We start from the raw sequence: 571,099 nt of genomic DNA, 5'->3' as shown, positions 1-571,099 counted from the left end.
CGCATAACTCAAAAACGATTAGCCGTAGGATGTTGAAAGTTTGGATTTAGGACTGCTGTAACTTCTAGTTGTGCACCTCCCCTTTTGATTGCAATAGACTGGACCAAAGGTGTCCAAAAAAGCTCAAAATCAAGGAAAAATTGGATTTTGGACTTTTTCTTAATTGCAGGAATTAGCTCTAATTGAGAACGTTGTAACAATATATCATAAGTGGTACTTATTTTCATTGGTTTCTGAGTTATAGCATTAATGAAATATTTGATCTTATAAGGTAAAGGCACATCGGTTCAAATCCGACATCATCTCCTTTTCTTAACTTTTTTTTTTTAATATAAATATATTGATTATTTTAATAATTATTAACCTCTGATTGTAAAAAAAAATTACGATAAATAATAATTCAATAATAAAAAAAAAATATCAGAAGTTATTAATGAAATAAAATTTTATGTAGTCATTTTTAAAAAAAAAGTGTATGTGTAATTTAATAGGCGTACAAGGAAGTTATGTATTGTCCACATCAGATTTTAAAAAAAATTAAAAAATTATTTAATGGATTGAAAATCTCACTGCAGAACATGAATTTTTTTCTGTCTTCTCAGCTGTGTTTGCAGAAAATTACCCTCATTTTATATTAAACGATATATATTAATATTTATATAAACGATTATATTAAAAGGTAGACGTCTTAATTGCAGTAAAAAAAATCCACATTCTGTGAAATAGGAAGGGCAGCTAATGTCAGTGTATCCAGTAGAGATTTACTTAAGCTTACAATGGATATATGTAAATCAGTTACTATGTGAACTGATTATTTGCTTCAACGTCGTTCCTTAACACTCTTAGTACTAATATTGGCTAGGCACTTTACTAAAAATTTATCTTTTATTTAAAAAAAAAAATACGTTATTTTCTTAAATTAACAAGAGTTAACTTTCCTTAATTGTAAATTTTAACTTTGTTAATTTTTATTTCTTTTTTTTTTAGGTAAGTGCAGCAGCTAATCATTTGTCTTGATCGTTTTATTTGTTACATTGTAAGTAATGAAGGTAGTTTATGTTTAATTATTAATATTATTCTCAATTTAAGGACTTATTTTTTTTTTTTTATTAATAATATGTAAGTTTCTGTGTATTTTTACAAGTGATAAAAAACGGATACACGGTGTGTAGGCAATTTGTATTCAACCGAATCTGTTAAATATTAATATGTAAAGACTCCTCGATACCGTTTCCCAACGCTATTCTGTTTTGTTAGTTTCTAGTAATCAGATATCGGCTTACTGATTGAGAGTTGTAGCAAGCGATACAGATACAACGCAGTACGGAACTCATACGAGTCTCGAAAGCTGTAACTTGTAGAATGTAAAATATACGGTCCAATAATTCAAAATTCTTATTCTAAGATTGTTCATGAAAATTGTATTCTTTTTTTATATTTGAATTATTTTTTATCTTTTGCAGTAATTGGTAATGGGGCTTTTAGTCGTCTTTTTTTCGGAGAGACGGAAGTCTCGTCGTAATGTGGAACCGTTATTAAATTTTTCATCGATGAATTTTTACACTTCCACATATTTTTGCTTGATTGCACTTTTTGGAAAGCTCCTTACGATCACATATCATTACTCTAGTAGACTTCTGAAGCGTTCTTTCTTTTTTCATCTTCATTATCAATAAAATTTTCATTATTTGTTGTAAGAGATATGTTAAACATGTTTTAATTAACTGATTCCTGATTTTCTTTTACTGAACTTGACTTTCAAGTCATAGTAAGCAGTTCTATTTATTAGTAGGTTTCTTGTGCATAGATTAAATTTCAAAAACCCATATCCTAAATAACAAATTAAGAATCTAATATAGCCCTTAAAAATAAAGTTTCTATTGGTAACTATAACATTTATACATATTTACATTATTGTATCAGTTTGTTCCGTGGGAGTTTTAGAATTTTTTTATAAAATTGTAGAAAAGTAAGTACTTTTTTCGTTTGGTAAATACTTTTTTTTGTGATATCCGGTGTTCGAAAATACTTTTAACAATAATGTAAGGTTTTGTAAACTTTCATTCGATGGTGAATTAGAGATTTATCTCATTCTAACGTTATATTTACTTCATTGACACATATTTATTCGTCCTCTTCAAATTCTATCCGATGTTCATACAAAGCACCTTCCACCGTTTGAAATTTGTGCTATTTCATTTTCGGTTTTGTAAAATGCAGGTTTTTTGAGATCATTTAGAATAAATTTTATGTACATATTGAAATGTTTATTATTAAATTTATCCCACAATGTAAAGTACTCGTGTTTATGCTCTTCAAAAATAAAACTTGGCACTACATTTATAATGAAAAAAATTAATAAAGGATTGTAGCAAATCGTATTTTTTACTTTGTATAACAAGTAGTTATTTCTTTCACCTAATATTTTGTATTTCGAAATTCCTGTAATCTTGGATCCGAGATGAGTTTTATATCTCCTCTCCTAGGTTTTAATATTTTTACTAGTTATGTCCATGTATACTGCCTGATAATTAATATATGCGCAATTTAAAGTAACCAACCCTACTTATTACTTTCTTGTATGAAGTAAAGGAAGTATTGTGATCGCGAAAAATTTCGGTTTTCAGATTTCAACGGAAATATCCATTTTGACCATTCCTGAATCCATTTTGACTATTTCGGCATGACGTCTATACGTACGTACGTATCTCGCATAACTCAAAAACGATTAGCCGTAGGATTTTGAAATTTTGGATTTAGGAGTTTTGTAATATTTAGTTGTCCATCTCCCTTTGGTTGCAATCGACTCAACCAAAAGTGCCCAAAATCCCCGAAAAATTGGATATTTGACTTATTTGTAACTGTAGTAAGTCCTCATTGAGAGCTTTTCAACGATATATCATTAGTGGTACTTATTTTCATTGGTTCCGGAGTTATAACCAAATTAAATTTTAACTAATGAAATATTTGGATTTTATAAGGGAAAGGCACATCGGTTCAAATCAGACTCATCTCCTTTTTTTTTTAATTTAAATATATTGTTTTATTAATAATTATTATTAACCTCATATTATAAAAAAAGTACGATACATAATAATTCAATAATAACAATAAAAAAAATCAGAAGTTATTAATGAAATAAAATTTTATGTACTTTTCATTTAAAAAAAAAAAAGTGTATATGTAATTTAATAGGCGTACAAGGAAGTCATGTGGTATCCATATATACATATCAGATTTTTTTTTTTTTGTAAGCAACTGGACTATCGTTTGCAAACTGAAAAAGAAACAAAATGAAAACTATTACTTAGTATTATGTTCGTTCAATAATTAAAGAGACAAATGATCGTAGAAAAATGATTGTTTATTCAATGATAATGAAAGTAACCCTGCTTTTCAACATAAACAATGAGTACATTTAGGCACTCGTCCCATTCTTCAGTGGCCTTTTCTTTTTCCAGTAGCAAAGAATTATTCTCTTTAATGTCTGCGCCTTTCTTGTACCGAATTCTTGAAATGATAATTGGTGTCACGTAAAAACTCTGAGGGATGAAATAAAAAAAAATTGATTATGCGAAATCGCGACTCACGGTGGATGTGGCAACACCTTTCGATCCGACTTTTGAATAGCTTGCCGTACTTTTGAGCGACATGAGGATGGACGTTATGCAGGAGAATTACGCCGTTGAGAGAGAATCAGCATATTTCTTCTTTTCCGGGCTGCACTATATTTTCTAGCATGTCCTATTAGTACTCGCTGCTGATGAACGTGTTCTTCCAAATAATTACAATAAATTGGGCCGTAGTCTCAAAACACGTCGTCAACACTTCCGACTGTTGCGTAGATTCTGAATTTTTTTCTGAAGGTCGAAATTTGACATTTGCGTTCCATACGCTGACGTTCGTATTCCGGTCCAAAATGATGAATCAAAATTTCATAAAAAAATTACGCGATTTAAAAAAGCAGTAACTTTCGCTAAAAACAGTTGTTTTAGTTCCGTACAAATATAAATTCGAGTGCCTTTGATTTTGATTCAAATGTCTCGGAACTCACTTTGTAAACGTTTTGCGGTAATTGCTGCAATACTCGCACTACAAATTTCAGCAATTTTCCAAATTTTTATGCTTCTGTCCTGGAGAATAAAATAGTAAATGCAATTTTTCAGGGCGTCAGTCGAAAAATTCCGTTATGTTGAAATCTGTTAACACTTGCTCTGTACGATTTAAAGGTTCAATCCACTTTTAAAGGCCAACAACGTATTAAATATGTTCAGTTTCAAAAGTACCTCGGGGTGTTTCGTGATGAGAAATTGCACTTTAAGAAGCATCTTCAATACGTCGCGGGGAAGGCCTGTAATGCCTTCTTCGGAATTAATTATCCTTCATATTAATTAATCCTTCGTTAGTCTTAATTATAAGACTATGATTATCTTGTATTAGGGCCTCTGCGTGGCAATTATGCTATTTCCGACGCCTGTTTGGGCGGATAGGCTAGAATTTAAAAGCTATCGGGATATTTTTTTACGGTCTCAACGCCTTATATTGCTAATGGTAACAGATGGTTACCGTACAATTTCACGGGAGGCGATCTTGCTGATCGCAGCCGTGGAACCGAGAGATTTGATTGCATCTGAGAGGCAACAGCGTTATGTTGCTAAGAAGTCAGGTGAATTGACTTCTTCCCAAATCAGCTGATTTGGAAGTCGAGAGTTACAGCGTTCAAGTCCTAGTAAAGCCAGTTATTTTTACATGGATTTGAATACTATATCGTGGATACCGGTGTTCTTTGGTGGTGGTTGGGTTTCAATTAACCACACATCTCAGGAATGGTCGAACTGAGAATGTACACGACTACACTGCATTTACACTCATACATATCATCCTCATTCATCCTTTGAAGAATTATCTAAACGGTAGTTACCGGAGGCTAAACAGGAAAAAGAAAGAAAGAAAGAAAAGGTGAATTGACTAGGCAGAAAATAAAGAAAACAGAGCAGCATAGTGTCACCCTGTGGCAGGCCAGATGAGATGACACAGACTGTCGGCGATATACGCATGATCTTTTCCCTAATGTTGTTGATTTGCAGGACGACTGTTGGATACATCCGAACTAGTATGTGACGCAATTTCTTTATAGGGCATGGCGCTTTTCGAGACAGACTTTAGAAATTCGGCCTGGCGGATTCTAGTATGTGTCCTCAATGCTGATTGTTTGGACGATGCTTATCATGTGATATATGAATGTGCTAGGTATGACTTAATAACCCACCGGGTTGGTCTATTGGTGAACGCGTCTTCGCAAATTAGCTGATTTGGAAGTCGGGAGTTCTAGCGTTCAAGTCCTAGTAAAGACAGTTACTTTTATACGAATTTGAGTATAAGATCGCGTGATACCGTTGTTTGGTGGTTGGGTTTCAATTAACCACACATCTCAGAAATGGTTGATCTGAGGCTGTACAAGACTACACTTCACTTACACTCATATATATCACCCTCATTCATCCTCTGAAGTCATTCCTGACGGTGATTTCCGGAGTCTAAACAGGAAAAAAGGTATGACTTAATGCGCACGTAGACCATTTGTTGGCTTGATATTATCGGGTCGACACTTGATGTCCGTGTTAATTGGAGAAGCCGGGCTGAATGGTCGATCGTAGCAGGGTTTATTTACATATTTGGCAAAAAACGGATCGCTGAAGGGGTGTGATGTTCCGCTTGGACTTTCCTTCTTTGTGTTTTTGTTTGGTTTTATTGTTATCTTGTTTTATGGTTTGCTGCTATGCTGTTTTTGTTTTTGTTTGATTGTAGATTTGTTTGTTTTTCGTTAGTTATGTTTTATGTTACCGTTATGTTACATTATTAATTTTTATTGTTATGTTTTGTTAGTGGTTTTTTGTTGCGTTTCATAATTCATTGTGTGTCGAAAACATTTTTATCTTTTGGGTAGGTATATTTCAGTTCATTTTTGTTGTTAGAAAGTCATTCAGTCTTGTTTGAGACTTGGCAGATGTGTTTTGTTTGGTGTTCATGTTAGTAGTACATCGCGATTGGAATGTCGCTTGTGGCATTCGCATCGGTGGCATCCTGGCCGAGGCCTGACTGAAAGATGTCATTACCGAGGTACTTAGGATGACCTCCGGTAAAGCCCATAAGGCTACGAGAGGGTGGTGTGGCGACACCACCCTCTCCGTACGTACTCTCTACGTACTCCGTACGTACTCTCTACGTACGGAGAGGGTGGTGTCGCCACACCACCCTCTCGTAGCCTTATGGGCTTTACCGGAGGTCATCCTAAGTACCTCGGTAATGACATCTTTCAGTCAGGCCTCAGCCAGGATGTGGCCGTCGCCTCATGTGGCGACACATAGAGGTTGTCTTCCCCTGTGGGGTCAGGCATACATTTCAAGCGGAGCCGACATTTATAAATAAAATGCGTTATAATGGAATTTTTTTGAAAACAGGTGATTTGAAAATTCCATTAATTATTTGCCAGGTTTGTGAAACTATTATTTGTCAGATAGTTTCAGTTTATTAAACAGTTTATTCGCCGTTGCCAAATGTCTTTAAAATTATTGAACTACTCTCATATTAGTGTTAAGTTATATATATAAATAAATAATTATTTATAAAAATAAATCTCGTTTATTTTTAATAACTACTTTTTTTTTTAACTGCTGTTTATATTTAATAACGTTTTACTTTTTAATTTCCTCTATGTAAGCGCATTTGCAGAGATTTATGCGACAGAATATATTTCTGACGAAATAAATAAATATATTTGTGACACTAAAAGAATTTAAGATTCAGAAAAGTATATTTGCTTATCCCACTGATATAATATTTTATATCAGGTTAAAATTGTTGTTTTCACACTACTGATTAAGTAAAGAACTTTGTGAAAGCGCTGAACATGGAAAAAGTATTATTTTAAGTACTAGGTTTTTCCAATAGTTTTATTTTAGTGACAATAAATTATCGAATTATTAATTCGGTGATACACAAAACAAATTGTTATTATGGCTCACTTATTTTTTGTTTGTATCTCCACTATGGTATTCCCAGGTATCCAAATCCAAATCCAATTATTAATTGATTTATTACTTTTGTATATATATATATATATGGTATTTTGCGAGAAATTATTGTTACAAAGTATGAAAAATTGATATTTTTAAAATGAAATTTTCTCCTTTATTCAACAAATCTGCGGGATGAAGTATATTGTAGGCGTAGATGTAGTACGGGTCATGAAAGAAAAAAAGTTTTATTTTAATACTTTTTTAACTTATGAACCATGTGATGAAAAGAATAATATATTTTTCAACTTTTTCAATTGGGCCACGCCTGGAACTTTATTATCATATTAAAATAAATTTGCAGGAATATCTTGTCAAAACTAAACCTTTTTGTCATAGAGTGAGGTACGTGGTTTCATGAGTTCTATGTTTTATGATTTATCACCAATGAATACGTAGCTTTATTGTTTTTTTATGAATTATAAATTAATCATAGTTTCTAATTGCTATTTATTATTTTCACTGCCACATTTTTTTATCCATGTTTAATACATGTATTAATATTTATAGATGTGAATTATTAATATTGTAAATGCTTTTAAAGCTCTTATTAGTTTTTCTCTTGTAAACATTTTCTAAAAGTTAGTGAAGTTAAATTATTCTAAATATTTTTTAGATTTAATTTAGGTAACCCGCCGGGTTGGTCTTACGGTTAAACTCGTCATCGCAAATCAGCTGATTTTGAAGTCGAGAGTTCTAAGGTTCAAATCCTGGTAAAGACAGTTACTTTTTTACGGATTTGAATACTAGATCGCCGTACCGGTTTTCTTTGGTGGTTGGGTTTCAAATAACACATCTCAGTAATGATCAACCTGAAACTACAAGACTACACTTCATTTACATTCATACATATCATTCTATGAAGTAATACTTTACGGTTGTTCCGAAGGCGAAACAGAAAAAAAGAAAGGTAAAATAATAACAGAAAGTAGTTTTACTTTTAAAACGCCTAATCAATTTTTTTTTCAAATCTATCGGAATGTTATGGTCCTTTATTTATTAATTAACAATAACAGGCTTACGCCTTCTTACAGTTACTAGATTAATTTTGTTGCGTGAAAAATGCTGTACCTGAGCCGGATTCGAACCCGGGATTTTCGGATGAAAGGCCGAGACGCTACCACTCCGCCTCGGAGATCGGCTCGATACTTGCTTGAGATTTCACGAGGTTATTTATTTAGGTTAGTTATATATTTGTGTTTATAAATTTCTTAGATCTTTACTTTTGAATTGTGTTTTTATCCGTTTAAGTTGCAAAGCAAAACAAAACCGTACATTGATATTAAAAGTAAGTGTATCTTCGCTTTATGGAATCTCTAATATTTTAAATATATATATATAAATATATATATATATATATATATATATATATATATATATATATATGAATGTGTTGAAATATATGCTTAGTTCTAGTTGAACTAATAACAAAATAACATGAAAGATGAGATAAATGCGTTGTTTTTTTATAAAACTTGCTATTTCGCTAACGCCTGTTGCACTACTTGCTTTCCGAGCAATAATAAACCGATAACCGGACAAGTAATTACACATAATCTGTGAACAGTTCCGTTTTAGTAAAACTTTAGTCATAACAAATGAATTAATGAATTATGTTTTAATGACCTGTAAACAGTAGGCATATTATTTCAATTGAAAAGTGTGAAGAAGGAACAGCAGCTGCGTGCAAAGCATTTGAATCGCTTGTCCACTGATTAAGGAAACATAAAAATAAAAAAGATCTCTTAAAGAAAGCACATCAAAACCCGTCGGATGCGTTCTCTTGTTTCAGTACACCCAGAATGCATACGAATCGTTAAAAAAAAAAACAAAAAAAAAAACAGGGCTATATGATATCGATATGGGCGATGCGAGAACGACCGAAAATCAATTTCATATCAGTTTAATAAGAATATTAAAACAGTGATGTTTAAAAAGGAAATAACTTTTTAATTTTGGAGTTGTACAAAATGGTTTTTATATTAAACTGTGACAATGGATCAGAGCCGGAGGCCATTAATTAATGAAAAAAAGGAACAAAAGCGTCTATAAATGAATGAAAACATTGCGTGAGAAGGTAACACTCGATTAGGAAAGTGTTCCTGATATAGCTATCTCGCCACAAGGGTGTTGCTACGATAGTTAGTAACCGGTTATTTATCACCTTGCTGTAGTTCTTATATGCAGAATTTAGTAAATTAATCTCTCCCTGTTGGATAAATTACAACGTTCTCCCTTTTCAAAAAATTATATAATCTTTCATAGCCTCCATTCTTCTGGGATCTTACACTTTGTCCAGCACTAACAAGATATAAAAATCAAAACCTCAATAACACACCTGCATACTTAATCATTCCGAATGCAAGTCATCCACACCCGTTTTTTTTTTGTTTTTTTTTTTAAATGGTCCGTACAGATATTAGTACCCATTTAGTATTATGCATATAATAGCAGCCTGAAATTGGAAAGAGGATACTTTATTCTTTTTTTGAAAATGTCTATTTTGACACGCTTTAATTAACGGATTTTTTTCAATTTTTATCTGTATATTGTTAATCTGGAATAAACGTTTAACTGATAGTGTTAGTAAAATAGTACCTTTTACGATTTTCACTCGTGCAGTTCTCGGCCGGATAGGCTATACTTTAGTCAATCGCTTTAAGCATACACTACTATAGAAATATGTAACACTGCGATTGTGAATTTCATTGATATTTCCATATACGTTTTTGTACCTATCATTACATGTAACGTGCTGGCCTATCGTTATGTATGCTAACTGTGATTGTGTGTACATGTATAAAATATTTTTTTATTATATTTAATTATTTATATAATTTTTATATTTATATATATATATATATTACTAATGTAGTTAACCCGGTTACTTGCGACGTTATATACGGTTTATATTGTGTGATAAGTGCGTTGAATGACCTGGATACGAACTCAGAACCGTGTGCAAGAATGATAGACACGCGACCACTATTTTCTAATTGATTTCATGTAATCTGATTTAGCCTACATACATCCGGACAGAAATCGAGAGGTGTTACCGCTGCTGGGGTACCGGGCATAGTAGAAGAGAATGTCGAGGTCCAGACCGCTCGGACCTATGCTTTAACTGTGGGAATCCTGGCCATGAAATTAGAGACTGTAAGGAGGCAACACGATGCCTCGAATATAATAGTACGTTGCATAGGACTGGCAGTACGAGTTGTGATAAAAGTCATGAATAGAGTGATCCTAATTAATAATAATAGAAGTCGCTTGTCTTGTGACCTGTCTGAAGAAATTGCAACAAAGTACGATGCCGACTTCTTGGTGGCCACGGAACCAAATGTGTACTTAGCGTCCAGGGGACAATGGGTGACTGACAGGAATGGGGATGTGGCCATCAGGAGGATTGCTGGCAATGTGGACTACAACCTGTATCATAGGGGCGATGGTATGGTAGCCGTAGAGTTAAGCAATATAATAATAATAGGAATTTACATTAGTCCTAATTGTACTACGGAAGCCTTTAAAAATAGACTTTTTGACTTACAGCAAGTCATGACGCGCTCCTGTAAGAGAACGCTTGTCCTTGGCGATTTCAATTGTAAGACAGCGCTAGCTGGTGCGGCCTACACGAATATTAGAGGAAGAATACTAGAGGATCTGCTTGAGGCTAATGGCGCGAATTGTGTTAACGACGGGACCGCCACTTATAGCGCAAGAGGACATAATTCGATAATTGATTTGGTTATAATCGACAGTAGGATCCGTACTGACTCAATTGACTTTGAGGTCCTTAACGAAGAAACTGCTAGTGACCATAGGGCCATTTTAGTCATCCTTAGAGAGTACCCACCAGGAAGAAGACAGTTAAACATCTTCAGTAGAATGACAGAAAAACAGATTCACCGCGTTACCAACAACGCAGCAAACGGAATCAAAAATTGTCCACAAATAACTCCTGAGACGTTCCAGGATATAATTAAAGAGGAGATAACTAAAATACCGCCAAGTAACAATAAATATCACCCGGTTTATTGGTGGTCTGCAGAGATAGAAGAGCAGAGAAGAATCATGCAACGATACAAAAGAGTAGCTCAGAGATTACGCGCTAGAAATAGAACGGAAGAAGAAGGTCGTCTTGCGATAAAGCAATACAGACAAGCTAGGAAAATACTCAACTTCCTTATCAAACAAGCTAAAAAAAAGAAATAGCTGGAGTTGTGTGAAGAGCTTAACGTAGATCCCTGGGGAAAGGCATTTAGGATAGTGACCAAACGCCTGGGAAGATACGTGCCGACATTGAGTGCTGAAATGTCGGCACGACAGGTTAAATTGCTATTTCCCAGAATAGAAGATCTCAATAGAGAGGTAATTGAGTGTCAAGCTGGCAGGTTCACTCAAAAGGAGGTTTTGGAAGCCATCATGAAATTAAAAAATAAAAAAAGTCCAGGACCGGATGGCATACCTGCCGCCATCATTAAAGACCTTGCCAGGATCATACCCTGGGAATTAGTGGATGTTGCAAGTTAAGGCTTACAAAACCGTAACTTCCCCAATAGTTGGAAAGAAGCCAGAACTGTTTTCATTCCTAAAATAGGACCAAATCAAGAACAAGTAGGATACAGACCAATCACACTAATAAATAACATGGTTAAGGTAGTCGGAAGACTACTAGAAACCCGACTCAGAGAAGAAATCGAGGAAAAAGATTGTTTACATGAGGAGATATATGGTTTTAGAAAAGGCCGGTCTACGATAAACGCGATCGACAAAGTTAAGACCTGGGCATTAAATAGTAGAAACGGCACGTGGAGAACTAGGCAAATCCCACTTATTATAATGTTGGATATAAAAAATGCTTTTGGATCTGTTCCTTGGAAAACCATTATCGCAGCATTACAAGCCATGAATATAAGTGATTATCTAGTCAACCAGATTAATCAATACCTTTACCATAGATTCATTGAGGTTAAAACGTTAGAAGGAAAATCCACATTTGAGATATTTGGAGAAGTTCCACAAGGATCAGTCCTTGGGCCTATACTGTGGAATATTTTTTATGACAAAATTTTTAGATTGGATTATCCCGAGGGGGTTTTTGTTGTTGGATATGCTGATGACATTGCTATCCTAGTGGAAGACAGAGAAGTTAATAACCTAGAGGATAAAGCAAATCAGGCGTTACGAATAATTGATGAATGGCAGGTAGGAAGCATGCTACAGATATCCCCTAACAAATCCTGTTGTTTGGTGTTTTCAGGTAGAAGACCTATTAGAAACCTCAATATAAACATTAGAGGAGAGAGAATTAAGGAGGTCAAAGAAGCAAAGTATTTAGGGGTTCTTTTGGATAAAAGCCTAAGATTTACCAAACACGTAGAGATGATTTGTAAGAAGGTCACTCCTTTGATTAAGGCATTGAGGACTCTTTTCCAGAACCATGGTACACAGAAAATGGTAATAAGGAGACTGATAACTGCGGCTACCACGTCAGCAATTTTATATGCGGCCCCGATATGGGGAGATACAATGAATATTCAGAGAAACAAAACAAAATTAAAAAGAGTACACAGGCTTGCTTTATTGCGTGTAGCCGCGGGATACAGAACAGTGTCATACGACGCGTTGTGTATATTAACGAAGGTTAATATTGATTTACGGATTAAAGGAAGAACACTTAGATATAGGGGTATGTTCAAAGATGAGGTTGAACGGCTAATTGATCAAGAGTGGCAGGATACATGGACACACTCTAGAGTTGGGGATTGGACCAGGGGACTAATCCCCAACATAAATACGTGGACTAGTAATAGACTAGGTAATGTAGATTTTTATACGACACAACTGTTGACGGGGCATGGCTCGTTCGGCCAATATCTGTTTAGAATTGGAAAAAGACCTACCCCACAATGTGTGTACTGCCCAGAGAGTGATGATGAGGAACACACTGTGTTTGTATGCCCAAGATGGGCTCCAAATAGAAGAGAAATTTCGGACAACGGACTTACACCTGAAAACCTCTTAAATTGGATGGTCTATAGTGACGAAAACTGGGATTGGTTCCGTAGGTTTGCCGGGGAAATCTTACGCACCAAGGAAGAAGAGGTCAGAAGAAGGGGTTTGTGAAATTAGGGTAGGGAGGACAGTCCCTCCGTGGAGGGCCCGTACGCCGTGGTGTGCGGGTTCCTGAGAAGGGGGGGAACTCCTGGGGAGTGTGGGACAAATAAAAGACCGAGTGCCGGTTGGCGGTGCCGCTCCTGCGGGTGCCTCGGCGCTTAGTGGGGTCGGTGCCGCTGATTAGAGGCAAAGGCGCAATGACCGAGACCCGGTTCCCTGCTGAGGGGATGGGAGGTGGCGTAGCCATACCCCGTCTCCGAGGCCGGGGATTAGAGGCAGGCGAATAAAATAAAATTAAAGATCCGAGACCGGGGGTGCTAACCTGCCGTGTCGGGTCGGATATCCGGTCGGAGAGAGTAGGGGGGGGGGGGGAAAAAAGCCCTCAGCTGTAAAACTTTTCCAAGTTTTTTTTTATTTTCGGAGTGAGCAAAATGAAATAATAAAACCGATTTGAAAGACGGTAATCTGTTAGTCGGTAACCGGAAGTAGATTTTTTGGATCCATTCGATTAGGTAATCGTATGGGTGCAAAAATGTGAGCGACTGTACCACTATATGCTTTCCTCCCAAACACTACGACAACAGAATGAGTTATTTTAGTCACGAAATGTGTTACTGTTATTTATTTATGATAACAAAGTATATATTAAAGCAGTGGTTCCCAAACTTTTCCGTGTCGCAGCGTCCTTTTTCAATTAAAATTTTTCCATGGCGCCCTACCCTTAGTAAAACTATGACTACTCGTAAGTAAGAGATAAAAACAAATAAAACCCTCATTTCCTTTTCCACTTTGATTTTTCCTCTATAATTGCTTTTTATTACAGCGACCGCCTAAAGCCCAGCTTCGCACAATACGACGTCGAAAATGGAATTAAAATCCGCAGAGCCTTTTCATTTAGAAAGGAATATTCATCTTTTATTGAAATCCGAAATTCCAACAAATGAATCTTGAATCCACGCAAACCTATCGAAATTTTCACTTTGAAAGTATTTCTAAAACCAGATAATTAGCTGTGGTAAGTTCCCTTCAAACATGGTTTTTTATACCTTGAGAAAGACTAAGTTCATTTGACGTCAAATATTGCTACAATATTTAAAAACAATCTTTGCCTGCATCTTCATTCAATTTTCTTCGATAGTTTGAGTTTTTTGTATAAAAGCTGAAGTTTTTTCCGTTGACTTCAAAAGGTGCACGTTTTTCCCCTACATAATGAGATTAAGGGAATTCAGCTTTTCAAAAATGTCGCATAAATATGCCAGTTTTATATAAAAAATCTGCATCAGCAAAATCTTCTGCACCTTTGTATCCTTTTTTGTAAGGAAAATAAAAATTTGTTGCCGCAATTCAAAGGTACGTGATAAAACATTACCACGAGAGAGCCATCGTGCACTGCTATAGTACAACAAAGACTAGTGTTCGGCTGACCATATCCTCGCACAGTTTTTTAAAAAACCTTGCTTTCAGTGGACGAGATTTTATAAAATTTACCACGTTCTAATACCTGATTCAGTGCTGGACTCAGATGGTTTGATGCAAGCGCTTTTCTGTGAAACGCGCTGGGTCCACAGTGCATTTGGTGATTTACTTCGAATAACAGCCTGTAATCCTCCATAGCAGCCAGACATGGAACGAACTCCATCAGTACAGACACCAACGCACTTGGGGCAATTCAAATTATTTTCAGATATGAATGTATAAAGATTCTGGAACAGATCCTTAGCCTTCGCTCCTGCAATGATATTTTTACAAAACAGAAGGTCTTCTTTAATATCATTACCATCTATAAACCGTACATAGCATATCAAATGAGCATTCTTATTATTATCCGTAGCCTCATCTAGCTGCAGTCCAAATTCCACTCCATTAATTTTTTCAATTAATTGATCGTTCATATCCTCTGCCATATGTTGTTTTCTCCGACTACTTGTGTTATTGGACCAAGGCACTTTAAAAGCAGCTTTCCAGCAGACTCATCAATCATGATGTTCACCATATCTACAGAAGCCGGTAGAATAAGTTCTTCTACGATGGTATGAGGAATTCTTGCATTTCGCGAATCTGTAAGCCACCATGTAAGATGCTAGTAAAACGTTCTTTGGTATTGATGCGGTCTTAAAAAATGTATTTTTTTATTTTTTCAGTTCTTTTAACTTTCTGGAAAAAATCACGAGGTTTGCCAACCACGCTGTGGTGATTAATTTCTAAATGGCGCTTCAATTTACTTGGAAGCATACACTCGGCTGCCAAAACTTTCATACACAATCCACATTGTGTTCTCTTTTCACTATTAATTTCTGTTGACGTAAAACCAAGCTCTAAATAACCGTCATCACATTTTCGTTTCTTCACATTCGTGCTACTGGTTGAAGACATACTTTCTTTATCTGCACTATTACGTTTATTACTATTAAATAATCGGTCCATCATTAAAAGTACAAGAGCAAAAAATCACAAAACTATTTATCAAAGGCAACAAAGAAGAAGTAATATAACACTAACTATAATACATGAACTAATTTATATCTCAGTTTGTTTATATGAAGCGCTGAGTTTAATTTCACTTGACTTAAATTATAAATCGAACCCACCGGGTTGGTCTAGTGGTGAACGCGTCTTCCCAAATCAGCCGATTTGGAAATCGAGAGTTGTAGCGTTCAAGTCCTAGTAAAGTCAGTTATTTTTACACGGATTTAAATACTAGATCGTGGATACCGGTGTTCTTTGGTGGTTGGGATTTTCAATTAACCACACATCTCAGGAATGGTCGAACCGAGACTGTAAAAGACTACACTTCATTTACACTCGTATATATTATCCTCTTAAGTATTATCTAAAAGGTAATTACCGGAGGCTAAACATGAAAAAGTAAGAAAGATTATAAAGTATTATATTTGTGTATTATATGCTTATGTGAATTTTCAGCAGTCGATCTTCGATGTTTGTATTGTGTTTAAGAGTGGATTAAAATTTTAATCCTTACTAATAATGCTTTCATGTCGTTAATATGTAATCTGATTTATTTAAATCTGCATTAGATGTATCCATTGCAAATTTTAGGGGAACAGCAATACAAACAAACACACGATTATTTCATTTACGTAAATGTAAAAAAAATTAAATATCTCAATCCAGAAAGAGGAAATCAGAATAATTTTTTTTTTCTGTATCTGCTGTAAATAATCACACTGTATTTACGGCATTAAGTACGTACGTACGTATCTCGCATAACTTAAAAAATATTAGCCGTAGGATGTTGAAATTTTGGATTTAGCACTGTTGTAACAACGTGCACAACTAGTTGTGCACGTCCCATTTTGATTGCAATCGACTGAACCAAAAAAGTCCGAAATCCAAAGAAAATTGAATTTTTTACTTTTTCTTAACTGCAATAATAAGCCCTCATTGAGAGCTTTTCAACGATATATCATAAGTGATACTTATTTTCATTGATTCCATAGTTATAGCCAAATGAAATTTTAAATAATGAAATATTTGGATCTTAGAAGTCACATCGGTTTGATTCAGTTGTCTCCTTTCTTTTTTAATCTTTTTTTAATTTAAATATATTGACTTATTAATAATTATTAACCTCTAATTATAAAAAAATTGTTCGATAAATAATTGAATAATAACATTAAAAAAAATAATAATATGAAAAAAAATATCAGAAATTATTAATGAATAAAATTTTATGTACTTTATATTTTTTTTAAATGTGTATTTGTAATTTAATAGGCGTACAAGAAAGTCATATGGTATAAAAATCAGATTTTTTCTTTAGTTTCTGTTATACAGAAATGTAATTTTCTGATATTTTATGATTTTATGTTACGTTTCTTTTATCATAAGTGCTTCTTAGTAATCCTACACTAAGCCTAATGAATGTTGTTTCCTTCTTGTTTGTAATATAAGTTGAGCGATTAACTATTAATTTTTCTCAAGTGTTTTATTTATTATGTCTGATAGCAGTGAAAACTGTAACTGTGCACGTAATTCATTTGAATTATATATTCTTCCTTGGCTTAGTTTTTTTAATATTTTTTCAGATTGTTTTTTGTTTTGAGTGTTGAAAATTTATTAATTATTTATGAGCATATTTTTCTTTCCATTAATACTAGTAACTTTTTCAATTTTTATTATTTTCGGAAGTAATAAGTATTATTAGCTATTGTAGATGTGCTTTAGTTCATAATTCTATATCTGGATTTGTTTATATATGTAATTAATTTTATGTTACTAGATTATTTTCATTCCATTTTAATGACTCTAACGGTAGGTTTTTACACCTTTTTTTCATTACATGAAAAGTAATTATACTACTATTTTAATTATTTTTGTAACGTTTTTAATTTAAATTATGAAAATAATAATGAATGATTTGTAACACTCTTCAAGCAGCTTCAACCTGTAGTCTCGAATTTGAAATGCTATTCAACAAATGTAAAAAAGAAACTATTCAGAAAGAGAGGGTTACTTTAATTTATTTGAAAATTAGAATCTAAATTTAAAACTAAGAGTATTAACTTAACAAGCAACCCGTAAACATTAAAAAAAACCGTTTTGCTGTGTAATTTTTTTCGTCCAATAAATATATATTTAATTATGTATTTGACATTTAGAAATTTAAATAATTTTGATCTAACCATAAACTTTTCGAACAAAATTTTATTTCCCATTCTCAGATCTTTTTTTTTGTACGTCATTTACGTACTTTTTACACGACTGCACAAAAAAGGAGTGTAATTTATTTATTAAGGTGTATGAATGTATTGTAATGTATTTACTAGTGTGTATGTATGTATTTTTGATCGGCTGTAGCATATCAACGGCTGATCCGATTTAGATGTATGAACCCGGGTTGGAAACCTTACTTTACCGGGATTGTCATATGCTATATATATATATATATATATATATATATATATATATATATACACACATGCAATTTCATACTGCATATCTGAAAGGCATTTGGAGGCAGAAAGAAATGGAGTTCTACATAGTTAAAAAAAATCTACGTATGGTGGGTTTTTAATTTTTGTCCGCCATCTTCGATCCCCAGTGTTGAATGAAACTTCATATTTTTAATAGGAAGGTGGACATATGACACATGATTTCCATTTCAACGGATCTTTTTTGGTAAAATTAACATTTTACCAAAAAAGATCCGTTCTGTTAATGTTTTCTTATCGAGTTATAAGCATTCAAAGTTGCAATGACGGAAAAATCAAGTTAAAAATAATAAGAGATAAATCACGCTGCATGAACAGTTTTATTGCATTTTACATTCATAATGCAAAAAAGAACGAATTTTAAACAGTGCTATAATAAACAATACTTAATAATTAACAACACAAGAAACTAAACGGGTATATCAACTAATATAATTGCATTTGAAATATCACAATATTTATTTAACAATTTTAAATAAAAGTTTTTTAATATTTATCTCTTTTTATTTCTCTTTATTATATCTCTTCTGTTTAGAAGTGGCTAACTCTACTTTAAAATTTTCCCATTTTTTATTATTTATTTTTATTTAATTTATGTAACTATAATTTTGTTTGTGACTGGGTTTTTTAAAGTTGATAGGATGTAATTTTATTTGTAATTACTTAACTAATAGTAGTGCATGTTATATTAATTGAGGTTTGAATAATATTAATCGTTTCTGCAAACAGTGGTAAATATTTTCTTTTTATTATTGTAAATTTAAGTTGCAGTCAACAGTAGAAATGATTAATGAAGTTGTTTTTGCTTATGCGTAATATTATGTATTAGAAAATTTCCTCTAGTTCACGTGCGTTCAAGTTATGTTTTATTGTTTCTTCGGTCCAGTAATTTTTTCTTAGCGATATCTGTATATACAGATGGGTAGGGCGGGCTTGAGCACTCTAAGACTTCTGAGATTATGCCAACAAGTTCTTTGTTACGAACAAGTGGACTTCCGTTTTCATATTGAAAAAGAAAAAAAAAACTTTTGTTATTATTTAGCATCGTTATTTAGTGCTAATAATTTTTTTTTTTTTTTCATTTAAGTCATATAATGTTTCCTATTATATATTATTATACTTAAGTTAATGTCATATTTTATTTCGTATAGCAAATATTTAAAGTAATATTTATCAATAAATTATGATTTGATGTGTCGTATTTCAGGACTAGCGACGTGCATAGTGTTATGTCTCTTTATTAGGTTTCTGCTCGAAAAAATTATTTTAGGATTTATTAATAATGATAATTATATTACTTATTAGTTCAGTTTTTAAAATAAAAAAAAAAAAAAATCACGTTGGATATTATTGATACCATGAGAAAACGAAGATTAGAGTATTATGGATATATAGTATGGATGCCAGAGACCAGAATCATGAAACAAATCTTCAGTAAAATCAAGAATTACAAAGTAAAGAACAGTCACAATTGGTTTAAAGAGATCGAAGAAGATCTAGAAGAACTTAAGATCACAGAAGAAATGATTTTGGGAAGAAAAGACAAGAGAATCTTAAAGGAAAATTCCATCAGACTCCTCCTAAAAGATAAATACACAAACTAAGAGAAATGTACAACATAAATACACAAGCAATAAGGGCATCCAGGTCTCTACAGATGAAAAACTGTACAGAAAATATTGGGAGCAAAAGAAGCAGCAGATTGCTCATTCTCGAAGTCCTTCAAGGATTTTGAAATAATTATTGTGTTCCACAGTGGGCGTAACAATACTAATAATAATAATAGCAATTATATTTCATGATAAATAATATATGCCCTATTTGTATCTATTCTTCCTTTGTGCTTTCAAAGATTGAACATCTGTTTGTAAAATTTATCTAGTCTATAAGCGTATAGATTGACTGCAGCTTAAACTGTAGATTATAGAGTAAAACTCAAAACTTCATTTTGTTACAACGCTACCTCAGTTATCTGAAATTTTCAAAACCTATTTGTGTTCCCGATTACTTAATTTATTTCCTGTTTAAATACCCTATTTTGGAACATACTCCGAAGACAAGTATTTATTTCATTAGTTGAGTAAGTATAAACGAAATAGATTACATGCAAACGAAGTATAATGTAACTAATGTCGAGTAAATCTGTAAATAGATACGTGGAAGTATTATAATAGAGAAGATTATTTTAGTCGTGGTAATTTTTCTGGAACAGTTTGTTTTATCAGTTGTAGTAGGGGGAATATAGCCAGAAAGTTGCCTAAAACCATGATTGTAGAGAAGAATGAGCGGGATTGTTTCGGATTTCCTTTGAAGTAGAATTTAAGTAAGTCTTATTTTAAAAACTTATTATGAACTTAATTTCTCTGTTTTTGAACTAATGATTTTTTTTCATTAGTTTAATTTGAATTTTCTGTGCATTACAATGAACGTAATTTTCTACGGTGGTGAAACGATTAAAGTCTTAATCAAAAAGAAAGTTTGTAAAATTTAGAAAGATAGCTAGATAAAATAATAATAGCAGGTAATTCTATTTTTTTAAATCTGTAGATATAATGGAATAGTTGGAGTCTTTCTATACTTAGGTAAAATATCATGAGATAATTATGTTTTTATTTCAGTTACGTTTATAATAAGAAATCACTTCCATTTTTGTAAGAATTCGCTCTTGCGTTTTCATAGTAGACAGATTTATTTTTCTTTTTAATTATTTTAAATAATCAGTAATTCAAGTACCGAGGACTTAAATCGTTATCTTTGTATTTTTTTCTTCCCCCTTGAAGTTGAATGATTAAATAAATTCATATTGATATTGCATTTAAGTGTACCTTCGTTATATTTATATTAATTTACTGAAATATATATGCCTAGCTCTGGTTGAATAAAATAATTTTAAAGATGAGAGAAATGGGTTTTTTTCTCTTAGCAATCAGTGGTGGTTGTGGTCTTGAAGTTGGACTAGTTTTTTCTATTTGAATCGCTTCATACTAAAACCATCATACAGTGGTTAAATTAGCAAACTTTCTTTGTTGTATGGTAAATGAAGGCGTAACATGAGAAATACCATCATTAATGCCCTTCGGAACAATGTATATTTTATTATCTCCTTTACTCGAGACCGTAAAATTAATAATTACTAAGAATTTTAACGATTTTTAACGACGAAGAGATTTTTATAAGAAGAGATTTTTAACGACGTATTACAGTAAACCGTTCGAATAATTCAAGTATGGCATTACGTACTAAACATGCATTTAACTTTGCACTTTACAATGATTCAAAGTAAGTGATATTAAAACAAACAAAAAACACATTTGTAATTTATTTAATCTTTGTATTTGTTGAACTGATCTCTAGTTAATACATCACCATACCGATAGCATGAAAGTTAAAGATTCGCTACAGATATTCCTTTGTATATCATTCTAAGACATGCACAGTTCACTGCTGAAGAAGGATTCTTTTCTAAATGTGCTCTTACCTTTGACTTTGATCAGCAACGAAAAGTAATGAAATATTTCGCTCGCTTACAGATGAACCAGACCTTGGTTAATCCGAGAAAAGGCGCGTGGTTTTTTGTCCTTTTTTAACGTAAGCATGAAGTAATTACTTTCTTACGTCGTCGTTCATATCCCACATACCTATTACAACGAATGAAATTCGCCGCTTTCTTTTTTGATATCAGTTCTTTTTATCAGACACATTTTGATATGTTTTTTTGGTAGACTATAAAATTTTTTGGAAGCGGGGTTTTTTATAGCAGGGGAATACCGGAGGGATTCACAAGCACTTTCACAGTGGAAGTGGTTTTTTTTTGAGGTTGATGTATTGTTATAAAAAGTTTCATTTTTATGTAAATAACATAAATTACGTAATTGTAATTAGAGATTGAGATTTCAAAATAATAGCCTTTTATGAAACGGAATTAGAATATTCAATGAAATGTTTTTCTATTTAGCAGTAAATCGGCCGAAATAGAAAACAGAAATTCTGTCGTAGAAGGGCAAAAAGAAGGTGAAAAGTTAATTCTGTGGATATTATAATGTAGATTATAATTTTAACACAAGAAACCGACTTCTGTTCATAAAATACTGGTGATGTATCCCATAATTAACTCGCATAATGACGCATTGAACAAATACTATATTATGTTACAGTCATTTATACAGATTAGATGTAATCTGTTTTCTTTTCCGTTCATGTTAGTGTAATTAATAAAAAAAGAGATTTTTATTATAATTGTGGTTTATGCACAGGTAAAATTACTAGTAAAGCGGTGCCGGAAGCAACATTTTAGTAAAGTAAGACAGTTACGTAATCAGTGATACCATTTAATATTTACCGAAACTTAATTTTACTAGATGGCTTTTAACAATGGCTTTTAATTATTTACGAAACAAGGTCCCTCGGATTTAGCGATAGGTGTACATTAGTTCAAGTCTGTAAATGTTGAAAATGTGTGATAATACTGTTTACAATCTAGGTTATCTCTTAACTTTACGAATAACCAAACGTCGTGTATTACGCCGTTCTAATTGTCCTGAAATAAAATTGGAATAAAGAGTTTATTAACTGAGGTTTAAATAATTTAATCCGTGTTGATATAAAAATATTTTATAAACCCATCAAGTGATTTAGTATAATTAGTTAAATTTACTTAGTGAAATAATTCATACTTCTCCGTACAGTTAGCTGTAATTTCAGTAAATTATAGGATTATTAATTTCGGTTTTTCACTAATGGTGTTATTTTTAGTTTATATATTGTAAATTGGTGGACTGATTTTATTGTATAAACCTGATACTTCGATTATCCAAACGCAGATATTGAACGGTGATATCGATATTCTTTTTCTAGTAACGAATCATTTTCTAGTATTTTCATTTGAAAAAACGACGTAATATTGTACTGGAAGCACTTTTCTTGAAACCTTACTAAGAGTGTTGAATTTGAATTGATAATTTGACGCTATATTACATTTCATTACACTCGTCATCAGTGTGTGATTTGTTTTGTTAGTATTTTGGAGTTCCGATTTGTTACAATCTGTCTACTCTTACACAAAATTCTCATGCTTTATGTTTATATACAAAAAGTACAAAAACAGTCATCATTATCAGTTATTCTGTGCGCGTGTGTGTATGTATGTATGTATATTTATAATTAACATTTCCGTCGCTATCAGGGAACAGCGACGGAAATTTTGTTTTTCGAAGAGCTGTTTATCGCTCATGGGACTCTCTGTGGTCATTAAGTTTCATTCATTCCGGAAAAAAATTTATTTTTCCCGGTTCTTACCGTTACCCGACAAACATCGCCAGGAGATTTTTATTTTTTTCAATTTTATGAATTTTTAGTGAAGTAACGGGAGGTGTGTGCAGCCAATTTTGACCCACATACTGTAACAACGGCAGTGACTGTACTAGTTCAGCCGCCTCGCTGTACACCGTCGCACTTCCTAAAATAACCAAAAAAAAAAACAAAAAAAACAAAAAAAAACGCCAAGTTGGTTTATAGATATGTATTTGTAAAGTATTTCCAAGCACCAATCAAGTTAATACCTTCTTTAGTATAGTCGGAAATATTGCAAAAATGCAATCGTTATTCACAATTTTTTTACATTTCTTCAACTACATTCAAGATAGAATTTCGAGAAATGTAGAATTTTTTATATATTCACATGAGCATTACACATACAAAAATCAGACTGATATCTTCATTTTTACTCCATTTTACTTTCTCAACTCCCAATTTCAGTAAAACCCTTTTTTACTTTACACATACACCGTAAGAAGAAGATTTATACAAATTTTCATCAATTTATCTTCACTAGTTTTTCTGGGCTTTGATTATGACTCACTCATATGTTACACACACACATGTATGTACAATACGCGGAAAAAAATAATATATCTGCGTGTATATATATATATATATATATATATACACACACAGAGAGAGAGAGAGAGAGAGTCATATTTTATTATCTTTACAGCTATTTAGTACCATTTACACATTTTTACTACATCCGACTTTATTAAGTATGTCAAACACGCACTTCGCGCGAGGTGGCAAGACGACTGGATTGCCACAGTCGATAAAAAACTCCGCTATATCAAAAATACTGTGTTACAATTGGATTCCTCTCGCAGGAAAATTCGTCGAAAGGAAGTGGTCCTCTGCCTTTGTGGATAGGACATACGGGAACTACACACGGGTACTTAATATCAGCAGAAAATGCACCGGTATGCGTACGATGCAAGTACCGCTTGACTGTGCGCCGCATCGTTATGGATTGCATATGTTATGCGGCCTTGCGTCGTAATTTAAATTGCTCAGGAGTTTTCGTCATATCCTGGGCAATAATAGAGACGATTTTTACCGGGTATTTTTATTTCTCCAATGTGTTAAGTTTTTTATATTTTTTAATAGTGTTCTTGACATTTTCTGTTATGCACGGTAGTTGTTTATTTTTGTATTTAACTTTTTAGTTTAAGTTTTTTATTTTGTTTTTGTTTTTAGTGTTTTCGTTTGAGTTTAACTTTGTTTTTAAATTTGTAATTTACGTTTTTATTTTTTGTTTTAATTTTAATGTCTTATTAGAGTTTGTAGTTTCTTTTTACATTTCACTTTTTTTCCGGGCGATAGTAACCCAAAAAATGTTTTTCGCCCACAAAAAAATACACATTTTTATTTTTTATTATTATTTACACATTTAACCTTACCTTCTTTTATTCCCTGCCATTTGTATTATATTATCCAAATCCACTTACTATGACGCTCTCTCTCCTTTTACTGGAGTTTTATTTGCAATTGTAGTTGGTTTCACTTTTTTATGAAATTTTAATGGGGGGGTCTTCAGTTTTCTTTTAGCAAAGCAATATCATAATGAGGAAATTTGTAATTGGGATGTTACAAATTTTTAATCCCAACTAGTTTATCCCTTATCAATCGCTGAATTGCTGCCGTCTCTTATTAGTATCATAATAGCATTTACACGAAAATAAAATAACGCTGTTAAATTTTGTCAATAATTATTAATCGACAGGTAATCGTTAAATAAACTAAGATTTTTGAGCGGTTTCATTTTTGAATGAAAACGTTGGACGAAGAGGCACAAAAAAATCGTTTTACATGGCAAGTTGGTGGCAAAATATAAAGGATATATGTGTCCTTATAAAATAAATCTTAACAGAGTGTATTAAACTTTATATTGTATGATTAATTAGGATTTTAATTAATTCTTCTACCAATTTTTTCGTTATAGTATAAGTCGGAGACGGCTCACGCATAGGCAATGTGGAACTGCAGAATCCCATATTTCCACTTGATATTATCGATAACGTTTAATATAATGAATCCTTTTCTCTTTAATTTTTTCTTTATACTTGTCCAATATATAATCCTTAAGCGAAATGTTAGTAGCCATCCCCCGGTTTATGAAAAAGATACAAAAATCATTGCACGGAAATGTGCACTTCACAGTTCCAACATTTTTTTCAAATAAAGAGGCAAGTTTTAATATCACTCCACGTACCAGTTTTGGTAATAAATTTGAAATGTTACACAAACCTTTGTAGATATAATTATTTCCGATCTGATTTTGTGTTTGTAAACGCAGGAATTAAGAAAAATGAACAAAAATGCATATGGTAAACAACACGGTAATAGCGGTGTTTCGTATATTCCTTTAACATGCGTAAAATGGAAGAAAAAAAATTTTTTAATCACGTTACGCGTTAATATAATCAGCGCTTGAATCAACATTATTAACGAGTTTTAAAGATATTTTATTTAACGCATATTATACTTTTGTAATATTTTGTTTGAAATATAAAAAATTATCTGATTTCTTAATCATCAGGTTTACTCCATGAGATGTTGTATTTAAAAATAAGTTTTTCCCTTTTTTCCTTCATTTTAATAAATTATTTTTTATGACTGGAGTTTATTTTATATTTATTTATTCATTCATAATCCGAGGTTTAGGGGATCGATGATATATGAATTTTTCAGCTCGTGAAAACCGATTTGCCTGATTAGGATTCCATGTCAACCATGTGATTGAGTAAAAGACAATAAATTTTTAATATGTTTATAATTTAGTTGGATGACTAGCGATTAACTGATTAATAACAGGGTTAACGTAGGATTTATAGTCATAACTAACTCTGCTTTAAAATCTATTCCGTGAATAGTTTTAAAAAAGTTATTCAAAAACACCTTAAAAACTATTACAGGTTCAGCTAAATGAAATTATGAATGATATTTTTGAATATATATTTTGAATACAAAACAACCTAGTCGTATGCATGCGGGAAACAACTTTTAGCGTTGTAGAATATTCTGTCCTCTACGATAACAGATTGATATAAACGGTATATTTAGTCGGGGAATATATTATTGTTATTTATGATAATAAAGTTTAACTTACCGTGAAGGGTGATCTTTTAATTGATGCTCATATGCCTCGTGTTATTTCAGTTTTCATGCGATCTGTAGCTTCATTTTCATTCATTAATTAAATGTCTTGCTCGTTAAATTCCTTTTTATCTTTGTCGTTTGCTGTTGCTTGTTTGTTAGGAGCTGCATTAATTGTAATACATTAAAAAGAAAATTTTATAATTGCTGTGTGAAAGTTTCGACGAGGCCCGTGTTTCATCCAGTTATTTGATTTGTATAATAATAAGGTTTGGGTACATGTTCATTGTGTTTGTAAGGGGATTAAAAATTTAATCCGTACAAATGGTTTAATACTGAATAATTTGTAATCTAGATAATACAATTCTGTGTTAATTATATTATTGGGAACTTTCTTTTTCACAGTATGTAATTCATTTTTGTTTGTTCGTAATGTTTTACACGCAAATATCACTTATAGAACTAGTAATCTGTCAGTAATTTTAGTTTAATTTTTTAGTCTCTAGTTTTCTGAATATTAATTTTTTTATCACATGGTATTGTATATCTCCTATTCTTTTCCTTTTATACGAGTATGTAAATGATATGCTTAAATTGCAGATTGAAAAATATATATTATTGTTTTTTAATATTATGTATATATATATATATAACATTTCCGAATAACCGTGATCTGTTAGATCGAGAAAGTATACATGCAAAATTTAGCCTTCAGCCTACACAAATATCCCGTTTGACTTTTGAAAATCGGGCGATTGTTTGCAGATATGTTATAAGAGCGCCCCATTGAACCTCCCTGAACAGCCCCTTACGGGCACGCCGTTAGTTAACTGTTGATGGTGATGATCGGTGTAGCCTCCCACGAGTTGCGCGCATACCGCAACTTTCTAGCCTTATATGTTGTCCTCACGGGAAGTCCGTTATTGTTAAACAGAATATTTTTTTAAAAATCATAATATCATTTTATTTAACGTAAATTTAATTCTATTATGTTTTTAATATTATTCATTGGAATCATTCAGTTTATACCCAGTTCACAGGTCATTAATTCAATTCAACCGGGAAATCTCAATTTCTGCACATATACATATATATATATTTTAGAGATTTTTCGTGGTGAAATACATCTAAAATCCTTTCTCAGTTATGTTTATAAATATTGGTAAAAATTTGGTTGTGATTGATAGAGTAGTTTTTTGTTTATCCCGAGCAAACAAAAACCCTCTTCCTTTTCATATAATAATATATATTTTAATACATTAACATGTAATATTATCTCTCTCGAAGACTACGCATTTTAATCTTTGAGAATGATAGCTGGGAATCGGCTTAAGATTCTGCCGAAAAGGGATTACTGACGATTCAGGTACGGGTCAACTTAAATATTCGTACTCTAAATATAAAAAAAAAATAAACTGATAGCTTTTTCTCCTTCCTTAAGAAAACAACCACAAAACGAATTAGATATATGTGAAATTTCACATGGATTCTAGGTGACGTAGCTGAAGTAATTTTATACTTATAAAAAAACCAGTGTCGTAAATAATAAAACTGATAAGTGTAATTATCTACATTGGGTTTTAATTAAATTACGATCCTATTCGCTGGGATATCTGTTCTCAATTGTTTAGTTATTTAATAATCGCTATTAAAGTTAGTTTTAAAGATTTTTAGTAATTGTTAATAATAGTTATTAGATGGTCTGTTTGTGACGACTTACACGGCAGCGACCATTTAACCAATTATCATTGCTTTTGGTGCCGACCGCATGATGAATACAATACCACGGAGATGGATTGTCGGAAGAGAAAATTGGTACAGTTATCAAAACGTCTTTCCAATACAATATTACGATAGTGCTGACGCCGTACATCAGCTGCTTTCTTCTTTTACCTCCTTGGTACTCGAGAATGTTGCTAATAGATCATTTCAGAAACATGAGTATGTAATGACTTCCCACCATTTTCTGGGAGAATGATGATTGCCAAAACGCGATTAAGAAACGACTGCAGGTACTGTGTAAATTTAACCGTAGACCTACAAATGAACATCTAAATTTATATCGCATAGCGAGAGCGCATATCGTCGCGTGTTCATAGAAGCTAGGAGAAAGTCATTGAGAAATTACTCAGATACCATCTCACACACCACTCCCACGTGTGCTATGTGGAGGAAACTGCCTATCCTCGGCATTATTCATGAAGATGAACTCCTTACGTCATCTTCTGAAGTTGCAACTAATCAAGCTGATTATTTTCGTTCGGCGGTTCTAACTTCATCATATTCTAGTGATTATGAATGGAAAAAATACCGTTAAAAATTTTTGATTTGGTCAGCGAAAATATTGCACTCGATCAAATACGTCATCAATTACCAACTTATGGGGCTACGTATTAAAGTTTACCTGATTGACATTTGTGAAAGAGAACATAAAAGAATGATATTACCATATCGTATTAATGAAAGTTAAAAAATTTACATAAATTGTTCAAAACATTATAGTAATATTGAAATCTTTATACTTAACGAAAAAAACAACGTCGTACATAATAGAACGATAACCGTTATTCTCTTCATTGTATTTTCATTTGATTGCAGTTCTCATTCCCACTATTTCCTGTCTTCTGAGATTTTATATTAATATATTATCTGAAGTGTTAAAAAATTTTAATTTTGAATAACATGGTATCACAGTTGTTGAATAAATGTGTTGTTGAGATAACAGAATTTGATGAGCTATACACTTTCTTCATAAAATACTTGCTACGTTGTATATGAAGATTGGAAATAAATTAATAAACGTAGTATGACTGAATAATGATTAATAAACTGAATTTTTGAAGAAAAACATCGTTAGTATTTATACGCACTATCTAAATAAATCACATATCCTCATTTGACCACCTTCATTACTTCCTGCACGTACAAACGAGATGTGTACAAACTACTGTTATGCGAATTCGTACCGATGTTCTCTTCTCCTGAAAATAATTCACTGGCATGTCCCTCCTTCATAAACAAATTCAGTAAGGAGTCAAGATATTGTAATCTTGTAGATGCGTAGTTTGTGATTGTAGGGGTTCATAGATTAGAAATGTTAATGTGGTAATAACTTTTCTACAGGATTGGTTACATTTTATTATCAACTTTGTTATTAACGGCTAATAATTTTTTTTTTTTAATGAATAATTTTATTTATAAAATTTTTATTTTATAAACAATTATATTACTATTAATCATTCGTTATTTTTAGATAGATTTTTCCGTTACATTTATTGACGCCTTTTTTCATTTATGTATTGATTGATTAAACCATATGATGTTCTGGAAGTCTCCACTTGTTTAAGTAATGTAGATTTCGTGATACCTGTCCTTCCTGCAAGTATCTACTTCCCTTTCACCGTAATGACCGTACCGCTACCATGTTGGAAGATGTTTATTTTCAGAAACAATAAAAATCCGTTCAAATTTCCATCGTGGACGTTCAAAAAAGTACGGGAAAAGTACTAAAATAAAATCAAACTATTTCAGTCAGGCAGAACAAGTGTTACCGATTTTTATCTTAGTAGACGGTCAGTAGTGACTTCGCTGTTAGTTTACGCATCTTTTATTTTTATTAAGTTGACGTAAATATTGTTTAATATGTATCTAGAGATTTTATTCCCATTTTCTAATGCCATAATGATGTCTATTACAGTATTTTCTATGCTGTAATGATATGGTAAATTTATTACCATATCACCATATCAAATTTAAGACCATTTCTACCTAAAGATAAGTATTTACTAGTTAAACTTAATTTCTTGAAGTTAAATCGATTTATCTTTCTACACATAAGATTTTTTATAAAGAATATATCTTACTATCTGTTTGTTTTTACATAAGTTGAACTATCAGTCTTTTGTTTATAATTTAATGTCATGATCTCTTTATATATAGATATATATCTTTTTAGGTTAAAATTAATGGAAAAGGTTTTTATCCTATTTTATTGTTCCATTTCTTAACTGAATGTTTTCTTACTATGTTTTCTTATTAAATAAAACTTCCATAAAACAATTAGTACTCTTATTTTTGTTTTGTTTTCTAATTCATGAAAAAACAACTCCTTTTTTAATTAAAACATTTTCCGAAACACATTTTCTAATAACTTTTGAAACTCTCTTTAATTTAGTTTCATTAAGGAAATTAATTTTTCTACTTTCCGAATTTTATTTATTTTTTTAATTAAAAAAAAATTATAATTATCAGTGGATAGCAGTAAGATACATTCTTCTTCTTCGAAATAAAATCCCTTTAAACGTCTATTTATTCATTTTTATTTTCTGAATTTTCCAGTTTATGTTGAAATTACATCTTAAGTCCCTTCTGCATTTGGTTTCGAATTTGTAAATTTGATTGATCAACGCCCATAATATTTATTGGAATTGAGTGGTTTTAGTTTAGATTGTTATACTTTTTGGTAATACAATACTTAGTTTACACTAAATTTTTATTACGATATTTTTAATTTTTAATAAATATTCCCGCAATATTCCCAGATAAAGGGAAAAATCGAAAAAGATAAAAGTGAAGAAGGGAAAAATGGAGGAGAAAAACGGGAAAAATGGAAAGCTGAAAGGAGAAAAAAGCAAAGGTGAAAGGATGGAAAGAGGAATGAGGAAAGGAAAATAACGGAAAGAGATGTGGGGGAGGAAAGGGATGGAAAATGGGAAAAGGAATCTGGCAAAAAAGAAAATGGTGGAAATTAAAGGGGGAAAGTACAAAAGGGAAAAAGGTGATGTTCCGGTTATTGTGATGTTCATTTTGTTAATGTTTTATCTAACTTCCAATTATGTTCATTTAGTATACATACACTCAAATCTAGCATTATTGAAGCATTGCTGGGTCTGCTAGTGTATATAAATATATATATATATATATATATATATATATATATATATATATAGTTACATTTCATAACGGAGGGGCATTCTCCCAGGTAAGAACTTTCCCCTAAGTTGTTATTTATTTAAACAGTGCATCGAAGTAATCGGGGTTGAACTTCTAACTACCTTTCCACCTTGCACTTTTTTCAATTATGAGCACCGCATTGGGTGGTAAATAATTCAGGGATAAAACAATATTTGCCAAAAAAATTATGAATCTGGCGTTCAAAAACGTCTGAAAGGATATGTTAATGAACTTCCTTAGGCACATCGGTGAAGATGGGTAAAGTAAAGCGTTGTTCTAAAAAAAAAAATCGTCTATTGTAATTTATTTTCATAGAATTGTAAAACTTGAGATAAACTGTTGAGTGTTTATTGCGTTTATATCACTTGGATAACGTGCTGATTACAAATCAAGAAGTAAAAATTTCAAGTAAATAAGTAAAGATAAATTTAAAGCACGGATTTTTTGTATGTTTCATTATACTCCTATTTACATTACCCTTATCTTAATTACATTACTGTGTTGGAAATTTAAAATGAAGAAGGATTTTCCGTAAATTCAGTTTGCAAAAAATTCACTATTTAAGTCAACCACTCAACCGGTATAAGTTCTATTGTATTGAATTACTATCTTTAACTCTATTTACTTTTTTTTTAATCTTGAATGAATTTATAATTTTTTTTTCATGTTATATAATGTTTATTGGCTGAAGACCTTTTCGTTTAAGGATATCTTTACCTATGATTTTAAAGGTTAATTATTATCGCACATCATTATAAGGAAAAAATCTAGTTTGATCAACTTTTAATTCCTCTTTCAGCTTGGTCCTACCCAAGCTGTCCTACCCAATTTTCTTTCATTCCTAATTTCGAAACAGAAAAATGAAAAAATACTTTTAAGAAAAACGACTTCTCTTTTTGGCTAATGTTTAAATTAAGATGATTTAGGAAAATAATTTATTTATTTTTTCAATGTCCTCGTCAAGTTTTGGCGTTTTTGGACTAACTCTCTTCCTTTAAAACATTGCCAACAGGAAGCATTTCCAAAACTGATAAATTCGATTTGATAATGAACAAAAAGAATTTACATATATTAAAAGAAACTGCAGGGTCCAGCAGAAATAACTCCCCGATCTCCATCTCTGCTGGTGGAGCGCTAATAGTACAGGGTGTGGTGTCGGCACGCCGTTTCGTAGCGGACGTTGCCATATCAGTTACTACCTTGGTGAGGATTGCGCTTTCGTTATTGAAACGTATTTTAAAAATGATGATTCTGTTATCAACACGCAGCGGTTATTTCGTTAAAACCTTTTGCTACTCGATACTCTGCGAAACCCGATAAAAACATTGAGTTATGAGTGTCCAATTTTAGAGCTACCTATTCAGCTTTGAAGAAGAAACCAGCAGGTAGGAGATGTTCGAACACCCGAAATCTCAAAGTCGATTAGCTCTTAAACATCCTGTTGTGTTACAAATTTCTGTTCTATAACAAATACAAATTTCTGATTGTAACGAGAATTTTACACGCCGACTTACAGTTTCTTTCTTACAAGATGATGATTATGCAGCAGCTAAATGAACGTGATTGGATTAGCCGTATTGCTTCTTGCTTGGTTATTCTGGAAAATATTCCAGTGAACTCGATTGTGCTGTCAAGTGTCGAAGCCCATTTTTATTTATCGAGTTGTGTTAACAAACAAAACTTTCGATACTGGGCAGAAAATAATCCCATGCAATTTCATGAGCGCCTTCTAAACTCTGAGCGTGTTGCAGTTTTCGAATTTGGAATAATACAGCCGTACATTTTTGAGGAAGAAAGTCAAAAGTTACCTTAACTTCCGAAGGTTATGAATATTGTTTCGCGACTTCTCTCTAACAAGACTTAATAATAAAGTCTAAAACGAAACCGAAAATGTATGATTTGAACAAGATGAACCACTCCTCCCGCAGCAAGAAATGTTTTCCGGACATTTAAACCAGAGAAGACGTCTAAACAACGGGGAGACATCCCATGGCGTGCACAGTCACCCGATCTGGCAGCATGTGATTTTTTTCTGGAGACATCAAAACGCTGAAATCTTTAAAGACTGCTGCCAGTCAATAAACCGCTGCAGTGCCATTGGATATGACAAGAAAACTAATGCGGAATTTCAGGGAGCATTTAAAGACCTTGTAGATAATGGAAGGTCGGAATATGACCGACATAATTTTAAAAATTAATTTTGGTATGAGAACGTATTCAATTTTTTTGTAATGTCTATTTTGTTTACGTTTTAAACCGGAAAGTTATTTCTGCCTGACCTTTATTATTCCGACGTAGATAAAATTTAGTTGGAAGTACAAATTCTTTTAATATAACTTCTGCGTAATATAACCTCTGTAATATAACTTTATATTGTAGAGGTTTATAACAATTTAAAGGATTTTTAGTTTCTTGCGAGAATTACTTTAAAAATGCTCCGTACTGGCGTGAAATATTTAATCGTTTTTTTTTTGTATCAATTTATTTGTAATTTAATAGCTGGTTTTACATTTTTGATGTTATATATGTATTATTTCTGAAAACCAAGTCGAACATAACAGTAACCAATTATTCAAAATAACTTTTTCTGATTCAAATACGTATTTTTTTGAACAGGAGAAGTATATGAAAAAATAAAATATTTATTAATATGACAACTTTTGTGGAGGTATGTAATTCTTTCAAATCAAGAGGAAATTATTTTAAATAAATTACATTCGTATAAAAATATCTATATATACATATTGATATTTTTATATAACAATTACCTGCGATTTGTTTTTCAAACTAGTCCAGACATGTAAGTACTTGAATATTATATTACGTGATTACAATGTACATGTAAAATAGAAATACTATACTATATAAATTTACTAAGTAAGATACTATTACGGAATAAAAGGATTGCGTTAATACAATTGTACATCTTACGAAGTTAATTCAACAAGTTTTTTTTTTGTATGCGTAGGAGTAAAACATAGATTTTTACGTTTACTTGTAAACAAATTGTCTTCATTGAAACTGTGTTAAATTAAAGTTCACGCGTGTCAGAGTCACTCTAGAAAAGTTACAGCAAGATAATATATAGGATAAAATCAATTCTTATAGGTTCTGTTGTTATAGTCTGAAGTATCATTTATCGATTTCATTAAATCCTTGGTAATTAATTTACACAGATCATTTAATGGTTTTTATCTTTTCGCTGCTAAACCGAAAACCAACCTATTAAAAATAGTTTTATTAAATTGAAGAAACAGCAAATTTGAGTTTATTTTTTATGTAAATTGTAAAAATTTACTTAAGGAAGTTGGCTTATGACAATTTTAAACAAAAATTTAATTATTTTCATTTTAAACAATTAAATACCGTTCCTGAATGCTGTTAAAAGAGAAGTGGTGGTAGAAGTGCAACGTGACGTTATTTCAGATTGAATTATTCCTCGCAAAGGAAGTCACTTTTGGTTTCTAAATTCTTTTTTTGCACTAATTACCGGTAAGTGACTTCATCATAAATATGCGGAAACATGAAATTGGCGAACTTGCACATATAGTAAAATTTCATTTACTTCGAAATTTTTATTACAAAAATAAATTCAAACGGAGTTAATAGGCCAGACATGAAAAGTGATCAATAGTTCCCCTATTGGAAAACATTTTTTCCGTATGTAATACAGCGTTATATTTCTGAATCTTGTTATTTTATCAGTCAGCTATATATTTATTCTAATGTATGTTTTTTTATTTGGGTTTACATGTAAGTCGAGAAATTATCTATTCTTTGAAATTCTATTGTTTCTTTGAAGTTGTAAGTAATAAAGTTCTACTTTTTTTTGTTATTTTATCAATATCAGCGACCACAATCGCTGATATTGCTCGTGGTTTTGATGTTATTATTTAAGAATATCGTTCACACTGTCTATACTAAACTTATATTTGTTTTTCTCTCTGGTTTACAAAATATTTTACAATAATGAAGTATAAAATTTTATTTCATCCTCCAGCTTGTCAAATTTTTATGATTACATGTAATATAAATATTATATGTGTTTGTATACACACATATATATATATTTTTTTTCCTTGTTGTGTTTACCTTGTGATTTTTTACTTGAGTTCTGTTATAGCTCCAAATCCAGTCATTATGACATTTTCTTTTTGTACATACGAAAAGAAATTATTTCTGATTTTACTTGCGATCAAGTTTGAACTTTAATGCTTTTTTCAGTTTATTCGGTGATATACGAATTTTAGTAATAATTCGTTCAGCAATGGAAAGATGTTTGCGTTTCAAACTGCTAAAACAGAAATGCTCATTGGTTATATCCGAAGAAAATATTCTGCTTAATGGAAGGATTAAAACGATTCAGTAAATGGGAAAAAAATGTTTTAAAATAAAAAACAATTAATGATATCGTCGGAGAGCGAACGTAATAATAAACACGAGGAATCAAGGAACAGAACAGAATTGTTTTTAATTAATCAAATTATAAAAATAATAACAATAATACTTGTTAGTAACACTATTAAAGTAGCTTCAAGCAACAGTCTCGAATTTGAAGTTTTATAAAACAATTGTAAATAAAAACTATTCAGAATGTGAGGGTAACTTTGAATGTATGATTATTAGAATGTATGTATGTTTGTTCCACCGTAGTAGCTCAACGGCTGAACTGATTTAGATGTGTGACCTCGCTTTTGAATTATTACGTTACCGAAAGTAACATAAGTTTTATAAATATAAACATGTATATGTATTCAAATAAAGCTCAAAAAAATAAAAAAATTATACTAGATACAAAAATTGTCACTAATTATCTATTCTGCATTTGTAATTATCCTCTATTAAAGAGAGATGTTTGTCAGCAGTGATTTTTTTGAAAGTTGTGTTTTTTAATTTATAATATTTATCTCTTTATTCCTCCTTATTATACCTGTTCTACTTTTTTCCTGTTTAGAATGCAGGAATCGGCTTCAGGTATTACTTCAGAGGATGAACGAAGATGATAATATGTATTAGTGTAAGTGAAGTGTAGACTTATGCATTCTCAGGTCGACCATTTCAGAGATGTTTGGTTAATTGAAATCCAACCACCAAAGAACGCCGGTTTTTACGATCTAGTACTCAAATCCGTATATAAGTAACTGCCTTTATTGGGAAGTGAACATTGGAACTCTCCACTTCGAAATCAGCTGATTAGCGAAGACGCGTTCACCACTAAACCAACTCGGTGGGTTATATCTGTTCTACTTTGAAGGGGCTAACTCATTTTTGAAATATTCTGCTTTTTTTCCTCTATGATTTTCATTTAATCGGTGTGTAATAATATTTTTATTATGACTGGCTTTTTTAAAGTTTATAAATGTATTTTTATCTTATTTTACTTATAGTAATGCATTTTCTGTTCACTGGGGTTTAAATAATATTACTCATTTGTGGAAACACAGATAAATATTTCATTTTATTTGGAAATTTATGATGCAGTAAACAATAGAAATTGTTAGTGAAGTAGTCTTTGCTTATGCATAATATTCTGTATTAGAAAATTCCTCGAGTTCACTTGCGTCCGAGTTATTTTTTATTGTTTCTTCGATCCAGTCTTGTAATTTTTTCTGAGTGATATCTGTATATACGGATGGGTAGGACGGGTTTGAGCAGTACGCGACTACTGAGAGTACCCCAACAAGTTCTTTGTTATGAACAAGTGGACTTCCGTTTTCGCACTGAAAAAGAAAAATAAATTTTTAGTATTATTTAGCATCATTATTTACTGTACCTATTTTATTTTAAAATGTAAGTTATATAATATTTTCTATATTATTTTATTTAAATCAATGTCATATTTTTTTTCCTATAGCGAATATTTGTCCTTTCATTAGAATATGTTAGGGTTTTGCTCAAAAAAATTATTTTAGGCTTTTATTAATTCAGATAAGAAAATAAAGAAACACCACGTTTCGTATTATCGATGTCATGAGGAAAGGAAGACTATAATATTATGGACACATATTACATATTATGGACTCCTTCCGTAAAAAGCAAATGTAGAACATATTTACACTGAAAAAATAAGAGAAGCTAGGTCTCTACTAATGAAAAACTGTGTGTAACAATATTGAGAGCAAAAGAAGCTCATTCCCAAACTCCTGTAAAAATTTTGAAATAATGGATTGATTGGCAATAATAATGCCAATTATATTTCATGATAAATAATCTATATCCTATTTGTATCTGGTCTTCCTTTGTGCTTTCAAAGTATGAACATTGTTTGTAAAATTCCTCTTGTATAAGCGTGTAGATTACCTGCAGTTTAAACTGTAGACTACAGCGTAAAACTCAGGACTCTTTTGTTTCAAGTCGTCGTTCTCCGTTATCTGAAATCTTCAAAACCATTTTGTGTCCCCGATTACATAATTTATTTTCTGGCTAAATACTGTAATTTTGGAACATACTCCGAAGCCTTTAGAATATTCAGACGAAATATAGTGTAACTTATATCGTGTAAATTTGTAAATAAATAAGTGGAACAGCGTATTATAATTGAGAAAATTGTTTTAGTCGGAGGAATTTTTCAGGATTAATTTGTTTTATCAGTTATAGTAGGTAGTATAGTCAGCAACTTCCTTAAACCATTTTTGATTTTAGAGAAGAAAAAGCGATGTTAGCGGATTTCCTTTGAAGTAGAATTTAAAAGTCGCATGATTAAGAATATTTATCTATATAATTTCTCTGTTTGTGAATTATTGGTTTTTTCGACTCGTGATAAAATTTGAATTTTCTGTGCATTGCAATGAACGTAATTTTCTACGGTGGTGAAATGTTTAAATACGTAATAAAAAAGAAAGTTAGTAGAGCTTAGAACGAATACTAGACAAAATAATAATAGAAAGTAGTTTTATTTTAAAAACGATTTGTCTGTTTTTAAAAAAATATCCGAATAGTTTGATCCTTTCGATCTTTAGGTAAAATATCAGGAGGTAATTTTTTTTTCTGCATTTATATTTCAGTTACGTTTATAATAAAAGAACATTACCATTTTGCAAGAATTCGGTATTACGTTTTCGTAATAGACAGTTTTTTTTTAAATTATTTTTAAATCAGTTCTAATACTGGGGACTTAAACCTTTACTTTTGAATTTTTTTTGTTATCCCTTGAAGTTGAATCATAAAATAAATTCTTATTGATATTACATTTAAGTGTACTTTAATTAAATGGTATTTATAATGTTTTATATATATATATATATATATATATATATATATATATATATATATATATATATATATATATATATACACACACACACAATATTTTATGTACAGTGTATAACTTAATGAACTCAAATATATGGCTAGTTCTGGTTGTATAGATTGATATGAAAGATGAAAAAACTGTACTTTTTGTATTTCTCTTAACAATCAGTTTGTTGTTGTAGTCTTGTAAATTGGACCAATTTTTTTTATTTAACCGCCACGTCGTAAAATCATTGCACCAACATCATCCTTTAACCATCGTGGTTAAATTAGCCAACAGTTTTTATTGTGTGAAAAATGAAGGCGAAACATGAGAAATACCACCATAGATGCTTTCCCGAACAATGTACAGAGTGATTCAAAGAAGCGGGAAATTTTGAAAGTTGTGTTGGTAGCCATGGGCGATTCGTACCACTTGATAAGTGGCGCCAGCCTTTCTAACCTAACCTGCCATTTAGTTGTCATGGATCCTTGGAGTGGTGCGCAACGTGCATTTGCTATCAAAGCGTTTTGCAAAAACAATGACAGTGTGGAGGGAGCGCGTAGAGAATTTCGCCGTCATTTTAATCTGGGACGGCACGACCGTGTTCCATCAGCACATGCAATTTAAACATGGATATCTAATTTTGAAGAAACTGGTTCGGCAATGAAAAAGAAACCTCCAGGCCGTGAGTGAACCGTCCGTACACCACAGAATGTTCAAGCATTACAAGATGCTGTCACACGAAGTCCACATAGGTCAATCCGTCGTCTCTCAGCATCTTTACAACTGCATAGTTCAAGTGTTCGAAGAATGTTAGTGAAGAAATTGGAACGAAGAATGTTAGTGAAGAACTTGCAATACCATCCATACAAGTTGCAGATCGTCCAGGAACTGAAACCGAACGATGCAGTTGTGCGAGCACAATTCTGTAATGTAATGCTTCAGAAGATAAATGATAACGAAGAGTTTGTTCACGAACTGTGGATGTCAGACGAAGCGTATTTGCACCTCAGTGGATTTGTTAACAAGCAAAATTTCAGATACTGGGCACAAGAAAATCCTACGCAGCTACACCAGCGGCCCTTATTTTTTTGAGGATGACAACGGTCTTGCGATTACAGTGACGTCGGCTCGTTACGCAGCCATGCTTGAAACCTTTGTTGTGGAACAACAAAAGAGATTTCCACCAATTCTTAACACAGCCTGGTTTCACCAAGACGGAGCAACGTTACATACTGCATGAATATCGATGGCAGCTGAACCCCGATTGTTTGGACAACGTGTCATTTCACGAAATGGTGACATTAGATGGCCTCCCAGATCGCCTGATCTCTCAGTTTGCGATTACTTTTTGTGGGGTCAACTTAAAAGCAAAGTGTTCCACAGTAGACCTGCTACAACGGAAGAACTGAAGGCAAAGATCCGAGAAGCAATTGCGGAAATTCCAGTTGAGATGTTACGTCAAACCATGAACAATTTAACGAAGAAACTTCGTGAATGTTTACGTAGAAGAGGAGGTCACCTGGAAGATGTCATCTTTAAAAAATCAACTAAAATGTATGTATCCTAAAATGGCAACATTTGTACAATTACATGAAATAAAATTCATTTTCTAAAAAAGTTTTTTCATTAATGTTATTTAATTTTTTATATTTCCCGTTTCTTTGAATCACCCTGTATTTATAAATGTAACCATCTCTTACACCCGAGCCCCTTAAAATTAATAATTACTAAGGAGTTGTCAAGGTAATACAATAAACCGTTCAGTAACTCAAGTATTCTATTACATACTTAACTTGCAGTTTATTATAATTACTTAAAATAAGAAGTATTATTTATGTAAATAACATAAGTTACATAATCGTAATTCGAAGGTGATTGGACATTTTAAATAACAACTATTTTATGAAACAGAATTGGGAAAATTCAGAGAAATGTGTTTCTATTTAAGAATCAAACTGTGGAAATTGTAGTAGAAATTTTTTTGGTAGAAAGGCTAAAAGAAGGTGAGAAGTTTCTCTAGATACAGAGAAGAATTTATACCTCTGAATGTAGATTAGATCTGATATATTTTCTTTCTTGTTCATAGTAGTGTAATTAATATAAAAAAGGAAAATGTTTGTTATAATTTTTGTTCATTCATAGATAAAAATATGGGTAGAGGTACACAGAAAGCAAAATTTTAGTTAGTTAAGAGGCAGTTATGTAATCAACGACAACATTTATTGTTTACCGAAACCTAATTCCATTAAATGGTTCTTAACAATATGTAAGTTTTACTTACGTAACACGGTCCTTCAGTTGCAGTTACAGGTGTACAATAGTTCAAGTCTGTAAATGTTGAATACAGTTGATAATCATCTTTACAGTCTTTGTATTCAATTACTTGACGAGTTAAAGATCGTAACCAACCGTCATGTACGAATGTGCTCGGATTTTCCTGAAAGACAAATTGGAACAAGAAGATTAACTGACATTTATGAAACTTATTCCGGATAGATAATGAAATAAATCTATCAAGTACTTTTTAGTATAATTAGTAAAAATTGTTTCTTAAGACCATTCATTCATACTTCACTGTACTGGTAACTTTAGTTTGAAGAAATTACAGGATTATGAATTTCAGTTTTTCACTGATTCAGTATACATATTTTAAGTTGACTGACGATTTCATTATGTTTACCTGCTATGTAGATTATCAAAATAGTGACGAATCGTTGTGCAGTATTTTCACTTGAAAATTACTTTAGTACCGTATTTAAAGATGTTCACTTTTCTTGAAACCAAACAAAATGTGGCGAATTTGGATTGATAATTTGACGTTATATTACTCGAATTAATTCCAACTTTTCGTTGGGTATCCAGATCATATACATGAGGATAATATTCTTGGTTTTTACGGAAGGAGGTAATTAAACCGTGTGAAATTTCTCAATGAGATTTACCCTTTCTTCAAAATGTTCCTGGCTAAGGAGTTATGAAGAGCTACAACAAGAAAATATCTGCGTTGGGACGTGACAGATATTTAGCGATTGTATAGTAATAGGTAGAATGAAAAGATGCTAAACTGTAATATGGTGTTGTAAGGTTTTATCCATCACTCGGTTGCAAAATAGTAATGTAAGAGAAATAAATTCGGGGGACGGATTTTGAATAGACGTATAATATTAAACAAGATATTTTTCTCCTAATTTACTGATTTTTATTTGATTGATTTTATAAACCTCCCGGAGGACTCTCACTTGTGGCCTCACGAAAGATCGTTTAAAATATATTACGGCTACACAGTTATGTTATATACCAAGCCATAAAGGTCAGCAATGTCTGATTTGTTTTCTTAGTGTTTTTGAGTTCCGATTCATTACAATCTTTCTTCTCTTACACCAAATTTTCCTATTTTATGTTTATGCACAAACAGTACAAAAACAGTTCTGTATTTGAATGTTGTTTAATATATCTTGTATGTTTTTATTATTATACATATTATAATTTCTTTTAGATACACTACTTACTTTTACATTAATATTTAATCTACTTATGTATGGGTGTATATATATATATATATATAAATATATTTATATGTTAATCATGTCCGTCGTCAAGGAATTTTTATGGGGTCAGTGGACTTCTCTGATTTCATGAAACTCAAGCTTCTCGGAATATTTTTGATAAATAGAAATTTAAAAGTTTTTAATTTAGACAGATTACTTGTATCGTATTTCCTCTTCACGTCAACATTTTGGTATTTACCCGAAACTTTGAGTAATCTGAATTGTAAGGGTTTCAAAATAGTCGGCGTGTATCTTAAAAATAGTAGTTGGTTTAATAGCTGGTTTATTAGTTCTTCGAAAGGTTAAAAAATTATTTTTCCCGGTTTTTAGCGTTACCCGACAAACCGCAACAACATATTCTTTTTTTTTAATGATTTTTTATTCAAGTAACTGTAGGTGGGTACAGCCAGTTGCTTTACACATATACTAACAGCAGTGACTGTATTGGTTGGCTGTATACCGTCGCAGTTCTTAAAATAATCGAAATTTAAAAAATCATCTCAAAATCGTTTGTAGATATTTATGTGTATGGTATTTACAAGCACCAATCAAGTGAATATCTCGTTTAGTATGGTCAGAAACGTGGAGATTTTACATCATTATTTAAATATGTTTTTACGTTCCTTCACCTCTTTCAAGATGGAATTTCAAAAAATCTAGAAAATGGATTTTTGATATTCACATAAAGATTGCACACACGATAAATCAAACTGATGTCTTCATTTTACCCTTTCCCTTTAAAATTTCAAAAAATCTATTTTTACTGCGCACATACTCTGTAAGAAAAACGCGTATACAAATTTTCATCAATTTGTGTTTAGTAGTTTTTGCGTGGCGTTGATTATATGAATCACTCATGACACAATATCTATATGTTTATTATTATAAGTCAAGAATTTCCCAGTGGAAGATGTTAAGCATTCATGATCATATTTCTTTTGCTTGGCATTTTTCTTTTCCCTCCAAAATTTCAAAGAATTTTTATTAAATTCTTGAATTAAAATTTTGGAATTTTACGACATTTTTCGTAGCGTGGTACCAACTATCCAATACCCTCGTCATAGAAAGGAGCCGCCTGTGTTTTCAGCCATGTTTCTACGCTGGTCTGCAGCTCGATGTTTGTGCCAAAATGTTGTCCTCCTAGCCAGCGTTTCATTTGAGCAAAGAGGTGAACAGGTGAAAATCGGATGGAGCCAAGTCCGGGGTGTATGGTGGGTGATCAAACACTTCCCAACGAAAACGCTGCAGGAGCTTCTTTGTTACAGCTGCAGTGTCCACCCGAGCACTGTCATAGAGAAAGACAATGCCTGATGACAACATTCCTCTCCGCTTATTCTGAATTGCCATTCGTAGACGTTGAAGAGTCACGCAGTATGAGGCTGCAGTGATGTTCGTGCCACGTTCCATGAATTCCACCAAGAGAACTCCATTCCAGTCCCAGAACACAGTAGCTATACACTTTCTGTTGGAGAAGTTGGAGAATTTCAGCTGCATTACACCGTTCAGCCTGAAGAAATCGAATTACCGCACGCACTTCACACTTAGCGGGAGATGCTATTGTTATAAACATATTTACGTGCTAGCTGCGCGTTCTGAACTAAACGAAGTGACGCGGCGTGATTAAAGCCCTTACTAGAGAGGCTGCGCAACACATATGCGCAAAGGTTCATCCGATTTTTGTGCGGCTTATTATTTCGCGACTGATCGGACCTTGAAAAAAAATAACCCTCGTATAATAATACCAAGAAAAACATACCAAGATATATTGAACAACATTTGAATACAGAACTATTTTCGTACTGTTTATACATAAATATAAAATAAGAAAATTTTGTGTAAGGGAAAAAAGATTGTAATAAATCAATCGAAACTCAAAAACAAATCACACACTGCTGACCTATGTGGCTTGGCATATAACATAACTGAGTAGCGGTAAAATATTTTAAACGATCTTCAGTGAGGCCACAAGTGAAAGTACTCTGGCAGAATTTTTTACGTACAAGGATGTTTTTTTTTATTTCAACATGAATGTGTGCCTAACGAAATATTACACAAGAAATGAAAATTAGGCGATTGAAATATAAACATTACTGACGATGTTGTTTAGGGTTCGGCGCTTCTAGTTTAACTTCCCATTTATCTATTTTATTTCTGTATGTGTTTCTGTCTATGATCCCTTCCAGCGTAATTCCGGCGTGTTCTAAATCTTTTCGTGTTTCTGCGTGCCAGGGGATTGCAACTTTTAATGATGATATGTACGTGATTTTTCTTTTGTTCAATCGGTTTTCCGGCAGCCTGCACAGGTGTCCGATGAATTTCATTCGTCTTTTTCTTATGTCAGTTTCAATATTAGAGTATGTTTCAACAATTTCGTTCGGTTTTAATCTGTATCCTTCTTTTGTTTGTCTCGGTCCCAATATTTTCCTTATAATCTTCCTTTCCTGTTTCTTTATTTCTTCTGAAGTGATCGAGTTTATTTATTACTCAATATTTTGTGTTTAAATATGGGATTTCTATTCTGGAGCAGATGAATACTGTTTTTTCAAACGAAATTTGTAGTCCCACGTTTTCTGCACATTTCTTGAGTGTTTCTATTTGCTTTATCAGTCCGTTCGTCTTCCGCAAGGATTGCCAAATCGTTTGCAAATGCTAGCTAAAGGATACTTAAATTTAATTTCGCGAATCCCAATGAAATCGGTTTCCAGTATTTTTGTTGCTTGAGTGTATCTTCCCAGTCTTCCATCACTTTGTCCAATGTGACGTTAAATAGCAGGGTGGAATGTCCATCTCCCTTGTTACACTCCCGTCTTAATTTTAAAGGGTTGTGAGATTTCGCCCATAAATTTTATTTTAGATTTAGTTCCAGTTAATGTTTGTTTTATTAATCTTTGAGTTTTCTGATCTAGTCCTCTCTCTTTTAGAATTTGGAAAAGAGATTGTTTGTCTAAGGAGTCGTAGACTTTTTTGAAATTTAAAATGTGCTGATCATGGGTTTGCTTCTGTTGTTTAAATATATATATTTATATATATATTCAAACCGATTTTTTTTATATTTACAGCTGTTTACACATTTTTTATTATAACTATACTTATAATTATTGTATATATACTTAAAACAATACCTTCTTTTCTTTCCTTCCACTTGCACCATAGTATCCAAATCCAGTTATTACCACGCTCTCTCCTTTTTCTGGAGTTTTATTTGCAATTTTAATTGGTTTAACATTTCTATCAAACTTAAATGGGGTTTTCAGTTTAATCAAGGCTATATCATAATAATAAGGATTTTTGTAATCGGGATGTGTTACAAATTTTTCAGCCCAACTGGTTTGTCCCTTATCAACCGCTGAATCGCTGCCACCTCTTATTAATGTTATATTAGCATCTTCACTACACAAAAAAAAATAATTAGAATTAATAATTATTTAAAACGTATTTATTGATATTAGTCTACACATATTCATTGAATAAACTTAGATCTGTGATCGGTTTGCTTTATGAATGAAAAATATAGATGAAGTCGCAAAAAAAAATCGTTTTATATGGCGGATGTGATAGCAAAATATAATAACGGCTATACCTGGATAGACTTGACTTGCGCGGTATTATTCTATTACAGTATTGTATGATTAATTAGAATGTTTATTAATTCCTCTACTAATTTTTTTAATCATAAGTTATTTAAAGTTATTTGATTATTAAGAGGGAAAATATATAAATTTAAAAAAAAACGTAATGTGAAAAATTTTTTTGAGCACATCAATTGTTTTAACCTTCATCCAAATAAATTTTATATCCTCAATTTGGGATTATTATTTATTTTATTTCTTCACCTTCCCTTACCTCTACAAGCACGATGTACATAAAATATAGGAATAAACTACTAAATATAAATTGATATAAATATAGGAAATAATTAATATAATAATAATTGATATAAATATAGGAAATGATATAAATATAGGAATAAAATACTAGGAATTCAAAGATTAGAAATTTTAATTTTATTATTTTTTTTCTTATAAATTAGAGTTACGATTTGTTCCTAATTCACTTTATTTATATATTTGATTTTCTTTCTGGCGATGTGCTTATATTTCTTAATATGACTTCGTGACAAAAGTATAATTTTTTTCTTATTTATCGTAATTATTTGTTCGATAGTAGGGGTAAAATATTGATGAGGTTTAGTACGTACGGAATCGTTTGAATCTACTTTTTTCACTTTTTACCCCTTTTGATCGCTTCATATCTATAAATTATCACGTACATGAATTGTCATTTATGTTGTTTGACTACAATATGTCTGTCAGTTATAATTTATTGTATGGTTTATTTTCTCTTCGGATTACAGATGAATCTTTTTATATTCATCGCGAAGATCCTTGTTTTTTCTTCTATTTTCTCACGTAGCCTTTGACAAAAGTTAGCAATAAAGAATGAATTACATGAAAAATATATTTTCTACCGGAAATTTTTATTAATTAAATTTAATTATACCATATATTATTCATTTCATTGATTTACTAAAAATTTAAGCCTTATCTGTAGTTTTACACTTTTGAATTACGATTATTAAGTACGGTTTCTTTTATCGATATATTTTTTCGAAAGTATTACATACTTTCATGATACATTTTTATCATTCGTATGAATGGTAAAAAACGATCGTTCGTACGAATGATCGTTTGTACGATCTAAACAAGCGTACAAAGTATACGGAAAGATTTTATGTAATAGCAGTTTTACAGTTTAGCGTTCCTTGCGTGGTTTTAATGTAAAAACTTTTGTTGAATGTTAGCCGAATATTCAAGATTATCACAGCGCATAAAACGAGTAATATCAACAGTTTACAATATTTCAAAGTGAATTTTTTTATTTTTCTGCTCGTAAACTATTTTTACGATTAATTCTTTTTTGTACTAAAAATTATAAAAATCGGACCTATTTTTACTTCCTTAAGTATTGCAATCGCGAGAAATTTCGATTTTCAGATTTGAACGGAAATACCCGTTTTGACAGTTCCTGAATCCATTTTGACTAGTTTCGGCGTGACATCTTTACGTACATATGTATCTTGCATAACTCAAAAACAATAAGCCGTAGAATGTTGAAATTTTGGATATGGGACTGTTGTAATATTTTGGATTTATTTTGTAATATTTAGTTGTGCACCTTTCTTGGACTTTTTCTTAGCTATAATAGTAAGCCGTTTAATAGTGTTTAAACGATAAGTGGTCCTTATTTTCATTGGTTCCAGAGTTTTAGGCAAATAAATGTTTAATTTACGAAATATTTGGATATTACAAGGGAAATGCACATCGGTTCGAATCTGACTTCATATCCTTTTTTTTAATTTTTTTAAAATTAAATATACTGATTTATTAATAATTTATTAAACCCTGATTGTAAAAAGAGAAGTTTTAGGGTAAATGATAATTCAATAATATCAATAAAAAAAATTTACGAATAAAAATTATTAGCTATATAACATTTTATGTACTTTTAAAAATATGCATATGTAATTTAATAGGCGTACAAAGAAGTCATGTGGTGTCCACATCAGATTATTCTACTAACCCTAGAGGTACCCATGCAGATGTCAGTACCCATTTCTTATTCAATATTACTGCAGATCCTAGGTGTGTTGTCCTTGTTATAACAGCAGCCTGGAAATTCAAAGAAAAGTTTTTTTAAACATCTTAATTTCTATTATTAATTTTAAGGAAAGCAAATCCAACAGTTATTAACTTTTCTATATTTCCTTTTTCTCTTGCTGCCACGTTTTAACAGCTTTCGATGTATGATTAACGAAATAATTTTTTTTTTGTAATGTGTAAAATGAAATGCATAGATTGATCAGGATTTGAACCCGTAATCTTCGGAGGAAAGGCAGAGACGCTACTGGTGGTATATATGGGATGATATTTTTCTTTCTTATAACATATCTGCACACCCGCATGAATCACCATTACATCATTAATTTTGTTATATGATTTATATCAAACTAACCGTATTATTATAAAGATGAATTACGCCCATTTATTTTAATTACTGTTTGTATGTAACAGAATAATATTAATGTACGTATTATGTACTGGATTTTACGTATATAACGTCTTGTTCGATAATTATTTACAATCGTGTAGTTCTCAGAGATGATTAGAAGGTATCCTTAACTTCAGAACCGATCTCTTTAATGATGTAACTGTTTCGTTGGTTTTTTCTAAACTAGTACGTTATTTGACAAAAATAATCAACTTTACTGTACTCGTGGTCAACCCAGCACTGCATTCCTAGCGTTTCGTAGATTCCTATAAAATTTCGTTAATTCGAAAGGTAGAAATTTTCTTCATCACGTTACGCGTTAATAGAATCAACGCATTGAATAAACATTATTAACGGGTTTTAGAAATATTTTATTTAAAGCATAACATACTTTTTAACGTTTTGTTTGAAATTAAAAAAATTACTAGATTTCTTAGTCACCAGGTTCAGTTCGTGTCGTTGTTGTATTTAAAAGTAAGTTGTTTGTTTTGATCTTTTATTAATAAATAATTCTTTATGATTGTAATTTTATTTATCTTTCTTTATTCATTCAATGTGATTACCGGTACGTAATTCGAAGTTTATGGGGTTAATAGTAGATGAATTTTTCACCTTGTGAAAACCGATTTACCTGGCATAGACTCCAACTCAGAAACATGTGACTGAGAAAAAGATAATAAATTTTTAATATCTTTATTGTAATTTAACGGTACTGCTATTAAAAAAAAATATAAAATTACAGTAAGTTATAATCTAGCTGGGTGACGGGATCTAGTGGTGAACGCGTTTTCCCAAATCAGCTGATTTGGAAGTCGAGAGTTCCATCGTTCAACTCCTACTAAAGGTAGCTAGCTACTTTTATACGGATTTGAATAATAGATTGTGAATACCGGTGTATTTTTGGTGGTTGGGATTCAGTTAACCACACATCTCGGGAATGATCGACCTGAGACTGCACAAGACTACACTCATATATATCATCTTCATTCATCCTTAAATAATACTTGAACGGTATTTTCGGGCGGTTAAAAAGGAAAACGAAAAAAGGATTACTAGGAATTAACAGATTGAAGTAATAACCTAGGTTTTATAGCCATAACAAGATCGGGTTTAACACCTTTTCCGAGATTACGTTTAAAAAATTCATTCAAAAATAGCTTAAATCTATTACAGATTTCGCTAAACTAGATATTGAAATATTTTGGAATTATATGTTTTCATTACAAAAAAGCTAGTCTTATACATGAAGAAAAGTAATGTTGTCCTCCGACGGTAACAGATTGATATAAACAGTTGATTTATTCGCGGAATGTATTACCGTTATTTATGATAATAAAGTTTAACTTACCGTATAAGGGTAGTCTTTAATTGATGCTCTTTTCCCTCCTATTATTCCAGCTATCATGTGATTTGTAGCTTCATTTTTATTTATTAATTTATTTTCTTGCCCGTTGAATTCCTTTTTATCTTTGTCGTTAGCTGTTGCTTGTTCATTAGGAGCTGCTTTAACTGTAATAGATTAAAAAGAAAGTTATAGAAACGCTGTGTTAAATCTATAGAATATCGTGTTTTATCAAATTGTTGAATCCGTAGCACATTGAGCTTTGCGGTTGTGTTGTGTGCTTGTATTCTGATTAAAAGTCCAGTTCGTACAAATTCTATCATATTACCTAATATGTTGTCGGGATTTTACAATTCAGTATTGGTTATATTATTTGGAACTGCGTATAATACAGTCTATAATTGAGTTTTGTTCATATGTGCTCCATATCAATAGCATTTTCAGAACTAATAATCAGTAATTAACTTTAGTTTTAATTTTTTATTTTCTCGTTTTTTTGTATATTCTTTTTTCCCAGCATATGGTACAGTGCCATCGTTTTTTTTTTCTATCACATGTCTATCTATTATCACTAATTCTTTTCATTTCATATGTAAATGATTTGCTGACACTGCAGATTGAAAAATATAATTATCTCTGAATATTATACTTACATATATATATTAGATTAGGATATAATAATATCTTTTTCGCAGACGATACAATTTTAATCTTTAAAAATAATAACTGGGAATCGGCTTACGTCTGCCAAAAAAGGATTACTGACGATTGGGTTTATCTTAAAACTTCGTACTCTAAAATAAATAAAACTGATAACTTTTTTCCCTTCCTTAAGAAGACAACTACAGAACCAATTAGATAGATGTAAAATTTCACATGGATTGTAGCTGTGCTTGCACATGTTAATGCTTGGTAAGTGAAAAAGTTAATAACCAAATATATCTTCGTTGGGATAGTTAGGATAACGTTTGATGGAAACTTTTACTTGGTTTTTTTTTAAAAAAATGAAATTTATTTCTTACTTCTTGTAAAAACTAACTACAATACGTAAAATAAGTGCAATTGAATTCATATATTGTGAATTTATACAATGTTGTTAGTGTGGTTTATAGTTTCTGGCGGAAACTTTGATTTTCATTTATTTATTTATAATCGAAATAAATATAATCAGAATGTGTTAAATAAACATAAAATTATATAAGCGAAATAGCGAAGTTTTTTTTTGGTATTGAATGTTATGACTTTTAGATCATACATGAAAAGCCTAATGAGACATCTTCAATGTAACATAGGACATTAAGATTACGTGCGAATTACGGTAATTGCTAACAAATGACAGTTGAGAAATGTCATTATTACCCTTCTGATTTGACCATTATACGAAGACAGTTATGCATATCAAGACTCTTGCTATAAGTAATTTTTTTAAATATCCAGTTATCAAAAAAAAGCCAACAATGAATTAACGAAATGGATTAAAAATAGTTTTGTTTTTTTATAATTTATTTTTGTAAAATATTTTTAACTAATTTACTTTTAGTATTATTTTTCTTTATAAAATATCTAATCTTCAATTATTAATAAAATTGGAAATCACTGCTATAATTTTGCTACGCCATGCACTACGGATATCTTTTTATAAATTTTCTCTTTTACAGTAATTGAATGAATGCTCTCATTGTCGGACAAGTTCTTCACAGTTTTCCAGTGAAAGCAAAATAACTTATTATGTGTTAAATAAAAACTACTGTAATTTTAATTGTTAACTTAAGCAATTTTACAATATTTTATTTCTTGTTTCACGTGTAGAATTTCTTTATTGTATTGTATTTTATGGTTGGGAATAAATAAATAAATAAATATATACACGGAAGAAGATAAAATTTTTTAGTGATAAAATTTTAACGTGGTTTTAAACTTATCTTGTGTTTTGGAATTATATGATTTTAGCAATATTTACGATTAAACTAAATGCTAAAAATTGATAAATAAAACAGAAAACTTGTTTGTTCTTTAATTATTTGCGTTTTTAAATATTTAAATATTTCGTGAGTTAAATGATCATGGGATAGAAGCAAAAAAGTTGATTTTGTTTACGTAGATGGTTTAAATAAAGGTCTTGCAAAGGTTCTTATTTTCATTTTTAGAGTTTAACATAAAAACTCGTTTCTGCGTGTTCAAACGTAATGCGGTATTTTAATCTTGAAAAATTTGTGGAAAAATCTAATAAATTATATAGATTATCAACATAATTTTTAGCCGAGCAAATAGTCAAGCTATCTATTGTGAACTTGATTTGTTCAGCGGCTCAAATAGTCAGTACTCGAAAAATATTGGACTCGATCAAATACGTCATCAATTACCAACTTATGGGGCTACGTATTAAAGTTTACCTGATTGACATTTGTGAAAGAGAACATAAAAGAATTATATTACCATGTCGTATTAATGAAAGTTAAAAAATTTACATAAATTGTTCAAAACATTATAGTAATATTGAAATCTTTATACTTACCGAAAAAAAACAACGTCGTACATAATAGAACGATAACCGTTATTTTCTTCATTGTATTTTCATTCGATTGCAGTTCTCATTCCCACTATCTCCTGTATTCTGAGATTTTATATTAATATATTATCTGAAGTGTTAAAAAATTTTAATTTTCAATAACATGGTATCACAGTTGTTGAATAAATGTGTTGTTGAGATAACAGAATTTGATGAGCTATACACTTTCTTCATAAAATACTTGCTACGTTGTATATGAAGATTGGAAATAAATTAATAAATATAATATGACTTTTTTGAAGGAAAACATCATTTGTATTTATAAATCATCTAAATAAATCACAAATCGTAATTTTACCACCTTCATTACTTTTTGCCCGTACAAACGTGATGTGTACAAACTACCGTTATACGGAATGAGTTTCGTACCGAATTCCTCTTCTCCTGAAAATAATTCACTAGCATCTCCCTCCTTCATAAACAAAGCCACTAATTAGACAAGATATACATTGATACCTTGTAGATGCGTAGTTAGTGATTTAGAGGCTCATAAATTAGAAATTGTAATGTTCTAAAACCTGTTCTACTGGATTGGTTACATTTTATTATTACCTTTGTTATTAACGGCTAATAATAATTTTTATTGCAAATAATTTTTTAGAGAAATCTACTATTACTCTTTTTATATTTTTAGTATTTCTATTACAATTATATTGCTATTTATCACTCGTTATTTTTAGATAGATTTTTCCGTTATGTTTATTGACGCCTTTTGTCATTTTTGTATTGATTGAATAAACCCTGTGATGTTCTGGAAGTCTCCAGTTGTTTAAGTAACGTAGATTTCGTGATACCTGACCATCCTGCAAGTATCTACTTCCCTTTCACCGTAATGAACGTACCGCTACCATGTTGGAAGATGTTTATTTTCAGAAACAATAAACATCCGTTCAAATTTCCATCGTGGACGTTCAAAAAAGTACGGGAAAAGTATACTAAAATAAAATCAAACTATTTCAGTCAGGCAGAACAAGTGTTACCGATTTTTATCTTAGTAGACGGTCAGTAGTGACTTCGCTGTTAGTTTACGTATCTTTTATTTTTATTAAGTTGACGTAAATATTGTTTAATATGTATCTAGAGATTTTATTCCCATTTTCTAATGCCATAATGATGTCTATTACAGTATTTTCTATGCTGTAATGATATGGTAAATTTATTACCATATCACCATATCAAATTTAAGACCATTTCTACCTAAAGATAAGTATTTACTAGTTAAACTTAATTTCTTGAAGTTAAATCGATTTATCTTTCTATACATAAGATTTTTTATAAAGAATGTATCTTACTATCTGTTTGTTTGTACATAAGTTGAACTATCAGTCTTTTGTTTATTATTTAATGCCATATCTCTTTATGTATAAATATATATCTATTTAGGTTAAAATTAATGGTAAAGGTTTTTATCCTATTTTATTGTTCCATTTCTTAACTGAATGTTTTCTTACTATATTTTCTTATTAATAAAACTTCCATAAAACAAACATAAATTAGTACTCTTATTTTTATTTTGTTTTCTAATTCATGAAAAAACAACTCCTTTTTTAATTAAAACATTTTCTGAAACACTTTTTGCAATAACTTTTGAAACTCTCTTGAATTTAGTTTCATTAAAGAAATTAATTTTTCTACTTTTCGAATTTTATTTTTTTTTAATTTAAAAAAAATTATAATTTTAAGTGGATAGCAGTAAGATACAATCTTCTTCTCCGAAATAAAATCCCTTTAAACGTCTATTTATTCATTTTTATTTTCTGAATTTTCCAGATTATGTTGAATTACATGTTAAGGGTCCCTTCTGAGACTAACTCTTTATTTTTAAACATTGCCAACTGGAAGCATTTCCAAAACTGATAAATTCGATTTGATAATGTGAACAAAAAGAATTTACATATATTAAAAGAAATTGCAGAGTCTGGCAGAAATAACTTTCCGTTCTCCATCTCTGCTGGTGGAGCGCTAATAGTACAGGGCGTGGTGTCCTGTGGCATGTGTGGAGTGGCACGTGATTGGATTAGCTGTATTGCTTCTTGCCTGGCTATTCTGGAAAATATTCCAGTGAACTCGATTGTGCTGTCAAGTGTCAAAGCCCATTTTTATTTATCGAGTTGTGTTAACAAACAAAACTTTCGCTACTGGGCAGAAAATTATCCCATGCAATTTCATTAGCGCCTTATAAACTCTGAGCGTGTTGCAGTTTTCGAATTTGGAATAATACAGCCGTACATTTTTGAGGAAGAAAGTCAAAAGTTACCTTAACTTCCGAGGGTTATGAATATTGTTTCGCGACTTCTCTCTTACATGACTTAATAATGTCTAAAATGAAACCGAAAATGTATGATTTGAACAAGATGGGGCCACTCCTTCCGCAGCAAGAAATGTTTTCCGGACATTTAAACCAGGGAAGACGTCTAAACAACGGGGGGAGACATCCCATGGCATGCACAGTCACCCGATCTGGCAACATGTGATTTTTTTCTGGAGACATCTAAAGGCTGAAATCTTTAAAACTGCTACCCATCAATAAATCGTTGCGGTGCAATTGGAAATGACAAGAAAACTAATGCGGAATTTCAGGGAGAGTTTGAAGACCTTATAGATAATGAAGGTCGGAATATGAACGACATAATTTAAAAAAATTAATTTTGGTATTAGAAAATAAATGGCTAAAAAACTTTTCTATCAGAACGTATTCAATGTTTTTGTAATGTCTATTTTATTTACATTTCAAACCGGGAAGTTATTTCTGCCGGACCTTTATTCTTCCGACGTAGATAAAATGTAGTTTGGAAGCACAAATTCTTTTAATATAACCTGTGCGTTAATTGTAGGAAAGAGAAAGAAAATACTCTAACCATCATGTAATATAACTTTATATTGTAGAGGTTTATAACAATTTAAAGGATTTTTAGTTTCTTGCGAGAATTACTTTAAAAATGCTCCGTACTTTGTGAAATATTTAATCGTTTTTTGTTTGTTTTTTTTTTGTATCAATATTTCTGTAATTTAATAGCTGGTTTTTCGTTTTCGATGTTTTGTATGTATTATTTCTGAAAGCCAAGTCGAACATAACAGTTGACTAATTATTAAAAATAACTTTTCCTGATTCAAATACGAATTTTTTTGAACAGGAAAAGTATATGAAAAAATAAAATATTTATTAATATGACAACTTTTGTGGAGGTAAGTGGGAGGCGGAAATATATATATATGTATATTTTTTTTTCTTCTCCCATTCTGTCCATTTAATTTATAAGTTTGTATAGTTGACTGGTTAACCCAGGAAATTAATAAAGGTAATATTTTTTAAGTAAAATATGTCTCTTTATTATATGTAATTCTATCAAATCAAGAAGAAAATTAATTTAAATAAATTACATTTATATAAAAATACATATTGATATTTTTATATAACAATTACCTGCGATTTTTTTTTACTAGTCCAGTCATCTAAGTACTTGAGTTATTAAGTTACGTGATTACTATGTACATGTAAAATAGAAATACTATACTATATAAATTTACTAAGTAAGATACTATTACGGAATAACAGGATTGCGTTAATACAATTGTACATCTTACGAAGTTAATTCAACAAGTTTTTTTTTTGTATACGTAGGAGTAAAACATAGATTTTTTACGTTTACTTGTAAATAAATTTTCTTCATTTAAACTGTGTTAAATTACAGTTTACGCGTGTCAGAGTCGCTCTAGAAAAGAGTAACGGCAAGATAATATATAGGATAAAATCATATCTTATAGGTCCTGTTGCTATAGTCTGAAGTATCATCATAGATTTAATAAAATCCTTGGTAATTAATTTACAGAGATTATTTAATGGTTTTTATCTTTTTGCTGCTAAACCGAAAACCAACCTATTAAAAATAGTTTCATTAAATTGAAGAAACAGCAAATTTGAGTTTATTTTTTATGTAAATTGTAAAAATTAACTTAAAGAAGTTGGCTAATGACAATTTTAAACAAAATTTTCAGTTTATTCAATTAAATAACGCCCCTGAACGCTGTTAAAAGAGAGAAGTGGTGGTAGAAGTCCAACGTGACATTATTTCAGATTGAACTATTCCTCGCAAAGTAAGTCACTTTTGGTTTCTAAGTTCTTTTTTGCACTAATTACGGGTTAGTGACTAATGATAGATATGCGGAAACATGAAATTGGCGAACTTGCACATATAGTAAAATTTAATTTACTTCGAAATTTTTATTACAAAAATAAATTCAAACGGAGTTAATAGGCCAGACATGAAAAGTGTCCAATAGTTCCCCTATTGGAAATCATTTTTTCCTTATGTAATACAGCGTTATATTTCTGAATCTTGTTATTTTATCAGTCAGCTATATATTTATTCTAATGTATGTTTTTTTATTTGGGTTTTCAGGTAAGTCGAGAAATTATCTATTCGATCATATTGTTTCTTTGAAGTTGTAAGTAATAAAGTTTTTTTTGTTATTTAGTTCTTAATGTGGAATAAATAATAAGTACGTTATCTGATTACGTAAAATCTGTTTTTACGCACTAATTTTGTTTTTTGTTTGGTTTTGGTACCTTAAGTAATATTACATGTAGATTTTAGTAATTTTCTGTTGCTTTTTCATCTTTTCGCTTACGGGAAACAATTTTTAACTTTGTCGCCATTTGCAAAAGAAAAAACGTTCTTACATCGTATTATAAGAATAAATTTTCCCATCGAAACTTCGCCCGCGCTATATGCGTGTAGGTTTAAAAAATCGGAAGTAGTTTTTTAGTTATTATATCAAGTCTGTTGCTTTCACAATTATCGCTGTTCACAATTTACCGGATAAATTTTATTAATTTGGATGAATAACTACTTTTCACTTGTTTAATATGTAAAATCGTCATCATTCGCTTTAATTTTATTATCAAACTAGTTTATTTATACTTATATTACGATAATATTGATCTTTTATTGACAGTGCCATTTAATTTATTAAATAACTATTTTAGAAGTCGATATTGACGTAGTCAGTGATCGATTTAGACCAGTGATCTTCATCTTTATGAAATAAAGGACCACGCGGCAGGGATTGCGGGCCGCACACCTATTGATTTATTGTATGTAATATGTTTTTTGTTAGGTTTTGACTGAATTTTTTAAGGAACTGCTTGAATAGCAGTTAATTTTTGTTAATTTTAATATTTGAATCATCAAATATTAAAATTTTAATTTATTCAATATCCATACAAATTGCGAGTAAGTAAAATTTATAAACTAAAAAAAGATGGTTTAATTAACGTTTTAAAGTTGAATTAAGTTCAAATTGCTACTGTTTTCTCTTTTAAATGTGTATCAGATAAAGTATTCCCCATTTTTGATTTTGTATATTTCATTTTAGAAAAAACAGCTCACTGGTGTATGTGGTGCCATGTAGTGAAGCTACAAACAAAGCACTGCTTCAAATTACTAGGAATTGTGACTCATCGACATACTGTGATTAAAAATCCCACAGTCCAGTATTTCTACGGCTAGGATTTTGTAACCTCATTCTATAAGTTGTGATTATTTATGATTATCTATTTTCATGCAAAAAAAGATATAAATGAATACGTGAACGATATTATTCGATATATTTTGAATAAGTGAACATTAAATATTTGATCTAATAAATTTTTTTCTTTTTGGTTTGTCATATATTACATTTTACTCGGATAACTAAGAAAAATATTGGATTACAAACTACAACTTTGGGATTAACCTATGGTGGAAATTGTCGTTCAGGTGGGTCGATGGCTCTACGTAGTGAGTCGTGAAAATGATGTTCTATGGGCACCTGGGCGAACCCAGTTGTATTTTGCTTTAGCTTCTGAACGCGTGGACTCTCCGTAGTTGGTCCTTTACTTTCCCGTTACTCGTGGGACGAAAATTTGTACACCACAGATAAACCCTATGATTATTGGTGACACTTCTGAAAAAAAAAACACCAATATTAGTCTTGTAAAAAGACCTCGTCAGATTTGTCTGATGACAATAGTTTTCACGAAGTAAATAATAATTTAAATGGTGAAAAATCACACCTGCATAATGCAAATGTCAGATTTGAAGCTATATGGAATAATCAAGAAGGTTGCTTTCTCCTCAGGAGGATCGCATTCAGCTCGCGCGAGAGGTTGACCAACTTTTAAAGAAGAAAAGGCAATTCTGAAAATTTATTTCGAGCAGAAACTATCGTTTCCGGCCGCATGAAAAGAATACAAAAAAAACACTGCACTCCCGGAACCTAGTTAAATCAGTCGTCTCACTTGCTGCCGCTACATCAAGCCAAGTATTTGCAAATGTATGTAATAAACAGTGTGGAACCTGCCGTGAATTAAAACAGCTCGTTCAGATAATTCTTTGATCAAGTTGCCTCGCTCACAGCAACAAAATCAGAGCTCGATCAAAATCGAGCAGAAACGATAGTTTCTGCTCGAAATAAATCTTCAGAATTGCTTTTTTCCTTTATACTTGGTTAATCTCTCGCGCGAGCAGAATGCGATCCTCCTCCGAGATCTCTTTAAGAGATTTATCAAAAAATCGATCCTTACGGTATCACCGGCTTCCCAGGCCTCCAAATCCCCACCCCTTACGGAGGTTTGTTCGAGTATTTGACAAGGGATGACGTACCCAAAGAAGCAAAGCACTTTGTAAAAGTTATAAATACAAGAAAGAAAACTGGATAATATTCGACAGATAATCTGCACACTGTTATTTACCATTGAAAATCAGAATCAACTATGTATAATTTTTATATATGTAATTCTTTATCTATATAAACCTACGTTTACCTCCATCTATGAACATTATCCAATGAAACGTTCGAGGTCTTCGTCCCGGATTGAAGACGTTAGGGTATTGATACGTGCACAAAAACGTTTATTAATGTGCTTCCAGAAAACGCACCTTCTACAACAAGATATAGAAAGAAAGTCATTGAGGAATTACTTAGACACCATCTCACGTGTGGAGGAACTTCGTGCAGTTTGTGGATTCCACTAAAAGTCTATAATCGGCATATTATTCATGTAGATCAACTCCTTACGTCATCTTCTGCAGTCGCAACTAACCTAGCTGATTGTTTTCGTTCGGCGTCCCTAACCTCATCATATTCTAATGATTTTCAGACTTGTATGATACGAATGGAAAAAATACCGTTAAAAATTGGTGATTCGGTCGGCGAATTAAATGCTCCCTTTACATTCAACGAGTTGTTGCATGCATCAAAAATCTCACTGACACCTCCCGTTGACCTGATAACACATCCGTCTCAGAAATCTTTCAAATCTTCCCAATTCGGCCCTAAGTCACCTACTGCGTATATATATATATATATGTGAGTGATTTGTTCTCCGCGCTAATCTTCCCACCCATCTAATCGGAAATAAGGGACACTTAATGATGTGTCACCTTTTACTATAAGCATCAACAGTATACTAAATGTGTGCAACCACCTGTTTCATGTTCTCTATTTGTTGATGATATATATATATATATCTGTATATATCACGACTCGTTCAGCTGCTACAGCTGAGACACTACTACAGAATTAAAATTTCCGAGGGACACATGGGGCGTCCTAGGAAATGACCAGGATGTGCTAATCCGAGTATTGTTTGTTCGTAAAAGAATTAATGTACTAAATAAGATTTAACTCTGCATAAATTATTTATGCAGAGTTAAATCTAACAAAAAATATATTTTGTTAGTTACGTTGCAGGTATTATCCTAATTATTGTTTTTCTTTTACTATTTCAACTTTATTTCTATTTTTATCTTAGTTTTCATCATAGTTAACTTTATTTTTTTAATATTTTAAAATTCGAGAACGAGCCTCTTGTTTATATTTTGATCCGGATGATGATATCGCAAAAACATACTAACTAACTCGAAAAACTATCTGTTTCGATCCGACTCCAATGTAACAAAGTCTCTGATCCCGTGAAGTGAACCACCAAGAGAAAATTCAATTTTAGCAATTGCATAAGGTATATTATCCAGGTAACAACTACGAATAGCGTAGTCGGATTATTTTTCACTATTTTTAATTCTAATGCCATAGTTACTTTGTAATTGTAATTTCGATTTTTTTTCTTTTAACAGTAGAGCTTCAGAACACTTTTTTTTTTTGACTCTGCTCCCCGGGGCCGGTCGACTGGTTGGTATTACGCCACCCAGGGGAGTGCCTGTTATACTCTAATGGGCCTCCCCACCTACCGGTAAGGCAGGTCGGCCCACCGGTCAGGTCTATTGAGTCTCATTTGCCCTTCTATATCGCTACGCCATACCTTGGAAAGTCGTGACGCATCGATGGGTCTTTTACACTTGTATAGACCTATTCTCCCTCGGAGTCCCCAGTGGATCCTTGGAACTGACACACCTAAGCATGCCAGCCCTCACCACTGGGGCTATCCACCCTACCCTAATCTATTCACTCAGAAGCCCAGTTTCCTCTCGTCTTCGTTTTTTACTGTTAAGATATTCCTGATAGTTCCTTCAATTCTTTTCCAATTGTCCTCACTATGTAGCATGTTACTCGTAATCTCCTCAGGTCTCATCGTTGATAAATTTGTGTCCCGTCTATTTTGTATCCATCTGATCCATTCTTTGAAGGTATGGTCTGGATCGTCCTCAATGCCGCAGTACGTACAGGCCGGCGTTTGTCTTCTCCCAACTGTGAAGGTAATAATTAAAATTACCGTGGCCCGTAAAGTACTGCGACAAAAAAAGTCCACCTCCCCGTGTTTCCTATTGATCCAACTCTCAAGGTCAGGGATTAGCTGTTTTGTCCTGCTAGCAGGTCCTACCTCTCTCCACCTTTCTTTCCACCAAGTTATCAGCCTATGCCTCCTGAGTTTCCAGTCCTTGCGATATCTCTACCCTGTAATGGGCCATTAAGTCGATTGGAGGTACTGCTGCCAAAACGCAAAGTACCTCATAGGAGACTTTTCTGTAAGCGGAAACCAGTCCCAGCAACAGCCTCCTATGCGTTCTCACAAGTCTATTTTTGTTTTTCTTGATTCGTAATGAAGTCCACCATACAGGCACTGCATACATTAAAGATGATACAACTGCCGATGATGTCACCTTTCTTTTGGACGCTCTTGTAGCCTTCTTTGTTGACATGATCATATTTAACCCTTTTATCATGTTGTCCGCTTTATTGCATATACTATTAATATGTTCAGAAAAGGCACAATTTCTCTGAAAGAGAATTCCCGGATATTTCAGGCAGCTTGTCTCCATTATTTCCTGTCCATTCAAAACAATGTTCAGACGTTCTATAACTCTTCTACCAGTAAACGTGATGAACTTACATTTATTAATTGATAACATAAGTCGCTTTTCTTGCAACCATTCATGTATCTTTGCAAGCGCCATATTGGCCTTCTCCTGCACCTCCAATCCCGTCTTGCCCTGTACAAGGACTGCCAAATCATCCGCATAGGCTTTTGTTTCCACACCAGGCGGATAGTCCAATTGTAGAACATCATCAAAGGTGAGGACCCACAAAAGAGGACCCAAAACCAAACCTTGGGGAACTCCACCGTATATATTGAATATCAATTCTCCTTCTTGTGAATTCACTGTACAAGTCCTTTCTGAAAGGTATTTCGCCACCTGTCTCCTCAAGTACGGGCAGATGTTTTTTGCCTGTAATGCCCTATGAATCTGACTCCACTTTACTGTGCCGAAAGCATTTCTAACATCTAAGGAGACAAGAAGCGGAATTCTTCTAGTTCTCCATGTACCACTTTTTACCTCAAGGGCCCAATTTATTACCTTGTCTGCAGCTAATACCGTGGAGCGTCCCCTCCAAAAACCAAATTGATTTGGGCCAATCCCTTCACCTTCTTCAACTTCTCTAGTAATTCTGGCGGCCAACATTTTTTCAACCGCCTTTCCCAGATTGTTCAATAGATTAAGTGGTCTATACTTCACTTGACCTTGTTCATCATTACTTTTTGGGAGGAAGACCACTCTGGCCTCCCTCCAACATCTGGGAAAAGAATCCCTTTCAAGCCCATAACTGGCCAAGTCCCTCATTTCCCAAGGCAACTTCTTTATTAAGCCTTTCAGTATGGCTGCTGGTATGCCATCGATGCCAGGGCTCTTCTTATTACCTAGCTGTCCAATTGCACAAGCCAACTCGGTAGGCGTAAATCGTCTAGGTTCAAACTCTGGTAAAATAACTCCAATTTCTTCTTCACATGGAAAAAGTTCTTTAAACTGAACCTCTGCTTGACGTTTACTGAGTGTTGGTAGACGCCTGCCGAATTTCTTCATTACTATTTTGTAGGCTTGGCCCCAGGGATCCTTGTCCAAGTCCTCACACAATCTCATCCAATGATCCCTCTTCGACTTTTTGATGGACCTGTTTAGCAATCTTCTCCTAACATTTGAACATATGAGTGGACTGCCATGTCATATTCCCGACCACCTCTAATTCTAAGCCTTTGTTTTTTTCTTCTAGCTTTTTGTAATGCTCTCCTCCTCCGCCCGCTATTTCATCAGACCAGCAGTATACTTGTCCCCCAGCGATTGGTGGCTCTAATTTCCTTGTCCATTTCCTGCTGTATGATCGTCGTTAGAGTATCAGGTGTTGCCTGTAATATATTACGGAGCCTATATGCGACCCTTTCTACTATTCTTTCAATCTGTTGTGCCGAAGGTCTTATTGGAAGCTGTCTATCCATGGTTATAAATACTCCATCCTTCATTATTAACTTAACAGCAAAGTGATCGCTGGCAATGTCCTGATCTATTACCACTCATATTGATCACTTCCCCATCTGCCATCAATGATGAACAAGTCCAATACTGAGCAATGGCCTCAATCTTCAAACGTCGGAATATTATCATTTATACAATAGTATCCAAGGGACTCCATTAAATCTGCAAGTAACTCTCCTCTCCGGTTATTACAGGAGCTACCAACTAACCTCGATTTACAGCTGAAATCACCCATCATTATGACCTTCTTACTCTCACAAGATAGTATTCTGTGAATACTATCCAGATACTTCTTGTAATCTCCAATACTTAATGTTGGGTGATACATATGCTCCTGCTATAATTGTGGAGTCCGTCTCTGCCACTACAAATCCTTCTGTTCTTGTTTTGAAGCTCAATGCCAATCTCCCACTCATATTTTTTATTACTACATCTCCAACAGTGTCAGCCATCCAACCGGTTTTGGCTGCTTCGTAGATATTAGGCTCCGTAATTATTATTATATCTATATTTTGTTCTATAGCCAGTTCATTTATCAAGTCAAGGGACAACGAGCTCCTGTTTGTGTTTGCTAGAAGTACTTTAAGCATTACTGTAACTAGTGCATGCCTAGGCTCCCATTCTGTGGTCTTGACTGCCACAGTTCAGGCAATTTTTTGGTTCCCGACAGTCCACTATTTTGTGACCCCTCCCTCCACAGTTAAAACAGAGGTCCATCCTATCAGGGCCCTGACAGTCTTGCCTACGATGGCCTGAACCCCAGCATCGAAAACATTTATCTTCTTCTTCCCTAATAAAGGCTCTGCAGTTGATCCAGCCAATACGTATTCTTTGTTGAACTAGTTTGCAGGCAGACCTGTGCGTTGTCACAACTGTCACATTTTGCGTTTCCGCATAAACAGATTTCGCATAAACATTGGCCTAACAGATGAGATCCTCGTCTGATCTTTATCTTAGCTCTGGCCATAACCGCTGCCAATATCTCATCTTCAGACGTGTCATGTTCTATGTTTCTAATGAACCACAGTGCGTCTGCCTGCACGTCTCCTGAGATCAACCTGCAGATCCGCCGCCTTGTCACGAAGAATATTAGTGAAGTCTGCTGCCTTTTGTGCGCCCTGAATCCTCACATATAGTTCTTCGTTTCTACCTTTTCTTAATGATATGACGTCCTTCGCCTCATCACTGTCTACAGCAGACTTCATAGTTCTTAATAATTCTGCATAAGACTTTCCAGCAGCCTTAACTACAACTGTACGGCTGTATTCCGCCGGAGGAGTAGCCCTTTTAATTTGACTTTGGCCGGGCCTAGTTTGTGCCGCCCTGCCAACCATGTGCATAGTCAGTACTTTAACCGGTTCTTGTCTGTCCCTTGCTAAGTAAGAAATTATCTTTTTAGCATAATTGCCTATATTATTATTAGGCAATATAAATGATACATTGCTTGATTGTGCAGTAATCTTTTTTATGGCTCTTAAAACAACACCCATTGTGACTTTATCAGAGTCTGATGAATCGTAACAAATTTTATATTTACATTTCCTTACATAGAACAAATTGTCACCTATAATTGTTAATTCATCACGAAGGATTTCGCCAGCTTTATATCTTGGCCTCCGTGTTTCAGTATCTTCTCCTGTATTCATTATATTTATATCGCTAATACTACATGTGTCACCCACCTCTGAGGGCAACTCTGTAACAGATTTCAGTTTTTCTCTCAAGAAGTTAGGCCATTTTCTTGGTAACAAGTCTAATAATTCATCCTCTTCTAACTCTTTGGCCAGTATTTGCTCTAAATCACTCTCCGCGACCACTATGTCTGTCTGTGTGGCCTGTGTGATTTTTTTAAGAGGGGATGACAGCTCAGTAAGAGCATTTAGTCCCTCATAGATCTTTTTCAACTCTTGTTCATGAGTTCCTATATACTTGGCCAAACCTGGCCCCATATGTTGTTTTAAGGAGAGCATAGCTATACCAAGCTGGTAAATAAGACTCCCCAGAGTGTCTGGTGAGAAGTCTTCTTCTTCAGAGGACCCCTGCCGGGCTCTTCTTACCTTTTGCCTCAGTCTTTTTGGTACCTGCCATCTTCTGAGATTTGGTACATTGTGATGATGTACCCTCTGGTGGAAGAGACCCTCTTCTACGCATCATGTATTCCCGGAGACTCAGGGCCCGACCCTAAGTCCAACGGGGTATGGGCCAAAAAAAAAAAAAAAAAAAAAAAAAATATATATATATATATAAATGATACCTTGATAAACTAGGTTACAGCAGTCTATCTTATCAAGAGATAACAACAACTGAAATTAACTCCAGTATCAAAAGTTTATCAATTTGAAGAATAATAAACAATATTATCGACAGTTACAATTGTCTATGCCATCCACTAAAGATAAGCTACAACCGAATTGAAAACAACTCAAGATAACCACCACTAACTCCCACTAACCACTGCGACCAGCAGTCAACTATGAACCTTATTGCCTTCAGAACACTTAAGCTGTTTTTAAACAACTTAAAAATTTGAGAACATATTTATCCCAGCGAATTGGATGGTAATTTAATTAACGTTTGATGTAGACGATTACACTTAAGAGTTTTCTGTACGAGACTGTTTTTTTATAAGTATAAAATTACTTTTAATCGCAATTTTGAACCTTTTTTCTTCCCACTTATTCGTTTAATCGTTTTTGTTACATTACCAACACTAAAGTAGATATATTTTGTTATTTACCTAGTCTGACAGTAGAGTGTGTGAATAGATTTATGTACCTTGGAGTGATTATCAGTAACTCAAATACGGAAGATGAATTGTTTCAGGCAAGGTTAGCAAACGCCAGTAAATGCCTGAATAAATAAAAAAAATAACGCCAGTAAATAACTGAAAAAAATATATATTAAGATAAATATAAGGTCGTATTAAAGAAGGAGTATGAACAACTAAGGTTGTTGTGCCAAGATCGTAACATTATACTCGTACCTACAGTAAATACGAGAAGATAAGTTGGTTAGCTTTACTGTTAAGAAGAAAAGCAAGATCAAATCTAACAGAAGTTTAAAGGGTTCACCTGAGGAAAGAAAACTGCAGGACCGGCCAAAATTGAATTGGTATATATACCCGACCTCAGTTGTCCCAGAATTAACGGATGATTGTAAGTGTTAATACAGTACTAGTATTGATTATATATTATTTCATTATGTAACTGGAAACTATAAGAACGAAAAAATAAATCCTTATTTCAATCAGTTAATTATATTTCTTTCTTTACCAGATGGTAATGTAAAGTGCAAAGTTGCGGTACTTACTTCCTTCTAGACTGTTCACCATATTTAGCAACCACTATCACCCGCTTTCGATAATCATCTCGCTATCTCTTCTATACCATTCGATTACATGCCCAACATAAACGAGAATTATTTATCGGAGTTTGATAGAACTTGACGAATGAATAGGGGACGAGTTTAACCTGCAGTCACTCCATACTCTAATGCACTAGAGCACTGATTACAAAGTTTATATCTTCGTTGTGTATCATGTTCCTACAGCTACGTAAGATATATTAATATCCTTAAGCAATGAGTATATTCCTGGTTTTTAGGGGATAAAACAAGCAAAAACGTAAACGAAATATTTTCCCTTTAGCTATCAGTTTTCACGTTTAACTGAATTATCAGTTTTTTTCTGTACGGTTGTCTTTGGCAATTTTATAAAAAAAAAGAACCGTGCGAAACTATTCGTTCCGTCTGTACATCTTCGAATTATTAAGATACCGTGAAAAATGTTTTTGATGTTTACAGAAGATTAAATTTTTTCCTGTCATTCCCTGCAAATCTTTTAGCAGTAGTCGATGGAAATGTTTATTATTTCTATCAAGCTACTTCGTTGTTGATTATTTACTATCATGTAAAGGAAATTAAATTTATTTATTGAATTATTACCAGAATTTTAATCCGAATTCCTCTCGGCTTCTTACAAAAGGTGAGCAGCAGGGGAGAAGTTTCCCGCAAATTTTTTTATGAACTATGGTTTAAATAAAGATTATACTTAGAAACCTGTAATTTACATAAAAAGTTAGCGTATACTAAGGCGTCTCTGTGTATAAAAAACCTCCTTGCGTTTCCCGTATTTGACGATTGTTTAGACATGGAAAAGGATAGTAACATATATATTGGATACGATAATACATCTTAAACTATATGTATGTTAAGTTTTTACATATCGATTATTTCTAAAAGAGATTTCTTCAATTTGAGAAAGAGATTGAAAAAATCGGAAGAGACATATCAGCGAACCATTAAAGCAAAAATTTGGTTTTTCTATTTTCATTGTTGGATTTTTGATCGGCTGAAGTTTATAACTATTTATAAACCTTGTTTGTTTTGTTCTGTTTACACATCTGGCATACTAAGGCATCCTGGAATAGTCGCTTTAATATTGGAAGGACAGGTAGAAGGGAAAAATTGTGTAGGTAGGCCACGTTTGGAATATGTAAAACAAATTGTTAGGGATGTAGGATGTAGAGGGTATACTGAAATGAAACGACTAGCACTAGATAGGGAATCTTGGAGAGCTGCATCAAACCAGTCAAATGACTGAAGACAAGAAAAAAAAACATATTTTTTCGAAAGTATTACGTACTTTCATGCTACATTTTTATCATTCGTACTAACATTCGTTTCTACGATCTAAACAACAGCACAAAGGATAGGGGAAGATTTTTTGTATAGCAGTTTTACAGTTAGTGTTTTGCGTTTTTTTATTGTAAAAATCTTTTGTTGAATGTTAGTCGAACTTTTAAGTTTACCACAGTTCATAAAACGAGTAATATCGACGGTTTATCATGTTTAAAACTGAATTTTTTATTTTTATGCTCGTAATTTGGAACTATTTTTACGATTAATTCGTTTTTGTACTTTTAAAAATGTTTAATAGAATCGTATTTTTTCTTCCTTAAGTATTATAATCGCGAAAAATTTCGGTTTTAACATTTGAACGGAAATATTCATTTTGACTAGTTTCGGCGTGACAACTGTACGTACGTATGTACATAACTTAAAAACAATAAACCGAAGAATGCTGAATCTTGTATTTAGGACTGTTGAACATCTAGTTGTTCACCTCTGCTTTTCATTGCAATCGACTTTACGAAAAATTTCCAAAAACTTTCAAAATCTAAAAGATTTGGATATTGGACTTTTCTTTCTTAACTGTAGTAGTAATAAGCGCTCATTGAGAACTTTTAAACGATATATCATAAGTGGTACTTATTTTCATTGGTTCCAGAGTTATGGCCAAATAACATTTTAATTTATGTAACATTTAGATTTTGCAAGGCAAAAGCGCATCAGTTCGAATCCGACTTCATTTCCTTTTTTTAACTTTTTTTTTAATTTAAATATGTTGCTTTATTAATAATTATTATTCTCGAATTGTAGAAAAAGTTTTACAATAAACAATAATTTAATTATATCAATAAAAAAATAAAATATGAAAATAAAATAGAAATTATTAGTGAAATAAAATTTTATGTATTTTTAAATGTGTGTATGTAATTTAATAGGTGTACAAAGAAGTCATCTGATGCCCACATCAGATTATTCTACTTACTATAGAGGTACCCATGCAAGATGTCAGTACCCATTTCGTATTCAATATTACCGCAGATCCTAGGTGGTTTGCTTTCGTTATCACGGCACCCTGAAAATGCAAAAGAAGTTTTATTTTTTACACCATCGATCACGTACAATGTTTTCCCTCTGAACAATTACTTTCTATTATTAATTTAAAGGAAATTAAGCCCAACAATTTTTATACTTTCTATACTTGCTTTTTCTCTTGCTTGCACGTTGTAACAGCTTTCGATGTAGAAAGAAAAGCAGATGGCTACCGTTGGTATATCTGCGCTGTTATTTTTTTTCTTATAACATATATGCACACCCGTTTGAATCATCATTACGTCATCAATTTTGTTATATAATTTATTGATGTCAAACTAATCATATTATTACAAAGATGTATTACGCCTATTTATTTTATTAACTGTTTGTACGTAAAAGAATAATGTTACTGTACGTATTATGTACTTCTTTTTTTTCTGTTTGGCCTCGGGGAATTACCGTTGACGTATTATTTCAGAGGATGATATGCATGAGTGTAAATGAAGTGCAGTCTTGTATAATCTCAGTTCGACCATTCCTGACATGTGTGGTTAATTGAAACCCAACCACCAAAGAACACCGGTATCCACCACGATCTAGTATTCAAATCCGTGTAAAAATAACTGGCTTTACTAGGACTTGAACGCTGGAACACTCGACGTCTCAATCAGCTGATTTGGGAAGATGAGTTCACCACTAGACCGACCTGGAGGTTACGTATTACGTACTGGATTTATGTATATAACGTCTTGCCCGATAATTATTTACAATCGTTTATTTCTCCGAGGTGATTAGAAAGCATCCTCAATTTTAGAACCTAACTTCAGAACCGATCTCTTTAAGGATGTAACTGTTTCGTTGGTTTATTCTAAAATAGTACGTTAGTTGACAAAAATAATCAACTGTACTCCGGCTCAACCCAGCCGCTTAAGCTCAGCTTAACTAAATAATTCTATAAAACAAAAGATAACTAAACTTGTTTACTAATCTGTTCTTTTTCTTCTTTTGACGAATAAACTGAATATACTGAAATAGATTGTGTAACGTACACCGATACCAAGAATGTCTTAATTTCTTAGCCTTTTCTTTTGTTTTTTATGTCCACTTTCTTGTTACCTAAAATATGGATATAATCGGAGAGGCCTGTTATTACGTATTCTTGTCTCTCAATTTTCTTTTTAGCCTCCGGAACCACCGTAAGGTAATACATCAAAGGATGAATAATGATGATATGTATGAATATAAATGAAGTATAGTCTTGTACAGTCTCAGGTACTCCACTCCCGAGATGTGTGGTTAATTTAAACCCAACTACCATAGATCACTAGTATTACAATGTAGCATTTGAATCCGTATAAATGTTACTGCCCTTATTAGGATTTGAGCATTAGAACTCGATTTCGAAATCAGCTGATTTGCGATGACGAGTTAATAACTAGCCTAGCCTGTTTGACTATATTACGTATTCCTAATTATGATTATATGTGTATATTTACTAGTAACAGTTTAAAAGTTTAATATCGTGGTCAACGTTTAGATCCTTTAAAGCACCACTTTCAGTAGAAAAACAAACTATAAAATTTAATTGGTCAAATTAAATGTTTAATTTTGGAAATTTTAATTAATAAAACTCCATGAACCAGCTTCGTTAGTAAATTTTAAATGTTAGAAATATTTTTAGATATAACTATTCTTGATGTAGTTTTGTAACTGTATTCGCCGGAATTAAGAAAAATGAACAAATATGAACCTCTGTAGTGCCGACGATTCGTAAGATTCCTATAAAATTGTGTAAAAGCGAAGAGAAAAAATTTTCATCACGTTACGCGTTAATGGAATCAGCGCAATGAATAAATATTATTAATGAGTTTTAAAGATATTTTATTTAAAGCATACTTTTTAACGTTTTCTTTGAAATTGAAAAATAACTTGATTTCTTAGTCACCAGGTCCGTGTCATTGTTGTTATATTTATACATACTTGAGTATTTTGTTTTGATCTTTTTTTAATAAATAATTTTTTATGAGTATAATTTTATTTTTATTTATTTATTTATTCATTCAGTATGATAACTGGTATATAATCCAACGTTTAGCGGATTGATAGTACATGGATTTTTCAGCTTGTGAAAACCGATTTTCCTAACTAAAATTCCATGTCAGAAACATGTGACTAAGTAAAAGACAGTAAATTTTTGCGTTTATAATTTAGTTGGGTGACTAGGGATTAACTGATCCATAACAGGGTTTATAGTCATAACAAACTCTGCTTTAAAATCTATTCCGAGAATATTTTTACAAAAGTCATTCAAAACAGCTTAAAAACTATTGCTGATTCAGCTAATGATATTATGAAAGATTTTTTTATAATATATGTTTTGAAAACAAAATAATCTAGTCGTATTCATGCGGGAAAAACTATTATACAGTAGTAGAATATTCTGTTCTCTGTACGGTAACAAATTGATATAAATGGTTGATTTAGTCGCGTAATATGTTAGTTATTTATGATAATAAAGTTTAACTTACCGTGCAAGGGTAATCTTTAATTGATGCTCTTTTCCCTCCTATTATTCCAGCTATCATGTGATTTGTAGCTTCATTTTTATTTATTAATTTAATTTCTTGCCCGTTGAATTCCTTTTTATCTTTGTCGTTAGCTGTTGCGTGTTCATTAGGAGCTGCATTAACTGTAATACATTAAAAAGAAAATTATATAAATGCTGTGTGTAAATCAACAGGATAACGTGTTTCAGCCATTACTTGAATTTGTAGCTTAGTCAGCTTTAAGTGTGTGTTATGTCCTTATAGTCTTATTAAAATTCTAGTTCGTATAAATTGTACCTTATTAATTACTGTGTTATCTGGATTATACAATTCTGTGTTCGTTGTTTTATTTGGAACTGCGAATTTCACAGCCTATAACTGATTTTTGTTCGTTATGCGTTCTATTAAATAGCACTTTCGGATTTGCTAATCAGTAAGTAACTTCAGTTTAATTTTTTAGTTTCTAGTTTTTTTATGTATGCTTTTTTGTTTAGCATATGGTACAGCGCCATTTCCTTTTTTTCTGCTGCATATCTATATGTTTAGCTCCTATTTTCATTTCATATATAAATGATATGCTTAAACTGCAGATTGAAAATATAATATTGTCTCCTAATATTATACATATTTATATATAACATTAAGATGGAATAATATCTTTTTCCCAGACGACACAGTTTTAAACTTTAAAGATGGTATCTGTGAATTGGCTTGAGTGTCTGCTGAAAAGGGATTACTGATGATTCGGGTATTGTTCACCTTAATAATTCGTACTCTAAATATAGAAAAAAATTAAACTGATAGCTTATTTGTCTTCCTTAAGAAGACAATCACAGAACGAATTAAATAGATGTGAAATTTCACATAATTGCTAACAAATGACAATTGAGAATTATAAAAAGTATCGTTCAGATTTGACCATTATACGAAGACAGTTTACGTATATTAGTCCAAGATTGATTAATTTTGCACAAAGTAAATTTTTAAAATATCCAGATATAAAATATAAAGCCAACAATGAATAACGAAATAAATTAAAAATAGTTTTTTTCTTAGTATAATTTTTCTTTTTAAATACTGTTAATTAATTCACCTTTTGGTATGTTTTTATTTTTCAAAAAAATATCTAATCTTCAATTATTAATAAAACTGCACTTCACTGCTGTAATTTTTCTAGTACTAAGGATACCTTTTTGTACTTTTTCTCTTTTACATTACTTGAATGAATACTCTCACTGGCGAACAAGTTGTTCACATTTTACTGGTGAAAGCAAAATAACCTTTCATCTGTTGAATAAAAATTGTACAGTAAATTTACTTAACCGATTTAACTATACCTTCTTTCTGTCTTGTTAAAAATGTAGAATGTTTGTATCTTATTTTATTTTGTGGTTCGGAATAAATAAATAAATAAAGGGAGGAAGAAAAAACTTTTCTCCAGAAGATGTGGTTTTTAACTTTTTATTTTAATCTTTTCTAATTATATGCTTTTAGCGATATTAACTGTTAACCTTAATGCTTAAAAGTAACATTATCAGTGGTTTGTTGTGATTGTAATCTAGGTAATTGACATCATGCCTACCCATTAATGATAAAAGGTTTTTTTGCTTTCACCAGCAAAGTGTGAAGAACTTGTCCGCCAGTGAGAGCATTCATCCAAGTAATGTAAAAGAGAAAAAGTACAAAAATTTATCCTTAGTACTAGAAAAATGATAACAGTGAAGTGCAATTTTATTAATAATTGAAGATAATATATTTTAAAAAAATAAAAAACATACTAAAAGGTGAATTAGTTTAGTATTTAAAAAAACTATTTTTAATCCCTTTCGATATTCATTGTTGGCTTTATATTTTGTATCTGGATATTTAAAAAATTTACTTTGCAAGATTAATCAATCTTGGACTAATATACGTAAACTGTCTTCGTATAATGGTCAAATCTGAGTTTTCTGATAATATTACTTAAATCCTCCACTTAATCCTTAAGCATTTAATGAATAGTTTATTTAAATATTTCCTGATACTTGAATTTAATGATCGTGGGATATGTGCAAAGAAGTTGATTTTTTTTACGTAAATATATCTAAAGGTCTCCAGCTCTTATCCATTGTTAGAGTTTAATATAAAAACTTTTTTTAACATGTTCAAACGTACAACGGTATTCTAATCTTGATATATTTTCTGGAAACATTTAATAAATTGTTAAGAATATCAACGTAAGTTTTAGGCGATAGAATATTAAAGCTATCTACTGTGAACATAATTTCTTTAGCGGCTCAAATAGTCTCTACTCGAAAAATGTTGGACTGGATGAAATACGCCATCACCAAATTATGGGGCTACGTATTAAAGTTTACCTGATTTACATTTGTGAAAGAGAACAGAAAAGATTGCTATTGTCATGTATTTACGGAATTTTCATTAAATACAAAAATTGGCAGAATCTCCAGTTAAAACAATTTACATAAATTGTTCAAAACATTTTTTTTTGTCTTCAGTCATTTGACTGGTTTGATGCAGCTCTCCAAGATTCCCTATCTAGTGCTAGTCGTTTCATTTCAGTATAACCCCTACATCCTACATCCTGATCCCTACATCAAAACATTATAATAATATTAAAATCTAAACTTTTACCGAAAAAAACCAACGTCGTACATAATGAAACGATAACCGCTATTGTCTTCATTGTATTTTCATTCAACTGTAGTTCTCAATCCTTCTAAATCTGGACGTCTAAGGTTTTATATTAATCTATTATCTGAATTGTTTTAAAAGCATAGATTTTGAAATGCATTTTATCATAATTGTTAAAAAAATATGTTGATGAGATAAAAATATTTGTTGAGCAATACAATTCCTTAATAAAATACTTGCTACGTATGAGTGGCACGTTGAATATGAAGATTGGAAAATAAATTAATTAATAAACGTAATATGACAGAAAATTTGTGAATGAAAATATCATTTATGTTTATAACCACCGTCCAAATAAATCACAAATACCCATTTGACCACCTTCATTTCTTCATGACCGTACAAACGTGGTGTTTACCAATTACTGTATGCAAAATGATTTTCGTACCGATGTTCTTTTTTCTTCACAGTAATTCACTAGCTCCATTCTCCATAAGCGAAGCCAGTAATGAGACAAAATATTGTATTCTTGTAGATGCGTAGTTGTTAGTTGTAGGGGTTCGTAAATTAGAGATTTTAATCTTCTAAAACCTTTTCTACTGAATTAGTTACATTTTATTATTACCTTTGTTATTAACGGCTGGTAATTTTTTTTTGTTACAAATAGTTTGTTAGAGAAACAATTACTTCTTTATGTTTACTTATTTCCATTGCAATTATATTGCTATTAATTACTCGTTTTTTTAGATAAATTTTTCGGTTATATTTATTTATTGATGCCTTTATTCATTTACGTATTGATCGATAAAACCATTTGGTGTTCTGGAAGTCTCCAGTTATTTAAGTAACGTAGATTTCTTGATACCTGTCCCACAGGTATCACCATCCCTTTCACCGTAATGAACGTATCGTTACTATGATAGAACATTTTTGTTTTCAGAAACAATAAAAGCCGTCAAAGTTTAATCGTGGATGTTCAATGAAGTACGGGAAAAGTATACTAAAACAAAATCAAACTATTTCACTCAGGCAGAACAAGTGTTACCGATTTTTATCTTAGTAGAAAATCAGTAGTGACTTCGCTGTTAGTCTACATTTTAATATTATCTTTTATTTCAATTAAGAAGACGTAAATATGGGTTTTTATGTATCCAGAAATTTTATTCCAATTTCTTAATGCCGTAATGATATTTATTACAGTATTTTCTATGCTTTAATGGTGTGGTGAATTGATTACCTTTAATACGCGTGTGTAATTACTGTCTTCAAATTTTTATTTCGAGCCTGGCCTGTACAGGAATGGAACAGTGATCGCAATGCACCGGTTCTAAATTTCGGTCATTTGCTCATCTCCCTGCGGAAGAGGCTTTCCAATATTTGTTTCGGTTTTGCCTTGTAACTGATGAGCTGTGCGTCTGCGGAGAGGTCCAGTCGAATGAACACATGATGTTCGACTGCTTAGCTCTGTGGGAGGGGGGTCAGAACTGAGGAACTCACGCTGGAACTTAGTGGTCAACGGGAAAATTGGCCACTCTTAAGGGTGAATTAATGTGCCGTGAGCCGCATTTTCGGATCGTGTAGTAGTTCCTTGATGCCGTTGCTTTGTTCAATCGGGATCAGTAGTTTAAAGAATATAAGACTCCTACTACTTACTGTAGAAAGCTGCCCTCGGGAAATGGCTGGCCGTCGGTCAAATATAGCTTCAAGTGGTATAATATAGTGGCAAGTACGTGCTGGCATTCAGCGACCTAGGTATGGCAGCAAATTGCTGTCCTTGACGAAATAAATGTTAATTTATTGACTAGTCATATATTTTGTATGTAGTCGGGGTACGCCTACCCATTTTAGTAATATGTGATAAGTGAGCGGTGGGACACGCAAGCGAGGGGATGTTCGCACCACATTTATTCCACTCACGCAGTTAGGTAAGCTCTAGGAGCTAATAAGAATATTGGTAGCTAAACCGTTTTGAGGCACAGTAGCCGTTTGTGGCATGGACACAAATATGGTCTTATGCTTTAGGACAACCGAATGGGGTGGTGGTGGTGGGAGAAATGCCAGTCAAACCAATAACAACTGGAATTATAGTTATATACAATCCATTAATTACTTTTATTACTTAACATATATAATTATTTTATCTATTTTTATTTATATTATATTGTATTTCTTATATTATATGATTACGTAATATAATTACATTATCTCAAGCCTATAAAGCAACTTGTCGTAAGTGACAGTCGCGACACGCCTGGCTGTACCTTCTTCCGGTTACTAGAAAAAAACACAAGATAAAAGCAATTAAAAAAAAAAAAAAATTAGAAACTAAGTAACCTCAGTCACCTCTTAGTGATGTTAAAGTTAAGAACAGAGCAAAATACTTTTTTACCATATTTTAAACGTAATTTACGGATGAGTTTAATGAACACAGCGGGAGGAATTTTCAAATTCAAAGAGTTAAATCGAGAAAATCGTGTATTTTATCCTTTCGCACATTTTTCGGCAACGAATTGAATTATCGAATTTTTATATTTTAATAGGTCAATGTATACGTTGTTTACCTATATTCCTTCTATATTTTTAATAAACATTTTTATTTACCGTTTTATCAAGATATAATGAAAATGTAAAACAATATTCCTGATTAAATAGTTTTTATTTACAAATAATTAAATTTGCTTTTAACAAGATATCCTGGGTGAAGCCGTGACGGGGAAACGCTAGTTTTCTTATATTTTTATGTTTTTTATATTATATTAATAATTTTATAGTAAGTTTATATTTTATAGCATTTATAATATATTTTTTTTTTGTTTTCACGCTCCCACTAGTCTCTTATCATCAATCATAGTCTTATATCAATATAACTATAGACTACAGTCTCTTATTATCAATTAATTGTAGCATATAAATATATGTATCATTATATCTGTGCATGTATTGTTACCATACATATGCCTAATTTAATATAGGCGGACGAACACATGGGCTGCGGTAGCAGCTCAGATGTTAGGTGAGCACAGTATACGTATGCGCTGATAGAAGCGTCACTCCGGCAGCGCAGATGACCGCACAGTTTTCCCACCATAGCGGCGTTGCCACCCTGTCACTCTCAGGCTCCAATAAAAGAGCGTGGACGAGAATGACTTTTTAATTCATCGTCGACCACCACCTGGAGAAGACCAAGAAGAAGATTGAAGAAGACAGAAGAACTTCCCTGGCCGCCTCAACCTGAGACCTCCCAGCGGATGCCAATATCTAAGCCGCAGGCTTGGCCGGCCCGCCGAGGGAGCCGCTGGACGCGGACGCTACCTTCCCGCTCCTGCTTCATCGCTCTGACCGGCGGACTCAACATCAGGAGCTGGCCCAGCGTGAGATCGTTCGGGGAGAACCTCGGCCGCGCCGACAAAGAACGACCGACGCCGACCCGACACTGCGGGGCTCTGGGGGCCACTATTGCCACCCTGTGGCGACCCAACTACCACCGAGGGGAAGCCCGATCTGATTTCAATGGACGAGCCGCAACTCCCCGACTTCGCCGGAGACAAGCTTCCAAACCCAACAGCTCTTCTCATAGATAACGCAAAAAACGGCCCCGTTAGGGCTACCAACAGGTTATAAATTATAAGTCGTCGAAGTCATTCGACGAAAAGAGCCCCTTCTCAGGTCTACCATTAGGATATTAATTACAACGAGTCTTCGAAGCCAACCGACGACAACAGCCTCAGGGCTACTACAGGGGTATTAAGTGCCACGTGCCGACGAAGCCATTCGGCTATGTATATTATATTACATAACTGGGGGCATTCTCGCAACTAACAACTTTCCTCTAAGTTGTTATTTTAAAAGGTGCGTCGAAATAATCGGGATCGAACTTTTAACATTCGCTCTTTTCACTTTTTTTCAATGATGAGCACCACATTGGGTGGTAAATGATTCAGGAATAAATAAATATTTGCCTCTAAAATGATGAATTTTGCGTTCAAAACGCCTGAAAATGTATGATAATGAAATTCCTTAGGCAGATCAGTGAAGATGGGTAAAGTGAATTTTTGTTGAAAAACGTCATAGGTGTTAATTATATCGTCTATTGTAATTTATTTTTCATGAAAATAAGGTTCGGATTGTAAGAGCGAGATAAGTGTTTACTGCATTTATATATCGGTTTAATAACGTACTGATTACAAATCATGAAGAAAACTATCTCAGGTTAATAAGCAACGTTATATTAAAAGCACGGACTTTTTTTGTATGTTTTGTTGTATTCTCATTTACAATAACTTTATTTTAACTACTTTACTGCGTTAGAAATTTAAAATGATAAAGAATTTTCCATTAATTCATTTGGCAAAAGTATTTATGTCAAGCACTCAACTGATATAAGTACGTTTCTATTAAACTACTATCTTTAATTACCTGTTTACTTTTTATTTATATGAATCTATAAAATGTTATTACAGTTTTTTTAATTTTATTGTATAATTTTTATTAACTGAAAACTTTTTCCTTTAAGATTATCTTTACTTATGACTTTTAAAGGTTAATTATTATCGCACATCATTATAAGGAAAAAATCTTGTAAGATCTACTTTTAATTGCCCTTTCAGCTTGGTCTTAAACCCTATACCATTTTATTTCATTCCTAATTTCGAAACAGAAGAATGGAAAAAATCTTTTAAGAAAAACAACCTTTTTTGGACTAATTATCAAATTAAGATGATTTGGGAAAATAATATTTTTTTTCTTTGTCCTCCCCAAGTTTTGGCATTTTTGGGCTGAACTCTATTCCCTTAAAACATTGCCAACACTAAACGTTTCCAAAACTGATAAATTCACTTTGATAATCGGAAAAAAATTTTTACGTATGTTAAAAGTAACTGCATGGTACGGAAGAAATAACTCCCCAATCTCCATTGCTGCTCGTGGACCGCTAATAGTACAGGGCGTGGTGTCGGAACGCCATTTTGTAGCGGATGTTTTGCCATTTCATTTACTATTTTACCATGGATTTGTCACCATTACTCATTTGTTATTGAAACGTATTTTAAAAATGGTGATTCTGTTATCCACATGCAGCCATTATTTCGTTCACACCTTCGGCTAGTTGACACGTTGCGGTACCCGATAAGAAGACAATTCAGTTACGGGTGTCAAATTTATAGCCACCTGTTCAGCTTTGATGAAGAAAGCACCAGGTAGGCTACATTCGAACACCCGAAAATATTGAAGTAGTGATGAGACAAACAGTTACTCAATCTGTACGTCGCTCAGCTCTTAAACACGCTGCTGTGTTACAAATTTCTGATCGGACTGTAAGGAGAATTTTACACGCCGACTTACACTTTCATCCTTACAAGATGATGGTTGATGAGGCAGCTAAATGAACGTGATTGGAGTACACTTATTGCTTCTTGCCTGGCTATTCTGGAAAATGCTCCTGTGAACTCGATTGTGCTGTCAAGTGTCGAAGCCGATGTTTATTTATCAGGTTTTGTTAATTAACGAACAAAACTTTCAATACTGGGCAGAAAAAATCCCCTACAACGTCATGAGCGTCCCCTAAACGTTCAGCGTTATACAGTTTCCGAATTTGGAATAATATAGCCATACATTTTTGAGGAAGAAAGGCACTCAGTTTCTAACGTCATGAAAAATGTTTCGCGACTTCTCTCTATTAAAACTTAACTAACTCGGAAATGAAATCGATAATGTATGGTTTGAACCATATGGGGGCCACTGCTCACATAGCAAGACAATCAATGAATTTCTTCAAAGAAATGTTTTCCGGACGTCTTATTTCACAACGAGGAGACATCCCATGGTCCCCACGGTCACCCAATCTGTGATTTTCTTCTCATCTAAAGGCTGAAATCTTTAAACAAGCCAAGAACCCTCGGAATTTAAAAGCTGCCGTCCATCAACAAATCGCTGTAATATCATTGGAAATGACAAGAAAAATAATGCGGAATTTCAGGGAGAGATTAAAGATCTGTATAGATAGTGAAGGTCAGCATATGAATGACAATTTTTGGAAATTAATAAAGGCGTGAGAAAATAAATGGCGAACACTGTCTTTCAGAATGTATTTAATTTTTTTATAATGTTTTATTGTCTATTTTATTTTCATTTAAAATCAGGGAATTACTTCTGCCGGAACTGTACTATTACGACGTCGATGAAATGTAGTTTGGAAGTACAAATTCTTTTAATATAAACTCTACGTTCATTGATGGAAATAGGAAGAATTACTACTGTAATTTATATGATGAATTACTGTAATTATATGATGAGTGGATGTTACAACAATTTAAAGGATATTTACTTTCTTGCAAGATTTACTTAAAAATCTTCCGTACTGACTTGAAGTATTTTATCGTATTTTTTTTTTTTTTGTATCAATTTATCTGTAATTTAATAGTTGATGTTCATTTTCGTTCTTCTCTGAAAGCAAAGTCGAACATAACAGTTGACTAATTTTTTTAAAAAATAAACCATTCTGATTGAAATACCTATTTTTTTGAAGTGGAAAAGTGCATGAAAAATGGAATATTCATTAAAAACGTTTGTGCAGGTAAATGAGAAGAGGATATATATATATAGACATATTTTTCTTAAAAATATTACCTTTATTAATTTCTTGGGTTAAACAATCAACTATACAAACTTATAAATTAAATACACAACGTTTCAATTATAATTCTGTAAGCTTCCTCTAGCTTTCCTGAGGAAGCTTAGATAATTCTAACCGAGACGTTGTGTATTTAACTTATAAGTTTGTATAGTTGATTGTTTAACCCAAGAAATTAATAAAGGAAATATTTTTAAAAAAATATTTCTTTATTATATGTAATTCTATCCAGTCAAGAGGAATATAAACTTAAATAAATTACTTATAAGTTAATATTCATATATATATATATATATATATATATATATATATATATTTATTTATTTATTTATTTATTTATTGATATTATTTTTATGTAGCAATTACCTTCGTTGTTTTTGAAACTAGTACAGACTTCTAAGTATGTGATTACTATTTACAGGTAAATTAGAAATACTATACTACTAAGTATGATACGGTTAGAGAAAAATAGGTATGCGTTATTACAATTGTACGTCTTATGAAGTTAAGTCAACAGATTTTTTTTGTATGTATAGGAGTAAAACATAGATTTATTACATTTGCTTGGAAATAAATTTTCTTCACAGAAATTGTGTTAAATTACAGTTTATACGCGTGTCAGAGTCATTCTAGAAAAGAGTTACGGCAACATAATATATAGGATAAAATCAAATCTCATAGGTCCTCTTGTTATAATCCGAAGTACCTTCATCGATTTAAGTAAATCCGTGATAATTAATTTACATAGATCATTTAATGGTTTTTATCTTCTCACTGCTAAACTGAAAACTATCCTATTAATAATAGTTTCATTAGATTCAAGGAACAACAAATTTGAGTTTCTTTGCAGTTTTTATTTTGTGTGAATAGTAAAGATTGCAATTTGGCTAATGACAATTTTAAACTGAAATATAAGGATTTTGATTTTAAACAATTATTAACGCCCCTGAACGTTGTTAAAAGAGAGAAGTGGTGGTAGAAATGCAAAGAGACAATTTCAGATTCAACCATTCTTCGCAAACTAATTCTGTTTTGGTTTCTAACTTCTTTTTTGTAGTAATTACCGTTAAGTGACTTCGTCATAAATAGGAGAAATCATAAAATTGGCGAACTTGCAAATATAGTAAAATTGCATTAACTTCCTAATATTTATTACAAAAGAAATACAAACGTAATTAATACGCCAGATATGAAAAGTGGATCTTTTCTCCTATTGGAAAACATCATTCCCGTATGTAATACAGCGATAGTTTTCAGTCAGCCATATTTTTATTCTAATGTTTGTTTTTTATGTGTGTTTTTAGGTAAGTCGAGAAATTATCTATTTGTGTCGATCATTTTATTTTTTTGAAGTTGTAAGTAATGAAAGTTCTACTTTTTTTATTATCTAGTTCTTATTGTGAATAAATAATAAGTTACTTTATCTGTTTACGTAAAACCTTTTTATGCATTAATTTTCTATTTTATTCGGTTTTGATACCTTAAGTAATAAACTCACGTAAGTAAACTCACGTGACACCTCCCATGGACCTTACAATATCCGTCTCAGAATGCTTTCAAACCTTCCCAATTCTGTACTTAGTCACCTACTACGTATATATAATCGTTTGTTCTTCGCGCATGTTTCCCACCCATCTGGTCAGAAATAATTGTCTTACCAGTCCTTATACTTGGTAAGCACTTATACAAAACACTTTTTTCATACTACCGACCTATATTTTTGAGGAGCGTTTTATGCCAAGTGATGGAGAGCATGGTGAACCGAAGGCTTTTACCTGGTATACAGAGAAACACTCTTTTATATCTCCAGAACAGTGGGGTTTCCGCCAACGACTCTTTTCCAATGATCATTTGGAATCACTAGAAATAGCTATCTAAAATTCTTTTCTGTTCTGCCAGCAACTCATCGCTATTTTCATTGACATCAGAAGGGCGTACGAAGGGGTCTTAAAGATTGGGGGTTCGTGGGCAACATGCTTGCCTTTATTAGGGGTTTCCTAAATGACCGTTAATTCCGTTTTCGTGTTAGAGAAACGTCACCTTGAGCAATGTAATGTCTCAAAGAAGTGCATTAAGTCCCCATATTTACTGTAATAAGGATATTATTTATCCTTATCAACAGTATTACTACATTTGTGTAACCACCTGTTTCATGTTCCCTACTTGTTGATGATTTTTCTATATATATCACGACGCGTTCAGCGTTCACAGCTGAGAGACTACCACAGAATGGTACATCTTACCTTTAAACTTTGTCACCGGCTTCAAGTTTCCACCGGAGAAAAAAAAAATGTGTAGTCTTCTCTCGTCTACGAGAGCATTTCACTCCACGTCCTGCTCAATGGTAAACCAATTGCTACTCTCCTGACGTTAAATTTCTAGGTTTACTTTACGACCAAATCACCCGGTTCTTAAAGCACTCCTTGCAAACCCTTATTTCCATGTTATGAAAACCATCCACGTAATACAACAAAAACGGGTATCCGTACCCGGCGTTTAATATACTTTTTACATTTTGACCCATCTTCTATTTTCCCAACTTATTCCTGTAAATATTTTCTGTGGGGACTCGTTACCATTAATTTTAATTACGACTTCACCGTTTATAATAAAAAATTAACGACTCCTCTCATCTTTCAGCAAACATCTTATTATTTTCTATCAGAGACAAACTCAGACGCAGAGTATACACAGATCGGTCGAAGCAGAATGATACAGTTGGATGCGCTTGCGTAGTAAATGACAAAACTTACGTGTTGGTCTACCTGCTGTAACAGGTTTCTACAGTGTTGAACTGTACCCCATCAAAATGGCCTTGAATATCATAAAATCAATATATCGTCACATCCTATTACGTAGCGATTCATATAGTGTTCTCCAGCCTTTACAGAATTTGTATTCCAGACATCCTATTGTCATCGAAATACATAATACAATCGTTGAATTAAGTCGCACAACCCACAGGTTAATTTCTGCTGTATTCCTAGCCGTGTGGGAATCCCAGCTAATGAATGTGCGGATTCCGCTGCTAAAGATGTATGTGGTCAACCGTCTTTCTCCGTTTGACTTGCAACTACCGATTTTATTAAGTCCATTAATCGTACACTTCAAAGAAGGAGGCAAGGTGATTGGACCGCTACTGCGTATGATAAACTCCGATACATCTAGTACGGTGTTACCATGGGACTCTTCATGCAGATAGATTTGCCGAGAGGAAGTGGTCCTGTTCCGATGGTGATTGGGACATACCGGAGCTACTCACCGATACCTGATGTCAGCGAAGAGAGCACCGCTGCTGTTCATCCGATGCGACTACCGCTTGACTACACCAAATTCTTGTGGACTGCGTATATTATACAGCCTTACTCGCAAATTAAAATTACCAAAGGACATAGGGTACGTCGTAGGAAATGACAAGAATGTACGAGACCCTGTTCTAGTAAAATTGGTTACTTCGAAAAAGAATTAATATACTTAATGTGATTTAACCATGCATAAATTTTACATTAATACCTTTTGTCACCTGTTACTTCTGTGAAAAGGGTTTTTCGTTTTATGGTTGCGATAAAAAGTAAATACAGGAATTATCTTTTATCGCTTGAAAAAAATTTGCTTTTGTGTGTTTCTAACGTAGAAGATTCACATATGGAGAAGCTTTATAAATGAAAAACAAACACAACCACATTAATTAATTTTCTTTACATGTGCTCTTATAAATGTAAGTAACATTTTTATAATAAATAATTTTTTTCCCATAAAATTATTTCATTGTTTTTTACGTGTAAAGTTTTTGGCTAATCTTGCGACCCCGAGGATGAGAAACGCTACACTAAAGGAATTACACGAATTATTCGTATCCATTCTTTAGAATACAACACGGCTTGGGAAAAATCATAGAATATAATATTCTTCTAGCATTAAATATAATTGACAGTAATGATAAATAATTTACAAAACAATTTTCCGATCGAGGAAAATTCCTTTCAAGACACATAATGCTATTTACGCTTTTGGATCTGACCAATAATTCAAACAACGTAGCAGATAATACTTTTTTTAAGTACATATTATAAAAACAATTAAATATTACTCGACTGAAATAAAAATAAAAAGTAACAATAAATAATTGTGCTAAATAATAATTAAACATTAACATGTTTTCTTTGACAGATAGATTTTACAGATAACAGATAACGGATTACAGATAACAGATAACAGATTTTACGTGATATAACAGATAACTACTTGACGTACAATACTTGAGGCGAAAGTTTGCTCCTCGCTAATTGTTGCTCTGAATGTACTAGTCATGCATAAAAATTATCATGATCACCTGATTTTGATAATTTTTTTTATTTCCAATGTTATTATATAAATATAATTATTATATATTGTTATATATATATATATAATATATTATATGTTACAATATATATATTTTGTTATAAATATAATTATTATATATACGTTAATATAAAACGTATATTGGCAATATTCTAATTACAAGGAGAGAAAATATGTTATTCTAGTTTTGGAAATTTATTATTGAATAATGTAAGTAACTTTTGCAGGATTAGATAATTCCTCGAGTTCCCTGGATTCCAGGATATGTTTCTTCGATCCTGACTTTTAATAGTTGTTGAGTGACATGTGTACATATCCCTGGATAGTGTGGATTTACGGAAATATTTATTGCGTATATTACGCAAACAGTTTTTTTTTTTTTTTATAAACAAGTGAATTTTCTTATCGTCCTGTAAAAGAATAGAAAGAAAATTGTTTATTATTATTTATCCGACATTTGATGTTTTTGACTTTTTTAAGTTACGACTTTAAAGAATTATTTTTTTCTTTCTTAATTTTTCTCAATATGTAATTTATTACAGTGTATAACCAAAACGATTTTAACTTGTACTCCTAATTGTACGGCCACAATCTGTGGGTGATTATAAGTGAAGTTACTGATAACGTAAGTAATGGTACTCAAAATGAACGATAAATGAAGAAGAAAATATTATTCACAAGATTATTTTTCTCATTATTATTTTTATTATTATTATTTTATTGTAATAAAATGTTACTATAATATAAATGTTTTTTTTTTATGTTCGATGAAAGTAAAAATGGATATCTAGGGAATTATTGATGAAATGCGTTTTTTTTTTTTAATTTTGAACACGAAGGAACCCCTTGTTACCAGCTACTTCCATGCAATTTAAAACCAATGTGAAGAAAAACGAATTTAAAGATTTTCCTGAATCCTCCGTCTCTATTTTCGAGTTAATGATGGATGTGCTTTCAGTTGGTGAAAAAATTGTTTTTTCAATCCATAGCATCGAACGTAATTTTTTGAGTTAATGAAAAGATTATTATTTTCAACAAAAAAATATATATTTAATTAATAAATGTATTTTACGCTTATTTTAGATTTTCCTTTTTTTAAACAAAAAAATATCGAAATTTATTTTTTCCGTAAATTAAACGTTGTCATATATACATATTTTTACTTCAATTTTGGTTTACTGTTAGGACGTATCTTTAAGATTATAAAATAAACCCTTATCTTAATAATGCTAAAAAGTTTGTATCTTCGCTGTATATCATCTTCCTACAGCTGAATGACTTTCGTAATATATATGTATATATTAATATCCTTAAACACTGAAATATATACCTGGTTTTGAGGGGATAAAGCAAGTTAAAACATAAAAGAAATATTTTCCCTTTAGCAATTAGTGCGCAAGTTTAACTGAATCATCCGGTTTTCTTTCTGTTCCGTTGTCTTATTTGGACACTTAAAAAAAAGAAAAACAGTACGAAACTATTCGTTTTGTCTGTGCATCTCAGAATTATTAAAATACCGTGGAAAATGGTTTTGATCGTTACAAAAGATTAAATTTTTTCCAGTAATTCCCTGCAAATGTAGTAGTCGCAGTAGTAATGCAGTAGTCGCTAGAAATGTTGAGTGTTTCTATCAACGTACCTCGTTGTTGGTTATTTGCTATTATGAAATGTTAATTTAATCTTTCTATCGGATTATTGCCGTAATTTCAACCTAATTCATCTCGGCTTCTTACAAAAGCCGAGCAGCAACTGAGAAGTTTCCCGCTAATATTTTTATGAACAGAAATTGGTAGTTTATATAAAAAATTAGCGTTCACTAAAATAAGCGTCTCTGTGTATAAAAAACATTTTTGCGTTTCCCTTATTTAACGATTGTTTAGACACCGAAAGGATTGTAACGTATATATTGGATACAATTATAAATTTTTAACATTATGCATTTTAAGTTTTTACATATCGGTAATTTCTAAAAGAGATTTATTCAGTTTGAGAAAGAGATTGAAAAAAATTGGAAGAGACATATCACCCTACCATTTAAGGAAAGATTTACATTGTTGATTTACATTTTTGATTTACATTGTTGGTTTTTTGATCTTTTGAAGGTTATAACTATCTATAGGGACTTACTTGTTTTGTTGTGTTTTGTGTAGAATTCACATGTCGGCTTCGATCCCCCATGCGTACCAATAACAGATTTGAGTTAATTGCCTTTTTTAGCTTCTATCTCTTTTTTTTGGGTAAAATAGTTTTTTTTTTATTAACGGCGCATAATCTTCTTTGAAATTTGCATTTAAGGTATTGTTTGCATAAATGGCAAATTATTATTATTTATCTGTTGAAGAATTTTACATTTATTCAAGATTCCAGGCATGAAAGTTTTTAATGATACTGAATATTAGTGTTGTTTGTATATCTTCGCCCACCATCGCCGATACTGCTCGTGGTTTTGATGTTATTATTTAAGAATATCGTTCACATTGTTTGTAATTAACTTATATTTGGTTTTCTCTTTGGTTTACATAATATTTTTAAATAATGAAGTAGTCGTTCCATTTTGAAAATTTGATTTAATCCTCCTGCTTGTCAAATTTTTATAATTACTTTTATTATAAATATTATATGGGTTTTATATGGCTTTATATTGTATGGTACTGTAGTTTTATTGGCGATTATAATTGCTTTCAAGTTTGAACTCGAATGCTGTTTTTTCAGTTTAATATACGAATCTTTGAAATAAATCTTTCAGCGAATAAGGATGTCTACGTTTTTCACTGGTAAAACAGAAATTGTCATCGGTTAAAGTATGTCGAAAGAAAATATTCTGTTTAATGAAGGATTAAAATAAAAATAAAAAATTAATGATATCGTAGGATAGCGAACATAATAAGAAACACGAGGAAATCAAGGAACAGAACAGAATTTTAATACAATCAGTAGTGTGCAAGAGATTTTTTCTTAATATTGCCTCACTTTGGATTCTAATTTACAAGAAATGTAAAGAAAAAATAATATCAGGTATAATTGCTTTACTATTCTTCTTGAAGGCACTGGATACCAATTACAGTCAGTAACGAAAGCTAACCACATGTTTTGTTCCCGATTTTTAACACTGAATAAACAATTAAAATTGGCAAATGAATTAATTCTTACATAATATTGTTATTCTGGATATTTTTTTTATAGTACCTTTGTTATACAGAAATGTAATTTTCTGGCATTTTGTGTTGGTTTACCTCTCTGTATCATAAATGTTTCTTAGTAATCCTACACTCATTCTAATGTTTGTTATTTCCTTTTTGTTTGCAATATAAGTTGAGCAACGAATCGGTAATCTCAAATATTTTATTTATGATTTCAGATAGCAGTAAAAACTTTTTAAGTGCGTGTAATTTATTTGCATTATTGTCTTCTTTATTTTAGATTTTTATATTTGTTTCTGATTGTTTTTATTTTGAGTATTGAAAATTTATTATTTATCTTATGAGCTTATTTTTCTTATCATTATTACTCGTATCTTTACAAGTATCCACAGATATTGTAAATATCTTCTAGTTCATAATTCTATTTCTGGGTTTATTTGTATATGTAATTAATTTTTCAATTCTTTTAGCGTTAAAAGTAACAAAGGTGCTTTATTTGTATTTTTTTTTTACATTTTCTATGTCGTAACTAAATTATTTTCACACCACTTTAATGTCTCATGATAGATTTTTACACCCGTTTTTTGTCCATTACATAAGTAGTAACTGTAACACGATTTTGTTTATTTGTGAAACGCTTTTAATTTAATTAAATTAAGTAAAATTATTAATAATAATAATAATTGCTGCGTGGTAGTATTAAAGTAACTTCAACCAGCAGTCTCGGATTTTGAAGTGTTATTCTACAAATGTAAATAAAAAACTATTCTGAAAGAGAGGGTTGATGTTTTAAACTAATTTGTTTTGAAAATTAGAATCTAAATGTAGAATTAAGAGTATTAACGTAATTGCTATCCCCTAAATATTAAAAAAAAATTTGCTGTGTAATTGTTTCGTACAATAAATATATTTAATTTGTATTTGACATTTAGTAATTTCATTTTGTTTGATGTAATCGTAAACTATACGAACATAATTTTTTGTCTCATTCTCACACCTTATTTTTTTTCTTTTACGTAATTTTTTACGCGACTACCCAATACGGAGTATTATTAGAATGTATGTTTTTTCCACCGTAGCAGCTCAACGGTTGAACCGACTTATTTGTGTGACCCCCCCCCCTCCCTGCCATCGTTGAATCATTACATTAACTGGAGTGACTTAGTCTATGTATATATATATATGTATTCTTATAAATTAAAAAAAAAAAATTCAATTTAATCAAGGCTATATCATTATAAAAAGGATAAGTATAATTAGGATGCGAAACAAACTTTTCAGCCCAACTGGTTTGTCCCTTATCAATCGCTGAATCGCTGCCATTTCTTATTAGTGTCAAACTAGCATTTCCTCTAAACAGAAAATTAAACTGTTTAATTATTGCATAATTATAATTTAAAACATATTTGTTAATGTTAATCTACAGATGATCGTTGAATAATCCTAGATTCTTGAGCGGCTTGCTTTCCGAATGAAAACGTTGGACAAATGAGTTTTGAGACGCAAAAAAAAACCTCTTCTAGGGCTGGTGTAGTAGCAAAATATATCGGATATATACCTGGATAGGCATTACTTATAAAATAAATACACCCATAGCTGACTGCTTATTGGCTGATTAAAAGTTTAGTTCGTAAAAATTGTATCATTAATTACTATGTTGTCTCGATTATGCAATTCTGTGTTAGCTATTTTATTTGGAACTGCGTATTTCACAACCTGTAATTGATTTTTGTTCATTATATGTTCCATGTAAATAGCTCTATCAGAACTACTAATCAATAAGTAATTTTAGTTTTATTTATTTTTTTCCCCTTCTGATAGCTTTTTTCCCTTCCTTAAGAGGATAACCACAGAACGAATTAGATAAATGGAAATTTCACGTAATTGCTGACAAATGACAGTTGAGAATTATAAAAAGTATCGTTCAGATTTGACCTTTTTACGAAGACAATTTTAGTTCAAGACTAATTCATCTTCCACAAAGTAAATTTTTTAAATATCCAGTTATAAAATATAAAACCAACAATGAATTAACGAAGTGGATTAAAAATAGCTTTTTACCTTAGTATAATTTATTTTTTTTTTAATACTGTTAACTAACCTTTTAGTATTTTTTTTTTCTTTATAAAATATCTAATCTTCAATTATTAATAAAATTGTACTTCACTGCTATAATTTTGCTATGTTATTTATTAAGGATAGCGTTTTATGCCTTTTCTCTTTTTTTGCAATAGTTGAATGAATGCTCTCATTGTCGGACAAGTTCTTCATATTTTGCTGGTGCAAGCAAAATAACCTGTTAAATAAAAATTTTACAGTAAATTTAATTGTTAACTTAGGCGATTTTACAATATTTTTTTCTCGTTTTTAATGTAGAACGTTTTATTGTATTGTATTTTTTGTTGGGAATAAATAAATAAGTAAATGGAAGAAGATAAAACTTTTCTCCAGAAGATTTGGTTTTAAAATTTTTATCTTAATATTTTCGAATTATATGTTTTTACCTAAATTAACTATTAAACTTAGTGCATAAAATTAATAAATAAAACAGAAAACCTGTTTGGTCAGTTATTATTTGCAATTTTAAATATTTCTATATTTCGTGATACTTGAGTAAATGATCATGGAATAGATGCAAAGAAGTTGATTTTGTTTACGTAGATGATTTAAAGGTCTTATAAAGGCTCTTATCCATCGCCAAATTTTAATTTAAAAACTCTTTTGTACATGTTCGAACGTAAAACGGTATTTTAAACTTGAAATAATTTTTTGGGAAATTTAATAAATTGTAAAGATTATCAACGTAATTTGTAGTCTCAGTCCTACTAAGTAATATTATCTGAAGTGTTTGTTCTAAAAGCATTGATTTTGAAATGCATTTTATCATAATTGTTAAAAAAATATGTTGGTGAGATAAAAATATTTGTTGAGCAATACAATTCTTTCATAAAATAACTTGCTACGTCAAATGTGAAGATTGGAAATAAATTAATTAATAAACGCAATTTAACAAAATTTATGAAGGGAAACATCATTTATATTTTAACCACCAACCAAATAAATCATAAATCCTCGTTTAACCACCTTCATTTCTTCCCCCCCCCCCGCCACACGTACTAGTGTGAACTGTACAAACTACTGTTATGCGGAATGAATTTCGTACCGATGTTCTCTTCTGAAAACAATTCACTAACACTACCCACCTTAATAAACAAAGCCAGTAATGAGACAAGATATTGTAATCTTGTAGTTGTTAATTTTAGGGGTTCATAAATTAGAGATATTAATCTTCTAACACCTTTCTACTGGATTAGTTACATTTTATTATTAACATGGTTATTAACGGCTGGTAATTTTTATCCTGCAAATAATATGTTTGGGAATTAATTATTGTTTTTATCTTTTTAGTATTTGCATTACAGTAATATTAATATTAATCACTTGATATTTTTAGATAAATTTTTCTGTTACATTTATTTATTCATTTATCTATTGATTGATTAAACCACATGATGTTCTGGAAGTCTCCAGTTATTTAAGTAACGTGTATACCTACTGTAATTAAAATGGGCAAATCTAAGACTAGTGTCTTATTCTATAAGATAAAAAATGTTGAAAACGCCAACATCAAAAATTTCAAAATGGAGGCCATATTAATTTTTTTAATCTTCAATATCTTTATAATTTTTTTTGTTTGATCATATTTTTTAATTATTACAAAATTTACTATGCATTTTATTTTCAACAAAATGACACCATCATTTGTAAAAATCCGTTTGCAAATCGAGTTATTGCAGACAATTAATCCGGTAGTACGGTTGCGCACCGTAGGATACGGGAAGTGAGGTACACAAAAAAGGTGGTGGAATACCTACCATTTCCGAGAAACCTGCGGATCCAGTGAGAAAAGTTTTTCGGAGAAGGTAAATCGACTCGTCGTGCTGGGAATATCGCAATCGACGATTTTGAAGGTTATACACCAGCGCCTAGATTTACATGCATACAAAATTCGGTTGGCGCATGCAAAGTTGATAATTTTTATTAATTTACTATTATTATTTATTAACAACTTTTATTATGTTTAGTAGAGGAAATAAAAACAGGCAAAAAATTATCAGTTTATATATGACCCAACCGACGTATCCATCTTGTTTTTACCATAGGTGTAATATCAAGATCTTGATTCAACCATCTTAGTTCTTTGTTTTTAATTATCCTCTACATTAATTCTTCTTCAACGAGACCCCGTATTTTTCTCAATATTTTATTTTCAACAAGTTTTTGATTATTATTCGTAATGACCCATATTTCATAACATTTTTCTTGCACCCAGGTATTTACTATGCGTGCTATCCTTGACCGAGAATCTCTTTATCGTCAGGAAATTTGATTATTGATAATTAGTCGTAGGCTTTTTTACTTATTCCCACACACTATTGTCAGAAGAGCTACGTAATATATCTACTATCAGTGTTTCAATGACGGGGTACATAATATTTTTTTTATTAAACACCCGAGTCACAGTATATCATGATCAGATTGTTATAAGTGAAAAATAAATAGACTTATGTACGTTATTTTAATGGCTTAGCTTATTGGGCTACCTTTTGTGAAGACTACATTTTTAGCGGCCCATACAATTAGTACACAAAAAATGGTGGTCACACACGATACCACTCGCCCAATCACGGAGTTACATAGGTAACGTGTACATAAAATGCTTCCGCAAGTTTAAGAAATGCAGTTTTAAAAGAAAAATTAATGTTTGATTATTGGTGTTGTAACTAAACAATTATACGTATAAAAAGGGACGGCCAAAAGACTTCAAAATTCCAATTAAAAAGTAATATACACATATACAAAAAAAACTAGTGTTGTACATATTAAAACAAGTGTAATTAAAATACAATGTAGACAATTAAATTATAATCTTATTCTCTGGGGATGAATCAGTTCTCAAGTTATTTAATAACTTAAGTGTTCTGAATCAGTACTTTTAAAAAATATCGATATTACAATTACTAAATAACTATGTCATTAAAGTTATTAATGCCGGAAATAATCTACTCTATTAATATATCTTACGCAATAGCTAAAATTATGGAGGGTGTAAAAACTAGTTTTCTCTTGGTGGTTCACTTTACGTGATCGGAAATTTTGATAAGACTAGTCGGTTCGAATCAACTACGAAGCGAGCCGTTTCAATTTATTAAGAGAGAGTGTCTTTCTGTTTTTTATGGGGGCATGCAGTACTTGTTTTGTTATATTTTTCATTAATAATTAATTTGTTTCAATCATTTTCATTCGTTGAAAAAGTTAGTTACGGGAATTGGAATGTTAACTTACGTTTGTGGTTTTATTTTTGACAAATAACTAAATGTATTCATGTAACTTTTCTTTCGTATTGATGTTGGCAAATCGCAGTTTTATTTATTTTGAGAATGTTTTGCTTTCTCTATTGGAAAAATTTAATAATAAAAAATATCTTGTCTACGAAATGGAATTAAATTATGTTAAAAAATTACTTATTATTTGAGTCAAATTTTGAGATAGATATTCGTAAGATCTGTATCTTTTTGTTCGGTTGACTAATTGTGTCCAAAATTAAATGGCACGAATGCTGCTTATACAGAAATCTTGGTGACAACTTTCATCTGAATTTCTTAGTTCGGAGATATCATGGAAATATCAAAGTACGTATTCGTACTTGTTTCTACCCAATTAGATATGCCTTTCCGAATTTTTTAGTAGTAAAACTGTGTTTTGGTTAGAGGTTTTATGAAACGTTAAGATGGCCAGAAAAATAACCCGATAGACAAAAATGTAATCGGGATAATGTACTTTCTCGTAAGTAGTATATCGTACTGTTATGCGGTTTAAGTATATTACAGGAAAAATGATTTGGTATAACACACAGAAATACGTATATCTTCGGAAATAAAACGGTTTTTCCGGTTCCGAAAAAACCGTTTATCACAAATTAATCAAACAATGGATTTAGATTTTACAGAACCGTAAGTGTACCTTTACCGGAGTTACAAACTTTCAAACTTCTATATTCCCACGGATTGCCAGATTTAATCCTGTAAAAAATTGAAATACTTGGTTATTCAAATTTTCCTACTTCAAAGTTCGTTTTACACCAGCCAAAAGTAAAAATACCATACATTTGAAGGAAAGATTCAGGCTCCTTTGCTCCTTGAATTCTATTCAAATTATTTAATAAATAATCTATTATGAAATCTTGGATAATGTATAAATATATATATTTTTTTTTACCGTAAAAAGATAATTGTTAATCATAAGGGGGATAAGAGATTCGTGCATTTCTTCCGAGTTGAGTTCACAAAATTTAATTATGGTTTGCCAAACCCACCGGGTTGGTCTAGTGGTGAACGCGTCTTCCCAAATCAGCTGATTTGGAAGTCGAGAGTTCCAGCGTTCAAATTCTAGTAAAGCCAGTTATTTTTACATGGATTTGAATACTAGATCTTGGATACCGGTGTTCTTTGGTGGTTTGGTTTCAGTTAACCACACTCTCAGGAATGGTCGAACTGAGAATGTACAAGACTACACTTCATTTACACTCATACATATCATCCTCACTCATCCTCTGACGTATTATCCGAAAGGTAATTACCGGAGGCTAAACAGGAAAAAGAAAGAATTATGGTTTGCCAACAGTTGTGCTATTAAAGCGTTCTTCGAAAATAATATACGTATACTCCAGTGGTGATCATAAATTATTCAGCGCATTTTAGGTGTTAATAAAACAATAACAAAGCAGTGCACTAACATGTATGTTTTATTGTTGAACAGGGCATTTCAAACAGTTTTGTTTACAACACTTTCTAACACAAATTCCGTATGATCAATTTTCCTTTTGTGCGCATAAAATGTCTTTGCTATATTTAATTTCACATCACACATTACGAAGAATATCTGCAGTTGTTCTTTTAGTTACACCTTCGACTTTTTTCGTCTAGTTCATTGATGTTGGCAACCTTCGTTACTTGTTTTTGACAACCTCTCGAAGAGAAAATCGAGTGACGTAATATCAGAGATTACGGAAAAATAGAGTATTGTTTTATCAACGCCAAACCAACGTCTAGTTAATTGTTGATGTAGGTGGTCCCTAACCTGTGGTGGTGCGCGCAGTCTTGTTGGAAGTAAACGTTGGGTTGCCGATGTTCTGTTTTGTGTAGTTCTGATATTCTGCAATGAATACTCCTGTAACATGTCTAGATAACTAGCGCTACTTATCTAGACATTTATTTATGTGAGACATGTTTTTTTATTTTTTAGATTAGTTTAGTTATTTGTTTTGTTTGGTTATATATTAGCTCGTCGAAAGAGAATGGTCCGATCACTTCATAGCAGTCAACGCAATCGAAAGGTAATTTTCGGACTATATTATTGTGTTTTTTGAACGACATGAGGGTTCTCGCTACCCCAAATCCAACAATTTCAAGGTTAACGTGAAAAGAAACATGGAAGGTCGCATCGTCAGAAAAAATTATTTTTTCTAAAAACGCATTATTTTTGTGCAGTTTGGCAAGAAATTCCACGGCAGAATTGTAAGGACGCGGTTTAACATCAACTCCAATTGCATGCGCCAACCGAAATTTGTATGCATGTAAATTTAGGCGCTTGTGTATAACCTTCAAAATCGTCGATTGCGATATTCCCAGCACGACGAGTCGATTTACCTTCTCCGAAAAACTTCTCTCACTGGATCCGCAGGTTTCTGATCATTTTAATCACTTCCAAAATGCGGTGATTGATTTGTGTTCGCCGTGTAGTTTAGTGAGTTTTAGGCTCACTTGTCCCCACGCACCACTAGTAAGCAATCCCGTAAATTATAAAAACTGGAAATATGGTGATATACAATTGGTTAATTACTTTTATTATTTATGTTATTTTCTTTTATATTATGTTATATTTTTTATATTATATGATTATATAATATAAGTATATTATCTCTACCTATAAAGAAACTTCTGACTGACAGTCGCGACGCGACTGGCTCCACCTTCTTCCGGTTACTTGATAAAAAACACAAACTATAAGTAATTAAAAAAAAAAAAAATGACATTAAGTACGGTCACCTCCTAGTAGTGTTTGTCGACTAAAGTTAAGAACCGGGCAAAATACAGTTTTACCATGATTTAAACATAATTCAAGCGTGAGTTTAATGAACACAGCGGGAAAGAATTTTCCGAATTCGAAGAATTAAAATGAGAAAATAGTGTATTTTATACTTTCGCTCATTTCTCGGCAACGAATTGATCTATCGATTTTTTATATTTTTATAGATCAGTATATTCCTTTTTTATCATATATTCCTTCTATAGTTTTATTAAACATTTTTATTTACCGTTTTATCAGGATTTAATGAAAATCTAAAACAAAATTCTTCATGAATTTTTATTTACAAATAAATGAATTTGCTATTAAAAGAATATCGCGGACTAAGCCGCGACGGGGAAACGCTTGTTTCCTACATTTTTATTATTATTTTATAGTACTATGTTTATATTTTTTAGCATTTATAATATTTTTTATTTTTTTTTTTTATTTAACTTTTATTATTTAATATATTCTATCAAAAGAAAAATATATAACGATATGGAAGTCTTTTTGTTTCCACGCTTCCACTAGTCTCTTATCATCAGTCACTATAAATTAAAGCATATATATATACTTATATTAAATAACGGAGGGGCATTCTTCCATAAGTGGTTATTTCTTTAAAAAGTGCGTCGAAATAATCGGGATTGAACTGTTAACATCCTCTCCACCTGGAACTTTTTTCAATGATAAGCACCACATTGGGTGGTAAATGATTCAGGAATAGATTAATATTTGCCTCAAAAATGATAAATATGTCGTTTAAAACGCTTCAAAGATTATATTAATGTACTCTGTTAGGCAGATCGGTGACGATGGGTAAAGTGAATCGTTGTTAAAAAACATCATAGACGTTAACTATATCGTCTATAGTGAGATAAGCGACTGTGTGTTTACTGCATTTATATATCACTTTAATAACCTACTGATTACAAATCATGAAGAAAACTATCTCTTCATGGCTAATAAGCAATTTAATATTAAAAGCACGGACTTTTTTGTATGTTTTGTTATATTCTCATTTACAATAACTTTATTTTAACTACTTTCCTGTGTTAGAAGTTTAAAATGATAAAGAATTTTCCATTAATTCATTTGGCAAAAGATTAAGTATTTATGTCAAGCACTCAACTGATATAAGTACGTTTCTATTAAACTACTATCTTTAACTTCCTGTTTACTTTTTATTTTTATAAATCTATAAAATATTATTATATAATTTTTATTGACTGGAGACCTTTTCCTTTAAGATTATCTTTACTTATGACTTTTAAAGGTTAATTATTTACTTTTAATTGCCGTTTCGGCTTGGTCTGTTACCCTATACCATTTTCTTTCATTCCTAATTTCGAAACAGAAAAATGAAAAAATACTTTTAAGAAAAACGTCTTTTTAGAAAAATATATTTTTTTGGCTACTTTTTAAATTAAGATCATTTGGGAAAATTATTTATTTATTTGTTTTCCAATGTCCTCGCCAAGTTTAGGCGTATTTGGAGCAGCTGTTTTCCTTTAAAATATTCCCAACGGTAAACATTACCAAAATTAATAAATTCGCTTTGATAATCGGAACAAAAAAAATTATTAAGTAATATTTAAATATTGACACTTACCGAAAAAAAAAAAAAATAGAGTCGTATATAATAAAACGATAACCGTAATTGTCTTCTGTAAAATTACAGAGGGTGTAAAATTGAGTTTTATCTTGGTGATTCACTTCACGCGATCAGAAATTTTGAAACTTAAGCGAGTCGGATCGAATCAGCTAGTAAGTGAACAGTTTCAATTTATTAGGCAGCGCAGTGTTTTCTAATCAATATATAGTTATTGTATTTTATGGGAACATGCAGAACTTGTATTTTATATATTACTTTATTCTTTGAACTTATGAGGTTAATCATTTATAATTTGTTTTCCTGATTTCCAATCTGTGAAAAAAGTATTAGTTACGCTTATCTGAATGTTAAAGTACGTATGTGATTTCATTTTAGACAAATATAAATGTTTTCGTGTAACTTGTCTCCTCGTATTTATATTAAGAAGTCGTATTTTTGTTGAGAAATGTTTTTTCTATTGATAAAGTGTAAACCATTTTTATGTTGGTCTTAGGGAGATAATTTTTAATTACTCATATTTTCATAACTTCTTCAGTCTGAGGAAGAATAATAAATAAAATTAAAATCTGATAACTTGCTAAACCATTACTAATTTAATTCGCTTAAAATATCGATTGTCTTGACCTAGTGATTCGGTAACGAAACCTAATACCGTAATGCAGTCATCTAATGATGAACACAATTATTTAGCGATAAAAAACGAATTGTACGGATGTGATTTAGAAGGAAGTACCTTCTTTTCGCTTACAAGTAATTTTAAATTACCAACCACTTCCTTGCATGAGAGCAAAAAATGTGAAAAATTTCGGTTTTTCACATTTTCGGATTTCAACGGAAATATTCATTTTGACCATCTCTGAATCCATTTTGACTAGTTTCGGCGTGACATCTGTACGTACGTATGTATGTATGTACGTACCTACCTAAACTTTAGCGTCCAAAACCTTTGGATTATGGACTTTTTCTTAACTGTGGTGATAAGACCTCATTGAGATCTTTTCAACGATATATAAAATAATTATAATTATTTTCATCGGTTTCAGTGTAATAGCCAAATAAAATTTTAATTAAGAACTATTTGGATCTAACGAGCGGAAGGTGATGTACCTTCCCCTCGATAAGTCTTTTTTTTAAATTTTAAATATATTGATTTATTAACAATTATTAACCTACGATTGTAAAAAGATTTTTACAATAAATAATAATTCAAAATGTAATAAAAATTTTAAGTATATCAAAAATATACATATTTTAATAGACGTACAAGGAATTCTTGTGTTGTCCATATAAGATTTTTGATTTTTCGTTCTTTGTGATGTAAACACAGTAATATGAAAAGGAACCTTTTCCTAATTGGCTCGTGAAACTGTAACGAGCGAATAAGAAATGTGAAATATGTACAGCACACTCATGGTCTGGGATTCTGTTGATATTTTTTATAATTCTTTTTACAATAAATAATAATTCAAAATGTAATAAAAATTTTAAGTATATCAAAAATATACATATTTTAATAGACGTACAAGGAATTCTTGTGTTGTCCATATAAGATTTTTGATTTTTCGTTCTTTGTGATGTAAACACAGTAATATGAAAAGGAACCTTTTCCTAATTGGCTCGTGAAACTGTAACGAGCGAATAAGAAATGCGAAATATGTACAGCACACTCATGGTCTGGGATTCTGTTGATATTTTTTATAATTCTTTGTAGCGTTAACAGCGAACCAGTGTAATAGGAAGTAAACTATTTTCTATATATGTCTAAGCGTATTCCACCAATTCATCTTACCTACACAAGACTAGAATAAAAAAAAATAGTAAAATATATTACATGAGATTATCGGTTTAACCATATTAATTCCAGACTAGGAAAAAATTTAATAAAATAAAATTGTCGAAGCTTTTGAATGATCTTGTGCAAACTAAAGCAGCGTTATTGTTGGAAGCGTTTAGTATTTTTATAAGTTACCTTTAATATCTTCACTATTGCTTGAAACATGAGGTTATTGTTTTTTAATTCACAGGAAGGTGTATAGTTATTTGTGTGTTAAAGTCTGTAAGTTTCACCTTTATTCACGCCGAAATAATGAATTGAAATATTACCGTAGTATTAGTAGACGCACCTTGTCCATGTTTCAATTATCTGCTGCTTCCTTTTGATTATCAAATATTTTAAATTTGAGTTCTGTCGTTTATTTTCATTTCTTTATGTGGTATTAACGCAATTTAACGTTGTAATGTTTTTGATTTAATATAATTCGCTTATATTAGGGGTATAGTTATCACTTCCCTTGCCTCTGCATGCCTTTTTTAATATATGAAATACTCTTTTGAGATGTTGTAGCATTTAAAAGTTCTATTATAATTATATAATGAGGTGATTTTATTTATTTAGTATATTTGGTTTGCCAGGATAATGACACTTTTAGTTGTAATCCAGTAGTGTGGTTGTTTTGCATATATTTTCATAAAACCTAATTATTTTCTCAGTTATCCGGGTAAAATGTAGTATATAGAGATTTAACAAAGTAAAATCAGGAAGATTTTTATTAAGAAAAAAAACAAAGAAGTATTTAAATACACAGTAAAATCTTAAAGTGCTTGAAAAGCCCAATATTTTAAATATAGATTGCTTTACCACGTTTTTCTTTTAAAGTTAAGAAAATTAATTCTTTAAAATAAATTTGAAGTATTTTTCATAAACATGATACCATTAATAGTTTCTTTAAATTAGTACTTTAAAACATCTATTAAAAAAATATATATATATTCTCATATTCTATTGCTATGGAAATATATATTGTCGCCGATTATATTATAAATAATATCGTGAATTAAATCGTCACAACAAACAGGGGAATTTCTGTTGTATTCCTAGGCATGTGGAAATCCCGGGTAATGAAGTGCGGATTCTACTGCTAACCGTCTAAGCGTGTAGCCAACCGTCTTTCTTTACTCTAGTTGCAACTATCGATTTTATTAATTCCATTAATCATATACTTCAAAAGTAGGTGGCAAGGTGATTTGACCGCTGCTGCGGATAATAAACTCCGACACATCAATGATACGGTGTTACCATGGGACTCTTTATGCAGATAGATTGGCCGAGAGGAAGTGGTCCATTGCAGATTACGATTAGGACGTATCGTAGCTACTCACGGATACCTGATGTCAGTGGAGAGCGCACCATTGTGTATCCGATGCGACGGCCGCTTGACTGCAGCACCACATACTTGCGTGCTGCGTATGTTATGCGGCCCTTACATTGCAAATTCAATTTTCCGTGGGACATACGGCGCGTCCTAGAAATCCTAAAAAATAACATGAATGTGCTAGTCCGGGTATTGTTATTTCGGAAAAGAATTAATATACTTACCAAGATTTAACCCTGCAAAAATTTAGATATTTTTTTATTCACGTTACATCTAATATCCTAAATGTTATATTTCTTTTACTATTGCAATTTTCTTTCTATTATTGTCTTAGTTTTCATCATGGTTTTAACCCGTTTTTCTAATTTAAAACCTGAGAAGGAGCCTCTTGTTTATATTTTGACCTGGTCAATGATTACCGAAAACGTAATCACCCAAAAAAAAAAAAAAAATGTTGATTCGATCCGACTCGTCTTAAGGTTCAAAATTTCTGATCACGTAATGTTAACCACCAAGGGAAAACTCAGTTGTACACCCTCGATAATTTTAGCAATTGCATAATTTACATTATTCGAGGAACAAGTATGAATAGAGTAGAAGGATTCTTTTTGGCTATTACTAATTCTAATGACATAGTTACTTTGTAATTGTAATTTCGATTTTTTATTAATTGCACAGCTTCAGAACATGTAAGGTATTACAACTTAGAAATCTGGGAACTGATTTACCCCAGCGAATTGAATGGTAATTTAATTAACATATGATGTAAACGATTAGATTTAGCAGTGTTATGTACGGGAATGTTTATATGTATAAAATTACTTTTAATCGGAATGTTAAACCTTTTCTTCGTCTCCTTTTATACGTTTAACCGTTTTGTTACATTATCCACAATCCAACAATATTAATTTCACTTTTACAATTTTATTTTTGAAAGTTTTGGAAACATTTTATGTCTTTACTCCGTATTTGAGCGCTTTGTATCGTTTTTTTCACTCCGTCATTTTTCGTGTACTGATTATTTGATCCGCTAAGAACATCGTATTCATAAGAGATAGCTGAACAAGTCTAGCCACTAAAATAACGTACATAAGTATCTTCAATCTATCTTTCATTTATGATAAACTAATATCTGATCAGGATACATCAGAGGTTTAATAAAAAAATTATTATGTACCTCATCGTTGGAACACTGAAAGTAGATATGTTATATTTACCTATCTGATAGTAGAGTATGTTAATAGGTTTATGTACGTTTGAGTAATTATCAATAATACAAATTCGGAAGATAAATTGATTCAGTCAAGGTTAGCAAATGTCAGTAAATGCCGGGGTACACGCTAATGGCTGACGTGTACAACGTAGTTTTCTTGTACGTCAAAAGTGAAGGTTTATAAAACTTTTCAACCTGTTCTGTCATAGGGAATGAATCATGTGTCATATTCATTAATCTTGAAAACGTCTCGGAGTATTTGAAAATAAAATATTAAGAAAAATACAAGGTTTTATTAAAGAAGGAGTATGGAGAACTAAGATGGTTGTTCCAAAATTATACCTACAATAAATACGAGAAGATAAGTTAGGATGGCTATTTAAAAAAAAAAAAAAACAAATCTAACAGAAGTACTGAGGACTGAGGAATGATGGCAGGACCGTCCAAAATTAAGATGGTAAGAACCAGGTTGTAAATGACTTGGAACAAGTGGGAAGTAGAGTTCACACGGCGGATGTCAGAAGGATGTGGAGTAGGCTTATCTAAGAGGCGAAGAATCGACTAAGATTCGTGATTCCCCAGCATTATGTAAGTATCGTCGTAACATGCAATCAAGCGTTAAGATAGATTAACATTGATTAAATTTTATCGGTTTGCCCATAAATATTGTTATGCATAATATTGTTGTTTTTGATTTTTTTTTAAGTTTCTATGTTATACAGAAATGTAATTTTCTGGCATTTTATGTTGGTTTACCTCTCTATATTATAAATATTTCATAGTAATCCTACACTCATTCTAATGTATGTTATTTCATTTTTGTTTGTAATGTAAGTTGAGCAACCAATCTGTATTTTATTTATGATGTCAGGTAGCAATGAAAGCTTTTAAATGCGCTTAATTCATTTTTATTATTGTATTCTTTAGTTAAGTTTTTTATATCTTTTCAGATTGTTTTTGTTTTGAGTATTGAAAATTTATTATTATTTTGGCAAGTAATAATTATCATCAGCTATTGTAAATGTTCTTGTTCATAATTCTATATCTGGGTTTATTTGTAATGTATTTTTTTTTTTTTATCGTTAAAGGTAACAAAGGTCATTTCGTTTGTATTTTTTGTTTTAAATTTTCTACCTTGTAACTAAATTATTTTGACACCATTTTTCACATCCCTTTAATGGCTCATGATAAATATTTACACCCAAAAAGTAACTGTAATACTTACTATTTTGATTAGTTATGAAACGGTTTTAACTCAATTAAATTATAAAAATAATAATTATACTTCTTTCGTAATATTATTAAATTAGCTTCAACCAGCAGTCTCTCACATTTATAGTGTTATTCTACTGTTTTTTTAGTTTATTGCTCTTTTTTTTATATCTGATCGATATAATATCTTATAATAAAGAATAAAGTTCTTTATTATATCTCACTCATTTCAATTAATCGGTGTAATTATATTTTTGTTATCACTGGCTTTTTTAAAGTTTGTAAAATGTATTTTTATCTTATTTAACTTATAGTAATGCATTTTATGTTCACTGGGGTTTAAATAATATTACTAGTTTTTGTAAACACACAAGTTTTTTTTTTATATAGGAAATTTATGAAGCAGTAGACAAGAGAAATTATTAATGAAATAGTATTTCCTTATGCAAAATATTCAGTATTAGAAAATTCCTCGAGTTCACTTGCGTCCGAGTTATGTTTTATGGTTTCTTCGATCCAGTCTTGAAATTTTTTCTGAGTGATATCTGTATATACGGATGGGTAGTACGGGTTTGAGCAGTACTGGACTGCTGAGAGTACCCCAACAAGTTCTTTGTTATGAACAAGTGGACTTCCGTTTTCATACTGCAAAAGAAAAACAAAACTTTATTATTATTTAGCATCGTTATTTAGTGCTACTAATTTTATTTTTCATGAATGTCGTATAACATTTCCTTATTACATATTATTAAACTTATGTCAATGTAATTTTTTATTTCCTATAGCGAATATTTGTATCTTCATCACAACGTGTTAGGGTTTTGCTCAAAAAATAAAATTTAGGCTTAATTTCAAAAAAAATATAATGACAGTTATATTATTTTATTAATTTAGTTAATAAAATTTAAAAAAAAACACCACGTTAGGTATTATCGATTCCATATGAAAATGAAGACTAGAATATTATGGACACATATTACCAGCGATGCTTCAGACCAGACTGATTATACAAATTTTGAATAAAATCAAGAATTACAAAGTGAAGAACAGTTTGAAATGGTTTAAGGAGATCGGAAAATATCTGCAAAACCTTAAGAGCACGGAAGAAATGGTTCTGGGAAAAGAAGATTTTAGGAAAATTCTATCGAACTTCTTCCGTAAAAGTGAAATGTACAACATATTTACACAGAAGAAATAAGGGCAGCCAGGTCTCAACGGATGAAAAACTGTATGAAAAAATAATGGGAGCAAAAGGAGCAGTGGATTGATCATTCTCCAACTCATGTAAAACTTTTGAAATAATGGATTGATTATTGTGCTCTTCAGTGGGCCAACAATAATAATGACAATTATATTTCATGTTAAACAATCCTTACTTAAGGCCGACATACAAATACTTAAGACGGATACAAATAGGACTTAAAGTCCTGTTTGTATCTCGTCTTCCTTTGTACTTTCAAAGAATGACCATATGTTTGTCAAATTCCTCTAATATAAGCGTATAGATTAACTGCAGTCTAACCTGTAGAGTATAGCTTAAAACTCAGGACTCCATTTAGCTTCAACGCCGTCGTTCGCGGTTATCTGAAATCTTCAATCGCCGATTACATAATTTATATGCTGGCTAAACACCCTAAATTTGGAACATTCTCCGAAGCCAGGTATTTTTTTCAAGACTTGAGTTTAAACAAAATATATTACAATATATAATGTATTTCATGCAAACGAAATATAACGTAACTAATGTCGTGTAAATCTGTAAATAGATAAGTGGAAATAGTATTTTATTAGAAAACATTATTTTACTCGTGGTAATCTTTCAGGATTAATTTGTGTTATTTGTTATAGCAGGGAATATAGTCAGCAACTTACTTAAACTATTTTTGATATAGAGAAGAATGCAAGGTTGCGGGCTTGCTTCCGATTTTCTGTGAAGTGGAATTTAGAAGTCGTATCAATAAAAATGATTATATAATTTCTCTGATTTTTACTTAATGATTTTTTCGTTAACTGATAAAATTTGAATTTTCTATGAATTGCAATAAAGTAATTTTCTACGGTAGTGAAGTGATTAAATACTTAATGAAATAGAAAGTTTGTAGAGTTTATAACGAAGGTTACGCAAAATAATAATAGAAGGTAGTTTTTATTTTCTAAACGCTTTGCAGGTTCTTTAAAAATATCGGAAAGTTCGATGCTTTCGATACTTTGGTAAAAATATCACGAGGTAATTTGTTTTGTGTATTTTTATTCCAGTTACGTTTATATTAAAAAAAGCATTATCATTTTGCAAGAATTCGCTGTTACGTTTTAGTAATAGACAGATTCTTTTTTTTTGTTCAAGAATTATTTTTAGATAATCAGTAATTCGAATACCGGGGACTGATATCTTTATCATTGAATATTTCTGTTATCCCTTAAAATTGAATTATAAAAAAAATTCGTACTGATTTTACATCTAAGTGTACCTTCATTATGTGGTATTTATAATTCTAATATATATATATATATATACATAAAATATAAATTAATGTACTCTATGTATAACTATTTTTTCTTAGCAATCAGTTGGTGATTGTAGTCTTGTAAATTAGACCAGTTTTTCTTATTGAACCGCCACATTGTAAAACCGTCGTACCAACATCTTTCTTTAACTATCGTGGTTAAATTAACCAACAGCATTTATTGTGCGGAAAATGAAGGAAAAGCATGAGAAATACCACCATAGATTTCCCGAACGATGTATTTATGAATTTATCTCCTATACCCGAGACCGTAAAATTAATAATTACTAAGAAGGAATTGTTATCAACATAATACAATAAACGCTTCAATAATTCAAGTATTGTATTACATTAAACTTACAATTTATTATAATGGCTTAAATTAACAGGTATATTTATGTAAATAACATAAATTACATAATCGTCATTCGAAGGTGATAGGACATTTTAAAAATTACCTATTATGAAACGGAATTAGAAAATTCAAAGAAATGTATTTCTATTTAAGAATCAATCGGTGGAAATAGAAAACCGAAATTTTATGGTAGAAAGGCGAAAAGAAGGTGATAAGTTAATTATTTTCTAAATACAGAGAAGAATCTGTATCTTTGCATATAGCTTAGATCTTCTGTTGACTCTTTCTGATTCATATTAGCGTAACTAATATTAAAAAAAAAATGTCTTTTATAATTGTTCATGCTCAGATAAAAATATGGGTAAAGGGATACACAGGAAGCAAAATTTTGGTTGACATGTAATCAGCGTTTAATGTTTAATCTAATTCTATTAAATGACATTTAACAATATATATGCTTTACTTACGAAACACGGTCCCTCAGTTTCAGTTACAGGTGTACAGTAGTTCAAGTCTGTAAACGTTGAATAATGCTGATAATCCTCTTTACATTCTTGGTAGTCTATTACTTTACGTGTTAAAGATCGTAACCAACCGTCATGTACTAATCCATTCGGATTGTCCTGAAAGAAAAATCAAACAACCAGTTAGTTTATTAACTAACGTTTAAGAAAATTATTCGGTGTTGATACTAAAATAGGTTGTAAAACTCCCAAGTACTTTTTAGTATAATTAATAAAAATTGTTATTAAAATCATTCATACTTCACCGTACTGTTTACTTTAGTTTGGAGAAGTTGCAGGATCATGAATTTCAGTTTTTCATTGATGCTGTTAATTTTAGTATACATATTTTATGTTGATTGACGATTTCATTGAGTTTACCTGTTATTTAGCTTATCCAAATAGTGACGAATCATTGTGCAGTATTTTTATTTGAAAATGTTTTTAGTACCGTATTTAAAGATATTCACTTTTCTTGAAACCGTACAAAATGTGTCGAATTTGAATTGATAATTTGACGTTATATTATATGCATTAATTCCAACTTTTCGATGGGTATCCCAATTCTATATGAGGTTAATATACTCGATTTCTACGGAAGGAGGTAATTAAAGCGACTGAAATCTCTCAATGAGATTTCCATGTTCTGCAAAATGTTGCTGGCCAAGAAATATACTATGAAGAACTACAACAAGAAAATATCTGCGTCGGGAAGTGACAGATATTTACTGACTGTTTAGTACCAGGAAGGATGAATAGATGCCGAACTCTTGTATTGTGTTGTAATTTTTTACCCATCGCTCGGTTGAAAAATAGTATTGTAACACAAATAAATTCCGGGAACGAATTTTGAATAGACATATAACTATTAAACAAGGTAATTTTCTCTTAATTTACTGATTATTATTTTATTGATTTTTGAATTGTGATGAATAAAATGCTAAGCATCAATTAAGAATTTACATTGTTTTTCGTTTGGTTCGAACTGAATCACTCCCTTGTGTACCATCGAGTAAGATAATTGGTAGCTCGATTTACTCGCACTCTCTTATCTCTTCGGCGAGTAAATCTATTTTCCGTTAACGAATTATTTTACTCTAAAGTTAATATTTCATTCGCGTAATTTCCATGTCTGGTATGTATAATTTCTTTTGGCACACATTCACGATAAAAAAACGTCGTTGTACGTTTAAGAGTTCGCCTATCACTATAAACTCTCCCAGAGGAATTCCAGTTGTGGCCTCTTGGAAGATCGTTTAAAATATTTTACCGCTACTCAATTATGTTATATGCCAAGCCACACAGATCAGCTGTGTGTGATTTGTTTTTCAGTTCCGATTAATTACAATTTTTGTTCTCTTCCATAAAATTCTCCTATTTTATGTTTATGTGCAAACAGTACAAAAACAATTCTGCATTCGATTGTTGTTTAATATCATTACTTTGTAAGTGTTTATTAATATGTATATTATAATTAGTTTTACTATAATATATATATATATATATATATATATATATATATATATATGTATGTATACATACATACAAATGTACCATGCCCGTAACTGTCAAGGAAATTTTTTGGGGTGAGTGGACTCCTCTATTTTCATTAAACTCATGCTTCTGAAAATAATAATGATAAATAGAAATTTAAACCTGTTTAATTTAGAAAAATTACTAGTTTACTGTAATTTCTGCAGAGCAGCAGTTTGATGGGTACAGGACCCGAAACTGAGTAATCTGAATTGTGAGGGTTTCATAATAGTCGGCCTACATCTTAAAAATACTAGTTACAGCTGGTTTATTAATCCTTCGGAAGGTAAAAATAAATTTTTACCGGTTGTTAGCGTTACCCAACAAACTACAGTAAGAGATTCATTTTTTTTTTTAAATGATTTTTTAGTGAAGTAACTGTACATTGTCGCACCTCTTAAAATAATTTAAATTAAAAAAACTCTTTATTGTTTGTAGTTATTTATCGTTTGGTAGAATATTTGCGAGCAGAAATCAAGTGAATATCTCCTTTAGTATAGTCGGAAATGGGGAAATTTGCCATCATTATTCAAAATCGTTTTACGTTTTTACACATTTTTCAAGATGGATGAATTTGGAAAATCTAGAAAATTGTATTTAGATATTCACTTAAAGATTTCTTCATACACGAAAAATCAAACTGATGTTTCCACTTTTACTTCATTTTACCCTTTCCGCTCGCACTTTCGAAAAATCCATTTTTATGTGCACTTACTCCGTAAGAAGAACATGTATACAAATTTTTATTAATTTACCTATTTTCTTATATTTACAGCTATTTAGAACTATTTACGTTTTTTTTTATTAATTTAGCTAGATTTATTTTAACTTAGTTATTGTATATATCAACTTATTATCTTACCTTCTTTTCTTCCCTGCCAGTTGCATTATAGTATCCATATCCAGTTATTACGACGCTGTCTCCTTTTAGTGGCTGTTTCTTTGCAATTTTAATTGGTTTCACTTTTTTATCAAACTTAAGTGGGGTTTTCAATTTAATCAAGGCTATATCATTATAAAAAGGATAAGTATAATTAGGATGTGAAACTAACTTTTCAGCCCAACTGGTTTGTCCCTTATCAATCGCTGAATCGCTGCCACTTCTTATTAGTGTCAAACTAGCATTTTCACTAAACAGAAAAATAAAAATGTTTAATTATTGAATAATTATAATTTAAAATATATTTATTGATATAATCTACAGATAATCGTTGTTAAAATTACATTTTTGAGCAGTTTGCTTTCTGAATGAAAACGTTGGACGAAGAGACGCAAAAAAAAAGCATTTTGTAGGTTTGGTGTAGTAGCAAAATATAACGGATATACCTGGATAGACATTACTTATAAAACAAAGCGTTAAAGAACCTTATTGTATTATAATATCGTATAATAATTAATTAATTCATCTACTAATTTTTTTCTTCATAATATAAGTATATTGAAAGAGGAAAGTTATTTATATGTTAAATGTTGCGTTTTCCGTTCGTAAACAAGCCATATTATGATGGGGGGAATTAGATAAATAAACGTAATATTTTGTGAAGCACATCACATTTATTTTTAACCTTCATCCAAATAAATGTTTAATCCCCATTTGAGGATTATTATTTATTTTATTATTTCACTTTCCCTTGCCGATACAAGCATGATGTACATAAACTATTAGAATTGGAATGATTTTCGTACAGTTGTACTCTTTATGAGAACATAATTCACAAGCACCAACCCGTTCATAAAATGAGACAGAATATTAGTAATCCAATAGGTGCGTATTAATTATAGGAATTCAAAAATTAGAAATTTCTTTTTTATAATCCCTTTTCTCGTAAATTACAGTTATATTTTGTTCCTAGTTCACTTTAGGTATGTATGTAATTTTCTCTCTGGGGCTGTGTTTGTATTTCTAAATATGACTTCATGATAAAAGTGTAATTTTTACAAACTTCATTGTAATTATTTGTGAAGAAAAATGAGGTTTAATATGTAAGTATTGAATCGTTCGAATCTACCTTTTTCACTTTTTACCCCTCTTGATCGTCTCATCTCTGTAAATTAACACGTACATAAATTATATCATTTGTTATTTGACGTCAATATGCCTAGTCAGTTATCTTTTATTCTATGATTTATTTTCTCTTTGGATTGCAGATGAATCATTTTATATGCGAAGGAAACTGATCCTTGGTTTTTTCTTTTTTCTCGTGTAACCTTGGATAAAAATTAGTAATTAAAGAATGAATAACACGAAAAATATGTTATCTACCGGAATTTTTTAATCATAAAATTTGCGTATTATTCGATATATTATTCATCCAATAGTTTTAGCTTTATATGTATTTTTAATTGCGATTATTAACTACGATTTCATTTTTACATGTATTTTTTCGAAAGTGTTACATATTTTCATGCAACATTTTTATCATTCAAACTAACATTCGTTTCTACGATCTACGTAAACGTAGAAAGTATACGGAAAGATTTTTTGTAATAGTAGTTTTACAGTTTAGTGTTACCTTGAGTGTTTTTATTGTAAAAATCTTAATGTTGATTGTTTAATATTATCACAGTTTATAAATCGAGTAATATCAAGAGTTTACCATGTTTCAAACTGATTTTGTTTTATGGTTGTAATTTGAAGTTATTTTTACGATTAATTTTTTATTATAGTTAAAAAATTAAAATATTTAATAAAATCGGACATATTTTTACTTCCTCGCTAATATCAGCTTACTCTCGCTTTTTACTTCCTCTAATATTTTTACATATTTTTCGTATTGTAATCGCGAAAAAATTCGGTTTTCGGATTACAACGAGAATATCTACTATTTTGACCATTCCTGAATCCATATTGACTAGTTTCGGCGTGATTTATTTACATACGTATGTATGTATGTATGATGCATCTTGCATAGCTCAAAAACAATAGAACGTTGAAATCTTGGGTTTAGGACTGCTGTAACATCTACTTGTGCAGCTATCCTTTTGATTCCAATCGACGTGACCAAAAATGTCCAAAATGCTCAAAATCCCAAACATTGGGATTTTGAACGTTTTCTTAACTGTTATAGGAAGCACTATTTGCAAGCTTTTCAACGATATAAGTGGTACTTACTTTCACTGGTTCCAGAATTATGGCCAAATAAAATTTTAATTTATGAAATATTTGGATCTTACAAGGAGAAGGCACATCGATTCGAATACGACTTCATTTCCTTTTTTTTACTTTTTTTTTTAATTTAAATATATTCTTTTATTAATAATTATTAACCTATGATTAATTCAATAATAATAATAATAATAATAACATGAAAAAATCAGAAGTTATTTCTAAAATAAAATTTTATGACTTTTAAAAATGTGTGTATGTAATTTAATAGGCGTACAAAGAAGTCATGTGGTGTCCACATCAGATAATTGTACTTACAATAGAGGTACCCATGCAGATGTCAGTACCCACTTCTTATTCAGTATTATCGCAGATCCCAGATGGTATGCCCTTGTCATCACGGCAGCCTGAAAATGCAAAAGAAGATTTTATTTTTTACACCATCGAACATGTACAATCTTTTCCCACTGAACAATGACTTTTTATTATTAATTTGAAAGAATGCAACTCCAACAGTTTTTAGTTCTTTTATATTTCTTTTTTCTCTTACTTTCACGTTTTAACAGCTTTCGATGTATGATTAATGAAATAATTATTTTTTGTAGTGTGTAAGAAGATATGCCTAGATTAGGATTCGAACCTTTGGAAGAAAGGTATAGACGCTACCGGTCCGCCAAGAAGATGATGTTATTTCTTGAAAATGAATGTAAAACTTAGACAATCTCACAAATTATCGAAAACGAAAAATATAATGTTCGTTCGTTTGGTATGTAGGTTAGCGAGAGCAAATTGTGTTACAGCCGACCGATCCCTAAATACAATGTAATACATTCTGCTGTTATTATCAGTTTTCAAAAAGACTGAAAATGCATTTATCCGGCAATTATGTATGTTTATTTTAAATTTATTGGGAAGGAACATATCTGCGCTAATATTTTTCTTACGCCTATTTATTTTATGAACTGTTTGTAAAAATTATAATTTTACTGTATGTATTACCTAATGGATTTTACGTATATAACGTCTTATATGATAAATATTTACAACCGTTTACTTCACAGAGGTGATTAGAAAAAATTCCTTAACTTTAGAAGCGATCTCTTTAAAGACATAACTGTTTCGTTAGTTTATTCAAAACTAGTACGTTTGTTAACAAAACAAATCAACTTAACTGAACTCAGGTTCAACCCAGCCGATTAAGCTCAGCATAACTAAATAATACTATAAAATAAAAGATAACTAAACTTGTTTATTAATCTGATGTCCCACGTTCTATTTCTTCTGCAGACGAAAAGTCAGAATATTCTGAAATAGATTGTGTAACGTACACTTATACCAAACGTGCTTAATTTCTTTGCTATTTCCTTTACTTTTTATGTCAAGTTTCTTGTTGCCTAAAATATGTATATAAACCGGATAGACCAGTATATTATGTATTCCTCCCTCTCTCTCTCACTCCCTCTCACTCTCTCTATCTCTATCTCTTTTCTGTTTAGCCTCCGGAACTACCGTCAGGTATTACTTCAGAGGATGAGTGAGGATGTTATGTATGAATGCAAATGAAGTGTTTTCTTGTACAGTCTAAGGTCGACCATTCCTCAGATGTGTGGGTAATTGAAACCCAACTACCAAAGAACACTAGTATCACGATCTAGTATTCGAATCCGTATACACGTAACTGTCTTTACTTGGATTTGAAACTTAGAACTGTCGATTTCGAAATCAGCTGATTTGCCATGTTGAGTTAACCACTGGACCAGCCCGGTAGGCTATATTATGTATAATTATGTTTATACGTACACCTGTAGTAATTCGAAACGTTTATATAAGTTGCTCGACATTTAGCACCTTTTAAATAGTACTTTTATCAGAAATATATTAAACTAAAAACTTTTAATTTGATCAAATTATTATTTTTTAAACTTATTCCGGAAAAGTTTAAAAAACTCAATCAAAAACAACTTAAAAAGTATTACAGATTCAGCTAAACAAAATAATGAATGATGTTTTTGAAGTTATATATTTTGAATACAAAACAACCTAATCGTATGCATGCGAGAAACAACTTTTAGCGTTGTAGAATATTGTGTCCTCTGACGGTAACAGATTGATATGAACGGTTGCTTTAGTCGTGGAATATATTACTGTTATTTATGATAATAAAGTTTAACTTACCGTATAAGGGTAATCTTTAATTGATGCTCTTTTCCCTCCTATTATTCCAGCTATCATGTGATCTGTAGCTTCATTTTTATTTATTAATTTAATTTCTTGCCCGTTGAATTCCTTTTTATCTTTGTCGTTAGCTGTTGCGAGTTCATTAGGAGCTGCATTAACTGTAATACATTAAAAAGAAAATTATATAAATGCTGCGTGTTAAGTCAGAAGGATACCGTCTTTCATGGATTTATTTGAGTTTGTAGCAGTCATCTTTGGATGTGTTACACAACACACCCAAAGCTGAATCTGCGTATTGGCTGATTAAAAGTTTATTTCGTACAAATTGTATCATATTAATTATTGTGTTGTTTGGATTATACAATTCTGTGTTAGTTATTTTATTTGGAACTGCGCATTTCACAACCTGTAATTGATTTATGTTCATTATATGTTGCATGTAAATAGCACTTTTTGAACTACTAATCAGTAAGTATGTTTAGTTTAATTTTTTAGTTTCTAGTTTTTTATGTATTACTTTTTTTGCCTAGCATATGATGCAATGCCATGGTTTTTTTTTGCGACCACATGTCTACGTATTAACCTGTATTCTGTTCCCGTATAATATTTACTTAAGATTATATATATTGCATTAAGATGTAATAGTATCATTTTCGCAGATGAAACAATTTTAATATTTGGAAATGATAACTGGGAATCATTTTTAGTCTGTATTGAAAAGGGATTTCTGACAAAACAGGTTTGGTTCATCTTAAAATTTCGTACCTTAAATATAGAAAAAATTAAATTGATAGCTTTTTATCCTTCCTTAAGAGGACAACCACAGAACGAAATAGATGGATGTGAAATTTCACATGGATTCTAGCAGTGCTATGTAAGTGTCCGGTGATTGGAAAAGTTAAATACCAGATATATCTTGCCATATTTATAGATGTAATTTATGATGGGCTCTTACTAGATATATTTGTAAAAAATACAAATTTGTTTCTTACATATTGTAAAAACTAACTAAGATACGTTAATTACATGAAATTTAATTGATATATTTTGCATTTATACAATGTTACAGTATGGTTTATAGTTTGTGGTGGAACTTTTGATTCTCATTTATTTATAATGGAAAAAAGACAATCAGAACATATTACATAAATATAAAATATATTTAAACAAATTTTTTTTTGGAATTGGACGTTATGACTATCAGTTGATCCATGAAAAGCCTAATGAGACATACTCACTGTTACATAGGTCAATTTAACTTACGAGCAAATTACGGTAATTGCTAATAAATGACAGTTCAGAAATATGACAAGTATCGTTTTGACCATTATACGACGATCATGTATGTAGATTAGTACAAAACTAATTAAGCGTGCACGATGTAAATTTTTTAAATATCAAATTATAAAATATACAGCCAATAATGAATAACGAAATGGATTAAAAATAGTCTTTTCCTTAGTATAATTTATTTTTGTTGAATTCTGTTAACTAATTTACCTTTAGTATTTTTTTTTTCTTTATAAAATATCTAATCTTCAATTATTAATAAAATTGTACTTCACTACTATAATTTTGCTATGTTATGTATTAAGGAGAGCTTTTTACACATTTTCTCTTTTACAGTAGTTGAATGAATGATCTCATTGTCAGACAAGTTCTTCACAGTTTGCTGGTTAAAGCATAATAACCTATTATCTTTTAAATAGAAATTGTAGTCAATTTAATTGCTAACTTATATTAATATTGTCTTTCTTGTTAAAAATGTAGAATGTTTGTATTGTATTTTGTGTTGGGAATAAATAAATAATCGGAGAAACAAAAAACTTTTCTCCAGAAGATGTAGTTTTAAACTTTTTTAAAAGTTTTTCTTAAAGATCTTAATATTTTCGAATTATATGCTTTTATGGATATTACCTATTAAACTTAATGCTAAAAATTAAAATTTCCAGTGGTTTGACGTGATTTTGATCCAGGTAAACGACACCATACCTATCCATAACGCCCATAGTGTTTTCTGAAAATATTACTTAAATCATCCACTTCTTCCTTAAACATTCAATGAATATTTTATTTAAATCTTTATTGCAGAAAACCTGTTTATTTTTAATTATTTACATTTTTAAATATTGTAATATTTCGTGGTACTTGAGTTTAATGAACGCGGGATAGATTTAAAGAAGTTGATTTTGTTTACGTAAATGATTATAGAACACCGGCTCTTATCCATTATCAGAGTTTAACATAAAACTCTTTTGTACGTATACCTAAAACGGTATTTTAATCTTGAAATATTTTTAAAAAATTTAATAAATTGTAAAGATTACCAACGTAATTTTTAATCGAGAGAATAGTTGAGCTGTGTATTGTGAACACGATTTGTTCAGCGGCTCAAATAGTCACTACTCCAAAAATATTGAACTCGATCAAATACACCATCAATCACCAACTTATGGGGTTTAACTTTAATACGTATATTAAAGTTAAACTGATTTACTTTTGTGAAAGAGAACCGAAAATATTGCTATTGCCATGTCACATTTACGGAAATTTCATTAAACACAAAAATTGGCAGAATTCCCAGTTAAAACAATTTACATAAATTGTTCAAAACATTATAGTAATATTGAAATCTTGGACACTTACCGAAAAAAAACGTCGTACATAATGAAACGATAACCGCTATTGTCTTCATTATATTTTCTTTCAACTGTACTTCTCAATCCTACTAAAGCTGTTCGTGTAACGATTTATATTTATATATTATCTGAAGTGTTAAAAATTTTAAATTTTGATTAACATGTTATCACAGTTGTTGGAACAAATATGTTGTTGAGATAACATAATTTGATGAGCTATACACTTTCTTCATAAAATACTTGCTACGTTGAATATAAATATTGGAAATAAATTAATAAACGTAATATAACAAAATTTATGAAGGGAAATCATTTGTATTTATACCCACCATCAAAATAAATCACAAATCCTAATTTGACCACTTCATTACTTTTTGCCCGTACAAACGTGATGTGTACAAACTACTGTTATGCGGAAGGAGGTTCGTACCGATGTTCTCTTCTCCTGAAAATAATTCACTAGCATCTCCCTCCTTCATAAACAAAGCCAGTAATGAGACAAGATATTGTAATCTTGTAGATGCGTAGTTGGTGATTGTAGGGATTCATAGGTAAGAGATGTTCCTCTTCTAAATCCTTTTCTACTGGATTAGTTACATTTTATTACCTTTGTTATTAATGACTTTTAATTTTTTATCGTACTAATAATTTGTTAGGGAATCAGTTATTCGTTTTATCTTTTTAGTATTTTTATTACAATTATATCAGAATTAATCACTGTTATTTTTAGATACATTTTTCCGTTAATTTTATTTATTAACCGTCTTTATTAATTTATCTATTGATTGATTGAATCATGTGATCTGGAAGTCTCCAATTCTTTATGTAACGTACATTTTTTGATACGTGTTCCGGAGATATCTTCATCCGTTTCACCGTAATAAACGTACCGCTAACACAATGGAAGATGTTTATTTTCAGAAATAATAAAAAACCGTTCAAAATTCAATCGTGGATGTTAAAAAAAGTACGGAGAAGGTGTATAAAAATTTTGTCATACAATTTCAGTCAGGCAGAACAGGTATCACAGATTTTCATAATAGTAAGTAGAAAACCATCAGAATCTTCGTTGTTAGTCTACCTTTTATTATTTTTTTTTTTGTTGAGGTTTTTAGGGACATCGACTACTTTGGTCATTAGCCCATCCCACTTCAAAAAAAAAGAAGAAAAAAAAGGTTCAATTATTCACATTTCTATGAATCAAAAATGTTCAAAAATCTACGTTCTTCTAACTTCGAATCCAGAATATTACTTTCTAGGCTTTCCTTTCGGCCATCCTTTCTTGCAACGTTTCTCCATTCTTCTGACGGCCTCAACTTCTCATGACAGGTATCTGAGGCCTCAGACATGGCATCGTCTTTCTCTCTTTCGAATGCCAGTGACGTTCTGCGGCTGACGTCAGTTGATGAAAGTTTCGTCGGTGCTGTTAGCATCTTTGCTAGGGAATCTAAACTAACAAGCGATCCACTCTCCGTGGCGGATGAGCTGGACTCTATCTCTACTGCAGTACTGGGTCCAGCTGAAATAGATGCTCTCACCGAAGCTGATCTTTGCGCTTTTGGAGGCTCTATTGGTACAGGTTTTATATTCTCTACGTCTGGTGGTTTCTCAATAATAACTTGCACCTCCATTTCCGTAGATTCAGATTTTCTTGCCACAATTTCTTTAAGCTTGTGACTAGACGACGGAGTGATCCGTTTCTCTTTGCTAGATAAGTCAAGATTTTTTATTCTTACTTCAGTTGGTGGCTTAATAATCGCCTTTTATTATTATCTGTTATGTTTCAATTATGAAGACGTATATATTGTTTTATATGTATCCAGAAATTTTATTCCCATTTTTTAATGCTATAATGACGTTCATTACAGCATTCTGTAATGAACATTTTTTGTAATGATGTGGTGAATTGATTACTTTTAACGTATAATTACCGTTTCCAAATTTTTATTATAAAGGTACATTTGAAACGAGTTAAATTGGTAAGCGTAAAGATAAGGATTTACTATTTTTTACAGAAATACGTAATGGCCTGAAGATTATATCCATTTGTCTTTCTAAACAAAGATTTTTTGTTATAGAGATCATGCTGTATAATCTATCTTATCTATTTGTTTTTACATATAAATAACATATTTGTTTACATATATAAATCCCTTTTTAGGTTAAAAGTAATGAAGTTGGTTTAGTCCTATTTTAGTCTTACAGTACAAACGTAAATTTGTACACTAATTTTTGTTTTCCATTTCATGAAAAAACAACTCCTTTTTTAATCCAAAAATTTTCTAAACATTTTTTTGATAAATTTTGAAACTGTTCTGAATTTAGTTAAATAAATTCATTTTTCTCACTTTTCGAATTTTATTTATTTAAAAAAAGTATTATAATTATTAGTGGATCAATAAGGTACATTCTTTTTCTTCGAAATAGAACCGCTTTAAATGTCCAATTATTAAATTATTATTATTTTCTGGAGTTTTTAGTTTATGTTGAAATTACATGTTAAGTCCCTTTTACATTTGTTTTTGAATTTGATGGCTTTTGATCAATTAAATTACAAATTCAAGTTTGTTGGAATTGGGTGATTTTAGTTAAAATTCTAATAGTTATTTTTTTATATTAAAGTATCATCAAGTATCTGTTAAATATTAGCGAAAGAACTTTTTTGTTAAAAAAATGATTTTTTTTTCTCCTGTAGAAAGATGCAATTTAATACAATACGTGTCACTGTCATTTTTTGTAGTACTATAAAGTTTTTTTATAAATAAAATAGCATTGAAAAATCTATTAAAATTGTAATAAGTAATTTCTCAAGTATAAATTAAATTATAAACAATGGAAGTCATACTTTAATTAGATATACATAAGTAGAATATTTATAGAAGTGTTTTTTTTTAAAGAATTTTTCATTCGAAGTCGAAATCAAGTGGTTGGGCGATAATTTAATCTATCAGTTCAGCCGGGCCTATTTGTTTTTTTGCTACCTTTGTTTCCCCTCCCTTTTCCAAGGTGCGTCAATTGACAGAATTCTAGATCCTTTACAAACTTATGTGGGATTATACTATTATTTTTTACGTAATTTTATTTTTTAATATGCTATTTTTACACTTCGATCCCCTCTGGAGAGCACCCCGATTGTTTAATCGAATTTTGCGAAAGACGTCCACTAAAAGAAGCGATGTCGTAAAAAACGAAAAAGATATGAGAAGTGAATCATTTTACTGTAATCCGTACTGTACATTATTACATAAAAACCATATTTCTCTTTGGCACAAGCCATCAGTGTTTCTCATAATTATCGCATAAAAAAGAATTGTAAACAGTACCATTTTATGAAGCAGTATTTTATACATACCAGAATTTATTTATTTTATTTTCTGTACATATTAGTGATATTAAAAAAAAATTAGACGAATTAAAATTCTTTTCTTATTCTACTGTCTTACAGCATATCTGTTTTATTAGGATGATTACGTAATTAATTTTATTATTTAACTTTTCATCCTAGATAAACCTTATTATCATCGTCAAAACAACACATTGTGTTTAATATAATATTATTATGTATAACAAAAAATTTTATTAAATGCTGATGTATTTATTATGCGTTTTACGTACGAAAGATGTCTAAGGAAAACTACTTACAATTATTTAGTTATTGGACGTGATTCGAAGAAATCCTTTATTTTAGGATAAATCGCTTTAAAGATATAATTATTTCATTGCGATCGGCCGTTTGAACTGTATATGTAAGTGAATCAAATCTTCCGAGATCTCTTTCTTCTCGTCACAGGTAGACGAATACTACTAATTTGCATACGTTTTAGTGTAATAATGTAATAATGAATTAGAATGTACGAGGGTAGTTCAATAATTAAATAGATAAATGCCAACAACCGAAAAACTATAATTTGAATAATCTGAAAATGTCTGACGTTTTCATTTCTACCCCAGCGTAGAGAATATAAGGTGTTAAAAAGAATTTCTTTAATTATAACTTTTTTTATTTTTGTTGACGAACAGCGTGCTGAGGTATATTTTTAACTTCTGAAAATATATAACCGGTCAAAATTCACTCACGGATGTTACAAAATATGGTAAAAAGGGTTTAGTTGGAAATTTCCGCTTTCCAAATTTTGATAATTGTCACCGATTTTCATCGTTGGGAAAGGTGTAGGAAGTTTCGATTGCCGCTTTCCAGCGTTACATTTCTTATCTTAATCGCAAGGACATCTATAAAAATTACGAGAATAGATGAAATTTGTAGAACGAGTATCGCGCTGTTCTCTCCATTATCCGCTTTGCAAGCTAAATTACGGCAACTCATATTCAAATTAGGTTCCGTTGCAAGCGTTGGAACGAAAAAGATTTCATCCATCTTGAACAATGAATAATGACCTTCAACATTTATCGAGCAGTGTGGGTGAACTGTGTAGAAAGATGAGCATAAAAATTTACTTTATAAAAATTAAATTAAGATTACTTCCCATAAGCCAGGTGTAGCTGAGAACGTTGTCTTTACGTACGGATTTGTACCAACATAAAGAGTTGATGGGAAATCTTCGCGAGTGATTTTAACAAAAGATTAATTAATATTCTCTCTTATATCTATACAAGATGTTCCTTAACGTATTCGCCGAACTTCAGGAATTGATTCAGGAAACCAAAATGAACACGAAAGTTCACATCGACGTAAGTCCTATTTTTCTTCTTTTTTTTTCTGGACGCAATTTTTTTATTTTCAACAAAAAAGTTATTTCTCCGGTACGTATTATAATTAAATTGGGCAAATCCATTACTATTGTCTTATTGTACAAAATAAAAAATTTTGAAAACGCCAACATCAACAATTTAAAAATGGCGGCCATCTTAATTTGTTAATCTTCAATATCTTTGTAATTGTTTCTTTGATCACATTTTTACTTATTACAAAATTTATTAAGCATTTTATTTTGAACAAAATGACACCATCGTTGGTGAAAATCCGTTTACAAGCAATCCAGTTATTGCAGATATTTAATCCGGAAATAGGATTGCGAACCTTAATGCAAGGTGATAATTTTTAATAATTTACTGTTACTTTTTTATTATTAATAACTTTTATCACATTTAGTAGAGGAAGTAAAAATAGGTAAAGACTGTATTAATTCATATATGACCGAACCGACTTATCCTTCTTTTTTTTATCATAGCTTTAATATTAGAATGTTGATACAACCTTCGTTTTTTCTTATCCTCCTTATCCTCTGTATTACTTCTTCAAAGAGACCCCATGTTTTAATTTCAAATACTACTACAAGTTTTTGATTATTGTTCTTAATGACCCATATTTCACAGCATTTTACATGCACCCAGGTATATTGCGCTTGCTAATCTTCATCGTCAGGAAATTTTGTTATTGATAATTACTCCTAGGTACTTCAACTTATTCCACACTCTATTGTCAGATGAGGTGTGCTTAATATATCTACTGTCAGTGTTTCAATTACGAGGTACATAATATTTTTTTTAATAAACTCATATAATCTCGTATATTATTATTTATTTTTTAATAATCTGATCATGATATACTGTGTATTAAGTACACAGTATATCATGATGAGATTTTCATAACTAAAAAATAAATGTAGACTTATATCAGGTTAGTGACTCAGCTTGTTGAGCTATCTCTTATGAACTCTACATTCTTGGCGGCCTACACAATCAGTACACAAAGAATGGTAGAGTCACACACGATACAACTCGCTCAGTTATGGAGTTACATAGTTAAAGTACACAAAATTTTTCCACAAGTTAAGAAATACAGTTTCAAAAGAAACATTAATGATGTTGACAAATAAAAAAAGTTTTCTTGTGTATTCTACTTACAAAAAAGTTACAACCTCTCAAAAATCATAAAAAAACCGTTAAAAGCGGTACCATTTTGATTCACTAAATAGGTGTTCCAAGGGGGTTTCTTGTCTTCTTGGCACTTTAATATTTTTATACTTATTACTATAGTTGAAATAAACTTTTTCCAACCATTCAGCTGCAGTATAAACGTTACAACAGGCGCATGACGATATTTCCAGTCGTCAGAAAAATTCATCATGCAACATGATCATTTATGTTTGTTGTATGATGTAACTTTACGGTTAGATACCGGTCAGTCTTACATCAATCAGTGACCTGTTCATATCTTTGCCGAGTTTCAAATTCCATCCTGTGTTTCGAAGTGTTTATTAAATAAATAAGTTAAAAAACGAACGTTTTATTGTTGAAGTGTATATTTCAAACAGTTTTTTTTTACAGCACTTTCAAACAAACAGTCGACGAAGAATGGTCCGATCGCTTGATAGCAGTGAACGCTCACCAAAGGTAATTTTCGGGCTATCATATTGTGTTTTTGGAACGACATGAGGGTTCTCGCTACCCCAAATCCGACAATTACGACGGTTTACAAGAAAAGAAACATGGATGTTAGCTTCATCAGAAAATATTACTTTTTCTAAAAACGCATTATTCTTGTTTACTTATATTAAGATTGTCCAAGGCAGAATGTAATTGTCAAGGCTGTCCAAGGCAGATTTATTAGGAAGATCACAGTCGTTCTCTAAACGAAAACGTCTACCAACAGTAACAGATCCGCCTTCGTGTAAATATAGTACACACGTTTCTTTCTCCTGCACATTAGATATTACTTAACTGACGATCCTTCCTGACGTTACTTCGCGCCATCGAGTCCGTTTTAGTTCATCAGTAACACTAGCCCCTACGCTAATGTTTGACAAAATCTACGCTACGGTGCTCTGATAATTTTAATGACCCCTAAAATGCGCTGATTGATTTGTGTTCCCACTGTAGTTTAATGAGTTTCAGGCTCATTTGTTCCCATGCACCACTTGTAAGCAATCCGGTAAATTATAACAACTGGAAATATTATTTAATTGCTTTTATAATTAACTTAATTACTTTTATTGTTTAACATATATAATTATTTTATTTATGTTATTTTCTTTTATATTATATGATTACGTAATATAATTATATTATCTGTACCTAGAAAACTACTGACTGAATGATTCATCAACGTCCCGCAAAATCTAATTGATAAGTTGATTACTACTAAGATAAATTACCGTACGTGTTTTTTGTACGGTATAACTGCACACTAAGAAACGGGTTTTTAGAAATTTAGTGTTACAACGGTTAAAATGAAGTAACAATGAAATTTACTATGTTTTTTGTTTTTTTTTTTTTTTTTTAATTTCACGGTAATAAATGAAGAATCAACTTGTTTTTTTGGTGTGTGTAATCTTCATGTTAATTTGTAAAAAACTAAGCGCTTTTTTTTAAATTCGGAGGGTTAAATGAGATTAAAGAAATGGAAAATCAATCTGATTTTTGGTGTGTGTATTTTTCATGTTAATATGTAAAATCCAGTTCCTAGATTTTCGAAATTCGTCCTTGAAAGGGGTGAAGAAAGGTAAAATAATTCAACAGTGATTGCAAATGTTTCCAATTTACGACTATATTAAACAAAGGTATTCACTAGATTGAGACTCTTCAGATAACTAACTAAAGATCATTTTCGGGTCTTTTAATTTAGATTATTTAAGAAGACCGACGGTTTACTGCGCGACGGCTCAATGACCGCTTTTTAACATGGCCACTTTTACCGTATGTGCGACGCGACTGGCTGCACCTTTTTCCGGTTACTTGACAAATATACAAAATAAAAGTAATTAAAAAAAAAAGAAGTAAAACTAAGTACGCTCCTACTTGCTATTCAAAGAATATAGTGGGCTAAACCGTAGCGGTGAAACGCTAGTTTTTGTATATTTTTTGATATATATTTTTATTATAATTTTGTATTATTATATTATGTTTATATTTTATAGCACTTATAATATTTTTTTTTCTTTTTTTCTTATTTTCCTTTTATTATTTATTTAATATGTTCCGTTAAATATGTTTTTTTTTTTTCAGAAAAAATATAACGGCATCATTATATATACATATATATATATATATATATATATATATATATATATATATTACATAACGGAGTGCCATTCTTCCACCTAAGAACTTTCCTCTAAGTTGTTATTTGTTTAAAGAGTGCGTCGAAACAATATGGGTTTATCTATTAACCTCAATACCTTGCACTTTTTTCAACGATGAGCACCACATTGGGTGTAAAAGTTTCAGGGATAAAACAATATTTACCTAAAAATTATGAACTTTGTGTTCAAAACCCATAGAAGGGTATGTTAATGAACTTGCTTAGGCACATCGGTGAAGATGGGCAAAGTGAAACGTTGTTCTTAAAAAAAAGACGTAGAGTTAACTATATCGTCTATTATAATTTATTTTTCATGGAATTAAGGTGAGGATTTCAAAACTGAGATAACTTACTGAGTGTTTACTGCGTTTATATTTGATAACGTACTAATTACAAATCAAAAAGAAAACGATTTCAAGTAAATACGCAAGATTAAGTTTAAAGGACGGACTTCCCTTGTATGTTTTGTTATATTATTATTTACAATAACTTAATTTTAACTACTTTACTGTGTTAGAAATTTAAAATGACGAATTTTCCATAAATTCAGTTGACAAAAAACTAACTACTGACGTCAAGCACTCAACCGGTATAAGTACTTTTTTACTAATCTACTATAGTTAACTGTCTATTTATATTTTATTTTTAATCTTTATGAATTTATAAAATGTTATAGTTTTTTAAGGTTATTATATCATTTTTATTGGCTGAAGATCTTTTCGTTTAAGAATATTTTACCTGTGATTTTAAAGGTTAATTTTATCGCACATCACTATAAAGATCTAGCATAATCTACTTTTAATTGCTCTTTCAGCTTCGTCTCTTATCCATTCATTCCTAATTTCGAAACAGAAAAAAAAATTATTTAAAAAAAAAAAAAAAACACTTTTTTTGACTAATTTTTAAATTAAGATGTTCTTAATCTTAATTAAGAAGAGTTCTTAATGAACTCTGAAATTAAGCCGAAAATTTGTGGTTTGAACCAGATGGGGCCACTGCTCACACAGCAAGACAATCGATGAATTTTTAAAGAAATATTTCCCAGACGTCTTATTTCAGAAGAAATGGTGAGACATTCCATGTCCTGCACGGTTTTCCGATCTTGCAGGCTGTGATTTTTTTCTTAAGGACATCTAAAGGCTGAAATCTTTAAAAGAGCCAAGAACCCTTGATAGTTTAAAAGCTGCTATTCATCAACAAATCGCTGCAGTATCGTTGGAATTGTCCAGAAAAGTAATGCGGAATTTCAGGGAAACGTTAAAGACCTGTATAGATAGTGAAGGTCGGCATATTAACCACGTCATTTTTTTAAATTCATAAAGGTATGAGAAAATAAATTGCGAACAGTGTGCTTTCAGAAAGTATTTAATTTTTTTTGTAATGCTATAATGTCTACTTTATTTACATTTTAAATCGGGAAGTCATTTCTGCCGGACATGAATTATTCCGACGTAAATAAAATGTAGATTGGAAGTACAAATTCTTTTGATATAACCTCTGAGTTAACTAATGGAAACAGGAAGAAAGTACTGTAACCATCATGTAATAACTTTATATTGTATTGCGAGTGGAGATTTATAACAATTTAAAGGATATTTACATTCTTGGGAGAATTACTTTAAAATTCCTCCGTACTGGCGTGAAATATTTTATCGTAATTTTTTTTTTTTTGGTATCAATTTATCTGTAATTTAATAATTGGTTTTTCATTTTCGTTATATACTCGTCCGTTATGTGTCTGTGAAAGCCAAGTCGAGCATAACAGTTCACTACTATTTTAAATAAACGTTTCTAATTCAAATACCTATTTTTTTGAAGTGGAAAAGTGCATTAAAATATGGAATATTCATTAATATGAAAACTTTTTTGGAAGTAAATGAGAGGAGGATACATTTATATATATATATATATATATATATTAATAGATATTGATATTTTTGTGTAGCAATTATCTGCGATTACTTTTTCAACTAGTACAACCTTTTATGTACGTGATTTATTAAATTATGTATTACTATTTACAATTAAAATAGATATACTATATAAGTATACTAAGCAAGATACGGTTACAGATAAATAGGTATGCGTTGATGCAATTGTACGTCTTAGGAAGTTAATTCAGCAGGGTTTTTTGTATATATAGGAGTAAAACATAGATTTATTAACTGCACTTGTAAATAATTTTTTTTTAATGAAATTGTGTTAAATTACAGTTTACGCGTGTCAGAGTCACTCTAGAAAAGAGTTATGGCAAGATAAGGATAAGGATATAAGATATAGGATAAAATCAAATCTTATAGCTCCTGTTGTTATAATCCGAAGCATCATCAACGATTTAATTAAATCCTTGATATTTAATTTACACAGATCTTTTAATGTTTTTTATCTTTTCATTGCTAAACTGAAAACTATCCTGTTTGGAACAATAAATTTGAGTTTCACAATTTATATTTTATGTAAATTGTTGAAATTAGCATAAAGACTAATGACAATTTTAAATAAAAATTTTATTTTCATTTGAAAAAATTCATAACACCCCTGAACGCTGTGAAAAGTAAGAAGTAGGGGTAGAAGAGTAAAGTGGCATAATTTCAAATTCAACCATTCCTCGCAAATTAATTCACTTTCGGTTTCGAACTTCTTTTTTTTGTACTAATTACCGGTAAGTGATTTCTTCATGAATATTAAAAAATAGAAAATTGGGGAACTTGCAAATATATTAAAATTACAGTTACTTCCAAATATTTGTTACATAAATAAATTCAAACGGAGTTCAAACCCCAGATATGAAAAGAGGATCTTTTCCCCTATTGGAGAACATAATTTCCGTATGTAATACACAGTTAATATTTCTAAATTTTGTTGTTTTATCAATAAAGTATATTTTTATTCTAATGTGTGTTTTTTATGTGTGTTTTCAGGTAAGTCGAGAAATTATCTATTTGTGTCGATAATTTTATTGTTTTGAAGTTGTAAGTAATGAAAGTTCTACTTTTTTTATAATTTAGTTGTTAATGTGAATAAATAAGTTACTTCATCTGATTACGTAAAACCTTTTTTACGCACTAATTTTTTCTTTCATTCGGTTTTGAAACCTTATTAAATGTACATTTTAATCATTTTCTGTTGCTTTTTTACATTTTCGTGAGCATGTGCAAAACAAAAAAAAATTTCTTACATGGTATCAATAAAACAACCCCCATCGCGGCTATATGCGTGTAGACCTTCAAAATAAGAAAATAGTTTTTTAGTTATTATATTTAGGCTGTTGCTCTTAGAATTATCACTGTTCACAACTTATCGGATAAATTATATAAATTTTGATGAATAACAACTTTTCAGTTGTTAAATATGTAAAATAGTCTTCATTCCCTTTAATTTTATTATAAAGCTAGTTTATTTTTACTTACATTACGATAATAATACGTACTGATCTTTTATTAACAATGTCTTTTAATTTATTAAATAACTGTATGTAGAAGTCGATATTGACGTAGTCAGTGATCGATTTAGACCACTAGTCTTCAGTCTTTATGAATGAAGGGCCACGTTACCACCGGGTTGGTCTAGTGGTGAACGCGTCTTCCCAAATCAGTTGATTTGGAAGTCGGGAGTTCCAGCGTTCAAGTCTTAGTAAAGTTAATTATTTTTACACGGATTTGAATACTAGTTCGTGGATACCGGTGTTCTTTGGTGGTTGGGTTACAATTAACCACACATCTCAATAATTTTCGAACTGAAATTGTATAAGACTGCACTCATACATAACATCCTCATTAATCCTCTGAAGTATTATCTGAACGGTAATTACCGGAGGCTAAACAGGAAAAAGAAAGAAGAATGGAGGACCTCATGACTGAACGTGACAGGGATTGCGGGCCGCACAGCCATTGATTTATTTAAATATTGGCCGTATTCAGTAATAAACCACTATGTGAGAGTAATCGCGTGATTTTTTGTACGTTGCTATGAATTAGCCACACAAAGTTGTATGTAATATGTTTTATGTTTGATTTTGACTGAATTTTTCAAGGAACCAGTTGAATAGCAATTATCAATTATTAAATTTTTAATTTATTTCAATATTAATAGAAATTAAAAGGAAGTAAAATGGATAAACTAAAAAAAGTAGTTCGACGTTTAAAAGTTGAATTAAATTCATTCAGTTACCGGTGAAAGTTTTTATGAATTCACTGAGACAATTGCTATTGTTTTCTCTTCGCTAATTTCTCAATATCAGCTTTGATTTTGGAAGAAAAAATTCTAAGGGTGTTCTTTAAATGTGCTTCAGATAAACGATTTCTCTCTTTTGATTTTGCGCATTTTAGAAAAAAATGTTCAGTGATGTATGTGGTGCCAATAAGTGAAGCTGCAAACAAATCTTGGTGTCAAATAACTAGGAATTTGTCTTCATCAATATACTGTAGTACAGAATACTACCACCAACATAAATTCAAGTAAAAGAACAATTCAGTGACGACAACAATGATTGGGCATTTAAAATTGGCCTACCCTGTGGTTGCATCTGATACTCAAGGCCAAGATGTCTTATTTAATGATACATTCGAAGTTATGCGACACATAACAATCCACGGATGCTTTAGTAGCTCAATGTGTATTGCTTAAACCTGTAATGTGGAGTATTCGTACGTTAATGATGTTAAAAGAGCATCCATACTACTTTTCAAATCTTGAGAAGTAGTTGAAGGTTGTTTGAATGACTGAGAAGTGTACTTTAATCGATGTTCTTGAATTTTTTCAGCTTGTTTTAAAACTAAAGCCATGTGATGTGGACGGTGGCTGTAAGAGGCAAACCGTTCTTCTTCGATATATTCTTTCATATTGGCTAGTAAACCGCCGTCATTTAAGACATTACATTTGCACCAGCATATCCTTGACCGCACAAATACTTCTGTAAATCATAACCTTTAAATAAATTGGTTATCGTGTCACAAATATTAGTATCTTCTTGAATAAAGGTCAAAAACATTCCTTTAATTTTCACTTCAGCTTCAGGAAAGCTGCTGGGCTCCTTGGCGCGAGTGGTAGCTTCTCGGCCTTTCAACCGGAGGTCCCAGGTTCGAATCCCGTCAATACATGGCCTTTTCACACGTAAACAAATTGAGGCAAGTTTTAATTAATATCACTTCACGTACCAGGTTCGGTAATAAATTTGAAAAGTTAGAAAGTTTGTAGTTATAACTATTTAAAAGTTTAAAGTTTGTAGTTATAACTATTTCCGATCTGATTTTATATTTGTAAACGCAGGAATGAAGAAAAATGAATAAATATGTTTAGGTAAACAAACACTGTAGTGGCGGTGTTTCGTATATTCCTATAACATTGCGTAAAATCGAAGAAAAAAAATTGTTCTTCACGTTACGCGTTAATGGAATCAGCGCTTGAATAACATTATTAACGAGTTTTAAAGATTTTTTTAAAAGTATATCATACTTTTGTTACGTTTTGTTTGAAATATAAAAAATTATTTGATTTCTTAATCATCAGGTTCACTGCTTGTCGATGTTGTATTTGTAATTAAGTTTTTCTTCTTTTTTTTTACCTACTTTTTAATAAATAATTTTTTATGACTGCAGTTTATTTTATATTTATTTATTCATTCATTATGATTACCAGTTCACAATCCGAGGTTTAAAGGATCGATGATACATCAATTTTTTAGCGCGTGAAAACCGATTTGACTGACTAGTATTCCATCTCAGAACCACGTGACTGAGTAAAAGACAATACATTTTTAATGTGTTTATAATTTGGTTGGGTAACTTGGGATTAACTGATTAATAACAGGGTTAACATGGGTGTATAGTCGTAATTATCTCTGCTTAAAATCTATTCCGAGAATATTTAAAAAAAAAACTCATTCAAAAAACAGCTTAAAAACTATTACAGATTCAGCTAAATGAAAGTATGAATGATGTTTCTGAAATTATATGTTTTGAATACAAAATAACCTAGTCGTATTCATGCGAGAAAAACTATTTTACCGTTGTTGAATATTCTGTCCTATGTACGGAAACAGAATGATGTAAACAGTTGATTTAGTCGGGAATATATTACTGTTATTTATGATAATAAAGTTTAACTTACCGTGTAAGGGTAATCTTTGATTGATGGTCTTTTACCTCCTATTAATTAATTTGTAATGTAGATAATACTACTAATAATATCATCGGAACTTCGTATTTCACACTATGTTATTGATTTTTGTTTGTTCGCTATGTTTTACATGTAAATATCACTTCCAGAACTAATAATCTGAGTAATTTTAGTTTAATTCCAGTCTCCAGTAATTTTAGTCTCCAGTTTTCTGAATATTAATTTTTTTTCTACCACATGCAACTGTATATTTCTTATTATTTTCCTTTTATAAGAGTTTGTAAACGACATGCTTATTGAAAAAAATATTTTTATCTCTTAGTATTCTATATATATATATATATATATATATATATATATATATATATATATATTAGCTCGCACGCACGCGCTATATGATTACTTGCGTTTCCCGTAGCGGTCAATCTTTATATTTTATTTTTTTTAGTCTGGTAACGGAAGTCTCATGATGCCAGTCATGCATACAGTAACGGTGGCACTGGCTGTGTTGGTGTAGCCACAGTACCGTATAATTTTGTACCCCTTAAAAAAATCTGAATTCAAAAAAATCCGAAAATGCTTTTTAAATATTTATCTGAAGAATATTTGCAAGCCCAGATCTACTAAATATTTCGTTCAGTATAGTCGGGATTGGGAAAATTTAAAAAGGTATTCAAAATTGTTTACTTTTCTTCAAGGTCGAATGTAAAAAATCAAGCAAAAAATTCACGTGAAGATTACACTCACCAGAAATCAGGTGGATTTCTTCCTCTGTTACCGAGAAATTAAAAAAAATAACGGGGTTTGAAAAAAAAAAATTCATTTTAACCCATGAAACTCGGAATTTAAAAAAATGTAATCTAATTAAGGTTTAGATATTCACATGAAAATAACACACAAAAAACAAGCTGATATCTCATTTGTTACTCAGAATTAAAAAAAAATAGTTAATTTAATTGTTATTGGATTTTACCGTTTTAAACATGGTATTTCGAAAACATGTCTTAGTGTGCAGTTACCTCATAAGAACAACATGTTTACAAATCTTCATAAATTTATCTTCAGTACTTTTTGCTTGGCGTTGATTGTGAATCATTCACGATATGTTTTCTTCGATTTCAATAAGAACTCTATTGAAAATATCTTGGGAGCGGCTCGCCGTAAGAAAGGAATGTGAGAATTTAGCGGCTCACTACCTTACGGCCCGAATGAGAAGTGCAGCACCGTAACGGATTGTTTATTATTTATACATTTTAATGAATAATTTTTCATTTTTAGATCACATTTCCGAATAACAGTGATCTGTTAGATCGAGAGAGTACTATTTGCATGCAAAAGTTACCCGTCAACCTACTTACAAATATTCCGTTTGATTTTTGGGAAATCGGACGATTGTTTGCAGATATGATATAAGAGCGCCCCATTGCACCTCTCACAACAGCCCCTCCACGGGCACACGGTTTGTTACCAGTTAATGGTGATGATCGGTGTAGCCTCCCACATGTTGCTTGCACATCTCAACACTCTAGTCTCATATGTAGTCCTCACGGGAAATCCATTATTGTTAAGCAGAATATGTTTTCAAATTATTTTAATATTATTTTATTTAAAGTAAATTTAATTCTATTAGGTTTTTAATATTATTCATTGGACTCATTCAGTTCACACCTAGTTTACAGTTCATTAATTCAGTTCAACCGGGAAATCTAAATTACTACGTATATATTTTTATATCTAAAAACCTTTCTCAGTTATGCCTAGATACATAGGTAAAAATTTGGTTGCGATTGATGGAATAGTATTCTGTTTACCCACAGCAAACAAAAACAGTCTTCCTCTTCATATAATTATATATATATATATATATATATATACACACACACACATAATTTCATGATGCAATATTATCTCCTTCGCAGACGACGCGAAGGAGATAGTATTTTAAACTTTGAATGATAAAATTAAATGATAAATTACTGATATTAAGCATATTACTCTAAATATAAAAAAAACTAAACTGATAGCTTTTTCTTCTTTCTTAAGGAGACAACCATAGAAAGAAGATGTGAAATTGCACATGGATTTTAGCGGTGCTTCTACATGTAAATGCCCGGTGATTGTAAACGTTAAAAACAAGGAATGTCTTGACTAAATTATAGATGAACGTTTAGGATGGAGGCAGGACTTGCTCAGTTTGCCAAGAAATGTAAATTCATTTTGCACTTATTGTGTAGACTAACTACAATAATAAAATAATGATAATTAAAAACATATTGAATAAACAAATGTATTTAAGCGAAAAAAGATTTATGGAATTTGATGTTATGACTATAAAACAATTATATATTAAAAGGCTAATGAATGATATCCAACGTAACATAGGACAATTTAAATGACTTGTAAATTATAGTAATATCCATCAAATGTAAGTTAAGAAATGTGAAGAGTATAGTTCCAATTTGACGAATATACGAAGTCAGTTTATTTATATTAGTGCCGGACTAATTATCCTTGAATTAAGTAAATTTTTGAAATACGTTATGAAAAACAAAGCCAGCAACGAATTAACAAAGTTGATTAAAATTTCCTTTTTCATTAATATAAATAGTTGATAATATATTATAAAATTTATTTCTTAGTTATCCCTGTGTTATATTTTTCTTTCAAACCATCTAATCATTGATTGGTATTCCTTGATATAATTTTTAATACAGTATACTGAGAATTCCTTTTTTAAATTTTTCTCTCTTACAGTAGTAGTTAAACGAATACTCTCACTGGTGAAAAAACGCTTGTACCTTTTTGCTGGCGAAGGCAAAATTAACTATTATTTGTTAGATAGGAATCGTACAACGGTATCCACGATCTATTATTCAAATCCGTATAAAAGTAACTGCCTTTATTAGGATTTGAACGCTGGAACTCTCGATTTCCAAATCATTTGATTTGGGAAGACGCGTTCCCAATATACGGAGACAAATTAAGAAAAAAAAAACAAAGAGTATTTAAATATACAGTAAAATCTTAAAAGTGCTTGAAAAGCCCAATTATTTTAAATATAGATTGCGTTACCACGTTTTTCTTTTAACGTTAAAAAGATTTATTCTTTAAAATAAATTTAAAATAAAAGGTATTTTTCATGAACATGATACCATTAATAGGTTCTTTAAATTAGTGCTTTAAAACATCTATTAATATATATATATTCTCATATCATATTGCCATGGAAATATATACTGTTGCCGATTATATTATAAATAATATCTTGAATTAAATCGTCACAACACACAACTGAATTTCTGTTGGATTCCTAGGCATGTGGAAATCCCGGATAATGAACGTGCGGATTCCGCTGCTAAAGAAGCTTGTAGCCAACCGTCTTTCTTTACTCGAGTTACTATCGATTTTATAAGTAGGTGGTAAGGTGATTTGACCGCTGCTGCGGATAATAAACTCCGACACATCAGTGATACGGTGTTACCATGGGACTCTTCATGCAGATAGATTGGCCGAGAGGAAGTGGTCCTCCGCCGATTGCGATTAGGACATACTGTAGCTACTCACGGATACCTGATGTCAGTTGAGAGCGCACCATTGTCTATCCGATGCGACGGCCGCTTGATTGCACCACATCCTTGCGTGCTGCGTATGTTATGCGGCCCTTACGTTGCAAATTAAATTTTCCGTGGGACATACGGCGCGTCCTAGAAATCCTAGAAAATAACATGAATGTGCTAGTCCGGGTATTGTTATTTCGGAAAAGAATTAATATACTTACCAAGATTTAACCCTGCAAAAATTTTGATATTTTGTTATTCACATTACATCTAATATCCTAAATGTTGTGTATTTCTTTTACTATTTCAATTTTCTTTCTATTATTGTCTTAGTTTTCATCATAACCGTTTTATTCTAATTTAAAATCTGAGAAGGAGCCTCATGTTTATATTTTGACTGGGCAATGATTACTGAAAGCGTATTCACCCCCAAAAACAAAATTGTTGATTCGATCCGACTCGTCTTAAGGTTCAAAATTTCTGATCACGTAATGTTAACCACCAAGGGAAAACTCAGTTGTACACCCTCGTTAATTTTAGCAATTGCATAATTTACATTATTCGAGGAACAAGTATGAATAGAGTAGAAGGATTATTTTTGGCTATTATTAATTCTAATGACATAGTTACTTTGTAATTGTAATTTCGATTTTTTATTAATTGCACAGCTTCAGAACATGTAAGGTATTACAACTTAGAAATCTGGGAACTGATTTATCCCAGCGAATTGGATTGTAATTTATAATTTAATTAATTTATGATGTAAACTATTACATTTAGCAGTTTTATGTACGAGAATGTTTATAAGTATAAAATTACTTTTAATCGGAATGTTAAACCTTTTCTTCGTCTCTTTTTATACGTTTAACCGTTTTGTTACATTATCCACAATCCAACAATATTAATTCCACTTTTACAACTTTATTTCTGAAATTTTTGGAAACATTTTATATGTTTACTCCGTATTTGAGCGCTCTGTATCGTGTTTTTCACTCCGGCATTTTTAGTGTACTGATTATGTGATCCGCTAAGAACATCGTATTCATAAGAGATAGCTGAACAAGTCTAGCCACTAAAATAACGTACATAAGTATCTTCAAACTATCTTTCATTTATGATAAACTGATATCTGATCAGGAAACATCAGAGGTTTAATAAAAAAATTATTATGTACCTCGTCGTTGGAAAACTGAAAGTAGATATGTTATATTTACGTATGTGACAGTAGAGTATGTTAATAGGTTTATGTACGTTTGAGTGATTATCAATAATACAAATTCGGAAGATAAATTGATTCAGTCAAGGTTAGCAAATGTCAGTAAATTCCTGGGTACACGCTAATGGCTGACGTGTACAACGTAGTTTTCTTGTATGTCAAAAGTGAAGGTTTATAAAACTTTTCAACCTGTTCTGTTATAGGAAATGATTCATGTGTCATTAATGAATGTTGAAAATCGTCTAGCAGTTTTTGAAAATAAAATATTAAGAAAAATACAAGGTTTTGTTAAAGAAGGAGTATGGAGAACTAAGATGGTTGTGCCAAAATTATACCTACAATAAATACGTGAAGATAAGTTAGGATGTCTATCTAAAAAAAAGCACAAACAAATCTAACAGAAGTACTGAGGACTGAGGAATGATGGCTGGAACGTCCAAAATTAAGATGGTAAGAACCAGGTTGTAAATGACTTGGAAAAAGTGGGAGGGAGAGTTAACACGACGAATGTCGGAAGGATGTGGCTTACCTAAGAGGCGAAGAATTGACTAAGATTCATGATGTCCCAGCATTAAGTATCTTTGTAACATTCAATCAACCGTTAAGATTAACCCTGATTAAATCTTATCGGTTTTTAATCTCAATTATATATCGTATTACAGATTTAAATTGAAATAGAAATATGAGTAATATTAATAGATAAATTATGAAAAAATCTCACAAGTTTAAAAAAAGAAACTAACTTCACCTAGATTCTATTATTTTTCTTGTATACGAGTAGTTAAACATTATTATAACTTTTATATATATTATATATCATAACTATTATTACAAGAAACATATTTAAACGAATCCACCGGAGATTTTTTTTTTAATATTAACTACCAAAGTAGCAGTGTGATCGTTAAATTTGTGTTTAATGGTCTCAAAAAAAAAAACAAAACGAATAAACCGGCGAATTACAAAAAAAATAATAATGTACCGCTTCATTACGATATTGTTTACCACTACTCTTTTGATAGATATACACGAAATCATAATTTATGTTAATGGCCAACAATTAATGATTTTTAGACACCCGATGTCAGTTGCCACAGAATTAACGGATGACTTGAAGTGTTTGTACTGTTCTAATTCTGGTTATATGTTAATATCATTATATAACTGGAAACTATATGAAGGGAAAAACAAAAACTTTATTTCATGCACTTATTTATTTTTCTTTATTTACCGGAGGGAAATGTAAGGTGCGGTTCATTCTTCTCCTTAGACCAGCGCTGTCCAAACGTTTTGTAAGTAGGGGCGTATCTGAATGATTACAAAGTTTGCGCGGGCGCCAGGATTCATTTGAACTATTTCCACCATATTGCTGCCACTAACAAAATAATTATAATAATGACGAAAACATTTGGAAAAAAAATCAATTGCATTTACTCAACACATAATTAATGTGAAATTTGACGCTGCATGCTCGCTCCAAGTTGAGGAAAACTGTTGTGTAGCTGGAAAAAGCTGCTCTTAACGCGTAGTCAAGGTGGGAGAGAGTCCGTCAAGCAGGATCGGTACTTGTTTTTGATGATGTTTATTGATGAAAATACAACTTCACAAAGATATGAACCAAAGTATGAATGCATTTTCAGTGCAACAGTAAGGAGAATTGGTTATATTTCTGTGTCTACGAGAGTCCATATATTGCTACACGTTCCATGTGAGGATTTTAAAGAAAGGCCTTCTTGAAAATTTAAAACTTCCATTTCTCATTCTACAATTATATAATTTCCGAATATTTCACACACCTTTTTTCCAAGTTCACTAACGTCAAAGGAAGCGAATGGATTATTGGCAAACATTATCAGGGGTTCAAGTACTGAAAACTGGCTAAATCTAGTATCAAATTTAAGAGTTTCAAGATGCTTGGCATAAGAGGAGAGGTTAGACTCGCCGTCATTTAGTGTTGTTTCTAGGATTGATTTGAAATTTGGAAAGTGTGAAAGGGAATTTCTGTTTAAATATGTAATGCATAACTTCACTTTCTTTACAAACGCATTTATAACACTTATCATATGTAAAATGTTATGATATTTCCCTTGCAATTCGAGATTTAGCTCGTTTAATTTTGAGGTGGAATGTAAATTTAGTAGCCATGATATACCATCAACTTCAACACCGATTCTGTGTTGAAAAATGGTTAATTTTTTAAAATTCGATCATTGCAGAATAGGCTGTTTGCTAAACTATGATGAAATGGGTGTAAAGAAAATTTCTCCTATTTTCCTTATAGAAGTCAGATGGTTATTACAGGGGAAGGTGTTAACCCGGTTATTGGAATTGTAAGATGAAGTGAAAATATTTTTCTAGGATAAACAAACGCTATTTTAAATGCTTTTACGAAAAAATGAGTGTATGTTACTGTTGGTTTACTTAGCTGACGTAATTTTATTTAGATGACTTGAATGTGATTCTACAAGGATGTACGCAATTAAAACATTTTATTAATGACAGACAAAGTTCATGCTTTCATTACGAAGCGTGATTTCTCGATTATTCGCCTCCAAAGCAAAATTTTTTATGTTTTTCCAAATACGTCATTATATTGAGAATAATTTGGATGAAGAAGATACTATTATTCACCAAAATTTGGATTGCAAGAAGGTGGATTTGCGTGTGCTAAAAATTCAGTTTGCAGAGTATTTCCCGGAAGATAAAAATTATTTTTTGAAGGGAGACGGTTACCTAACCCAGGAAAACGTTGTTGGAGCTGCTAAGTTACCAGTTGAGGTTCACGAACAACTCATCGAAATTTCTGCGGATAAAACGTTAACTAGAATTCACATTTGAAGATTTAAATACGTTTTGGCTTGCTCGTCGAAGTGAATATAGTATTTTAGTCTCAGAAGCAGTGAAAACATTAATTCCTTTCGTCACCTGTTACCCTCGTGAAAAGGGTTTTTCGTTTTATGGTTGCGCTTAAAAGTAAATACAGGAATTATTTTTTATCATTTGAAAAAATTTGCTTTTTTGTGTTTCTAACGTAGATCCACGTATGAAGAAACTTTTAAATGAAAAACAAACTCGACCATCTCATTAATTTATTTTCTTTACATGTGTTCTTATAAATGTAAGTAAAACGTAAAAGTATAAATAATTTTTTCCCCATAAAATGATATCATTGTTGTTTACGTGTTTAAGTTTTGAAGTTGTTGGCTAATTTCGCAACCCGGAGGATGAGAAACGCTGCACTAAACGAATTATTCGTGTCCATTCTTTAGAAAATACAGCACGGCTTGGGAAAAATCGTAGAATATATTATTACTCTATCATTAAAAATAATTGACAGTAATGATAAATAATACACAAAATAATTTCCGATCGGGGAACTAATATTTTCTTTGAAGACATATAATGCTATTTACGCTGTTGGATCTGACCAATAATTTATGCAACGCGACAGAAAAATACTTTTTCTATGTATATAATTATTTTAAGTTCATATAAAAAAAAATTAAACTTTACCCGATTGAACTAAAAGTCATATTAGTAACATTAAATAATGGTGCTAAATATTAATTAAACTTTTTACGTTTTCTTTAACAGATTGATTTTGCGCCTCGTGTTATAACCCAACTACTGGACGTACAATACGTGAGGCGAAGGTTTACCCCTCGCCAACTATAGTGTCGAATGGACTATTCATGCATAACACATCCGTCACCTGCTCATATTAATTTTTTTTTATTTCCAATGTTTTATACGTTATTATAACGCATAACATATAAAACATATTTTTGCAGTATTCTAATTACAAGGATAAAAAATATTTTATTATTGGAAATTTTTCATTATAGAATAAATATTATTATATAATTAAGTATTTTTGAGGATTAGAAAATTCCTCGAGTTTCCTGGTGTCCAGGTTATGTTTTATTGTGTTTTCGATTCAGACTTTTAAGTGTTGGTAGTGATATCATTACATATGCCTGCATAGTATGAATTTACGGAAATATTTATTGTGGATATTAGGCAAATCGGTTGTTTTTTTTATAAAAAGTAATCTTTCTTATCGTCCTGTAAAAGAATAGAAAGAAAAATGTTTATACAATATTTAATGTTTCTAACATTTTTAAGTTAGTATTTTTATTAAGTCATATTTTGTGCTTCTAAATGAAATATTTACCGTAAAAAAGTATTTTTTTTTTAAATGGTAAATTGCTAATAAAATAAATATCTTTGTTATATAAAGAATTAAATTTTCTCTATTAATGTTTCCCAATATTTCCATTTATTGGTATTATTATATATTTTTTTTAATTGTGTAATTTTATTGTATGTTCGATGAAAGTAAAAATGGATATATTTGGAATTATTGATGAAACGCGTTTTTTTTTATATTTTGAACACGATGGACTTGCTTGTTTTGATGCAATTCAAAAGCAATCTCAAGAAAAAAGATTAAACAATTTTTTCTGAATCCTCCGTCTTTATTTTCGAGTTAATGATGTTTTTTTTTTCATTCAATGAAAAAATTATATTTTCAATCCATTGCATGGAACGTAATTTTTGAATGTTAATAAAATGATTAAGGTTTTCAAAAAAAAAACCAAAGATATATAATTCTAAATTAATGCATTTTTCGCTTATTTTAAATTTTCATTTTTTTCCAGCTAAAAAGTATTGGAATTTACTGTTTCCATAAATTTCACGTTGTAATATTTATATATTTTTATTTCAATTTTGGTTTACTATTAGGACATGTCTTTAAGATTCATTATCTTAATAATGCTACAAAGTTTATGTCTGCTGTATTTCATGTTCCTTCAGCTGAATGACTGATTTAAGATATATTAATGTCCTTAAAACACTGAACATATTGATCGTTTTGAGAAATTAAAACAAGATATAAGGTAAAAGAAGTGTTTTCCCTTTAGTAATCAGTTGCCATGTTTAATTGAATCATCAATATTTCCTTGTGGTGACAATTATTAAGATACCGTCGAAAATGTTTTTTATGCTTACGGAAGATTACATTTTTTTCCGGTAATTCCCTGCAAATCTTTTAGCAGTAGTCCCTGGAAATTTTGATTATTTATCAAGGTACCTCGTTGTTGGTTATTTACTATTATGAAACGTAAATTTAATTTTTCTGTCAGATTATTTACGGAATTTTAATCCGAATTCCTCTCGGCTGCATACAAAAGGCAAATATCAGTTGAGAAGTTTACCGCTTTTTTGTTTTGTAATTATGGTTTAAAGAAGGATTCTTTTTAGAAATCCGTAATTTATATTAAAAATTAGCGTACACTAAAGCGTGTCTGTGCATAAAATTGTTTTTTGCTTTTCACGTATTTAACGATTGTTTAGACACAGAAAAGGATTGTATCATATATATTGGATACAATTATACGCATCTTGAACGTAATATATCTGAAATTTTTACATGTCGATAATTTCTAAAAGAGATTTTTTAGTTTGAGAAAGTGATTGAAGAAAACCGGAAGAGACATATCAGGCAACCATTAAAGGAAAGATTTTGTTTTTTGATTTACATTGTTTGACTTTTTATCGGCTGAAGGTTATAACTATTAAGAGCGACTTGCTTGTTTTCTTCTGCTTAGCTTTGGATAGAATTCATATCGGTTGTTTTTTGTTTTGATTATTGACAATTTATTATTATTTTGGCAAGTAAAAAGTATCATCAGCTATTATAAATGTTTTATAGTTCATAATTCTATGTCTGGGTTTATTTGTAGATGCAATTTATTTTTTTAGGGTCAAAGGTAACATAGGTGCTTTTGTTTGTATTTTTTATTTTAAATTTTCTACCTCGTAACTAAATTATTTTGACACAACTTTTCACATCACTTTAATTTGTCATGATAGATTTTTACACCCAAAAAGTAACTGGTAATACTTACTAGTTTGATTAGTTATGAAACGTTTTTAACTTCATTAAATTATAAAAATAATAATTATACTTCTTTCGTAACATTATTAAATTAGCTTCAACTAGCAGCCTCTCGCATTAATAGTGTTATTCTACAAATGTAAATAAAACACTATTCTGAAAGAGAGGGTTAATGTTTTAAAATAATTTGTTTTGAAAATTAGAATTTAAATGTAAAATTAAGAGCATTAACTTAACTGCTATCCCGTAAATGTTAACAAAAACTATGCTGTGTAATATTTTTCAGACAGTCAATATATTAAATTTGTATTTCACGTTTAGTAATTTCAATTTGTTTGGTCTTATCGTAAACTATTTTGTCTCATTCTCGCATCTTTTTTTTTCTTTCATAATTTATGTCAGTTTTACGCGACTGCCCAATAAGGAGTATAATGTGTTTATTAGAATGTATGTTTGTTCCACCGTATCAGCTGAACGGCTGAACCGATATAGTTGTGTGACCACGTCGTTGAGTCATTACATTACCGGGAGTGACATAGGCTGTATAAATATATATATTTATATATATATCATATATATATATATATATTTTTTTGTCTTATTGTTTCTTAATTTATAATATTTTTCTCTTGTTTATTCCTCTTTATTATATCTGATCGATATAATATCTTATAATAAAGAATGATCTTTGTTAATCTCATCGATTTCAATTAATCGGTGTAGTTATGTTTTTGTTATGACTGGCTTTTTTTAAGTTTGTAAAATATATTTTTATCTTACTTAACTTATAGTAATGCATTTTATGTTCACTGGGGTTTAAATAATATACTCGTTTGTGAACACATTCATAAGTATTTTTTTTTTATATTGGAAATTTATGAAGCAGTAGACAAGAGAAATTATTAATGAAGTAATATTTCCTTATGCATAATATTCAGTATTAGAAAATTCCTCGAGTTCACTTGCGTCCGAGTTATGTTTTATGATTTCTTCGATCCAGTCTTGAAATTTTTTCTGAGTGATATCTGTATATACGGATGGGTGGGTCGGATTTGAGCAGTACTGGACTGCTGAGAGTACCCCAACAAGTTCTTTGTTATGAACAAGTGGACTTCCGTTTTCATACTGAAAAAGAAAAAGAAAACTTTATTATTGTTTAGAATCGTTATTTAGTGTTACTGATTTTATTTTTCATGAATGTCATAAAATATTTCCTATTATATGTTATTAAACTTATGTCAATGTCAATTTGTATTTCCTATAGCGAATATTTCTATCTTCATTACAACGTGTTGGGGTTTTGCTCAGAAACAAAGATTTAGGCTTAATTTCAAAAAGTATAATGACAGTTATATTATTTTATTAATTTAATTAATAAAATTTAAAAAAAACACCACGTTAGATTTTATCGATTCCATAAGAAAAAGAAGACGAGAATATTATGGACACATATTACCACCGATGCCTCACACCAGACTGATTAACCAAATTTTGAATAAAATCAAGAATTACAAAGTGAAGAACAGTTTGAAATGGTGTAAGGAGATCGAAAATATCTGCAAGACCTTAAGAGCACGGAAGAAATGGTTCTGGGAAAAGATGATTTTTTATATATATATACGTGTGTGTGTGTGTGTGTGTGTGTGTATGTGTGTGTGTGTGTGTGTGTGTGTGTGTGTGTGTGTGTGTGTGTGTGTGTGTGTGTGTGTGTGTGTGTGTGTATAACTTAATGTACTCTATGTAACTATTTTTTCTTAGCAATCTGTTGGGTGATTGTATTCTTGTAAATTGGACCAATATTTCTTATTGAATCGCCACATCGTAAAAACATTGTACCAATATCATCCTTTAACCATCGTAGTTAAATTAGCCAACAGCTTTTATTGTGTGGAAAATGAAAGAGAAGCATGAGAAATACCACCTTTCCACCTTACCAGCTTTCCCGAACGATGTATTTACGAATGTAACCATCTTCTATACCTGAGACCGTAAAATGAATAATTACTAAGAAAGAATTGTTATCAAGATAGTACAATAAACGCTTCAATAATTCAAGGATTGTGTTACATTAAACTTGCAATTCATTATAATGGCTTAAATTAACAGGTATATTTATGTTAATAACATAAATTACATAATCGTAATTCGAAGGTGATAGGACATTTTAAAAATTACTTTTTAAAAACGGAATTAGAAAATATAAAGAAATGTATTTCTATTTAAGAATCAATTGGTGGAAATAGAAAACCAAAATTTTGTGGTAGAAAGGCGAAAAGAAGGTGAGAACTTAATTCTTTTCTAGATAAACAGAAGAGTCTGTATGTCTGCATATAGATTAGATCTAAGTTGTTTACTTTCTGATTCATATTAGCGTAATTAATATAAAAAAGGAAAATATGTTATAATTGTTCTTCATGCACAGGTAAAAATATGGGTAAAGGGGTTACACAGGAAGCAAAATTTTGGTTGATAGTTATGTAATCAGCGACAGCATTTAATGTTCACCCAAATCTAATTCTATTAAATGGCTTTTAAGAATATATTTTACTTACCGCACACGGCCCCTCGGATTCAGTTACAGGTGTACAGTAGTTTACGTCTGTAAATGTTGAATAAGATTGATAATACTGTTTACATTCTTGGTAGTCTATTACTTTACGAGTTAAAGATCGTAACCAACCGTCATGTACTAATCCATTCGGATTGTCCTGAAAGAAAAATCAAACAACCAGTTAGTTTATAAACTAACGTTTAAGAAATTATTCGGTGTTGATACTAAAATAGGTTGTAAAACTCCCAAGTACTTTTTAGTGTAATTAATAAAAATTGTTATTAAAATCATTCATACTTCACCGTGTTAACTTTAGTTTAGAGAAATTGCAGGATTATGAATTTCAGTTTTTCACTGATGCTGTTAATTTTAGTATACATATTTTAAGTTGATTGACGATTTCATTGAGTTTACCTGTTATCTAGCTTATCCAAATAGTGACGAATCATTGTGCTGTATTTTTATTTGAAAATTGTTTTAGTACCGTATTTAAAGATATTCACTTTTCTTGAGAAACCGTACAAAATGTGTCGAATTTGAATTGATAATTTGACGTTATATTATATGCATTAATTCCAACTTTTCGATGGGTATCCCAATTCTATATGAGGTTGATATGCTCGATTTCTACGGAAGGAGGTAATTAAAGCGACAGAAATCTCTCAATGAGATTTACACGTTCTCCAAAATGTTGCTGGCCAAGAAATATACTATGAAGAACTACAACAACAAAATGTCTGTGTCGGGAAATGACAGATATTTGTTTACTGACTGTTTAGTACCAGCAAGGATGAATAGATGCCGAACTGTAGTATTGTGTTGTAATGTTTTACTCATCGCTCGGTTGCAAAATAGTATTGTAAGAGAAATAAATTCGGGGACCGGATTTTGAATAGACATATAACTATTAAACAAAGTAATTTTCTCCTAATATACTGATTATTATTTTGATATTTTTTTAATTATGATGAATAAAATGCTAAGCATCAATAAAGAATTTACATTGTTTTTCGTTTGGTTCGAACTGAATCACTCCCTTGTGTACCATCGAGTAAGATAATTGGTAGCTCGATTTACTCGCATTCTCGTATCTCTTCGGCGAGTAAATCTATTTTCCGTTAACGATTTATTTTACTCTAAAGTTAATATTTCATTCGCGTAATTTCCATGTCTGGTATGTATAATTTCTTTTGGCACACATTCACGATAAAAAAAAAAAAACGTCGTTGTACGTTTAAGAGTTCGCCTATCACTATAAACTCTCCCAGAGGAATTCCAGTTGTGGCCTCTTGGAAGATCGTTTAAAATATTTTACCGCTACTCAATTATGTTATATGCCAAGCTACACAGATCAGCTGTGTGTGATTTGTTTTTGAGTTCCGATTGATTTATTACAATCTTTGTTCTCTTCCATAAAATTCTCCTATTTTATGTTTATGTACAAACAGTACAAAAACAGTTCTGTATTCAAATGTTGTTTAATATCATTGCTTTATATATGTTTATTATAATTAGTTTTACATACACTACTTACTTTTACATTAATACTTATTCTATATTTATGTATGTGTGTATGTATATGCATGTATATATATATATATATCCGCTCGCACTTTCAAAAAATCCATTTTTACTGTGCACTTACTCCGTAATAAGCACTTGTACAAAAATGTTTATCAATTTACTTATTTTTTTATATTTACAGTTATTTAGAACTATTTACACTTTTTTTATTAATTTAGCTAGATTTATTTTAACTTAGTTATTGTGTATATCAACTTATTATCTTACCTTCTTTTCTTCCCTGCCAGTTGCATTATAGTATCCATATCCAGTTATTACGACGCTATCTCCTTTTAGTGGAGGTTTCTTTGCAATTTTAATTGGTTTCACTTTTTTATCAAATTTAAGTGGGGTTTTCAATTTAATCAAGGCTATATCATTATAAAAAGGATATGTATAATTAGGATGTGATACAAACTTTTCAGCCCAACTGGTTTGTCCCTTATCAATCGCTGAATCGCTGCCACCTCTTATTAGTGTCAAACTAGCATTTTCACTAAACAGAAAAATAAAAATGTTTAATTATTCAATAATTATCATTTAAAATATATTTGTTGATATTAATCTACAGATAATAGGTGAAGAAACTTAGATTTTTGAGTAGTTTGCTTTCTGAATGAAAACGTTGGACAAAGAGACGCAAAAAAACCTTTTCTAGGGCTGGAGTAGTAGCAAATTATAACGAATATACCTCTTGCTGATCTCGGTTCTAAATCAGGCTTTATCCCATTCTCTATCTTCTCTTGCTTTAGTTTTCAGGGTTGTTGTTTCTAGGTATACTACCTTGTCCCATTCCGCTCTTCTTATCAACATATATGGAACTGTTTCTTCCGGAGGAAGCCAGCTTAACTGACCACATCCCACCGCTGGTATTGATAAATGGTGTGCTCAACGGTATCTTCAAGATCGCAATACCTGCATAGAGGAGACGCTCTCCTGTCAAATCGATACAGGTAGGCTTCAAACTCGCCATGTCCAGAAAGGAGTTGCGTTATATAGAAACCTACGTCACCCAGTCCTCTCTGCACCCATACATCTATCTCGTAATTAATTTACGAGTCCATACACCAGTAGGTGAGGTGTTCCAGGCCTCCTGCTACTCGGTCTTAGCTTCGGTCTTAGTCATACCAAGTTAAACCCGCCGGAGCATCAATGCACGCAGCCGCATCGGGGGAATCCCGGAGATGACCTCAATAGCGTTTCGCGAAACCGTGCGGTATGTGGCCGCAATGTTCAGCGCAACACGTCTTTGAAGCGATGATATTTTATCTACATTCCTTTTCTTTTCAAGGGTCTCTACCCACACAGGGACGGCATAAAACATGATAGTAGAAGCCACCGTCAGTATTATACGTCGTCTAGAAGCACGAGGACCTCTGGTTACGCATAAGCTTACCGAGATTATCAACAAATGTCTCAGCACGTGCCAAGATCTGCTGAAGGTGGACTTTGTTGTTTCGGCTCTTCTCCAACCACACGCCGAGGTACTTAACGCATCCTGACGTGGGAACGGATATACCTACATAGATATTACTTATAAAATAAACCTTTATACAGCGTTATTATTCTATTATAATATGGTATGATTAATTAATTAATTAATTTTATTCGTTACTGTATAAGTCTATCGAAAGCAAAGTTATTTGAATGCTAATTGTAGCGTTTTCCGTTGGTAAACAAACCACATTATGAGGGGGGGAATAGATAAATAAACGTTTCCCTTTGAGGATTATTATTTATTTTATTATTTCACCTTCCCTTGCCAATACAAGCATGATGTACATAAACTATTAGAATGTAGAATGATTTTTGTACCATTGGACTCTTTATGAGAAAGTAATTCACAAGCACCAACCCGTTCATAAAATGAGACAGAATATTAGTAATCCAATAGATGTGTGTTAATTATAGGAATTCAAAAGTTAGAAATTTCATACTTATAACCCCTTTCTCATAAATTAGAGTTACATTTTGTTCCTAATTCACTTTAGGTATTTAATTTTTCTCTCTGATTTATATTTATAAATCTGACTTCATGATAAAAGTGTAATTTTTTCAGACTTCATTGTAATTATTTGTGAAAAAAAAGAGGTTTAGTATGTAAGTATGGAATTGTTCGAATCTTTTCACTGTTCACCTCTCTTGATCGCCTCATGTCTGTAAATTAACAGGTAGATAAATTATCATTTGTTGTTTGACGTCAATAAGCCTTGTCAGTTATCTTTTATTCTATGGTTTATTTTCTCTTCGAATTGCAGATGAATCATTTTATATGCGAAGGGAACTGATCCTTGGTTTTTTTTTCTTGTGTAAACTTTGATAAAAATTAGTAATTAAAGAAAGAATAACATGAGAAATACGAGGTGTGTGAGAAAAGTAATGAGATTGGTAACACTGCGAGCGATTTGGCCACGCTGTGTCTTCCAGTCTGTGCTAAACTGGTTTGATCATCCCTTCCACATGCTCAGTACGAATTTCAACTCCGTTTAGCCAACACATTATTTTTGACAGCGCCATCAGTGAAGTTGTGTTTTTGTTGTGTGTTACGAAAATGGAGCATCGGAATTTAGAGCAACGTTGTGCAATCAAGATTTGTGTAAACTTGGGGAATCCGCGAGTGTGACCTTTAAAAAGTTGAAACAGGCCCGTGGGAAACATTGCTTATCATGAGTTTTCCGCTTTCGTGAATCATTTTTGGAAGGCCGAGAACACGTGAAGATCAACCTCGCTCATGGAGGTCATCTACTTCAAAATCTGACGAAAACGTTGTGCGTGTGAGGATTCTTGTGAGATCAGACCGTCGTTTAACAATAAGGATGATGAGTGCACAGTTAAATTTAAACACTTTCACCGTACATAAACATGTCTTAAAAGGACGTCATTTTGGAACTCTGGAGAACATTCAAAAGACTCTGACCGACCAGTTAAAAGCCCTACCAGTTGAAGCCTTCCAGCGCTGCTACCAGGAGTGGGAACAACGACTCCGCCGGTGTATAGCTGTCCAAGGGAACTATTTTGAAGGGGATAATATTGTTGTTTGAAAAAAATAAAATGTTAAGTAAAAAGTCAGTCTCATTACTTTTCTCACACACCTCGTATGTTATCTACCGGAATTTTTTAATCATAAAATTTGCTTATTATTCGATATATTATTCATCTAATAGTGTTACTCATAATTTCAGATTTATTTGTATTTTTCCTCGTTATAATAAGGATAATTAACTACGATTTCATTTATACATGTATTTTTTTCGAAAATGTTACATACTTTCATGCAACATTTTTGTCATTTATACTAACATTCGTTTCTACGTTCTAAACAAGCGTACAAAGTACACGGAAAGATTTTTTGTAATAGTAGTTTTACAGTTTGCGTGTTTTTATTGTAAACATCTTAATGTTGGTTGTTAGAATATTTAAGATTATCATATTTCAAACTGATTTTGTTTTATGCTCGTAATTTCAACTATTTTTACGATTTTTTTTTGTACATAAAAATTAAAAATGTTTAAAATGTCGGTTTTCGGATTACAATTAGAATATCTATTTTGACCATTCCTGAGTCCGTATTGACTAGTTTCGGCGTGATGTCTTTACGTACGTATGTCCTAGCTGCTACCCAAAAGTTCGGGGAATTTTACCATAAAAATAAAATAGCTTACCATAACTTATAATTTCCACTGTCTCCTTCAAGGTAATCCCTTTCGGCATTGATACAGTGATCCCAGCGTTTTCCCCATGATTCCATGCATCCCTGGAAGTCTGCAGGTGTAAGTGTTCGAAGCACGTTCTGCGTTTCATCCTGAATCCCCTGAATTGTGACGGCCTTTCAATTGATATTTTATTTTCCGAAATAGAAAAAGTCGCACGGGGCAAGGTCTGGCGACTAGGGTGGTTGGGCAATCACTACCGTCTTTTTGGAAGCCAAGAAATTCCGAACGGCTAGCGATGTGTGCGCGGGTGCATTGACATGGTGCAGAACCCAGCTGTTGTTACCCCACAGATCTGAACATTTGCGCCTAATGCTTTCACGTAACCGCTTCAAAACTTCACAATAGAACATCCCATTGACAGTTTGACCAAGAGGAACAAATTCCTTATGGATAATGCCTTTGATGTCGAAAAAAACAATCATCATGGACTTCACGTTGCTGTGAACTTGGCGTGCTTTTTTTGGCCGCGGTGAACTTGGCGACTACCACTGCGACGATTGCTGCTTAGTTTCAGGGTCATACCCCTCCACCCTTGTCTCATCACCGGTTATGATGTTGGAGACGAAGTTAGGGTCATCTCTTGCTGAATTTTTCATTTCACTACAGACAGCTACGCGATTTTGTTTCTGGTCGCTGTTCAACTGACTCGGTACGAATTTTGCATCAATGCGTCTCATGTTCAAATTGTCCGACAAGATGCGTTGCACGAACCCATATGACATTTGTACGATTGCACAAACATCATGGATTGTTTGTCTACGATCTGCAACAATTGCCTCTAGCACTTTCGCGATGTTTTCCGGTGTTGCGCTTGCTGATGGTCTTCCTGAATACTCATCGTCATCGTCCATCTTTGAATCGTTTGTACCACAAAAAAGTTTTACTTTTATTCATAGCATTGTCACTAAATGCTTCCACAAGCAGGAGATGGGTTACTGTACCAGTTTTTTAAGCATGAAACAAAATTTGATGCAGGTTCTTTGCTCTTTAAAATCTGCTATGTAGAACTTCGCCGATGCAGTAAAACACAACGTTACACATCCGCACGAAAGTCAACAATGCAGCCTCTCACCGTTACAGATGTTGGAACACTGATTCACAAAGGGTACTGTTAGCCACATCTAGCGGCAGCAGGTCGTACCAGCAATTGTTCGCGCGCGAAATTCAAATTCCCCGAACTTTTGCGTAGCACCACCAAGATACATGTATGTATCTTGCATAATTTAAAAACAATTAGCCATACATAGATCGTTGAAATCGTGGATTTAGGACTTCTGTAACATCTACTTGTGCTGCTATCCTTTTGATTCCAATCGACTTGATGAAAAATGTTCAAAATGCCCAAAATCCAAAACATTGGGATTTTGAACTTTTTAATTAGTAAGCTGTCTTTGAAAGCTTTTCGACGATATAAGTGGTACTTATTTTCATTGGTTCTAGAATTTTGGCTAAATAAAATTTTAATTTGTGAAATATTTGGATCTTACAAGGAGAAGGCACATCGATTCGAATACGACTTCATTTCCTTTTTTTTAATTTAAATATATTCATTTATTAATAATTATTAACCTCTGATTGTAAAAAAAATGTTCTACAATAAATATTAATTCAATAATAATAATTTGTGAAGTAAAATTTCATGTACTTTTAAAAATGTCTATATGTAATTTAATAGGCGTACAAAGAAGTCATGTGGTGTCCACATCAAATAATTGTACTTACAGTAGAGGTACCCATGCAGATGTCAGTACCCATTTCTTATTCAGTATTATCGCAGATCCCATGTGGTATGCGTTTATCATCACGGCCGCCTGAAAACGCAAAAGAACATTTTTTTTTTTACACAACCGAACACGTACAATCTTTTTCATCTTAATAATGAATTTTTATTATTAATTTGAAAGATGGAAAGTCCAACAGTTTTTCATTCTTTTATATTTCCTTTTTCTCTTACTTGCACGTTTTAACACCTTTCGATATATGATAGATGAAATAATTATTTTTTGTAGTGTGTGAGAAGATATGCCTAGATTGATCAGGATTCGAACCTTCGCAAGAAAGGGAGAGACTGTACAGGTTCACCACGAAGATCCGATGCTATTTTTTTTTTAATGAATATGATAATTTAGACGATCTCACAAATTATCGAAAACGATAAATGTGTAAGTTCGTTCGTTTGGCATGTAGGTTAGGGAGAGCAAATTATGTTCCAGCCGACCGATCCCTAAATACAATTTAATACATTTTGCTGTTGTTATCAGTGATAATGCATTTATCCGGCAATTATGTATGTTTATTTTAAATTTATTGGGAAGGAATATATCTGCGCTAATATTTTTCTTTCGTACAATATCTTCATACCCGGATGAATTACCATTACGTCATTAGTTTTTTTAAATTTATTTTACTCATATCAACTAGCCATATTATCAAATAGGAAGGTATTTTACGCCAATTTATTTTATGAACGTTTGCAAGTAAAGTTATAATTTTACTCTACGTATTATCTAATGGCCTTTACGTATATAACGTCTTATACGATAATTATTTACAACCGTTTCTTCACCGAGGTGATTGGAAAGTATTCTGAACTTTAGAAGCGATCTCTTTAAAGACATAACTGGTTCGTTAGTTTATTCAAAACTAGTACTGTTGGGTAAAATAACAAAATAAAATGACACACAGCTCGTTTTTGCCAAAAGAATTGGATTTTAATTTATCACACAAAAAACTGCATATAGATTAATAATATGAAAATCTGCAATTTAACAAAGCCTGAAAACAAAAGAACTTAAATCACCTTTTTTACAATCATATACTTATAAACATAACATCAATAAACATAGTGTAACTGGAAAACTGTTGCATTACTGACGTATTCTGTAATAATAAAAAATTAGCAACGAACAAATGTCATTAACTTAGAACAATAAACTACAATAATTCCTACCATTGGCACTGGCCTTTTTTGATTTATGAATATCTTCATACTTATCGTTAAATAATTAAAACTTGCATTTCTAGTTTGTTATGGAAAAAAGGCCAGTGTAAAAAAAGTGAATTACAATATAATCAATTACATCCAAATTTCATGCAGTTAATATTATTCTACATGTTTATTCCTATAAACTAGGCATAAAGCTAAACAAAAAAAAATGTATTGAAATTTAAACAAACAACGTAATAGGTTTTGAAAAATATGTTATCTCTATAGTAAAAATTCACAACACAAATATCGGTGACACAACTAAACCGCATACAGAGCTTCTAAAAGCAAAATACATAATTCTGAATTTTCATCTTTTAGTGGTGCCATCTCTTAGTTACAAAATACAATGAGACTGAACATCATCGCAGAAATTCATAAACAATACACAAAAATGTGACAACCACTGCACCGTTTTATTATTGTGCATTAATGTAAACTATGTATATATTAACATATTGAAGAACAGTAATAAATCAGACAGTCTTTATTTTCATTTTCATATGCACAATGTTAACGTGAAAACATGAGCTCAATTTAACACCAGTACATAATTTTCTGCTATTTTAAATTACTATAAAATATAAGATCAACTGACTTTTAAACAAAGACTTTTAATGAACAACCAGAATATTATTAATAATAGTTATTCAATGACCTTAATCACACATTGTTTTTTGTACAAAGATGAACCGTGAATTAAAGTACACATATATACATACAGTTTATCCTTGGCGTAATCTACAGTGGTGTATCAGAAAATACAGAGGTAACACTGTTACTAGAAATTGAATAATACGGAGCATCACAAATTTGTAATAACCAGTTTGGAAAGATCCTGGTTCGATAAATTTGGCTGGTTTGTAGTAACTGACCACTTTCAACACTGGACATTATCTACTGAATTTAAAAAATTAACTTATCAAAGAAACGAGGCAAAACAATCATAGAAATCTGTGAAATCACGAAACACTGACGAGTACAACAAAACGAAATGGTGACCGAGTATTACCACACTAAACTCAACGTTTGTAGTACGAACATGTTTATGAATGCACAAAGGCGACGAATATAACCACACAATACGATAGAGAGAAACGAGAGCGAATCGCAGGCATCCACACATCGTGGATATCTGTCCTGCACTATACGAGAGAGAGAGAGAGAAGCGAGAGCGAATCGCAGGCATCCACACATCGTGAAATTCTGACCCGAACTGACAGAAGGTGGCGTGGTGAGAAGTAGGGGAAGCGAACTAGGCAATGGACAGAAGAGTGTATGTGTGTTAGCGACAACGGGTAGTGTGCAAGTGTTAGTGTGAGAACGATTAGAAAAACGTGTAGAATTCGGGAACGAAGACAAAATAAAAATTTTTACATGCAAGCAGACCATTAAAACAATTACGTAAGACTGATAAAATAATTTCTGAATACGAACAAGTTGAGGAATGACCTCATGACTAACAAAGAAAATTAGACTTGCAGGAACTATGTCAATATTAAAATTGGAAATAACAAAAAACAGTTAAGACTGATATGTTAAGACTAAACAGCAATAAATAATGCGTGATAGAAATACGCTGACAATATTATGATGACGCAACAATCAGTCAGACTGGAGCCGAGAGCGTTGATAATGAAAACAACACGCCAAAACAACCTATTCTAAAAGTACACGTATGATAAGCCTTACGAAAGTGCAAAATAAATTTACCATGCCTGTAATAACTACAAGACTCAACCATAACCTTGAATTTATTGGCATAAAAGCTACTTTACGCATTGGCGTAAACAAGTACGTTTATTGACAAAAATAATTTACAATTCAGGTTCAACTCAGCCGAGTAAGCTCAGCATAACTAAATAATACTGTAAAACAAAAGGTAACTAAACTTGTTTTTTAATCTGATATCCCAGGTTTTATTTCTTCTGCTGATGAAAAGTCTGAATATTCTGAAATAGACTGTGTAACTTACACTTATCAATGGTGTCTTAATTTCTTTGCTATTTCCTAAATTTTTATGTCAAGTTTCTTGTTACCTAAAATTAGTATATAAATCGGTTAGACCAGTATATTATGTATTCCTCTCTCTCTATACCTCTCCCTCATTTCCTCCGTCACCCTCTTTCTCTCTTTTCTCTTTAGCCTCCGGAACTACCGTGAGGTTTTACTTCATAGGATGAGTGAGGATGATATGTAAGAATGTTAATGAAGTGTTTTCTTGTAAAGTCTCAGGTCGACTATTCCTCAGATGTGTGGGTAATTGAAACCCAACTACCACAGAACACTAGTATCACGATCTTGTATTCGAATCCGTATACACGTAACTGCCATTACTAGGATTTGAAACATAGAACTGTCGATTTCGAAATCAGCTGGTTTGCCATATTGAGTTAACCACTGGACCAGCCGGGTAGGCTATATTATGTATTTCTAATTATGTTTATACGTACACCTGTAGTAATTCGAAACGTTTAATATAAGTTGTTCGACATTTATCACCTTTTAATCAGAAACTTTTATCAGAAATATATTAAACTAAAAACTTTTAATTTTCTGAAATTAAGAATTTGATCAAATTAACATTTTTTAAACTTATTCCGGAAAAGTTTAAAAAACTCAATCAAAAACAGCTTAAAAACTATTACGGATTCAGCTAAATAAAATAATGAATGATGTTTTTGAAATTATATATTTGAATATCAAACAACCTAATCGTATGCATGCGAGAAACAACTTTTAGCGTTGTAGATATTGTGTCCTCTGTACGGTAACACATTGATATAAACGGTTGATTTAGTCGTGAAAGATACTACCGTTATTTATGATAATAAAGTTAAACTTACCGTATAAGGGTAATCTTTAATTGATGCTCTTTTCCCTCCTATTATTCCAGCTATCATGTGATCTGTATCTTCATTTTTATTTATTAATTTAATTTCTTGCCCGTTGAATTCCTTTTTATCTTTGTCGTTAGCTGTTGCGAGTTCATTAGGAGCTGCATTAACTGTAATACATTAAAAAGAAAATTATATAAATGCTGCGTGTTAAGTCGGGAGGATACCGTCTTTCATGGATTTATTTGAATTTGTAGCAGTCAGCTTTGAATGTGTTACACAACACACCCAAAGCTGACTCTGATTATTGGCTGATTAAAAGTTTATTTCGTACAAATTGTATCGTATTAATTACTATGTTGTCTGGATTATACAATTCTGTGTTTTTTATTTTAATAAATAACAGAAACGTAATTTTTAGCCTAGAGTTTAGTTGAGCTATCTATTAGTATTACGATTAGTTTAGCGACTCAGATAGTCATTAATCGATAAATATTGGACTGGATGAAATACGCTATCACTCATCAACTTATGGGGCTACGTATTAAAGTTAAACTGACTTTTGTGAAAGAGAACCGAAAAGATTGCTATTGCCATGTCATATTTACGGAAATTTCATTAAACACAAAAATTGGCAGAATTCCCAGTTAAAACAATTTACATAAATTGTTCAAAACATTATAGTAATATTGAAATCTTGGACACTTACCGAAAAAAAACGTCGTACATAATGAAACGATAACCGCTATTGTCTTCATTATATTTTCTTTCAACTGTACTTCTCAATCCTACTAAAGCTGTTCCTGTAACGATTTATATTTATATATTATCTGAAGTGTTAAATATTTTAAATTTTGAATAACATGTTATCACAGTTGTTGAATAAATGTGTTGTTGAGATAACAGAATTTGATGAGATACACTTTCTTCATAAAATTCTTGCTACGTTGAATATGAAGATTGGAAATAAATAAATTAATAAACGTATATGACAGAAAATTTGTGAACGAAAACATCATTTATGATATACCCATCATCTAAATAAATCACAAATCCTCATTTGACCACCTTCATTACTTCCTGCACGTACAAACGTGATGTGCACAAACTACTGCTATGTGGAATGAATTTCGTACCATGTTTTCTTTTCCTGAAAATAATTCACTAGCACCGCCCCCTTCTTAAACAAAGCCAGTAACGAGACAATATATTGTAATCTTGTAGATGCGTAGTTGGTGATTGTAGGGGTTCATAGATTAGAAATGTTCATCTTCTAAATCCTTTTCTACTGGATTAGTTACATTTTATTACCTTTGTTATTAATGACTTTTAATTTTTTATCGTACAAATAATTTGTTAGGGAATCAGTTATTCGTTTTATCTTTTTAGTAATTTTATTACAATTATATCAGAATTAATCACTGTTATTTTTAGATACATTTTTCCGTTATCTGTATTTATTGACCATCTTTATTTATCTATTGATTGATTGAACCATGTCGTCTGGAAGTCTCCAGTTCTTTATGTAGCGTAGATTTTTTGATACGTGTTCCGGAGATATCTTCATCCGTTTCACCGTAATAAACGTACCGCTACCACAGTGGAAGATGTTTATTTTCAGAAATAATAAAAAACCGTTCAAAATTCAATCGTGGATGTAAAAAAAGTACGGAGAATGTACAATTTGTAATTTAATTGATCAAAAGCGATCAAAGTTTGTTGGAATTGGGTGATTTTAGTTTAAATTCTAATATTTTTTTTTTTTAATACTAAAGTATTAAAAAAAAAAAATATTAACGTTGTCTTTACGTACGGATTTGTACCAACATAAAGAGTCGATGGGAAATCTTCGCGTTTGATTTTAACATAAGATTAATTAATATTCTCTCTTATATCTATACAAGATGTTCCTTAACGTATTCGCCGAACTTCAGGAATTGATTCAGGAAACCAAAATGAACACGAAAGTTCACATCGACATAAGTCCTGTTTTTCTTAGGTTTTTTCTGGATGCAATTTTTTTATTTTCAACAAAAAAGTTATTTCTCTGGTACGGGTAAACGTACTTTTATTAAATTGGGCAAATCCATTACTATGTCTTATTCTACAAAATAAAAAATTTTTAAAACGCCATCATCAACAATTTCAAAATGGCGGCCATCCTAATTTGTTAATCTTCAATATCTTTGTAATTGTTTCTTTGATCATATTTTTACTTATTACAAAATTTATTAAGCATTTTATTTTGAACAAAATGATACCATCATTTGTGAAAATCCATTTGCAAACAATCGAATTATTGCAGACATTAACCCGGAAATAGAATTGCGAACCTTAATGCAAGGTGATAATTTTTAATAATTTACTGTTACTTTTTTATTATTAATAACTTTTATCACATTTAGTAGAGGAAATAAAAATAGGTAAAGACACTATCAATTCATATATGACCCAACCGACTTATCTTTCTTTTTTTTATCATAGCTTTAATATTAGGATGTTGATACGACCGTCTTAGTTCTTCGTTTTTTCTTATCCTTTGTATTACTTCTTCAATGAGTACCCTTATTTTACTTAATATTTTAATTTCAGATACTGCTACAAGTTTTTGATTATTTTTTTTAATGACCCATATTTCACCGCATTTTGTGTATACTACTTACAACAAAAAAGTTACAACCTCTCAAAAATTATAAAAAAACCGTTAAAAGCGGTACCACCGCTAAATAACTAATAATCACTAACTAATATCACTAAATAAGTGCTCCAAGGGGGTTTCGGGTTTCTTGTCTTCTTGGAACTTTAATATATTTATATTTATTTCTATAGTTGAAATAAACTTGTTTCAATCATTCAACTGCAGTGTGCATGTTAGACGCATGAAGTTATTTCCAGTCGTCAGGAAAATTCATCTTGAAACATGCTCATTTATGTTTGTTGTATGATTTAGCTTTACAGTTACAGACCGGTCAGTCTGACATTAGTCGGTGACCTGCTCACATCTTTACCGAGTTTCAAATTCCATCCTGTGTTTCGAAGTATTTATTAAATAAATAAATTAAAACAAGAATGTTTTATTGTTGAACTGGACATTTCAAACAGTTTTGTTTACCGCACTCTAACTCAAACAAATTCCGCATGATCAGTTTTCCTTTTGTGCGCGTAAAATGTCTTTGCGATATTCAATTTCACATCACACATTACGAAGAATATCTGCAGTTTTTCTTTTAATTATACCTTCGACTTTTTTTTTTGTGTGTAGTTCATTGATGTTGATAACTTTCGTTGCCGTTCTTGACAACCCCCGAAGAGAAAATCGAGTGACGTCATATCAAAGATTAGGGAATAATAGAGAATTGCTTTATCAACGTCTAGTTAATTGTTTATGTAGGTGGTCCCTAACTTGTGGTCGGGCGCGCCATCTTGTTGCAAGTAAACGATGGGTTGCCTGTGTTCTGTTTGTGGTACTGAATACTCCTGTAACATATCTATATAACTAGCGCTAGCAACCGTTAGCTCGTCGAAGAAGAATTTTCCGATCGTTACATAGCAGTCAACGCACACCAAAGGTAATTTTCGGACTATCATATTGTGTGTTTGGAACGACATGAGGGTTCTCGCTACCCCAAATCCGACAATTACTGCGGTTAACACGAAAATAAACAAGGAAGATCGCTCGTCGGAAAAGATTACTTTTTCTAAAAACGCATTATTTTTGTGCACTTTTATCAAGAATTTCCACGGCAGAATTGCAAGGACACGGTTTAACGTAAACTTAAATTGCATGCGCCAACTGAATTTTGTATGCATGAAAATGTAGGCGCTTGTATATAACCTTCACAATCGTTGATTGTGGTGTTCCCAGCACGACGAGTTAATTTACCTTCTCTGAAAAACTTCTCACTAGATCCGCAGGTTTCTTGGAAATGGTAGGTCTTCCAGAACCTTTTTTGTGCACTTCACTTCCTGTATCCTTAACCTGTTGATATCAAGGTTCTGTAGAGTTTTTATTAGGAAGATCACAGCCGTTCTCTAAACGAAAACGCATACAAACAGTAATAACAGATCAGCTTTCATGAAAATAAAGTACGCACGTTAGACATGGCTCAACTGATGATCTCCTTCCTGTTACTTCGCTCTAACGGGTTCATTTTAGTTCATCAGTAACTCTAGTCCCTACACTAATGTTTGACAAAATTAACGCCCGCTACGTTGCTTTGACCATTTTAATGACCCCTAAAATGCGCTGATTGATTTGTGTTCGCCCTGTAGTTTAATGAGTTTTATGCTCATTGCCTCCCACGCAACACTAATAAGCAGTTCCGTAAATTATAACAACTGAAAATATAGTGATATGCAATCAGTTAATTACTTTTATTATTTAACATATATAATTATTTTATTTATGTTATTTTTATTTCCCGTATTATAATTATATTATCTGTACCTAGAACGCAACTGACTGGATGATACATAACGCCCCGCAAAATCTAATTGATTACTACTAAATTAAATTGATGAAAATTGTTATACTTGTTCTTTGTACGGTATAAGTGCACACTAAGAAACGTTTTTTTAGAAATTTCGTGTTGAAACAAGTTAAAGTGTTGAAACAAGTTTAGAAAAACGGTTAAAATGAAGTAACAATAAAATTTACTATTTTTTTCTTTTTTTTTAATTTATCGGTAACAAATGAAGAATCTCAACTTGTTTTTTTGGTGTATGTAATCTTCATGTAAATGTGTAAAAATTAATCACAAGATTTTTTTAAAATACGGAGGTTAGGATTAAAATGAGATTAAAGAAATGAAGAATCAATTTTATTATTTTTGTGTGTTTTTTTCATGTTAATATGTAAAATACAGTTCCTAGATTTCCATAATTCGTCCTTGAAAGGGGTGAAGAAAGGTAAAAAATTCAACAGTGATTGCAAATGTTTCCAATTTCCGACTATACTAAACGAGATATTCACTAGATTGAGGCTTACAAATACTCTTCAGATAACTATCAAAAGATCATTTTCGGATCTTTTAATTTAGATTTTTTAAGAAGAGCGACGGTTTAATGCGCGACGGTTCAATGACCACTTTTTAACATTGCCATCTTACTGTATGTGCGACGCGACTGGCTGCACCTTCTTCCGGTTACTTGACAAATATACAAAAGTAATTACAAAAAAAAAAAAAAACTAAGTACGCTCCCCTCCTAGTGGTGTTTGTCGTTTAAGTTAAGAACCGGGTAAAATACATTTTTACCATGATTTAAACATAATTCAAGCATGAGTTTAATGAACACAGCGGGAAAGGATTTTCCGAATTCAAAGAGTTAAAATGAGTAAATCGTTTTATTTTATACTTTCGTGCATTTCTCGGCAACGAATTGAGATCGAATTTTTATAGGTCAATTTATTGGATTTTTACCTTATATTCCTTCTATAGTTGTTATAAGCATTTTTATTTACCGTTTTATCAGGATTTAATGAAAATCTAAAACAATATTCTTCATCAAATAAACTTTATTTAAAAATAAATAAATTTCCTATTAAAATAGTATAGCGGGCAAAGCCGTGGCGGAGAAATGCTAGTTTTTGTACATTTTTTGATATTATATATTTTTCTTATAATTTTATATTATTATATTAAGTTTATATTTTATAGCACATAATTTTACATTTATTATTTAATATGTTTTCTCAAAAGAAAAAATATAACTGTAATATTATATATATGTAATTACATAACGGAGGGGCATTCTTCCGCCTAACAACTCGTTATTTCTTTAAAAATTGCGTCGAAACATTCTGGGTGTAAATGTTTCAGGGATAAAACAGTATTTGCCTAAAAATGATGAATTTTGTGTTCAAAACGTTTGACCAAAAAAAATTTACATAGTTAAAAGTAACTGCAGGGTCCGGCAGAAATAACTTGCCGATCTCCGCGTCTGGTGGAGCGCTCATAGTACAGGGCGTGGTGTCGGCACACCATTTTGTATCGGATGTCTTGCCATTTCAGTTACTACCTTGGCGTGGATTTGTGATCATTGCGCTTTCGTTATTGAAACGTATTTTAAAAATGATGATTCTGTCATCGATACGTAGAGATTATTTCGTTCACACCTTCGGCTATTCAACTCGTGATAGTCGATAAGAAAACAATTCAATTATGGGTGTCCTATTTTAGAGCTACAAACAAAGCACGGTTTCAAATTACTGGGAATTTGTTTTCATCAACACTGTGATTAAAAATCCCGCAGTCCAGTATTTCTACGGCTAGGGTATCATAACCTCATTCAATACGTTTTGTTAAAATTGGGCTGTTGAGAAAAATTTTTCTTACTTCAGTTTACTCCTGATTATAAGAAAATAATAATAATAACCTCTTTAAAATACCAAATAAATGGAAAAATTAAAATAAATAAATATATATGTGTATGTAAATATTGTATATATATATATATATATATATATATATATATACACACAAATGAAAATACGATAGAAATAAAAATAGGCCTAATACGACATTCACGCCGTATCTTATGCTAAAGTCACTAACCCGTTCGCCAAAACTATAGTAAAATAAAATTACGTAATATAAAAATAATGCAAGAAAATAAAATCAAAACTCATTACTTCTAGAACACAGAAAAAATTAAGACAAGTAGTTAAGTAGTATTGGCGCATCTACAGGAAAAGCGCCCAGTAGGCAAAAGCTAAAATGATCTAAAATCACGTACTGGGTGATCAAAAACTGATCAAAAACCACCTTGCGGTGCATCTTACGCAGTAGCTATTACGCTAGGCTGGCTTCATTGCGCGCATATGTCGGAACATAATCTCTATGTGTAAATAAATGCAATACGTGAGATATATTGTAAAACCCTTTGGGATAAAGAGTTGTCCTAATTAGGTAGTCTTATCCTCCTTCTTGCTTTCTATTTCGCGAAGATTTTTATTTCGCCTCCAAATTAACTCACTGGCTACTTCATCATACAAAAATTGTGTAATTGTTCAAATTTTCTTCCTCTAGACTCGCCTTTCGATAATTCTTAATTAACTTCAGAGATCTCATCATGCGTTCGGCATTAGCTTTGCTGACCGGGAATGTTAAAAGTAAACGGAGCAAAGTGTTACATTCTCTAAAATTGTCCATCAAGTTATTTTCAATTGTATATTCTAAATATTGAATTGCGTTAGAGTCAGTACGGTTTTTAGCAGACGTACAATTGAGCAAAGCTGTTGAGTTCATATTTCAGATCAGTCGTAAAGAGATCTTCATATTTTTTTATTGTTGTTAAGCAAGTTTCAGACGTACTTAATAATATATATAGACGTTCTTCATTCATTGCCTCTTCCGTCTATGACTTCATATTAACCAACTCGATTTTTATCTGATGATTTCAACCAAATCATCATTATCTGATGATTTGTATCAGTTTCACCAGGTATTCTTTTGATTCGACGTATTCTCTGAACTAGAAATTGAACATTTTTTTGAAACCCATTTCTTCCCAGTTAGTTTTTGCTTTCATGATAAAATTATTGTAGGTACTTCACTTCATAAAAGTTTCATATTCTTCAAGATTAACAGGGTGTTTTGGGCAGCTAGTAAGTCTATTTCTTTTTGTAACTGTTTCCACTGTATGAATTATTTGTAGTACACCAACGTAAATTCAAGTAAAAGAACAATTCAATGACGACAACAATGATTGGGCATTTAAAACGTCCTCCCCTGTGGCTGCATCTCATACTCAGGCCAAGATGTCTTATTTAATGATACATTTGAAGTTATGCGATACATGACAATCCACGGATGTTTTAGTAGCTCAACGTGTGTTGCTTAAACCTGTAATGTGGAATATTCGTACGTTACATTTTTGTATGAACTTTTTCCTGATTGAACGTCAAGCTTGTTTACTTCAGTCTTTCAGAATTGGAATTTCAAATATTTTGGATTTGGATTTTTTGGTTCATAATGGATTCTTACCTGATGTTAAAAGAGCATCCATACTACTTTTCAAATCTTAAGAGGTAGTTGAAGGTCGTTTGAATCACTGAGAATTGTACTTTAATCGAAGTTCTTGAATTTTTTCTGCTGCATGTTTTAAAAGTAACGCCATGTGATGTGGACGATGGCTGTAAGAGGCAAACCTTCTCCGATATATTCTTTCATCTTGATCAGATGACCATGTCATCTGATCAAAATGTGCAATATCAATGGTTGAATCTGAGAGTAGTGTAACAAATGTTGAATCTTTACATTCATCAGGATTAGATGTACAGGTTCGATCAGTTAATACATTCAGTATTTCGTACATGATTATTTTACTCAGGTATTTACTTTTTCCTAAGGATTGGATTTGAGTACGTAACGTAGGATTTATTGTAACGGAAAATTAACTTTATTCTCAAGAAGATGCCTAGATTATTAGATAATAACCTGCACGAAAACCTGCGAGAAAACGTGCACGTTTTCTCTCGCCCCAAAACGCAACGCCCAAGCTGTACAATGTTTTCGCCATATGAAAAAGATTGTTCAAAATAGTACGCCACTTCTTAACTTCTTCTGTGCATTGTTTTTATCCAATTTATGACGAATATCTTCACCTTGGAATACAATGTACAGCAGCAAGCGCATTTTGGAGATGATCTTTACTTAGAGTGTGCTTCACAATCGAGGAATGAATATGTTCCTACTCGGTAAAAGCCATACACCATACACACTTCGATTTTGCAGCACGAAATATTCAACTAAAGTGACAATATGTGTAATTTTTTTTCGGTAAATGGGATATCCAAAGATTAATGCTCTGACTCGTAAGAGAGGTGTTCGTATAATAATAATTCGAATAATACTAATCATAATTCACAATAGACTTCATTTCTTGTATGGAGAACACAAAAACATGGATAAATTGAAAAGCAATGAAACATGCATCGAGTTTACACTCTTTACTCACATCACGTTCGAGTTAAAGAGAACTATTTTACTATATGACGAGAATGAATGATCGAATGAAATTGGGACACGTTATATGAGGGGGAAAAGTAACTTACAGATTGATTAAAAGTGAAGTCACAACGACGCGTCGTGACTTGTGCAATAGACTGCAAGGATTCAAGGGACGAGATCATGAGAGATTACCTATATTCCTGTCATCAAGATACCCCTCAACGTGTTTTGCTATCGTATGTATGTTTTACCTTATTATTATGGCAACATGCACATCCGAAAATGCGCAACAGCGTGTCAACAGGATGATTGAAGGTCAGTCCGTCAATGGAAGGGAATGCGTTTAGATAGCGTGATCGGCTACTAGGTACGGGCCTACCTGTGAAACTTGATGTACACTGCATGTTGAAAAAAGTCATCCGTTTTTTTATAGATTTTACAGTTATATCAAGTGCATTTGTCATATTCCTTTTTATTCCGTGAAGCCTGCCTCGGACGGCCTGGTCGGCAAATCCCGCCTATGCCACCCGTTAAATTCGCCAGTGCTGAGCAGTTATCAAATTACAATAACGTGAAACTGTCTACATATCAACCGGCTACCACTGTCTTCCATACAGCGTGCGCGCGTATGAAGACTATGTCTGCTGCTGGGCTAGAGAGAAGAGTGATAAAGAAACAAGAAAATGAAAATGCTCAAGAAAAAAGTAAAAGTTATTAATTAAATTTATCTTCAGGTACTTTCTAATATCCTCAACGCATTTCATACAAAGTTTTGCTAACTTATATCAGTTCTTCTCATTAAACCGACTTATAACGTATGTGTTAATTTAATAGACTATTCCCGGCCGGTATAATAATAATCCTCCCCATAATACACACTTACACCGATTTATAATTTCAAGTTCATCAATGCCAAGAAATACCTATCTAAACGCCCACCCTTTCTGAACGGCATATTTTTTTTAATTTTCCGGATTAATGTTAATTCTTTATTTAATATTCTTATATCACCGTTAAAATTTACAGAAAAAAATCTTTCATTTAGTCCTTACATCGAATGCTAGCTAAGAATTTTTACACATTTCCGATAAAACGCGAACAGATTGATACGATACGCCAAGTTTATACAATACATCAAAACATGCATTTCTGTCTTATTTGATCAAGTCAGCCTTTAAACAACTGTAAACTTTGTTAGTCTACCCCTTTTCAGTTTTATACTTAATACAAATTAAAAGTGTCATCAATAGGGAAATACCCCTATATCCTTTTTTAAAATTTTCCTATAATTTTCTCGTTGCATTTTTGTACGGGTTCATCATTTCAGACACCTCATAACATCCCCCCCCCCCCGAATAATTCTGTTAGTTGCATTAGTAGAAGATTGTGTTCCTCGAAAATGTTATACGTATTTTGGCAATAAACGTTTTTAAAAATTGTTGGAATATGACTCATCTTTCAAATTCTTTAGTACTACTCCATTTATTAAAATGTTATTTTTTTTGTCTTCAGTCATTTGACTGGTTTGATGCAGCTTTCAAAGATTCTTTATCTAGTGCCAGTCGTTTCATTTCAGTATACCTTCTACATCCTACATCCCTAAAAAATTGTTTTACATATTCCAAACGTTGCCTGCCTACACAATTTTTCCAATCTACCTGTCCCTACAATATTAAAGCGACTATTCCAGAATGCCTTATTATGTGACCTATAAATCTGTCTCTTCTTTTAACTTTATTTTCCCAAATGCTTCTTTTTTCATCAATTTGCCCCAACACCTCTTCATTTGTCACTTTATCCACACATCTGATTTTTAAGATTGTCCTATAGCACCACAGGGTGCTATAGGGTGCTATATTTTCTTCTAGGGTACTCCGATTGTCCAAGTTTCACTTCTATATAATGCTAAGCTCCATGAATAAAAGATTACAATTTATTAAATTAGAAGTTCAATAAAATAAAATAAAAATTAACATGCTTCCAATTATTTTTTTTTAAACATTGTCCTTAATAATTTTTAAAGGTTTAGTCGAATAATAATTTATCATGAAATGCTCATTTATTCATTTTTCAATTATTATTTTAACATAAAATATTTTTCTTCTTTCTACCCGTATTTTAATATAATTTTCTAATACAATTTTTTTTTGTATTATAATATTTAATTTTCTTATATTTAATTAATATTTTTTTAATTAATTGTGTAAGCAAATTTTCTTTACGCCTTATATTTATTACATCGTTTTATATTTTTTAAATTACGTAATAAAATTTTTAAATTGTTATTTCTGCTACGTTGTATTCATATATTTTGAATTTATTTCTACCATTAAAATAAAACAAAATTTTATTTTTATTTTCAAACTTTATTTTGTAAAACACTTTTTTTTTATTTCACTTAATTACTTATAAAACTAATTTATTTGTGTTATTTTTTGTAATATATTATAATTAATTTTTTTTCAATCATTCTTGGTATCTTGAATTATTGAAAAGAAAAAAAAAATAGTTTGTCTAGTATTTAAAATTAGAATTACTTTTTGATTACGCTTTCCTGGCATTATAGCTCTTAGAATGCTGCAATGCAAGAAGGTTAGTATGGTAATCAATCAAAAAATGTAGTATTGGTTTGTTTTTTGCATTTTATAACTCAGGAATCCCAAGAAACAAAAAAAAAGTGAGGTATGTTCGTAGTTATGTACTTGTGTTGGCGTGTTTGAAACTTAATAACTTTTGACACCGGGTAAACCAATTTTGATGATATTTGACAAAGAGACTCGTGCATACGGGCTAATTGCATAGTTATCACCTTAGAGCAAGTTCTTAGATTAGTTTTACGATTATAAGCCACCAGGGGACGCTGCAGGAGATGCAGCGTCTCTTCAAAACTTCTTTTTCTAACTCTAGCAAGGCTACATTATTGTGTGGATTATTAAATAATTTTTGCTGGCCAAGTATACTAAACTTTCATCATCATCATCAGTTTCTAAAGTTCCCACTGTTGGGCACAGGACTACTGAACTTTAAAAAGTAATAAATAAAAAATAAAATTTTAAAAATCACGACGAAATTAACCTTAAAACCGTGAAATAATTAAATAACAGTATTTTTAACTTATTTTTGTCGGTGTGATATTATTTTTAAAATAATAAAATTTAAGATTTTGTTTTACCGTCGTGTATGACGCGTAGACTGCATAAATAAGTATTATTTGTTTTGTTTTGTTTTTTTTTTGTACCTCCGGGACCACCGTTAGGTATTGCTTCAGAGAATGAGATGAATGATTTGTAGTGTGTGTGAAAATGCAATTCTTAACCGGGATTCGAACCCGGGACCGCCGGATGAGCATAGATAAGCTCTTATTATCTTCATAATCACGCACGACGGTTAATTGAAATCTTAAATTTTATTGTCTTAAAAACAATATCATAATGTCACCGGGGATTATAAGGTAAAAATACAGTTATTTAATTATTTCACGTTTTTTAAGGATTTTTCATTGCGGGTTTTTAAAAATTTTTAATTTTATTTTTTCGAATGTATGTTCTGTTTTTTAACATTTCTTGTCGATTTCAAAAAATTACGTTGGTATCCAATATTTAATATCACATTCCTTTTTTAATTGAATCGTATGTTGTTTAAACATATAAACAGATTTTATTGTAATTTTCGGTTTAATTAATTTTGTTATATCTATGAAAAGTGTATAATTTTAATGTTATACCTGTTTCAATTTATGAATTTTATTTTTTAGTTTTTATATAAATAGATTTTTTTATTGATAACGTAATTTATAGATTTTCTTATAATCCAGTCTAATAATATATTTAAGTAATTGTCTCGTACATAATTACTTAATTATATTTAACAATTAATTTTATGAGCAGTTAATGTTATTCATTTTTTTTTTTTACTGTATAAATTTTTAATTCCTTGTTATATATATATTTGAAAATCCGATGTTTATCTACTGCAGTGAAGTAGCGGAAATTCAATAATGAAAATAGCGGCACTGGATTTAATTACTTGTTTAAAATGTACTATTATTTAATTCTATAGTTTGTTTTTTATTATTATTTCCTGTAATTGTATTATAATTTAAATAATTAATATACATTAGTCATTTAATTTTGGAGATAAAAATTTTTATAATTTACAATAGACAATGACAATTTGATAAGTGGGAAGTTCTTTGGAGTAAAATATAACAATTATAAGTAGGTTTTATATATATATATATATATTGCTTTTTTTTAATTATAAATTTTTTGCAGTTATAATCATGATAAAATGTTTTATGAAATCTATGAACATTTTATAGAATAAATGTTGTTTATTGTACAGTAAAACCTTAGTTAACGAGATTCCGCAGGACCGAAAATATTTTCGTTGTGAACTGGATTCCACTGAATACAGAGATGGACTAGTGGAATATACAATTAAAAAGAAAAAAATATGCTTGTGTACTTACCAGAATCCCATTTCATTTTCAGCAGTGGATTGTATAGTGAGTGGTTTGTTAGCGAATTCGTTAGCACTAAATTTTTATCTTATGTTAGCAGGTACAGTACAGTATATTGTAGATTGCAGAATAATTTTCGTATTTTAATTAAAAAAATCTTTAATGTAGGACCTGTGATAACTTTGAAGGTAACGAATTTCAGTACCTTAAACTAATACACTTTAATAAGTAAACATTCTTTCTTTACCAGTCGCCTGAATACCCAGGTTGGGTAACGATTGTCGTGTTTGGTGGGAACCAAGCTAATTTATTAACTGGCTTAATGCAATATCCGGATGACATGTGGCATTATCTACAAAGAGAAGAACGTGTCTACTTTGCTCCTTCATTCTTGTGTTAAACCCTTGCAACAACTCCATAATATGTGACGTCTTCCATCGATATTTTGTTGGATCTCGATATTATAGGAAGATTGTCTTTATTAATATTTTTAAAACACCTCGGCTTATCAGCCTTTCCAATAACGAGCGGTTTTTCCAGTTTTTCTGTAATAAAACTCAACGTTTCTTTGCAATGCTTTCCTCGTGTACAGCGTTCTCATTTCAAGCAAAGAGTTTCTCGGTAGTGCACGTTAAAAAATCCGGTTTCGTCTCCGTTTTGAAAATTTCTAGGTTGTAATTTTTAGTAAGTATAGCAAGTTTTGTTTTCCACTCAGTTATTGTCTCACATACTTCTTTAAACACAATTTGATGCCGCTTTTTAAAACTTTCCAGCCTACCATTTGAAGCGCTGAAATTGGTGGTAGTAGTACCTAATTTCTCAGCAACTTCCTTTGCTTGGTGCTGTACAATTAATCCTGAACTTTTGTAACTTTCTTGCCCTCGCACTCACAACACTCCCAAACAATTTTGTTAATTTCTTCTTTGCCAGTTTTTCGTATATGCTTTTCATTTGAACCGCTCCCTTTTAACCATTCATTTTTTAACTCTTCTCTTTTTTAAAATTTCATAGATAGTCTTACCTACACAAACTTTTTCAACTAAGTTTTTAACGGACACTCTCGGTCATTTTCGTTGGTTTCGATTAATTTGATGTTTGTATTTAATTCCAACTCAACTCTTTTTTTTTGATGCCGTGCTTGTTACATTATTACAGTATTCGGAAAAAAACACTAAACTAACGATCGCACTTTACAGTACTGTACTTCAGGTACTGAACGAATGGAATGGAATGGAACGAAAAGGAATGGATCCGTAAAAATAAAAAAAATAAATTAAAATTACAAATTCAGCGAATGAACGGAAAACAAAAATGCATACACACACACACACACGCACAATAAAGAATACTTTATTGTAATGAACTAAAACGACACTAGGATAATTTACGTATAGTACCATTACATAAATAATTAAATAAAAATTGTGACTCGAGATAAGGTAAAGTGAGAGTGTATTAAGTTATAATTCACAGGTCAGTAGGCATAAAACAACGATGACTGTGTGCCCCTTGCCTGTACAAAGTTGTAACACTCTCTGTCTGTTGTAACACTGTCTGCCGTCGCCTATTATGATTGGCGACGTTATTACTGAAAATGAAAATATTTATTTAGTGTTAAATGCGAATTTATCAGTTACAACTCTGCCCATGACTAATTTTTATTTCTGTTTATACAGGGCAATTTGTAACAGCGTAGTACAATATGCTGAACAAGTGTATTATATGTAACTAGCGTAACTGTACAAGTAATATACGAGTAAACTTGTGTGTACAGTAGGTGTGTATAGTACTCTACAATATATATATTCTTTTATATCGTAGGAAAATTTAGTACTGTACTGTAGTACAGTCGTAATACTGAAGTATGTAATCAACATTCCTACTTGATAAGCATTAAAAGGGTGTATGTATTATTTTTTGCATAAATTACAGTACTCTATACGATTATCAAAAAACGTTTCCGTTAACTCCCACTTTCCGTGAGATCTTTTCCGTTTCCTCATCAGCCAGGTTTCTGTTATTTCAGGGAACATTAACATCATATCTTTGGTAAAATTCACGGCACTAGAAAAATTATCTATTGTAGACAGGAGTCAGTTAATTCCAGATTCCGTTAACTCGGGTTTTATTGTACTATAATGGTGTATATATTTTGTAGAATAAATAGTGTTTATCGTTTTTTATTTATATTCTTTTGTCAGTTTAAAAACAAGTTCTGTCCACCTAATTCTATATCAGAAGAGTCTTCTGAAGTAGAAGGGTAGTGTGGTACATACAAATTATATATTAAATTTAAAATTTATATATTTAAATTATTGAACTGCCTTATCCAAATTAAAATCTGATTATTACAGTGGTTGGGTTAAAATTAAAATGTTGGGTAAATAATATAAGACCACTGTGGCGGTTTTGTAATAATTTCGGAAATTCCAATATAAAAAAAATTCAAAATACTTGTAATAATAATAACAACTATAATTAGTAGCCCTTACAACTATTTCCAATTATTTCATTGTTTGTGGTGAATGTTCCTTAGAAATTATCCAATAATTCACAGATTTACAGGCAACCTGGTGTTTCATTTGCTCCGTTTTTATGCGCAATATAAATGAGAAAGTCTATTTACATGCTTGATTATGATGTTGAAATTGAAAAATTCATTAAAAATACAGCTTCATAAAGATTCAATTTGATGGCTGCGATCCCAATCTAACTTTAAAAATAATGTTATGTGTTACAATGTATTCTTACCTATTCTGTCATATACAATCTTGGAATTTCCGTTTTCGTTTTTTTTTTAAACTAACTACTGCAGTTACCGTATTCTAATAATAAAGAAAAGTGAAAAAAAATGTTACTCTATGCCCTGACTTTGAAATATGTAAAAGGTTTTGAGCGAGTGACTCCAAAGGTTGTAGGATTATAAAATCGGAAATATTAACCGGCAGTTACCACTGATTTAGGAAGCCATTATTCATTATTAGTGAAAACGGTTCTTGCAGATACTGTACAGAGGAAGTTGAGTGTATTTGCTTCGTGACAGCTTATGTACTGGTTGTCCGGGCTAAAGGTATCCAAAAGTAATGGCCTGTATTTAGAAAACCAGTCGTCACAATTTCTGAAACGTAGGTTCAATCGACAGGAAATATCTCCAAGATTTGTTCTGTATAGTCAAGTTCAGAGGAATACGCATGCGCAAGCAAGCCGATTCGCAATGCAGTTGTAATCAATAGTAGTCAGTCGAGATGTGGGCCCACAACAGAAGGTTAAGTGCGTGCTTTGGTTAGGAATTTCAATCAGTTACGCGTGTTCAACGACGTGTACGAACTGAATGGAATATCAATCCTCTTACATCCAACTCTATTCGTCAGCGGGATACGACTTTAAGAGAGACTGGAAGCTTGGTTTCACTAACTGCAAATCATCCAACTGCCAGTCCTGGAAAGTCAATTAGAAAGACTAGTTCTCGAACTGCAAATTCCCATAAGCAGCTCAGTTTGCCAGCGTACAAGTTACAACACGACATGCTTGAGAACTTTCTTTTCGTTTCCTGCAGGCTTCAGTTTCCAATGAGGTGATGTTCCATCACACTTTTATCGGCATGTTAACATGTTCTTGAACAACATTTTCCCCGGTTTTTGGATCGGACAAGAGGCTCCGACTGCATGACCACCTAAATCTCCAGATAACATTCGTTTGGACGTTTTTGCTTGCAGATTTATTAAAAGTTGCGTGTTGCAAAGAAAAGTTGGAGATTTGGACGATTTAAAACAGAAAGTTGTTGAAGATGTTGGTCGAATTCCACCGTAGGTGCTCTTACACTCCTCTCTGTTCTCTGTTTAGCTTTCGGAGCCACCGTAAGGTGTTATTTCAAAGGATAAATGAGGATGATATGTATGAATGTAAATGAAGTGTATACTTGTTCAGTCTCAGGTCGACCATCCCTGAGATGTGTGGTTAATTGAAACCCAACCACCAAAGAACACCGGTATCCACGATCTAGTATTCAAATGTGTATAAAAGTACTAAGTAGTAGTAGTAGTAAAGTACTAAGTAGTGTAGTAGTCTACTAAGATTTGAATCTTGGATTTCTGGACTTCGAAATCAGCTGATTTGCGATGACAAGCATCCGGTGTGCGATAACCCGGGCATCCGGTATATTGCCGTCTAATTTCTATTTTTATACCATCTGTATAACCCTCGCCTCGGTATCCAAAACGATATTTGATTCTTTTCTCAGTTTTGTGGCAGAAAGCAGTTTTTTCTATTTCGGTTATCTAAAAAAAGGTTTATTTGTTTCACTTCGGTTGCTATAAAAAACGATAAAAAAAAATTAAAATTATAAAAAAATTTTTCTTGCACATTTTAATAATTTTTTGTTCTATTTCCATTTCCTTTGAACATAATCCAAGGTACTTAAATTAAATTTTCTGCAAGTGATTTCGGGTTTTTTTTTCGTTAATTGAGTATAATTAATTTAAATCTTATAATAATGAAGGTCAAAGTTCTGTTATTATAACATACAATAATTTATCGCTTGTGGGAATAACTGTATGCGAAGAGATATACAGCCGAAGTAACGTTTAATTATAGTACAATAGTGATATCTATTCTTGTAATGCACTTTACACTTCTCGCATGGCATTACTTTTAAAGTTGCAGCTCGTAACAGACTTTCATATACGATCTAATTTTTTTTTTCACCTGAAAAAAATATTGAAAGAGATTTGTGTATTTAAAACGGAAACGTTTTAACATTAATACTGTTTATTTGAAACAAAAATTCACATTATCGTTTTATAGATAATACAATATTATTTTAAACTCAACATTTTTGTTTAACAGTAAATGTGTACACAAATATCAAAACAATAATTACAATTCTTTAATACAAAAAAATTACGTTAACAAATCGTTATGATAAAAACACAGTCAAAGGAAAACTCTCAGGAGAACGGAGCAAATTCAGAATCGCGTACTGTCAGTGTATATTTAAAACAAAAAATAAAAACATTCAACGTTACACATCACCGGCTGATAGTGACAGATAAATTCAGAAAAAAACATTCTTTATAAAGCATTAACAGCATCAATTTTGTGAAATTTAATTATGCATGACTTCCCTCGTATAAAACGGTTATAACATTTAGAAATAACTTTATTTAACTGACCAAAAACGTATAATTATTTATAAAAAAATTCATTGTATTTGTTTTATTATAATTTATAGCCATTACGTTGTTACTAAACCAAAACGTAATTGAAATCAAATCCTCCTCGACCGTATTTATATTTTTTAAGCTACCACTATGTAAACCGAGGCAATATCACCTGCCAAGACCACCTATTCATCATTAAACTGTCCAACACAAAAACCGTTAATACATATTAGAAGCAAAAAAATTGTCCAAGGACAGAGCCCTGTGGACCCCAAATTTGTAATTGTTACTATATGGCTTTTTGTATTATTTATCTTTCTACACTGTTGTCTGTTATCCCAGTAACTCTTAAACCAACTATTAGCAATATTCCTATCTCCTATTTTATTAAACTTATCAATAAAAAGTTTACGCTCAACGAAATTAAATGCTTTAGAAACATTTAAAAAGGCTATTATTAAAAGCCACTATAAATATAATTTACATAATACAATAAAGCAGATTCAGTACTCATTTTATCCAAGTGACCATACTGATTTTTGCTTTTAAAAAATGTACTTATATAAAATAATTCAAAATCTGTTCTTGACTAAGGTTTTCAGTATTTTAGAAAAAAACAGAAAACAGAGTTATAGGTCTCTAGTTTGCCGTATCAAACAAGCTTCCCTTTGGGATTGGCAGAACAATTCCTGTTATTAATATTTGTGGGAAAATTCCTGTAGAAAAACTAGCATTAAATAAAAATGCAAAAACATAAACTATGTTGGTATTAACAAATTTATTGATATTATTAGATAAATGATTAAAACAATAAGAATTGTTTGCTTTTAAACCATTAACAGTGTTAAGAATTTCATTATCTTGAACTAGTTATAAAAAAAAAAATTGCATTCTTAGAAAATTTTTCTTTCAACTTAGCAACATCATAAAGAATCATGGATTTTTTCACTTTAATGACAGTGTCCAAAAAATACTCTTTCAAAGCATTAGCAATATCAATAGTAGATTTGAATACTTTAGTAGTGTACCACTTTCAATTCTTATAATTTCCCCACCATTTGACTGTTGACCACCAATTTCATTTATCAATCTTCACTATTTTTTACTATATTAAGAATTAACGTCAAAAAGATTAATAAATATTCTTTTTATTTCTAATATTATTAAGTTATTTTTATAAATCGTTAAGTCTTTTCTTAGCGCTCTACTATTTTCGACTTTATAGTTATATACAAAGCATTTTTTATTCCAATTTATTTTAATAATTGACTCATTAACCACGAGATTTTGTTAACTTTTACTTACAAAAATTTTTTACTGTTAACATTTGTCAAGTTAATTAGATAAAATAAAAAAAAAAAATTGAATATCATCAGAAGGACAATTGAAACCTTCAAAATAAAAAAATTGATTTTGGAAAGTAAAATCAAAAATTCAAAATTATATGAATCGTAAATTTTCAAATCATTATTTAATATTTCTGTCCTTGAAGATGTCGCCACATATACTTGAAGCTTGTGCGTGGGTTATGAAAATGGATATGAAATTTAATTTTTCAAAATTAATTTTGTCAGTCAAGTAGACTTTTAATGTTAACCAATTTTTGTGGTATATTTTGAAACTATAGTTTAGTTAATGATATAATATTCAAGTCAATCACCAGACAGTTAAATACCCAATCTTTTTTATTCCACCATCTCATGAGCGTATGATCAATGCAAGTAGAAGAGTATATTCTTGTTGATATATTGGCCATTGATTCCTGTCCATTTGAATTTAATATAGATAAATAATTATTTACTCCAACAAAAATAATATTCTTTAAAAGATCCACTTTCAGAATAATTTTCATACCATTAGTAAATTGATTTAATTGTTATTTTTTGCCCTTCGTAGCTTATCAACATTCTTAGTTTACGCATTTTGGATATCTCCATAAAGTAGTTCTCAAAACTACTTTTAGCTTCGAGTCTTCCTGAGTTATGTTCGTCGAATAAATAGCGATGTAACCTCTTCCCAGTCCTCAATCTTCCTGCCATCACCTCTTCTGCTTTGTCCTTCTCCATCTAACGGTTATACAATTTCTTGAAACTAATACTTCTAATTATCTATATTAACAACCTTAAGTTTTTAAACATTACATCGGATTTATTGCTTATTTGTTCATTAATTATCTACTGCCCTTTTAATTATAGCTTGAATATTTTTGTGTTTTTAGAATTTTTAAACGTTTTCCTTTATCTGCATAATGTAGTATTTTCATCGATTTTTTTCGTTTCATTGAGAATATGTCCTTTTTCTATCAATTATGTTGCATAGTTTGATCTTTTTCGTATTTATATAATCTTATGTTTTAAATTTTCTCCCCGTTTATCTTGTATTCTTCGCGTTTCAATTATATTTTATTTGGTATACTCTATTTCTGTTGTTATTGTCTTTATGTCCTATATTATTTCTAAATTTATTCCTGTGGTATTTGTGGAAAAAGACGTTTATATGATATATTTCTTTTCCCATATATTCGCAAATTTTGTCCATTTTCGTTTTTATTCTTTTACTTCTTTTGGCCTTTGTCGTTCCTTTTACTTCCATGTACGAAGTAAAGGAAGTATGGTGATCGCGAAAAATTTCGTGAAACCGAAATTTTTTAACGGAAATATACAATCGTGATCATCCCTGAATCCATTTTGACTAGTTTCGGCGTTATGTGTGTACGTACGTATCTCGGCATAACTCAAAAACGATTAGCCGTAGGATGTTGAAATCTTGGATTTATAACTTTTGTAAGATCTAGTTGTGCACCTTCCCTTTTAATTGCAATAGACTGGACCAAAACAAAAAAGCCCAGAATTGGGCTTTTTTGTTAACTGCTTGACTTCTTTTTCGTAACTGCAGTAATAAGCCCTTATTGAGAGCTTTTCAACGTTATGTCATAAGTGGTACTTATTTTCATTGGTTCCAGAGTTATAGCCAAATAAAATTTGAATTAATGAAATATTTTGATCTTACAAGGGGAAGGCACATCGGTTCGATCCGACTTCATGTCCTTTTTTTTAATTTAAATATATTAATTTATTAATAATTATTAACCTCTGATAGTAAATAAAAATTACAATAAATAATAATTCAATAATAACAATAAAATTAAAATTAAATATGAAAAAATATCAAAAGTTATTTATGAAATAAAATTTTATCTACTTTTCATTTAAAAAAAATGTGTATCTGTAATTACACATTACATATAAGGTGTGGTGTCCACTTCAGATTTTTTTCTTTCTTACCTTTTGAAATAGTTTCCTTATTACTCTTATTTCATAATCATTTTATTCATTGCTATTTGAAAGATAATATCTAAAATTCTTTTTTATATCCCACTTTCGTTAACGATAAACCGATTACTTTATTCAACACATGTCTAAACGCAATTAATTTATGTTCTCTTGGACGGTTGGATTTTGCATTTATATTGTTATAAATATACGTTATTTATATTGTTATACGTGGATTTTCTATAGGTGACACATTTTAGTTCTTCTGTGTTTCTTCTTATTTTCAGATTTAAAAATTTTATCGTGTGGTTTTCTTCTTTTGCCATTGTAGACTTCAAATTTTTATGTATTTTGTCAACTGTATTTAATAGTAAATCGCTTTTTCTCCGTTTCTATCCTTTATTATTATTATCAACGAGTCATCCACGTATTTTACATATTCTAAACAGTCATATATTTCTCATATCCTTGATATATCATTTTCTTATTTGCATTGAATAAAAAATTCACTTAAAATTCCTGACAAAGGATTTCCCATTCCTAGTTTGTCTTGTAGTGTATATATTTTGTTATTAAATTTAAACTGGTTTTGGTCTAAGGTAACTTTTAATATGTCTTCAGTCTCTTTGTTCAGACTTCCGTTATTATTTATTTCTTTTAATTTATCTTCCAAAATTTTAATTGTTTCCTTAACAGATATTGACTGTTATAAATTTTCGATATCAAACGATATAACCTACAGTCTTTTGTAATCTTTATTTCCTTTAATTTATTTGCCATATCTACTGAATTTTTAACCACATACTTGTTTTCTAAAAGCCTCATTTCTTTTAAAATATCTTTCAAATGTTTAATTTGTGTACTGGAGCTGTCCTATATAGTTTATTACTGGTCTAATCGGTTGATTTTCTTTCTGTATTTTGAACTGTGATCTCATTATAGACACTCTGGATTCGTGCTCAGTCCCTGAATCTGTTTGTCTGCTGAAAAAATAATTTAATTTCAGAAATTTACAATAAAAAAATTATTTCATAGTATAAATAAAATTATAAAAGTATAGAACGGAATTATCAGTCTTAATTGAATGTGGAGTACAAGTAAGATCTTAAAAGTGCTTTAAAAATATTTAAATATAGGTTTCCATAACCACCTTTTTCTCGAAACATTAAAATAAAGTTGAATTTGTTCTAATGAACATGATAAATAACATGAATAAGCTTTTAAAATCATTACTTGAAAATATCGTTTTCTTATTGATCTGCTTTAGTGGAACTGTCTATTTTCGGGTATAAAAAAAACAGCATTCTCATGGTCTATCTTGAGCTTTTTATTTTAAATTATCGTATCGTATCGTCTCCCTTTCAATTCATCCAACATTCCTATCCTCTTTCTTCCTCTTCCCCTCACTTCCAAAAACTTTCCTTCAATTATTTCATTTTCAATGCAGTCATGTCTTAGGATGTGGCCTATCCAAAGTACTAAAAAAAACTTGGCATAACTACTGCCATGACGTTTTATAAATCTATTGCAAATGTGATATAATTCATATTAATTTGTTTCCCAGTTTTCATAGTAATAATAATAACAATGGTATCAATAATCAATTTTGATTTCAAAACATTAAGCAAATTTGAAGTGTTTTGAATTCAATGCAACAGACATCAACGTGCAACAAAAACTTTCAAATTGTTAGGTAATATATTTTTGTTTAAAATGTAAACAAAACAAAAGAAAGTACAGTTTTCTTTTTTCTTATTCTCTTTATACAATTATTTATTAACCATACAACGGCAACTTCAAGAACTCAAAATTGTAATAAAGATATTTTTTTTACCTTTAATGCATTTTATTGAAGTAGATTTTTTTAAAGGATAGTTTCATGAATTTTGATTTGTTTAAATTACATAAAAGCTGATAAGAGGCGATAAATATCTTTTACCGCATCTACCTGTTGGTGTTGATAGCACCTGGGCTTCACCATTAACACCTGGGCTTCACCATTATCATCAACACTGGGCTTCACCATTAGGTGAAGCCCAGTGTTGATCGTATTAAAATAAGTAATAGTTACATGGTAATATTAAGTTCTTACTTTTTAAATACCCAGCCGAATATCGATAAACCACTTGTTAAAACACCGTAGCAGATCCCAAGTGTACGTTCTTGTTATAACGGAGGTCTGAGAAGGAAAAATATATCTTTTAACTCTTAGTTAATTTCTTTGTTTTTTAATATTGTTAATGAAAATTTTAATTGATTTATTTTACACATTTTATTCCAGTATTATAGGGTGCTTTGCAAAAAAATGTGACTTTTTTTTCGGCATTTCCGCTGTTTGCATAATTTTGGACGAGTTTATTGCTAAACACATTTCCCGAATTTTATTAAATTTTGCAGGAAAGTTACTTGTTACTAGGCGAAACGATATTTGCATGAAGTTTTTTGTTAAATAAATCTTTCTGTTTAAAAAACAGCGGTCGATGTAGTTTTTAAGATAACGTCAACAGTTTACGTACGTTATCCCCTAGTAACTCGACTTGTTTGTGCCCTTTGGAAGTACTTTGTACGTATTAAGTTTTTTACTTGTTTATTCTACGAACTGTAGTTAAAAAATTGAAATATTTAAAAAATAAAAATAAAACTTTTGGGAAGTAATGGAGAAGGGCAAGTACCATTTTCACAGTCATCGACCCAGTAGGGTTCGATATCGATGTTCCCGGAAAAAATGTTTCATGATATTGCTGATCCAGTAAGATTATTTTCGGCTTCCATTAAACGTTTCACAATTAGTAACGAATGACAGTTCCGTTTTATACTTTAATAATTATCTTGAAGTAATCCTGTTATTGAAATTTACATTTTATTTTCAAACGAGGAAATTTCAGGAATCCTGGGAGTTGACGTGGGGGCTTCGCTCCGGGATGTGAGAGTCTGATGGCGTATAAATGCAAACCATTAGCATTATAAAAAAGAAATCAGCTTGATTCCCCACTCCAACTCCAGGAGACAGCCTAGCCTACATGCAATGCCCTTGTCAAAACAGAAGAAAGTCATTTAACAATTATGACGAGACTGCTACATCAGTGGGTAAGTATGTCGTTAAGAGGACGGGGATTTTGCACAACTTAAGGTGGAGGGAGTTACGTGAATGGATGAAAACTTGCACCAGGAACTAGGAAGTTCTCAGGAACTAGAAAATGATCCCCGGAAAAAATGTTTTATTATATTGCTGATCCAGTTAGATTATTTTTGGCTTTAACCTTGTTAAAGCGAAGCTAATTCAAAATACGGGAGTAATAAACTCCTCTAATCAGGATGGTAAAAAAATCTCAACTAAGTAACTCTCTATCCGACTACACTACCCCTAGGGTAGTATAACCCATACTTAGTAAGATAAAATTTTTAAAAAATCTAAAAAATTAAAGAATTTAGCCGGACAAGATCAACAGAAAAGATTTTGCAAGAAACCGAAAACGATTTTTGAAACTGAGACTATTACTTTAAAGCGTGTGAGGTAGTGAAAGAGATGGAGAAATGTAACTTGAATGAACTAAGCCTGACTGAAGCTAAAATATGGGCTATAAAATTTGAATATATCCAGAATTATTAATCGGAAAAAATTAATTTAAAGAGCAAACTGTTAATAGTTTCCATTTATTTACGTACCTACAATCTAAGTACCTATTCTTCCATCTACTTATGTACATCTAATTACGTACATTACAATATTTAATTATTTATTATTGCTGATTTTAATAGCTTATCGTTTGGTAATACATATAAATTGACAATATAATTTTATACTAATAGACATTTTGGTACTTACGTATTAACGCCACCGCAACTACAGCTTTATTTAAAAACAAAGTAGTCAATCGGATTTCGGTGGAAAATGGGCCGATATAGAGTTTAACATAAATAAATAAATATTATTTTATAAATATAATTTAACCAAACTTAACCTACGCTCGCTTTGCTCGCTAACCTTGACTAATTAACACCGTAATTTTTTTGAGTATTTATTTAATAAATTCAGTAATTATTGCAATATTGATTATTTAAATAATAAATAATTGCAATAATTACTGAATTTATTAAATAAATATTCGAAAAATTACGGTGTTAATTAGTCGAGGTTAGCGAGTGTAGGTTAAGTTAGGTTAAATTATATTTATAAAATAAATAAATATATAAATAACCATTTATATTCTGTTTTGAGACTGTTTTGAATCTATGTTAAACTCTATATCGGCTCATTTTAACGCCACTGCGGTGGCTTTAATACGTAAGTACCGACATTTTAAATAAACCACAAACAAAATAATCTTCAAGGATAACTATAATACTACAAATTACAAGCTACATTACAAAAATAGAACTGTAAACATAATAAATAAATAAGTAAATTTGCGGTAATTATTAATGTTTTTTTTTTTTTTAATTGAAACGTTAAGCCGATCCCGTACTTGTACCTCATTATATACGCTTTCACGTATGCATTTGTATTTTCTTCCTATCGCAAACTACAGTAAGTGATACGGATGCGGGATATTTAATTTATTTTTTTTTTTATAATTCTTGTTGATTTTGTCACAATGATACGTGAGTTTGATATAACCCTCATCTTCATCCCAATTTTTTGCGCCAGGTATATGACACAAAACACCGGAACGAGTACAGGTTGCAGACGCCTGATCTATTATCACTAGCCGTGATAGAATGTACGGTACGTAATACAGATATTTATTTGGGCCAGGGTTAACCAGATTATTATCGATAATTAAAAATTAAACTATATTTTTTTATATTCATCTAGTCGACCGGTGTGGTCAAAAATGTATCTTTCTTCGGTTGAAATAGACAAATTTTCAATCAAAGCGTGTTGGTTTTTTTAACGTGCTTTAAGTGGTGTAAAAAAAAAAAAAAAACATTTTCCTTATTGAAACAAAATGTTGAAATGTAATATTACTCTTATTAAAGAATCATTATTTGATTATTTTATTATAAGCGAATGTTTAATGTACCTCAAATTTGATTATATTTTTACAACTAGATGTATTTGTATTTTATGCGTTGATTTTGTTTCCTTCTAATAAAATAAAGTTTTTTATATATCGTAAGGATGATTTAAAAAGAAATTATGTAATTCTTTATGAATAAAATCAGATATTTACCTCGTGATTTATAGTTTAGTTATTAAATAATTAAATTATACTTATTAAGTAATCATAAATAGCATATGTAAAAATAAATTATCAGTACTTAAAATTTTTATCGTATTTAATTATAGTAATTTATCATTTACCATTTAAGAAAGCAGCGTTGATGAACATATTATTATTTTAATTTCCTTCATGATATTATTTTTCTTTAAGTATTACCCACTTCTGTTAAGGAATGTTTGTTTTGGAGGTTTTTATATAAAAGTGAAAACTCTAAGTGATATAATTTAATTGTTAAAATTATTAAACACTGCCAAGTTTATGTCATCTTATAATAATTTTACAGAAATTATTTTTTTCGTTCAATATGTCGTTTATTTTAATGGAGGAACTGTAGCTGTAAACGTGAAACATCCGCATTACCTCACTTTTGCTTTAAGAATATATTCGTCGTTATAATTATCGCAATTATTTTAACAGCCTAATGGCCGACCCCTTTATCATCACGCTAACAATGTTTTTCTACAATTATTTAATATCATTTGGAAAAGCCATCTTCTTATCTTTAAATTTCTTTGTTTTTTCGAAATTATTTGGAATTGACCTACTGCAGTTACTTTTTTCTCTGATTATCAACAGTCTTTGTAGGAAGATTCATTGATAAAAAAATATACTAATAACGAATATCAATGGCCGTCTAGGGTTTGGAATTTTCCATCGATCACCTTTCATCTCATAACTTTTTCACAAGCAGTGAATGAATAACGATTAAAAACATTAACGTTTTTAAAAATTATAATAAATAAAATAATTTTTACCGTTGCCTCGAAGCGTTCATTGATCTCAAGAATTTCTCGCGTTTCATACCATGAAGTGGACGATTTGGAGAGACATTTTCCGTCACCTTATTGTAAGTGCAAACTTTCGGTCTGCGAAAAGTTTTGTCCACGTGTACTTACGAGGCTAGATTTGAACATTTTCTGCCTGAAAAACAAAACATTTTTAAGAAATTTATTTTTTATTCAACGTAGTCACCATACAGTTAGGATAGATTTAAGACTACTACTTTTTAATACCTCCGTATAATGTGATTACTCCAACAATGCAAAATAAAACTCTGTGGTTGTTTCAGCTTTTAACTCATTATTTTAAGTGAATTTTCTGGTTTGGGAAGAGGAAGTAATCGGTGGAAGTCAAATGCGGCGAATAAGCGCATGTGGAAACACTTCGAATCTTTTATCGGTCATGGAGTTTTGGGGCAATAATTCAAGACGAGTTTGCAGCCGCGCATTATCGTTTATTTCTTTTTTGTCAGGTATGAACGCTTAGGCTGAATATCATCTTCAATCGGTCCAGAAGTGAAGCGTATTACTTCCTGGTGATTGGTTCTGCCTTTTTCTAGGTAATCTATGAGCATCATACCATGACACCTAAAAAAACCGTAGCTATGACTTTTGTGCAGATAGTAGCATTTTCGATTTCTTTGTTTTCAATATGCTCCCATTCACTGTTTGCACTGTTGTTGGCTTTTGGAGTGTAATGATAAATCTAGTTTCATTACTGTACTAAAAGGTCGAAGAAACTTAGCGTAATCAGTTTAAATAAGTCTAAAAATCTCCGAGAAGTGTTCAGTCAAATGCGTTTTTGGTCGACTGTTAACAAACGCGGAACTCATCGAGCGGAAAGCTTTTTCATACCGAAAATATAGTTTAAAATATAATGGACACGATCTATTGAGATGTTTGCAATATTAGAAAGCTCGCGTACCTTCAGCCGACATGGATTTTTGTGACGCATTCGTCGATCTTAGCGTTTTTTGGCTCCCTTATCTTCAGTGTTCATTATCTCGAGTGACATACGACGACGTTTAAATTTGGCATCACATATTTTTAACCGTCGAAAACGAAGGGGAAGAATCCTTTAAAGTGGAATCTTACTCTTTTTATTGGTCCGAAATGGTTACAACCTTTAAAAAAGAGTTTTTATATCAGCTGGCATTTCAATTTTGCCCATTTTTAAAGAAAATGTCAAAACTTGTTTGGTTTATTCGTCGTCACAAACAAATAACTGAACGCACGCTTCTGTAACTTCCCAATACGCTATATCATACTTTCTTTTTTCTGTTTAGCCTCCGGAAATTATCTTTCAGATAATACTACAGAGGATGATATATATGAGTGTAAATGAAGTGTAGTCTTGTACAGTATCAGTTCGACTATTCCTGAGATGTGTGGTTGATTGAAACCCAACCACCAAAGAACACCGGTATCCACGATCTAGTATTCAAATCCGTGTAAAAATAATTGACTTTACAACGGACTTGAACGCTTGAACTCTCGACTTCTAAATCAACTGATTTGGGAAGACGCGTTCACCACTAGACCAACACGGTGGGTTTAGAAGATCATACTGGATAAATACATCGTAGTCGTCATCATTTGGTCATGTTTGCGGCATCTATGTATCAGGCTGAGAACTTTCCGAACGACTTTGGTTTGTTCATCGTACTTTTTTTCGATGAAGAAAATAGTCTCTGTTAAGAAATAGTCTCTGTTGATGTTGTGAAATAAATAGCCTTTCTCTTCATTTCAAATATAGATGTGAAAGAAGTAAGATGTATTTTGTACCGTAATTATTCGTTAAAGGATTATTAATAGCCAAAATAAATATTGGACAAATTCTGTAATAAGTAAAATATTATTAATAAGCGGACAGTTTTATAAAATGTATCAAGATTTATTAGTTTTTCGGTCACTTATTTCTGATAGCTATTTTAGAAATATATTTATTTGAATTATTAAAGAGTACCGATTTTACCAGATAAACACCTGGGTTCAAAGTTGTTTTTTTTGTACAATTACAGACAGGAAATGAATTCCTCGCAAGTTATTTGTATTTATATTGAGCTGCTCGTTCCATAACTATGCAAATACCTACAGTACATTGATTACACTCTACAATCTCTACAATCCTCAGCTCGAATTCAGTAGACATCTTGCTAAAACTCAGAACGCATCTTGAAAGAAAGAAAAGAAAACAGCACCCTTGGTGATCAGGAAAAAATAAGAAGCAAACTTAGTTTAAAATGAATACTTTTAAAGTGTGTAGTTTTTTTTGTTTTAAGTTTTTAATTTATCTTTAAGTGATGTCAGGTTCATGTAATTGTTGATTATATTTATCGCTTTGGTCGGTTTGTATTACATTTTGTTATCTTATAAGTTTTGAGTATTTAATCAAGGTCTTATTCCATTTTGAGATATGTACCTACTTATATGTTTTAACTTTACGTGATAATTTTTTTTACCGATATATATTCATTATTTACACTTCAATCGACACGACATTCAATTTTCTCCACGTAAAAAAAGTTCAGAGTCGATTGTGTATATCGAACTGAGAAGGCGAAATAAATAATTTCGAAAGTTGTTGTATAGAATGATATCCCTATTATTTTTTTTCGTTATTAGGCGTATTGGAAAAATTAAAGGAAAGAATTGTACAAAAAATCGAAAAACCTGTTCATTATGTAGAAACCTTACATAAATCCTCTAAGATTATTTGTAAGATTTCTGCATAATGAACAGGTTTCTGCATACTGTTAGTATAGTAAAGCTTCGTATGCTGTTTGCTTTACTAACCACTACCTTAATGATGGTGGTTATTCCCTTAAAAAATAATTATTTTTTCTTACGAAATTTCTATGAACTACCTTTCTTGGACTATTATCCGACTGTACCTTAGCGTACCTTTATATTTTAACCCATTTATAAAAATTACATATTTGTTTAAAATTCATAAAAAAAATGTTAGGCGGCATTCGATATTTAAACCGACCCTTAGTATAATAGGAAATTATTATTCGTCAATGTGACCTAGAGATCTGCGTTCAGGATCAATAGATAAATGTATCAATTTGAATTTATTTTATTATCTATTACTATAATATCACATTAGTATGAAAAATTATTTTTGCACGAAAGATAACAGAACGGAAGAAATCATGATAAAGAATGATGATAAATTATTAAGCGCATTTTAAATGTTAATAAAAAAATAACAAAGCATTCTACGTACATGCATGTTTTATTGTTGAATAGGGCATTTCAAACAGTTTTGTTTGAGCTTAATAACTTCAAATAAGTTTCATATTAACAACTTTTGTGGCGCTTAAAATGTCTAAACGATATTCAATTTCACGCCACATATTATGAAGAATATCTGAAGATATTCTATTAATTACACCCTCGATTCTTCTTTTTACTTCATTGATATTGACAACCTTCGTTTCGTTGACCTTGTCTTTGGCAAACTCCCAAAGAAAGAAATCGAGTGGTGTAATATCAGGGGATTGTGGTGGCCAGGGATTTGATCCATCATCCCTAACCATTTTTAAGAAAATTGTTCATTTAGATAGTTCATAACATGTAAATGTGGTGATTCGCCATTTTGTTGGAAATAAATGTTGAATGTGGAAATAAATGGGTTGCCGATGTTCAATTTATGGAACTGCATACTTCTGTAACGTGGCTAGATAACTAGCATTAGTAACCCGTTAACTCGGCGAAGAAGAATGGTCCGATCAATTCATAAACAGCCAAACGTAATTTTCGGGCTATCACGTTGTGTTTGCGGAACGACATGAGAGTTCTTACTATTCCAAATCCGATAAAAATAACCAGAAACATGGAAGGTAGCTTCGTCAGATAAGATTACTTTTTAAAAAACGCATATCTTCGTTCACTTTATCAAGAATGTCCGCGGCACAATTGTAACGGCGTGGTTTATCGTCATCATCAGTTGGATGCACCGACTGAATTTTGTTGCGTGAAAATTTAGATTCTTGTGTAGAACGTACACGATTGTCAATTGCAGTATTCCCGTTTCTAAATTCGCATGACAAGTAGGTTTTATCGGGCTTTTCTAAAAAGTTTCTCTTACTCGATCCATAACTTCCTCGGAAATAGGAGGTTTGCCGCACCGTTTTTCTGTACTAATTTTCCTCTATCCTTAAATTGCTGATAGAATATTAGGAGGATCACAGCCGTACTCTAAGAAACCTTCTACGAATTGTAATAACAGATCTGGTTTCATGTTATTGCAATATTATAACGATGTTGCCAAAAAAAAAGTTGTACGTAATTGTAGGCTATGATAAAATTAAATTTGGTTTTGAGTAATGAGTAAATCTTTGCCATCCAGCAAGCAGAGTTCGGAATCGAGATACCTTGATTTAACCTACCGTATTGGTCTAGTGGTGAGCGCGTCTTCCCAAATCAGCTGATTTGGAAGTCGAGAGTTCCAGCGTTGAAATCCTAGTACTTAAATACGGATTTGAATACTAGACAGTGGATACCGGTGTTCTTTGGTGGTTGGGTTTCAATTAACTACACATCTCAGGAATGGTCGAACTGAGACTGTACAAGACTACACTTCATTACATTCATACATATCATCCTCATTCATCCTCTGAAGTAATATATGAACGGTAATTACCGGAGGCTAAACAGGGAAAAAAGAATAGATACCTTGATTTGTAACCCACTGGATTGGTCTAGTGGTGAACGCGTCTTCGCAAATCAGCTGATTTCGAAGTCGAGAGTTCCAACGTTCAAGTCCTAGTAAAGGCTATATAAGTCTATAAATGTTTTTTTTAACCTATAAAAGTTTTTTTCAAGACTTATATACGGATTTGAATACTAGACAGTGGATACCGGTGTTCTTTGGTGGTTGGGTTTCAATTAACTACACATCTCAGGAATGGTCGAACTGAGACTGTACAAGACTACACTTCATTACATTCATACATATCATCCTCATTCATCCTCTGAAGTAATATATGAACGGTAATTACCGGAGGCTAAACAGGGAAAAAGAAGAGATACCTTGATTTGTAACCCACTGGATTGGTCTAGTGGTGAACGCGTCTTCGCAAATCAGCTGATTTCGAAGTCGAGAGTTCCAACGTTCAAGTCCTAGTAAAGGCTATATAAGTCTATAAATGTTTTTTTTAACCTATAAAAGTTTTTTTCAAGACTTATATACGGATTTGAATACTAGATCGTGAACACCGGTGTTCTTTGGTGGTTGGATTTCAATTAACCACACATCTCAGAAATTGGTCGACCTGAGACTGTACAAGACTACACTTCAGTTACACTCATACCATCCTCATTAATCCGCTAAAGTAATATTTGACGGTGATTCCCGGAAGCTAAACAGGAAAGAAAAAAGATACTATGATTTGTTTTTTCTTCATCTTTTATTCCGGTCTTAAGCTAGTAAGAATATTCTATTAGTACAATAATTTTGAAATTTGAATTTATATTCGAATTTAGTAATTTAGCTGAAACATGAAACAAGATTACTTTAGCCAAAATTCGGATTCCGCAATATTTTAGATGGTTTAATGGATCTTTTCAAAATTTAGAGAAGCGAAAACATTATTCCACAGTATTGACAGCTAATGTCAGGTTATCAATAAATGTCAACCGAATAAGAGAATTTTTAATGAAATTATTATATGAGAAGGCAAACCTCAGCCACAAACGTTCGGAATCGAGAGACATCATATACTAAGCTATGTCTTTTCGAATTAGCTGTGCCTCTCTTTCCGTCGCTGTCTTCTTTAAATCGTCGTATGTTTCAAATCCAATCTCTTTTTCAACGCTTTTAAAGAAGGCTGCTCTTGTCTACTTCTTGACTTCTTCCCCAATACGTTAAAATACTTTCAAATATATCTGTCAAAAATCATCATGTCATATCACGTGTCCTAACAGTTTTGCTCTTTCACTTCTATTACCTTTATAAGTGATCTATCCTCATTTACTTTTTTCAGCACTATTACTTTTTCTATCTGTCCGATGTGTTCTTTTCATTTTCTTATATCCATACTCCATTGCCTCCAGCTTTTTCCTTTCTCTCTTACCAATTGTCCATGTCTCACATTCGTAAGTTAGGACGCTCCACATATTTTAGCGAACCTTTCTGTTATCTCCAGCATCATGTGATTGACACTAGGTATCTCATTTTAAATACATGTATATTTTTTCAATTGTCTGTTACAATGCAGATCTGCAAGAAAATGTTATTTTGCTACGAAACTGAAAGAATTCAACGGATTCGAAAATATTTTTGAAAATTAAGGAGAAAATAAAAAAATTAATGTATGGTGTACCGCATTCCGAAACCTCACAAACGCTTGTCATATTTGCCGTTTTGAAGGAGTTGCAAAAACGAAACATCTTGACGAACATCGTTACCCGTAAGGTTACGATTTACACAATGGTTTGTATAGATATTGTAGTACTATATATCATGCAAAAACCTTTTTTTATTAATCTACTAAAGTACTTTAAGTAGGAAGTAATTAAATGAATGTGTAGGTGAATCATAGTAACGCGAAGCAAAATTAAGTTTTATAAATATTTTACATAGAATATGATAACAGGCAAACGGTTAGAACTTGTTTGTATAGTATGCATTTTGTATTTTTTTTCTTTTTCGTACTCGGTTTTACACGTAGTTTTCCACAGCGAGGGAAATTAAAAACTGATTTTACTGAACCCGATTTTAATTTTTATGTGATTTAATTCGTTAAGAAAAAACTATAAAAATCTTTTCATTAATTCTGACTATGTACTTTCAGCTTCTCAAATTTATTATATGTATCCGTAAACGTTAGATTCTTTAGTAATAATGCCGTTTGGATTTTGTTAATTCCCTATATCGTTTTAGCTAATTTTTTTTTTTTTTTTATAAAATGCGCTTTTTTATACAAATAGATAAACTTTCTGCTGATATATATATATATATATATCTTCAAACGAGTATAATACTTTCTAAACGGATAGACGTCTTGCGGCGACGCTCATACATCATCTGAGTGCGATGGCAGTCACACTTCAGTCCATAATAAATGTAGCCTGTTGACTTGCACGTGTTTTCAGACATGCATAGAATGCATAACCCTACTTATTTCCATTTCTACGTTTCTAATGATTATTCAGCCTGACAACTAAATGGGCGTATCTTTGCATATGAACTTTCAGTGGTTTGTTGAGCGGTTTACGTTCGATAGTTGGTTCAATCATAATTATGGGAATAAGATAAATAAGTAAAAAAATCATCGAGCTTTTTTAACAATAAATTTTACTCCTCCTATCATAAAAAATGTTAATATTAGTTTAAAAAACTTACTGCTCAAAATGGTTGCACATTAATACTTCTAGCCAGATTAATGAATTTTAAGAAAAACGTAAGAATTAAATATGGTAATTGAAATTGTGAATTAAGGCCTGATTTTTACCCTTTTGTACAAATCTGTTTCTTTCTTTAGGTAATTAGTAATTACTCTCCGTTATCCTTCTGTTTAGGTAGTCGTTATGAAATGAAACTTGAAATTTATTTTTTGAAATTTAATTTATTAGTCTTATGAATATTATTTATTATTACATTATTTAATATTTAAATAATCGTTTTTATTTACAACTAAACATCTTCCAATTCACTAGATTCTTAATTTTTTTTAATTGTTTCTTTGATCCAATCTTTAAATTTCTTGATATCCGTGTATACCGGTGGGTATGTTGGATTAGCGCATGCTGGTGTTCCAGAGAAGACACCGATCAGGTATTTTTTGTATGCAAGTGGAGCACCGTAGTCATACTGAAACAAATAGTTGTAATTATAAGTTTTATAGTTTGTATATGTGATTCTTGAAAATCACTTGAGTATGAGGGACATTTGAGGTACTTTCTCTGAAAAAAATAATTTTTACCATACAGTCAATTTCGAGTTGAATGGAGTGAAAGCGTTACTTGTAAGTGTTGATTTCACCTGCAATTTGGTGGGTTTGGTGTGCTATAGAACTTTCATGAAGAGAAAGAGGTCAGTTCCTTATTTCCCTTAATAAACCTTGATTATTAAGCTCAGGATGCTTGTTATTCTTTTGTATAGCTGTCATTTTTTTTTTTTTTTTGGAAGTAATTTGTGATCGATTTCAGGTCATCTACAACTTACAGTGGCACTGTAAGATATGCAGTTAACTAACATATATATAAAATGCGGTATTTTCAAATCTCTGGCGTAGATTTTCAGACTAAAACAATGATTTTAGTCATTCAGAGTATCAGTCGGCAAGTAACTGACGTAAATTATTTTGATTCCAGCTTATTTTTTCTTTAATGTTATGTTCTTTAAGAATAAACCGTTCGATTGATTGATTTTTCCTTCTCATCTGGCAAGGGACATATTGACTTTTACGATACTGATCACAGGCCTTACAAGAAAATTGTTACTTTAGTTCGTACATTCAGTTTGGTTCTGTAAACAGAAAAAGAAAGATTATTTCGAATTTAAGGAACATTTCCACTTTTATGTAGTTTGAAAATGTTGTTAATGTAATGCAACATATTAAGCATAGCCTCAGGTTAATATTTTTCAAATAACTCTACGGTGTTTTTTTATGTAAATGTTTTATACTGTTTGTAGCTTACTTTATCATATTATGTTTTTTGTTTCCTGTAAATTTAATAAAATTACAACACAAGTTCAGGTTTTATAGAAAACTACTTTTAAATCACCAGATTTAACTTTTAATAGCAATAGACAAATTCCAATTGATAGAAAAGAAGTAAACCGGACTAGGGGTTCGACAAAAACCGATTAAATGATTACCTGGCCGATCATTAAAGGCGTTTCTGTATCACACGAACGTAATCCAGTGTCCATAGTTAACCGCAACAAGGAAATACTAGGGCCGTTTAAATTATAATAATAATGGAAGTAGGGTCTTACGATACCACAGATAAGCTGTCGCAATACACAGTTGAAGAAACGAGACGAAGAAATGAGAAGCGAAAAAAATATGAAAACCGATTGGCTAGGATGTAGAATATATGTGGTTATGTATATTCATTAACACTAAAAGTCATAGACGTTCTAAAAAAATTTGTGAGCTAATAGATTGAAAAGTTTTCTTAAAAATAGAAGAAAAAGTAGATGGCACATACAAGTGTCTCGCCTCCGGCGAATAGGCGTGTGATTATGAATAAAAAATCGATGACGCTTACGAGTAAGTGATTACAGTTTCGAAAACGTTTCTACTGTTATGAGTTATCCAAATTAAATTACTTGTATAAATTAGATTTGTTTGTGATCAGAAAAAAACTATCAAAGCTCTAGAAGGAGTGGTTTTATGTTTACGTAGAGACTGGTAAATAGGAGCTGTTTCGTAAAAGAATTAGGTAATGACTATTTATATACGATAATTGTCTTAGACGCAGTTGGGCTTTTTATGGGCAATCTTCTGAAAGGGAACAAAGCTCATAAAAACTCTGTAGGAAGTCCCAAAAAATCATTAAATCACAAAGAATGCAGTATTTCTAAAGATATAAAGGTCCTTAGCGCGTATCTAATTAACACTTAACAAAAAATCTTCACGATACTAGGAAGAAAGATGAGGAGCGTAGATCAAAAGGGTGGTTAGAAAAACAGACAATATACCCACAGAGACCGCTCATCGACATAAAAAAACTCCATACAAGAATGCTTCATGCTCTAGGCATTGGGCATCCCTTACCAACATCGGAATACTTTATCAAGAATCCGATCAGTACGTCCTCCTAATTAAAGATTTTGCATTAATATATGACTGTGAAAATAAATAAAAAACTCTTTACTTGAAACTGAAAAATCAATTCCGCCATTTAGATTAAATTTTAGTTATTTATTACATTTAGCTGAATGTATATCTTCTCCAAATTTGAATGAAATAATGTAATAAAACGTTATTAGCGACTTGCGTCTTTAATTTAATTGGTATATCTTAATACCTGCATTCTTCAATAAGATATACCTACTAACGGTAAAATTTCGAAAGGACTGAAATTTGAATATCTGTGGACAAAGAACTTTTAAAAGGTAAAAGGACGACTGATGAAGTATATCGTCGGGAATTTTATCAGATGGATATGAATCATAGATGATCATAAAAAAGTATTTTGATAGGTCATTGAGGCGAAGAATGGAGACATTTTATTCAGCGAACGATCATACCAGGAAAAGAAGAAGGAAAATGAGGATAAAGATGAAGAATGCTTTCTGGCATTATGAAATAAATAAATAAAAAACGTTTTAAAGATATAGAATAAATGGATAGAGAAAAATAATTGTTCAGTTGATAAACATATTGGAAAAATAGGAGATTTTTAATTCTTATTGTCGTTTTCTTTGCCTTATTTTATGAACATTAGTATTGAAATTAAAGATGTTATAGTAATTTTTTAACTTACATCACACGGTCCAACGGTGGTAGTTGCAGTTGTACAAAAATTCAAATCGGAGAATGTTGTGTTCGGTTGATAATAATAATCTGTTTTACATTTTTCATACGGGATTACCTTCAGATATGCAGCACGTAGCCATCCGTCATGTCTGAATTTGTATGCATTCTCCTAGAAAAAAAAAGAAAAATGAAATAACAGTTCACAGGATTAACACTTAGCTACGAAATGGTGTCTTATTTGATGTGTTCTTCAATCTTTATTGGAACGAGTGAATTATTTACTTTTAAATTTTAGCCCGAAATAATTTTATGGGAATGGATGAAATTGATGTTAATGTACTATATATCCAACCCTCGAACATCGGGTAATTGTTGCCGTTGGCATACCGACAGCAACAATTACCCGATCCTTCTTCAGAATTTCCTACCCAAGTGAAGAGATGAAGCTACCCCTAACTTCAAATTGTTAATTTATAATAAAAAAAAAAAAGATCGAAGGCTCAAATGTATAAAAATCCCAATTGTAAATTAAATAACAACCACTTAGAAAAGAATTTCCGAAAAGTAGGATAGAAATAAAATATATAAAATAAATAACTAATTAAAATTTATAATAATAAATTTATATTTAGTAATTAAATTAATTAAAGAATAAAATAGTATATACAATTATTTTTTTAAATTGAATCTTAAAATAAAATTTATACCATGAGGTTTTTTTTTGAAACACATTAATATAATGATTTTGCGTCGTCAATTTAAATATTCTGCTTCAGATACCACTTCAGTAGAGTCTTAAAGTTCTTCCTTAAAGAAAATTTTTGTCTGGGAGTATGTTTATCACTCCCTAGTGATAAACATTACTAGGGAGTGATAAACATACTCCCGTCTGTATTGGTAGATTATGTCATCGCCCATCCGCTTGAGTTGATTACGAATTAGTTTGTTAAGTAGTATATGTTTCCTTTTATCTTTTTACCTGTGTTATTATGAATTGCCCAAATGAACAGATAGCCTTGACCTCTTTTTAGGCGACATTCTGATATTCCGTCTGTGCTCAACTCCCGAAATTAAGTCATAAAAAATTATTGTAATATAGCTCTTCTTAAGTAATAATTTATAGCCTACATAATGTATGTATATATATATATATGATGGGTTTAAAAATGTAGTCATTACAGAAAATATAAACAAACTTAATCGTAATTCATTCAGGTGTTTACTGAGAAAGGAAACTTGAAGGAGAAAGTATCAGGTTTGAAGAAGTGTGCGTTACAAGAAATGCATAAGGTTGGTAGAAGAAAGAATTGATTTTTCGAGGCGTGAAATGTGGCACAGAGGTGTTTTAATTAATGAAATCAAAGAGCTGTTTGAAAAAATTGCCGGTTACTGGAGCCGGTATTAATCGACAAGGCCTACAACATGGGAAGTTCGGCACACCAATCGGCCTATTAACGTAGAATTTATACTGGAAACGCATAGCAGAAATCGTTTTAGATATAAACAACTTAAAGAAACAGGAGATACGGTTCAGCGGCTTTACCGGCAGAGATACTTTTCAAAGAAGATAATTACTAGGGTATGAAGAGTAGTACAGAAAGGTATTTCGAATTTGAAAATATCAGGTATGATATAATTATGAAGGTTGATGAACAATTCAGTTTTAAAGAAGAAATATTTAAATTTAAAGAATAAGATTTAAATTAAAAAAAAAAAAAAAAGGTTTATGGCGTATAAAAAACTAATTGAATTAAAAGGAATAAACGGTTTGTGTTGGCGAAGAAGATGAAGAAACTTGAGGAGAAAACTTAAATGATTGTGGAAACCAGGACTTGGTGAGAAGAATTTTAGGTATGTCGGTCTGTCAGATTAATTAATTTGTTTGGTTGTAGCAGTTAAGGAATATATAGGTAACAGTAGTAATATTGAAATATGTTATTACAATAACATATGGAAATATGTTTGCATTAGAAATGCAAATTTAAATGATACGTTTATTACTTTCTTTTAATTAGTTAAAACAAGTTCTGCATTTTTATTTTTATTTTTTTAAGAGCAAGATAAAAATCTCGATGTAGATGCAAGTTTTAAAAACGTCAACAGTGGGTGTATATTTTATTTTTAGACAGAAAACTAGTTTCTTTTTCATTATTCTTGAATATCTAAACGGATCTGAAGAACTGAAAGCGTTCCTCAGAGACTCTATGGAGGAATACAATATATATTTTAATGGGCGACTTAATTGCACTCAATACAGTTATAGAAAAGAAGGATGAGATGGCATCAGTTTACCATTGTTACAGAAACTGATCTGAAATGAAAAAGAATGATTGGCCTACAGAAGAAAAGTTTAACAAATTTAATGCTTGTTTCTAAAGAAAGTGAAAATTCATTATCTCAAATTATTTGAATTATCGGAATGAAAAATTGTTACGTAAGTTAATGTGAAATGACAGAAAAAGAGTTGTTTTAATTGATAAAGTGTTACAGGAAAACCAATGCAGTAATCGAAAAAAAATTGTGAATGGATGATAATAAGGATCAGAGCTTAGTGAAGAGGTGTTATAATAAATTTATGAAATTCATAAGAAAGCCAAAGTGTACAATATGCCCGGAAAAATGGGAAATTTAAAATAAGCTCTAATATCAGGACGAAAAAGGGTTCAACACTTTAAGAAGACTTTTAAATCCTACAACAACTGGAAATATTAGTGATATACAACACCGTGGAGATAAGTTGGAAAGGGATTTACTTTGGGGGAAATAAAATATTTATTTTGGAGGTGGTGAAGAGGCAAGCGATAACCAAGCCCTTGGATTTGATAGGGTGCCGTTTGAATTTTACCAGAATTCTCTTGTTGGCCTATCTAATAAAAAACTAGTTGTGTTTAACAATGTGGAAGAACTGTATGTTATCGAAAACCTTAAAAAAATCTATTTATTCCACGGTATTTTAAGAAACAGGTTCTCAGCCGAAGTCTGAAATTATAAAGGAATCTCGCTATTGAATATCGTGTGCAAGATTTTCACCTGAGAACTTTAGAAAGTTCTAGTCGAAGAAAATACCTCAAAGCGGTTTTATACCCTGGTTAATCCCGCCAAGGGATTCACCCTCCAACGGGATTAACAAACCCATCGTTAAGGGGTTTCCGGAATACAAAACTTTCGATAATGTGTCCAGTTTGACCAAAATAACTAAGCTGTAACTGTGTAAAAATGAGATTTATCGATTTTTGTTTGTGGACTTAGAAGGGATTTTCAGTAGATTGTGTAGAAATAGTTTCTTGTGAAAACTCGTAAAGTATGATCTTTTTTAAAAATTGCCTAATAATAATGATAAAGACACCGATCAGCAGTTTGTATGAAGAAGGAAGTTTGAAAAACATTGATGATTTGAATAAGGTTTGGTTTTAAAAAGATAAAATAATTGAATCTGTTAATGGTTATCAATATCTGGGGTAACGCTAATTCCTTCATTCCCTTTTAAATATCATCTTAAGAATAAAGCGGGGAATGCAAAGTACACGGTAAAAACTGACTTGTCAAAACTTCATGCCAACAATTGTATTTTTTCTGAGTCAAAGAAGAAAATGTTTAATCCTGTATTTAGAGCAGCATTAATGTGTTACGCGGGTTAAGTTTGCAGAGGTACTAATTATGAGGATGTAGAAAAAATACTTATTTTATTAGAGATTATGTAGACTTATTTCAAACACATCATATATTTTATGCATCGAAGGAAAACTGCAACCCGATCTGAAATATTTGCAGGCGATATTGAATGCCAGCACTAACAGGCCGACAAACGTTGTAGCAAATATCGAGAAAGAGATATATTGATATAAAGACCATAAAGAGACCATAAGATCATAACTCTGTTCAACATATGAAATGGGTTACTTTGTGTGCATGTGTTAAAAAAGATCGGTAATGGATTTACATGGGAGATTATCGCAAAAACTTGAACAAAAGCATCGAGTTGCATCCCTGCACAAAGAACTGAGTCTTCTGTAATTTATTTTAAGGAAGAAATTGATTTAATTTTAGTTACCTTAACTTTTAAAACGAGAGGGTCAGGTGCTTAATTTGAATTGTCAGAAACAATAATTTGTGAGTGGAATGTGTAACGTAAATCTACCGGAAGATGTATAACGTATCGTTGCAGTCTGTCCAGTTATGGAGGAGTTTAGGAAAAGTAGTTTAGAAAGTAAAGTGAGATTGTAAATTAACTATTAGTAACTGAACCGCGCTTGTTGGCTTTCATAAGTAGCATTAAAATGTAGAAGGCTCTCTAAGACGATTTAATTATTAACACCCCTTATTTTATTATTTTTTGATGTCAGTTTATAAGTATCTACTTATACTAGATACTTATAGTATTGTCTTAGTACTTATAGTATTGTCTTAGTACTTATAGTATAGTATTAGTATATTAAAGACTGGTATCAGTATTATAAAATTGAGTATGTATCGATGTTTTCTGGTTGTTTATAATCAGAAATATTGTCAACTTTGTGTATTGAAAAAATTAAAAAAAAATATAGTTCCAACTTTTAAGACGAATCTTTAATTTGATGAATAATTATTAAACACTAGTTACGGTAAATCTATATATTATTAAAATATATTACTTAATTTGTATTACAATTTACAGGCCGTTCATAGATTATTCAGCGCATTTTAGGTGTTAATAAAACAAAATAACAAAGCTAATACTTAGATTCACGTTTTATTGTTGAACAAGGTTTATCAGACAGTTTTGTTTATAAAACTTACTAACTTCAGACGTAATCCACATAAGCACCTTTTGTGACGCATAAAATGTCTAGAAAATATTCCAATTTCTCGCCTCACGTTACGAAGAATATCTGGAGTTATTCCATTAACTACATTTTCGATTTTTCTTTTTAGTTCGTTGATGTTGGCAACCTTGGTTGTCTTCACCCTATGTTTGACAAATCTCCAAAGAAAAAAATCGTGTGGTTTAACATCAGGAGATCGAGATGGCCACGGAATTGTTCCATCACGGCTTAGCCAATGTTGAGGAAATCATTCATGTACGTAACGCCTAACAACCCCTGTGGTTGGTGCGCCATCTTGTTGGGACTAAACATTGCCGATGTTCAATTCCTGGTACTGCATACTCCTCTAACACGCCTAGTTAACTAGCGCTAATAATCATTAGCTCGGCGAGGAAGAACGGTCTAATCACTTCATTAGCAGTTAACGCACAGTAGACTTTATTTTCGTGGTATGACATTGTGTTTGTCGAATAGTATGAGGGTTCTCGCTGCCCCAAATCCGGCAATTATAACGTTAACTTGACAAGAAATATAGAAGGTAGGTTCGTCGAGAAAATTACTTTTTCTAAAAAATCTTCGTCTACTTTATCAAGAATGTCCACGGTAAGATTGTAACGGCGTGGTTTATCGTCATCATCAGTTGCATGCACCGACCGAATTTTTGTGCGTGAAAATTTAGATTCTTGTGTAGAACCTTCGCAATTTTCGTTAGTGGTTTCCCCAGTTCTAAACTCGCAGTACGAGATGATTTTACTTCTCTAAAGAGTTTCTCTTACTCGATCTACAACTTCCTCGGAGGAGGGAGATCTTCTAGCACCTATTTTGTGTTCTTCACTTCCTTTATCCTTAAACTGCTGATAAAAACGTTTAATAGAATCTTTATTAGTAGTATCACGGTCGTACTCTAAACGAAAATGTCTACGAACAGTAATAACAGATCCGGTTTTATGAAACCATAGTCTGCACAGATTGCATTCTGCACGGCAACCGTTGCTCAACTGACGACCCCCCCCCCCTACCATTACACCGCGCCGGCGTGTTCATTCAACAGCATCGATCTCTAGTACATACATTAATGTTTGAAAAAAATTCAACGCGCGCTACATTCCTTTATTTTATTTATTTATTTTTTATTAACTTCTAAAATGCAGTGAATAATTTATGTTCTCGCTGTATATTTAATATTTTGTGTAAATAATAATCTAAGTTACCTGTAGTGCAGCGCTGATTTCTTTTGATTCAGAATATCCAAAACCTGTTACTACAGCGGTTTCATTAACCCCGGGAAGATCTTGATTATAAATTTTTATCGCTTTCAAAGATTTGTTAAATTTGAAAGGTTTCTTCAGTTTAATCAATGCTATATCGGCTGCATATGTGGTTGTGTAATTGGGATGAATTATCACTTTTTCTACCCAGCTTGTTTGTCCATTAGCCATAACCAAGTTGCTACCACCTCTTACAAAAACTTGTGATACGTCTTCGCTTAACAAAATAAGTTTAACATAAATTATAATCAGTAATATATAACATAGTCATCGGAATATGGTTATACTTAATTTACTTAAATACTTCGTATATTTTCCCGAAAATTAATATTTTTCTTCTACCCCGCTTAGGATCACTTTATAAAAAAAAAAAAATAATAATAATAAAATTTAGGTCAGCTTTGTAGAAAAATCTTCTACAAAGGGCGTCAGTCCCATTCTGGCGGGAACAGTTAATTTTTTTCTAGTCTTGACGGTGGGTTTTCTTCTAACCAATAGAAGGAAGAACAGCAAGTGATACTGAAATTTTTACTACAAAAACAACGAATCGTTTTGATTTGACGGATTGGCACCCGTCATTGTGTTATTCGAACTATGAAACATGTGATTATTCAAGCAGTTATTATCGCTTCTCTTACACAACATAAATATTCATTTTTCATTATTTGAAGAATAAATGAACGTTTGAAGATAAATATATTTATGAAAGCAAAACATAAATAAAAATAAACTTATGAAATAAAACGCAAACTTAGGTTACGGTACGAAAAAAGATGTTCAGGCTGTATTTATTTTTTTCAGACTCGCAACTACGAGCTGATACTTTATTCAAATCTTCCTTTTTCTCAGGTTGAGGTGAATTTCGTAACGTAAAAGGCAAAGACGCGCTCGCTACTTACTGCCACACATATTGGCGCGGAAAGTTTGAATTGGATCGCGAAAACACGAAATATCTAAAAAAAAAATACTTTCACAGGGGAAATAATACTTGTATAATTGCTCAAAAAATGATTTGATTAAAAAACGATAAATATCAAGAAGCTTTAAAAAAATAAGATTCTATAAATAGTTTTTTTGAATTTAGAAGAAGAAAAGAAATTACAAAGGTGAGACATGTTAACTAACCGCCTTCTGTATAAATCTTTTCTTGTTGTCTTATCCAGTTTGGGCATTTTTCTACCAATTGGTTTACAATTAACTATGACAATCAGGAATGATTATTTTTAATAATAAAACCGGTTTTGGTCACTTTGGTAAGATCAAGAAGAAAATGTATTTAAGTAATCATTATTAAAAACAAATTTATAAATAATCGTTGCGGATAAGAAAGAACACTATAATCACTATGTAAATTATATTCTCTACAAACTGCTGTGATGAAATATTAAGACAGTGAGTTAGGTGAACATATTTTTGGGAGGGAAACTTACTGTATATTGTCCACATGTGAGAAATATTTAATCACATTTTTGTTAAATATTGTTTTATTCCCGTTATAATAACACATTTTTTTAAAAATAACTAGTATATGTGTGTAATATATGTATAAAGATTTTCAATTCAGCTTATGAAAGCAAACATAACAGGTTTTTTAGTTTTTTAATAAAGTTTATTGTTAAATAGCTATTATTTGAAAAAAGGATCAGTAACTGGAAACTCGTCCATTTCAAACACTTAAGATCTTAGAGAATTGTCCAAATTATTTTCACTCTCTAACGTTACGTTAGGCTAATGCATACAAAAATAATTGAGACGTTCATTTGAATGTAAATTTCAAACACCTTATAATTTTTTTTACATCTTTGAAAATTCATCACAGAAATTTTTACTTACTACAAAACGACCCAGGCTGATGTTAAGACCCAGTTTTTGTTAAGTACTACTGCAGTTCCTGCATGATTTGATCTTATTATTACAGAAGCCTGGAACAGAAAAAAAAAATTGTTTTTCTTTATTTGATTTTCGTTATTTACATGTTAAGAATATCTTTATAGGATCATGTACTTATTAAAGTTATAATTATAAATTTCGTCAAGAAATGGTGAAAAATCTAAACGTTGAAAGAATTTACAAATAGTACTATTTGTAATGCTTACTGTTTACTTAAAACGGAAAATTATAAGTTTTTCTTCTTTAAGTAATTTATTTCAAGGAAAATATCAAAATAAAATTTATAAATTTATCACATAAGAAACATGGATTGACGTCATATCAGATCCTATAGTAAAAAAAAAACAAAAAAATCTGTAACGGTATAAAGAACAGGCTAATTAATTCTGTAGGTTAATATTTCTCTTATGTTTTAAAGGTTTTTTTTTGGAATTAGATATTATATGCAACTAGTGTATAATCCATTTAAAGTTTTTTCAAACATTTTTTTTTTAGAAATTTTATTTCGAAGAAGTTTTCAATAAACCCGAAAAAGTAGCATGAATTTGGGGCTCCAATTCCGAAGTCCATATTTTGATTTATTTATTTATTTTTGTTCTAAAGCAGTCTTACAGTAATTTAAATTGAGCTGACAGATATCAATCTTTAAATTTTGTACAGTTTTTATGAGTTGTATGAAGGCTTGATATCCCCACAATTGCAGCTCAATTTAATATTATTTACAATTAAACTGTTATTATTGTTTGTTAGAAATTCAATGATAATTACTATAATGAACTCAGATTATCATGAGAAGATTTTTAAAGATATTATTTATTACATGGAGGGTAATGGACACGGTGTTATCAAATTTTAATTGGATAACCTACACTTAAACTTAGAAAGAATTTATTTGATTATATACTTAAAAAATTTTAAAAAGATAATAAAAAATCTCATCGTAATTTAACTATAATATCAAGTCACGTGAGTCTTTGTTCAGTATTTCGTATTTAAGAGGGCCGTTCGGAAAATTCTCGGCATGAAAAAACAATTTTTCTGAAATTATATTTTATCTTTCATCGTAATCACCGTGCAATTCAATAAATGTAGACTAATTTTTAAATACTTTGAATATAATGCGATTATTCCTACATAGCAAACAAAGCGGTCGTCTCGGCTTTAACCTCATCATTTGCAGTGAATCTTCGATCAGAGAGCCATTTCTTCAGATTGATGAAAAGGAAATAATCGCTCGAAGCCAAGCCCAGCTAATACGGCGCATATGGAAGCACTTCGAAGCTTAGGTTATGGAGTTTTGCTGCAACAATCCCGAGACGTGTGTGCAGGCACATTAACGTCATGAAAGAGCACTTTCTTTTTGGTCAGATGTAGACACTTTAACCGGAATAGGGGATCCTTTAATCGTTCCCCGGTATTTGTTCTGCCTTTTTATAGATAGCCTATGAGCACCATATCATGCTAATCCCAAAAACCAGTAGCTATACTTTTCCTGCCGATGGAATCTTTTTCGATTTCTTTGGAGCATTTTTTTCTGCTTCTAACCATTTTTTGGTCTCGGCGTGTTTTAATGAATCCGTGATTCATCTACTTTAAACTTCACCAAAAATTAAATGGTTGACCGTTAACAAACGCGGCATCCATCGATGCGAAAGGTTTTTCATTTCCAAAAGTCGTGTAAAATATAGTGGACACAATCTATTCATCACTCATCTAAAGGATCATATTTAACAAACATCAGTAATTTGTCGTATTTGTGTCATCTCTGTCTCAAGCCGAGAACTTTCCGAACGATCTTAATACTGCTGAAAGCTGGCGTATATGAGAGAATAAATATGTAAAAACTAAAGTACATGGTAAATCATTCTATATCTACGAATCTGTTACAGCATACTGTTTTATAATACGCTTGCTTTTAAAGTTGTGCGATTCTTGTCATTAGGTAACAAATTAAACTTTACTCAATACTTATAAAATGTGTTGGAACGGCCTGTAATTAGAAACGCCGTTTGCTTTGTTCAAACAACTACACTTCAGATAATATCTTGAAATAGTGTGCACCATAACATCCACAATCTCTCAAGAAATCGGATTTTTTTTGCCCGGTATGCGACACACATTTCTGATCAACGATTTTTTGTTTGTTTACGGTCTAGAATATGCAGCAACAAAAATGATTCTTTCTCCAATAATTATGACTATATAATACAGATATAGTATTCTTGAAATTGTGTGCCTTGTGGTGTACAAAGTTAGTAGATCCCTCATTGAATATAGAGATCCTTATATAATCATTGGTACGATGAATAGTTTTTGAAACGAAGTATTTTAAGCTACAGAAGATTCTTATAGTGGTTAGTTATCTAAGCAACAATTCTGCGATTAGTAATTTCGAAGATCTTTACGTTTTGAAATATGAAGGTAACTTACAAATTATTATTCTGAATAGTACTATTTCACCATTGTCACATTATTTAAAAATACTTTTATCGGAAACTCTAATTGCGAATTAAAAAATTGCTGTAATGAATTTTTTTTAACTTCTTTGTACGAAGTAAAGGATGATATTGTGATCGCAAAAAATGTCGGTTTTCAGATTTCAACGGAAATATCCGTTTTGACCATCCCAGAATCAATTTTGACTAGTTTCGGCGTGACGTCTATACTTACATACGTATGTATCTCGCATAGCTCAAAAATGATTAGCTGTAGGATGTTGAAATGTTGGATTTAGGACTGTTGTAACATTTAGTTGTGCGTCATCCCTTTTGATTGCAATTGACTGAACCAAAAAAGTATAAAAAAGCCGAAAATCCTCCGTAAAATCTGATTTTCAACTTTTTCATAACTGTAATAATAAGCTCTCGTTGAGAGCTTTTCAATGATACACCATAAGTGATACTTATTTTCATTGGTTCTAGAGTTACAGCCTAATAAAGTTTTAATTAATTAAATATTTGGATCTTACATGGGAAAGGTACATCGTTTCGAATCGGACTTCATCTCCGTTTTTTTAAGTTTTTTACAATTTATATATATATATATATATATGAAAAAATAGCAGGAGTTATTAATGAAGTAGAATTTTATGTATTTTTCATTTAAAAAAAAAGAAGTGTATATGTAATTTAATAGACGTACAATCATGTGGTGTCCACATCAGATTTTTTTTAAATTGTTAAAGTGTCCTCTTGAAAGAATTTATTTCAATTTCAAATTTTTATATTGGAAAAAACTATGATCCCTGTTTAAAGAAATTTTTTTATAATCTACTCACTAAGAACGATTTTATTTCTTTCAATTTTTAGTAATAAAAAACGTGTGATAATATATTTGGGATAATATGTCTGTGTATGGGATAGACAAGTGAGTATATGTGAATGTTTCTTCTTTTACACTTACCGCATACGGATATGATTTGATTGACACCCTTTTACCTCCGATAATTCCAGATAAAAAGTGTCTTTGTTCTCCATAGTTCAATCGTGCTTCCAGTTTATTATATTGAATGTTCTGAGGAAATTGTTCTTCACTTTTTGTCGATTCTTTTCTCTGAGCCGCAGAAACTTAAACAAAAAAAACTCGTTAAACGTTATCAATGTATTATTTTAATATATCATTATGCTTACGCAATGAAATTTTGTGGCATTCGTTAAACTGTTAAGTATGTAATTATTCAAGTAGTTATTTCAGTCACATAAATCGAAATTAAAAATAATAAGTAATTTTATTTTTTTTATAGGATTGAAAGTTTATTTTTTGGTTAAATCTTAATAATAGTGAAAAATTATTGAAACTAATGATGTGTGAAACCCTTTTTGTGTGGGTTTTACGTATATTTAATAAGAAAGCTACCTATTGTAATGGGTACCACGATTCGACTTCGGGAAATTTCGATATATCTTCGCGTTTCACATCTCCCAGACCCCAAAACCTCTGTTAGTTCAAAAATGTTATATATATATTCTTCACTTTTTTGTGGAGATGATAAATGCAGTAATTTTGCGCCAATCACTTTCAAATTGATACATAAAATATAACGACCCAAAATCTCGATACAGTTCGTTAATGGGCAAAATCGGACCATGGGAGTGGAAATAAGGGGCTTTTTAAAAAAAAAAACAAATATCGCTATAAATTTCTTATGTAACACAACGAATTCTTTTAAATGTCCTACTATTCTTTGGATCAGGACCTAAAATTTATCTAAATAAAGTTTTTTGATATCACCAACCATTCGCCCAGGGGTGGAGAAAATTGGGTTTCGAAAACAAAAAAAATCATACCTCCCTTAATAGGCACACTATCGAATCGGTTAAAGTGGTCGTTAGTTCTCTAAACATTACTTAAAACTTTTGTCGGAAACAACTTTTGATACGACCAAGCCTTACGGCAAGGAATGACCAAAATGTTGGTGGAATTGTAAGAAGATGGGGCTTGTCGTATGCTAAACATATGAAACATTTTTCACATGCAACCACTGTCGTATAAAATTGAAGTTTTTCTAAACTTTAAGGTGATAATCTTTTTTATCCGTTCCTTAGCACCGGTGAAATCTACTTCCGTCTTCTGCCTGCCGTAAGGGATTTTTTTTATTACTTAGATCAGTAAATGAATAAATGTTATAAAAACTGCACGGTAAAGCTGTTAATGTTCATTAATATATTTATATATATAATACATACATACACACTACATGGCTATGTATTTGGTTTTCAAAGTTGGCTATACATCTGTCAACAAATATTGTGCTTACATACTTCAGAAAACTTAAAAAACTGTGAATGATGCTGTTCAAAATGATGTGACAGAAAGCTTTTCCTTTCTCAGGTACAATTGATGTTAGTTATTAGGAGTTAATTAATTAACTTACAAAAAAATTCGGCTTCAATTCCAGTTTTAAATTGAAAACTTAGCAGCCATATCATCAGCTTTATTATTAGAAGAAGAAAATGAAGGAAATCGGAGAAAAAGCATTAGAATATGCGTCCTACCTTGTTTGCAAGAATAAAGAAAGGAGCATTTAAAACGTGTAAAGTTATGGTTAAAATGGTTAGTTGTGATTTCTTGGGTTTGTTGAAATGACTACGTATGGATTAACATTCTTCTGGAGAAAATTATCCCTGTAATTGCAAAGCGGAATGCTAACTGCAAAAAAACCACTATCACCAACTAGCTGTTTGCTTACGGTAGTAGTGGACAAATTGGCATATCTAATGATTCAACTGTAGTTCATTAATAAAAGTTACATAAATTTTCTGTTGTATTCAGATTTTCCTACGTCTTCTCATATCTTACTATATGCATGGATCCATGTATTTTGGATCGTATGTATTATACATAAAACTGTGTTCCATTAATTCTTCGGTGTTCATATTAATAATAAATAAATAGTAAATCACTTGAAAAGAAAGGAAAAAATATAAATGTAATTTTAAAAGAAAGTAATTAACGTTGACGCTACAAAAGACGCTAATCTCAGGACTACACTGTTTCTTCTAAAATGCTTCATGAAGTTAATTTATACAACGAACCACCCGATTAGTTGACGCGTTTAGAAAAAAATCGTGGTGATGTAGATAATTGAATGTGTTTGAGTTCATGCAATTAAAATTTAATAAAACAATATTTTATAACAATTTATTTTATTACAAATTTATTTTATAAAACAATATTTTATTTTAGAGGCCCAAGAACCTCTGGATAATAATATTACTTCAAAACAGGTTATGTCAAAATAGAATATTATATAATTAATAAGATATAAATTGATGAATCAAATTATTAATGATGTCGCCTTAAAGACTTCCAAGAATATGTTTTGATCACGCTCATAAAATTGTTGCTGCTAGTTTCTTTCTCCTCATCGTGAGGAGGGCTAGTTAAATATAATTGGGCCATGTAAATAATTTTTGGGCCAAATTGGGCCTCGTAATATGTTGGAACCTCCAACTTCCCGTACGAGGTTTAATTTTTACAAAATACTTCAACAGATCAATAAAAAATTATATGTTAATGGCTGAACGCAATCTATTAAGATAAATACGCTTAATTATTGTATTAACATATGTAACCGTATGTAAAGAATATACATTCAAACGTTTACCACATTATTTTTCTGATCACAACTACTAAAAGCACAAATAATATTGTCAGGTTTTTTACAAAACAATTTTTCATAAATATAAAAAAAAAAAATTAGTTAGACTTACGCTAAAAGTTTAATGCATAAACCAACCTTGAAATATAATTTTCTAAAATATTCTGAATTTTAAAAATGTATGTTAACTTAATTAAAATTTTTTCCCCACCCCAAAATTACACCCGTCTTAAAAAGTAGAACTATATTTCCAGTTGTACCTATATATAACTTCATTATTTATATCTTATACCGAGGGAGGGTCGCTAGCGCCCCCTCTGGCAAGTACGAAAACTTGACAGAGAGGCGGTTTTTCGATAAATAATAATTCAATAAAAAGCAAAAATATGAAAAAAAATCAGAAGTATTAATGAAATAAAATTTTATGTATTTTTCATTTTTTTTAAATGTTTGTATGTAATTCAATAGACGTCATGTAACTGCCTAAATTTTTATTTTCCGTAAATTTCATAAAAAAGTATTCTTATCTCTTTTTACGACGAAAAAAAGAAAAGTGAAAACGAAACGCAAATATTGTTTTCCATATTTTGCACAAAGATTAATAATCTATCGATTTTTAAAAAAAAATTTTTAGATTTTTTTTTGCAACACCAACATGGAAGTCATCGCCAATTTATTTGGCGCTTATTATAATATGGAAATTCTTGTGGCTATTTTTAATTGAGAATTAATAAATTAATTACATTTTGGAAAAAAATGAATGTGTATCCTGGGTAGGTAATAAACATTTCTTATCGGTACTAACTTGAGTAAAACTCTTTTCAATAATAAAGTTAAATTCATAAGAAAAATATATCAAAATACAGTTTAATTAAATTAATACTTTTAAGTTAGGTTTACTATATTCCTATACAATTTATCAATTTAAAAACTATTTAATTTTTAAAAAATATATGTGCATATATAAAAAGAATTTGTTATTGATTTATGTATTTGTATGTAAAAATGTAATATTTATAAGTACGAAAATTTATAAGGGAAAAAACATTTTGAATTTCATTCTTCAGTTCGAAATTTCTTTTTAATTTTTTTTAAAGTTATTTTTGATCTCATTTTTTTGAGAATTATTGCATTTAAATATCTCCTTTATTTATTTATGCTATCCTACTTGCTAAATATTTGTATAATTAACTTACCGTAATAAAATGCTGTAACTGAGAGGACTGTTATCAGAAGTGTTTTTGTAGTCTTCATTTTCGCGACTGTGTAAATTATTCTTTACATGATACTATAACATTGTTCTTTTTATATAAATTACCCGTTTAAGTGGTTATTGGTTTATCTTGTTTAGTACATAGTAAAAATAATGTATCAACAAATTTTTTTTTTACTAAAACAGATAACGTGTTCATTTGTTTGTACTGATGTGTTTTTTTTTTTTAATCAGTCACTATATTGGAACATCGATAATAATATACATTTTTAGGGTAGACAGTAAAGTAAATTTGTTAAATTCAACCGTGTACTACGTGAAGTACTGCTGTTTTTTCCTAAATTTAAAAAAGTAAGTGGGAATTTTTTTTTATTTGCATCACTTACATTTGCTAACAGAAACGTATTACCACGCCTGTTATTTTGTCAATGACTTTTGGATATGAGTCATATTTTCATATTCTGATTAGGTGTTTAAATTTACAGTCGAAGTCGGGAAATTTACGCGCACACACACACACACACACACACACACACATACATATATGTATGTTTTGTTTTATGTCGGTAATTACATCTTAATTCCTACATTATATTATATGTTTTGGTATCTTGTTAATCTAAAGCATTGATTCTCAAACTTTTTCACCCACATGGCCGCATTGAGAATCAAAATTTTTCTATTGCCCCCAAAATTTTTAAACTTATCATCTGTTAAAAATAATAATTGCAATTGCTGTTTTTAAGATGCGCTCTTAAAAACAGTAATTGCAATTATTGTTTTTAATTTTTTGTACTAGTGTAGTAGATATTTAATTTATTTTGAAACTAGCTGCAGAGGCGTGCCGTAGGCTCGTCCTCCGCAGGTTGCCCTGGCGGGCGGCGTCTCGGAATCGGATTATTAGGTATCCAAAATTGATTACCTCTTATGTAAAAATATATATATATATATTTTTTTTAATGATGAAAATTGTCAACGAAAGTTACATTGGAAATTGAACTAACGAATCAGGATTTTCCGCTAGTGATCTGCACATTCCGGTACCTACCTTTTGGGTATAGTTCATTATTTTATGAAGAATAAACAATCACATAAATTAAGAAAGGTATGGACAACACATGACTTCCTTGTACGAAGTACTATATTTAATAGGAAGTTCCTTCCTAAATTACATATATACATATTTTTAAACGAAAAGTAAATACAATTTTATTTCATTAAAAACTTATATATATATATATATATTTTTTTTTTTGTTATTGAATTATTATTCTTTGTAAAAGTTTTTTTTACAATGAGAGATTAATAATTATTAATAAATTAATATATTTAAATTTAAAAAAAAAACTTAAAAAAGGAGATGAAGTCGGATTTGAACCGATATGCCTTCTCCAAAGTTCCAAATATTTCATTAATTAAAATTTTATTTGGCTATAACTCTGGAGCCAATGAAGAAAATAAGTACCACGTATAAAATATCGTTGAAAAGCTCTCGATGAGGGCTTATTACTGCAGTTAAGGAAAAGTCCAAAATCCAAATCTTTTTGGATTTTTGGACACTTTTTGTTTAGTAAATTGCAATCAGAAGGGGAGTTTCACAAGACGTTACAACAGTCCTAAATCCACAATTTCAACATTATCCGGCTAATCGCTTTGAGTTATGCGAGATACATACGTACGTACAGACGTCACGCCGAAACTAGTCGAGATGGATTTAGGGATGGAGAGATGGTAAAAATGGATATTACCGTTGAAATTTGAAAACCGAAATTTTTCGCGATCACAATACTTGCTTTACTTTGTACAAGGAAGTAAAATATATATATATGTGTGTGTATGTAAATGTATGTATGTATGCGATATATAATAATATAACATGTAGTAATCCTGACCCCCACGAGACATGTACTAACCAATTGGGATTTTCCGCTACTGATCGGTACATTCCGGTGCTATACTGACGGGGACGGACACGTACACTCAGACACACACATTCCTACAAATATCCTTCATTAAGGTAGGATTTTTAAAAAAACGTAATTTTTTCCTCATTTTTTCAATCAGCCATCGCCTTCGTAGACCGCATGAACGCCCCCCAAATTTCTGTGGGTCTTCTATCGCCCCCTCTTAAGGCCTCCACCATCCTCAAACGGTCGTTATCGCTCACTTTTGAGTTCGAATGATTAAAGTATTAACAACTTAATTTGTAGTATAATGTAGATTAGATGTTGTTTAAATAAAAAAATGTTTAAGTATTGGATTACTGTTTTGCTGATATAAAATAATTAAAATGAATGCTCTAATATAAATCAGTATAATAATGTTCCGAATAGTGAATAACACTAACTTCTTTAGTTGATGCTTATGTTAAAATGGCTTGTTTCTAATTATTTTTTCCTTTAGATTACTCTCTGTTGATTGTAATAATATTAGAATTAAAATACATGTAAATGAATAAAAATATAACGTTAAACTTCACAAATAAACATTATAAAATAAACTCGTTCGAGATGTTATAGGAACGCAGCTTTGTAATTCCAACAGTGCGCACTGACCGGTCTGTCATCTGTAACTTTTACTCTGATATAATCATCAACCGAATCGCATGATGGATAAGGGAATTGTAAATTTTTTGAGGGTATCGCAAGTTTGATATTAGAAACTAAAACGTTCATTAAATTTTATTAAAGTTTTTTTCTGTTTTTCCGTTAATTTTATTTGTTTTTTTTTTTTGTTTCAGGTAAGTCTTTCAAGATCATTCAATGACTATTATTCCGTATTGTAAGTATAATTATGGTTTCTATGATTCTCAAGCTTTTAATTTTGCTAAAATGTGGTGAATTTCCGTAATTTTAGAGGTTTTCTGTGAAGTCCCTCTATATAGGATAAGAGGCCATCCCTGTTGGATTGGGGTTTGTACACGGGGCAGAAATTCTGTCTGATGTAAGTAACCACAAGTTCCCTGCAGTGTGGAATCACAAGTACGACTTACTGAAGTAAAACCGGACGATACGAGAAGAAAGTGGAAAGTAAACGATTGCTACTTTGAAAGTAACTTTTTGCCTGACCTGAGCCATAAGAGCAACCAAATGTAATTACTACTCCAAACGTTGATCAAGTGATACGATGAACAAGCAGATGTAACTACATCTGCTTGTTACAGCTAATCGTGATGTGTTATATAAATTCTGTTTTTAATTTTTTGCATAACAGTTTTTTCTTTAGATTATGGTTTTAAGTAGAAAATGTCTAGATTATTTTCTTATTAGAGTTTTTTAAAATTTTTCCTTGTATTCCGGCATTTTTGAATTGTACATACGTCGAGAAAAATGTAAATTGAAACTGATGCGATTTCATAATTGCATCTACTGAATAATGATTTTTTTCTAAATTAGTATTTAGATAAAATAAGGAGGATTTGGTAACTGCTTATTATTCTTTAGTTATGTAGTAATACTTATTGTAAATTGCAATAAAAAAATTGGTATTTTTTTTTCTTTACTAATTCCATAAGGATATATTCTTTTTTCTTACAGATTTTTTAGATTTATTTCTTGTTAAAAATAATCTGAAGAATATATTTTACATTAGTGCTGCCATTATTGGTTTATTTATGTAATTGGATTTTATGTAACAATAGGTTCAATATTTATTTTAATCGATTTAATTTTTATTTTACTTTGTAATCGGTTTATTTTGTACCTTAATATATTGTAATGTATTTTTATTGTGATTTACCGAATTTTGTTTTTTAATGCATTTAAGGCATTTATAAAACTTCATTAAAGTTCAGGTTAGATAAATTTAAAAAAAAATTAATTATTATAATAAGTATTATAATATATTGATCAGCGTTGATGGCATAATATATGTTTTTTAACATTTTAATAATTGATTATCAGCTGGTTTGTTTGATAAATTTGTTTTTTTTTGTGTGTAATATTAGTAGATTTCGTTTTTTTTTAATGTAAATTTAGTTTGGTTTGAATAATAATTTTCGTTTGTTGAGTAATTCATTACAGTACAAAAATCCCATTTCAGAAATTGGTTATTGAATTACGAGAGGTGCGTTATGATTTATTTGTTTAAACGGGATGCATAAATAAAAATTAATTTTTAAATCGACTACAATCTATAAATTATTTTATTTTATTTTTATCATGTTATAATCAATTTGAGATGAATAATACTGTGGCAGATCAAAAACTGTTCCTTCCTAGATTTATACTCGATGGTTTTTATGAGTTATATGTCATTATGATTTCCTCGCAGCCCAAAAATACGATAATCTGTTGCAATATTTTATACGTAAGCATCGCTGTATGGATTGTTGTATGTAAAGCTGCTTTCCTACACGTGCAGTCAAATTGATATATAATCGCATTCAGAAACAAGAAACATACATTGTCAGATTTATTACGAATAAGTGTTAGAATGAAGCGGTTTCCTGTTGCCTTCTTCGCTGGGTCAGATATACGTTGCGTTTCAGCAGGCCAAGTCTTCCGACATTCAGTTTACAAGTTACGATGTACAGAGTAAGCCAAAAGATAGGCAACCCAATATTAAATATTCTTTAAAAAAATTTTATTAACATAATATACTTACTATAATGTATTTTGTAGGTGAACAAAATGGTTTTTTTTTCACAGTAGAAATGCTGGAAATGTCCACCATCTGCTGCTACACATGCTTCAACACGTTTCTTCATGTTGTTTGCTATTTTTTCGGACGGTCGCTGCATTTATGCGGGATATTTTGTCTTTGATATTGTACTTAAGTTGAATTTGTGAGGGTTGTTCGTTTAAACATTATCCTTTAGATGTTCCCAAAAAATAAAATCAGGGGGGAGGTAAATGTGGCGACCCATGCGTTCACAGTCTGCGAGAAATGGTGTGTTTCCCAAAGAACTCACGCAAAATTATCATTGTGCTACTCGCTGTATTCGCCGTTGCACAGTCTTGTTACAGTCTGCAGTCTCGTTCATCAGCAGCCTTTAACAGTGCCACGAATTGGATGATGATGTCACGGTAACGTTCGTGTCCGTAAAAGTGATCGGGAATACAATTCTTTTCCTCGAAATCGCACACCAAACTCCAACCTTCAATGAATGTAACGGGGTCTTACAGAAAATATGAGGGTTTTTTGAACTCCAGTATCTGTCATTCTAACCGTTTACGTAGCCTAAATTTAGGTGAAAGCAGCCCTCATCAGAGTAGAAAACATAATCCAACACCCGAACACTGCTGCGAAATAAAACGAAAAAACCATTGACAGTAATGTAGTCTTTTCACCCTATCAGGTTCTCGAAGCTCATGCACAGCGTGAATGCGATACGGACCGAGTTTCAGCTTATTTGTAGCTCTGAGAATACTCGTGTAAGATATTCAGGTTTGTTGACAACAGTTTTCGAATCGACTTTCTTTGTGAACGTAGCAAGGATACGCGGATACTTTTCAAGTACGCATCACTTAAAACCGTTTATATTCATCCACAGTACCGGTTTCTCTATAAAGAGTGACTACGAGTAAAATAGTTGATTATTAGGCACCCACAATTCAGGTAAAGCTACCTTAAAGTCTTCGACATTTTAACAATGACTGCGATTTAAAGTAACTTTCAACAGTGAACGTAGGTTGAGCCTAGTAGTAACCCATGTTTCCGCTAACAGCTTACTCACCACTGTTATCAAAAAGGAGGAAAATTGGTTGGCTGTCGTTTGCTAACTCTTCTACCACAATACTCTTCTACCAAATAGGTGACCACCTATTGCCAGTACACACATTCTCGCCGGCAAAAATCTAAATTTACCTCCGCAATATGTTTTCGAATTTAGAGTTGCATATCTTTTGGCGCACTCTGTATTTAGTTTCTTCACCATTCGTACTGGCTGTATAACATACATTCCTAATGTTAGAGAAAGTAGCTCTGCCTGGTGCTTCTGTACCTCTTTTGTGAATGTTTCACTTACCGACTAGGGACGTTTTTTATTTATTTATTTCGTTTTATTTATTTTTTTTTTGCAGAAGGTTTTCTGAGTGAATAGTTTTTATCTTCTTTTGTCGGAAAAGTAAATTTATGGAATTTTTATGTTACATTAAAACAGATTATCAGTATCTAACCGTAGGATCAAAATTATGCTCATTCTTTTAACATTTTTACGTTATTAATCATCTTCTTTTTTTTCGCTGTATTAGTATCATTCATAGGAGTTATCTGACAAGGATTTGACTCCTACCACATTTCAGTTTGATGATTACGATATATTTAGTATTACAACCTTGATGTAAGTATCAAGTCAGTCCTGATAATGATGTAGTCGTCCTTTTATATATCAAACATTCCATACTGGTTTCCTAGGCAAAACACTCCAAAATGTAGGTGTTATTAAACTCTGTCTCCCCTTTGCATACTGCAGGATTTGGCTAATGTAATGAATATCATTAGTCTCGATGAAAGAAAACCCTTCTATCTTTTTCTGTTTCGCTTCCGGAACCACCGTAAAGTATTACTTCAGACGATGATATGTATGAATGTAAATGAAGTGTAGTCTTGTACAGTCTCAGGTAATCGTTCCAGAAATATGTGATTAATTGAAACCCGATCACCAAAGAACACCGGTATCCTCGATCTAGTATTCAAATCCGTATAAAATCAACTGTTTTTACTAGGATTGGAACTTTAGAACTCTTTGACTTCGAAATCAGCTGATTTACGGTGACGGGTTCACCACTACCCTAACCCTTATATCTTGATGCCTTTGGACAGAAATTTTACTGCTATCTAGGTGAAATTTTGTGCAAGGTTTACTGGGACTCTTTTGTAAAGTGTTATAGTCTATTTGAAAAGAATCGCCAGGTGAAGGTCACACAATTGTTCTGTACTCTTTTCATACTGTCATTTCCCTTAACTTTTTTTAATGCGACTAATTGCTATCTGTTTTTCATGATAATATAGGGAAAATGAAATGTGAAATTTATATAAGATATTTATCTCGCTTTTACTGTTATTTATTTTTCTGATTAATGCTAACTTTACATCATTTCCATCGGTAAAAATGATAAAAACCTTAACCCAGTTAACGGTTTAAATGGATTTTAAACAATTGTTTAAAATTGGTTTGTTTTTTCTTCAATAAAATGCCATTGTCAAACACTTTAGATTATTTGTTGTGATATCACTGAATTTTATTATGAAATGTTTGTCTTAAAAGTCACATTTTATATCGTGAAAATAATGATTTGTTTTAATCTATTTGCAAACGACCGATAACAAATATAAAAAGCGATTTTAATTTTAAAAAGTTCTTACTTTAAAAAATGCTCATATCTCTGCAGTTAAACGATTTAAACAGATGGGATTTGATCTGGGTTTCTTCCTGTGATATTTAAGTAATGAAAATTAAAAAAGAGTATTTATTTGTACTGAGGGACGCACTTTTCGGAGCTAAAAAAATAAAACTTTAAAAATCGTAATATTCTTACATGAATAATTTTTTTTTATAATCAGCAGCACGTAAGGTTTTGAGGAGGGTAAGTAGAATTGGTTGGCGAGTTGAGGAAGGTTGTCGCCTTTAAACGCCGATCCAGATAAAACGTTACGATTCGAGGGTTTTTTTTTATGTAGGTAATGTGAGTAACATGTAAATATATCCTTTAGTGGCATTGAATTCAACTGACACTGAAAGTTAACAAAAAACATTTACCGCGTTAAAATAAAAAACTTTTCTTATATTTGTGTTTTTCTTATCTTACATAGGGTAAAGATAAAAATTATGTAATATTTTTAAGTTACTTTTATATCACACAAAATAAAGTTTTGCTGTATTTTTAGTTAGAGATTGGACATTTTAAAGGATTTAATTTAGCTTGTGCAAGGCGATTGTTTTTTAAGTTTTAACCTTTTTTTAAATAATATTACATTCGTTCTGGTATCAAATCGGTTTACGTAATAAAATTATTATTTTTTTACCAAAAAATGAGATATTAAAATTGAAAAAAGCTTTTATACGGTTATTAACTAGTATCTTATTCGATATACGTATTAGTAAACTGGAAACTGAAATGCTTTTATTATTCAGATATTATTAAACTTATATTTGTCTAAATTGAATATTTTATATTAGTAAATTTAGTTTCGATCTAAGAAGAAACAATCTGAATTATATCTGAGATGTAATTTATGCAGTTATTCTCATTGTAGACGCACAAACTTTGCATAATAATTTACGTAAGAAATTGTGTGCGAATGTTGCGTATTTATTAATCAATTCTTTATATTGTAATACTCAATTAGTTCCTTTGCTGCAGATTTTATGTATGTCAAGTGCTCGTTTGTGTAATTTAATTCTAATATCATCTCTGAAAATGTATTAACAAACTTTCCTTTAAATAACTAATTGTGATTGGACAAGTACTTTTCTCTTGAAATTTTGAAGTGTATTGTAAATTCAATTGAAAATGTATCATTTATGATAACGAAAAATTAAAAAAAAAAAAAAAAAATCTGAAAGTCTGGATTATCGCAATTACTTTTTCGAAATTACATTAAGTTTTAATGTAATCTCTTGTTATTCTAGTGTTAATTACCATTAATAAGTATGACGAAATTCACTGAACGTGCCTGTTACCTAGTGGTATGCGTTAAAATGTTAATTTTACTTTTTATGTGATAGTTAATTAATTTATTTACTTACTTTGTAAAGTACAGACTGATCACCATTTACTTTTACTATTATTATGTTTTTTGTTTGTGATTATTGATGAATTTTTTGCGTATTAAAATAAGAATCATGACCGAATGAAAACTCAGAACAGAAAAAACTATTCCTCCTCTGCACTGATTCAGTTATATAATGTTTATTTATATTGTATTTTATTCGATCAAGAAGTTCGTTAGAACGTCGTCGGTAAGAGTCCGCACAATTGGACGGCAAGGCAAGTTCATGGTCTTTTGAGAACCTATCTCAAATTTTAATATTGGGGCCCTTTACACCCCGTAAGTGTTTGTGATTGTCCTTGTCTTTCATGTTTTAATGTTTATTGTGAAGTTTGTGTTTTTAAATAAAATGTAAGGGCCCTTTACACCCTTACATATGACGATCCTGATGGAGATAATAATTTCTTTTAAAGAATGTGACGAGGGCTAATGACCCTAGCAGTCGATGCCCGTAAAAATTCTGTTAAAAAAAAATAATAATAATAATAAAAGAATTAATTTTAAAGAGATTATAGCTGCTAATAAAACACCAACAATACGAACAGTAGGAAAATGCTGCAAATATGGCAACAATGATTTGTTCCTTAAAACAGAAATAAATTCGATTGGTAAAGTTTTTATTCTACACTATTTGAACTAATTGATGGGGAAATAAAAAAAAGTTCATTTAATAATATAAAACGTGATACGATAAAAAAATCGAGGGTTACACTTTCAAAGTAATAAGTACAATATTACATCACGGATCTTCGATTCGTAAAGTTTTATACTACTTTATTAAAAAAGGAAAATATGGTATGAAGTGAATTATATCACTATCAACAGAAAAAATTGGTCGAGAAGTTCAAATAATGTATATTTGTTTGTTCTAGAAAGGCAATAAATTTTAATAATTAATTCATAAGATAACAATCTGTAATTCATAAAAAAAATAAAAGAATAATCTAACATAACGCGGTGATAGACATCCAAAAAAATTATAATGAAATTGTAAACCGTATGTTAGAGTCTTGCAGATATCATTTCTTCCGCTCCAAAAACAAAAATCCCTGTAATACAAATAAATACTATAAATACAAATAAATAAATGATACCGATATCAAAAAAGGTAAGACACTACATTTCTATTATCAAAAACTGTTATTAATTTAGAATTTTGTGTAAAAAAAAAATACATGTTATTTATATGTAATAGATAATAGATGATAAACAATGTTTAAGCGTTCCACATAATAAGTAAAAAAAAAAAAAATTTGTTACAAAATTCTTACCAGCCCGATTTCTCGTTATTTAATAAATGAAATCGGGCCGGTAAGAGTTTGTAACAAGTTTTATTTATATTACAGAAATTTTTGTTTTTAGAGCTGAAGAAATGATATCTGCGAGACTTACCGTAACGTTTACAATTTCATTGTAATTTTTTTGGATTATGAGGTTACCCTTAAAAAATTGTTGGTTTTAATCCTATGTGTTAGTTAAATCATTACATCGGTTAAGAATTACTTATGGGAAATCACTAGTTCGATTTATTTACAATAGTTATTTCATCTCGGAAGGAAATATGATGACACGTTTTCGTTTGTCTACGAAATAGTTAGGTTTAACGATTTCTTTGAAATCAGCAGTTTATTTTAAGATTTGAAAAAAGTCTTCCGATGAATGTAATGTAAAATTTGTATAGACGTAAAGTTATCAGAAAAATTCTTATTTTAATTACCTTAAATGTAATTTTTGTCGATAAATATTTATTACAATTGTACCGTTATCTTTTGTAATTTCTAATCTTTTTATCCACGAAAATGAAGACTCTTAAAGTTTTTAAGTTCAGAGCTAACATAGTGGTTTATTTTTTTTTTTTTCATAAAAGATAAGAGAGATAAGAGTCCCTGTAATATTTTTAATTACGAACCTCACATATGCAGAATACTTGTCGAAAAAGGTTTTTTGAGATCTCGGTTTTGTGTTTTCTTCAACTGATTTTATAATGTAATGTTTACAAAGTTTATTTTAAACATAAATTTTAACTTACCTTCATCAGCAAATCTATCGAGATTTTATATTTCTTCGCTTATAAAGACGATTAAATGTAAAAGATAGTACATTATGATAATAAAGTAATGGTTTTCACTTTTTTTGAATTGAAGGAAAAAAAGCTTACATAAGTTTTTTGAGCGATTAGTATTTATTTTTTAGCTTTGGTATTATCGTTTCGTTGTGTTATTGTTTCACCAGACAAATAATAGATCAAAGAAAATAAAAGTAACCTTGTTTTAACTCCCACTATCAAAGAAAGATTGTATTTATTTATATCAATCATTACGCTTATATATCCTTATAATCTTTTTTTTTTTTGTCCAGTCATTTGACTGGTTTGATGCAGCTCTCCAAGATTCCTTATCTAGTGCTAGTCGTTTCATTTCAGTATACCCTCTACATCCTACATCCCCAACAATTTGTTTTACATACTCCAAACGTGGCCTGCCTACACAATCTTATAATCCTTATACACTTATATATCCTTACTAAAGTATATATTCAAAACTGACGGAAAATTTGTAGAAGTACAGTGACAATTTCTAAACCAAACTAGATTTTACGTTCCTGTAAAAAAGAAATTAATTTTTTTTTTTTATTATAAAATAAAACATATAAAGCAATCTGTAAAATAATTCCAAGTAATAAAATTAAATTATATAGACTGTGTAATGGAGTCACATTACGCAATCTGTTTAATCAAGATGTATTTAAAGTATTTTCATTTTTTGGGGGTTTTTTTACGTCGGCTAGTGATAACGCTAAAAAGTAACGCTAACGGTAAAAAAAACCAATGGTAATTGTTATTTTGTTGTTATTACGTAGTCACATTCCTAAATTATACAACTTAATTTTATTACTCTGAATTATCTTACAGATTACTACGTAAATTTTATTTTTTAATTTAAAAAATGACCTTTCCTGATTAAAGTCAGAAATTAAGCATTGCTATTTTTACAGGAACGTAAAATCAAGTTTGGTTTAAAAATTGTCAGAGTACTTTTACAAGTTTCCGTCAGTTCTGAATATATACTTTAGTAAGGATATGAATTAGCATATTGATTGTCATATCAAACAAAGATTCAAATTCATCGGCCGAGATATAACGCTATTAAACATCATAAGTCGTTGTGTAAAATAACATTTAATTACTTGCACAGTTTTCTTTTCTTAATAACTAAGTCATTATTTACTTAATTGATTATTATTGATAATTTCATTTCTATTTACAAAATGTGTTATAGATATTGTTAAATTTTGGTTTCTGTCTTTCTGTTGCGTGCGTCTACACTTTGAATTAGCGATTAATTAATTGTTAATAATTATTTAAAAGCTAAACGATTTTTATCGTTAATAATTGGCCATAATGTACCAGACGTGAAATTAGGCTAGTTTATGATTTTCGTAATTTATTGAGTAAAGACCGGATTAAAAACAAGGATATCTCCTTCCGAGTTATTTTAAAAATAAAAATATACTAGTAGTATTTTTACTTTCGTTTTGTTTTTAGATTGTCTAACTACGGGCTTATTTCATAATCAGTATGGTTGTATTGTCTTTTCCAATTGTTTCTTTCTTGTAGTAGTCGAGAAGTAATGGGAATAGTTGAACACAGCCTGCTAGCGTTGATGAATGATGTCATCAGTGTTGTTGAGGGATTGTTATAATTCCAATTACAATCACTTAATTTTTTTTTTTAAGTGTTCTGTGAATTTTATAGTAGTAAAAGTTAATTTATTCAGAATTTTTTCCAGCTATCTTTTAAAATAAGATTTAGCAGTATGAATGAAAATCATAAAAATTTCGTTTAATGTGTGATAAACGTGCGTCTTAGTAGATTTTCTACAATTTAATTGTGGGTATACACAATACCCACAACCATGTCAATTCTGACATGGTTGTCAGAATTGACAACCATGTATCATTACTTCAAACATATTTATTTTAGACAATATAATCTGTACCAAATTAAATGGCAAAATAATTCTTTTTAAGCCACTCCTTAAATAAAAAATTCTTATTGAAATAAGATTTTAAAAAATTTCTTTCGGCACGCCGGAAGGCGGAGGTAGATTTCGCTGGTGCTAAGTAAGGGATAAAAAAGATTTCCACCTTTAAGTTAAGAAAAAAATTTCAAATGTAATTCAATACGACAAGCCCGATCTACTTACAATTCCAGCAACATTTTGATCATCCCTTGCCTTTAGGGTTGGTTATATCAAAAATTGTTTCAGGCAAAACGTTTTAGGTAATGTTTAGAGAACTAACGACCACTTAAACCGATTCGATACTGTACCTTTTAAGGGGGGTATGATTTCTTTGTCTTCGAAACCCAATTTTTTTCACCCCCTGAGGCAATGGTTGGTGATATCAAAAAACCTTACTTTGATTAAGTTTTAGGCCCTTATCCAAAGAATAGTAGGAACTTTAAACGAATTCGATTACTTTATAAGAAAGTTATAGCGATATATTTTTTTCGATATAGCCCCTTACATCCACCCTTATATTCCGATTTTGTCCATTAACGAACTCGACCAAGATTTCGGATCGTTATATTTTATGTATCAATTTAAAAGTGGTTGGCGCAAAATTATGGCATTTGTCGTGTCCACAGGAAAGTGAAATATATATATATATATCCCTACTCCCGAGAGATCCGCTTTCAAATATTTGGTCGCGTAACTTTGACCGCATGAAAATTCTCCAAAAGATATTGATGTAATGTGTTATTAAACTAATTAAATATAAGGAATTAGTAGGAAAAATAGAACGAGAGAGAATACTTAGGCTTTAAGCGGTGGACATCGAGAGTGAATTATATCGAAAAGGAAGTAGAAAAACGAATGGAAAAAAGGTTAAGGAAACTAGGTAGGAACAGCAGCTTAATTAGTTATATATATTTTATGTAGTTTATCGATATTTTTGATTCCCACCTCCTTATCGCTTAGAAGATTCCCGTTGAATGTAAAAGAAAGTTTTTGAATTTTAAATTTATAGCAGTTGTAATTATTTTACATCGCTTTTAATAAGAAAAGAAAATCGTTAAGTGCGTTTCTTACTGGAAATCAGGAAGCAAAAGCTGAAAAATGTTGTCTTTTTTTGCATCAATCTTGGAACCGGGATTTGGTCTGCTTTGTGTCTTATTATTACTGGTGTTATTCGATCTCAGCAACGTTTCTACATCTGTAGTGAGAGTTCATTTGATTAAGACAACTCGTACAGTTAAAAAGAGATCTAGTAGTTTTTGTAATTGTACTTGGCGCCGCGTTGGTTTTTTGGCGATGAGGTTGAAACTTTATTCGCTTCTCGATGAGGAAATAATAAATGGTAGTATTTTATTCACTTTTCTGTTAATCTATAGAATTATGTTTCATTTTTAAAAATTTTTTATTAAAACTTTTAGCGAACTTAACTAAAAATATTTTCTTTTATTATTTTTTATTAACTTGACTCGGAAGTTTATGTGAAACGAAAGTTTTTTTAAAATTATGTCCTGTTAATTCCTGCCTAATGAATAGTCGTTTCTCATTGTCTTACTAATTTTGGACGTTTTTCAGTTTTCGATCAAACCTTTTTTTAGTTTTCGATCATTTTTTTAAGAAAATGCAGTTTCAGTCAGAAAGTATATTTTCTCTTTAAAACGTAATACTATAAAATAGTACTTCGTTTTGATAAGCTGAATAAGAAATTTTAAATACGAGTAATAAGGAAAAATAACATATTATTTTTCGGATGAATTGAAATTTATAAATAAAAAAGTGTTGTCTTGAACTAGCGGTCGACAGTACAATCCATGTTATTTACTATTTATTACCTGATGCTTGCACTTTTTCAGAGGTGCAGTGTTTGTGTAGTTGTTTTAAAAAGGTTTTTTGTTTTTAAATATCACTTCAATCGTTTATTATTAATCCTTACTTTTAAATACATATTTTCTTATCGGTTTTTCAAAAAGAACTGCCTCTAATGTGTTTTTTCTTTTTTACATAATTATTCTTAAATTGAATTACTATTATTTGGAAAACCATTCGTTAAAAAAATCTCGATTTGGCGAGAGTGAAGAAAAAATTATTTCATTGGACGTAAATAAAATAATTGCCTGTTTTACGCCAGGTTAAAAACGTCTAGTAAAAAGTTATTACTTTATTTAGTTTTCTTTAGTTTTTGAAGATAGATTTTTTTAATTAAATGTAATTGCAAATATTGAAACAGAATAAATAAGACCGCCCACGGTTTTCATCTTTATTATGAAGCAAATGATTCAAACTCAGCGGCAAAGATGTAGCTCACTAACTGTAAGTTTTAATATAAATTTTGATATAGAATTTGTAATTTAAAAAGCGGGTAAACAGTTGTAAATGATCGGGTTCATTTCAACGAACCCACCGGGTTGGTCTAGTGGTGAACGCGTCTTCCCAAATCAGCTGATTTGGAAGTCGAGAGTTCCAGCGTTCAAGTCCTAGTAAAGCCAGTTATTTTTACACAGATTTGAATACTAGATCGTGGATACCGGTGTTCTTTGGAGGTTGGGTTTCAATTAACCACACATCTCAGGAATGGTCGAACTGAGAATGTACAAGACTACACTTCATTTACACTCATACCTTATACATATTATCCTCATTCATCCTCTGAAGAATTATCTAAACGGTAGTTACCGGAGGCTAAATAGGAAAAAGAAAAAGGGTTCATTTCAACGAATGATAAAACCTTTTTTCTGGTGATTATATTTTTATTTGTCATTTTCTTTTACAGCGGTGGTTTGTTTTAATTGTTTTCTTAAATCGATCCCCGTTTACTAAAATAAATTAATCGTTTACAAAATATTATCGGTTCTTGAATTTAAGTTACTTCCTTCTTCAAAAATATGAAAATTATTGACCCCCAGTCCCTTTTCGTTGAGAAAACTTTCTCCCTCTTCGTAGTAATCATCGTTAGAGTATAAGCCCATGGCCTTTTGTCGAGATATTTCGCGTTCTATTTTTTCCCTGCGTTTAGTTTTTTTTCTCTGATATGTCTCGACACGTTTTCTTTCTTCGGTATTGAAACTGTACACCATATCGCTGATTACTCCTTCCGGTACGATGGTCGTCCTTCTTATCCATTTTCTGTAGCATGTTACATCTATGTACGCCCCATACGATTGTTCTGAATTACACTTGTGTGTGCCCATATACATACCAACAACATTGTAGTCCTGGTCCACTAAAGGTGCTCCAAAATTGTACTGAAAAAAAAAAAAATGTTTAAACTATCGCGTAAGAAATTCATGTAGTAATGAGATTTTGATCTACTTACAACGGTAAGTATACGTGTAATTCGGTAATTTTATATTTTAAAACCGTCTTTTAGACATATTTGATTTCCAAATAATTCATTTGAGCTATAATCAACGTTAAAAAATGATAAGCATTTTTCCCGGAATGAATTTGGCATCGTAGCAGCTCCTTTTAATAAACGCTTGAAATTTATTTCATTATAATCTAGAAACCAATACGGCAAAGCTATGTTTCCTTCCCCATCACGTTCGCTGTGTTCAAATGAAATTACAAGAGGAAAATATCTCTTCGTTAATTTTATATCGGTATTTAATTATTATTAGTGAATTCGTAGCGATGCAGATAGCTCTGTTAAGAGTTGTTGCGGAGATAAATGGATAAAAGTGAGGTTCAACTGATCCATTTAAAAATGTACTCGAGTAATATCTCAAGATATGAAACGATCTGATTATGGAGTTCGCGGGATAATTAACCTCTAAAAACGCTCACTGTCTTTCTCGAATTTAAAAAAGTTACGAAAAATGTTTTTAAAGGCAATCAACAATCGCAAAAGTTAAAATATTTTTTCATTATTCTGTATTTATTATGAAAATATTACTCTCCATTTCAGAGATATTTATTCTCAAATCGATTTGGTAAATATTAAATAAATAAAACAAATCTTTATTCTGATAGATATACATAATAATATATTACATATATTAAGTCAGGAACGAGAGGAATGATGCTACTCCACTGTTAAAAAAAAGGTACAGCTCTCAGCATTTTCCGGAAAAATCTAGGGGGAAACTGTGTAAATCCAAATCAAATCAGCATCTTAAAATATATAATTGATTATTATATATACATATATTTATAAAAAAATTGCTACAAAATTATTCACTATTCAGCAGGATTTAATGAAAATTATTTGTACACATATTTATGTTCTTATTAAAAGAAGATGCACAAAATGTATATTATTATTATTTTTTTTAATTAGTTCATTGACAGAGTAATATTGTTTCTATAAAGAAAAACGTTAAATTGTACTTTGGGAAGAATCCTTTTTAAATTATTCGGTAATTTATTAAAAATTGTAAATGTTATTTGGTTTAATAGAGGTGAAGGAAGATTGCGTTTAGGCATGAGTGTACTCTTTTTTTTTTTAAGGTAAGTGTACTCTTTTTTTTTTGCAAAGATTGTAGAACTGTATTGTGGGTTATGAAACATATCACAGATGAGCCCAGTTAATCGTCGTGATCGTTATACTGAATTGACTTGTTAGTTTTATGAATTTCTTAAAGGTTTATCACAAACTCTACGAGCAAAAACGGGTTTGCGAATTTTTGTAAATTACTGAATATTTGCAATACGATCATAAAATTGTTGCTTTATCAACCGATAATCTCCTGATAAAAGGTGCAGTATTTAAAAAAAAGGTGAAGCGTTTCTTTGGTTTAGCGATCACAGCATTTTTATAGAAAAATGATAAATTGAAAAATGGTACATTTTTTCAAAACGTTTTTTTAACTCAAGGACTTCAAAATCTCAATATCCATTGATATAAAGGTTAATTAGTATAGTACCCCTTCTTAATACTATAAATACATACCTGATGCGGTTTTTCATTTATATTTTTATCTGAATTCGAGTTTTATTATTATTTTTAGTAATTTTTTCAAGTCAAAAATTAATTTCTACTCTTTCCTAAATTTTTCGTAAAGTCAGAAAATGGTATTTTACGTAGTGTATTTGTTGAAATCGCAAGTGTAAATTTAGAAAGAATTTCTGTTTTAATGTTTCTAATTTGGGAGAAAATTTGTTGGCTTCGATTAAATCACAACTTTGCTTGTGATTTTTTTAGGGGGAGTTCTTACATTTGTTTCAGATTAGTGAAATTGGAAATGAAGCGGTTTTTTTCTTTTCAACTATTCCACGTGAAATATCAAATGCAAATTTTTCTCAGTTTTCAGTACGTTATACGTACGATATGGTAATAGAAAGACCCCTTTCTTTTTCGTGTGAAAACTCCCTATGAAATCTTGGAGCCGTTCAGTGTTCATATTTATTAGTTTCAATATAAAATGAAATCGCTAAATAATTTGCCAGCATTTTGTATTTGCAATCTAATCGCTCGGCTCTGTTTAAAATTGCGCACCTAGTTGTGGAAAGGTCCGTCATCAGGGGGTTCCGTTCTCGCTCTTCTGCTGAGAAACCTAGTTTTTGACGGATTTCTGGGATTGCCATTCCCAGAAGGGGTCACGGACCAGGCTTTCGCCGATGACTGTCTCCTTTTAGTTCGTGGTAATTCACGACCGCAACGGGAAAGTAGAGCGCAGGCGGCTTTGTCAACCGCCAAGAGCTGGATGGACATGCAAAATTTAAAGATCTGTGCCAAGACGAAGTTGATGCTTCTCAAGGATGCAGACAAATTATCATGCAGTCGTAACCCACACATTAAGTATATAGGCTGTGTAATCAGCCGAGTAAGGGTTCATAAGTACCTAGGTGTTGAAAAGTTGCTTTTTAGTAACCACATTAAGCAAGTTGCGGCAGACGCTGTCTCGTGATGCACAAACTTACAAGGATTGCTCGAAAGGACTACGGGTTGTCGGGCCGTCAAATGTACATGGTGAACCGAAGCGTCTTTGAGACTATGATCGCATATGCGGCGCGAATTTGGGCGCATAGGTTCGATAGAAATAGAGCACTGCTTCAAATTTTAAGGAGTGCCCAGCGCAGAGCCTTGATAGTATGCACTGGAGTTTTTAAAACAACCTAACGTATTGGGAAAGGTTCTCCCAATCGATTTATTGGTGAAAGTTCGGGCAGCCATGTGGAAGTTGCGAAGAGGTCAGGAGGCTGAGGCATTTGGAATGCTGTTTCGAGCCGAGCCAGAACCGGAACGGAACGGTGATCACAATGCAGCAGAGCTAAATTTCGTTCAGTTGCCCATCTCCCGTCTGCGGAAGAGGCTATAGAGCCTCGCGATGGAAGCACGGCAGCTTGAATGGCACACCACGACTAAGGGAAGATCCTTGTATAGGTTTATACAGGATTTGGGGGGAAGGTACGCCTCGAGTTAATTTTAAGGACAGCAGGTGCCCAGGTGCTCACCAACCATGTGGATTTAAAGCAATATCTGTTTCGGTTCCGCCTGACGGCTGATGAGTTGTGTGTCTGCGGGGAGGTCCAGTCGAATGAGCATAAGTTCGACTGCCCCGCTTTTGGGGGGGCCAGAGACCGAGCCACCCTGAAACTTACAGGTCAGGGGTAAACTTGGCCGCTCACAAACGGCGAGTCAGTGTGGCGATAGCCGCGTTGTCGGTTCGTGTGGGAGTTCCTCGATGAGGTTGCGATGTTCACTCGTCATCGTTAGTTTTAAGGGATATTTTATAATGTTACACGGATTCCTATGGTGCCGCTGTGGGAAGCCTTTCTTGAGATAATGGCTGGCCAACAGCCAGATACAAGCTCCAAGCGCTTTAAATGGTGGACAGATACTAGCTGGCATTCAGCGATCGAGGCGTGACAGCCTAAATTGCTGTCTTTTTTCTATTAATAACTGTTTGTTATATTAGTAACAAGGGATGCGCCTCCCCGATTTAGTTTTAATATTGACAAGTAAGCGGCTGGGACAAGTAAGCGGGTGGTGTATAGCATCCTGCGTAATCCGCTCACGCTAATAGGTAGCTCACTAGGAGCTTTTTAGGAATTAGGTCGCTAAACTGTTTTAGAGGCACAGTAGCCGTTTCTTGTCACTAATTGACAACTTGGAACATTGCGGCGTTCCAATTTATAGAGGACAGAACTCCCAACACAAGGAAGGAAATGCTGCCTCTATGTCAATAAAAATTGCCAAAGCGTATTTGCAGTCGGTGCTTTCCACCTCGGCAAGAGCATTTAAGATGCAATTCTCGGTGCCAACCCCTTTCATGAAGCCATATTGGCCTCGATTTAGAAAATAGTTCATATCGATGTTTTCCCAGAGCCGTTCTACAACCAGCCTTTCTAGCAACTTGCCAAGAACCGGCAAGAGGCTGATGGGTCGATAACTACTGACCTCACCAAGATCCTTTCCAGATTTTAAGAGCCCTCACCAAAGCCACCTTCCAGCAAGCCGGAAAGCAATCCCTGCTTAGGCACCCCGAGAACAGTCTGCCAAGCGGCTCTCTTATGACAGGCAGCAGATGGTAAAATATATCCGGGTCAAGTTGGTCAATCACCGGTGCCTTCTTCAATGCCATTCGAGAAACCACTCGGTCTATATCAACGGGTTCCACAGTCCGTACGCCAGGGAATGGTGTTTCACCCGCCCTAACCCCGATTTCTGCTTCACCCTCCGGAGCATCTGGAAACAGAGTATCCAGGAACTGCTGGTAAGTCGCCACAGATGTTAATGTGTGGTCTCCACCACCGAACCCGCACCGAACACTGGACCATATCTGGTCCGTGGCGAAACATTATGTTCCTAGGTACAACATCGGTAATAATTTAGATGCAAAACAAATGTAAGAAATTAGATTGGAAACCTATTTTTAACCGTGTATAGACTAGACTAGAAATAACTTTATTTGATCTTACTTTAGTCACGATAATGTTGCTGTCTGTGAATCCGATTCAACAGACGATGAAGCGATTCAGAAAAATAAATTTCTTCTCTTTTTATAAGGACCTTCGAATTACAAGCAATGATGGTCTTATAAATTTAATTCTGATTCAAAAAACTTGTTATTTACATTAAAATTAAAATACAGTCGTTCTAAAATTATTTTATTATAATCAGTAATAATTTTATTAACCGCTTTGCGACAGATGAATAGGCAATTTAATATTACCTTAGAATGAAGCAATTTTATACCAGCTGAAAATGAACTCTTAGAAGTGGAAATAAATACGTTTTTTTTTTTTTTTTTTAAAGTGACACTTACTTACTAGTAGACTAAGGAGAATATAATAAAAAATTTTGTGTTGACAGAAATTGCATCCCACGTGCTGGTAAGGTAGACGCACAACAAATCGCTCCATTGCTTTTTAATAATTCAGTCTCGTAAGAATAGTGCTTACCCATCGGTTCTAAGGTCGGGTTACCTTCAGTTTCAAGCCGTGTTAACTTGATTATGGTGGCCTAAGAGAGTGGGGATGTAAAACGTATTGTTTTAAGCCCGTCCTAGATGGTGTTATTTTCAATTTGGCGTTAAGTTACAGTTACTATGAAATGTTATTTTCTATAAGACAAACTTATCAATTAACATGATTATTTTGTGACTATATTCCTTTCGGTCGCTTAATGCGTTCGAGTTATTTTCTCAGTACTCGAAAGGAAAAATTACACTGAAAGGTAGTAAATGAGTATTATTATTAAATTTGATAAAATTGTTTACAGTGTTGATTGTGCTTTAAATTTCATCGTTCAAAGAATTTAATACTACTGGTGGTAGGTTTTTAAATGAACCAAAATAATATGTACCACTTTACTTACGTGACATGGTCCTTCCGTCGTGTCCGGTACGCAGAATACCGAATATATCATATCTTCTGCATCGAAATACATATCTACGCAGGCATCGTGTTCTGTATAATACACTGTCAGTTTCTCCAAGAGTGTTTGCGAGTGTTTTCCCTGAAATTATTTGTTGATAATTTAATTAGTTAAAATTTATAAATAACCTGATCGCTTTCAATGATAGAATATTTACATTCGTGAAATCGTTTTATCACCTTATACGATTATAAAACGTAAAGATATTGAAGGGAGCGTAAAATAAAATCCTTATAACTTTGTAAAAATTCGTAACAGCACACCGTTGACATGTAAATTTAGCAAAAATGATGGTTTTTTTTTTTTTTTTTTTTAAAGTGTCATCAACACGATGGCGGCGCCATTTGCAACATGCAATAAAGAGGAGCAGCTTACTTGGAAAGCTTCTATTCTAAAACGAAACAGATGCGGTTTCATTTTAGGATAGTGAAGTTGTGAACTCATTGGATTTCATTTTTGAATGGTGATGATGATAAATCTTTCCAGACTGTTGAACAGCCCTACAGGAAGGAATAAAATAGTATGGAATGAAAATATAGGAAAAACTAAAATTATGGATTTATACAACAAAGAAAATTTAGTAGTAAGGACAACTGAAGGGAGAGGAGAGAAATAAAAAATTATTGATATTTGAGGACTATAGAGACAAAAGACTGAAAGAGCCAAAGGAAAGAAAAGGAAGGCTCACAATGGAAAAGGAACTCTTCACTAAGTAGAGGAAATTACTGTGTAGTAAAAGTCTGGACTTACAATTAAGGAAGAGGTAAGCCAAATGCTATTGGTGAGTGTCTTCTTAAATGGAAGCATAGGCCCCGCCCTGGTAGCCGGGATTCGGTCTTTTTGCTTGCCTTCCTCAAGTGAGGAGTTCCCTTTTGGGAACTCCCCACCGGGACTTCGGTCTTGATGCCTTGCCTCTAGTGGGGAACCCCCAGAGGAATCGCCCACCGGGACTACAGTCTTATTTACTCCCCCCAACGGCATCTCAATGGAGTCCCCCACCTGATCTTCTATTAGTATTTTTTTCTTGTTTAGTCTCCGGGAATCACTGTCAGGTATTACGTCAGAGAATAACTTGTATGAGTGTAAGTAAAGTGTAATCTTGTACAGTCTTAGGTCGACCATTGTTAATTCAAACCCAACCATCAAAGAACACCGGTATCCACGATCTAGTATTCAAACCGTTTAAAAGTCTTTACTAGGATCATCGTATTATTGGTTGAATAAGTATATTTAATGTAACGTACTTGCCTGTAAGGCATGGAAGAACAGGTATTGGTGCCACACATGGTTCACGTTTTATTCAACTAAATTGTCTAGTTTTATTTTACAATTGATTTAAATAAAAGATTTATTAAATTAATCTTTTTTTTTTAATTTTACTTCGCCTCTTTTTTAAGCACATTCATTTGCATGCTTTTAGGTAGATTTCATAAAAAAAGCTACCTACTGTAACGGGTACCATGATTCGACTTCTGGAAAATTTCGACATATCTTCGCGTTTCAAATTCCTGAGACCCCAAAACCACCGTCATCTCAAAAGTTTATATATACATTTCACTTTCACGTGAAGGTGGAAATGGGGTGGCTTTACCTCCCCAGTTTTATGGGGTGCCTGTAACTTTCTTATTAAGTAAAATATCGAATTCGTTTAAAGTTCTTGTTATTCTTTGGTTAAGAGCCTAAAACCTATGTCATTAAAGTTTTTTGATATCACCAACCATTGGCCCAGGGGGTGGAAAAATTAGGGTTTTGAAAGCAAGAAACATAATACCTCCCTTAATAGGCGCAGTATCGAATCGGTTTAAAGTGGTCCTCTAAACATTACCTAAAACCTTTGTCTATAACAATTTTTGATATGACCAACTGTTACGGCAAGGGATGACCAAATTTTTGCTGGAATTGTAAGAAGATAGGTGGGGGGCTTGCCGTATGCTAAACATGTGAAATATTTTTTCACATGCAACCATTGTCATATTGTGTAAAGTTGAAATTTTTCTTAATTTTAAGGTGTAAATCTTTTTTATCTCGTACCTGGCAACGGTGAAATCTACCTCTGCCTTCCGGCGTGCCGAAAGGTATTTTTTTTCCTGTGAGATTTAAATAACTTCTTAATTTTATTTACTTCGACTGCTTGTAAAATATTTTCTACCGTCGTTTCTTTTCTATGTTTCTATAAAAAAGTAAAAAAAAAAATACCTTATGATAGTTCTGTTTAACGAAAAATAATCGTTGATTAGTTATAAGACAGAAGTGCCTTCAAAAGTGATGACTGTTTTGATTCGATAAACTGCTTAGTTAAAAACCGTTTATTGTCCTTTATCAGTTTATCGCGTTAAAAATTATATCTGCAAGCAAAAGCTATTATACTCATCATTATTTTATTATTTTAAACATTGCTTATTATAATAATAATATTGGTTACTTTTTCGTTCTTTTTTTTCTCAATTTTATGCCAATTATTTTTTTCTCTGAAATTAAATATTTGTCGTAATTAATTTTTGAGCATCGTAATCTTTTAGTGTTTAATGGCGGTAACCTTTCTGGTTGTGTTCCCGTAGAAACGAAACTATTTTCTCTTTGAAATTTTTAAAATGTTACACAAAAACGAAAAAAATAAATTAAACTACTCTGGAGTTAATTTTTTTTTTAAGAATTTCCGGTGGATATCCCAAATTCTTAAATAAATGTTATTTAACTGTTTCTTTTCACTTTCAGAATTTATAATTTATTACATGGTTTATTTGTTTTAACCTTTTGGATGTTAGCGAATTTATGAAGTATTAATTACTTAAATAATAATTTAGTCTGTTAATTACCACTGCAAAATGTTTATTGATTATTAAAGTAATACTTACATTAGTACCCCATCCGACGACTGTCATTGGTTGATATGGTGGTGGCAAAAATTCCCCTATTTCGCCATATACGATGTTTCTTGCAGATTCAAGTTGTCTATCTAATTTTAATAAAGCTAAATTATTAGCCCACGTATTATTATACAAAGGGTAAATCTCCTTTCTAACTACGAAACGTGTTTGACCAAAAACATAAGGTGAATTACTTCCTGCCCGTATTGTTAATTGGACTTTCTCTCCGCTGAAAATAATAAAAACAAGACGTGTATGTAGAATAAGTCTTAAGTTATTGTGTTGAATTATGAACATTTTTATTGATTACATACTGTTATTTGACTCGTGTAAGATGAATATTTTATTTTTTTTTTAAATGGGAAATAAATTTTTTATGTCTTCCAGACGTTAAGCCGCATGAACTAAAGCTATTTTAAATTAAACCCCGATTTATAAAGAAGTCTGACTGTGACTTGCGATCAAGGAAGAATAAATAGTAACTGTCTTGAATCGAAGTTTCACAAAATATCTGACGACTTTCGGAATCACACACGAATCGATCAGTCTTTCATTCGAACTATCGTGTGCATTCGAACTATACGGTTCTCTTAACTCTTCCAGACATGCTACATTGATTAAAGTTTTCTCAAAAAACTAAATTTTCCTGTTAATTCAGTTGAAAATAAAGGAATTTTAGAATTTTAATATATACATACGCGTATTATAAATCTCTTTTAATTTATTTAAAAGATAAATGGAGACTTTAAAAGGAGAGTTTTATTTATAAAGATAAAATTTTAAAAATAATAAATTATTTATTATTTTACAAATCGTTTTGATTAACAGAGTTTAAACCTTTACTATCCCACTTACGTTAAAATCAGAAAACTGCTTCAAATTGTTTGCTTCGTTTAGTTTTAAAGCCTACACGCGTTTTGAATCGGTTGCAAATTCGTAATCTATTACAAAAGATAATAATATTTAATTATAATTAATTACTTAAGTTTTCAAATCATTTATAATTTGAATAATCAATTTGAAGAATGGTTAACAACTGACAGCGAAATTTCGGTATTTTTCAAAAATAGCTCCAACTATTACATCTTCGAATGTGTTTAAAAATGAGATTGTTGAAATGTAAAAAAGTATTATATTTATTGGGAATCGTTGGACGATGATTTAAAACCTGGTGACTTGATTTTAATGTAACCGGATTTTTAAAGAAGTTCGTTTAGAAGAAACATTTAACTTGCAAAACGTCGAATCAAATATATTTGTAATATATAGTTTATATTTTTTTAAGAATATATTTTAGATGTTTATTTTCTAGAGAAAACAAAAGTACGTACGCTAGGTGACAGTTCATTTACGTTATTAAGTACCGTTTTGGTTTTAGTCTTACTACTAATCCACAGTAAGATGTATTTAAATAATTTTACACCCAAAACCTTACTAAAAGTTCAGTAAATATAGAATAGTTAAGAGGATTGGTCTGTTCACGCATTTACTTACAATAAACCCCTCATGCCTCTCTGGACCTACCACTTTCAGTTCACACCCTGTAATATTAAACATATACTATAAAACCATAAGGTACTGCGTACAAACGAATGATTCAATTGACACATATTTTTATTGTGTTGACATTAAAATAATCATAGCTTTCAACTTGGTAATTCCTCAAATAAATAATACTGTAATATTATGTTATAATTTAGAAATTTAATCTTTTAGTCTGTAATCACTCTTCGATTTATTTATTTTTTAATTTTAACGACTATTTCAAAAAGAACGAAATTTCAAACGACGATTAAGAAGGTAGAAGTCACGCATAGGTAAATTTTATTTTTTCTTACATGTGAGTTGGCAACAATGTACTCAAGATTAGCAGCTTCAACCTTTACCAAGTACCAACGTGTGTTTATTATTAAGAGTTATTACGAACGAGTGAAAGACAAGTCACGGATAAAATTTCACAATTCTTTAGTTCCTAATAAGTCGACAGCATCGCGTTTGATTATATTTCGTGAAACCGGCAATATACTTGATCGGAAAAGCACAGATCGACCATCACTGTTAACGGTAGACGTTTTGGAGAATGTGAAAGAATGCTTGACTCGCTCATCCAGAAAATCGCTCAGAACGTCATCTTCACAGGCTGGAATTTCACTATCTACAGCTTTCAAGGTTACTAAAGAATTACAAGCGCATGTTTACCACATCGGTGTCGTTCAAGAACTGAAAGAAATATACCGCGAAAAACGTTTACAGTATTGTCGTCGGTTTCGTTCTCTTGTTAATAACAACAGTATTGAAATTTTGGATCGTGTTTATTTCAACGACGAGACACAGTTTCACTCGGATGGCTACATTTACATCCAAAACTGCTGAATATGGATCGCTGGAAATCCAAGTCACGTTTCATGAACGACCACTATACGCACGTAAAATTGGTATTTGGTGTGCGATCTCCTGGCGTCGTTTAATAAGGCGTTTATTTTTCGACAAACCTGTAATCGTGTAGTTTATCGCAACTTATTCGAACACTTTATTACCGTGTTAGATTTTCACGAACGAGAATGTCGGTTCCAGCAGGATAACGGAACGTGTCATACTGCTAATGAAACGCTGGATATGTTACGAGAAGGTCTTGGCTATCGTTTGATATCAAAAGGGTGTGGCCTGCAAGATGCCCAGATCTTACACCAGCAGACGTTTTCCTCTGGGAGTATTTAAAAAGTGTAATGTTTGAAAGTGAGATTTTAAACATACTGAGCAAAGATTACGAAAAATGGCTGCAATGTTATGAAACGTGTACGAATCTGCATCGGGGTTACAGAGAATCATTTTGAACAAATACAAGTACTGTAAAATTATTAAAAGGAGTTTGAATATTATTTAATATTATTATTGTAAGTATTTTATTAACATTAATATTTTTGTAATAGATTCACGTCGTCAAACAATGGGGTTGCGTCCTTTTTGAAACACCCGTTGCATTTAGCCACATTTTTATTACGCGGTAATAAAAATCATTTGTTCAATAAAAAGACTTTGTTGTATTTCACATTGTAAAACATAAACGCGTAAAATTTATTCTGCGATTCGATAACAATATTATATATAACACGTTGAAAAAAAATAGTGTTTACATTATACAATGAATCGTGTGTTACACGTAAATTACCGTATATATTTGCAATAACATAGCTCTGTTAAAATGTATAACTTTCATAACCAACGCGGTAAAGTTATTTTTCAAGACTTTATCTGCTTGTAAATACGTTCGGTTGAAATGCAGAAACTTTATTAATAATAATAAACATTTGATAACATACAAATAGAAATTTTAAACTGGCTGTTTAGTTTTTAACTGGCTACATGTGTATTTGGCCAACATTAGATAGGTAGGTGCCCTTCAATTCATTTACCGAGGTTTAAAGTAATACAAAAATTAACAGTTCCGCAGAGCGTTTCCATTAAGCTATTAAACAGAATCGATACAAAAAAAAATCGACTTTCTGATTAAGGTAATAGTTTTAATTTTTTAACCGACAGTTTCATCTTTTATTTATTTACTTATTTAAATATATTTTTAAGTATTTGTATGATTCATTCAACACAAAAAATGAGCAAAAAAATTTTGCCTGGCAATATGATAATTAATGAGGTTTTGTAACATTTAATGTATGTCATTCCTGGTCTCTACTAGAGTCCGGAATCTTACGATGAATTCTACCACTCCACAATATTACGTGGGAATAGCAATTAGTATTTCGTTATGGTTTTTAAAATTTAGTTATGCGAGAAAATCATGAACGCAAGATTTCTCTGTGGATTATTTTTTTTGTTTCTTAATTTTAATGTTAACATATTAATGCTTCTTACCTGCGCAGCTTAAAAAATAACTCGGAAAAATTGTTTAGTGATGCAAGTAGTATAACATTGTATATGAGCTTTAAATTTGTAGTGTGATTTATGTATATAAACTGTTAAAAAATTAAAACATGATTAATTTATTGATATTATATAATTTACTGATTTTAATATTTTTATTGTAAAAAGATATTTATTTTTGCATAATAGTAAATTTTATGATATGAGATTTTGATGATTTCCATTCCTTTTTTTGTTTGACGAAATGTTTTGTCGATTTTTAACATAAATCATTTTCTTATTTTGTGCATTAAATTACTTTATATTACTACTCACTATTCACCGTTGTATCCTGTTGTGAGAACCCAGAAATCCGATACTAATACACCGACTCCAATCATTTGGCCTAATCTTAATATGGACACCTGAAAAATACGTAAAGCTTTAACAGATTGATTCGATTATTTATAGCCGTGTAGTTTATAGTGTAAAAGGTTGAACAAATTGTATTTGGACGTAAAGGTAGTTACGGTAGGTAACATTTTTCAAATAACATTTATTGAAAAATTGTATAGAATTAACTGACCTGTAGTTATTTTGTAAGTTGTCGGATGACTGATTCATTGTTCTTTTAAAATCCTTTTTTGTTCTGTGCTAATCTTTTAACTTGCTACGTCCTCGATCATCCGCGGCAGGTATCCCGTTTTTGTCTTTCTTATAGTTTTTACCTTATACATAACCCTTTATTGCCGGAATAAGTAAAGGTGGATATCTTAATTCGTGACTTGCTGAACTAGTTGACCTCTACAAGATAGGCCACAAATTTCTCCTGCCCTTTTTTTTTTTATGACCTCTTCATTTTGAAACTTACTGGCAGCTGATTTTCAACATCCTTCTATCACATCATATTTTTCATTACCGTAAAATTTTACCCTACATACGAGTACATTTATTTTCAAGAATTTTTTCTTCTAATTGTTAGATCTAAACTAGTATTCTTCTTGTTTGCATGAAGGTTCTCCTGAATCTGCCACTCAACGTTGCTACATTACTTTACTACTACTTTACAAATTTACTACCTAAATTCTTTTAATGGTACACTATGTTGCTCTATCTAAATATTTAATTCATCATAAACCTCTTTTCTATTATATAGGTAAGCGGCTTTCTTTAATAACGCAGCAAAATACGTGCTGCAGCAGGTATTCTTTAAATACGTGCTGCAGCAAAAAACCTTTTTTTCTGTTTATTATTTTTTTTTTTAATGTAACAGTCGCCCGAAAAAATAGAGTTCTAAAGAAATGACCTCATCTGCCTGCGGTTTGTAAACTATGTGAACCGAAATTATAGACCGTCCGATTTCTTGTTTAAGGATAGTATCGAATCAACGTTTGGTCGTTTGAGTAAATAAAACAATCGGATATGGACACCTCATGACTTCTTTGTAAACCTATTAAATTAAATATACACATTTTTAAAAAATAAAAGGTACATCAAATTTTATTTCATTAATAACTTCTGATATTTTTTAATCTTTTTTTAATTGTTATTATGGAATTATTTATTGTTAAGATTTTTTACAATCAGAGGTTAGTAATTACTAATAAATCAATTTATTAAAATTAAAAATACGTTGATGAAGTATGATTCGAACGGATGTGTAAGATCCAAATATTTAATTAATTAAAACCTTATTTGGCTATAACTCTGGAGCCAGTGAAAACAAGTACCACTTATCATGTATCGTTGAAAAACTCAATGAGGGCTTATTACTGCAGTTAATAAAAAATTCAAAATCCAAGTTTTGGGGATTTTGGACTTTTTTGGCTACTTCTGGTCCAGTCGATTGCAATCAAAAGGGGAGGTGCACAAATAGATGTTAGAACAGTCCTAAATCCCACAATTTTAACATCCTACATTTAATCGTTTTTTAGTTATGATAGATATACATATATACGTACGTAAGTACAGACGTCACGCCGAAACTAGTCAAAATGGATTCAGGTATGGTCACAATGGATATTTCCGTTGAAATCTGAAAACCGAAATTTGTCTCGATCATAATATTTCCTTTTCTTCGTACAAGGAAGTAAAAATGAAAGCGATCTCGAATCATCTGCTCGGTTTATTTTCCTTTACGGGAACTATACAACATTGTTTCGTAGTTATGTTACTTAAAAATTTAGAGCAAGTTAAATAATTCAATCCCTGCTCCCTCGCATCTTTCTCCACTTTCCATTTGTATGCAAGCACTAAAGTGTGAGTTAGGAGTTGGATATTACAGATTCAAAAATGAACTTTCGTTTGAATATCTACGGGTAATGTAAGAGATTGTTGGGGAAGCTAAAATTAGAACTGCATTTATATATAATGTATATGAGGGTTCTTCTTTCTAGGTTACTCCACCTAATCGGGCTAGCTCAAACATCAGCGCCGTTAAACACTATACTTAAAGTAAATGGCGCAGCGAGTTATTTTGTTACAGCCACAGGGCTGTGTTAAAATAAGTTTGATTTCTTACCTGAAAAGCTCGCTGCGGATTGATCAATCCAGTTTTACCCTTCGTTATCGATTCTTACTAATTGGAAATCGCCTTACTCGTATATACATTTTGAAATATATAAACCATAAAAGGAACTTAGTTACCTGTAATCAGTATATATATAGCGGAGTAAAATATCGAAGGAGGAATTCAAAGGGATGAGCGACATCGTTTTTAACTAAGGCCAGGAAATAAATTCCCAGCGTTTGCAGTTGTTTTGCACCGAAATCGGGGAATGCTCCTCCGCTGCCGAAGACGATCGGAACTACCCCGCATTTCGTGCCTAGCTGTTGGGAGATACCGCAGATAAAACAAAAAGTCAACGTTCCAACTTGCCCCGCTCAAATTATTTCGACCTTAAGTAGAACGTAACTCGAGAATGACTCGACCAATCTTCATCAAATTTTCACATGCACACCTTCAGATACATTACTACAGCATATCTAAATTTCAATGAAATTGATGTAGTATTTTTGGTGATCTAGCCATAATTTTATGCATAGTCCTATAAATAAATAAACAGATAAAGAAACCTCAATTTAAGTGAATGGTATTTCGTTCTCCTCTTACCTCAAAACGGAAAGAAAATTTATTTTCACCCTCCCCCACCACTTGCAGCATCTGACCGAAAGAAATACTCTTTGTATACTATTTTATTTGTTCTTCTCGTAACAGTTAATTAAATCGTAAAAAAGTTTTATACTTGCGTTTAAGATGAAATAAACTTTTGTGAAAATATAAATTTCAATAAATTTATTTTGATTATACGTTTGAAATGTGGAAATTGCCTCAAGATTACCGCGACTAAACTTTATGTTGTTGATTCTTTGAAAATCATTACCGAGCGTGATGAAATTTTTAAATTATTACAAAAATAAGGTACTATATAATAGCGATCCAATTTGAAATCGAGTCGTTTATATTTACTTTTTTCTTTTTGATGAGTTTTTCTAGATTTAATTGATTTTTCTTATTAGATATTATTTAATGTAATAATGTGATTGTATATAATGTACCGTTACCGGTAAATGGTGTTAGGCTATCTGACTAGACTAACACAAGTAACTGCAGAAAGTGTCAACATTTTCAAGAATAACATGTATTCTATTACAAGCTTTTTTAGGAAATCTATTGGTTTTCCCCGTTGTCTTTTGCACATGACTTCCACGTCAATAAAATGCAGGTGATAGTCAGCCCTTCAAGTAATATCATTTATCATTGTTCCAGGTTGGTAACGGCTGTTGCAGTAAATATCATTACCCTTGAAAAAGGGTCTATGATTAGTGTCTATGTTACGTCAGGTGTTTTACACCCGTCACTGACATACGATCGACTAGAAGAGATAATGTTTAGTAACAAATTAATGGTACTCCTTTTCATTATAAAACATTACTTTATATAATTTTCTTCATCTCATCAGTGAAAATGCGATCTATTGATACATATTAATTATTTCTTCATAACTTAATATTTTGAGTTACTTTAGGCATTACTTACCGTGAATGGAAAGTGTACTATATCTATTGGTTTACTTCCTAAAAATTTTGGTTTTTGTAAATCCATAAAGTCATAAGGCTTGCCTCGACCAGTTATCGGTGTCATATTAAAGTGGTGAATGTCACCGACTTCTACTTGTTTTTTTTCTTCTTGTGCGATTTCCATAGTCGTAACGGTGTCTGGAAAGCAAAAAAAAAGCGTTCTTTTTATATCAAAATTTTACTGTTAGTATTCTTTTAAGTGTTACTGTTTTTATGTATTGTGTAATATTTCGATTTCTCTTTCCGTGGGAAGGAATATTTTAATCCGGTTACGATTATTCGTGTCTTTATGCCCAAATTACATGTGTGTATATGGAAACGAAATTTTAAAGAAAGAAGAATACGAGTGCTATGCTGAAATCGATAAAGACTATTCGGTAATAACAACTTTCTTGTTCCTGTGTGTAACTATTATATAAAGAGGAAAAGGGTTTTTGTTTGTTCGGGAAAAAACAAAAAATCTACTCGGTCAATCGCAACCAAATTTTTTCTTGGCATAACTGAGAAGGTTTTAAAATATATTTCATCCTGAAAAAAAAAAATGTATGCAGTAGTGGAGATTTGCCGTTGAACCACAATCTTTAATGAATTGAATTAATGAACTGTGTATTGTGAGTCTCTATCATCAACCGGTAACAAACGGGGTGCCCCTGGGGCGCTTTTATGGGAGGTGCAGCGGGGTGCTCTTTTTATATCTCTGCAAACAATGTCCGATTTTCATAATTTAAACGGGGTATTTGTTAGTAGATTGAAGGCTAATTTTTGCATGCATCAGGTACACTCTCCGTCTAACAGATGACGGTTATTCGAAATGTATATATTTAAAGTTTGTCAGCTTGTTTGTTATCGCTTCACACGAGAATTAACCGACTGATTACTTTCAAATTTTCAGGATACATTCGTGTTATCCCAGGGATGATTTTGAGCCATCGAAGGTTAAGATATTAAAAAATATTCATTATTTCTCGCCTCCAAGGAAGTTGATTTTGTTAATTAAAGATATTCATTAAGGAAAAAATAGATTGATCCTTTTATTTCATTATTATATTTCTCCCACCATGGCAAAGAAATAAGTTATCAATTTTGTCAAAGGTTTGTGAACTTTAGTTACCGTAGTTACTATTATAATATCATTTGTAATTTAGTTTCTACAAAGCCTGAATATTATAATTATTATTCATCACTATTCTTCTCACTATCATGAGGATAACGTACATGGCGGAGAGGTCCAGCGAAGCCCTCTGGATAGATGGAAATGGCGACCGAAGCAAGCTATGCAGATGTCCAGGGCGCCGGTTCCTCTGGAAAATTGGGAATGGCGAGCGAAGCGAGTTCTGCGGTCACGGGGTAGGCCCCTTAGCCCCGGGAGGCTCCGAGGAGCCCCTGAGTTAGCTCCGGGATTTGCCAGGGCTGACCTAAGCCCCGACGTGGTCCAGGTTCTGGCTAGACCGGCCGGCTAATATTGTATAATTATACAGAATACTACATAAGGGAAAGTTTACTAATCGGGTAAAATTTTGCATGTCTGAGTTTTTGCAGATTTTGATTTGATGATTTAGGACCCTTTCGAATAAAACACAATTTTATGAAAGCATTCAAAAATTTCCGGTAGGATGTATATAGGTTGTTAGGTAGGCCTCTTTTTGTGTGGTACCTTTAGATTGGACTGGATGGATCGATTTAGATGAAATTTGGGATCGTGATTTCTGTACATCGGTCATTGATGATATGTATTTTGGTCAAAATAGCTCAAAGTGATACGGACTGTATGGCTTAGATAGAATCTCAAAATTGTACACATAGGGGATAGTTTTATCATATTATTTAAAATTCTCCTTTGGTAGCTAAGATAGTTTCTGATGGTTGTTTGTTCTTATTCATATCGCCATGAAGGTAGGGGCAAAAAAATCGTTTTTCATTTTTGATGTTCTGGTTAATACATATGAAGTATGTCAATTTATAAGTGGGCGATTTTTATCTTGTTTTCGCCACTTAATTATGTGTTGCTTAAAATTTTCGGACTCGATTAACTGGTTTTTTTTAATTTTTCACAATGACTTTATAACACGAGTTATTGTTGCCATTTAATTTCGGGAAAGCGGATGGGCACATACGGTCACCAGGATCCCATTTTTCAAAATATTACAAATAGTAGAATAATGTTTTTTTGAAATAATTCTTTACATACTTTAATGTTTTTTATACGTAAGTTCCACTTAATTTTACTCATAACTATTAATCTATTGAGAATGAAGCTTGGTAGCCCGATTTTTATAATATTTATTAAAATTATTGATCTCTGGGGAGGGTTATTTAATGGTAAACTATTGAAAATAATAGTTTTTCTATTGAAATTACTCAGTTTAATTTACTTTTCTACATAATTAAAGCGAAAATTGTGATATTTGTGAATAGCAAACAATGAACTTGACATAACAGTGTTCATATTTTTTTATCCAACGTATTTAACTCTACCCCCACTTGGACAATTTTTTTCACTTTATCGTTACTCGCCACCCAAATTTTACTTTAATGAAAACTTACTTATTTGTTTTACTTTTGTAAAACAAATTTTACTTTTTACAATAACTATGTTGTTTGGCGTCGGATTTTTACAACGAAGGTTAAGTTTTGTTCACAGAAAAATGCTTCATAATTTTTGTCATACAACACAATTTGATAAATTTAATAATTCCAAAGATATTGAAAATTGAAAAATTGAAACTATCGCCATTTTGAAATTTATCAACGAAGAGAGGCGTAATTTTTTTTCTATTAAAAAATGTTAATTTAAAATAAAGTACAAAATTTTATTGCGTTATCTCCAGTCGTTCTTGAAATTTTTTTTTTTTTTAAAAGCACAAAATAGCGTACAGACAGAAAAATATACATACAGGGAGTTTCATAATGTTCTTAGGAGTTACAAACATTCAGTACAAAAAAAGTATTTCACTTACCTAAATGAAAGTTGTACGAGGTGATGCAGGGACTCAAACAGTTTTTGTTAAAATCTATAAATATTCAATATGTGCTCCTCTGGTGACACGGCACACATCAACACGAAGTCTGGCTCTTGCCAAACTCGTTCTAACATGTCATTTTCGGTAGAGTTGATTGCATTGATTATGCAATCCTTTAGCTCAGCGATATTGTGCGGCATTGGTGGGATAAACACCTTATCTTTCACGTAATCCCAGAGAAAGAAATCAGATGGCGTGAGGTCTGGTGATCTTGGTGGCCACAGCATAATGTGTTGGTCCTCTTCAGACGCACGTCCTATCCAGCGCCGAGGTAATGTTGTGTTAAGGTACTGTCGAACCTCGTTACGAAAATGGGCAGGACAACCATCTTGCTGGAAAATGAAATCGTTGAGTAGCTGAGGCATAAGCCATAATTGTAACATATCCAGGTATAACATGCCGGTAACTGTCGTTTCCATAAAAAAGAACGGACATACACTGCCTCACGAGAGATGGAACAAAAAACGTTTACTTTCCGAGAATCCCGTATGTGTTCCACATAAGCATGTGGGTTTTTACTTCCCCAAACTCGCACGTTATGACTGTTTACTTTGCCGCTAAAATGGAAAGTAGCTTCATCGCTGAAAATTATCTTGTTTAGAAAACCTTCATCTAACAACATCTTTTCCTGTAACTGTAAACAAAAATCGAGCCTACGTGTTTTATCTCCATCAGAAAGACGCTGGATTAATTGAAGATGGTACGGTTTACATAATAAACGTTTACGGAGAACTCTCCACACTGTTGTTTTCGGAATTCCTAATTCTCTGCCTGCAACCGGTGTCGATTTTGACGGGCTGCGAATGAAACTTGCACGCTCACGTTCGACATTGACTTCTGAGGTTCACAAGCAACCAGTTTTACTGAATTGTTTATACCATGCATGAATTGAATTGTCACTTGGTGGCTCCTTATTAAATTTCAACCGAAACGCACGTTGCACAGAAATTACGGACTTTGACAAGTGAAATTCTAACACACAAAACATCTCGGTTCCCGTGGCAGCCATTTTCTGTACTGTCGACGCCTAGCGAGCAAATGGTTTACTAACTGCCTAGTATACGTGGAAAAAACTATTTGAAGTACTCTTTCTTACAGTGCTTGTTTTATTCTTATGAGTGAAATAGTTTTTTGTTAATGAATTTTCGAAACTCCGAATAACATTATGAAACGCTCTGTATATAGATTAAACGACGCAATTGAAAGTTTGATAAAACATAAAAAACTGAACATTACGGAACTTGACAAAATTTAACCTTTCACTTTATAAAAATTAGAATGTAAATAAATTCAATTGTCAAAACCTATCGCATTTAATTCAAATTACTCTCTAAACACAGCAATCTGTTCAAAATACCCGTAACTTTCTTTCTACTGGTCAGATCGAGGTTCAATAGCTTTAAACTTTCTCGGTGGATGGGGGACCATTCTGCAAAAAACCCGCGCATAAATGGTTCAGTAGTTTTTTAGTATGTAGCAAATACACATACGAATATTGCCTTTTATATATATATATATATATATATATATATATATATATATATATATATATATATATATATATGAAAGTCTGTTTATATATTTGCTGATTTCGTAAATATCTCGACACTGGCGCCACCTAGCGAGTATAGTTATTGCAAAAATTTCTCTTTCCACGTAACTAATACATATCCTGAATATGAGCCAAATCGGACTATAAATACAATTTTCCGAAATATGTTGACCCCAGCGCCACCTGGCGTGTCCATTTTTGCAAAAAAAATCTTTTCACGTAACAAATATATTCTGAATACAAGCCAAATCGGTCCATAATTACAATTTTTCTAAATATCTCAACCCCAGTCCCACCTTGTGTGTGTGTATATGTATATTTTTAAGTTTGTATTTTGTTTTCTTAGTCAAATTAAAACATGTTCATACTAATATTTACCGAGTTATGTTCTAGCTACTACTTAACTATTATATAGTAGATTATTGTACTCACCTGAATAAATTATTAACAGATAAAATACAGATTTTAAATAATCCATAATGTTAAAAAATAAGCTAATTAAACCTATTTCATATAATAAGTTACATTAAATTATTAACGGCTGTACAAAAACTGATGAAATAACATTATTATTTTTCAAGAGATTTAATTTTTTTTAAGCAATTAAACAGTATGAATTTTGTGTAATTCAGTTACCAAGTTTTATCAGTATCATATCTTAGTAAGTACTGACCAGTATTTAGTGGTGTCGATTGCTTTATTATCTTATATTAATTATGTAATGCATGCCTACAGTATTACTTATCTGTTAAAAATAAAACTGTTGTACTAGAGAGATAAATGGACAGGTGATAATGTTATTAATCAGTAATCTTACTACGAGGTGTTTCACTTGATTTATTCTATTTCTATACAGAATTAACTGTTCATTGATGTTTATCATTCATTATATAAAAATTAAACGAGGTAATTATATAATTTTTTGTTCCGTTGGTGAAATTTCATTCTAATGTTGGTTTAAATAATTGCCAATCTTTTAAAAATTTATTTTCTCCTGATAATTTCTAAAAGGTTTAACTAAAACCTTCAGCTATTTTAGAAAAAAATATAGTTTCTTAATCCTTTCAAATTTATCTTTTTTTTTCAGAATCCTTAGAAGGAGAGATTTAAACTTTCGTGTTTAAATAAAGTATTCTCTTCCCGGTTTTACTTTAGTTTTCTTGTTATTACGCTGCCTTAGAAAACCAACCATTTTGGCTGTACGTACAGAAATTATTCTTTTTTCTGTATTAATTGTTAATACAATCAGTGATAGACCCTGTTATAACGATGCATTTTCACTTTTTTTATTAAACGTAATTTTAAAATATTATTTTTTACTATAACGAGATTTCATTTTGAAAAGTCGGCAAATATCTTATTTATTTTATTTTTATTATTGTTATAACTTTCCTTGTTTAATGAAATTTTGAATCTTGTACTGTGTCGTGTTCGTTTACTGTCAGGTAGTTGTTTGTTTGTGTGGACTTATTTAAGCGGTCGTATTTTAGTTATAAATAGAAAAAAGGAATAGTGAGCAAAACGGATTGGTAGTTTGCACGCGAAATGGTCGTTAGAATGAATAGATGGAATGGTTTAGATGTTTACTTGTGGTTTGTATAATGGTAGTAGAGATAGTAGTAGTATTACCTCGCATCAGTCGCTACCTGCTTTCGTTACGTTTTTTCCTACTTTAGTTAGTGCCATTAATTGTAACCCCGTTTAACGGATTATTCGAGTAATATTGACCTCTATTTACGATAAATACGTAATGTACGATTCGATTATATAAGTAAATTCTTGAGGATTTCATGACCGTTCTGATATTTTCAACCTATCATCTTCTACATTCGGTTAGATTTGTTAATTTAGTTTCATAATTTTACGTATACCAAACATCTCTGTTACGCTTAGCATTCTCAATTTGAATTGTGTTTTTGGTATAAATCGTATATTTTTTTCTGGTTCACAAGATCCGGAGCGCATTCCTTTTATAAAACGTGTAAGTTATGAATTTATGAATAGATCAGATGTCGGCCAATATTATCAGTAAATTGATCTTTATCTGTAAATGTGTACACTATCTGTCCCGGTCTCCCCTAAGGTATGATGTAAAATCACATTTAACAGTAATCATGTGTTGGACATTTAAAACAACCGGGTTACAAGGCGACGTTATATTTCGTATTAGGATATTACCTCGCAGCACGTTAAAACTATAATGTGCATTCTTCTTGGAAAAAAACACTTATAAATATTTTTAACTCTGTCTATTCTGAAATATTTGCCGTTTTGTCACTATTATCGCCTTATCTTTCGGCTTTAATGTATTATTCACGTCACTTAATTAGTGTTTATCTTCGATAGTATTATTTTTGTTTTCATTTATCTGGATAGTTTCACGGTATAATTCAATTTGCTTTCTCTGTAAGTAATGATATTTGTTATGTAATCAGTCCCTTTGTTGAACGTAGTGAATGTGTATTACTTGTAGGGATAAATATAACATTTCGGATGACTAAACACTCTAATTTTTAACATTATTATTTCTGATAAATAAAGAAGGAGACGGAAAAACCGCTTCATTTCTCGTTCTTCTGATGAGTTCGGCGTTGAATTTTCTTATTATTTAGATTGGTTTTGTAATTTTTATGGCCGATTGGTGTTTTATGTAAAATTGGCCAATGTTTCCTAACATTTATTAAAATTTTTAACTGTAAGAATATATTTGTAAGAATAAAAAATTGTTCAATATCGGTTGATTTTTCTAAATTGGTAATTATTAGGATGTTGAGTTCATCAACTGAACTATAACGCGTATCGCTTTGTTTTTCTTCGATTTTGGTTTAAATTTCAAAATGTTTTATTTTTTGTTTTATTTTAGTGAAATCCTTTTATTATGATTACAAAATAAGTAGAAAATTGACTTTTTGTTTAAAATCTCTAGAAATGCGAAATAGCACTTACTTTTTCACTGCAAAATGATCAGCGATCTCTGAATGAATTTAGTTTTCCTTTTGTACTTAATAGGAATTAAGTTTATTAACTTGCATATCCATTCATAAATACATACACAATTTTTAATCGATATCTTCTTCCTTTTTAAAATGATACTTTTTTTAATTAATTTATTTACATTTTAGTAGATTTATATAAATTTACAATATTGAATCTTTTTATTACAAACAACATTAACCCGATTACAAACCACTGGAATTAGTTTAGCTTTATTGATTTTGTTTATGAAATAATTTAACACTGCTTCAGACATCTGTAAACTTACAAAATACTTGTATTTCGACAAATAGGCTATGTGACCCTAAAATCTTGTTGTTAATTCTTCGTGTTACATTTCTCATTGCGGAGTATTTCAACGTAACTCGCCCTTACTGTTTTGATCAAAACTGCTTGTCTGTATTATAACATGTATTCTGTTTTAGGTTGTCCGTTCTTTGTTATTTTTAGAATTAACATCGTGTTGTGTTGGCCGTGGATCGTAAGTGTTCAAGCTTGCGTGAGTAGTTTTGTTTTGACGTCATAATGTCGATACGCGTCGTCATACTGGAAATAGACGTTGTGGCGCCGATACACGGTCGGCTAATCTTCTAATTGAATACTCTGTTAATACTAAAATTACCTATTCGCAAGTACGGTTCAGTGAATGTAGTCGTTTAAATATCCGATATTTTCTTAATTTTAAATAAAAATGCAAATCGTTTATTCTAATTATAAATTTTTATATGCACCACATATTACATAATAATCTCTAATTAAAACATTTCCTAAATTAGTTCGTATAATTTTTATTTGTGTCGTGGATGGAAGCATAGCATTAAAACAAATTAAACAGACGCTTTCAGTTATTTTTTTATATCGTTTTTAAGATTTCTAAAAAGGTTCTGTAGATGATCATCCTTATTTTTTGAGTAAGATATATATTGTTTTCTGGGCTCATACGCCACATTTCCAAATATATAACTCGAAGATTGTATTTCACAGATTTAATGAAATGAGCAAAGGCAATTGTTTCTTTATTGATCGACGTTTGACTAGCTACTGTTTTTCAAAAGTATCAAAGATTTTTTAAAATTAAATTAAAATATCTCTAGGCATCGTTTTTTTGTTTTCTATTTATAACTCGCTTTGATCTTTTGATTTAACGATAAGTTAATCTCGTATTGGTAGGATAAGAATTATAAGATGTACAAGTTTTTGTTTAGTTGAACTGTTGTAAATTCCATTTTGTTTCATTAATAAAAATTACTTTCTTTATACCGATCTTTTTTTTTTATTTACTCAATTATTTTAATATATAGTTTTAAACAAATAAATATTTTATTCAAAATTATAGATTATATATATTCCACATCAGGAATGTAAAGCGTGTTATTTCAGGAATCGCAGAAAGGAATTGTTCCATTGCTCCAGTACATTTTTTCCTGGAAAAAACTTTGTACAAAAAATTGCAGATTTGATTCGGAACTTTCACTGGAAAACGAATCTAAAAATTCAATTGAGTTTTCAAATTTGCGGATTATTAGATTTTTAAATAAACCTTGTTTTAGTACCTTTAACTACTAGGTAAAATTTCTAGGGTGTGTGATTTATAAAAGGAAATGCAGTGACGCCTATAAGGAAATGTTAAATGCGTAAATCTTTTATTTAAATAACGTAAATGAAAAATAATCTACCGGTTCAGGCAATCAGCTTATTTAGGGAATCGATTTCCATAAAGGAATACGTATGAAGAAAAATTTTGTTCCAAGACGAAATGTAACGACGTATGTTGTATTATAAAGTAAAAAAGAGATCACAAAAAGTGTTGTTAACGGTGGTCGATTACTAATGAGAAATGATCAAAATCTGGACGTCTTCCAAATAATAGTCATTATTATCTGGAATGTTATATTTTCTGAACGTCATTATTATTTCATGTAGTAGGGATATCTGATACTATCTATATCATATTTACGTAAGCCGTTATATATATTTTACAGGTGTTCTTTTGTATTCTGATTGTTTAAAGTTAACCAAAATATAATAAAACTGTGAAAGTTTTTTAAAAATGTTTTTCAGTTATGTTTAGCAGTTATTACGTAGTACTGGTAGCAGTTTCCAAATTGTATTGTATTTGATCCGAGAAATTCACAGTCTGTTTCTGTCAGATGCCTTAGCGATTATGCTACTGATTCTTCATAGGATTATGGTGGGGACAAAAATTATGGATGCATTATCTACATAAGCTCTCTTCGTTCATTTACGCATGCTCATTGTGTAAAACGCACTACTACTACCCCGTTGTTGCTCGTGTTCGGCAACGTGTGCGTCTTTTGTGAACCAAGTTACAGGTATATTCGATGACTTATACCATCAGATTCCAATTTTCTTTGAAAGCTATTTTTTTTTTTTTTTTTTTTTACAGAATAGATAGAGATGTTTATTTTTAAACATAGTTTTAATGTATATATTTGTTAAGTGTAGAAGTCTAAAAGTCCTTATTCTTTGGAGGGTAAATCCATTTCTATTTTTCTTATTTAAATAGTATCATCTAAAATATTTTTTCCCCGAAGATTATTTATAGATTCTAACTGAGATTTGATCGTCTTAAAATTTATACCATTATTTCACTTAATTTTTGTTTATTATTAGAGAATTATTAAAATAAGTATCCTTCAGAAAAAAAGTTCTGAAATTTGTTATTATATGTTATGAATTAGAAATATTTATATAAAAATATTTCAACTGATTCGTTGGAAATCCATTGAAAAATTACTTCGAAATGATTTGAAGTTTGATTTTGGAAAATTTTTTAAAAGTAAATAAAATTATTTATTTATGACGTTTGAGTATTGATTTAAAAACAATTTTTACAATTTTGAAGTTTTCTTGAATAAAGTATGAAGTACTTTGGTTGTGTATGTCCTATAAATTAATGTAAATAATTTGTTTACTATACCTAATAAAAAAGTGAAATGGTTTAAAATATTTTTGTACCCACCCTGCAGGTACTTTCTGTATGCAAAATCTCGCCAAAAGAATTTTTTTTTCCATGTTAACGTGTAGATTGATTGTAATGTGGGATATTTCCTAATCGGTTAAATTTAAAAAAATAAATTGGCTAACAAATTTAATTAATTACTTTTTATAAATTAATTCTCTTTATGCGATTATGAAATGAGTTTAGTATTTACTTTTATAGTTATTTTTTTTACTTTTATATATTACTTCAATTTTTCTAGAATAGTGAAATAAAAATTATTAAAAGTACATGCATCTGTTCGTTTATATTCCTAGTGTACATGTTTACTAACCTGCTGCCTTTTTGTTTTATTCGAAAAACGTTTTTCTATTTTAGTCGACGATGTATGCATAATACATTTGTGTAAAATTTGAAATTAATGTCCCAATTACAAACCAAAAATTCTTCCCAGTTTTTTTATTTTTGTAAAATCAAAAATGTTCAGAAAATCGATATTGATATTATTGAATTAAAAAAAAAAATTAGCAACTATTTAAAAATAATTTTTATTCATGCGAATTTCTGATTCATCTAACCAGTTATTTTTCCTTTTTAAAATTTTTTTTTATTTCTCGGTGATGTAATTGGGTCGGCATAGAAAGAGGAAAAGGGACTCCGTGGTTGTTATAAAGAAATATATGGGTGCGGGATTACAGGGGTATTATGGTGGGGATAGCCCAGACTGTGGTATCGACCGCTGGCGCCCGTGGCAGGGTAAAGTGGGATATAGTGGGCGGGGGAGAGATCTTGTACTCCCTCCCTAAAGTTCTGCGTGCGCGGTATAACCCTACCGTGGTGGCCGGTGGTGGTTTATACATCTAAAGCACGCTCTGTTGTACACCTGCGCAATGAATCTTTAATTTTTTTTTTTTTTTTTTTTAATTAATTACGCCGAGAATAATGAAAAATCATACAGAATAACAGTTGCAGACGATGAGGTAAATAAATTCATATAACTGAATTCGTCTCATTAGACGCAACGAGTCTTTCTATAGCCAATCATACACACAAAGTTGTATATACATAGTGATACAATATATGTATGAATTAAGGTTGTAAGGACGCTTAGAAAAATCGATTTTCCTTGAGACTACTTTCTGTATTTTACTACTTATTATAGTTATCTATATTTAACTTTATTTAACTAAAAATTCATGTTTCTGAATAAATTATAATTCTGCATTTATGAACGAATTAGTTACTACTTGACCTAGTGTTAACATTCCTAAAGATCGTCCAATTTCTCAGTTTATAACTCGGATCTTTTGCGTTCTAGTTTTTTTTTTTTTTAAACAAAAACGTTTATGTTTAATCGAATTCATGGATGCCGTAATTGAACCTTGTGGAGGGGGGTAGTGAGAGAAGAAAATTGTCCCTCTCCTTTATATTTCGGTAATATTGCAAAGACGTGATTGATTATGTAGTCTCATCTTTGTATTTTTCTTTTTTCATAAAAATTCTGAAGGGGAGAATGATAAATTTATTTAACCTTTCTCAGATTCGTGTTTATCGATTGCTTTTCTCGTTTGGTGACGACATTAAAAATAAAATTTTGACAAAAATTTTGTAATTATTTAAGTTAAACTTCAACTTCAATCAGATTTTAGTTAGTAAAAATTTATCTACCCTATTAAATCAGAGTTCCAGAACTTTCGAATTGTATTGAATTATCCGATTCATATATCAGATATATAATTATGTGATATACACATATACTATAATATATATATGTATGTATGCATTATAATTATTTGTAATAGATATATAATTATCTGATATATAAAAAAACATGTCCTGACTTGACCGACTGACTCATTGATTCATCAACGGCCAGCAAAAATGACTGAAGAGAAATTAATGAAAATTTGTGTACGTATTCTTCTTAAGGTGTGAGTCACACTAAACTAAGAAAGGATTTTTTAAATTCCGATTCTATGGGTTTAAATGGAGTAACAATGAAATTTACTATTTTTTTTAATTTCTCAATAATAAATGAAGATATCATTTTTATTTTTGGTGATCTTCGTGTGAAAAGTTTTTGAAAAGCGACTATTTTTTTTAATTTCTTGGTAAGAAATGAACAACCTGATTTTTGGTGTGTGTAATTTTCACGTAAATATCTAAAAACCAATTTTTGGATTTTTCGAAATTCGACCTTGAAAGGAGTGAAGAAAGGTAAAAAAATGTGAAAAATGCTTGCAAATACTCTTCAAATAAATATCTAAAAACCGTTTTCGGTTTTTTTTTAACTTCGATTTTTTGAAGGGGTGCGACGGCGTATGGAGTGGCGGCTCTACAAACACAGCCATTGCCACTATATATATATATATACTATTATATAAAGAGGAAGAGGGTGTTTGTTTGTTCTGGGTAAACAAAAAACTACTCGATCAACAATCGCAGCCAAATTTTTACCCATATTTCTTGGCATAACAGAAAGTTTTTAAATATATTTTATCTTGAAACAAAATATATAATTTAGTAGTAGAGATTTGTCGGTCGAAGCACAAACTTTAAATAATTGAATTAATAAACTGTGAACTGTGATTCTCTGTTATATCAGTTGAATGAATACAGTGCACCTGCAATTTATGCCGATCTTATGTTTTTGAAAATTTCCGCGTATAATGACATCGTGAGAATTGACACTCACATTTACTGTACTCAAAAATATTGTACTTTTTTTTACTATTTTATTATTTCAGTATCATAAAATTAAAGTAATATTAGGTTAATGATATTACAGTTCAGTGTATGAAGAATATTTGAATTTAAAAACAAAAAATATATTTTCATATATATTCAATATAAAAAATATAGCATTTTCACACGCTATTCATCTCATCCTCTGAAGTAATAACTACCGGTGGTCCTGGAGGTTAAAAAAAAAGAATTATCCTCTACATCTTTATTTATTTTGTCTTTATCCTGTGTGGCTTCGTTACATCCTCTCTTTGGCCAGGCCTTTACCGCTTCGGACCAAAACTTCTTCCAGCAGGTGTTTAATGTTTTTTTTTTGTTGTAATTCGTCTAAAATTTTTTTTATGTTTGCAATGCGAACAGTAATTGCGTATTTTTTCCAGCATTCACTCAAAATAAAAGATTTTTCTTCTTCCATGTCATCAAAAAGTTTTTTAAATGTTTGACGAATGTAGTACGCTTTGAAAGTTGTATTTACACATTCGTCAAGGGGTTGAAAAAGTGGTGTAGTATTGGGCGGGAGAAACTCAGCTTGGGTATTTTCTTCAGCTTCTTTCAGTAGCTGTCTGGGTGAGTCGTACAGTTGTCTAGAACAAGCAAAATTTTGTATGCAAAATTTTTGGAGCTAAGTACGTTTTAATCTCTAGTTTAAAACAGTTACCATACAAGTATCGGCAGTCACCCAAGCACGTTTATTGGCTCGCCAGAATATCGGAAGGTTATCTTTATTTGTGTTTTTTAATGCGCGAGGATTCAAGGATTTATAAACCAACTACAGCTTAATCAGTCTCCAGATACATTCAAGCACAAAAACAACGTAAAACGATTCCTTGCTGTTTTATAACCCGGTGCGGTTTTCCGTTGTTTAAAACGGAATATATGGTTTGGCATTTTTTTCCAATACACACCTGTTTCATCTGCATTGAAAACTTGTTCTGGTACAAAACCTTTCTCCTTTATAATGCTTAAAAATTGTGCCGGCTATTGTTCAGCAATTTTGAAATCTGCAAAAGCTTTTGCATTTTGAAGTTTCACACCGTGCAAGCTGTGTCTTTTTTTAAATCTCTCGAACCAGCTTTTACTAGCATTAAAACTGAAATTGGATGAACTGTTGGTAGAAATGTCAGATTCATTATTTGTTTCGCTGGACACCCTGCAATAAAGCCGCATAGCCTTTTATCGAATTAAAGCTGAACTTAATGGCGTATACTTTTGAGTTTGGTCTTCTTCATTCCATGTCGCTAACAACTTTTCGACTTTCTCCAATATCGGATTTCGCGTGTACGAAACAATCTTGCACAAACCGGTACACTGGCCGCCATACTTTGACGTATTTTGTCTTTATTACTAAGCCATATTTTATGCACAGTATTTTAAGCAGTATTTTACACACAGATGATTCATGTAAGTTACACTTTCTAACTACAGACGTCACAGTATCTTTATTATATAGACAATATAGAATTTAATTTTTTTTTGTAATAACGATAAAACGTTTCTTTTCTCATAGGTTTTAACACAGCATTCATTTTTGATCACAGTACGTAAAAGTACAGTACAGTACAAAAAAAAATAGTCATACAAACGTAGCTGAAAAACACCAGACTCACGTAGGCTAACATAAATTGCGAATGACCGATGATTGTGAAAGCAGTGCACCGTTAATTACAATTACTCATAGGCATTTCCTGTTAGTACAGGATAAATTTACTAGCCAACCAGGCTGGTCTAGGGTTAAGTCGTACTTGCAAAACAGCTGATTTCGAAGTCGAAAGTTCTAAGGTTCAAATCCTAGTAAAAGCAGTTAATTTTATGCGGATTTGAGTAGTAGATCCGAGTAGTGGTACCGGTGTTCTTTGATGGTCGGGTTTCAATTAATCGCACATCTCTGAAATGGTCGACCTATTTTTCTTTTCCCTGTTTAGCCTCCGGTAACTACCGTTTAGATAATTCTTCAGAGGATGAATGAGGATGATATGTATGAGTGTAAATGAAGTGTAGTTCGACCATTCCTGAGGTGTGTGGTTAATTGAAACCCAACCACCAAAGAACACCGGTATCCACGATCTAGTATTCAAATCTATGTAAAAATAACTAGCTTTACTAGGACTTGAACGGTGGAACTCTCGACTTCCAAATCAGCTGATTTTGGGACGCTTTCACCACTAGACCAACCCGGTGGGTTAGAAACGGGTCGACCTGAGACTGTACAAGACTACACTTCATTTACACTCATACATATCATTCTCATTCATCCTCTGAAGTAGTACCTTGTAGTGGTTCCATAGGCTAGACAAAAAAAGAGGATAAATGTAGAGATATTTAATCTCGTAATCGAAATATTTTTACACTACAGTATTTTAGTCTATTTTACAAAAAAGATAATGACCGTGTGACAGCGTATAAATGAAACCTATCGCGTATTCAGAAATAATTTTCCTAACTTAGTCAAACGAGTATAACTGATATCGGGTAAAAAATTACCCGTCCGCTGTATTACAAAAGTAATAGAATTAAATTTACGTTAAATTTAAAAAAATTTTGTTTAACAATAATGGGCTTTCCGTGGGACTGCTTGTGAGGCTAGAGTGATGAGGTATGCGAGCACGTCGTGGGATGCTAGACCAATCATCATCATAGGCGGGTAACAAACGGGCTGCTCCTGGTTCGCTGTGTTAGGAAGTGCAAGGGGTGCCTTATAATATCTCTGTAAACAATCGTCTGATTGAAAAAATTCAAACGGGGTATTTGTTAGTACGTTGAAGTCTAACTTTTACATGCATCAGGTACATTCTCGATCTAACAGATCACGACTATTCGGAAATTGTATACACATATATATATTTATATATATATATATATACATATACACAAAAACTGTGTCTGTTCGTTTGTTATCGCATCACGTGTGAACCAACCGACAGATTACTTTCAAATTTTCAGGATATATTCGTGTTATCCCAGGGGAGGTTTTAAGCCATCGACCTAGGCTCTAATTCCCTTCAAGGTTACAATATTAATAATATTCATTATTTCTTCGCCTCCAAGGACGGTGAAGTTGTGAATTAAAGATATTTATTAAGGAAAAAATAAATAAATCCGTTTACTTCATTATTATATTTCTGGATAGTGTTAAAGGATTTATTGAAATTCCAAGTTTGAAGGGTTAAAATGGAGTAACAATGAAATTTATTATTTATTTAATTTTTCAGTAACAATTGTTGTTATCAGCTTAATTTTTGGTGTCTAATTTTCATGTGAATATCATCTAAAAATCAATTTCTAGATTTGTTTTTTAAATTCCAAGTTTAAAGGGTAAAGATGGATTTTTAAATTTTGGTTAAAACCTATCTATTTTTTAATTTCTCAGTAACAAATGAAGATATCAATTTGATTTTTGGTGTGTGTAACCTTCACTTGAATATCTAAAAAACAATTTCAAGATTTTCTGAAATTCGTTCTTGAAAGGGGTGAAGGAAGGTAAAATGATTTTGAACAATGTTTGGAAATGTTCCCGATTTCCGACTATATTTAATGAGATTCATTAGATTTAGTCTTGCAGTTACTCTTCAGATAATTATCTAAAAACCATTTTCGGTTTTGTTTTTAATTTCGATTTTTTTAAGTGGTGTGATGGTGTGTACAGCACGACGGCTAAATTATTACAGCCAAGGCCACTTTTAATGTATGAGCAACACGACTGGCTGCACCTGCCTCCGGTTACTTGAGTAAAAAATTTATAATTTAAAAAAATTGACCGCGATGGGAAAAGCAAGTTAACCATACAGAGAGTTAGGCCGCAACGGGTGCTCTTATATATAATTTAACATTAAATTTCGAGGAATAGGAATATTAGGTATTAAATTACTTGTATACCAAAATGAGCATGAAAATAATACGAGTGGTAGCGTCTCGGCCTTTCATCCGGAGGTCCCGAGTTCGAATCCCGGCCAGGAATGGCATTCTCACACGCTACGAAAATTTTCATTCATCTAATCCTCTGAAGTAATTCGTAACGGTGGTCCCGGAGATTAAAAAAAAAATACTTTGACTTTTTGATTGATATCGATGCCAAATTATAAACAAAAACGCTCTCAATCTCTTTATTTGTTGTTCATATATTAAAAAGAAATGTTTAAAGAAAAATTAAAAAAATATAATGTTTTTTGGCTTTTAATTTTTGTGTTTTATTTTTTTTGCAGCCTGTTAATTATTTATTTCCTTCTTGAAAAGTTTGAATTTATTAAAAAAACGGATAGGAATATAAAAAACTTGCTCTTATGGTAAAAGATGTTCGGAATAAACGCAAACTGAGAGAAACCTGCGACTTAATAAAAAATGAAATGGAATGCAGAAAAGTTACATAAGTTTCTTACGAGGATGAGCTAAGATTCTTCTCCCCTCTGTAATGAAGGAATATGTATTACTTTTTTTACCCAAGTTTTCCTACTAATTTTCATCAATTTTGGCGGGAGAATACTGAGATATTATAAAAAATACTTTTAGAAACTTAAAGAGATCCTAAAACTTAACATGTTTACCCGAAGGTCATAACGGTAACGAATGTAGAAAAGAAGCAATCATAATTAACCAATAAATTTTTTTTACAATTCTTCTCAAGCGGTGGATGTAATTTTTCGTTTCAAAAATATTTTTATATTTAAAAACGTTAATCTTTGTGGAAGTAAACCTTTCGGACTATCAGAGAAACTTGTTCTGAAAAATAAAATTTAGATCTTCATCGAAATCGGTTTATTTGGTGAAAGGTTTATTTGCTTTAATAGTGCGTTTAAACAAACGAATAAAGTTAAAAATATATATGGCTCTAATTGAGTCCGTTTTCCGATTCGGTAATAAAAAGATTTAAATAAATCTGCTGTATTGATAAATCAGTTATTATTTGGGAATTTATTAAATCATTACGTTTTTTTTTTACTTCCTTGTACGAAGTAATTATGATCGTGAAAAATTTCGCTTTTCAGATTTCAACGGAAATATTCATTTTGAACCATCCGATTTGACTATTATCCGCGTGACGTCTGTACGTATTTACGTACGTATGTATCTCGCATAACTGAAAAACGATTAACCGTATAATGTTGAAATTTTGGATTTAGGAAAATTGTTACATCTATTTGTGTACTCCGCTTTTGATTGCAATCAAAAGGGACTTGACCAAAAATGTCCAAAAAACCCAAAATACAAAAAAATCTGGATTTTGGAATTTTTTCTTAACTGTAGCAATAAGCCCTCATTGAGAGCTTTTCAACGATATAAGTGGTACTTATTTTCATTGGTTCCAGAGTTATAACCAAATAAAATGTTAATTAACGAAATATTTCGATCTTACTACGGGAAGGGCACATCGGTTCGAATCCGACTTTACTTCTTTTTTTAAATTTAAATGTATTGATTTGTTAATTAATAACCTCTGATTGTAAAAGAAAAAATTTACGATAAATAATAATTCAATAATGACAATAAAAATAAAAAAAATATGAAAAAATATCAGAAGTTACTAATGAAATAAAATTTTATGTACTTTGAAAAATGTGTAAATGTAATTTAATTGGCGTACAAGGAAGTCATGTAGTGTCTACATCAGATTTTTTTTTTATTAAAAAAAGATTTTATTGTATTTGGTTTGCTATTTGATAATTGAAACGATTGGCTGTATTAGCCTACCATATTAAAATTGATAAATTTTTTTTTTAATGTAATTTATGTTCTTGGAAATTTTCAAAATGTATACTTAATTATTTATATCGATTAAACTAAGGTTTTTTAGTCGGCAGGCGACTGAGTGGTTAATACTTTTTAGGTCAATTTTACAATTTTTGCTATCGATCTGTTCAGCTTACTGCTTCTGTATTAATTATGTACTGTGAAGAAAGAGAAATATAAAAATTATCATACTTTATTCAACGTATTGTTTTCATTATTATGATACAATAATTTATTTATAATATGGTAGTAAAGTTAATAAAGTAATATTTATGATTTAAATTGTTTCAAGTTGTATTGTTTTGACCTAGTATAATTGTTTTAAATTTGTTTAATGGATCGAGTCAATATTGTTGATCAAGGCTAGTGAAACGGTTGTGATACCGAGTTTATGATATGTCTCCATATAACGATGTCTCTTTTTTGATGTTTGAGAGAGTCGTGTTTGTATAATTATAACTTGGCACCGATATTAGCCGATGACGACTGTGAGAATGACGGTGGATAAAAAACGATATATTCTTATTCTATTAGTTCTCCGGTCTATCAGTTGAATTAAATTCACGGGAGTTATACATTACTTACATACTGCGATCGTGTTCGTATTTATTTAAAATAAAGTATTTAATACTTTTTAATGTCGTGTATTATCATAAATTATAAAATTAAGATTGTTAAATTTATAATTATATAATGGTCTTTGATAAATCTCATTTTCATATATATTTCTTTGTTTTATAAATATCAATTATGTAATAATATGTGTATTACCTCAGGAATGGGTAGGTAGTGAATACGTTTGCTTTGTACCGAATGACATTTTGCTTTTTGTGAAAAAAACAAGTGTAAAAGTTTTGATTTATCTTCGTCATTATAGTTTTTTTTTTTTTTTTATATATATATATATATATATATAATTAAGTAACTGTATCGTTTCATTTTAAACGTGCTGCTGTTTATTTTTGTTTGAATTTACGGATTTTTTAATATTTTTATTGTGAACATGCAAGAAAGCAGCGATGATATGGTAATTATTTATATACTACAGTTAAATATTTTGTTCACCTATTTTTTTCGCAGGCTAAAAAATCGTTTTTAATTAACGCTAAAATAGTTAATAGAGGTCGGTTTATATAGTGTTTATTTCATAAGAAAGCTACTTATTGTAATGAGTACCATGATTCGACTTCCGGAAAATTTCGACTTATCTTCGTGTTTCACATCCACCAGACTCTAAAACCACCGTCAGTCCAAAAGTTTATATATATATATATATATATATATATATATATATATATAAATGACTTGTGGACACGATAACTTCCGGAATTTTGCACCAGTCACTTTCAAATTAACACATAAAATAAAACGGCCAAAAATTACGGTCGAGTTCGTTAATGGGCAAAATCCCATTCGTGAATCGTTAAATGGGCTTTTTTTGAAAAAAACAAAATATCGTTATAACTGCCTTATTAAGTAAAATATCGAATTCGTCTAAAGTTCCTACTATTCTTTGGATAAGGGCCTAAAACTTATAACAGTAGAGTTTTTTGATATCACCAACCATTGGCCCAGGGGGTGGAAAAAATGGGAGTTTGAAGACAAAAAAATTATACCTCCCTTAATAGGCACTGTATCGAATCAGTTTAGAGTCCTCTGAACATTACCTAAAACTTTTGTCTGAATCAGTTTTTGATATGACCAACCCTTACGGCAAAGAATGACCAAAATGTTGCTGGAATTTAATAAAATGGGGTGTCGTATGCTAAACACGTGTAACTTTTTTCAATGAAACCATTGTCGTATTTAGTGTATTTGAAATTTTTCTTAATTTTAAGGTGGAAATTTTTTTATACCCTACTTAGCACCGGAAAATTTACCTCCGCTTTCCGGCGCGCCGAAAGGAATTGTTTTTATTATGTGATTAGGAAGCCACGTATAAATTTAAAAAAAAATGTTTTTATAATAAAAATTCGTAAAAACTTTATTTATATTACTACTTACTTCTAACTTTTTTTTTGTTGCTAAAAATCCATCCTTCGTAAGAAAATAATCACCAAGAGGATGGGTGGTAGAGCCATCGATTAAAATTGTAATATATGTTTTTCGTAAAATTATAACATTTTTTTATTTTTGTTTGCTATAATTTTTATGTAACTTTCATCCATTTACGTTTATCAGTTGGGAGATGAAACCCTAATTACAAATTTAAAAAAGAAACAGGAAAAAGTTTCATAGATATGAAACTTGTGTGTGGATATATATATAATTTGTGTCATATTGTGTTCTCTTTCTTTTTTCTCGTATTGTATTTTAAAATTGCAACTTAGGTGTTTAAACAAATGTTATCATCACATAAGTGAGCAAAGTCGTCCCCCTTTCTAAAATTGAAAAAATATTTTACATTTGCAAAATTTATTATAAGGTGCCTATCAGAAATGTTAATCGTGTTTTTCTTTTACGTTTATGCTTATTCTAGTGTTTTTTAAAGTACTCTATATTTGCTAACTAATATTTTTTGTTTTTCCTTTTATTTTTTAATTTTATTTTTTATATGGTATTTAAAGAGAACTTTTTAATGATTTTTCAACAATCGAAATAGCCATGCAGATTTAGATTTTAAGTTTTTTTATCGCGTTCTTGTTTTCTGAATTTTATAGGGTTAAAATTCTTTTAAAATAAATTATATCAGCTCATGTTAAGCGAGTAAATCCGTAAAACTGTTTTTGTTAATATGAATGGATATTTTTAAATTCGTTAATTATGATGATGAAACGTAAAGATATTTCGGAGCTGATATTATGACTTATTTATATGCTGATTTACCGTATCGCTATTCGTTAATGAAGATTACAAACCCCTTTAAATATTTTAAATTAAGGCAAAATTTCAACTAGGGCTATGTGAACTATATGAATCGTAGTGGTTTAACTGTTAAAGGAACGAATCTACGAGTAAGTAATCGATTGTGGGAAAGTAGGACATCGGTATCCTCTACACCCTTTATGCTGCTTCACCCTTATTTTTCACACTCGTATATGCTTTCAAAATCCATGCTGAAATAAAGCAGGTGTTTGGAGTTACTGATTATTAGATTAACGTATTTAATTATTAATATTATAATTAATTTATTTAATTATTATTTTATTTTTTTGAATTAAATTTTATCCTCGTTAGATAAATAGAGAAACATATGTGCATTAAATATTTTCACTTCTCTGAAAAAATGTGATGTGGAGACAGTATATTTAATTGTATTATTTCTAAAGAAAGGAGTAATAGAACCAATAACTACAGTGAAAAGATTGAAAGGATATAGGGCTTAATATCCCCTCCATTTCGGTGGTTTTGAGATATTCATACGCGACATTATATTCGACTCTGTGAAGAAGCATTGAGTAACCGTTTAACTACTAGTATCTCACATTCTCTAGTAAGAATTGTATTATTTTTGGAATTGATACAAGTAAGGAATTGATTGGTTTTTCTGTCAGGTCTCCTTCAACCACTGCGTTTGTTCCACTTGGCATACATTATAGGACATACATACCATCATCATTTTATTACCATTATAAGTCATCTGGTATTCTGCCTGGCAGCAGGTCCCTTACACCACTGCAGTCTCCATCCATTTCCATCCCAAGCCTTCTCATTCGTTTCCTTGTAGTTTTCAATCTTCATCTCATCTATTAACTTTCTTCTTCGCTTCTTTTCTCCTTTTACTGATCCTTCTAATGCAGTTGAAAAGATTCCACATTCTTTAACCACTTGTCCTAACCAATTTAGGGCGATAGGATTAATAATACATACATTAGGGTTAACTGTCGATATTATATTTAGCGTATGTTTTTTGTATTAATGAAAACAAATATTAAATTTGTGTTCGAGATGTGTAAGCCTAAAAGTTAGTTTGTTTTTTTACTCTTATAGATTGTTCTCAATCTTTGTTAATTTTCTCGTCTATCTTACCTACGTAGTTCTTCAAATGTTCCAGATTGTTACAAAATGTTATTGAATTTTGTTTTCCTGTTAAAAAGGTTGTTTTTCATGTAGAAAATTGCGAATACCAAGAGTTAGTTATTATAAAGAGAATATATTATTTTCGTCGAAAGAAATTAAATAAATCTTTATTTAACCGTTACATAATTTTTTTATCATATAATTTCATTTTTCTATAATTTTATTAATAAAATACAGTAAGACTATAATAGTCTTATATTATTCGTAATTTTTTGCGGGATATCAATTTTTTTTTTAAATTTGTTGTTAGGAAACTAACAGTAGTTATAATAGAGAATGTAATAATTATCGTATGTATTTTCATTAAAAAAAATATAAGAATGCTTTTTAACCTCGTTTAATTACAAAATAATCGTGACTACGTCTAACTCAGGTTTTTTTTTAACTTGTTAATAAAGCATTTTCTTGTTCTTTTTTTATCATATAATTTTATTTACTGGTTAATTTAAAAGTGACAAGATAACTAGTTTAATAATATACCTCCTCTACTCGCCGTATTAAATTCGTTTTGTGTTTATTAACGACCCTAATTTACAAAATTAAAGGTGACATCCGTTTTTCTTATAATTTCTATTCAAATTTTTACATGACAAAATGTTTTGTGAAATTTGTTTATGAAATGCAAATTATCTTTCTTTATTTAGTTTTTGTGGGACTTATAATGTACTAAATGTACTGAACCTTTTCATATTATTCGTACTATAGTAACGTGCAATTTTATTAATCAAGAAATTTTTTACTTTCCCATCTAGATAGCGTTATAACTCTAGAATGGAAGGTATTGGTCCGATTTGGGGATATGCGGTTTACATCGGATCTTGACGTTTTGACACCTAAGGATCCAAAAAAACCGGATGGAAATTTTCCGAATGTTAATGTTCATATGTACGTGTGTTTCATATTGGCTTCTAAATCTCCAGAACTGCTGGACTAATTTTGACCAAACTTGGTCAAATTACTTCTATGTATGGGGCATGATGCCCATAACTTTTTAATTTAAAAGGTCAAGAGGGTGAGGCTGTAGAGCAAGGTCACCCTCAGTATCTCTAGATTTCGCCTAATATTTTTCTTAGGCACATTTGTTAACAATTCAAAAATAATTATATTTTTTAAAAATATAGTTTTGCAAAATCACATCCTCATCCCAAAAAATTGCTGTTGTAGGTCATATTCCGTGTTGTGACGTTACAGGTGAGCGGTAGAATTAAATAAATGAATAATATTTAAAGTGTAAAAAAGTAAATTTTGTCTGGCCGAGTCTCCAACTCGATCGTCCGGTTAACTGGGTACTTGGAGCTAAAGCCTTGCAGTTACACCAGTCTGCCGACTGTGCAAGCGAAATTTATTTTATGTACGTTCTGAAATTACATTGGTTTAGTTAGTTATCGTCGTCGCGGCTAGTACCGCCACACTAGCACGAATTAAATACTGTATGCGCCGCGCTTTAGTTAGACTCATTGAATTAAATAAACGAAACAATATTATATTTAAATAAAGTGATAAATATTTTTAATTAAATTGTGTGTGTAAGCCCTGAATCAGAAACATCTGTATGTCAGCTTTTTCTTTAATCCTGTAAAAATTAAAATTGCATATAAGTGATTGCACCCAAACAATTGGTACAGCAAACGTGGTCACGTGATCTTCGCATTTTATTACTGTCATCATCTAGTGTTCTACTTGGCATCAGGACCTTTATGCCACCGCTATCTCCATCGCTTTCTGTTCCATTCTTTCTCATTCATCCCGTTAGTTTCCAATCTTCCCCTCATCTATTATATTAATTTAATTCCTCGCTTCTTCGCTTTCTTTCTCCTTTTACTGATTCTTCTAATGCAGTTGTCAAGATTCCACATCCTCGAACAACATATGCTAATTAGTTTCCTTTACTTTTGTATTCTTCCCGCATAATTTCTCTTTCTTCTTTAATCCTGTCAATTATTTCCTTATTTCTCACTTTACCTGTCCATCTTACTTTCCCCATCCTTTTCCATATCCACATCTCAGAAGCCTCAATCCAATTTATCCGTCTTCCTCATTGTTTATGTTTCATTTCCATGCAACACCACTGCATACGTAACATTTGGCTAACCTTAATTAACGGATAAAAATATTGAAAAAAATCGGTAATCTGACTATTTTCGTCTTTATTCAAGGTCCTTGCTCAACTCTGTGAAAAAATAGAAAAAAACGACCCGAATTGTGGAAGAACAATTCGTGGGTGCTTCATCAGGACAACGCGCATCGGCTCACACTGCTTGTCTGTCAGACGTTTCTAGCCAAGTATAACATCCCAGTGTTAGACTATCGCCTTATTCGCATGACCTGGCACCTTGTGACCTTTTATCTGTTCCCCAAGGTTAAATCTGCATTAAAAGGAACCATATTTCAGACCGTTGAAGCTGTGAAAGAAAAAGCGGCACGCGTCATGAAAGAGCTCACAGCACTGTTTCGAACAATGAAAACTCGCATGAAGCGTTATACGGATAAAGGAGGGGGGTGTATATTGAAGGCGATAATACCTAAATATGTATAAATTTAAAATAAAAAATTTTACAGCATTAATCTCGTTATTTAATAGCCACACCTCGTATGTTATAAACGTAATCTTGGTTGAACTGTGATCGTCACTAAAATTCATTTCCTTAATAAAGATAGTTCTGATAGCATTTAAATTTTTTTCGTAAACTGATGTATTGTCTTCAAAGTTTTTCACCAAATATTTCGTACGTTTGGTATGGGTGTACACATATGTGCACCCAGTGCTGTATAGCTTACTTTGCAGCAAATAGGAGGGTGAGGCAGTCAGTCAGATGATGTAGACAGCTGTACTTTTATATCTGTAAGACAGACATCCCTGCATCAACTTTATGAAGGAAGTAAAAGAAGGATTTTATTTTTACAGCTTTGGTCGTGAGGAATAAGGTAGTCCCGGCCGTGTTTCAGTTACAATCTTTACAGAATCATTCGAGGAAATTTTATTGCTTTGTTTTTCTTATTTCTTTGCAACATTATATGGTTTTTTCACTGTTTAATATAAAATTTTCAGTTTATACATTTGTTCTTTATATTTAGGTTAAACATGCTATCAACATTTTATTTTGCCGGTTAAAAGTACTTTCGTATATTTATTTATTTTTTTAGTGAAGATAATATTTGATTCTGCTGTAAATTATTAACTGTTATGTTAATTTGTTATTTTATTTATTAATTATTTTTTGAGGAAAATAGTAATTTACTTGTACTGCATAAATCCAACACTGAGAAATTTACAAAGTTAAAAAGTATTAAGATTGAAATATCGTTAGTGATGTAAGCGTGGATTGATTGATTGATTGTGTTTTAAATAATATATTTAGTTCTTTATATATAACTTTTCGTAGTCTGGTTCATACTTCGAGTATGAACTAGAACCTGTTGATTTTTTTTTTTAATAATTACATTTTTTCTGTAGAAAGAGCTAAAATCACCAGCTATGTTCAATTATCTAATTATCTAATAATAAATATTTGAATAAAGTAAAATGTTTTCTTAAAAACATTAAATGGATCCACCTCAGGAAAAATTGATTTGTAGGGATTTTTTTCTTTGGTTAAAAAGGAACTCTTTTCAAGTAATAATTATTGGATAAGGAAAATCTTTAGATTAATCTATCGCCGAACTTTAGATAATAATGATATTCTGTTTATTTAGACATCACTCCTGTGTGTCTTGTCCATTTTAAATTAAACCTATAGGTTTATGTAGTTATATATACTTGATTACCTCAGATTAGTATTTTCATCATACACCATTTTAAAGGTATATTGTGGGTGACTACTCTCTTGTCTGTCAAAAAAAGGTTTTTATCGCTATTAAAATTTTATTAGTTATTAATTTTTGTTATTACTATAAATGTTATTTTAATTAAAATATTAATAAAATCATCATAAAAGTTTTGATAAATTTTCATTTTCTATGTTAATGTTTTTCTATTTAAGGCTTAGGGTAAACAGGTAGGCCTAACTTCGCTGGCTGTCATAATTATCACGTCATCGTCTTTTTATAGAAAGAGTAAATAATTAATTAATTGGTAAAATGTTTTTGTAAAAGTAAAATATGTTACGATTTTCTTATTACGCCAAGGAATTCCAGATTAAAGTACATTTAACATCTTGTTACATAACTAATTTATAAAATAATATTTCTGTCAGTAACTAGGTAGATTGAAACTGAATATGAATAAGAGCTTACATTATGTTATTCCATAGACTATCATTGCTAATCACGTGGATAATATAACATTATTAAATCTTTTTAAAATAAAAACTGTTACACATAATCCATAATATAAAACTGTTACACATTGTTAAATGATTCATTCTCTGACGTGTGAAATTGATTTTGTTTAGAACAAGAACAATATTCTTTCGCTTTGAAGCATCTTAATCGCTAAGCTTGATATCATTGTTAAATATTTCTTACATTTACGTACATTACTATCTAAAATATTATATCCTCTTGGGGCGCCCTCAAAAAGTCAAAACGTGTTTTCAGGTTATAGAAGTTTCTCTATTTGGTTCCGATAAATATGATTTATATAGACTTATTTTTAATAAATCAAAAATTCTGACATTTGCATCCTTTTATAACGTAGTAATTTGCGATCACTCAATGTTTTTGTGTAAAGAAAACAAATTGCTTGTGTTAAACCAGATAAATGAATTATCTTCGCGCTGCACAGCATAACACTTTGATGATATTACTATTATAAATTTCTGTTTTTTTTTAATAAATTACTTTACGGTCAAAAACATCTTATGATCGGTTCATTTAAAAAATAGATTAAAAAGATTTCTTTTTATTTAAACGATATTACACTAATGTTAGTTTTTATATTGTTCTAGATTAGATAAATCTGTATTTTCCTCACGTTCTTTTAAGGTGCATTTAAATACGTGTTCAAGTATTTACTGATAACTTTTATAAGATTATTATTTTATTTTGACATTACTTTTATTTTAAGAGTCTCTAACTGGGTAGATTGAAACTGAATATGAATAAGACGCTTACAATATATTATCCCGGTAGACTATCATTGCTAATCACGTGGATAATATTGCGTTATTAAATCTTTTTAGCCGTAGTATAAAACTGTTAGGCACATTATTAAACGATTCATTCTCTGATGTGATGAAATTGATTTTGTTTGGAACAAGAACAATAATGTTGTTCCTGTTATCTTCGCGCTGCACTCAAACTGTTTTTTGATTATTTTCTTCGCCCAGTTGTATTACTATTATTTCTTAAATTTATTATTTGTATGTATTAATTTGGGGATAAGAACCTCTTTTTGTTTTATTTATAAATTTCTACTTATCAGCTGATCAAGTTTTCTATAGTTTTCCTCGTTCCTTTCCGATAAATGTTGGAGCAGTTCATTTTGTTACCTTTGAAAAATGTTATAGACCCATTCTACAAAATATCTAATCTCAATGTACTTTTTTTTATAAAAGATTTCTGGTCATATATTTGTAGTTATTTAAGTTAAAGTTAAACTATAAAATAATACATGTAGCGTAGCGTTTTTCTTCTAAGATATTGAGGAGATAATTGAAGCTGTAGGATATCATTTTTTTAAACATTAAAAGATATGTGCAGAATATAATCGATTGGAAAAACGGAAATTGCATCGTTCGTTACGAAAATTTCGTACCTAAATTAAAGCGCCTGACCTTCACACTAACTTAGCAATCATTTAATAGAACGAGAAACTTGGGTATTTTGATTAGTGTTTAAATTCGCAGGCTTAAGCGCTTAACTAAATTATTAAACGGAATGGCTTTAACGTTTAACAATTAAATTTCATATTACTAAGTAATTAAATCCTAATTTAATATTAAATTTCTACTATTTACGTTTATTATTTTTAAATACTTTTCAAATGTAACATTTATCGTTGTTTTCAATCAAACTTTACCTTTTATAGAATATTAAAAGGTATTCCTATATCTTTTAACTAGATAATATTACTCTTATCAAAATAATTTCTCTCTTCCTTTAAGTTTTGGTTACGGTTCCTCCTTGAGCTAAAAATACTTCTTCATTAATTATGTAAAATTCTCTGTTCGATTTTGCTATATATTTAAGAATTATATTAACCTACAATATTACAATTTTATGTGGTAGCATAATATGTGAATTAAATACGTTTAATTAAAAAATAGCCGCAATGAATTGCATAACTTTCGCGGTGATGCCGGTCAAGTTCTGCAATTCAGTTATGAATATTAAAATTTTGAAACCAAGATTCTCTATAAAATAAAAGCAATAACCAACATTTTTAATATTAGTGTATTAGCGTCACTGTTTCGAAAACATCAGGAGGATTTTTTAATAATTAAAATATTCACTAAAATGATTTTAAATAAATTAAAATCGAAATGTAAAAAAAATTCGATTTTTTAATATTTTTAAAAATTCATTTTTTTCTTTTATAATTAGGGAGCTCCCCATAAGGGGAAGGGTTATTAATTTATTCTATTGACTTTATTGTTTAAAAAATACTATAAAAAATTAAAAATCTGAAATTGCGAGAATTGGAATAAAAATGTTTTCGCAGATTTTGTATAATTTAATGTTTCTTTTTGGTAAATTTAAAAAAAAAAAATATCTCCTTAAAGTACAAAGCTTAAACAAAAAACAATTATTTCGATTTTTTTCGATCTGTAGCTGCAGCAGCATACATAGCCAATACAGAAAAAATTGATTGACGGCTGGAGACATTGAGTAAAAGGGAAGTAATGAAAGAAGATTAAAAATCTGAACAGGAGTTGATGTAAGGGAAATCCGGATCGCATTTATTGAAATATTATTGATTTTTCTTTTCTTTTAGTCCGATCCGTGTTTTAAATTCCTATTTTAAAATGGTATATAAGTTACATTTCTCTGGTTATTTAGGAAATTTTATTTTTTTAACTATCAGTATATAGTGTCTAGAAACTGTACTATACTGTGTCAGTAAACAGAGGGAAAAATTATAATCCTGGTGGTCATTATTTCAGTTTATTTGTAGTTATTTTTTATAAGATTATACCCGTATTTGGAAGTATCTTTATTGAAAATTGCTAGAGAAATCTATGAACGAACGTTCGGACTCAAAGTCTTATGAAAATTTGATTGTTTACTGGACGGCTGTATATAAAAGTATTTTCGTGGAGGAATATATCCGTTATATATTAAGGATTATAGAACTCGTATTAAAATTTAATCATGGGTATTTTTACAAAATCCTTCTAGTGTAAGATAATAGGATGAGATTGAAACTGTACTCTCTCTCTCTCTCTCTCTCTCTCTCTATATATATATATATATATATATATATATATATATATATATATATATACTATATATACTAGCTGTACCGGCCACGCTTCGCTGTGGCACATTGTGGTTGCATGGATGAGAAATGAGAAATGAGAAACAAAACAAAGCATACGTTTCATAGAAGTTTAATTTTGCAATACTTGTGGATATACAATATTTTTTGTTTTTCCACTGTCTGCGTAGATATAAAGGCTATCTGGTTTGCCGACTCGGGAACACGCACATACAGTTGTCCATGTGAGAAGCAATCCGCATCTAAATCTAAACCACACAATTGTAAAGATTGACCTTGAGCTTTATTGACTGTGATTGCAAATGCCAATCGAATTAAGAATTGCAATCTTTTAAATTGAAATGGTGTATAGGTCGGGATCATGGGTATTCGAGGAATGAGGACATCTTCACCTTTTAAAGGCCCCGTTAAAAACGTTATTCATCAATTTCTTAACTGCAAGTCGCGTGCCGTTGCAGAGTTTTGGCTGATTAATATTCCGCAACAGGATAATTGGCACACCTATTATCAATTTTAATATGTGTGGTGGCATCCCTGGCAGATCAAGTGAGTTTAAAAATTCCGTTGGATAATTAACTACATCTGCTTCCACAACGGTGTCTATCGACTTATATGTAATTTCCTCACTTTGAATGCTGGATTGAATAACATTATTAAGTTGATAGACATCTTTATTCTTTGCGGCAAGGGTAGCTCGTTCACTGAGCCAATCGTGATTTCTATGATTAATTTGAATATCAGGAAATACTTTTTCGATCAGTTCTTCTTTCGATGTTACTAAATTACAAAAATTATCAGGAAATTATATTCGTCTAGACATCTCATCGACTGGCAGCTGTCCGTTTCCAATGTCCAGTAACTGTCGTGAGAATACCTCAGCTGATGGATCATTCTGCAACTGGAGACGCATATTCGTAGTCAACTGCAATGTACGTACGTGTCGCCACAGTGTTGAATATTTCAGGCAAGCATTTATTTCGTCTGCTGGTGTCGATCGAGAAATTACAGGCAATGTTTGCCTAAAATCTCCTGCGAGCAATATCAAAGCATTCCCGAATGGTTGAACTTTTCCACGCAAATCTCGTAACGATCGATCAAGAGATTTAAGCGATTTTTTATGTGCCATCGTGCATTCATCCCAAACAATGATTTACATTTTTGTAATACTTTTCCCATACAGGATGCTTTGGAAATATTGCACGTGGGAGTCTCGATGATTTGCATGTTTAATGGCAACTTCAGAGCTGAATGCGAAGTCCTTCCACCTGGTAACAATGTCGCAGCTATTCCAGACGAAGCAAGAGCTAAGGCTATGTCATTTTTTGATCGAACCGTTGCTAAAATCAATCTAATGAGGAATGTTTTCCCAGTTCCTCCTGGCGCATACAAGAAGAAGGTCCCCCCAATTCCGTAATTTATCATTTGCATTATGCGATCATAAATGCCTTTCTGTTCACGAGTTAATTTGGGAATGTTTGATTGGACATATGACTGAAGATAACCAATGTTGTAACTCTGTTCACGGCATAAATCCACATCAAATGAAGCAATCGCAGCTCGGGTGGGTGCTGGCATTCCCAATTGACTAAGAACTTTATTTGCATTAGCTAAGCACTTGTCTTCAATATTTATCAATGCTTCGTTGTAAATGCCTTCTGTAAATGCAGACAAAAGTGAATATTTAACCTAACAAAGGATTTTTTGGTCATTATGTAGCGATATTATTTTCTGTGTATTTGGTTTTTTCGACTTTTTTTGTTTGCATAGTCTTAAGTCTATCTGGGCTATAAGAAACTTGGGTGTTTTAATTTATTTACTGTAAGTCATCCTTCTTGGTGGCTTTTCTTTTTGTTTTGGTTTTTTAAAAATAAAATACAGATGTTTTAGCTGTTAAATATCAAAGAAATTTGTTACATAATCAGTTGTGATTTTGTTTACATTGGCAACGGCCATACGGGTTCTTTGTGATTGGTCGTTGTGTTTGACAGCGGCCATGTTGCATTGATCTGATTGGTTTTCCTGTGTTTACATTTCCATCTGATTTATTAGCCTCTTATTTATTAAAAAACTGTACAAATTAAAAATAGATAGATAGATTTATTAAAAATAGATGAAAACAATCTTTGATGCGGGTTATATATCGTGCTAAAATTTTTTTTTATCGTGTTTTTAAAAAAAATAAAATACAGATGTTTTAGCTGTTAAATATAATTCAAAGAAATTTGGTCATTGTGTTTGACAGCGGCCATCTTGCATTGATCTGATTGGTTTTCCTTTGTTTACATTTCCAAATTAAAAATGTACAAATTAAAAATATATAGGTAGATTTATTAAAAATAGATGAAACCAATCTTTGATGCGGGTTATATATCGTGCTAAAAATTGAGCTTAATCGGTGCAGAACATTTTGAGTTTTTGAAGCGTACACAAACGAACTTAACATTATATATATATATATATATATATATATATATATATATATATACACACAGTAGTTTGTATTACACTGTATTCAGTTAGCTTGTAGAGTGAAGAATAAATAAACGTTGCGTTTCTGTTAGAAAGTTTGTTATGATTCTACTGAGTCACACCTTCATGAGTGCCGATTCACAGCGCGGCCATATCTATATACAATACTATAATTATTACTCATATATTAGTTGCCGTATAATTAATTTCATAATGTTATGTCATATTTGTAATTTGTCATATTGTAATCAAAAGTTTACATAACGTTATGTCTTCTCAGTTCTATTAAAGTCCTTATCTTTTCATATGATTACTCTTTTGTTCTCGTGTTCAATTTTTAAACTTAAGATCTAATTATTGCCAAGGGTTTCGCTTATTAAAAGTGATTTTATTGTTAATAAAATTGATGAGTTAGCAAGATCCAGTGGCAAAACCGTGCTTCGATTACCTCCCTATCATTGTGTACTCACCTCAATTGAATTAATTTGGGGCCAAATCAAAAGTTTCGTAGCGTCGGAAATTATTGCTTTTAAAATATCTGATGTTAAAAATTTATGCTGAAAAGCCATCGATAAAACAGGCCAGCAGGAATGGAAAAACTGTATAAAACATGTAATGGATTCTGTTGAACTAAATTATTGGGAACTGGATTATATAATAGAAAACAAAATTGAGCCTCCCGTTGTATCTTTTAATACTGATAGCACTATGTATTTCTCGCAATCAGATGACGAAAACTGAATTGAATTTCTTATTTGTTTGTTATTATAGAAATTTAATTAATCTGAGATACTAGTGAACTTTTACTTTTGTGGACAATTGACAATTTAGTAACTAAAAACTCAAATAAAACGGCTTAATTTCCTTAAATTTATTATATAGTTTTTGTAAAAGATAATAGCTCGTAGTTACTGAATATTAACGTCGCGTAGTTTCTTTAATATTCATGAGGATTTGCAGGAGATGCTTGTGAATCGGCCGCCTGAACACTCATACGCGCAGTTTATTACTTGAAATTTAACTGAATAAGATATAGGTATATTCATACCATAGAAAAATTTTTTTTTTAAGATCTTTAAGTAAAAAAGTAAAATCGGATCTGGAAATAAAGACAGGCAAAAAGAAAAAAATTCCCAGTATTTTTACTGGAAAACTATCAGTTTTCACTGATAGATCAATATGAGAAAGAAGACACCAGAAAATTCGTCTTGCATTTCTGTTTTATATTAGCAGTAAATTGATATCGAGCTGTTAAAGGTGTTCGTTTAATAAAACTTGAATTTCACGAATTTTACTTATTTTAAACTTTATATATTGTTTTCTCAGCTTCTTAACTGAAAAAGTTAAGGGTTTAATTTCATTTGGATTTAGTTAAATATAGTGGGAGGGGGTACATAAAGACTTTATTCATTATGTAGTTACTTTATTCTTATGTAGTGTTCTTTATGTAATATATATTTATAGTAGTAACAATGGTTTGTTAATAATAAAATAGTCTTTTAAACTCGGACTGAAGTAATATGGTTAAATATATATACATTCTTCGGCGTCAAGATTGGCTCATTATATAATGTTAAAGCGTAGGGAGATACTCACATTGTGCATGTTATATGTAACTATTTCCTACTAAAGAGATTAGGTTAAATCACTGGAAAAAAATTTATATCGAATTTTAACGAACTTTACGAAAATTTAAATGATAAAAAAAATTATAGAATATAACTTTACGGGTTACTGTAATATATATATATAATATATATATATATATATATATATATATATATATATATATATATATTTCATTGGAAACTCCACCGAACATATAAAAAGAAAAAAATATTATAAACGTACTCCACTTAAAATTTGTCTATTTTTGTTTTCTAATTAAGACGTTATTGGGATACAAATTATTTTTAACCTTTATTATCGTGGTAGTTCCGTAAATTTTTATTTTCCTTAAATTAATTCTTCGTTAAAGTACGAGTGGTGTAAGGTGTTTTCAGTTTATCTTTTCTTAATATCCTTTTTATGATGATTCGTTAAGCCAAGTATCTAAGCTAAAGATTTAATTAGCACTAATTTTTATAAGTTTTTGCTGATTTAACAAGTCATTATAGAATTTTTTTTTTAATTAAGCAAATAAGTAAAGTTGTTCGTGTAATATTGATTTACAGCTTCATCGCTTTAGGATTAATTAAATTTTACGCGTTATTCAAATTCTGGCGAAGTTTAGCAAAGGTAAATTCGTTGATTTATCATCGACTTAAAATTTATAATATTGTTGGCTGAATATTTATTTTGAAATTAGATTTTTATATCGAAAAGAAGCGTTTCAGGATATTGAAATTATAATTTTTCATTGAAGTTGTAACTTTGCGGTGTTAATTTTTTATGTTTACGTATAGCCTATTTAATTTGTGATATATTGGAAATTATGCTTTTTTAAATATTCAAATCAGTCGAATAAGAATATTCAGTTTTGATTACTCGTTGTAATTAATTAATTTGTAGTTTAGTTGAAGGCGAAATGTTAAATTTAGGCCAATTAAACGAATTAGCTTGTATAATTTTCTCCTTTCCCCATAAAGATTAGTAAGGGAAGCATTTATCTCAAGTTGTCGTAGGCCTGGCTGTTATTTCATATTGTATATTTTGCGGGGTTGTATGGAAATAAAATTTTGTAATAATATTGTCAAATGAGTCACATCCTCATTGACTCCTTCCGGGATACGTACTTACATTAACAGTGTTAGTGCATGTCTGTATGAGTATGTGTAATATTTTTTATAAACACTTGTGTTTTTTTATACTGCATTGTATTAATATTATCACATTCATAAAATATTAAATTTACTTTTTTTTTTTAATTAAAATTTATGATTTAATGTTTTTCACGAGATCGTTATGATTTATAATTATAAATATTAGTCTGTTAATAATATTAATAAACGTAATTATTAATTAATAATAATTATTGTTATTAATAAATATAAATAATTATAATTAATGTAAATATTATTAGTTCAATGTATGTATGTATGTTAATGCAGTATTCAAAACGTTTTCTGGCATTTGACATGAAGTAAAGTCACTCCCAAAACTGATATGTCCATTCTCTAGATAATAAACAAAAGTCGAGCATATTGTTGGATGTCGCCGTGCCAAGCGCACGGAAGTGCATATGTTCAGCTCTATAAATGACACCTTCACTCTCTTGACTCATATCGGTCGGTTGTGTAGTATGGTCATTATTAATTTCTAAAAAGAGTAATTCAGAGGGTATATTAATACATAAATTAATTAAAAATATAAATTTAAACATTTATTTATGTCAAATAATGGGGTAAAAGGGTCAATGTAAGTTAGTCAATTTAGACGTAAATTATTCTTTAGACGCATCCTTCTTTTAGATTAGTATTTTATGAAAGTAATGAAACTAATTCTTATTGTAAATTAGGTTTACAAGTTTAATAAAATACGAAAAAAGGCGATGTATAATGTAATTTCATAAATTAAAAGATATATAGTTGGGGATAAAAAAGGGGGAGAAAGGAAAGGAATGGAATAAAAATAGTATCGTGTCTATGAAAAACTGAATCTATAGAGAATACTTTTCGAAAACAGTTCATTTCATTATTTTTCTCTTTCGGGAATCCCTTTTCTCTTTCTTTTATCTCCTTATCGTTTGAATCCCATTATGAAATTGAAAGATAACTTCTTTGCAGTATTATTCAATCGCATTTTTTTTTTATTATTTGTTAATATTGTTCCATTTATTTTTGAAAATCTTTTCCATAATATTTTTAATGGTTATTAGATTTTCTGTAGTAAAAAGTCCGCGATTTAATTTTTTTTGTGAAATATTAACCATTTATTTAATTAAATAAATCAATTTTTTTCTAAGAATTTTCTGCTTTTTGTTACGAAAATTATTATTGTTTTGTTAGAGGTAAAGAAAACCAAAAACAAGCCATGAAATAAATTACTCGATTGTAGTTTACGCGGAAACTAATCACGGCTTAAACATATATAGATTGTGGTATTAATAATGACATTTGTGTTTCTTAGATTAAACTGAATGTATACTTCAAAATTGCAAAGTCATAAAATCGTAGATTTCATTATTACCACTTTGTAACTAATAAAAGTTTCTTTTTTTTTTTTTTTTTAATTGTTAAGATAAAAATTTAAAGTTCATATATATTTGTGTTTATCATTGCATTTCTTATAACTTTTTTTTTAAATGTTAGGGCTTTTACTTTTGTAGCATTCATGCCGTTTGCATTTTAATATGTAGATTCTTTCACAACGAAGAAAAAGTAAATTTAGACGTAAAAAGAAATGTTCGCATCATTGAAACAGTAGAAATTTGATTAATGTATATTAAAAGCTTAAAATCCTGTAAAGTTTTGAAAGATTAGTAAATAAATTCAGAAATATATGTATAAAGTTGTCAAACTTCGTTCAATTAACTACTTTTTAAAATTTTTATGATGGAGCATCTCTTAGAATATATGTACAAAGAACTAAACTACTGTAAATTGCATTTGACCATTTTTCATAAATTTAGACTTTCTTCTTATTTCTTAATTATTTAGTTGCTGATTATTTATTTTAAGGAAAGTTAGAATGATAAACTCATAGATATTTTTATTACTGTTATTATAAAAATTATAATCGCAAACTGACTTTTAAGTTTATAATGCAAATACTATTTTTGCAGTACTTTATTTATTATTATTTCTTTTTATTTACTATCTTTTTAGTTATACATTTCAAAAATGATGTGTATTTTTTACTAGTTAAGCAGTAGTAAATAAATTACAGCCATTGATACATTTTTGTAAGTTTAATAAATTTCTATTATTTTTTTAACCATGGTAGCAGGTTGAAAACAATATCGTTCAAGACTACGGCAGCATATCTAACCCAAACTTACTAGTGCAGAGTAAAAATACGTCGCAACAAAACTCGTAAAATCAATACGTTAAGGGAATATAACATATCCGTTTTTCTTTATTTATTTAATATTGAATTAAATGCTGTATAACATTTTACTTATTTAGCCATAATACATCATAAAATCATATTTAGTTTGTATTTTTAAAGTTTACTATATCGACTTGTTATATGATATATTTACTAATCATACTATTATTATACAAACGTATTAATATAATCTGTTCGTTGTTATAATTATATTATAGGGTGTAAAAAAATATCGGGGCTTTAAAGCTATCTAATATCTCTTAACTCTGACTTACAGTAATGAATCACAAATCAAATGAAAGAATAACTCTTACAGCTTTCCTTGCAAGTGTTCAATGGAAGCACCTTTCGTCGCACGATTTCCTCCCACTCTTTAACTGGCACATCTGGAGTAATGGAAAAGACAGCTGCTTCGATCCTCAGACTCAAATCGGGTTGATCACCAGGTAGCGGAGGTACATCCACAAGATCCTTTATGAAATCTCAAAGGAAAGTCACACGGGGTTAGATCGGGTGACCTTGAAGGTTACCACAAACGAGCTCTGTTATTTGTTCCATGCTGACCGATCCAGAGCTTGGTAAAAATATCATTGAACCGATCCCGTAAAAGTCATGAGAATGCGCACCATCTTGTTTCCAAATAAAATTCTCTGTTCCATCTTGCAATCGAGAAAAGAACCACGTTTGCAACATGTCCAAATAAGTAACTACTGTTCGCTTGCTTCAGCAAAAAAGAACGACTTAAACATGACGTCGGTATGTTGCACAGAAAACATTTAATTTTGGGAAGTCTTTTTCATTGTAAAAGTTCATGCGGATTTTCTACACCCAGACATGGATATTATGTGCGTTAGCTTTTCCACTAAGATGAAATGTTGACTCAAATGTTAAAAGACCATAACAGATGTAAATGGTATGGAATGCACATGTAAGCGTTTCTTTAAAACATTCTACTCTGTCATCACCTGCATTGCGAGTTCACGGCCAGCTTCCTGAAAAATTCTTTAGGACTACGCAGGAACAACTTACTGACATGTTCAATATTTTTATTCAGACACTCTTGGTCATCCCGTACTCCTCTTGACACAGATATGTTATTGACATGATGAATGTTATTGTCATTTGGAGGAGGTTCAATTAAACTTTCTACGAAACGCACGTTGAATTCTAACTACAGATTCACATTTAATAAACTGCAAACCACAGTAAACTTTCTGTTTAGGAGTATCTTTCCTAGTGGCGCTATCAAGCGAGAAGAAGCGGAATCAATCAATCAAGTCTGTCGTTTTAATGCTTTGATTTTAGCCTTAAATTAACACTGTACATCTCATCCAAACGATATTATAACAAATTAAAACCCCCCCGACATTCTTTTTTTATACATTTGGTACTTTTAGTTCTGTAAATATAAGATCTGCCATTTTATCAGTTGAGCTAAATAACGAAATTTAATTAACAAATTTAAAATTAAAATAAAGTAAAAATGGAATTTTCGATTGTAATTGTGAAAAATTTAATTTGTGCCAAAAATAATCTTAGTGCATTAACATTGTCGTAAGCAGTGTTTCTAGTGACAATATCACTGTCGAAACCAGATGATTATCATGAGTGATCACCAACAAGAAGACTGTATTCCTCGTATTTATATTCCTTTGCGTTTATATTTTGAAATAATTCTTCAATTTATATATATATAACGCGCGCAGCGCGCGCACACACACACACACACACACACACACACACACAGGGTGTTTCATTTTAATCGCCCTAAGCTATTTTCTCGTAAACTACATACAATACAATAAAAGACCTAAACAAAATTTACTCAAATTTGAGGGGACAACTCATGGTGACCTTACATTTGACCTTGATCTTGTTTCAAGGTTAACACGATTTTTCCACAAAGAATGATCTATTTTTTACCCCCACCAATGAAAAGAGCAGAAAATTTTACATTGTAATATATGGTCACACGTATGACCTTGGAACTATTTTGAAGGTCATACGGCTGACCATTAGAAATAGTGTTATACAAGTGCTGAATTCTTTTCGCAGATATTTATAGTCACTGGTTCCTAAGTTGTGACAAGAGGATTGCTATCATTGGTGCTGTCTTAAATCAGAAAATTGTGTTAATGTGATACCGTATGTGATTTACTCCTAAACCATATTTATGGCCGTATAACCTTCAAAAGAGTTCCAAGGTTATATATGTGTGACCTCATATTCCAATATAATTTTTTTTTACTTTTCATCGGTGGGGTCAAAAATAGGTCATTCCATTTGAAATACTCGCATTAGCCTTGAAGAAGGTCCAATCAAATCCGAGGTCACCATGAGGTATCCCCCCTTCAATCTCAGTAACTTTTTTTTGGGAATTTTTTTGTATTGTGACAAAACCATTAAGTAGGTCTGTCCTTTTTTTAAACAATAGTTATATTATAGTTTACAGATTTTTTTATTTACAGGAGCAGTCTCAAGATGAAACCTTAACTGTCTTTTTCTGATTTTGATTTCAGTCTTATAAGAATGATAAATAAGTTTCAATATAAGTTCTATATTTATTGGAGAACTCTGTAGTAAAATAAAATCACAAACAGCCGGCACAAAATAATGTCTATTTTTTTCCCTTCTCATATTTCAGTTGAAGATTAATAAGGGAAATTTTAGTTATAAGAAGGGATAAAATAGAAACAAATATAATAAATTTTGTTTTTCTGTAAGCTGTTTTTTTTCTACGTTGAAGTCTTCACAATTAGGATCTTTCTTGATTTATTATATATATTGTAGTCCTTTTTTAAATACTCTTCATTTGATATCTTACTTAATGGATTTTAGTAACGTAATAATGCTTTTAATATTTCTCTGTAGGGTAAACAATATTCTAAAAATCAGAATTAGGAATAAATCGATTTGTTGTATAAAACTCTGTCCAGCCGTTTACCCTCAGGTTAAGTAGAAATACGGATTATAAAGAAAAAAAACTGTTACTGTGAAGCGCGTTTCGGTTTAAAAAGAATATTGCAAAATCATCAAATTTTAAGTAACATTTGATAAAGTGTTGTAAACAGAAAAGATCATCAGTTCATGACTATTACAAAATATCATCGACACAACTTCTTTTCTTCTGTTAAAATTTCTTTAAAATTATTTTTATTTTATAAAAGAAGCAGAAACAGCAGTAAAAGAAATACAAGCAACGGCAAACAAACGCAAAATAAAAACTTTTACTCGGTTATAAAGGGATTTCACCAAAACGAAAACAAAATGGTGTGATAAAAAAACTTTATTTCTGGGAAAGTTGAATTAAGAAAACTGTAGTAACGAAGCAAAGTTAAATTAGAGAATAAGACGTATGAAACATAAAAAAACTAGTTATATACACAGACTCACATATATATATATTTTTTTTCGTGTGAATTGTAAAAAAAAAAAAACATAGAACTTTAAAAATATTCTTAATTTCAAAAGTTAGTCTTAGCCAAAAGTTTAATTAGTGTGTCTATTTTAACTATATATTCATTCAGAACACATGTCAGAGCACATATTCTGCGAGCTGGTTTAAAATAATTAATGTAAGCTAAAATACATCGGAGGTCCCGGGTTAGAATCCAGGTCAGGCATGGCATTTTCACATACTACAAAAATTGTCATTCATCTCGTCCCCTAAAGTAATACCTGACGGTGATCCCGGAGATTAAAAAACAAAAACCAATACACAAAAAAAAAAAACTAAAATACACAATAATGAAGAGTATGACGAACCGTAACGCGTTAGATAATTCCAGGAAGCACTTGGACCCGCTTTAACTCACCGGGTTGGTCTAGTGGTTAACGCGTCTTCGCAAATCAGCTGATTTGGAAGTCGAGAGTTCCAGCGTTCAAGTCCTATTAAAGTCAGTTATTTTTACATGGATTTGAATACTAGATCGTTGATACAGGTGTTCTTTGGTAGTTGGGTTTTTCAATTAACCACAAACCTCAGGAATGGTCGAACTGAGACTGTACAAGACTACACTTCATTTACACTCATACTATCATCCTCATTCATCCTCTGAAGTATTATCTGAAAGGTAATTACCGTAGGCTAAACAGTAAAAAGAAATAAGCACTTGAAACATCATCAGGCGAAATGAGAAATCCATGATTTTAAACACAGCTAATTAACAGATATTTTCGCGTACTGTTGATTTCCTTGGCGGTAAAATATATGTTTATTATTGTAGCTTATTATAGACGAAATTCAACCATTTATTTTATTTTTCTGCTTACAATTAACGATTCACAAAGCTTTTATAAAGAAGAATTTACTCGTGAAAATCGATTACATGCAGACTTTTTTGTTAATATCGGCACGTTCATTATCTGTTATCCATACTTTATAAACTAACAGACACTGCGGTTGCCAAGAACTGAGTTAGATTATTGTTTTGTCTGAAATTATTTGATGCATAATAATAATATAAATTAGTTCGTCTGAATTGTACAAGTGGCAGTTAATAATAAATCAGTTTTATATTTGAGTTATTAATAATTATTAATAAAATAATTTTTATGCATGGAAGTGCCATATCCATAATAGTTTTCGGTGATCTAACGTGAGTCACAAGTCGTATATGAATAACAAGCTCCCTATGCCGAGTTTATTAGGAAGTTGAGAAGTGAAGTAATTTCCTGTTTTTTTCATCATTTAGCTAAATATACGATTACATATGGCGTTCTAAGCTCACCGAAATGCAGATGATATTCACTATTACAAGCGAAACCACAATTGTATTAACCATGAACTTGTTGCGTATTGCATTATTTTCTGAGAAAGCAGTTTTAACTGCCTTCTCTTGTATCTCATGTGATTTACAGTCGTCACGGCTATTAGACTGATGTAGATAGTATAAATTAACAATTTTATGTTTTCCTTTCCGTTATGAAAAAAAAAATCATGCTTTAACTCCATAGGATAAATTAATTACAGAGTTTACAGCTAATTATGTCATAGTTAAAAGTTTATTAGTTTTTAATGTTTGAAAATGATTTTTACGATGTACCTTTTTCGAAACTTCTAAACATTGTTGTTTTATTCTAGTTATTTTAATCTTTTTCCGCCAGTACTTATGATACCCTGTGTCTTGTCTGAGATCTATCACGTTGTTCTACTTTCGTGGGATTATAGCTCTAGAGCTATGCGGCAAGGACAGTATGGATAATCAATCAAAAAAATGGATATGGGTTTTTTCATCTCTCGATTTTTGATGACCGAGAGACTCCAAAAACAAAAAAGTGGGAGGGTAATGTTCGTACGGACGAACGTTTGTACGTGTGTTGGCGTGTTGGAAGCTTAATTATAACCTTTAATTGAATAAAGCGTTTTTGCTGAAATTTCTTCAGAGACTCTTGTATTCTACACAATTTGTTGGTAAATGTTTGGGTCTATATCTTCACGGAAGGTTGATTTTTTTTAGGGTCAGTTTTCTCAAAATTTTGCAAATATAACCCCATATTATATTAAATTTAGTACATGCATATATATACTTATCTTAACATTTTTTTTTAAATTGTCTCAAATTTCTTCCTGCACCAAAAACCGAAAAACTCTTTTATTTTTTGCATTTTTTAACCGATTTTTTAAATGTCTTCCTTGACATAATAGCAGTGCAAGCGACTCAAACATTCTTTGAGGGACAATATTGTTGGTAGAGGAGCCAGTCACACTTTAAAAATGTCGATTTTTTTTTTTTAATTTTAAACTTTTCTTTTGGTTTATTTAAACTTCTAATATTATTACAATAAAATTTCATCATAATTCACCGCTCGCCGCCAAAAAGGAAATCTTAAGTAACTTTTTATTGGTTGAACATATTATATTGGAATTTTTTTAGTTTTTCAATTTACCTTTGTAATCGTAGAAAATCAACAAAAAAAATTTGGAAGGCTATTTTAGAGGTGGAGAACAAAAAAAAAAAAAATTAAAAAATACCAATTTTTAAAATTTGTTTGGTTTATTTGAACATATAAAGATAATTTTGAGTAAAATTTCATTATAAATTATCTCCACCCCAAAAAATAAATCTTTGATAACTTTTTTTCACGTATCTTTATTTTTGCCTATATAAAAATAAGTAACCAATTCCAGGAAAGTATTAGAACTTTTTGTCAACTTTTTTTGTTTTATGTCTTCACCATTCACGTATTTTCCATTCCTTTTCTTTTATTCTTTTACGAGTAATATACGCCCATTTCCATTCGTTTCTTCGAATATTTCCTATAATTTGTTTATACTGTTTCATTCCTCAACCAACTTTTATTTTCGTAATTCAATTTTAATTTAAATCAGGCCCATCATTTCTGTTTTCCATTTATTCGTGATATTTAAATAATAGAAGTGTGATATCTTACGGACCAGGGTTGCATTTTTGACACTGTTATAATAAAAATGGTTAATAATAATTTTTTTTTGTTTCTGGTGGTATTCCTTTTGTAAACTTATACTATATGATTAATTGTGATACGTCGTTAATAACCGTCATAGTGTATTTAGTTGCCAGGATTGAGGTAACTGTTTTCATTAATTTTAATCGTTATTCTTCGTCGAATGGTAACAGTAATTCTAATAAGGATGATGTTGATTAATTACTTTTATGGTGTTAGATTATGAGCGTAACTATAGAATGTACTTTATTGTTTGCGTTGTAGATACGTTTCTGTATACTCGATCATTATTATGTCACTTCTAAAAATTTATTATTGTTATTATATTTTATTACAGGTATTGTATTCAACTTGTTTTACTTACACAGGTTAAAAGAATAATAGTTCGATTTTTTTAGCTAATATTTAAATAAATTAAAATTTGCCACTTTATAAAATGAAGCTTTTCTGTCCTCTTAGTTTATAGCTTCTTATTGATCGAGCAAAGCGAGATCCCATTTTGATTCTTATCTTTAGTCATTTTATATTTTTGTAACCCAGTTACGGTGAAACGCGCTTTTTGTTTTTTATTAAATTTTGTACTGAGGTATTCTGCTATTTTTGTGAAAGAAGTTTCATCAATAACACGTATCAAAGGTTTCATCAAAATAACATCGATTAATTACCCCCTGACTGATAATATGTTTTGTATTTATTACTTTACTATCCGTATACCTTGCAGTTATATTGAAGGACCCAGCAAATCTTCAAAAATTAATAAAACATACAAATTTACGAGTACAATAATTCTTAACTTCTTGTCACCTGCTGGTCACTGTATTAACCACTGGCAATCAGTTTTTCAAATTCAAATTTCTCATGAACCATTTAACATAGAAAAAAGATTTTTATATGGATTTAATCACAACGCTTTGAATTATGAGAAAATGCAATAAACATAACAGCCGTGTATAGTGTAGATATTGCACAAGGGATCAAACACACAGTACGTTTTTTTCACTGACGTCATTGTTTAAGTCGTAGTATTTTGGTATTTTTTTGTTTATTTGACTCTTATATACATTAGCGGTTTGTTATCTTTGATATAATTGCTATGCAAACATAAATTCAACAGAATAACGAGTGAACATGTCTTTTATGAAAGGAAGCAATTTTTTTAATTTTTTTTATACCGTATTTGCGCGCGCGCAACATAATGAAATTTAACAAAAATTAATTTTTGTTGAACAATATAAATTATTAATGCATTGTTAACATACCCTAATTTTTTCGATGAAAAACAATTCAGTAATAGCGAAATAAACAAACGTTCACCGAAATCTCGATTCGCGCGCAAAATAAAGCGGGAGGTTAAGGGTTAAGGTAGAATTTCAGTGATCGTGCTTGTTAAAAATTATTACTAGTAATAACCATGTGTGTAGTAGATTTCGCCAGTTTTAAGTAATTTTTATTGAAGTTAAGTTTAATAATGTATTGAAGTTAATTGTTTTAAAAACTAAAAATTAAAATCGATGTATAAAACTGTATTATTGGTCGTAATTAACTGTGGCATGTTTAGTCAGTCCTAAATATTATTCCATTAACAGTATCCGTTTTCAGGGGCACTGATGACTGTTGATTAGCTATTTCCTCTTCTTTTCTATGCCGGTTTTTTTTCGAATTCTGGGTACTAAATATGTCTTTAAAAATCAGATCGGATCTCTCATTTAGCCTTAAAAGCTGATAAAGTTGTATTCTTTCCTGGCCTTAGTTATTTACTTTTATGTAGTGGAAAATAATGAACGTGAAAAAATTTTTAAAAATCTATATTTTATTCGATAATTCAAAAAATCGATTAAAAAATATGCAAGAAATTATAAAAAGCTTTTTAAATTTTTTGGTAACGGGGAGAATTCTGGGACAAATTTAATTTTAAATGGTAAGGTATACATGGTAAGGCATGTACGTATGTACTAAGAATAATATAAAGTCATTTACAAAATTTTGAGAAAATTGACCACAAACCTTCACGACCAAGTTGTTCTATATTCATAAGTCTCTGTGCCGGATTTCATCAAAATCGATTTATCCAGTGAAACGTTAAGCAAACACGTCAACATACGAATGTACAAGTGCGTACGATGAAAATAAAAGCTTGCTTGCTTGAGGCAGACAGTCGTTGTGCAGGGCATTATAAGTACTCTTTGCTCATAACATTAGGGTCATTCAGAAACCGAGTATTCTGCAAATCAGTGTGTTTATTTTCATAAATAGCAAAACTTCTTTCCTCAATTAAAACTTACCATTTTGTTTAATTTGAAACAATAATTTATTTAAAAATATTTAGCAAACTTAAAAATATTTCTTAACAGTACAAAAACAAATAGTTTATACTTGTATTAATAATTTATTATGATACTCCCTCCATCGATTGAGTCAAAATGAGTGACCACTTTTCACGAATAAAGTTTATCAAAATATTTCATTTGAGTTGTATTTACATGCACCTATAATGGGTATTAGTATTGTTGATATTTATACTATTAAACATCAGCATTAAATAATTGCCCTGTACCCTACAAATTATAATAGTTTATTAATAGTCGTTTTATCCGTATTCATAGAACAGCTAACTAATTTGTTTTTGCATTGTTGAATTATATTCAATACTAATGTTTACTTTTCATTTTCAATTAAATGATTTAGTTCAATTCTTGGCGTGTTGTGGTCGATTGCTATATAGTTGTAGCGTTCTGTAATGTGTGGCGTATTAGTTAAGGTTTTTTTTTGCGTGTATTAATGAATTTGTATGTTTTTTGCTAGTATTTTTTTTGTTTGCAATGGCAGAGTTTAAATACATAGTTAAGAATAAAAAGCTTTGTAATCAATCCCGTGAAATAGTTAATATGTACACTATTTTATGAAGGAAGAATGTATGAAGAAACGCAGGATCTTCTTAAATCTAAATATCAGTCGTTCTCATTCAGTACCCTAGAAAAGTATAAACCATGTTCAAAATCAGTGATTGGATTAGACAGTTTTTATCAAGGCGTTGTAAAAAGATCAACTATCGAGTTTCATGCAAAACATAATGAACTGCCTACATTAATTAAATTACGTGAAGAACTTCAAAAGAAGTTCACCTTCAGCTATCCTGAAGGTGTTAGGGTTTAAGAGGTGTGGAATTGATGATAATAATAGGAGACTTTTGATTGAGAAAGAAGACATCCGTTGGAAGAAGATAGAATTTTTAAGAGAAATGACCGATTTCTGAAAAGAGAATACTTCGATTGTTTATTTGGACGGATTGTACATTTTAATGTCCCATTCAGCGACAAAACCGTGGTCGAATGACAATGGTGCAGGAGTGAAAGTGCCGATTAATAAAGGTGTTCGGTTAATCGTAATCCGCGCTGGAAGAGAAACGGGATTCATTCCGAACGCGATGTTAATTTGGAAAACGAGTTCAAAAAGCTGTGATTATCACGACAGCACTAACAAAAATCTCATAAAGAGGGCATCTGAAAAATAATCCCTTGTCTTTCTCCCTTCCCTCTAGTCAGTGTTTATTATCGATAATACGCCACACGGTTTACTTCCAAAAAAGCTGTCGAATTCAAACGATGGGAAAAGGGACAGAATTAATTGTTTAGAAAAGAGAAATATTCCGTTTAATAAAGCAACGTTAAAACCACAATTGTAAGGCATACTTAAATCAACTAAAAATTAAAAAAATAAAATCCCACTTTGATGAACCATCAAAAAAACACGAGCATTAGGTTCTGCTACTTTCACCTTACCATCCCGATTTAAATCCGATCGAAATGGTATCGGGTTCGACTCTGAAAAGGTATGTTGGTAGTAAAAACACATTTTTTTATCTTCAGATTTTAAAACATTATTTGAAGAAATAATGAATAAAGTGAATAAGAATGATTGGAAACCATATGACAAACATGTAAGAAAAGCTGAAACTCGGTATAAGAAGATGGAATTGCTAATCGACGAAATGAGGGATAAATTCATTATACATCTAGACAGTGGTAGTGAAAGTGACTGCTCCGATAAAGAGAGAGAAGATGGTGAACTCCCAAGGAAGAACTGGAGAAATAATTCAAATAATAATAATAGTACAATCAACAATGAAAACAATTGTACAAAAAAAGAATGAAAATTCTAAACAATACTGAAACTGCGCCTAAGAAAACGAAATAGATGAATTGTCAAAAGGTCAAGTTGAAACACGATTTATTTCGCTTCGTTCAGGTAGTTATCTAACTTACATATTTATTTTCCTGGCGTCATGGCTCTTTTTTTCCATTTCTCTACGTCTCATGACCCAGGAACCTTAAAAAAGAAAAAAAAAAAGAAAAGAGTAGCGGGTACTGTTCATACGTGTGCACGTGTGTTGGCATGTTTGAAGCTTTATAACATTTGACGGAATAAAACGATTTTGATGAAATTTTACACAGAGATCTTGCAATATGGGACAATTTGTTGATAAAAATTTGGGGTTAGCATCTCCAGAGGGTGGGGTAGATAATTTCTTTGGGTCAATTTTCTCAAAATTTTCCAAACATAACCCGTTTAATATTTAACTTAATACATGCTTACATGCTTATTTCACAGTTTTTAAAAAGGTTTTTGCTCCCCCATCCCTAAAAATTGAAAAAAGCTACCTTTTTATTTATCGCATATTTTTTAACGGGGTATTTTTTTGTCTTCGTAGGCATAGTAATATTGCAAACGATAAAAAAAACATACTTCGGGAGCAATTTGGGGTAGGGAAGCCGATCAAAGTTTAAAAATATCATTTTTTTTTAATTTTGAATTTTTTTGGTTTATTAAACTCTTAATAATAATATTACAACAAAACTCCTCATAATTCAATCCGAAGAAAAAAAAATCTTAGGTAACATTTTATCCGTTGTACATTTTTCAGTGGAATTTTGTTTAGTGTATTTTATTTATTATAATAAACGTATATAAGTCAAATATTTTTTTTTGGTAGTGATTTTAACCGTAGGAAGCAGATAAAAGTAAAAACACAATCGATTTTTGAGTTTTTTAAACTTTTTACATATCTTTATTTTTCAACTGTATAAGAATAAGTAACCAATGCGAGGAAGTATAACAACTTTGTTGTCAGATATTTTTTTCCTTGTCTGTTAACGATACTTTTTTCAAATCAGTGTTATTTGTTACAGAAAAAAGACGAATATCATAGTGGTCATTAGACTAGTTGGTAGGGGTGGTTGGTGTACGGATGAAACTGTCTGTTATAGGCTGTCGTACTATTCCATGCGTAACCAAGATGTTTTTCTTTGTTTTTTTTTTATGAAAAAATTATCTTATCTTTAAGTTGGTTCTTTAGTGTATAGAGTAAACACCAGATATCACTCTGGGAATTATTTCTAAACAACCAACCTCGCTTATCTGAATTTTATTATGCGTTTTGCTCCCCCAACCGTTTTTACACTTTAGAAATTACAATATTGACTTTTTTTGGTAAACCTTTTACCATTACGCAAGAGTTCTGGATAAATGTATAAATATGGAATAGAAATGCTTAATAATGTTTTCACACGTTGTTGTAATTGTTTTATTTATTTGTGGCCATATTTATTGCACACAGTAGTGTGATATAATATAAATAACATTAATATCTATTTGTATACTTATTTGGTTAGCTGGCATCTCTCCCGCCACCACTCCATTCGGTCACCCTAGAGCATAGACCAAATGTTCCGTGCCAAAAAACGGCTACTGTGCCTCAAAACAGATTTGCGACCTCGTTATTCCTAATGCTCCTAGTGAGCTCCTATCTTGCGTGAGCGGTTAAGCTGGGTGCCGTATAGCACCCGCTTACGTGTCCCTACCGCTCACTTGTCAAATTAAAACTAGATCGGGGAGGCGAACCCCTTGTTACAAATTAAAACTAAAAAAGTTACAAGTTAAAAAGACGGCAATTTAAGCTGCCACGCCTCGGTCGCTGTCAGCCAGCTAGTGCCTGTCCACCATTTAAAGCGCTTGGAGCTTTTACTGGCTGGTGGCCAGCCATTATTTCGGATAAGGACTTCCCACAGCTCCGCTAAAGGAATCAATAAATCCCATTTAAATTTAAAATCTAACGATGACGGTTGAACATCGCAACCTCATCGAGGAACCCCCACACGGTCCGACAATGCGGCTCTCGCCACATCGACTCGCCGTTTATGAGCGGCCAGTTTTCCCCCTGACCGCTAAGTTCCAGGGTGGCCCGGTCTCTGGCCCCCCCCAAGAGCAGGGCAGTCGAACATAAGATGTTCGTTCGACTGGACCTCCCCGCAGACACACAACTCATCAGCCGCTAGGCGAAACCTAAACAGATATTGCATCAAATTCACATGGTTGGTGAGCACTTGGGCACCCGACGCCCTTAAAAATGAATTCGAGGCATACCATCCCCCCAGATCCTGTATAAATTATACAGGGATCTTCCCTTATTCGTGGTGTGCCATTCATGCTGCCATGCATCCATCGCGAGGCTCCATAGCCTCTTCCGCAGGCGGGAAATGGGCAACTGAACGAAATTTGGACCCGGTGCATTGTGATAGTCGTTCCGCTCCGGTTCTAGCCCGGCTCGAAACCGCATCCCAAATACCTCGGTTTCCCGACCTCTTCGCAACTTCCACATGGCTGCTCGAACTTTCACCAATAAATCGATTGGGAGAGCCTTTCCCAATACGGTGGTAGCCTCGTAGGAGGTTGTTTTAAAAACACCAGTGCATACTATTAAGGCTCTGCGCTGGGCACTCCTTAAATTTTGAAGCAGTGCTCTATTTTTATCCAACCTATGCGCCCAGACTGGCGCCGCGTATGCGATCATACTCTCGAAGACATCTCGGTACACCAAGTACATTTGGCGACCCGACAGCCGGTAGTCTTTCCGAGCAATCCTTCTAAGTTTGTGCATCACAGAGACAGCGTCCGCCGCAACTTGCTTAATGTGGTTGCTAAAAAGCAACTTATCATCAAACAAAACACCTAGGTACTTATGAACCCTTACTCGGCTGATTACACAGCCTTTATATTTAATGTGGGGGTTTCGACTGGTAGATAATTTGTCTGCACCCTTCAGAAGCATAAACTTCGTCTTGGGCACAGAAATCTTTAAATTTTGCATGTCCATCCAACCCTCGGTGGTTGACAAAGCCGCCTGCGCTCTACTTTCTAGCTGCGGTCGTGAATTACCACGAACTAAAAGGAGACAGTCATCGGCGAAAGCCTGGGCCGTGACCGTGACCCCTTCTGGGAATGTCAACCCCAGAAATCCATCACCAGATTCCACGGCAGGGGACCGAGAACGGAACCCTGCGGGCTTCCCCTGGTGACGGATTTTTCCACAACTAGGTGCGCATCTTTAAACAGTGCCGTACGGTTAGACAAATAGTCTCTTACCACGGCCTGCAGGGCTCTGGGAACATTGCGGCGTTCCAAAGTATAGAGGACAGAACTCCAACACAAGGAAGGAAATGCCGCCTCTATATCAATAAAAATAGCCAAAACATATTTGCAGTCGGCGCTTTCCACCTCCGTAAGAGCATATAAGATGCAATCCTAGGTGCCAACCTCTTTCATGAAGCCATATTGGCCTCGATTTAGAATACAGCTCATATCAATGCTTTCCTCGAGCCGTTCCACAACCAGCCTTTCAAGCAACTTGCCGAGAACGGGCAAGAGGCTGATGGGTCGATAACTGCCGACCTCACCAGGATCCTTTCCAGGTTTCAGGAGTACCCTTACCAAGGCCACCTTCCAGCAAGCCGGAAAGCAGCCACAGCTTAGGCATCCCGTGAACAGTCTGCCAAGCGGCTCTCTTATGACAGGCAATAGATGGTAAAAAATATCCGGGTCAAGTTGGTCAATCCCCGGTGCCTTCTTCAGTGCCATTCGAGAAACCACTCGGTCTATATCATCGGGTTCCACGGTCCGAACGCCAGGAAATGGTGTTTCACCCGCCCTAACGCCGATTTCCGCTTCACCCTCCGGAGCATCTGGAAACAGAGTATCCAGGAACGCCCGGTAAGTCGCCACAGATGTTAAAGTGTGGTCACGACCACCTAACCCGCACCGGACGCTGGACAACACGTGCAATGGCCTTGGCTTGTAACAAGTCTTTGCGAGCTGCCAGGGATCGCGTTGCAACTCGCGCATGGAGTCTTTCCAAAAATTGAGTTTGGCTTCCTTGATGGCGTGAACATATTTGTATACTTATTGTATAAAAGTTATAAAAGTCCTAATATATATTAAACATGATTAGCTTTATTAAAAATAACTATTTATTGTCAAAAATATCATTTTTCGTTTTCGCATACTATAACATTTCTAAGAGCACTTATTCATAGCTTGATACCACGTGTACGTTCGACTGTTCACGTGTAAGTATAATGATGAAAAGCGGGTTTTCATTATTATTATTATTATCTTGTACTATGCTCATTCATAATTAGAAGAATTAGGTATGAACTGCTATCATTATATCATAGGTATTTTCTACCGATTTTTCGAAAAAAAATACGGTATTACTTTCGGTCGCAATGTGTGAGTGGGAATGGGGGGAGTAAAAATGGATTTTTTTTTTTACTTTTTGAAGTATGAGAATTAGGAAAATATATTCAATTAAATTGTAGTTTCCTTATATATTTATTTATAGGCCTATGTATAAGTTTTGTGGATAAAAAATTTCCAAAATTACTGGATCAATTTCATTGAAATTTAGATATGTAGTGTATCTGAAGTTGTGCATATGAAAATGTGATAGTGATTGTTTGGGTCGTTTTTTTACTTAGATCGTCGAAAAAAAATTGAACGAGGCAAGTTAGACGATTGATTGAAATGAATTGGTACTTTTTCAAAAGGAAATAAAATTAAATAACGAAAAGTTGGTCTTGCGCGTTGCGTAAAAATTTTTTTGATTTCTGCTTTTTTTCTTCCCCCTCCCTATTGTGAACGGTAGGCACGGAAAATTGAAGAAACTTGCGGTTAGGGAAATAAAAAAGGTATTTGAGGAAATGGATAAAAAATTAGTCGGACTCTAGGGGAATTACAATTTCTAACATTTCTTATCGTTTACTTTAATTTTTATTTGGAAAGAAGAAAGATTGTTCACTTAATGAATAAAAGAACAATTTTTTTTTTCATTTTCTGAGTAAAATAAACAATTCAGTTATATGGTTTCTTATTAATAGATAACGACTATTGTTTGTTTATTACCTGAGTTACCCGGCTTCCTGTGGATAACCGTCATTTTATTGTTATGAAAGAGCGGGCATTAACAGGCTATGGACATTAGCCCGGTGGAAGTTAGTACCGTATGAAAAGATGTCATGCTTGGCCGCGACACGAACCCGGGATCTCCGCACGAAATGCTAAATCGCTACCTACTTAACCACGGAGGTCGGCAGCAGTCCTTTTCAGTTACAGGAAGAGAGTAACCCTGTTTGGAATTACAAATACTATTTTCTATAAAAGTAAGTCCTTGGTACTTTTATCCTTTCTTGTCTCCTTAAATCAGTTTTAAAGAGCAAATTACGAAAATTATTTCAACTATAAAGCAAAGTCTATGTTTGAAAAAAGAAGTCTTGAATTTTATTAAAAAATTTTTCTAATAAAAGTCTTCTGGTAGAATGCAACCTGAAAGCGTCATAAAACGTGTTTCCGCCAAAAGGAGGGGTGGATGATATCCGCACCCAATAAAATATTATATATATTGCATTATACTGTAATAACAATATTTATGGGTTTTTTTATTTATGGGTCTTTTTTGTATGTAAATTTAATTCTAATAAGGAATGTTCAAGAAGCAGTTTATAATTATTTGAAGTTACGAAATACGAGTAGTTAACATGTCAATCAAAATTATGATAGCATTCTCCTGAAATTTTCAATATATTCTATTTTGCTTTTCTGGTGCTTGGGCAAAGAAGTCTATAAATTGATCTCAAATCAACGAATTATTTTTAGCGGATTTCTAAAAAAAAAATGGAAATCGCTACTCTCGCCGGTCATGTTTATATACAGATGTATGTATAAGATTTTTTCGTCCGGTCAACCGGTCGTAAATCTTAATTGATTTTGATGAAATTTGATGGGGTAGTGTAAACCTATTGGAAATAGAGTCCTATTGATTTTCAAGCGAATCGGTTCACATGAACCGGAATTAGAACCAAATAACCGGGTTTTAGGGTACATTTTTAGTTTCGTTTTACTATTATGTACTGTTAAATCATGCATTTAAACTAATTCTTTCGCGAAAACTATAGCTCCATTCAGGTAAACATCACATATTAAGCTAATATTTAAAAATATATTGTATAATAAAATTTTTTTAAATTACATAATAAAACAATATTACAAAAGGCACAAAATAATTAGCTTAATATTTAAAATAAAAGAAATTAGTAAAAATATTTTTTTAAATGTACTTTCAATAAAACTGTATGTGCTGCGATCTACCATATTTGATTGATACTTAAATGGAGCTGTAGTTTTCATGAAAGCAATAGTTTATGTCGGTAACTACCAAACTGTATGCCGCGGCCTCTTCACAGGTGCGCCGCGAAATATTATAAAAGCTTCATAATTAATTGAACCGAGATGTTTATATGTTAATTTAATGTTAATAAAGTAAAAACATAATGAATATACACGTTTTATTTATTTTTATCTCTTACTTACGAGTAGTCATACTTTTACTAAGGATAGGGCGCCATGGAAAAATTTTAATTGTAAAAGGCGCCGCGACTCGGAAAAGTTTGGGAACCACAGGTTTGTGTGATTGATTTAATTCAGTGGTGGCAGATAGCACTGAATTAGCCCACCGGGCTGGTCTAGTGTTAACTAGTCAGCAAATCAGCTGACTTCGAAGTCGAGGGTTCTAAGGTTCAAAAACTAGTAAAGGCAGTTACTTTTATACGTATTTGAATATAATTAGATCGTCGATACCGGTGTTCTTTGGTGATTGGGCTTTCAATTAACCACACATCACAGGAATGGTTGACCTAAAACTGTACTACACTTCATTTACATTCATACATATCATCTTCATTTATCCTCTGAAGTAATACCTTACGGGGGTTCCGGAGGTTAAACAGAAAAAAAGAGGTACAGAGCGGGAGAAGATTTTTTTTCCCACCTAAATCAAACGTAACTCAAGAACGACTGAACCAGTCTTCATCAAATTTTCACATACACAACTTCAAATATACTACTATAGCATATATAAATTTCAATGAAATTGATGTAGTAGTTTTGAAGATTTTCGAGCCACAAAACCTTATACGTAGGCCTTTATATATATATATATATATATATATATATATATATAAAAGGAAACCCCAATTTATTTGAACGATGTTTTCGTTTTCCTCATATTTCAAAACGTAAAGAAGATTAATTTTCATTCCCACTTCCACAAGACGACCGAAAGTAATACCGTATTTTTCTTAGAAAAGTCCGTAAAAAATAAACCGCAATTCCATAAAAAAAAAAGTTAGTTTCGCTATAGTATTTCTGTTTCGCAATAATCCAAAATGTGATCTGGTATGAAGGAAAAAGGTTGGTGTCAAAAACATCAGTCAAAAGAATTACATTGTATTTGAAGTGTTAATCGTTCTAAATACATGATACTTTATATTTATAAGTATCATGTATTTAGAACGATTGAAGTAAAAAAACGGAAAGCAGTTATATTTTCAAAAATCATCTTTTCTTTCTTAACTAAACCAGATATCCGCCCTTCTGACTTACTTTTCTGCGATAGAGTTTTTTTCAGCTTTATCTGAAAGTAGAATTACCTTGAAAAATTATTCTTAGATGTATATAAACAGGTTTATCGATTTATGTATAAAAATCTTTAGCTTTCCATAATTCCAGTTGTACTCCGTATTATTATGATTAGTTAACGTTGCATTCTGTATGAAACCAACGAGTAATATTTATTTCTCCTTTGAAAAATGTTGTTTCGTACTTTGCGTGACAAAGCTGTATAAAATAGGAACTTATATTTTAATACGTACTGAAAATTATTTTCATGTTTTAATTTATTTTCTTCCTTTTCAGGTAAGTCTAACTGAAGATTATTACATCTACAATTATTGTAAGTTATTCTATACTTTCACAAAAGGTCAGTTAAAATTTTTATAAGACTTATATTTTGAAAAGTTTTCTGTTTGCAAATTATTAGCTACTTATAGCAATCTGTAATGAGAAAAGAAAAATTATATTCTATTTTTGAGTCATGTCTGTTCCGTATACTGGTAAAATTTGTTTTTTTTTAGACTGATATCCATATTGCGTGTAGTATCTACGAAGAAAGTAATAATTTTTTGTTTAAATCTATAAAGACGCTAAGTTTTTATTATGTTAAAGTGGAAGAAATTATTTCTTGATATTTAATGGAATCCAATGGTAATCAGAAAAAATTCACGCTATTTTTCCTCTTAATTTGAAATATTTTATTCTTTGAAATCCAACATTTTCCTCTTAGATAATTTTTTTTATGTTTTCCATCGTAAGACAGTTGTAGAAATTACTATTTCTTTTCAGTTCATGCATTCTCTTATCTCGGTAAAGATACTTCCTTATCTCATATTCCCTTTTTATTTTGTGGGAGGAATAAGTGTACGCTTATTGTTGTAAGTTTTAAAACTTAAATCTTTTGGTATGTTAGAAAGATGTTACGTTAAAAATTATTCTTAGAGCTCGAGAGAAGGGTACTTAAATTTATACGGTGGAAAAAAGTGGTAACGTTGTTGCGTTCAAGTAAAATCTTTTTTAGTAAGTGTAGGAATTTTAAAATATTTACGCGATAAGATTTTTATCCCCTTAATACTCATCTCGTACCTGCCTTAATCTTGCTTTTTTCGCCATCTTCCATACAAAGTATTTGTTTGTTTATTTTTTCCATTGAACGAGTTATTAGTCGCTTTGGTAACGAGTGTTAATTTTTTTTCGTTTTATCTTTACACCAAATATTTTTTCTTTTTATATTTTAACAGCAAAATAACAGAACTTTACGATGTATTTTACTAGATAGTACTTAAAGTTCTATCTAATTAAATTTAATATCTATAATTGCTTCCAAGCGTACTTATTCAGATTTAACAGCTACTTTGTCGACTTATCCATGCTGTATCCGAATCTGGTTAGTTTCCCAGTGATTTGACAATTAAGAATCGGTTTATTTTTAATTTTTAACCAAGTTATGGATTAAGAATTTTTTTAACTTGTTTGTTATGTACAATAGAGCATCAATTATTGAAGTATTGTTTAGTCGTTATGTATCATTTTAAACTACTTTAAACACACAGTATAAGTGTAAGTAAGTAGTTATAAAAATTTGGTAAAGTTGAAATTAAAAACGAACCTTTAATTCAAATTTTTCTCGCAGTAATGTAAGAAGTAATTTTACTTTTTCAATATATTTCCCAAACTTGTTCAAATACTTGGCAATTTAAAATTATCCACTCTTTTATAAAAATTTACGTTCACGTTTATTAGCCGGTTCATGATCTTATGTCAGAAAACATAGAAAATGATTTGGGCAATTCTTGAGAGTATATAATATCTCTTTCAGCAGTTTTTTTACAACCGTTATTTCCCGCATTCTACTCTCCAAGTCTTCTTATCCTGGGTCGCTTCGTCCGGCAAACCACGCTCCTCCATACTCTTCACTACATCATGACTCCACATTCTCCGTGGTCTTCCTCTCTTTCTTCTATTTGATGGCTGCCATTCCCAAACTTGACGAGGCAATGTGCCTGGACCCATCCTGCGCATATGACCTAACCGTAGTAACCGTCTAACTGCAACATTCTGTATCAATGGTGTGACCTTCATAATTTCTCTTACTCTATCGCTTCTGACTATCCATCAGTGTAACTTGACAACACCTCTTCCAGTACATCATCTTTACAACCATCAATCTTTGTAGACTCCATAGCTCAGATCCATACGCCCTATTGCTTTCAATTAAAGTTATAAGAATATTATGCTCATTTTTCATTGAAATACGGTTATTCCACAAAATCGAATGCATCCTTCTTACAGTTCCCTCCTCCTTTATAATCTTATTCATAACATCCGTATTACCTCATTCATCAGATTTCAATGTTATTGCCAATATAATAATGCCAAGTTGCCGTACCATATCCTACCGCCTCGTAGCGAACTCCTTAATCCGTATTTCCGTAGTTCCTTTCTAGCTTTTTTCTTCTTTCTTTTTCTTTAACCTCCGGGGCCATGGTCAGACATTGCTTCAGAGGATAAGATGAATGATTTATAGCATGTGTGAAAATTGAAGCCTGACCGGGATTCAATCCCGGGACCTCCGGATGAAAGGCCGAGACGCTACCACTTGCCCACGGAGGCCGGTCCTTTCTAACTGATAAGATGTGGTCCACCAAGTCATTCCCCAGGCCGCCCTTTACCCGTTTGAGTAGCTCAGCATAACTCATACCCTCCTTACTGACAAACAATCTTAAATGCCCCTGGGATACAGCCTTCGTTTCCCCCTCACATCAACAAGATGTAACGACCATAGCACGTCCGAAGAATCCTCCCTCTGTGCCTAAAACAAGAACCTGGCTGAACAGGACCGCGGTACTATTATTCGGCGCCAAACACAATAGCCTGCCACCCAGCCGCCCGTCGAATCCTTGTTAGGGCCTGAACCACATGCTTCAGCAAGTCCTCATCACCATCGTCTACCACAATCACAAAGACCATAAGTTGGTCGGCATCTTCATCATTCGGATGAAACACATCCGTGCTGAGGGAATCCTTAAAACCGTTCCACTGAGAATAGTAGCATCGGAATCCAAACGTCAACCAGCTACCAGAGCGTGGCCCCTTATAGCATCAACATATGGACCCTGAGTCCATTGCTTCCGCGTGACAAGGAAGGCGAGTTAATCATCGCCTTCCACTGCCGGAAAACCCCGCTTGACCATAGCATCCGGAAAACATCCAGAGGTAACGTGTAGCCTCCTCGAGGTTGCCCACTTCAACAGAGCTCAGAGCACGTTCAACAGCGATATGGGCCACAACCAACGTCTGCGTCCCCTTGTCTGCGCAGCCTGTTACCGAAGTCTGCTATCCTCAAGCAGCATCAATCAAGTCCCTTGCCGTATCCCTGATGCCAAAGTCATTCCATTCACTCACTCGCTACACTCTCAGTTACATACTCAGATTCTAAAAGCGTCAACAGTTCCTCCACCAAGCCCAACAACTTCTCACCACAGCTCTCTACTAGCAGCTCATCGGGGCTCAATAGATCCCTTCGCTTTTTCTCCGGGAGGCTTATCCGAACGAACAACCCATCTGCCACCTCAGCGGTCTCTCTCTGCAGCATGCCTCCAGCTCAGACTCCCGCAAGGAACCATTCGCCCGGAAATTGTGTTGAGCTCCATCACCTCTTCACCCGCAGCACGAGACAAACCAGCCAACTCACACTCAGCCGTGTCCTGTCAAAGCCGCTCCCGAGCTTCCACGGAGCCCGCTGCCATCTCCTGCAGTATCCGAACTACTTCAGGGTCTCCACAGCTCGCCTCACTATCATCCACGTACGTGCTCAGCGACCGACTCTCCCGAGCCTCTATGGGTGAGGAACCCGCCTTCCCGGACTCCCGTCCTTTCTTCTTGGACTTCGGCACGACAATAAAACAAACGCACTGGAACTCCACACAAAGAAAACAGTCCAAAACGGAACCAAACAAAAAATCGTAAGGCACTTGGCTACAAAAAAATTGTCCGTAGCAACGCTAGGCTTGCTCGAAAATAGACACCGTAGACGTAAACCAACTGCAGATACTGCAGTACGGAAGCAATATCTCGTCCAAAACAGTAAAAAGAGTCAATCCTAATCGTTTACGGAATGGTGCGAAAAAAATACGAAGTCAATGTAAATAAACAAATCTTGCCCTTGTTTACCTAAACAAACAACCAATCCCTAGCAACGCTAGCTAAAAGCAAGATGGCTGCCAGTTAGGCAACCACAAAGCTAAATAATTAAACTCAAAAACATACTTAAATTTCAAAAACAACAGAAAGAATAACAAAATAATAAACAAAACTAGTAATTGACGTAACGAACGATAAAAACACAACAACAAATACTAGAAAATTTGAAAAAAGAGCAACAAAGACGGAGCTAATAAGATGTGACCAACACGGGTAACAGTTTGAAACCTTCAATGAATAACGTTTTACATGTTCATTTCTTTACGGAACAACATAGTATAAACTCAGATTATATCTCCTATTTATTAAATGACTGGATAAAAAAAAAAGTCACCGAAACAAGCTTAAAAATGCAACATTCTGTCTTGCTTCTTTACAGATAATGCGCAACCGCATTTTTCCGCTCATACGATGATAATAATTAAAAAATGAAAGTAGACTATTCTCTGCCATCCTCTGTATTAGTCAGACTTCTTTCCCAACCTCTGCCTTACTCGTGTTTTGAACCTTAAAAAGAGTTTCTAGGAAAAAAGTTTCCTCTTAAAAACTTTTCAATGATCGTTGTCGAATTTCTTTGAAAACGTCTGCCGTCATATGAATTTTTTTTTGTAGCGAAACAGAAGCTATCGTAGAAATGGCGCTCGTCTATTCTAAAGAAGAAAGATTATATTGAAAAATGGCATCGTGTAAATCACTTCTTTTATGTTATTTTTTTTATAATTATTAAATTATGTATGTAATTTGTTACTATTATTTAAAAATGTTAAAATAAAAGTAATTATTTTTAGTGAGATTTTTTTTAAATGCTGTAAGTAGAATTTATCATTTTTTAACATTAATGAAAATTTCCTGTGCGTGTGTTAGCGTTGCGTGTTTTTATTTTGACGCATTTTTGACGTTATCATTTGTACTTGAAATTTCGTCGCGTTATGTTTTTATTTTTCCTACTCTCACGGTCTGCCCCCTTCTTATTTAGTTAAGTGTTGACAGGGAGGAAAACATGTACAAATTTAATACGATCTCATTTAAGTGTATCCGTTTTCTTTCTGATTTATTTATTTAGTTTTAATAACTTTTTTTTAACTGTAAGTTTTTCTAATGCCTTCTCCTAATTTATGATAATTTATTTTTAAGTTTGTTTATGTTTTTTTGTTTATTATCTAATTAATGATCGGTGAATCTTTTCATTTCATTAGAGAACTGGATACGTTTCTTAATTATTTCTCCCCTTTATCCTCCTATTATCGGGATTATGAGAGCCGTATTCTTTTGATACTACTTTTATTTTCTTTCTTTATACTTCCTCCAACCTAAACTATAAGTTTAATGGACTCCGGTGAACCTAAAACTAACAAAACCATCGGATTTATTTAGAGTTACTTTTGGAGCGCTACAATTTTGTTGTTATTTGAAACTTAATAGCAAGCTACTTAAAAATCTTTGACAAATCGAGTACGAGTTTATATTATTTCCAAATTACTTTTCTGAAGTTGAAGATAGATTAAACAAAAAGATCCCCTTTTGGCCTTCCTTTATTTTACTTTCTTTGTGCCTGTTTGAATTACACTAAAATACGTGTGTTATTAAACGTTCAACATTATAATCATTCTAATTTTTCCGATTTCGGCGTTTTTAGGCCAACGGTTTTCTAGTTATCAACCATTAAAAAAACAGCTGCTCTACTATACAGAATGTTTTATTTAAAAAATCTGATTTGGACACCACATGACTTCTTTGTACGCCTATTAAATTACATACACACTTTTTTTACGATCAGAGGTTAATAATTATTAATAAATTAATATATTAAGTTTAAAAAAATCTGTTTATAATCAGAGGTTAATAATTATTAATAAATCAATATATTTAAATTTAAAAAAAAGTTAAAAAAATGGAAATGAAGTCGAATTCAAACCGATGTGCCTTCCCCTTGGCTCGAAAAGCCCTCAATGTTGGCTTATTACTGTATTTAAGAAAAAGTCCAAAAACCAAATCTTTTAGGATTTTGGGCTTTTTTGGACACTTCTGGTTCAAACGAATAAAAAAGGGAAGTGCAAAACTAGATGTTACAACGGTCCTAAATCAAAAATTTCAACATCCTACGACTAATCGATTTGAGTTATGCGAGAAATATACGTACGTACGTACGAACGACGTCACGCCGAAACTAGTTAAAATGGATTCAGGGATGGTCAAAATGAATATTTCCGTTGAAATCTAAAAACCGAAATTTTTCGCGAACACAGTACACTTCGTACAAGGAAGCAAAAAATCAAAATCTTTAGTTTTTTAAAAACCGATTAAGAAAATATGAATAATAATTAGGATGTGGATGAAGTAACTTTTTAAATAAAAAATATTAAATATATTAAGCAGACGAGTACGAGTAAAATAATTTAACTAGAAAATAATTATCGGATTTTTGTCACATGAGCACAGTCTAAATAATAGTCGATACATACTTTTCTCTCTGCACCTAGCAGATAATGTACTGACCGTAATAGTTATTTCTTGCAAAATGACCGATAACTGAGTGTTTTATTCTCAGTTAATATTTTTATTTATTTTCAGAGAATAGTCATTACTAAATTAATAAGGTATATTTTTAAACACTTAGCAGGTTTCTCACGGAAGTAAAATTGAGTGAAGTTAATAAGTTGTCGGTAAAGGTTACTACGTCTGATTTGCTTTTTTGAGCTTTCTGAAGAAAAATTCCAGTGTAAAAATGAAATTGTAAATGTTTATAAAAAGTGAAAAGGTAAAATAAAATTAACGTTGATTTTAAATGTTATTTTAAAGAAGTATTCAGCTTCGTATTAATCTGTAAAGATATAGCGTGCCTAATGTAAAATTTTACCGGATCAGATTTTAATTATATACTTGTAATTTTGTCTTAGGTCTTTCTGTCCGTACCAGTAGTTCACGAGTTTGCTACGACTATGTTATATTCAAATGCATACTTTTACTTCCACTTGCATGAAGATAAGCAAATTACGAGTAAATATCCAGTCATTTTAGCAATAAATTATAAAATTATTGTAACTTACGGAAAATAGTACATTACGCATTAAGAAATAAACGGATGCAAATTTGTTTTAGATTTAACTAAATTAACGGTTTTCGAGATTCGTAGTGTTAGTTTATTTAATTAGCATGATTTTATTTTGATGATGGTGTTCTTTTATTAAGAAAATCGCTTTTTATATCGTTCTTGAAACTGATATACGAGTATGAAGCCAGAATTCGTGAAACATTAGCTTTTAACTGAAAAGCACATTTTTGAATTTCTATACCTGTTAATTATTTGTTCATATACAGTTGAATTCATATTTCGTTGGATCGTAAATCTGTTTTAGCTTCAAGTACTACAATACTTAAAGTGATACTTTTAAAATCATTACCATTAAATATTTTTGTTTGTGTTATCAAATTTAATTTACATTTAACAAATACTGTTTAAAAAAATATTAAAGTTCTTTTTTGAGCTACAGTATTACTTATGCAGCAACGAATATTTTGGATTTTTTTGATTATGAAAATTGTGTCGTTTTTTGATCAGAACAGAAAATAAGAATGATCTTAATTTACTAAAATATTAATAAAAAAGGAAAAAGATAGGTTTCATCTGTGTGTATTCAAAGTTTTTAGATTTGTAAATTTTCGTTTAAAGGCGAGTAATATGCCTTGCGAAGTCGAAGACTAGTATATTCAACGTAGAGAGTGCGGCTTTAAGACCCTTTGTGTTTTAATTAGTTTTTCTGTCTATTGAAATTTAACATGTTTATTAGTTTAGATTTTGCTGCTATTCTCTTTATATGTTGACCAGATTTTTTGTTTTATGCCCTTAAACGGATTATTTGTATGCCCTTGAATTGAAATTATTTTAAATGCGTGTGATTAAACGTTAGTTAATTTTTGTACGTTTTCGGAAGCTTATATGTACAAAAACTGGCCGTATATTAAAAAATGCTTACAGAAGATATTGAAAGGTACAACTAGAAAAGTTAATTCGATTTAGTAATTATTATAGTAATATACTGGTAATTTAGATAATTATTATAGTTTTCTGAAAAGTTATTTTATTACGGTTTAAAGTTGATGAGATAAAACTTTACTACCGTGCAGCTATATTTGTTGTGTGTGGTCCCGTACTGCACTTGCCTTTATAAGTTCACGTGTAGTTCATTTATCGGATTACTGTATAATTGTGTATGACATTTATCTATTAGTTCAAATAGATAATTGAATATTCATTTGGTACAACCGTTGGTTCTCGTCATTGTGTTGACATAAATTATTATCATATAATTATTACTGCAGCCATCGTGTACTTAATGTACATTCTACACAGACGGGTTGCGTTTCTGTTTAACTCTTTGACAGTAAAACAATAATTTGTATGCGCACTGATCGGTCACAATTAGTTTTTATTGAACCAAAACATAAACATCCATCATTTTTTAATTCCTCATATGAAGAAGATTAAATCAATTTTACCGTATTCAATAACTATTGACTTTAATTTATTTCTCCATCATACTCATTGAGATTGCTTTGGCGGATCATTGTAGAGACATAACTATAAAAAAATTAACTTGTCGAAAACTAACACCTTTATTTGTTACAAACGGATATGATAGGATTTTACAATATGAATAGATTTCGCTGCTTATTTCTCACAGTCGGATTTTCGGACAGGTATTTTGGTAGTTGAAAAAGTTGAAGGAATTTTTTCTTTAAGAAATTACGGGATCTAGAAGAGTAAATTTTGTTGTTTACAAAGCACATATTCCTAAAAACACATCTTACATATATCATATCCTTACGGCTTTTAGGGATTCCTACCTCTGAAAGCGGTAGAAGATTTTGAGACAAGAATTGTTCATCAGTAATAGAGCAAATGGCAACAGTAACATGACTTTTTCAACGAGAGGCATCCGCTTCAGGAATAGAACAAATGGGAAGATGGTCCTTTCTAGTCACTATTCGTAAACAAAGATTTTTGTTTAGCCTCTAAGGCGTGAACAGGTTTGATATTAAATTGACGAATGTATTTTTCTTAATATTTGCATTATTAAAAGAAAATATCACTATAAAATTTTTGTGTTTTGTGGCAATTTTTTATCATAATAATAATAATAATTATGCTTTATCTTTATTTTTCTGTTACTTTTTTTAATATTTTATTACCAGAAGGTACGTTAGCAAGATAAAGAAAAACATTTCAGGAATTTAAATGAGAGTTAATTTTGTTTACTTGAAAAGATTTTCGAGATCTGTTTAGAAAATAACCGAACTTTATTTTTTTAATTTTTATTATTAATTTTACAGATTATTGGTCCTTGCCTCCTCCAAAGTACTCCCAGCGGCGTTTCCACTTCGCGAAGCAGTCCTGGACAGCTTTATTTGAAATGGTCTTTAAGGTCGGTGACAAATTTGCGTAGTCTCAAAACGGCGTCCTTTCACCACTGATTTTAATTTCGGAAATAAGAAAAATTCACTAGGAGCCAGGTCTGACGAGTAGGAAGGCTGAGGGAAGTCATCTGATTTTTGGCACAATACTGACGAATTGGCAAAGCTGACTGTGCGGGCGCATTGTTGTGGTGAAAGAAGCATGAGCTGTCTTGCCACAACTCTGGTCTCTTTTTGCGGATTTTTTTACGTAACCGATGTAAAACTCTTTGATAATACGCACAGTTCACTGTTTCGCATTGAGGCAAGAATTCAAATGCACAATTCCATTAAAATTGAAAAAACGGAGAGTATCACTGTTACACTAAATTGAGACTGACGTGCTTTCTTGAGGCGTGGAGATCCTTTGCCAGTTCATTGTGATGATTAAACTTTTATCTAGATATCGTAGCCGTAAACCCATATGATCCTTTGCGTGAATGTTTCATCCTCATCGGCTTGTTCAAGAAGTTACCGACAAACGTGCACTTGATTTTCTTTCTGCTGTTCGGTCGTCAAATGAGGAACAAACTCTGCTGCAACTCAATGCATATTCAGTTTTTCAGTCGAAATGTCATGGCATGATCCAATTGAGATGCTAACCTCTTCTCCGAGTTCTGTGATAGTCAATCGGCGATTTGCACGCACCAGATCGTTGATTTTCTGAACGTGGGTGTCATCAATTTAAGTCAAAGGCCTTCCTGGTCGAGGGTTATCTTCAATCAACTGACGACCACTTTTAAATCGTGAAAACCATTCGTAATGTTGCGTATAACCCAGAGCATCATCTCCGTAAGCTTCTTTCAAAAGTTGAAACGTTTCTTTGAAAGTTTTCTCCACGAAAAATTTTACGTTGTATCGTTGCTCCCGAAAATCGCACATTACAAAAATCGTTACCAACACGTTGCACTCAAATAACAATAACACGAAAACTAAACGAGATATCAGTAATCCAAGAACTTATGGTTACAGAGGAGGTTATGCGTAATACAATTCTGTCAATCACACTTCACTAAATATTTTCGTTGGCGCGTAGTTAAAAGTTCGGTTATTTTCCGAACAAACCTCGTATTGTGTCAAGAAGATTCAACCTGAGTTACGAACTATCTTAGATATTTGTAACTTCTGTTTTTTCTTTAATTTTTCTTTTCTTTACTAAAATTTATAATAAAAATTAAACAAGATATTTGTTAAAAATGAAGATTTGTTTTTATAATATCATGGAAGTATAACCCATCAAAGTTTAGATAGCGTACACGTATATATGAATAGTATGTGGCATGTCTGAAATGTTATTGCTCATAGTGCAGTGGAGATAGTGTACCGCGACAGGACGTGGTAGTCAATCGCCGATTCAGCAACCATCTCCACCCGACGCGTCAACTGAAGTTTTTAAACTTTGACCAATTATACGCAGAGGTGGTTTTTAATATTTTATTGTAGAATCAATGGAACGCAAAGTATATAAAAATTTAGAAATATTTCTCACTATAAATTTTAATGATTTACAAATTTCTTTGTGGGTATTATATGCTTTTTACCTGCAAGATATATTATCATTTCTTGTCATATTACCAAGGAACACCATTTCACAATTATTTACAGCCCAACAACTATTTACATCACTAACAATTACATTTTTAGAATTGTTTTCTGGGTGGAACATAGTTTCTATTTTATGTGTTACGTTTTTATTTCTTCTGACGCTTGTTTTCTACATAAAGATATATTCAATCTCATACATGTATTCTTGTATTTCATTTAAGAATGATTCGGAAGGAAAGGGAAATAATTTGGGAACTGATTCAAAGCTTGAAGTAAGGAAATAAGTTCATACAAATATATGTCCGAAAACGCATTGTCATCGAGTTACGGCTATCGAAAAATTTCGCCGTAAAAAGTGAGGTCACACTGAAATTTTTAAGGCGTTATATAATGGGTAAACTTGATAGTTTCATATGTTCATAAGTTGACCTGAAATGTTGAAAACAGCTGCCAGAACTGTATCTCCCGTAGTTTTATGATATCTAACGTAAAACAGAGAAATTAGGTGAGGAAAAGCAAGTTTTTTTAGGTTTAAAGTATAATAACTTTGTTAAATGACTAATTGGTAGAATTTAGAGCTAGTGTGGACTGTATTTTTGATGAGATGATAAATGATGAAATGAAGTAACGCTATGTTCTTCTTGAATCGTTATATTTAATTTCTTGTCACCCTTGACATTTTGATTGAATTAAAATAGTTACATTAAACTTCAGATTGTATGATACTTTAGTCATAAATGAACTTGAACATTATCAAGAAACTATGAATCCCCTTGGACTGAAATGAAAACACGACCGCACTGCGAGGGATTCTGACGTAGAATGATCGTACGGCTTAACTCGCCGGTGAGCGTAGCCTCGGACGGCTCGACGTGAAACGAAACAGTAATAAATGCGTAAATTTTATTATCAAAACATGTAGATAATTCAAATCTGAGAAAATTAAAGTAATAAAATTTATGAAAAAAATGATCTTTTATTAAAATTAAAAAAAAATACAGAAGAAAATTTAACAGAAAAACGTTATGAACTTATAAAAATTAAAACCGACTGCTATTATTACAATAAATTTAGACCTTCGAAAAATTAAAATACTCAGTTATACTGTATTAATGAACAATAAATATTCCAAAATTCCACCATTCACTTCGATGTACTTAACAATTCCTTTCCTAACATTTTCAGTCGACAATCTGAGATATCTTTGCGTTCCTTGATGAGGTAGCAGCATTAAGAATGCGAACAATCAGTTCATCACGTATGTCTACTTTTTGCTTGTGTAGCACGCATTTTATGCATCCCCATAAACGGTAATCTAAGGAGTATCATCCGTTTATCTAGCTGGCCAATTTATTGGCCCCCAATAAGTTCAATTTTTCATCTAAGAATTGTCTTACTTCATTCACAAAATGTGTTGGTACTCCGTCAAATTGTTGATAGCACATTTCAATTCGTTTCGCTGATAAGAAACTTTCAAGAACTGTGAGAAATTAATTGTTTAAAAATCCCACATAATCTCTCCCCACTATCTGTTGTTCTATTATGAAAGGACCTGCCTATTATTTGGTGTTGCCACACCAAATGTTCACCGAAAATCGTTGCTGGAAACCTTAGCCTTAGCCTTCTGAAGCTTACCATAAGTTGTCGTCGCGTTTTCACCCAATTTAACACAAAAAAAATGGCATACCGTTGCGCAATATTTTGCGGTTTCATTTCTGTGACGACAGACACAAACACGTGTTCACTTATTACAGCACAACTCACGACTGAGCAGTTGCATCAATGTGCCGCTTGGACTAGAAGTAGCTTATAGACCAAGTTCAAAGATTGTGTGCCTACGCAAGCTGCAGGGTTGCCACATCTTGCAAAGAAAAATCAGTCTCATTACTTTATTGTCACACCTCGTATATAATATACATATATGTAAGGGTGTATATCAACATTTTTATTTTTTATCCTTGGATTATTATTTACCTTTCAAAAGTTGCTCTACTTTCTTCGATTTCTTTCAGTTCAAATTAAAAAGTAAAGGTAACGAGCTACATAATTATCTCGTTCCTCCTTGTTTTCTGATTTTGTTATAGCTATCTGATTCTTGTGTAAATCATACATAACCATTCTCTCTCATTTCAGTACGGTATGGTAATTTATACGAGTTCTTTCAGTTGAATTGTCGTAAATTAAATAAATATGTATAGAATATCCTTAATGCAAGGATTGAATAGGGGGTTAACTTTTGTTAATTACGGTCATGAGGGCAATAATAATTCTAATTTGTTGCAAGTTAATTTATATATTTAATTTATGTTAATATTTTACTAAAATTACATTAAAGGAGATTATAGGAAGAAGAAAAAGGGTTTCTGTTTAAGAAAGATTATATATTTATATAAACAAATATAATCTCGATATTTTTGAAATTATGTAAGTTTGTATGCGGCTCAGTACAAAACCAACCTGGATGTTCAATTATAACTGATAAGCCGTTCAGGAGTGATGCAGTTTTATTATTTGCTTTCTTTATGTTATTTCGTAATATTTTTTTCAAAAATCGATTTAAAATTAATTTGAATAATACGCATTTAAATTCTTGAGGAAGGTGTAATATATTTTATGTAAAACACACAAAATTATATTTAAAAAATAAATAATATCATCCATAATGTTTTTATAGTAAATCGCTGTATGTTCGATTATATCTTGATTTTTATTTTTGTACAGTAATAAAAACAGTGGTTTTTTATTCAAAGTGTTAACTCGGTTGTATTATAGTACTCTGTCATTGTCCACAATTATATTGCTTTTTTCATTCTTTGTAAATGTTTTATTTTCGCATAGTGTATGTTTTTTTATGTTAAAAATGTTTGAATCGGGGGCTTGTAAACTGTATTAGGTATATTAAAACTGTACATTAACTCAGTCTTGTACATATTTACAAATATATATTTATTTTAGCACCATGCTTTCTTTGTTATAAAAACAGAACGTATTTCATAGATTGTATAGACGAGCATCCATATTAACTAATTTATTTAATCTATAATTTGTTTTAACGTTTCATTTTGTTATTGACTACCTATAGATGATGATAATCATAATAATAATAATAATAATAATAAGAGTTTTTATCCTGACGTTGTACGTAATAAATGTAATTATTTAAAATACAGAGTAAGGTGATGATGAATGCGCACGAGTAAATTTGTTGGCTTACTCTTTTGTTCTAGTTACCCGTTCCAAGTTAATGAAATACAAAGAGGGGCTACATTTTAACCCAAACAATCGATATTGTTGGAACCACTGCACTCATTTGCAGCGCTGTCAACGCTGTTTCTTGTAGGCTGTCATTTACAGGAATCCTTGAAATTGTACAGTCTTAACTTATATTTACCGTTATTCTTGAATCAGTTTATCATTATTTACGATATCATAGTAAAAATTCAAATGAATTGTACGGTTGTCGGTGTCAGATGAATATATAACAATTTTGTGACTTCCTCTGAAGAATTATTCACTGCAGATTTTATTATATTTATGTCAATTTTTTTCAGCTGGTTTTGCGAAGTCTTTTATATTTAATTTTCCTTTTTTCAATTATTAATGTACGAAAAAATAGAAGGATAATTAAAGTTGAAAAAAAAAGTTCGGGTAACTTTTGGTCAACCTTGTAAAACAATGAGCTTTCACTACGTAAATAAAAATCAATACCTTAGCACTATTAAGAAATCCGTGGATGATTCACCAAAGGTTTTAGACGAACATATCATGATCTCCAGTGATTTTAATTTTTGAAGAAAAAATAGTTTTTATTTCTGCATATATTTAAACTGATCAAAGTCAGGAAACACGTTGGTCACACTAAAAATGTTACTACTTTTCCAGGAATCGGGAACTGGATGATTTTTCAGTTACTCCAAGAAGCTTTGCATGACGGGGAATATCTCTATTCCTCCGAAGGTATAAGGTATAATTCCTCTGCCTCTTGTATAATTTTTTCATATTCTTGACCCCTTCCCTCATTTCTCATTCTGTGGATATAAGTTCTGGACTTTTTCCATGCTAAGAATGCACCGGTAGTCGTACCGGTAGAATTGGTATAATGTAGGATTTAGAGCGCGGCTGCTTCGACCTGAAGACATAATTTTGTTTTAAATACCATTTAATAATATATTCAAATAAACCAAGCCTTCTAAACACTATAATTCTAGTCAGATGTTACCTTTTTGATTTATTCTTTATTATTCAATGAACAACGCGTTTTAAAAGGTTTCTCCTTCACCAGTCTTTCATAAATAACGCTATTTAATAATGATTGAACAGACGTTATGAAATAAAGATTAGATTTTAAAACGCCATATTAATTTTCCAAATTATTTTATGTAATTGAATTATATTATTGTTACTTTTTCAAGCAGCGTATGCCTTGTTATCCCTTCTCTGTTAATTTAAACAATGAAAATCCTCCTTTATAGACTGCATGTGAATTCATTAATTTTCTATGATGTTAAGCATGACCCGTTGGTATAAGTATATAATTATAGTTAATATACAAAAAAACTGCTTACTAACAAATGAATTAGACGCATTCAAGCGCTTTCGGAATTAATTTCCATCCTCAGGAACTCGCATTATTCGTCATATTTGTAACAATAATTAAAACTTCACATGTTAATTGTATGAAAGTTGTGATATTCGCGTAATTATAACAGTTGGTCATCGTATATTTTAAAATTATGATAACGTAAATGTCCTCTCAATTTGTTGGTCTCAATTGTTATCTTACAGTTGAGATAAATATTATTTAGGATAACAGTTAAGACCATCAAATTGACAGGACGTTTTTTACATTGAGATAATTTAAAAATATACGATGACCAACTGTTTTATAATTACGGAAATGTTACAACTTTCATACAATTAGCATGTGAAGTTTTAATTATTGTTACAAATATGACGAAAATGTGAGTTCCTGTGGATGGAAATTAATCCAGAAAGCGCTTTAACGCGTCTAATTCATTTGTTAGTAAGCGGTTTTTTTGTATATTAACTTAAATCATTTATTTATTTAATTTGAGTTATAAATATTTGTGTGTGTAGGGTATTTACTTTAATAGTATGATTTATGAAGCCACTGGAGGTAGAAATTTCCACTATGAGAAATTAGCTTTCTTATTCAACTACTGCACAATAAAGTCTATTTACGATATTTATAGTAATATATTAATATAATTTGACAGATATTGACTAGAGTATAACCATTATGTTTAGGTTTTTTTGATTATTTATTACAACGTACTTTTTTCTTTATTTCTTGTGATAAAGTTTATTTTTTATACTTATTTTAAGTACGTAGATATAATTTAGCAATAATCGACTGCCAAGAAAGGTTTTCGTAAAAAAAAAAATAGTCAGATTTTTTTACGGGTTTTAAAAAAATTAACAGTTACCGATATTTTTTGCAGGTAGTACAACATATTACGTAACATACTGGTATTTATTTCCTTTATTGAATTTATGCGAAACGTTTTAAGGGCAAAATTCGTGCGTAATTGTACTTAGTTATTATTCTTTTATATATTTTTTTTAATGTATTTTCTTAAAGATGGAACAAATTTTAGTTTAACTTACTTAATAAAATATTCTGCATAAGTTTCATTCTTGATTGTAAATTTATTCCTTTTAAGTGGTGTAAGTGGTTCTTATGTGTTGTTAATGAAGTGGTCTTTTAGTAATCCCTTTTATATCCCTTTAATTCCTTCTTTTTCTTACTCTGTCTCTCTCTCACTCAATCTCTATCAATCACTCTCTCTTTCTCTCTATCTATATCTCTATTTTCCTCTCTGGTTGTTAAATTATCAGATGACTGGATTAAACAGGATGACACAAGGTAGCTTTTATTCAGGACAGTAAAATCCTACCCAGACCGGTATTTTGGCTTTAATCGTAACGTTACTAGTTTTAGCATAAGAATTATGCAGCGAAATCCACATAAATCGTTCTTTAATATTGAATGAACAAAAGCTTTTTATATTGTATAAGAAACCATTAAAAGCAACCTTTCAACTTAACTGAATAGAATGGTTCAGTTTTCAATTGTGCTGATTTTTTCTGTCACCTTTTGATACTAAAAGAAATGGAACGTCTGTGACGTATTCTTTTATATCTTTGATTACCGCTTAACCGTTCCATTCTTTTCTCTCTTTTATCTATTATGTTTTTGTGAAATAAAGAATCGGTTTTGTAATGACTTTTTTTTTGGTTGTATATTCTCTTTTTTCTGAAATAACATTTTTTTGGAACGGAGTATTGAAGGATCAAATCTTATCACTTGAACTGAATACTGAATTTATTCTTTGTGAAGTTTGAACATAATTTGTAAAATCTCAGACCAAGTATGGCCTACCATATTATTATCAAAAATTAGATTAACCATTTTATGAAGAGTAGATCTCGGATTCTTTTTTAACAAATTAAGTTATAAATAAATAAAAAAACCGCTCTAAATTATAAAATTGTATAAAAGAAAGAAAAGTCATGTCATAAGAGGGACCAGTTAAAATAAGTGAAAACGAATACTAGTGGAAGTAAAACAGAACATGTCAGATCCGATTGAAAAGAGCTAAATTCTTCGTCCCCGTATGATAAAGATTGAAAACAGACTCGAAAAACAAATCTTCAAACACAAAAGTATAAATCTTTATAACAAAAAGAACGGAAATCAGAAGTTCAAAAAGACCTAAAAGAAATGAAAATATCTGAGTAAATAGTACAAGGTAGAAGAAAAACTCAGAAAATTGGTACTAGATTTTAGGGGTTTTTTAAAGAAGGAGAAAAAATTCAACAATGTCTGGTCAAAAGAAAAAACGAAAACAATTTGCAAGAATGAAGAACTACTGGAAGACCAGGATAGAAAACGCCCGTAAGAGAGAGAAATTATTGTAAAATGTTGCTTCACGTGATCCTCATTCGGCCCACGTGAAGAAAATTCGGAAAAAATTGTACATGATTAAATTGTAATTTAATAAAATTTCATTTTACTGATAAATTGAAGTAATGAAATGAAAATAATAAATAAAAACAAAGTATATTTTATTGTTAATACTGTTTTCAGAAACACTGGACGTCTTTGGCTGATGACTATTTAGGAAGTACTCCACAACTTGTCCTATTTATTTTAATAAATTTCAATCTTTTTTTAAAACTCTTTCCAAGCAATGATTAGTTGAAAAGTGGTTTTGCGAACCACTAATAAAATATAAAATTAGAGGTTACGTAAAATCATTTACATTTATTAATTCATATTTTAATACAGACATATTCAACTGTTTTGGAGTTCTGCGATAATTCATGCTTGCTTATGTGTGTTTAGAGGCCGACCGTTAAATTATTTTCGTAACATTTTGCCGATTGTCAGATTCCGTCAACCATTTACTGTACCGCTTTCCGCACTCTTCCCACTCTATCTTAACATTACATCTATCCATTCAACTTTATTTCCTGTCGGTGAATTTATTTTCGGTGTGTCGATAATCATTAAATTGTTTTCCAAATCGTTTTCAGTTATCGGCTACTATCATTGAATTTTTAAGCGGTTTATACAGTTTTCTCAGCAGCCGGCTAATCGGCTGTACTATCCAAGTACAGCCTCCTTACATGCTTGATTTTCGTGTAGTTTACTCCGCTAGGTTTTTCCGCTCCTCTCTGTGTTCATTTTTCGGCAATTTCTTCATCTTGATTCTTTCAGGCCGTTGACAGATTTTTAACTACGGTACACTTTGTTGTATTTTATTATCGTCGTATGGTATTGAAATTTAAGAAACCCGCCTCAGAGTTACTCGTAAGCACCTCCTCTTTCCTCCTCGCTCCTGGTCTGCATATTTTACAAAGTTTTAATCGCAATTAACCTGTTCTATATTTGAGGACCATTCACTGTTCGTTACATACGATCTACTCATTGGCTGAGATCATTCTGTTCGGTAAAATAATTTCTTTCATTGATGAAATTGGTATGATTAAATGGAAAATATATTTCTTTTTATTAGAATCCTTTGTCTCTGGTATAATAATCACAAATTTTTTAGCTGTCTTCTGAGATTGTGCTGGACTTAAATTTTCCTGTAACTCTTTGTTAAATTTATGTTGAAATAACCCTTTTAAAATGTAATATAGTTTTAAAATATACTTTTTTTTTAATCCTTTATGAATAGCGAAATAACAGCTACATATGATCATGTATTATGTTTACTTTCTGAAGGCAGGGGTATTCTCCTATATATCAAGTAGGAAAGAAAATATGTTTTGAGAATATTACATCACCGAGAAAACACTATAGATTTTTTTAAATTGATGTAAAAGCTTGCTTTTCAATATCAATATATTGTATTACCAATATAATTATATAATAGAATTACAGCATATATATTATTTTTCAAATCCAATTTTTTTTTAGTTTTGGCTTCAAATGAGTTTATCCATTAGCCAGGTGATATGATACGGCCTAAAAAGCGTTTTTCCCTTACTTGATAGACTTAAAAATGGAAGGGCCTTGAGAATATTATTCCATAAGATTAAGACATGGAATTACTGGCAGAATCGTGTCTACGTCTAATGCCAAGTAGTAATGGGCTGTTGTTTATTTTGAACATATCTTATGCTGCTATAAAGTTTTGATTTCCTTTTAATTAAATATTGATATTTTTTTAAGTCTAACCAACTTTCGTAGCTTTTAGAATACTTATATGCTTTTTTGTAGTAATTTTAGGTGTTTTGTCACTACTTAGGTAAAAATAATAACCAAATATATTATCAATTAACCTGTAGTTAGGAGAAGCGGTCATATATTTATATTATTACAGTTGTCTACATCAGTGTGTCTCAACCACCGGTCCCTGAACAAATTGGTACACAAAAAAAAAAATCAATAAAATGCTATTTCCCTTTGCAGCCAAATATTTGTGAAGCTGGATTCTCAGTTATGACATTTATTAAAACCAAAACAAGAAATCTTTTATCAATAGATTCATCTCTTCGATTAGGTTTAAGCAATTTACAATCCAACATTGAAATAATTGTGAAAAATGAGCAACAACAAATTTCTTACTAATTTTCATTATTAACAATTAGTTTGTATAATGATTTATTTGTAATTCCCATTTTAAAAAACCTGTATTTTTTACTTCCTTGTACGAAGTAAAAGAAGTATTATGATCGCGAAAAATTTCAGTTTTCAGATTTCAACGGAAATATCCATTTTGTCCATCCCTAAATCCATTTTGACTAGTTTCGGCGTGACGTCTGTACGTACGTACGTGAGTATCTCGCATAACTCAAAAACGATTAACCGTAAGATGTTAAAATTTTGAATTTAGGACTCTTGTAACATCTGGTTGTCACCTCCCCTTTTTATTGCAATCGACTGGACCAAAAGTGTTCAAAAAAAGCCCAAAATCCAAAATATTTGGATTTCGGACTTTTTCTTAACTGCAGTCATGAGCCCCATTGAGAGTTTTTCAACGATATATCACAAGTGGTACTTTCATTGGTTCCAGAGTTATAGTTAAATAAAATTGTAATTAATGAAATATTTAAATCTTACAAGGGGAAAGACAGCGGTTCGAACCAGACTTCACTTCCTTTTTCTTTTTTTTATATTTAAATATATTGATTTATTAATAGTTATTCACCTCTGATTGTAAAAAAAATCAATAAATAGTAATTCAATAATAGCAATGAAAAAACAGAAATATAAAAAGAATCAGAAGTTATAAAAAAAAAAAAAGTGTATATGTAATTTAACAGGCTTTTAAAGAATTCATGTAGTATCCACATCAGATTTTTTGTTATTTATTTTCTGACTTTCATTTATATATTTTTTTGTTGTTTATAGGTAGAAATCATATTAATTAATATTATTTATATTTAAATCGAATTACTAATAAAATAAAAATATGATTATATGTTTTTTTTTTGTTCCTCAAAAAATTTATGCTGATGGTTTGCCGGTCGCTCTCTATATTTTCTATAATTTTACCGGTTTGCAATAAAAAAAGGTTGAGAATCACTGCTCTACATCATTTCTAAAAAAATAAATAATTCAAAATTAGATGAATATTTTTGTGTTCTTTAGATTAAAGATTTTAATTGCTAATTTTAATCTTTAAAAACTTATTCCATATAATCACTTCTTGCAATAAAAGTGTAATTTTTTAAATGAAATGATCGTTAATTTTAGATCAGCTTCATTTAATTGTATTATGTGAGAATTTACTGAAATATAAGAAAATTTGTATCAAATCATATACACATCCTAAAAAAGTATTTTTATGCTTAATAACAATAATTCCATTCGCTGCGAGGATAGAATTTATGTAACTTGGTTGTTTTGTAACAGAAAGGGGCACATTGATTTTTTGCTTTTACACATCTGTCCCCGTCTTTCTTACAGTTGTAACTCATGCTATGTGTTCATATGGTTTTACCTAAAATATAAGAAGCCCCAATCAGAGTTGCTTTCTGTGAGAGTAATTATTTTTCAATTTACATTAAACTCAGGTTGAAACAGTTTCACTTTTTCTGTGACACGTATTCTGGATTCGAATCCCGATTAGACTTGCAATTTTATTACGCTATAAAACTAATTTCTTAAATAAAATATTAGTCTGTGATTACCGGGTTGAATAAGTAAATTATTATTACACCTAATGTTGTAAATATAATTTTAATTAAAATATATTAGATTGGATTGGCCGTGTTTACCTTAAGTCTCCGTGTATTTAATTAATTTACCCTACATTTCTGTTATGTTGATGTTTTATATTATTGTGCATGCAGTATCTGGATGAAACTGGTGGTAGATATGGATTAGTCTGTTTCCTTTTTAGCTTCAGGAAACTGAACAACCGTGTAGGCCTAATTTCATACGATTAAGTGATTAAGTTTGTTAATTTACGTGGTGTTCATTGAAGTTATTAGTTGCTTATTGTCGTTGTGAATGATCTGTATAAACTAAGATACTTAAAAAAATCCCTTGTTTAAAATAGATCTAAAAAGTTTTAATTTATAAACTGGTAAATCTAATTACCGGATTACTTAACTATATTACTGCATCAATTAACTTGTTAGTTTAGACAAATTAATAAATTTGTTAAATCTTTTTAAGGGTCATAGGACTTTTTTTAACGAGGAAGATTTTTTTTTTGTTTAAACGACAACATTTATTACAGTTAATTACAGTTTTTTATGTTGAATTTATTTTGTTGATGGTTAAATCTGTTGTGGATTTAATTTAGTCTGTGTAATTAAATAACTTTAGAAAGAATTTTTCGTTTTCACTTTGATTGTTTAATTCTTTTTAATCCATATTTCCCTTTGATATACCACTGAAATTTATAGAAGTTTCAGTTCTATAACCGACCTTTTTTTTCGCTCGTGCGGGCGAGTATAAAAATTGTATACGCTGTTTGAAGTAGTATGAAAATAAGAAATATATCAATGGATTAGTAGAAAATAATGAAAAAATTAATTTTCATTTGTCAGTTGTTTTTTGATTTTTTTTTTAAATAGGTTGATGACGTCGTCAAATTAATATATTAATGTTGAATGAAATTACTATTAGAGGTTTAATAATTCTTTAAAAGTTACAGATTTGAATATTCTTTTCTTGAAATTCATTGTTATATATTAATAATATACTTTATTTACGTTTTCTTTTTTTGTCTTTTTTCTTTTTCCTGTTTAGCCTCCAGTAATTACCGTTCAGATAATACTTCAGAGGATGAATGATAATGATATGTATGAGTGTAAATGAAGTGTAGTCTTGTACAGTCTCAGTTCGACCATTCCTGAGATATGTGGTTAATTGAAACCCAACCACCAATGAACACCGGTATCCACGATCTAGTATTCAAATCCGTTTAAAAATAACTGACTCTACTAGAACTTGAACGCTGGAACTCACCACTAGACCAACCCAGTGGGTTACATTTTATATATTTACATATCTTATATTTAACGCGAGTTAAGTTGTATTTTTCTCTAATTGTTTTGTTGAATATTTATATTTTACGACGAATTAAGATTAAAATGCATTATCCGATAATGGATTTCAGATTAGGCTTATCTTTTGGCCATTAGGAAGGACCCCCCCCCCCCCACCGCCAACCAATCACATTAAGGATGTAATGTTTCTTCATTTTCTGGCATCTTCAAGGTGAACCTACCAAGATCAGGAGAGAATACGTCTGCAGTACTGAAAATGGGTTAAAGATTAATGAGTGAGAGAGCAAAATCTATCTTGGAAGAACCCCATTACAAGTGAAACAATTTTACCCAGATATAAGCTAAACATCCACCGGGTGACTGCTGTGCTGCTCTCAATTCCTCGGAAGATCGGGACATTTTACCCAGATTGGAGTAGCTTATTACTCGTTAAATATATGATCACTTTAACTCCGTTTAATCGAACTCCTATCGAAGTAATTGTGGTGGTTATAATTGTCGCTATTATTTTTGTCAGGAGCGATTGTCCAAAAAATTTTATCTGATATTTCTTATCACCAAAAAAATTAGCAAAGTTTAATAACAAAAGTGTATTATTAACATAAAACGCATTTGTATTATTTTGAACACAATACAATATTTTTTTTATTATTTGCATGGATGAATTACAATCGTACTTCATCCAAACACGCCAGAAATGATACAGGTGTTTTTATAATGACATTCTACAATGAAAAATAAATAGATTCTAATCTCTCTTGATACTGCGAAAAGTGTTTAAAAGTTTTTGATGTCTTGTGAATTTTGTTGGTGTTGAGTGTACTTAAATCGGCAATGAGCGAACTCTTTTTCCATCAATGAATCTCATAAGAATCATCATTTCCTGATAGCTCGAACAGGAAGCGAATATTCTTATGTAAAACAATAGTTCTCGTCTTATAGTTACCCTTTGTTTTGGTAAGTCAACAAAACTTTGGCACTCCCGAGCGAAAAAGACCGAGTCCTGGCGGGGATGCTCCACTCGGGGTGTACCTGTTAGAGGTATTGGCATAAAGACGGAGTCCCGTCTCCCGGAGTGGGAACACAGGGACAGCATAGCCGGGCTTGGTGGATCCTACTCGGAGGATTTGAGGCGGGCGCAAAGTGAGATCCGACAGGGGGGCCGAGACGTGGAGGACACTCCCCTGGGCTGTGTAATAGTTAACTGCAGGATCCGGCTCGGGGGAGGAGAAGAAGAAAAAAGTCAACAAAACTGATTTCAAATCTTTACGTTCGTTTAAGCGATTGAATTATAAAAAAATTGAAGTTCCGTTACCGTTTTTCCTGCTCTTGAACTTTTGATGTCAAGAATTACCTCAACAAAAGCAGAAGCTTAATTTATTTTCTTACACGAAATATAGTAATTTTTTACTAATCTCTTTAATGTAGCATTTATTTTATTAGTTTTTATAATGTAATTTATTTACTCTTCTTTCATACTTCCTGAAAATATTATGCCTAGTGATTAAGTAAAGAATCATTTTCTGAATATAATAAATTTATAGCACGTTTTAAGTTATTTATAATTTACAAAATATGTATTTAATAATTTTGTTTTACCGTCCGTTTTCTAAATTATTATGCTAGCTCTACAAATTCGCCCTATTTCTTTTTTATGAATTAACTATTTTATTGTAATAATACAATATTTTACGACAAAAAAATCTTTTTTGTCAAATATTTTTTTTTTATGTTTAGAACTTGATTTGTAAAATCCGTTTTTTTTTTATATCAATTAAGTAAAGAAGTCTGACATCTTTCACTTAGCACTAATTCATTCATTAGCGCTGTTTAGTTTGCATATTATATCAATAAGAAAAGCTGTTTCTTCATTTATCATGTTTTAGTTGTACGTTTGAAGGAACCTGTAATAGTTAAAGAGTAATTTGATCTTAATTCGGTCATTAATTATAAAGAAATAAACCAATAAATACAGGTGTTTCATAGGTTTCGCTGCATAGAATACTTAAAAATAAATAATAATAATTACATAAAAACAAATAAAAATGTTTATTTTTCCTGTGTATGGAAATTTAAGGATAGCTGTAGTATACTGTTAGGACGAATAGAGTATGTCTGTCCGTTCATTCTGATATTGTTTAAAATAGTGGAAAAATAACGATACATGAAAAAGTAACCTAAGATTTTTTTTTGGGATGGGGCAATTTATGTCGAAATTTTACTGCAATATTATTTTTAAAAGTCTGAATTATTAAATTTTTAATATTAAAAGTTTTAAAAAAATCGATATCTTTAAACTTTGATCGGCTTCCCCACCCCCAATATTGTTCCCAAAATATGTTTTTGGGGTCACTTGCTCACTAATCAGGTTAGGAAGACATGAAACAATTTTTTTTTTTTTTGATTTGCATAAAATAAAATTTTTTTTTCGATTTTTGTGGAAGGGGGAATTTTGAAGCAAATTTTTTTAATGCTAAGATAAGCATGCGCTGAGCTTAATATAAAGTTATATTTGCAAAATTTTGAGAAAATTGACCCCCCAAAAAACTATCTATCCTACCCTATGGAGACACTGATCCCAAACTATTACCAACATATACCCAAAAAAAATTGCCCCATATACACGAGTCTCTGAATAAAATTTCGTAAAACTAGGTGTATCCAGTCAAACGTTATTAAACTTCAATCACGCCAACACAAGTACATTCGCACGTGCGTACAGTAATGCCACTTTTTTTGGGGCTCCTTGGGTCATGAAATGTCGAAAAAATAAAAACTCCCATACTACATTTTTTGACTGATTATCATACTTTATAATAATGAACGTGCTATAAGCGCTTATTCTACTTCTTTTTAACGGTATTTATATACTATGACAATATTGTAATGTTATAAATTTTATTTTATATTTTCCTGATTTGTTGGTGTAAATTAAATGGATTTTAGGATCAGCGTCGTAAAAATTCGTCATTTTATCGCTAATCGAGTTTTTTTTGCATTTATTAAAATCTGATGAATGAAGGTATATTTGCAAAAGCAGGAAGTTTAATTTCAAGTCACGCGATGTAAAAGCGTTCGTATTAACCTGTAATTTAACCTGATCTATCAAACGTACTCACTCGATATTATAAAATACGCAAATTATGACCGTTTGAATCTAGCGACGATCGGTTTATAAAAATATTATTCGATTGATAAATGGGAATTTGCATTGATTAAACTGACTACTTTTCCATTTCTTTACATATTTATAATGCATATTTTAAAATTATGTGTGTCGCGTATTCTGTTTTTTTTTTCTGAATTCGGTCGACTATTCAATTATATTTATATAACTTACTATTAATTTTGCTATTTAAATCCTTTTCGTCTCTTATTATTAAGTATACCAGTTTCATATACGTGTTTCATTCTCTACGTATTTTATCGGTAACGTTTTAGGCGACCTGACATAATATAGAATTAATTGCTTAAATTAGCATAGCCATCCTTAATAACAAGCACACCGTGCAAGACATACTATGGAATATGAATACGTGAGAAGATCCCCTTGCCGTCTTCATCCAACCTAAATTACTCCACATTAATGCGCCAAGTCTAACAGAATTAGGCGATATTCAATCCTACAAATGATACTTTTATTTTTTACCTCATGCTGGTTCTGAGGTAAATATACCACACCATTACTTATAGATAACATATATTTTGACTCTTGCCTGCTATATTCGTTGCTTTACATCCATCACAACTATAAAAAAGCTGGATGGAGACAGATACTGTAAAGCTAAAAGTTAATGCCTTCCTTTATGTTGTAAAACAATGCATTCCGCTTGATCCATTCTTTCTGTTCCGTTAGGCTAATTTGAAACTAATTTAATTTCACTTATTTTGTTTTCGAGTGTTTTTCAATTAATCAGTTCGATTAATTATTTAAGGCAGGTTATTAATACGTTATTATCGTAAATAGCTTATATGGTATGTTAAACGAATAATTTTATTTTCCCGTCTAGATAGAGCTATAGCACATCTGTAGCTCTAGAAAGTAAAGTACTGTAATCGGTCCAATTTGGGCACACGCGGTTTTTACCGGATCATGACGTTTTGACACCTAACGAACCCAAAAAACCGGATGGAAATTTTCCGGATGTTAATGTTCGTAGTACGTGTGTGTGTGTGTGTGTGTGTGTGTGTTCGGTGTTGGCCTATAAATCACCTTATTTCTTCAGAACTATTTTACTGATTGGTCAAATTACTTCTGTATATGTGGCATTGATGCCATTAAATTTTCAACTTAAAAGGTCAAGGCGGTAAGGCTGTAGAGCAAGGTCACCCTCAGTATCTCGAGATTTTGCCTAATTAAGGTCATATTTTTCTTAGGCACATTTGTTAACAATTAAAAAATAACAATATTCGTAAACTTACAAAATCGCACTCCCACCCCAAAAATGGTGTTGTAGTCGCCTGCTATGTTGTGATGTCACAGGTGAGCGGTAGAATTAAATAAATGAATAATATTTAATGTAAAAAAAAGTAACTCCTTCTGGTTGGGTCTCGAACTCAAATCACCCGGTTGACTGGGTACCTGGTGCGTTAAGCCTCATGGCTACATCAGTCTGCCGACTGTACAAGCGAAATTTGTTCTATGTAAGTTGTGAAATTACATTAGTGTATTTAATATCGACCGTCGCCGGTAGTACCGCCACACCTGCGCGAATTGAATACGGTATACGCGCGCTTTGGTTAGAATCATGAATTAAATAAACGGCGAAATATTGTAATTAAATAAAATAATAAATATTTTAAATTTCATTTTATGTGTAAGCCATGCATCAGAAACAACTTTGTTGTCAGGTTTTTTAGTTTTACCCTCGTAATTGTATTACACCTGTTATATATTTGCCGATGATTCTGAAGCTTAATGAGCTCGTTTCACAATAAAGATCGAGTAGGTCATATTTTATTCTCAAATTTACCTATGAATTTCATTTGATTACTGAAATTTTCTTCAAAAGAATTTCAGGAAAGAATCCTTTTCAACTACTTAACTTAATTCGATTAAATGTGAAATGCGCAAAAAAAATCGCAAAAATATACCCTAAATGAAATATTTTTTTTACTTAAAACCAGCTCCCCGTTGCAGCTTTCCCTGCGCTATATGATTATTTGTGTTTCCCGTTACGGTAAATCTTTATTTTATGTTTTTTAGTCAAGTAATCGGAGGCGGTAGCGGCCAGTCACATGTATCGTAACGGTGGCAGTGGTTGTGTTGGCTGAACCACAGCGCCGTGTACTTTCGCACCCGTTAAAACAATCAGAATTTAAAAAAAAAAAAAAAAATGGTTTTTAATATTCATCTGAAGAGTATTTGCAAGCCCAAACCTACTGAATATCTCCTTTACTATAGTCGGGATTGGGAAAATTTACAATCATTGTTCAAATGTTTTGTAACTTTCTTCATCCCCTTTCAAGGTAAAAAATCTAAAAATTAGTGCATTGGCATTAACCAAAAACCAGGTTGCTTTCTTCATTTGTGTCTAAGAGATTGAAAAAAAACAGGGTTTAAAATTCAAAAATCAATTTAATCCTTGAAACTCTGAATTTCAAAAAAGCTAGAAATTGGTTTATAGATATTCATAATCATTCAATTAAAACCCAGCTCATACAGTAATAGACACTCACAGTTCACACTTCATTAAAGTTTGTGCTTCAACTGGCAAATCTACATTAATACATATATAAATTTTTTTTCGAAATTTTTCGAGATGAAATAAAGGGTCCGGCATATAAACCTGACGATTTTTGAGGGATAATAATTAAACTGTTTTTCGTACTATTAAAACATTTAATATATCAAATTAAAGATCAATTTTTGCAATTTATAGTGAATTACATAGAATTTTTATTTTTTTAATATTATGTCGTCCAAATGTTTTCCATTACTCCTCATACACTCACTTAACCTCTTTCTAAAATTTGACTTGGCTCGCTCAATCATCACTTGTGGAACTGCTTCAATTTCTCGTTGAATGGCCTTCTTGAGTTCTGTAATTGACTGTCGTCGACTACTGAAGACTTTATGTTTGAGATATCCCCACAGAAAAAATCACAAACAGCCAGATCAGGTGAACGCGCTGGCCAAGGAATGTCGCCAAATCGGGAAATCTAACGTCCAGGAAAGGTTTCTCGCAGAACATCCATTGCGATTCTCGCCGTATGGGCGGTGGCATCATCCTGTTAAAACCAACTTTCATGTCTTTGAAAGTCATTCAATTTCGGTCGCAGAAATTCAATATGTTTGTTTACGTATCGATGAGATGTTACTGTTACTCTGCGATTTAACTACTCAAAAAAATATGGACCAATTATGCCGAACTTTTTAACCGGACACCACACTGTAGCTTATTGACTGTGAAGTGATTTTTCAAGAATTTTCCGTGAATTATGCGAAGCCCAATAACGGCAATTTTGTTTATTCAAAATCCTGACATATGAAAATGTACCTCGTCACTTAAAAGAATGGCATCCTGGTGGACATTTTTGAGGATGACCTCGAAAGCTGCTTTGCGAGACACCCAATCATTTGCATTAAGTTGCTGCACTAAATTCATCTTATACGGATGGAATTTCAGGTCGTCGTGAAGAATTCGTCGTACACTTCGATCAGAAAAAATGGCTAGCACAGCAGCATCTCTCGCTGCTGAACTTCGTGGAGACCGCGTAACAGCAAACCTTACAGCGTTAATGTTTTCAGGCGTTCTCACAGTCCGTTTTCGTCCTGTTGGTTTCATTTTTAAAGCAAACGATGTGTCGATTTAAATTTAAATGTCTGCGAAATAAACGCTGTGTTACAATAACAGAGTCATTATTTTTAAAATAGGCTTCAATCACAAACGCTCGTTCACCCGACCACGACATACTGGCTACTGAAATAGCATGAATAGACCTGTCTATGTATACTCCCGCTTTCTCATTGACAGTGGTGCCAACATAACAATTACTGCAAAATCGTCAGATTTATATGCCGGATCCTGTATATCTAAAAACCTTCTCAGTTATGCCAAGAAAATGGGTAAAAATGTGGTTGATTTTGATCGAGTAGTTTTTTGTTATGCCGATAAACAAAAACCCTCTTCCTCTTTATATAATAGTATAGATAACTGAAATATCTATTGTTTCAAAATTAGTGGATGTATTAAATATTGTTTGATTTTAAAACAGCCAGAATGTAATTGAAAAAAATGAAGAGATTTTAGTTAAAACTAATTAATTAGTTTGGATTGTTAAGTAGTAATGGAATATTTTTTTGTTCCGTATATCGCACGTGTCAAGTCGGTTTAGATTATTAATAAAGTCGGATTTCTCTTTTTCGCAAGTTTTTTCGCTTTACTTTACTGTTAATGTAGAATAAAATAAATCTGCCCTTGATTTTTTTTTTATTTAGTTTTAAACTCATCAGCAAAGGAATAACGCTATTAGTACAATAATCATTGGTTTCTAATAACTTCTTTCTCCTGTTTACCCTCCGGTAATTACTGTTCAGGTATTACTTCAGAGGATGAATGAGGATGATATTTATGAGTGTAAATGAAGTGTAGTCTTGTACAGTCTCAGTTCGACCATTCCTAAGTTGTGTGGTTAATTGAAACCCACCAAAGTACACCGGTATCCACGATAGAGTATTCAAATCCGTATAAAAATAACTGACTTTACTAGGACTTGAACGCTGGAATTCTCGACTTCCAAATCAGTTGATTTGGGAAGACGCGTTCACCATTAGATCAACCTGGTGGGTTTGGTTTCTAGTGACTATATCGTTTATCTGATCAATATTATAAGTTTTACGTCACTTTCTCGTCAGTAATGATACTTACAAATTTCAGTATATTTGAAGTTTCACCCCAAAAAAAAGTTTTTTTTTCTTTTTTTTTGTAAAAAATTATATTATAGCGATAATATATATATGTTTATCGACTTTCTTTTATTAAAAAAACAAGGTTCGTTTTGAAGGAATTCATATTCAAATTTTTATTGAGCAAAATATGAGTAAATATATTAAAAACTGTGATATGTTAAAAAATATGTTATATAAATCGTAGTTTTTATCAATTAGCTGTGCCTCATAATCCACAGTTATCAAACTTAGCGAATTTAGCATATCATTTGCATGATGAACAATAAACGGTCTTACAAGGATTTATGGAAGACAGTACGAGTTAGCACAGTTGATTTAGACTTGATCTTACTTAATCCGATTCGCTCTGCTCTATTAATTTACGTACATACGTCTCTGTTGCACAAGTAAAGTTTAAAGTGCACTCAAGATTTCCGTTTACCTCAGTCGACCACATTTTATTTAGTAAAGCCTTTTTATGTTCGACATCATTGTTGTGACTTCCCTTAGTAAATGTAAAGTTAAATAAGTAACTATCGGCTACGTTATGACCTTTCAGATTTAGACGTCATCACTCTTTACGACCGCGATACGTCAAAATTATTCTGACTCTACATTTATGTTTTTTTAAATTATAAGATTTCAGTTTTAATTTTTACTCCATGTTTTTGATACCTTTTGTTTAATTATTGGATCAAAATTTCCGTCGCTGAATGTTAACTACTCCAAAACTTTGTCGTATTTAGAAACTTCTAATTACTAACTCAAGTACTATAGTTAGTATTTATTTATATGATTTATATTTTGACTGTGTTTGTTTTCTTTTGATTATATGTTTGTTATAAGGTCGTTTAATATACAGTAGAACCAAAGTGAAGGTAACAAAATGATATACTCCGCTTGTTCATTTTAAATTATGAAGAGAACAAAGTTGGAGACGAGGTGTGACTTGTTAAATTACTTGAGAATTCTGTTAGCATAGTAAAATGATGAACAGAAGTTAAGGAGGTCGTATTTCCAAGTGTTCTGATAAGAATGGATGGAAAGAGAATAGCTTATAAAGCGTACTTAAATGACAGGAGCACCATAAAGTCTGAAATTTCATTACGACGATGTTAGCTTTTGGAAATTTAGTTTAATGTACGAAGTGTTATATTCAAGATTCTCCTTTATTATTATTGACGTTCTTTCATTTTTTTATTTATTTTTATAAGTTCATTGTTTGACAATAAAGGTTCAAATAATTCCAGAGCATGCTTTATGCTTTGTATTTCGTGTAAATATTTCATATAGTAATTGGAGCTTAGATTTTTTGTTCGTTTTAATTGGCGAGTAATTTTATTTACTTCTTTTTTATTTAATTAGATTACGTTCGGTTTTTATTCCATTAAAATCTGAACACTGCACAGCATTTGTTCGTTTACGATCTGTTAAGTTGTTCCGATAAGTACTATAGTTGATCGTTAGCTGCTATTTATAAAACTATTCTAATTTTTTTTAAACCAAGTTACTTGTAAAAAAAAATAATTTAAAACGTTATTGTGATTAAAGAAGTTTAAATTAAGATGTATTGAAAGAATAGTTTTTTAAGTTACAAAGAAAGTGCATTTTTATTTATTAATTCAAGATGCAGTATTAACAGAAACCGTAACTAGTCTTACTAACCCATACGTTTCGAAAAATTCCTTAAATCGTAGAAAGATTTCGTACTACAAATTTCATGAAAAGTGAAAAATCTTGATGTATGAACAGAATATACTAGTCTATATATACCATAAATTTATTTAGTCGCGTGAAGCTATTACTATTATAATTTATGGTAGTTATAATAATTAATTACAACTGTATACATCTCTAATAAGTTAAGATTATTACAACAAAAAAAAATCTATCTTTGAGACAGTGTAATAAATGATCTTTGATAAAGGTGTAGATTGATGACGGTTAGAACTCTAAAAGAACGGTACAGCTGCACACTATTATCTATTTATCTTATGAAGCTTTACTGTAACATTGTTAATTTGTTTGTTGTCAGTCGTGTTATTCGTTCGCCTCACGGAATACTAGTATAAGATAAAAAGATCGGACAATTAATTCACATTCAATGAATCTTCTTTTCAGTGTCAGTATCTTTCTAATTTGAGAACATTTGTGGTAGAATGAATATAACTTCTTTTATTATAGCATTTTAGCCTATTTCATTATACGGTAGGTTCTTTTTTCATCAGTTGATCTGTTTTTATTTGACAGATTTTTCTATTACTTTCTGATTTGCACTAATCTTTTTATTTTTACACGGTGGATTTTTTATTTCATGTTTTCTAACATTGTATATATTAGGAGGGATTAGAACGCCCGGATTTATCTGATAAGTTGTGTATTTGTCGGTTAGGAAACAGCATCCTCGGAGAACTATCGTCGTAATTAACATACAAATGGCAAGGACACTGTTACTTTTTACATCCGTAGAGAGGTTGTGTAGCCAAAATCCTCATAAAACCCCAGGCAGGAAGGAGTAATAAGTATAAAGGGATGATGTTTCCATAGAAAAGACAAAAAAACACCCGAATGATATCTTAGAACCCTGTCAGTTAATGTATGCCATTCCCGTTTCCAGCTCCTTTGGATATCGATGTTATCCCCTCAACAACTTTTCCAGTAACCAGCTAAATACGAGATGTGATCAAAAAATATCCGGCCATACTTTTTATTACGGTATCAGGTGTAGCGCGGCCGATGTGGATTGTGATCTTGACTCGAATTGTTTGCGTGTGATTCAGGGTTTTGCTCCTAATCAGCCCACCGGTGCTTAGCAGCCGTGAAAGTAAAACATGTAGTTGTTCTTGTCGTGTTTTACTTGGCGTTCAAAATGATTGAAAGAGTTGAACAGAAAATCTACATTAAATATTTTCAGAATTTTGGTGAAATGCAAGTAAATCGAAAGTGAAGAATGCTCGGGCAAACTTTCCAGCAAAGAACCGAAAAATCTAGAAAGTTCAACAGATGTTAATAAACGATTGTCGTATAAAAATTAGAAGCTAAGTAAGGGAATCTATTCGGCTCAGTGCAATTGATCCCAAAACCTCTCACTCTTGAACAAAAGGAAAACAGACTGCAAGTTGTCCAACAAATGTTGGAATGTGCTAATAGTGATCCTGATTTTATGGAAAAAAATAATAATGATAATAGCCGGAGGTAAAACATGGCTATGACCCTCAGTCTACGATGTAGTCATCTCATCGAAAAACTCCAAGTTCTCCGCGGCAAAAGAAACCCAGACAATAACGAAGCAATGTGAAGGTCATGCTGGCAGTCTTTTTTGATTATTAAGGCACGGTTCACCACGAGTGTGCTTCTCAAGGACATACTTGTGATGTCAGTGTAAAACTCTCAATAAAGAGTATTATGGAGGTCCAGTCGAACGAACACATGATGTTTGACTTCCCAGCTCTTGGAGGGAGTAGAACTCAGGCCGCCCTGAAACTTAGAGGTCAAGGGAAAAATTTGCCAATCCCAAGCGACGAGTCAATGTAGCGAGAGCCGCATTGTAGGACCGTGTGGAAGATACTTGATGCGGTTGCTCTGTTCAACCGACATCAGTAGTTTGCCTAAGGGAAAAGACTCCTACCGCGCTTCTGTAGGAAGCTAACCGAGTGATATGGCTGGCTACCAGCCACATTAAGGCTCTAAGCGCTTTAATGGTAAACAGGTACTTTCTGGCATTCAGCGACCTAGGCGTGGCAGCGAATTTCTGTCTTTGACGAGATAAATTTAATTATTGATAGTCATATATGTTTCAGTAGTTGACGGGGTGCGCATACTTATTTTAGTGATATGACGTTTAATTTAGTGAAAAGTGGGCGGTGGGACATGCAAGCGAGTGGTTGTGGTACCACTCTTATTCCGCTCACGCTTTTAGGTTAGTTCTAGGAGCTAGTTAGGACACTAGTCGCTAAACTGTTTCGAGGCTCAGTAGCCGACATTCGGTCTTATGCTTTAGGACGACCGAATGGGGTGGTGGCGGAAGAAATGCCAAGAAAACCAAATAAAGAGTATTTAATTGTTCTTTAGTTGAGGGATGCTGTTCAATGGCGATTGGAAAATTCATGATTACAACGTTGTTCTGAGAGTTATGGCAAAACACTCGAATCAACAACTTCAGCATGTTCCTTACTCACCAGAAATGCCTCCCTACGACTTTTACTCTTTCCTAAGCTTAAAATTCACCCTTCAAGGAAATAGATTTGAAGATAGAGAAGAGATCAAAAGAAATGCGACAAGAGGTGCTTCTATGGTGCTCCTTAAAAATAATTTTGAAAATGCTTCCAAAAATGGAAGCATGCCTGGATAAGTGTGTTACATCAGAAGATGTCGTCTACTTTGAAGGAGACAAGTTATGAAATAAATAGATTTAAATATTTAAGATTAAGTATTTTTGTTTTTATAAGCGAACGTCGGATACTTTTTGATTGCACTTCATATATTTTGTTATTAATTATTTTTCCTTCCGATTCTAAACAGCCAAATAGAAGAGGCTCGAACTTGCATGGGCATTGGAAAATCCACTGTCCATCCCCAGTTTTGTAGTTCCGCGTGGAAGAATCGAAATGAACTCCTCAAATACCATTTGAGGATGGTATTTTAACATTTTTTCTTCCATACACATTTTCCCCACGTACTAAAATTCTAAATTAATTAATTGAGCGCTGTAATATATGCTCTATCGACCTAGACTTTCTTCTTGAAGTATTAACCAAAGATTTCGTTGTTCTTCTACTTGACTTAAACGGTCATCATTTCCAAAATCAAAGGTAACATGTTAATGTAATACCACTTTGCAGTCTCCCGCTTTGGCTTTCCATTGTAAAGAAACATTACATTCCACACAAATGTTTAAAAAGCTTCGTATCTTTGTTTGATGTTAATGAAATTTTTTTTAATATTTACAATTCAATTATACAGGGACTCTTATCATCTTCGAAATAGTTCCTTTGGGAACCCACACAACGTTTCAAACAGTTTTTCCAATCTTCGTAATCTTATGTTTTCTGCTATTGTAAAATGGTGTCCTTTGAGGTGTTTTTTTTAAAGTCGGGAACAGGAAAAAGTCTCAGGGACTCAAGTCAGGTGAATAAGGTGGTTCACGAATTACAGGAATGTTTTGTTTTGCTAAAAACTCATTAACAGAGAGTGCAGTGTGACAAGGTACATTGTCATGATGCAGCATCCAGTTGTTTTTGATAGTTGGTCTCACGCGGGGAACTCTTTTCCGTAGTCTTTCAAGAATTTCTTGGTAAACATATTGATTTACAGTCTGTCCTGTAGGCAAAACCTCCTTATGGATAATGTCTACTATCGAAGAAACAAATTAGTATGGTTTTGATTTTTGATTTGCTAATTTTTGCTTTTTTGGGATGTGGTGAGTTTGAAGTTATCACGCCTTGCTCTGGCGTTTTGTTTCTGGGTCGTACTCAAATATCCAAGATTCATTACCAGTGATAACGTTTTTTTTTAGAAAATCAGGATCAGTTTCAATTTTCCCTAGAAGATCGCGACACACTTCCACTTTGTTGTTTTTCTGTTCAACGAGGTTTTTTGGGACCAATTTTGCACAAACTTTTTTCATGTCCAATTTTTTTGTCAAAATTTGATAATTTGTGGTACGGTTTAAATTCAATTGTTCTGCAATCATTCTGATAGTTAATCGCCGGTCGTACCGTTTCAAGTCTCTGATTCGCACAACAGTGTCGTCACTTTTTGACGTTAACGGTCTTCCAGAGCGTGGATCGTCCGCATCTGATTCCCGGCCATCTGAAACTGCTGTAAACCACCTAAAAAATTGGGCTTGTGACATAGCGTCATCTCCATACGCCCTTTTTAATTTTGAAAAAGTTTCAGTAGCATTTTCATCGAGTTTAACAGAAAACTTGATTGCACAACGTTGTTCATAATTAGTATCACTCATTTTTGTAACGCACAAAAAAAACTCGTTTTACGAAAAGTTTGTTTACGTCTCACACGGCAATAATAGACTAAAAATATAAATACCTATTATAAATCAGCTGTTCATATAACCATATGTTTACTACTAACTTTACAGTGTTGCCACTTTGGCTGCCAAAAAAAAACTAGTCTCATTACTTTTTTTTACAGACCTCGTATGTCATGTATTCAAGACAATATTACTTTTATACTATACTAATATTATTCTACATACTGTATTACTTTTATGCTATCATATATAATATTTATATATTTTACATTTATAAAATCACTAATTTATTTACATTTTCACACTTTTAGCCTTATCTTGCATAATGAGTCTCTCATCTGGTTTCCGACACGAAAAGTGGAGAGAAATAATGAATTATGAAAAAATTAATGAACCGTGCGAAAAAGTAAAAACTATTTTATATTTGCAAAATGTAATTTTAATTTATTTCTTACAGTAACGTCGTTATATTATGAAATAATAACCATGTTTTTATCTATTACTGGAATTACAAATTTAACTATAAATTGGAAAATTTGCCTTAAATAATGATCGGATAGCAACCACGAAAGGTTGATCAAGCTTTCAGTTTTTTTTTTTTATTTAGTAAACTTTATAACGAATTCGACAGGGCCGTGATATTTCTCCGTTATAGGGAAATTGCGTTCATAATATGCCGCGTTTTAAAAATTAAAAAATATATATTTTTTGTTTTTTAACTCAATCAATTCTATTTTGTTTACAAAAGTTCTACCAATTACTTAATGAAAAGGGGTTTACTTAGCTCCGAAAAAAATTGTTGGAAGTAATATATTTCCATGGAATGTGAGCCGATGAAAAACGTAATTAAAAAGTGGTATCGTGTTTCGTCTTGCAGATAAACAAGTTTTTTTATTAAACCAAAAAATATATGTATGTATTAATGATTATCCGGTTTTTTTTACGAGTTATGTACCGTGATTTAATTACTTTTAATATGACTTAACGTCTATGATCTTTAATAAAAAATAATTATATTTTCCGTAATAATTATCTTTTGTCCGGTGGAATTAATGTCCCTTGAGTATCCCAGACAGAAAGTATTCGTGTACTTGCCACACCCAGTCACCCTCTCTGAACGTTTAGTTATTTTATCACTCTTCTTTAATTCAATTAAAAATATGTTGTAGTATTACGTAAATAAAACTAATCTGACAGAGTGATAAAATCTTATTTTAATGCGCACATTATATAAATATACATTATAATTTTATTTTAATGCACATTTGTGTATATATTTTCTCCTTTTTTAATTAATTTATGCTAGTACTTTCTAATTGATTAAATAGTTTACTACTAAATGGTTACATAAATATGAGAATTGTATAAATTAAAATCGTGTTTGTTTTTTTTGTTTTTTTTTTTATTCTTTTGTACGTATTATTCCAGTTTAAAAAACTCCTGTTGACTAAAGCTTTTAATTTTATTTTTTATTTATTTTGTTTTAAATGTTAGGTTTACGTTTAAGAGAATTTTTTTTATGGAGTGAAATTTTTGCACAAAATAATTAACCACAATATTTTTATAATTATTATAATACTGAAATTTGTTTTCCTTTCCTTTTTTCGTTTGTAAATGTATGTATGTTTTATATTGTGGTATATACTGTATATAGATTTTTTCTTACTTTTTACATTTTTGTTCGTACTTTCGTTCAAGCATATGGCAGTCTGGAAAGCGTACTAGCGTATCGATTTCTTTGCCTCCGCATTCTATCCTATGTTGAATAAAAGGGTCTGGCCTATTCGTTGGCTCCTGGCGCCAATGGAATTTCATATCTCTATGTCAGTTAGACAAAGAGAATATGAGAACTGTGTGTAGAAGGGTTTGCTCTTCCCCTTCCCATCCATGTTCATCGAATATTTCACTGACTTATTTTATTATTTACATAGCCTTAAATTTTCATACTATACTACTACTAATTTGCTCGCAAGTTTTTTTTTTACGAAGTAATTGTTTTTGTTATATTTTGTATTTTCCTTTAGATAAAAAAGAAAAAAACATTTTACATGTTATGAATATATAGTAATTTAATGTTTTACACTTTTCAAAACAGACTGTCATTTTGGAAGATTGAATTAATTTTTCCGTCGAAGATTTTTTAAAATTATTGTTTAATACTGTCTCGTTCTCTAGTGTGAAGTTAGAAAGGGTTATTATTTCTCAGATACCATTTTATCTATTTGTAATCTGAAGAAAAGATTACCTAAGACATATAAACGTAACTTAAAAATAAAATTCATCTATCAGTTTCATTAAGTGTACATCTTTCTATTAAATGACTGTTTGACTAATTGCGTTCTGTTGTCAGTAAATTAGAAATACTGTGTTGTGTAATCCGATCATGTGTACCGGCAGGTGTTGGCTAAACTTCAGGGACTGATTCAAAACATTAATGTTTATGAGAACAAATATCCTATTTCGCCTCATTTTCTTTCAGTGCGTCATTTTGTGTTTTTTCAATAAAAATTTATTTCTTAAAAGCGGAATAATCGTAAGAAATTTATATCTTGAGATATTTTAATAAAATTTGGTATTGTACCCAATATCAACTATAAAATAAATAAATTTGAAAATTTTACCTTTGAAAATTCCAAACTGGCGCCCATTTAAATTTTTTAATCATTAATAGCTCCGTAAATATTAGTTTTATCGGTTTATGTATATATGAGATAAAATTGTAAGCCTTTTGTTGTGAACAAAATGACAGCACTTCATTTGTTCGAATCGGTTGATAAACAGCTGTATATAGTATGACTGAAATTTTCAAACAAAATGGCGGACAGAAAAAAAATGAGGCGAGATAGAGTGTTTCTCCTTAGTATTTGAGGTAGTATATTTCCTTACAAATACCGTATCAACGAAATGATATGAACCTCTTGCTGATACATTCTTGTTGAGATTCTGCCTGACGCTTGCCCTCATTTTGGTAGGGAAAATATGTGCGTAACTGAATGCGCAGTAAACAGTCTAGCAGATTTTTCTCTAAAATTTGGAAATCAACATATTTGTTGCTGTAACGATCAATTTTAGCCAGCGTATTTAGCTTATGAGAGGAACATAGGTTCCCTACTCCCTTCTGTATATGTCATGTGATTAAACTTGGAACGTTCACTCTGTATCTTTTTAGTCCGCATTCATAATTCTAGCGCAGATTCATTCTTCCCTGTTTATACAATTTCATTATGCTTAATATAACCGGTTTATAATCAATAAAAATTAACACAAGTCAACAAAAAAATAAAAATAAAAAATAATAATTTCGAACCGAGTTAAAAGTAGGTGAATTAGAATGTATTTTTTTATACTGAATCTTAAAATTAAATTAGTTTTTCTTCATCACCCTCAGATTTTTAGTGATCCTTCTACATATTGAGAAACTTCTTCAGTAATAACAAAAATAATAATTTAATTAAAATTTCTACCCTTATTTTGCAGGCATTTACGTTTATCTTATTTATTTTTTCTTATTTTCCTTTTGTGTTCAGTGAAGTCGTCTTCTCATTTTTTTATCATCCAGAAGTAGTCACTCATCATAGATTGATTCCATCTGCCTTGATGACGTTCCATCTGCAATATATCTTGGTGGAACCTTTCTCCTTGTTCGTTGCTGATGTCACCCAAGTTTAAAGGGAAAAATCCAAATGAAAATTTAAAAAATTAATTTTCAATGACATTCTTCAGCCTAAATTTTTGTAGTTCAGTGAGAGTTAATTTGTAAGCTGATCATAGTTTTAGATTTTTTGTTTCCAAGAAAAGTAATGACATCTTTGAATGACTTCCATGCTGCTAGTTCTTTAGGGTTCAGTTTGCTATCAAATATATTTTCTTGAATTAATTTCCTTATTTGTGGCCCAATGAATATTCCCTCTTTTAATTTGGCCTATCTAATGTTTATCTTATTCTATCTTCATCTAATGCTTTTAAAAAATTCTTCATCAGGCCTAGTTTTATGTGTAGAAGTGGTAAAATAATACAATCTGCTTCGACAACGGGAATATTGGCAACATTTTCCTTTCCTGGGTTAAACTGATTTCTTTTTTGTCAGTCTTTATCTGCGTAGTGTTTATCTTTAGCCCAACTACAAACACAAACGCAAGAAACACATATGTTTTGTAAAGCCACTCTGTAGACCAAAAAGAAGCCTTATCACTTTCAGGTCAGCAATGATTCACCATGAGTTCTCAACACACTTAATAGTTTGTAAAATTTTTTGTCTTACTTTCATACGTTTGTTTCATTCCTACAGCATGTGCTGGTGGTATAGAATAAAACTTATTCGAGTTATGCAACAACATTGCTTTTAAGCTTCTTTTTGATAAGTCTAAATAAACGCCGATATGAATAACATTTTCAATGTCCAGTTCAGACATTAACCCCGGTAAATCAACACCGTGTAATACTGGCCTCTAGCCGAACGAACATTTGGTTATGTAATACTGTTTTACTGTTTGAATTGAAACCAGTAACATTTGTTATGCAAAGATAGCATTTATCATAATGGTTAGTTGGCTCTCGCGAAATCGTAGGTACGCCAAAAGGCAAATGCTGTTTTTTTTCCTTTTAACTACTTTCTTTCTTTCTTTTTCCTGTTTAGCCTCCGGTAATTACCGTTTAGATAATTCTTCAGAGGATGAGTGAGGATGATATGTATGAGTGTAAATGAAGTGTAGTCTTGTACATTCTCAGTTCGACCATTCCTGAGATGTGTGGTTAATTGAAACCCAACCACCAAAGAACACCGGTATCCATGATCTAGTATTCAAATCCGTGTAAAAATAACTGACTTTACTAGGACTTGAACGCTGTAACTCTCGACTTCCAAATCAGCTGATTTAGGAAGACGCGTTAACCACTAGACCAACCCGGTGGGTTTTCCTTTTAACTACTGGATTAGTTTAACGTAGCACTTGATGCACGCTATATGTGGAGCCCAAGATTAATCTTAGTCTTCCAAGGGACAGTCAAAATAATGTTTGTAAGCAGTTTTCGTGGTGAATTCTCCGCAAACTTAACAAAAAATATTTGGAGAACTTTTACAGGTCTTATTTTTATTCATTTTAAAATTCTAATTGTTTTGAAAGTAACTGAAATATTACAGAAATAATTATAAAAATAATTAAGTTTTAATTTATAAATACTTATATAAATTACTTCATAAAATTGTTTCACCATGGAGTGCAATAAAACATAACGCGAAACACACACAACTTAATAAAACTAATACCAAAAGTTGTTCTGTCATAAAAATCTTTCGCTAAATTTACGATATCACTTATGAAACAATCCTTGTAACACGTGTATGATAAAACCACTACCACAACTAAAGGACACAGAAAGTCATACCAGGAGTTGAACTCATACCGAAGAAAATTTCTTCACGTTGAATTACTCATTACTCGACTCACTGACATGTCCATATATGTCTGGCTTGACATGAAGTAACATCATTCGACTGCTACGAATCAAATATAGGTTTCCAGCATTCATCACAATATAAATCAGATATGAATAAACAAACATACAGACGTAGCTTGTCCAAGCCGAATTGGCACAGATCATATTTGGCGAAGGTTGCCTAGCTAGCGCGGGGCTGTAATATGCTAATCGTGGAAGACAGTATATGTACGGTATAATAAATTTTACGGTATTTTGCAGTAAAATTTTTTTTATTTATTTTATAGTAATTTTTTTTAACTTAACTACTTCTTTAAACTAATTTACAGTATAATTTTTTTTAAATATTTTTTTATACTAATGTTTATTCGAATCAATAAACAAATTCATATCATACATTTTTAAATTATATTTAGTCTTATATTTTGTATAGAAAAATAAATTTATTAATATCCGAATAAAACAATACATAAATATTTAGCTAACTTATTTTTAAATACTTAAATAAAAATAAAAATATCATTATTAATTAAAATGTAAGTATTTCTTGTTTTTATTTGTTTTTATAATTGTTTTTATTAGCTCGACAATCCTTTTTTCAGTAGAACCTTTATGGTGTACTTTATAATGTACTTCGTTATAAATTTTGTATTTATGTTAGGCACTAGCACTAACATAATACAAATAACTAAAGTAAAAAATTACAAAGGTGTCGAATATATAGCACTTCACTCCCTACTGCATGTTTTCGTCTTCTTATAAAATCTTGCTTCCCAAATTGATGATGATGATACGTTCAATTTGTTGTACTATAGGTCCTTGCGGCTTGCGATACTCATCTTCGTGTTTTTTAACATGAACATTTTATCCAGTCCTCGACTGGGAGTTCTGCGAACTTTTTATGACAAATTTCAATCGTTGCAGCTGTCGTAAACTGTACATTTTCGGCTACGATCCGGTTCTTGACTGGTGCCTATATCATCTCGATGTGATTCAAATCGGGATAATAGGGAGGTAGGCGGGTGGGAACCCGCCTTCCTCCAATATCTTATCTATCGTATATGTTTTCACACGATCTTTATTTCTTTAATTGTTTCATACGACTGAACTTTCGTCAGATTTTCATGGAATGGTAAGCTGTTAGTCCGCAGCCAGTCAATCATTGATTTTTTTTTTTTTTGATGTTGAATTCGGTGCTCGGCTTTCTTCACCATTGTGATAAGAAGTGTTATCCAAAATAATGACACTGTTTACCGGTAAGTTAGACGTTCATTTTTCTCTTATCCACTTCAAAAACATCTTGCAGTTCATCTAAGAATGATAATCACCTGAGAAATTTTTGGCTTTCCGTACTGACCAGCAGTTGCGAACGAATCACATTTCCCCACCGGCGTGGATAATTATTATCCTTTCTCCTTTTGAAATTGGAACAGCAAAACACTCAGACGCATTTGAAGGCTACCAACATTTCTGTTGGCAATGAGAACTTAAAATATAAGTCTCAGATGATCAAGTCAAGTCTTATAAGTCTACGTCAAGCGACGTAGACAATTGGTCTTCCTGCAACTTTACTGAAATACACAAACCGTGAACCCCTTGGGCTCGTTGATTAGGGGAGTGTATGAAGGGGTATTTGGAAGCGGGTGGTTGCGTAGCTTCTCATCTGAAATGGATAAGAAACCCACACCTCAAAGACTTGACCGACAAGTATGAGGTATCAATTACAATATATAACTCGAGCTACTTGTACATTATATAATGTACAAGTCAATTAACAGTCAATTTAATGATAAAATAAAAAATTTATTAGGTTTTAATAAAAATAATCTTGTATTACAATAAAAAATATATTTTATTAATTTTCAATTGTATAATTTTAATTCAACCTAAAAATGTAGATGTATGTATGTAGAAATGCTTTCTTTATAAAGGCAGAAAAAACCCAAAATTTTGTGTTTAAAAAAAGAAGTTAAAAAATAAATAAATATTACAGCAATATTTACACCCAATTTTTTATAACTCCACATTTTTTAATTTTCCTAACATGGTACCGCTGATATGTTAAATAAATAAGTTAACAATTAATATAATCCCCCTTACCAGCACGTTGATACGTTTTCTAGATCTTTCGGCTTACTTGGAAGCCTTCATCAGGAGTTAAATTAGGAGTTGTTTGATAACATAGTTACGTTTGATTTTATTTTAATCCACCAGAGTATATCGATGGCTTAGTTCTATAGTGCTGGAAGTCAAAAACGTAACATTTCACAGAACAGTGAATTTAATTTTTTCTTCTTATTTAAAGCTTTATATTTTTATTAAATTTGGGGAGATCTTTATTTTTTTTAAATCTCATCAAGTAAAATGTTAGGGATATTCTATACCTTAGCATGCATGTTTACATTTAAAAGAAAGTTAACGTTTAATAATTTTTTAATTATTTTTATTTTAGTTTTGAGTTGTAGCACTATAGAACAAAAATAAGCCATATATATTAGACTTGTAACCTTTCCAGTAGGATGATCTATGTAATTTTCTCAGCTATTCATTAAAAAAGCTTTTATCATTTTTAGCTAAGGTAATAATAATGTATACAGAAATTTATAGTAAACTAGTGTTAGTATTGATGATAACAATAATTAGAAATCAGTATAATTTTTAAATTTTATATAATCAAACCATAATAAAGAAAAACATAATTTGCTTTATTGAAAAATAATACTGCTAATTAGTATCAATAAAAGTATTGCATACAGTGCGCTAATATAGAATATTTATTTCACGACAAGCTTAATTTTACTATTTTTCACCATCACTTTACTGACATTCAGACTTGGTACATTGAACAGCATTGAGATTTAAGAAAAAGTCTTTATGAACCTCTGGAATACCTCCAAAATTACATAGAGATAATAGGTCTTTTTGTTTTGCTGAGGCAACTGATGGAGCTTCATTAAACAGAGGTGTTAGGTCTTGATTTAGGTATGAATTTGAACACTGTCTATTTCTGATATTAATTTCTTTATAACTGCCACTGTTTTAGTATGTGTTTTTGTACTGTATTAGTATGGATTGTTTTTATTTACTTTCAATATTTTAATTTCTGACCACTGAACTTTTTCACCAGATGAAACCAGATCAAACCTTTTTCACCAGATCAAACAAAATTTCTTCCCATTTTGGAGCAAAGCAATTTTAAATAAAAAAAATCTGATTTTCCCATTTCTTTGACATTGTATGGTTCACCACTTTTCTTTGCCATGCGAATGATTGTTGCCCACTGGCTAGGAACAAAAACCGGGCAACTTTGTAAAACTTTTTTTTCTTTTTCAGTAACAGCATGAATTGAATCCCCTTCGTTCTGAGTATGTCCAGTTATTAAATATTTATGTCTAATTGATTGGATATTCTAAGTTTGAATACAATGTATATAAAAACATACTAAAAATTTGTTTTTGTTTTGTGCATAGCAATTGTCGCTACAAAATATTATGTTCTTGCCGTGCCAATGATCTTTTATGAAGTGATACACACAACTACCTATTTCAGATGCTCCTCTCCCTCAAATACCTTTAAGTTTCTTTTCTTCATCATGTTCAATAAATTTTTCTTTGATCTCTGTGATATTAGCCTCATTCATATTTTTTCTTGTTTCACAAAGCATACATTGATTTTTTTTTGGTTTAAAAAAAGAGATATTAAATTCATTTTGGAAAATACTGTTGTAAATATTGAACTTTGCAAAGTGTTCTTTGGTTGTAATACATTTTTGTTTATACATCTTGTACATTAGTGATACATTTAAGCTTCCATCAATGTGCTCTTTTTTTGAGTCTTTGTGGCAGTAATGAGAGTGTATTCTCGGAAACGACTTTATGTGGTTACGTATTCCATCCTTTAAAATTTCCTCAACAGATTTCTTGACATGCTTACCCTGTCTACTAATTTCAACTACACCATCTGGCCTGGTTTTCTTTACAGTCGTCTGAATAACTTTATTACTTATATTAAGAATGTTCATGAAAAATAATGTACACACTCTAATATTTTTATCTTCAACTACAAAGGAATATGCATAATTTAATGATCTAGCACTTTCGCTTCTGGCATATCTATATTTTGGCTCAATTGTTGTCATTCATTTTGAGATGTAATCCCTTTGACGATTAACATCACCTAACCTCCAATAGGACTGTAATAACTCCTGCCTCTGTAAATGTGAAATTTTATCACTGTAAGATAACCTACATTTAGTATTGCAAGGTGGGTGTAATGTTCTTTCTGAAATCTCTTTTACAGAAGCACTAACATAACGTTTTCCCGAATTTTTCCTTATTTTTGCTACATTTTCATTCCACTCAGAACAATTACACTTGCGTTTTCTTGATAACGCCTTTTCCACCTTCCTTAGGTGGTGTAATTTAAGATGATTGTGTCATAGAATTCCTACCTTCATAGAAGTTTCTAGCTTCACTGGTTTGTGTTGTAGGAGGATTACTACCTTCATCAGAAGATGAGTTCGTAAGTTCATCTGGAATATAGTCCTTATCCATGTCTTTGTCATCGCTGTCACTTGAAGAAGACAATTCAGTTTCAGCTACTACAGTTTGTTCTACACAACCTAAAACAGAAAGAAAACAGACTTTGTGAACATTGTTGGTTTACTAAAATATATATATATTTTTTTCATTATATTTAGTAAAACGTTTGCACATCTCCAATAGGAGTCCGACTGGTCTGTCCTATGAATAGTCAGATAATCCTATCAATGTTTGGACAAACAGTGAATTGCTGTGATACACTACTAGCTGATTTATGTTCTTTTATTGAGCAGTGTGTTGCACCCCTCAAGGATTGAGAATAAATATGGTTGGGGAGATCATTGTACTGACCACATAATACTGCTGTATATAGTAAAGTGGATTTAAAATCAGCCGCTTGCAGGTAGGCCTAGGCTCTTGTAGAGCTGTTTGTGCCATTAAACAAAGAAACAAGGTTTGCAGTTGATTATGGGAACTTCCAATAACACATAAATACTGGTATCTAAAATAAGTACCTCTTTTCGTCAGTTATTCCAATAATTCATTTTTCATAATCGCATCTTTTGGCACAGGTTGCAATTCAGTAAGAACCGGTACTGTTGTTTCTGCAGGACTTATTTCATTCTCATGCACCTCAATAACAGTTGATGTAGGCCTAACATAAGATACATCTGAAAGAGAAACAAAAGATTATAGGACAACAATATAATAATTATCTTCAATAAATTTCATGTGCAAGTGCCTACTTGCACATGATATAGGCATACTTACTTATAGGCCTACGTACTTACATAATTACATATCTCATTCATTAAAATTAATTATTGTCTTCATTCATAAAGTAACCATAATTTTAGAAATGTTACATTATTTCATTCCAAATGAACTTTAATTGAAACAAATCCGTTTATTATCATTTATGTTAACAAATAAGCTGGTTAGGTTATACTACTACTTTTGCTTTACACAAATATTTCAGTAGTGTCATTAAAATTTTAATTTGTCTTAAATATTAAGTTTTAAAAAAAATTCATATGAAGTAACATATAAGTAGCTGTAAAACATCTTGTTACTTAGCTATCTAGGGAAAGCTTCATATTCAATTAAACCATAAAATAGATTTTGTAAAAGATTTTAGAGTGTTTTATTCCAAATTAATTAGGTTCCATTATTGACAATCAGAAATTACAATAAATTATTGTCGTAATATTACGGATGTAGATTATGTCTGAAAGATCTGATCAATAACAAAACAACAAAAAACTTACCTTCAAACTCATCTTAAAGAGAATTAATTTGAACAAGTTGAATTATTCTTCTGCCTCTCGGTAATATATCATTTTTTTGTAATTAGCTGACGTTTTTGAACAAAACAATCCAATCTTCACTAAACAAACAACCAAACATCCTAAAACATAGCGTAAGCCGTATTACAACTATACTGCTCATTGGTGCCACAAACGGTAAAAAACAGAAGTATCATTTAGATTTATACTGCACTATCTTGACTTGTAGCAGTATAGAACTAAAAGTAATGTTGAGTTTTCACAGAGTAGAGCTTCAATTCAAAATTTAGCACCACAGAACTTCCCGAGAACCCTAGCACTAGTGATAGGCTCTAGCCGCAGAACGCAACACCCGCAGCTGATGAGCTGAACTCGAAGTTTATCTCACAGCCGCAGAACGAAAACCCTGAAGCTGATCTCGGGGCCTGCCCCACAGCCGTGGAACCCATACCCGGATGATGATCACGTAGCTAGTCTTGCAGGTGCTAAACGCGAATCCCGAAACTGATCTCAGGGCCTGTCACACAGCTGCAGATCGCAAACCCCGGAGCTAATCTCGGGGCCTGCCCACAGTGGCTTAACGTGAACCTTGGAGCTGATCTCGAGTTTATGTCACAGCCTTATGATCGATACCCTAGTGATGATCTTGTGGCTTGTACCACAGCAGCTTAACGTGAACCTCGGAGTCGATCTCGAGTATATCTCACAGCCGCAGAACCAATACCCGGGTGCTGATCTCGTGGCCTGATCCACAGCTGGTGAACACGAACCCCGTAACAGATTTTGAAGTTTGCCGCCCAGCCGCAGAACCCGACAACCGTAGCAGATGAGCTGATCTCGAGGCTTCGAGATTTGGTTAACTGGCATTTCTCCCACCACCACCCCATTCGGTCGCCCTAGAGCATAGACCAAATGTTCCGTGCCAAGAACGGCTACTGAGCCTCGAACAGTTTAGCGACCCAAATCCTAAAAGCTCCTAGTGAGCTACCTAACATGCGTGAGCGAATCAAGCAGGGCGCCATACAGCACCCGCTGAAGAGTCCCAATCGCTCACTTGTCAAACATAAAACTAGATCGGGGAGGCGCACCCCTTGTACAATTTATTTATCGTCGATTAATTAAAAAGACAGCAATTTTGGCTGCCACGCCTCGGTCGCTGCATCCCAGCTAGTACCTGTCCACCATTTAACATCGCTTGGAGCTGATTTGGCTGGTGGCCAGCTCTCTTACCAAGGTAATTGGTTTCCAGCAGCAAAGCTTTCAGGAGTCTAAATGCATTTACATTTATTCCCTTAAATTTACCGATGACGGTTGAACATAGCAACCTCATCGAGGAACTCCCACACGGTCCGACAGTGCGGCTCTCGCCACACTGCCTCGCCGCTTGTGAGCGGCCAGGTTTCCCCCTGACCTCTAAGTTCCAGGGTGGCACGGTCTCTGGCCCCCCCAAGGGCCGGGCAGTCGTACATCATATGTACATTTGACTGGACCTCCCCGCAGACACACAACTCATCAGCCACCAGGCGAAACCGAAACAGATATTGGTTTGGATTCACATGGTTGGTGAGCACCTGGGCACCCGACGCCCTTAAGAAGGAACTCGAGGCATACCATCCCCCCAAATCCTGTATAAAATTATACAAGGATCTACCCTTAGTCGTGGTGTGCCATTCAAGCTGCCATGCCTCCATCGCGAGGCTTTGAAGCCTTTTCCGCAGACGGGAGATGGGCAACTGGACGAAATTTTGCTCCGGTGCATTGTGATCACCGTTCCGATCCGGTTCTGGCTTCGAGATAGCTCGATGAGCTATCTCATAGCCGCAGAACGAAAACCTCGGAGCTGATCTCGGGCCTTACCCACTGTCGCAGAACGCGAACCTCGCAGATGATCCCGAAATCAGCAGTCTAGCCGCAGAACGAAAACCACGGATCTGATCTCTCGCCTATCCCATTATCACAGAACGCGAATCTCGCTGATTATCTCGAAGTTAGCAGTCTCGCCGCAGTACGAAAACCCCGGAGCTAATCTCGGGGCCTGCCCACATTGGCTTAACGTGAACCTAGGAGCTGATCTCGAGTATATCTCACAGCCTTATGATCGATACCCGGGTGATGATCTTGTGGGTTGTACCACAGCAGCTTAACGTGAACCTCGGAGCTGATCTCGAGTATATCTCACAGCCGCAGAACCAATACCCGGATGCTGATCTCGTGGTCTGATCCACAGCTGGTGAACACGATCCCCGGAACTTATCTTGAAGTTTGCCGGCAATACGCAGAACCCGACAACCGTAGCAGATGAGCTGATCTCGAGGCTTATCTCACAGCCGCAGAGCGAAAACCCCGGAGCTGATCTCGGGGCCTGTCCTACAGCCGTGGAACCCAAACCCGGATGATGATCGCGTAGCCTGTCTTGCAGGTGCTAAACGCGAATCCCGAAACTGATCTAGGGGCCTGTCACACAGCTGCAGATCGCAAACCCCGGAGCTAATCTCGGGGCCTGCCCACATTGGCTTAACGTGAACCTCGGAGCTGATCTCGAGTATATCTCACAGCCTTATGATCGATACCCGGGTGATGATCTTGTGGGTTGTACCACAGCAGCTTAACGTGAACCTCGGAGCTGATCTCGAGTATATCTCACAGCCGCAGAACCAATACCCGGGTGCTGATCTCGTGGTCTGATCCACAGCTGGTGAACACGATCCCCGGAACTTATCTTTAAGTTTGCCGCCCAGCCGCAGAACCCGACAACCGTAGCAGATGAGCTGATCTCGAGGCTTATCTCACAGCCGCAGAACGAAAACCCCGGAGCTCATCTCGTGGCCTGTCCTACAGCCGTGGAACCCAATCCCGGATGATGATCACGTAGCCTGTATTGCAGGTGTTAAACGCGAATCCCGAAACTGATCTCGGGGCCTGTCACACAGCTGCAGATCGCAAACCCCGGAGCTAATCTCGGGGCCTGCCCACATTGGCTTAACGTGAACCTCGGAGCTGATCTCGAGTATATCTCACAGCCTTATGATCGATACCCGGGTGATGATCTTGTGGGTTGTACCACAGCAGCTTAACGTGAACCTCGGAGCTGATCTCGAGTATATCTCACAGCCGCAGAACCAGTACCCGCGTGCTGATCTCGTGGCCTGATCCACAGCTGGTGAACACGATCCCCGGAACTGATTGAAGTTTGCCGGCAATCCGCAGAACCCGACAACCGTAGCAGATGAGCTGATCTCGAGGCTTCGAGATAGCTCGATGAGCTATCTCATAGCCGCAGAACGAAAACCTCGGAGCTGATCTCGGGCCTTACCCACTGTCGCAGAACGCGAACCTCGCAGATGATCCCGAAATCAGCAGTCTAGCCGCAGAACGAAAACCACGGATCTGATCTCTCGCCTATCCCATTATCACAGAACGCGAATCTCGCTGATTATCTCGAAGTTAGCAGTCTCGCCGCAGTACGAAAACCCCGGAGCTAATCTCGGGGCCTGCCCACATTGGCTTAACGTGAACCTAGGAGCTGATCTCGAGTATATCTCACAGCCTTATGATCGATACCCGGGTGATGATCTTGTGGGTTGTACCACAGCAGCTTAACGTGAACCTCGGAGCTGATCTCGAGTATATCTCACAGCCGCAGAACCAATACCCGGATGCTGATCTCGTGGTCTGATCCACAGCTGGTGAACACGATCCCCGGAACTTATCTTGAAGTTTGCCGGCAATACGCAGAACCCGACAACCGTAGCAGATGAGCTGATCTCGAGGCTTATCTCACAGCCGCAGAACGAAAACCCCGGAACTCATCTCGTGGCCTGTCCTACAGCCGTGGAACCCAATCCCGGATGATGATCACGTAGCCTGTATTGCAGGTGTTAAACGCGAATCCCGAAACTGATCTCGGGGCCTGTCACACAGCTGCAGATCGCAAACCCCGGAGCTAATCTCGGGGCCTGCCCACATTGGCTTAACGTGAACCTCGGAACTGATCTCGAGTATATCTCACAGCCTTATGATCGATACCCGGGTGATGATCTTGTGGGTTGTACCACAGCAGCTTAACGTGAACCTCGGAGCTGATCTCGAGTATATCTCACAGCCGCAGAACCAATACCCGGATGCTGATCTCGTGGTCTGATCCACAGCTGGTGAACACGATCCCCGGAACTTATCTTGAAGTTTGCCGGCAATACGCAGAACCCGACAACCGTAGCAGATGAGCTGATCTCGAGGCTTATCTCACAGCCGCAGAACGAAAACCCCGGAGCTGATCTCGGGGCCTGTCCTACAGCCGTGGAACCCAAACCCGGATGATGATCGCGTAGCCTGTCTTGCAGGTGCTAAACGCGAATCCCGAAACTGATCTAGGGGCCTGTCACACAGCTGCAGATCGCAAACCCCGGAGCTAATCTCGGGGCCTGCCCACATTGGCTTAACGTGAACCTCGGAGCTGATCTCGAGTATATCTCACAGCCTTATGATCGATACCCGGGTGATGATCTTGTGGGTTGTACCATAGCAGCTTAACGTGAACCTCGGAGCTGATCTCGAGTATATCTCACAGCCGCAGAACCAATACCCGGATGCTGATCTCGTGGTCTGATCCACAGCTGGTGAACACGATCCCCGGAACTTATCTTGAAGTTTGCCGGCAATACGCAGAACCCGACAACCGTAGCAGATGAGCTGATCTCGAGGCTTATCTCACAGCCGCAGAACGAAAACCCCGGAGCTCATCTCGTGGCCTGTCCTACAGCTGTGGAACCCAATCCCGGATGATGATCACGTAGCCTGTATTGCAGGTGTTAAACGCGAATCCCGAAACTGATCTCGGGGCCTGTCACACAGCTGCAGATCGCAAACCCCGGAGCTAATCTCGGGGCCTGCCCACATTGGCTTAACGTGAACCTCGGAGCTGATCTCGAGTATATCTCACAGCCTTATGATCGATACCCGGGTGATGATCTTGTGGGTTGTACCACAGCAGCTTAACGTGAACCTCGGAGCTGATCTCGAGTATATCTCACAGCCGCAGAACCAGTACCCGGGTGCTGATCTCGTGGCCTGATCCACAGCTGGTGAACACGATCCCCGGAACTGATTGAAGTTTGCCGGCAATCCGCAGAACCCGACAACCGTAGCAGATGAGCTGATCTCGAGGCTTCGAGATAGCTCGATGAGCTATCTCATAGCCGCAGAACGAAAACCTCGGAGCTGATCTCGGGCCTTACCCACTGTCGCAGAACGCGAACCTCGCAGATGATCCCGAAATCAGCAGTCTAGCCGCAGAACGAAAACCACGGATCTGATCTCTCGCCTATCCCATTATCACAGAACGCGAATCTCGCTGATTATCTCGAAGTTAGCAGTCTCGCCGCAGTACGAAAACCCCGGAGCTAATCTCGGGGCCTGCCCACATTGGCTTAACGTGAACCTAGGAGCTGATCTCGAGTATATCTCACAGCCTTATGATCGATACCCGGGTGATGATCTTGTGGGTTGTACCACAGCAGCTTAACGTGAACCTCGGAGCTGATCTCGAGTATATCTCACAGCCGCAGAACCAATACCCGGGTGCTGATCTCGTGGCCTGATCCACAGCTGGTGAACACGATCCCCGGAACTGATTGAAGTTTGCCGGCAATCCGCAGAACCCGACAACCGTAGCTGATGAGCTGATCTCGAGGCTTCGAGATAGCTCGATGAGCTATCTCATAGCCGCAGAACGAAAACCTCGGAGCTGATCTCGGGCCGTACCCACTGTCGCAGAACGCGAACCTCACAGATGATCCCGAAATCAGCAGTCTAGCCGCAGAACGAAAACCACGGATCTGATCTCTCGCCTATCCCATTATCACAGAACGCGAATCTCGCTGATTATCTCGAAATTAGCAGTCTCGCCGCAGTACGAAAACCCCGGAGCTGATCTCGAAGCCTTTCGCCCAGCCGCAGATTGCGAACCTATGTCTGAACCCTGTCGCACAACCGCAGGATGTAAACCTCGGAGCTTATCTCGCGCCTTTCCTAGTGTCACAGAACGCGAACCTCGCAGATGATCAGCAAGTCTAGCCGCAGTACGAAAACCCCGTAGCTGATCTCGGGGCCTGTTCCACAGCCGCGGAACCCATGCCCTGGTGATTACGTCGTAGGCATTTCCACAGCTGCTAAACGTGAACCTCGAAGCGAATCTTGAAGCCTGTCGCACGCCGCAGATTGCGAATTTAGGTCTGTAGCCTGTTGCAGAACCGCAGGACGTAACCCCCGGATCTGATATCGGGGCTATCCCACTGTCGCAAAACGCGAACCTCGCAGATGTTCTTGAAATCATCAGTCTAGCCGCAGAACGCATACCCCGGAGCTGATCTCGAAGCCTCTTTCACAGCCGCAGAACCCGTGCCTCGAAGTTTATCTTGAAGCTTGGCGCATAGCCGTAGAACGCGAACCGTAGAGCTGATGAACTAATCTCCGAGCTTATTCCATCGCCGCAGAACGGTAACCGCGGAGTTGGTCTTGGGACCTGTCTCACAGCTGCATAACGCGAACCCCGGGGCTGATCTTGGGGCCTATGTTAGAGCCGCAGAACTCGCTTCGCTACCATTCTCGCAGATAACTTCGTAGATTAAAAATTCATAATTTATTTTTGTTTCCATGGTTATAGAAATATAATAATGAAGTAAATTTATTAAATAAATGATGAATAAAAATAATTACCATTAATTGTCATTAATTAAAGTAATGTAATCTTACAAAATAATTAAGAATAATTATTATTCTTAATATAACTTGTGTAATGTTCTTTAACACCACTCGTCTAATAATATAATTTTTTTTTTCTCGTAGTAGACTTACCATATTGTATTAGTTACTATTTTAATTAGTAAACTATTTTAATGTTGTGTAGATAAAATGGTCATGAAATAATTAAATTATTAACTGAAAATGCAGTACACATAATCACTTCGATGTTTTTCAATAAGAATTGTCGTGTTATTTCTGATTCTCTTCCGTTTCAAGTCTTTGCTTAACAAAAGTGTCCGTAAGCTACTCTTTTGACCGTTAAATACCCCATCACCTTTTAGTTTTGCGGTAAGTTTCCATAGAAAAGGCAATCTTCCCTCGGTTAAGTAAAATTTTAAGTAAATTTTTATTTTTAAGTAAATTTTTTTTTAAATTTTAAGTGAATTTTAAAATTTTAAGTTAAAATTTTATTTTTATGCTGTACTACGTCGTACAGCATTCCAATCTAACTGTTTGGGTTTGTCAGTTTCCTTTTAGCGTTTTATTCCTTTGCGAGGATCTGAATTTTTTCCCAAAGCTATTTCATTAGTAATTCGATAAACTGTTCTTTTTGAGACTCCTGTGGCACAAGCTAGACGTTCTACAAGTTATTTGGGGTCATTTGGGGGTCTTCTGCTGTCATGTAATTAAAAACGTTGTGTATAATCTCTTTCCCTTAGTGGTGAATGTCTTTTCCATGTAAATGACAATATGCAAAATAATAAAGTCTATTCACTAATATAAGAATAGAACCGACTAAAATTTAGTCATTTAACGCGAGTAAATTACTTTTAAAATTTTACTTAAACTACTTTTTTAGTTACTTTCAAGAACTGAAACTCAAAGAACTCTATAATCGGATAATAATCTTACTTTACGGACACACACAATTACTGGACAACGTTTAATAGATGTTGAGTCTCTGATGGCGGGTACTGGACTGACCAACTTATTAGAAAAATTCATTAGATAAGACTAACAAAAAAGTGAGAATTTATTTAAACAGATTTATATTTTAAAGAGAACAGAGAACTTCCCGCCAAAAATCATACCATTCATATTATTGTAATAATTTAATTTATAATATAAAAGAATATATATATATATATATATATGTGTATATCATATGCTACAGCAAATACGGTATAAATTAGAACGGAATCATTTACAAAAACAAATAGTCTTTGAATGATGCAGGGACGGTTTGTATAAATAGAGATTTAATGTTTCATTTGAATGTTTACAATGACACATCGTTCGGTTATTATTTACACAAACCTGAAAAAAGAAATTTTTCTAATGTACAACTCTGCCTAGGCTAGCGTACGGTTGTCACCACTCCCAGAATCAAGGGCGAAGAGCGTAGCATAAACAGTAGACATCAATCTTCTGCTTGTTTGGCTTTGATATTATATACAGTTATAATACTATAAATATATATATTTGGCGTAAATACTAATCAGTAATAGCCGATTAGCCTGCATAATATTTCACAACGTAACTATTTCAGTATCTAATAAAGAAATAAATTATTAATTTAATAATATATAAACTCAAGATTAAATAAGTAACTAATAAATATTAGACGTGAATTTATTTATTGATCGGAATAAACAATAGTCGTACCGTATACATACTGTCTTTAATCGAATAGTATTATAAACCCGTGCTTGTTAGGCAGCAAGATATACAGCTATACTGTTCATAAGATCTGTGTCAATTTGGCTTTCACAAGCTATACCAACGTATTTGTATTGTATGTTCCACGAATGACGGAACAAATACGTTTACGGGGTTGTAACTTAGAACGTTATGTGATGATGGATTGTTTCGGATGCATATTCAGATTTAGCATATAAAATACTATATAGAACACTTATTCCCTTTTCAGTTCCAAATTTCCGTCTAGCAGTGTTATCCTGGTTATAACAACGGCCGGTTGGTATCACCAAATAAATTCCTTCCTTTCATATGAACTGTCAATGTCTGTTTTTTTTTTTTTTTTTTTTGAAGTTCCAGAAGACGTTCCATTCATTTGGCGTTGAATTCATGTCAAGAGTCCTCTGAACACAGCGTTCTCGTTATTCTTCAGAAAGATCCGTAGATTGCATCATTAGTATTCAAAAATCTTTGTTATTTGTATTTACATATGTTTCTTGAATTAAATTTAAAAATAAAACAAAAAAATATTTGTAAATTTAAAACGTAATTAGTTTTAGCGGTATTTTTTGTTTTAGGTTACGGATAATATAAAAATTTGATTATTTTCATCCCAAAGAGCTTTGAATTCAATAAAAACCCATTAATTTAATTTTGATTTAATATAAGTGCTGTTTTTCAAGCCCATTTTTAGGTGTATTCTCGATACTGGATTAATTTACCGGACCAGTTGGTCCAGTTATTGTTACCTGATCGTTCATTTACATGTAAAGAGATTCCTTATCGTTAAGCTTGCTTTGGATTCATCCAGTACGGTATTCGATAATGAAATAACTGTGTTCAGTACAACTAGTACGGTCTAGTGAATGCTTGAATAACCCGCTAGCACTAATGCCTCTTATTGTTTGCTTTATAATAGTCTAGTTTGATTGTTAAACACGGCAAGGGTCTCAGTTTAGTAGGATGAACACTTGGTTGTTTGCTGTTTAACCATTCATTGATAAATGTGATTATTATAAACGTAATGGTGTATTTAGAATTTACTAGTTTGATCCTCTTGTTTGATACTCTATTTTATTATTGAAACATACCTTAGTTTATTGAAATATACCTTACGTGTTTGGTTTTATCATATCACTCGAATAAATATATCATTTATTTTCGTTAATATTTAAATCAAATATTAATGTTTAGATCAGATAATTTCTAAACTTTTCTTATTTTAAGAATTATTGATAGTTAAAACTGATAGTTAAAACATCACATTATGTATTAAATTTAAATTTGAGGTTTCATATTAAATTAAAACTAACTCTTCCGACTTTTACATTGAAATATTTAATAGTATATTTGTATAGAATTATCTTTACATAAATTTACCTTTTTTATTTATTTTTTTAAAAAGCACATATTTGGGGAAAACAGATAAAAAAGAATTGTTTGCAATATTTTTTCTTTTAATAAGATCATTCAATTTTTCACATAAAAAAAATTAGGAAGAAATTATTTATGAGAAAATAAAGAATAGATTTTTCTGTAAGAACAATTCCATTTATGTGATATTATTTTTGCAAAAGGAGGTAATATTTTCTTTTGGAGGGTGAAGATTGTTTTGGTTTGTTTACCGGACGCTATAGCGGATCATGCTCGAGGCATTTTATAGAACGAAGATCCCTGACATTCGTCTGGTAATTTGAGAAATCTTTCTATAGTAACTATTCTTTGAGTGTTTTGATTGAAAATAAGGAAAAGTCGACTGTAAACCGAGCAGTTTCACTTCTGCTTTCCTTAGCCTCTACAAATGTTTTTGTATTTTTAAAAAAATAAGCTTTTGTTTTTATTGCTTTTATTTATTCTTTTATGTATTGAAATTTACTTTTTTTCAGTGTGGATATATTTTACATACAACTGTGGATCATTGGAACTGATTACTTATTTAAAGCTAATTATTTATTTGGAGTTCCATCTTATTCAGTCTTTAGGTTGTAATTTTGATGGTTGTGATTAAATTTACTTTTTATTGTAATTTGAAAAAAAAAATGTTTACCCATGTTTAGTCTTTTCATTTTTTTTTCTGTTTTTTTTTGTTTGTTTTTTTTAATATACCGTATGAGCCTATTTATTTATTTTTGCTTCTGTTTGTATTTTATGTTTAGAGACAAATGTTGACATTATTTTACAGTTTGTACGGCGGGAAAATGTCCTTTTTGCCACTGTACTATTTACTTATTTTTTTCAAAACATGCGTTATCGGGTTGATTTGCCAACCCAAGCCTTTGTTATCAGTCTGTTGGTATAATTTTTTACATCGGTGATTGTTAAATCAACATTAAATTATATAGTCGTATACCTCTTAAATGCAAAAATTTCCTATTTACGTGGTAGATTTTATCATGTTTTCCTACCTCATCGTTATTTCTCTTTTGAATTTTTCACTTCATTGTTTTTTTTTTTATTGTTGTTTATTGCCTAATTCAATGGTTCTCAAACATTTCCGAGTCGCGGCGCCCTTTTTCGATTAAATTTTTTCCATGGCGCCCTACCCTAAGTAAAAGTATGACTACTCGTAAGTAAGAGATAAAAATAAATAAAACTCTTATATCTTCATTATTTTTTTACTTTATTAACATTAAATTAATAATTATAAATGTCTTGGCTCAATTAATTATGAAGCTCTTACAATATTTCGTGGTGCCCCTGTGAAGAGGCCGCTGCTCCCCATGGCACCGCGGCACAAAGTTTGGGAATCACTGGCCTAATTGAATTTCTTTTACAGTAAAAATTCCATATCATGTAATATTGTTTGTAAGTTTCTTTTTCTTTTAACCGAATATTTCATTTTTAGTTAAAAAAATCATTCATTTTCATCCGCGAATTTTAACAACTTATTTTTCTTGGATGTTTGTGAGTCTGTATATACACATGAACCCAAGTATGATGGTATATGTGGGTGATATATATATAATGTACGTATATATTATCAGTTGTCAGTTCTTAGTATTTTCTTTTGAATGTTCTCTTATTATTCTTTTAGTGATAGATTTTTATACCCAACATGATTTGATTTATATCTTGTTTCTGGAGCCCCCTTACGATCCAGTTTTGTTGTTTGCCGCAAAAGTTTGTGTTCTTTTATATCAATTCTTTTACACTTTTTTTTTTGAAAAGAATTACATAAAATTAGATTTGTCTAGAATTCATCTTCAGCGTGTCACATATGGACTGTAATAAACAATCCGGTTTTTCACCCTTAAAAAAATTCGATGGGCTAATTAGATAGAAATAAGTATCGGGATACAGTTCAATGATTTCCGAATTGCATCTTGATTAATTTGCTCCTCCTTTTTTTTTGTACGGATACAAGAATACAACTTGATCATTTTGATTTTCTTAACATTTCACTTTATTCAAATCAGTTACTGAATACCTTATCAAGATATGTGAACAGTGGCGAATATGAGTGTACTACGGCGACTGGGTGGACAACAGACTGTTCATTTTTTTAAAAGTAAGTTTACTAGTTCAAAGTTGATAAAATAGTCGGAATGATTTGTGTTCTGGATAATGTTGTGAATGATCCTCTGATTTTATCTGTTCAAGTTAAAAAATGTTTTTTTTTTTTTTTTTGTTTTATGATGTCGAAAGTAATATTTAATATTATAAAAACCCTTTTTTCCATGTGAGTAATCTGTAGTATAGAGATCTTGTTTATTCCTGAAAAATTCATCCGTTCGTCTTAAAATTTATTGCCGAGCGTTACGTTGACCTTATTCTAAAATTAACTTTATTTCACATCCGGGTTGTTCACCCGCTATATTTTCTTCCTTACGTTTTGTTATTTAAATTTTTTTACCTAGTGGTGGATTCGTGAGATTTTTTACTGAACGTGAGGTACTTCACATATCTATCTACTTACAATGTGCTTTTACTCTTTATTCCATTATAGTTCCGGCAATCTTTCCGATCACCTTTTTTTAAAAATTGGAGATTAATTTTGTTCTTTTCCACTCTTGGTATCGTACGGTTATGCAGACACATATTGAAAAGACGTAGCAATCTACAAGTCAGAGCAAAACCTCCATACTTCAATAGTTCACTGTTTATGTTGAAACTTTGGCGCTTTACTGTTTTTCATAGATCGCAAAGAGAGTTTCACTTCCTCATAAGAATATCATCTTGATTACAACTTACACAATCCGTATTCTGACTTCTAGGATGCCCTTCAAAAAAATAGTCTCTTATAGTGATCAAGTACGTCTTCTTTTTCGTCACACGCTACCCGCACTGTATTTGAATTCAATGTCCTCATTATCTTGTAGGCCAAATTTCCACGGTTATGAAGGTCTTTCATTATCTTCATTTAAAACATTCCAAGACTGTTGCTATAATTTTCTTACTAAATCTTTCACTTTATTTCTAATCTTATTTTATAGTCTCTTCTCTTCCGATGAATTATTTAAAGTATTCCCTATATGCCTCGTGTTTATCCTCAAAGATACCGTACAGTTCAAAGGATATCATACAGAATTGTTAATTGGCTGAATAAAATCTTGAAATCTATTCGTATTATAATAAGTTGTCATCTATAAAAGATCCGGGTTTTAAAACCGATGATTTCCGTAATGATTATTAACATTTGTCAAATTTAATGATGCCTTTTATACGATGTCATGCGAGGAAAATCTATTATCATATAATTCAACGTTCATCTCTTCTGACACGTTCCGTATGAGGGTCATCAATAATGAGTGTACATTATTATTTTTGTACTAATTTTCAAACGAGAAACCGCCGGTCTTCATTATCGTATGCGATATAAGAACTTGTACTTGTGTTATATAAAAGAGATGTTTAAAATGGTCCACATTTTTTTATTATTTACGTACGTAAATAAGTAAGATAGGGTAAATGCTTCGGTATGCTTCATATATTGTGAAGCGAAAATATCGCACCGTAATGTGGATTTTTATTGAATTTAAAAATAGTTTTCATATTCGTATGTTGATATATGTTTATTATGAGAATTAAAGTGTGTGAAGTTTTTTGTTAAAGTGTTTGCTTGCTAACTGCTATATCGGTACATTTTATTTTATTAAGTGTAGGCATTGAAACCGTTCTCTTCAGAGTATTTATTTTTTGTCAGTAGAGTGGGTGGATGAAGCGAATGGACCTTGTACGACAGCGGGGAACACAAGGTAATTTGAATAGAGGAAGGGTTATTATTATTATTATTATTTTTTATTTGTCACTTCATTTGTTGTATAATTGTAACTATATAAGTTCTGCCCTGTGTCGGACGGCCATACTGTCGTAGTCCTGCCGCTCTTGTATATATAGTCGGTCTTTCATTCAGTGCGAATATGGCCCAAGGACGTGCGGCTCATTCACTATTTGATGCTTCATTTCCGTTCACTCATCTATTGCCCTCCAGCTACATGCAGCTTCTGCTTTGTTATTGCATCGTTATATGTTATAGAATTTACTAACTCGTGTTCACATTTTATATTTAATTATAAACGTAATACTACATAACGACAGTAATTATTTCACTAATTCCTACCTCTTCGTATCCGTATATTATGATATAAGAAAGACTAAGACAGAAGATATTCCTTTATAAACGAAACATTTTTGAATGCATTTAAGGATGGAAGAACATTTTTAAGACTATGATTTATTCATACTTTCCCAGATTTTATTTTTATAACTATTATAAATAAAATAATTCAACACGGTTGGCAAAGGTGTCTCCTATAGTTTTTGGCGATGCTTTAATAAAATATTAACGATCATGTTTAATAGATTTATGTATTTTTGATTTTGGTTCCATATAGTAAATAAAATTAATTGTTCATCGTCAGAAGAAAGTATGCTTTTATTGGAATGTCATTGGCTCTTGATTTCAATTTTTAAAAAAAATAACTACATCTATACTAATGTTCTCTTACACTACATAAACAGAGTTTGTATGTTTCAGGAATCTGGACGTAGAGAATTTATTAATCTATATGAAAACTCCTGTGATATTTGAAAACTTATTCTTTCCCAATAGTCATCAGCTATTTAGCAATTACGTATGTCTCCAAATACTTTTCGATGTTCGCCCGCTCCTCTTTAATTTTCTTCGGGGTAATAAGGTACGAGGTTTGGCTCTTAAATAACAAGACTAACGTTGTAAAATATTTTATTTTAAATTTATACATATTTAGTTATTATCCCCTTCAATATACACACCTCCTCTATTTCTACAACGCTCCATACGAATTTTTTATTGATCGAAACAGTGCTGGAAATCTTCATCTGTGAGCTCTTTCATGGCGCGTGCCGCTTTTTCTTTCACAGCTTCAACGGTCTGAAATCTTTTTCCTTTTAATGCAGATTTGACTTCGGGAAATGGATCAAAAGTCACATGGTGCCAGGTCAGGCGGATGATTTAACACTGGGATGTTATACTTGGCTAGAAACATCTTGACAGATCATTATCTGTTACCACTGCATTCAGTGTGGGCCGGTGCGTTGTCCTGATGAAGAACCCATGACTTGTTCTTCCACAATTCTGGTCGTTTTTTTTTCACGGAATTGAGCAAAGATCTTGAATAAAGACAAAAATAGTTAACCGACGGTCAGATCGGACAAGATTACCAATTTTTTAAATATTTTTATCAGTTTTTGAAGAGGAGAGCGACCCGGGCGAACATCATCTTCAACGTCTTCTCGGTTATCTTGGAAATGGCTTAAACCACTCAGAAACCGCTCATGCGATAAACATTCATTACCATGTATTTTTTTTAATAAAAGATTAGTTTCAGTAGCGGTTTTCCAAATTTCATATGAAATTTCACAATTCTTTGCTCTTATAAAACACTTACCAATTTTTCGGCTAAACAAAAAACATATGTTATCCGAATAAAGGCCACGGCCAGACTAATATGTCTACAGAAACTGGAGTGGTAACAATCGAAAGAGAAGCTTCATGCTACACAGCTGTCGGTCGTAAGAATTTGACGCATGCACAGTTCTTCTGTAGAGCAGCATTAGTCTCGTTATTTAATAGCCAGCCACACCTCTATTGTAGATAAAAGATAAAGTCTGTTAGAGAAACGTTCATCATACAATCATCAAATATTGAATTTGATTCTATGGACTCACGAAGCGTACTATAACTAAAGTTGAAGAGATTTTGAATTCTTGTAGCATCTTTATACGAGTATCCTCGATCCCGCTACCCTATTTACTCCAACAATAAAACTGAAATTCCTTTGATATTCATGTCTTAGTATTTTAAAAAAATACCCATTTTCTGCTATTTCTGTTTAATTTTTTTCTTATCACATACCGGTAAGAGTGGTTTTAATAAAATTTGAATTGGAAATATATCATTGATCATGATTAAATTAAATTTTTCTAAATTAATTATTTACAGGATTGCCTCATTCAACTGTTTTCAAAATTACCCTTTGTGACCTTAATTTAAGTAATATAAATATATTTTGTTTGTATTTCGTATAAAGTTTTGCTGGGAAACATATTTATCGATTCTATGAGTCATGGTAACACATACCGACCTCCGAGGTAAAGGTCGACATTCCTTCTAGTCCTTTGTACCTCTTAAAACTCAATAAACGTTTAACCGAACCCAAAGATTCTTTACTATTATTACTTCCTTTTACGTAATAAAGGAAGTATTGTGGAAAGGAAAAATTTCGGTTTTCAGATTCCAACGGAAATATCCATTTTGACTATTTTCCGCGTGACGTCTCTGTACATACGTACGTATGCATGTATCTCCCAATAACTCAAAAAAGATTAGCTGTAGGATGTTGAAAATTAGGATTTAGGACTGTTATAACATCTAGTTGTGCACCAGCCCTTTTGATAGCAATCGACTGAACCAAAAGTGTCCAAAAACGCCCAGAATCCCCAAAAAATTGGATTTTGGACTTTTTTTAAACTGCAGTAATAAGCCCTCATTGAGAGCTTTTCAACGATATATCATAAGTGATACTAATTTTCATTGGTTCCAGAGTTATAACCAAATACAATTTTAATTAATGAAATATTTGGATCCTACAAGGGAAGACACATCGGTTTGAATCACCTTTTTTTTTGCCTTTTTTTATTTAAATATATTGATTTATTAATAATTATTAACCCGTGATAGTAAAAAAAATTTACAATAAATCACAATTCAATAATAACAATAAAAAGAAAATTTTTGTGATCTAGTAATACTAGTAATAAAGGTACTTTTTCTCTATCCTAATATTTCAGGTGAGATTGTTGAATTAATAATCGTATAAATATTTAATATTAATAAAAAATAATATTTCCGCAATTATGTAACTGTCCACTTTATTAAAGAATTCGAGGAACGTATCTCACTTTCAAATGAAATAAGTTTAAATATAGTGCAGCAAAACATGTTTATATGTAATTTAATAGACGTACAAGAAAGTCATGTGTTCACATCAGATATTTTCCATTTTGGTAAATTTTAGATGTAAAATTTCAGATAACTATTTTGTTTGGATGAGCAGTGAAATTCACGATCTATGTAGACGAATTTAGAAAAAAGAGCGAGTTTTATTTTTTATAAATGAGTTAACTGCTTTTGGAATATCATCAGTTTAATAGAAAATTGTATTATTTCACGTTTCATAAGTAGGCATAATATTTCTTACTGAGCGTTTCTAAATACTAGTTTCGTGTATAGATGATTGCCGATTGAGATTTCATGTTACTTTTTTTGTTCCATATAAAACTAAAGTAAAAATGTTTTTATTTATTTTAATTTGTGTCCATTTGGAATTGTTTTAATCTTAATTTTTATTATGACATTACGCGTTAGATACTATCCTATTTACCGGACGTAGAGTAATGAACTTAATTTAACTAGGCATAACAATTTACCTCTTTTTACTAATTTCTCTGCTTTTTTCTTAAGTAAATTTTGATAACTTTTCATTTGATAGATAATTACGTATCCGCAAAATACTACTGATTGAAGTTTTCAACATCATAATCATTAAACAATTAGTTGTTATGTCAAATAATATTTAAGCTGTATGTTTTGGACTGTATATTTTTTATCTTACTGTTCTTATTTTTTATTACAAAAAGATTATATTTTTTTCAATAAAAATAATGTGACATATTTTTCTTTGGGTGGAATCATCGTATTGCAGTAAAATTGTGATGTTTCTATTGCGTTAATAAACATTCTTGTTTTTTCAACGATAATATTTTCGCTAAATTTATAGTATAATTTATTTACGGAAGCGGAGATTAGAAAATAGTTCTATTTTAATGTTTTCAAGACTGATAAAATTTATTGCCACAGTCCATACTATAATAGTTAGTTTAACATGAATGAAAAGAGATACGATAACAAGGTTGTTAAAATACTCTCACACACAACTCGATAGTGACCTTTTTTACTAAACTATTGAGGGTTTAATCGATTAGTTAAAACATTTTAGAGGACGCTGTACTGTTAATTGTGTCAAGTAAAAAGCCTGATAACAATAATTCATTGTAATAACAAATTAGATGAATAGATTTAGATAGTATAGTTACGTTTTTTATTTGTTTTTATTTATGTACTTATAATGTATAATTTTAATATAGATATATCAAATATATTATATTTATATATTTACTATCATCCCCGATGCGGCTTCGCCTGTCCTGTATGGTTACTTGCGTTTTCTGTAGTGGTCAATCTTTTCTTATTTTATGATTTTTAGTCAATTAACCGAGTGCAGGTGCAGCCGTTTGTGTCGCACATACCGTAAGGCTTGTTTGACATATGCGGGACGCCGTTTTCACGATATGCCGTGTAAACGCGTTTTTTCACACATGGACGGGTCGTACTTGGGTTATTCACATTTTATTATGTACGTAATAAAGTTGGGTTCGTCACATTATGTACATGGAGCGCAAACACATTTAACGATGTCGCTTTTATATAGGTTATTAAAAAAACTAAGGAGGAATAGACTACAATGGGTTGACCCATTGAATGAAGAGAAAGGATTGTGGAGATTTTTTTATGTACTTGGTGGGTAGGTGGATGGTAGGCGGATTTTGGTTGGCGGGTGGGTGGAAGCCCTGAAAAAATTTAAGTCAGTATTTATTGTACGCGTTGTTTATGAAGAGAATAAAAAGCTCCGTAGTTAAGTTAGTTAAATAGTCGATAATGTGTATGATTTTATGAAGAAAGAAGCTATTAAATTAAGAATATTAGAAAATGACAAACATTTAATACGCATTCAGAAATGTGAAGAAAGAACCGCTGCAGCTGTAGCTTATGGGATTTCAAAATAGCAAGTTCAGAAACTCTGAAAAAAAAGATCTTAAATCTAAATCGCAGTAGTGTTCATTCAGCACACCAATAAAGTACAATGAACGTTCAAAACCAATTAGTGGATTAAACGATTTTGATCAAGGCGTTATAAGATGAACAGTTAACGAGTTTCACGCATAACATAATTAACTGCTTACATTAAATAAATTACGTGAAGAACTTCAAAAAAGTATTCAATTTAAAAGTTCTAGAACTACACTAGCAGCTATTCTGAAAGGGTTTGAGTTTTTTTAATTAGTGTAAAACTGATGATAATAATAGGAAACTTTTGATTGAGAAAGAAGACATCCGGTGGAAGAGGATAGAATATTTAAGAAAAATTACCAATTGTAGAAAATAAAATTCTTCGATTGTTTACTTGGACGAATTTTATATTTTATCGTCTCATTTGATGACAAAATCTTGGTCGGATGACAGTGGTGCAGGAATAAAAGTGCCGATTAATAAAGGTGATCGGTTGATTATTCATAATCCACGCTGGAGAAAAAATGGGGTTCATCCCGAACGTGATGTTATCTTGGAAAACGTGTTCAAAAAGCGGCGACTATCATCACAGCGTCAACAACAACAATTTCATAAAGTGGGCATCCGAAAAATTAATTCTTGGTCTTCCCTCATCAGTCATCAGTCAGTGGATGTTATCGATAATGTTCGTACCACAAAAGGTGAATTTAGGTGGATCCTACATACATTTACATCCACTGACTGACTTAATTTAAATTTGGAGAAATATAGAGAAGCCTCCGAATTAATGATAGGAAAAGCGGCATGATTATTTGGTTAGAAAAGAACATCACGTTAATAAAGCAATGTTCAAACCACAATTTTATGAGATAATTAAATCACATAGAAATTCAAAAATAAAGTTCCATTTTGATGAACTATTAGGAAAATACGGGCATCAGGTTCTGCGAGTTCCACCTTACCATCCGATTTAAATCCGATCGGTTCAATATGGTCGGCTGTGAAAAGATATGTTGGTAGTAATAACAATATTTTTAATATCAGATTTTTAATAAGTTAGCTTTGGAAAAAGTGAACGAAATGAATAAGAATGATTGGAAATCATAATGCGAACATATAAAAAAAGCTAAAAGTGAGTATAAGAAGATGGAACTGCTATGTGACAAAATGACGGATAAAATTATCATATATCTAGTCGGTGGTAGTGAAAATGACTGTGCTGATGAAAACAGAGTTGATAGAACTTTCACAGAAAATGGACTTATAATGCAAATTTCAAGTAAGTTTTATTAATAATAATAATAGCAGTACGATCAGCAATGAAAACAATTGCACAAAAAAAAAATATTTTGAAAATTCTAAATATTGCACAAAAAAGAATTGTACACTAATAATTGTACATCTAATTTAGTGTAATTACGGATACAATCTACATTCAAGCACCAGTTAAGGTTTTTATTTTTAGTTAAAAAATACACCCTAATGATAGTCAAATAATACTAACTATTCAAGAATAACAAAAGTGTTTTAAAATTTGGTCTAAAATTTAAAGTAATTTTTCATTCCAAATGTCATAAAAAACATTAAAATGATTTAAATTTTAGTGTAGTATCATTACAATTATGAAGAATAACATGTCTTAGGCTTGTTATTTTTTATGCCCACGGTGCCGTTAAACGGCACCGTTTACACGGGAGTCGGCATTCGTGTTGTCGCTGACCCTTCTGAGGACCGGGAGTTATTATTTTATGACTCACTTGATGGAGGGAGTTCAAAAACAATTCATTTTTGAACTGTATACAGTAAGAAATATTTTTAAGTTCGCTAAATATTTTTAAATGAATTATTGTTTCAAATTAAACAAAATGATAAGTTTAAATCGAGGAAAGAAGGTTTGCTATTTATGAAAATAAACACACTGATTTGCAGAATACTCCTCGGTTTCTGAATGACTAATGTTATTAGCAAAGAGTACTTATAATGCCTTTCACAGCGACTGTCTGCCTCGTGCAAGCAAGCTTTTATTTTTCTCGGTACGCACTTTAGGCTTTATCGGCCTATTAATCCAGTTGTGAAAAATATTGCACAAGATTTCACTAAATAGTCAGTACTACTAAAGTGGCGATTAACAGTTTTTAAATACACCCTAAAGCCCAACGGAAATAAATATCTGAGACTTATACAGTATCAGTAGACCTTACTGCATAAATTATGTAATTTTATAATTTAATTTCAATCAATATTATTTATCTTATTTCGAAATTAGTTTTTTTTATTACTTATTTTAAATTAGTTTCATTACTCAATTTACATTGTTTTGTGTAATAAAATTGAATAGACATTAAAAACCTTCTAAGTATTACTTATTAAAACCGTTATATTTTTCTTTGTTGATTATAACTGCTAACCGTTTGATAGGTGGGATGCTTTCTCTCATAAAAATATTATTGTGAGTATACACAATTTAATTTTAGTAAAAATAATTTTTTAATCATCGTGACTCACTTGAAAATTAAATCAAATTTTCTGATTAAAATTGCTAAAATTAGTAATTTTAATCAGAAACCACGATAATAAAAAAAAACAAGATGACCGACCGCCATATCGGTTTAGGCCTACATTTTGCAATAACTCTGTCGTCGGATTTTTACGACTAATGTCTTTTTGTTCACAAAAAATGCTTCATAATTTTTATAATACCACAAAATTTGATAAATCTAATAATTCCTAAGATATTTAAGAATGAAAAATTGAAAAGACCGCCATTTTGAATTTTGCCAACGAAGACTATCGTTATTTTTTTCCTATTAAAACTATGTTAGTTTAAAATAAAGTACAAAATTTTATTGCGTTTTCTCCAACCGTTCTTGAAAAATAATTTTTTTTTTAAAAAACACAAAATGGCGGAAATACAAAAATATGCGTTTTCGGATCTATGTTCACTGGACATTTGTTCTTCAGTATGTTAAGTAGAATCATGTCCTAGAGTTTGGCCTCACCTTTGAAGGACACTGTGTAATGATATAGTGTTACCTAATTTACGTGTGTAAATCACGCACGTTGTACGTGTGAATCACGTGCAGATAGTATAATAGCATTTATGATCATATTCTACTAGTATTTACTCACACCTGTTCTACTTGTTTATACGATTTTTTTTACTAACGTTTTAATATCACCTACTAATTCTAAGTTGGTAATCATATGAAAATATTAAGATGGAATGATGATTAGAGATGACAAGTACAGATTTAAATGTCTAATTAGATATTTCATGGTATTATTTAAAAAAATAAAAGCTGATTTTTCTAGACAAGTTCGATTTATATGTTTGTTATAATTTACATTATTTTCTTAGTGTAAACGATAAGAAAATAATTTTTTTTGTTTATGCGACACTTAAACGCAGCTGAACCTATTTTCTTATTTGGTTTTATTTAAACACCCCAGAAATATTGAAGATGTTATGTGATTAAAATATTGCGTTTACTCGCTTGGATCTACTTTAACCTGATCTTTATAATGAAAAACAATTTTGTGAATCTGGACTGTTAGGTTCATTAGTTTAGTTTGTGTATACCGGAGAAATTTAAATTAAAATATTTATAAAACATCATGCCCGACGTCGGGCAATATTTCGTATTAAAATGAAGGAAAAATATTCAGTCAACGTAAAACTATATCTGCTTCTTCGTTTACCGTCCATTTGTCTTTAACCTTTGTTTCTGAAAAAAAAATTCCCTTTTAGGTAATATATTGAATCCAAATTTTACATAATATTTTTACATATGTACAAATTTTACGCATTTCGTACATGATCTGTTAACAGTATGTAAAAAATTAAAACATGTTTTTCAAATTTTAAAAATGACTGCCATTTTAAATATTTCATGTAACATTTTTTGAAAAATAGTTACTTTAAAAAAAAAGAAAAGTCTCTTTCGGCACGCCGGAAGGCGGTGGTAGATTTGAAGGCGGTGTTAAGTAGGGGTTAAAAAACTCACCGGATTGGTCTAGTGGTGAACGCGTCATCCCCAAATCAGCTGATTTGGAAGTCGAGAGTTCTAGCGTTCAAGTTGTAGTAAAGCCAGTTATTTTTACACGGATTTTAATACTAGATTGTGGATACCGGTGTTCTTTGGTGGTTGGGTTTCAATTAACCACATTTCTCAGGAATAGTCGAACTGAGACTGTACAAGACTACACTTCATTTACATTCATACATATCATTCTCCTCCTCCGAATTATTATCTGAAAGGTAATTACCGGAGGTTAAACAGGAGAAAGAAAGAAATAAGTAGGGGATAAAAAAGATTTCCACCTTAAAATTGATAAACTTCAAATTTACTCAATACGACAATGGTTGCATGTGAAAAAAGTTTCACAAGTTTAGCATACAACAAGCCCCATCTTCTTACAATTCCAGCAATATTTTAGTCATTCCTTGCCGTTAGGGTTGGTCGTATCAAAAATTGTTTTAGACAAAAGTTTTAGGTAATGTTTAGAGGACTAAGGATCTTTTTAAACCGATTCGATACTGTGTTTATTAAGGGAGGTATGATTTTTTTTGTCTTCAAAACCCCATTTTTTCCACCTCCTGGGCCAATGATTGGTAATATCAAAAAACTTTACGTATATAAGTTTTACGCCCTTTTCCAAAGAATAGTAGGAACATTAAACGAATTCGATATTTTACTTAATAATAAAGTTATAGCGATATTTTGTTTTTTTGGAAAAAGCCTCCCCCCCCTGGCAACCCCATGGTCCGATTTTGACCGTTAACGAACTCGACCGAGATTTTGGAATGAGTTATTTTTAAGGAACAATTTGAAAGTGATTGGCGCAATATTACGGCAGTTATCGTATCCACAAGAAAATGAAATATATATATATATATATATATATATATATATATATATATATATATATATTAACTTTTGAGCTGACAGTGAGTGGTTTTAGGGTCCGAAGAATGTGAAACGCGAAGATATGTCAAAATTATCCGGAAGTCGAATCATGGTACCCATTACAGTAGGTAACTTTCTTTGTTATGAAGTCTACCAAAAAAAAAATTATAGACCGAATAATCTATTAATTTTTTTTTTTCAAAATTCCTTTTATTTATTTTTTTTTCTTTTATTATTATTGAGATGACAAAATGTATACTCGTATATATGATAAAATATCTTTCCTTCTTAATAAAAATTTAGCATATAAATACATTTAATCCTTTTTTGCAGTTATTTTTTTATAAAATTGCTGGTTTTTCAAAAAATTGACATAAATGGGGCCACCATTTAAAAAATTAAAGAAATTCTGTATATATTTTTTAGATGTTGTTTAAAGATCAAGTACACAAACTTTATGTACCAAATTTGGGTTCATTGTCTATTGTCTTACGTAGATAAGAATTAATCTGTTTTTTTTAATAGATAGATTTTTTCATACACGCTAAACGAAACTATTTCAAATTTAAATTCACTGGATAATTTTTTTTTCTCTTGTTTTTATAAATAAATCATTTTTCGAAGTATGTAAACGTTCCGTTCATAATTTTTTCTTGTTTGAAATTATACTGTTGATTTCATGCAGCTGAATTAAGTGCTGCTAAGAATTGTATATTATTATTCGTAAACGGATGCAGTGGTAATAGGATGCTGCCCACGGAAAAGAATTGGTGTATTGAACTGGATCTTACTGGACCACTTTACTCATTTCTGAACTAAGAAGTGACAAAATGTTTGTTCTCATTTCATTGTCGTGTGTTTTAATGTTCAAGAAATTTTTTTTTATTTTTTATTAGCCTAATTGAACATTTAAAAATATCAGTACCTAAAATACACATAACTGTTAAATTTTTATATTTTTTGATGCTAATATAATTTTCTCGATTAATTTGTTTTTGATTTTTTTTTTTTTTTAAGATATTACGATTTACAGTAACTAAAAACACAGATATTTATCTTTTAACTTTCACTTGTATGGTTTCAGTGAAAATGAAGAAGCTGCTATCCCTTTTATTCTGTTCTTATAAATTCGTAAAAAAAAATCTAGGAAAATAATGCAAGCCAATTCCAGTATATTTGTTTAACATACATTAATTTTTACGGAAATGGAATGCCCTTTTTGCGTTTTAAATTCATCCTTGTTTCAAATTGAAATTTTTTCTCCTTCATAATGATACCTCTTCGTATACTAAACAGTTCATTACATCAATTTCCCGTGATTACTAAGTTCAGTAATTAGGGAATCAATGTACTTTCAGAATTTTGCTCTTATTTTTTGTTTTATTAATCATATGAGATTATGACTAGTTTTCTGGAGCGTAACATCGCAACATTCGATTCACTCAAGAATAAAATGGGGTTGGTGACGACATCTCCCGGAGCTGAGTTACGCTTAATTTCGGGTCCGGTTCCGGTAGGGTTGTATATAAAACCAAAGAATAAAATTGGAAAATATTCCTTACTTTCCCCAATAATCCCGATGTTATGTTTGTTATTTTTTGAAATTATATTTTTGGTAATGACAAATCTTTTATGTCACGTTGCGTACAATGTTTTGGTTGTTATACTTTGTCACTTGCCGTAATTTAGTTGTTCTGTTTGATAATTTTAATCAACGTTATACTGTAGTTATTTGTACGCCTAACGAAAATACAAGCTTAACTGTGACAGGCAGGCGCTTGTCGTGAACACATATACTACTCTTTCTGTAACATTTACTGCTCAAAACCTATGTTTTTCATGAGTAATAGTTTTTAGTAATAAATAAAAATATTTGAATAAATGAAGATAAATCTTTGTTGAGATTTTTTTTGGGTCATTAGTGAATAAAAAATTTTATCTCAAATTTACTGTAGATTTATTTTATTTATATATTTTTACATCTTTATTTTGAATAACGGTAATCAAAAGAATTTAAAAGTTGTTATAATTGGAATTAGTATATTAGTGCAATTTTTTTCTCTGTAAATATTTTGTGTGTTTTCTTACTGAAACAAAACATACATTTTTTGTGAGGGATACGTCCACTCCCTGTTAATACACACTTGGTATCTACATTCATTTGACAGGCGAGCCCTTACATGTGAGTTCCTACTTGTGTAAATTTACTGTATTTCACCATATAAGTGTAAATGTACGATACTCACCCGTCTCGCGAGCCTGTCGTAGTTTACTGTAATTTCGACTTATGTCTTTGCATAGTGAAATGTGTTAATCTACGTTTATAAGACGGGCGAGGCGCGATCCTACCTTGCGGTACAAAGTCATGCTGTGACTTCTTCGTACTGTTTTTCTTTCCTTCCCTTTTGTACCGAAGTGCACGCTTAAAAAGATCAATGTATGATCTACGATTTAAACCCCACCCATCTGCGTGAACCTATATCAGTGTATACATGAAAACGTGATTGATCTACCTACAACGGAAATATGAATTTACACGAGGCTATACGTGCACTTCGTAAAAAGATCATAGTTAGAAGGCGTAAAAAATCCCCACCCGTCTTCGTGAACCTAACATGTTTGTGTTATGTTTCTGGCACAATAACTAGATCGGAGAGGAGATACCCTCTTTAAAATCAACTTAAAATTCATTCCAAAGACAAAAACAGTTCTTCGTGTAACATTTGTAACTCCTGCTACTGAAATGAAAAGTTATTAACAACGTTTCTGCAGCAACAAAATTAATCTATTTTTATTGTCACGAATTTTTTAATTATTTTATTTCGATGAGCTGTATAGGAATTAGAATTTAGTAATTAGTCAGTCTTACGTGTTCCTTTCTCAAACCAAAATCAGAATTATTATTAACATATTGTGGACAAATGTGGATATAGTAGGAATTAGTGAGGTTCGGTGGGAAGAGGAAGGCGACTTTTGGTCAGGTGATTTTAGAGTAATTAACTCAGCGTCAAATAATGGGCAGGCAGGAGTAGGTTTCGTGATGAACAAGAAGATAGGGAGGAGAGTGGAGTATTTCAAAACGCATAGCTATAGAATCATTGTAATAAGGATAAAATCAAAACCTAAACCGACAACGATTGTTAACGTCTATATGCCTACAAGCGCCCATGATGATGATGAGGTAGAGTGTGTATACGAAGAGATAGATGAAGCAATTAAACACGTAAAAGGAGATGAAAATTTAATAATAGTTGGAGATTGGAATGCAAGCATTGGAGAAGGCAAGGAAGGAAATATAGTGGGTGAATACGGGCTGGGCAAAAGGAATGAAAGAGGGGACCGACTTATAGAGTTTTGCACGAAGTATAATTTAGTAATTGCCAACACCCAATTTAAAAATCGTAATAGAAGAATATACACTTGGAAAAAGCCAGGCGATACTGCAAGGTATCAGATAGATTATATAATGGTTAAGCAAAGATTTAGAAATCAACTCGTTGACTGCAAAACTTACCCTGGAGCAGACATTGATAGCGATCATAATTTGGTGATAATGAAATGTAGATTGGGGTTTAAAAACCTGAAGAAAAGGTGTCAGATGAATCGGTGGAATTTAGAGAAGCTTGAGGAAGAGGAGGTAAAGAAGATTTTTGAGGAGGACATTGCAAGAGGTCTGAGTAAAAAAGATAAGGTAGAAAATGTAGAAGAAGAATGGGAGAATGTTAAAAAGGAAATTCTTAAATCAGCAGAAGCAAACTTAGGCGGAATAAAGAGAACTGGTAGAAAACCTTGGGTTTCAGACGATATATTGCAGCTGATGGATGAACGTAGAAAATATAAGAATGCTAGTGATGAAGAAAGTAAAAGGAACTATCGGCAATTAAGAAATGTTATAAACAGGAAGTGCAAACTGGTGAAAGAAGAGTGGATTAAAGAAAAGTGTTCAGAAGTGGAAAGAGAAATGAACATTGGTAAAATAGACGGAGCATACAGGAAAGTTAAGGAAAATTTTGGGGTACATAAATTAAAATGTAATAATGTGTTAAACAAAGATGGTATACCAATATATAATACGAAAGGTAAAGTCGATAGATGGGTGGAATATATTGAAGAGTTATACGGAGGAAATGAATTAGAAAATGGTGTTATAGAGGAAGAAGAGGAAGTTGAGGAGAATGAAATGGGAGAAACAATACTGAGATCTGAATTTAAGAGAGCATTAAAAGATTTAAATGGCAGAAAGGCTCCTGGAATAGACGGAATACCTGTAGAATTACTGCGCAGTGCAGGTGAGGAAGCGATTGATAGATTATACAAACTGGTGTATAATATTTATGAAAATGGGGAATTTTCATCAGACTTCAAAAAAAGTGTTATAGTTATGATACCAAAGAAAGCAGGGGCAGATAAATGTGAAGAATACAGAACAATTAGTTTAACTAGTCATGCATCAAAAATCTTAACTAGAATTTTATACAGAAGAATTGAGAGGAGAGTGGAAGAAGTGTTAGGAGAAGACCAATTTGGTTTCAGGAAAAGTATAGGGACAAGGGAAGCAATTTTAGGCCTAAGATTAATAGTAGAAGGAAGATTAAAGAAAAACAAACCAACATACTTGGCGTTTATTGACCTAGAAAAGGCTTTCGATAACGTAGACTGGAATAAAATGTTCAGCATTTTAAAAAAATTAGGGTTCAAATACAGAGATAGAAGAACAATTGCTAACATGTACAGGAACCAAACAGCAACAATAACAATTGAAGAACATAAGAAAGAAGCCCTAATAAGAAAGGGAGTCCGACAAGGATGTTCCCTATCTCCGTTACTTTTTAATCTTTACATGGAACTAGCAGTTAATGATGTTAAAGAACAATTTAGATTCGGAGTAACAGTACAAGGTGAAAAGATAAAGATGCTACGATTTGCTGATGATATAGTAATTCTAGCCGAGAGTAAAAAGGATTTAGAAGAAACAATGAACGGCATAGATGAAGTCCTACGCAAAAACTATCGCATGAAAATAAACAAGAACAAAACAAAAGTAATGAAATGTAGTAGAAATAACAAAGATGGACCACTGAATGTGAAAATAGGAGGAGAAAAGATTATGGAGGTAGAAGAATTTTGTTATTTGGGAAGTAAAATTACTAAAGATGGACGAAGCAGGAGCTATATAAAATGCCGAATAGCACAAGCTAAACGAGCCTTCAGTAAGAAATATAATTTGTTTACATCAAAAATGAATTTAAATGTCAGGAAAAGATTTTTGAAAGTGTATGTTTGGAGTGTCGCTTTATATGGAAGTGAAACTTGGACAATCGGAGTATCTGAGAAGAAAAGGTTAGAAGCTTTTGAAATGTGGTGCTATAGGAGAATGTTAAAAATCAGATGGGTGGATAAAGTGACAAATGAAGAGGTATTGCGGCAAATAGATGAAGAAAGTAGCATTTGGAAAAATATAGTTAAAAGAAGAGACAGACTTATAGGCCACATACTAAGGCATCCTGGAATAGTCGCTTTAATATTGGAAGGACAGGTAGAAGGGAAAAATTGTGTAGGCAGGCCACGTTTGGAGTATGTAAAACAAATTGTTGGGGATGTAGGATGTAGAGGGTATACTGAAATGAAACGACTAGCACTAGATAGGGAATCTTGGAGAGCTGCATCAAACCAGTCAAATGACTGAAGACAAAAAAAAAATTAACATATTAATGATTTTTTTAAGTTCTATTTATTTAATTAAAAGTAAACAACCGCTATACGCTCAATTTTAGAAGACAGCTTCTATGGGTAATGCATGCATTGTGTACGTTTGTGTGTAATCGCCTACACTCCTTCGCGCAAACGCACTCATATACGAATGCGATATATATATATATATATATATATATATATATATATAAATTAAGAATAAAAAATAAAATTAATGTTTTCTACGGTTGTATTACAAAAAATTCACGCAAGTTATTTTCACGTGGTTAATTTATCACTGATAAAATCCTTTTTTCAAGCTAAAAACGTATTGACCAATTCACCTCGAATCATTCGGAACAAGAAAATGGAAACGCAGTAGCACAATTCCGTCATAAATTATCATGAATAAATTAATTTAGTTTCATTTTTAGTATTTTGTAAGTGTTATAAAGGCAGACATAATAAATGCTTACATAATCTTTCTTACTTTTCGTAGTTTTTATGAATTTTTTCTGGTTTAAACGCTAAATTGTATTCAAAAATGCTAGGTTTTGTATTTTATTATTATTATTAGCAATATTTTTGTTTTTGGCTTGTTATGGCAGAATTTAAATCCGTAATTAAGAATAAAAAACTTCATAATCAAGCACGTGAAATCGTCAATAATATTTATGATTTAATGAAGAAAGAATTTTATGAAATGTTGTCTGAAAAATTAATTCCCAATCATCCTACTCGGTCATTAGTAGTTAACGATAATTTTCCATATCATAACTCACTGATAAGCTTCGAATTCTAACTTAAAAAAACTTTTGCAAACGATTTGATGTATTTTTAAATCGGTTCAGCCAACCATCGCTGCAAACAAATCCTTTGTATCCTAGCTGATCAAAAACTTTTTCTGCCTGAATTTTGAAGTTTGAAGTTTGAATTTTGAGTTTATGGGAAGGTTTTCAATACTTTTCATTTAGAGCCACTAAAATAAGATAAAATTTTCAAACATGGCACCGTTGGTAAATAAAACTAGTTATAAAAAATAAAAATCAACCTTACCATCAATTTATATTATATCCCTAGCGCTTTCGGTTGTTCGACCATCCTCAGGGAAAATTTTTTTCGTAATTTAAAACATAAATTACAGATATGATATAATATTAAAAGCATAATAACTAGTCGTTATTGTATAAAAATAATTACATCAGTTCAGTAAGGTGTATCAGTTATCTATTATATACATATATAGTTGTTATCTGTAACAACTAAGACCCTCTTACTGAACTGAAAAAAACGACCAGTTTTTATGCTTTTAATGTTTTATAATATCGTTAATTTATGTTTTAAATTACGAAAACATTTTCTCCCGAGGACGGTCGAATGACCGTGGTAGGCATAAAATATAAATTGTTGGTAAGATTGATTTTTATTTTATTTTTATATTATAACACGTAATACGAGCATCGTCCAAATCATTGACTGGAAGTAGAAAAGCCCATGACTTTTACTCACGTCAGAATTAGATCGTCCGTTTTCTAATTCTTCAATATTTAATTTGTTGTATACAGAAAGATATTTTCCCGACATTTTGAGCGGTAAAAATTTATCAAAAATACCACAACACGCTCACAGAAAATACACTGACTTCAGGCAGAGTAAAACATACGAATGTACTGTACAAAGCAGCAACGAACCAGTTTAAAAATCGATTTGCTGAACTCAACTGTAAAATTACTCACACTTCCTATCTACATACTACCTGTATAAACTTGATATTAGCGGAAGAATGGAATTTCCTTGAATCCAGAAATAGCCGGTATAAAATTGTAATACCTCATCTGGTTGTTTCTTAATAAACTCATTTTTGTTTATTGTGAAGCGGTCGCTCCCTAATTGAACGAGTTATACGTAACATTCAATATTACAAGCATACAGTACTAATGATTTTAACATTTAATTTCTGTATCTGTATTTTATCCGTTATTAAAATTGTTTGTTTTTTTTTGCCGGCCTCCGTGGCTCGAGTGGTAGCGTCACGACCTTTCATCCGGAGGTTCCTGGTTCGAATCCCGGTCAGCATGTTACGGTTTCACACACGCTATAAATCATTCATTCATCTGATCCTCTGAAGAATTCCTAACGATGGATGCCTAAAAAAAAAAAAAAAAAATTGATTGTTTAACACATAGTAAAGTTACGTTAATTCAGAATTATAATACTAAACATTTTTATTGAATGCTAGTAATTGAAAATTAAATTTTATTACGATCTTGTTATTTTATTTTATTTTGTTTTGTTTCAGGTAAGTGCGCCAATAAAAATGTATAATCTGATCTCTGGGAAAAGTTTGTGAGTTATAAATGATAATAATTTTATCATATCCGTTAGTATATTATTTATTTTCAGTAAATATTTTTTTTAACCTTATATACATTTTAATTTTTTTCGTATATAATGTTTTATTTTAGTATTCTAATTAAACTCACGATGTACGATGACACAGATTTGGAGGCTTATTATTTCAGTAATGTACTAACCATGAAATAGTTTCAAAGGTATTAGAAAACGTACTCTTCTACTGTAACTAATCGCGTAGCTTTGTATGAAGTAAACCTGAAATTACGTAAGACGATTATTTCTCGGACATATACAGAGAACTGCCATATTATAAAGCCGATAGGGTAAAGCTGTGTGTTAGGCACGAACATATAGGCTTAGTGGTCAATCGCCCGAAGCTGATGTGCACGTTTTCAATTAAAATTTGTTTACAATACAGTCTTTATTAAAATTGCTGATATAGGATTTATTCTCAGTTAAAATACTCGTAAGATTTGTTTCTAAATTGTTTTCTTAATTAAATAACTGGTTTTTGTAAAAGAAAAATGTAGCTTATAAAGAATTTAAAATTATTAAACATAAGACACCTAGTAGATTTTTTTTGTTTTGGAAAACAATAATTTAAAATAGAATTAGTCAGTGGCGCTCCCAGTGTAAAGTTTAAATGTATTTTGATATAACATTTAATGTAATGATATTCGTTGAAATATGTAAATATTAAAATTTGATTTTGGTACTTGTCTGTTTAATAGGCAGTCTGATAAAAACTTATTTACATACATTTATATACAGCATTTGTTGATTATAAACTGATTGTTAAACATTTTTAATGTAAAATGTGAGACTGTTTTTGAAAGTTTTAAGAGTTATAATAAAACTTCTTGGCAAAAATCTCTTTACATATTGTGACTCAATAAAATTAAGAGCAAATATCTCTTCTTTTTTTTCTTCAGCTCCCGTGGGTTGGCTCTGCAATCAAGCATGTGGTTAACAACTCAACCCAGGGGAATGTCCTGTGACTAACGGGCCTCCCACCGGCAGTACGCCCGGCACGGCAGGTCGGCCCGCCGGTTCTGGATCTTTTGTCGTTCATTTGCCTGCCTCCAACTGGCAGGACGGAGGTAAACCCAGGCCCGGATATGCCGTTCCCCCGTTCCAGCAGCCGGGACTCGGTCTTTAACTAAGTTTTGTTGCCTGCCTTAAGCTATGAGGTAGTAGGGCCGGGCCCGGCTATACCGTTCCCAGATCCCGCCCCAGTCGCCGGGACTCGGTCTTACACTTTTTTTTTTTTTAGCCCATTCGCCACTCACGGTATTCGATTTCTTTTTTCTTTATTATCTCAGTCCTCATCTCTTTATTATCCTAATTTGTTAGGCCTAATATCTTCTTTTTTTTTTTTTTCTCTCAGCTTCCCTGGGCCGGACCGACTTGTTGGTATTACGCCGCCCAGGGGAGTGTCTTTAAACTCAAATAGGCCTCCCCACCTACCGGCTACATACCGGCAAGGCAGGTCGGCCTACCGGTTAGCTCTTTTTAAGAGTTCTTTATCAATATTGCCCCCTTGGGGACCCAAAAGGGCAATACTAATACACCACATTATTACACCACGCCAGACCCAGTTCGCCGCGACGCGGTACCGGGTCCCTTCAGTATTCAGTGTGCTGTTGCCTGACTGTTACCCGTGGAGTCCTTGGTGGCTCATCAGTGCCAACACACCGCAGCATGCTGGACCTCACCAGCAAGGCTGTCCACCCAGTCCTATTCTAGCCAACACCTTGTCTTCTCTCATCGGAGTATTTCTGTAGAACAACTTGTCTAACAAAACTAGCAAAATTATTCCAGTTTGACTCGCTTCTTAGCACGTAGTCTATTGTTGTCTCTGGAGTTACACCTGTGAGTGCCTTACTACGTCTAAGTGTGTCCCACCTATTGCACTCAAAAAAGGTGTGCTCAGCATCATCTATCTCGTTGTAGTAGTTGCAAATTCGCTCTTCTCTCTTGCCTATTTTGTGCAGGTAGTTATTGAAGGAACCATGTCCTGTAAAAAACTGCGATAGGTGATGATCAACCTCACCAAATCTTCTCGACAACCATGGCTTGATGTTGGGGATGAGGGTTCTCGTCCATCGACCCACAGCTTCCTGCGACCATCTTTCCTGCCAGATATTATAAACGGCATCCCTGACCTCTTGTTCTGGCTTGCCTAATATCTGGATAGGCCTAATATCTGGATTCAGTTATCGATACTCTAGAATTAAGTCTGTTCTATTTTAGCTTATAAACAGTTTTTCTATACTTATTAGTTTCGAAGGACCTCATCTCTAAAACCTTATTAAAATTCTATCAGATTTGTCAGTAAGATCTCAGTTTTATTGTGGTGCTACCGACAATTTACATTATCCTACGGTGTACGTTATCTACATTACTAATCTATTTTGGTTGATTTATTAGTCATTGTGTACTTTGATAATGGTGCTGATTTGTTTTTTTATCTATAAAATAAATTTTGTATTGGTAACACGTTTTAGAAAAATCCATTTATCGGATAATTTCGAATAATTCATAATTATAATTTTATAATCATTCATAAAGTTCTAATGTCGGACAGGCCAGTGCCTGACCGAGATTCGAACCGGAACTTACTGGGAAGCAATACCAAACGGTGTCCCGGAGGTTAAAAAAAAAGAAAAAAGTCAGCTGTGGATAATCTGTTAACTGTTAACATTCACCTTTTTACGAATATATTTATCAGTTGTATTGTGTGTATAATATACATATATATATTTTATCCCAAGTATTAGAAAAGCATTGCAAATATAACTATGAAAGTCACATGACTTTTATAGACTAGGAAAAAGCTTTTGATAACCTTCAGAGGCCCATGGTATGGGATATAATGCTTTTTTCTTTTTCCTGTTTAGCCTCCGGGAATTACCGTTTGGTTATTACTTCAGAGGATGATATGTATGTGTAAATGAAGTGTAGTCTTGTACAGTCTGGGTTCCACCATCCCTGAGATGTGTGATTAATTGAAACTCAGCCACCAAAGAAAACCGGTATCCACGATCTAGTATTCATATCCGTGTAAAAAGTAACTTCCTTTACTAGGACTTGAACGTTGGAACTTTCGACTTCAGATCAGCTGATTTGGGAAGACGCGTTCATCACTAGACCAACCGGTGAGTGGGATATAATGATTAGAAATGGATATCCGATATATCTTGAAGCAGCTATTCTGGAATGTATGTTGACACAACGATAGTGATTTCTTACGGTGAAAATAAAATAACGGGAAAATTAAAGGTTAATAAGGAAGTACGACAAGGTTGTCGAATGTCTCCGATACTTTTTAGTATTTATGTGGATAAAATCTTAAAGATAATTAATATCAAGTTGACTCAGGTATTAGGCTTTGTGATGGTACTTACTTAAACTCTTTATTGTATGCAGATCACATAGTAATTATTTTTGATAGTGAGGATAAGTAACAATTTGCAATTTATATCTAAATCAAACAAGTAAGCAGTTGGGTATGAAAATCTTGCCTGCGAAGTCAAAGATTATGATGACTTTTAAAAGGAAATGGCCAGTACGCTCGAAGATAATCTTGGAAGGCCAGATCTTGGAACAAGTGCAAGTTTTTAATTATCTTGGTTGTCATCTATCATACGACAGAAATGCAGATGCCGATAAGAAGCTGGGCCGATTTGAGGGAGTCTGTGGTTTAATACGCAGGACGTTAGGGAAACAGGCCAGGCAGGAGGCTGAGTTAAGATTCTACAAAACAGTGGCCTTGCATATTCTTAATTATGGTAGTGAAGTGTGGGTTTTGCGGAGTTGGGATGAGTAACGCATTCAGGCTGCTGAGATGAGGTTTTTGAGAGAGTGGTCTAAGGATGTAGTCGAGTAGACCAAATAAGGAATGAGGAGATAAGAAGACAGTTAAGTGTGATGCCACTATTGGGTACATTAAAGGAATATCGTAAAAGGGAGTGATCATTTGATGCGTATGCCGCTTTGTAGACTTCCTTCCCAAGTATGGAGACACAAATTGAGGGAAAGAAGAGATAGGATGCCCAAGAAGACGATGGATTCCGGAACAGGCCAATGAGCCTAATCCTTGACGGATGATGATGATATATATGTATATTTACAATTTATTTTTATAGAATTTTATGAATAAAAAGTCATGTTAGAATCATCTGCTGGTAACGTCCATAAAAAAATTTCACTGTATTAATTGCGAGAAAATGTTCAAGGTCATATATAATAATACGGTTATTTATCTGTTTTATTGATAAATGACATAATTTATTAAATTAATTTTTTTAATTTTAATTTTTTTTTTTTTTTTTTTAATTTTTTTTTTTGTGTTTTTTTTTTAGCTTGGTTTTATCATTTATATATATATTTTTATCTGCTTATAATTTTACTGTAAATGTTTAGGAAAAAATTCATTTTTAATAAATATATTACATGCCTCAGTTTATCAGTAAAAATAATGGGTGAACCTAATCAGTAAATAGTGGGTGAATCTAAAATTGGAAGGCAAATAAATGAAATGGTTTGTTCCTTTTAATCGTAACAGCTGTGTGGAAAGGCAATCCCGAAGGTTTTTTTTACGGCTTCATCATTAGAAAATTGCATTGAACGCGTGACTGTATTTCGTAATTATTATTATTTAAATATGCTGAAGCATTATCCTTGTGCCTATTTATATAAATGCCTAAAAACACCAATGTGTAGTTTACAATTATACCCACTTAAAAAATAAAAATAAAAACGTAGTAAACCCGTAGTAGTAGGAAATATATTTATTCGTAACGACCCTGTAATTCTCGATAATACCAAAGATAATGACACACTAGCTGATGTCATTGCCTTCTGGACATGTTTGTCAACTCCTCCAAGTTCTCATACTTTCTCATTCTGATACTGTGACTGGAATATTTCACCTACTTCATACAGGATCGTAGAAAATTAAAAGCTAAAGAAAGAAACCGTATTCTTTGAGATTAGTCTCTGCAACCGTTAACATGTATAATTGAGATCGACTCAATTATTATTGCTGGTGCAGAATTTATTATTTACATTCGACCTGAATTATCAGTATCTGATCGGGGAATACCATTTCCGATAGATTATATTGTTCTCATATTTGATCTGAGTACTAACGTGTAATTGCGAAAACTAATTTACGGTGTCTTTACGTTTTTAGTGAAATATATTTATTAGATGATAATACTATAGTGGTTACGTATTTTATAGTAAAGTTATTCTGATCAAATCCGATAAAGTAAGTATTTCAGGTAGATAAAATCAGGAATGTTTGCGATAGTTATCTAATCCGTATTTTCGGAAGATGCAGTCGTTATTGTAAAATTATTTATGAAATGATAGTTTTAAATCCATTGCGAAATAATTTACTGTAGTGCGAATTTACAAAATTCTAACTTCATTTTTTTATGCTTTATCGAAAAATTCAGGAACTGAACTCATTCTCCTCTTGTTGAATGGTCCTTCACTGTTGCGGTACAGTAAAACGCTACCTATTAATGTAAAGTTTGCTTTACTTGCAGAAATGACTGTGAAACTCATGCAGTCGCTTTCCCGGAAATTGTAAGTCACACTTTTTCATTTTTACTTCCTTGTACGAAGTAAAGGAATTATTGTGATCGCGAAAAATTTCGGTTTTCAGATTTCAACGGAAATATCCATTTTACCATCCCTGAATCCATTTTGACTAGTTTCGGCGTGATGTCTATACGTACGTACGTATTTATCTCGCATAACTCACAAAAGATTAGCCGTAGGATGTTGAAATTTTGGATGGATTTAGGACTGATATAACATCTAATTGTGCATTCTTTTGATTGCAATCAAAAGTATTCAAAAAAGCCCAAAATCCAAAAATATTTGAATTTTGGACTTTTATTTAACTGCAGTAGTAAGCCCTCATTGAGAGCCTTTCAACTATATAAATAGTGGTACTTTTATTTGTTCCAGAGTTATAGTCTAATACAATTTTAATTAATGAAATATTTGGATCTTTTATTGTTTCTTTGTTTGCAACATTCTTTCTTGTTTATTTTTTATTTGGTTTGCAACATTTTCTTCCTTTTTATGTTTTCTTTGGCTTTAACATTTTGTGATCTAAATATTAGTAATAAAGGGAATTTTGCTCTATCTTAATATTTCACGTAAGATTGTTGAATTAATAATCGTGTAAATATGTGATGTTAATAAAAACTAATATTTCATCAATTGTGTAACTGTCTACTTTATTAAAGAATTGGAGAGACGTGTCTCACTTTCATGAAATAGGTTTAAATGATGTGTAGCAAAAAATGTGTATATGTAATTTAATAGGCGTACAAGGAAGTCATGTGGTGTCCACATCAGATATTTACTCTATCGGTTCCTTGGTTTTCTCTTTTGGTCCACTAATTGCTGATGATTCTAAATACCAACCTGAAGAATAAGAAATTGCTGGTTCCACCAAAATGAAGCTCTGGATGGTAGCCGTGTCATCGATTTTTTAACTTCGCTTTTCTTAGTAATAAAGGGCTTAATACTCATTGCTTCGTTTAGAAATTAAAACTTTTACTTATTTATAATCTTATTTACACATCCATATGTACGAGTATTTTGTGTGTATATATTGTATAGCCAGATTGATCATGGACCTTTTCAACGGAAATATTTTTGCAGTTACAAATGTTTGATGGCATTTGAAAAATAACTGTCGAGTGAAGTAGAAAATCAAGTTACGTACAATTTCGATTAATATTTTTATAGTTTTGAATATGTTTTTTTCTCTTTAGATGCAGTTTTTCCAAACGAAAAATTGTTTTCTTCGAATTAGGCAACACGAGCGATCACGGTTCTCTGATCAATTTTATTAATATAAATAACAGGAGTGAAAATTACGGTACCAACTGATAAAATTAATACAACCGAACACACCATACTACGTCAAAAACCATTCAGTCCTTCTTTAGTGGTTGGTATTTTACGGTTAAAAGCGGTGTAGGTTTTAATTCTTGCTTATTTTTTATTTTTTAATTTTCATTTTTAATTTACTGTTAAAATTTCATTTTAAAGTAATTAAAAACTATCTTTACGCTTAACTTTGTTTCCAGGTTTTTTAATTTGTTCGTTTTTTTTACGTTTTTGTGTAAGTCGCATAAAAATGTAATTGTTATGTAATGCAAACTTTATCGTTACTACGTAAATGAAATTAAAAAAACTTTTCAATTAAATTAAAATATATATATATATATATATATATATATATCTTGTTTATTGTTGTTTTATTAATACATGAAGGTGTACTAAAGATGTTTTATATTTAATGTTTTTCAGTGAATTTAATTCTTTGTCATCGAAATCGAAGATAGTAATGTTGTGTTTATACTCTGTAATAAATGCGCTGCATGACTTATTTAGCAAATGTTTATTTATTTATTGAATTTTTAATATACCGATCTATTGAATGAATGTTTTTATGTTCTGTTCAGCGAAAATCTTTTTTTATTTATCAGATAACACCGTACCGATCTATTCAGTTCGTATTTTCGGATTTTCTACCATAATGCACCGTTACTTTTATTTTAAAGGAAGATTGAAATAAATGTGTTCGAGCGCGTTTTTTTTCAAATTTGTTTTCATTTATTTGTTCGTTTTCCATCCATTTACTTTTCTTTTTTTTTTTTATTACTACTTTTCTTTCTTTTAATTTCAGCTTTTTACATTACCAGAGCTGCAGAATATTGTTCGCTTCTTTTGTTAATTTTATTTATTTTGTTTGCTCTCGTGTGCAATTTCCTACGATTAAAACTTCGAGAATTACTTACGTATATATGTATGTAAATACTGTACACATATACATACAAAAAATCTGATGCGGGCAGTACATGGTTTTCTTATATGCCTATTAAATTACATACCTTTTTTATAAAATGAAAAGTACATAAAATTTATTTTGTTAATAACTTCTGATATTTTTTCATATTTTTTTTTTATTATTACTGAATTATTATTTAACGTAATTTTTTTTACAATCGGAGGTTAATAATTATTCATAAATCAATATATTCAAAATTAAAAAAAAAAAAAGTTGAAAAAGAAGAAAACGAGATGACGTCTGATTCGAACCGATGTGCCCGTTCCCCTGATCCAAGTATTTCTCTAAAACATTTTTTTGGCTATAGCTCTGGAACCAATGAAAATAAGTAGCACATGATGCATCGTTGGAAAGCTCTCGATGAAAGCTTATTACTGCAGTTAAGAAAATTCCAAATCTTTTTGGATTTTGGACTTTTTAGACACTTTTGATTCAGTTGATTGCAATCAAAAGGAGAGGTGCACAACTAGATGTTCCAACGGTCTTAAATCCAAAACTTCAACATCCTACAACTAATCGTTTTTTAATTATGCGAGATACAGAAGTCACGCCGAAGCTAGTCAAAATGGATTCAAGGATGGTCAAAATAGTTATTTCCGTCGAAATCTTAAAACCGAAGTTTTTCGCGATCACAATAGTTCCTTTACTTCGTTCAAGGAAGTATAAATAAATTTAATTTCTTATAAATTAATGATCGAATGGAGAAAAAAAAATTATTTTATTCCCTTCGCTTGTTTTTTACAGATTTCATTTAGGAAATTTGTTTGATTCAAGGTAGAATAATCTTTTTTACTTCTTTGTACGAAGTAAAGGATTATTGTGATCGCAAAAGGTTTCCAGATTTGATTTCTAGTTTTCAACGGAAATATACATTTTGACCATCTCTGAATCCATTTTGACTAGTTTCGGCGTGACGTCTGTACGTACGTATGTATCTCGCATAACTCAAAAACGATTAGCCGTAGGATGTTGAAATTTTAGATTTAGAACTGTTGTAACGTGTAGTTGTGCACCTCCCCTTTTGATTGCTATCAACTGAACCAAAATAAGTGGTACTTATATTCATTGGTTCCAGAGTTATAACCAAATAAGATTTTAATTAATTAACTATTTGGAGCTAAGGCACATCGGTTCGAATCAGACTTCATCTCCTTTTTTTTAACTTTTTATTATTATTATTATTATTATGAATAATATATATATATCAGAAGTGTTTAATGAAATAAAATCTTGTGTACTTTTATTTTTTTTATATGTGAAAATGTAATTAAGCGTATAAGGAAGTCACATGTCCACATCAAATTTTTTAATGTTTATTTCCATTTTATCTTCTACATTATTGCGTTTTCAAGAATGTTAGACCGCTTTTAAAATGTTAAAACCCTTTTTTAGTTTTATTTGATAAATAACATTGATTTGGCCAGACAAAAAATTAAATAAATTTTCGGTAAGAAAAACATTTCTAGAAGTCGTAATTTAAAGTCTATATTTCTGGGAATTATAAAACCTAATTTAGAAAACTCAATTAAAAATGGAAATTTAGTATTATTTTCAAATAAATGTTATCAAGAATTATTCTTCTATTTTTGGCGCTTTCCCAGATGAGTAAGGGAAGGAAGATTTTAAAATAAGATTTAGTGTATTTTCAAATTGTGTCGTGCACTGTGTATTATTTACGTGCAAACTTTAGAAACTAGTTTTGTGTACAGAAATCGGTTTTGTTTTTTATTTTCAACTTCCACATAGCCAAAAAACAGTAATTATTCTTTATAAAAAATAAGAGATCATTGCAGTTTGAAACAGTTTGCGCTCTTTAAAAAAAAAAAAATGTGAGAACAATTTACAGAAACTTACCGTAAGGTAATCTTTTTTTCCAATATAATCTCTGTTATTTTTTTTTTTTTTACGCGTACTTCAAAATTAAATTTATTGTATGGCAGACAAACCTCATCTTTTTATTAGTTACAATTCAGTTTGTATGTGGTTCGTTTTTAGTTTTAGTCACCCATTTCAGACTAAGCATAGTCGTGTTACCAAATATAAAATAGGTTACGATTGATGTGCATGTAGTTACTAATATTTTTCTTTGATGGAAATACCATTAGTGACAGAAAATTAGGGCTACCATAAAAACCATTAAAAAATATGTTTTTGTAAAATTTTATTTATTATTTATTTTATTTATTTGTTAATTTTAAGTCGAATTAATATATAATTTTTTAAAAATTAATTATATAATATATAATTTTTAGTGTTATCGTTATGCATAACGATAGCACTGTATCGTCGTGATTGTTTTAAAATATTATTTGTTTAACTAACAAATAATATTAATTTTGCTGTAATTTACTTACTGTACGTTCCGAGCATACCGTGCAGATTTTTTCCTGCGTCTGACGTGACTGCTGTGGAACTAGAATACTCTCGGGGCTTGTGGTAACGTTTCTATTCTTGTTGTTCTTTTAACGTATGATTTTTTAATTTGTTTTGTTTTCCCCAGAAAACTGACATACTTTACCCTCAGTTTCTGACCGTTGTAATGAATAAATTAATTATTCTCTACAGAAAGTGGAAAAAACTTACCATCTACTGTTGTTCCTATTCTAATGATATTTTCTAATTTAATAATCTGTTAGCGTCACACGTTCAATATTTTCTGTACGTAAGTAATCACTTTAGATTTTAGGCTAGAAAATGCCTTAATTGTTATATTGTAATTTTTCTTATAAATTTCTGTATAATTTACTGATTGTTTTAATTTTTTTGTACTAGCTCGATTTTTCTATAATATAAAAATAAAGACTTTTCAGATATTACTTAATTTTTTCTAAATAAAATTTACGGTTTAATTTTTTCGTTAATTCTTTGTTTTATTATTTTTTTTATAAAAAATATATTTATATATATTTCATTATTATTTTAAAGTTAATATTTTTTGAAAACTTGATTTGTTTACTAATAAGGATTTTTATTTCATGTTTCAATGATATTAACACATATATATTGAGATGTTTAAGATTGTATTATCTTTTAAACAGTAATCTAATTAATTGTGATTGTATTTTTTTTTTAACTCTTACAACCAATTGAGCATTATATATATATATATATATATATATTTAATCTCTGATGTACATTAAAATGATTCCATTTTTATACTTTTAATAATTTGTTTTATTTAGAAAATAAACTTAAGTGTAAATGCATTGTATTTTCTTTTGAAATTATAGATAGTTCATTTAATAACATTTGATTTTTTTAAAATTATTTTGATGGTTAGTTATTAGGGATTACCATGGGCAAATTATCATTTGAATAACTTTTCCGAACTCTTAAGTACCTCAACGTACTGGCCTCTGTGGCGCGAGTGGTAGCATCTCGGCCTTTCATACGGAAGTCCCGGGTTCGAATCCCGATCAGGCAGGCATTTTCACACGCTACAAAAATTGTCATTCCTCTCATCCGCTGAAGTAATACTTAACGGTGGTCCCGGAGATAAAAAAAGTTACCTCAACGTGCCACATAATTCTGGGCATGGTTTCCCTTCAAATTCGTTTTCCACATAATTCGACAAGAGGTATAAGCCTGTTTTGAGATAGCTCATCAGTAACTGAAATAAAGCAGTATGTCAGGGCAAATACTTGACCTCAATGCAAAAATTTTTACTTCTTATAAAACTACATTAACCGTAGGTAAAAGTACACCGATTTTTCAAAGAAGTTTGGGACGGATGCAAGCCCACTAGGTAGAAAGGGCTTTGAAGATCTCCTCTGGGTTGGTTTATTTGTTTCTCTAAATGGGATCTCTTTGAATGGGTCGCCCCTTTTTTTTTTTTAGCTATTCTTCTTAGTTCTTCGTTATTTTTCTCTTTTCAATGGTGTTTGGTTTTTAGCTAAACGTTCGGGGATCTTCGTTACGGACGTAGAAAGTGAACTAGTGACTTCTTAGAATAGTGGGGTATCACTCTCTCTATGAATTAATCTGAGGTTTCTGTTTACTGTTATCTTTTAATTTACTAAAAAAAAACCTTAACTGGAGTTGAATTGTACTTATGGAGTATCAACATTTACACACAATACCACGGACAATCTGAAAATGACAGTAATAATTTTTCATCGGGGGGAAACAGCGTAGTAATGGAACGTATGGAGAAATATTAGATGTAAATACTAAACAAAATTAAATTGCTTATCAAACGCCCATAGAGAGAATCAGAAAGAGAGAGATATTTTTTATAATACGTCTTGAAACAATGTTTTTTTTTTATGGAGGAGTAGAACAACAATCTACGTCGTAGTTTTTCATAAAAGTTTAAACCACTAGATTTTAACCAATGTTTTTTGTCCTTAATCAAGGCTCATTCATTTTTACTGTATCATAATGACCGTGGAATAAAATTTTAGATCCCACGTCCGTAAAATCTCCAAATGCCATCAATAATAGTGATGGTTCACAGCTGATTAAAACCCTGTTTTTCTTTTACTTGTAGTTCGTGATTTTTCTAGGAAGTGTGGCAGGATTCTGTCCTTATTTTTGAAAGTATTTTTATAACTTTTTTTTTTTAGATAAAATCGGAGGGCTCTTTGTGGCTAATTAAGTGGGTTAACCAGTCGATACCCCTAGCTTGTTGAAATTAATTATCCGGCTGGTTCAAGTTATAAATAAAGATTCAGCGGGTTAAAAAAAAACTATTCCAAGGAAATTCTTATTTTAAATTGTAATTCTGTTCACCTGTATATTTATTTATGCTATATTCAGTTTGCATATTTACGTAAATTTATTGATCTTTTAATACCAATTTAATTGACCGAAATGAAGTATTACCGGGTAAATTGAACCGAGTGGTGAAGAAAGGAAGAAGGTTAAATTTACGACCCTCATTCTAGATAATAAATTGATACGGTAAACAGTGGGGATAAAAAGTGTTACTACCCTTTTCCTGAAAGAAGGAGAGTTAATTTATTTTCATAATAATCATTCCACTATCCTATCTTTTGTCTTATATATACTATTTGTTATTTGTATTTTATGTATTGATATTTTAATAATAATATAAGAAACAATCGACGTTCAGATTATTATTATGTACGATATAAAATATCTATACATCGTTGCACTATATTTTATTCCAAAAAAAGTGTAACTTTTCTTCGTATTTAAATCTTGTTTTTTAAATAGTTTTTATTACTTTGGTTTTGATTATTTTAATTCTCCTTTTTTGATATGATTTTTTACTTGTTTTTTGTGTGCCAATTTAAATTAAATTGCTAAAGTAACGAAAACAATTTGGAGATATTACTTAAATAAATCAAAATTTATTATTTTAATACCTAAAACTTACATTTATAATTATATACAATACAATTCTTTTGATAGATATGTTACATTATGTTATTTGAAATGCTATGATGATTTTAATGATGTGATTTTTAGTATCTTTCAACTGAAAATTTAATTTATAAGTTCTTTCATTAAAATAAATATATTTTCTTACGTGTCATCTTTTACTTTTTCGTTTTTCATTAGGGTAACCGACATTTGCATCACTCTGAATGCGGATTTTATCAAAAGTAAGTATGTTTTTGTTGTTAGTAGTACAACAGGAAGAATTGTGTGGTCCTCAGCTATACTCTTAGTAGAATGGATTGCCTAGTTTTTCAAAATTACTGAAATCTACAGTTTACGAACAGACCTATAAGTTGTATATTATTCATTTCTAACTTTGCTTCTTTCTTATACATACCATGTACGCGCACAGATATACATATAAATTATATTTTTACACGCTGTTTTTATAAATTATTTAAATAAGAAGAAATAAATTTTAAAGGAACGTCCAAATATGTTTTATGTGTTAAGAAAATCTGCCTTAATTAGTAAGCGTTTATGTAATTTAATTAGTTAATTGTTTAGTTCAGTATTGATTGTTTGCCGAGGTCGTTCACGTCCAATTGAGTTTAACCCTCAACGTCTCTCTTATTCCCTCCATTCTAGTTGTATATAGGCCGCATCATTTTCTACCAACTTTGATATCTGCTGAATTGAAGGTCTTCCTAATCAGATATGTTAAAGCATTCGCATTTAATGTATCGTTTATAGTAACCGTTGTTATTTTTATTTTTCTCACCAATGAATAATTCAACTGAGATTTGTAGGTATTAACTGGTAAATGGATGTGTACATGAAATGAATGAGAGCTTCACTTGTTAGCTTTACTGGAAAAAAATGTATAAGAAATTACACATTATTAATTACAAATTATTAATAACTGAAGTTAATACTTTTTGTTTTGTTTTTTACTTATCCATAGTTTGATTGAGTTATGACATTTTGAAAGTTTAAATTATTTACTGGTAAGATAAGTCTTTTCATGTTAATATCGGTCACAAGGTGCTTAATTTGACATATTTAGTCAACGTTTGATTTTATTTTTTCTATAATTTGGTTAAATTATTATATATACTTAGTTATTTCATGATAACATGAGCATTTATTTCATTAAAAAACTTTTTTGTTAATTTATCGTAAATTAAACAAATTCAATGCATTAGAATAATTCTTAAATGTAATTAAAATGTTTTGCCCTTCAAATTCGTATTATTCATAATTTTATGCGGTGGTTTAGTTTACTCAGTTTTCTTTATAATACGGAGTGTTTCTAAAATGGTGGGCTAGACATACTTTTTCGGAATCTACTTGTAAAACTAAAAAAAAAAATATCCTTAGGAAAAATAGCAATTTCTTATTGAAAAATAAACATGGCCGCCATTTTGTAATTTGCGATGATATTTAAGTCCTGATATTTTAGTAATTTTAAAACTTCATTACCAAGACGCGTATCAAATACTAATGTGATTCGTCTACCCTAACTTGGCATATACATTTTTATATAAAAAGAATAAAATGGCGGACAGGAGTAGAACGAAGGAGAAATTGTCATTTTTCCTAAGGATATTTTTTTTTGTTTAGTTTTACAAGTAGAATCCGAAAAATTATAGCCAGCCCACCATTTTAGAAACACTGTATATATATATATATATATATATATATATATATTTCCAATTGGAGTAAACGTAGTAACATTAGATAATTTACACAAAAAATCATTTTCGCGAAGTATTCAGTTATAGCAACATAATAAAAAGAAAAAGAGGTAAGGAATAAAATTTGTTTTTTTATTTTTAATATTGATAATTTATTCAACATAACACATTTACAATTAATTTTTGGTTTCGTTAATTTATTCAATAAGTAGTGAAATAAATTATATTGAAGTGAGAGGGAATATGTTAAAGAGAGCTTTAAAACATATTAAAAACAATAAATAACATTTTAAGGAGAATAGGTGTACATTATTAACGATGTAAATTCGTATTAACGTTGCCGTAGATAAAAGAAAAAATAAACTTGATTATTTATTCGGGTAAAAAATATATATAATAAAGCAAGAAGTAATTTAATTACTCGTAAAAAAATGTAAATAGCTTGTGCGTGGAATATGGAAATGGAATTTTGTAGCGTATGAAAAATGCCGTGCCTGACCGGGATTTGAACCCGGGACCTCCGGATGAAAGGCTAACACTCACCTAAGAACTATTGATATTATCAGTGGTTATCACTTATCAATTATCTTTGGCATTAAATATTAGAAAGTTAATACGCATTTCCACTCACGGTATTTTTAAACCACTTGAATAAATATATATATATAGAGTGATTCAAAGAAACGGGAAATTTTGAAAGTTGTGTTGGTAGCCGTGGGCGATTGGTACCACTTGATAAGTAGCGCCAGCCTCTCTAACCTAACCTGCCTTAGTTTTCATGGATCCTTGGAGTGTTGCGCAACGTGCATTTGCTATCAAAGCGTTTTACAAAAACAATGACAGTGGAGGGAGCGCGTAGAGAATTTCGCCGTTATTTTAATCTGGGACGGCACGACCGTGTTCCATCAGCACATGCAATTAAAACATGGATATCTAATTTTGAGGAAACCGGGTCGACAATGAAAAAGAAACCTCCAGGCCGTGAGTGAACCGTCCGTATACCACAGAATGTTCAAGCTTTAAAAGATGCTGTCACACGAAGTCCACATCGGTCAATCCGTCGTCTCTCAGCATCTTTACAATTGCATATTTCAAGTGTTCGAAGAATGTTAGTGAAGGACTTGTAATACCATCCATACAACTTGCAGATCGTCCAGGAACTGAAACCGAACGATGCAGTTGTGCGAGCACAATTCTGTAATGTAATGCTTCAGAAGATAAATGATAACGAAGAGTTTGTTCACGAACTGTGGAAGTCAGACGAAGCGCATTTCCACCTCAGTGGATTTGTTAACAAGCAACATTTCAAATACTGGGCACAAGAAAATCCTACGCAGCTACACCAGCGTCCGTTGCACAGCCAGAAAGTGATCGTGTGGTGTGCTATGTCATATTACGGTGTTATAGGCCCTTATTTTTTTGAGGATGACAACGGTCTTGCGATTACAGTGACGTCGGCTCGTTACATAGCCGTGCTTGAAACCTTTGTTGTGGAACAACAAAAGAGATTTCCACCAATTCTTAACACACCCTGGTTTGAACAAGACGGAGCAACGTCACATACTGCCCGAATATCGATGGCAGCTGTACACCGATTGTTTGGACAACGTGTCATTTCACGAAATGGTGACATTAGATGGCCTCCCAGATCGCCTGATCTCTCAGCTTGCGATTACTTTTTGTGGGGTCACCTTAAAAGCAAAGTGTTCCACAGTAGACCTGCTACAACGGAAGAACTGAAGGCAAAGATCCGAGAAGCAATTGCGGAAATTCCAGTTGTGACGTTACGTCAAACCATGAACAATTTAACGAAGAGACTTCGTGAGTGTTTACGTAGAAGAGGAGGTCACCTGGAAGATGTCATCTTTAAAAAATAAACTAAAATGTATGTATCCTAAAATGGCAACATTTGTACAATTACATAAAATAAAATTCATTTTCTAAAAAAAATTTTTCATTGACGTTATTTAATTTTTTAAATTTCCCATTTCTATGAATCACCTGTATATATATATATATATATATATATTTGAATATGTATATATAATTTTAATTATCGTTTTACCGTTCATCTATCCAAGGAATTTGCTACAAGTCTTCCTCATCAACGTATCAGCATCATCAGGAAATGAAAATATCCAAAATTACGTGTCGTCAATCTTATATATAAAAAACACATTTCATCACACCAGAATATTGCACATCATATATTATCATATTCTATTATTCATATATCTATTTTTACAACAAAACACGCAAGCAAATTGTCTTGTTACCCGGTTTAAGTTTACGACTGAACTTTTAAAATATTTATATAAATTGTGATTATTATTTTGTGAATGTGAATAACACTACTTTAAATGAACTCTAAATAAAATTAAAATAACTTTTAATTAAAGCAAAATCAGGTTAGGATTTGGCACTGTAATGTGCAGAAATGATCCGTTGTCTTTAAAAATAAAATAAATCTACCGAATTATTTAATGAGTTTTCTTGAAAGTATCGTCAGTAAAAATTCATGAAGTACTTCATAGCTATAGGGTCACTTTTTAAAAACTTCATCACTAACATTCTTACTTATTTTTAAGTTATTTTATATTACTATTTTACGCTTAAGATGCTAATGAGAGTTTGAAAATTCTGTCTTAATGATATTTATTTATATATTTATTAATTTCGGATTAAATTTAATGAAAGTTCAGAATAGCATAATTAATTGCCGCCTATACATAGAATGTTGAAGTTAGACAGATGTTGTCAAGTACTTTGCAGAAAGTTGAATTTGCTATAACTTCTTCATATTTGACTGGTAAGAGGGAACGCATATTTTATTGCCTTATTCGTCAAATTCTCTGGAAAGATAGTGCATAAAATTTCACTGAAAAGATATAAATAATTATACAAATTGGCATTGTGATAGCGTTTTGAATGAAAGTGTTACGAAAGCTGTTATTCACTTGTACTTGGTTCGGTTTTAATCACTCTAGTTTTTCAATAGTGCGTTGATAATAATATACTACTGAAATGAATTCCTTTTTTTGTTCCGTAAATAGTGGAAGTGATGTAAGTGGATGAGCAACTCATATGTTAATCCAAACGTCTTCGGAATATTTATTGCAACTTTAGGCACTTGAAGTAACTACTCAACTTCGTAAAGTAACTATATTCGTATTGTTACATCCATTTAGATGTCCTTCCCAAACCCACCGAGTTGGTCTAGTGCTGAACGCGTCTTCGTAAATCAGCTGATTTCGAAGTCGAGAGTTATAAGGTTCAAATCCTAGTAAAGGCAGTTGCTTTTATACGGATTTGAATACTATATCGTGGATACCGGTGTTCTTTGGTGGTTGGGTTTCGAAAAACCACACATCTTCATTTCGGATTAATTAAATTTTGGTGATTCCATAATATTAATAATTATAATATCGCACTTCGCGATATTTATGGTGTGCATAATCCAATAATAAAATAATCCAATAAGCCAAATAAAAGCACAATTCATATAGTTAATTCATAGTTTGGTTAAAAATGTGGTTAAAAAGTGGTTCACAATTCATAGTTTGGTTAAAAATTCGAAGAGAATTTTCTCTACTTTTCATAGAAACACCAATTTACAAAAGAAATGCAAGATGTCTAGAGAATATTGCTGCTGAAAGGAAAAGTGTTCGTAAAAATTGAGATATATCGGTTTCAGATCGGTCACAAGAATTGGGCTTTTCTTCAACAACTGCGAAGATCTTGCGTCATATAAGATTCAATTAACTCAAGAATTATAGCCACGGGAACATTCGTGTTTTGCTTAGACGGTTTGCTGATTGGACTCTAGAGTAGCTCGGAGTGGATCTGAATTTTTATTTAAAAAAATCATCTTTTTAGATGAGGCTTAGTTTTGACTTGATGGCTTTGTAAACAAGCAAAATTGGTGTATTTGGGATGATTCCAATGCACAGGTGATTTAATAGAGACCATTACATCCGAAAAAATCACTGTTTAGTGTGGATTATGGGCTGGTAACATCATTGGGTCATTTTTTCCCCGAAAATATAAGCAAGGAAATGCTGTTACAGTAAAGGATGAACACTATCGAGCTATGATTCGTGATTTCTGTTGCAAATTTGGAAAATTTTGATTTGAATGATATGTGGTTTCAGCAGGATGGTGCCACATGCCACCAGTTGCCGAAACGATTCAGTTATTCCGTCAGAATTTGGTGATGCTATAATTTCACGAAACGATAATATCATTTAAGGTCTTGTAATTTGACTTCCTTAGATTTTTTCTTTGGGATTATGTTAAGTCAAAAGTCTGCAGCAACAAACCATTGATAACACGAAAGCAAATATTCTACGTATTGTTAGTATAATGTAAGCTGATTTGTGTTCTGGTGTCCGCAGTGGGATGAATACCGCCTAGCTTGCTCGGCGATTACCGGACCGCTCAGCGTGGAGAACATCATCGCTGCCATGTTGCGGAGCCCCAAGAGTTTTGATACCATTGCTGGGTTTGTGGCGAGGGTTCTTCAGGAGAAGGATCGGGGATGTGGGACAGTTCTTTGCGGAAGTGCCGTTCGCATATATTTGCACGAGTGGGCGGTAGCGATGAGGCATGGGGACTCCTGCACCTTTCTCTCGAGAAGAAGAAAAAAACTGATTTGTGTGAGAGTCAAGCAAAATTTTGTTGATAGACTTGGCTATGTCAAGCAAAGCCGTGGAGGCCATATTAACGATATTGTTTTCTAACATAATGTTATTTAAAATAAACTTTTTGGTTTATATTACTCATACTTTCTATTTTATTGCAATTTTACTTTTAGCGCTGAAAACGACAGACCCTTTATCATTGTAAGAAATGTCAACGTAAATTTTATGAAGATCTTGAGGAGATTAAACAACGTTTGAACGAATGTTTGTACTGACTTAGAAATTATTTTTGAAGAATAATTTAGAAATTTAGTTTTATCTCTGTATTCAATTGAAAATTAATAGAATAAAACCTTGGTTTATTCTTTTAAAAATTTCTCACTTTAGCCTTTCATATTTAAAGATTTCAAAGAAATCTATTTTCTGGCCTTTTTCATATATTTAGGCCAAAATCGGTTTTTTGCTACGCTAGTAACATTATATTTTAGAGAAATCCCCTGTGAAACTAAATCACCCTTTCCATGTAATTACAAAAAGACCATGACCCGCAATTATATCAGTAAACGTAAACAGTTCTTAAAGGATAGTTACGAGGTGTGATCAAAAAATAAGGTGAATAATTGTCTATTAAAAAAATTAATAAGGTTACATAGAATTCGATTTAATCTCCTTCAAAGTACTGGCCTTGGCTAGAAAAGCACTCATCCCAACGTTGACTCCATGACTGGAGGCATTTCTGGAAGGCGTCTTTCGGAAGGGCTTTCAGCTGCTCGGTCGTGGTCCTCTCAATGTCAGCAATGGTGTCAAAACGTTTTCTTTTAAGCGCAGTTTTAATTTTTGGGAAGAGCCAAAAGTCGCATGGTACTAAATCCGGTGAGTATGGCGGATGTGGACAGACAGGAACACCTTTTTCGGCCAAAAAACTCGCGAATGAGAAGCGAGGTGTGACACGGCGCGTTGTCGTGGTGAAGAAGGAACCCATAGATCCATTTTTCTGGTCGCTTTCTTCGTACGCCGTTTCGCTTTGAACGGATCCGTACGAGATGTTAAGGTCTTCCGATAGCTCTCGAATAGTCATTGGCCTATTTGAACGAACCATTGTTTCCACTTTTTGCACATTTTCAACTGTTTTTGAGGTTACTGGACGTCCTGCACGCTGCTCGTCTTCAACAGACTCATTTCCGTTTTTAAATCTGTCATACCACTTGTGTTGCGCGACAGACACGATAAACACAACACTCTAGCGGCTCTGGCAGCTGACTGGCAAGCTCGAACGTATTACAACTTGTCCCTGCCTGTCTCAGTTTATCACGCTATTGGATAAATTACAGCATATGGATGTAGCGTCGGCAGTTGCCGCTATAAAAATTCATTCACCGTATTTTTTGATCACACCTCGTAAAAAGCCCTTAACTTAAGGAAAAACCTTTATTTTATTGTGCCAACGGGATGCAAAAGTTTATTTCTATTATTTAATATTTTGTTTATGACTTTTTTGTCACCGAATATATATTCTACCGTCAACATCGGTGCATTTAAAATAATTATACGACAGAAATAACATCAGTTACTTCACATAAATATACATTAGAAATATTTTATGTGTGTATATATATTTATGATGGTAGGTTTTCTGTAGGGAATTAATATTATACTGTTTGTGCTATTTCCACCTGTCTTTGATAAATTTGACATGCCTTCTTCCTCTTCTATAGAAGTGAACTACTGTCTCTTTATTTTCCCTCATTCCTTTCTGTTTGCCTTTTTCAATGCTTGTGACAACGGTAACATTGACGTAACATGAAATATCTCGATATTATATTCCATTATTGGCTGTCTTAATCAAATTATCTATCCTATTACTGTCGACAGGTTGTTATCAATACTTCGGTTTATACAGGTTTTATAAATTATGAAATGTCAAATAATAATCGTTACAGGTTGTCCTCGTTTGAGAAGTATACATATAGGCAATATATAACAACATATAGGTAACATAATTCGTATTTATATTGTCTGTATTACGATTTTTTTATTAAAGGAAAAATTGTTATTTTTAGTGAAATGAAACTAAATTTTTAAAACTGGAGCTGGTAATCTCCTGAATTGTTTTTCAGTTGATTAAATTAATATTTCATATAATACTTTACAGAAGACGTAATGTATCTTTGTTCCTTTATGTTATTTTTTCCATTGTGTGAATTTGTTTTGTTATGAGTGCGTGCTGTTTTTTTTTTACATTAGTCAAATTAAAGGATTGCACTAATTTTTCACCATTAACATGTTCCTGCTGCAAGTAAAGTATTTTGTTTGTCGTGTCTTTTTTATTCCTTAAATTGCGGAATGTTTTCTTTCTTTACGATCGACATCAAAAACGAACAGAGGATCGATTGGTATTTAAAATGAATTCTGTAAAGAAACCTTACAGAATAATCTATAACTGTGTAAAATATATATATAGAGTTTTAACAAAAATTCACGGCAAATTTTGAAAATTAATTCCACTGATTAAATCGATTCGAATTAAATAGAGATTCTCCGGTGAACATAGGTTTAAAATGCCTGTTTGCATTTTTCCAAAATAAAAACATTTATTATACAGTCCAAATACCATAACTACACCGTTACTCTATTCGTAATTATAAAATCCAAGTTAGATTTTATAATCTAATCAACCAAGTGTTTTAACACTAAAATAATTTATCTTTTTCAGATTCTCTTTCATAATTTCTTCCTTAACGTTTTCATATCTCCGTCACTTATTTTCAATAAAATGCAATTCGAAAAATGAGAACGATTTCGGCCATTTTTGACTATATCAATTATAATCATAGAAATTTTGCTGTTTGGAGAGTTTATTTTACAATTTACTCGATAAATTGTATGTGATTAGGCGATTCTTTTCTTTGTGGATGACATCTTCAAACATCAGTGATTGTAGTTGTAATAAAATTAATTATGATGTGTTGCAATTGGTGCTACAACAAACAGCAAACGTAGTAAATAATCAACTATAACATTAAAATAGTAAATATTATGCTATCGTTAATGTTTACTGGTTTTTTTATTCTTTTCATGGATTATATGATATTGTTTTATAGCGCATATTATTTATGTACTATAAAACCTTATAATAAAATGATAAGTATTTTTATAACGTTGTTCTTGTTCATTCATGTTACGTACATCTAGTATTTTAATTCTATGCTGTATCGTTTACCGTATTTGGGAATTTTTTTAATAGTCATTTTTTTATTTGTTCGTAATGGTTTGAAATTAAGATCACTTGCGGTTGTTTGTTTATAAATTTAAAAAGCATCTGATATGGATACCACATGACTACCTTGTACACCTATTAAATTGCATACACATATTTTTAAAGGTACATAAAATTTTATTTCATAATAACTTCTGATATTTTTTCCTTTTTTTTATTGTTGAAATATTATTTATCGTAATTTTCTTTTACAATCAGAAAATAATAATTATTAATAAATCAGTATATTAAAAAAAAAAGGAGATGAAGTCTGATTCGAACCGATGTGCTTTCTCCTTGTAAGATCCAAGTATTTCATTAATTAAAATTTTATTTGGCTATGTGAAAATAACTACCACTTACGATATATCGTTGAAAAGCTCTCAATGAAGGTTTATTACTGCAGTTAAGTAAAAGTCAAAATTCCAATTTTTATTTTATTTTGAACTTTTTTGGACACTTTTGGTTCAGTAGATAGCAATCAAAAGGAGGGGTGCACAACTGGATGTTACAACAGTCCTACTCTTGTAACATCCAACGGCTGATCGTTTTAGAGATGCGAGATACGTACATACGTACGTAAGACGTCACCCCGAAACTAGTCAAAATGGATTCAGGGATGGTAAAAAATGGATATTTCCGTTGAAATCTGAAAACCTAAATTTTTCGCAATCACAATACTTCCTTTACTTCGTACAAGGAAGTAAAAATAAATAAATTTGAACATTTTTTTTGTATGCATTCGATAAGTATTTAACTTTCTCCGAAAGGTTTGTTTTCTAAATATAATTATGATAATTTTGAATTTTCATTCGCGGATGAAGGATGGAAGAGTGCTAATATACAAAACAGTTACTTATTATAAATAAAAAACGTAAATATTATTGTGAATTAATTGTAAATGAACATGTAAACCATTAAACTCTAATTTAAATATTTTTTTAGATAAAACGATAACAACCAACCGGAAATGTTTTGGTTTATAAGGTTATATTTTACCGTGTCTTTTATTAGTACTGTAAAATTTTTATTGCATTGTATTACCGTTTCATGCATTCTATACGTTACGTAATTTTATGCGCATTCTTTTATCTTTGAATACACGGGTATTAACTATTTACAGTGTTTTCTAACTAGTAAAGCATAATTGTGTTGTTATATTTACTCACTGAAGAAAATGTTAAAAAAATTAACTTACAGAAATGAGAATATCACTGCCGCAAATAAAATTGTAAAGGAAATTGTTTACCCTCGTATTCTTTGATTTAGATAATTATTTTTCTTTACTTATATGTAAATCCATCTCCGCCTTCCACAGAATCTTTTTTCCCCCTAAAAATAAGTGTTAGAAATTAGGACAATTGTTTAAACCCGACTTAAACTTTGCGGGCAATTTCATTATCGGCGCAAGCAAAATGCTAAAGGAGTTTAGATTCTGGATGACTTTGAGAGCCCTGATTGTGGTAACTATTTTAAATGTTTAATTCACACAATCGATAGAAAATTGCTGTGATATAAATTTAGAAAAGTATTAAATCGGCTATGAAAAGTCGAAAGTAATGTCAGCCGATCATTTCTATTACGAGAATTACATTAAAAAATAAATTTGAATTAGAAAATACGGTAATTCAGGCGAGTAATAATATTTATGTACGGATTTAAATAAATGGGGGAGAGGAAAAACTGGTCCGGTAAATAGAAATAGAAATGAAACTCAGTTAAAATATACAACTGTTGAAAGAAACTAATAACATGTGACTGAAAGAAGAATGAAGAGAAGTTATGTATTAAGTTTGGGATTATTATGTACTATAAGTTGCATTATTATGTTAATTAGATCATAGGATGGACGAAATAAGGTAGAGACCTAAAAATAGATAAGGCAAGGAGAGGTTTCATGCGGAAAGGAAATTTCTCTTCTCTGTTTCTCCTACTCTTTTTATGCTTTATTTATGTAATAAGGGGCTACTTAGCTGTTACTATTATTTATGTGTGGTTGATGTCCGTTAGTATCAAACGATTTTCAGAATTAGAAATACATTCTAAAAGATATTTGTGAGTAGTACATCGCTTTTTGGAAGTAAAACATGAATTTTAGTAAAAGAAGAAAGAAAAAGATAGTAGACACCTTTGAAATATGGAGTGTGTTGGAAATTTGGTGGGTCGATAAGTTTGAACTGCAGCTGTTTTATTCAACAAATATAGAAGAGGAGATAAATACGAGGTATAATTATTAGGCGACCTACATCGCCTAAAGAGACGATGTAGGTCGGCTGTACGTTAAGAAATTCTGGTTTAGTTAATAATAGTGGGTGGAAGTAAAAATTCGTAGAAAAAGATAGAAACTATTTTAATACAATAAACATTGAATTGAGAATGTAGGATGTGCCATAATTATTCTAATGATGGTATAAGATTAACATAAATCAGAAAGGAATGGAAAACAGCATCAAATCGTTCAAACGACTCAAAAGATTAAGAAAAGGACAACAACAGGAAGAATCAGATTGGTGAATGTACTTCCATGACCTCTGCTGAAGTAAGACTTAGTTACTTGGAGGGGAGACGATAGATATTCTAATCATCCAAAATTTCCGAAGCGAACCTGAAGGAAATTCCAATATGTCTGTTAACATTTTGGTATTGTGCTAGCCATAAAGAAACTTACGTTATCGATGGTTTTTTATTGTGCGATTTGTGTCTCACATTTTAGTTGATAAAATAATAATTTATTATCACCAAAAATCGTGTGATTCCAGAAAATATGAGAAAGTCGGGGATGTATTTGAAGACGAGATTGATTTTATTTTATTTGAAACGATTCAATTTTTGTTACAAAGTTCTGAGAATTACTATTTTAAATATACCTGTAAGTTATAAATACATTGTGTTCATACGGATTAAATTTGTTAACTGATTGTAATTGATTTCTGTGTGTATTTTTTTCCGGTATTTTTTTCTGCCGATTATTTATTAAGGATATAATCTTACTTAAAATCATTTTATTAATTTTAACTTAATTTATTTGTTATCTGTACGTGACGATGTTACAATTTTTACCTTTTTTAATTCAGAAATGTTTCTTTGTTACAAATATTTGTTCTTTTTTATGTAAAATTGTAGTTTTTATGTTTCCACTTTTATATTTTTATATAATGTGCCGGATAAAAGCAAAGAGCATATGATTTCACCGTTACAATGTACGTTGTCATATTTCTTGAGTATTTTTTATAATGCTATCGAGTACTCCAACTTAATAATAATGTGTACGGCTTGGTTTAGGAAAAGAGTTTACTTCTTTCAACGCTTTATGTGCCATAAGAGGGGGAATGGACTGCAGGAACAACACTATAAACCACACAAACGAATGAATCCTTTCAAAATCCCCTTTATTTTTCCACCCTTATTTCTGTTTCTATGCCCAGTAATGCAAGGGTGAAGGATAAATAGAAACACTACTGTTACACGTGAATATTATTTCTTGTGTGTGGATGTCTTTTACAAAAAATATGATGGAGTTAATTTTTGTAAAATTTTTTTGTCTGATGGATTTGAAGGCGAGATCGATTATACGTGTTTTATTTGAAACGATTCAATTTTTGTTAAATATTTCTGAGAATTACTAATTTAAGTATAAGTAATAAATACAATGTGTTCATACGGATCAGATTGTGTTCAATCGGTTCATATCACTGTGTTCATACGGTAACTGATTGTAACCGATTTAAAAATTGTGTTAATTACGTATTGTTCGTCCGGTATTATTTTCTGTAGATTATTTACTTAGGATATAAGTTTGGTGTTAGAATCGTGGTTATAGATTAAATAATAATCAGACATAGTTATTAAATTTCGTTGCTCGGGGAAAAATTTCTTTAATATTAAGGATTACTGGTGACAAACTCCAGTGGAGAATTCTGTTAGTGGTGTATTCTAACATTAAAATTAATATAGTATGGATAGCTATAATAAAACAGAAATAATGTTGCCACTCTGCACAATCTGTAGTAGTACGTAGCATTTTAAAATCTGTTAAGTAAATGGCGGTAATCTGTTAATATTAATATAGTATCTCTTAACAAATATCTTATATCTTCCAATTTACAAAGCGTATGAGCTATGATCTTATATCTTCCAATTTACAAAGCGTATGAGCTATGATCTTATATCTTCCAATTTACAAAGCGTATGAGCTATGCATAGATTCATCAATATTTTTCTAGAAAAAAATAATAAAAAGATATTGCGCTAAACAGCGATTAATATAATATCAAAAAAAAATCACTAATTGAAATCGAAAGAAGCAATATTAACAACAAATTACACGATGTCGCGGGCAATCAAATACCGTAGCACGTACTTACGTACGTGCTACAGCAGTAGTACGTATTTCTATGAATACAGATTACAAATTTAAATGTAAAGATCGGCTGAATTGTTAAGATAATGGTTTTAAGCATACCCATGTTATTAAACGTCTCCATGATCTTCCAACCCACAATTTTCAGTGCATTCTGTATAATATTAAAAATAGACCATTCAACCATAAGTTGAATGGTCTATCACATCGTATATCTGTTACTACACGATATAATACGACAAAAACGTAATATATTTGTATCGCTTGATGATAGCATGACAGCATTGATTGACGATAGTTGATTGCAGTAGCATTAATGTTCTTTTAAGTGAATTAATAAACAAAAATAATTTTTTTTTTCCATTTGCAGATTACTTTTTGATGATTAATTAATTTATATAAATATAAATTTGATTTTAATGTATGTGCACTATTTACGTAATAGTCATAAAAGTTATTCGGTTATCGATAACATTATTCCAAAATATTTATAACAAACTGATGTTTACAAATTAATATGATGAATCATATTTTATTTATTTATAATTTGAAATGACGTAGCTCTTTGCTAAATAAATAATTAGTTTTTATAATATACGCAGTTAAGTTAACGATGTTTTGCAAGAAGAGACACATTCGCAACGGTACTAAACCTTATCTCACGAAACCGTGCAGTAAAACAAAACGTAAAACTATGACGATTCTAATTTAATTTAGCGTAATCTATCCGAGAAAAATCACTTCTCTTTAACTTTATCATAAAAATGAAGTGAAAGTAAGTTTAATACAGAAATTATAAAATTTGTATGTAGTCGTACCATTTTAATACTAATAAAATTTAATTGTTTCATATCTGTCGCCTTTGTAATTTGATTTTTCAGAGTCTGTTAAATTGTAGGTCATTAATTACTCTCAGAGTTCACAGAAGAATACATTGCAGTTACTTAGTTTCCGCTTTCGATTTTTACTTCCTTGTACGAAGTAAACGAAGTATTGTAATCGCGAAAATTCGGTTTTCAGATTTCAACGGAAATATCCATTTTGACCATTCCTAAATCCATTTTGACTATTTTCGGCGTGACGTCTGCACTTACGTTCGTATGTATCACACGCATAACTCAAAAACGTTTGCCGTAGAATATTGAAATTTTGGATTTTAGACTGTTGTAATATATAGTTGTACATCTTCCCTTTTGATTGCAATCGACTTGACCAAAAATGTTAAAAAAAGTCCAAAATCCAAAAAAAAATTGATTTGGACTTTTTATTAGCCGCAGTAATATAAATCCTCATTGACAGCTTTTCAATGATGATTATAAGTGGTATTTATTTTCATTGGTTTTAGAGTTATAGCCAAATGAAATTTTAGTTAATGAAATATTTGGATCGATCTTACAAGGGAAAGCCACATCGGTTTGAATCCCGACTTCATTTCCTTTTTTTTTAACTTTTTTTTAAAATTAAATATATTGATTTATTAATAATTATTAACCTCTGATTGTAAAAAGATTTTTACAAATAACTGAATAATAACAATTCAAAAATAATTATTATTAAATAATAATGCAATAATAATATAATATTATTTAATAATAATAATATAATTCAATAATAACAAAATAAAAAAATAAAAATATGAAAAAATTCAGAAGTTATCAGTGAAATAAAATTTTATGTACTTTTAATTTAAAAAAAAAAATGTGTATATGTAATTTAATTGGCGTACAAGGAAGTCATGTGGTGTCCACATCAGATTTTTTTCTGTTTATTTTATCTGTATTTTTCTTTGATGAATACTCAAAATATTTTTAAATTTATTTGCCTGATTTCTTTGATTAGCGTGAAAAACTTTTGCGATAACAACAATCGGAATTAACGTTTTAGGAATTGCTATTCGAGATTTGGTTGGTGGTCGATTCATATTTTATTTAAGTTTTTATTGATTTGACAAAGAAATAATTTAATATTCAGTTGTACACGATTGCTGGATTACCTTTAACTAATGGTTACTGTAAGAACACCTGAATGAAATAGCTATTCCATTCAGATGTCCGTCCCATGAAAGCCGTTCCATTTTGTATTTTTTCTTTTCAAGTCTAACTACTACTATTCGATCAATGCTTTATCGATATTGACCTTTTTGTTCGAACCATTTTTCATGTGATAATGATTTTAATATTAATTTTTTCTTGTTATTATTTTATTCATTTTTTTATATGTTCTGTTGTTATCTTGGTCTTTATAATCGGATATTATCTACCTTGTTTTAAGTAGACTTTTGCGTATACGATAATTTAATTTGATATCAGGAAACTATTTTTCTGTAAAAATTAATTACCTGAATCCGTTCGTGCCCGATCTTGCGTAAAACATTAGTATTAAACGTAACATTGTTCGACACATGTCAAGAACGGTTACGCCCCTTTGACTTTTCACATGAATTATTTTGTGATTATAAACATTAATTTATAATTGACATCGTCATATCGCCATCAGTTGCACACAGGCTTAAAGTAATTTTTTGGATTTTTTATAGCATAATACTCGTTAATTACTTAGAAATTTCTCGAAAATGAATAATTTTATGAAAGGTTATAAAGCTTTTGGAATTCCTAGTGGAATATTTATTTGTTGAGTTTTATGAGTTGTCCAAGTAGTTAATCTGTAGTATACGCATTGCAGAATTAATCTATAAATAAATAAAATTATCTGATGCGAACGTCATACGTTATATTTAATTTCACCTCCCTTATTCGGAACTGATTTCTATCCGTTTTTTTAGTTTTTTGCTCTAGTAAACGTAAATAGTATGAAAAATTAAACCGGCTTGTAATATTTGCCGCACGATTAGATAAAGTTCTATAAGAATTCATCATTATGTTAGTTCGCTCGTTAAAACTCAGTGATACGATATTGATATCGCATCATATAAAACTATTTTATTACATTTTGAGATTCTTTGGTTATAAATGTTACCGTGTCATTTCACATCCATTGTTTCGTAAGTAAAAAGTAATAAAAAGGTTGCTATCTATTTATTTTATTTTAGAACATTCTATGATTTGTTTTGTTGCTGTGGTATTTTAAAGGAGTTTTTTTGTGTATAATACTGATATTAATGAGCTATCGAGTATGAAAAATATCTTAAATTCTAATTGTTGAAATAACTCGAGGGGGAAAAAGGAAAAAAACTTTAAAAATGTTTATTGAAATTTTTTAGTTGTTCAGCCACTTACTTCTCTCGTAGAGATGATTTCTATCCGATTTGAATGAAACCTTAATATTTTGAAAGTTTTTTTTATTATAATGATGGGCTATCAAAAATATGTCAAGTAGTAGAAGGAGCACTTAGCTTTTCCTTATCTTTTATATAATTATTATTTATATCAAAAACTTACATGACAAAAAATTAAGAGCTATTAAATGTAAAATAACTTGTGTCTAAAACATATTTAAAAAATCTCAAACTTGTACTCGATATGATATAATCTATTTTTGATGTTTTCCCTTATTTTGAATTTTATAAACACTTTAAAGTAAAATATATATATATATATATATATATATATATATATATATATATATATATATATATATATATATATTTCACAATTTATTATATTTTTATCATTCTTTGTTGAGACATTAATAATATTAGTTTTAATCTGGTTTTTCAATTATACTTTTACGTTTATATATAGTAAGGGCGCGTGTTTATTTGTTTTTGTTTTGTGGAACTTAAAAAATTATTTTTTTTAATCACCTTAAAAGGCTTCTAACTACTTAATTAGCATGTGGTGCTGTGTTCGAAAGTCAAAATATAAAGAATTGAATATATGTTTATTTTTTACATTTAAGATTAATTTCTCTGAACCACTTTTATTTTTTAAAGATTTTATTTCATTTTAGAGTTTTTATTTGAATTTTTATTCAAAATAGTTGTAGACGTCAAGAAAAATGTTACTCATATGAAAAAATCATTTTAAATGGAAATTATATTTTCGTTCATAAAAAATTAAAACGCAAGAAATCGACATCATAATCATGAATGCAAGAAATAACGGAAATAATGTATAGGCTTCCGTCAAGCGTTAGTTGATGCTTTACGGATGTATATTTTTATTCGCCCGGTAATATTTTAAAAATCGAATAATAATACTGATTGTATATCATTACGTTATTTTAATTCAACTTTGAATTAATTAATGACAAAAAAAAGGGAAAAAAGGAGTAAAGTTGTGTATGTATATATTTTATTTTATTATATAGAGTATAATTTTTCGTAAAAAAAATCTTTCGCTTAAGTAACACGATAAACCTTTTAACGTGACCGCTAAAGAAACTTCCTCTACAAAAAAAATATATATATTTTGGAATCTTTGTATTTGGTGAACAGTAAGGGGTGAATGTACATACGGATCAAAATAAGAATCTTCTCCCTTTTTTAAAGTTAAGTTTTAAAAATAGTAATTTTACAACCATTTAATTTTTTTAATTTAAAAGTGCTTTCCTTATTAAATTTTCCTAAGTTCTTTTTTTAAATTATTTGTGGGATTTGTTATTTTAATGGATGTATATTTTTTCTAAATTACCAATTATTATTTTTTTATATTTCTAAAAATTCTTAATTTTTTGATCATGTATTATACAGATTTATTTTTAAATCGTGCTTTTAAATAAATTATATATTTATTGTTTCTTCAGAGATTGTTAAGAGTAGCTTTACACTTTGTTCCACTGAAACTGTAATAGTATAGTACTTGAATGAGATTTTTGACTGGAGGTCACGTAATTTTTATTTCATTTTTTTTTAGTTTCTTTTTTTTTAGCAGACGGATTAAATGTTGAGTAAGGGAGGCAGGTCTCTTATAATGGGGATGTACTTGAGCTCCGATCAATATAGCAGGGAGCCCACCACCGCTCCCCCTCTCAACATTAGAATCGGGGTCACGTGCCCCACCAGTCGAATCGAGTCACTTCTTGTGCTGCTCTACACTTTACACTTTTGCACTTCTGGATATACTCACTGTATTGTACCGAACAGTTCCCACGAGTCTATCTTGTTTTTTGATTATCACTTTTTACTAACTTCCGCTATAAAAGTTTACTCTTTGTAATTTTAATGTAAATTAATTAATAAAGTAATCATGTAATTGTAACTTATTATCTAGAAAAAATAAAAAAATGTACTATAATATAAATGTTTTTTTTCCCTTTCTTTAATGTTTATATACAGTTTAACTTTGACGAAATAGTTGCGTCCTTACAATATAAGACACGTTTTTATAATTATTATTATTATCAAACGAAGTTTCCGCTGTTTCGTGTTATCGGAATTCATTAATGAAAACTATCCCATTTCCTGGTTGAAAAAAACATGTTTTTAAAGCAGTATTTGCTGAACAAAATAAGAAATCTTTGTAATTATTCAGATCGATCTCAAAATATCTCGCGTAGTTATATATTTTATGATAAAAATTGTTCGTATTAACTCCTTGATAAAATTTTCCAAATCCAAAATATGTAATTTAAAGATAAAAGTAGTTTAAAGACTATATTCAACTGATTTTTACAGGCTAAATTTTAAGAATAGATTTAAGTTTTATGTAAACCTCCTCTGATTACAATAAATTGGTTAAAAAAAATTATTTTTAAATTTAGTTACTTTTGCTAAGATATGTATAATGACCTATTATTTGATTGACTAAAGTACAATCAATTCTAAGTAAATTATAATTAACAACTGATAATGGTTTGTATGATGGGTTAAAAAATTTGTCTACCTTTGAGGTTCGAAAAATGGTTATTTTTTATATTTACATTCAGATTAATAATATTTACATGTATTAATTGGTAATGTTAAGGTTGTCCTGTTATTTTCAAGTATTATTCGCAAAAGAAACAATTCATGATAGGTTTATACAGGTTTTACGTAGGTTTTAGCATAATATTTTAACTTAGCTGTTCACTTAATTGAATTGACATTTATTTCAAAAAAGGCAAAAAACTATTTATTTTTAATTAGCAGTGTTAATTCTATCTACAACCCGGTTCTGGGGAGACGCCCATCGTTGGATAAAGCTCCTAGACCTTTCTTTTTCCTGTTTGGCCTCCGGTAATTACCTTTCAGATAATACTTCAGAGGATATGTATGAGTGTAAATGAAGTTAGTCTTGTACAGTCTCAGTTCGACCATTCCTGAGGTGTGTGGTTAATTGAAACCCAACCACCAAAGAATAACGGTATCCACGATCTAGTATAAAATCCGTGTAAAAATAACTGACTTTACTAGGACTTGACTGCTAGAACTCTCGACTTCCAAATCAGCTGATTTGGGAAGACGCGTTCACCACTAGACCAACCCGGTGGATTAGTAAAGCTCCTAGACCTACCTCAATCATTTCCTAACGGATCTGGTCTGCAGCCAAATCAGATAGATGATTTCTCGTAGGTTGAGGTGATATTCCAACAACCTGGAATGGGCTGGTTCCAGGTAAACGCCTCGGCCTTTAAACAAGATACTAATCTTAAATTCACTGCTATTAGATAGAAAGAATTAAAATAGATCAAGCTGAGCCGTATTAAGTGCCAAAGCCAAGCAGCAAACCGATAATTTATTCGCCGAAAAGTATGTATGAGAGGTTATCTTAAAGTAAAGACCGCTTCATTGTAAAAAAGATTATTCTGAAAACTTTATAAATATTTTTTTATTTCTCTTAAACTATATACCTTAATACTTGTTTACATAATCGCCACATGAATAGAGACATTTATCGTAACGATACACCAGCTTCAATATACTCTCGTCGTATTCTTCTGTCGCCAGTCTATTTAGTCACTGATTAACAGCATTTTTAAGTTTATCGTCACCGCGAATTGCTTACCACTCAAAAATTCTTTCAATTTCCCAAACAAATGGTTATCAGAAGGAGCTAAGTCCGGACTACATGCTATCTGATTGTAAATTTCCCATCCAGATGTTCTCAGAAAATCACATATCGGACCCGCAACATGTGAACGTGATTATCGTGCAGCAGGACGACGCCGTCGGTCAGCCGCTCACGTCGCTGATTTTGAATGGCGCGCCGTAACTTACGTAGAGTTTCGCAGTAAGCTTCTGCATAGTTCTGTATAGTCGTTCCACGTGGCATGAAATCAATCAGCAGTTTGCCAAACCGATCCCAAAAGACTGTGGGTATCAGTTTGCGTCCAAATGGCTGTGGCTTGACTTTTGCTGGTCTGGTTGATAATTGAGGATGACGTCATTCACTTGACTGCCGTTTTCTCTCTGGCGTGTGATATGAAATCCGTGTTTCATCGCTTGTAGCAATTGAATTAAGGGTCTCATCATCTTTTTGTGTGTAGCGCATCAAAAATTCCAAAGCATATCCCATTCGGACTTTATTGTGACGTTCCGTTAAGACGTTCGGGATCCAACGTGCACAAACCTTTCTGAAGCTTAAATGGTCATGAACAAACGATCAATAGCAGCTCTTGAAACTTCAGGAAAAAGAAGGGCCAGGTCGAAATCGTTGAGCGACGATCTTTTCTGATTTCATCATCGACGCTTTTCAACAGGTCTTCGGTGATTATTGAGTGCCTCTCCGAACGTTTATCATTCACGTTAATTCTGTTATTTCTAAACCTTTCACAACATTTTCGGACGTTTCTTTCATTCATTACAACACCGTACACAGCAACCAACTGCATATGAATTAAGGCCGGCTTAACGTTTTGATGGTTTAAAAAACGTATAACCACTTATTTCACAGTAGGCGGCAACATCGATTTTTCCTATTCATTTTATAACGTAGTAACTCACACGTAATCAAAGATACTACAACACGACAACTTACAGACAGCAATGCAGTGCGTACATTAATAACGTGGCCATGAACAAAGGTTCACCAACCTTAAGAAGAAAAATTTCCCAGCGGTCTTTACTTTAGAGATATCCCTCTTAATTATGATTTAACTTACAAGTATTTGGGATTGGATTAGCGGCTATCATTTTGCAATTATTTATTTTAGAGCTAACTTTTATCAACCATTTAATATTTGAAATGTTTAACCATTTAATTATCGTACATTTTTAATTAATTCCGTAGCAATGGAAAATGCATAAAGTTTGTGATGTAAAGAGACAATATTACTTATTAGATAGTTTGAAGTGTATATTTTTATTTCTTTTTTACATGTTTCGTACGGCCGAAAATTGAGTTTGGTTAAAAAGGAATTGGATTTTGTTTAAAGTAGTCAAAAAAAGTACTTTTTTAGAAGGAAATTTTCTTTAATAAAGTTAAATTGCAGGTTTATAGAAAAATAATTTTTTGTGAGTAAAAATGGACCAGATTTATGGGAGAAGATATAGCACGACAGGTAAAATTGTGTACCCACCGGGTTGGTCTGATGTTGAACGCATCTTCGCAAATTAGCTGATTCTGAAGTCGAGAGTTCCAACGTTCAAATCCTAGTAAAGGCAGTTACTTTTATAAGGATTTGAATACTAGATCGTGGATACCGGTGTTTTTTGGTGGTTGGATTTCAATTAACCACACGTTTCAGAAATAGTCAACCTGAGGCTGTACAAGACTACACTTCACTTACACTCATACATATCATCCTCATTCATCCTCTGAAGTAATATCTGACAGTGATTCCCGGAGGCTAAACAGGAAAAAAGGGTATAATTGCATATAAGCAGCAGAAGTGATTGTACGCCTTAAAAGCGTCTGCATAACGTCTCACGTATATTACTCACTATTTCTTGCACATATCTTGTTTGTACATCAAAAACAGAACAGTAGCGTACTGTAATCTTCGCTTTAATAACTGTTTATTAGTCGATATGTCAGAATCAGTTTTGTATTTTCAATTATCAATTTCAGAGATTCGTCTACCAAAATGATCTGCCTAACCTTTCTTAATTATATGTGCGTTTTTGTTTTTTTTTACCTATTTTCTTTCATTGGGAAACATACGCAGTCTTTTAGGAATAAACTATATTGAAACTTTAACATAATTATCGTATTATATGTTATTTCTTGACTTTAGTATTTCTATATAATTATATATGTTCACAAATTAGAATTTTACTGAATCGATTCTGTTAACAGTAATCCATTTCTTTTAAATATACCTCGTTAAACTTCTGCGTGCTCTTAGATAGATTATCTTTCAATGATTGAGACGAAAACAAAATTCTTCGTTTGTAACCTAATGATAACATTTTTATCCCGCTCGTGTTTTTTCCATCTATATACAGAATATTCCATCTCTGTCATGACTCACAGTTTTACGAGCATACTGTTTTTTCCACTATATTGATGAGTGATTTTATTTAATTATATATATATATATTTTTTTTTTTTCTGTAATTTGCATACACAAGACCTGTGTTGTAAAAATAAATGTTTAATATTATTTTTGAGCCGGCTTCCATGGCGCGAGTGGTAAGTGTCTCGGCCTTTCATCCGGAGGTCCCGGGTTTGAATCCCGGTTAGGCATGGCATTTACACACACTACAATAATTGTCCTCTGAAGCAATATCTAACGGGGTGATCCCGGAGGTTCGGAGGTTATAAAAAAAAAATAGTATTATTTTTGTAATTCACTGCGTATCTCATTAGGATATTCGATTTATCATTACCGTTATTTCAAGTATTAATGGCTTTTCGGGTTTTTATTTTTACTGCATGTTTATAATATCTTTTGTGCATTATTCTCTATGCTGTATTATTATTTTTTTTTTTTTGAATAACTAAATTCTTAGTTGATTTTACGTTAATATGAATGTATGATTTAAAAAAAAAATATCTTATCTTGTAATAAATAAATAATTTTTTAAAATCTTATCTTGCGATGTAATTTGTTTTATTTTTATTTCTTACAAAAATGTTAAGGTTTAAGCTAAACAAATAATGATAATTTTCTTTTACTAACGTACGCGTATAATTATATGTGAACGTACGTTATTATTAACGTACGCGTTTAGTAATATTGTGATAATATGTTGTTTAATATTTTTTAAAACAACTTTTAATAATTCGTAAAAATGTTATTTTGTAAGCATATAGTCTAGAGATAGTAGTTAGCAAAATATTCAGTTCATAGTCTCTTTTACGTAACGATATTTTCTTTAATGTTTGTGAAAAATTAATGAATTGAGGATGTTGGAAAGTTTTGTCTTATCATTGTTAATATTTTATTAATTGCTTTTAACTTCTGAATTAATTTTTTTTTCTTTTTTATTAAACTTTTGATATGACTTACCTGTGTCTTTGTTCAGAATTTACAATTAGGATTTGCATATGGAAATTCTTTTCTTCGTAAAGATCTGCTGTATGGCATAACATCTTCAACTGTTTAAAATCGTTTTGTTATGCAGTAATACGATATAATATTACGAGTCAGTAGTAGTAGTACATAATATTAGGATAATGTATTATAATCATAATACACGATATATTTATATACATATACTGTAATTGTAATGATAATTACAAATTACATTGATAAAAAAAGGAGTAAAAGTAATATTATTAGTGTTTATATGGTTCGAGGTAAACGTTTTAATTTAAAAAAAATTGTTATGCTGAGTATATAAAATTATTAAATAATACAAATTTATTGAATCAATGAAAATAAGTAAAATCAATGAAATAGTTACATTTTGAAAAAAAAATAATTTATGACCTTTAATATTGAAAATAGGAAAAAATTCTTAAGTTTTAAATTTAAAAAAGATAGATGATAAAAGAAGAAGAGATGGCTAACCCCTGTGGTTGAGCGGATATTCCTGCTCCCAGAGTTGTGGTAGTATTAACATTGAAATTGTACTTGTGAACATTTAAGTAATATATATATATATATATATATATATATATATATGTGATTGATCACATATAATATGTGATTGTATCAATTGAAGTCGTATCAGATGTCCTGATAGCCGCGGTCGAAGTCCGTCAGGAACGATAGAGTTGTGCTGGTGAAACATTTTTGGATGTCCTCGGATACTCTCGCTACTTCCTCTCTCTGGTGACGTACGGCTAACTGGCTGACTTAGTTAGAATGAGAGTCATGAATCTTAAGTCCAGATAGAAAGAGAAAGAGTGAGAGAGAATTGCTGCTGGAGTGGAATGGAAAGCAAGGGTATCGGGAGATATTTTATCCCCCTATTCATCCCAGAGCCTGGGCATCAGTCCCATCTTGCTGGGCCTTTCTAACTATCTGATGGTTATTTAATTTTTAGTGGCTGTTATATATTTAAATTATTTTTAGTGCTGTTATATTTGTTTTTAGATTAAAATGAACGGAGTTTGGTATTGGGTTTAGGTCCTTTGTAGATCGAGTTTTGAAGTATTTTAACCGGGTTATTTCTTGGGAAATTACAAAGATAGTGACGTCTTTTTCCCGTCGCGATTCTCCTTCAGTTCGTCCTGTGAAGGCCTTTCCCTCTACTAGGAATGCGCCTGATAGGGTCCTAGTTTTTAGAAGGTGCAATGGTACACCCTTTGTGGAGAAAATTGGGTATAGTGTCTGTAGGCGGTTGCCTGATTGATAATTGCAAGATGAAGTAATGATAGTGAATCTAGGTTTTGGAGACATATCATTTTCTTATTACATCCGTGGTCTGGGCTGAGTTCGCTGACGTGGGTCAGCCTTCCTGTTTATTTCTTCCTTTTGCCTGATTCTCAGTGTTTGTTGGTTGTAAATATTTACAACCTTTGATAAATCTGTGAGCCCTGGGAAGGGGGCGTCACAGTGGAAATTGCAAGCCTCTTCGTTCTCTCCGTCGGACGGCTGCTGGAGTTTTTGTTCTGGCGATCTTCTTTTCGTCTCCATTGTTAAGATGCAGGATTGCGGGGAAGATTACAGTTAATATTGAATCGATTTGTTCTTGTGCTTGAAGATGGCAGCGATTGCATATTATTAAACTTTCACGGGTGACGTCGGCAGAACAAACTTTCATTTCTTCTAGACATATGAGTATCTCTAGGAAGGGTTTCGGGGGACCGCGAGGCCAGAAAGGTGTCGTTCTGTGGTAACTGTAACTTACCTGAAACAAAAGAAACGGAACAGAGAGGTACCCTATCTCTTGATTAAAATTAGACAAAAATGTCTTCTATCACAGGGATGTCGGTCATTGTTCCCATCCCTTAAAAGTTTCTTCCGTTTAAGAGCTGATGAACGAAGACAATAATGACGCAAACCTCATAAGTTAGTTTTTTCTTTCCCATTAGTTGTCGAACTGTACAGGAGAAAGTTAGTTGTAATGTTTATTTTTAATATTTTTTATAGTATTAAAAAAATAATAAATGAAAACGTCGGACCTTCCGGAACAATTTTAAACATGAAAATTGGCTAATAACCTGTATCCACCTTACTTGTACATTAAATTTCTTTATTAATTAGTATTAATAGTCTCAAGATTAATATTAATTATTACAAAAAAAAAACAATTGTTTTGATTTTATTTAATTAAAAATAATTTGCGACATAATACAGATAAGCAAAGATGATGTTTAATTTTTTATTGTAATAATGATTAAAACATAGAAAGTAAAATTGAGTCAATTGATAATTGAGTTTTTTAATAATGTATGTAGTTGACATACATGTGAAATATTCAATTTGAAGAATTTTTAAAATATGAGTATAATTTAAATTAATAAAACAAGTTAAAAAATAATTCTACTAAATAAATACTTCCTTTACTTCGTACAAGGAAGTAAAAAATAAAATAAGAAAAATAAAAGAAATGTAACAAATCCCTTTGCTTAGCGCAAATTAAGTTTAACGGTGGTCTATCTCGTGAAGTAATATTTAAGGGCTTTTCTCCTAGGCTTAAAACTTAAATATCATGATGTTCGAATAAATGACAATAAAATAAAATTAAAAATTAAACATAACAGCCCCATGTTTAACTTAGCATAAAGCATGACAAATTTTTAATAACTAGTTATAAGAAGTATGTAGTAGCTGCTACTTAGTACTTAATAATTAAGTCTTTCAATTAATAAAATTTATTTACAAAGTCCAAATGGCATAAATTGATTTATTTTCGTCGAAATTATTTTTAAAATTGTAAAGGATAAATAAAATTCACTTTTGAGTTTTTAAGATGCATTTTTCTTTTAATAAAGTATAATTTTCAATTATGAATTAATACACTCTTATGTATCTTCTCTCCTTTTTTAGTTAAAATAATCCCTTCCTTATGCCAGTTGATTCTCTTTTCTTTCTTTTTTTTTTTTATAAAATATTAATTTCATTTCAGAATATTTAATATAAAGTTGTGTAACTAGTATCGTAGGCTGTTCAAGGATAATCATGTGGTCCACTTACATAATGTAAAAGTAATAAAAAAAAAACTAATATGATATGAAATTTCTTTATAAACTATATATGATATTTCTTCGTTTATTCTATTGAACTGATTGATAAAATTACTATTTTAAAAGTTTCAGCTAAGTGTTAATATTTGTAAATAAAAAAATACGATTAATTAGATTATGAAAGACACAATAATATTATAATAAAAGAAATTAACTAAAAATAATAATAAATCCCTTTCGGCACTACTGAAGGCGGAGGAGATTTCACCGGTGCTAAGAAGGGGAGGGATAAAAAAGATTTTCAGCTTAAAGTTACGAAAAACTTCAACTTTACTCAATACCACAATGGTTGCATGTGAAAAAAAGTTTCACATGTTTAGAATTCGATAAGCCCCATCTTCTTACAATTCCAGCAAAATTTTAGTCATTCCTTGCCGTAAGGGTTGGTCATATCAAAAATTGTTTCAGACAAAAGTTTTAGGTAATGTTTAGAGGACTAACGACCACTTTAAACCGATACTATACTTGCCTATTAAGAGAGTATGATTTTTTTTAATCTTCAAAACCCTTTTTTCCACCCCCTGGGCCAATGATTGGTGATATCAAAAAACTTTACGTAGATAAGTTTTAGGCCCTTATACAAAGAATAGTAGGAACTTTAAACGAATTTGATATTTTACTTGATAAGAAAGTTATAGCGATATTTTGTTTTTTTTTTATAGAAAAGAAGCTCCCCAATTTCCACACCCATGGTCCGGTTTTGCCCATTAACGAACTCTACCGAGATTTTGGGTCTTTATATTTTATGTATCAATTTGAAAGTGATTGGCGCAAAATTACGGCAGTTATCGTGTCCACAATGCAGTGAAATATACGCTTATATAAACTTTCGAACTGACGGTGGTTTTGGGGTCTGGGGATGTAAAACACGAAGACATGTCGAAATTTTCCTGATGTCTATTCATGTTACCTATTACAATAGCTTTCTTATGAAATGCACCCAAAATAAATAAAATTCCTTTGGTGCTTTTTACGGGAGCATCCATCTATATGTATATATATTGAAATTGCTAAGGTTCGATGCATTTTTACGTACGAAGTAAAGGACGTATTGTGATCGCGAAAAATTTCGGTTTTCAGATTTCAACGGAAATATCTATTTTGACCATCCTTGAATCCATTTCGACTAGTTTCGGTGGTGACGTTTGTACGTACGTATGTACGTCTGTATCCCGCGTAACTCACAAACGATTAGCCGTAGGATGGTGAAATTTTGGATTTAGAACTGTTGTAACATCTAGTTGTGCACCTCTCCTTTTGATTGCAGTCGACTGAACCAAAAGTGTCCAAAAAAGCCTAAAATCCAAAAAAATCCGAATTTTGGACTTTTTCTTAACTGCAGCATTGAAAGCTTTTCAACGATATATCGTGTGTTACTTATTTTCATTGGTTCCAGAGTTAAAGCCGAATAAAAGTTTAATTAATGAGAGATATTTGGATCAAAGGGGAAAGCACATCTGTTCGAATCAGACTTCATCTTCTTTTTTTTTAACTTTTTTTTTATTTTGAATATATTGGTTTATAAATAATTATTAACCTCTGATTGTAAAAAAATCTTTACGATAAATAATAATTCATTAATTACAATAAAATAAAAAATTTGAAGTTATTAATGAAATAAAATTTTATGTACTTTATATTTAAAAAAAAAACTGTATATGTATTTTAATAGGCGTAGGCATACAAGGAAGTCATGCGGTGTCCACATCAGATTTCTACATTTGATGCAGGATTGTGTTTGATGAAAGCGTTCACTAAAATAAAATTTGATCAGTCCCTAATGCATATTGGTGGTTATTTCTTTATTTTACCGACCGTGACTGTATTTTCATTCAGTAATATAAATGTTACTCTACTGTAAGGATAGTAGGTGACGTGATGCAAGTCACTCCCAAAATTTGTTCCGTAATAAAATTTTAAAATTTGCAGTTATTAAACATTATATTGTAAAGGTGCTACCACAAGTTTTATCAGATTTTTCCTTCCGTTGTAATCTTTAATATTGTTCGTATACAAGACTTACTATTAACCTGAACATTTTCTAATCTTTAACCAAATCATCACCCTTAATGGTCTAAAGTCTTGCTAGTCTCACCAGTTAGATTGTCATCTTACTCGTTATCACTTCTAATGAACAAGGGTGTGGAAGCACCTTGATACTGAACATTGTTATTTTAACAATGACCACACTATTTTCAGGAGTGTCATGTGATTTTTGTCAGGTCCCTATAACTGTGATGTTTAAAGCATCTAATAGTTTTTAAATTATTTATGAATCGATTAAGAAAAGAACGAGCATTGTGGTTTGTCAATTTTTTGCGACCACAATGATGAGAATTGTGGTTGTAATCCAAGATTAATTTTTTCTTATGCGAAGCATAAGTTTTCTTAATGCCCTCTATTGTTTTTTTTCCTGAAAATCAAACTGTACTTTGCGAACTTATTACTGTACAATTACGGTTTATGTTTAATAATCGGTTAATGTATATTTGCTAGTAATATTTTAAAGTAAATTTTTTTGTAGTCTTGTGCAGTACTCGCTAAATGACTTCTTGTCTGTTAAACCTGAAAAGTTACGAGATTCCAGTATCAATTTTTTTAAATTTCGAAATAGGCGGTGGAAAGTTTCTGTGTGTTGTGTGGCTGTATTTTCATCATTTCTTTGTTTAATTGAATTTTCTATCTAAAATGTTTATTAAATCATATTTTTTTTAATATTCGTTGAAATAGTAGTATAAGCAGCTCTTAATCAGATCCTGGATTTAGATTCGAATAATTTCTCTGGATGTAATAATTTCGATACGTTGTAAAACTTAGTCGATAACAAGTAATAAAAGTGTAAAATCGAATGGATCATTTGATTCATATACTTGTACGGTAAGTTTAAAAAATAGAAAATTTATAAAATATTTATTTTAGCTGTTAAATTACCTATTTTGTAAAGGCAGTTGCTTTTATATAGATTTGTATGCGAGACTGTGGGTACAGGTGTTCTTTGATGGTTAGGTTTCAAATAAACACACGTCTCAAGGGTGGTCGACCTGAGTCTGTTCAAGATTACATGTTTACCGGTACTTTATATTAACACACTTATATTAACACTGCAGCTGCAGCTACGCCAGGCCTGGCTAATCTATAGCAGTGCTTGAAGTTTCTAATCTATACGCACACACACCCAGACCCGGCAGTAGCTGGAAAACTCGTTGAAGAAAAACAAGTTTTTTAAATGTATCTGATATTTAAATATCTACGACAAAAATTTATTTCCTCATCATAATGTTACAGATGAGATTGATTAAGCTTATATATTCGCGAATCGGCTTATTTTAAGGTTTGTTCTCCGTGATTCTACGCGACGCTTTAACGGTAATCACGATAATTTTTTTTGTTCTGGTTTTCGGTCACTATGATTGTCTGTTAATGTATTAATCAAATAGGAGGTCGGATTCAGTGGAATATTGACAACAGCATCTTGGTTAAGATTCTATAACTTAAAATGTATGTTATTACTAATGATATCTAATTCGTTCTCTGAAATTGATGGTACAAATTATTCTTGGTCTATGAAAATCATTCTAGTTGACTGGGGAAAAAATGCGAGCCATAAATAAATGGTATATATAGGCGAAATTATTAAGAACTGATTTCACACGTGTACAAAATTTTCAAGGAATAAATTAAATTTCTCTTAAATTTTTGTACAGTACAACTTAGTTATTTAAATCAAAACATTTTTTCGTTACAATATAATTCTATTATCTTAAAGATAATAATATTCCCCTTTCTGTGAGAACACCTTTTATAATTGTATCGTTGATGAAGAGATTAGATCTTGAGAATAGTAGTAAAAAAAGTATTATTTTATGATTTATAACTTAAATAAAAAGTTAAAACTTTATTGATGTTAGTTGTTCATGCGTTTCCGTCTACGAACTGATTTTTAATTGCAGTTGTCGTTACTTTAGCTACTATAGTGCGTTAGTATACAAAAGAACAGTTGTATGTTTTATTTCATTAAATGTTTTATCGTTTGTCTTAATATTACTAGGTTTTATATGTCAGTTTTTTATGAATATTTGTCAAGGATGACTTTTCTAATTCTTTTCTTTATCGTGTTGTAGTAAATAGGTGGAATTTACTCGTGTTAAAAAGTAGTATTTGTATGTTTTAGTATATTTGACATCAAAATTTATATTTCAAGTCCTCTAGATTGTCAAATAAACGGGAAGTTCTAATTAGGAAAGAAAAAATAATAATTTTCTTGCTTTTTTTTTTTTTAAATGATCGTTTCCACTGTTAGATCTCCGGTTGTTTTCCCATGAACCAATACCCTTCTTGCTTCCCTTTTTTTTTATATTTGATCGATTGAAGAAAATTATCATTCATTTTCTTTGTAATTATGTTGTCTACAGGTTAAGTTGATAATAGTATTTGTCAACGAAAGAAACTCTTTCTATAACGGAATATTTAAAATGATGATAGTGTGACTCATTTATTGATCTTAATATTACTATAAGAACCTTTTGTTTTAATGCTGTGTTTTGTTTAATATTGTTTGGATGAAACTTTCAATAGAAAATAAACTTTTTTCCTCTTCAAAAGTAAAATCAAGAGCTGCATTAGTAAAAACAAGATTCCTTAATTTTTAAAGAATTTTACAGTATTATTTTTAATTCTGTTTTACAGTTATTATATTAAAAGCCTAATTGCATCTATTAATTTAAATCGTAGTAAGTACGTACTGTAAATCATAACAACTCTGATGTTCTGAGAGCATACATACTAATCGGACCATTAATTTAACGTTATCCGGGCTGGTCTAGTAATTAACTAGTCGTCGCAAATCAGTCGTTTAACAGCTGTTTTTCGAAATCGAAGTTTCTGAAGTTCAAATCCTAGTTGCTTTTATACAAATTTAAATACTGGATTCCGGTGTACTTTGGTGGTTGGAGTTGAATTAACACCACACCTCTCAGGAATGGTCGGTCTGAGTCTGTATCAGACTACATCTCATTTACATGTCGTACAAATCATCCTCATCTCATTGGACCTTGAGGGGGTTGCTTATTGTTTACTAGTTGAACAGGTTCAACGTACACTTTAGAAAAATAAAAATAAATATATCATACAAGTATATAATATATTAGTGCAAAATTAAATTTCATAATTCTTACTGCAATAAAAATATACTTCCAGTTAAAATATTGAGAGAGGAAATTGATGAATGGGTTAAAATTTATTATAAATTTCAATTCCTCTAACAATAAAATTGGTAAATGTTTTTAAATTAATTAAATTTTGCTATTAAATTCGATTGTATTTGTATAAGTGATTGGTAGTTTGTATCAGTTTTATTTGATTAGTTGCCTGATTGTTGAATCTATGAAAATTATTGATCGGTTTATAAATTCTTAATAAAAGAACATCTACTAGCGTACTAGTTAATTTCTGCTAATAGTGCCTAGTAAATGTGAAAGAAATTTTTATTTATATTGTGTACAGTAATAATTCTGTTTTTTTTTTTTATACTCGTGTATATTTATTTACTTTTCATTATACTGTTTTTTAAGCTTATGAATTAAAGTGAATTTTTAGGCTGTAAATAAAAAAAAATTCGTAGTTCATAATTAAAGTAATCCTGGAAGTGGAAAAAATATTTTGAACGTTTTCTGTTCTCCTTTATTCCTGATGTCATGTGATTCTCTAATCTTCTAATATTTTTTCCATAATTTTCCCCGTTTCCGGATAATTTTTTTTTTTAAATAAAATAAAATATTCTATCTAAATTATTTATTTATTTGCTTACTCAAATACAGATGCACTACGGGTTAAAGTTTTCGTAATTTTTCTTGGCAGTGAGAGATAAATTTCATTATGTTTTAAAAATGCCAAGTCTGAACGGATTTCAAACTTAGAAATTTCCGAATAAATGCATAAACGCTAACATTCCGTCACGTAGGTCCGGGTTATATAACAAATCTGTGATGTTTCTTTTATGAGAAAAAGGTTCTTTTAAAATGACTAAAATTTCTCACATTTTTGTTACTCGCGGTTTAGAGTTGAATTATAAATATGTATATCAAAAATATTTATTTTTTATCAAGATTTGTTATTATATTTTTTATAAAATTTTTATTTAAACCGAATTATTATTATAGTCTTATAATTATTTTGTTGATTAAAACAAAACAAAAACATTTCATTTCATGAATGTAATTTTTTTATTTTTAACAGACTGTGAAATATAATACACTCACTATTCGTTGTATTATTTGTAATTGTATATCAATTAAGGTAATGTGTTTGAAACTTTTTCATGTATATAGGAATGTAGACTATTTGTTTTGTGACATTGTAACTCCAAAATCATTCTTTGATTTTCATAAATTTGGTATCAAATTCTTTCGTTTCATCTAACAAGTATCACTTGGTGAGTAACCAATTTAAAAACGTAAACATTTAAAAAATATTTTGTGTTTGTGTAATCCTTAGTCATTTTCTATCTAGAGAATTCCACATCCGAAATCATTTGATTTATTTTTTACTTTTCTATGATAATATTTTAGCTCTTCTTTGAAATCTTTGGAGATATATGGGCATTATCTTGTAAAAATAAACTGGAAAGTGGAGATTTTTTGTATTTTTTTTTTTTTTTTGTATTATTACCGTTATAATATAATATGTAATAATTATAATATGTACTTTGTTCTCATTAAAAATTGTTTTTTATTGCTGAATTGTTAGAAGTTTATTCTGTTAATCAATATAATTATAGTAGGGAATTGTAATACCTATTTCCTTAATCATTTTTAATAATACTGCAAATGTAAGGTTCTTATATTCGGAAAAAATATCATCTTATGTTTTTCTATTATGAGTTATAGGAAATGTATTTTTCATAACCCTATAAGTTTCTTTACGTCTTGTATTTGTTTTTATATGTTTGAAGATGCAGTTAATAATTAAAAGGTGAAGAATATTTATTTTTATATATGTACGTAATCTGATTGATGCTAAATTCAACTGCCAAAATGTGATTGTTTGCTTTGATTTATCGTATTTAGTGGTACAGTACTATCTTATACCACAACGTTAAATACAGGTCAGAAATTTAAATTTACAGCCTGAAAGATGACTCTGGTCGTAATGAATTACGATTTTCATTAACAAGGAAATTAAAGACCATTAAACATCGTATCTAAATTATTTCTCGTTCTGTTGTCAATAAAGTATTGCTTATTTTCTACATAATTGTAGGCTTTTCCATTTTAACTGAAAAGAAATACAGTGTCCCTTTAATTTCTTTCTGTCCGCCATTTTGTGTTTTTGCAATAGAAATTTATATCTTAAGAACTGATTGAGATATTTTAATGAAATTCAGAGTACATTTACACACCTTCTACAAAATAAATAAAATTTCAAATTTCACCTTTGAAAATGCCAAAATGTCAGCCATTAAAATTTTTTAATCACTAACGGCTCCGTAAATAGTAATTTTATCGAATATATTTTATTAGATTAATTTTAAGCCTTTTATTGTGAGAAAATGATACAAAAATGAATAACTTACTTATTTTTTCAAATCGATCGATAAAAAAGTGATTTATGACTGTAATTATGAAAGTCAATCGCCAAAATTATGCGTGAAAATAGGTACAAAATTGTCAGAATACGTATTTTTTTTTTAAATTTAAGCATTATCTCAGCTCTTTATTAACCGATTTCAACAAATGAGACTAATTTTTTTCTTAATGGAAGTCGAAACATATTTAATAAAAGTAATATTTAGGAGTTATTAATGATTAAAAAAATCTAAATAGTTGACATTTTGAAATTTTCAAACTTATTTTTTTATAGAAGATATTATTGGGTACACGTACACCAAATTTTATTAAAATATTTATCCGTTCTTAAGATATAATTTTTTATTGAAATAACGAAAAATGTCAGACAGAGTAAAACTTAAGCGAAATTAGGTATTTTTGTTTATTTTTATGTTTTTATTCAGTCCCTTTAGTTAAAATAACCCCTATCAGGCACTCTGTAGATGTGATTTTGGGATCACAATAAAGGGAAGTTTCTTTAAAATCCACCATTTCAAAGAAAAAGTTGTTTCGGGTGATCTGGAACTTTCCTTTGATGCTCTTCCCTCTTCCCAGCACTAGTTAGATCTGTGTGTGTGTGAATGAATGTATATACACGTGTATCAGTTCTATATCTCAATTAATAGGGAAAAACATCACATCAAATTCCTTACCCGCCACCCAACCCCATTTTCCCCACAGACTGGGCTAGTTCTGGGACGCAATACCCTAGAACTGCCCAACCAAAACACATTTTCTTCAATAATAAACAAATGTAATGAAGTACAGGCCCAAAAATCGCCTCCGGCGCCCTCTCCTCTCGAAAGGACGACCCCTTAAACAAAGGATTTCTGCTCATCCTAGGCGGAAAGGAAGAGCGTCACGGAAGATAAGCTCATTAGTGCATTGTTCCGACGGGTCCCTACAGTTCAAAAATGCCATTCGATCGGAACGCAGTCCAAATTTCACCAAATGAATCAACGTCACTTTCTATTTATAACCCGCCAACTCATTTGATTCATCCAGCAGCAAAGGACGCAAGTCCGTATACTGCGATTAGTAGGAAGGTATTGCATCCTCCGACATCCTTGCTTTCTGTTCCGTATCAGTTCTTTTTTTTTATTTTAGAGGTGGAGGAATCCCATTTACGGGCGCCGAAGCAGTGTCGGACTCGCTAACAGGTTCCGCAAGCAGTTAAAAAAAAAGCGTATTTATTCCTGCGCACTACCGACTAAACCTCCACTCTTGGCGACCCCACCTCCTGGGAAACCGCTAATAAAGCATACTTCAGGAAGGGGGTAAGCGCCCACACACATATTCGGTCTCCACTAGCAAATATCATCCATACCAAACCACTACAAGAATACCTAAAGGGAAAAAACATTCAGAAAAGTAGAACACCTAACAGGTACTAAGATGTACCACACACATCTATACATTCATACAATCAAGCCAACACAAGGCAAGTGCACCACAATCAAGAAGACATGACCACAAGACATAACTTATCCACCAAAGTACATTCAAAAGTTAATTAAAATTCCACAATCTCAAAACCCAGAGTACACAAAACACACACACCCAAACCTCAACTAAACTAAACTACTTACCACTTATCAGTTACCCACGCGACCGTCAGCCATAATCATTAAAAACGTGAGCAACGCCTTCAGGCACCGGGAATGGAGTGTCCACGGCCTCACCACACCAAAGCGACCCCCTCATGTTCGAGAGGGCCTCGAAGGCACTCAGCCGCAGACCTGTGCAACCCGGCATCCTCCGACGCCTCATTCCCTTGCAGGCCGCGCCAATTCTCGCCGTCTCCTACGAGTTTTTTCTGTTTTACTGAGTTCTTCTAAAACTTTTCTATTATAATTTTCAATAATAGTCCCCTGCTTCACACCCTGAAGCATTACCTGTTAAAAATCCTGAGGTCTGAACATGTTTTTAACTGCATGGCATCCAGCATGCACCTCCGTGCATTTTGAACCTCGTACAACAGAAAAAGACATTGTACGGGGTTTCCTCCACATCGCAGGCCGGACAGCGGTTTGAATGGTCAAGAGTGAACCTAAACAGATACGATCTGTAACCACAATGCCCGGCCAGGAATTGCGTAAGACTATAATCAATTGATCCGTGAGTCCTACTGCACCAACTCCTTACATTCCCAATCAGACGGTAAGTCCACCGACCTTTCTCTCCCGCATCCCACCGTTCTTGCCAAGTATTCATCAACTGTTGTAAATTGGCCACAATCAATCTCTTCTTCTCAGAAGAAGGAAGCATCCTTAATTCTTTACGCTTCCTTCTGTGAGCAATTAGCAGGTCAATTGGCGTAACACCAGCCAACATCTCTGCAGCCTTTCTTGAGGTTGTAGGATAAGCTGCCGAAATCCGGAGGCGCATCTCCTATGCAGCGCAGCAATTATTTCCATATACCTTTCATACCTCAGAACATCTGCCCCATATAAGAGGAAAGAATACACCACACTTGTTAATAACCTCCTCCTGAGTTCTCCAGGACCGCTGGTGTTCGGAAGTAAGATGTCAACCGCACGCATTGTCCTCTCCGCACAACTTTCCACAACATGGAATCCGTACCTCAATCGGACATCAATCCAGATGTCAAGGTACCTTCCTTTCTGCCAGTTTCAAAAACAGTGGTTGACGTCTTTTCTTAGAGATGATAAGTACAATCTCCGTCTTTTCAGGGGCCATCTCAAGGTCAATCCCAGCCGTCCAAGTACTGACCATAGCAACGTCCTCCGGAAGTGAAATTCTAAGGACTCCGTCATTTACCGTATTCCATAAGGTCGGTCCAAGGACCGACCCCTGCAGCACACTCCGATCAATGGTCCTAACAAATGCCATAAGTAACACAATAATAATTTTAACAGATATGCAGGAACCTGCAGATTCCGGAGAGCATTCGCAATGGCGACGTGAGAAATTTTGCTCGCTGCGACTCCCAACTGACAATGCACCACATCCTTGTGGATTGTATCTGTTAAAGGCATTTCGTCGCAACTTTCATCTAGAGGCCAACTTGCGAACTACTTTAGGGATAATAAAATGATGCTATCTTATGTTTTACGACTATTTAAGGCCGTTCGTTCTTATTAAAGTATTTAAATTATAGTAGTTTCTTTCAACTATTCATGCCATTTGCCGTAAAATAGATGGTAATTTTATTATTTTAATTTAGATACATAATGTTATCTTTATTTTATTACAACAAATATATCCTGTCCGATATTAATCAGGCATGATAATTATTATGGGGCGATGATAACGCAAAAGGGTTATTCACCCAGAAAAAACCCAATAAAGAAAAGTCTAAATTATTTCCAATGGATATTTATTTTTACTTTAGAAAATATTGGTTTTGTGTTTGTAAATTTTTAGAATTGATTACATTCATATGGTGTGATACATTTTTATTTTTATTATTACAGTTAATATAACTAAATTGTAATCAGTCTGATGATAAACTTAACTATATTCTCCAAAGTGGTTTGACTTAGCACTGACAATTGTAGTTTTCTTTTAATTATTAAAAATATATACTGTGGTTTACATATATGCTGCTATAAGATAAATAATCGACGATAATAATATATAATCGACAATAAGAGAAATGAATTCTTCTTGATATCTTGACATTTTACCTTTGCGTGGGAGCTGCATATCTTTTAGTGTTTGTGGATTATTAATTTTTAAACTGTTTTTACACGATTTAACGAAAATGAATATAGTATTGTTACTTGAATCGTAGAACGAAGAAAGTTATTCCCTGAGAAAATTCATTTCCACTTTTAAAAACGTGGTCTAATTAATGCTTTTACTGATTTCATTGTTTTGTCGGTATATTTTTGGCGTTAATTTTTAAATGTGGTCTATATAATTTTTTTTTTCAATAAAATTGTGTATGATTTAATTTTATGTAGTACTGATTTATGATAATAATAATATTAATGAGATCGGATTATAGGCTAAGTATGACATTTGTGAATTTAATTTAGATCTTTTAATTGTTCATGATTACAGAATGTTTTAAGTGTATTCATGAAATTAATAAATAGTATTTTAATCGATCGGTACATCATATAGACCACGTCAGGAAAGTTAGGTATGCTATTTCACGGGGAAAAAAAGCATTGAAGTAATTATTTTAGGTAAACTTGTAGTTTTCGTAACACATTGCTACACGTACGGTTGAATGTAATCAATTTGTTCGATTTGCTGTTAAGTATTTTATAACGCTCATTATTTTTCTTTACTAATGGAAATTTTAGTACCTTGACTTAATTGAATTTTTATTTTTGACTTCGTATTTGCCGGGTCGTCAGTTTTACTGTTGGATATTGGCTGATACAGGGGAAAGTTGTATGTGAATCGTGTAGGGGCAGGTGTCCGAGATGTATATTGTTAATCATCGAAACGCTACTGAGTTGATGATATCTTTGTTTTTGTAGTTGTAATGTACGGATCGAAAAGGTACAAAATCTATTTACGTACACTTGTGATAGATCTGATGAAAAAATAACTATACATATATATATATTTATATATGTAATAATGTTATTATAAGTGAGCGACAGAAAGAAAGGGAACAAGAAGTGATAATGTCGGTGGTCGTTGGTGTTGGTGGGGTGGAAGCGAGGCGATCGGTTGAAGGGGTTTGCAGTCCGTATCGACGGGCCTGTGACGTAGATTTAATGTTGGTGGGGGAAATACGGCGTCTGCGCGGGTCGTGTCGCAGTATGACGTCACAACGTAGCTTCACCACCTCTCTCTTCTATCGTTGGAAGGGTTCGAGTCTAGCTAGCAGCGATGAGTCCGTCGCTCCCAGGCCGAGTGGTATGATTGTTGTGTGACATCTAGTTAGTTGTGTGCTTTAAGATCCGAGCTCCTCGACTCCTGGTTGAAGGATACCTCGCCTACCGGAAAGTCTTCCTTCAAATTCAATACAACTGCAGAATACCCTATCGACTGTTAACTGTTTGAAGATCACCGCCTGTTTCAGCCATGGCTGACAAGGTTAGATAATATACTGTAATTCTTATCATAACGGCAGCACCGGCTTACACCTCTACTCCACACCTATACATGTATCACACACACAAACGAAAGAACCTTTCCATACATGACCTACATTAAAAATAATCGATAATGGATCAAATTTTTTTATATATCTCTCTTAAAATTGTAAAATATACAATTTAATCGTTTAAAAATGGCTTATCTTAACTCGATAAATAACTTTCGTCAGTGTAGCAAATTCACCATCAGGTTTTCCATTTTCCCCCAACATTCCACTACATTAGTAAATTATTTATTAAAGTTCATTTATTTCCTTCTGTCCATTTAAAATTTTGTTTATTGCAGAGCAATTATTATTATTGTACATGAAATTCATTTACCCGTAAATTATATTTTTTTTACCAGTGTATTATCTTAAATATTTTAATTTCTCTTAATATTTGTTACACTGTTATGCTTCGTTTATTTTTTTAAATATTTTAAAAAATGCTTAATTCTAATATATTCTGTTAAGGGTATTATACAAATTTTTAGTAAGTTAAATATCACTTTGTACGTGTTATATATGTTTTATTTCCTTTTTTTAGTTATTTTTAATTAAATCTTATTTACAGTTTTAAGGAATACCTTCAGTTATTAAATTCCATTTAAAATTAATGTCTGTCTGGAGAATTGTAAAAAATGCCGGTTTTAGTATGTATAAATGGTAGGGGGAGAGTGATAAACCGCCATTTTGAATTTGCTGAATACATTTTGCAAAATGAGGGGTGGTAGTTGCTGCAGGTAGAAATTTACTTTATATATATATATATATATATATATATATATATATATATATATAGTGGTGGTAGTTTTTAGTGATTTTTATTTGGTGATGTTAAGTTGAAATAAAAAAATCAATCAAGTTTTTTCTTATCGGGTTATGCTTTATATATTTTAACTAATAAATTGATTTTAACTCAGTTTTTTTATTTATTTTTGTTTATATTGTTTCGACAGCTTTTGCTTTTGTATTTTGTATTATATTTAATGTTACTTCCATTTTATTGCAGGAAACATTAATTTCCAAATTGTAAAATTAAAATATTTTTATTAATATATATATATATTTAATTTTTTGTTTTAAGTATATAAAACTAAAATACGAGCCGCGTAATTTCACGTTTTCAAAAATGAGATCGGAAATGTTCGTTTATTTCCGACACGATGCCGGAAAATCAATTCTTTCGCTCTTATTTGTTCGATTGGACCAACCTTCCCTTATTTTGAAAGGAAATTCCTTGCATTTTCTATCGATTTAAATTATTTTATTGCTGTTCTAAGAATAGATTCCTTTTTCCTATTATTTATGAAACTGTTATATTTATAACTTTGAAATTAATAATTTATATTTCTTTTAATGTATTTAAATTAACGGGAATAAAAATCGTTTATAAAATACTGTTGCAAATAAAGAAAATATTATTTACGCCTACTTTAATTATGGATTTTATGAAGCCCAAAGCATTCGCATTCGTTTGTGGTTACTTACGTGCTTTCCAGTAGAATAATTAGCTAATAAAATAATAAAAAACTACTTTTAGTTTGAAAAAAACAAATTATCTGATTTGGAAAAACAGGCGAAGGCGCATGTGCACATCGTATTGATATGCTGTGAAAAAATTGTTTTCTGTTGAAAAAGATTTCAAGTAAAAAAAAATGTCTCTTAGATTGTTGACTGACTTTTTTAACAAAGCTGATTGAAAATGCTTCTAGGTCTAAAACAGTTTTGTTATGTGTATTATTTAGAATTTTTGGCTAATTTTTTATTGTTAAATGAAACTTATATTAGAAATACTGTTTTTCATACTTTAGTTAATTTTATTTCTGCTGCAGATAGAAAGTAGTAATAATAACTGGTGGTTTGTTTTGTCTTTAATATTAATCCTGCGTTTTTCTTCTTTAGACCTATATTTGTAATTTTCAAAAAGAGTAGAAGCATGTCATTTTTTCTTGCTTCTGTCTTGTATGTTACCCCTACAGTTTTTGTTAAGGTGTGGCTCGCGAGTGGTAATTAGTATAATTATAATTTTATAATAATGTTATGTTTCACTTTAAAAACATAAATAAAATAAAATATCTGACTATTAATCTAAATTCTTATGATTATATTGTTTTTTTATTTTTTTTTTAAGATGAGAGTTAAATGGGAGTGGCCGAAGGAGATTCAGATTCCTTCATTGATTCGGGTGAATTTGTTCTCCCTCCAATAAAAATAAACAGCATTACATTAAATTAGACTTAAATTTTTTAGACAAGTGTTTTATTTATGAAAAATCAATTTTTAAAGAAAATCGAAGTTCTCTTAATTTTGATTTTGGAAACTCTGCCATATTTTTGAGTTAATCTCCATGTAATATGAGAATTTTTCGCTGCTCTGCCTAATTGGAGGTAGGACTTAAATTTTTCTAATTTAAATAGTGGGGAGATTAACAAATTGTTTTCTGTCTAGGTTAGAAAGCACAAGACCGATTGGATTTTGCATGATTGTGATGACGCACATCTCTTTTCTTTTAATAAAAAGAAATCTTTTTCTTTTTATATAATTTTAAATTATGTGTAAATTATTATTTTCTTTTATTTTACTGTTTTTTTGCAAATGAATTTTCTAACGAAATCAGATTTTAACTCCGTGTTCATCCACCAATAGGGGGTGAATTTAATTCCCATCTCTTGAAACTGAATATAACTTATTTACATTAAGAGAGAGTTGCATGTTTATAAACCAATTAACTGCTTATCGGTTTAAAATCCTTTTTTTCTGCAATGTTATATTTTTTTCTTTCCCATTATGTATAATCAAATTAATTTATTTCATTTATTTTATAGATTTTTTCTTTTAGTTAAGCGTGTATATTTGTAATTATTGTACAACTGTACTGATTGCTTTATATTTTATGCGTATTTTAATTATTTTATTTGTATTTCCAATTTTTACTGCCAGTCATAGTAAGATTTTGTTCTTTCATCTTGACGTTTAGTGAAATAATACTTAATTTTTAAAAGTAACAGTTGTGATTGTAGGTTGTCATTTTTTCCTCTTTCGTTTACTCTTTCTTGGGATCTGTTTTCTTTTTTTTTTCTATATTCCCTTCACATTTATTTTTCACTAAATTAAAGATGCAGCGGGCTCTTATGGGGCGGTATCATTATAAAACCAAAGTTTTTATTTCTCTATTTTTATTTCCTCCTTTTTTATTTCAGTTTATATATGTGATAGCCGAGTATACGGTTTCTTTTTTTTTTAGATAACATATACATTTAAATAGTTAAAAACTACCTGATTAACGAAAAATATTTTAACCACCAAATTACTTGCGTAAAAATTAGACGTGGACACCATATGACTTCCTTGTACGCCTATTAAATTACATATACACATTTTTTTACAGTCAGAGGTTAATAATTAATAATAAATCAATATATTTAAATTTAAAAAAAAATGTTAAAAAAGGAAATGAAGTCGGATTCGAACCGATGTGCCTTCCCCTTCTACAATCCAAATATTTCTTTAATTAAAATTTTATTTGTTTATAACTGGACCCAGGGAAAATAAGTACCACTTATGATATTTCGTTGAAAAGCTCTCAATGATGACTAATTACTGCAGTTAAGAAAAAGTTCAAAATCCAAATTTTTTTTGGATGTTGGGCTTTTTGGACACTTTTGGTTCAGTCGATTGTAATCAAAAGGGGAGATGTACAAATAGATGTTACAACAGTCCTAAATCGAGAATTTAAACATTCTACGGTTATTCGTTTTTTAGTTATGCGAGATGCATACGTACGTACAGACGTCACACCGAAACTAATCAAAATGGATTCAGGGATGGTTAAAATGTATATTTCCGTTGAAATCTGAAAACCGAAATTTTGCGATCACAGTAGTTCTTCCTTTACTTGGTACAAGGAAGTAAAAAACCCAACTGCTCTACTACAAGTCCTCTTCTAAGAGTATACTCTTTTTGTGGTACGTGATAAAACTAATTTGTGTTAACTGATTTCAAGTTAACTCTTTTTATAATTAATTTGGTGATTGAAATATTTATTTATTTGTAATATTTCAGTCACCAAACACGAGTATATATATATATATATATAAAATTTCGTGGTTATTTAAGTAGATAATAAATATTTTAGTTTAAAATTCTTTATACGATCATTTAATATTAATAAATTACAAAAAAATAAAACAACGTTTCACTTTATATCCGAAGCTTTTCACTTCAAAAGCTTCGGATATGAAATGAAACGTTGTTTAATTATTTTTTTGTAATTTGTTAATATTAAATGGTTGTATAAACTGAAGAATTTAAAAATAAAATGTTATATATATACATGCCCTGCAATTTATCTATATACAATTTTTAAATAAGTGGTAATCGAGATATTCAAGTGAAAAATGTGCTCCAGCTTGGAAAAGCCTTTAAATTATTATCGAGTGATTTTTTTATTACTTAGTTTTCCTTACATATCTTTTTATTAAAAGTGTATCATAAATTGAAAGAAATTTTTCCTAGGCAAGAAATGTTATTTTTAGTATATCAGACTGGTAATGTAATACGATACTCAAAGATAAGATTTCATTTTGTGGCTTTGAATAAAACTTATTTTTTCTTGATTCTGGCAGTTTTATTATTCGGTAATAAAATACATACATTCTCACACGTAAACTTGCTATGATTTTTTTCTGTAGTTTTATATTATGTAGTATATTTTAATAATAAAACCGATGAATCCTTCTGCAATTTTATTACTGTGAATGAGTTGAAGGAACAAAAAAACGTTTACTAATCATTTAAATTAATATATATATCTATTTTTTTTTATATACCCGCACAAGATAAAGATACACAGTTAACTTCAGTGAACGTGAGATCTATCGATTTTTTAAGAGCAACATTTTCTATCAACTTTTTTAAGTTGATTACTAGGAAACCCTCTTGCATTATATCGTACGTTAATTAATATATATACATTGTGAAAAAAATTTTACTGTCATCAAATTCGTTATCAATTAACTATAGAAGAAAGCGTTAGTTTTATAATATTTGGATTTATAATTTCTTGTTAAAGATTTTTCTTCTACTGGAAAAAATATTCTTTTGAAGCAAAATTATATTGTCAGTTATAATTAATAAACTTATTGTTACTAACGGTTAAAAAGCGCCTCCTGTTAATATAACAAAACAAACGATTTTAAACTGTACGAATTATTAAAAAAGTAAAATATTTATTCTGTATATCATAAAAAATGGGTAAATATTTGCTAAAAAAAAAACCAAAATGTTTTCTTCTTAGTAAAAAGATTAAGCTTGCTCATGAGCAAAATTTATTGCAAACTCAGAATTCTTTGGCATTAATTGTACAGTAACCATCCCTTACTAGTATTCTCTTAAAAGTTTCTACCGATTCTGACTAAATCACAGCCTGATATCAAGAAAAGAATCATTTTTACATTACAAGAAATCAATTTAGTTAAATTTTGAAATGTCGTTATGTCATTCATTAACACACTTCACAGAGAACTATCGTTTTTTTTTTTTTTTTGCTGAACTTTTGGCGTGTTCATTAATATGATGACAAAATTTTGCTGTGCAAATACAATACAGCGACCCGCAACACTATTAAATGCGAATGAAGACAAAATAATACGTAGGTCTCAGAACTGTGATTGAAAACTCACGTACGAGTAGATTACAAAACACGAATAATTTTCTTTCTCATGTTATAAAACAAGTCGAAAATATTTTGTTGTGTGTTATTACGTTGCGATAAATGCTGTGGAAGGAATGGTACCGTTATGTCCTGATAAACCGCTCGGTTTGTCACGTTGTTAATTAGTGTATTAATCGTTGTACTAAGTTCTTTCATTTAATATTTTGACGCACGACATAAAACATATTGAAAAAGTTAGTTTTTAAATGAAAATGTTAGAAAAGATGTATTAACAAAAGTTTTAAAGATAATTTTAACCAAATTATCCGAAATATGTGGTTACATGGGTACATTTAGTGTTATAACCAATTAGGTTTCAGATGATCTGACATGAGATAGACTAGTGGATATTTGCACATCTATTCTGGATAACAAACTAACAAGCTTTAGTACGGAAAACGAATAGTGAACTAGTTTCCTGCCGCCTTCTTTACTGAGCCGATCGCATGCTAAACTCACCGAATTGAAGGATCAGTTTGAAAAGTGCTATCTTTACTCCATCTCCACAGGGACTGGGTTGTAGCAAAGTCTTTTGTATCTTCTCTGCTTTGCGTCACAGCAGCCATTAGAAAGAAAGGGAACAAATAGTACATTGGAAAAAATTAATGAAATTAATTCTTCTTCTGTTTTTGAAAATAATACATTATGTTCTATAGGAAAATGTATTTTTTTTAAAGGATTTACACCTAGGATAATTTTTAATCGTTGAAAAATCCTTTCCTTAGTGAATATATTATGTTGTTTCCAAATACGTTTTCAACTGATATTGGATTAGTGAATCTAGTTCTAATCCCTCCCTTTATCACTCTTGAGTATACTTTCTCCTTTTAGTGGGGTAACATTTTAATTTATCTTAATATTTTTAACGTTATTCTTCATGTTTGTTGAGTAACTATGTGTGAATACGGATTTTATAATATTTCAATATTGTTTTCTTTCATAGAAGTGTCTTATCTGTGTTTTTTTCTTATAAAAAATATTCTCGATTATCACGGATGTTTGTTTTATGTCAAATTTAATAAAATAAAAATGTTTTGTTTTATACATTACATAATTCAAGTTATGATTCTGTAATTTATTTTTATTGCTATTCTAAATTAAACATTCTCACTATATAAACATTTCTTTTTAATGTTCATATTTGTGTGAATTAAAAAAAAAAGGATCATCTTTGATGTTATCATTATTATTACTGTATTATTTAACTGATTCTCTAATATTGTTAATTTGATTCGGGCTTATTTGTTTGTGATTTAATTGTTCTTTATTATTTTTAATTCATATTTTTTTTTTAATGTAGTGTTTCATATTCTATAATTCATAAAATCTTTATGAATTACTTTGAAATCTTTCTGCTTTATTTTTTATTCTTCTCTTCTGTAGTATTGTTTTCATTCGGTTTCCTTTTTTTACTTGTTGATTGATTTTAAATCCGGTGTACAGTGTACGATGGTTCGGTAATTTCGACAGTGGCGTAACTTAAACCGATATATTTTTGGTAGCCAAACTATTATATTATTTGCTTTTAATCGGCAGGTGTTAGTTATAAAAACAAAAAAAAATTAATAAATAATATGTGTAGCCTTTACGAATGACATGATATTTATTATTATTTAAATCTTCCCTTATAAAAATAAATGTAATATATAAATCGAACGTTTTTCTGTTTGTTTGCACAGCAACACTCGAGAACCAACCGACAGATTGCTTTCAGATTTTCAGGATATATTCGTGTTATCTAGGGAAGGGTTTTAAGCCATAGATCGAAGCCCTTGTTCCCTTGGGGGAAGTTGTAACTTGATATGCAATAAAGAAACAAATTAATCCTTTTACAGCGTTATATTTCTGTCACTATAGCAACAGAAATAATGAAGTAAAACGACAACTTTTCCTTTTTTTAATGAATATTTGTAAAATATTTAATATTTTTATAACCGTGACGATAACGAACATATCGGGGGTACAGGGGGTGGAGCCCAAATCAACTAATAAATATATAAAAATACCTAAATGTTATTTCTTTTTATTTGTTATTTTTAAGCCGCATCGACTGTAAGATCATTACTGACTAAGTTGGGTCGACTCGAATGTATATCCTAGCCGGGAAATGATCAGACCTTCGGTGTAGGAATTAAACACTATTCTGTGCCAACCAGGCGGTCTAAATATTTTTTCTTGTAGGCGTTCTTTCTTCTGTTTACTATGTTCTGGCCGAAAATCTAGATCATTTTAAGTTACTTAATTCGTATATTGTAACGTATGTCATTTGAGATTTTATTTACTGTTTTTTTTTGTTTTTTTTAAACTAATAGTAACTGTATTTTCCTCATACCGATATACCTTTTACATGTAGTAGCTAGGTGGTTTAGAAAATTATACTTATCAAATATAGTTCATTAGAAAAAAAAAAAGTTAAAATGGGTCCGCGCTTGTACCTGTATCTTATTCGTATAACTTTGTAATCTTTCTATTGCAGCCATTATCGGATTTCTTTATCAACCCGTAATATTCATGTTCTTCAGCTTAAATAGCCGTGTTAAAACTTGGATTATGAACAGTGAGATAAGGATGTAATACTTAAGGTATATTTAAGTGATGTATGGATCCATTTTAACAAATGTTTAAGTGCTAAAATATTTCCTAATTAACTAGATAATTTGAGTCGCAGAAAAACTAGAGATACAAATCTCCGGCTTTGTATATTCTTTTCAACTGGTTTCATCTTTTTCATTGAGCCAGATCTTAGTGCGCTAAGATATTCTTTTGCGTATTATTAGAACAGTAACACATCGCGATGTTCAAATTAAAAATTCATATAATTCGATTATTTTTAATTGTAACAATTTTGGGTAAAATTCAAATTCTTCTAGTTATTATTTGAACCGACTTCAATTAGAAAGATTTTCATTCGAGTAGTATTTAATAGGTGTCTGTTCTTACTCTTCATCAATCGAACGATTTCTTTGATAATTATTTTTTCTGATTTTCTTGTTTTTAAAATAATAATTTATGATTATTATTTTATTGTTTTCTTTTGAAGGTCTTGTTTAAAGCTTTTCCACATATCTTAAAATGAAAACTTTTTGGAAATGAAAATAGCATCGTTTATGTAGACAATTTTAAGATATATTATTTTCATTTTTACTATTGTTAGTAAGCAGTTTCTTTGTATTATGTACTATATCAATTTAAAATGTATATTAATTGTTCCAATAATCTCCTTTTTTGTGTGTGTTTTTTTTTTTACTCGGGGGGATCTTAAACTGTCGAAATATTAATTAAAAAAGGAGGATAAATTCTCTCTTTTTCTCTCTCCCTCTGTGTGTGTGTTGGCGTTTTTATATGTGGGTAAAAAAAACTCGCACTTGACTACTACAAAAATATTAAAATTTGGCTCGGTGACTTCTGTATTTTGAGTATAAGTGCTGTTAAAGGTTGGAATCGGGACCTAAAAGGTGGAGGGCCATTTGACTTCATGAACTGGGGTTGGACTTGATGAAAATTTTACTCTTATAAGTTTTTGAGCCCTTTTTAAAATAAATTAAGATCCTAAAAAGACTTCCAAATTCAAATATATAGTTTCAGTTGAAATTCTAATCTTCAGATTTTTTTTGTTTTTGTTTAGACTTTATTCGCATACTTATATTCGTGTAACATATTGCGTTAAATGTGGGATTTAGTCTCAAAAAAATTAAATAATTAGAATGGAGTTTTTTTTTTGTTTTTCAACCTCTAGTAATCAAAATTTTTAACTTGGGCCGTACATTAGTTATTAAAAATATCAGGTTAAATATGATCTGGTTAAGCTAATGCAAGCAGTAGAATTACAGCGCTGTGCGTTTCCATCGTTCGCTTTGTTCATGGGCCTGTTTTAATTGGTACAGAACGATTCAGTATTACGCTGAGCCGTGTTGATATATACTATTTTTTCCAATAAATTTTATGTTAATTTTATCGCCTACCGACTGTTTTATGGTATATAAAGTATAGTATGAAGGGACGATATAAGTTTTGAAATAGTTTATGAGCGGATAAGACAATTCATATAATAACGTAACGTAATTAATATCCTATTTTTTTAATATTAAGGGTCTGGAATTTTTACTGGTCTCATTTCCCAACACTGCTTCACTTTCTATTTTGCAAATGAAGAAACCATTCAATGAAGATTGGTTTTTGAAATAGGGTAAATGAAGTCAATGTTCTCGTTCTAATGAAATTCTAATCTTTGTTTCATAATAGACATCAGAATAATTTGGTTCTTGATGAACCCAAAATCTTCTTCAAAATGCAAAAACGATATGTCAAAACGTGTATAAGATAGAAGTTGAAACATTTGTTAATGAAAGAAAAAAAAACATTTGTCGGGAAAGTTTAGCAACGCCTTTTTCAATTACTTTTTGTCACCATTGTTTAATAGCCGTTATATTGTAATATTACTCATTATAATATAAAAACTATTTTTAAAAAAGTTAGATAAATAATTAAGAGAATAGAATAATAATAACACGTATTGTTATATCCTAGAAAGAATTATGTCAAGTTCGGTAGCAGTCTTTTTATATCGTTTCTCTGGATACAGTTTCTTATTTTTATTAAGAATCCCGATTTCTCGCCGTTAAGTTTCTTGTGAACAGATGTTTTTTTGTACGAGCAGTGGTATTTTTTATATGCCTATCTATATTTTCAAATAAAAATTAAAAAATGTTTGTTAAGCGTAAAAAAATAGAAACCGAATTCAAAAACCCTAAAAAAAAAAGTTTTCAATTTTTTTTAGATTTCGATTTTTTTTTCAAGTCGTCGCGTTTTATGGTGTGTTAGTGCAGTTGATATTTATTTTTAATTTTCGCCGACTTTTAAACGTAAAATTAAAAAAAAAATTGAAAACTTACCGAATTTTTTATTTTATAGAACATTTTTTTTTTTAAAGTCGATTTTATTACATATTTTGTAAAGTTTATTTTATTAGAATTTTTGTGATGTCATTATAGCGTATTTTGAATGTAAATTATGTTTTTTTCTTAGGGTAATATTTATTTTAATTAACAGTGCTTATTATCCTATTAGTTTATTGAACACATTTTGGAATATTCTAATGTAAATATAATTTTTTTTAGATAATTTCTGTTAATAATTAAGACTAGTCATTATCAGTTAACTGTTAATAACTAATGAATACATTTTAATATACGCGCTAAATAAAACTTGAACCTTTAAATAGGTTTTTTGTATTGCTTAGTGTTAACAAGCAACAATGTGCATAAAATATTTTCTGTCCTTGAAGTGTTAAATTATGTTTTATAATAGTAATTATCACGCTCATAAAAATCTTTTAAAGAAAATATAATTTTATTGTAATTATAAAATGTTAACATAAGTTTTTATTGTAAAGTATCTCCTTATATTATATACGAGAATTCTGAGGCGCTGATAACTGTGATATATTTTTTATTTTATTACCGTCTTATATTAGGTTATTAGCTCGATTAATTACACTGCGGCAGTCGTAGTCCACGTGAACGATTATAATATTTTCTATTTATTCCTGTAAGCTAAAATAATCGAGTTTGGTAAAATATTTCTATTGCTCTTTATATACTTTATAATCGTCTCTGGTATTCCTTGTGTTATCTGAATTATTTCGTATAGCCCATATCAGTTTATTGTATTTTACATAAACTAATAATTAATAAAAGTGTTTACACGTTGATTATACCGAATGTTAATAAAATCACGAAACCCACTTGTAAACAAACTATACTTATTTAATGACAAGAATAATTTGATTATATGATACAAAAACTTAACGGATAATTTTTTTTTTCTCTTTCCATATCACAAGAAATGTTCATGAATGTTGAGCGTTTTTAACTTGTTTCTTCATGTTCAATTGAACTTCCTTTGAAATTACTGCACTGATGTTAAAAGATGCTTTCTTCGATATTTTCTTTTAATTCATCCAAAGTACGGAGGTTGTTCTTGAAAACGTTTCTTTCAGATGAATCCGGTAATAAAACTCCGCTGGGGAGAGATCCGGGTATTTTGGATGCCATAGTCCGCAGGAAATCACACTGTCATCGAAGAATTTACGTAACAATACCATTGTCGAATCGGCACCGTGGTATGTAGCACTATATTGCTGCAACTGGCAGTATATTTCAGTTTAAAGAAAAGTTACGAAATTTGTAATTATCACCGAGTAACGTTTTACAGTTAATATTTCTATGGAAAAATTGGGTCCGACATCACTTTCCTTTGCGAAATCGCTACGAAGTATGCGGTCATACACCAACCTTTAGAATGATAGGTCTTTCATATAAATATGAGGATTCTTAAAACAACATACTGTATTGTTTTTGTCGTTAATATATCCAGAAAGATGATACCACGCTTAATCTGAACAGAAAACATAGTGCAGTTCTTGTCCAAACATAGTGCTTGTCCAAAACAAGCAATAGTGCAGTTCTTGTCCAAACATAGTGCTTGTCCAAAACAAGCAATACCTCGATTGATATCACTTGTATTACTGACGTCTCCTGTTAATGCCTGATTCTACAAGTTCTTGCTGCTAGTTTCTTTGTGAACTACCCCGATCAGAAGTTCAATCTGTTGAGAAATCTCTATATGTTTCGACTTCGTCGTCTCATCAAAATATCTACCTCGCCAGGAACCGTTCGTTTTTGATTGCGTGATTTAATGAATTTACTGTACGTAAAGGATATTTTGTTATTATATACATTTAAAATTATAAAATTTCATTGCGCGTGGAATAATCGATGGATAAAACAATTACTTGATGAAAATCCATCAAAACAAAAAAATAAATAAACGAAATATGTTATTTGATTTTCACAAAATTTATTTAAAATAAATTTTTATTTGCACTTTATTTTTTTATAGCTGTCGTTTTTTTCAAATAAATTTCGCGAAAATCGATTAATATATTTAAAAAAAATTTTTTTTTGATTTCATATCAAAAAGACGAATAATAACTTCATTAATGAAGTTATTTCCATCATTAATGAAGTTAACATTTAAAAAATATATCTACATTACGCCGTAGATATTATTTTATAATCTACAATATCCGTTTGAGTTTTGTCATTAACTTTTTACAGTATATTTTTGTTTAGATTTTGGTCTTTTGTTTTGATTTTCCAGCAAGCTGCAGAACAATACATGCTATATATAATAAAAGGAAAAATGATAATTGTGCCAAACAGACATTTATACACTAGTATGGATTTGGGGATCTTCAAACGTCAAAAAATGTTGAAAGGGAAGGTAGATTCTGTTAGCTCGTAAAGTGTCTGTTTGTGTGTGTTTGGATTAATAACCTGGGCTTGATAGAATGAAAACTCTTAAAATTTTCCATGCTGACTTCTGTATGTTATAAATTGATGCTATTAAAATCTAGAGTAGGAGATTCTCAAAGAAGTGAAAGAGAGAGAGAGAGAGCATATCTCGGATAAGACTAGATATATTGAAATGTTTGGTCGTATGAATTTAGAACTCTTAAAAACATGAAGATTCTGTTTAATAAAATTTTCTTTGAATAACACCCAAATTAAAAAAAAATAAGGTTTTAGTAGAAATTTTTAATTTATTTCAGATTTGATGTTTTTCGTTTAAATTTTGCTTACATATACATGAAGCACATATTGCTGTTCCATTTATCTTTTTGTTTAATGAGTGTGTGTTGGCGTCTATGTAGATTATTAATCAAGGATTTGTTGAAAAGAAAATTTTCATAAAAATGATAAACACTGATAAATTTAAATCTATGAGATAGAGGGATCGAATAATTTCTAAATAAACAAAAAAACCATTTGCTGGCAAAGCAACGCCATCGTCCATTTTCTTTACTTAATAATGCCTTTCGTTGTTACAGTCTTTTTAGATTGTTCTATTTATTTAATTAAATGAGCTTATAAAATATAAAAAAATCTTTAAATTTGATCTTTTGAAAATTAACTTTTTCTAACTTAAGTTTCTGATTAAAATTATGTTACAAAGGTGAACATTTGCCGTTATTTATATTTTTATTCAGTGTTTGTATTATTATGGTGAAATTAGTTGACTTTTTACTTCAGAATCATGTACTGATCGTATTTATATTTGTCAAAAATGTAGAAATAATTTTTTCAAATTGTGATTTTGCATTTTTCACCCGTTGTATTGGTGAAAAGGTTGGTGTCATGTCACCGGGAATATGTTTAGAAAAATATAACACAATGGTGACAGAAAGCGTATTTATTTTCTTTATTTTGTTATCATTGTTAATTTTATTTTAAGTGTAATCTTCTTAGTATTCGTTTAAGGATTTTTTAAGTTTGTTTTTTTAATTATTTTAATTGATTAAATAAATTGATACTCGCGGTATGAATTCGTTAAAAAAATGGTTTTAAGGTATTGGTAAAAAATGATTTCCCATTTAGCTTTCGATGCTTATAATTCTGTTTTTGTAGATTTGTAATCGACTACAAGAAAAGAAGAAATTTTCATTTCGAATTGTATATGAATAATTTTTTTTTTACATAATTTCAAGCGTTTTTCATTACCAAATGCATCGATTACGACGATTACTTTTTAATTTTTAGAGGATGTTCCGTTTTTCAATTGACCTATGAAAGATATTTTAAGACAAAATATCTGTATTTATAATTGATTGAATGTATATATTATAAATGATTTGAAAAAGTTTTTTTTTTCATTTTTTGTCGTCATTACTAAACAGTAGATCAGTTTAGCGAATTACGCAAAAAATGTTATTCTAATCTTAAAATATTTTCCCACGAAAATTAGACGTAATATGTAGGGTAAAATAAATGAGATATTTTCACATTCCAGAAAATCTTAGCTTATACTTGATAGCGGGTTCAAATATTTCTCTGTAACTCTTATTGGTTTTTTTTTTTTTTTAATTAAGATACAGATTTCTCGCCGTTGCGTTATTTGCCAACCGTAATTTTTCTTTATGCAAGCTATTTTTCTTTAGACCTACTCATATCTTGAATAAAAATTAAAATAAAGTTAGAAAATAATGATAAAACTTGCGTCAAAATTTTTAATAAAAAATAATGTTAATTTTTTATCAGTATATCATAATAATACATAACCATATCAATAAAACAAAAATCTTAATATTTGATCTTTTAGAAGGCAGTATCAATTTAAGAACTTGTTAGTTGTCGATAGCAGTTCTTAATAACACATCGATTTTAAAATTTGGATATTGAAGAATTGAAAAGTATTATTATTCTCTTTGTTTTTTATTTTTTGTAAAGGTGTAATTTTCATTCAATTTTTCCCCCAAAAAAATATCCAAACAGACTTGTTTTTGGAATTTTTCGTTTTGATAGAGCTGCTTTTGTATCTTTTACATACTGTGAATTCACTACAGTAATGCACGTTGAAAAAAGTTGGATTAATTGCAAATTACCCGTATTATACTAGGTGTTCGTAAAATAACTCCGCGATTTTAAATTAAATTTACATTTAAATTACATTGTAATAATAGTTACATTTAGAATCAAAAAGCGTATATGTTTTATTACAAGAAAGTACGTCAAACCGATAATCCACCTCATTCCACACTCTGGCGAGCATGTCTGTAGGAATCGCTTTCACAGCTGCTGTTTTCTTTGGCGCAGATAGTCGAGTATATGGATTTTTTCTTGGTATACGATGTCTTTTACGTAATCCCAAAAGAAGAAATTTATCGGCATCAAATCTGTACTTCACAGCGGCCAAGCGATAGGAATTTGTCTGCCACTCCGGCCTTCTGGGAACTAGACGTTGAGCCCAGTCGTGATGAGTGATACGGGGGCTCCATCTTGTTGAAAAATTAGGGCCTCAGTATTTTCAGTCTACAGAAACAAAGTTTTCTAACATTTCCGACTATATTATCCTATAATAGTCAGCTCATAGAAAAAAAATTGCCAAAAAATTTGATTATGCACATTACCACACCAGAAATTCAATTTCAGACACTTGCGAACGAATTCCACCGATTCGTGTGAATTTTGTGCACCCCAAAATCGACAATTACAGGGATTCACAACGCTATGAACATGAAGCATTTCTTCATCAGAAAATAAAATGCGCTTCAGGTAGTTTCTTCAGCAGAAATGATATACAACATGGTCTTTACAAACTAAACTCTTTGTGGCGTATCGTTAGGTTTAATTTCACGGAATAGCTGCTAAGCACGAAGTTTCGTTCGCTTGCGAAGAACTTCATAGACAGTGCTTTTAGGAATGTTTAGTTGATGACTAACACTACGAAATGTACGTTTTGGATTTGGTTGGAAAACGCTTCCGGTTTCCAAAAACTGTTCACACCACTTACGTATGTTTTGTCACTTGAAGAATTTCTACGATAGACTCGCATGTAATTTCTTTGTACGACAATCACTGATTTTGTTTTTGCGAACCATTACATGGACTTGCTTTTTCTTATGCGATGCCATTTTACTGAAGCTCAGACTCATAACAGGTTGCCCTTGCGACATTTTAACGCAGCTGCTATCTGACGGAGACTGTGCAAACTTAAACTTGTCGCTTCAAGATTACGCATAAAACGCTATTGACTGCTGCATAATAAATGATATATACGTTCTTGAAATTTCGGAATCATTTTTACGGACATACATAATAAAAATCCAGGTTTAATGAAAAAAAAAACTATAAAAAGTTTTACCCAAAACCTTTTTGATTGGTAGACATAAAAGTCTTCCAAAAGATCAGAATACATAAAACATATTGAGAATGTTGGATGTAAGTTATATAAAAAGTTTAATTAGAACAGAATAGAGAGGAATGGAAAGTAACATCAAACCCGTGAAAGACTGGTGACTCGAAAAAAATTCGTCCCAGATTTTTTTAGAATAAAAAAAACATTGTCATCAAATGGCGTCCATTTATGACTATAAAACAGTAATTGAATGAAAACAAAACAAATATTGAATACTGTTCAAATCTGTCTCAATTAGTGATTTTATTAAATGTAATAACCTTTTTACCGCTGTACGCGATTTGTATGTCATAAGTTACTCTTGAAAATGACATCGTTCCAAGAATTATACGATCTATATATGGCGTACTAATAACAGTGTGGAATAAACATATTATTTTACCCTACATGTTACGACACCTTCACTCTACTAACTACAGGGACCGGGTGTATATTGGACATCATTACTCTCAGGAAAAGCAAATATGATTGTTGTCTGTTGTATATCAGGCGTTTAATATAAGTCTTAAATAATTTTATACTAGTCCCTTAATAAATACTCGAACTTAGATTATAAAGAAACACATTTTTGTACTTTTTTTGTTTTTAAACAATGCATTACTTATACTAAATTTAGTAGGATGGTGTTATTTGTTAGATTAGAATTCAGGAAATAAACATATAAATCCTTGAAATTATAATTTCCTTTGAGGATTTCGTTCTGTATGGTTTTCACTTTAAAATAGGCTGTTTAAGGCATAACCAAGATGAGCTAACACTGTTGCGACACTTTTCGTGAATTAATTTATAAAAGGACTTTTGAAATTTTACATTTCATTTATTACTAAATAGATTTGGCACTCGCTCATAGACTGTTACACTTACAATGTATTTTGTTATCAAATCATCAGGCCAGTTTGAGTCGATTATAGTTCAATCAATCGACAGCGTCCACTCACCCTTTCTCTTTCTGTCTCTGATTTACAATACAATAGATTTATTGCCTAAAGCAAGATTTGTACAATACGTAGTAAGAAAATGTAACAATAATATAAAATAATATAGTATAAAACAAATTAGTAACAAAATGAAGAATACAACATAATGATGTGTCTATGTTTAAATATAAATTGTGAAATGATTTTAAGGCATCAACCAGCGTATATCAAAAACTTGTTCGCTGGATAAGACAATTTATTTATTGATCTAACATTGTCAAGTCTCCATGGGAGCGTACCCGTTCCGTATTTGGTCCTACTATGAATATATGTTCTTTTTTGTTTTTGGTAAAAAATAATTTCCTAACTGTTGAGTAAATTTCTTCTAAACTCTTTAGGATTGTTCCTGGAAAAATCTCTTAAAGTTCTCTCTTTACATATCAAGAAAATAATTTTTTAAATGTTGAGTTTTGTAAAAAAAACTCGACCTACAAACTTTTCTAACCTCAAACTATTACAGCCTTTTGTAATATGTAATATATATATATATATATATATATATATATATATATATGTTAAGTTCAATTGTATACGGCTTCAAAAACTCAAAATGTTCTGCACCGATTGAGTTCAAATTTTAGCACGATATATAACCCGCATCAAATATTGTTTTCATCTATGTTTAATAAATCTATCTAACTATTTTTAATTTGTACAATTTTAATTTGGAAATGTAAACAAAGGAAAACCAATCAGATCAATGCAAGATGGCCGCTGTCAAACACAACGACCAAATTTCTTTGAATTATATTTAACAGCTAAAACATCTGTATTTTATTTAAAAAAAAACATCAAAACAAAAAGAAAAGCCACCAAGAAGGATGACTTACAGTAAATAAATTAAAACACCCAACTTTCTTATAGCCCAGATAGACTTAAGACTATGCAAACAAAAAAAGGCGAAATAACCAAATACACAGAAAATAATATCCCTACATAATGCCCAAAAAATCCTTTGTTAGGTTATTTTTTTACATATATATATATATACGACCAAGCAATCGTTTTTTTTGGTCATTTAGCGTTATTTGCTATGTAAAAGCAAAGAACAAAATTCACAAATAGTAACACTGAAACCACACAACTAAGTATCGTTTTTTTTGTTTTTTTCTAACCTCCGAAACCACCGTTATGCATTGCTTCAGATAGATGATATGAATAATTTATAGCGTATGGAAATGCCATGCCTGACCGGGATTCCAACTCGGAACCACCGGATTAAAGTAGGAGACGTTACCACTCGCGCCACGGAGGCCGGCAAACATATTCGTTAGGAGCCGAATAAAAACACGACTTACCAATATGGCGTTGTGTGTCAAACCAATTTTATACGGACTATAATTACTTTTAATACGCGAAACCCTTTGCAATGATTAAACATTAACTTAAACCTCTTCAAAAATTATTCCTTTTGAACTAAGCCACATTTTGGTATCATTGTTTTTCTGTAACACGTCTGGAATTCTTTTCGTTTAATGATAAGAAGAGTTGTCGAAGACAATAACCGAATTCTCTTTCAAAGGACATACACCGCTAAACTATTTCTAAATAATTCAAATTCGTGTAATGTTTTTACGAATCGCGTGTTTATCAAAATCTCACCTTTTTCTCAATTGACCTGCGGGGTTTTGTTTTCTTTGGAGACCGTAATTCATTAGTAGATTCATACTCGAGAATCACGTTGTACACTGAAGCAGCACAACTTCTACTTACGTTAGCAGTTTATTAACATCTGAAATCAAGGCCGTTTGATTATTCTGTAATTTGTAAGCATTACTCTGCTTTTGTAAGCGTTTAAAATGATGTGTTTTTTCGCACGACTTAAGGGTTTTTTTTCGCAGCCCACAAATCTATATATATAAAATTTTAAGTTCGTTTGTGTACGCTTCAAAAACTCAAAATGTTCTGCACCGATTGAGCTCAAATTTTAGCACGATATATAACCCGCATCAATGATTGTTTTTATCTATTTTCGCGTCAGTCACATACCCGCGACCGCGAGAAAACAGTTTTTTTAACGGTCAGTTGTGTACCAGTGACCGCGCCATCTGCCGGAAGCGAGGGGAACACTCGCCATACTAGCTAACGACAACCGCAGTCACATGTCAAACAATACCTGTTCCCAATTACATTGTTTATTAACAACAAAAAAAAACGTATCCACTTGATCTGATTCAGATTATTATACAATCTGAATTAAATATTCACTTTAATCGAGGTACTTTTGTGTGATCGTGTCGTGATTGAGCTGCGCCTTTCATCAAGGTCTGAATTTATTAGAGAACGACCAACAGTAGGATATATGTATTAATGACGCGTGCAATACTGCACATCCAAACCAAATTCGCGCATTATTCGCAATTATATTGACCGCTTGCTTCCCTTCATCTCCCACAGAGTTATGGGAAAGATATCGATCGCATAGGCTGAGGATATTTTGCATAGAGTACGCCTAGAAAATACCAATATGACCGTGGAATTTACAGAAGACATTTACAACGAAGCATTGATAAATACTGAAGACAAGTGCTTAGCTATTGCAAATGAATATTCTTAGTCAATTGGGAATGCCAGCACCCATCCGAGCAGCGATTGCTTCATTTGATGTGGATTTACGCCGTGAACAGAGTTACAACATTGGTGATCCTCAGTCATATGTCCAATCAAACATTCCCAAATTAACGCGTGAACAGAAAGGCATTTATGATCATAAATGGCATAATGCAAATGATAAATGACGGAGTTGGGGGACCTTCTTCTTGGATGCGCCAGGAGGAACTGGGAAAACATTCCTCATTAGATTGATTCTAGCAACGGTTCGATCAAAAAATGACAATTATCCTGTTGCGGAATATTAATCAGCCAAAACTCTGCAACGGCACGCGACTTGCAGTTAAGAAATTGATGAATAACGTAGTGGAAGCAACGATTTTAACGGGGCCTTTCAAAGGTTGAAGATGTCTTCATTCCTCGAATACCCATAATCCCGACCGATACACCATTTTAATTTAAAAGATTGCAATTCCCAATTCGATTGGCATTTGCAATCACAATCAATAAAGCTCAAGGTCAATCTTTACAATTGTGTGGTTTAGATTTAGATGCGGATTGCTTCTCACATGGGTAACTGTATGTTGCGTGTTCCCGAGTCTGCAAACCAGATAGCCTTTATATCTACGCAGACAGTGGAAAAACAAAAAAATATTTTATATCCAGAAGTATTACAAAATTAAACTTCTATGAAACGTATGCTTTGTTTTGTTTCTCATTTCTCATCCATGCAACCACAATGTGCCACAGCGAAGCGTGGCGGGTATATATATATAAATATATAATTTTATGTATTATTATCTTATTGCCCGTTATTTGTTAATTTTTAGGTCAAAATTCTAAAAAAAATTCATGCTTACGCGTGTTAATACTTCTGTAATGCAGCTCAAATTTTATCTTTGAAAATCCGCATTACTGTTCATCGTGTTATCTTTTGAATTTTACGAGTGTTTATAATATTTCTTGAATGAACAGTTCTGTTCTGTTCGTTGAACTTAAAATAAAAAAAAAAAACATAAATTATTTCCGGTAACCTTGATATTTACGAAGAATAAATTTGTTTTGCTTGATATTTTTAGCGATACTTTAATGAAAAAGACTTTCATACAATTATTGATTTCTTTGTGATGTGCCGGTTTCATTGTTATGTCGTTTCTATCTATCCTTTCTTCGTAATTCAGGGTTAGGTAGACTAATGCTATATGTTATTATATATATTTTATTGATTTTGTCTATGAATAATAATGTCATTTGAAAGTTTCAAGTGTAAAGGTTACACGATTCATTGATTATAAAATAAAGACGTGTAAATATTAAACTGTTAAAACTTAGTAAATCATTTTACCGTTTGTGAGCTTATTCTTTCGTAGATTATTTGTAATATTAAATAGAAGGGAAGTGGTGTTTAGAGGTAGGGGGAGAAACCTGTTTATGGAAGTTTCATGTTACCAGGGACATACATTTTTTATTTGATACTTTATAATTAAAACTAACTGCAATAAATCAGTTGATGTCATTACAGATTTTGATAGAGTTTTACTTGTAATCATGAATTTTCAAGATAATTTTAATAAATAACTTTTACTACTTAATGTTTAAGTGAAAAAACTAAAAAGTGATTGTTTGATTTTTTTGGCAGTAAGTCGGTTTGAATCTAAGTGTACCGATGACTGATTGATGTCATTTTTACTTTATTCTTTATTTTTTGGAAGAGAAAAGAAAGTAGATCAATTCTTTTCTAAATCGACTGTGATAAAGACAGTATAGCAATTTGAAGAAACCGGTACTGAAAAGAACTGTCCTCCGCCGGTAGACCATTACAACTGATGCAAAGTCATTAGATGTATTGCAGACCTTTGTTGAAGACGACCCTCATTAATCGAATCGGAAAGCTGTTGTCCAATATGACATCTGTTATTTTTCAGTTGAAAAAATTCTTAGAACAAATAGATTTCACCATTGTAAGGTAGACCTGGTGTAAGAACTTTCTGAAGATGATTTTGACCGCCGAGTTGAGTATTGTAATATTATAATGCAAAAATTATACGTAGACGTAAATTTTTCTAATTCAACAATGTTTACTAATGACGCGACATTTATGTTAAATGGCCATATGTGAATAAACAAAACTGTCGATATTAGAGCGATAATAACCCCAGTTGGATGTTGAAAGCTCATACATAGCAGCCTCAGAAAATGAAAGTTTGGGCGGGAATCGCTGGTCATTTTATTGTAGGGGCTTTTATTTTAGATGACAATCTTACAAAAGATGCTTACCGCAATTTTTTAGTCAATATTTTACCAAATATCCGACAAAATGATGAACAAGAATTAACGAAATGATGGACAGCAAGATGAGGCACCACCTCATTGTTATCTAAGGGCACGGCAAACTTTAAATGAACAATTTCCAGATCGTTTCCTATGCATTGTATAGGACGTAGAGGAGCCATAGAATGGCCTCAGGTCTCCAGTCCTATTTCCTCTAGATTACTTAGTTGGAAGGTACCTGAAACATAATGTTTACAGAATAAAATCTGCAGACATTGACGAATTGAAAAGAAGAATAATTGACGAATCTGCTCGTGTACCACCAGAAATGATAAAAGTTATAAACTGATATTACTTGAGGTTAGCATACTGAAGCTGTAGAGGGAAGCATTGTGAACATTTATTGTAGAATGTTATGCTTTCGAAATTTATTTCATTAGTAATTTAAGATCGAAAACATTTATTTAGAATTTTAAAATAAATTTATATTTAAATAAATAATATTAGATGATATAGCCATTTAATTTGTTTTGTTGGTAATTATTATGAGTTATTGCTTATTATCAATATAATAGCACGGTTTAAAGTTCGTTATTGTATGCATTATGACAGTAAAATGTAATAAAATTATTCATGCAGCGCGTTTTACCTCGTGTTATTGTTAACACGAGTTTTCCGTCATTTCAACTTTGAATGCTTATAACTCGATAACGTAGGTATTAACAGAAAAACAGATTTCACTATCGTTTTTCTTGGAAAAGTTTAAATCGAAATTAGGTGACATATGTCCGTCCACTTAACTATTTAAAGAAATTAAGTTTTCAATATGGCGGACAAAAATTAAAAACCCAACACATTGCAGATTTTTTTTATGTATGTAGAACCCCATTTCTTTCTGCTTCCAAATCCTTCTCAGATTTGCAGTATAAAGCTGTGTTCATACTTAAATATCACCCGGTATATATATATATATATATCCAGTTCTTTCTTTTTTCATAATTGTGTCGTAAACTTCTCTCGTCTCTAATTAAATTTAAAATGTTTTCGTTTCGTACTTAATCAATCAATTTAATTTACAACATTATTCTGTTTGTACCCTTGCATTTTCAAAACATTTACTCATTTTTTCATTGCATCCCTACTACCTATTTATCACCGTAAGCAAGCATTAAACTCTACTCAAAAATATATTTTTAATTTCAAAATCTAAGTTTGATCCGGGATTTCCTGGGAAACTGCTTCTATTTTGTACAAGTCAGATTTTGGTATTTTTTTTTACTTTGTAATCTTACTACCTAAATAAACAAATTATTCACCATCTGCCGTAATAACAACGTTCTGTCGTAATTTTTCATTTCTTATGTTTGCTTATTAATTTTAATTTTCTAACGCTGCTGTTAAGGTAATTTATTGGTGCTTATTAATAAATATGTATTTTGTATAAAGGATTTACGTTAGGTTTAATTAAAATATCGTGAAGTATATGGCCTCTGATGAAATGAAATTAATGAAACCAGATTTTCTATGTGTAAATTTTGAATCAGATAGGGTGATTACTGATACGATTATACGAACGTAGATAATCAATCTGCGATCGACGTTAACCTGTCCCGCCGAATTGAATTCTCGTCCCAATCTTTATTATTATACTATAAGAATGTTATAAATAATTATTAGTATGTAGATTTTGTGGATTCTTATCTTATACAAATGACTATTAAAATTCTTCTTAAATTCACATTTTATTTGAAATAAATAATTCCTTGTAAAGGAGATCAAAGGTGATCGAACATGTATTTTGTTACGCGTTTATCAGTTTAATAATGCTGTAGATGAATGATAAAATGTAGAAAATGAGATCATACCATTCATTTAATCATTATGATTTTAATAATTTTTTTATCCTTTTCTTTATTTTTTATTTTATTATTATTTTTTTTTATCAACGATGTCGTTCTGTCTTTGTTATGATTTTATGTTGTGTTCCCAATTTTTCTTTTTATCTTATATACTAAAGTATTTATATTAATTTTTTCTATAATGCAAATCTAATTTGAAAATATTTTTGTTCTCTGTTGTACGGTGTATCGTTCAACATCGTCGCGTGGAACATTATATTTATTTCTATTCTGTTCTTCGTATCTCGATTTAATTGTCAAAATTATTTGTGATAAAATATGAGTTAAATAGATAGATTTACTAATGAACTCAGCCGATAATTTGTCGATTTAAAAAGAATTTTAATCTTACAATTGTAAAGATTAAAATTGTAAAGATTACAATTAGCAGACAGCGATTTCAACATGCTCTTTCTTTGTTTTTATTCATCCACTTGTTTTGAAATGTTTTAACAGTACTTTTATACAGAAAAAGAAACTTTTTTTAATGTTACTGCGATGTACTTTCATCACGAACGTTAATAAAAGGAAATAACAGTTGTTATTGCTTTCAATTAGTAGCGCCATTCTCCCATTAAGTAACGGTTTTTAAGGTCTATTCACATCCTTTGTGTAACTAAAACTAATATGAATTTTGTAATGTAGGATAATTTAGGACATTATCGAATTGATAGTTCCCTAAAGGTGCTGTCATTAGTATCATCTCTTGCAATGAGATGATAAAGCTGCAACTGTGGACTTTGGAGATATCCACCTCAGTGTTCACTTAAATTTAAGTAGAAATAAATTCTATTTCGGTTATCGATTCATCAGGTTGGTCTCGATGTATGTTCGAAAATATATTTTATATTTTAACGTAATATTAAAATAAAGATTTGAATTATAAAACTGCCTCACTTAACTTAATCGAAAAATTTTTTTCAAAAATAAATTTGAAAAAAATTTTGAACACTTTAAGATTTAAATATTAGAAATTTTTCACGTAGGATCGCATTTGCTTCCCCTGATAGGGCAGTTTCGTTAAAAGACGACGGATATGTGTTTATGCTCACGGTTCTTAATCGGCGAAGAAAATTAGAAAAAGTTTTATTTTGGTTATTTGATGGGGGTGATTTTTTAACGCATTTTCTCTGTGATCACAAGAGAAGACTTTATCTGCTACAGGAATATACCGATATTCCTGTAGCAGAATAACCTGTAGATGATATAGTCTTCAACTATATCATTTTTTGCTTCAAAATATTTCAAAGTTGTTTTTCTTCCCTTGACGGTAGATATCATCAGTGCCTAAATTTAATACAATTCACCTAATTTAATCTTATTTCAAGATTGCTTTTTCCACGTAACGATTTGAAAATTTTCAATTTATAAATCCTAGTAAGCTCTGTAACAGTTAAATTAATAATATAAATTATGTTAACAGATAAATTCATAATGTCGTTTTTTAAAACAATGCCTAAAAAGTTTTGAAGCATCCATAAAAATAAAATATACCTATTTTAAAAATATCAGTATTTTTCTTTCTTTGTTATCCCCACGATAAAAAGTCATGATTCATTTGTAATTGTATATCGAAAATGAGGTTTCCATGTACGTCTTATAACATTAAAATTATGCGGATGACTATTATTGTTCTAATACTTAATATTTCATTCAGAAAAAAATGTTTTTATTAAAATCGGTTTACATAGTAATAAATTTGTTGCACTTTTGACAAAAAATAAAAATAAAAAAACCATTAATTGTAAAAAATAAAATGTATATATTTGGTTCTTAATTAATTATAAAATTAATTTTGTATTCTAAGAAAACTTGACAGATTTTCTTGTGATTGAAATATTTTTGTAATGATCGTTGTAGAGATTTGAGGCTACCTTTTTATTAAATCTACTAAATAATAAAAGCCGAAACAATAAACCATTATATGCTCGTAATATTTTTTTAACTTTAGTGTGTTCATGCGTTTACTCTTAGATCCATATACTGAGAAACTGAATTCTTCATAAATTTTGTTGAAGCGATTTATGTGTTAATTAAATGTTATAAATCGCGTTATTAATAAAGTTACAGAAAAATAATATATTTTTCTGTTAAATTAAATTATTTTTTACATCGTCATTGTCTATTTTTGTCATTGAACCGAACTCGAGTTCAGCTGTTTTAGAAGCACCACTGCACCAGTTGGTCGACTGTAAAGTCCAGCCAGCAGATTTGTCTTTTGAAAACAAAAATTAGTTTAACCGGGAGTTTGTTTATTTGAAAATCACTTAAATATGGGAAGTTATTTTAAGTGTGTAACTGACATTTTCGAGAATTCTATTAAACTACTATACTGATCTTAGAATTTAAGAGTTAATATTTGATTGTTTTAGCGATAATCCGTTATTAAATGAAGCTTGAAACATCTAACTTGAAAAAAAAAACGTAAACACGCTAATAATAGTGTTTCCAAACTGGAGACTTAGAAAGATTGTAAAGATAAATAAATACCTTTTTCGTTTCTTGTTGTTTTGATGTTCGTTGACCCAAAAAAGCAAAAAAAAAATTTGGGGGACAAATTTATATGTAAATAGTTTAGTTTATAATAGTTTAGTTTATTTATACGTATAGTTTATCTATTGGCATCTATTTTTTTTTAATGTTCCTTGGAATACCACTGCGTTAAAAAAAATGAAATAATATATTTAATAAAATAATGAGGAAAACGTAAATGTTGGGTGAGTAACGTGTTGTAAATCTATAACTTAGTATATTAAAGCTTCTTTCTTAGTGCTGTGAACGAACTGCGCTTGTGAAAGTGGCTGGCGGCCGACTACTGAAAAAGAACCGATTCACATAACAGCTTGTTATTTTAGACCTATTGCATTAGTCCTTAATCGTATATAACTGTTAAACTTTAAAATAAAATATTTCATCAAATCACAGTTCTCGTTATTAAACGATTTTTCTAACGATTTAGGATGTTAAGACAATAGAATTAAATTTCGCTTTTGCAAACGGACTTTTTTTTCTCGAAGGTTAATCATATTTTAAACATTTTCTGCAGAATCAATGAAAGACAGTAAACTTACAATACAAAGAACGAACACAGCACGTTATTTAAGGACCGTGACTGTTAGAAACAATTACTGCATTGTGACAATGAGATTAGTCCCTTCAGATTAGGTAAGATTACACTGGTCAACATGATTTTTGTCTCACGAGTACCAGTAGGTGTACTTAATGCAGTTTTTTTTATTCCGTTTTTAAAAATGTATTTGGAATTTCTCCATCAGCCACACTCTTTTTATTTTAATTTTTTTCAATATTTTGAAACGTTTTATCGTCCACTTGTCTATTGTCAAGTAAAAGCTCCTACAGCATTGTAAATGTGACGGAACCAAATGAGCTAACTCAAAGGGTAGCGTTGTTACTGTTGTTCAGGTTCAGACGTGTTTAGACATGTACAAACGTGATCTAGTGTAGCACACATTCATCAGAACGATGCCAGTTGTGAGATAGATAGTAGTGATCCAGTAAACACGTCATTGTGAGTGCTTTGTGTGTCTGAATTATTGTATATTACATATTTACAACTTTATTTCTTTTAATTAGTCGTTAGTTACAAAATGCCTACAGTTTGTTTAAATCATCTAACAATTTTTGTTATGTATGTGGTGAAGTGATGCTCAAGTCCCAAAGGTGAAACCTTTTTAATGTTTTTATTTTTTTATAATTTATTAATTACTACCGCTACTTCTGGAGTCCATTTTTCTGACTGTTTTATGCAATACGGACAAATTTTGCGTTGCCGTTTTGGTCTCCAACCATCTTGCCGCCGGTAACCGATTGCCTAGTGGGTAACCAGTTTAACGGGTGTCCGAAGTGATAATACAGTTTGTGTAAGCAGCCGGGTTAATGGTCTGCAATTTATAGGGTAGTACATAAGTTAATTTCGGGTACGTTTGGAAATCGTGCCTTCTAGAAACAGGAGATTGCGCATTTAAATGTAGCTGTTGTTATTTTTACTAGTGTTTCTACATTTCTGTCCTGCGCGTTGTAAAACAAATATTACATCTTCATGGCATATACGCCTAGTAAGGCTGATGTCGAGGATACATCTAACCAGCTTGTTATTTCCTTCTCCAAATTTCAGTCTTTACGATTTACCTCATTCGACCTGTAATTATGTTATCTTTAAATACGAAATTAACGTCAACCTCATAAATATAATTTTACTGATCGTTCTTTGTATTAGGAGAAAAACTACATTAATCGATAAAAAATCTTGTAATTCATTTCTTTACCTTTTATTAGTTTACATTTATGAAAAATATTCCTTGTTCTTCGACAATCTAAATCGTTTTTAAAGTTTTTATTTTTCAGCGGAACTTCTGTTATATACGTAATGTGCTCAAGCTTTTAAAACTTTAAATTTTTGTATGTAAAGATGGGTATGCACTTTATATATATATATATATATATATATATATATATATATATACACACAAAGACGTATAAAATATTTAAGTACTTAATGACCTGCATTTGGAGGCAAGTACCAAATCACTCTTAAATACAACATAACTATTATCAAGAAAAATAAATATTCCATTTCAGGGTGCAAATCAGAATAAAAAGCTCACTAAAATTAGTGAAAATAAGCCGCAAATGACAAGCCTCATTTTCTTAACCAAAGTATACAACCAAAACTATTTTCTGATTTTATTTACCTTGTTCCTTAATTCTATTTTAAATTCAATCCTTAAACCATGCGCCCATGCGCTAATCATTTTAAGTCAATGACAAGGATTCGTTGGTTCTGTAGAAGTTCTACATCGTCCTCCTTGTCAGTGACTTAATGATTAGCGCGTGGTTTAAGGATTGAATTTAAAATAGAATTAAGGAACAAGGTAAATAAAATCAGAAAATAGTTTTGGTTGTATACTTTGGTTAAGAAAATGAGGCTTGTCATTTGTGGGCTTATTTTCCTTAATTTTAATTAGCTTTTTATTCTGATTTGCAAGCTGACATGGGATGTTTATTTTTCTTGATAGTAGTTATGTTTTTTTAAGTGATTTAGTACTTGCCTCCAGATGTAGGTCATTAAGTATTTAAATATTTATAGGTCTTTGTGTGTGTGTGTGTATATATATATATATATAAAATGCGTATCCATCTTTACAGTTACAAAAATTTTAATGTTTGTTTACTATGTATTATTCATTCTATAATTAATTTTGTGTTGGCTTTGAATAAAATATCGCCTTTACTTATTTAATAGTTGATAATTAAGTAGTACGTCAGACCATTTAAAGGAAATTGATTGGTCTGAGTTGCTACAGTGTTTTATTACGGGATGTTTATTGATTCTTATTATTTTTATAATTGATTCATCATTTTATTTAATTATATATATATATTTTTTTTTTTTTTTTAATTCTAATTAAGTTTGCTATTCCAACCTAATTTTGAAAACCTTTATATTATTAGTAGATACATTTTTGATATTCCTACCAACCTCGTTTAACTTTCTATCGTTGGCTCGAATACAGAAAGTTTTTGGGTCTTCTATTACCGGTAATTGAATTGAGTTTTTCTCGTTTTGTGAATAGGCCAATATGTGTTTTAAAAAATATATATTTGTAATGAGACTTTATCAAGTGTAGTACAGCCGTAATAAATTGGTGTAATATAAAAATACTCAGTTGTTTATTTAACATAATTGTAAAATCATGAAAAAATAACATATTTAAGAGCAAATAAATGTTTTAGATCTGGCTCGAATGTGATCTTCAAAGTTCAAATCGGTTTTGTATTCAAAGAATCGTTATGTTTTTTCAACCCCTAAGGTCATTACAAACTTTTTCTCAATTAATAAACAAGTAATTAAAAGGAAAATAATAAATACTTTTACAAAATTAAAAGTTCTTTAATAGGTTTTTTAAATGAGATTTGTGGTATAAAAATATATTAATAATAAAAATAATAATTTTAATATAAAATAAAAGTCGTTTGTATATATGTTTTTTCCGTATCTCCTAAACCACAGAACAGATTTCAACAAACTTGGAACAGTTATTATTTACTGACAGTAAAAATACTGTGGGTGTTAAATATCCCTACTGCAACTGCTGAAGGAAGGGATTTCTTGAGGGGCGTGAGAACCTTAAAACATGTAAAAGGTTAACATTCTGGAACAAAACTAAAAGTAATTTTTTTTAATGGATTTTATTTTATCTTTCATTATCTCTTTCAGGAAAAAATATGTTAAGTGATAAAATCGTAATAGGGTAATTTCTAATTTAAATCCATTTTAGGAGTATATTTAGTTCAGTAAAGATTTCATATATGATGAAAATCTGTTTAGACATCTTTCCTAAAGGCTCATCTACGAGTATTTCTTCGAGAAACCTGATTTTTCAAAATTAGGTTTCATCGAATTTCAAAAATATACCGGAAAGAATTTCATTTTCGGTTTGATGTAGATCTTTGTTTTAATGAATATGTCGCATTTTATTGCGTCAATACATCGTAGTAAATAAATTAACATAATTTATCGTCATAAAATTTTTAATAACATTTCGCTAAAAAGTTTTTCAAGAAATTTATATCGACTTTTTCCTTAGTGTCATAATCGCTACATGAAAGGCACTTTTGCGAAAATGACAACTATTCCAACAAACAAAAAAACAACATATCTTCCCAGACCAATTAGGTGGCCTTTTTCACTCAGCCGAATATTTTATTGTCCAAAAACATGTCAAACCCATTTAATTGCAAATGATATTCAGCTTTAAACTCCACTGCGTTAGTCGCAAAAATTCGCTGTGATAAACATTACTAATTACTAAGCAAATACTACCTACTCTTGACTGATTCTGTTTGTAGCTTCGATGCTTTACACGACCATATCCATAAGAAACTGGAATAAATGTTCAATATTTTTATGTTGTGAAAAAGAGAAATTATTTCTTTTAACTTAACTTATTTGTCAGTCGTTTTTGAATTTAGTTTAGATTAATAAGGCGTTGTCACTATTAGGATTTTAGTTTTTTACGGAGTTAACATTTAAATTTAAATTTAATTGGATAAGTAATTAACCGATAGGTTTTAAGGAATCGGTTACCTCAACTTACTCTGAGTATTTACTGTTTTATTTAGAAGTCCGAATTAAAATAAAAATTTAGAAACAGTATGTATGTAATTAATAAAAAGAGTATAGCGTGAAATATAAGCTATGAATGAATAGTCGATTAACAGCGCTATCAAAAGCAATTTAAAGGTTGCCTCGTAGTCGTCAACATACGATGAAAGGTAAAGTAGGAAAGCGTTATATTATGTGTTTCACATTGTTAAAATAATCGTGTGAGAGGAGGAAAGGGTTTGAAAGGATTTCCGGTTTCGACTATTCGCAAATTATTTGGTTACGAAGGAACCCCCTCCCCACTCTTGATTTACAACTGCCACTTATCCCTCATAGTACATTCGTGACGTCAGAACCAACATTGTTAGCAGGGTCAGGAGCGACCTTCACGTCCGAACCGTGGTTGTAATAACACCAATAAATGCTTCCATTTTCTCCCACATATTCTCCCCGTTTGCTCGATCGAGCGCACACTGTTTGAATAGGGTAAAACAAGCTTGCCAAGTTTGATAACCTAAATCGTTGTGTTCATTACACGCGAGAAATGGTGAATTATGAAATTGTAAATTTTTAGAAAATAATTTTGTAAAACCTTAAAAGGAAAGGTAAAATTTAAAATAATAGTTCTTTGAAAAGTCCAAAAATAATCTACTTATTTCTCTAAACCTGTTGTCTTTCACCGTTCATTAGGTACTTATGATTTTCTGTATTACAATCTAATTATATATGGTGAAATGAACCAGTAATTTATTATACTCATAAACCCTTCTGTTAACTTTTATGCTCTCATAAAAATAAATAGTTTAATTAAAAAAATAACTATTACACCATTTAAATAAATATTACATAAAAACTTGATTAAAATTATAAGATGTAGAGTTTTATTAATTTTTTTTCTATAAATCAGTTAATGATTTCAAAAGTTAATGCTTCAGAATTTTCTGAATTTGTTAGTTTAACTGCCAGATTAATTTCTTCCCTTTTCTCTTTGTAATAAATATTTGCTGGTAAAATGAAGGTCTAGTCTTACAGGATTTCTTTAATGAAATATAATGTAGGCTGGACATTAGTACATCACTTTTTGTAAAAAAAATTAAGAGTAGGTTATACACAAAAAACTTCTTCATGTTATGGATTTTGCCCATTTCAAGGACCATTATTGTGCTGGATATCCAACTTCTTTGTAAATCTTCGTTCTACAATCTCATGGGCTAACTGGCCCATGAGATTCAATTTATCTTCTCCAAGTAAGAGGTTGTACCGATTTATTTTATGTATCTTTCAGTTTGTTCTTTAGACTAAAAAAAAGTATTCAAAACTTTCTCACTTTGCTATTTCTATTCTACTCTGTATTTTTTTTTAAGAGTGCACCCCTCACTGTCATATGTCATTGCAAACAATATGATATTACACGCATATATGCTCTGTGTATATATAAATTTGAACATATAGTGGATATATATCTTAATGCATAAATAAATATTAGATTTATACTTTCTTTCCATTTGATACACTGATGTTATATGAGTTCATTTAATAATACATTTTCTGAGTTTATTTCATTCTGTTCTGATGGATTCTGCTGTTACTTAATTTTGGTATATACATATATATATTTATACCTCATAACTAAAAAAATCACATATTTCATTTAATTAGAATTATTTTTGGAAACAAAATTGAACAGACAAGGTACCAGAAAACATTTTTCTGAAATAATCCATTCTTTCAGAATTGTATAAATCATATGAGACTTATTACTTCTAAGATACATATGCTCAGAAAATACAAACATGTCTACAAGATATCGAGATAATGTTATGTGTTGTCAGTTTAATAAAGGATGTTGAGAGACTGGACAAATTATTTAAAATTTCTACAAATACAATTTATTTACTCTTTGGTATCTTACCATTCACAAAATTAGTAAATTATTTTAGAAACAGTAACTCTGATTCTGTAATGAAAATTAATACAAAATTTAAGAACAGATTATGGCCATGGGATTACTATTACAAAATCAATAATAAACTTTATACAAAAATTGTTTACTTCTACTATTTGCAAAGCTACTTGTGCCTTTACCAATTAGTAATGATAGATTATAGTCTTTTGTTACCAACAAACTCATCAAATAGCTTCTATTTAACCACAAAATAGAACACTCTCATACTTCTGTTGCAAATCAGAATGTACTCGTGACGCATTCTTCACTTGTACACTCGAATGTTATTGCAGTCACACTCTCCACTTTCTGGCCATTGGCAATATTTATATCTTCAGGCTTAGGGCTTTTCTTGGTGTTCCAGCAGCCGATCCATCCCTTTGTTTATTGAAGCTTAATAGTTTCTATTGTCCAAACTGTATGTTAGAAAAATTTTTCCATTGTTCCTGTTTGTGTATCATTTCTATATTTTTCTCTTTAAATTTTTTCATTGGTTTATATTTTTCATTTTTTCTTTCATTTTCTCGCACTTTCCATTAGTAGAAACTTCTCTAAGTATCTCAGTATATTTGTTAATGACCACTTTTTTACCAAAAGTTTAAATTCCCCCCAAGGATAGATAGTTTGAATCACATTTTACTATAAAAAAGAAAGAGTAGCAAACAGAATGCAATATTGTTTTTCTTAAATAAATTTTAAAATTAATAAAATTAGCAGTAATTAATAAATTAGTTGGTGGAATGCGTTATTTAAATTTTCATAATGTTTTTGTTGATTTTTTACTTTGTTAAGTGTGAGTTAGATTAACAGATATTTAATTTATTGAATAGATCAGCTATTCTGTATTGTGTTCTGTTATTTGCTGATACAAATAATATACACTCCATTGAGATATATATTTTATGTTCAAGGCCTGTGATCGCATTGTATGTTATAGCAAGTCTGTTATTGTTACTGTTGTTAGTAGTAATAGAACTGTCTGTTTATTACAACGGTTTAAAGGTTTAAGGTACATTGATAATAAAGCCTTACAATGATCATGAATTATATATTTAATATGTTTTGTGTGTGTGTGTTATTTATGAAGCGGGTATTACTGATTTAGTTTTGGTTGATCATCATGTTGAATAATTGTGAAATTGTTAGATTTGATCACAAAACATGTTTTTTTTCCAGCAAAGTTTTTATCCTATTATTTTTTTTTTCCAAATAATTTCAAATTAATGATAAAAGTGCGTGAATTTGTAGAAAATTAATCAAAAGGCAACTGATATTGCTTAGCATAAAAAAAAAACTATATAAAAGCTTTTTTTTTTCAAGAAAAGTAAGAAGTGGTTGGTTGGCTGTGCTTTTTGATTGGTGAGTGAAGCAAAATCCTTTTTTAATTTTACTCTTAGGAATATTCACTCTCTTTTCTTTCTGATGAAGTTATCATACTTACTTTCCAAGTTTTATGAAATTCTGCTCTACGATTCTTTGTAATGCAATGGAATATGTAATTATTTTTCATATAATTCTCTATTTAAAAAGTGGACAGTTTTTAGGAAGGATGGCAAGTATCAATGTTTACTTGAAGAGTTATTTCCCCTGAATGGTCTTAATCTATCCAGAATACTCTTTAAATATTAACTTTAGTGCATATTTATTGGATATTTTGTCGTTAAAATTTAATTAAATTGCTAAAAGAAATGTAAGGGATATAATGTAAGTATTTCCTTGGCAGTCCCTTCATTGTAGATGTCTGGTATACCAGAAAACAGCTGCTGTTGATAAAATAGTATGATACTTTTGATACTGGTTAAACCTTCTAGACAATCACAATGTAATTTTTTTTTTAAATTTTATTTTGGTTTTCACTTCATTCATTCAATGAAGTATTGTATTTAGCTTTGTGCCTTATTGAAAATGGACTTCATGCTGGTAGTTTTTTTTATGCAGTTATTTTGATTTGTGCTAGATTATTAGGAATGTTTTGTGCCATTTATGCTAGTTCATTAATTGTTAACTTGGGTGCGGGTGATATAGGAAGGAACCAAAGTTTTCTTATTATTCACTGATTGTATGTTGAAACTTTATTTATTTTTATTAAAAATAATATTTTAAAGTATATTTTATATCAGAATAATACCTGTGCAGAATGTAAGGTTCCCCTGGAATTGTTCAGATAGTTTCATTATTATTATTATTTCTATTTATTTTTATTTTGTGTATGTGTGTGTGTGTGTGTGTGTGTGTGTGTGTGTGTGTGTGTGTGTGTGTGTGTGTGTGTGTGTGTGTGTGTGTGTGCGTGTGTGTTAGTGTGTGTGTTACCAATACAAAATACAATAAGTTTTACCATTAAACTAAAACAATGAATTACAGAAGATATATATTTGTACATTTTTTGTTGATATCAAAGAAAATCTATTCTAAACAGTATTTTCTTTTTTTTGAGCAGTACTCATTGAATAAAAAAATCAACTTTACTAAATATCAACAATAAATAAATACATTATCTACCCATTTTTTTTTTTTTTTTTTGTAGCAGAACCAGCAGTACCCTAATTGAGCCTTCTATACTTATGCTACTCTCCTCCATTACCACACCTGTCTTTCTTCCAGTTGCAAAAGGCCCCCTTGGTACATAACTTACCCCTCAACTTGTATTTTTTGGCACACACTGTTTATCTGTAGACAAAGATTTGTACTGTAACATCACTTATAACAGAATAACTCATAACAGAATTTATATAATGCTTGCCGCTTCATTACTTGCTTCATAAAATCACACTAGATTTCAAATTTTTCTTGTTATGAGTATTAAAAATTATTGTTGTTCACGTGTGTTCTTCCATGTCCATATTCAAATGCAGTATTCTCTATAAATTTTCAGACTAAACTACCATAACAGATATCCAGATTACCATTTATATTTCTTACATAAAATTCCTTATGTTGATAAAAGAAATGTAAAATAAAATATTTTATTAAATTAAAATTCTAAATTGGATATAAAACTTAATCAAACAATTATAAATAGCTTTTTATTTTCTGAAAAAAACTTTTATTAGTTTCACGCTGCATCTAAGTGCTGTTATTGTATATTACTTTTCAATTAGTATATATAACTGTTATAAGCACTAGCAGTATTCATATTCAAAGAATTTACTGTTTTTTATTGATCCAATGAATAGTAAATTTTAATATTCTTTTTAATTTGTTGTTGTATTATAACAAATATAATTTTTTTATTACTCAAAACTTCCAAGATTTTGTTAATATATTTCAATTTTATTGTTGGTCATGTACGGAACAGTCTTTATTTTATTATTTATTTGTATAATTTAATACACTTTTAATTGTTTTCATTTTGATAATTTATTTATTTAAAAGTCAGTTTCAGATGATATAACTTTATGGGTTGTTACGTGATGTACAAGTTACTTTGTTTCAGGGGAGATCTGATTCATATCGTGTTGCTACTGGACCTGTTATTTATGACGACAACAAAACAGCAGATGGAAAATATAAGGTATTTTTATTTAAGAAAAAAGTTAACGATAAATACTCTACAGGTGTCGGCACAGATACTTCTTCTAATTCTTTTATCTGTTGTTATTTTGGGGGTTGTTTTTTTAATGTTTACAGTTTATACTGCTACTTCTTCTGTTACTGCTACTATTTATATTGCTGTATATTATTATTACTATTTTTTGTGTACATAATATGTTAATGCTTTTTTTCTTTTTTATCTTTATAATATGTTTAATATGTATATCTGAAGTTGTTTGTTGTATTTTTCATATATATATAAAAATAATGATTATGATTTTTATTAACAATATTTTACTTATTCTTTAAATGATTTTCTCAATTTTTATTTTTTAATTAATTCTATTCTTATTCCTCTACAAGCTTGAACCATATACAATCATTTGTACAATAGGTTGAATTTTCATTATTCTCTTACTTTTTTAATGCTTTTTCCTGGTGATGCTGTTTTCAAAGCCTTTTTCTCACATCATCCTTTCTTTATTTACATATCTGTATCAATCAGCTTCCTTTACTTTTATCAGATTTTTGCAAACATTGTCTTGATGTAAGGACCCTCTTAATAAGTTCATTAAAACTATTTTGTGTTTAAAGCAAAGATGTGAATGTATGTGATTAGACATGTGATTTTATCATTGCACAGTTGATGACTAAATCTATATACTTTTCTTTTAGGTTACAATATTTTAATTCCAATAACCTTTCATCTTGAATTCCTTCCTTTTTATTCAGTAAATTTTAACTTTTTGAATTTTAAATCTCTAGTACCAGATTTAATTAGATGTGTATTCCAGGAAGATGCATTTTACAAACATTGTTTCTAATTTTTCATCATCAGTCTACAAACAGCTATGTATTTATTTGATTGAAAGTTGTTTATGTGTTCTTTTCAACTTTAGCCTTAAAAGTTATGAAATAAATGGTTATATTTATAACCATTTTTGTTTTGTTATTTTCCCATTAATTATGCTCCAGGCTTGATGTCGAAAAACGCTTAGTTGTTTAATAAACAACTTATTACTGTTCATTATTTATAAGTGTTCTTCATGAAATATAAGTTATTTTTATTATACATTTTTATGATTTTTTTTATATCTAATGTTCTTTCAGATATGCATATATTTTTTGAATTTGTAATTTGTAAATCTCATTTGTCTTTACAGCAGAAGAAAACATTGCATGAATGCTTCTTCAGTACATTAACATATGGCCACATTACATGTATTAACTCACACACTTATGTCATTGAATTTATTTTTATAACTTGAAACAAAAAATAAACTGTTTTTTTTTTTTTCACTTATGTTAAATTTTCATTGCTTACTTCTTTGTATGCTTTATTATATTATGTAATGTAACTAAGTACTTTGGATATATTTTATAGGTGTAATTTTTATTAATAATGTATATATTACAGTTTTAATATAAGTTTAGTTTAACCTTTTTCATATCACATTTTTCACTTTTATTTCATTTTTATTGTTTCACTCTGTTATTCATTAAAAAAATAAGATGTATATATGTGTGTTATTTATAATTTATTTGAGTATTTATCTTTTATTATTTTTTGTTTCTATTTGCACATTTACAGTTCATTTATTGTTAATGTAAATGAATTTTTAACAATCAGATTTGCTTTAATACACATTGTGTCTAATCAATACTTTTAAAGTAGGGATCCTGTAATCCCATAATATAATTATGTTCTGAAAAATATAGTTATTTTAAGTAAAGGACAATGTAATGGAATACAAAATATTTCTATTTATTGTAGTAGTTTTTAAGGTAAATTATATTAATCTTATTATTCTTGCTGTACCTGGGAAACATGGGTAATGTTACTCAAAACTATTACTTTAGAAAAAACATTTGTTTAGCTAGATGACTCCGTGACATCTATGTTTAATTCCTATGTAAACTTTAATTTTCTAATAATAGAATGAAAAAATAATTTAATAAAGTAATTAAATGAATTTTTTTTTTCATTTATGAATTTTTAAATGAATTAAAAATTCATAAATGTCATATTTAAACATTTTGTCATTCTGTATTGTTATTTAATATAGAAAACAATTTCTTATGCTTGGCACTAAATACGCTGGAATTAAAAACAATCACTGAATATAAAGATTAACTGTTTACTTGAATAGATAAGTCAAGTGAATTTATTTTCTACAGTTATTTGTAAATTTTGTAAAAATTGCAAGATAATACCAAATTACACAAATTTAACTATAGTTGAAATATATGAATTCTAATCGGTACCCAAAAGAACTCATTAGAAAATTCAAAATAACTATGTTATATAAAAAAATTAATCCTTTTTTAAAGATATAAATGAAAAAGTGATAAGCTAATAATTTAAGACTCTCCTGGAAAAATGATTTATATAGGATCCTTATTTTAAATGGATCATTAAACATGTATGTACATTGTAAATTAAGCTTTTATACACTGTAATTATGCATTATACGTAAAAGGTTATTTATTAATTTAATTTGTTAATTGTTATCATCGGTTTTCTAGTTTTTTTTTTACAGAAATTTTAATGTCATTGAATTTTAAATAGATTTTTTATTTGCTGTTAAACAAAAAGTAATACAATATTTATAATAGTGTAAATATTTATAATATTTTAGCACAGTTTTTATTAATTAAATAATAATTATATTAATTTTATTATATTCTTCAGAATAACAATTTTTTACTTTTTACTGAATAAAAAACTTGTTTTTACTGTTAATATTTCATCTGATTATATTTTAATTATGGAATCATAGATTAATCTTTTTTTTTGAAAATTATGAAAGTTTACATTAATTACAACTTTAAATTAAGAACTTTTTGTTCTTTTCTCTAAAAAAAAAACAAATCTACGAAAAAAAAATTAACAGATTGTAAATGTTTCTACTATTACTAACAGCTTGTTAAAACAATATTTTATTGTTTTGCAATTTTTTTTTTATAAAGATATTTATTAAAAACTCAATAATGTCATTCAAATAGCACCAAATAAATTTGCAATAAATAGTTCATTTAGTTTTTATAACAATAATATAAATTATAATTATGGTAGTAATAATAATAAAAAAACTGAAATAAAACATGAAGTTTCAGTTGCATAGCTATAAATGGGTCAGATGGAAGCTGATAAGGTTTTATTTGATTTACCTTATTTACCTTATTACCTTATTTGATCATACCTTGTGATGATTAACTAATTATAACAAGTTTAAGCATGATAAACATTAGTATTATGTATTGGTAATGACTACTGGGATGATGTTTTTCACTATAACAATTAAATGAGATTAATAACAATTTAATAGTGATAAATTACAAGAAATTATGTAATGTAGTAATATATTAATGTGAATTACATAATTTTTTTAGTTTACTAAGAATTTCATATTTTAGTAGGCTTAAAATAAATACAGATTTAGGTTCATAAAAGGATATTTTTTTGAACGGGTTTTCTGATCTTGCAGGTCTAAGTATGCATCACCTTTCCTTATAATGATGAGCTTTTAAAACAGCTCTTGTATTCTGGTTATTGTTCTTACTTCTCTATTAATGTAATGAAACTGCTTATTAGTAATGTAATGTTCTGATGCTCCAGAAACTATGTGATTGTTCTGGAAAGCCTGAACAGTAATTACTAAAAAAAATGTATATCATACTCACATTTCTGTCAGATTATCTATACACAAAGTATACATACCATATTACCATTTACATGCTTCATTTTACCATTTTCTGTGTTCTGCGATTTGATGGCATACTTGTGGCACTTTTGTTTGTTAACAGATGCACTAAAAGAGATGTGTGCTTGATCAGGTGTCCAAAGATTTCTGATAAATGTTCATCTTCATTTATTTTATCTACAAACTGTCAGACAAAAATTCTTTCATTTATATCAGTAACATTTAATATCAATATTTCTGGTTTATTTAAATATTATTTGGATGAAAATTTAAATCCTTAAAGAGTATTCTGCTCAATAAAAAGTATTCTGCTTATAAAAAACAATTATTCTCAAGTTTTTTAAATTTGAAATGCATTATAATTTTGTTCTACAATTAAAAAAGAATATAACATATATTGTGATTACATTTATATGACAGTTTGTTCTGGCTGAATTCATGCAAACAAGATAAAGAATATAAATCAAAATAAAGAATCAGAAATTCAAAATTTTGCAGAAAAGAACATTTTAATAACTAAAATGTATTTAGCAGGGAAAATGTATATTACAGTTAATAATTCTGGAGATGTTAATTATATTGTACATCCAGTAGTTTAAGCTGTATTCAGCAAAGTTTTAATTTCTTGGGTGACCCTTCTATAAAAGATCACATGAAAAGATATCAAAATATTTGGTGATATATTTTTTAATATTCTTTTTTTTACAAAATAAATATAATTAATTGTATTTAGTTATAAATTGAGAACATTGATGTACATTAAAAAAATGTTTTAAAGTATTTATAAGTATCTTATAAAATAAAGTCACTGATTTTTATTATAACTTAATTTATGTTTAAAAACATTAGTTGTTCAATTACACTTAATACATATACAAAATATTTTTGAGCAGTTCACAGCTTTCATTTGTATTATGGAAAGAAAGAATTTGTAATGTTTCATGAGCTATTTTTTAACTATGACATGATTTTTTGCATTTATCAAAATTAATTGTAAATATGCTGCAGAATTACCATCTGGAATGAAAATTTATAAATCAATTATTGCATGGTACATTTATAAGATTTTATTTTATAGGTATTTATAAGTAAAGAGAAAAATTACATTCAAATTTCAGTCAAATAGTATGGCTTTAGAGAGAAGGAGATTTGAGATTAATTATAAATTAAATATTATGTGAAGGTCTTGTGGCTAAACTATTTCCTTTTTAGTATGTGGAATTAGTGTAAATTGACTTAAGGTCATTTGAGTTTCATAGTTTGTGAAAGACAGCTAAAGAATAGTAAGACATAAAAGAAATCTCTCCAATTAAAACTAAAAGGAATCTCCAGCCTTAATAAAGCTGTAATTCATAAAGTTTTGTCTCTATTTTGTAACAAATAACGTTAATATGAAATAAATAATGTTAGTTGAAAAAGTGTTATTCTATATTACGTCATTTTTTATTTTTTAATATATTATATGGTTTGAATTATGCAAATATTTGATGGAAAACGTTTTAATTATAATTTAATTTTATGTTAAGTTGATAATTGCTGTAGTGTGTAAATTAATTGGGACAGAAAAAAATAATTTGAAATAAATGCATTTAATAATATAGATTTACTTTATATTATTCAATTTTAATAAAAAATTGTCTCCTTCATTTACATATTTTGACATTGACTTCTTAACATTTTTGGAGAATTTTTACCAATTCCAGTCATGGAACATAATAAATATATTTGTTAATTAAGCTGAAATTCTTTGTTAAATTGTCTGTTTACAGGAATTTCTTAAAATATTCCACAATAAAGTTTAGATTGGGAAAGTTCCTCAACCAATCAAGGTCATGGATTTGATTTTCTTAGATAAATATTTTGTCTATTGACAGGTCTCATATGCCACTACTATCTCCATTCATTTTTGTCCCAAGTCTTCTCTTTCATCCCCTTGTAATTTCCAAGCTTCACCTTATCTATTAACTTCATCCTTCTTCTTCACTTCCTTTCTCCTTCTACTAACTCTTCCAGTGCAGTTGACAAGATTCCACTTTCTCTAACCACATGTCCTTAACCAGTTTTCTTCCTTTTGTGTACTTCTCGTGTAAGTGCTTTATCTTCTTTAATCCTATTTATTATTTCCTCATTCCTCATTTTATCCTTCCATCTTATTTTTTCCATCCTTCTCCATAACCACATCTCAAAAGGCAAGTCCAGTTCCTTTCCCTCTTCCTCATTGTCCATACTTTTTCATTCAACAGGGCAATCCATACATACCAACCACTTCCATATCTCTTAAGTCCAGACTTTTACTACAAAATAATGTTCTTACTTTGTTTACTTTACTTACTTCCTTCAAAGTAAGAAGAGGAAGTCCCCCATTGTTCTCTGTCACCATAGAACCTTTATTAATATCAGTTATTGTTTTACATTTTTCACTAAACCACTATTTTCCCTCACTTTACCACTAAATCCTCTATGTTGTTTACTTCCATTACTTTACTTTTCCCTATATTTATTTTCATTTCAGAATCTACATAAATAGTATAATTTTTCTTTTAATAAATATCTTTGTATTTTTTTTTAAATTCACCATTCTCTTAACTGGTACTTAGAGGCACCCAGGCTCACTGATGGCCCCCAACATGTTTTTCTGGATATTTTACATGCTCAGCTGTACCAGTTTGTAATTTGTTATATTAACAAAAGTTAATCGATAACCTGCTAAAAAAATGTGATTCATCACAAGACTATTTTTTCCAGTAATCATAATTCCATTTTGTACTTCTTGCTACCACAAATATGAAAAATTTTATCTTCATGGTAGTTGTCAATTACGGTATATTTTAAACAATTTTTTGGTCTTCTGCCCAGACTCTAGAAACCTTCAATATCGTTCATTGACGAATCATTATTACCAGTAGTCAATACAGGTTTCTAAAGAACCATACCTCCCTCTGTGGATGAATTATGTTATTTCTTAATTGAATTTTTCAGTTTTATGAGCTATTTCAATTTTTCTTGCCCATTATTCTTTTTGTGTGCAGTTAACAATCCTGAATCGTTAGAAGTTTGAGAAATTATGAATCCTTATGAATTATGAATCTTAGAGAAATTGATTTACCTACAACCAACAATAGAAGCTATTAAGATTTTAAGAGTTATAATTCCACTACATGATACTTTCTATGAACTACAATCTCTGATTTTTTTGTAATATTAATTATATTTTCATATAAGCAAGTAATTATGTATGGGCTTCAATTTCAATAAAATTTTGTTTTCAACTAAGAGGAAAATTATTTCAATGGTTTAAAGCATATATATATATATATATATAAAACTTGTCAATATGTTTTGTTTGGTTTAGGCCAGCCCACACAATAGCTTAAAGTAGTTGAGGTAGATTGTAAACTGTAATTATGAACATTTCATTTAAATGTAATCTTGTCCTGATTAATTTGACCATTACTGTTTAAATTATGTTTTAGTTAAAAAAAGCTCTATGTATTTTACTTATTTTACAATGAATGAATTATTTTTTGTAAAAAATAAACTTTTTCATTATATATTGAATCGCTCTAAAAAATATTAATTTACTTTTCTTATGATGACTGTATTAATTTATGTTAAAACAGACACAACGAACAACCCCCAACCACAGAATTAGTTTGCAAATCACACCATAATAATAGGAGATAAGTAGAAAGACATTAATTACAACTTGAAAATTTGATTCATAGCAAAGACCAAGATCTCTACACACTTGAGCAATATGAAATTTATAACCACATTAAAATTTATGAAAACACTAAATTAAACAATACAACATATATTGAATAAGGCAAGTACCATTATTTTCTGTGTCATCAATATCTTCACTGGAGAAGGAACTACATAATTATTACTGGAAGAACAATGCGTATGTAATTTTATTGTTCCATTTGCAAAATGGTTCACTGGTAAAATGGCATAATAATGGTAAATACTTGTATAAGTAGTGTGCAACAATTATTTAAGAATTCATTCACAAAATAACTATGTATTGAAGCTATAGAAATAAACATAATATGTAATTGTAATACGAGGGTTATTTTTTTTCAAGGTCTGATCGATCACAAAATTAAAACCACGGTGAAAATAAACAATTTTTTATTTGTACCAAGTACTTACATAGTTTTATGCTATTTCTCTACATAGTCGCCACTCTGATTTAGACATTTGTCTAGCGCGTGGTACCAACTTTCCAATACCCCCGTCATAGAACGGAACCGCCTGTGTTTTCAACCATGTTTCTACGCTGGTCTGCAGCTCAATGTCTGTGCCAAAATTTTGCCCTCCTAGCCAGCGTTTCATGTGAGCAAAGAGGTGAAAATCGGATGGAGCCAAATCCGGGCTGTATGGTGGGTGATCACTTCCCAACGAAAACGCTGCAGGAGCTTCTTTGTTACAGCTGCAGTGTGCGGCCAAGCATTGTCATGGAGAAAGACAATGCCTGATGACAATATTCCTCTCTGCTTATTCTGAATTGCCCTTCGTAGACATTGAAGTCACGCAGTATGAGGCTGCAGTGGTGGTCGTGCCACGTTCAATGAATTCCACCAAGAAAACTCCATTCCGGTCCCAGAACACAGTAGCCATACACTTTCTGTTGGAGAAGGTTTGCTTGAACTTCTTTGGTTTACTGGGAGAATGAGAATGCATCCACTGTTTGGATTGTTCTTTTGTTTCTTCAGTTTCGAAATGGACCCATGTCTCGTTCCCTGTCACAATTTTGTTGATAACATCTTCTTCATTGTGGTAGCGCTGGAGAAATGTTAGGGAGGCGTCCATTCTCATTGTTTTGTGATGGTCGGACAGCATCTTGGGAACCCATCTCACACACAGTTTGCAGTACTGAAGTCTCTCACTCACAATGGTGTAGAGAGCTGACCTTGAAATTTCAGGAAACAAATCACTCAATACAGAAATTGTGAACCGACGATTTTCTTGAATTGCCTCATCTACTCGCTCAACGAGATCATCGGTTGACACTCGCTTCCTTCCCTGACCGCCTGTATCATGAACATCTGTACGTCCTGCTTTAAAGTTCCTGCCCCATTGTTGCACTTTGCTGTCACTCATTGAACTTTCACCGTACACATTACTTATTTGTCTATGAATTTCAGCTGCATTACACCCCTCAGCCTGAAGAAATTGAATTACCGCACGCACTTCACACGTGGTGGGAGATGCTATTATTGTAGACATGTTTACGTGCTAGCTGCGTGTTCAGAACTAAACGAAGTGACACGGCGTGATTGAAGTCCATACTAGGGATGCTGTGCAACACATATGCGCAAAGGTTCATCCGATTTTTGCGCGGGTTTTTATTTCACGACCGATCGGACCTTGAAAAAAATAACCCTCGTACATTAATAATATAGTAAAACCTTAATTATTCAACATCACCTTCAAACTGTCAGTCTTTACTAGCTGCCAAGGCCAAAGAAATAAACCTTCCACTTGCCTTCCTACCCACTTTAGTTATCTGTACTGATGTAGCTACTGTATACTAAAACTTATTCTTAAACTTCCCTATAGTAATTGTATTATATCTTTATTGTTGGATTTGAAGTTAATTAGCTTATTTCAAAATTGTGGCAAAACTAATTAAGGGTGATTATATGTTATTTCTTAATTACTCTTTTGTTAACCTATGCAGTTTCATTTCTATATTGAGATTTTTCTTCAAGAAATGAAAAAATAAAGAACCTTTCTGACTACTACTAAACGTATTTTTATTTTATGCCAGTTTGTGGGCCATTAAAACAAATAAAAATAAAACTGCCTGTTAATTTCTTGATAACTAATCTTTTCTCATTTCCTTGTCTTTTTAGCATTTTGAAACTTTTTTTTAAAGTAAATGGAAACATTTTTCTATTACATAACTTGTTAGTTCCAGTTTTTTCAATTCATTAAATATACTGTTGTACCAGCAATTGCTTTCTTTGAATTATATTAATGTTGTTACACCAAATTAAATACTAACCTATATTATTTCAATGTAGATGTGATTTTTAAATAAATGTAATTTTTTCTCTCTAAATATTGTAGTATTTTTAAAGTAAGTATTCTGTTGTCCGTTATTTACATTGATCATGTCTGTAACCACAATTTCTGATTGTTAAATAATGAGGTTCGTTCCATTGTTCATTTCATCTTTCATAAAAAATTTATTTCTGTATTTTTTAATTATTAATTTCTTGTTTAAGTGTTGATGAATAATGCAAAAGTTTCATTTTATTTATGTGTACCACAAAATAACTTGTGGTTATTTAAAATCGCCCATTGAATTTAATATGAATTACAACTTAATTATGTAATAAGTTATGAGTTATAACTTACTTAAGAATTATGTATAATTAGTTATGAAATTATAATTATTTATAATTCTATTATCTATGCTGAAACATATTGATGATGTGAATTAAATTTTTTTCATATTTTAATATTTTTTTCCAGGATTCAGGAATTTATTGAACGGGTGAACAGCAATTTTTTTGTATTCATTAAAAATTGATCATTACAGCAAACATTTCCTTCTGTACTGCTCTTTCTATTTTTTTTTTTTTAATTTGTTTGTACTAATACTTATTTGATGAATTAACATAGTTATTATCTGATTTATTTACTTAAACTATGTCTATTTCATGGTTCATTGGAATATTGGTTTGTTTTCAATAATTGTTTTATCCATAAGACTTACAATAAATCATTCAGTTAATCTAATGTCTTAATTTTTTGTTACAGTCAAGGCGGAAAAGAACCAAAACACAGAAAAAAGGAGATTTAGATGACCTGAAACAAGAATTGGATATTGATCACCACAAAATCTCAGTAGAAGAATTATATCAGAGATTTCAAACACATCCAGACACAGTAAGTAGGCCACAATAATTCATATTGTCTTCCTTACATGTCATTTTTTGTAACATATTAATTAGTATTTGTAAATGTTAATTTATACTACTTATTTAGGAAAAAACCTTTTCCTCATAAAGTTGAATCAGGTGAATAATTTAAATATTTTAGGCCAATGTTTTTCAACCTTTCTCTGCCAAGGACCTGTAAGATGCTAGAGTTATATAATTTAAATACATCAATTTGTGTAATTTTTAATAATATCTATATTTTACTATCTGTTATTGTATTGTGTCATAATAACAGGTGTACAAAAAGAATATTGGGGTTTTTTATTTATCTCTTGGATGGTATACACAATTTTGATTTAAGACTAGAGTCAAAGAGTAAAAAGGACAGTATTAGTTGCACATATGGGGATAGATGGATTCTGTACTTTTCCACTTGATAGTGTCATTAGCAAAGATGGAAAATCCTGAACAGAAAGCCTTCTGTTTTTTGCTGTTTACTAGTGTGAATTTGTAATTACAATTTAACATGGGCTACGTAGAAAGTTTCCTTCAAGATCCTTCAAGTGACAATAATATTTGTTGATGCCATAATCAGTTTGAAATGATCAGATGTGTGTGTAAGGGGAAGAGTTTGGAATGACCAAAGGTGTCTGAAGAAAATGTTGAGTATGTCTGGCAGTCTTTTCTGCATAGTCCTAAAAAAATCTGTTAGGAAGGCCAGATGTGAATTAGCAGTGCTGGTAGTGTGAAATGGTAATGATAGTGTGAAATTTTTAAAGAAATGCTTCCATATGCATCCATACTGTTTACAGTTGTAACAGGCTTTGAAGCCTACCGTGTACACTCTGCAGTGACTTTTCAATCGAAATTCTGCAGCATTAAGGTGACTTTCTTGATCATATTGTGTTTTTATTGATGAGTCAACATTTCATCTAAATGGAAAAGATGATAACACTTAATGTCCTATCTGGATATTATGTCTAGATATAACATACTAGATATAACTCTTATGATGCAAAAGGGACTCTCCAAAATAAAATGTTTTCTGTGGGGTACTGTAATGGCAAGTTTACAAGTCATTTTTTTCCGCTAAAGCAAGCATTAGAGGAGTGCTTATTTGGATATAATGTGTACATGTTTCTTTCTCTTTGGAGAATTTTATTTGGCATCAAGATGATGAGCCTTCTCACTGGCATAACTCTGTTATGGGTTGGTTGAATGATGTTTCCCCCAACCACTGAACTAACCTCATACGTCAACATTTACCTGATGGCAGAGCTTGTTTGTGGTGGTGTCGAAGGTCACCTGATCTGATGCCTTGTGAATTTTCCTTTTGGGTTTTATAAAGAATCTTGTGTATGTGTCTCTGACTACTGAGTTTGAGGCAAACGATTGAAAAGCAGTTGTTACTTCCATTACTACAAACAAGCTGGATAAAGTATGGGATGAATCTTCCTATTGGTTGGATGTATGCTACATTACAAAAGGTTCTTGCACTTGTGGATAAAAACTCTAATAGTGTCTTTTTCATTTTATTCGCGATTCATTTCTGTAAATCAAGTTAAGAGATATTAACTAGTTTTAAAACCCCAATATTTTTTTTGTGCACTCTGTATAATAGATCTATCGAAAAGTATGTTTTGGATACATACAGAAACATAATTGATTGGAAGTAAACAATAAAAACTATATATCATTGTACAATGGTTTAATTATTAAATAAATAAACACTATGTTGTTATTATGTTACTATTTTTTAGAGATGGCTCGGCTTCTTGGCCTCAGAGTTGCTGGATATCTGGCTTATTATTGGTTAACTTCCTTCAAAGATTACACACTTACTACTATAATTATTGTACTTTTTTTTTATTTGAAGGAACAGTGAAAATCCTTTCTTATAAAGGATGGTAGTAGAAAACTGCATCATGATTTTCAGTAGATCTTCACTTAATTTGGGAAGTCTACTTTTCTCTGAAGGCAGAATCTAGTATCAAGCTAAACCAAGATCGTAATATATCATTTTAACATAATGTCACTTGAAAGCTCAATTTACTGTTATTAGTTTGATAACGAAATGTCATTTTTATTATTGTAAGCCTGAATTGGATTTTGAACCGACAGAAATTAATCATGAAAATTATTTGGAAAATATGTTTCAAATGTATGTTTTAGAGTTTTGTGGTGATCACAAACCCTTTCTAAAAATTTAGAATAAACAAAATAATTAGTACTGTATAGAAATGTCATGGATAGTATAAGAAGTATCTGTCATTTTTTACATTTAGTATTCTAAATTTTTTGTTGTTAAATATTATTTATCTAATGCATTGTAAATAAAAAAATTTGTTAGAGGAATTAAGTAATGTATGTTATATCTAGCGAGTTGATATACATATTTAAAATATACTAGGTTATTTTATGAAAGCCTAGTAATATAAAATTTATAGATAGTAAAAAGAAAGGAAGTACACTGTTCTATGCTTCATAACAATAATATATATATATATATTTATGTATATGTGATATTTGGATCTAGCTTTTTACACTGTGCAGGTTGGAGGGCATTGTAATATATACTACAACCTTTAATTTGTACTATTATCCAGTAAAAGGATTACTTGTCAGGGGACAGCTCAAAGTATTTATTGATATTTATTTTTTTATTAAAATTCATATTTTTATAATTAGTAACAATTTGATTAACAACGCCTATTACGTTGCAAAAAATCGAATAAGTAATCAATTTTATCATTTAAAACAATGCATTACTCAGTTACTGCTGATTTTAGAAGAGAAAGATACTTTTATATTGTAGTATCAATTTTGAAAACTTATTAAAATGATTGAAAAAAAAATGTAGTTATATTTACAGACATTGCATACATTACGTATTAATTCTTACTGATGAAATTTCAAGGTAACTGCAAGATAAACCAGGTGATTCATTACAATCTGTAATTTTATTTACATCTATACTGGAGATATTGATTGATATGTCCTAATTCAAATTATATCAGATAGACTTAAATGCTAATACTAATTCCGAACTTTTGTTTACTACAGAATATTTTACATAATTGTAGTCAAAAGTTTTAGTGATATTTGATTTTCTTTTGTTTTGGATTAAAAATACACATCATCTTGAAAAATGAAATTTTACCTTCTCTGTTGTTTTTAATTATCCTTTTTATTGCCTTACCTCTCAATACTTACTTATAGATAAGGTAGATTATATATAAGGTTTTAATTTTGTAGTGACTTAAATTTTCCACTTGAAAATAACATTCACATTAGTTTAATGACTGATTTTTAATGAAATTGTATAAAATGTAAAAATAATTTTTTATTATAAACTTATTTAGAAATTATAAACGTACAATACTCCTTGATCAAAAACCAAAAATGACTAAATTATATAATTTCTATAAATAACTAAATTATATAGGTAAATTATAAATTACACATGAATTACTTTCATCACATAATGTTGTTTAGAATGTGTACCTTTATTGCATTTAAAAGAATTATTTCTGATTCTATTCTTTTTCTCCTGTCTATATATTGTAAACATAACTGTCTATAACTGCATGCTAGCTGTGTCATCCCAAATTCGACTACACTGCTGCTCTACCATCACCTTGATGGTTTAGCAACATTCAGCCTTGTTGTTCTTGGTTAAAGATTAAATCAAATGTGAACCACAATTCAACCTCCAATTAAATTTGTATCTGCATGTCAAATTCTCCTACTAGAAAATGTAGGCATTTATAACCATTTTTCATATAACATTTATCACTTTCAATATTTTTATGATTTAATTTATCTAAGTGTAAATAACACTTATTGTCTAATGAGTCAATCTTGCTCATTAATAAATTATCTTCATTTATTATTCATCAGATTTTTTCTAACGTACTACATATCATCAGTGTTTTGGCAATAAAAATAACTTTTAAATTTTTGTTCGATTTTCTCTCTAAAATCTGCTATTAATATTGGACTATTTTAGATCATTTTATTCTCTTCATCATGTAAGAACTGATATCAGATATTTTGTAGCAGAAAGGAATATTTAAAAGTGTGTAGATATGCTAGGGTAATGGAACTAATGTAAATAAATTAAACTTACATCAAATACTGATTTAATAAATAAATTTATTTGATGAATTATCAAATCAGTAAAATAACCGCACATGGCATACTTGTGGTTGCACTTTCACACTTGTTGCAGTGCATGCATCTTGAGCCACTTACAATTAAAATTTTATAAGTTACATAAAGTGAGCATATTATAACACCAACAGTTTTAAAATTGTAGGTTCAGTCGCAATTTTAAAAGTTGGCTGATAAAAAACCAATTTTCATTATTCATCAGAGTAAAAAATTAAAACAAAGTAAAAGGTGAAATTTGTTTCTAATAAACATAACGAATAATGATAGTTTGGTCTTTGAAAATTTAGTTTACCAGGATATACTGTATTTGTCATTGTCTTATGTATATTTTTATGTTTAAAATTACATTATTATTTATTTATATTTATATTTATTGTTATTGAAGAAGATATATTGTGCACCATTGGTATAAGTGATAAACATTCACCTTGTTTGGAATGAGTTTGCCCACTTTACTTCCATTCTCAGTATTTTTATTTTCTATAAATAAGCTGTAAATGTGTATTGTTCATCTATTTTTTAAAAAGGAAATCAATTTTTCAAAGTCTCAGAAATTTTTAAAAATAATTAAAAAAAACATTGTTCATAACTCAGATACATCAAGCTTAGAAGAAGAGAGCAAAAGTGTAATCAGAGAACTCAAAAACAACAAAGCAGGAGAAGACTGAACAGTAGCAGAAATGTGAAGCTGTAGATGATATTATAATACAAAAACTATACAGGGAAATCACAAGGGTATGGGAACAGATGAATTCTCAGTAGAGTAAACACTGGTCCTAATTTATCCACTACATAAAAAATATGTCTGTAACAGTTGCCTGACTACATTTTCTTGGTTGATGTTAATATTTTACAACAGTTACTCGCAGTTTATCATTTATGTTATTTAGTTACTTGTAGTTTTTCTTATCTACTTGTAATGATGGCTAAATTTGTAAACGTATTACGCAAGTAACGTAATATATGTACTAAGGTGATATGTTTTCTCTTCTGGATTTTTTTCAAAACAACAGTGCTGCTCTTGTATTCAAGTGTAATGTTAACTTGTATTCTTTTAAGGTTTTAAATCTTTATCAAGGAAATATAAATTTGATGTTTTTTGAAGAAAATAAAAATAAAGTTGATATAACCTACCAATAGCTATATTTGTTGTATTTTGTGAAAAACCTTTTCAGTTGGAAACAAATAAAAAAATAAAAATAAATAACCTATAATTTTGAACAAAAAATATGTAATAAAGGTTATTTCTAAATATATAGCAAGGAGACTTATTGAAAAATGTAGGAGGGTTACAGGTTGAATTGAAAACTTTATGCTTTTTCTTTTATGATGTCATTAAAAAAATAAAGGCATAGTATAAACATTTATTATGAACAAAAAATCTATTAACAAAAAAAATTATGACTGGGAAAGCCATATGCCTTTATGTTTATTCGTTTAAAAACAGCAGCATTTGATATAAAAAATAATATTCACTGATAATTATGTAATAATTTTTTTTTTGTTTGAGAAATCATGTTCTCCAAACTCCATAACCAAGTTGGATAGCATTGCCATTTTTTGTACAAATTGTCTCTGAGAGAAGTGTAATAATTCAGGACAGATAACTTTAATCTACTGAATCTGAGAAACACAAAACACCAAAGCAATTTAGCATTTAAAGATTATATTTAAATAAATACAAGTAAATTAAAGATATATAATTAAATGTAATGTGTTGCATTTGTTTATTTTGATAATAAGGTATTGAACTAATTAAAGTTGATTTAAATTAGTTAAATTTATTAATTAAATTAACATAACATCCACATAAAACATGTTATCAAGTAAGTGTATTTAACTGTGGTATAAAAGTTGTCAGTTTATTAAAAAAAATTATTATCAAAGACTGATAATGATTGTAATAAATGTAATATTACTGTTTTTGTTTTAATATTACATTTTTGTTAATCTATTGATATTACTTCATTTACTATATTAACAACTACTGTGGTTAGCTATTGAAAATGTGTTTTCATCATTATTATTATTATGAGTCATTTCCACTATTAATTCTATAAAACATTTGTTCTATAAATGTTTCATAGTATTAATATGAAATGATAGTACTTGCAAAATTAGATTATCTTCATTACAGTTTATTTTTGATATTAGATAGCTATGTAAAATTTTTGAATGTGGCATCATGTTTGTTTATATTTGTTGATTTGATAGTGGTCTCATGGCTGTTCTTTGTTCATAATTTTGATCTGTAGTTGTTAACAGACTCCAAAATAAGACGAATCAGGGACGAATCCAGAAAGGGGCTAAAATGAACCCTTTTATTAAAGCTAACAGGTCCATTTAACAATCATTCTTTGTAATACTGCCCACAACAGATGTTGTTCAATGAAAAGGGGTTACCGGATCAGGATAGGAATCTCATGGGAAATTGTGATGGCAGACGATCATTCTCATGCTTCGAGTTGGGTCTGGACCTTTAGGTAAAGAGGATAGGAGTTTAAATACTCTGGGGAAGACCAGTTGATGGTCAGTCTGTGAGAGACTGCTACAATAGAGTTCTGTGAGAAAGTCTAAGCAAGGAGTTGTGATGGGAGTCTGTCAATGAGTCTAAGCAGAACATTAGGATGTGGGTTCTGTGAGAGAGTTCTAAGTGAGGAGTATGCGAGTTTGAAGCGAGGTCAGTAAAGAAGTGAATTTCTAGTGCGTACAAGTTTGATGCGATTAAGATGACATCAGAAGTAATTTCAGTACATGAAAACTAGAAGTGGTTCGGTTAGTTACTGTTAACTATAAGTGAAAGAAATAATGTACTAGATTTCATTCATAAATTGTTAGGATAGTTTTATTTGTTAACAATAAAGGTATTTGTAGTGAGAGAACTTTATACTTGTTTTATCTATTGTACTATTGTTGTTAATACAAGACTAGCGGTTAAAAGTGTTAAGATTACCAGTCATACTAATGTCTTTTGTCAATGGGACTGAATTCTGGTTTTCAATATTTAATTACCTGTAAATAAATCCTGACAGTTACTTTAAATTCTGTTTTGTATGTAGTCACTATTTATTGTTATTATTGGCATTTATCATTATTATTATTATTGTTGTGGTTGTATAGTTATTATTATTGTCATTTATTATTCTTATTGTCATTGTTATTACTGATTTGTCTTATTGTATTTATGATCTTCAACTAATAAGTTGTAATTATATAAACATTTTCCATTATCAATCTCTCAATACCTTGATCGAGCCGTGATCACATGACAGTATTCCTATGCTCCTGAGAGCCTTATTTCACTGTTCAGCAACAGTAATTACTTGATATTGTTTCTTTTAATTGTTTTTTTCTTGTATTTATGAAGTTGCAGATTTCTTGCTTGAATGTTCTGTGAACAATTTTTTTCATATGAACATCTGTTTTTTAGGCCTTTTTCTATTTTAAATAGAAATAAAATAATTGTGTATTTATTTAAACTAAATAATAAAAACAGACTTTTGAAAAGTATGCTATTTAAAAAAAAAAAAAATACTTTCTTAATAATTCTGTAAATTTTTATTTTTGAAATTGTTGTGAAATTAAAGTTATTAGGATGTTTTTATTTTGGCATCAACTTGTAAAAGTCAAAATTTAATGAAGAAAGTGGAAAAAGCATTGTTTGTTATTTTACTTTTTAATGCATTTTTTCTTCTAATTCTATATTATTATTATTTTAAAAAGATATTTATAATTTTATTTTTAATTCCAAAAAATTAACATATTCTGATGCTAGGCCACAATTTATCAAAACTATTCATTAATTTTATGTATATAAATATATATAATTTTCTATTTTTCCACATGAAAATTGTACTTTGCTTAAAGACTCATTATCATATAACTTTTAATTCCCTTCTGAGTTAGGCAGGATGCATATGTATAATGTATAGTAATAATAATTAATTCTAAATACAATAATATATAATGTTCATTAGCTTTTTGTTAAGTGTATGGTGTTTACTATGCAGCCAGTCCCTCTGGTTTGCAGATTTCAAGCCAAATATCAACTGCATTTCTGGACTTTGCTTACTGATGGGCACAGAATATTTTATTGAAACTATTTCACCTCTCACTTTTTGTAGTAAGTTTGGGGAGCTGACTGGGGTGCCAAACTAATATATTATTGATTTTTATGAACACTGTAATGGCCATTTTTTATTGTTTATAACAATTTTAATTGGTTATTTTATAGATATTAATCTTTAAAACAGTTGTTTGTCTAAAAAAAATAATTGATGTGTTTTTTTTATGTAGGGCCTGACACATGCGAAGGCAAAAGAAAACCTAGAACGAGATGGACCCAATTCATTGACACCACCAAAGACGACACCAGAATGGGTAAAATTTTGCAAACAGTTGTTTGGAGGTTTTGCCCTTCTTCTATGGATAGGTGCAATCCTTTGCTTTATTGCATATTCTATCCAAGCCAGTACAGTCGAGGAGCCTGCCGACGACAATGTCAGTAGTCCCTTTAGTTTGGTTTTATCTGTTATTTATATATCAATTTTTTCTTACTTTAGTATATTTTAATAGGAAACTTAATTTTATAGATTATTCTTCAAGTGAGTATAGTTAAATTGAAATTATTTAATTTTATTAATATAATTTTCATGTATTTTGTAAATTTTTTAAATAATGATTATATACTCCCTGTGTTCATTATTACATGAAAATGTGTTGTGAGAATTGCTAGGTTTTTATTTTCTCAAAGTTTAAAAAGAACAAAAATGTTTTAACTTTTCTCCATTAATGTATACTTGGGGTTTTCCTTTGACTTTTCTGTTATAATTAGATTTTCTTGTATAATGTGGTAATTTTTTCCATATATAGGAAAACTGATAATTAATAATTCTTCATGATTCTTTTCATATGATGAAAATATACACCTGTAATTGTGAAGATTTGTATATTAAGTTCTTGTATTTCTGTTTAAACTGATTTATTATAACTAGTATAAAGATGAATTTGTTCTTAAGAATCGTAATGTTGTTATTAAATTTAGCAACAGATAAATTATCTTTATTTAAAATTTAAACTTTCTAACAAAGACCAAATCATATTGTACTTTAAACTGTTTTTAATAACTTACTTCACAAAATTTTTTATCATTCTTGGAACACCCTAGATGACTGATGTTGATGTTTTCAGACTGGTATCAGTTGATATTATTGCTAGCACAATTTTTTTATTAGGCAGACATGTACATAAAGAATGTGGTCAAAAATTGTGTGAACTGAATATTTTTTGTTAATGTAGTGTATAGTATATTGTTATTGTATATATATTAAAGTGTGTTAAGATCTATTTTTCTGTATTTGTAGAACAACAAGATAAATGCCAGTGTTAGTGGATGTGTGCTGTCTAGGAGTCAGTTAACAAATGTTTTGGAGTGGAGAGTTTTTCATTGTGTTTTTGTAAAAACATGTGCTGCTCAACCATTTTTTACCACATTTTTAAAGTATTTTTTAAAATTAAAAAAAACTTAGACCAGTAAATTCAACTGATACTAGTTGATAATAGTAGCATCAGTCACTGACAATCGTCACAAAGACAATTAAAAGTTGTTTAAAGTAGGTTTTAAAAAAAAATTATTAAATAAACAATTTGGTTTGGTTTGTCATTAAAAAATTTTATTTTTAAATAAGTGTTATTGCCAGTTGCCATGGACAAACACAAAAAAGAAAAAGCACAAAATGAAAAATATCTTTTCTATCCACTACTGTTATAATAGGTTCCTAACAGTAAATGATTTTTATTTCCATAAGTGGTATTTTTTATTATGTGCTTTGCAGTATTCCTTTTAATATTTTAGTAACACTTCTATAAATTTGATATGGTTACTTTTTTATATATTTCAAAATTACTTTTTGTCTCAAAATTGTACGTTTTTACTGTTTTAAAATTATTTTTGAACATTCTAATCAGCTTTTTTGCAGGTTTTGTTAATTTATTTTGTATTGTTATTTTATATATGTAACAATTTTTTTAAAAAATTGACAATCTTGAGTTGACCATTCATTTGATTTCGTTCTCATGCACAACTGTAAAAAGTTGTAAATTAATTGCAAAAAGTGGTTTTTGTATATAGATGAAATAAATTTGAACTGAAAATTATTTTTTACAGATGTTATTGTGAGTAAATATTTAGAATAAATAAATTTATTATTTTGTCACAAAAGTAGTGTAACTAATTTTTTTTTTGTTTAACATTTTGTAATATAAAATAAAGTAGAAATTTCTGTCAGCAGATCTAGACTATTTTATTATCTAAATATTTTTAATAAATTGGATTGTTTATTCATTTTTATAGAATAATTTAAAAAAACAGATTTAGTATGAGTACATACATTAGCATGGAAATTAATTTGAACACAGATGTTATTCAATAAAAAGTAAGATTATTTAGAAAAAAATCATACCTGTACAATATGTGAGTATCAAGTAATTAATGTGCCCTCCTTTATTCTTAATCACTTCAAGTTCTCGGGCATTGATTCAATAAGTGTAACACATTTTTTTGATCTCTTCATCATAAACCATACTGATATTGCTTTAATCAGGTCAATTTTTGGGATACAATCCATTTTTGAAAGTAGTTTTTGACTTGCCCAAGATTCTCAATTGGGTTTTTAGTCTGGAGAGCTTCCTGGCTTTGGAAGCACTTTGTTTCATTCTTCAAAAAAATTTTTCATTTTTTTGGCATTGGAGCCAAATCTTTTTGAACATTCCATTGCCTTGTGGAAATTTGTTTTGTAGTTGTATTTTAACCCTTTCCTTCAGAATCTTGATATATCCATCACTTTTCAATATACCATCTACTGGAAGTAATGAACAAGGGTCTTCAAATGTGAAACAGCCCCAAAACATTTTTTTGTGGGGATATTGTTGGATATAAGCCAATGTTGTATTTTCATCTGTCTTTGTCCCTGAAAATAAAAATGTGACAAATCATAAAACATTTTTCCAGTATTCATTAATCCAGTTAGTGTGTGCTTTGGCTCACCAGAGCCAAAGTGTGTTTTCCACATTGCTAGTGTTAAAAACTGCTTTTTAGCTGGTTGACGAGCTTTCCGTCCAGCTGCAAGAATTCAGTGTCTAATTATTGTCACACTCTCATCTAATAATTGTTCCACTGGTTGCTAATTCTCAATTTAAGTCCACAGCAGATAATTTTGCATCAGTTTACAATTTTTTACTAATAACCAATCCTCTGTTGGAGTAGTTTTTCTTTTACAGCCACATTTGTCTTTCCTTTGAGGTGAAAAGGACCAGTTTCTTTAAATTGTTTTAAAATAGCATATACTGTCCCTAGTCCATCACCGCACTCAGAAGCTATTTGTCATTGTGTCATCCTGGTATGCACCGAAAGAGAAACAATTTTCAAACACTATCTTGGTGTTATGTCCATTATTATATATAAGAACAAAAAATACAAAAATATGATTTTGTTACTAAAAATGAAATTTTTACAAAACGATGCTTATCATATGAAAATTGCTAAGTAATCAAAGAACATTATAACCTTATATTACACAGATAACTTAAAGAATTTGCGTGATTAAGCAGTGTAGTCATCATAGAAATAAAACAAAAGATTCCCTGTGTTCAGATTAATTTGCACACTATTTTAAGCCAAAAAATAGTAAAACTGCACTCATAAAGACGATCATTATGTATACAGAAAGAGAGCAATTTATGTAAATAAATAACACTGTAACGTTTTGAAATAACCTATCAGTTTTAAACTTATTAATATTACTGAGTGATTTATAGAGTATGAAAAAGAATCTCTGACAGACTATATTGTTTTTTTCTTAGCCTATTACAAAATTAAAAAAGTTACAAATTTATAAATTTGATGATATTCCTTAAATTTAGTCAGTTTTGTGATTTTCTTTTTACTCTTAATTGTTAGTTTTCAAATTTTATATTTTACCTTCTGTTTTGTGTTACTGCCCTTGGTGGATTTTGATTTCTATTATATTTTATTATTATTACAAAATATTTATTCAAAGAATTAAAACTTTTTTCTATTTAAGGAAATTTAAATGCATGTCTATCAAAATTACTAGTGTTAAGGTAACTGTAATTGTCTTCTTTTTTTTTAATTTGGAGAGGTAAGAAATTTTGTTTATGAAGATTGTCAATTTTTTCCTTTATATGATAGAAAAAATTTTGTTTTTATCTATAAAAATTTATACTTGCAGCTTATAACTTATATTTAAGTAATAATTAACACATTGATTCTTCTTGATTTGCATTCGTCTGTGTGGTGTTGTTAAATGATAATTGCTTAACTGAATGTCTGTGTCTTAGCCTACTTGCTATATTACAGTTATATCTTGGAGTAGTCTTGGCCGGTGTCGTCATAGTCACAGGAATCTTTTCATATTGTCAAGAGGCCAAATCCTCGGCCATCATGGAATCGTTTAAAAACTTAGTCCCACAGGTAAGCCGGATGGAGTTTTCCGGCCTGGATACATAAAACTGGCTTCTAGTCTCCTCTAGTAAGCTAGAAAATAAAATTCCTGGCCCCCATTACCCTACTGCAAGTGCAATGAATTGTCATGTTTATTATTGATATACGGTTTTTAATTTATTTTTTAATGAAGTGTTTTAATGCTATATACGATAATAGTAATAATAATAATAACTATTATTATTTTATTATTGTATGGGATATTAAACTTTCAAATTGAGTTAATTTTTGCATCTAACTGCATAATTGCCATGCACTGTAAATCAGTTAATTTTTTATTAATAAAATGTTATGAAATGAGACTGTACATGTGCTTTTAATGTATCATTAGTCATTTTATATATATATTCATTTTCACCAATGTACAGTCATTGTCATAAACAACAGTGTTTTATTCATTCATTTTGTGTTTGTATGATTGTGTGTAATGTATTTTATCATATTTCTTAGTTTAATTTTATCAAACAGCCAAAATTATATTATTTAAATTACATTTATAAATATTTTTGTTGATGTTATTAATTATTTAAAAATTAAATTCATGTTTAGTTTACTATTAATAGTTTCCTTTTTGATTGAGAATGGTAGTTTTTAGAATCTTGCTTTTATGTAAAATTATCTTCATTATATATGTCTGTAACGCTTTTGTGTCATATATGTTGTTTTACTTGCATGATAATATTTTTATTATGTACAGTGTAGCATAGCGAGAGATTCTAGCGAAATCATTCAGATACATTTTTTCATAGAGTTTAACAAATGGATTTATTTTAATTGGGAGGCTAGATAATTAATGTATCTTTTATGATACCTTACAAGTTTTACTATTATTAAATGTGTAAGTTGATGGGAAGTTGTGATTTAGAAAAGTTTTGTATTTTTTTACCTGAAACTCATAATTGTTAGTAAGTACCAATATTTCCAGACTCTGCTGCTTCTTATCTAACTATTCTCTATTATATTTTTCTTTGGTAGAAAGTGTTCAAAGTGTTGTTCTGTATATTATATTATGTTATGCAATTGAGTCACCTATTAGCTCAGTTGATATTGACATAGTGATTGATAAATAGTTGGTCTCAGAATTGATTGCGGGTGTAAATTAAATTTTGTTCATCTAATTCATCCATTAACACCTAATTCACCTCTTTTTATTCATTAACATAAATGTTAATAAAGAGACTTACCCTTTATTATTACTATTTGAATTCATGTTCTTTACTTCATTTGCTAAATATTTATTTTGTATTTCATTATGGAATTATTTATTTTTAAAAATTGTTCTTTGTCAAAAACTTTTTTATAGCCTTCATCTTAAATTTAAAAATTTGTAACAGATTAATCTAATGAATTATTTTTCATCTATGCAACAGTAATTTCTTTTCTTAAAAAGCAAATGCCTCAATTATTTTTTAACAGTTTTCCATTTTGCTGTTAATCAAAAAATTGCGAAGTATGTCAATACAACCAAGCATTTCAGGTTTTTCTTTCAAGCATTACATTTTGAACTGTAAAAAAGTATATTCTATAGATTTTATTGATTATTAACTAGTGAAAATAAGCAATTTCAGCCTGATTTTTTTAAAAGCAAAATTATAAATGAATTAATATATATTAATATTTAACTTATATCTTCCTAATATTTATATGTTTTCTAGAAGGTTCTGTAAGTATATTAATGTGGTGTATAACCGATTTTATATATAAAATTAATTGAGGTTTCTATCTCATAAAAACAATTCTTTTTTAATTCAATACTTAATAAAACTTGGAAAAAAAGTAAGTGGAAAAAAAGCTAATTTTATAAATAATTATTTTCTGCTGCTAGGATGGAATTTACTAAACTGTTTATTAACATAATTTACTTATATTCAGTATTTGTTTGGATTGCTTAATTGGTGATAGTAACGTAACTAAAAAATTTGTTCAAATTTATCTTAATTTAATGTATGTTTACCATAAATAAATTTAAAAAATCTTAAGTTGGCAAAAGATGTACATACTAGTTTTTAATTTCATTAAATGAAGCAAACAATTTAATTCCACCTCCAATGAATTAATTCTGAAGGGACAATTTTGTTACTTTTGTTAAAAGAATTTTTTATTTTATACCTATTGTAAAAGAAATATTCAAGAAATTCTGAAAATATTTGCTAAAAATTCATTGATCTGTCTGTTCTTAAGACATGTATATATTTATGAAAAAGTAATACAAAGTGTTCATCTCTACAATTTTTACTGCTAATTCTCAAGATGTGTATCCATTTCTAAATTATGTCAATGAAAAGAATAATAAAAGTAATTAAAACAGCTTTTAATCTTACTATACTTTATTTCAGGGGGGGGGGGATATAAATAAATTGCAAATTAACTAGTTAGATTTTGATAATTTTTTATTAGCTTGTGATATAAATTTACAAAGAAAGTAGTATTTTCTCTGTTTTTCCCTTCTAAAGATTTATATTAGCCTACTTTTATCAATCTAATTTGTGGGTAGGTTTTTATGCCCCTATAACTGTTGTAATTTTGATATTATTTTTTTAAACTTATTGTTTGTGTTAAAATTATGTGAATAGAAATGTTACAATTAAAAACATTAAATTGCTTTCTGTACAAAAAAAAAAATTGATTGTATAATTTTTGATTTTATATTGCATGTTTGATTTTAGTATTTAAAAAAATGATTAACAAGTGTTAAGTGAATCATAATCTGAAGGAAGATTTTTGTTTACCATATATCTATGTTATTTTTAAATTTCTTCTGTTTCTGTGCACTGTTTTTTGTGAATTGAGCCTAATATAACTGCTTTGATTATTGTAAATTTTAACATTCTGTATAAAATTAAAAAAAATTTGTCTCCTGAGATCTGTATTTTTTCATTTTTAAGTTTTTAATTTCAGGTTATTTCTTATACTCTCATTTCTTTTTCATTCAGTTACTGCCTGTTTCTTAAAATATATTTCTTTGGTATGGTATTTTAATACTGTTCTTTTAATTACCATTGTTTGTTTGCTTGTAAAAATTAATTTTGCACAATTTTTATGCACAAAATCATAAATGGGTCTCATCACAGACTTTAGTTGTGATGGTATATTTAATTACATTAACTTCTAAATTTTTAAATAAATGTTTATTTATTTTTTACCAAATGTTAACATAAAACATTTTACATTTCATTTTATTGTTTTAAATATTAAATTGTTTTGTCCTGTTAATTTTTTTTTTTTTTTGTTATAAAATGGATTCATTTATGTCCCTCATTACCAAACCTACATAAATCAAAATTTTATCCCCTTGAATTCTATTTCATTATAAAACATTGAGTAGTCGTTAAATTTTGTGAAAATAATTAAAAGAAATAAAATAAAATACTATGGTGAAGTAAATATTATTTAATGAAATTCTCAAGGTATTGTTGATATTAGACACCTAATAGATACCTACTTAATATCACTTTGTTTCAATAACAAATCACAAAAAAAAAATTGAAATATAAATCTATATACTTTAACATACAAATGATAATACTATTTCATTGATTTAACCCTTGTTTATTCAGTATTAAAGTACCCTTATAAATTTATATTTCTTATTATATTTGAAACTGATGTAAACAGATTGTTCTAGTACAAGGTTGGGTTAACTATTTGTAATATAGTACATATTCCACCAGGTTGGTCTAGTGGTGGTGAACGCGTCTTCCTAAATCAGCTGATTTGGGAGTCGAAAGTTCCAGCGTTCAAGTACTAGTCAGTTATTTTTACACGGATTTGAATACTAGATCGTGGATACCGGTGTGCTTTAGTGGTTGGGTTTCAGTTAACCACACATCTTAGGAATGGTCGAACTGAGACTGTACAAGACCATACTTCATTTACACTCATACATTTCATCCTCATTCATCCGCTGAAGTATTATCTGAAAGGTAATTATCGGAGGCTAAACAGGAAAAAAGAAAGAATATGGTACATATTGTGAGTGTCACACAATGTGATCAGGCATTAATAATGACAGAAAAAATGAAGATACAGATTTTTTTTTAAAATTATTCATTTATTTTATTTTATAAACAAAATTAATTAATTTGTTTTATTTTATAGAATTAATTCTAAACTAATTGCCTGTTCAAAAATTCATTTATAACATTCATATATGATTTTCAGACATTTTATATATTAGTATTATTATAAGTTTTACTGTTATATTTTTATTAAAACAATTTTTAATGAACTCAAGGACACTAGTGTTATAATTGATTAGAGCATTTGCTTACATCTATTCAGAATATTAGTGGAATTTACATCATATAGTTTACCAAATTTTTCTTACTGATTGGTGTTCACTAATAATGTTGTTAGCTTCAAAACGGTTTTTATTATAGAAGTAGTGAGTGACTGAAGGTTATAAAACCCAGTTTTTATTAACTTTCTAACTTGTTCTTAAGTTTACTTTATCACTTTTACTAAATGTTACCCTTTTTTTCACATGAATACTGTCTTCTAGCATTGAAGTGTCATTATCATTGTTGATAATCAGCTAATAATTTGGGTTCTGCATAGTAAACCTAATCTGATACTTTTAGAATTTTTTACATTTATTTTGGCATAATTAAAAGTACAAATGAAATTAGTATTATTTATAAGATAACTTGTTTTCTAGTATTTCTTTTGATAAATTATATTCAAACATTATTATGTAATTTTTAAATAAAAAGGATATTTTCTTCTTATTGTTACAGAAGAAAGAAATTTTGGGAATGTTTATGCAAATTTATTTTAATCTTTTCATAATGTTATATTTTTCAATGTTAGTTCATGTTTCTGATTAGAGATGTGATCTCTCATTTTTTTATTTAAAAAAGGGTTATAATATTATTTCCTGTTTTCAGTAATAAAATTACAGTTATTCATAATACGAGTATATAAGTAAAAAAATCAAAATCATATTATTGCATAAAATATAAGTGAAATGACACTTACTCGTTTTCAGGTGCCAACCATAATATTAAATATAAATGCAATTTCAGAATGCATATAAGGATAAAGTGAAGATCCCTAAGTGTAAAAAAAAAAACAAAGAAGCATATTGTACATTACTTGTTATATTTAGTGATTTTTAATGAAAGCAATTTTTGGTTAAGGCTGTTGTATATTAGTTGTAAATATTCTAACATTTCTTCATTGTATGTGTTTTTTTTCTTTAACTTATCTTAACTTTTATCTTTAAAGAAAAGTTTGTTAATGGCTACTATTTTGCATAAGTGTCACTTTTGATTAGCTTTGACATTCTCTATTATTGTGCCAGATATTAGAGATTTATACAAATTGTGTTTTTTCACAATTATAAACATGCTAGAAATATATTTTTATTATGATAAAATTGAAAGATTTGTGTTTAATATTTATTATCTCATCTCTCACTTTAATTGTACCACTTATTTCTGCTCTGTAAATCTTTTTGAAGTTTTATATGTTTATTCTGTATGTGGCTATGCTGTATATAATCTTCTTACCTTATTTGTGTAATTTGTTTGACCTCTGTTTCAGTCACTTAACAGTGTGTATTGTATGAATTTGAAATTAATATCTTTCAGTCTGTTTATTGTTGTAGAGAATTACTAATCAGTTTATTTTTATATTTTTTATAATTTACCTTCAACCATCCCTACATCTAATTTTTTACACCCTACAGGTGAATAGAAATGGCCAGATAGTAGATTTGACTTGAATTAGTGATATAAAAAGACTGATGTGAAAATAATGAAATCTGTTTATCCTTTGCTCTAAAATTATGATTAACATTATTAATTGCCTTCATTCATTTTTGTATATTCCCTGATATCTTAGCACATTTTTTTACGTAAAGCTTTCACTCCCAGACTTGCAGGTTTTGAAAAATTGCATGCTCTGGGTAATAAATATTTAAAAATTAATTCTAATTTGGACCGAAATAAATATCATGTACTATTTGTATGTTGACTAGTTCTGTTAAGTACAGGTTTTTTCTGAATTACTTTTTCCATTTTATCTTTACAAACAGTAGTTTCTCGGTCCACATTTATTTTACAAACAGTAGTTTCTCGGTCCACATTTATTTGTAATTGATATCTTTGGATTGTTTACTGATAAAGAAATACTATATGATATTGTTATATCAATCATTCTTTGTTGGAATTATTTATTTATTTAGTGTGTTATGTCTTACTTGTGTAGTTGAGCAAAGTTATAATTCTTTTGTATTCATTATTTCTGTAATTACTTATAGCAAAACATTGAACAGGTTTGTATTACCATTATCTTAGAGTTCAAATCTTATATGAATATTTATAACATCGTAAATCTTACGTACAGCATATCTTATACGATATACTGTATATCGTATAAGATACTGTATACAAAGGACACTAGGAAAGTTTTGCAATATGACTTTATTTTTTATAATTATTCTAAATAGTTTCTACTACACATTATTCCCTTCTCCAGTCTTCAAAGAAACTATACCATGTTTTGTTGGAGATCTGGGCATGCTCATCGTGTGAAGCTTTTAGGAGATGATCATCACTTGTAAAATGCCTCTTTTTCAGTCTGTTCTTCAATTAGGGAAACGGCAAGAAGTTACATGGAGTGAGGAGAGGACTGTAGGGAGGGTGCTCTAACAATTTTATTTCAGTGCTGGCCAAATACTAAATGCAGTTTGCTGAACTGTTATTGAGGTAAAGAAACCATATGTCCATCCTTGAATTTGGGCACAGCTTCTTGAGATCTTTGATAAGTTCAGGCAGACATTCCTCAGTACACCACTTCCCTGTAACTGTTTTCTGAGTTTATAATACAACTCACTCTAAAACTACTTTGACACTTCAGCCACCATTTAATTCTTCTTCAGTGATCTGGATTTTTGAACAGTCACAGGGGTCTCTTCATCTTCTACCCACAGTTTATTCCGAGGATATCATAGTATAACCAATTTTATTACCTATCACAATATTGTTCACATAGGAAGATTTCCCATTTTCAGACTTTTTCAGAATTTCACGGCACCATGAAACACTACATGCAATCTGATCATAAATTTTGCGGCACCCAAAGGTACAAAGCTTTCTCAGTTGAAGGTAATCTCACAGAATAGTATGAACTGCTTGTGTATTAATGTCCAAGCACACATCTGTTTGGTGGTAGGTCACATCCATGTTGGTCTAAAGCATTTCTTATTGCAGCAATGGCTCCCTTGGTCACAGATGAAGATGGTCAACTTGACCTTGCAATGTCCTCAAGGCCAAAATTTCCTCTTTCAAACTCTTGGTAACACCTAGATATTGTTATAAGATGAGAATAATACTCTCTAACCACAGGAGACATTGCCTCCAAATACTGATCAACATTTAACCCACATGCAAAATTGTTCAGTATTCAGTTTTCGACCACAACATCACTGCCTCTTTTCACTAACACAGCTAAAAAACAAATGACACTGAGACAATGACAAGAGCAGCTACAGTGCAGCCTGTAGTCGTCTGTCTAAACATACCTTAAGTTGTAACCGGCCTGTGATGTTCCATTCCATCGAATTGCAAAACTTTCCCTATTGCCCTTTGTATTTGTTATTACATATATAATAAGTAAAGTGTAGCAATGTAAGACTGACCAGCTATTAAACAAGGGTTTTCCATTGTCAGTTCTTTAACTGCCTTGCTAAAGAGCAATTTGTCCCTCTTTCAGTCAGCTTACAAAACTAATGAATTATTAACAGAAATCTCTATCAAATCTGTATTTGACAATATTGTCGAAAATGTATATATTGTATTATATGCAAATTGTTTGTATATTTCATAGATCCAAATATAATATGGTTTTACAAATTGAATAACAACTCAAAATCGATTAAAGATACCTCTCGGAGATTTTATTGATGATAAGCTAATAAAAATGGATTAGTTTTTGTAAAAATTTGAATACAATTTATGCAGAGCCTTTTTTGTAACTAATCAAAGAACACAACAAAAGGACCAGTTCATTCTCACCATAATAACATATCTTAAAGTAACAAATAAAGCTTTACACAAATGTAGCAAAAGAATAATCTAAAAAGTAATACAATTTGTCTCATAATTTGATGGACAGTTTTATTTTTGTAAAGCCTCAAACTCTTAGTGCAGATACTTTCTGCACTAATAGCAGTTTTAACTCTTCCCATTTTAATTGATTGAAGTATATGATATTTATATGATTTGAACACCACTAAACAGTATCAAACCAGGAGTTGTGGTTCATGTTTAGCAATAGCGTAATTGATATAATAGGAAGACTATATTTAGGACCCATAAACAAATAATTTTTTTTATAAAATATATTACTTTTTTATATTTATAAACAATCTAGTGTAACATTATCCATATTTTGTTAAATTTTATTTTTCACTTTTAGAAATGGAAATACTTTTACTTTAAAAAAGATTGTTAATTTATTTTTACTAATTACTTATAATAGGTTATATTATATAATGTGTGGGGAAATATTACATATGTTTAGAATCAAGTAGTCTATTAATAACTAAAACCCAATTTAACTGGTAAAAACTGTACATTTTTTTTTATATATATTATTTGTGAAATTAGAATGTCATATAAATCAATTCGTAAACACAAAGTAATTCTATTCATGGCACTGTGATGTAATTTACTGAGATGCACAACAAAATGCGCTGTAATATTATTGATAATATTATATTATACTTTGATTTATAATTTATTGCAAGGGATTTTTGACTAAACATTTGCATGAACAAAACTTTTTATTTGACATAAAAGTACTTAAAAGACCAAAAATAGTTAATAAAAAAGACCAATTGCCTGTATATTACTGATGATATTTATGTATATTAAATAACCAATGCACTTGTGAGTGTGGTCATCATTTTTAATTGATTTCAAATTAGGTAGAGGTTTTCAATTCATCTTGTTTGTAACTAACTGTATTTAATGTGTGTTAACTAACTGTTCAGGTGTGTTGGGTTGTGTGATGATTTTATTTATATTTTTTGGAGGAGTTACTTTGGTTGCCCTGTTATATGACTTTTTAAAGACAATTGAGTGAAACATTTTTAAATAAATTTCATGACTTAACAAATGATTTTAGTATTTAGTGTCTATCATTGTCTTTCTACATTCCTTTTCTCATTTTCAACAAGACATAGATTTCTTAAAGAAGTAACAATATGTGCCTTATGACAATTTATATAAGTAAAAATATGCTTATGTTCAGAACTATTAATTTTGCTTCTGTCTAATTGCTTTTTTGAGGTTGAATATTTATCTTTTTGTATAATAAAAATACAAGATAGAAAAATAAATGTAAATTAAACTTTCATAATTTTACTTATAATTTAAAACTTCATTCTTGTAAGCTATATATTTTGCATGAAAGTAAATTGCATGGAAAAACATTGTTTTTCAAGTTTTTCTTCTCTTAATTTTTTGCTAAACTATATAAATTATTATAAATATTAGAGCATTATATCAATATTTCAAAATTGAATCATTAATTTTTCTTATATAATTTTTAATTTCCAATTGTATTTACAATTCTTTTTAAGGGTTATTTATTGTTTTTTTGAGCCTTAATTTTTAACATTAGTAGCACTGTTCAATTCTAATCACGTCATTATTATTAGTGAGATGTGAATGAAGGAAATGCTATTATTCATTTTAACTTTTTATTGTGTCTTCGTGTAGTTCTCATTTTTATATTCTTATAATAAGTGTTGATAGATCAATCAGAAGTATTGTGTGTAATGTTCATGAGAATATTACTCAAATTGTGTTCTCTTATTCTTCTTTCATAAGCTATGACGCCTGCATCATTGTTATAGACTATTTATTTCAGTGATTGGTTTTTTTTTTGATATCTTAAAACCTGTTTAAGTAATGTTTATGTATCTGTCTTCCAAGCTATTAATAATTATTGTGGAGTGTTAGTTTTGAATTCTTGCATTCTTGAGCAGCATAATTTTTGTTTTCAATTAAAACTTGAGTTCTATTGGATTATGTATTTTACATCTGTTCTGGAATATCATCTTTATTTTCTGAATTTGTTACATCTTTATAAAAAAACAAAAAAAAACAGGTCTGGCAATTAAAATCACTTACCACTTTAACCATTTTTTACTTGGGTTAATGATTTATGAAGTTTTTTCATGTTGTTCTGCTATTCAACCCAATGACTCAAAATATCAGAACAAACATTCTTACACATTCACCGTAGTCACACTGTCAATTGATCCTCATTCTTGTGTTTTCCAAAATTATTGTTAATATTCCTTAAAATATTTGTAATGAGAATCTGTAAATGTAAATATTAAAATTTCTTTGTAAAATAACTGTGAGCTTTGTTATTTTTAAATGTTTTATCGTTATGTAATGCATGTACATTTATTTTTATACAAGTAGGATGAATAAATTATTGTTTTCTCCTACCTGAATAAAAATGCTATCACTATAGCATTTTCTTCAACCTATGAAACTAAACTGTACAAATAAGCAAACTCTTGTGAAGTGGAATATATTAACAGGAAAAGTGTAATTAATAATTTTTGTTTTCAATTAAAACTTGTGTTCTATTGGATTATGTATTTTACATCTGTTCTGGAATATCATCTTTATTTTCTGAATTTGTTACATCTTTATAAAAAAAAACAGGTCTGGCAATTAAAATCAGATAACTGCATGATTAAATAAAATTTGAACTATGTAACTCAAGTTTTTCACTAAGAATTCATATATACTGTTTGGACACACACGTCTGAGATAGACCTATGGGAAGAGCAGAGTACATCCCACCCATCCATTGATAATCTTTTTTACATCTTTCTGATAAAGTATACTACTTCCTTCCAAATTCCTTTTTGCTCCTTGTAGTCAAGTTTTGGGTAGTAATTAATGAAAACAATTTTGTGAAAAGAGCACTTTTTTGGAATAATCCTGTAAGTGAGGTATCATGTATTTTTAATTTTTTAATCACTTTATTTTTATTCATTTTTTCTTATTTAATTACAATGAATGATTCGCTGATGATTAATTTATTTATGTAAGAGTACAGTATTTTGTATAAGATTTGTAATTTTTGTGCATGGTAAAGTTCGTTAAAGCTAAACATGAATTTTAATATAAAATTATATATATGTGTGTATATATATTAAAAAAAAGATTGATAAAATTCAGTACTTTCTGTGGAGAATGTTATAAAACATTGTTATTTAATAGCAAATTGTGTACATCAGAATCGCTCAATCACCAAATTAGTTTGAATGTTAGATTATTAGTTAAAGATTGTTAGTTAACAGGCATACCATTCATAGACTGCACACTAATTGAAAAATTAACTGACCACATATTACATGACACCATTGTATATATATATATATATATAATATAAAATAGCTAGCATCATTTCAGTCAATTTTATTTAGGTTTTTTTTTTTTGTGGAATGGCAGAGATATGAGTGCTTGTTTATTTTGATTAGTATGTAGTAATTAGACTGCTTTCTGCAGTTGTACCTGGGCATAGTGTTGGCAGCTGTGGTTATTGTCACTGGTATCTTCTCATATTATCAAGAAAGCAAGAGTTCACGAATTATGGAATCCTTCAAAAATATGGTTCCTCAGGTCAGTTATCAAATTAACCATCTCATCATTATATGAACAAAACATTAATTAATTTAAAGAAAAATTATTTGAATTTTCTAGTATAATTAGATATATTTTACTTTTATTGAAAACAAATAGTTGCCACTATGCTGTGTAAGGTAATGTTTTCAAATACATTACTGTGTCATATTTCTCTTATAGTTTTGTGTTAGAGTGGTAATTACGTAAATACCACTGTATGTAAAAGTAATTTTATACACTTATTGATTACTATAAATTATCATAATTATTGTGTGTTTCTGCAGGTCCTTGGTGACCTCTTTTCTTCTCTTTCAAGGTTTTTGTATCTGTTGCTCTTCTTTACATCCTTTTCCAGTTTTCAAGTTGTGTTATGTTAACTAAACTTTGAATATAATTTATAGATGATTATTATTCTGTTATTGTTTGTAAAAGCTTTCACATATGAAAATGATAGTTACATCCTTTTTTTATATATTTTTTAACAGGTTTATAAAAATTAATCCCTATTATTCTTTAACAAAAATTGATTTATTTTAAGATTTATGAATTATATTATTTTCTCTAATCTATCATTACCTTCACCATTTTCGCGTCATTGTAATTTATACTGTTTTAATGGCAATGAATGAGGTCAATAGTGATTTTCATAATCCTAGCTGTTCTCTCCCATGTAGGGTATGAATTGTCTTAAAAAAACCCCATGCTAATGAATTTTTACACCTATAATGATTATTATTATTTTGATTATATTAAACCTAGCATGAGTGAGTGCTTAATTTCTGCAGAATGCTTTATATCATATGAATATGAGTTGTACAAAATTATGGATAACATGATTAAATCTGTTTCAAACTTCAATGAAAATAATAATGACATAATTTATTTATACTACCAAAGTTCAAACATTGACAGGCTACTTTAGCCTTAAGTCTGTCTGTAATAGATAAACACAATTTATTTATATTACTGTTTATAATAGTGTATTTGTAATAACACATGACCTTTGTAGGTATGCTGTAGATTTTGATGACCTCAAAGATAGCTTTTTACCTTTTCACAAAGGGGCAATCCATTCTGGTACCTCAAATTTTAGAAAAAAAACCACTGCGAAACAATTCTCATCAACTAATTCACTCTTATTGTTTTTCATAATGGTCATTTTGTTTTACTTATTCTCAACTTCATAAAGTTGTATGTGTATATAATAAATATATGATATATGTATGTTATTTCTTTTTTTGTACCAAAGATAGAACATCATTCAGAGTTATTTTGAACCTCTTGTACTTGACAGTTATCTAATCTATTAATATTATCTTGAAATATATTGTATCAAAAAATTGTTAGGTAAGTTGCCTCCTTAATGTGATTTTTACATGTTTTACTTATTATATCATTCTGCCCTTAAGTTATAACTATATCATAGATTATTTTGTTAACTTTGACTAACACTTAGAATTTTTTTATTTTTTTAAGTTCTTTCTACTTCTTGCATCATTTCTTCATCAGTTATTCGTAATTTAAAGTTCAGATGTCATGCATATGTTGTAGTATTGATAGCCTTGAGATCAGAATTAATTAAGGCAAAAAATATTTTTGCAGCAGTAAATACTTTATTATTTTATAAATCAGTTACAAGTTAGTTTTCATGATAATTCAATGATAAAAACTTCTGCTTTGCAGTAATCTCTTTATGTTTAACTGATTATTTATTGTTATATTTTTATTTTTACAACATAATTTTACATTTGTTCATAATCAGTTTATAACATTTTTACAACTTTAACTTTCACATACCTCCTATGACATAATTTCTATCCCTAATTTAAGTTAGTAATTACAGTCTTTTCCTAAAAATATTAAAATTCTAATAATTTTATTAATATGTATAATGTCGGCAGTCAGTTCAAAAACTGAATCAGTTTTTGTAATCATTTTAAAATATCAAATGTTGATTCCTTCTTCCCGAAAAATTTTAACTGCATTAAGATTTCTCATACAAATATTCAATGCCTAAGAAATAAGGTCGATGGTTGAAATATTTCTTTTCAGTGAATCACCAGAATGTTGGCTGACTAACACAAGCCATTTTTGAGCTTGGTAATTTCAACCTTGCCAAAGCTTTTTATATAACTTCTCACCAAAACAGTGCTCAATTTTTGCTAAAGATTACCCTTTTAATAAAGTTGAAAGTTACTATATATTTGTGGAAGAAATTGATTTTGAATGCTGTGCAGTTCAGTGCCTGAAATTTTATATTTATAGTAAATTGTAGATCCTCTGGTTATTTTGAGACCTTTTTATGTAAACTCTTGGAAACCTTTTTAAAATTCCTAAAAAAATCAATACAGTGTATGCTGATTTTAATCTTGACTTTCTACACAATTCTAGTCCTTTGATGAATGAACATGAACTTAGTTTCAACTAGCAGATCTAAATATTTAGGGACAAAATAAGTCACTCAGAATTACAAGAATTTTGGCCACCTGAATAGACAGTATTTAAAAAATTTACTGAAAGGTAATTTTCAATCCTCTTGTGCAGATTTCGAACTTTCACATCATTGTCAAATTTGCAATGCATAATTTAATTCATTTATTTATTAATACATTTTTCATTAATTTACTAATGAAAATTTTTTATCTTCTTTTTATTAATTTTTTTTCTTTTTTATAAATTTATTAATGAAAAATCTATGATGAGAAAATAATTACCTTTATTCTTTCAAAAGTGTGATCACTAAAGATTCAGTTAGAAACTTGAGAAACTTGTTTTCAGAAACAGATTGGGAAAATAATAACAAAATTAGCTTTGATAAAAAATTTAATTTTCTAAGTGAGTTTCAGAAGTTTTTTTTATTACTTTGTCTTTAGTAAAAAAGAAACAGTTTAAACATAAAAAGAAAAATGCATGGATTACTAAAGGGATTGTAAATCTAGTTCTACACTAAGAAATCACTGTGAAATGATTGAATATTATTTGTCTGATAACTTACAGAATTATTTGAAAAATTGTAAATGAATTTACGCTTAATTGATTTGTACTTTTAAAATATTATATATTATGATACTTTAATATGTAATTCAAACCATAACTCTAAAACTATGTGGGCTGTTATCAAAAGTGAAAGCAGATTTGAAAATAAAACAGGTTAGATAACCACTAAAAATACCAAAGGACTCAACTTCCTTCTATACTCTGATAACAGAGGGATTTAATAATTTCTTTTCCATATTTCAAACAACAGTAACATTGATCCATTTTAAAAAACATTTTGAATGAATAGAATAATGTGTTCACCTTGTATAGTGTGTTGATAAATCAGTATTTTTATTTACTGTTGATACTAAGAAAATTAAAAGTTATATTTTAAACATAAAGAGTAAATATTTTTTGATACTGATGATATTCCTAGTATTTTAAAAGATGTAGATGCTATTGTTTACCCCCTTACAATTCTAATCAATGAATCTTTCAATGACTTAAAATTTCCTAACTGCCTTAAGACTTTTGTTATTATTCTCCAACTTAAGAAAGGTTTGGCACTTAATTTATAAAATTATAGGCCAGTTTCATTACTGTCCATATCTAGTAAAGTATTTGAAAAAATTTAGAAAAATTGATTTTAATTTTTCTTGAAAAGCATACCATATAAACAAATGTTGAGCATGGTTTTAGGGGAAAACTGTCTACTGATAGCTATTTACCAGTTTTTAGAAAATATTTTAAATTCCATTGATAACAAAAAGATTAATTTTCATTTTTTTGTGATCTCAGTAAAACATTCGATTTAGTTATGCCTTTTTTTTTTACTGATGAAAAACTTAGTAGCTATGGTATTAGAGGAGCTGCTCATAAGTTAAAGTCATATCTTACAATTGTAAATAAGTAGCTGAAATTTCATCTTTTGATAAGAATACACATGTTAAATTTAGGCTTCAAAATATAAAATACAGAGTCACTCAGGGAAGTTTTCTCAGCCCTTGCTTTTTTTTATTGTTTACTAGCAACCTACCTCAAAATCTTAAGCCTTTCATTATAACCTTTTATACAGACATCAGAACTAAAATTTATTTGTGGAAATAACAATTTAAAAGGAATTGAAAATTGTACAATAGCAGCTCAAAAAATTGTTCATTATATGTAATCATCCAATTTTATTTGACCAAGTTTGAGGTACTCTTCTGGATTTTAGTTTTATTTTTTCTGATGTATATATCAATAAGTAAATTATTTAGTGGCAGCATTTCATTGATTTGATGTCATTTTTCATTTATTTCTGTTCTATATTATTTACAGCATTCCACATGTCCTCCATTATCTGTTACATATATTCTGATCTTTGTGTTCGTGTACAATTCTTACCTTATATGCAGACCTCTTACCAAATTAATTAAACCTTGATGTATGATCCCCATCCTAGTTGTAGATTTCTTCATAAAATTTTGCCAGAAATATCTCTTTCTCTCCTGTTATTTATAAAATATCTTTATTTGAATCTTATCAGTGGACCAATTTAGAGTCTTCTTTTCAGTGCCTTGTTTTATTGGCTACTATTCTTTCCTTTCTCATTTTGCATTGTCCATGTTTTTACCCATAAAGTGCTACACTCTTAAACACTTATTTTAAAGAATTTCTCTCTTAATTTGTATCTGTATCTTTTAATGATCCTAGCCAAATATTTTTAATAAGCTTTGATGAAAGCTTTCCATGGTTGAGTCAGTCCGTTTTTCATGTCTACTTTATTTTCGATCATGGTTATTTTATTGTACAAATAACAAAATTCTGGAATTCTTATTTTGTTCACTTTCCCTAATATTTAGTACTTTCTGATCTTCTTTACAATCCTATTTCATTACTTTTATTTTAATCTTATTTATCACCAAACTAAATTTCTTTTGTAGCAATAAATTGATTAATTATGTATATTATATATTACAAATTAATTGAGTACAATGTTAAAAATTGAATTATCCAGACTCTAATCCATAATAAATAAAAGCAGTAATTGATCTACCCAAGATTGTTCATTCTTTACTTTTGATCTTAAGATAGAAAAACTGAATTTTGTCATAAAGATTATGTGATTATTCCTTGTTATAGTCAATCAAAGAATTTCTGCATTGAAAATTTATTGAGAAAGTTAGTTGATTGGAATCTATCCCTTAATTATTGCAAATAGCTTATTTCTTGACTATTACTTTATAAAATATAAACTCTGACTGTCATTTAATGTTCAAGTTGTAGATATTACATTTTATTTAGTTATTTTAGATACACCACAAATATTCTATATAGATATAATATGTTAGAGAAAAAAAAATTTAATTTATTTAAATTTTGGTCATCATCTTAAATAGAAAGTCATTGCTGCCATAAACCAAGCAATATCAGTTTTATTATGCAATATTTAAATTTTTTATGAGTGTTGGAGGTAGAATAAAAAATAAATGTTTTATATTCATCATGAAGTAGGTTTTTGCAAGTCTATCTTACTATATACTTTTTTTATGTTTATTATTGTTATTTCAAGTATAGGGAGGTCATAAATTGTGAATTAGCCTTTACATTACTAAGTGGAAGCTGCAATACTAATAGTGTGCAATGTGTCTGTTAGGAATGGGTTTGAAAGTACTACTGTTGAATTGACTGGCAGTCTCAGTTATTCCATTGAGAATTTACTTAAGTTTTAAATTGCATTGTTAACATTGAAGAAATAGAAAATTTGGTTAGGATAGGGTGAGAGGACAATATATCAGAATTTGGGTTATATCCATCTTAACAGTTTTAGGCTTGAATGTTCTTGTAGTTGGCATCCCTGATTTAAATTGTTTTTAATTTTACTTTGCAGTGCTGGTTAGATTTATTCATAATTTGAATTTTTTTGGAAACTATTCTCAGTCCATATGACAGCTACCTATGACCATTGGTTCTTAAATGTTAAAAAAGTACTACATATTATCACATTATCAGAAAGTGTAATTTTATGTTTATTATATGGTTATTACCGTTGTGACAGATTATCTTAAAATTATTATTTTAATATCACTTTCTTTTTAAAATGTTAAAATTTTAAGTGTTCATTTATTTGTGAGTAAGTAATCATTGCCATTACATCATCCTTAATAAATTATAAGTATTACTATTATTATTGTTTTCTTAGATATCGCTTTTGCATGTGTATATATACATTTTATTTTTCATATTAAATTCCTGCATTATTTATTGTTTAATTGATGTTGTATTTTACTTGAAATATAAAAATAATGTAAATAGATTAGCTGTGTTTATATATATATACAGGCTAATTGACTGAAGATGGCCACCAGTGGTATTACTAAAATTACAAAACATTAAAAATGCTTTAAATGGAGAATTTTCGCCATTTTTCTGTGAGATATTACATACAATATACACATTTTGAAAAAATTGTCTCTATTTTCCAATATGGTGACAAACTTAAATTTTTTAAATGGCAATACCTCTTTTTACTATATTTTTAGACAAAACACAATATTTCAGGACCTTTTTATCGTTGGAAATATTTTTTTAAACTTGGCCCTACCATTTGTAAAATATCAGGAAATTTGTCATTTGCTTGACTACTGCTTTTTCTTTTTCTGTTGAATTTGGAACTAAAACAATATTAATTTAATATCTAATTATTAATATTTAATTTTTTGCAAGGGCTTAAAACAGCTGCACTGGTCTATATTAGGCTTGAAATTAATAGTTACCAATTAATGTATTGTTAATAATAATAATTAATACCATTAATTAATGTACTGTTAATAGTAATAATTAATACCATTAATTAATGTACTGTTAATAGTAATAATTAATACCATTAATTAATAGTACTAATTGTACCAGTAATAGTACTAATGAATACTATTAATTATACATAATTAATTATAAGTAATTAATTATAATGCAACAATAATAGTTGCAGAACTGAAAGAAAAGTAAATGTTGCTATTTCAAAGAATTCTTAGTTTGCTGCCATATTAGTAAATGACAGTTTTTCAAAATTTTTAAATCTGTAAAACATAGTAGGGAAGGTGCTCCATTAAATGTTTTCTGTATATCTTGTAATTTTAGAGATCCCATTGGTGACCATCTTGAGTTTATCACCTTGATATCAGGTGAACAGTAATGATAGGTAATCATAGTTTTTATTATTATTATTATTATTAGTTTAGCTTAGTGTAGGTTATAGATTTCTCAAAATACATAGGTTTGCTTTTTGCAAGTGTTTTGCTTTTAGTTTTTAAAGCTTTGCTTCTCCTTTATAAGTATCACAGAAATATTTTATGATATAATGAGTACTAGTCGCTCAATAGTTTTATATTTATAAAGTATTTAATTTTTTTTCATTTTGTGTAATTTTAAATGTATAAAATTGTGAAATTCTTGCAAGTTATTTTCTCTCAAGTGATTTTAACTAATAGTTTTAACTAACTTTATAATGATATTTTTATGATAGAAGTTACTGCTTATTTTTTATTATCATTATATTTGAATGAAATAATATTGAATCGAAATTTTAAAAGTAGTTAATAATCATTATAGATGCAGACTCCAAATTAATTAATAAAATTTGAATTTGTAGAGTAATCCTTTTGGATTGTGTTTGGTAGCATTCAGTAGTATTTATATTTTACTATGGAATACGATTTTACCATGATTTTATATAGCTCTATAGCAAACTAACTGAACCTTGCAGAATGTGTTTTATAAATATTCTCAGATTTATTGCCTCTTGTTGTCAATCTATAAGTTGATTTGTTATTCAAGCTGAGTTTACTTGATGTTCTCTGTTATGAAGATTAGTTTTTTAATAAATTAAATTTTCTAGATATTGCAACAAATTTCAGGTAATAGTTTAGCAACAATTTTTTTTTTAACTGTAAAATATGCCTTTTCGTAAATGAATGTTTTGTTATGATCTAGAAATGTTAATTGATCCAGAAGTAAAATTACAACACTTTTTTTTATTGTGTGGCTATTAAGAATTAATTAAAACTACTGTATGCTTCTATTAGGGAGAGTTGAGATTAAAGAGGCTAACTAAAGACTAAAGACTAAAAGAGACTACTAGACTAAAGAGGCTAGTTCAGTTAAAAAACACTTAAATTTAAAAAAAAAATTAGTAGATGTTTAATTTATTTTAATCTTTAACTTTGTGTGTGGAATATGGTATAGAATATAATTCATAGGATTTGAACTTAAAACATTTTGAATGAAAGATGGGAAATGCCTATATTCAACATCATGAGTGTTGGCTTTTTTTTTTAAATGCTTTGGAAAAATTATATATTTTTTTAATTTATTTGGAGTCACCAATTTTATACTGTAATGATTACTAAGAATAAATGATTACATATTTTATAATTTTTCTTTTTTTTTCATTTCTTATCCTTAAATGTGTGTTTTGCTATAAGAAGGCTTATCAGTTACAGAACTTGCTGTTAAATTAACATAAGGATTTTTATTTCATGCTATTGTTTTATAGAGCCTTTAGAGTTTGCATTACTGTGTTATACTAAAAATTCCAACTTACTGTAAATTGTAAATCTACTACAATTTACTGTGTGAATTGTAAATTAAAATTCATAATAGTTAAGATGACAAGCCTTCTTATGATAAGACCTACTCTACAGTATTTTACAATTTATTATGAAATTAATTTATTATTGAATAACCAATAATGTATTGCTTAACTATTTATTATAAATTTTTTTTTATAATTTGCTTGTTTTTGCAGTTTAATTATATGTGCTAAAAAGTTTATATTTTATAAATCTTTATCTATAAAAATGAAATTCAGTTATAGAAAATTGTATCACCTGAACAGTAAATGTATTTTTCTTTGTTGATTTATATCTCCTGAATCTTTCAGTTCAGTTGAACTCAGTTAAGATGGCTTATGAACAACATATTTTGCAGTAAACAGTTTGGGTCTGTTAAATCTTGTAAAAATTTTTAAAGGTAATTTTGCATATGACTTATGACCTACATTTTTAACAAGTTTTATGTTTACATAATTGCCAAAGTGCAGTCTGTAACTAATATCGAATAAATTCTTCAATTGTAATGTTGATTAAAAAAAAAAATAATTATTCTTCCATTTAATTGTTTTGTCTGGATTAAATAATGCTATATTAGTAGGATTAGTTGCCATATTCAATAGATTTTGTTTTTTCTTTTAATTATAATTTTGATAGATGCAGTCATTAGTTACATTACATATGTAGTATTATGGATTTAATCTTACATAATATAGTAGCATTAGGTTTTATTTTTTCCTGTACTGCAGAAGTTTGTCTATTAAGTATAACTTTTACCATTATTGTTTCATATTTTACTTCCTAACCTGTAAACTTTAAGATGCTACTTATGTTATGAAATGTTATGTTTTGAAATATTATGGAACTGTCTTAATTACGTGGGAGTGCAGTGACATTCTACAATTACTATTATTTGAGTGAGATTTATCCTTGATAGTAATGTCCTCTTCTATCATGTAGATTGCTGCTAAAATGTCACTGTTAGATTGTAAAGCAGTACTCTGTTGACTACTGCTTTAATGTACTTTACTTTTTGTGTTCAACGTAGGTGATGAACATGTACTTATGATTGGGAAGAAATTTTGTATTTTTAACTTTATTACCCCTATTAGATGATAGCAAAATAGGCAGCATTGAAAGTGGAATTGGGTAGGAAAAATTTGAGCTAGTTCAATATCGTTTAGTACAGTCTATTAATTAACATGATAATTATAGATATTGAATTTTTTCAGCCTTTTTTAATTGGGTTCAACTGTCTTGACAGTTATTTTATTTAGATATTTTTTTTTAATTTTTGGTAATTTTACTTACGACAGTTTTTTTTTTAGTAGATTTCAGTACCTGTGGCAGATTTCATGATTCAAATTTGGATTCTACTAATACAGTAGATTCTTTCACATTCTACTGGTCTGTTACATATAGTGTGACAACAAAATAAATTGATTAGAAAAAATTGAATTAAAGATTTAGACTATTCCAGGATCCCTAAAGATGTGGCCTATAAGTCTCTCTTCTTTTTGCTATATTTTTCAAAATGCTTCTTTCTTCATCAATTTGCCACAACTCCTCTTTGTTTGTCACTTTATCCACCCATCTGATTTTTAACATTCTTTTATAGCACCACATTTCAAAAGCTTCTAATCTTTTCTTCTCAGGTATCTGATCGTCCAAGTTTCACTTCCATATAAAGCTATACTCCAAACATATACATTCAAAAAAGCTTACCTGATATTTAAATTAATTTTTGATGTACAATAATGTAATTATAAAAAAAACCAGTGATTTAACTTTACAGCAATCAAGTCTTGCTGGAAGAATTAAACACACAGTTGACAGTTGTTTACTTTAAATAATAAATTCACTAGGTAAGCTTAAAGTCTGTTATATTTTTCGTAATATGTGAAGAAGTTGATGAAAAGTAGAAACTCTACCACTCAGTCATTTAAGAAGTCAGGGTCTTTTAAATGTATTGAATCAGTTTCAATTAGAGCAAATAAATTTGAGTTCCTTATTTTTGCATAATCACAAAAAAAGGACAGAAAAGAGAATTGAATGAAAGAACTACTTCTTGTGTAGTACATAACAAGTTATACCATTATTTTCCTAAAAAAAATTATTGTTTAAAATGCTGAATGGATCACTTTACAATAAAATTATTTTGTTTTTAATTTTAAATTGAGAATTTTGGTACCTCGTGTCCTGAGCCAAATACAGCCCTGGAGTGGGAACAGTATTAGAAAAAATTATTATTAATTAATAACTATTAATTTTTATAAAAAATTGTTTAATGATTTTAAATTATTATTTATTGAAAGTCAGTTTTTGGTAAATTTAATTCTAGAACTAACATTCTGAAACGGGAACAAGATATGAGTTGGTATTAGGAGATAATAAATAAAAAAAACATTTTTCTTTTACTGTTTCATACAGTTTCTTCCTCTTTGTTCTTCCTGGACAAGTTCTTGTAAGGATTCCATACCCCAAAACCATTACCTGAATTCTGCTTCTGTAATTACTGTGCTTATAAGTATAATGGCCAACTACTTTTTTATTTATTTTTAATTAAATTATATTGGAAATGTATTTTTTTAATGTTTTCTTGATTTATGTAAATTTTTTTGCATTTTTAGCTTCATTAAATCAAACTTTAATTAAAATATTATGTGAATTTATTTTTTAATTATTGTTAAATTTTATATTGCTGGTGTGCATGTTTTATATTGCACACACGATTACGTATTTTTAAAATAGTTTACCTAATATTTCAATAGATTATTCTTGTGCACATTATTTTATTATTTTATTTTTTTAAAGAAATTTTTAAAAAAATATTCTTTTAACTTTTTATATACTCTGCATATTTGAAGCACTGGTTGTGCTAATAACAAATATCTTTTTTAATTATATTTTTCATTCGCTTTCTTTTCTTATTCTGTTAGTATACATTTAATATTTTTTTTAATTTTACAAACAGTGATTTTGGTTTTGAATTAAAACTAAAAGCATTTTTCTATTTATTTATTATTTAAGCACATTATGCTTTTTAAAGAAGCCGTAATATCATTAAAGAATTTATCTTTAAAGTGATCATATGTATTTATATTTTTAAATTAAATTTATTTTTGAAATATTAAATTGTAATCTAATCTGTTTGATTTTATAAAATCTTTACTTTAGTTTGCCACTGTCATTCGACAAGGTGAAAAATTGACACTTAGAGCAGAAGATATTGTGCTCGGTGATGTTGTGGATGTAAAGTTTGGTGATAGGATCCCTGCTGATATACGTATCATTGAAGCTCGAGGTTTTAAGGTTGACAATTCATCATTGACAGGAGAGTCTGAGCCACAGAGCCGTGGTGTAGATTTCACACATGAGAATCCTCTTGAGACAAAAAATCTTGCATTTTTCTCTACCAATGCAGTAGAAGGTATAACATTTTTAATAAAAAAAGTGTTGCAATACAAAATCTTTTTTTACTTTTAATGTTTTTTTAATAATTTAAAATTCTATGGTGATATGATGCATGCTATCTTTTTTTTATTTCTTATGAAAATGTCTCTTAGTGGTGTCAGATGCCAAACTTATGTAGCCGCAAAAAATCATGTAGCAGTCATATACCAGGTCTGCTATTGGATAAGAACTTGAAGTTTTAAGACTTCAAGGAAATAGATGTACTGTATAAGTTGAAAAACATTTCTGAGGCAAAAGTAATATTCCAATCAGTTATTTATTGAAAAATTTGGTTCAGTTCCACTTGAGAATCATGTTTTGTCATTGAAGATAGGATTGACAGAGAACTCCCTATTCTATCAACAGAAGTCATGTTGTAGAAAGTGTTCTCTGCTTTCTCATTCATGATGTTTTATTGTTTTTTTTATGTTTACATGGGTCCCTATTAAAATAAATGTGATTTAAACTAGTATTATGGGTAATTTTATTTCATTTCAAATTAAGTTATATTTTTTCCTTATTTGTTAAATTCAACTAAAAGATGGTCTGTGGCACAAAATTTAATGTCAGTGTTAAATGTTCTTGATTAAACCCAAAATTAAATTTATACTATATTAGCACTATCTTTGATAAATTCAATTTTTAGATATTTAAAATTTGACTGATATGAAAAGGAAGTACTTTATATTAGTTTGTTAAAAGAACTTAAGAGACAAATTGAAGCATCCCTCTGAAATTGGCTTGAAATTAAGAGTTCTAAGAAAACTTCAGAACTATAAAAAATCTCATAAAAAATACAAATATTATTCCATGTATGTACATAGTGCAATAAATGGTGTAAATTTCGCATGAAATCTAAATCTTATTTCAGTTTATTTGTGTATCTGTATGTAGATACTGTGTGAAAATTTTTTTTTTATACAATAAACCTTACCTATTATAATAATCTTTTAAGCAAGATGTGCGCCTTACAAATAAAAAAATATATAAGTAAACCAGTTTCAAATTAAAGTTCTTCCCAAGATCTTTTGAAACTAATTTTCAGCCCTTTTTCAATGAAGTTTCTGCTAATGGTGCGGTGATATTATGACGATACCAACTAAAAACGTTTATAAATACTCTTAAATGTTTAATAAACTACATATTTATGGTACATTAATTCATTTAATTTTTTTTTTTCAAATATAGTGTTTTTCTACATTATATATTATTCTAATGAGTTGAGATGTTAGTTTTTGGTTGCTATATTATGATTGACTTATTTATATATGTTGATTTTACTCATACCAAATAAAAACCAAAACTAAGTTCTTAATATTCTTGAATAATATGAAGTGTACAAACATTAAATTTAACCAAAAAAATAATGTTAAATGAAGAGACATTGTATGTAGTTTACATATATTTCAGGAGTTTTTAATTTTTATTGTAGTGCCATTATTAGTAACAATATTATCAGAAAACACACAGAAGAAGCTATGAAATGTTGCCTCTGCTGAATGTTATGTTCTAGATTTTTCCATATCTAGTTATAGAAAAAATTATAAGAGGATATCTTGTTCAAAGAAAATTGGAAAAATTGTTTTTCTGCGTATATTACTTGTTTTCAGTCAAATTCATATATAGCTCCAAACAGTCTTTTTTTAATTTTTTTTTATTTAATAAATTCATATCTTTATATTATTAAGAATTAATGTGTACTTATTGAATTTTATGTTACTTAAGATACTCTTATTTTTCTACAGGTACAGCGAAGGGAGTTGTGATCAGTTGTGGAGACAACACTGTTATGGGTAGAATTGCTGGTCTTGCATCAGGTTTGGACACTGGTGAAACACCAATTGCTAAGGAGATTCATCACTTTATTCATATCATTACTGGTGTTGCCGTCTTCCTTGGAGTGTCATTCTTCATAATTGCCTTTATTCTTGGTTATCATTGGTTGGATGCCGTTATCTTCCTTATTGGTTGGTATATTACTACATTTTTAAATTTTTTGTAATTTGAAAGCTTCCAATGATTCTTTTTTAAACTTTCAGTCTGCACTGAATAAAGATTTTCTATGAATTTTATTCCTCCTCATTTTGCAATATTCTCATTTGGTTGCTCCTCTTTTTCTTAATTAGTCAAATGTAAATAGGGATTTTGTTTTTATCTTGAAATCCTCTTTATTTTATATAATATGTATTTTTCTCTGCAATAACTACTACCCTTACAATAAATAGGTAAAATTTTGCAGCAAAAAATTATATACTTACCATTTTACTGCATCTCAGCAGGCAAAAATTCCATTGTTGTATGTAGAGTATCATCAAAGGGTGTGTTTTAGATTTTTCACTGAATATGAATTCAACCAGATAGCACTACAAATGACATCGTGCTTTTTGTTACACCATTTAATGAATAATCCTTACATATTACTTTAGTGCTTTCAGTTAACCATCGGATGAGTAAATCTTGCAATTTTCAGTTCATCAAGACTGTACCCTCTTTCAGCAATCTGCAATAATAATTTGAATAATGCAGATCTGAATGTAAAGCAGTTTGAGTGTGATGTGAGGTATCAATCCCATTGAAAATAGGTGTATACCAATCTATCAGGGATTTGTACAATGATTTTTTTTTGTCTAAAAATCTTGCCAGGTCAGTAAAAAGGTTTGTAAAATGAACTTTTGTTTTTCTTTGTATAAACCATGAAAAATCTTGTATAATTTCTACAGTGAGTGCATTTTTTTTGTCTATATCTAAAATCAGTTTTTTCCTCTGACTTTCCAGACATAATGCAGCCACAAACTTTGCATTGTTTACTGTTTATAGAATTTTGTCGATGACTTGCTCAGGCTCAGTATATAAAAACTAAAAATGTTACAAAAGTGGTCCAGTGGGTCCTTCTAATCAATTATCAGCATGCATTCCTTTTTCATTATTAACATGTTTTCCCATTACACTTCCAAAATGTTAACATACCATTACACAGTTTCATGTTGCCTCTTTTCTTACATTTATGACAGTAAAATTCTTCATTCTTATAAGAATGTAATGCTCCCCTTCCTTCTGTAATGATTCAAAACCTCATATTAATAACTTCACCAGCAACTGACTATGAAAAATGCAATTTAATATATTAATTAACAAATCAGACTAAAATACATCAATTTGTACAATGAAACTTCAGAAGATTCATGTAGTAATTTATAACAAAGTGTATAGTAACTATTATATACAATTATTTGACCTGTCATTCAGATATGAAATGGAAGTATTCATTTTATAAATTACAGACTTGTACAATAAAAAATAGATAATTCAAGATAACAAATAAGTGCATAAGTAGTTAAGGTATTTCTGTTAAATATTTCAACAATAATAAAGATAATTCAAGTATCTTCTACTCTTGTTTGTTTTTAGATCCATCTCAGTTTGTTTTCAAAAAGGAAATGTAGGTATATTTAAAGAAGTATTTAATATCTATGATATACTACTTTGAAGGGTACAATAATTTTTATGGTGGTATCTTGCACATATAAGAGTATTCTGTTTTGTTAGATTTTGTTTTTCTTTTCTTGAATTGTTTTACTAGCAGGTCATACAAATTTGTTCGCAAACTGCAGAATACAGTAACATCTTCACCAGTTTGTCGGTTCCCGTGCTTTGATGTTGAGAGGTATAAAATGTGTTAAATATTTTTAGTGTAAGATTGTATGATTGTTGAAGAAAAATGTATAATAATGTAATTTTATCCATAGAAGACCTGTTTTAAGACACATCTACTTAATGATGATGGATCTCAAACTTGTTTGGATTAAAATTATTGGTGGAATTATGTTCTATTTAGAGATTTAAATAATTTATAATTATTCTATTTCAGGTATTATTGTGGCTAATGTACCTGAGGGATTGTTGGCTACTGTCACTGTATGTTTAACATTAACAGCTAAACGAATGGCATCAAAGAACTGCCTGGTGAAGAACTTGGAAGCTGTAGAGACATTAGGTTCAACATCTACTATTTGTTCAGATAAAACTGGTACTTTGACTCAGAATCGAATGACTGTTGCTCATATGTGGTTTGATAATCAGATTATTGAAGCTGACACTACAGAAGATCAGTCAGGTATGTATGTTGATATATATGTCTGATAAATAGAAAAAAATAAAGTATATATATGTGTAAACAAAAAAGATAATATTGTGAAAATATTTGCTTTCTAGGATGTCTTTCCTTGAAGGTATGGTTTAGATTTTCACTACCATATCAATATTTTTATTTTTTTAAACGTACTGTATTCTATATATTAACATTCCTTGTGCAGTATAAGACATTTTAAGAAACTGATTTCTGTCCATGAATCTTAAAAAATTGAAAAGAAAAGGATGAATTTTTTTGTTTCAGGTGTCCAGTATGATAGAACAAGTCCTGGTTTTAAAGCACTTGCAAAGATTGCAACTTTATGCAACAGAGCTGAATTTAAAGGTGGCCAGGAAGGTGTCCCAATTTTGAAGAAGTATGTTTGCATGTTATGTCATTAGATTGGTAAATTTAAAAAATGTGTATTAGTTTATAAAAAGACAGAAAAAAGAGTTATTTACCTAAAATTATCCTGTTTTGAAGCCTCTCTTTCAGTCCATCACTGTTTCCTCTGCTTGAGGTCTTTTTATAAAATGATTTTCAGAAATAGCAATCAGCTACCTTGTTGCATTATTTTATTACTGCCTTAAAATCCTGTATTTTTCCCCTTTTTAATACTATTTGATCTTTTGGAAGTGAAGATTTATACTAGGAGCAAAATCTGGTGAATTGTCGTGATTGTCAAACAAGAAACTGCTGCACGTACGGGAATGTAAAAATATACTGTCATAGTGGATTTGCCATTTATCACTTAATGCTTGCAATATGAGACAAATTGTGACTCTCAAACTTGACACAGTCTGTTGACTGTTACTCTAGTTGGAGCATATTCATTCATTATACTTGATTCTTAGATGAGTGAAAAAAAATAATAGTCACTTTGCCTTGACATTATTATGATTCTCTATCCCTTTTTTCAGAGTTTCTTGAAGAGTTTGGGAGTTATCTACTGATAAGACTGCACATTTGTTTTGGGAAGACACTCGTAGTTCATGATTCATCAGTTGTTTTTAAAAAAAATGTTCATTGTTTTTATTCAATTTAGCATGACATAAGCAATGAAATAGTCCTCTATTTTTCTGTTATCTGGTAGCTGTTTTGGCTCAAATTTAATTTGCACGTATCTTATGTCAACTCTTCTGTAAAATTACTAGATTGAATCAGAGTATAATTATTAAAGTTCTCAGATAATGAAACAGTAATTTATGGTTTTTTCAGCCCATGTGTGTATGTGTACACACATACATACAAAATAGCATTTTACTGCTTGTGGGCCTCCCAGGTCATTTATCATTCTGACATCTTTAGTCACCTTTGAATTGTTAGTGCCTAAGAACAACTGATGCAATCCTCCTCATGGATTGTCCATAAGTTGGATGAAGTGATTTTTTTCTTTTTTTTGCAAGTTTTACTTCCTTGTACGAAGTAAAGGAAGTATTGTGATACCAAATCATTTTGGTTTTCATATTTCAATAGCAATATCCATTTTGGCCACCCCTGAATCCATTTTAACTAGTTTCAGTATACATTTGTACATACATACCTGTGTATGTGCATATGTATTTTGTATTACTTAAAAATGATTAGCCGTAGGATGCTGAAATTTTGAATTTAGCACTGATGTAACATCTATAGTAGTGCATATGCCTTTTTGATTGCAATTGAGGTTAAAATTAAAATTCTAATTAATGAAATATTTTGATCTTAAAGGGAAGGCACATTGGTTCAAATCAGATTTAATCTACTTTTTTTTTTAACTTTTTTTTATTTATTTTTTTAATTTTTCTTTTTTTAAATTTAAATATAATGATTTAATAATTATTAACCCATGATGGTAAAAAAATATTATAATAATAATTCAATAATAATAAAAAAAAAATATGAAAAAAATCAGAAGTTATTCGTGAAATAAAATTTTATGTACTTTTAAAACTGTGTATATGTAATTTAATAGGCAATATTACATATGTTATATGTAATAGATTTGTTGAAACATTTGATTATTTAATATTAATTGAAAATTATGATTTAGAGTTGTATTATTCTTGGATTTTCTAGTTTAATTTCTGCTTAATTTTATTTAATTATTCTGGAATTTCTGTTTAATTTTATTTACATTAAAGTTAACTACAGAGTGACTGAAAAAATAGACCCTCACAAGAACAACATACATGCCCAATCTTTAATAAACTGCAAAACATGTTTATCTTTTAGTTCATTATTCCTCTGATATTATCAAACAAATGTTCTCCCTAAGTCGGCCTTGATCATCATTTCGTTTATTTGTTTTTTGTTGCCAATCATTTAATCACTATTTGGTTTGATAATATTCTTCTGATCTTAATTTGTGTACACGTCTCTAGTTTTTAAATTTTCTCTCTTTATGTTCGTCATCCTCTCTTAATCTTTTTATTCTTTCTTTGGTTTTAACATTTTTTTCCTCTTTATATTTATCATTTTCTCATAATTTTTTATTCTTCCCTTTTTCTTAACATTTCCTTCCCCTTCATATTCATCTTCTTGTCATTTTTTGAGATAAATTTCTTCATGTTATCTTTCTTTTTCCTGTGTGATTGTTTGAAAAAAATTCATTTTTGATTATTCACTAAATAATCCAATAATAAAAACTGAATATTTTATACTGTTAGGTCGAAATTAACATTTGTAACCAGTATATTGGAGTTCACTAAATGGAATAGTTTAATTATGACTAACTTTTGTTTATACGACACACCAGAAATTAATTTTTTTTTTAATCAGGAACTCACAAAGACACAAATAATATTGATCTATTAATAAGAGTAATAAAGGAACTTTTACTCTGTCCTAATACTTAATGTAAGATTGTTGAATTAATAATTGTATAAATATTTGGTGATAATAAAAACTAATATTTCAGCAATTGTGTAACTGCCCACTTTATTAAAGAATTAAGGGATGAAATAAGCTTAAATGAAGTGCAGCAAAAAATGTGTGTATGTAATTTAATAGGCATACAATGAAATTATTTGGTGTCACTTCAGATTTTTTGATAAAGTAATGCGGATTTGTTGCTCAACTTTTTCTGATTTGGTAAAATTGATGTACTAGTTTAAAAGTAAAACATTATAACAAATAAATCAAATGAAAGATAAGATGTAACTCATAGCATATGTACAATGTTTCATAACACCAATCTCTATTTAATTGACTTCCAGTTGTAATGTTTGATTTTTACATACCCTGATGTGAGATCGTTTTTTATCATATTTCAAAACTCTATGTACCACAGTATTAGAGTGAAGCATGATCTTAATCAGTAAGCTTTATTTTGCTAATAATCAGCTATTCTAAACAGCTATTGAAATAAACTGGAAAATAAGGTTACACTTATGAACTTTTCAAACAAACTTTAAAACTAGATGGCCATTCCATTTGTTAAATGATCATCATCAGTAGATGCTGAGGAAAATTATGGATAAGAAAAGATATAAATAAATTAATAATAAAAGAAAAATCTATTAATTGACAAGTAAATAATACTTATTAAACCCTGTAAAATGAGTATTTTTAGAATAAATGTAAAGAATACAAATAATTTTTGTTATTTTTGCAAACCCAATAGAAAACATAAGGTGTGATAGTGAATCTAACTAGGATGTTTCTGTGATTTAGATAGGTTTAAGCTCAATTTACACTATTATGCTAAATTAAGCTAATTTTTCTGAATAATCTATAATGTCTATTGAGATGCTATAGTAGTGTGTGTATGTACACATTCATACAAGCACATAATACTACCATATAAAGATGTGTGGTTACAGTGAAGATAAACCTCACAAAAAAAAAATTTCCTTTGTGTAAATAATGACAGTAATAAACCACTATCAGAAAAAACTGACTACATTCCAGTTTTAAGTTAGGCTACACTTTTTGCTACAGATGGAGTGTGTGAATGATTTTTATATATTGCCAAAAAATAATGTGATAAAATTTTTTTACTTGTGACATAGGGAAGTAAATGGTGATGCATCTGAAGCTGCTCTTTTGAAATGTATGGAACTTGCATTAGGAGATGTAATGTCAATCAGAAGAAGAAACAGAAAAGTTTGTGAAATTCCATTTAATTCTACAAATAAATATCAGGTTTGTTAAACATGATTGTTGTGTACAAGTTTTTAATCAAAATTCATACTAGTGAAATAATGCAAGTTTCTAAAAAAAGAATAACTTTTTAAAAGCACTGTTATTTATGAAGCACTGTATATATATATATTTATTTACTTTTTCTTAACCTTTTTATATGTAAAAGATATTCAAATTTAAGATGAAAGATAAAGTAATTTATTATTAATTTAAAAACTGATAGGATGTGCAGAAAATAAATGAATAACAGGAGTGAAGAAGTTTCGAACTGTGGTGAAGGAAAAAATAGTATAGCATGCTAAAGAGAATCATATTTATTTATTATAGAAATGTTACATAAAAAGAGCAAAAAGAAATAATGAAAAATAATTAGGCATAGTTTTCTGATCTAATAATAACTAAAACACAACATAAAACACATTCTTAATGTATGTAATTGTAAAACTGTTTACAATTGTTAAAAATAAAATTGTCTTTTCAGTCATTGGTTATTTTACTGTTTTTCTCAGATATAAAACTGTATCGTAATAAGCAGAGTGGAAGTTAAAAAACAGTGGGCCTAATCTTCCTATCTGAACATTCTTGCTTAAACTTCTTGGACTTCTGGATGAATGCTGTTATTGCACTAATTAACTCCTCCCTTTCAGCATTAATGTGTGATATCTAAGTATCATCTCCATTCACAATTTGGTTAAAGAAATTCATCTCCTTCATCTTATCCAGTGCTGCAAAAATATTTATCCTGTAGCAAAATATTCTTCATTGTGTCCATCTGTCAATATTTTTGGCATCAATCTGGCGCACAACTTTCTATAATCCAGTTTTGACATTAAAATTTTGTAAATCACGAATGCAAAATGTTAGGTAATTGATAATTATTGTGAGACTGTAATTTGTGTATTTTTGCAAATTTTTTAATTCATTTTTTCAACAAATGATTTGTGATCATAGACCAGCAAACTATGTTTTTTATCAAGTATTTCTGTCATGATTTCTTGAAACAAACAGTATTTTCAAACTTTACCTTCACACATAACACATTTGGTCCATAAATATCACAGATTTCTCTGTTAATTTCATAATCAACTGTTTCCTCATATATTTTTAGAATATTTTGCCGGAGTATCACACAGTATATATATTTAAATAAATTTAAAGAATTTAGAATAGTGATTTAGAATTTTAAATAGTGATTTAGAATACTACAAAACTTTATGTAATTAGTAATTAATTTTTATTTAACATTTATATGCATGAATAACATCCCAGTACAGGACAGCAAAATTTACATATATGCTCATTATATTATTCAAAATATAAAAAATAATTTCAAATAAAATGACAAAAGATTAGAAGAATATGTTTATAATGCAATAGATATAGAATTTAATACCAACTGAAGATGCAGGATACCATGAAAACTAGTTATTGGAAATTAATATGGTAGGATTAACTTATCTATATCTAATAAACTGTTGTTTTGTTGGTTTATATTTCATATAATATTAAATACTTATACTTAATTATTTAGTTTTTATTTAGTTAAATGTTGTTCTTAGGTATCTATACATGAAACTGAAGATCCTAATGACCCAAGGCACTTGATGGTTATGAAGGGTGCTCCAGAACGAATTCTTGATCGTTGCTCAACTATATTTATTGGTGGAAAGGAAAAGCTTTTGGATGAAGAAATGAAAGAGGCCTTTAATAATGCTTACCTTGAACTTGGTGGTCTTGGTGAACGTGTACTTGGTATGATTTATTATTTTGATTATTTGTGATCACATACATTCGTAGTTTTCATAAATGTTGCAGATTGCAAGTTCTGTAAGTTCTGTCATTTTGGAACTCAAAATCTCAAAAACAATTTTCCTTAATGATTATCATAATTTTAATTCTGTGTCAATAAGCAAAGCAGATCATCTTTTATTATATACATGTTAGGATTTCATTCCTGATGCAGATATCTTTGGTTTTTATACAGTGTTGTAGTGGCCAGATATAAAAAACATCAGTTAAATATGTTAGGGGAATAGTGTTTCATCACTGAAAGCATTCTGTACTTTTAGAAAACCTTTATATATGTATAATATGTATATATATATATATATATATATAAAGTATTTAATATTATTTTGACACATTAATTTTTTTTTTTTTAAAACTGCAACATATTTCATTAACTTACCATTAGTTTTTGATTAACTACTTAAATCTTTAATAACAATATTGTGTTATTAAATCTGCTAGTTTTATCAAGTCGTGTTTTAGCCAATAACAATGAATGAGATGCTTTTGTGACTGTTATTATTAAGTTCATATCTTGTTGTAGTTTGAATAAAGTTAAAGAATACATTCTGTTCTGATATTTAAGTCTTGTTATGTGTTTTGATCCAACCATCAAAATGTTATTAATAACATGTAACCATATATTGGAATTATAGAAATGGTTAAGCATTTGTCTTCTAAATGCAAAAGGTTGATAATTTGAGGTCCAGCCAGACCAGTTTTTTTTACATTAATGCGCCTCAACAATTTAACTGGCTGCCATTCTGTTATGTTGGTTCTATTTAACAACATATCCTGGACAGGCAGTCCTTGAATGTAGTAAGTTACAGGAACACTTGCTAGATGAACAAAGGGTACAAGGGGTCTTCAGACTTAGAATAAATATTTTGAGACTTCTGGAACGTCATATTAATCAGCAGTTAAGCATGTTATCAAAGTTTAAATAATGTATTGATTATTCTAGTGGTGTCTCTTATATTACCTTTAATGATAGAAACACTTATTTAACAGTTAACTGCTTTAATTAAGATTATTTATCAATTATTGTTTACACTTATTTACTTTCTGTTACAGGATTCTGTGATTTCATGTTGCCATCAGACAAATTCCCACTTGGTTTCAAATTTGACTGTGATGATCCTAATTTCCCACTGTCTGGTATGAGGTTTGTTGGTTTAATGTCCATGATTGATCCTCCTCGTGCAGCTGTACCGGATGCTGTTGCTAAGTGCCGATCAGCTGGTATTAAAGTTATAATGGTCACAGGTGACCACCCTATCACTGCCAAAGCCATTGCCAAATCTGTTGGAATCATTTCAGAAGGTCAGTCCACATTAATTAAATTTTTTTAATGATTTAATTGACTATTTAAATAACTTTTTAATCTATTCATTCAATACTTATATTGTTTCTTACTAGTATTTTCTGTATCTATTTTCAGGCTTTTTCTGTTATAAATAACCAAATTCTTTCAGGTTTGTTTATATGCATTCTATTATTCCTAACTGTCATCTTGAATTTGATAGTATCTGCATTTATGACTATTCCTTAAAACCTTCTTGTAGAGGATAATGCAGCAGGTATTTATTGTTAAGGAGACAGCTACCAGCCTGTTTTCCTTGTATTTGAAGGAAAAAATTAGGGAAAAGTATTAGGGTTTGTATTTTATAAATATTAAATGATTATGCAAGGTCTTTTTGAAAAATTACTCAATTTATGCTGTATTGCTTGAACTGATTTTTTTTTTTGTGACAATTAACAGTACTGCCAACCGGCTTTGACAGGCAAACTACTTTGTAGTATGTCAGACTATAAATATATTAGTCATCAATCTTTGCTGCCATAAATAATATTATGTGATACATCTTTACTTAGAAACCATTCTAGTGGACAGGGTGACTGTAAACTTTGTGTTATGTATGCTAAAATTCTTTTTTTAATCGCATCTGTTTGTATAACAGTATTATAATGATCAACATTTAAGTCATACCCAGTGCTGTGTATGTTTAAGCAGTTTTAAACTGCTTGTAATTAGAACCAGTAATTACAACCAGTTTTAAACTGGTTGTAATGATGATTTGTTTAGAACATCCATCACTAGCAATTAAAAATGGTTGAGTAAACAGTTAACTGTTAAAGTTAATTGATTCATGTCGTTGTTTACTGCTTTCCAAATTTATTCCATGGTATATCACATATCACTTCGTAATTGTAAGAAATTTCAGATCATAAATAGACTATTTAATTTCATGTAGAATGGTTTTGAAATTAAAAAAAGAACAAAATTAAAATTATTTTTCAAAACATGATACAAATAATTATTCTAATATTTTGGCCGTTGCCAAATAAAAAGTGGTGGTTAAAAACTTGGTTTACTTTAACAACATAGAAATAGGAATAGGTAAAGATGTTCAGAAGTTCTGAAACAATTTTTTTTAACTTTGTTCAGAATTAAAATAAGAATGTTAATTTGAGTTATATGACAACAAAATAAGAGTATGTTCTGCTTTTACTTTCTGAATACTTAACCATTTCAATTTTTTTAGGAAATGAAACTGTTGAAGATATTGCTCAGCGATTAAATATTCCAGTATCAGAAGTAAATCCAAGAGAAGCCAAAGCAGCTGTCATTCATGGCACTGAACTTAGAGATATTGGACCTGAACAACTTGATGAAATTCTCAGGTTTGTTACTGTTCAAGTATAAAAGAAATATGAATAATTATTGCCATTAGTGAATGTTCATAAACAGTCTTTAGTAGATTTCTTTGTTTACAAATTATTACAAACAAAACTTCATTTTGAAATGTATACTTTATTATGTAATTGAGAATTTCTTTGAATCATTCCTTGGTAACACTGTTTTAAACATGGTGAATCAGAGATTGTAACAACCCTTAAATCTATAACTACTAAAACTCTTCCTATTACTGGTGAGGTAAAGGAATTTTCATATGGACTACAGTTCGTCTTAATTTTTAAAACTTTGTTTTCAGAGATTCTGATGTATATTGATCAAGCTGTTGCTTTAAAAGTAAATAATTAAGAAAAAATCCATAATCTGAGATGATTATAAGATTTTTTTATGTCTATATTTGTTTAGATCTGTGGGTGCAGAGTGGTAGCACCTTTACCTTTCATCTGGATGGTTCTCAGTTCAGGCTTGGCATTATTTTACACCATACAAAATTCATTTTTTGTCAAAAGTAAAGAGAGTAGGTGTGTAGGCCTATAATGGCTGGAGAGGAAATAAATGTATAAAAATAAATAATTTGTGTTATTCTCAAAACCATTTTGTATTATAAATTATGTATTTATAATATACATGTATACTTTTTAATTTTCATTACCAATTTATACGTGTAGTTATATATGATCACTCTACGAAATGTTCAGTCACTCCTGACAATTTCAGTAGTGATGGTTTCTTATAGATATCATTCATCCTTAAACTTCACGAAAAGACAAAATTCAGATGACATCAACTCCAGACTGTATATAGCATGATCCATATCTCTCATCAAAACTTTCGCAAACTGTTCTGTTGTGTTTTAAGCAATATGAGGAACATTATTCTTGAGTAGACAAAACACACCTTAACTGAGCAGACCACTCAATATTTCTGTATAGTGGACCCTATTTTTTTTTTAAGATTTTCGTAGTACTTTTGATGTGTTAATCCTTGAGGCAGGTAATAAATCTGAATAGTGATTTTCCAGACCTGTTGCTCTATCTTTCATAGTTGAAGGTGCCTGTATAAACTTTGTGGATTTGTTTGGAAAATGTGATTGTTGCTATTCAAGAAACCATTTTGTATTGTTTAATTTCAGGTGGAGTGAGACTGTCTCATTTCCTATCGCCAAGTAATCTTAATTTTATATTTATATTTTATAAAAATATTCACTTATAGATGATAAGCAACAGAATATGAGATATGGGAATTAGCACATTTAAACTCATCAACGTTGAATCTTTTTTTTTGTTGAATGTGAATATCAACAGCAGTTTTCATTTTTCAGTGATGGTCTTCATCTTGCATATTTATGCTCCCTCCAGTCAGTACTATTTTCACCAAACCATGTCTATTGTAAGCTTCTATACTACATCAAACAAAAAAAAAATTGCAAAAATAAAATACTTATTTTTAAAGAATTTGTTTTAAAAAAAATTTACTAATGTTGGGATTTGCGAAACAATGTACTAAGACTATGTTGCTTGATAAGATTATATCTCTTTAAAATTTAATTGGAATACCCTACTGTCAGATAGATCAGATTTGGTGTAAACATGAGTAAAGGGTCTCAAAATTAATCATTCAATTAAAATCAGAAATTTATATTTAATAGCTTAGTTATCATTTTAAATAAAATTACATAATAATGAAAAATTGAAAATTCTAACATAAAACTGAAACTTAACTAGATCGCTAAGTTATTTACCATTATACATTATTTATTTGTTATGAAACAAACTATTTATATATATAAAAAAAAAACAAATAAACACATAAAAAGAACATATAAAACAAACTCTTTTGCTTAGTGGATGTTTAACTCAGAACACCCATTATTAATGTACTTGAAACTCATAGAACCCTTTTTATTTATCTACTTGAACTTTGATATTCGCATATTAGAATTTCACAAATTGTTTTATTAATACTTATACTAATACGGAATTGGCCAACCCGAAATTAATTCTAGTTGTAATTTTGAATATAATTTATCATTATAACAAGTATCATTTTTTTTAATAGATCTTTATTAAATAGTCGACAGATTAGTATTATTGTAATGGATCCATTGAAACATTGTGCGGAGAGGCCTTTAATAATAAAGTTCCTCATACTTGTAACCAGAATAAAATATAAATTATAAATTTTTTGAACAATTTTCTGAACAACATTTTACAAACAGAATCACTCCATTGAAGCTCACACCAACGAATCCGAATATAAACTGCATCTTATCGATGGTTTCTCCATCTAACCCCACCACCATTCCTGAGCATTACTCAGTCTATGTGAATGCGTGTAAGCACACTAACGTAATGCTTTCTGCGGGAAAATTTTGTTCCCATTACAAGCATGATGTCATACTATGATAAAATTTATTTTTAGCAAGAATGCGTGATAAGAATTGAATCATCAAAAAATAGTTTATTCTTATCTAATTATGCCATGATTATCCACAATCAGTCTTCTCTGAATAAATCCATTTAACTGTGCATTTTTAAAATCGTCCATCGACGTAATACAAAATTTATAAAATAAAAAGTATATATTACAAACAAAGTAACCAACTTAATTAAGCCCATGAGCCTATTTTAGTGAAAATTTATAATGGTTACACTGTTCATCATAAACAACTCCATTTCTGCAGATTTGTCGTTTCATAACCCTCCATATCCTTCAATTTGCTGTCAGTGAAATTATCTGACTGAAGTTTTTTGCATATAAAAAATAAATTACCGATTGCCTCCTCATATCTATATGGGATTAATCTTCAACATGGTTAATGACTATGGTCAGTTATAAAAAATAACATCTGATGCACTCACACCTGGTGCTAAGTAACTTTATAAACAAATCAAGACATGCTTCTGACCAGATCGCTTTCCAAAGCATTAATTTGTATTGTTCTACTTTGCTATTGGTCATGTTGAATGCCCTTATGTGACTGGACTTTACCAATGTTTACTTAATGGAGATTTTAACTTTTCTTTTTTAGGTACCACACTGAAATTGTGTTCGCTCGTACATCACCTCAACAAAAGTTGATCATTGTAGAAGGTTGTCAGAGAATGGGAGCCATTGTCGCTGTGACTGGTGATGGTGTTAATGATTCACCTGCATTGAAGAAAGCTGATATTGGTTAGTTAGTAATTTTCAGGAATAAAATAAATATGGGACTAAGGAGTAAATAGAAACAGTATATTTTAACAGAATAATAGAACATGAAATAATAGATTCTTTGGTTTATACTAAAACTTTTATCTTTATTATTTTCTCTTTTATTCATTTATAAAACATTTTGAGTAATTTTATTAATGTTATTTAATAAACAGAGGGATTACAACACATTATTATGGCAATCCTTAAGAAGATGATTCTATAGCCAAAATAATTATATAAACATAAGTCAGAAAATGACTCATTAGCAAGTTTCAGCTCGTGAAATATTTAGCCCTGCTTTTTGCTCCCTCTGTGAAATTAAACCATACTAAAATTCTTGGAGTACATATTGAGGGGTAAATTTGATGTTTCTGTGTGGTTTTTGATCTAAGAAACTGAGTAAAAGTGGTCGCAGACCTCTATCTTGCTTAGGTTTTAAGAAAAAAGGGGTAAAACATGAAAATTTTTGTCAGAAAATATACTTTTCAGGTTTGGAGTAAAATAACTTCATTAATTTACCAATAAACAAATAAAAATTTCTCATAAACTTTGTAGAGAATTTAATTCTGAGAAAATTGATGCAAATGATGTCTACTAAAATTAATCTCAAATTTGAGAAGTTCAAATTTAATTAGAAACAAAACACACAAACTGGATTGGAAAAGTGGTACCATTTTAAAACATTTTAAGTTTTTCGAATAATTTACATACAAATGCTAAAAATTATAAAAATAAACTTGAAAGACATCCATCTAAAACATATTAAAAATTTTTATTTTTTCATAGATTGGCAATAACAGCTGATCAACAATTAAGCTTAGTATTTAGCATTTGAATATTCCTTTGAGTGGTGTTGGTGCTGTTATTACGGGGTCAATCATTCACAGTGGGTGATATCACAAATCTGTTTTCATTTGAAGAGATAATGGACTTGTTGTTTATTTACGGTAAAGTAAATAAAAATGTATTGGCTGCTATGTATTAATACTCCTACCTCAAGCACCAGAAGGTTGTCACATCACTTTCATGTTCACAATCAAGTATGTGGCGAACACTACGGGAGCAACAATTATACCCATTCCATATAAATGTGTACTTGTTATTACCACCTGATTTTGATAAATGGATGAAATTCTGTCTATAATTAATTAGATCTGAACATCATCCCAATTTCCAATGTAATATTCTAGTTGAATCCTGTTTTACAAGTAATGGCATTGTAAATTATCAAAAAACTCCCACTTGGGCAGAAAAAACCCCCCTGGGACTGCTACAAGCCATTTCCAACACACTTTTTTGTTTAATGTTTGGTGTGATCTTCGTGATGAAAATCTCATAGGTCTTTTTTCTTATCGCCAAGGCACAGTGATGAGCAGTCTCTTGCATTTTTTTAGATATCTGATGGAACTCTTGGAAGATACTACACTTGCAGATAGAGTGCAGATGTGGTTTTTCAATGATAGCGCACCTGCTTACTATTGTCGTGATGTGATAATTATTTACATAACACATTTAGTAAGCAATGGATTGGTTGAAACGAAACAGTAAGATGGTCACCTCAGTTTCCTGATCTCACGCCAGCAGACTTTTTCCTTTGGGGGTGGATGAATTTGTTAGTCTTTTCTGCTCGTATTGGTACACAAGAAGAACTGAGACATCATATAATAAAAGTTGGAGCTACTATTAGGAAAATAATGATGTTATTAATTGTGCCCAGCTAACATTGAACAGAATGGAGTACACATTGAGCAACTGCTTTGAAGAAATGTTTGCAGTTTTATGAAGTAACCATTTTGATATTTAATCATTTTTAGAAAAAACCAAAAAATATGCGAATTTTGTTATTGATAAGTTTTCTATTTGTTTTCGTTTACTTTATGTTGAAAACAATGAAAACTTTCGTTGAAAGTTTTCCAGTTGGTTCATTCAGAGTTTTAAAGTTATGTTCAAACATTGTTGAAAATTGTTCTGTTTAAAATTGTATCATTTTTATGATCCAGTTTTTGTGTTTTGTTTCTAATTAAAGTTTAACACAAATTTTTGTTTAATTTTAACAGGTGTTATTTACATAAATTTTCTCAGTATTAAATTCAATCAAGTTAACTAGAAATTTTATTTGTTTATTGATAAATTAACAATGTCATTTTATTTCAAATGTAAAAAAGTGTATTTTCCGACAAAATGTTTTCATGTTTTACACTCTTTTTCTTAAAACCTAAGTGAGATAGAGGTCTGGAACCACTTTTACTCCATTTTTTTAGATAAAATACCATAAGGAAGAACCAAATTTACCCCTCGATTTGTACCCCAAGAATTTAAGTATGGTTTAATTTCACGGAGCGAGCAGAAAGCAGAGCTAAATGTTTTTCAATCCAAAACTCACTGACAGACCGTTGTCTGACCTATGTTTATATGAGCTTTTTTCTTATTTTTCAGCTATAGAATCATCTCCTGAGAGATTGCCGTGCAATTTGTAATCTTCCTATAATTGTTTTGATATCCCTATAAAATTAAAGATTTAGTTAAAGGTGGTTGTTTGTTTACCCATGAAAAAGAGGTTTTTGTGTTATGATTTTGTAGTAGATTTTAATTCATATCTCATTTGGAGTAGATCTCATTTTAAAAAGTAATGATTTTTAAATTAGGTGAATCTTTTTTTTGATGAAAGATCGATTAATCAATATAAATTAAAAATGTATAATTAAGGTTTTGTCCAAAAAAATTATTTTATATTTAAGAAGTAAATAATTGAACACTGCTAAATTAAATCATATTTAATAAAAATGTATATTTAACTATTGCAAAGTACATATCTAAAAAATAGCATTAAAAAATATTACTGGGTTGGATATAAACACATTATTGGTATATGAGTATGTTCAGAGGCTGACAAATCTACATGTAAATCAATTAGAGCTAAATATGTTGATTGGTTGGTTCTAATATATTTACTAATTAGAAAATTAGTTACAATATATTACTGATAAGAAGCCAAAGAGAATCAAGATATTCTGATGAAGATATTGTGAATTCTGATGAAGATGGAGATATTGTGATGAAGATTTAAATTCATTAATTTTGGGTGTGTTTTGTAAATTTCGGTATGTGTTTACAAATTTTTTCTTTAATTTTAAAAATGTGGAGTATTAACTGTAATTAACTGAGATTATTAACTGTAATTGACTTAATATATATATATCTTATGTTAGTAGATAATTGATGTTATGGGGACTTTCACTTTTTCAGCCATTCAGCTGTTTTATTAAGATTTTCACTAATTTTGTTTTACTTTTTATATACTATCGACAGGTGTCGCTATGGGTATTGCTGGTTCTGATGTGTCAAAACAAGCTGCCGACATGATTCTGCTTGATGATAATTTTGCATCGATTGTAACTGGTGTTGAAGAAGGTAGATTGATTTTTGACAACTTGAAAAAATCAATTGCTTACACTCTGACATCTAATATTCCTGAGATTTCACCGTTCTTGGCCTTCATTTTGTTGGATATTCCACTTCCACTTGGAACTGTTACTATCCTCTGCATTGATCTTGGAACTGACATGGTCAGTTTTATTTATTTATGTATTAGTTTTTGTACTTATAATTATTTTCTCTTTCATTCTACCATAATAAAAATCAAATACCATACTTACATAATTTTGAAATTATCTAATTTTACATATATTAAGGAATGCATTTGTGAATTAATTTAATTAACTCTATAAGTAGTAACGGATGTAGAGTTAAAAGTTAATTCTACATATTTTATGATGATCATGTTATTTAATTATTTTAGTGTAATTAATTGATAGTAAGGTTTCTAAAAAAATAATTATTTTAAATTATCATTTATTTTGATCTTATATTTTTCATGACTCCAGGAAGAATCCATATTCTTATTTACATGAATTTTTCTTATGTTTTGAATGAACTGAAAATAACTTTGTATTGAGAATGGGTTAATATTAGATGATTGATTAAGGAGAATCAATCAAAATCAAAAGAATAATGAGTTTATTTAATTAATTGACTTTAACTGTACTTAAAGAGAGATTAACTGCTGAATATCTAGCCAAGCCTGATGTATTTAAAATCATTTGTTTATGAAAGCAATTAAAAGTTGCTGAAAAAGTGACAGCACTGAAGATCTAATCAGTAGCAACTTTTGTAGTATATAGAAATAATATCCCCCTTTCTATTACGAAGTATAATTAATTCTACATCATTAAGAAGATGTAAATATGTGAAATTTAAATTTAATTTTGATCGTACTCCATACATTATTAAAATAATACTGTAGCATTCTGTATTTTATTTCATTTTTTTTACTGAATGCTTGGAAATTATAGAATTATTTTAATTTTATTGTTTTACAAACTTCACTACAAAGGGGGCCGAGACACTTCTCAGCTTATTGATACCAATAGAAAATTTAAAGACTTCTCAGTCTTAAATATATGGGTAAAGTGTGTTATATATATTTCTTTTCCACCTCATTGCACCATTAACAATTTTAAGTAATGCTTCAAAAAAAGTATATTTCTCATTTTCATTAGCCTTTAAATAAGTTGGCAGGAACTATCTTGTCAAATAGTCTTCTTTCTGTTTTTTGAAGAAAAAATATTATTTTTATTAAATTTTTTCCTTAAAAAAATGTTCATTATTAATTTATTATAATGTACTCATTTAGAATTATTCTTTTTGTGTATGAATCTTATCAGTTTTCTATTTTATATATACGAGGGTGGTTCAGAAAGTTTGCAGTGTAAGAAAGAAAATATAGAATTTCTTAACAAATTTTTTTTATTTTTCAACATAGTCACCTTCTAAAGTAATACACGTACTCCATTGCTTTTCCAGCTTATTTATTTCTTCAGTAAAATACAATTTCTCAAGCTCTTCAAAATAGGCATCTATCTCAGTTATGACTATTTGAGGCAAATCTTCGCCCACCAAGCCATTTCTTCAAATTTGGGTACAGGAAATAATCACTCGGAGGTAAGTCTGGTGAATATGGAGCATGTGGAAACAATTCAAAGCACAGTTCATGAATTTTAGCAGCAACAACAGAAGATGTGTGTGTGTGTGTGGGTGCATTGTTCTGTAAAAGCACTTTTTTCTTGTCCAAATATGGACGTTTGGTCTTAATGTCCTCCTTCAATTGCTCCAATGCTGCATAATATTCTCCGATGATTGTTTTTCCTTTTTCTAGATAGTCTATGAGCACCACACCATGAACATCCCAAAAAAAAAACAGTGGCCATGACTTTTCCCACTCATTGAACTTTTTTTGCCTTCTTTGCAGCACTTCCACCAATTTCGACCCACTGTTTCGACTGTTGCTTCATCTCAGGGCTGTAATAATGAAGCCACATTTCATCAGCAGTAACAAAATGTCCCAAAATTCAGTTGAACATGTCCAAACACTGCTGAGAAATGTTCATTCGAGTGCGTTTCTAGTCAACTGTTAAACAAATGTAGCACCTATTGGCGCTAATAGCTTTTTCATTCCCAAATGTTCATGTAAGATGTTGTGAGTCTGAACTACTGATATTTTTGCAAGCTCATGTATCTTCAATCGTTGATCTATTAATACCACATTGTGGATTTTTGCAGTGTTTTCATTGGTTATGGCAGTTGCAGAATGTCCTGAATGCTCATCTTCAAAGATGGAGGTTTGACTGCATTTGAATTCAGCTGCCCACTTTTTTACCATGATGCATGGTAAAGCCAAAGATGGTGCATTATCATAAAGCAAATTCACTTTGTGTTGCCTTTTTTGATATTCTGGTCGTTTTTCATGCAATGCTTGATTCAAATCAATCATTTTTTGTTGAAAGTGTTCAGTATTAATGGTTTTGCCAGGTTTTAGCGGATCATAATAGATCACACCCTTCTGATCCCACCAAACACCGAGCATTGTCTTCTTTCTATAGCGATTTGGTCTTGAAATCTATGTCGATAGTTCACCTTGAATTACCCTTAATTTTTTACGCTTAGATTCTTGAAATATATCCACTTTTCACCTGTCATGATTTGGTGGAGAAATGACTTTCTTTTGTACCTAAGCGAGCAGTATTTTGCAAGTGGTTTTTCAGTTTTCTTGCTGTCTTTCATCAATTGTATTCATTTCATGCTCTCAGTTCATGTGGAACCCATTTTCCCATCTTCTGGATATTTCCCATGGCTTTCAAACATATGGAGATGGCTTCTCATGTTACATTTAATTGATCCACAAGTTGTTGTTGCGTTTGAACATCATCCTCATCCAACAATGCTTGCAATTTGCTGTCTTCAAACTCTTTCGGTGGTCTTCCATCATTCTTCGTTTCTCACGTCAAAATCGCCAGTTTTGAATTTAATTTTTTTTTTTAAACCACTCAAAGCACTGTGATTTACCAACAGCATGCTCACCGAAAGCTTCAACAAGCATTGCGATGCGATTCTGCAGCAGTTTTCTTTAAATGGTAACAGAAAATCATGCTGTCAGCAAATCGTAATTTGTAGGTACAAAACTCGACATGTTTAATGCTAATTAAAACTGCTGTTGTATGAAACTTGTATTGTTGTGAGTTAAAAGTCATTGTCAGCTGCCAAAGAAAGAAAATTGCATCAGTGATGCGGTTTGACGGTAACTACATTGATAGGGCCATCTATGGGCAAATTCCGGTTTCATATTTACATACCTGGTAACTCCTTTTTTATATTTTTCAGGTTTAAACCTTTTGCAACAAAATATTTTATTATTGCTCAAATTTTGATTTTATCCATTTTGCACAAAACAACAACACTCATCGTACCTCTTAACCACAACAATTAAACAACAGAGAAGATATATTCGAAACTGTTTAGTGTGCCATCTAATGGATATTACGTTTACTACAAATCGCCATTTGGACCTAATAGCGGTGTCTCTGTATTAGGTCGTGAACTTTCCAAACCGCCCTCATACAAATAAATGTTTAGAATTATAATTATTTTAAAGTATTTTAAAATCTACTGTTAAATAAATTTTTATATTAACAGATTAAAATTAATAAGTGATGAATATAAGTAATTCAAAAAAGTTCTTGTGATCCAGAAATTGCAGTTTTGAATTCGCTTGCTATCAATTATTAATTTTAATTGATGACTTAAAAACTAAACATTATCCATTGTTATTAAACCCAATAACACTGTTTTTACTTGCAGAAAAAATGTTTTTCTTAATTATTAGCTTTTCCTCTTTCATTGATATATTGAATCTTTTCAAAAATTATTTTATTATTTATGCTTAAAATGTATTTATAAAAGAAAGCTGCAGCAGTGTTATTGTTTTTTTTTTCTTGAGGCAGAAGCTAATTTTAATGTTTCTTTAAAGTTTTTATCATTGTGAATAATTTAATATATAAGCATTGACTGCTGCTGTTAATGAAAACTATGTTGATTGGTTAATTTAATGTTCACTTAATTGATTAAGTTTATTTTCAGGAGTAATATTTTCTTCTTTTAGCATAAGTGTGTTAATAATAAGTAAGTGTTAAAGACTGGTATATAATTTGTGATTTTTCCCAATTCTATAGTTATGTATGTATATCTTTTTTTGTTTAATAGTAGCCATTACATATTCTTTTAGATTTATCTTTCTTCTGAGGATAGACTTTCATGTTTTTTAAATTCTAAATTTATTGTAGTTTTTCTTATTAGTGTTACTTAACATTTTATTAGTACTATAGTTTTCTCAAGTATTCATAGTTTTATGAATCATTACTTGTAATTTTTTTATTTATGTTTATTTGTGTTAATTCTAATTTAGTAGATTTTGAGCATACATTTTACTTGTAGATTGATTTTACACTTTTGTTTATCATTAAGTTAATTTTTAATCTTTGGTTTATTTTTTTATTTTATTTTTTTTAAGTTGATCTGTGTTAGGTTTACAATTTAGATTTAAATTCATCCATTTATGAGAAATATAAGAAATAATCATAAAAGTGAAAACTGCTTATAAACTTTTAATTAATAGTGTAATGCTTATAAGCTGTTGTTCTAAGGAATTTGTTGATAACACCAATTTGGATCAGTTCTATATTGTTACTTTTTAGAATTGATTTTGTATGACAGGTTTATTAGTTGTCTGTATTTCATTCTTTTATATATCTTGTTCCTTAAGAGTTAAAGGTTTTTTCAGAAAGTTTACCTTTCGATTACTATCCTTTTTTCTGTAGGATTCTTTTTTGAATTTATAAAAAAAGTTATTTCTTGAAATGTAGGGTATTCATTGTATTTGTTTCCATTGTGTTCCCAAGGACACAGTCAACTATTTTCATTCTTACAGATGATTATAATGTATATATAAATATTCACTTCGAAAATTGTTGGTTATTTGTTGTTTTTTTTTTAGCATAATCGGTTAACAGCACTGACAATCAATATAACCTTAATTCCTGTAAAATTTAAATAATATTTAAGTCGTAGCATCAGGATAGCTATTTCATTTTTTCTTTCATGAATTTAAATTCTACAGATTTTTTTAATCAAAAATTGATTTATTTTTATATAAGTACTAATTATTTTTTTTTACAATTATTTTAATCAGTTATCTTTGATTATTTTTTACATGATGTAAATGTAAATATTATTACAGGACGTTATATGTCCATCACAAGTGAAAAATAAATAATCAGTAACAGTCTGAAAAAGTATATCATTGCTACCAGTCTTGTTTCAGTTATGAGTAATTCAATTTTTCATATAGAAACTACATATAAAATGATGAGTCATGATGGTCAACTATAGAGTGATAATTAAATTTTTTTTTATGTTAAAATCACAAGTTAAATAGTGAAATAACCACAGTGAATGGAGATTATACATCATATTTGCTTAACTTTAAAAATATCCAACATGATATGTTAATTGTGTTTTATAGAAAATAAGTTGTGAAAAATGTACTTTAATTCATTCCTATAATTGCTAGAAAGCTAGTTAGTTCCTTAATGTCAGAAAGCTATTTTATGTTGATGATAATTTATTTACACTCTTTCTGTATTTATTTAAAATTAATTTTCCAATAAAATAGTTTATACTTGTAAAGTAGTAATACTGGTAAACAACTTAAATTACATGGAAATTGTAGTTCCAGAAAATCTTTCAGAGCTAATTATAAAATTACTTTTTCAGTGATTGTTAATATAATTGCTGTTAATGTTACCTTAATTAAAACTGTTAATGAAGCCCTTGAAAATATAGTCAAATAATATTTTGATCTTAGTTATGTGTGTTCAAATCCTCTTATATTAGCAATTTTATCAATCAATTCAACAATTGATTGACATTTGCATAATATTACTTGACTCTTATTCACTCAAGTCAGCTCATTGATATAAATTGAAAATAAAGCTATACTTAGTATTGAACTCTGTAATACTTACCTATATTTTGATGAATTGAAATCAACATCTCCGTCTTCATAGTATCCCCTTTTTTTTTCTTCCCTCTTCCCTGAATTGGTTATGCCATAGTGAAGCATAACACAATCCGGGGGTTACCAGAGTTACCAGGCCCGACTATGTCATTCCTGTTCCCCCATCCTAGGAGCCGGAACTTGGTCTTTATGCCTTGTTTGCCTCAAACGGGAATACCCAAAAGAGCGTTCTCACTGGGAGTATGGTCTTTTCTACAAGAGGACGAGAGAGTCCTCGTGCCTCATCACTGCTACCCATCTGTGCATGCACAAACTAATTGCAGCTCAGCAGGGAGTTGTCCTTCATCCTCTCATTGCCCCAGCAGCCCCATCCTTCTGTTAAAGGACCTGTGTGATAAAATATCAGTATTCCCCTTTTGTCTCTGCATTATCTTGTTCAAGTAAAATTTATTATGTTGATTCAGATGTGAGTCTTACTAATTGAACATAATCTTTCAAATATATTTTATCTTTCAAATAAATATAAATACAAATAATCTACACAGGCATTATTCATAACAAATCACTGTAAAAAAAAATAGTATAGATATAAAGGATATTAACTGAAAAATAAAGATCTTATACGCTGTGAAAAACCAAGATCTCAACTCACTTGAAATTTATTAACTCATTAAATTTGACGAAAACGGCTTGTTAGATAAACAAGCGTAACACAGATTGATTGCATTATTTGAATAAAGGTATTTTCTTACCTTTTTATGAGATAAATACTAATAAAAAAAGTATCACTGGCAATTAATATGAAGAAGGAGCTGCATAATTAGCTCTGTAAGATACTTTAAAAATATTATTTTCATGTAAAATCATGAAAGTGAATCATTTATAATTTTTAATAACTTTTAACATTTTCATTTTTTTCATCATACTTTTAAACCAAGTGGTATTTTAGTGACAGTGATTTATTATGTAACAATTATATTAGTTATATGGCAATCTTAATTTGTATCAATTTTTAAAAATATTAGTTGTATTAATAACATGTGAGGCATATGATAACATTAAATAATTTTATTTTCTTTTGTTTATAAATCATTATTTAAAAAGAAAGCATTTGGTTTTACTGCTGAATAATTTCATTTATTATCAGCCTGTTAAAATTTTTTATTAAAACACTATAATTGATATAGGTGCCAGCTATTGCACTGGCATATGAAGAGGCTGAATCAGATATTATGAATCGACCACCAAGAAATCCATTTAATGATTCACTGGTTAACGCGAGGTACTCCTCTTTTTCTTCAGTTAATCTTTGTTTTGAATTGTAAATAATATGTTGAAATTTAACAATTTTTGTTTTCATAAATAATTAGTTGCTGTTGTTGCAGTGAGTTTTTGTGAATAATTTACTAACCTCAGAATAATTATGATTACTGTTTACATATTGCAGGTAAAATGCAGATAATATTCAAGTAATTTAGTGTTTGTCTTTTAATTACTACTGTTTATTAACAGCTTTTATTTAACATCTTTTAATTGAGTCCATGAAAGTTAACATGATTGTTAGTTATTGCTAATTTTGAACTTTTTTTTAATTTTTTTGAACTTGTACTTAGTTTTACAATTGAATATAATTTATTATTATAATTGTTAATAGAATGTAGTTCTTATCATTTACTTTTATAATAGTCAGTTACGTTCATCTTAGGCTGTGGTCTGCAGCTGTAGAACTATTTATTTTTTACAACCCTTTCTATTTTACACCTTGTCTTAAACTACCTGTCGCATTATTCACAGCACTCAACCTACCTATCCCTAAACAATCCTGTTTGAATCTGCTTAGTCTGTGTTTTCTTCTGCACCCTTACATTATAAATATATATATATATATACGTATAGGTTCTAGTTTGAATCATATTCTACTTTTTTTTATCATCAGAAACTTGCACTATGAATGCTTCAAATCATTATCATCATCTTTTATTATTTTTAGAAATGCTACTATCATATAAATTAGCCTAGTTTATAATTTGGTCTTGAATAATTTTTTTTTAGTGTCCAGTAGAAGTGCACTCTTAGAAGCCTTTATTATTAGTCTTGTAGCCATATTAGGAAATTAGTGAGTAATGGCTACTCATTCTTATTATATTATTATTTTTGTGTTTTTTATTTTTTATCATTATTATACTATTATTAATATACATGTATATGTTGTGTTTTTTATGTTTCTTTTTATTCTTATTATTATAATGTTTTGATGATGGAAAGTGTGTGTGCGTGAGTTTTTTTTAATTATTAATTTTATCCATCATGTTTTACGCAATGTCATGTCAGGTGCCCGCTATATCTCTGGCCTATGAGGAAGCCGAGTCTGATATCATGAAGCGACAACCTCGAAATCCTTTCACAGATAAACTCGTGAACGAAAGGTAATCCTAAACAAAACTGTAGAGTATCGGGGTATTATTAATTGTTATTTCAATATCTTACTTTACAGTATCTGTCTTATCTCTTCTATAAATATATATATATCTCTTTCTATCTCAATATTTCTCTCTTTCTATCTGTTTATATTTGTATCTATCTGTTCTTCTCTGACTGTCTATTTCTTGTGTGTAAAAAAAGTGGTCGCTTATTGTATTAATACATTTTGTTGCTTGGGTATTGTAGAATGCTTCATCTTCATTATATTTTCTTAAATACTTATATATATGTTTTAACATGTAAGTTTGCTTGCTAATTATCATGTCATGTCGTTCAAGTTTTGACATATTCATAAGTGTTCAAGTTGTGTATATTCATAAGGTAAGTTTATTTGTGTATTCATTCATGTAATTATTTTTATTATTTACATTCAGTTATTTATTTGTTTATTTTAACAGTGCATGTTGTTTTGTGTGAATGCTGCTCCTGTCATCGCATTGTTCACTGCTCTGTCGCATCATACATGTCTTGTTTTCCTGCACTTAACATTTCATAATCATTTTACCTCTTTAACCTTGTGTTGTCCAATTCCTGGTCTATTATTCCTATTTTGATTTTATTGAAAATCACATTCTATATTTTGTCTGTTCCCTTTGTCTTCAGGTGTTTTTATTTACTATTATTTAGGGTAAATTTAACACTGCATAAATTACTAAATTGTTTATAATGCTGTTAACTATACTAAAATTATTATTATTATTGCTAATTCTATTACACGTATTATGATTATTATTGTTATAATTACTATTGTTACATTATTTCTCCTCGGCTTATGGAGTACATGGTCTTGCAGGTGGTCAGGGTACTAACTCAATAATTAATTATACTTTTTTTATATTTAGATTTGAATTCTCACCTTGATAACTTGCATGTAAATTGAAACACTTTTTCTTGCTTCCTTCATTTACTACTACCTACTACATTATTATTTATTCAGCAGGTTTAATATAACATATGCCTCGCCTTTAACTATATTATTGCTAATGCTACTATTGAACTTCAGCTGTAATTTTTACTGTATACTTAAGTAATAAATTCAGGCTGTTAACAATAAAAAATGTTAATATCACTTCTTGTTTTCTAAAAAAAAATATGAATATTTTTTCTATCTCTGGTATGAATGCAATGTTTTTATTAGATGCCTGCTATTTCTCTGGCTTATGAAGCTCCAGAGTCGGACATTATGAAACGGCAGCCAAGGGATCCGTACAGAGATAATTTGGTCAACCGCAGGTGGGTCTTAGAATATCGATTAATGATTGTGAAAGGTACCATTCACATTCATTTGTTATTTATTTATTACTTTTTTTTTTAGTGTATATGCGGGTTTATCTTGCATTATTTTACATTAAATTCAATTTTTTGTACATTGTATTAGATAATCTCATTACAACATTTTTTAATTAACTAAATTTTTTTTATATTTATTTTAAGGATTCTTATTTTTCTAAAAAAAATTCTTGTTGTTACTTTATTTTGAGTAACCACAATTGATCAGAAAGACATGGTACTGGTACTTGCAATAGCATTGAAAACTTATTACCCTTAATTAATTTGTAGTGTATAAACTTTTTCATATGTAAAACAAAGTTGTACCTTGCCAATTGCAGTTATGTTCCTTAGTAAAATTGCAAAATGAAAAATTGTGAAGAACTAACCACATTGTATATATCCCCATAATATACATATTACTTTGCAAAATTGAAAAATGAAGCTAGATTTTTAATACTGTTTACCTAGCTAGATTCTTGAAACTCATTTGCAATTGATTATTATTGACATACTCTATTAAAATAAGTTTTACTTTTCAGATGAGAAACAGTGTGTCTGTGGGCATAAATAACGCTAACGCATACATTAATTTTTTTTAAAATCCAAATTAAAATTTCATGAATGTTGAATTTTGACATTCTAAACTAAAAGTGATTGAAAAAAACATGTACACTGTTTAAAAATTGGGCCACAAGCAGTTCTAAAGTCTCAGAGGAGCTTTTCTGATATTTTGATGAAGAAATTAGTAGTAATGCCATTTTAATCCATCTATTCACCTAATTCACCATTCTATACCTTGAAAGGAAAAACAGCAAAATACAGTTAATAGTTTGTTTTGGTATACAGTTTAAGTAGTTATTTTCATTATTAGTAAAATTATAAAGAACTGAATGTAGAATTACAAAAAACAAAAAGAAAGAATTATAAAACCTTTATAATTTTTTTTATGATCATGAATATTGTCCATTTTAGTTAAAAGTTAATAATATCTATCAGCATCTGAAATCCTGAGGTTATTGCATAATTTATTTGCAGTTGGTTGATGAAAAGATGGATAAAAGAAAAATTTTATGTACACATTAGCAATACTTGTTTATTATTTCTCCATTAGGTCACCATCCATATTCAAGCTCCAACTGTAACTTGACATTTTTTGGCAGACCCTCATCCAAAAACTCTCTCTGCCAATATCTCCATATCTTCTATGGCTGTCATTATCCTCATCTGTGGGTGAACGCATCATTGATTTAATAGTGTTTGTAATCAGTCAGACCATATCTTTGAAGAGGTGATAGTCAATTGCCATCAAGTCTGGGCTGTATAGGGAAATTGGTAAAACTACCCAATTAAGCTGCCTCTCTTTCAGATTGGAGTTATGTATTGTCATGCATAAGATGACTGTTTTTGCAAGCATTCTGTTTTAGTGTGGCCTCTGACGCTTCTTCAGTGTTTCACCATAAACATCTAATATTATTGTAGTCCCAGGTTCTGTGAATTATGTTAGCAATGTTCCCTTCCTAGTTCCAAAACATTAAAAGTATAATTTTTGGCCTGATACTGCCTCCTTAGACTTTTTTGGTTTCTAGTGTTTAAACTATTTCTTGATTTGTGTATTTAAGAATTTGACTGATATCTAATCTCAAGCCATAGTTCTGTTCAGATAATCATCTCAGTTTTAATGAACCACTCAAGAAATCTCAATATATGAGCATTCTTTGAGTTTTGTGTACACAGTGTATTTTGATTTTGGACCAATCTTGCATTTTACTCACATATAATTCCAGTCTGTCTTGTTATAGTCCTTTCAAGTAGACATTTTCAAAATTTGCAAAAAATGATTTGAAAATTTATCAGTCATGATTTAATGTTTCCCTTTCTCTCCTCATTATGTAAATTTTTAGTTCCTCTGTGTATTTCTGGCATAAATTTCTCATAGCCCTACCTCTCATAACATTAATATGGATATGATACAAATCATTAATCTTGGTGGTGTTGTCCTTCGTGCTTGCAAATTCTAATCTTACTGTGCACCTCATACTTGGGAAGAGAAACTATAAGTTCCAAGTATTGTTGTTGATCACTGTTTTAGCTCAAAAATAATAATCTTATGTTCTGCCCAGTGTGCAAATGAGATGAGATTGATGAAGAAGCTGAGATTGTCCTGCACTAGACAATATAAGATTGTAGATTGCTGGTGGGTACTACACAATGCCATTATTATCAAGAATTAGTCAAAACTGAGTCCCGAAATGCTTTGGAAAAGATAGGTCTAATTTGGAAAAGATGTTCTAATAAAATACACTTATAAATGAAAATGTAAATAATGCTAATATTAGTTTAATATTTATTTTATGGTGATAAAATTACTAAAAAGTTTTCAGTTTGTTTAGAACAAACAGAAAATCATATATACAACTAAACATAAGCATAACCTGAAATATGAAAAGCTACACTTTTATTTGTTATAAACTTTAATCTGTTATATTATGAATAAATATATAGCACCTAGAACATAGGCTTTGGTCATTTGCATATTCCAAAATCCCAGAGCTATGCTGTGGTTTAGAGTTCAAGTTGTTGATAACTGATATTGAAGATGTAATGCACATAGTAATTTGTTAATATTTTTTTAATGATAACTATCATTTAGTGAGATCTTAGCCAAGAACAGTAAAAACAGATTCTCTCAAAAAATATTTAAGGTAATTTAAAAGGTATTTAAAATTAATTACATAAAAACTTGTGTATTAAACATAAGCAATTGTTTAATTCTGTTTCAACTGCGTGATTGCTGGGTTTACCCATGTTATAATTTCAGGTACTATTTATTTATTTTTATTAACTTATATATTGCATTAGCTTTGAAAAGATTATAACAAAAAAAAAGAAAAATTGCAGTTTCATTTCAGTTGTACCATATTATGCTATTAGTAGACTACAGCATTCATTGATTCTGTACTAGTTTGGTATAGTGTTTTAACAAATTTTAATTATGCTATTTACTGAGAAATATAAAAAACCTCTTTATTGAAAAGTTACTTAAAATTGAAAAAGATCATCAAGTCCATGTATTTGTGTAAAATTTTCTCTGGTAGAATCGTGAACGGTGAGGTACAACTATGTCTATAACAAATTTCTTTTAGATGTTTGCATAAGGAAAGGAGAACTTTAATGGGGGGATGTAAAATCAATTCATTATTTACAATTTTAATTATTATCCTTTTATTTTTTTAAATTTATTTTCAAAGTGCTGTTAAGTGAATAATCTTATAGAAAAAGCATTGCTCATATTTTTATCCAGTTAAATTTTATCCAGTCATTAAATAGTTACTTGGAAGTTTATGTAGCATCTGATTTGGTTAAAAAACCACAATCATGAATTTTTCTTTGAGGGTGATTACTACCCAACCAGCCATCAAATTATAGGATAAAAAAATATGAAATTTAACCTATTATATCATTAATTTACCAGGAAAGCATAAGAGGATTAATATGCATGTTCTTGACTTGATTTCTTTCTATATATTCTGATTAATACTCAAGCTTTCATATGAATGCTATATTTTATTATTAGAACAGTTTTTGACCAATACACTTTTATATGCATGCATGCTGTGGGTGAAAATTAATAAAAGATTGAATTATTTTCCATGAAATAATTTTTCAGTTTGATGATTGACATTAACAGAAAGTGAAGTTTATGAAAAATTTATAACTTTATTGAAGTGAATCAATACTGGGTGACTCATGTGTCCTTATCTGTTAGATTGGGTTTCCTGTGACATTTCGAGAAGAAATTTCTAGGTTTGTTTTAATTATTCTTTAAGATATGCAGAATCAAGCAAGTTTTATTGACGGTATTATAATAGTAGTAGGTTTGTAAGACTGAGAGGAGATAAATGTTGGGCATCTAACATCTGTGATTTTCAGATGAGATTTTCTAGCAAATTAAAAAAAAAAGCTGAAGCAAAAAACATGTGAAAATATTGCTTTGTGGAATAAATTTCTAGTTATTATGTTAATTTCATTTTATTATATTTCAGCATTTGTAACTTCAAAGATGATTATTGTATGATAGATGGGAAATTCTGAAACAAAAAAACTTTTGCACTTAGAAAATTGTTTGAACTAAAAAAAAAAATATATATAATACAAAAAACACTTCTCTTCTTTATTTGAGCTACAAATGTTTGTTTTTAACCATTAGTATTATTATTTATAACTAATAACAAAACTTATAACTAAAATTATAAGTTCTGAATTTATTTATTAACTAATAAATGGTTTTACATATATTTTTGCTCTTAAGTACAATAAATGTAAGCTTATATTCATTTATTTTAGGTGATCAAATTATGAATTGTATAGACTAAATTATCACATGGTATGTGTATAATTAAAAATTATAGACATATCTTGTTAAATATCGGAGTTAATAACAGACATCTTAATTATCTTGTTAAATTTATAAATCTTACTTGTCACAAATAAGCTAAGCATCTAGAAAAAAACTTCTATTTGTTAAGTGTGTGGTTAATGTTGCTTAAATATGAGTATGTGTTGTGTTGCTTGTTAATTATGTTTTATTTTATTTTGTTATTTATTAATCTATAAATCAAACATTATAAATTTAAGCAAGAGAAAGATTAATAAATGGTTTAGCAAATGCAAAGCATGGTATTTGCAAAATCTAATTATTTTATTAAAAATTATGATAATCATATTTTTATAACTCACTGCTTTTATTTGTTATCTCTGTTAGTTAATTTACAGAAATTTTTGCTTCTGTAGAATTTAATTTAATTTATATATATTCATAAATAATTTAAAAATTAATCTTATAAAGGTTATTATTACATGCTTACTATTTTAGAGATTGAAAAAATGTAAAACTAAAATTAATAAGTTTTCGACATTAAAAGAGTAAAAACTGTTTTAAATTGTGATACTGACAAGGATTTAAAAAAAAAAACAACAAAAAACAGTTATTTATAAAATTGCTTTTAAACTAACTGTAAAGAATAAAATAATTAATAACAATAAATATACTTCTAATATTTTGTAATATCTTATAAAAGAATGTGAGAACCAAAATTCTAAAAAGTTGGTCTTCGAAGTAATAAATAGAAGTCAGAAGTCTAAAATATGCTGTCTGGAACATTCTCTTATAAATACATAAATATGTTATTAGAAATCTATTATGCTTATCATATTAGGGAAAATAAAGACATAATTTCAAACGTAACAAACATGTTATTTGAAATCAGTAGCTACAAATTTAAAAACCTTTTACTTGGAAAAAACATTTTATATATATGTACATGTAATAAAAGCATATGAATATTTTTTTTTTTTTAATTCTGAAGAAGCAGAGATATTTGTAAAGCACCTAAAGAAGATAATGAATAAAAGCAGTAAGTGATAAAAATGGAATTTTAGTAAAATAAAAGAAAGAAAAATTCCAGAAATAATTTCTCTATAAATCAATATTCTTGAATAATTTATACAAGTGTTCCAAAAGTTCCACACCATAGGGATATATACAATATCTGTTCAATATGGTTTCTGTTTGTTGGAACATAATTGAAAATGGTCTCCCGTGTTCCACAGAATGTTGATCACAAAGTCAGGCTTTACAGATTGGCACACAGTTGTGATGCATTCTTGCAGATGGATTTTGTCCCTGATCTTGACTACATAAACTTGGGATTTTACATAACCCCATGTGACACTATCCATTGGGTTTAAATTCGGGAATTGTGGAGCCCATTCCACTCATCCCCTACAACCGATTCACTGTGGAAAGTGTTCATCTATCCAATCACAAACTTGTGTATCATATTGCAGGGATGCACCATCCTGCATGATCCATTTTGGCTTTCCAGAACCCAGCAAATCCAAATGAGGCAGTAATTCATTTCCTAACATTGCCAAGTAAGTTTCGCTATTAACTGTTCTGTCAAAGAAGTAGGGACCAATGATCTGGTCTTTCCACAAACCACACCAAACCAAACCATGACGCGATCAGCTACTTACTCCTTACTGTCGATAAACCAGTGAGTGAGGGTTACTGTTGAACCAATACTGTAAGTTATGTCGGTTCACCTCACCATTATAAAAGTTGGCTTCATCAAAGAACATAACTTAGACAAAAACTCTGGGTCCTTCTCCGACTGGGTCAAACACCAATTCCAGATTTCCATACGATAATAGGATCGTCTTCTGACATGTGGTGTAACACTTATAACTTGTACAGATGATATTTGTTTTTTTGCAAGATCCTCCATACTGCTGACTGAGAAATGCCCGCTTCCAAGCCTGTTCAGCAAATTAATTTTTTAAGACTTGCAGATACCTTTGCCAAAACCCCTTCTACTACCTCTTCTGAAGTGCTCGGACTTGTAGATCTTTTAGCATCGGCAACACTACCTGTAGTAGCCTTGAACTCTGTTAGCAGTCTGCCAGCCGTTGTGTGTGACACTAGTTTTTGTTGAGGATGCTTCACATTAAATTCATCTGCAACTTATCTATGAGAGAATCCTACTTTTCCACAAAGCAGGATAATCTTTACCCATTCTTCAGTGATCAACACCTTTCAGTCCTGCAACTAGAAAACAGAGCAAAATTACTAAAATCCCTGTGGTCCAGGACTTTTGGGGGACACCTTGTAGATCAGAAAATGTATTATGGTAAAGATTCATTAAGAATTTCAAATTAAATAAAACACTTCATTTTTTCATGTCTTGATAGTAACAAAAAATGGGATTTAAAAGTTTACTACATGTCAAGATTACATGTATCTTGCTCAGTATTTTTTTATTCAAATCACAAATTCTTCAGTGTTAATATATTATTTAACCTTAACATCTTTGTATAGATCACTAGATTTAAAATTCTTTGACAATAAATCAATTTAGTATCTACTATATTTCATCTGCAACATGTAATTGTGAATGAAGTTCCTAGTTTTAACTTAAAAACTAAAACTAGAAGAGTATCTTAACAATATTATGTATGCATTAGCATAATTTTTGTTGTTTTTTAACAATTATTTATTAATTTATTTTCAACTTATTTTAATAATGGACACTTGTCAAATCATGGGCATTTTAAATACCATTACAATTTATTTTAGTGTATTGTTATTTTTATTTATTTTCTATTAACTAATGTATAAAGTTTTTATCAAAGCTTGGTTTGGAATGGATTCTAAATGAAAAAGATTTTAATTGGATGCTACTTTGAATCATGGTGAAATTTAATTTAACATAAAATAAATTTTAACATTTTAAGTTCCTTAAAACACAACACTCTTTTTGTCAGTCTGATTATAAACCAAAATGTAGGGAACGAAATGCTTTTGTTACTTCAAAATATTTAAATAAAAACCGTACCAATTAATTCTGTTGTTTTTCTTAATGGGTTGATATCTACATAAAAATTTACCACTTTTTGATGGCTGATTTAGTAGTAATCATAATTAAAAAGTAAAAGAAAATCATCAAGTTTTTTAACCTAATCAAATTTTCCATAAGTTAACGAATAACATTTTGCTGTTGGCTGTATGTTAAAATTTTACTGGATGAAAAATTATGTGCAATACTGTTTTTTGCTATAAAAATTAATGTACTTTAAGATAATTAAAAAATAAAGCATGTTAATTAAAATTATAATAGAATCATGGTTTTGTGTTTCTCTGCAAAATGCATTCTTTCTTGAGGAAGAGAGTATATATGGTTGGATTGTCTGAATTAATTAGAATGGCTCTTCTAAATTCTTAAATATCATAATTTATTTCAGGATATTGTTATTTCTATTTATTTATTTCACTAATGTATAAAATTTTTATCAAAGCATTGTTAGAATAGATTCTAAATGAAAAAGATTTTAACAGGATGCTACGTTGATTTCTTTGAACCATGGTGGAATATAATTTAATTAAATAATATTTAGTATTTAATATTTTTTATTTCTATATTTATCTATTTATTATTGCAATAAAATGTATAATATCATGTATATATCATGATACATATCATCATTAGACATATCATACATCATTATACTTATCATGTATAATATCATGAAAGTGTATATTATATTTAACTACAAAGTATGCAATCTCTTACTCCTAAAGGCTAAGTTTGTACAAGAACTAACTTAAAAATTAAAACTAGAAGAGTATCTTAACAATATTAAAATACGCATTAGCATAATTATCAAAACTCCAAGTTTTTGTTGTTTTTTTAACAATTTACTTATTAACGCTTCATTTTCAACGTATTTTAATAATGATGCTGTCAAACATGTCTTATCAAAATTTTTGAAGGGATAAAAGTAAAATTTGAACATTAACAAAAACTTGTGATACTACAAGATGAATATGGAATTGTGATCTTAATAATTAATTTAAGTAAAACAATTGAATTCAAATAATAATAATAATAAATGCATTTATCAATACTGATTTTAAAATATCTCCATGGTTAACTTCTAAAATTAAAAGATTACTCAGCTGCAAAAGAGAGTATAATCATTAAATTTTAAATAGTTTCTTAAAATTTTAAATCCAGTCATAATAATAATAATAATAATAATGTATAGAAATAAAATAAAATATAATTAATTTACAGCTGCATTATTCTAGTAAGTTTTGGTGTTAATTATTAATAATAATAGTAAAAATTTATACGTGAAAATAGTTTAATCAAAAACTGAGAACTCTTGACTGCAATAGCTCCTCTAAAATTAGTAGTTATATGGTATTAGTTATACAGAGTCATCAAAAAAGGATGCAGCAATAAAAAAAAAATCATATCTCTATGTAATTAAGGTAAAGGATTAATTGGAACTATAAAATAATCTGGATATCATCAAATTTTTTTTTATGTAACCAGCCGTGACCTTGAGCTGATGTGCACAGTGCATCTGCATCACTCTCAGTCAGTGCAATGGCAACAGTTCAGCAGAAAACACAGTTGTTTTGTGGTTTGTGGAGTATAAATCAATTATAATTGTTCAACGAACTTTCTGGTGTGTTTATGGCAATGATCTCCCTCATGCAAACAGCATTAGATGGTGGTATGAGCTGTTTAAGGAATCGGGCAATTTGAAGTGAAAAAGTCCCTCGGACAGCCCAAAACGAGTGACGAAGCAGTTGTGTGTATACGCCAAAGTTGTTTAGGAAGCCTTAAAAATCAAATTGAACAAGAAAGTAATGTTGCTGTATTGTTTCAACAAGATGTTGCACCCCCTACAGGTTCCCTTATCTTTAGATTGGTAGGGCCAGGTTTGATGCTTTCGCCTCTGAGAAGCCCAGATTTGATACCCTTAGATTTTTTTCTATGGAGATTAAGACCTAGATTTTTTTCTATGTACAATATTTAAGACAACAGATTACAGCTGCTATTACCACAGTATGCCTACGATGAATCAGCAGACCTGGGTAGAACTCGTTTATTATCAGCTGAATGCTTGTAGAGTGTCCAATAAAGCTCATATTGAAACATTCCAAGTTATGTAAAAAATGTTTCAGTGATGAATTCTTTAAAAAAAATTTTTTTCTGAGATAGGATTTTTTTAAACTGTTGCAATCTTTTTTAATGACTGTGAATAGTATTATATGATATATGGAATTTTTAATTCTATAATGTCGAACATTATAAATTATAGTAATACATACAATATGCAGTTATATTGACACACTAAAAATTATATTAATATAAATCAAATACTAAATAAAAATATTTTTTATTTAAATACCCTTCAATTTATAAATCCCACTGAAACCAGATAATCACAACTCTATTGAGAAACGTTTAGTATGTGTATTCAATTTGGTCGTCCTCTCTGGTAATCGATTGAAAATTTTGGTTGTCAGGAACTGATAGCAATTCTTATAATAGGTTAAATACAACCTAGGCATAACATTAGTCTTAGATTAGTTTATTTATACATATTTAAGTCCATTAACATATTCTGTATATTTCCATTTATTATGTAAAAGGATTTTAAGACTTTGTATATGTCTTAAAATCCTTTTATGCTTTTTAAATTATAAGAGGCCTCAAAGTATAATGTTTGGAACCCTATTCAAAAAAATATTCTTGGTGCTTTGAATTAATTATATTTTTAATGTAGGCTGTCTGAGTTTAATATGCCATACAGAATAAAAAAAAGTTTTGCCAGTTTTCATGTTTCTTTATTCTTGGCTCCTGTTAATTCAAAAATATTATAGTTGATTTACTAATTTATTTGAAAGCATTTACTGAATATTCTTCTTTTTTTAATTACAGTAATTCTCTTCTATAATGATAATATTAATTGCATTATTCCAGTTAATATTCGTACTGATCTTGATTATTCAGTTGCAGTTGTAAATCTTAATCATTCAATCATTACAAGATTTTGCACGCGCGTGTGTGTGTAGGGGGTGAACCTTATACAAATTTGCATAACATTTTATTGCACGATGTGATGTTTTAAAAATGTTGTACTCCTGATGAACTTTATAAAGAAGCTCAGTTTTGATGTTGTTTATTTATATACATTATATATATTTTAAACAATAGTTAAAGTTCCATACTTTTTTTTTATAATTTACTAAGTCCTTTTTAATAATATAAATAAATCTGATTTATTATTTTGGTGCCCAGGGCACAAAATAGACCTTTTAAAAAAAAATTAAACAATAGTATCAGTTGAGACTTTTGTACTGTTAATTCTTTTAACAACACTTCTATTAATAATAGTACAGTTATTTCTATAAATTTATGATCCTGAATTTTTTTTGGTAAGTATTTTTTTTTTGTTTTACTAAAATTTATAATTCAATAATGCTTTGTAAAACTAAAAAAAAAAATTAAAAAAAAAGCCGCTGAAACTATTACTCTTATTATATTTTCATTTGTAGCATGTTTTTATATTTACTGTAATCAATAGGAATTTTTGGTATAATTATATTTGCACTTGATAAAATTGTGCTAATTCACTCTGCATTTTTCTGTTTTTTCTTCTATATAATCTAATTTTGTTTTTTGCTTTTCAAATTTCTATTAAATTGTATATTTTATTAAAAATTATTTGTACATTTATTTTCTTCTTCACTCTTATAATTATATTACTCTTACAATTTTATTTTATTTTATAGTTTGAATAATTTAAAGAAAGGATTCTGTTGATAGATGTGAAATATATTAAAATATAAACTTGAAAGTGCAGTAAATTTAACATATCTCATCAAGTGAAAGGAACTGTAATTGGATATAAGCTTGTAGTTAGTTGTAAGCGTTAATAAATAAAATATTCCCAGTCCTGATATTATCAGTTTTTGTTTATTTTTTTTGAATTTCTAATACTCATTTCCGCAACTTCTAATTTTATTCAGTTTTTATGTCATTTTAATTTGCCTCATTCAATTGTTTTATTATATTTCTTCACCTTATTAATATTAATTAGCAATAAGTGATTTAATTTTGCACCATGTCTATGTTAAAAATGAACAGAATTTTAAATATTTGTTATGTTTCTTTACTTCTTTTTCTCTAAGAGTTGATGCATTAAAATCATGTAATATTTAATTTTCATTGTTATCTTTGATTTATAGAAATGTAGGGGTTTTAAAAATTTAACTTATCTTGCAATTCTATCAGTTAAACTAGGAATTTTATATTATCCTGAAAAGAAAATTTTATGTCTTTTATCAGTTTATTAGTATTTTAATTTAAATTGAAAAAGGTTGATTTTTATTATTTATTGGTAATGACTTATACCTAAACTAGAAGTATTAAAATTATTTCTTTATTTTTTTTTGTGTTTTGATGATGAATGCCTTTCTGTTGTTACGTGGAGATAACATACTAGTTTTATTTATAAATTACTGTTATAGGTTAGAATAGATTGTTTTATGGTAGATAATAGTTTATTAGTCACATGAAATTAGATATTTCTGTCCAGATTTTTCTAATAGTTGTTTAGTTATTTATAGTTACTGTTTTATAGCAGAAAAATATATCTCTAACTATAAAATGATAAAAAATTTTCAAATGATGCTAAGTTTGAAGAACTGTTTTTTTTTTGTAATTATATCTGTTATTTGTGTTTTTATACCACATTTGACTTAAATTGACCAGGAATTTTAATTCAGTATATTTGGTATATTAACTTAGGTAAAAGTATCCAGTGACAGTTTGGCCATTAAGAAAGCACTTCAAAAAGCACTTCAAAATAATTTATATATGTGTCTGAGGGCTATTTTTTTTCAACTTTTGATGGGCTATAAAAAAAAGATACATTGACATAACAAAATGATTTTATTACTAAAAGTTGAGTAGTATCTAACTTATTTTTCTACATAATCGCCAAAACGATTGAGGCATTTATCGTATCGTGACACCAGCTTTCTGATGCCCTCTTCAAAGAGGTTTGCCACCAGTGAGGTAAGGTATGTCTTGACAGCCTGCTAAAGTTCTTCATTGGTGGCAAAGTGTTGTTCGCCCAACCATGCCTTCAGTTCTTGAAAGAGGTGAAAATCACCAGATGCTAAGACTGGATTATATGGTGGATGATCGAAAACTTCCCACTTGAATTGTTAGAGAAGAAGGTCTCGAGTCATGTTGGAACAGTGCGGTTGTGTGTTGTCATGGATCAAAACCATGCCAAACAAGAGCATGCCTCTCGTTGTTTGTTCTGGATCACTCTGCAGAGGCGATGTAAAGATTCACAATAAACTTCCTTTGTTATTGTTGTCCCCTGCTCCATAAAGTCTACCAAGACACCTTTATGGTCCCAAAAAACTGTAGCTATTGTTTTCCTGTTACTCAGTGTCTGTTTGAACTTTTTCGGTTTGTTTGGAGAAGTGTGCATCCACTGCTTAGACTGTTCTTTGGCTTCTGGATTTTCATACTGGATCCAAATCTCATCGCCAGTAACGATAGACTTTAAAAACTCTTCCCCCTCATTGTTGTAACACGTGAGAAACATTAAAGCTGATGCCATTTGTGCATTTTGTGATCGTCACTCAACATTTTTGGATTCAACATGCAAACAGTTTCCGGTATCCTAGGTCTTTAGTCACAGTTGTGTACAGAGATGACCTTGAAATTTCTGAGATTTCTGTAGAAAGTTCACTTAACGTAAACCTCTGTTTGTCATGGATAAAATCAGCACACCCAACCAGGTGTACAGTAGCAGTAGACTTGCACCCTTGCCCACCTTCGTCATGGACGTCCATTTGCCCTTCTTTAAATTTCCAACACCATTCCTATACACTACCATCACTCATAAGGTTTTCACCATACGCTAAGATCATTCTGCAATGGATTTCAGCAATGCTATATCCATGTGCTTGCAGAAAACATATCACACTTCGCAACTTACACTTGGCGGGAGCATTGATCGTAGCAGCCATGTTCAGTTGCCCTTAGCTCAGCTCAGACTGATGCAATGGAGCCAGCAAGAGTAGAGGTTGCGATGGGGGGGTGGCGCAATCATACAGTATGCAGACCTGGCTCCCGCATATCTTGTTTACTTAGATGCACAATGGGAGGTTGAAAAAACAGCCCTTGTATATATATATATATGCTTAAAAATGTATATATATATATATTTTTTTTTAAATGTTTAACTCAAGTGAATTAAAAAAATTAAGATGAAAAGTTCAGTCGGTGAACAGAAAAAATGCTTTAACAATGCAGAAGATTGATAGCCCTTGCTGCTCAACATGTGTTCCACCTGAATGAGGTATCACTTCTTTTTGCAACAATAAAAATGATGAAGGTGTGCTCTCTCAGGCTTCTAACCTGTTTGGAGCTAGTTCTACAGAAGTTGATTACAGTGCTGCATAAATTTTTCTTTATAATGTGATTTGTATGTTGTTCTTCCAATTTTAATGCAGCAGTATGTATGTATTTTTCATATTAAACATTTTATTATAGACATAATGGTTCCTATCTAGAATTTACCTACTTTTCATCTTTTGAGTATCACAAAAAAAACAAGAATTGTGAATAAAATGTATTAAAATTTTTAATTATTATTTTTTTTAACTTCACTAATTTTCTCATTTATTTACACATGGACAAAATCTTGGGAGTACTTTTACCATCAGCTCAGCTTTTAATTACTAAAAGTTTTGTATTTAAAAAAATGTTATTCTTTTGTTTGTTTTTGGGGAGCATACAATGAATGAAATGACAAGTCTCTTCCATATGCTGGTCAATTTGCTCATTATATTATTTTTTTCTTTAATTCTTACTGCATTAGATTTCTCCACCAAGTTGTGTGGTATAGGTTGTGACTTGTGCATTTAATTAGAAGGTTTAGGATGTGAATCTTAATCAGGCAGGACATTTTTTATATATAAATTTTCTTTTCAGTCTTTGTTCTCTCTAGTGTTAAGAAGGATATCTGGTCATAAAAAACTGTTAAATCAATCAATTAGTAGGACTAATTTGTTCCTGCTAAAAGCAGATTTCCTCTGCTTACACCTCTTTTGCGCAGATGCAAAAAAAAGTATTGTTAGATTTCTTTTTCATAATAATCATCATTTCTCTTAAAAATTGATGTGCTTATTGATGTGCTCATTATTAAATATGAACTAAGTAGTTTTATGATTTTATCACATCATCATAAAATATAATATTAAAATTTCTTTTAATACTAATGACATGAGTAACAGATAAAACACTCATTATTGACTATTATTCTTGATTCATTAATCTGAACTTTTCAGTCAATATATTTTTAATTGTATTTGTTTATAGAATATATAAAATTAAAAAAATTATATATAATTCTTTTTTATGTTTTATAAATTAAATATTTAAATATGTTTTTAAATAATGAATATTGTTTAATTAAATGCATTGTTAAATTTGGTAAATATTTTTTTCTAATTACTTTAAGAACAAAATTTCTCTTCGAAAACTATAAGAGGTTATCTCTAAAGTAAAGATTGTTTCATTTTAAAAAAATTTATTCTGAAAACTTTATAAATATTTTTTATTTCTCTTAAACTACACACCTTATACTACTTCAATATACCCTCATCATATTCTTCTGCTGCCAGTCCATTTAGCCACTGATTAATAGCATTTTTAAGTTCATTGTCACCCAAAAATTGCTTACCACTCAAATATTCTTTTAATTTCCCAAATAAATGGTAATCAGAAGGAGCTAAGTCGACTGTTTGGTGAGTGATCGTAAATTCCTCCAGTGATCATCCAAATGTTCTCAGTAAATCACTTGTCAGACCTGCAACATGTGGACGTGCATCATCATGCAGCAGGACGAAGCTGTCGGTCATCCACCCACATCACCATTTTGAATGGCATGCCGTAACTTATGTAGAGTTTTTTAGTAGGCTTCTGGATTTATAGTTGTTCCACCTGGTATGAAATCAGTCAGCAGTATGCCAAACTGATCCCAAACGACTGTGGCCATCAGTTTGCATCCAAATGGCTGTGGCTTAACCTTTGTTGGCCTGGTTGATGATTGATACCATTGACTTGACTCCCGTTTTTTTCTCTGGTGTGTAATACAAAATCCATGTTTCATTGGTGGTAACAATTGAATTAAGGTACTCTTCGCCTTTTTCTGTGTAGTACATCAGAAATTACAAAGCAGATCCCATTTGGATTTTTTGTGACATTCCATTAAGACGTTGGGTGCGGCTCGCAATGTGCACAAACCTTTCTGAAGCCTAAATGGTGATGAACAATGCAACCAATAACAGCTCTTGAAATATCAGGAAAAAGAAGGGCCAGGTTGGAAATTGTTGAGCAACAATCTTTTATGATTTCATCATCGACGTATTTCAACAAGTCTCAGTGATTATTGAGGGACTCCCCAAACGTTCTTCATCATGCACATTAATTCTGTTATTTCTAAACCTTCCACACCATTTTCATATGTTTCTCTCATGCATTACATTATCACCGTACACAGCAATCAACTGCTGATGAATTTCAACTAGCTTAATGTTTTGATGGTTTAGAAAGCATATGACTCCACATATTTCACAGTCGGCGGCATCATAGATTTTCCTATTCGTTTTATAACATAATAACCTACACATAATCAAAGATACTACAACATGCCAACTTACAGACAAAATTGTAATGTGTACATTACTAGCATGGCCATGAATGACACAGGTTCGCCAATCTTAAGGAGAGAAATTTCCTAGCGGTCTTTACTTTAGAGATACCCTTCGTACATAATTGGGTACTAAATATTTACCCATGAATTTTTTATTGCTTTATTTCAATTTCATTATATTAAAAAAATTTATTGTAAAATAAGAACTTTTGCAAAATTTAGTTTAGATTGCATATTGTCTTGTACTCCTACAATTGTAAACAGAATACTACCTAGGAAATAATTATGTAAATTAATTAACATCATTAGTCAGTTCAATGCTGTAAATTAATTGACTGATATAATCATTTTCAAACGAAGAAATCCATGTATGTATTTCTGAAATATTGCAGTTTTGTGTTTATGAATTCAGTATAATAAAGAGGTACAGAAGTTTTCAAAGAATGTTACAGGCCTTTTTTTAAAGTCTAGTGTTGTAAATCTTTTTTATTAAAATTTTGCATTTGTAAGAATTATTTATTTATTCACATTTAAAGAATGCAGAATATTTTGTTATAAATTTTATTATAAAATCTTCAATTCAGAATAAGTTTCTAAGGTTACAAATTGGCCGTCAGATTATCGTTTGGCCTTAGATTTCATCTTCTAATGCACTTAAATTATTAGAATTTAACCGAATTATATATTTATTTGAGAATCATTTATGTAACTACAGGAAAAATCTAGGGTTAATTTCTAGTAAAGGTCACCTACCTTTCAAGTATTACTTTCAGAAGTAATAACAAAAGGTTAATGCACGAAGGTATACATGAAAGACATAACGAAAAATTTACAAGGTCTTTAAAATTTGTTTATTTAAAGACCAAATCATTTTAAATAATTGATAGTGATATATATATTTTCATTATATAAATATTGTTATTTTTCTTGTTATTTAGTTTTACTTTAAGTATCCCTTATCGCATACATGTTTCTTCTAAAGTAGGGCTGTTGTGCAGTTTATTATCTGTTTTATTTACTTTTCTAAATGATCTATGATGTGGGCATGGGTGTTTTATTGTCTATCTTCTAATTGTAACCAAATACTAATTAAGAAAGCATGCTTAACTTGTATAATTTTTGTTGTGAACCTGGACTAATGTATAATCTTAAAGCAACTTCATGTTATTTCTATTTATTTGAAAAGTATTCAAATCCATTTACTAGTTATATCTGTATGCAAATGCATCTGTTTATGGTACTGTGATTTTTTTTGTTGTGTTTAAAAAAATAACAATTAATTATTTCATTTGGAAAAGGTAAGTCAAAGTTACATTTACTTATAAATTTTCTTTAATATAATTTATATAAAACCAAGTTTTTATATTCATAAAAAAAATTAAATTGTATTCCTGATATAAATAAATTGTCTGATACAACTTGTTTTAGAGAATCATATAATCAATATACATAACCCTTTCATCTGTATTAGCTTTTAGATTTAGAAAACTGTTATTGTTTGCTCAATTTTTGAATTTATTTATCTAAATACTCAGACTTGAAAAATTTGTTTTAATGATATTGTTTTTTTTTTAATATAACTTTCCTTTTTAGAAAACATTTTATATTTAAATAAAATATTATTTTATATTTTGAAGAATATTATACAGTTTTATTAAAGTATTTTTATTCAGTTTGTAGTGTATTGTCACCTTTTAATTGAATAATTTTAAAAAAATAAAATATCTAATTTTATTTTATAAAATGAATAAAATGTTTGCTTTCATTTCATTTCAGTTTTGATTTTATTTTCAATGAAAACAAAATTTTATTATCAAACATCAACAAGTATAATTTTCAAACTAGTTTTATGTTATTATTAAGAATGTAATATTTTGTTTAATACTTTAACAAACAGTCATCTTTTTTATAAAGCATTTTTCATTCAACTTAAGGTATTTTTCATTACTAGTAACATAACGTTTGTTTCTTTAAATTTACATGATATTTTAATTATTGCTTATGAAAGAATACTTTCACCAAGCCACTCATACTGTTTATCTATTGACTAAAATAACTAAAGAAAAACTATAGAAACAAAGTATGGTGAATAAAGAGAAAGTTTATTCTTATCGATTTCTAATTTTTATTTTAAGAGAAAAGGGGTTGATATAAAATTGTGATGTTGGATTAAAAGTACAAAGAGAGAAATTTTTTCTCCTTATCCCATTTGCCTTTAATAATGTGTGCTCCTGTTTTGTCTGACGAATAGCAATAAATTCATATTATTCAGCATTGTATTTAATTTATCTCTTGTTTCATTTAAAATAACTAAATTATCAGTGAATCTTGATTTTTATTTCTCCTTTGGCTGTTACTATAACCTCTAATTTTCCTTAAAATTTTTATTAAGTTATTGTTTGTGGTTCTTCTAAAATTTTATCATTTTAATTATGACTATTCCTTCTCATATTTTTCAACACATTTTTCCTTAAAATTTGAACATTGTATTTTGCTTTGCATTTGTCTTCTCAAATTCTAAAACAAACAGTGTTTTTACTTTTTTTTTGTTGTACATTCATTCTTCTACCTTTTGCTAATTGTTTAATTTCTTCCTGCATTTCTTTAATTATATCTTGTGTTAATTTTCCTGTAAGTCCCTGACCAAAAATTCTGTTTGCCTTTTTGTCTTAATAATTAGGAAAATTCACTCATCACATTGAAAAACATATAAATATATCTTTGTTAAAAATAACTTCATTACAAATACAAAACACTGAGCATTGTCAACCATAAATTATTTATTATGTAATACAATAATTTTCAATTTAAATTAATAATATTTATTTTGAGTCAGTATTATTATTTATACGAATTTGTAACTACACAAACTTTAGTGGTAGTTGAGAATTTCATATTGAGAGTGAGTTTCCTCCATCAAAATTTAACTTTATTATTCCCTTTTTAAAAGTTTCCCTCTGAAGGTCTGAATACAAGATGTTCTATCTCCAGAATATTTTACCTTTGAGTACACATCATCATATTTTATTAAAAGAGAAGAACATAAAAAAGCACTTTGTTTAAAAGTGAAATTAACACTAATTTTCATTGTTATTAGATGTACAATAGCAATAAAAGCATAGTAAATTCTAATGCAATCAATCATTAAAATTAGGAATACTCATGATAAGTTCTGAAATTTTATGATTGATTGTAATAAAAGTGCCCTACCAGTAACTTAATCTCATGATCCTCTTTTGAGAGAGAAACCTTATGTAAAGGATAAAATAAAATGTTATTTTCATAATTATGTAAAAAATGGGACAAGTATAAAACGTTTGCTATTGTTTGTATAGTACATGTAAATCATCTTAAAATCATGTTTTATTCATAAAATTAAAGAAGAAATTAGTGGGAATAAAGTTTTTCTTATGAGCAAATCTTTTTTAAAGAATATTAAAAGATTATAAAAAGCAATAAACTATCTGTTTGTGAAAAGTAAAACTGTTATGCAATCATTTCAGTATTATTGAAATTAGTTAAATTAATCCATAAGAAATTCATTTATGAAGGTGCTTATGTAGGATGTTTGTAAACATTATGTAATGTTTTACATAATAGTATTATTACATATGTTACTGTAAATTTTATCGATGTGTTTTTCCTATGTCGATTAGTTCAATAATTTTTTTTGTGGCATTTACAGGTTGATTTCAATGGCTTATGGCCAGATTGGTATGATACAAGCTGCTGCTGGATTTTTTGTGTACTTTGTTATAATGGCTGAAAATGGATTCCTGCCTCGAAAATTGTTTGGTATCAGAAAGTTATGGGATTCTAAAGCTGTCAATGATCTTGCTGACTCTTATGGACAAGAATGGGTATGTATTTTTTTAAATAAATGTTAAATTATATAAAAAATATTCAATTTTTGGCAATATTTTGTTGTCTAATTTTTTCTATTACTAGTATTTTTATACTTGCAGTGATTGTTGATTTTGAATTTATATAACTAGTTTGAATGATTTTTTTGTATTTAGTTTGTGTGTTTTTTTTTCTTTACTTTTTACCCTTTAAAACCAAATAATTGATAATAATTTATTGTTATTTTTTTTATTACTGGCTATTTTATATTAATATTTTTGATTAATTTGTTTATTTGTATTTGTTTTTTTATTTAGACCTATCGGGACCGAAAAGCACTTGAATTTACATGCCATACTGCTTTCTTTGTCTCAATTGTTGTTGTACAGTGGGCTGATTTGATAATTTGTAAAACACGAAGAAATTCTATCATTCATCAAGGAATGAGGTGGGTATCTAACATTAAAATTTTTGTCCAAATTTCATGTTATGTATCTTAAAATTTTTGCTTGCCAAAAAATAAAAAATAAAAATTTTTATATTTATATTGAAAAAGAAGATCTAGTATGTACAACACTATACGAGAGTGCAGCTTTGGACACATATAGAAAGAAATTGTCAAGTTGAAGTTAAGCAAAAAATATTTGTTTGTCATAAAGGAAGAACACTCTGTTGAAGGCCAAGAAATTAGATATTTTGTGTAAAAGAAGACCTGAAAAAGAAAAGGAAATCTGAGATGGGGTTTTATTACGAAAAATATTGGGTGACAGGTTTAATTTGAGGGCCATGATCTGCTGCCATCCAACCCAAAATTGAATAAAGGAAATGTAAGAATGAATTTATCAGTAATCAGAATATGCTTTAATTTTATTGAAATGCTATTATCTTTATTTTTGTAAATGAAACGTGAAGAATTTTGAAGGGAAAAGTTGATTAAAACTTTTTTAGTGTGTATTAACATTATTTATCAATTTTTCATTTGACAAATATATATATATTTTTGTCTATATATATATATATATATTTATTTATGTGTTTATAAATTATTTTTTCAAACATTATATTTACCACTGTATCAAATAAAATAATTTAAACAATTATAATATTATAACCACCAGATACAGTCAGAATAAAAAGGTAAGAACACTTACCTAACTGTAGTACTTCCAGATTTTCATTCCATCTTCAGCAGTTAAAAATATAAATTACACATTAATTAGAATAAAAATAAAATTTAAAATAAATCGACTTGTGTCAATAAATTAAAGCCTGTTATATCTACCATGTTTTATCACACTTTAATATAAAATAGCACTCATTATCTTACCATGGAGATATGAAATTTTAATTTATTGATACACTGGACACATCACACATATTAGTAAATGAAAATATTAATTCTTGTTTATAGAATCATCAATAGTGTAGATAATATACTTTCCTGATCAGCTGATAATTAGTGTAACTGTAAAATTCATCTAGGTGAGGATTTCCTCTGTTGATCTGAATAGTTATGGACAGAAAGCCAACTGGTTATAGAATCATTGAATTGTTGTCATCTCTTAATTACGTGCTATTATACCAAAAAACACCCATGAATTTAGCTAGTACCTTACAGAATGGAATTTTGATGGGTTATAGGTGATAAAAATAACCAGTCAGGTTTGCTTCTCCTCTTAAAACTACGTTTACCTTAAATTTTCTTAACACATTTTTTTTATGACTGTTATGATTTTTTTCTTTAACTTTACAGATGAGGAGAGTCCTGGAAGAATTATACTATAAAAAATTATAGATTCAATTTAGCAAAGACCTTTAGTCATAATTCTTGTCAATTAGTGACATTCAGAAAATGTAGACATATTAATTTTATAATATTTGTTACCATTTAATAAATGAGATTGATCTAACAATATAAAATTATTTGTTACCATTTAATAAATGAGATTGATCTAACAATATAAAATTATTTGTTAAAAAGGAACTTAACAGAAGAGCTAGTTTGCTACCTGATATGACTGCTTGTCTCTAATGGTACTATTGGTGAAGGTTAGACCAGTCTTCTGGTATTTCACGTAAGGATTTATATATAGATATATGATTCTAAGTGAAACTGATAACCAAAATTGTGATAGGGTTATTTATGATCCAAAAATGTAGTTAAAAGAAATAAAATAAGTGATGCATATTTTTGCCTCAGTACATTTTGGTAACTGTACATTGTACTTTTTTGTTTTTCTGTAAATTCTTGTTTTTTTGGCTAGGTGTAATTAATACTGAGTTTCCAATCTGTTCTCCAATTGTGTAATGTGTAATTGTGTATTTTACAGAAATTGGGCCTTGAATTTTGGTTTGGTATTTGAAACAGCCCTGGCAGCTTTCTTGTCATACACTCCTGGTATGGATAAAGGTCTTCGAATGTATCCACTCAAGTAAGTAAAAAAGAATTTTAGATATATATTGAAAACTGAATGCCTATATGATTCATTTCCTGTCTGGTGTAGTTATTGTATAACTGAGTACTTATAAGTGCATTTGAGTTATTGTGGATATGTATAAAACGTTTTTGTGCTTCCTTGTTTTCTTTCTCCAAAAAGCATAAGCTAAGTAATGAATGTTCTGATTCCACAAACAACTATGTACAAGTCACAGCATTATTTGGAACAAATATTCACCTGTTCCATGCAAGTTGTGTAACCAGCTTTATCTATCTTAGATAAGAAAAATCATAAATAATAAAATGTGTGGAATTTCTATATTCTTATCTATAAGAGCTGTTGCACTCTTCAGAATTATACTTCCTTCCTGTTACTGATTTTTAACATTAAATAGATGCGTTGCATTTCTGATTTTATATTAGATAAGTTGTTTAATTTCCTAAAGCTATTTGCAAACATTTACATAGTTAATATAGCCTACTATTGTCAACTGCATTATTTTTTATTTTCAGTCACTAATTCCTATAATTTCATATTGAATTACACCAGATATAAAACAAATATTTGATACAATATTTGTACCAAATAATTTGTACAATAATTGTAACAATATTTGGTACGGACGGTTGGATTCACTTTTTTCAACTAAACTCTTATGATCATCATATTCAAAATATTATCATCGTAAGTCGTAATTTTGTAAGCTGTATAACAGATAGAAAAATATTTAGCAACTGATTTAATTTTTATAGTGATATTATTTGGATGTATATGAGAATACTAAAATAATTCATCAGTGCAAATATATCAATGAATCCAATATTTGTGTCAGAATGGATAAAAAAATTCCCCAACATACTATAATTTACATTGGAAAAAATTAGAGTTAGATTTAAGCATACTTTTTGTTTTGGTCAGTAGAGTAAGAGAGACTTCATTAATGTGAAAAAACAACTCTGTTTTATCATCTCTTGTGATTCAGTACTTAGCATCAGGTGAATCAAAGTTATATTTAATAACCTAGTCCTGTAATCTTAAACCTGTTACCTAACTTATCTGTGGAGGTGAAAAATTCTTCAAAAGGGCAAGCAAAACTTTAAATTAAAATCTGCTTTAACCTTTTTATAAAAAATTTTCCATTGTTACAGGTACCGTTGAACTTTAGTCCTATGTAAGATGGCTTAAATTCTAATAATAAATTTGAATAATATTATTCTGTTGAATAACAAAAACCTACGTAATCCATTTCTTGTATTATAATTATGAATGCCTAAATTTCCTTTAAGATCTATAGTATTATAGTCAAGATTTGAATATAATACATCTTGATCTACCAATTCTAGGATCTAACATGTATATAAATATATTACATCTGAGTATTTAACATTCATTTTAGAAAACAAGTGCCAGATCTCTTAACTAAATAAAATGTTAACACATGTCCTACGTCTGACTTTGGAATAATGTGATTTACAAACTGTGTATCCTTGTTAAACAAACAACCTTGTTAAACCCATAATTTTTTAGTTTTTCCCTTTAAAACATCCTAATAATAAGTGATTAATATTATGTCATATCTATCTATCTGTTAGTGTTGAACGTTTTGGTGCTTTATTTATGTATTTATTTGCTGCTAATTATGAAATTTTAGATTGCTACCACTAATTTTTTCCAGTTTTTAAAACAGTGATCTTACTCTGTACTTTATTTTTTAATAAACAAACCGTTGAGTATTTTATTTTAAGCTGTTATATTAAGTTAATTAATATTGTTTAATGAAGTTTACTGCTGTGACAAAAAAAACCAAAATAAATAAATTATTTATTTCTTTAAAAATAATAGTTTACATAATTAGATACACAATTTTCTTTCATAGATTGTTGTTGGAAACATAAGATTATGCAGTTATTACTAATAAAACAAACACTAAGGATGGTCAGAGAAAAGATTTTGTTTTGACATAACATCTTTATGTTCAGTTCTTTATTAAACTATTTGTTTTATAGCTAGTCAGTTAGGATTATTTAACTGCTCACTGAGGTGTTCAGCTAGGTAAAATCATTTTTTTTAAGGTAGTTAAATAAGTGTGAAATTTCTTTGAGATAAGTTTTTATTTTATTGATTTATTTTTTCATTATAATCTACTTATGTCAAGTTTCTTTAAATTTACTTACTTTATTCTAGGTTTGTATGGTGGCTTCCACCTATTCCGTTCATGATTTCCATATTTGTATATGATGAGGTCCGTCGTTTCTATTTGCGTCGAAACCCTGGTGGCTGGCTTGAACAGGAGACTTACTATTAAAAGTGTTATCATTCGTTTTTGTTGTTGTTGTTGCTCTTATTAACAACTGCAACTAGAGACAGACTACTACTATTACTATTACAACTATTATAAAACTTTATACTACGTATTTATAACTACATGCGTGTAGTGTGCATTATGAGGTCGTCAAAAGTGCTAGCAACTTAACACCCCACACCTTGCAGCAGCATTTATATTTTTGTGTTTATTTGGTTCATTCAGCATCAACACCATCACAATCATTAATTTAATATATTTGTATATTTATAAATATCGAAATGTTGAATCAAACATAATTCAGATTATAACTAAGATCAGCTGGTAATTTTTAATAATGTTACAATAATAACAGTAATAATAATAACATTGATAAGGATGATAGCGATGGTGTTGGTCACTAGTTGATTATTATTATCTGAGATTTTAAGATATAGACTCGAACTACTATTGTAATTTTTTTCTTCAATTGAAGATGTTGTAAATTATAATAACATTATTATATTCATTGCCATTGCAAAAATGTTAACATTTTAAGAACAAATTGTTTTATTTTTAGTATATTTTGTAGCATGTATTCATTATTATGTTAATAGTTATTACTATTACTTGTTGTTTGCGTAACATATGTATATGTGTACACATATATGCATGTGTGTATGTATGTGTGTGTGTGTGTGTGTGTGTGTGTGTGTATGTATGTGTGTGTGAGAGAGCATATATGGGGATGTATGTGCTAAATATATATTTTTTTTGAATGACTTCTTCAGTAAGTCTCAGTCGAGTATTGGATTTCAGGTATCATGAGCCATGATGTGAGAATGTAAGATAAATATAAAAAAGGATGAATGACAAAACTGATTCATACAGAATATTTGAATCTAGAGAAAATGGCTTTTTAAGAATTTATTATTAAATATCCCTACAATAATAAGGAAATATTGCGTAGAAAGAGTTAAATATTGATCAGAGTAAAATCAGTTTGTATGTTAGTTATGTATGGTAATTATGGTTTGATGTATTATTAATTACTTACAAATGTTTTTTAAAACAATGTTACTATTACTTGCAAGTGTTGAATGATTTTGTGTAGAATTCAAAGCCTGAAGCTTAGTGTCAATACTGGGCGGCAGCTGCCTGAGAGGTTTTCCCTTCTAGTGCTCAAATTCGCAGTTTATTGTGTGATGTGGGTGTGTGGTGACACCTCTCAGGACACTCCACTTCCAAATACGGTCTAATGCTTTCTCTGTTGCTTTGATATCAATTTGATGTAAAGCATCCGGTTTAATGTAATAGCAAACATCTTGATGTTTGTTGGCATTTGCCGACCACAGTTATATTGAACTTAGGCTAGAATCACAAGTGTAAACCGTAATAAATAAATAAATAATGATACACCCAATGCTTGAATGAAACAAATTGAATATGATACCTAGAATTTAGATGTATATTTAGGTTAGTTTCACCATGTTGTTAACAAGAAACCATAATAATATTTAATTGTTCTTAACGGAGGAAGATGTAGAAATCCGTTACACTAGTAGGTGAGAACCACTTTTAATATTTATTGTAAATATTTTTTTTTAAATAAAATCATCAATCATTTTCAGTTAGCATTAGTCGTCGTTGAGGGTGGCCATTGTATTCACTCTGTTGATCGGTTTCTATAGCAAATGTAAAATTATGTCAAGATTAAAAATTAAAAAAAGATATTTAAAAAAAATTAGATAATGTATAAAAGTTGATATTCATTATACGATTGTAGTAATCAAATGTTTATTAATTAATACTTAAATTTATAATTAATTACACAGATAAGTTAGGTTAATAAAAAAAAAATCAGTATCTCTCGTGTATGTCTCATCAAAGTCAGTCTCTGTTGCAAGTTTGTTTAATTAATTTATAGTGTATAAAAAAAGTTAAATAAATAAATTTTGTTGTAAGTATTTTATTGACAATAACCAAACAAAAAGTCATGTTTTAAATTATTGTAAAAAAAATATATATATATATATATTTTATTTCATTAAACAAGTGAACTTGTAACTGCCACTTATACTATTATGAATTATGGTATAATTATCATTATTACTATTAATGCTGATTTTTATCAGTAATAAAAGTAATTTAGATAATAATAACCTCAATTACTTTTATTTATAATGTCACAATTAATTTTGATATTATTTTGACATGATGTTAAATGTATTACAATAATGATATTTATTAAACAGAAATAAAAAATTATGTGAAATAATTATAAAAATGTTTAAAATTTGTTTTTTTATTTTATTATCATTGTCATTGTCTTGTTTGAATGTTTTATTGCACCCAAAATTTAACTTATTGTCCTGTGTTTATATATAAATAAATTAAAAAAATATATATTCTGTATTTAGAAATATTAAGTGAATGCTGTAGATTTAAATGTCTTGGTAATAATTGTTATTAATTACAATTATTATTTTTTTGTAATATGGCATTAAAATTATTATAATTGGTATTAAAAAAGAAATGTTATAATAATATAAAAATTTTAAATATTTTTTATCTGTTGAAAATTATAGATTTTATTTAATTTTAAATGTGTAGAATGGTGATAACAGTGGAAAGAAGTAATTATTTAACTCTCGTTAAATTAATGTAAAAATAAAATGAAGTAATAAAATAATAAATATGGGAAGTGTTTATTTTTATATTGCAAATGAGTTTAACACAGCTGCACATAATATCATTTATTATATTTAATATATAATAAATAAAATGTTTGTATTTCTTATTATTTTGCTTCCTTTTTTATTTGTAGGTTAGGTTTTAGGCCTTAATGGCTGAAGTTTTTTTTCTGCACACAGTTGTTATAAAATGCATAAATTTTTTCACTATAAATACATTAAAAATTATCATAAAAGAATGTAAATTCATTTATGCACATTTATGGCTAATTAAGTTGAAAATAGTTTAAAAAAAATCATATGGATGGATGTTATAATTGTAATCCATTTTTATTAAAAATGGGCATAAAAATAATGTTATAGTTTTATTTTATTTAATAAGTTTTTGAATTATTGCTTTTTGTAGACAGTGGTAAGACATTCGAAACAAAATAAACTTTTTTAAATAATATTTTAAAAATTGACTTATTTATTTACAACTGTTTGTACATTATTCCACCTTAATGCTTTCTTTTTTGTTTTTGATTTTTCAAACTATGAAGTGCATATATGTCATTAGCTTGAATTACCGTATGCAAACTGTATGCATTTTATTTTTCATAACATCTGAATTTGCCTGCCAGAAAAACATTAATATCCTTCATGTCAGTCGGTAAAGTGATCCTAATGCTATTTAGGGACTAATAAACACCCATTTTTTTTTTGCGATTATTGAAAGAGCAATGTACAATCAACATGGAGTACTATTACAGCTAGTTACAAATAAAGTGAAACCCGCAGTATGGTGGGAATGTCTTGATTCTCTCTCAAAATGTGTAATTCTTCTGGATGATAACATTTACCCCCATACACTCAAAAGACACTGAAAGCTATTCAAAAGTCAGGTGAGAGCTATTGCAGCATCCACCTTATAGTTCTGATCTCATACTGTCAAATTTTTGTTTGTTTAGTCATTTTAAAGAGTTTTATGTGGTACAGAGTTTGGCAACAATGAGTGGATCAAGATTGTGATACAAGAATTGTTCACCAAG

At 30.7% G+C, this 571,099-nt stretch overlaps 7 protein-coding genes across 12 annotated transcripts; 1 reads left to right on the top strand and 6 right to left on the bottom strand.

The window, feature by feature from the left end:
- Window positions 1-14,677: 14,677 nt before the first annotated feature.
- Window positions 14,678-15,085, bottom strand: LOC142325711 (zinc finger MYM-type protein 6-like). Its single transcript, XM_075367741.1, has one exon. It carries the CDS (start codon window positions 15,083-15,085, stop codon window positions 14,678-14,680), a length of 408 nt encoding a protein of 135 aa, XP_075223856.1.
- Window positions 15,086-35,962: 20,877 nt separating this feature from the next.
- Window positions 35,963-52,362, bottom strand: LOC142325230 (trypsin-2-like). Its single transcript, XM_075366710.1, has 6 exons — window positions 52,207-52,362; window positions 49,698-49,858; window positions 47,882-47,970; window positions 45,424-45,691; window positions 41,035-41,190; window positions 35,963-37,236 (listed from the first exon to the last, which is right to left on the bottom strand). The coding sequence occupies exons 1-6, from the start codon at window positions 52,256-52,258 to the stop codon at window positions 37,033-37,035; spliced, it is 930 nt and encodes a 309-aa protein (XP_075222825.1). The 5' UTR covers window positions 52,259-52,362; the 3' UTR covers window positions 35,963-37,032.
- Window positions 52,363-103,639: 51,277 nt separating this feature from the next.
- Window positions 103,640-116,267, bottom strand: LOC142325229 (chymotrypsin-2-like). Its single transcript, XM_075366709.1, has 6 exons — window positions 116,109-116,267; window positions 113,460-113,620; window positions 111,603-111,691; window positions 109,041-109,308; window positions 106,610-106,765; window positions 103,640-103,928 (listed from the first exon to the last, which is right to left on the bottom strand). Exons 1-6 carry the CDS (start codon window positions 116,155-116,157, stop codon window positions 103,725-103,727), a joined length of 927 nt encoding a protein of 308 aa, XP_075222824.1. The 5' UTR covers window positions 116,158-116,267; the 3' UTR covers window positions 103,640-103,724.
- A 25,499-nt stretch (window positions 116,268-141,766) lies between these two features.
- Window positions 141,767-155,432, bottom strand: LOC142325228 (chymotrypsin-1-like). Its single transcript, XM_075366708.1, has 6 exons — window positions 155,294-155,432; window positions 154,594-154,754; window positions 150,484-150,572; window positions 145,277-145,544; window positions 143,487-143,642; window positions 141,767-142,059 (listed from the first exon to the last, which is right to left on the bottom strand). The coding sequence occupies exons 1-6, from the start codon at window positions 155,340-155,342 to the stop codon at window positions 141,856-141,858; spliced, it is 927 nt and encodes a 308-aa protein (XP_075222823.1). The 5' UTR covers window positions 155,343-155,432; the 3' UTR covers window positions 141,767-141,855.
- Window positions 155,433-189,989: 34,557 nt separating this feature from the next.
- On the bottom strand, window positions 189,990-208,266 carry LOC142324483 (chymotrypsin-1-like). The gene is made up of 6 exons (XM_075365308.1): window positions 208,131-208,266; window positions 204,237-204,400; window positions 200,778-200,866; window positions 198,888-199,161; window positions 192,882-193,043; window positions 189,990-190,254 (listed from the first exon to the last, which is right to left on the bottom strand). Exons 1-6 carry the CDS (start codon window positions 208,186-208,188, stop codon window positions 190,105-190,107), a joined length of 897 nt encoding a protein of 298 aa, XP_075221423.1. The 5' UTR covers window positions 208,189-208,266; the 3' UTR covers window positions 189,990-190,104.
- A 15,353-nt stretch (window positions 208,267-223,619) lies between these two features.
- LOC142325227 (kallikrein-7-like) lies at window positions 223,620-245,717 on the bottom strand. The gene is made up of 6 exons (XM_075366706.1): window positions 245,506-245,717; window positions 240,461-240,639; window positions 236,758-236,846; window positions 232,552-232,792; window positions 229,637-229,777; window positions 223,620-224,120 (listed from the first exon to the last, which is right to left on the bottom strand). Exons 1-6 carry the CDS (start codon window positions 245,549-245,551, stop codon window positions 223,710-223,712), a joined length of 1,107 nt encoding a protein of 368 aa, XP_075222821.1. The 5' UTR covers window positions 245,552-245,717; the 3' UTR covers window positions 223,620-223,709.
- Window positions 240,294-570,528, top strand: Atpalpha (sodium/potassium-transporting ATPase subunit alpha). 6 transcript variants are annotated; one of them, XM_075366700.1, is made up of 20 exons: window positions 240,294-240,329; window positions 466,544-466,621; window positions 477,120-477,248; window positions 485,711-485,914; window positions 501,479-501,592; window positions 513,343-513,595; window positions 515,364-515,585; window positions 517,487-517,732; window positions 518,012-518,123; window positions 521,740-521,872; window positions 523,432-523,624; window positions 524,735-524,983; window positions 526,207-526,345; window positions 529,390-529,532; window positions 532,863-533,119; window positions 541,294-541,388; window positions 562,499-562,673; window positions 562,974-563,104; window positions 564,987-565,088; window positions 567,279-570,528. In XM_075366700.1, the coding sequence occupies exons 1-20, from the start codon at window positions 240,309-240,311 to the stop codon at window positions 567,397-567,399; spliced, it is 3,117 nt and encodes a 1,038-aa protein (XP_075222815.1). In that variant the 5' UTR covers window positions 240,294-240,308; the 3' UTR covers window positions 567,400-570,528. The 6 variants fall into 6 exon arrangements, with proteins under 6 accessions (XP_075222815.1, XP_075222817.1, XP_075222816.1 ...); XM_075366702.1 differs by lacking the exon at window positions 541,294-541,388 and adding an exon at window positions 540,150-540,244; XM_075366701.1 differs by lacking the exon at window positions 501,479-501,592 and adding an exon at window positions 489,792-489,905.
- The last annotated feature ends 571 nt before the right edge of the window (window positions 570,529-571,099 follow it).

This window comes from Lycorma delicatula, chromosome 5 (assembly GCF_047948215.1).
Source record: "Lycorma delicatula isolate Av1 chromosome 5, ASM4794821v1, whole genome shotgun sequence".
Classification (NCBI taxonomy): domain Eukaryota; kingdom Metazoa; phylum Arthropoda; class Insecta; order Hemiptera; family Fulgoridae; genus Lycorma; species Lycorma delicatula.
This window is presented reverse-complemented; position numbering and strand designations above follow the sequence as displayed.

What these genes read in the sequence shown, in the direction of transcription:
- Atpalpha (XM_075366703.1), top strand. Translation starts at nt 260,499, where the DNA reads ATGCAAGAAAGCAGCGATGATATG. An exon ending in AGGAGCCTGCCGACGACAAT is followed by an intron (nt 485,915 to 501,478) that starts GTCAGTAGTCCC and finishes TGCTTTCTGCAG; the next exon opens with TTGTACCTGGGCATAGTGTT. An exon ending in TTGATCTTGGAACTGACATG is followed by an intron (nt 533,120 to 541,293) that starts GTCAGTTTTATT and finishes ATGTCATGTCAG; the next exon opens with GTGCCCGCTATATCTCTGGC.
- LOC142325230 (XM_075366710.1), bottom strand. Translation starts at nt 52,258, where the DNA reads ATGAAGAAAATAACGGTTATCGTTCTATTATGTACGACGTTGTTTTTT. An exon ending in TCTGCATGGGTACCTCTAGG is followed by an intron (nt 45,692 to 47,881) that starts GTTAGTAGAATA and finishes TTTTTTGTGTAG; the next exon opens with TGAAGATGCTAATATAACAT. An exon ending in CAACTGAAGGACCGTGTTAC is followed by an intron (nt 37,237 to 41,034) that starts GTAAGTAAAACT and finishes TTTCTTTTTCAG; the next exon opens with TGCGAAAACGGAAGTCCACT.
- LOC142324483 (XM_075365308.1), bottom strand. Translation starts at nt 208,188, where the DNA reads ATGAAGACTACAAAAACACTTCTGATAACAGTCCTCTCAGTTACAGCA. An exon ending in TCAAATCATATCCGTATGCG is followed by an intron (nt 200,867 to 204,236) that starts GTAAGTGTAAAA and finishes TTTCTGTTCCAG; the next exon opens with GCTTCTGTAATAATAAGATC. An exon ending in AAATCAGCGCTGCACTACAG is followed by an intron (nt 193,044 to 198,887) that starts GTAACTTAGATT and finishes TTTTTTTTCTAG; the next exon opens with GAGAATGCATACAAATTCAG.
- LOC142325228 (XM_075366708.1), bottom strand. Translation starts at nt 155,342, where the DNA reads ATGAAGACAATAGCGGTTATCGTTTCATTATGTACGACGTTTTTTTTC. An exon ending in TCTGCATGGGTACCTCTACT is followed by an intron (nt 145,545 to 150,483) that starts GTAAGTACAATT and finishes TTTTCTGTTTAG; the next exon opens with TGAAAATGCTAGTTTGACAC. An exon ending in AATCCGAGGGGCCGTGTGCG is followed by an intron (nt 142,060 to 143,486) that starts GTAAGTAAAATA and finishes TTTCTTTTTCAG; the next exon opens with TATGAAAACGGAAGTCCACT.
- LOC142325227 (XM_075366706.1), bottom strand. Translation starts at nt 245,551, where the DNA reads ATGGATTATTTAAAATCTGTATTTTATCTGTTAATAATTTATTCAG. An exon ending in TCTGTTAATAATTTATTCAG is followed by an intron (nt 240,640 to 245,505) that starts GTGAGTACAATA and finishes TTTGCTTTCCAG; the next exon opens with ACACCGTTACGACTATGGAA. An exon ending in ACAGGATACAACGGTGAATA is followed by an intron (nt 232,793 to 236,757) that starts GTGAGTAGTAAT and finishes TATTATTTTCAG; the next exon opens with CGGAGAGAAAGTCCAATTAA.
- LOC142325711 (XM_075367741.1), bottom strand. Translation starts at nt 15,085, where the DNA reads ATGAACGATCAATTAATTGAAAAAATTAATGGAGTGGAATTTGGACTG.
- LOC142325229 (XM_075366709.1), bottom strand. Translation starts at nt 116,157, where the DNA reads ATGAAGACAATAGCGGTTATCGTTTCATTATGTACGACGTTTTTTTTC. An exon ending in TCTGCATGGGTACCTCTATT is followed by an intron (nt 109,309 to 111,602) that starts GTAAGTACAATT and finishes TTTTCTGTTTAG; the next exon opens with TGAAAATGCTAGTTTGACAC. An exon ending in CTGGCAGGGAAGAAAAGAAG is followed by an intron (nt 106,766 to 109,040) that starts GTAAGATAATAA and finishes TTTTTCTTTCAG; the next exon opens with GACAATCCGAATGGATTAGT.